This window comes from Artibeus jamaicensis, unplaced genomic scaffold, assembly GCF_021234435.1.
Source record: "Artibeus jamaicensis isolate MK-2021 breed Jamaican fruit bat unplaced genomic scaffold, CSHL_Jam_final scaffold_2172, whole genome shotgun sequence".
NCBI classification, from domain to species: domain Eukaryota; kingdom Metazoa; phylum Chordata; class Mammalia; order Chiroptera; family Phyllostomidae; genus Artibeus; species Artibeus jamaicensis.
The window spans coordinates 1,181,623-1,753,699 of record NW_026522031.1 but is presented as its reverse complement, the minus strand read 5'-3'; the positions used below and the strand labels follow the sequence as shown (position 1 = coordinate 1,753,699).

General features: G+C 49.1%; 4 protein-coding genes, 3 long non-coding RNA genes and 1 other non-coding gene across 14 annotated transcripts; 4 read left to right on the top strand and 4 right to left on the bottom strand.

The window, feature by feature from the left end:
- The first annotated feature begins 8,095 nt into the window (after positions 1-8,095).
- On the top strand, positions 8,096-39,373 carry LOC128626086 (uncharacterized). Its single transcript, XR_008389978.1, has 3 exons — positions 8,096-8,273; positions 8,898-9,386; positions 38,999-39,373. It is a non-coding gene; the product is annotated as an uncharacterized LOC128626086 (long non-coding RNA).
- Positions 39,374-106,208: 66,835 nt separating this feature from the next.
- KDM7A (lysine demethylase 7A) lies at positions 106,209-180,711 on the top strand. The gene is made up of 20 exons (XM_037138777.2): positions 106,209-106,472; positions 136,278-136,363; positions 141,323-141,440; positions 143,747-143,907; positions 147,456-147,597; positions 147,906-148,092; positions 149,276-149,438; positions 152,755-152,842; positions 154,081-154,187; positions 157,355-157,446; positions 158,514-158,603; positions 164,776-164,985; positions 166,412-166,536; positions 166,753-166,907; positions 168,050-168,147; positions 168,823-168,971; positions 169,109-169,317; positions 170,663-170,748; positions 173,199-173,472; positions 174,078-180,711. The coding sequence occupies exons 1-20, from the start codon at positions 106,279-106,281 to the stop codon at positions 174,170-174,172; spliced, it is 2,829 nt and encodes a 942-aa protein (XP_036994672.2). The 5' UTR covers positions 106,209-106,278; the 3' UTR covers positions 174,173-180,711.
- Positions 180,712-187,483: 6,772 nt separating this feature from the next.
- On the top strand, positions 187,484-225,981 carry PARP12 (poly(ADP-ribose) polymerase family member 12). The gene is made up of 12 exons (XM_037138767.2): positions 187,484-188,573; positions 193,840-193,975; positions 196,650-196,926; positions 198,889-198,990; positions 204,766-204,889; positions 205,877-206,072; positions 210,710-210,851; positions 215,497-215,593; positions 220,359-220,434; positions 222,438-222,565; positions 223,446-223,597; positions 224,900-225,981. Exons 1-12 carry the CDS (start codon positions 188,002-188,004, stop codon positions 225,265-225,267), a joined length of 2,370 nt encoding a protein of 789 aa, XP_036994662.2. The 5' UTR covers positions 187,484-188,001; the 3' UTR covers positions 225,268-225,981.
- Positions 225,982-228,457: 2,476 nt separating this feature from the next.
- Positions 228,458-368,015, bottom strand: TBXAS1 (thromboxane A synthase 1). Its single transcript, XM_053656614.1, has 13 exons — positions 367,753-368,015; positions 340,466-340,559; positions 337,806-337,858; positions 309,136-309,232; positions 298,055-298,171; positions 281,079-281,167; positions 277,460-277,608; positions 275,591-275,721; positions 271,058-271,369; positions 236,615-236,706; positions 232,384-232,521; positions 230,700-230,862; positions 228,458-228,702 (listed from the first exon to the last, which is right to left on the bottom strand). The coding sequence occupies exons 1-13, from the start codon at positions 367,839-367,841 to the stop codon at positions 228,628-228,630; spliced, it is 1,599 nt and encodes a 532-aa protein (XP_053512589.1). The 5' UTR covers positions 367,842-368,015; the 3' UTR covers positions 228,458-228,627.
- LOC119044646 (small nucleolar RNA SNORA51) lies at positions 346,564-346,694 on the bottom strand. The gene has a single exon (XR_005081654.2). It is a non-coding gene; the product is annotated as a small nucleolar RNA SNORA51 (small nucleolar RNA).
- A 39,215-nt stretch (positions 368,016-407,230) lies between the features above and the next one.
- On the bottom strand, positions 407,231-414,252 carry LOC119044400 (uncharacterized). The gene is made up of 3 exons (XR_008389975.1): positions 413,516-414,252; positions 407,591-407,672; positions 407,231-407,334 (listed from the first exon to the last, which is right to left on the bottom strand). It is a non-coding gene; the product is annotated as an uncharacterized LOC119044400 (long non-coding RNA).
- Positions 412,738-571,621, top strand: HIPK2 (homeodomain interacting protein kinase 2). Of its 7 annotated transcripts, none has more exons than XM_053656597.1 (16): positions 412,738-413,139; positions 416,092-416,163; positions 467,843-468,926; positions 530,701-530,824; positions 531,129-531,248; positions 533,227-533,313; positions 534,993-535,177; positions 541,726-541,888; positions 545,197-545,323; positions 546,237-546,358; positions 548,698-548,837; positions 551,523-551,702; positions 554,284-554,565; positions 564,939-565,183; positions 567,080-567,240; positions 568,284-571,621. In XM_053656597.1, exons 1-16 carry the CDS (start codon positions 413,121-413,123, stop codon positions 568,743-568,745), a joined length of 3,573 nt encoding a protein of 1,190 aa, XP_053512572.1. In that variant the 5' UTR covers positions 412,738-413,120; the 3' UTR covers positions 568,746-571,621. The 7 variants fall into 7 exon arrangements, with proteins under 7 accessions (XP_053512572.1, XP_053512571.1, XP_053512570.1 ...); XM_053656596.1 differs by having other exon boundaries at positions 548,695-548,837; XM_053656595.1 differs by having other exon boundaries at positions 545,116-545,323.
- LOC119044396 (uncharacterized) lies at positions 458,747-463,817 on the bottom strand. Its single transcript, XR_008389974.1, has 5 exons — positions 463,417-463,817; positions 461,112-461,753; positions 460,822-460,966; positions 459,728-459,876; positions 458,747-459,407 (listed from the first exon to the last, which is right to left on the bottom strand). It is a non-coding gene; the product is annotated as an uncharacterized LOC119044396 (long non-coding RNA).
- Positions 571,622-572,077: the final 456 nt, after the last annotated feature.

Genomic DNA, 572,077 nt, shown 5'->3' with positions numbered 1-572,077 from the left:
TTCTTATTCCTCGAATAGCTCTCTTATTAATGGACCATGAGTCCTCGACTTTGCCATAATTCTCAGTGTTCTGGTTTCTCCTGAACTGTAAGCGGTAACACCATCTAACAGTTAAAGAGAACCTGTCCCCCAGGCTCGCAGCCTTCAGGATCTTTTTTTTTTTTTTTTTAAATCTTCATCCAAAGACAATTTTTCATTGCTTTTTAGGGAGAGAGGAAGATATCAAAGCGAGAGGGAAGCAGTGATTGGTTGCCTCCTGCATTTGCCCAGACTGGGGACCAAATCTGCCTCCCAGGCTTGTGCCCTGACTGGGAATTGGACTGATGACCTTTCACTCTGCAGGATGACGCTGAACCAACTGACCACACCGGTCGGGGCTGCTGGGTTAATTCGTGAGCTCCTGCACGAGTTCTCCTCTCCTGGTAGAAAATCCGGGAGACCAGAGATGTAAGCGTAAGCAGTCGTAACAGTTCTCTTCCACTGATGTTTTGTTTGTGATAGTATCGAACACCACTCTTCTCTTGTCTTTTTCTTTAGATAGGGACCTTATTGAGATATCATTTGCACATGCTATATAAGCTGCCCAATTAAAGTATGTAAAAGTTTTAGGGCTATTCACAGAATTCTGCACCTCTTACTACTACTTGCAACATTTTTATCATCTCCAAAAGAAACCCATGCCCATCAGCTCTCAGTCCCTATTCTCTCTCCCCAACTGCAGGCAGCTGCTGGTTTATATCCTGTGTCTATGGCTTTGCCAATTCTGGACTTTTCATACAAGTGGAATTGGCTTTGTGACTGGCTCCTTTCACTTAGCATAATGTTTTCAAGGCTGTTCTAACTGGGTTTTCTTAGGTCCTGTATTTTTCTATTTGGCATTTATTCATCAGAGAGTCGTGTTAATTATATATATGTGTGTGTGTGTGTGTATTTACATTTTTATTTTTACTTATTTTTAGAGAGGATGGGAGGGAGAAAGAGAGGTAGAGAAACAGCTGTGTGAGAAACATCGACCGCCTGTATGTGGAATAAGAGAACACTCATTCTTTTCCAAGTTAAATGAGACATCAAGAGATGTATTAGTAACCTAGTGTAATGTGACAAAGTTTTATATATATGTACGCACCCCAACCGGGAACTGAACCTGCAATCCAGGTGTGTGTTCAGACTGGAAATTGAACTTGAAACCTTTTGCTTGCAGGATGCTCCAACCAGCTGGTCAAGGCTGTGCTAATTCTATTTAAAAATTTTCTCTATTCTTGGTGCTCCTGCAGTTGTGGCTTCAAAAACTGCCCTGCCAGGGCGAGCCAGTCCTTAGAGACAGGAAAGGGCTCACCCCGGAGCACTTTTCACCGGGAAACGACCTGGTTCAGAGCCCACACCCCAACTAACCATCTCCTCTATCAGATTCTCACACGCCGAGCCAGTAGCCCCCCTGCCCTGAATCAGCCCCAGGCCGGGTCCCAGACCCCTGGGGCCAGCCCCTTCCCAAAGCCGGCCAATGACTCGGACCAGCCGGTCCTGAGCTGGCTCCCACCTTGCCTTCCCTGCAGAAAACAGCACGGGCTCCTGCTGGCTTCCCGGCCAGCTTCCCTGCCTCCCGACGCAGGTGGCCCTGTGCGGTGGCGATGTGCCCTCCCCTCAGGAGCAGTAAGTGATAAAAACCTTCTTTCCATGGCAGTGACCTCTCTGCAGCACCACTCTGGCACCTCCTTAAGTTAAAATCCAACTGAGACAAAGGCTTGTTTCCGTTGTAGCAGGTATCAGGTCTTTATTCCTTGTTATGACTGGGTTGTGGGTATGCCACACCTGGTGTATTCATTTATCCGTTGGTGGGCATTTGGGTTATTCCCACTTTTTGGCTGTTAGGAAGGATGCTACTGTGAGTATTTGTGAACGGGTTTTCTTGCGGATTTGTGTTTTCAGGTCTTTGGTGTACAGCTATTCCCCGCTTCCCTTGAGTTCCCGTGAAGCTGCCTCGCTTTTCTGAAAGATAGCATGGTGATGGCTTTTTTCATACAAGCAAAAGAACATGTTTGGATTTCTGGATAGTGAAAACAGGTACTTAACGTAGGTCTTTCATAAAAGCAAAGTGGTATAACCTGAACTTTATAGGGTATCTTTGCCTAATCCAAGGCCATGGAGATTTGCTCCTACGTTTTTTTCTGAGTTTTATTGTTCAGACCTTACCTTTAGGTGTATGATTCATTTTGAGTTAATTTTTGTATCTAATATGTATGAGGCAGGAGTCCAAGTTCATCATTTTGCATATGGATATTCAGCTGTCCCAGCACCTTTTGTTGGGAAGACAGTTAGCTCCCCATTGGATTGTCTGGCATCCTTGTCAAAGGTCAGTTGGCCGTAAATGGAAGGATGTATTTCTGGGCTCTCATTTCCGTTCCGTAGATCTCTCTGACCCATGGATCTACACTATGTGTCTGTCCGTGTGCCAATGCCAATGCCAATGCCAATGCCACGCAGTCCTGATTGTTGCAGTTCTGTAGTGAGGTTTGAAATCAGGAAGTGTGAGTTCTCCAGCTCTGTCCTTCTCTTTCAATGTTGATTTGGTGATTCTAGGTCCCTCGCATTTCTGCATGAATTTTAGAATTAGTTTGTTGATTTTTGCAAAAAGGGAAAAAAAGGCTGGAATGTTGAAAGGGACCGTGTTGCTCAGTTTGGGCAGTTTTGCCATTTTAACAATATGAAATCTAGTCCATGAATATGGGACGCCTTTACACTCATTTAGGTTTCCTTTAATTTTCTTCTAATGGTGTTTCCTAGATGTCAGTGTATAAGTCTTGTACTTCTTTCATTATGTTTATTCATAGTATTTTTTCTTTTTGATACTATTGTAGATGAAATTATTTGCTTGATTTCTTTTATTTTTATCTTTTAAAGATTTTATTTATTTATTTTGAGAGAGAGGGGAAGCTACCCTCTCTCTCAAAGAGGAAGGAGAGAAACATCAGTGTGTGCTTGCTTCTTGCTTACTTCCCACTGGGAATCTGGCCCGCAGCCCAGACATTTGCCCTGACTGGGAACTGAACTGTCGACACTTTGGTTTGCAGGCCAGCGCTCTACCCACTGAGCCACACCAGCCGGGGCTGCTTCATTTCATTTCATCTTGTTCATTGTTAGTCTACAGAAATACAATTGATTCTTGCGTATTGATTTTATATCCAGCAACCTAACTGAACTTGTTTTTTGTTTTAATAACTCCTTTATGGGTTCCTAAGGATTTTTTATATGTGAGATCACATCATCTGGGACTAGAGACAGTTTAACTCCTCCTCTCCAACCTGGATGCTGTGATTTCTTCTTCCCGTCTAACTTCCCTGGTTAGAACCTCCAGGACAGTGTTGAATAGAGGTGGCGGGAGCGGCCGCTCTTGCCCTGCTCCTGCTCTGGGGAAGGAGGCACCAGCCTTCATCGCTGAGTGCGGTGTTAGCTGTGGTTTCTCATAGTCGGCCTCTCGCCTTTTCCTCATCCTACACCATCCTGCTTTGCTTTCTGCTCCCTGACTTTCGAGTGTAGTGGAAGGAATGTGAACTTAGAATCAAACTTGAATGTGAATCGTTTGTTTTATGAATTCTACCAGGAAATGTTGACACCAGTATATCAAAGAACCCCCCTCCCCCAAACTACTGATAACGCAGTGAGAGAGACTGTCACATAGATTAAATACTGCAGTACGGTAAGTGCCATGCTGGCAGGGTGGCCAGGCAGTGAGGGGCACAGGAAAAGGGCCCCGGGGAAGATCAGCGCAACTTGAGGACATGGCGCCTGAGCAACAGTAGGAGACAGTTTTGGGAGACAGGGAACACGTGCAGAGATGGGAAGGTGGCTGGATTCTGCTACCCACAGGTGTGTCTGTGGGGCAGGAGTGTGGGGCACCTGCAAGGAAGGGGCCTGAAGACACCCTAGGAAGCCAGTGGGGCATCTTACCAAGGGGCTGGCAAGCTTCTGCAGGCTTCGTGAGGACCACATTGGTGGGGACTGGGGACTGGGGAAGGACACTGAACTGGTGATGGGCAAGACCGCCAGTGGGGAGGCCTGGGGGTAGGAGGTTGTTGGCAAAGCCGGGAGGAATTGGGGGCCTACGAAAATGTTAGGAGAAGGGAACAGAGTCCAGAGATGAAGGTCGAATTTACAAGGCATGAATTGGAGAGGTGGGAGAGGTGGGTTTGGACAAAGTGGCTCTTGGGTTCTGAGTGGACATCTGTGTTGTTTGGTGGACTAACACGAGAGTCCATGCTCCCATCTGCAAAGGGGAGAGAGCACTTCACAGGTAACAGTATAGGCGCATCTCTGAGTTCAGGAATGCGGCCGGGATGCAATCAGCGCTCAGTCTTCATACTCCCCCGCATTCTGTTTGTTTCTTCTCTTCTCTCAATGTAGGTCACTGGGTTAGTTCTACCTTTGGGATGCTTTTCTTTGCTGTGTCCCCCCAGGTTGCCGTCAGCCCTGCGTGGATAACTTCCAGATCTCTCTCCACCCTGGTCTCTCTCCTAAGGATTTTCGGCTGCGTTCTGGGCATCTCCCTGGCCTGTGGGTCCTCCGCAGGGAGGTCATTCCTCCAAATGTTTCCCTCCTCATCATGTCCGTGGGCTAATTAACACTGTCGTTTTCTCAGCCAAAACAGCTTAAAATCATCTTTTCCTGTTAAAAAAAACACATCTCTCTCTGGTGGTTTCTAGTTCTCCAGATTTGTTTTTATGTCTTTGTCTCTCTCATTTGCTCATGCGCAGTGAAAAGTCAGGCCCTGTTTAACTCGGTCTGTAGTCCTGTACACACCTTTTCATCCCCATGGCGACCGCCCTCCTTCAGGCCTTCGTGACCCCCCACCTGATATAAAACGTAAGCTCCCTGCCCCTGATTTCTCTCCCCTTCGATCCATCCTGCAGGCGAGCTGCCAGGCTGAGCTCGTGGGGACTCTGATTTGATCACGACTCTCACCCAGTTGAGGGTCTTCACCAAGTTCTCTGCACTCACTGGGTTGAGCCAAAGCTTGGTTAAGGCCCCGCCTGTCTAAACCCAAGGTGCTTTTCCACATCCTTTATTTAAAAAGTTTTGTTTATTTTTATAGAGAGGGGCAGGGAGGAAGAAAGAGAGGGAGAGAAATATCAATGTGACAGAGAAACACTGATTGGCTGCCTCCCACACACGCCCCCACCCGTAACCCAGGCCCGTACCCTGACTGGGAATCAAACCGGTGCCCTTTCGGTTCACAGGCCAGCACTCAGTCCACTGAGCCACACCAGCCAGGGCACTTCCTCACATTCTTTATCTCCACACATTCCTGTAGAAATATGAGACAGCTCTCTGCTTCACCATCACCTTTGCTTGCTGCCTTCTCTCATGGGAACTGTCCCTGTTCTCCAAGGCAGAGTTCGCAAATCCTGCTTGGCTTTTTTTTTTTTTTTTATTCCCTTATACCTAATGTTCTTTTTTTTTTTTTATTGATTATACTGTTACAGTTGTTCTATTCCCCCCCTTCATTCCCCTCCACCCTACCCCCCATCCCCACCATCACCCCCTCTTTAGTTTATGACCATGTGTCTCAAGTCCTTTAGATTCTATATTTCCCATGCTATTCTTGCCCCCCCCCCATCTATTTTCTATCTACTGTCTATGCTACTTATTTTCTGTACCTTCTCCCCCCTTCTCCTCCTCCCACTCCCCTGTTGCTAACCCTCCTTGACATCTTCATTTCTATGTTTCCACTCCTGATCTAGCTGTCCTTTTAGCTTGCTTTCGTTTTAGGTGTGGTTGTTAATAACTGTGAGTTTGTTGTCCTTTCACTGTTCATGTTTCTTTAACTTCTTTTTCTTAGATAAGTCCCTTTAACATTTCATATAATAAGGGCTTGGTGATGATGAACTCCTTGAATTTGATCTTATCTGAGAAGCACCTTATCTGTCCTTCCATTCTAAATGAAAGTTTTGCTGGATAGAGCAATCTTGGTTGTAGGTCTTTAGATTTCATGACTTGGAATACCTCTTTCCAGCCCCTTCTTGCCTGTAAGGTCTCTTCTGAGAAATCTGCTGACAGTCTGATGGGGACTCCTTTGTAGGTGACTGTCCCCTTAGCTCTTGCTGCTTCTAGGATTCTCTCCTTCATTTTAATCTTGGCTAATGTAATTATGATGTGCCTTGGTGTGTTCCTTCTTGGATCCAACTTCTTTGGTACTCTCTGAGCTTCCTGGATTTCCTGGAAGTCTATTTCCTTTGCCAGATTGGGGAAATTCTCCTTTATTATTTGTGCAAATAAGTTTTCCACTGGTGGCTGTACCTTTCCCCCTTCTGGTACCCCTATAATTCGGATGTTGGAGCGTTTAAAGATGTCCTAGAGGTTCCTAAGACTCTCCTCATTTCTTTGAATTCTTGCTTCTTGACTCTTTTCTGTTTGGCCATTATTTGCTTTCTTCTGGTCCACTCCATTGATTTGAGTCCCAGTTTCCTTTTCATTGCTATTGGTGTCCTGTGCAATTCCATTCATTTCAATTAGTTTCGCCTTCATATATTTGTCTAATTTGTCCGTATAATCAACCAGTTCTGTGAGGATCCTGATCACCAATGTTTTAAACTGTGCGTCTGTGAGTTTTGCTATTTCTTCATCGCTTAGATTTATTGGCTCTGGGGCTCTGAGATCCTCCTGCGCCATTCTTGGTCTGCTCGGGCCCTTTAAGTGTGAGAAGCAGCGGCTTGGATTCCCAGGTCGCTGGGTTGTGATGTTGTATGTGGGGGCGTGGCCAGAGCAGGGAAATGGCGACCCCCTCTGCCGCTCACAGCTGGGTGCGGAGGAGCAGTGCCTTAGGTGGTTCACCTGGGCCGGGCCACTCAGAGTCGCTGGGTTATGACGCTGTATGTGGGTGGGGTCAGAGCAGGGAAATGGCGGCGCCCTCCACTGCCGCTTGCCGTGGGGACCTGCCGGCCGGTCCAACCGCCCACTCCCTCGCCTGTCCACCCTCGCACAAATGCGTGACCTCAGTCAACACGCAGCCCCGGGCCCGGCTATCTCCCCCGCGGTCGCTCGCCTGGTTGCTCTCTGGGTCGCTCACTAGGTCTGACCCTGCGCCTGGATTCCGCGGGCCTGAGTGTGTCTGGCCAAGTCCTCCTGTGCAACCCTGCTCCGCCAGCCGCTGGTTTCGCCCCTTACCGGTCAGGCTGAAGAATTTGTTGTTAATGGACTTCTGAAAAGTTCAATTTTCCATGTTCTGGCTGTGTTTTCTGTTGCTAATATTTAGTTTTCTCTAATCTTGGTTGTGTGAGAAGGCACGGCACATCCACCTATGCCTCCATCTTGGCGGAAGTCCCTGCTTGGCTTTTATTACACTGGACAATTCTCCTTCCCCGTGTCCTGTAGGATTCAGCACTCATTTAAAATGACTGTGTACATATTTTATCTCTTCTGCTAGACTTAATCTCCTTGAGGGTGCCTCCTCCATCTCTGGAGCCCCAAACGCCTTCCTCGTTTTCAGCAAATATTTGTCACTGGAATGGACCACACTACCCATCTTCCTGAAGCTTGAGTGCTGCTTTTCTCAGCGCCCGTCCCGAGGGCCTGGGAGACAGACCATGAGGGGGTGAAGGACCCCCTGACTTTCCCTCGTGCGTCCTCTGTCGTTCAACACCGAGCAGTAGGCCGCCGTTGCAAAGACGCTCTCATGGAAGTGCCCGGCTGATAGAGCCGCTACAGCCCTTAACTCTGCACACGGCTGGTGTGGCCGAGGATCACCCTGGGCTCCGTGGGAGCCGGACAGATGGAGAGATGAACCCAGGGGCCACTCTCCCGTGCAGAGCGCTGGGTACCGGTCTGATTTTGCCTTGTAGAATCTGAAACTTAAACTTACATACTTCTTGGTATGACTGTCAGTCAAAATAAAAAGTCCAGGTGATTCATTTGGGAAATTCCACAAGGCGAGACCAACCCCCCCCCCAACCCTTCCCTGGAACCGACTTTGCAGCGAAGCCACTTCAACGGGGCTCGGGAGGGGGCGCCTTTCAGTTTCAGTTTCCGGAACTCGGTTTCCATTCATTGGTTTCCAGGAACCCAGGCGGGAAGCAGCAAGGATAGAGGGAGTTACTAGGCTCTGCCTCGGGCGAAGAAAGCTCCAAGTCTCCTGACAGCCAGATGAGGAAGGAGAGAAACGGCGCAGGCTGCTGGGGCGCCAGCAAGAGCGTCCGTGTCCTTGGCAGCTCAGAATAGCATCCGCGGCTCTGGTGACTCATCGCGCGCGGGCCTGCACACCCGTGCTCCGCGGCGGAGGACTGGTGAGTCAGGCCTCCCCCGGCTTCCGCCCCTGCCTGCGAGCTGCCAGCGGAGGCGAGGCCCACTGCGGGTGCAGCGGGGGCCACGCCAGAGGGTGTCGACTCCGGTCCGTTCCTTCTGGAAGGACTTCCTGCCCATCTGCTCGAAGCCCTGGGGACATTTGGAGAGGGAGGGAATCCTGCTCTGTGGAAGGGAGCTGTACTTGTAGGGACCTATCTAAATCGGGGGCCCACTCGCCCCGCTGAGCTGGGGTGCTCCCAGGTCAGTCTCTGCAGTGTCCCTCATCGGATGATCCTGCACCTCTTTAACCTGGCCGGCCTTCTCTTCTCTTTCTTTGTTCCCCTCTAGTTGTATTTTTCTCTCTGTCCTTGCTCAGCCAGAATTTATTTATTTAAGAAATCACGTCCTGGCTGGAGTGGTTCAGTGGCTTGTGCCCTAGTTGGGGGTGCGTGAGAGAGGCAACCAGTTAATGTATCTGTCACACATGGATGTTTCTCTCTCTTCCTCCCTCCTTTCCCCTCTCTTTAAAAATAACTAAACAAAATCTTTAGAAGTAAAAAAGAAAAAAAAAAAGAAACCGCAGCTGTTGGATTTTCCTTCTCAGGATAGTTTTTTTTTTTTACCAGTTTCCCCCTCGCCTGTCGCCTACTGCAGAGTCTCACTTTTCTCAACGCGGAGTCCCCGTGTTGTCATTGTCGACCCCCTAGTGTGCGTCCCAGCCCAGAGGTCACCGCATGCTCATGCCCCAGGACCTGCAGCGGAACCACTGGTTTAAAGGTCATCCTGACGCCGTATGACGCAGAAAGATGGGTCACGCGCCACGGGCCGCCCTGAGATGCTCCCGTCGGCTCCTCCTCTCGTCCACTCACAGCCCTTGCTGCCGGGCCCACTTTACTCGGGTAACAAGGCATTTTTCGCCTCTCGCCGCTTTCCCAACACTGATTTTCTTGGATCCACTCGAGCTAAATCAGACGCGTCCCGGTTCCTCTCACCGTGGGAGCTCCTTGCTTCCAGCTCCGCGTGTGTCTGTCGACAGCGTCCCTCCAGGACACGTTACAGGATTGCAGCCACAGTCAGGTTCGGTGACTTGTCTGGAGCGACGTGGCACCGTCCAGGTGAGAGTGATAATTTACTGCTTTAGATGTTTCCTAGTTCCCCTTCCTTGTGGCCTCGCGGCACACACACGCTCTGTGGACAGCGGCTTTAGTGACAAAGCACCCGATGCATTTATTTCCAAAACCAGCTGGACAAGGCGTAGTTCTGGGGATGTGTGTGTCTCTACCCTGCATGAAAACAGGCAACAAAGGAGGCCGGTGTGCATCACGCTTCCCTTTCGTACAGGGGTCCCCACGGTGATCAATACTGCCACGTCCCTGGGTCACAGTGCATTCTGAGCCCCAGCGGATGACCCACTTATTTCCAACATGTCACACAACATTTTATAGCACAAGAGATGGTTATCCGAACTTCATTTCAGTGGGACGCCTGGGGAACTTACGTGTGAAATGTTTTGGAGTAGCTTTCATGTTTATCGTCAGAGCAAGCTCATAAAGTGGGTGGGGCAGAGATCCGAGCCCATTGCAAAGTGAGGACACTGAGGCACAGGAATGAACGAATGAATGAATGAGTGAGTGAATGAAGTCAATCAGCATTTACTCCAAAGGGCACAGACGTGGTTAGCAGAGTTGGGATTAGACCCGGACCTGTGTGTGATTTCCCTCACAAGGCTGTCTTTTCTGAAAACCTCTTTTAGATAAGGCCAGTCTCCCCCCAGAAGGACCTGAGCTCTCTGCTGTTTTATTGAAGGGGGAATGGGTTTCCCCGAGTTACCCGCACGCTGTTCCGTAGAGCGGTGCGCTTACCACCTGGACTTCACCCGAGGTCCTAGGAGCAGGCCCCCTCTGCGGTCCCTCAGCGCTCAAGGCCGCCCTCTCTGCCCCCCCTTCCCACACCTGTCCTGCCAGCATCCACCTCACTTCCTCCTGACGGTGCCACTTCCCATCAGATCGGCTGCTTTTCCCTTCAGTTCCCCCACTCGTGGGCGACAGGGGTGGGGGCGGGGAGGGAATATTTGCTCCCCAGAGGCGCTCCCCTTCGCCCCAGACCTAATTCCTGAGCCCCTGCTATGCTCTGGGCTCTGCCAGGTCTGCAGATACACAGAGGACACTGACGTCCTGCCCCCGAGGCTTAGAGTTCAGTGTTGGAAATAGACTGGCACCTGTCACCACGCTCCCACACCCTCTTCTCCTCCTGGTCCTGGATTCTGATGACACCACCTGTGGCGTCCCCTCCATCCACTGACTCCAAGGCAGCTTGCCCTCTTCCTGGAGTGACGGGGTCCCACCCTCTCCACTGCCACCACTGCCAAAGCCCTGGGTGCTCCCGTTACTGACCATCTAGACATCCCGCCCTGCTCCTTTTCCGGCCGTCCTTCACCACGGAGCCAGCGGGTATGGGACACGCCGGTCCTCTGCGAGGGCGGTCAGGCTGCCTGGACTGCACGGTGTGTGGGACCGCGGCTCCTCCAGTCTTTTCAGCCCGAAATCTCTCCGCATCTCATAGGGTTGACGGGCTGTGGCCACGGCTCTCCCCTCCTGTCCTTTGCCTGTGACAGATGTCACAGGGCACTTGGTCCAACTGAGCCTGGACACAGGCTGCAAAGTCCTTCCTGACGTGAACACTAGCGCCACCACCTCACCCCACTTGGCCTAAGGAGTTACACGTATTTTCCACACCCGCCTCCCTCCCTCCGTTCCTCCCACTCCCACTCGGAATGACCTCTCGGCCTCACGTCTCTCATCCTTCCAGTGGCTCCAAGTCTGCCTTCTCTCATTTCCCTGCAAAGCTCAGAGAGCCCCATGGTTGGCCCTTCCAAAGATGTGCCTTCTACCATCCAGGAAGGCCGCACTCCCTGGGTTTTATAACACTAACCCTAAGCACACTTAGAAACTACCGTGTCCACCAGCAGGGTTTGCACTCTCCCCGTTCCAGTGCTGGGCACCACGGCCGGGCCCCAGGCGGTGGGCGCTGTGTCTGTGCGCCAGCCTCTGCCTTTCGTTCTTGCTCTGTCGGCCCCCCCTGCGCCCTTCTGCAGCCGACGGGCCCTTGTTCAGCCAGCTGGCACTCCCGGCCCCCTCTCTTGAAGTAGTGCCCCCATTTTTTCTTTCTTTTTAAAAAATATTTATTACATTTTTTTCATTACCATTTAGTCCCCTTATACCTCCCTGCACCCCACAATCCCCGCACTGTCGTCCATGTCCATGAGTCCTTTTGCCTTTTTGCTCAGTCCCTCCACCCCCTAACATTTCTTGTCTTAAGTATGAAGCCATCTTTCTTCTGCTCCACTAACAAACTGTCTCTTGCCCCACCCTTCTTCCCTTCCCTTCTGCCCACGTCACCCCGACCCTTTGGCAGGTCTCCCCACGCTGCTCCCTCTGTGTCTTCCTCTCTCGGATTGCCAGTCTCCCCCATGCCGCTGATTCTACTCCTTCGGTTGCTCCTAACCTAAAAAAAAAACAGACAAAAACTGAAATCAAAATGATGCCAAAGAAGCCTGTCCGCTCAACATACAACCCTCTTTCTTCATCGCTAAATGAATGGAAAATCGATGTCCTCCTAAAAAACGTAGCCCCCACCTCTGCCCCACCTGACACTCCCTGTCCCCCTGCCAGCGGTCAGTGTCCAGCTGTTACTTCTCCAATGAGCCCCTTTCTGTCCCCTGCTCCCATCGTCCCCGTCCCATGGCCACTGACCAGGCCCAGGCCGTCCTCAACTCTCACCAAGCTGCGCAGGCGCCTCTGTCTCCTCTTCCCAGTCCCTCTGTACGCCGATGCTAACCGGTCTCAGGGACAGCTTGGGGGGCTTCATCCTTCTGTTCAAAGTAAGTGGGGAATTCTTGAACCGGCAACACGGCACCTGGCCCTGGCGCCCCTTCCCTTCCAGCCACCTCCCCACCTGGAGTTTTCTCCAGCCGAACCGGACTCCATACTAACATACACCCTCCACATCGTTTGTTTTTTTTTAACTCATTTTTCAAAGATTTTATTTATTTGCCCTGGCTGGTGTAGCTCAGTGGATGAGTGCGGGCCTGCGAACCAAAGGGTCGCCAGTTTGATTCCCAGTCAGGGCACATGTCTGGGGTGTGGGCCAGGTCCCCAGTGGAGGGACCAGGAAAGGCAACTACACATCAATGTCTCTCTCTCTGTCCTCTCTAAAAATGAATAAATAAAATAGTTTTTTAAAAGATTTTATTTCTCTTTAGAGGGGAAGGGAAGGAGAGAGGGAGAGAAATATCAATGGATGGTTGCCTCTCATGCATCCCCTGCTGGGAACAGGCCTGCAACCCAGGCATGTGCCCTGACTGGGAATTGAACCATGATCCTTTGGTTCGCAGGCCTGCGCTCAATCCACTGAGCTACACCAGCCAGGGCCCCATTTTAAGTGTACAATTTCAGTGGCATTGATTCTATTCACAATGTTGTACAACCGTCACCACTTTCTATTTTGGAAAACGTTTCATCACCCCAAACGGAAACTCCAGGACCAGGAAGCAGTAGCCCCCGGCCCGCGGTGGCCTCTCGTCTGCTTTCGATGAATTTGCCTCTTACGGATATTTGACACAGGTGGAATTAGATAGTACTTGTGTTTTTGTGTCTGGTTTGTTTCACTTAGCATAATGTTTCCAAGGTTCGTCCACGCCAGGACCAGTACTAATACTTCATTCCTGTGTGTGGCTCAGTAACACGCATGGCGTGGCCGGACCGCATCTCGTCTGTCCGCTCATCTGTTGGCGGACACTTGGCTTGCTCCCTGCTTTTGGCTACTGTGAGTGATGCCGCTATGAACATCGACGTACGAGTGTCTGTTGAAGTCCCTGTTTTTGGTTTTTTTGGGTCCATGCCTTGGAGTGGATTTGCTGGGTCACATGGTAACTATATGTTTAGCTTTTTGAGGAATCCACTATAGAATCTTAAAACTCAAATTACTTGACCATTTTTAAAAATGAGGGATTACACATAGAATTTAGATTTTTCCCCCCCAACTTCTCTTGAAAAAAATGAGAAGTCTCACTCCTGGGTCCACCTGTCTGTGGGGACATGATGGTCTGGGGGGCACGTGGGGACCACCTGCTGGTCTCCAGCTCGACAGCGTCCGCAGCTGGCTCGCACCAGACACTGGCCGCCCCTGCCTGGGCCCCGTTCTAAGCCATCGCTCTGGTCCCCTCCCTTCAGTCCCTCTCCCCCTCCCGTGACCGTCCTCACTCTGCTGTTACTTGTGCGCCTGCCACTCCTTCCGGTCTGACTGTAGTGGCCTGAGGGTGGCAGGTGTCTCTTCACTTCTGATCGTTCGGGACTGATGGCCACGTCGTCGCTGCCCAAAGTGTTCGTACGTTGATTTGTGAATTGAATACCTGAGGTTTTGGGCAGAACCTCATTTGCACAGTTACGACTGAGTAGTCAGCCAAGGGCTAGATTGCATGGTGGACTATTATAAGAAAAGGGAAAAAAAAGTCTAAAATTGGGGAAATGAATCACAGATTACGGGCAATGAGGGAAGAGCCGATCACTTCCTGATTTAAAATATTTCTCCCTCACGGTTTGGTTTTTTATCACTCTCGGCTGGCCGTATACAGAAAGCCATCTAAAAGGCGATTTATGGAAAACGGAGGTACAATATCACAGAACAAGTTAATAAGAAATAGAATTAAAATGTAATGTCTGCATCAACACATGAAAGAATGCTTTTGGACTCCTAGCTCATGCCACATATAAAAAAATCACTCAAAATGCATCATCACTTAATAAGAGCTAAACATAGACTCTTAGAAGAAAACAGAGGAGTAAATCTTTGTGACGCTGACTCAGGCAGTGGCTTCTTGGATGTACACCAAAGCAACAAAAGGAAAAATAAATATATTGGACTTAATACAATTGAAAACTTTTGTGTTACAAGGGACACTGTTAAGAAAGTGAAAAAGCTCACAGAATGGGAGAAAATATTTGCAAATCGTAGCTCTGATCAGGAACTTGTATTTACAACATAGAGCTCTCACAACTCAACAATAAAAAGGCAAATACCCCAATTAAAAATAGGCAAAAATTTGGAAGAAAGAGTTCTCTAAAGAAGTTATACCAACAGCCAAGAAGCACATGAAAAAGCTAAGCGTCATTAGTTACTAGGAAAATGCAAAGCAAAACCACAATGAGCCCTGGCTGGTGTGGCTCAGTGGATCAGGGGCCCCCCTGAGAGCCAAAGGGTCTCCGGTTCAATTCCCAGTCAGGGCACATGCCTGGGTTGTGGGCCAGGTCCTCTGGAGGGGGCTCTCAAGAGGCAACCACACACTGATGTTTCTCTCCCTCTCTTTCTCCCTCCCTTCCCCTGTGTCTAAAAATAAATAAATCTTTAAAAAAACCCACAATGAGATACTACTTCATACCCACTAGGACGGCTATAACATAAACGGCAACCACAAACACTAGAGAATTTATGGAGAAATTGCTGGTGGGGTTGTAAATGGTGTAGCCACTTTGGAAAACAGTTTTGCAGTTGCTCAAAATGTTGAACATACGGTCCAGCAATTTCACTCATATATATATATACATATACATATGATCCTGTATATCCATATATACACACACATTCGGAGTCCAGCATCAATAACTCCCCTCTTTTATTACAAAATCTTTCATTACCAAATCATGAACATGGAATTCTGTAACAATAACCATATCACCCTCAGGCATACCATGTGACATTTGAGGTGAAATGTTCAAATTAAAACTATAAATGATCACACCCATGTTATTGCCCTACCAACCACGCTTGGTCAGTCCTTACTTCTGCCGGACCCTGTGTGTACGTGAAATGAAAACCCACGCAAACACTCACTGATTGCAGCAATACCGTAATAGCCCCAAATTGGAAGCAATCCCAATTTCTTCAACTAGTGAATGGATAAACAAAATGTAGCCTTATCTAGGCAATAAAATATTATTCAGGCATAAAAAGGAAGGATATATTGATACATGCTCAAATATAGCTGTATTTTTTATAAACATTATGCCAAGTGAAAGAAGTCAGACACAAGGAAGGAGAGATTTGTACGCCTTCATTTAAATGAAATGTGCACAGTAGGCAAATCTCTAGAGAGAGAAAGTAGATTGGAGGCTGGGTGGGGTTGGGGAGAGGGGAGAAGGGTCGTGGGGAGTGGCTATTGGTGGTTTATTCTGGGGTGAAGGAAATACTCTAAAATTAGACTGGTAGTTTGCACAGTCCTGTGAATATATTCAAACCACTGAACTGTAAAAATGAAAAGAACAAAACAGGAGAGCCTGACATAAAATGCCGTCCATTTCTTTTATATAATGAATAAAAGACACAATTCTACAAGATGACCAAAAAAAGCCTGGTATAGTTTAGACCAAAGCACTTACGTGAACTTGAATGACGTGCCGAGTTTCTTTTAAAGTGCCCCAGGCACCCCTCCATGCAAAATACACGTGGCTAGGAGCTAGAAGAAAGAAAATCAGTTTTGATTTTCTTTCTTTGATGTCGATCAGTTTTGAAGCTGCAAGGCAGACACGGGGAGTCCCTTACATTGCTCTATTTTTGTGAATGTTAAATAATGTGCCCAGAACCTAAGTTAAGCAAAGGCAGCTACAGCACCTGCAGTTCAGTAGATGCACACGAAGTGTGTCTGTGTTTGGGGGAGCTCTGTGTGGAGGGCTGGGACCCCATGTGATTGTCACTAGACGTGGGCGGGGACCGTCGGTGTGGGTGAGGAAGAGTGAGGGTTCACCTGAAGGAGAGACCAAGGCACTTTGGGGGATGCATTCGATTGCTGGGGCTGCTGTACCAAGCACCACAAATGGGGGCTGGAAGGCCAAAGTCAAGGTGTTGGTAGGGCTGGGCTCACGGTGAAGCTCTGAGGCAGGCTCCATCCTTGCCTCTTCCTGCTTTGGTTGGTACCCACAGTCCTTGGGCTCCTGGCTTGTAGCTGCGCCCCTCCCGTCTCTGCCTCCATGGTCAGCTGGGGTCCTCAGTGCCTCTCTTCCCAGTGTCTTCCCTCTGCGTGTGTCTGTGCTAGCTCGGCTTTCTCTGCTTACAGGGACCTGACCCTGATTGAGTCTGACCTCCTGCTCACTTGGTGACACCTGCAAAGCCCCTATTTCCAGATAAGGTCACCTTCACAGGTTGCGGGGGTCAGGACTTCAACATACCTGTGTGTGTGAGTGTGTGTGTGTGTGGTGGGTTCACACAATTCTACCGGCAAAAGGGCACCAGGTGGAATAAGCAGAAAGGAAGGCCGGTTCTTAGCAGCTCACGTCTCTATCAGTGGGTCTGTTTGGTCCCCGGGCGGGCAGGTGGTGGGGGACACAGCATCTGCGGTGGCTAGACCTCACCGGAATGCGGCACTCCCCGGCCAACTTCATCTTGTCCAGGCCCACACAGGTCTCTTCTGGGACCCTTTCCCGCTCGGCAGCCTGGACCGATGCGCGACACATGCAGACACTTCCAGTCTGTCCGTCCTTCCACCAGAAGGTTCTCAGGGGCCATTCTCAGCTGTACGCACTTGACAGAGGTTCCAGCAAACGTCAGTTTCTCACTCTCTGACTCAGACACGATCGTCACTCTTAGTGGTTCTCAGCTGGTGCTGAAGTTATTTTAGACTCAACAGTTAAGTTGCCCCAGGAGCCACTCCCCCTTGGAAACGTCCTGTGAAATCATGCTCGCTCTGACTCTGTAACTCAGGACTACATTGTGCTGTTCCTTGCTCTGTAACTCTTATTCCGGCCTTTGACCAAAAGCATGAAGTCAGACCTCTGTGTTAAACGGTACCTAAAACGTATAGAACTTAATGCTAGGAAGCCACATGTCTGGTACGTTTTCAGATGGTCACTTGGAGGAGGTGTGTGCTCCTTCCCACTCCGTGGACCGGGAGAGAGCTGGTTCCCAGGAAGGTAACGGAGAGGTGACCAGAGGACAGCGGAGGGAGTGCAAGCTGCAGGACAAAGGGGCCGGGCTTTGGGCTCATTCACTTCCTCCAGTGCCATCTGTCCCCTCTGTTTCAGCTCCAGAAGATGGGGTGATTTTTAAGCCTCTGTTTTCATCTCTTTGCCCTCAGAAGAGGGGGGAAGGCTGAGCAGGAAGGAGCTGATGTTTCGTCGGGAGCAGCGGGGAGGCTGGCCGGATCCCCGGGTTGAACTTGGAGCCTCCTGGGGTGCTGGTCTGGGCAGTTTGGGTTTGAACCACTCGCGGGGTTTGGACAGAGAGTCCGGGGACTGGGGCGCCCTGGGTGAAACACTGATTCTGTGCATCCAGTGCAGGTTGAAGCAAACGGCAGAGCAGTGACATTTTAGCTGCCCTCCACATCTGGCCTGCATCCCATGGGTTAGGCACTGAGCTTGCGCTTTGCGTGCCCCGGGTACCTGCCCGCTGCCCTGCGTGTCTGAGCGCCATTCATCTTTCTACCTTGGGCGGGCTCCTCTGTCGTGCCTTTCAGAATCCAGGTTTACAAAAGATTCTCAGTTTGACAGTAAAGCTCGTTCCTCTCTCCTCCTAGAATACAACGAATATACCACATACAGTTGTAACATCTGTGTACAAAGGGCTTGGTTAGGAGACCCTTCTTCTTGAAAGCACAGAAACGTGAATGACAGAAAGGCTCAGAGTCCACTGATGATTCGCTTACCACAAGCAATAGTTAATGCCACAGGACTGATTGTCCAGGGGCCTAGGAGCCTTTGAGAACTGGATTAAAGGGACCACACACTCACCCCTAACAGTCTTGTCAGAACCACACCTGACCCACTATAGGGCCAGGGCGATTTTATATTTTTAACTATCCATTAGAAAAGATTTTCTGAGGCAGGCCCATTATTCCACTTTGTCCGCTCGGATCGGAGTCTAATAGCCCTAACCAGTCAAGGTTCTTTTGTGCCCTTGGAACCACGCAAATCTGTTCCTTTTATGTGGTCTTCTCAGTGGGGGTGGGAGAGACACTCTCCCTCCCCGAGGCCTGCGTACCTGCTCCGTTCCCTGGAGCTGCTGCGAACCGGCACAATTCATCTGTTGCTACCTTCCTCTCTAGTGGGCATCTCTGACCCTCTGGTTATTTTCTGTTTTCTATTGGAATCTTTGGTTTCTCCATGTTTCTTTTTTAAAAAGGATCCCCTTGGTGTGTTCACATTCTAATCTCTTTGGCTTGTTTCGCCTCTCCCTTTCCTCAGAAGACAGAAGAGAGCCTGTTCTATAAATTGTTGACACCTCTGTGCAGACAGACCGAAAAGGGAAGTTGCGGTGGTAACTTACGGGAGATCAGATGAGGGCTGGCTTCTCGCTGGTTTCAGGTCCACGCCCTGGGCCCCAATCCTGTGGGTTTAGCAGCCCTAATGCACCTTCAGGTGCCCGGAGCACTGAGTGAACACTTGCCCGCCAGCCTTCTGTTCTCTATCCCAGGTCCTCGCCAGTGCCCTTAAACATGCAGCCGGTTCTGGGTGAGTGGGATCTGCTGTCCACGGCGGCTTTAGCCTGCATGACAACACGCATACCCCACCCTCGGGTCCTGCAGCGCAGCTTCAAAGCCTGACAATGGAGAACCAGCCTGGTCCCTCCAGCCCCAGCTCTGAGGGGCCTTCGGCAGCCCTTGGACCATCATTTCTCTGGGTCCCAGGGGTGGCTACACCACCAGGCATCTCCAGAGTGGTCTGTACTTGCGTGTAAAAATGTAAACACACAACCCACACGAACGCACAAACAGAAACAAAACAAACTCATAGAAATAGAGACCAAAACATGGTTGCCAGAGGGGAGGGGTGCAGGGACGGGTGAAAGGGGAAGCGGCACCTGGTCAGCAATCTGGGGGTAAGGCTGCGTGGGCACAGGTGTTTGTTAGAGTTAGCGGGGCGATCACACTGTAAGGTATGAAAATGCCAAATCACTATCTCGTACACCTGAACCGCACATCACTGATAGAATGCTGTAAACCGACTACACTTAAATAAGAAGACAAGGACATAAAAATAAATTAAAACATAAAAATACACGGAAAAAATATAACGAGCATATAAAACCCCAGATGTAAACTTTCTTTTCAAAAGCGACTGAAGTTTAAAAGTGGGTCAATTTGTAAAACTATTCACTGGGAGACGGGAGGCAGCCTGGGGCCCTAGGAAGGCGGAATCCTCAGGCCTCTGGTGGGGCCCCACGCGGTGCGGACCCCCAGGGTCTCGCTCTGCCTGCCATCCCCCACCTCGCCCCTTGCCCTTTGCTTTTCCTCCGTCTCTTTCTGCACCATTCCCTCTTTGCTCCCCAAGTGTCTCCTTTTTCTGGGCTTGTTCCTCCTCCCCTCCCTTCCTCAAAGCATCTCTGGCGGTCCTCTCTGGGTTTTAGGAGGGAGAAGAAGGAAGCTCACATTTACTGATCATTAATTATGTGCTGGAAGGTCACGGACGTGATGTAAGTGAGGTGCTGGCTGCTGGTGAGATTTGGGGCCATTCCTGGGGAGGGCTTCTCACAGTTTCCTGTGCCCGTGATCAGGGGCGTGATTAGGGAATGGTCTGGAGATCTGGTTAAAATGCAGATTGTGGGTTAGTAGTTCTGGGTGGGGCTGAGGTTTTCGCATTTCTAACAAGCTCCCAGGGGATGCTGCTCTGTGGCCCACACTTGGCTCCATGAGCGTTGAAGGTGTGATCCTGCTTCTTTAGATAACTAGAAGCAGAAAAGGGTACTCCTAGGAAGCCAGGAGTTCTGAAACCACCTCTTTTCATCTGCAGCAAAGCCAGCGTAGCATTGGGAATGCTGTCTACCGGTCCAGTATGTCTCGCTCCATGTAAAGAATACAAGGTGTTCCTTTACTGACCGTGGTGGTTTGTAATGGAAGCTTCTGGCTCCAATTGTTGCTGGGCACTGCCAGGGGAACCAGCCACAGGGAGGGACTGTGTAACCCAATATTATTGTTGGGTTAAAATAACGAGCTCTGGCCTTAGACTGGTAGCAAGGGTCCGGTTTCACTCTTTGGCTCTGGTGACTGGCTGGCACCCAGGGCTGGTGGGCAAACCGGGGTGCGTTTCTCCTTGTGGGGCTGCTGCAGACCCCTTCCGCTGGGTGGAGAAAACCGGGCCACTGGACTGCTCAGGAGATATCAGCCTGTTTACGTCTATTTGGGTATGAGAACCAGACCCTCCAACAAGCTCTGAGGGTTACGTAGATGCCGTGTTCACAAAACAAGCCAACTCAATACAATGCAACCCAGATTGAGGTCACATGAACATGAAGGGACTTGATTCAGGGCCAGGGCCGAGCTATTTCCAGCGCAATGACCCTTGATGTTATCTCACCTGCAGAGATCAGAAGGAGGCTCGATTGTGTGGCGCCGTTTTACAGTCCTCTCCGTTAGGGCAGAGAGAGCGACAGGAGGAAAAAGGCAGGGTTTAACTTTTCCATTTCGGTTCAGCTGGAGAGGAGACTGAGCAAAAAACAAGCGCTCCTGTTGGAGCCATGTGATTGCAGAATATTAAGTGCTGAAAAGGTTCTTGGGGCCCCAGCTGGTGTGGCTCAGTGGATGGAGCGCCTGCCTGCGAACCAAAGGGTCACTGGTTCCATTCCCAGTCAGGGCACATGTCTGGGTTGCAAGCCAGGTCCCTGGTAGGGGGGTGTGCAAGAGGCAACCACACATTGACGTTTCTTTCTCTTTCTCCCTTCCCCTCCCTCTAAAAATAAATAAATAAGATCTTTTTAAAAAAGGTTCTTGGGGATCACCTAACGTGAATGTGTTTAATTTTGGGGGGGATATCATTGTACTCTCGGCTCCCTTCCTCCCCCCAAAACATTCATTCATAACCCTCCGTGTAATTTCTAGGTATTAACAGATTCCCTAGTGGATCCGAGGACTTCAGGTTCAAAACCTCTGAGGCAGTGTGCTTCCATGTTTTTCTGGAGGAGAACACCGAGGCCCAGAAAGATGATGCTGGGCTGCTGCTCTCATAGTGATGCTTTCGGTGAACCAGTCACACAGGAGGGTTTCGGTGCCGTGAACGTGCACAGGGAAGCCCGTGGTGTCTGCATGTCATTTATCCCGAAGGCCCCAGGAAGCCCAAGCACCAAGAGTTTTTTGAGACAGAACTTTTAGCCGGCAGAATCCCAATCTTTAACCCACTCACATTAGAAGAAACGTAGAAGTCGCTGAGCCAGAAACTTATTGGACCTGCATTTTGTCCCGTGTTCCAAAGACGGACGTGGGAAGCCCTGCCGCGACCTGGTGGCTGTGTGCCCACCTGCAGCTTGGTGTGTTCTTAGGGCAGGTGACAAATTCCTTTCCAAGTCTGAATCCACGTGCCAAGTGAATCCCCCCACCTCCCTGAGGACACTGAAGGAGAAGCCCCAGTTTGGCAACAAGCACTGGGGTTCGTCCTCTAATGCAAGGTCCTGCACCATCTAGAGGCTCCATAAATATTCACTTGAATAAATGGGGTTTATTTAACATTCTTACAGTTTTCCGGAGCCAGGAGATGCAGGAAGCTGGAGGGAGGGCAGTATGCACAGCAGACAAGACGTGTAGTGAGCGGTTTAGGCTCTCACACACGTCATGTTGAGCAAAAGAAGTCAGAGGGGGAAAGGGTACATAGAGCAGGGTTCCACTTAGATGAGGAACAAACATGGAGCAAATGAACCGAAGCCGCTAAACGCTGGCGTTTTGCTTACCTCTGGTAAGCAGAGGGTTTAGGGTTGGAGGGCCGTGGGAAAGGGCACTTGTAGGGTGTGGCAAAGATCTACTTCTTTTCTTTCCAAAAAAAGATTGTAATTATTTACTTCTTTTTAAGGAGAGGGGGAAGGAGGGAGAAAGACAAGGAGAGAAATACTGATGTGAGAGAGAAACATCAATCGGTTGCCTCTCATACTCTCCCTACTGGGGACTGAACCTGCAACCCAGGCACGTGCCTTGACCAGGAGTCACACTGGAGACCATTCCCTTGTGGGACAGGCTCCATCCACCTGAGCCACACCAGTCAGGGCCAGCGTTCTATTCCTAATTCTGGGCGTGGGTACACCTGTGGATTTACTTTGTAGTGATTCATCAAATGATACTCTTATGACATGGCACTTTTCTCTGTGTGTGTTGTACTTAAAAATATTCATCAGAACAACACACACACACAGTGAAGGATCTAAGACAGTGCTTCTCAAACCTGAATGTGCATACAAGTCCCCTGGGAATCTCATTAACATGCAAAATTCTGATTCATTTGGTCTTGGAAGGGGCGTGCGAGCCTGCATTTGTGGAGAGACCTGGAGACTGGTGTCTTTGGGATCTGCTTTTTCACAGAGGTTCCAGGAGTCTGATGACAGTGTCCCAGGCCTGTCCTTGTGTGTGCGGAGGAGACAGTGTGTGGGAATATTAACCCAGTAGGTTATAAACCAACAGATCAGCCTGGACCTCCCTGTGGGTCTATGAAACTCACCTGCTCACAGCACCCTCACAGATGGTTTTCTGATGACTGAATGGTGATTGGAGCCTGGAGTTGTGCCAGTCCAGTGACATGACCAGCCAGTGACACACCCCTGGAGCCCACACTGGAGACCCTAGCCTGTCTATCCCATAAAAGCCACCGGAGACCAAGAGGCTGTTAACCCAAAGAACATGGTGAGGGCAACACTAGCCTTGCTCCCCTCTCCATCTACATGTGTGGGCACAGCTGGATTTTCAGCAATAACTGCCACACTAATGAAGTGGACATTCTGGCTCCTCTTTGTAAAACTCCATGGGGTAGAGATCTCCAAACACCAAATCTGTATCAAGAAAAATCTTTATTATAGTAATTACTATTATTATTTTAATCCTCGCCCAAGGATATATTTATTGATTTTAGAGAGAGACAAAGGGAGAGAGAGAAAAAAAACATTGATGTGAGAGAGAAACATTGATTTCTTGCTTCCCATATGTGATCCAACTGGGATGGAACCTATGATCTAGGTATGTGCCCTCACCAGAATTGAACCTATAAGCTTTTGGTGTATGGGACACACTCCAACCAGCTGAGCAACTTGGCCAGGGTTCTCCTTCAGTTTTAAATGATAGCTTTGCTAGGTAAAGTAGTCTTTGTTGTAGGTCCTTGCTTTTCATCACTTTGTATATTTCATGCCTGAAATGTTTGTGTTAAGAAATCAGCTGACAGTCTTATGGGAGCTCCCTTGTAGGTATATAACTGCTTTTCTCTTGCTGCCTTTAAGATTCTTTTCTTTGTCTTTAACCTTTGATATTTTAATTATGATGTGTCTTGATGTGGACCTTTTTGTGTTCATCTCGTTTGGGACCCTCTGTACTTCCTGGACTTGCGTATCTTTCTCCTTCACCAGGTTAGGGAAGTTTGGGGTCATTATTTCTTCAAATAGGTTCTTGGTCCTTTGCCCTCTCTCTCCTTCTTCTGGTACCCCTATAGTGCAGATGTTGTTATGCTTTAAGTTGTCCCAAAGTTCCCTTAAACTATCCTCATTCTTTTTCAATCTTTTCTTAAAGATTTATTTATTTATTTTTAGAGAGAGGGGAGGGGAGGAAGAAAGAAGGGAGAGAACATCAATGTGTGGTTACCTCTCACATGGCCCTTACTGGGGACCTGGCCTATAACCCAGGCATGTGCCCTGACTGAGAAACGAACCGGTGACCCTTGGGTTCACAGCCCACACCCAATCTACTGAGGTATACCGGCCAGGGCTCTTTTTTTCTTTTTGCTGCTCTGATTGGGTGTTTTCTTCTACCTTGTCTTCCAAACTGGTCATTTGATCCTCTGCTTTATCTAAGTTACTTTTCATTCCTTCCAGTGTATTCTTGATATCAGATATGGTGTTCTTCATCTCTGACTGTTTCTTTTTCAAGGTTCCTAAGTCCTTTCTCATGCTGTCGTGGTTCTCACCAAGTTCCCTGAGCGTCTTTATAACCATTACTTTGAACTCTATATCCGATAAATGGCTTGCCTCCATTTCACTTAGCTCTTTTTCTGGAGATTCCTCCTGTTCTTTCACTGGGGCCTGTTTCTTTGTCTCCCCATTTTGGCTGCCCCTTTGTGTCTGTTTCTATGTGTTAGACCCGCTATGATCCCCGCACTTTGTGGTGTGGCCTTATGTGGCAGGTGTCCTGTGGCACCCAATGATGCAGTCTCCTTGACCCCCTGAGCTGGGTGCTCTAAGAGCATCTCTTGTGGGTTATGTGGGCCCCCCTGTTATAACTGAGTCCTGATTGCTGTTGGCCCATTTGTGTGTGAGGCTCAACCCCAACCATGGCGTGTGAGCTGTGGTGCAGGGGCTGGAGTTACTTTGTGCTCGTCCAGTGTCCATTTCAGAAGACAGAGCAGGGCTGCCTGGTGGTACTGGGTCTGCTGGCTGCCTTGCTGAGAGTCGGGGGGAGAGCTGAGGTCAGCTGAGGATCAGCCAGGTGGCTCTGCTGGTCTTGGCTGCGCTTGCTCATGTGCCTGGGTGTTGACTATCTGCTGGTCTGGAATGGGTTTTGCTGGGTGACCGATTCAGCTCTGCTCCAAACACCCCTCGCTCTGCAACACACTAGCCTGGGCAGGCCCTCATGGCAATGCCTGAGGCGGACAGCTTTTCTCTTGGGAGACATAGCTTTAATATACTGGTCTGAGGAGTTTGCAAAACAGTAATGACAATGACAAAGGACAGGAAGTGTGGAGGAGGAGTAATACCCAGAGAAGGTGAAAGGGATCAGCAGTATGAAGGTTTTTCAAAGGGTTTTCAGACACATGTGTGTCGGTTTGGTAATCTTCCCTGTGGTTTTAAAAGGAGGAAATGGGGTGAGGGAACCAGAAGTGCTCTGTGTCATACTTAGTAGGACAGTAGCCAGTGAAACTGTGTTGCAACTTTATTTTCCACAGAACTGAAGCTGTAAGTACACTGCCACCAAGTAACAGTGCTCACAGCAGCCGAGAGGTAGAAAAGAATTTGGAGGTAATATAACAACTATTGTAATAACCTGCCTTTATTGGCTTTTTAACTATGTGCCTTTATGTGAGTGCTTTGCAGCTATCAACTCATTTAATTTCCTCTCATCAATCTTAATGGGTAGGTATTTATCCCATTTCATTTCATTTTAGATTATGACTTGCTTCACATATATCTCTGGAGGGGAATAATGTTCAATTCACAGAAAATTTCACAAAGATAATACAGAAAGTGCCCATGTAACTGTATTTCAACCAGCTTCCCCCAGTTTGAACAGCTTACATAACCGTGGTACATTTGTCAAAACTTAGAGAGATTAACAGTGATATAATACTATGAACTCAACTACGGGCTTTATTAGGATTTTGTGAGTCTTTCCATGAATGTTCTTTTCCTGTTCGAAGACCAAAAAGGGATATAGCACATTATACATGGTCCATCTGGAAAAAGTCCAGCCACTGTTAATATAATGAGAATGGTTTGCCTAATACTGATGTAACCTGGCAGCCAAGGAGAATGGACTGGAATGTGTGTGCATGAACAATGATGACTTCACTGTACTAGTCAGTGGGGACAGTAGACATCATTGAGTGAGCATCATTGAGTGCTGTGTGGCCAACACATTCAAAATGACTGAGTAGAGCAATGAATTTGCATCAAATTTTGCATTAAGCTTGAACATTCCTCTGCGGAAACTGTTCGGATGATTCAGAAGGACACAGCTATGGGCAACTGGTGATTGGCAGCTTCATCACAACAGCACTCCCGCTCATGCATCACATCCCATGTAGAGGTTTTTGGCGGAGCATTAAATCACCCAGATGACTCAGTCCCCCCTACACCCAGATTTGGTGCCCTGAGACTTGTGGCTTTTTCCCAAAAGTAAAATTACCTTTGAAAGGGAAGAGATTTCGGACCATCAGTGACGTTCAGGAAAATATGACAGGGCAGCTGATGGAGACTTGGAGAACCGTATGAGGTCCCAAGATGCCTACTTTGAAGGGACTGAGGCATCGTTGTCCTACATACCATGTTTCTTGTATCTTGTACCTTCTTCAATAAACGCCTCTATTTTTCCGCAGTGCATGGCTAGATACTTTCTGGACAGACCTCGTATTTGGTGGGTGCGCCTCCTTAGTCTCCTTTGATCTGTGCTGTGTTGTTAGTCTTCCCTGGACATGATGTGTTCAATTATAAAAACTCCAAGCCCAAAGGAAACAAGTAACAGAATGAAAAGAAAGTCTACAAAATGGGAGAAAATATTTGCAGCCCATGTATCAGAGGTGAGGTTACCATGCAAAATCCATAAGGAACTCCTACAACTCAACACCTAAAAACCCAAGTCACCTGACAAATAAGCAAAGGCTTGAGTAAACGTTTCTCCAAAGAGGATGGCCGTCAAGCATGTAGGTGCTTGGATCAGTGGGGACACGCACGTCCAGACCTCAGGGGGACGTCACCCTGTGCCTGCCAGGATGGCCGCTGTGACAGACAAAACTACACCAAGTGTCGGCAGGGTGTGGAGAAACCCGGAACCTGGTGCACGGCTAGTGGGCACACCAACCGGCGCAGCTGCTGCGGGAGACAGCACAGAGGTGCCTCTGAAAGTCAAACACAGAACTGCCAGGTGCTCCAGACATCCTACTTTGGGGGCCCGCTTTGGGGTATGTCCCTGAGAGAACTGACAACAGGTTCTCCCACCAGGTCTGCTGTGGCACTGTTTGCAACAGCTCAAAAGTGGAGGCGGCCTGCATGGGTACTGATAGATGAATGGCTAAAGCAGATGTGCGTGTCTATATATTTATATATTCATCTTTTTATATTTTAATATATTTAATTGCATACAAACTTATACATACGAACAATGGTATGTTTCTCAGCCTTAAAAAAGAAGCGAATCTGTCATCCTGTCTGTCGTTCGCCACAACACGGATGAAACGTGGGGACGTTATGCCAAGTGCAATAAGCCGGTCACAGATACTGCAGAGTTCGAGTGTTGAGACAGTGAAATAGTCGGACTCTGAGGAAGTCTGGTGGGGGCGGCCGGGGAGGGGGAGAGGGAGCTGTTCCTCGTGCAGAGCCTCTCGGTTCTGCAGGACGGAGGCGTTTGGAGCCAGTCACACAACTGTGGGCCTGTAGTTACACGACCGCACTGCACACTTTAAAGTGGTTAAGGTGGTAAACTGTATGTGTTGTTTTTCTTTAACCACCATAAAAACAACAAACACTTCAGGCCTCATAGACAAGTACAAAGGAAAAAAAAAAAACAGCCAGCCAGGAAGAGGAGGAGCTAATCCTTGCCTAACTCCCCTTCCAAGTGGCCCCTGCCGTGGTTCCTTTCCACCCACCCGCCACCCTCCTACCCTTTTTTAAATTTTATTGATTATGCTGTTACAGTTGTTCTATTTCCCCTTTCATTCCCCTCCACCCTACCCCTCACGTCCCCACCATTATCCCCCTTTAGTTTATGACCAAGTGTCTCAAGTCCTTTAGATTCTATATTTCCCATGCTATTCTTGCCCCCCTTCTATTTTCTATCTACTGTCTATGCTACTTATTTTCTGTACCTTCTCCCCCTTTCTCCTCCTCCCACTCCCCTGTTGCTAACCCTCCTTGAGATCTTCATTTCTATGTTTCCACTCCTGATCTAGCTGTCCTTTTAGTTTGCTTTTGTTTTAGGTGTGGTTGTTAATAACTGTGAGTTTGTTGTCCTTTCACTGTTCATGTTTCTTTAACTTCTTTTTCTTAGATAAGTCCCTTTAACATTTCATATAATAAGGGCTTGGTGGTGATGAACTCCTTGAATTTGATCTTATCTGAGAAGCACCTTATCTGTCCTTCCATTCTAAATGAAAGTTTTGCTGGATAGAGCAATCTTGGTTGTAGGTCTTTAGATTTCATGACTTGGAATACCTCTTTCCAGCCCCCTCTTGCCTGTAAGGTCTCTTTTGAGAAATCCACTGACAGTCTGATGGGGACTCCTTTGTAGGTGACTGTCCCCTTAGCTCTTGCTGCCTCTAGGATTCTCTCCTTCATTTTAATCTTGGCTAATGTAATTATGATGTGCCTTGGTATGTTCCTTCTTGGGTCCAACTTCTTTGGGACTCTCTGAGCTTCCTGGATTTCCTGGAAGTCTATTTCCTTTGCCAGATTGGGGAAATTCTCCTTTATTATTGGTTCAAATAAGTTTTCCACTGGTGGCTGTGCCTTTCCCCCTTCTGGTACCCCTATAATTCGGATGTTGGAGTGTTTAAAGATGTCCTGGAGGTTCCTAAGACTCTCCTCATTTCTTTGAATTCTTGCTTCTTGACTCTTTTCTGTTTGGCCATTATTTGCTTTCTTCTGGTCCACTCCATTGATTTGAGTCCCAGTTTCCTCTTCATTGCTATTGGTGTCCTGTGCAATTCCATTCATTTCAATTAGTTTCGCCTTCATATATTTGTCTAATTTGTCGGTATAATCAACCAGTTCTGTGAGGATCCTGATGACCAGTGTTTTAAACTGTGTGTCTGAGAGGTTTGCTATTTCTTCATTGCTTAGATCTATGGGCTCTGGGGCTTTGAGATCTTCTTGCGACATTTTTGGTCTGTTCGCGCCCTTTAAGTGTGAGAAGCAGCACCTTGGACTCCCAGGTCGCTGGGTTGTGATGCTGTATGTGGGGGCGTGGTCAGAGTGGGGAAATGGCAACCCCCTCTGCTGTTTCGTACAGCTGGGTGAGGAGCAGCGCCTTAGGTGGTTTACCTGGGCCGGGCCACTCAGAGTCGCTGGGTTATGACGCTGCATGTGGAGGTGGGGTCAGAGCAGGGAAATGGTGGCGCCCTCCACTGCGTGGGCACCCGCCGGGCCCTGGTCCAACCGCCCACTTCCTTGCCTGTCCACCCGCGCACAAATGCGTGACCACGGTCAACACTGCTCCCCCGCTGTCTCCCCCGTGATCGCTTGCCTGGTCGCTCACTAGGTCCAACCCTGTGTCTGGATTCCGCGCCTGAGTCCGTCTGACCGAGTTTTCCTGTGCAACCCCGCTCCACCAGCCGCTGGTTTCGCCCCTTACCAGTCAGGCTGAAGAATTTGTTGTTAACGGACTTCCGAAAAGTTCAATTTTCCGTGTTCTGGCTGTGTTTTCTGTTGCTAATATTTAGTTGTCTCTAAACATGGTTGTGTGAGAAGGCACGGCACATCCACCTATGCCTCCATCTTGGCGGAAGTCCTCCTACCCTTTTTCTGGCAGAGCTCTGCGCAGTTTGGAATTTGCACCCCAAGTGGCATGTGCGCAGGGAAGGGGATCTGCCTTGGGAGCGTGTTATTTACTTGGACAGGGAGTTTGCAACAGTGAGCTTTCTGCCTCTGGATGTTGTTCTGGGAACAGGCCGTATTGCACAAGCCCCTGTTGGTTGGATATTTTGTTTCCAGTAGACAAAACACCCTCCCCACCTACAAGTGGGCCCCGCACCCTGCAGTCCTGCTGGGGGAAGAAGTGATGGAGGAGAATCCTCTCCCGTGGGCAGAACTTGAGCAGTTCCCCTGGTTGGTCATTTTCCCCGGGAGGAGAGGTGGCTAATGGTCCAGGATGACCTGAATTCATGAGCTCTGGCTAATGGTTGGGCTGGTGCTCAGGGACTTGGAGGAATCAGGATTGGAAAACCGATTACAAGGAGGCCTGGGGAGCAAGAATAGGGATGGATTTCTTGGAATGGGAACGAAAGAGTGATCTCAGCAGAGGAGGAGTTTAACATCGGGTGGAGAGAAGGACCCCTTTTGTGAGTGTCACTCAGGCTCCTTCCCCGGCTACTGCAGCCCTCCCAGTGTCAAGGGTGAAGGTTTTGTGTGGGCTTAGCAACACGGACTCTCACCCTGCCCAACAGTGGGGCATAGAGGCCATGGTCATGAGAACGTATCCTCAGATCACAAGACAGTGCAGGAAACCCCGTGGAATATATTGGAACTTATTACAGGGTAACTTACAGGAATGTGGGGTCGGAGCGGACAGATGGCCTGGCCGCCCTGCACAAATTATTCTCCACCACAGACCACTGTTCCTGCGCTTTATTAACAGTATGACTCAGGTGCTGGTGTTCGACCCGGCAAAGGAGCAAAGAATGCAGGAAGGCCAGGGGCCATGCTTCCTGGTGGTCTCGTGACGGGTGATTGTTTATCATCGATACTATCACCGGTTGGATATTGTATCTTGATCGTCATGCCATTCCAGCCTCACAAAAAATGTTGATGGTCACATTTCATGGAACACAGACAGATAATCATCAACCAGCAGGCTTCCGTATGCTGGTTGGCCAGAGCTCGCAGCAGGGGACGTGAAAGTGGAATGAAATCCAGGACACAGAGATGGAGTTGGTTCTGCTCATACCTACCTCTCTCCCAGTCACCGAGGCCACTGCCGAGTGTCCCGTCAGCCAGCGACCCAGACCAACAACAAGACAGCACCATTCCCCCAGGTAATCAGCCAGCTACCTGGTGACAGATTGGTTATATCGGGCCACTTCCGCCAGGGAAGGGGCCGTGTTTGGTTCTTACTAGAATAGACACTCTGGTCATCAATCTGCCTTCCCTGTCCACACCACGGCCCGTAGACTTACTGAGTGCCATCAGTGTATTCCACACAGCGTCACTTCTGACCAGAAACACGTTTCGCTGCAAATGGGCCCATGAGTATGGAATTCATCGGCCTTGGCATATCCTCCCTTATCCAAGGGGAGCTGGGTTGGTCGGGTCATGGAAAGGCCTTCCAAGACCCGGTGACGATGGCAACGCCTGTGGGCGTGGGGCTGTGGTCTCCAGGATGCCCTTTGTCAGCTCCTGACACGTTCAGTGCTGTTTCTGCAGAGCCCAGACTCCCCAGGTGGGCAGGGAGCATTCTCTCTCCGTTTCCCCAGCGGTCAGCCGGGGAGAGCTTTGCTCTCTGCGCCTGCTCGTTTGGAGGCTTTAGTTCCCACAGAAGGGACGCTTCTGCCAGGAGCACAACGGAGACTCCATCAAACCCCCAAATCTGCAGAGTCACTGGCCACTCTGAACGCCCTTATTTCAGTGAATCAACAGGCAAAGGAGGGAGTCACTGAACTGCCTGGGGAAGAAGGTTCTAGGCCACGGCTGGCAAGTTCAAAGGCCCTGGGCAGGAGCGTGCTGGGCATGGTGAGGAACAGTGGAGGCGAGGCGGGAGGGGAGCCATGGGGCCAGCGCTTACAGATCTCAAGCAGTGCCTCACCCTGAGGACCGTGTGGTTCTCAGACAGATGTGTCGTGGTTTTTCAGTGGGCTGAGGACAGTGACTCTGCCACACCTGCTCCGCGTTGCTGGCCTCTCCTTCCCCAGCATGGGCCCATGGGTGCTCTTACAGGCTGTGCCCTTGGCTCCTCGATCTCCTCCAACTCGTGAGGCCTTGTCATTGAATTGGGGTCCTTGACCCAGAAGCCTGGGGCCAACTGGCTCAGCCGTGTGGCTTTATTTGCTGTTTCCATCAGGTGCCCTGGGGGAGGCCCCGGGCCCCTGTCATAGCCTTGGTGACCCAGAACTCCCACTTCTCAGGTCAGCCCACCAGGGGCCCAGCTCCGAAACAGGGCCCAGGTGCCCTTTGCGGGCACTGCAGCCGTCCCTGTGCACTGCCCAGCTCTGGCCGGGCCCCTCTTATGAGTCTGATTTCTCAGCCCATGACCCACGGCCGTGGCTGGCTGAGCCCTGCTTCATACCATGCTTTATTTGCTGTTTATTTGTACCATCTGGAACCGTGACTGACCTCAGCCAGGCCCTGGACCCTTCTGGCTGCCCCTCTTCAGGGGCCATCTGTCTCGTGGGCTATCTGAAGACCTGCAGCTGGGAGAGGGGTTGGTGGTGGGCAAGGGTGCCAGTCTGGGAGCTCGCCTGCCCGCCCGGTTTGGGATCTTCCTGTCCCACACACTTTCAGTAGTTCAACCTCCCCGTGCTTTATTCTTTAATAAGAACTGTAATTGCATCCTTAAAATATTGAAAAGGTCCTAAGAAAGATCTTCTATCTTGTTTTTTCCATATCTAGGCTATTCTTAGGTCTCCGTCAGCCTGCTGAACTGTTGCTTTTGTAGAGACTTAGGTACCGTCCAAAAATGTTCTGGTGCCGTTTTTAACTGTCATCGCTCGTGGGATCAAAGTAGCAACCTGAATCTGATACAAGTTCAATGTCTCTTAAGAACTGACTCATTTTTCTGGGCTTGAAATATTGAACAAGCAATGCCTGGCCTCACTCAAATACTAATGGTTTATTTCTTACCCAAGAAATTTCGTGTTTCAACAAGAGACCCATTCTTCTGAATGGAGGCGGAGATGAGGAAGTGAGCCCACAGACGTCCTCTCGTAGGGGAAGCCAGGGGATCACCCTCGTCCTGTTCCTGCACAGAACAGCAGCTCGGCTCGTGCAAACCCTGGCCAGTTCCTTCCTGTTTCCCCGCCATTTGCCAGCCCAGGGCCTCTTTTCTTGCCCAGGAGGCTGAGCTCTACATGAATGGGATTGAAGTCCCTCCGAGGGGTGCCTTCGGGGCCCTCAGCAGCTCCTGCACATCCTCCTCCCTGCCGCCTGCACTTTCTGGAACGACAGCCGTCTGGTTGCTGAGAATGGTCTTCGTTCTCCCAGTAGACGAGACAGAAAGAGACTGGTGGGTGATAGTACCGACCTCGCAGGTCTGCCGTGACAATTCCTTACTGATCTCACAGGTCTGCTGTGACAATTCCTTTGGCTGGAGCGTATAAAGGGTTGAGGAGGGTCCCGACACACTGAAGGTGTTAGGTGTCGGCTGTAATCATTTTACTGTATTAGAGTCTGTGACTTCTTGCATGAAGCTGTTGACCTTTCTGTGCTGCCCCCAAGAGCCAGGCCCAGCAGCTGGACTGCACCTCGAGGCCCCATGTCCACTGGGCCCTCAGGATACTGTCCCCTCACAGTTGGTCCCACTCTCCTGCTAACCCACCAGGCATTCCACCTGGGCCACTCAGAGAGCGGAGAAGGCAGAGTATAAAGTTCATCTTGTGATAAAATGTAGCAAGAGTTCATTTGAACTTCTAGGGACTGGACCACAGGACCCCAAGTGCACGCTGGCTCCTTTGCAGACAAAGTAGAGGTCTGAGCAACTGGCAGGTTTCAGCGTGGCTGTTTAAGGGGGACTTTGGTTGGCTAGCTGGAGAGGTGGCAGAGTCTTTACATGAGGCACCTGGTGGGCAGGGGGCATTGTGGTTGGAGGAGGCTGAGAGACCAGGCTGGAGTTGTTCTCAGACTACCATCTGTCTACCAGCACGCGGTGCTTGGGCGTGCCTATGGGTAAGTGGAGGGGATGGGGAGGCAAATCTCCATGCTGCAGCGGCGATGAGCAGGCCTCGTGGCTTGGTCCTCACTTGGGGAACGCTGGTCCCCTGAGTCAGCCTGGTCGCCAAAGGGTAAAGAATCAAGGAACCTTTGAAGGTTAGAAACGGGTTCTGATTTCTGTGTTACTTTAAAAAAAATGATTCTTTATTGTGGGGAAAGAAAGCATAGCAGACTCTGCCATCCTAACCATTCCTAAGCGTTCGGTATTAAGCATGTTTACATTGCCGCGCCGCCAGTCCCGGGACCTTTTCATCTCGCAAAACTGAAACTCCGCAGTCATCAAACAACTCCTGCTTTTCCCTGGCAACCTCCATTCTACCTTCTGTTTCTAAGAATTGACCGCTCTCCAGAACTCATGTAAGTGGAATCAGACAGGGCTGGTGCCTGCGTTACTTTTGAAAGCTGAACTGTTTGAAGCCTTCCCAGTGGCTGACAGTGCATGCGCTGATCTCCGGCTCCGTGGCCACGCCCTCTGCCCCCGTGGCCACGCCCCCTGCCTCCCCTTTGGGCGCTCCTGCCGGGGCTCAGCCCACTAGTGCTGCCTTTCCCTAATCAGCCCTCAGCCAGTGAATCCCCGCAGGGGTATCCAGCCTTTTGAAGTCTCTGGGCCATACTGGTAAAAGAGTTGTCTTGGGCCACACGTTAAACAGATTGCGACATGTAATCACAAAAACATCTCATGATGTTTTAAGTGAATTTACGATTTTGTGTTGGGCCGTGTTCATAGCCATCCTGGGTTGCAGGTTGGCCCCCCTGCCTACACTGTTCCTGGGTGGGCTCCCCCAGCCACGGCCCCTACCTCCCCTCAAGGCTTTACCCTCCTTGGGCCCACTCCTGCTCCCCCTCCAGGGTTCAGCTCTCTGGACAAACATCAGGGAGAGTCTTGCACAGCCAGTCCAAGAACCAAATTTTAAGCAACGCTACTGCGTTGTGGTGACCCTGACCTGTTTCTTCCTCTGTGTCCACCACTGTGTCAACTCTGGGGAGCTGAGGGGCTCCTTCCTCCTGACAGCCCAGCCTCGAGGACTTCGGCAGCTCAGGAAGCATTTGGTGAGGGAGTGAATGAAGGAATCCTAAAACATCTCAGTGGCAAAGTAAGACCAAGGGAAAGGTTCCAGGTGAAGATGATGGGGTGAGAGCGTGTATCTTTCCCCCGAGGAAACCCCACTAAAACTATAGCAAAGGGATTTAAGAGACACAGATCCCTGAGGAGGATGAAGAGGCAAACCTGAGACACGGAGACAAAGAACCGTGGAGTACGGGGGCAGGCAGTAGGAGGGACCTCAGGAAGGGGGGCCTGGGGGCATCCTGAGGCTCTGGACCATATTGTGTGCGCTGGCCAGCACCAATGCTGCCCTTACCCAGGCAGCTTCCGGTCAGGGGCCCAGTGTCTTGTCTGCACGGGTGCCCTAACCCCAGTGAGTCCTGGATTTTCCAAGCTCTACCCGCTGTTCCTTAAAGGGGCTCTGAACACTCTCCGACCTGGAGACCCTTTTGGGATGTCTCGCCCTGGGAGCCTTCACCCAGAAGTGGCAATATCGACCTTCCCTGATTCAGCTAGATTCGAGCTTAGCACTCGGCTTTGCAAAACTCAGCGAAATTTGATTAGGTATACATATTTCCCCCGAGAAACTGATACAGAGGAACCAGCGATGGGAGGGAACAGCTTCCACCCACTCCTAGTATCGTAAGACTTCCTCCCCACAGGCCTCCTTCCAGACTGTGTTGGCTTCATGGAAATTACCTCCAGACCAGCTCCTTCTTCCCTTTTCTCAGCCAGAGGGATCAGGACCCTGTGATTTCTCAGTGATTTTTTTTTTCTGTTCAACTCCCTGCCTTGTAGTTAGAGGAGATATGTCATCCCAGGAATTATTGATAAATGTATATTATTTAAGCTGAAAAAAACTTTTTAAAGATTTTATTTATTTATTTTTAGAGAGAGGGGAAGGAAGGAGAACGAGAGGGAGAGAAACATCAATATGTGGTTTCCTCTCGTGCGGCCCCTACTGGGGACCTGGCTCGAAACCCAGGCATGTACCCTGACTGGGAATTGAACCAGCAACCCTTTGGTTCGCAGGCTGGCACTCAATCCACTGAGCCATACCGGCCAGGGCTGAAAAATTTTTTTAAAGGATGGGAAAATGAGTGTTGAACACCTTCTACAAAGATCCTAAGCAAATAGACACTGGTTCTGAAGATAGAAGTGCCCCTTGAAAAATGGGTAAAGACGGGAGAGAATTACTTAGTGCATCTCTTAGACCTGTGAAGTTCTGTGTAGTGGATATTCTGGGGAAAGGATAGAATTCCTTTAAAAGTTGGGCTGCCCTGCAGCTGAAGCCAAGTTGTAAAGCTGTTTGGGACGTAGAGGGGTTAGTAAAGAGACCAACGGTACGGTCATTTCCAACGACCTGGTGGGAGGGTATTTGGAACGGTTTAAATGCTGGCTGCCCAGGAAACTGATGATTGGAAAAATAACATCACGGGGCTTTTTATATGGCCTGCTGGTATCATGATGCAATGTGATTATTTTTCTGAGTTTCTGTTTTTGCCACAGGAAAAGGAAGAAGCGAGGGAATCAAAGGAACACTCAGATGCCTAATTACCAGTGTTTCTCTCAGATAAATTATGAACAGGCAGTTAAAGAATTCTCTTGCTACAGCAAAGAAACAAAGCAGCCTTTAAACACTTTGGATGTGAACATGCCCTAATTTCAAAAGCACTAGAGCTGTGTGTAACTCTGAAGATAATCTTTTTCTCTAAGGAATGATTAAGCTGAGTTAAAAAAAAAAAAAAGTAACCCTAACTCCCCAGCCCTGGGCCTGTGGCAGACATCATTAATCAATCAAGGCAGATTTTTCCAGGGAACCTAAATGCCACCCCAGAATTCTTCTCAACAATGTATGCCTGGCAGCTACTATAAATAGGTTTGAATCTGCACTGAGCTGGGCCAACTTTAGAGACCCCTGTCCCGTGGTTAGAACCAGAGTCTGTGGAGTCAGATCTTAGCTCAGCCACTTAAGCTTTCAGAGAAGTTTCTATACTTTCAAAATGTAGCTAATAATAGTACCTATCTCACTGAATTATTGTGAGGATTAAATAAATGACCAGTTTTAAACAGGACAAATAGTAATTACTCAATAATTTTTTTTCAGAATAAAGTGTTAAAGAGGGTTGTGTACTCTTTAACCCTAGAGGAAGAACTACATGAAGATTTAGTAGTAATCTATGAATTTGTTCAATAAAGATGTATTTGGTGCCGTGGCTGGTGTAGCTCAGTGGATTGAGCGCGGGCCTGTGAACCAGAGGATTGTGGTTCGATTCCCAGTCGGGGCAAGGGCCAGTTCCAAGCGGGGGATGCATGAAAGGCAACCACACATTGATATTTCTCTCCCTCTCTCCTTCCCTTCCCCTCTAGAGATAAATAAATAAAATGTTTTTTAAAAAAAGATGTAGTTGGCAACTATTCTATGCCAGACTGTGTGTCAAATGTGGCTAGTAAAATAAGTCACTGATTTATCTAGATGATGTATATATTAATCTTTTTTTTACTGAATTCTTTTTAAAAATTTTATTAGTTATTTTTCAAGTACAGTTTTTTGTATATTTCTCCCATCCCATTTTTTTACTGAATTCTTTTTTTAAATTTTATTTAGTTATTCTTTTATATTAATCTTGTTCAAAGTCGAAATCCTTTGAAATGTAATGATATACTGACAAGTTATTGGTTTATAGCCAGTTGTTTTACATCAAAATTCTATATAAAAGGAAAAATAATAGAGAAAACAAGCAGCCAATTAGATATGGAAAGCCACTCAACCTCACTAATAAACAGGGAACAAATTGATTACAACCGTGAGAGGGGGCGGAGCCATGGAGAGGCAAGAAACAAAGAGTTGAAGTGGCCTTGGATTTTTAACCCATAATTTTATACCCAGCCAATCTATCCATTGGGTATAAGGTTCAGAACAAAGCTATTTTCAGACTCAGTGACCTGAAAAATGGGCTTCCATAACAGAGTTATGCTTTAACGCACGTTTATGTGTTAAAAAATCATGACTCCCTCACAAATGTAAAATGAATGTGTGTTAAATATCTTTCTTAATTCATGATGAATGAGGGGACCAGTAAGATGTTACGACTAATTTAAGGAAGTCAAAGAAGCATGCTTTTTTTATGGAGTAGAGAAATTTTGAAACTAGTTAGATGCAAATAAAGTTACAGACATGAAACTACCTTTTGGTACAGGAGGAGGGGCGGGGCAGGGATTATTCATTTGCATATCTATAATAAGAATTACTTTCAAATTGCTGTCAGTTATCTACGATGCACAGAGTCGCAAAGTAGCTCCAAGGACCTGAGAGGCACGGAGCGCCCACAGAATCAAAATCAGGTACTGAAAGGATGTGCTGTAAACCGTGCATAGTTTTTCATGAAAGCATAACATTCTCCGAGTACACTCCTCAGTGACTTTTATGGGGACAGTACCAGAGGCTATGACTCCTCAAAAGGAGAGAGTAAAATTTAGAGAGAGAGAGACGGGGCGGGATGGGGAGGAGAGAAACACGGGCTGTCCCAAACGAGAGACTGGCTCCCAGCACTGGTGGCCCGAAGAGTCCAGGACTCCAGCTGAACATGAGGACCCAGCGCTGCGCAGGGCTCAGAGCGCAGGGCGGAGCGGGACTCCTGAGGGGCTCCGGGAAGAAGACACGGAACGGATGAGCTTGAGCGTATGGAAGATATCACGGAAAGGCCTCTGGCAGAGACGTCAGGGCTTTTATAGGACACTAAGGGTAAGGAACAGAAAGAAAGTGAGTGAAACACCGAGGCCATCCCGAACTGCAGGAATCCTGGAAGGCTGTGTGAGAAGGACGCTAAGCAGTGCTTACTTGGCTCAGCCATGAGAAATACTTGCATAGTCATTACAATGTAAATAAGGACTATTTATTCATCCAGAAAGTGGAATAAAGTGATGCTGGGTGATGGGTGTGCACCTGGGAGAGTAGGTACTCACCCACAGAGGTCAGCGCAGCATGTCTGTAAATGAGAAGTTAAGAAAAAACAGCAGAAGAGGCAAAGGTTTCCCAGCCACGGAGGCAGGTACCAGGGAAAATGGCTGCAGGAGCTGCCAGCCCTGCCTCTGGGAAGACCTGCCGGTGAGAAATCTTAGGGCAGGGAACAGCTGGTTTTTGTCATTAAAAACTTACGTACCTGCATTCACACCTAAATATATACATGTCACTATATGTATACATTTACTTAAATTGGAAAAAATGATTATACCTTAAAAAGGTGTACATTAGCAAGTGCTGGTAAGCGTGGGTAATCCCAAACATGACCAGGGAAGGAGAAGTCGTCGTCGCCTTTTTGAGAGAATCTGATGACATTTCACATGTACACAGCCTGCCACCCAGTGATTGTATCTCTTGCTCTTTAACTTCAGAGAAACAAACGCTCGCCCACGTGACCCAGGAAGCAGGCATCAGAGGATCCTGGAGCGCTATCTAAGAGGTAAAAGCAAGATAATCCCACAGGTGTGCAGGAAGCCAAAGGGCAGCACAAAGGACAAAGCAAGAAGCCCGGTTTTATCCGGTGCTGCTGACATGCACGCTCCCCCCCCCACGTGCTGACCAGGCTGCAGGGCCCAGAACAGCAACACTGGTGTTAACATCGCAACCACAGCCACGCCTAGTGCAACAGTGTATTTTTTGTGTGTTCACATCAGTGCCTCTATACAGAGAAGTTCTGGAAGCAATACATACAATCAGCTGATAGCAATAACCAAGAGGGGCCATTCCTATATCTGTGCTACCTTTTACGGGAGCAGGGGGGAAATGCAAATCTGTTCCTTTTACAAAAATATTTTATTTATTTACTTTTAGACAGAAGGGAAGGGGGAAGAAAGAGAGGGAGAGAAACATCAAAATGTTTGGCTGCCTCTTATGTGCTCCCTAATGGGGACCTGGCCTGCAACCCAGGCATGGGTCTGACCGGGAATCAAACCCACAACCCTTTGGTTCCCAGGCCAGCGCTCAATCCGCTGAGCCACACCAGCTAGCACATCTTTTCTTTTTTTCTTTTAATTAAGCTCACTGGGGTGGCATTGGTTAATAAAATGATGTGGGTTTCAATGGTTCGATTCTATGATATATCGTGTGTCCATTGCATTGTGTACTCACCTCCCAGAGTCACAAACCTGTTTCTTAAAATGATTTTTAAAATCAACAACATACATGTTCTATCTTAACCGCTTTGGGTATACAGTACAGTAGTGTGCATCGGAAAGTGCATTCACAGGGTTGTACAGTCAACCTGCAGAACTCTGGTTATCTCGTAAATCTGAAGCTCTAGCGCTCATTAAACAAGTCCCCATGTCTTCCTCCTCAGTTCTTGGCAATCCACCCTTCTACTTCCTGTCTCCCTGAATGGATCACACTAGGTACCTCGTGTAAGCGGAATGTACAGGATCTGTCTTTTTGTGGCTGTCTTGTTTCCCTTGGCATAATGTCCTCAAGGTTCTTCCATGTAGCCTGTGTCAGGATTTCCTTCTTTTTAGAGCAGAACTGTCCTGTCTTGTTTATGAGCATGTATACCTGTATTTTCAGTGAAATTAAAAACAAACAGAACTTTCAAAAGAAAAGGCAAATACACACTTAGAAAAATAAACTAAGGAAATACACAAAAACGTTACTTATTTCTGGGTCAGGCAGTTAGGGTCACTTAAGTTTCCTTTCATATATTCTTTTTTGTGTGGGTCCAGTGTTAACAATAAAAAATGTTAACATCAGAAAGCAAGAGAGCGTGCTATTCTGGTTTGACGCATCCCCAAGGGAAGGCCGACACTTGGAAAGAAGTTCTGTACCCGGCTGGACGGCTTGGGGTGGGGCTCAGTGGACCCTGGGGATAAAGGGATGGCCTGTGGACAGGGACCACCCCCCAGACTGGGGTTGGAGCCCCAAAATGTGTGTGAAAGAAGCTCAATCTATCCCATTACCTACAAGTGACAACTCAAAGGAAGTACTGAAGTTCTATTTCCTTCCTTCCTTCCTTCCTTCCTTCCTTCCTTCCTTCCTTCCTTCCTTCCCTCCCTCCCTCCCTCCCTCCCTCCTCTCTCTCTCTCTCTCTCTCTCTCTCTCCTAAGGCAAAGATTGGTAACACTTTGTTGGTGTGTTGGTAAAGCTGGAGCAGAACAGGTGCTCTCAAACATTGTTGGCGGGGGAGGGGGGAGCAAATTGGCTCCATCCCTGTGGAGGGCGGTATCCATGACAATCACAAATCACATGCCCATTGACTCAGAAATCCCACTTTTAGTGATTCATCCCACAGATAAATGTACGGACACAAAATTGTATAGGTTTCAATTGTACAATTGCAGCATTATTTATAACAGCAAAAGTTTGGGGACAACCCGTAGGGGACTGGTCCAAGACACTTCTGTTAAGTCACCCGTCTGTGCTGTGGCAGTGCGGGGTGGGAGAACGGAGTGGGAGGCAGATGTGCATTTATTTCACGCCACGGCATTTTCCCCTATGTCTGTTTTAGGACAAAGTGCCATCCAGTAAAATACGTGTGCCCTGCGTCTGCATTTTCCCATCTCTAAAAAGGAGATGATGATTCTAACCTCTTAAGGTGACAGGAGCGGGTTCCGTGGAATAGCCATGTAAATGCTTAGGTCGAAGCCCGGCAGAGAGTGGGTGCTGCATGAGCCTATTATTATCCAGGGTGCCACATGTAACATGACCCATCAGCCCTGAGAGATGGGTTCATCAGCCGAGGGAGGGGGCCCTCGTGGTCAAGGCTAACGCCCTCCTGAGACAGACTAAGTTTACCTCGGGGATGGATCTCCTGCCGAGCCCACGCAGGACGGTGGGCAGGGCTGGCAGCCGGTCACATCGGTGCCGCTCCAGAGAGTCACACTGCTGTCTTCACACGCTCGCGTGGACGGGCGCTGGGCCCGGGGCTTGCTTTCATCAGTAGCACGTGGCAGGGGGAACTCCTCCTAAAAATGACCGGTACTGACCACGCTGAGGCCCAAAAGCCGATGAACAGCAGATGTTCAAGGTCAGCAGAGAAGGAAACAGGAGAGGAGACAGCGTGCCTCTGCCTTTCGAGGCGCTGTCCCAGGAGCCCCTCGCACGTCTGCTCACACGTCCTGGGCTAGAGCCTCCTCAGAGAGCCACGCCTCGTCGCAGGGGGGGGGGGGTTGAGCAAGGAAGTCTCACCACGGGCAGCTCTGCGGTCCCCCATAAAATACACTGATCTCATTGAGTGATGAAAGCGTTCCGGAATCATGCCCTAGCTGGTGTGGCCTAGTTGGTTGGTGTGTCGTCCTGTAAACTGAAAAGTCATGGGTTCGATTCCCTGTCAGGGTACTTGCCTGGGTGGCGGGGGTTCGGTTCCCAGTTGGGGTGTGTCCACGAGGCAACTGATGTTTCTCTATCAAATCGAGGTTTCTCTCCCTCTCCTCCCCTCTCTCTGAAATCAATAAGCATGTCCTCCCGTGAAAAATTAAAAAAGCAGCCATGGTGATGGGTGCACAGCCTTGTCAACGAACTAAATACGCGTTAAAATGGTGAACTTTGCTATGTGAATTTCACCGCCATTTAAAAAGACTGGACTTCTGTCACTAAGGAATAAGATGGAAATGCGTATTGGGGTAGGCAATCAGCAGGCCCACGGTACCGAGTTTTCATGGCATCGGGTCTCTCTGGGCTGCAAGGCACCCGGGCAGGGGAATGGGGCGTCAGGATTGGACAGTCCGGCCACGTGCTCACCTGCAGGTGCGGGCGGGGTCTGTGCTGGGAGAAGCTGCGCTACCATGCACGGGGGTAGACGGGTTGGATCAGCAAAACCATCCTGGCGTTGGTCGTTGGTCGTTACAACTTAGCTACAAAGCTCCCTTAACTTGAGGCATACCTGTGTTGGGGACTAGAGGAACATGGGACCTGGTCACAAGGGGGCTTTGGGACCAGCACGTACCCTGAGAAGGTCAAGATACAAACCTGACTTAAGGCAGAAGGAGATGAACTCAACACCCTGGCCAGTGTTCTGTTGGCAGCCATGGATAGAGCTCCATTATTCCCCTTCACCGTTTTATGACTTTTTCTCATTGTTTTCCTCAACAGCCCAGGCCCAGCCAGGAGTTTACTTTTGAACTTGATCTGTTTACCCTTTGTAAGCCGCACTGTCTCCGAGAATACCAGGGGAAGTTTTGTCCAGTGGGGCCTGCGTTTTGTCTGCACCCCAAACATGAAGGGAGTGGTTCCCCAACTTTCATGAAATGTTACCTAGGAGAGAAATGGGTACAAACGATTCAGCGCCCAAAGCTGGGGTGACTAGAGAGTGGCTTAGCCACAACTGGGGCCTTGCGGGTCCCCAGAGACCCGAGTCCTGCCCAAGTGCCCGAAGCCCAGAGAAGCAGGGCAGGACGGGAGGGGAGGGGAGAGAGAGAGTTAAGTCCGTCCAGGTCTCTCAGTGTGATGAAACCAGGGCGGCGTGTCTGCCAAGAACAGGTCGGCCTCAAAACAGGAAACCCCGGGGTAGTGATAAATGAACACTTCTCTGTAGATTTTACATGGCTCTCTAGGGAAAGTGCTGGAACTGATCTCATTCACCTTTTTTTTTTTTTTACGAACCACATCGAGGAGGAAAAGCACAATGAGCTCTCCAGGTTTGCCAACCACGCTAATCTCTTCCAGGTGCTGAATGCTAAGGTAACTGGGAAACTGCAGGAAGGGGGCAGCCCTTACTGGGAGGGGCAGGAGCAAAGCGGGGCTGGGGGGCAGAGCCGGACTCTGCTGCTGCGGCTGTCCTGAGCTCCAGCAATGTGCTTCCCGGGATCCTGCAGGCCCAAGTGTCGGTGCAGGTGGTCGGGGACGGGTGGGACAGTCGTGCTGGGGTCCCCGCCCTGCCTGGGAGCCCGTGTAATGTTCCCCTCCTTCCTGGCCTGCAGACGGAAGCTGCGCTTTCCTGCGAACCCCACCTTCACAGAATTCCTCCGAGAAAGGCCGGCTTTTCCTCCTTAGGCAGCACTGGGCTCTATGGTCACCTCCATGGGTTCTCTCCTACCTGGCCACGAATTGTTGACCCTCCTTGGCTTCTGACCTTAACCCTCCTCTGTGATCGGTGGAGTGTGGTGTGAGTCCCACCTGTCCCACACCTGGCTACCGCACCTTCGGGCACCATTTTCCAACCCCTTCCAGTGGACCCACCCCACTGTCACCCAGCAGGCATTTGCTGGGAGAACAGAGAAGGATCTGACCTCAAAAATGGCAGATGCTCCGCATTCTGCTGGTCCTCTGAGGAGCGTCTCCCCCTCACCTTCCCTGAGTCCCTCATATCTGCTGGGATCTTCACCTCAGCCTCAAGCACCTTCTTCAGTCCATCCTGCTCTTAATTTCCCATAGGAGAGGGCACCAAAAACAGAACAAAACAAAATCCGAATTGTCTTCAGGCTTCTTGCCACTAAGGTGAGTGTTCTAGGAACCCACCTGTATCGGTGTACCAGCTGGCGTTGTTGTGAGAGGCTGTGTTTGTCTTCAGTGAATTTCTGTTTTGAAGACTCTCAGTGAGTTTGCCCATTTCGTGATGGGTGATTTATGAGCACACCTGCCCACACCACACTGAGTGTTCAGCAGTTTTTGACCAAAAATGGCATGAACCCCATGCCCCACCCTCCCTATTCATCCGATTTTGCCCCAAGTGACTTTTTATTGTTTCCTTGGATTAAAAAAAAATTCCCCAAAGGGAAACGTTTTGCCAGTGTGGAAGAGGTGAAACAAAAAAACAGCAGAAGCACTAAAAGGCATCAAAATCAATGAGTTCAAAACTTGTTCTGAGCGGTGGGAAAAACGTCTCAATACGTGTATTAGATCACATGGAGAGTACTTTGAAAGCGATTGAAGTTTAAACATGTGAGAATAAATGCACAATTTTTAATAAATAAACTCCACTTGTGGGGGGGCCCTCCTGAGTATATTTAGTTTGCTTTATTGCACACTGGCAATCCCCCTCCTACCCCCCCGCCCCAGCACCTGACCCGCCCAGGGCCCTGGTGCTTGTTTCCAGGCCCAACAACGGCATCTCCCCAGGTGTTTGTTTCAGTGCCGGTCACTGAGACCCGCCCAGCCCGGCCTGGTTTCCACAGGCTGAGGAGATAGGTTAGAGGATTCCTAGGAAAGAGAACGTGTCCTAAGGGTAAGAGATGTAGCTTCTCTCTACTGTGTGCGCTCATCGCTATTTAAGCTACTTTGGTGCCGTACGTAGCCTTATGTGGGGTCGATTTTCTTTAGTTTACATTGTTGGGATGGAAACTGATGAGATTATCAATTCAGGCAAGGATTGCCAATGGGTACCAAGGTCGTCAGGTGGAAACCGGTTGAAGAACAGGATACGCACACTGGACCAAAATGTCACCCCACAGGACTGCTCAGTAATCATAAGGGAAAAAGTGACTTGGTACATTAGAAATCTATGACCAAGTGACCAAATTTAGCATCATCAGTAGAGGTACTGTGATGTGAAGTGTTCTTGCCCCAAATGGTTAACCTTAATCTAATCACCTTACTTTCTGGGAAAGAAATAAGTCCTAATGACCCAAGCTATCAGTATTAGAATTCTCCAGAGAAACAGAATCATTGGGGAATATATCTATATTATCTACACATCTATTTAGATATAGATAAATTAATAGAAGCATATGTATTATAAACATCTCATGTGATTATGAATGGATTCTATTCATTATCAATGTTTCACATGATTACTGAGGCTGAGAAGGCCCAAGATCTGCAGCTGGCAAGCTGAACACCCAGGGGGCCAATGTCAGGTGTAAGTTCAGTCTGAACACCGGTCAGCTTGAGACCCAGAAAGAGCCTGCTTTTCATTTGAAGTCTGAAAGCGGGGGGAGAATGACGTCCCAGCTCCGAGGCAGTCAGATGGAAGGTGTTCCCTCTTACTCACTGGAAGGCCAGGCTGTTTGCTGTAATCATAGGGATTGGATGAGGCCCACCCACATTTGGGGGGCAATCTGTTCCCCTGTCTGCCCACTCACATGTCCCTCTCACCCCGGAACTCTCACAGACACACCTGGACTGTGTCCGACCGAGCGTCCGGACACCCTGTGGTTCAGTGCAGCTGACACATGAAGTTATTAACTATTACAGCATCCTCCACATGTAATGAGTTAACTCCTCTCCTATGAGCCTAGGATGGTTTTTGTATAAATAGTCATTTAATACTTCCACGTTCTGTGGTTCAGTGAGGAACCCCACTGGAAAAAGCCCAGTTTAGAAGCGATAAAGAAACAAGGGAAGTTAAATGGCAGTGCAAGGAAACAGCCAGAAAAAGCCAGCGTGCGGGTCATGCTACAAAAAATGAATCTGGTTTTTCTACACGACGTCAACAAGTACGTAGTAAAGAAGACTATCTAAATATGGACTAGATATCAGATGAAACTAAGAAATTACCGTAAATTCCCTCAGAGGTCACGAGGGCTCTGTGTTTATTTTTAGGAGGTGTGTACTGAAATATTTAGGGGTGAAATAGCATCGGTAAACATTTTAGCAAAAATACACATATATCGATAAAGCAAACTGGGAAAATGTCAACAATGATTGACATGGAGGTGGTGGGCGCGTGGGTGATCTTCGTTCTGTCTTCTCCACTTGCCCACAGGGTCCGGCAGAAGTGAGGCCTGCCCGAGTGTGGTGGGTAGGGTCATAACATGGGTGTGATAACTTATAGTTTTAATTTGAACATTTCACCTAAAATGTCATGTGCGGTGCTTGAGTGTGATCGTGTTATGTGCCAGAATTGCATGCTCGTGATTTCATAATAGAAGATTTTGTAATAAAAAGAAGGGGAATTATTTGTGCCTGACCCTCGAATCTGAACATTTTTGTAACAACAAGTGGCCAGGAGTGAGGGTGGGGGTCACCTGGGGAACCTGAGAGTCCTTGAACAGACCTCAGGCGTGGGAGAGGTTTGTAATGCTACACTGGGAAAAACCTCTACATTCTGTGAGGGGCAAAGAGGACTGTTGGGGGCTGAATTGGGTCTCCCCGCCAAATCCTTATATGTTAAAATCTTAACGCAGAGTATCTCGGAATGTGACTGTCTTTTGATGAGCAGACTTTTATAAAGGTTAAATGAGGTCATTGGGATAATGTCCTTCCGACGGGATTGGGTGCATTCAGGGTGGTATGGCCGTAGACTGTCCTTCTAAGAAGAGAAAATCTGGACGAGATGGTAGAGAGAAAAGACAATGTGCTGTGGAATGAATGTTCGTGTTCCCCCCAAATGGATACATGGAAGCCCTAACCCCCCAGTGTGATGGCATTTGGAGATGGAAGTTTTGGGAGACACATAGGGTTAGACGAGGTCACGAGGGTTGTGCCCTTTTATACACAGAATGTGTGTGTCCTACAAGTTCATATGTTGGAACCACATACCCCTCAATGGGTGGCATTAGTGGGCGGGCCTTTTGTGAGGGGACTCACACTGGTCGGGCTCCTTGAAGCGGAACCCTCAGGTGTGGGATCAGTGCCCTTATAAGAGCCACCAGAGGGTCGCCTCTTCTCCTCTGCTCTCTGCCATGTGAGGCAGAGACGTAGGCAGTCTGCCCTGGCCGGGTGGCTCAGCTGATTGGAGCGTTGCCCCACAAGGTTGCGGGTTTCATTCCCAGTCAGGCCACAGACCTAGGTTTCGAGTTCAATTCCCAGATGGGGAGAGTACGCGAGGTAACTGATTCATGTGTTTCTCTCTCACATCAGTGTTTCTCTCTGTATATCAAATCAATAAAGACATATCCTCAGGTAAAGATTTAAAAAGAGAGAGAGAGAGACTGAAGTTGGCAGTCGGCTACCTGGAAGAAAGCCCTCACCAGAGTGTGACAAATGCTGGCACCTTGAACTTGGACTTCCAGCCTCCAGGCTCCGACAAATAAACTTTTGTTGTTTCTAAGTCACCCAGCTCTTGGTATTTGGTTAGAGCAGCCTGACCTAAGACAGCTCCTCATGATGGGATTAGTGTCTTTAGAAGAAGAGAAACAGACACCAGAACTCTCTGTGCTGTGTGAGGAGACAGTGAAAAGGCAGCTGCCTCTGAGCCAGGAACAGGGCTCTCACCTGAAACCAACCAGGCTGGCACCCTGACCTTGGACTTCCGGCTTGCAGAGCTGGGAGAAAACACATTTCTGTTGGTTAAGCCGCCCAGTCTGTGGTATGTTGTTATGGTGGCCGGAGAAGACTCATACAGTGTCTTCTCCCCTTCACAGGGAGAAGGGGGCCTCGGGAGAAAGAAATCCTGCGGTCCCCTTCACCTCAAACCTCTCCTCGCCAGAGCTGTGGGGTGCTTCTGTCATTTAAGGCACTTCATTAGGGCGGCCCTAGCAAGCAAACAAGTATCGCTCACCATTGTCTACACTTCCCTTAAAGACGCACAGCTCTTAGGCAGGAAAAGAGTTCAAATGAGGCCAAGTTCAAACTCTTGTGTGTGTTTCTGTGGTTAGGGAAGAACAGGATGGCAGCTAGAGAGAGCAGGGAGTGGGGTGGGGATGAGGCCTAGGAGCCCCCCGCCACGACAGCGCCCTCTGGGATCTTGATGACGGGGGTAGAATTTGCTTTTTTTTCTCAAATATTCTCCCAAGGATATGTTTATTCATTTGAGAGAGAGCAGAAGGGGGAGAGAGAGACAGAGAGAGGAAGAAACATTGGTGTGAGAAACATCCATTGGTTGCCTGCCGTAAGTACCCCAACCAACCAAGGGACCAAACCCACAAACTTTCGGTGTATGAGATGATCCTCCATCACCTGAGCCACCCAGCCGGGGCAAAAACACAGATGCATATTTTAAAAACCAACAGCTATATAAGCCTTAAAGAAATATAAAATTTGAGCATGTGAAAATGGAAATTCTGCAGGGCAAAAATCACTGTAAAGAGTCCAAAGACAAGGGAAATTGCGAGCAATATTTTCAATTTATATCAAACAGAGCTCATTTCCTTGCTGAAGAAAGAGGGCTGTGTGTTAGGAGAGTGGCCAGCAAGAAGTCTAGAAAAGAGGGGAAGGTACAGAGAACATGAACTCTGCAGGTTTTCAGGGTCGTGGTAGGACAGGTGGGCAGGCCAGACGGTTCTTCAGCCTTCATAATGTCCTAGTGCAAATATTTCTTTACATTCTCTATGTCCCTTCCCTTTGAATTTTATGCTGAGATCTCTTTGGATGAATACCATTAAACATTTATTGAATGATTTCCTTTATTAGAGTGTATTAGTTTCCTAGAGCTCCCATAACAAAGTACCACAAGCAGAGTGGCTTAAAACAATGAAAAATTTGCAGTTCTAGACCCTACAAGTTCTAAATCAATGCATCAGAATATAATAATGAATGTCAACTGTAATTAAAAAAATTTGTAATGTATCAGATGGTTACGCTCCGTCTGAATGCTCTGGGGAAGGATTCTTTCTCGCCTCTGCTGGCTTCTGGTGGCCCCAGGCGTCCTTGACCTTTGGTGGCATTGCTCAGCCTCTCTCTTCACGTGGCTTTTTTTCCTGCATCTCTGTCTTTGTCTTCTCTGAATCTTATGAGGACATCGGTCCTTAAATTTGGAACACACCCTATATCCAGGATGATGTCATCTCAACATCCTGAACCAATTACATCTTCAAAGATTCTATTTTTCAAGGTCACGTTCTAAAGTTCTGGGTGGATGTGAATTTTGGGGGGACACTATTCAACCTACTACACGGTTGCAAATAACAGAAAATGCGACCTAACTGCCTTAAACATATAAAAAAGAATTACCGGGACAACTAGCAGAAAAACCTGGGAATATATGGAACATGAAGAACATGAGCTCAGTTTCTCTTGTTCAGAACTGTCTTTTGCTGTGTTGGCTTCATTCTTAGGCTCCACCTTGGGGCTTCTGGCCACTCCAGACTCACATCATTCTTATAGGTAGAACCCTAGAAAAAGTAGCTATTACCTCTCCTTGAACAATATCGGCAAACATCGCATGCATATCATTGGCTTTAAGTTTCATGCCCATCTGTAAACCAATCGCTGTGGCCAGGCCTGAGTCGATACCTCAGCCCTACAGCCAGGGATAGATTCAGTTCCATTGGGAACGCACAGACTAAAGACGGAGGAGGGGTTCTCCCCAGAGTAAACTTGGGGTTCCATTACCAGTAGAAGTGTGAATGGGTGCTGTGAGGTAGAAAATGTGCCTCCGTTAGAATGTTGGTCTCCGCTAGACTGAAGGCAGCAACTCTGGTTTACATGTTTATTTGTATTTGGGAGCTCTGGATAGCAGCCGGCCCTCATGTAAATATTTTCCAAGTTGCTTTGAATTTTTGACACGATTTAGTCTCTGAGGGGTTTATCCAGCATAAATGTGAGACCCAGCTCCTCAACCAGGGTGACGCCACCCCATCCCAAGACACCGCCCTTTGTAAAGCCCTATCTAGGTAGACCAGTTGGCCATTTGTTATGAAATAATTCTTAATAAAACTTCTCATGAAAGAGAACTGAGATAAAAGGTTTGTGTTTGGGTCAGTGTGGAAGGAAAGAAACACAAGGGGTGGGTAAAACTGATGGACAAAGAAATACATCTCCACCTCCTAATTTTGTCTCATTGCACATGGAAATCTCCATATCTGCAGGGTTGGAGTATTATCACTGTCACGTACCCCGGAGACCTGGCAGAGAAAATAAGATTCTGAGTGTAAGCATGTCTCATCCAGTGGTTTGGGCCTAGAGTGTTGTACCTTCAACACCCGCAGAGGGGCCTTGTATTCCAGGCACCAGAAGAGCCAGTATTCGGAGGGTATAATCAGTCCCTTAGCTAGATGGAGCTGGACGTGGTAACCACGCTGTGGAGTTCAATGTGCTGACCTAGATGCAGTCCTCAGCCCACAAAACCTCATACCATAGCGAAGCTTTTCTTGTGCTGAGACAGCTGGCTGAGCCTAATGTTGCAATGACTCGGTTCTTAGTAAAGAGGCTAAAGAAATTAGGGGCAGGGCTGTAGCCCAAAGACCGCAGCTCTGAGAGACCTTCCTGTTTATTCCAGGGTGAGAGAAGGGGAACCTTCTGTGTGTGGGCACTGGCGCTTTATCCGAAGGACCCAGGCTGTGGCTCTGGGTGTGAGCTGCGGCGATACAGGCCACTCATGATGGTCAGACAATTGTCCTTGGGCTGATCACTCAGACAACCACGCAGACCAGAAGCCTTTTTGGAGCTTTTGAAGAGCACCTAGCTCTTCAAACTTCAAGTGTCAATTCCTATATTTCTCCTTGACTTCCATTTTGAAATTGGGACTACATTTACACGAGGAAGCCTATAGTTCAGTAAAACTGGGGTTGAAAACTGTGGGTTCTGAGAACTTCCCATTAAACATAGCATAAGCCTTGGCCCCCTCCCTAAACCTCACAGAAATGTGAGTACAGACACTTTTTTCAAAAAGCATACATCCATAAGAGAAGTAAGGGTAGCGAGGGAGGGACCAAAAAATCCTGCTGATGTTCAGTAGAAAGAAATTGACATTGCATGCATTAACCTATTGTGAAATATACAGGGTCCGGCAGAAGTAATGCCTGCTTGAGTGTGGTTGGTAGGGCAATAATACGGGTATAATAATGTACAGTTTTAATTTGGACATTTCCTCTAAAACATCATATGGTACGCTTGAGTGTGATACTGTTATGTTACAGAATTATATGCTTATGATTTTATAATATAAGGGTCTGTAATGAAAAAGGAGTGTTATTTGTGCTGGGTCCTGTATATCTAATAATAAATCGTTACTGTTAGATTCCACAATTACTAGCATTTCCCTGCATTATTTCTCTCTCTCTAGCTGTATACTTTTTTTTTTTTTTTTTTTTTTGCTGAGACACCTGAAAGTAGATTTCAGACATCCTGACATGGGTCGGATTATGTTTCCCGAAAGGATAGGCTGAAGTCTAACCTCTGGTACAGTGACCGTGGCCTTACTTCTAAATAGGGCTTTTGCAGGTGTAACTGAGTTAAGATAAGAGCATGCTGGATTGTGGTGGGCCCTGAACCCAGTAACTGGTGTCGTTAAAGGAGAGAGAGAGAGATCTGAAGTCCTGGCGAGATGCACGGGGAACGACCTGTGACTCTGGATTGGAGTTAATGCTGCCAGAAGCCAAGGGACACCAAGGATTGCTGGCAACCGCCAGAGGCTAAAAGGAGGCAAGAGCAGATTTTCTTCTAGAGCCTCCAGACAGAGCATAGCCCTGCTGATACCTTGGTCTCAGGCTTTGTGCCTCCAGATGAATGCGTTGCTATAAACGACCCAGTTTGTGGAAATCTGTTAGGGTGGTTCTAGAACAGGAACACGACCTCTAAATACAGGTGTTACCCAAGTGCAGGTATTTCGTGGTAGTAACAGCATTTTTTCTCATCCCCAACACTGTTATCATACCTAAGAAAATTAACAATTCTATAACGGCCAATCAGTAATGAAAAGGATTCAATTGTCCTCAAAGTATTTTTTGTAGATGTTTTTTTCTGTTTTGGTTAGAATTCAATCAAGGTCATCTTATATTTATTTGATTGCTATGTTTGTCTAATTTCTTTTCTTCTAAAGTAATCTACCTTTTTAATGACATTAACTTTTTGAGCTGTCTAGGTATTAAAGAAAAAGTTATTCCCAAACAATAAGGACTTTAGTCAAGATTGTTGTGACTGGGGAGAAAGACTGTGCTCAACTCCAAATGCAACAAAGGCAAATGGGGGTTTACAGCCAAAGAGCAAGATGAGGGGTCACTGGAGGGAAGAGTATGAAGAGGAGACGTCAGGGGGAGGGGGTTCTTGCTAAAGACAGGTCAAGTGCAAAGACATCAGGGATAGGAGATGAGGAACTTGATTAGATATCAAGAGCCCGGGAATGCTTTGGCAGGATTCTTCATTAAGATTCAGTTGGGCAGGCCCAAGACAGGGTGGGGACCAAGGTCAAGGCCTAGTTGAAGGAGGTTGGTTCAAGGATCCTAACTAACATCTGGTCAAAGAGAGAGTCTTTGCCACAGGTCAGTTGTCTTATAGCATGTTCCACACTGTGAATTTGTCTTTTCGATTCCTCTTGGTGTAACTGAGTTTGTCCCTCTGTTTCCATACTTCCTGTGAATGAGGTGGTAGGTCATGGGGCTTGATCAGATTCACGTTCATCATTTTTGGTAGGGAGAATTCATAGGTGGTATTGTGTATTTCAGATTCCACCACATGAGAAGGCGCATAATTGTTGCACCATTAGTGACACTCAGCTTGATATCTTGTTAAGGGGGTGACCACCAGACGTCTCCATCATAAGCCTTCTGTGAGTGACTCTTTGACCTAGGTGAATGTCTTGCTCCCAATAACCTATCACCCAGTGGTTCCTTTGATAGACAATTTTGCCTAAATCACTTATTTTACTGCAAAATAGGGATTTCCAATTCTATCATTCCTTCCATTTTTATTAGCTGGCATTTCCCTCCCCCCCCCCCCCCGTTTTGAATATCACTGTGGCCGGTTGGTTTTTTTTCATTGTGTTACCCATCATAGTCATTGTTCATTCTGATGCTCGAATGGTCCCATATTTGGCCAGTGAGAATCCCCTCCGGCTAGTGCCTGTGTCTTTGAAAACTTCCTTGTCTTCTGGAACAATCTGATGCTCCTGGCTCACTTCCCCTACCCCAGACTTCAGGTTTGCCATTTCTCCAAGGGCCACAGTCATCCTGCTCAATTACCCATAAGTAAGGTGTCGCTTCCCTTGCCGATTTAAAATAAGCTTTTAAGAGTAACTAGTGTTTATCAAGTGCTGTGGGCCAGGGCCTGCGTAGGTGCTTTCCATGCCTCACCTCATTGATTTGCACGCATCCTTTCTGGGAAACACTCTAACTTATCCCCATTTTACCCACGAGGAACTGGGGCGTGGAGGAGTTAAGTCGGTTGCACGGGGCCACTCAGCTGGCAAGTGGAAGGGTGAAAATTGGAACTCACATTTTCTGAGTCCAAAATCAGGCTTGGAACCGCCATGCTGTATTGCAAAAAAAAGAAAAGAAAACAACTTAAAAAGAACTGAACTGCATAACATCTACAATTTACAAGAAACATACAAACAACCACCATGCTTTAAGGTGATAGGCATTAAGCAAAATTTAAAGAAAAAAAATCCTGAGACTTCTGGTCCCTTTCTCACGAATTCTGAATGGCCAGCAATCACAGTTTAGGGCAGCCCGGGTCAGGCCTGGATCAGAAGGCTTCGTTCTACTCCACCAGAAGCCTTACCGCAGGATAGATTGGAGCAAGGGCTTTGGACCAAGTTCATGGTAAAAGCCTTTCAAGCTTCTCACAGCTACAGAATTTTCTCTGCTTCTGGGGTGGTCTGTGCAGCATTTCTGACAGCCAGGTAAATGAAAGGGATAGCTCAGGAAGGGAGGGAGGAGGGAGGGAGAGAGAGAGATATGCAGTGATTATGTAACTGTCCCCAGGGTCCTGGGGAAGTGAAGGAGGGGGACCTGCCAAGCCCTGGGCTGTGACTGCCTGGAGAAAGGAGCCCCTTTTCCGAATCTGCACAAAGGCACCCTATCTACTCGCAGGGTAGATATCTGAGTCAAGTTCTTCTAGAACAAAACTCACTGTTCTGAGTTCAAGGGCCAATGACTTTCTATGATCTTTTTTTTAAAATTTTTATTTAGTTACTTTTCAAGTACATTTTTTGTCTATTTCTCCCATCCCACCCCCCCACCCTGTCTCCCCCCTCTCCCATCCGCCCCCCCCCAGTCCTCATCCCTGTGTCTTTCATACTTGTTCCTCAAAATCCCTCTCTATTTTTCCCCTTAAATTCCCTTCTCTCTCCCCTCTGGTTGCTTCTCCCTTGTTCTCTATTTCAGTGTCTTTGTTTTTATTCTGTTTGCTTGTTTGTTTTATTGTTTAGCTTCCTGTCAAAGGTGAGATCATATGGTATTTGTCCTTCAATGCCTGGCCTATTTCACTCAGCATAATGCTTTCCAGTTCCATCCATGTTGCTGCAAAGGGTAGTAGCTCCTTCCTTCTCTCTGCTGCATAGAATTCCATTATGTATATGTACCGCAATTTTTTGATCCATTCGTTTACTGATGGGCACCTAGGTTGCTTCCAACTCTTGGCTATTGTAAATTGTGCTGCTATGAACATTGTGGTGCATAGGTTCTTTGAAATTGATGTTTTAGGAATCTTGGGGTATAATCCTAGCAGTGGAATTGCTGGGTCAAAAGGCAGGTCGATTTTTATTTTTCTGAGAAAATTCCATACTGTTTTCCATACTGGTTGTGCCAGTCTGCAATCTCACCAACAGTGAACTAAGGTCCCCTTTTCCCCACAACCTCTCCAACATTTGTTGTTTGTTGCTTTCTTTATTATAGCCATCCTAACTGGTGTAAAGTGGTATCTCATTGTGGTTTTAATTTGCATCTCTCTGATAGCTAATGATATTGAGCATCTCTTCATGTGTCTCTGGATATTCTGTATGTCCTCTTTGGAGAAGTGTCTGTTCAAGTCCTTTTCCCATTTTTTAATTGGGTTAAATGTCTTCCTAGAGTGGAGTCGTGTAAGTTCTTTGTATATTTTGGAGATTAAACCTTTGTCTGAGGTATCATTGGCAAATATGTTTTCCCATACAGTTGGTTGTCTTTTTAATTTAATACTGCTTTCTTTAGCCATGCAGAAACTTTTTATTTTGATGAGATCCCATTTGTTTATTCTTTCCTTTATATTCCTTGCTCTAGGGGACATATCGGTAAAAATGTTGCTGCTTGGAATATCTGAGATTTTCTTGCCAATGTTCTCCTCTAGGACTTTAATGGTGTCACGGCTTATATTTAAGTCTTTTATCCACCTTGAATTTATTTTTGTGTATGGTGTAGGTTGGTGCTCAAGTTTCATTTTTTTGCACGTAGCTGTCCAGTTCTCCCAACACCATTGCTGAAGAGGCTATCTTTACTCCATTTTATGTTACTGCCCCCTTTGTCGAATATTAATGAGAGAAAATTCCTCCTCCCAACAGGAATTTCCAGTTGCAGTTATTAGCCTAGGTGTCACCGAAATTTACATGTCACTACATCTCTCCTAGAGCTAAGGTGGTCCCTCACAGCCTGCTGGCTTCCTGCTTGCCTTCTGAGAAGGAGGGTCTTTGGCCTTTTCCTCCTTTTCACTTTGACTTCAGTGTCTAGTGCTGCCTGGGCAGTGTTTAGTGACAGCCTCGCCCTGGGCCACCAAGTGTCCAGCCTGTCCTCTCCTACCCTCCTCCCTCCCTGCGTCTGTGCAGAAGGGAGAGGTACTGGAGCGGAGCCCCTGAGTACTAGAGCACTGGAGTACCAGTGCTGGAGCAGGAGTGGGGGGTACTCCAGGCAGTGAGGTGGGGGAGGGGGGACCATTAAGATAAGGAGGACGAATAAACAGAAGCAGATGTGCCCTCGGCCCAGGCCCCCAGCCCCCTGCAAAACAGGAAGCTGGGATGGCCGCTGATAAGGGCTTTCTCAGGGCGGGGCCGGCTGGCCTCCAGGAGCTCCGGGCAGGCTGCCTCCTGGATCCCCATCTCTCCACCGGGTCTCCTTTTCCACTCCTGGGGACAGGCCGGAGGGGCTTTCTCTTCACACTGAGTACAAATCAAATATATTCACATTCTATCTATTATCGATGCCAATGAGTCCTCTTCATTTAAAAGATATACATGGACAACCATTCTCACGGGAACTACGAGAGAGGAGGCTATACACGCACATGCATGCACCTCATACACACATACCACACACACACACCTCATACACACACATACTCACACACACATGCACATACATCACACTGCACATACATACCACGTACACAGCTCATACACATGCATGCTCACACACACATGCACAGGCATCACTCCTCACACACATACCACATACACATACACACACACATGCACAGACATGCACCTCATACGCACACACACCATACACACATATACACACAAGCACCCATCTTGGCCGAGATTACAAAGCCTTGAGGTGACTCTAATCCCCAGGAGTGATGGTCCCCCAAAACGCCACAGTTGTACGGCCCCTCCAGGGATAGGTTCTCCAAGCTTTGTCTGAGAGCTCTAAGGCTATTTTTGGCTCCCCGCCCCCGGACCAGAGGGATCAAGCAACAGAAGTTCTGCACCTCGCCGGTGCGGTGGACTGGGGCTGGGGCTCGTGGTGCCGGGCCCCCCACCTACCATTCTGCACTGGTGTTTCCCTTATAAAGGAACAAATTGTTACGGACCCCAACCCGACTTCAAATTTAAAAAATTTTTAATATCACCTAAATTGTGGGCATTCGAACCTAGGTATAGGTATAAACTGTATGTGCTTGTACGTAGTCTGGTCGTCATAAACTTCAAGCAGGAAGGAAGGAAGGAGCCAGGGTCTCACCCAGTCACTTCCAACTTCAGGGGCGTCACCACTGGGGCTTTTGTTTCTCCCAGACACACCCGCTGCCACTCACTGTGCTTCCAGCTGCCACTGGGCGACTCCTGGGTCAAGTGACACTGTCCCCCTACTCTGTCCACCTCTCTAGCCCAGGGTGGTGGCGGCTTCCCACTGTTGTTCATCCCTGAGTTGCCTCACCCTCCCCTATTTGGATTTGTGGGTTTTCCACCCTGGCAAGCTTGAGGTGGGGAGGCAGCATTTCATAAAGGTGGGGGACCCAGTGTCTCAGGTGGGAGGCTCCCAAAACCAGCTCTCGGAGGGAGGTTTGGGTGCACAGAGTTGATGGGGGAGTGTGCTCTGCAGCAGCAGCAGCAGCAGCTGGGAGGGATGGGGGGGCAGGGACTGGCAGGGGGAGGTGTTCAAACACAGGCAGCAGCAACGCAGGCGCCTCAAATCCCTGGGTGGCCCTTCAGAGTGGTCCCAGATGGAGGCCAGGGGCTGGCTTTCTGGGCTGCATCCTCCCCTGTGTGGCCCAGTTGGACCGGGCAGCTCCCTCCAGGCAGGGCTATTCCTAGGCTGGGGGAAGCCTGGGCAGAGGCCACAGCGTCCACCACAGGTTCAAAGCCCAGCTCTGCAACTTTCTAGTTATGTGACCTTGACCAGATTCCTTATCCTTGTTCAGCACACATTTCAGTTTCCTCGTCTGTGCAAAGGGAACCTGTGAGGATCAAGGCAGCCCGTGTTCCCTGGGCTGGCTTCCCTCCAGGAGCAGCTGCAATCTGCATGGGCAGGGTCCAGGGCGTGGGTCAGGCACGTTTATGAAGGGGTGGGGCTCCTGAAGGCTCGTGGGCCCAGGTGTGGCCTTCTCTCCCACTTCCTGCTGCAGGGCAGGGTGGACCTTGCTCTCACTGGCTTCTCCAGCTCCCGCACGCACAGAATGAGGAAGCTGAGCCAAGGTCCTCTTGCAGCCTGGCTGCCTTCCCCTCCCAGTCTTCCTCCCAGGAGCACTGGCTGGTTGGGGCTTGTGTGGGGGAGGGGAGTGAGAGCTCCGGGTCCTGGTGTCCTCTGTCCTGCCAAGGAGCCCAGACCCCTGTCCTGAGGGGGTGCCTCAGGCGCTGTGCTATGTGCCTTTACCCTCCGTGTGTGCCAACCCCCAGGAGCCCCGCAGGAAGGGAGGGGTCCCCCTAATCCCACCTGCAATCTCAACAGTAGAAAAGATGGAAAGAAAGAAATAGGATGGAGTGGGGGGTGTGGAAGGGCGCAGCAGCACCCCACACTTCTTCAGGGCCCCGCTGGTACCTATAGGGACTTGCTGTGAACTAGAAAAGGTCCCTCTGGGAAGACACAGCCCCTCACGTGCTCAGCTTAGCAAACAGTGTCTCTGTGCAGAGTAGAAAAGGCCCCGGTCCTCCCTGTGCCCTGGAGGCGCAGTGCACAGCCTGCCCAGCCCTGCGGGGTGACCTCCAACGGCACAGGCTCCTTGCCCTGCCTCTGCCCTGCCAGCTTTCTCCCCACGCACCCAGTCCAAGGTGGAACCTTGGGTTCTGCCCATTTCGTGTGGTTTATGTGCCTAGTAATGACAGGCTACATGCCACGGAGCCTGTCTGCCCACACATCAAACGCCTCTGCCTCAGAGCCTTAGTCCTTGCTTTCTGCGGTGATGTTCACAGGTTCATGGAGTCCTGGAACCCGGAGGTGTCACCACCACTGCCGAGTGGCTGGGGGACCAAGCCAGTTCCCTCGGTGGGGGGACCTCCAGACATAGAAGCACCCGGACCGGTGGCCTTTGCCCAGTAGCTTCTTCCATATGTCTGTCTCACCAGTCTCCCTTGCTTTGCTCCGAGCCCATCACAGTAACTTGTGTCCTCCAGGGACATGGACAGCAGTATCCTGTCCCTAAGATGTGTCTGTGGAGAGGCAGGGACAGAAGCACAGACGTCAGCAGCCAGAGGACTGTGAGCTGGATTCAGTGGGAGCTGTTGGACGCACTCGGTGTTGACCCTTGGGGACTTTTCTGCACAAAAACGGGTCCTGGCCCAGTGGGCCTGCGTTCCTTCACGGTAACACCGGCCTGGAGCCCCAGCAGAATGACGGGAGTGGCCCTAACCCCAGGTTCACGGGGAAGAAGAAATGATTTACTACAGAGTCAGGCAGTCTGAGCGTAAACCCTGGATCCCTGATCAGCCGTGCGGCCTTAACGAAGCTATTTCCCCGTGCCCCTCTCTTCCCATCTGTCACACGGGATGATGAAATAATAGTACCATCTCGCAGGGTTGTTAGACCGATTAAATAAGCACTTAGAGCAGCACCTGGCACGTAACACGTGTTAGCTATGGTAATGACAGCAGGTGAGTTCCCACTGGGTAGAGTTGTCGTTTATGTAGAGTTCCCACAAACATCATTTGACTGGCTCGGTGGCCCCCGGATTCCCAGCAAGAGAGAGTAGCTGGCCTCAGGGAGCCCAAGTGGGAAAAGTCACTGTTTTATCTGCAAGGCACCCCTCTCCTGCACAAGCAATCAGCTGGGCTGGGCTCTGTCTCCTGGGGGGCGGGGCATAAAGGGAGGTGCTGGGAACGACCAGCTATGCTCTCTGTCAACGGCTTCAAGAGTACAATCCCAATATCCCAAGGCAGCTCTGTCTCCCTTAATAGGTCATTATGGTCTGTCAACAGCAAAGTCTTCCACGCGTTTCTGGGCATTTTTATTTCTAGTCTGACTCCTGTCTGTGGTGATGAGTGCCATGAGCTTACCACCCACGGAGGGAAGGCAGATTCTCTTCTTCTATTGCTAAACGTAGTTCTCTCAAGCTTTAAGCCGGGCCCTGTGGTTCTAGTTCAGCCTCTGGTGAGTGAGTTCGTGGCCCCCTCACCGTAACATTCACAATCAAGCAAATGTTATCCCTTCTCAGCCTTTATCTTTCCAGATGGAGGAACCCTTGGCGTTTCACTCTGTATTTTTACAGCCGCTTCCCTGTCCCTTGACAAGACAGGCTGGGACTTTTCTAGTCCCCACAGCATAAGGCACAGTAAGCACAGAGCAGAAGCTCCTCCCCCACCACAAGCCCCGCCCCCCACCACTCTGTTATACTTGGAAGAACTTCCAAGGGCCAGGTGTGAACTGCAATTCAATATGTGCAAATCACAGCCATTGTGTTGGAAAGATTGGAAGAACAGGGGATTGGGAGTTGGTGAAAGGGGGAGAAAGCAGGAGGCAGAGAGCAAGCAAAGGATTTTGTACCAAGGTGTGGGAACAGTGAAGACGGGGGGTGGTCTTAGGGTTCAGACTCTGAACTCCATTCCTGGCTGCCCTACATAGCTGGGCAGGAGGGGTCCTACCCACGAATGCCCTCCACAGTGGCGGGTGGGGTTGGAATCCAGTCCTTGCCCACTCACCATGGCCCTGGGTGCTGGCTGTGTCAGGCAGAGGGTGCTACCTTTTCCTGATTTGCATAAAGACACCCTGTGGACGAGCTGGTCAGTATGGGGACAGCTGTGTCCCGTAGGCAGCAAAGGCAGGAAGACCCAAGTCAGGGCTGGACACCGGGTCCCGACTTGCTGCACCATAAAGTCGTCATGGTCCTTATCCAGGCACTGGTTATTGAGCACCTACTATGTGCTCACTGCCCTTTCAGGTGGAGAGGACAGTGGAAGAGAACCTAGCCACAGTTCCTGCTCTCCTGAAGCTTTCGTTCTGCAGGCAGAAACAAAACAAGGTCAATTTGGACGCCATAAGCACTGTAATGATTTGATCAGAGGGCTGGCAAACTATGGCCCTTGGGCCAAATCCAGCCCTTGGCCTATTTTTGTAGGGTCTATGAGCTAAAGAATGATTTTTACATTTTGAAAGGATTATGCAACAAAATGATGCAAGCCTAATTATGTTTTAGGAAACATAAAAACAAAACAAAACAAAATGCCATTTTTTCCCTGACTTAGTGTCTGAAATCAGGTGTGCATATTCCACCGACTGCACTCTCCGTTGGGACCAGCCACGTTTTAAGTGCTCTGGAGTCACACGTGGCTGGTGGCTCCTCCACGGACACTGCAGGCCTCGTGAGTAAGGTGTGATGGATGGAAACAGAGCGGACAGTGCCCATTGATCAGCGTGGAAGTCAGGGCAGGTGTGAATCACGGGCCTTACCTCTGTCCAGAGTCCTGCCTTCAAGATCGTATTCAACCAATTACAATATTGTTTGACTACATTTCCTACGCTGCCAGTTTGGTGCTGGAAATAGCAGGCGGAACACTTTGAAAAGTATATGATTGTCTAACCACAGTGCTGTACACCTAAAACTATTAAAAATAATGCTAAATGTAAACTGTAAGTGAAAAAATAAAAATAAAAGAATGTGAAGAAAATTATTTAGTAAAATAAGTAATTTCCCACCCAATTTCAGTTCCCTTGCTCCATATCCTCTGAGGTCCGAGATTACTCGTTGCAGAATTTTCCCACCGCGAGGGTTTTCAGCCCCTTTTGGGCGGTCATGTGAACGGATTGTCAGTCTGCACCACCTTAGGCTGCACGACAGCCTCCTCGCTTGACAAAGGCAGGCAGGCTTCTGTTTGGTTTTTTTCATCCTCACCTGAGGACATGTTTATTGATTTGAGAGAGAAACATTGATATGAGCGAGAAACATCAGTTGGTTGCCTCCTGTGCACACCCTGACCACCAGGGAGCAAACCCACAACCTAAGTATGTGCCCTGACCAGGAATCAAACCTGCAACTCTTTTGGTGCAATGCACGACACTCCAAAGAACTGAGCCACCCAGCCAGAGTCAGGCAGGCCACTTTGTATTATGCTTTGCTTTATTGCGCTCACAGATGTTGCTTTTTTTTTTTTTTTTAACAAATTGAAGGCAAGACCCTCCACCAGCAAAAAGATCACAACTCACTTTAACACTTGCTTTTTTTATGGTGGAATGGAACGAACAGTGCATCTGTGAGGTGCACCTATAATTCGCCAATTTTACCCTTCAGTTGTCTCAGACTTTCCAGATGGAAGGCTTTCTATAGCTGTGGCAGCCCAGCCTGGCCGGTGGTCATCTGAGTCACTTCAGAGTACGCAGAACAAAACAATACGCCTTCAGGACCTCCTGAATCCTCCTAGTCCAGAAGGGCACATTTTTCAAAAGCTGGACAAATGAGCGGACTTGGCTTTCAGCTTTGGGAACCACTGAGGATCATCCGCTTTGCCAAATAGGTCAGAGACTTCAGCTGGCACAGTGGCAGGGACACAGTGAGTCCCGGAGTGACAAATTCTCCAGTAGCAAAACTTTTAACAAAGTCATTGTGGCCATGGGAGGGCGGGTGGGACGTTTTGTTTCCTCGGGGCCAGGGTGAAGGCAGCGGCAGAGGTGGAAGCCTCTGAGGTCCCCTTGGGGGTGGCCTGTTTTAGGCCTGAGGGACAGAAAGCAGTATCTCTTGGGCTGGGGACCCAAATGAGACAACACAGAGAAGGCTGCCGGTCTCCAGTCGGCCTGCAGGGTGTGGGTAAGGAGGAAATCCACAGTTGGTAACCCATCCCCATTCTCCTCTCCACTCTGCTTTTTCTTCTGATACTGGCTGGCCTGGTAGTGGGTCAACTAAATCTCTTCTTCACCCATAGGTGTATAATGGCAGAGCTGACCTGTGTTTCAAGAGGACAATTAGAAAGAGTAATGACTAAGGCCAAAAAAAAAAAAAAGTCAACCCAGTCCTTCTGGATTTCACTTTAATTGCTGGGTGTGCCCTGCCTGGGCACCAGGACCATAAAGCAGGCCTGATTTCCTTCCTTTGGTGTGTTTAAAGAGACCTGGATTTGCAGTCGGGACACGTGAGTTCTGGGCCCAAAGCTATCACCAGCAGCTGTGTTGCTTGGGTATATGCGCTAACTTATCCGAGCCTTGCTTCCCCCACGTGAGTAATAATACCTGTCTTGCAGGTTATAGTGATGGCCCCGTGAGATCTCGCATGTGAAAGCAATTTGGAAACTGCAAAGCGCTACGCCAACGCAAGACGTTAACGTTTACAGTGGGGAAAAGGACGCAGGATGTAGAACAGAGGCAGAAATCCTTCCCCGGCTTCTAAGATGCTCAGGTCAGGAGGCGCCTTTCCTTCGCTCCGCCCTCCCCTCTCCCCTATCCCTTTCTTCCTTTGCGCCTCACCGGCATGTGCCTGTGACTTGGAACAGCTAGCGCTCTGATCCACATTAGCTTATATATAAACGCACTGCTGGTATTTTGGTCCTTGACACACACCTGTCTTGGCCTTGTGGGACAGTAGAGCCCTCAAGGCTCTTTCTTGGCCAGGTCTCCATAAATGTTTCCAGCGACAATGCCTCCGCAGTCCGGCAGGTTTCCATTGGTTCCGGGGCCCCTGCGTCTATATTTCATTGGCTGACTGATGAGGAGAGACGGCCCCTCTGCGGTCACAGCCGAGACTCAGCGATGGCTCCTCGAGCCGAAGCTGCCCGGTCCCCACGCAGCCAGTGGGAGCGCCCTAGCCCTGCACCGCGCGCTCAGTCTCCGCCAGTCTTCTAGTCCTGCGGAGTCCCAGGCCCAGCACCTCCAACCTGCGCTCGAATCACCTCCTATGGGAAACCCTCCCCGGCTAAGCCCAGCCATCACCAGTACGGCAATGGACATCCTTCTGGTCCCTGTACCACTTTCTCAGGGCACACCAATTGCGTTAAAATGTTTAGGTTCCTCTTTCCTGCCCCCCACCCCACCCCCAACACCCACAAACGCACAGGTCGAAGGATGCAGTGGATCTCCTGGCTCTGTCCAGAAGAATGCAGGGGTTAAGTGCACTGGACCCCAGTTAATAACCGAATAATGGAAAATGTTTCAATCAGTTACAAAAAGTATTTCACTCTTCAGGAACAGCGTCTGCAGCTCCTCTGAGCAAGCTCATTTTAGCTCCGCGGGTGCAGTTAGGTGCGCTTTCTAGCGGCTGTTCCACCTGCCACCCCTTTCCCATCAGGCTCATTGTTCCCCGGACGCTCCCACTGGCCCATCCTGCGCGCCCGGACAGCCCCCGCCTTTGGGACCAGCCGCAGCCGCGGCGGCAGCTCACGTCACTGGCCCCGGAGCTCGGAGGGGGCGCTGGGGGTTGGGGGGGGCGTTGGCTGGCTGGCGCTGCCAATCACCGCGCGGCGCACGTGCCGCACGTCTCAGCATCCGGCTCCGCGAGGGCTAGGCGGCGTCCGGGGAGAACTAACTGGGGGTACGCCAGCGGAGGTGTGATTGCGCACGGGGTCGGTGAGCGTTTGTGGGGGTGGATGGGGAGGTGGTCTGGGGAATGCAAATGGGCTGGGGCTCGGGCTGAGCAGGGTTTGGAGAGGGTGTGAACAGACCGAGATCGCAGGTGGCGCTTAAGGGCGCAGGAGGGAGCCCACCAGGTGTGCGCCAGGGCCTGCTGGAGGGTCAGCCGACTCCCAGCCACCTCCCTAACCAGTGAGGGGAGCGCGGGGAAATTCCTCGGTCTCAGCCTGTCTCTGACGCTTTCTGTCACTAAAAACTGGACCACGGATGGGTGAGGACTGGCCGTTGACCTGCCTGTCTGCCGCCAGCTTAGCCAAGGGCCGGGGCAGGAGGGCAGGCAGAGGAGACTTCAAAGGTTGAGCTCAGAGCACCTGTTTAGGAAAAAGCAGATCGTTTTCGGCACCTTCTTCCCCACCACTCCCTTCAGTTCCCTCAATCCTCCCCCCTCCGCACCCCCATCCCCCGAAAAAGTGGTGTTTTATTTCCGGTTGTGATTTTCAAACACAGAACCATCAAAGTGTAAGCCAAAGGCCGGAAACCCAGGAATCAAAGCTGTCCAGGTGGACTTGACCGTGGGCAGAAGGGAAGAGAGGACAGCACCTGCAGGGTAGACATTATTGATGGCGCTGCGATGGGGCTTCCCAGCTGCTCGTTAACAAGAAGCAGGTTGGGACGGCGCGGGGCCAGCATTCCCTGTGCGCAGCGATGTCTTCGTTCCGGGCTGCGCTGTTGGGGCCCCAGGGAAACTTGCATGTCCCCGCATGGCAGCCAGTTGGACGTGGCTGTACCTCCCTGTGAGTCCCTTGCGCTGCACTGCCGTTTACCTGCCTTGAAAGGCTGTGACAGCCTCTGGAACAGGAACTTCCTTTGAAGTGCAGGCAGCATTTAGGTTCCTCTAAATTCACACGGTCTCCTTTGATGTGTGGTGATGCCAGGCCTAGAGGGGGCCTGGCTACCAGGACCAAGAGATCAAACGCCATTCCAAGTTCACCTCCGCCAGCACAGACATATTGAAGGGCAGATTGACATATGCTAGAAAGTATCTCAAATTCTCCTGTTTTTTGTTTGTTTGTTTGTTAATACAGTACACATTTTTCAAGTGTATCATATGATCCTCTGTGCCTATGACATTACAATGGAAAACCTTGGGGTAAAGGGCTCTCCATTAGCGGTCCCCAACCTTTTTGGCACCAGGGACTGATTTCGTGGAAGACCATTTTTCCAAGCACCAGGGAGGGATGGAGGATGGTTTGGGGATGATTCAAGCTCATACCATTCGAGCTCCCCTCCCGCTGTGCGCCCAGGTTCCTAACAGGCCTTGAAGGTACCAGTCCCCAGTCTGGAAGTGGGGGGGTCCCTGCTCTACATTACTTCACTTAATCCCCTCAACTGTATGAGGTGTTTACTTCCCCCACTTTATGGATGAGAAATTGAAGGCCCGTGTGACCCAAGCGGCACAGCTGCCTGGATGAGGACCTGCGGCTGCAGCACCTCCTTCAGTAACAGTTGAGCGGGTGAATCAACCCGCGCCCAGCACAGCGGTGCCCCGCCCACAGCGGCCGCACAATGCGAGATCTGCTGTTCTTCTAACCTCTGTTCTTATTACCGAGAAGAAACATAAAGCTTCTCTGTGTTGCCATGGCAGGTCTTCCACCCACCGTAGGCAGCAGACCTTGGTGCATCCTTTCAGAAACGTGTGGGGTTTCGCTGGTCTCTGGTTCGGGCCTTCCCCCGAGGGTATTGGAAGCGGAGTTCGTGAGCAAGTCTCTCCAAGACAAACTGCAGCGGTGCCTTCCCGCACAGATTTGCTCCCAGACTTGATCTGTTCCTTCTTCCCGGCTGGAGACTGTTACGGAGACCTGCTGCTCAGCTGGGTGCTTTGGTGGCGGAGTTTAGAGGGAATGGGATGTGTGTGTGTGTGCGCGCACACGCGTGTGCTTTAAGGACGTGGCTAAGGTGACTCCACTTTGTTTTAAAAGTTCGCAGAGCACATCAGCATTATTTTCTAAATCATTTATTTTTTTAAAAAGTGTTTTAAAAGTGCTCCTTTTGGGGTAGGGAGTGTCTTCCCAAAGGTCCCACTGTGTGAAGAGAGCTACTAAGAACAGTTTGAGGCAGTGTGACAGATGGGGACTGTCCTCGAAACATGTACCCGGGGAGGCTCAGGAGGGTAGCAGGTGGGCTGAGCTGCCCTGTTGGCTGTTAGTAGGACCGGACGGGCAGGGCAGGGGCCACAGGAGCGTAGACACCTGAGGTCACAGAGAAATCCCGAAACCCCAATGAGGGTCTCTCTCTAGTCAAAGGCTGGTGGGAGGTCAAGCACAGCCAGGCTTTGCTCTTGACATGAAAATAAGGAAGAAACTATAAGGGAGTAATACATGGTGGTAATAAAGATAATAACAGACGGCATTTATTGAATACCTGCTGTGTTCTAGGCATCATGCTAGGGGCTGCATATGCTTTATGTCATTTAACCCTGCAGAGAAGGAGGTGACTATTATTACTCCCACTTTACAGGTAGGGAGGCAGCTGCAGGGAGGTGAAGTCGCCCAGCTGGGAAGTGGCCCAGGCAGAACCGCGCTCATGGCGTGTAACTCCGCCGTGTGGCGACGGGTGGGCTTTGCTTTTCTGTACCGAGGTTCAGTTGACAAGCCCTTGTCACTGGGGGAAGTTAGGGACTTCCTGGTCTGAGACCATGGATAAGACACTTTTGAAAAGGAGTTGGCTTAATCAGAGGGAGGGGACGGTAGGTAAGGGTCAGATGGCCAAGCAGGGATCTGTGAGAAGAATAGGGACAAATGACCCATTGGAGGGTTTGGAAGCAAGGGTGCCTTTTAGGGCTGTGTGTGCAGGGAGAGATAAAGAGAGAGTCTTTGCCGGGGTGGACGGGGAGCAGCGGGTGGCAAGCGGGTGAGTCACAGTACCACGGGGCAGCGTCTGGAGCAAGACATAGGACCCGCAGGGTGGCCAGTTTGTTTCAAAGTATAGCAACACCTCGCAGTTTTAACACAGTGTTCTGGGTTGACTTGGGTCCCCATTAATTCATCTGTTGAGGCCCTGAGAATGTGGCCTTACTTGGAAACGAGGTGTAATTTGCAGGTGTGATCAGCTACGTTGGAATGAGGTTGCCCTGAAGTAGGAGGCCTCAGACAAGAACACAGGAAGGACGCCACAGGAACAGGAAGGCAGAGATGGGGTGGCGTGTCCATCAACCCAGGAAAACAGCAGCACAGCCCCAGAAGCTCGGAGAGGGGCCTGGAGCAGATCCTGCCCGACAGCCTCAGATGGAACCAGCCCACTGGCACCTCGGCCTCTGACCGGCCTGCAGACCGAGAGACGTGCGTCTCTGTCGGTCCCTGTGGCGACAGCCCTGGCAGGGTGGTGCCCGGGTCCCCGTGTCTGATGGCCGCCCAGTTGCAATGCAGCTCTACGGTTATCAAAACCTGGCTTTGTAGAGGCTGAGAGGACCTGTTTTATATAACATTATCTTCTCTCTCTCTGACAGAATGATAAATGGACATAGTTTAAAAAGTAAAATGGAATAGCCCTGGCCAGGTAGCTCAGTTGGTTGGAGCGTTGTCCCGAACACCAAAAGGTTGTGGGTTTCATTCCCAGTCGGGGCACCTACAGGAGGCCAGTGACTGAGGTCTCTCACATCGATGTCTCTCTCTCTCTCTCAAATCAATAAGCACAGTCCTTGGATGAGGACTTAAAAAAGTGAAATGGAATAAATATATAAAAACCATAATGAAAAAAAAAAAAAGAATCACCCTCATCCTTTGGCCCCTGGACTCTCCCCAGAGGAAACTGCTCTCAACTCTACATCAACCTTGATTTTTCTTTCTTTTTTTTAAAATTTTTTTATTGATTATGCTGTTACAGTTGTTCTATTCCCCCCTTCATTCCCCTCCACCCTACCCCCCACCCCCACCGTTACCCCCCCTTTAGTTTATGACCATGTGTCTCAAGTCCTTTAGATTCTATATTTCCCATGCTATTCTTGCCCCCCATCTATTTTCTATCTACCATCTATGCTACTTATTTTCTGTACCTTCTCCCCCTTTCTCCTCCTCCCACTCCCCTGTTGCTAACCCTCCTTGAGATCTCCATTTCTATGTTTCCACTCCTGACCTAGCTGCCCTTTTAGTTTGCTTTCGTTTTAGGTGTGGTTGTTAATAACTGTGAGTTTGTTGTCCTGTCACTGTTCATGTTTCTTTAACTTCTTTTTCTTAGATAAGTCCCTTTAACATTTCATATAATAAGGGCTTGGTGATGATGAACCCCTTGAATTTGATCTTATCTGAGAAGCACCTTATCTGTCCTTCCATTCTAAATGAAAGTTTTGCTGGATAGAGCAATCTTGGTTGTAGGTCTTTGGATTTCATGACTTGGAATACCTCTTTCCAGCCCCTTCTTGCCTGTAAGGTCTCTTTTGAGAAATCTGCTGACAGTCTGATGGGGACTCCTTTGTAGGTGACTGTCCCCTTATCTCTTGCTGCTTCTAGGATTCTCTCCTTCATTTTAATTTTGGCTAATGTAATGATGATGTGCCTTGGTGTGTTCCTTCTTGGGTCCAACTTCTTTGGGACTGTCTGAGCCTCCTGGATTTCCTGGAAGTCTATTTCCTTTGCCAGATTGGGGAAATTCTCCTTTATTATTTGTTCAAATAAGTTTTCCACTGGTGGCTGTGCCTTTCCCCCTTCTGGTACCCCTATGATTCGGATGTTGGAGCGTTTAAAGAGGTCCTGGAGGTTCCTAAGCCTCTCCTCCTTTCTTTGAATTCTTGCTTCTTGACTCTTTTCTGTTTGGCCATTATTTGCTTCCTTCTGGTCCACTCCATTGATCTGAGTCCCAGTTTCCTTTTCATTGCTATTGGTGTCCTGTGCAATTCCATTCATTTCAATTAGTTTCGCCTTCATATATTTCTCTAATTTGTCGGTATAATCAACCAGTTCTGTGAGGATCCTGATGACCAGTGTTTTAAACTGTGCATCTGAGAGTTTTGCTATTTCTTCGTCACTTAGGTCTATGGGCTCTGGGGCTTTGAGATCTTGCGACATTTTTGGTCTGTCCTGGCCCTTTAAGTGTGAGAAGCGGCACCTTGGACTCCCAGGTCGCTGGGTTATGACGCTGTATGTGGAGGTGGGGTCAGAGCGGGGAAATGGCGGCGCCCTCCACCGCCACTTGCCACGGGGACCCTCCGGGCCCTGGTCCAACCGCTCACTCCCTCGCCTGTCCGCCCTCGCACAAATGCGCGACCACAGTCAACATCAGCACCGCTCCCCCGCTGTCTCCCCCGCGGTCGCTCGCCTGGTGGCTCGCTTGGTCGCTCACTAGGTCCAACCTTGCGCCTGGATTGCGCGCGTCTGGATTCCGCGCCTGAGTCCGGCTGACCGAGTTTTCCTGTGCAATCCTGCTTCACCAGCCGCTGGTTTCGCCCCTTACAGGTCAGGCTGAAGAATTTGTTGTTAACGGACTTCCGAAAAGTTCAATTTTCCGTGTTCTAGCTGTGTTTTCTGTTGCTAATATTTAGTTGTCTCTAAACTTGGTTGTGTGAGAAGGCACAGCACATCCACCTATGCCTCCATCTTGGCGGAAGTCCCCTTGATTTTTCTAAATGACATGCTTCTATGACTATTTCTTAATTGTTCGGTTTTGGACATGACCTCTTGAGCGCCAGCCACGGTAGCTGAGGAGTTCCTCGCCCTGCCGCTGCGTCCCTGTGTCACGGTGCTTGTTGATGGTGGGCACGTCATCAGGACTGGACAGATGACGCAGGACCCTGAGCCAGGGGGTGTCCCGGGCCACACTCTGCTCCTACAACCCTTTTGTCCCCCTGCAGGTAATAACAGCTTGTTCCCTTCCTCTGTCTGATTTCCCCTGAACCTGTGTGCTCTGCACGTGCTCTGCCACCTGTGCCGCGCCACTACTCCGCCCCGTGTCCCTCCAGTCCCTCCAGAGTGGGCCACGTAGCAGCCCGGGCCCTGGGGTGCAGGAGCAGCTGTCTTTTGCAAATGATGGATGTTCTGGTTTCCCCCTTTGCGGCAAAGTCTCTTTTTTTGTTCCACGAAGGCCACCAGGACAGGGAACAGGCAGCTGCGCTCTGGTTGCTCCAGGGGAAGCTGGCCGGCCACTGCCCATCTCTCCTGAGTGCCAAGGGTGACAGTTCTGGGGTGAGCACCTCGGTCACCCATCGGCTGAGCCAGGTCCGAGCGGAGGAATGGCATTGTCTGCGGCTTGGGAGGACTGGAGGGCCAGCGATTTCCAAACTCACTCCTGTGGAAACTGGTGTTTTTATTGGTTGAGGGGTTTGGGGGGGAAGGGTGGAGATGTGCTGGAAGTTGCTGGTAGGAAATGTGGACTGGGCGAGTGGAAGGTGCTTGTTCTCCACCCGCCCACTGAATCAGCACTGCTGGGCATGTGGGTGTAGGGGCTCAGGGCGTGGAAGTGGCCCCTGGCCTGGAGCCTGGCCTTGTCACCACAGTCAGTGTCCATCAGCAATGGTGGCCCCAAGGCTCCTACCAGGGGTCTGGGTGCTGTGGACCTCGGCCAGAGAAGCCAGGGCAGAAGGACACAGTAATGACTGGGACTAACTGGGGGACCCTTTTGAGTCTTCGCTGAGAGACCCAGGGAGACTTTGCAGGGGTGGGGCCGAGGGCCTGCCATCATCTGGGTCCCCAGGACCATTGAGACTCGGGGTAGCAGTCTGAAAGGGGTCTGATTTCTACCCCAGGCTGCTGAAAATGGGGTGTATGCATGTTTTCTTTGGACCGATTCACAGAGACAGGGAGGGTATTTTTATCTCTCTTTTGCGGATGGAGAATCAAAATCTCAAAGAAGCTGTGTCTTTAAGAGACAGAGATGGAGTTGGACCCCTGGTCTGGTGCTTTTCTACACCAGGGAATGTGAACCTCAAGAGCCAGGAGGTAACAGGGGACAGGAGAGTCCCGTTGTGCATTTCACTGGCCCTGGGCACGAAGTATGCACTTCATTCAGTGCGTACAATCTTGTTCACGTTTGAAGAGGAATAAGAATAAACTCCCAAGCACTCCCAACACTGAACTAGGCTTCATGAAGACAGATCGAGTTTGCCCTTTACGACGTTATATTCCCCTTGCCCAACAAGACCTGGTACGTGGTAGGTGTACAATAGTTACTTATTGGAGCAATGAATGAACCCTGGGGAGGAGGAAACTCTGGGAACCAAGTCATTTAGGAAGTCGTTGGCGGAACTGAAAGCCATTAGGTAGGAGAAAAGCTGGGAAGTGGTCTCACCTGAGTGGGTTCTTGCAGTTCCACCCCCGACAGCAGAGAAAACCCGGGGCAGAAAGCAGGAGCTACAGGGTGCAGCCGAGGCAAGGTGTTGTAGGTGACACCCCCGTGTGCCTCGTTGCCACAGCAACAGCTGGCGCAGAAAGAGGATGTGAGGCATGCACATATGCAACATCACCAGTGGGACCTCCCCCGTCAGCAGTAACAGCTCCAGGAAGCAGAGTTCTCGCTAGATCTTTCACGTGAGGGTCCCCAGGGTTGCCTCTGCACACCGTACACAGCTCATTGCTGTGGGCGACGGTGCCTCCCGCCAGCCCGCGGACCACCCCTTCCAAAATGGCTGGTCTCTTTCACGGTCAAGTGCCCTCTGTTGCAGCCTTCACCATTGAGGTGGTTGCACGTGTCTTGGCTAGTGGACCCTTGTCAGGAGGTAAACTTTATTCAGCCTCAGTCACATAAACGTGGGGACCCAGGCAGTTCTCCCTCGCACCCCAGGCAGCTGCCCTGGCAGCTGGGAGAGGCACTAAGAAGCCGCCAGGTGTCTTCTTGCCGACAGGCACAACCTGGCCGCACACTTCGCTCCCAGCACCGGGGCGGAGAGGCTGGAGTATCACTTATCCTGACGGGGCTGCATTCCCTAAGATGCTTCTCATTGCTGGGAAGTGGATGGAAATTTCCTGCCGTCTGGTCTCTTCGGGCAAGGCTGAATTGGTGGCTTTCATGGGAAACTCTTTCCTGAAGTCTCGAGAATCCCGTTCTTGCTATTTCTGATCGGTATTGGATTCTCATCTCTTTAGAGTTATAGGTTTTTTATCTTGCCCCACTCATGGCTACTAAGGGCATCTTTACTGAGTTTCTTTGGACAAGGATAAGTAGTCTCTTTTCCTGACTTCTTGTGATTTTCCATGACCCCTGTTTGGAGTTCATACAACCTCAGGGCGTTTCTGAGGTTAAAGGGGAAACTGTAGCACAAAGGTTCAGGAGGTGGTTGAGCCCTGGGAGTTCTGGAAATAGAGCCCAGAATGGAGACTCACAAAACCTTGACGAGACTGTATTAGGGGCTTGGATGACCCGGTCCTCCAAGGACTGAGTAGGGCTGGTCGGCTGGGCTCTGGCCTTGGGAAACACAGCGCACAGCGGCTTTGAGAATGAATGGAAAGTTGCTGGTCACACCTTCCCAGGCCCCAGATATGCATGCAGGGCCATACAGCTGGGAGTTGTCCCTAGGGCTTAGAGAAAACAGTTGAACCTGTCTCCAATTTGCATCAAGTAGTTTGGATTCAGTGTAAGCAACAGCACAGCTTCAACAAGATATATTCAGTTACCTCTCATGTACATAGCACAGTTTTATTAGGTCAGCTTTACCATCATCACCCAGCTCTTCTCAGCACTCTGTCTGCCCTGCCTAGATTGTCTGTGAGCTTCGTCCTCTTGGTCCAAATTGACTGCCGGAGCTCCAGCCATCACATCGGACTTCTAAGCAGCAGGGCAGAGGAAAGAGAGCAGGGTTATACCTTCTTTTAGAGAGACTTGGTGGAAGAACTATACTTTACTTTTGCTTACAGTTTATTGGCTAGAACTTAAACGGCCAGGCCAAGTTGAAAGGAAGCTGGGAAAATTAGTCCTTTTCCAGGCGCAGTGCTACTCTGAATAAATTTGGGGCTCTGTTACTAAGGGGGAGACACATATGGATGGACCTGGAGAACACTGTGCTGAGTGAAATAAGCCAGTCAGAGAAAGACAAATACCATATGATTTCACTCATACGTGGAATCGAATGAGCACACTGAACTCACAAGCAAAATAGAGACAGACTCCTAGATGGAAAGCAGGCTGACAGCTAAGGGGTTAGGGGAGGTTCAGGGGTAGAAGGATTGAGCAAAAAGGAAAAAGGACTCTTGGACAGGGACAGCGGTGGGGTGACTGCTAGGGGGAGTGGGTATAAGAAGACTAAATGGTAATGGGAAAAAATACAAAAAAAACAAAGTGGGGGAGACATGGTGTTGCTGTTGGGTTGGGGAGGCAGCTGGCAGTCTGTCAGAGAAAGCTGGATTTAACAGTATGAAACAATTAGGTTATGAAACTTATAATCCACATAACTCTCTGTGTGACCCTAGGCAGGTCACTTTACTGCTTTGAATGTCAGTATCTTCATTAAAAAACAAGACACAAAGACTTCACGCCCTGGAGCTGTGGCTGTCCCACTGTGTTCCCTGACATCCTTGGTGGCACCTCTGGAGTCAGCTGGACCACTCGAGCTTCGACAGGAGAGGACCTGAGCCAGATCTGATCCTCTTTTTACGTAACTCTGATTGTAGCCATTCTCATGCTCCACGGCCGGAGAGAAACATCAGGAGCACTGGTGGAAAGTGACTGTGTTTCTGAGAGAAGCGAACTGGGCAGGTTATGTAATTTCTGGGGTTCGGGAGATAGAGAGACTCATTCCTGCAATTCTGAAAATCCAGGGCGGGTGTCAGGAAAGAACCTTGGTCCTACTTTTATGATATTCTAGATAATCAGACATAATTTTCTAGACTTAACGACACTAGAATACAGTTCCTCAGGGCTGGAATGAAAAGGAAATGAACTTCAGAATAAGATCCGGGCTTGTTTCCCTGCTCTGCCACTTGCTGCTTGTTGCATGGTCTCCCTGAGCCTCAATCTGCTCATCTGTAAAATGGGGATAAGAAGGCCTATTCTGGGGGTTGCAGTGAGGACTGAATGGATCGCCTATGTGAAGCTGAGTAGGCTATGAGGAGACATTAATCTGGGTCCATGTGACCCGCTCCTCAGAGGGTCCCACAGCACCTGAGGGCGGGGCAGGGAGGGCTTCCCAAGGCTCACGATCAAAATGTTGAAGTTGGACTTCAGGGTCTTTTCCCTCAGCGGTGTCGGGCCAACCAAATCCCACGGCCGTTGTCGGCTTTCTCCCCTGTGTCTTCATTGCTTTCCCTCTTAACAGGATTTTCCCTGGCACCATCGGTCCAATATTCTGAAGTCTTCCCATCTTAGAACAAGACAAAATCCTATTTCCAGGCAGACAACTCTCGCCACCTATGTCTTCCCTCCTTCACAGCCAAGAACCTTGACCTAGCTGTCCGCGTGAGCTGCTGCTCCTCGCTCCCCACCTGCGCTCCCCTGGATCACTGAGAGTGGGTTCCTGCCAGACCTCTCCACCGAACCCGCTTTGGTCAAGGCCACAAACGACCCCAGTAAACAATTTTCATTCTTCTGGGCCCCGAACTTACCTAGTTCCTTTGGCCTCCTGAGGTCACCCTTTACTTTAACAGAGGAAAGTTCAGCGTGATAAGTAACAGGTCAAGTGCAGTGTGATCCCCAACACTTCTGAGGATTGCCCCTGCCTCAGGGGGTCACATAGGTATGTGTATGTCTTTAAACACATGCTGTTTTTTTGTTTTTGTTTTTCCAATCTGCTCCTATCCCCATGCCTTTGGCTGTTTCAGCCCCACTCCTGGGGTGGGGGCTGCCCAAGGTCTCTCTGGTTTGCGCTGTGCCCAGGTATGCACACCTCATCTTGTCTTCACAGCCGAGGACACCACTCGTGTCTGGGTGAAAGTGACTATCACTAAAGCCTACAGCGCTGGCTGGTGTGGCTCGGTCAGTTAGAGCATCGTCCTGTAAACCACAAGGTTGCAGGTTTGACCCCCAGTCAGGGCACATGCCTAGGCTGGGGTTTGATACCCAGCTGGGGCATGTGCCAGAGGCAACCAAAAGACATCTCTCTCTTTTTTTTTTATTTTAATTTTATTGATTATGCCATTATAGTTGTTCTATTCCCCCCCTTCATTCCCCTCCACCCTGCACCCCTCCCACCCCTACCATTCACCCCTTTAGTTTATGACCATGTGTCTCAGGTTCTTTGGATTCTATATTTCCCATACTATTCTTGCCCTCCCCCTATCTATTTTCTACCTACCGTCCATGCTACTATTTTCTGTACCTTCTCCCCTTTCTCCTCCTCCCACTCCCCTGTTGCTAACCCTCCATGTGATCTTCATTTCTATGGTTTTGCTCCTGATCTAGCTGTCCTTTTAGCTTGCTTTTGTTTTAGATGTGGTTGTTAATAACTGTGCATTTGCTGTCCTTTCACTGTTCATTTTTTTTACCTTCTTTTTCTTAGGTAAGTCCCTTTAACATTTCATATAATAAGGGCTTGGTGATGATGAACTCCTTGAATTTGATCTTATCTGAGAAGCACTTTATCTGTCCTCCATTCTAAATGAAAGTTTTGCTGGATAGAGCAATCTTGGTTGTAGGTCTTTGGATTTCATGACTTGGAATACCTCTTTCCAGCCCCTTCTTGCCTGGAAGGTCTCTTTTGAGAAATCAGCTGACAGTCTGATGGGGACTCCTTTGTAGGTGACTGTCCCCTTATCTCTTGCTGCTTCTAGGATTCTCTCTTTCATTTTAATCTTGGCTAATGTAATTATGATGTGCCTTGGCGTGTTTCTTCTTGAGTCCAACTTCTCTGAGCTTCCTGGATTTCCTGGAAGTCCATTTCCTTTGCCAGATTGGGGAAATTCTCCTTTATTATTTGTTCAAATAAGTTTTCCACTTGTGGCTGTTCCTTTCTCCCTTCTGGTACCCCTATAATTCGGATGTTGGAGCGTTTAAAGATGTCCTGGAGGTTCCTAAGCCTCTCTTCATTTTTGTGAATTCTTGTTTCTTCATTCTTTTCTGGTTGGTCATTTTTATCCTCCTTTTGGTCCACTCCATTGATTTGAGTCCCAGTTTCCTTTCCATTACTATTGGTTTCCTGTGCATTTCCATTCATTTCAATTAGTTTAGCCTTCATATGTTTCTCTAATTTATGACTAAAATCAACCAGTTCTGTGAGCATCCTGATCACCAGTGTTTTGAACTGTGCATCTGAAAGTTTGGCTATTTCTTCGTCACTTAGATTTATGGGCTCTGGGGCTTTGAGATCTTCTTGAGCCATTTTTGGACTGTTCGCGCCTATTAGGTATGCGGAACGGAGCCTTAGGGGTTGGGGTGGGGCCTCCAGGGCGGGGTCGCTGGGTTGTGATGCTGTATGTGGGGGTGGGGTCAGAGCTGGGAAATGGCAGCCATCTCTGCTGCCTCCCCTCGCTGGGACCCGCTCAGTTGCTTGGTCCCATCTCACTGCCCACTCCCTCGCCGGTCTATCTGCGCAGGAATGCACCAGCACATTCGACCCGTCGCCCTTCACCCTTGCCGAATCCGCCGGTGGCTCACTGGGTCACTCACTGGGTCCGCCCGTTGCAACCCCACGCCTGGGATCCGCGCACCTGAGTCCGTCTGACTGAGTTTTCCATTGCATCCCCACTCCCCTGCATCCATTGCAGCCAGCTGCTGGTTTCGCCCTTCTTACCGGTCAGGCTGAAGAATTTGTTGTTATCAGACTTCTGAAAAGTTCAATTTTCTGTGTTCTGGCTGTGTTTTCTGTTGCTCATATTCTGTTTTCTCTAAACTTGGTTGTGTGAGAAAGCACGGCATCTCCACCTATGCCTCCATCTTGGCAGAAGTCCATCTCTCTCTCTCTTAAATCAATAAACATATCCTCTGGTGAGGATTAAAATAAATAAGTAAGTAAAGCACATAGATGCTTCCAGGGAACGACAGCATAGAAGACGAAGCACAGAACACCCGGCGGCCCCCACGTTCCTGAGGACCCAGGCCAGTGGCCCTGTGGACTCTGCAGCCTCTGTCCTCGGCCCCCGTCTCCTTCTTTGCCCCTGGAGCCTCTTTGCTCTGTCCATAGAGTGTCCTCTCACACTGTTAGCTGTAGTTCCAAGGCCCACCCCGAAGTCCCATGTCTAAGGTCAGCAGGGACCCATGGAAGTAACAATTTAGATAAAGGATGCTCTTCAAAGGCCAAGTTAGATCGCAAAGGGGAGGGGAAGGGCGCAGGTGGAAGTTGAAATCCCTAGAGGAATAGCTGACAGTATTAACTCCGTTTAATACCCGCCTCAGAGTAATTTCAGACTCACAGAAAAGTCGAAAAGAATGCCAGAAGCAAGTCCAGTACGCCTGCACCCAGATTTCCTGAATATTAATATTTTATCGTGTTTGTTTTGTCATTTTCTACCTACCAAGCATCTATGTGATTGTTGTCCTGAACCAGTAAATTGTAGGCATAAATCTCCTCTGAATATTTCCTGAATTGGTAGTTACTAACTTAGCATTTTCTAAAAAGGGCGTGTTCTTACATAGTACAACAATGAAAATTAGATCACAATGGGAGGAACACTGGTACAGTATGGGAAGACCTTGTCTTATTGCACCAAGCTTTATCGCACGCACTCCACAGATGTGGAGTTGTTTGCGGACCGAAGGCAAGGCCCTCTGCCAGCAAAAAGATCATGCTTTGTTGCAATACTGGCTTTATCACAGTGGCCGGGAACCGGGCTCTCAATATCTCCTATTGTCTATTTACAAACTTTGTTTTAAGTTGTGCTCATTGTCACAAAGTATAGCAAAAGCACAAGATCCCTTTTATTTTTTTTCCTGGTCCAAGATCTAATCAAAGAGGATACATTTAATTCTTTAGTAATTATGTTTGTTCCCTAGTATCTTTTGATCCGGCACGGTTTCTTAGCCTGCCTTTGTCTTCTATAACCTTGACATTTTTGAAGAGCACGGGCCCGCTGTGCTGTAGCATGCCCTTCACTGTGGTTTGTCTGATGCTCCCTGATGATTAGACTCAGATTATGCATTTTTGGCAGGACCATTCCAGCAGTGATGTTGTGACCTTCTCAGGATCATGTCAGGAGGCACGAGATGTCTATGGGCCCCAGCACTGGCCAGCTTAATTTTGATCATTTGGTTAAGGTGGTGGCTGCCAGGACTTGCCATTGTCAGCTTACATTTTTGTCATAATAAGTATCATGTATGGGAAATACTGTGGACTATGTAACTGTTGTTCTGTCTCTAAGTGCTGATCTTTTCTCAGGCTTCATAGTCAGCTTCTCATCTGACAGTGTTGGTGGCTTCGGCTACTCTTCGCATGCTTGCATTTCTCAGACCCCTGTCTTTAGGCGAGATGACTCCCAGAGACACAGGTCCTTTGCAGGATGTCCCGTAGCCACCTTAAAGTCAGCATCACTCTTTCCGTCCAGGAGCTTGCCTCCCATGTCCCCACCCCCACGAGCCGGCCCTTCTTCCTCTGTCCCCTGATGATGCGACATTCATGGCGCCACCGTGCTCCCATCATCCATCATCCAAGCCCCCTGGGCATCACCAGACTCCTCCCTTCTCCGCACACTGCAGGCTCAGCCAACCAGGAAGTCCCACTGACCTGGCACTCCCAGGAGTTTTTACTGTTCCCTTGGTTCAGGCCATCACCATCGGGGGCTTGGAATCCTGCCATGGTTGCCTCCTCCTGTCCGGGACCCTGCCTTCCCTCCAGTTCATCCCCCATCATGAGGGCAGAGTGAGATTTCCATCGCCCTCAGGACGCCAACCACCGCAGTCACGTGGACGGTTTTTGTTTCCCATTTTGAGTTGCTCTCCCCTTGGGCTTTCCCGGGTGAGACCTGGAATGCCATCCCCTTCTCGGACCCGTTCACCAGCCCTTGCTGCCATCCAGAATTCAGCTTAGACTCCATATCCTTCCCATGGCGTGCCCTTCCTAGGTGCTCCCCAGTACCTTGAACTTGCCCCAGCCCTAGCAGCATGACACTGGTCACACTGCTGAGATGGAGTAGGTCTACGAGGACACCTTCCACTGCACCGTGAGCTCCTCTAGTCCAGGAACGGTGTCCTGCCCATTCCAGGTTGGAAAACCCGAACTAACACATCATCCGGCTCTAAACCCCACGTCCCATGAACAGTTGTGAATGCGTCGGTGGCCGAGTAAGTACAGGGGGTGAGCGGAAGCGGGGCTCTGACATAGCTGCAGGGTCTTTTTGATCTCGGGGAAGTAACCGAGGCCCAGAGATGTGGGCTGGAGGGACAGGGTGGCCGGTTCTCGCAGGCCTAGGGCACCCAGGAGGAACACTGGGAACCAGATGAAATGTTTTATGGTCCAAAGACCTAATTAAGGCAGGGCACTCATCAGATAGCCAAGGTGCCCGTGGCCCAGAAGAACTGGGTTTCCAAGTTGCAAATGACTGCAAAGGAACAGGTTTCCCAGGCCCAGGTGACTCAGACAGGGCTGGGCTGCTGAGCTCACGAAGGGGAAGTGCCAGGTAAGAAAACAATCAGCCAGGCTTCTGCCCAGGTGGCCGGCCAACCACTTGGCCGAAACCCTCCATTGACTTGGCAGCCAGCACAGCCTACAGTTTCCTAGGGAACCGGGGGCCGGTCTGTCGTGCAGCCCAGCATGGAGCCGGGGACCATTTATGAGGGCCAGATGGCCGGACGCCGGATGTTGTCAGTGTTGCGGGGTCTTAGGGAAAAGGCTCAGCACAGGACTGGGAGGGGCTGAGAAAGGCTGGAAACTCACATTGGCCATGGAGGTGAGAGGCATGGGAAATGATGAGATCGGAGAGCCGTTGGAGCCCGGGGCCCTCCGTTCTAAAGCTCATGAGGGCGCACAGAAGAGGGGAAAGGGGGATAGATGGTGGCAGAAGGAGGCTAGACTTGGGGCGATGAACCCACAGTACAATATACACATGATGTATTAGAGAATTGTGCACGTGAAACCTATGTCATTTACGAACCACTGTCAGCCCAGTACATGCAATAAAAATATTTAAACAAAATGAGTTCAACAGAGACTGGGAGTGACCACGTGGTTGGTGTCGGGGTCAAGTGTATTATTCGCCCCAGGAGAGCAGGAATCCGATCTCTCTGTGCCGTAGCCACACCGCCTGCAGCGCAGTGTGGGGCAGAGGGGCCACACGGACCCCACGGAGAGCCAGGATCAGGAGGGCGGCCGAAGGATGGGGGACCCGCAGCTGCTTCAGGCCCAGAGAGAGTTCCAGTGAGAAAACTGGCTGTACACGTTTTAGTCTATTTACTAGAACTAATAATACCCATGTGAAACATGGATAGGAACAAATAATGAAGAATAAACACGTCCGGGGGTGTCCAACCCGTGGCCCGCAGGCCACAGGCAGCCCAGCATGGCTATGAACTCGGCCCAACACAGAATCGTAAATTTACTTAAAACAGTACCAGGTTTTTTTTGTGATTACGTGTTGCAATGTATTCAATGTGTGGCCCCAGACAACTCTTCTTCTTCCAGTGTAGCCCGGAGACACCAGAAAGTTGGACACCTTGTAAACACTCACCGTACCAGGCCAAGGTACTCTGTGCTGAAGGCTGGATCCCCCGCACCTGGGACACCAAACCCAGGTGGGAAAGGTGAGGAAGCTGCTCCGGATGCCCGGCTGCTACGCAGACCTGGGAGGGGCCTTCAGTGGGAAGCCGATGGACCAGAACTGAATCTCTAGACCTGACTTGTCCTGAGAAGGCAGGAAATGACTAAAACTGAACCTAAGCAGCAGTCATTCTTGGCCTTGATCTTACTCAGTAGATATGTAGATTGAAGGACTTCAGAGCAGGTGGCTGCGGGTCTGAATTAGGCTGCGTTATGTAACAGGGCAGGAAGCTGATCGTGGTGGGTGGTTGGAGGTGGCTCTGAAATGCTCCCTCGGTTGGATTTTCTCCCCGATGGCAGCAAGAACTGGGAATAAGGCACACACGTCTGGGCAGTGATTGGAGGGGCGACAGGCAGGAAAGGCCTGGGCTGCTTCTGGTTAGGGATAGGACCACCAGCCAGAGGCACAGGCAGCGAAGCCCACCACGGGCAACCCGGGGCTTTGGACTCAGGCCCCTGGGAGCACCGAGCAGGAAGACTCTGGTACAGGGCGGATGGGCAGCTCAGTGTCTGCCGGTCAGCAGCAGGGAGACAAGTGAGAGAACCGGGCAGGCCAGCTGTAGGGGGAGGCAGGCATCAGAAGGCAGAAGAGACGGCAGGTTCTGTGAGCGCCCCAGAGCCTGCCTGCGGTTCCTTGTTTTCTGTAGTTTCGAAAATGATTCCTCTTTAGGAGACTCCAGGCTCCCACTGGTACCACCTCCACCACCGTCATCTTCGTCCAAATACCATTTTTATTGGGCACTTCCCATTTGTTCAATCTCTTCACTGAATTCTCATAAAACACTGTAAGGCAGAAACTCTTATGAGGAAACTGAGGTCCAGAGAGGTTAAATGACTCACCCAAGGTCATTGTTACTAGGCCATTACCTAGTAAGGGGCAGAGCCAGACTTTGAATCAAGGTCTGATGAACTCCAAACTTAATCAGGTAGCCTAGAGGTGAGGGGCACAGGCTACGGAAACAGACTTGCTGGTTGTGTGGCCATGGACAAGCCTGTGACTCAGTTTTCTCATCTGTAAAATGGGGATGATGCTGAGAGTAGAACTAGCTCATGAGGTAGCAAGTGAGGCATTATAACTTACAACTGCCACACGTGAGGAGTAGGTTTGCCTGACTTAGCAAATAAAAATACAAGATGCTCCGTTCAATGTGAGCTTCCGATAAATGATGGCTCATATTTTAGAATAAGAAGTCTTGTAATATTTGGGCCATACCCATACTAAAAGTGCCTCTTCATTTATCAGAAATTCAGGTGGAACTGGGTGTCCCGTCTGTTATCTGGCCCTTTGGAGGAGGCTCCCTGGCTGGCCTTGACCATGGCCAGGCTCCACCTGCAGGGCTGTCTGCTCCAGCAGGGCTTGTTTCCTCCCTGCTCTCCCTGCCTCCTCCCTGCTTCTGGTCCTGCACATGCATGCCCCCACCCTCTCCTCTCCCTCCTGGACCCCCAGGCCTGTCCTTTCTTCAAGCCTCCTCCTGGGGGTCTTCCCCTGTCTTCACGGCGTGCGCCTCCCGACAGGTTGCACTGAGCCCCTAGCACGTGACTTAGCCCCGAATTATAGCAGCCACATCCATTTGCTGCCCTTTCAGGTGAGTGAGCCTGCTCTCCCTCACTGGGCCCCTTGCACCTGTCCCACGGGGTTTTGTCTTCCGTGTCCGGAGCGTGCATGGGTTTCAGCGTAAACTGGCTGTGGGAGCAGTTGCAGAAATGGAACCAGCTTACAGACGGAGCCACTTCTATTTTCTCGCACAGTGTGCTGTCCGAGGGAACCAAAAATCGCAGGGGCTCTGGAGATCCTCAGTCAGCCACCCCCCTTCCTCCGCAGCATCAGCTCCGGTTCACTTCTCCTTCCCACGGAGGGGAGTGGTTTGCGCAGAAGTTGTTTTTTTCTCAGCCAAAGAAGTAACACCCAGTGCTCCTCCCTTTAGCTGTGAAGAGGAAATGACAACCCGCCAGGGACCCTTAGAACAGACAGAATAGGAGGCGGGACACCGACAGAGCTCTTAAACTTTGTCACACTTCATCTCAGGTGGCCTCCGGTCTGTGCTGTGGGGCGGGGTCTGCATGGCTTCTTCCTCATCCCCTGGGCCAGGGTGGACTCGCCGTGTCCTTGCATGGACACACTGACCCTCCATAGTCCGTTTTCCCTGCTGCGGTCCCTTTCTCCTTCCCTGGCCAGGTGCAGGCCTGTGCAGAGGCAGGAGTCACAGACTGTCCCCGTGTCCCCCACGTCTGCTGTGTGGCACTAAAGCCGTTCTTCTCAGAGGCGTGAGCCCACGTCCCCAGAAGGCCTGTCGGAACACACATCACACAGACTCACCCCTGCACTTTCTGATTCTGCAGCTCTGGGCTGGGGCCTGAGAATCTGCATGTCTGTCGAGTTCCCAGGCGATGCTGTGGCCGATGGCCCAGGGCTCTGCCCCGAGACGCACTGGACTAGCATTCCTCCGTCAGTGGAGTTGAGGTTCTCAGAGGCGCTGTTGACCCTCAGTGCTCTAGGGAGATCGGGATCCCAAGCTAAGATGGCAGCCCTCTGAATGCCCATTTATTGTGGCTGGTGTCCTTGTCGTAGGAAGAACTTTAGACATGGTCATGGCAGGCCCCCACAGGAGTCATGTCCGGGGAGGTCCTCAAGAGGCAGGGCATTGTGGGGACCCTCCGAGTGAGACGGACAAGCCGCTCCCACAATGTGGCTGTCATCCAGTGTGGAGACAAAATGAGAAATGCGGGTAATGACCGGTCATTTAGTGTGCAATCACACCCCACCCCTCAGCAGTGGGTTCTGCGGGCGCTGCTGGGCACCGCGGCCTGTGGCTCTAAATTAAGTCCCTTTCCAGGAATTTGCCCTTGTTGCTCAAGGTCAGCTTCTTCCCCCCAGGCTGCCCACGTCCACTGACTGGTCAGTGTTGGATGCTCTGAAGGGCAGTCCCAGCTCCTGCCCTCCCTGTGGGGTTGCTGGGCCTTTGTTGTGACCACAGCACAGCCCAGCCTCTCGCTCTGCCTGAACTTGCTCCTTCACCCCCATCGGTGGCTGAACCTGTGCGTTCCAGTGAGCTTGCTGCGTGCCAGCGTCTGCCTCAGTGTGTTTGCCCGGGAGCCCGGGACGTCTATTCGACCCCGAATCCGGGGAGGCTGGTACAGATGATACGTGCTTCTAGATGTCAGAGAAGGCTCTATGGTCAGGTACTGGTGTTCACAGGGAGGAGTGCGTGAACGGGCACCGCCGGGGTCAGACCGCCTTTCCCCGCCCCGGCTCTGCCCTGGCTCTTGGCTCTGTACGCTGGGCGGCCAGCTCACTCTCTCTTTTGACCTTGACCCAGCCTGTTTGCTCACCCCCTTCCACCTGGACTCCTGTTCCCCTCACATCCTTCCTTATACCAACTCATCTCTCCGCCCTGACCTTTTGTCACTCTCATAAAAGCCACTCGAGGAGATGCCGCCTTCAAGAAGAGACACTCAGAACAGGCTGTCTGGGGGATAACGACACTGAAATTCTGCAGTGGATCTTGGTGGGGTCCCCTCCCAGTGTGCTCTGAGAGTTTACAAAAAGCAAAGGAGCTCTTTTAAGGTCACTGTGAGGTGCCCAAAGGACACTTCCGGGTGGAAGGGTCATTGTCCTCGATAAGCATGGCTTCTGGGTTCATCTTGGGGAACGCCCTGAAGGAACTAAGGGCACATAACCACCCCGGCACCAGATAGGCATTCCACCAACACCGAGTGAGTGGGGAAGTGAGGCGCTGGGCTGAGCATCTCTGTCAGGGACTCCTGAATGAGTACACCGATGATATCAGCTGACTTGGAGACTGTGAAAGTGTTCCCACCAGGTTTCCATGAGGTCTTTGCAAGCAGTGGGCCCTGGCAACTTCAGAGATCCCCGAGTCCTGCAGAATATGAAAGAAAGAGGTCTGTCTGGGAAAGTGCATCCAAAAGGAACGGTCAGATGTGTCCCCTGAATGCTTTCCTGACCCTCTGACTAATAGGCAGATTTATCTCTCTCTCCTTTCAAGGGGGAACTGTCCCCAAGTGCCCCCTGCTCCCCCTTCACTGTCAGGCACTGCCCCTGACTCTCTAGTACTTTCATTCCTTTAGGAGTCTGTCTCCCGTCCCAGCCTGGGAGCCTCAGGTTCATAGGCCCCGTGTGATTTTATGTCCCTGAGCACAGGCCTGGCTCATTGGAAGGACCCAATTGTCACTTCCTGAGTGAGCAAACAAATTCCATATATTTGTTCCAGAAAAAAATCTAGCATGGGAAAGATAGGGCAATTCATGCCAGCTCGGACAAAACGTCATTCTTCCAAAATCCTTGACGGTGATAAAAAAGGAAACAAAACTAGAAACTTTTTTTTTTTTTGGTCAGTGAGTCCACAAAACAGGACTAATCGGAGTCTCGGAAAAAAGATGTGTTCTGTGAATCTGGGTTTGTGTTCCTCTCGGCCCCTTTTCTGGAAACCGGGGCTTTCTGTAGCTTTCTGTATCTTTTTGACACAGTGGAGCTCACGGAGCTCAGGGAATATAATGACTTTCTTTGTTTCGCTGTACGCCTCACTCTCTCCCCCGGTTCTTGAATTTAACTGGTTCTCATAAATAGGCAAAAGCTGACAACTTGGATTCCTTCAACAGCTTGTAGCTCCATAAACAACAAGAATCAAAACATACAACAGTAAAATCCACTGATAGGTTTATAGTTAATGCTTAGGTAAGCTATGTTCTTGGAGTTACTGTATAAATAAATATTCTACGAGAAAGTCACAAATTCAGGAAGAGTATGGTTTAATGTTCCCTAACATCAAAGGGACTTTAGTCTTTTAAAGAGCATTCTGTATCTTTCCCATTTAATATATTTCTCCCTCCTAAGTTCCCCCATTCTTTTTTCTCTAGAAAAGTTAACTTCACCCTGTCTTTAACCCCTTTTGTAACAATCTACAACTCGGCCCGCCTAATTTGTTTAAAAGAAAACCAAATCATTAAAGGAACATGCAAAAAGAAAGTTCTGGAACATAAAATGATAATAGCTCAGATTTAGTGAGGTTTACGGAGGACCAAGGACATTCTACACCCTTTACGCTTTCCCTCACCGAATCCTCACAACTGCTTCAGGACGCCCATGATCTTAAAATCAGCCCCGCCTTGCATGCAGGGGTCTTGCCCATTGGTGTCAGGTGCTGGGGCGAGGATTCAAACTCTGGTGTGTGCCTCTTGGAACCTGTGCTCTCAGCCACCATCACATCCGGCCTGCCTTTGGCGACCAAGATGAAGAAGAGGACAAAGGGGACTCTTGCTTGCACAGTGTCAGTGGTCTTATTTCCATGTCAGATGTTCTCCTGGTTGGCTGAGCTCACTGGATCTGAGGAAGCGCGGCTGTCTCCAGGCTCGGTGTTGCTCTATGTTTTAAGGCTTTTATCGGATTCTCATTAAAAGAGAATTTCTTCTACTTCTGCTTGGTAGACGCTTGAACTTCTCTCTACCCTTGTCTTCCCACCCCACTTCTCCCCGAGAGCTACCCCAAGCAGCTGAGAGGCCAGAGGTCAAAGGCAGGAGCCGAAGGACGCCAGCCTCGTTCCCTAAATGGTGGTCAAGGGTCAGACAATTGAAAAAATGAAAGGGCGATAAAAACGTCTGCGTTCGTGACCTGATTTCTTGGAGCCCCATCTCTGTGCAATTGAGTGCAAAACACCGCAGATCTGCTGTGGGCGGAGCCAGCAAACACGCAGCGGTGGTGAAACCAACCCTCCAAGGAGACAAAGACTCGCAGAGAAAGATCTGCTTCTCAGAGGCCCTTCTATTACCTCGTCCGTCTGTCCCATTCACTGTTCCAAGCAATATTCATAGTCTGCCACCTGTGAGCAGGGCGCCGGGAGGAGGGGGGAAGGGCACTTCATCCACGAAGTGAAAAAACTCGGGATGCCCCCTCTCCATGCAGCGTGGTGGGGTCTCGCCTCAGGGGCCTGAGCACCTGTGGCCTTTCCGACTTGCCCACCCCTCCTCCCGTCAGCACCTGCAGACTAGACTCACTTAGCATCCAACCAGACGTCTTCTCTGTCCCGCTTTCCTGGATGAGGAGCAGTAGTCGTTCCAGAAAGAGAAGCTAGGGTGCCCGCCGAATTAGGGCAACCACCCCTCGGAAGCTGCTATGTAGTTTGGAGAGACTGTGATGGTAAATTTGATGTCAGCCTGGGTAGGCCACATTACCCAGATACTTCTAGATGTTTCTGTGAAGTTATCTACTTAGGGCTGAATGTGTGTGTCCTCCCTAACTCATGGGTTGAAGCCCTAATCCCCAGTGTGAAGGTGTTTGGCGTGGGACCCTCCTAATGACATTAGTGCTGCCTAAGAACAGGCATGAGAAAGAGGGCGGCTCTTTTTCTGCCATGTGAGGACATAGCAACAAGGCATCCATCTGCAAACCAAAAAGTGGGCTGTCACCAGGAACCGCATTGGCCAGAACCTTGATCTTGGACTTCCCAGCTTCTAGAAATGTGAGAAGTTAGTATTTTTTTGTTTAAGACACGCAGTGTGTGGTGTTTCATAGAGCAGCATGAGATGACCAAGGCAGTATTTTTTGGATGGGACTAACATTCATTGAATTGGGTGCACTTTGAGAAAGCAGATTGCCCTCCATAATGGGCCAGATACCATCAGTTGAAGAGTTTAAGAAAAAGATCAACTTCTCTTGAGGAAGAGAGAATTCTCCCGGCAGACTATCTTTGGGCTTGAGCTGCAACATCCACTCTTCCCTGGGTATCCAGCTTACCCTGCAGATTTGGGGATTTGTCACAAAAAAAAACTCCATTTTTTTTTTCTTTTAGTTCCTTCGAGAACAAACTTTCCTCTTCTCCTAGTCCCCAGAGACTAGATCAGGAGGTAAGACATGCGACTGTTTCGTCACTGGGAAGAGACCCCATATTTTCGAATCCAGGGGATGATGGAGGCCCACTGCAGTTTCATGAGTGGGCAGCATGGACCAGTAAGATGCTACAGGAAGATGCTCTGAGCCAACTAGAGGAGTGAAAGGCTAATCCTTGGGAGGCACTTTGGGGGTGGGGCTGCAAGAATCCAGGCACGTGGTAGTAAGGAGGGCAGGAAGGGAGGGATGGAGTCAATGAGAAAAAGAATCCTTTGACTTTTTTTTGGCTTTCAGTATTATTTTGTATTAGTCCAGGTGTACAGCAGCAAGGTCAGACAATCACACACTGTACAAAGTGTCCCCCCTGGTATTCCCAGTACCCACCGTGCACCAAACACCGTTATTACAATATTATCCACTGTATTCCTCAGGCCGTAATTTACATCCTCATGACTATTTCGTAAGCACCAATTTGTGCTTCTTAATTCCTTCGGACTTCGGGTCCCCCAACCCTCCTCCCACCTGGCAACCTTCGGTCTGATCTCTGGATCTATGAGTCTGTGAGAGAAATGATTCTACAGAACCAATTCACAGGGCCTGGCAGAGAATAGCCCCCATTTTTTTGACTAGGGACGAGGGTGGCAAAAGGTGGGGTGGCAAGACCTCAATAGAAATCAGAGAAGGTGGAGCACTGATGCTTCCGTGACTGGAAGCTGGGTGACGACTGCCACAGGACTAAGGAAGCCGCACGGCCCTGGTCGGGGGCTCTGCAGGTGGTGGAGACGGGGCTGGGGAGCTGGGTGTCAGCAGCACCGAGTGAGGGGCTTGGAAGGGCTTGAAGGGGCTGAGGGGGGCTCCCTGAGGGGAGAGGAGGGGTCTGCAGTGTTTAGAGAGTGGACAGCATGAAGAGTCAGCAAAGAAGACCTGGCCGGGAGCAGGCCGTACATCCATTCGTTGGTAGAATACCTGGGGAAACCAGGGATGCCACAAGATGGATTCTTTTAGACGGTGGCCATCCTCCCTGTCCATCGAGCAGAATGAAGATGGGCAGAAGGTCCCTCATTTGGCATCGAGAGGCCATCGGTGCCTTTCCGGGAGCCATTTCTGTCATGTCCTAGTGGTGCCAACGAGAATAAAAGGGATCGGAGGGTGGTGGGTATTGAGGAAATGGAGGGATGGAAGTTCTTGATGGGCGAAGGGGACAGCCAGCCAGTTCCTTTAGGAGTGACAGGCTCGGAGCAGCTTGTTGAGAGTGGCGTCTGGTTTTCTCGTCCTTTTCTCCAGGTCAGACGCTTCTTGAGTGGTGAATGTCATCAGATGCTCTGCTAGACGGTGCCCAGGGAGGCCCGAGTGTGTGTGTGTGCGTGCGAGAAGAGAGCAAGGGGCGGTGGATGGGGCGAGGGGGGGTTGGGTGCACAAACCAGGGAGGGGATGAGGCACAGACAGGGCTGGGGTGATGAATTCACGGGTGGAGGGCCAGGCTGCTGCTTCTAAGTCCAGAAAAGAGAGGAAGTCTGGGAGATGAAGGGAACTCGAGGGTGCGCGAGATGTGGCCCCCTTCTGCCCTGTGAGTCACGAGGGTCTCTGGGAAGCATTTCCTGCCCTTGGTCCGAGCTGTTTGGCCTTCTCCTGGGGACCGACTCTTCACTGGGTCCTAATCACCGACCCCTGAACTGGGGGCCAGGCACCGCCTGTTTGTCCCCATGGCAGAGGGTCATTTTGGCCCTGAGGTTATTCCAGGGTGTAAGGGAAAAAAGGTAGGTTTGGAGCTGGAAAGAACTCTGCGTTGTGAAATTTCTCTGGAGACATGGAATTTCAACTTTTGTCACTGACGGGATTTTGCTCCACTTTTTCCTGAATGACTCAAATGTGAGCTTCAGACAATGGTAGAGTGTAACTTGCTTGAATCACTGAATTTCTGTTATTTTTGTCAGCCGTGGGTGGGCAATATGACTCAGTATTTTTCCGAGTGATGCGAAAATTATATTCCCTCTTTTGGATCATTTCATGCTGAGATCTGGAACATTTTTCTTGAATTTCAAATCTTGGAGCTTGGGGAATTTTTGTTTTTGTTTTGCCTCTCAACCAGTTCAGATCTTTTCCAGAAAAAATTTTAAAGGAAAATTACTCAGCAATAGCTCTAAGTTACGAAGTATATTTTGAATTGTGACTTGTTCTATACGTTTAAAATAAAAGATTGGCTAAATCGCTGTCTGTCTGGGAGGCAATTGGAGATTGTAGTGTTCATAGAGATTTGAAAATCATCTACTTCCCAACCTTACCTGGGGTGCGGCGAATACCCTCAGACTAGTTTTCCAGATTCTGATCGGGGGCCTCTCTCGGACAGCAGGGTTCTCCGGGAACGCATCCTGTGAGGGAGGCGCTCTGGGGTCCAGCCCGAGCGGCTGGTGCACGGTACTTTCACACCAAGCTGAAACCTGCCTCCCCGGAGGCATCTTTCCATCCCTACTCTCTATAAATCTCTGCTGAGTAATTCTGTAACAGAATAGTAGCTTTTAAAATACTTACTGCTACAGTCACGGGGAGGTGAAGTTCAGCAGAGGGAATATAAACAGTAACTATGTCTTGGCGCCAGGTGGGTACTAGATTCATCAGGGGGAACCCTTTGTGAGTTATATAGTTGTCTAACCACCACGCTGTGCACCTGAAACTAATATCAAATCATATTGACTGTCAACTGTAATTGAGAAATAAAATGAAAAATAATGATAGCATGCTTACTGCTCTATTTTTTTAAAGATTTTTGTTATTTATTTTTAGAGAGGGAAAAAGAGGGAGAAAGAGAAGGAGAGAAACATCAATGTGTGGTTGCCTCTCACACACCCCCTACTGGGGACCTGACCTGTAACCCAGGCATGTGCCCTGACTGGGAATGAGCCCGGGATGCTTTGGTTCACAGGCCAGCGCTCAAAATCCACTGAGCCACACCAGACAGGGAGGTATTTTCCATTTTGATGAATCGGGTCCTCTACCAGCAGTCTTTTTACTGTTAATACTGGGACAAGAGGCTTTGTGTCTTTAAGAAGAATAGTGTCCTACGTTGAAGTCCTAACACCCAGCACCTCAGAATGTGACTGTATGTGGAGATCAGGTCTTTAAAGAGATGATTAAGTGAAAACGAGGTCTTTGGAGTTAGGCCCCAATCCAATTGGTCCTCATAAGGAGAGGAAATTTGAACACTCAGATTGATCTTCAGGGTACCTGCGCACAGAGGGACAGGGAGGGGGCAGCCCTGTTCAAGCCAAGAAAAGGGGACTCAGGAGAAACCCAACCTGCCAACACCCTGGTTTGGACTTCTAGCCCCAGACGTGTGAGTAAATTTCTGTTGTCAGGGGCTCCCAGCCTATGGCTTCTTGTCGTGGCAACTGCAGCAAACTAGTACAGAGTTGGCACCTGAGAATCAGAAGGATATGTCACTCCAGCAGTTGCTGTCAGACAGAAAGGAGGGAGAGGAAAGTCCTACTTGCGAGTGTGTTTGGAGAGCCCAGCTGAGGAGTGCTGGAGCAGAGAACAGGGGGAACATGTCAGATGCGAGAGCTGTCGCTGTGCCCCACCCTGGCTTCCCCAGCCCTGGCGTCAGCTGGAGCCACTGAGGGGCAATGGAAACATCCAGAAGGTTCTTGAGCAAAGATGGCTTTACCGTGAAGCTAACAAAGCTAAGTTTTCAGGGCCTCAAACTTGCTGGGACCCTAGCAGGATGTTCAGATAATCTTTTTTTTTTTTTAAGAGAAATTACAAAAGATATTTTAATGGCAATTGGTTAAAACTGCTGTCTCTTTTCACTGTGACTTCCCCTATATCACCCTCACCCTCCCGTTGAGTGATGCAGGAATGGCCACAGGAGCCTTGGGCATCTGGCTGGTGGAAACTTAGGTTGGGGTTTCATTTTGCTGGGGCTCTGCGGCACACACTTACACAGGTTGTGGTCAGACCTGTGTGTATTTCTGCAAGGGCTAGCTGTCCTGGAGCAGGACCGACGACCTGGCGTTGGGGCACCGTAAATGTTCAGCAATGAGATTGGTAGTGTCTGCTGATTTCTATGGTGTAAATACTCCCACCTGTAGCCTATTTTGGGCTGTCAACGTGCCCTCACTTCCTGCGGACCTGGGAGGACTATGCACCATTAAAAGACTGTTTGCATCATAGAAATACAATAGGTGCCAATGACCCCAAAGGCAGAGTAATAGTAAAAAGTGGTGCAAATCATTGAGAAGTGACGAGTTTGGAGTTTTTATTATCTTTGCTTTCAGTATTACTTATTTAATTGGAAGTTTGCATTATTTTTAGTAAATGATGTCTGTGTTTTTAGCAATTGCCTCCCAAAACTCATGGAAAGCTAACAGCCAGCTCTTGGGAGCCAGAATGAGCCCGCTCCATCACGCCGCTGCCTCCCAGGAACACTGCAGCCGCCCGCGGTGTTCGCTCACCCTGTTTTATGACAGGAAGCTGCAGGGCTAGAGTTAGGAATTTGGTACGAAATATGTGAGTAGGGGAGAAGGAACTAGGTTTTTAAATGGGTGGCTTCAGAAGCTGGTGTGTGGAAGTCTTTCAGCCATCAGATGTGTGAATTTGTGCGCAATTTGCTTATCTTCTATGCCTCGTAAAAATGGAAGTGTTGCCTGGCAGAAATTTGCTTGATTATTAATGCAGTGCATACGCTTAGAAGTGCCTCATGTCTTTAAAAGGAGGTTTTGATGGTGTATCAGTTACCTATTGCTGTGTAACAAATTACTCTAAAATGTAGCCATTAGAAACACAAATGTTTATTATTTCATAATGTCGGTGGTCCAGAGTCTTCTGGCTCAGGGTCTCTCACAGGCTGCTGTCATGGTGCCCGACAGCGCTGTGCTTGGCTTGGTAAGTGGGCTTGACTCTTTTCCAAGGGGTTCTTGTCTGGATATGGTTCCTCGTCAGTCATGGGCCTGAGTGCCTTAGTGCCTCCTGGAGTACCCAACTGTAGGAGTAAGTTTCTAGCGCTCAGAGATTTTAAAGTAGCTTGTTCCCCTCTATCAAAAGTGGTCTGTGAGGCTTATTCCTGTTTGGTGAGCGGCCCTTGCTACTCACTGGGTGGTCTCAGAGCGGCGAATTATATTTCCAGGGAGCTGGTGGGAACGGGAGCATCTCAGTGCCCGCCTCAAGTCTACTGAGTCAGCAGGATCCACATTCTCTCATGATCCCCGGGGGATGCAAGCAGGAATTCGTTCCGAAAGCGCTGTGCTCTACTGCACGTCAGGGCTTTCTCTTGCCATCTTGCTCAGAAGAAAAACCAAAGTTGTTCAGAGAGCCAGTGAGGCCGGTGTGACTGCCCCCATCCCCTCAGGCCTCCCACACCATCCCCTACAACACCCCCTCTTGCTTTCAGCACTCCAGCCACTGTGGCCTCCTTGCTGTTCTAGAACTTCCTGGGTACACTCCTGCCCCAGGGCCTTTGTACTGACTGTTCGCTCCGGAGCACTTTCCGCTGGGTATCCATGTGCACACTCTTTCATCACTTTCACGCTTTTAGTCAGTTGCAAAGTGAGGCCAAACCTGGTCACCCCACTGAAGATTGCCACACCTCTTCTCCGCCTCTTGGGGCCAACCTGCCCTTGACCTTCCCTGAATTTAAGTTCCTCTAGAACTTATTGACTAGGGTTCTGGTTCTATGAGAACAATTTTTGGTTTTACTTTACTTTTTAGAGTTTACTGCCACACCCCCAATTCTTAGAAGAGAGTCTGGGACATGGTAATTACGAGTTCTCTTAATCTGCCAGTGTAGTAACAAGGAAATCAGGGAAAAAAGGGTCAAGTTCATGGAGCATACTGGCTTCTACTGATCACTGTCTCTCTCATTTCCTTTCTTGCTCAACTGATTCTTAGTTATAGACATAATTAGAATGATACCAAAAAGTATAAAATAAATATAAAATAAGTATAAGTAAAATTAACATCACACTCTCCTTCACAAATTTCTCACTTTCAGTTTGCAGAAGCCCCTAATGTTAAGATTTTCTGTTTTAAATTGTTATGGGAGCTAACACAGAACCCCAAATAATTTGCTCATACCTTTGTTTCCTGACTTATCACTGATAGGAGAATAAAGAATTTATTACATCTGTAATGCTGCCTACTTTTCCTAACCAGTTTTTATTAGCTGTATTTTTATTAGATATATTAGTTTAGATCCTGTATAGTAGAGTTTATAACTTCCAGTACAGCAGTAAAACCTTCATTTCTGGATTTATCAAATTCAGGCAGATCCTATTGACCCTCTGCTCCGATAGATAAGAAAATTGGCGTACTCTCATTTCTCATTTCTTTATTAGACTTCTTTTTTAACATTGCCATGGTTTATAATATTTACCTTCTGTTCCATAATAGCATTTCAACTACAGATTGATTCTAAGAAGAAAAAGTTCATTTGAAAATCCATTACAGTATGTTAATCATTTAAATAGTATTCACCTTTGGGCCGACAGTGATTGGCCTTATAGAGAAGGAATGTGATCTAATGTCATTAAATCTTTGAAGCTTAAAGAAAACTCACTTGGGCAGCAATAGCTAATGCATCTCGTATTTTCTTTTTAATTTTCATTTTCTTTAGGTCGGTCCCAACTAACCCTGTTCCCAGCATTTCAGTTCACTTTATTTCTTGGCATCCTTGTTTTTTTTTTTTTTTTTTTTTCATTTTATTTTGATACCTACTCCAAGCCCCAACACATCTCTATTCACCCTCCTGCTTGATTGACAGTTTGGCTGATCGAGGTTGAGTCTTGGCTTCTCAGAACTCGATGCAAGGCTCTTCCTTCACGGGCAGGGGATCTGTGCCCTCCAGGAAAGAAAGTGGCATGAGAGTGGCCGGGCAAGGAAGGACATGGCAGACAGTAGAGGCCCCTGCTTAGAAGGACCCCGTTGAAGGCTCTGCTGTCACCGTCTCGAAAGTCTTGGTAATTTTTGGTCATGAACTTCCCCATTGTCATATTCACTGAGCCCTGCAAATTAGGAAGCTGCCCTGCCTGGAGGACATTCAAGCACCTAGCAATGTTGACAAGTCCGAAGTCACACCGATTCTTGTTTCTTGGTTGGTAATGTGCTGTCCTTCTGGAAACTTTCAATATACATATACATGACATTTTTATCTGAATTGTATTCCAGATTTTCACCAAGGTGCTCCTAGCTGGGGGGTCTTATTACATTGCTCTGGTTTGACATTCGGTGGGCCCTTTCACCCTGAAATCATTCATTGCATTCTTTTTTAGAAAAAAAAATTTCTTGAGTTTTAAAGAGAGGAGGAGGGAGGGAGAGAGAGAGGGAAAGAAACATCAGTGTGTGGCTGCCTCTCATGCGCCTCCTACTGGGGGACCTGGCCCACAACCCAGGCATGTGCCCTGACTGGGAATCGAACTGGTGACCCTTTGGTTCACAGGCCAGCATTCAGTCCACTGGGCCGCACTAGCCAGAGTGGATCTTTATACTTTTTAAGAACATATTATGGGCTTCTTTTTAAAATTTTTATTGTTGACACTATTATAGACATCCTCACTCTCCCCGCTTTGCCCACCTCCACCCAGCCTCCGAGTGCCCCCAGCCCGACCCCCCAGCCGTCAACACACTGTTGTCTGTGTCTATGGGTCATGCATATACATTCTGACTATGGTTTCGGGAAAGTGGGTGAACAGTGTTTCCCAGCATTCTCCGGGTCAGGCATGTGGGCAGCAGGCAGGCCGGTTGGGAAGCTTCTCAATGATCACAGTAAGAGGGCTTTATTCTGGGAGAATAGCACCTTCGCGTGTATTTCTGTCCTTGTCCTTTACTCCTTCGTCTCTTCCTTCCTCTTCCTGGCATCTGTTGTGTAGGCCTGAGCTACCTTAAGCTCTGCTGCATTTGTTTCTCTCTCAGCCTTCAGCGCTCTCACTGGGAGCTTTCCTTACACATGCTGCTCATTTTCTTTAGAGAACAGTTCTCGCTCCGGCCAGCATCAGTGCTTCTCAGGGCGACTCAGGCCAGCAGCCTCAGCATCGCCTGGGAACATGATAGAAATGCAGATTCTCTGCCCCACCCCAGACCTACTGAAACTCCGGGGTGGGGCTCAGCAACGTGGGTTTTAACAAGCCCGAAAACAAGCCCAGTCGTCGGACAACTATTGGCCTAGGGCGAAGCCACTGCTGCCCGCAGCTCTGTTCCTGGGAGGGAGCAGGGAGGGTCCACCTGCTCCAGGGGCTTCGAAAGTTCTTTAATGGGTTGTCCTGGTGATTGTCCCAGGGCTTGCTCCTTTTCTTTAAATGAATTGATTGGAGCTTGAAGCTTTTTGGGAGGTTTCTTGGGAAGACCCACGATGACTTTTGGTGCAGTTTCCCATTCTCTTTCTTATGATATTATAATTGTTGCAGGTATCTTGAAATATGCTTAGCACTACTTGGAAATTATGGTAGTTATTAAACCTGCCATTAGATCATATCTTTTTTTTATATTTTTTTATTTACTTCTCTTTCAAGTACAGTTCTTTTTTAATTAAGCAAATCTCATCTGCTTTTTAAAAAATGAGCAATTTTGTCATCATAATACAAGGATATAAGTAATCACTCAAACAGTACGAAAATGAGTTAAAATGATAAAAAGAAGTCCTCTGTTAACCTCACGACACCTCTGCTTGCCCCTCCCCCCCAGGCCAGCAGACCCTTCTGTTCTCTGCAGGCAAGCACTTGGAACTCTTGTAGCCACTTCTCTGTTATTTAACTCCTTGTTTCCAAATCAGATGCTTCTGTGACTGCCCCTCAATGTATCAGTTTTGGACATCACTTATTGACCTCCTGTTACTGTTATTGAGGATTGAATTCTTTCTCCCTATGTGCCCTCTTCTTCCCTTTCTATCTTCTATCAGAGCTACATCACAATTTAAAAAAATAGCCTGAGTTTACATAGGGTTCACTACAGAAACCCATAGTATATACTCTGATTTTTTTCCTTTCCCTTACAACGTCACTGTCTCCTAAAGTTAAAATCAACTTATTTTAATTTGCTTATTTTTCTAAGCACTATTCATTAATTTTTCCCCCCAAAGCTCCAATATGTCTGTCACGCTTGTTACTTTTCCCCCCAAATGTTAAAAAGACCATTTCAAGCAATTTATCAGTTTCATTATTTTTGAATCCCTGGAGACCTTCTTGTTGTCCTGCTGTCCTTCTGTCCCCCTTTCCCATCCAACAGGTTGCTCTCCGGGCCTCTGCTCAGCTGTAAAGCTGAGGGTTTCCCCCTTAGATTCTACCATGTTGCCTGAATCTTGGCAGGAAGTACTTAAGCAGCTTGACATCAAGTCATGCTTCCTTGAATTGTACTTGGAATTCCTGGCCTCTGTCCTAGTCCCTGTGATTAGGTCATTCTTTTTCTAGATGCAAGACAACTTAGACCGAGTAGCTGACCTTGTTCTTGCCAGTCTTCTCACCCAGGGAAGGTCCCCCAGTCCTGGCTTCCAGTCTGTGACAGGGCCCTTGTTCGCAGACTTCCTTGATGCCAACGGGGGTCTCTCATCCTTGAGTTTACTCTCCCCTGGACCTCACCCGATTGTGCTGCTGTCAGTATCTGAAGGAAAGACGTGAACCCTGAAGCCACGTCGAGCTGGGGTCAGTTCTCACCGGTTCCTCTTGCTAGCTGCATAACCGTAGGCAAGTCTCATTTTCCGCATTGGACAAGTCCAAGGATCGTAATACCACTGTTGTGAAGATCACTGCAGGGGTTACATGAAAGAATGTATACCAAGTATCTACAATCATTCCTGCACGTAAATACTGTATTCCTCATTCTCCACCACTTTGTCCCTGGTCCCACGGCCAGCCACTTTTTTTAGCACTGTCATCTGATTTTACTGTTTCCTTCGGACAAACTGGCCCTTGGTGCGTCTGCCTTGGGTCTGTCTCGCTAGTACCAGTTGCTTCGGCCCCTCCCAAACTTGGCCCGCTCAAGAAGCTAAGTCTAGTTTCAAACAGAGAACCTTTCTAGTCTTCCCAAGCCTGCTCCAGATAAGTGGGTCAAATCAATACGTAGTCCTACAAGGCAAGTCTTTTGGCAGAGAGTATTTTCCGGCTCAAAGCCATCTTCTGATAAGAGAGATAAAAACGGGCTGTTGAGCAATTTTGCTTTATCATGTCAATATTACACCATCTGCCCCAAGCCTCGTGCCTACACCTCCCTTGTCCTTTTTCTCGCTCTAAATATAGATTAAAGAGTCCTTTTAGTTGTCCTTAACTTATTTTGGCAAGGCCCGGCTCATCTCAGACTTTCATCTTCCTCGCACCTTTTATGTGTGTCTGTGCTGCAGTTCTGTGTCTGTTCTGGATCACGAGTCCCATTCCCCAAGGCCCTCTGGGAATCTTGGCCATTGGGGCACCCTGACTCCTCATGGTTAACCCTTTGCTCCCTGTTCTTACTCCCGTAAATGACATGTTCCTGAAAAGCAGGAATCATTTGTACATTTCTTTTATTTTTCTCCATACCATTTAGTGCTCTGTCATCCATTAAATAAACCTCAGTAAAACCTTTTCTTAAAAAGATTTGCTGATTTTTTGCCCTGGCTGGTGTGGCTCAGTGGATTGAGCGCGGGCCTGCAAACCAGAGTATCGCGGTTTGATTCCCAGTCAGGGCACATGCCCGGGTTGCAGGCTGAGTCCCCACTGGGGGACACATGAGAGGCAACCACACACTGATGTTTCTCTTCCACTCTTTCTCCTTCCCTTCCCCTCTCTCTAAAAATAAATAAATAAAATATTTTAAAAAAGATTTGCTGATTTTAAATTTTTTTTAGAGAGAGAAAGAAAGGAAGGAAAGAAGAATGAGAGGCTAGGGGAGAGAGAGTGATGGGAGAGATGTGTTGTTTCACTTATTTATGTATTTGTTGGTTGATTCCTTTTTTAAAAGATTTTATTTAATTTTAGACAGAGGGGAAGGGAGGGAGAAAGATAGAGGGGAAACATCAATGTGTGGTTGCCTCTCATGCACTTCCTGCTGGGGGCCTGGCCTGCAACCCAGGCATGGTCCTGACTGGGAATCCAACCAGAGACCCTTAGGTTCTTAGGCTGGGCGGGCGCTCAGTCCACTGAGCCACACCAGCCAGGGCTGTTGGTTGGTTCTTATATGCGCCCTGGCAAGATGACGCTCTAACCAACGGAGCTACCTGGCCCGGACAGTAAAATTTTGTTAACTCAACTTATTTTTGTCACTATAGGCAAAGGCAATTTTTTTTTAGTGTGTTTGTTGAAAGCATCTGCAAAGCTGTTCTTTCTCAAACATATGGGGATACAAACTTCTTTCCCATAACTGGCCCTGAATAGTAAGGGTAACGACATTAATTCCTGTGGTTAAGTACTTAAGCAAGAGAGAGCTGGGAATTTGAAACTCTGTCTCCTATACTATGAAGGAAGGCATTTGGTGGTATTTCACAGCTTTTTTTTTTTTTTTTGTATTTATAAAACAAAATGAAAACTTCAACCCCTCTTTGGTTTTAATGTTAATTTCTTTTTAAAAAAAATATTTTCTTTCTTTCTTTTTTGAGAGAGGGGAAGGGAAGGAGAAAGAGTGGGAGAGAAACATCAACGTGTGGTTGCCTCTTATGTGTCCCCTGCCAGGAACTGGACTACAACCCAGGCATGTGCCCTGACTGGGAATCGAACCTCAATACTCTGGTTCACAGGCCCACGCTTAACCCACTGAGCTATGCCAGCCAGGGCTTAATGTTAACTTCTTAATTAGGACCTATAAAGGAATAAATCTGTGAGGCAATAGAATTAAGAGGCGGGCCTCACAATTTAATTAAATCTACAGGCTTAATGGGATCTAAATTAGCTGCCCATAGGCAAAAAAGGTTTACAGGTCAAATATCAGGAATTTAAAGACCAATATTTGAACTCCTTACAGATGTATTTAATGCTGTAATTCTCAGGTTACAAAAATCTACTTGTCATTTGGGTTCCATTTGAAAGAGATGCTTTGGGTTTTAAAAATATTTGTTTATTGATCACTAGGAGTGACTGCTGATTGCTATTAATCAGGAAGAATGATGAACCACCCCGAAATAAGAATGGAAACAAAATCTGTTTAAGAACTTCTCCATGCTATTCTATTACAGCGTTAATCAGTTATTTTCTTTATACTTGCAATATTGTTCAACACACCGAACTGAGTGATTAATAAAGGTTTGTGGTTGTTGATACACTGGGGCACAGGTGGCAAACACAAGGCCCAAGGGCCCAATCTGGCCTCCAGCTTGTTTTATCCAGCCCGGCACCTTATTTCTAAACAGCAGCAGCCCTGAGCTCTCGCTTAACTGTGAGGGAGTAGCTACATTTACACAGTCCTAAAGTTACATTTGGCCCTTTGAAGGCAACCACGAGGCTGATGTGGCCTCCGGTGAAAGTGAGTCTGACGCCCCTGGCCTAGAAATTTGGCTACTGCCTCTCACTCAGTTTCCTTTACAGACACACACACCTCAAGCTCATTGGCTAAACAACTGCTACTTTGCTAATTTTTAATTGCTTCTCATAACCTAAAAAACCAAAAACCTAATGTCTATATCTCTACATATCCCGCCTCTACTTGACGTAGGAGTGGAAGTTGCTTGAAAAGTAAAATTTTAAATATTTCATAAATAGGGAGGGTGAAAGACACAGGGTTTCTTTCAGAGTTTGTCTCTCCTTTAGGAGTGAACTGTCCGCTGTCGAGCCCAGTTGACTGGATTAGATGTCCCAGCCGTGGGTTGCCACATCTCTCTCTCTGTGTTTTTCTCCACCACCACTTAGCTTATTGTGTTACAATTTTGTTTACTTGTTTTTCTCTTTCACAGTAAGAGCCCACTGAAGAGAGGGGATATGTCTTTTATCCCTGCAGTCTTAGCAACTACCAGACGTGTATAGTAGACACTCACCAAAGATAAAAGGATGGATAGATGGATGGATATGTTACATCACTTTAAAATGAAATAATCAATGAATTCTTATTCTCATCTGAGGTTATTTTTTCATTGCTTTTAGGGAGAGAAGAAGGGGGAGAGAGAAACATCAAAGCGAGAGAGAAGCATTGACTGGTTGTCTCCTGTACATACCTGGACTGGGGATCCTATGCACCTGGGCTGGGGACTGAACCTACTGTGCCCTGACTGGGAATTGAACCCTCACCTTTTGGTTACGAGATGATGCTGCAACCAACCCAGCCATGCTGGCCAAAGCTGTTACTATACTTTTTAAAAAGGTTTTATTTATTTATTTCTAGACAGAAGGGAAGGTAGGGAGAAAGAGAGGGAGAGAAACAATAATGTGTGGTTGCCTCTTGTGCACGCCCTCCTGGGGGGCCTGGCCCGCAACCCGGGCATGCGCCCTGACTGGGAATTGAACCAGCAACCCTCTGGTTCTCAGGCCGGCACTCAGTCCACTGAGCCACACCAGCAAGGGCAGCTGTTACTATACTTTTAAATTTAGCCAATGCCTCAGGCTAATTACAAGCACGCCATGCACACATACACAGACACGCATCATTTTCTAGACTTAATCCTCATTAATAGTATGTTGCACTCCACACCATGAGTACCTTTCCCGACTGCATCTCAGTACAACAGAACTCAGACTGGGAAACCACGACCGGGGGCTTTGCATAACTATTTTCAGCAACTGAGTCTATGGTTGAAACACGGAGACTTTGTAGTTAATGCACACAACAGTGTTTTGATAGACCAAAATAATATACAAATTTAAACCATTGAGGATTATGTCCTACCTCAAGCTCTAGGTCCTTGAAATGTATTTTTTTTTTGTTTAATTTGAAATCCTTTATTTTTTAGAACAGATTAAAATTTACAGAAACATTGAGATGATAGTACAGGGTTTCCTTACGCACGTAACAAATTTCCCCTATTATTAACATCCTATATTTGTCTGGTACATTTGTTAAAATTAATGGATTGACATCGATACCTTATGATTAACCGAAGTCCATGGTTCATTCAGACTTCCTTAGTTTTAACCTAATGTCCGTTTTCTGTTTTAGGAGCTCCTCCAGGACTCCAGGTTACTTACAATTGGTCCTCAGGCCTCCTGAGGTTCCTCTTGGCTGTGGCGGTCGCTCAGGTTTTCCTTATTTGACATGACCTTGACGGTTTTGAGGAGTACTGGTCGGGCACTTTGTAGAATTCCCCTCTATTGGAATTTGTGTGCTGTGTTTCTCAGTGGCCATCAACCTTTTTTCTGCTTCCATGCTGCCCACGAGCAACACCCAAGGGGCACACGCCCATGAGCCACATTTCTCATTAGATAAGGGATGGAGGGGGTGGTGGTACGGTGCTGGGAGCCTCTAGGAGACTCTCTGTATATATCACACACACACACACACACACACACACACACACACACACACACAACAGAGCTCTGAAGAAAAAGGAAGGAGAGGAAATACTGAGGAAGAAACTAGCAGACACGGACATGGAGAGAGGTAAAGATTGGTAATAGCAGGAAACAGTTTTTCAGTTGGAGCACGTATTCTGTTTCAGAGAAATGGTGTTTAAGGACAAGTGGCACGGTAAAAGACAACCAAACAAGCAAACAGCAGCAGCTTGGATTTGAGATGAAAATCAAGGATGAGCTGCAGGTACTGGATTACCTGCGAAGAAGGAAGGCAGAGGGAGTCCCGTAATCACTCTGGCATGGAACTGGGTGTGTTTCTTTGAGGAATTTTCTCTCTGAAGTGCTCTCCCTTCCTTTTTGGGGGGGATAAGACTCTCCTAGTCTTTTCTCCTAACTCTCTGAGTGCTCTTCAGCCCTTTGTATTATCATTAAACAAATAGACAATTATTCGTGATTATAGCTAACCGCTACAGGGGCCATCGAGAATTGTGGTCAGCACTTTGCTGTCTCGTTTAATGCACCTGACTGTGTGAGTTATGCTTATTGTCCCCGGGAAGTTGGGAAAAGTAACATCCAACAGTTAGTTAGTTGTCACAGAGATAGGTTATGGAATCCAAGTGTCTGCTTTGAATTACTATGCATGAAGCTTGTCGCCAGGATTTTGGCATCATTCAGAGTCCTGTCCTTCATCCCTTTCTTCTCACGGTCAAGTCTTTGTGTTTGCAGTTTCCTTAACCTTCCCTTACAGATTTGTATTCCTTACACTGTTTTTCCTCTTGCTGATTTCTTAAAGTACCTTTAAAAATAGCTGCATTTCCAAGCTGAAGATTCAGCTGAGTAGAACAGGCAGAAACACATAGGAGTGACCCTAGTATTTTTCTTAATGGATTCAACCAGGTGGTTGAATGATTTCAATTGTCCCATTACCGATGGTACTTGACCAATTGATGAAGATGGTGTCCGCCAGACTTCACTACAGAATGACTCTAATTCTGTGAGTAGTTAATACGAATTTTGTGGGTGATACTTAGAAACTATGTCAATATTCCAGTCCTTTTCAAACTTTTAATTTTTTTTTTACTTTGTATGATTTCCTGTGCTACTCTATGAGTTACCTTATTATCACTTTTTTACTTTGAAGCTCAATATGTCCCAGATTTGGCCAGTGGGACGCAAGTTGGCCTACGTCCTTTTGACATGCTTCATTGTTCTTGGAGCCCGTCCTTATCTCCTGGTGTAACTAGAGGCTCCAGGCTTATCTCGTGCTTCCTTTTCTCCAGTCCTGGAATCAACCATTTGGCCAAGAAGAAAAACTGAAGGGGAGAATGGTATCGAGAAGCCACAATCTGGGCTAGATGTGCTTATTGTTTTCTTGGGGTCATTACTCAGACCCTCACTCAGTGAACAGAGTATGTATGTACTTATACACCTACAACTATTCGATAACTAGAAATAGTGACGCCTCCATTACTGATCCACCACCAACAGGTTCATTACAGTTACCCTTCCACACTGGTAACGCTCTTCCTCCACAGTGAGAACTCTGACTCCTGTTTTCCTTAGTACAGTAGTCCCCCCTTCTTGTCTGTGGGGGATATGTTCCAAGGCGCCCCATAGATGCCTGAAACCATGGATTGAATGCAACCCTATGTATACTGTGTTCTTCCTCCTATACACACGTATCTATGATAAAGTTTATGGCTTCTCTTTAGCATATCCAAATTTCCAGATCACTGCTCTCAAGCTTTAGGGCCATTACTTAGGCATTAAGGGTGGCTGGAAGGCAAGCACTATGATATCAGCACAGTCTATCTGAAAACCCAGATGATACCAAGTGACCACAGGTGGGTTATACACAATGTGAAGATGCTGGGCAAGGGATGCCTCGTGACCTGGGTGGGACGGGGCAAATGGGTGAGATTTCATCATACTACTCAGCAGGGTGCGCAAACTTAGGAGCTATTTATTTTTTGAATTTTAAATTTAATATGTTCGAGGTCGACCACAGGTAACGGAAACTGTGGCAAGTGAAACCACGGAATAAAGGTTGAGTGGGTGCTACTGTATATTTACTTAATAGAGTAATTTGAAGGTAACCAATCTCCTCTCTGCACTGCTGCCCCCTCCTCTGCCAGGCTGCACTCTTCCCCCTTCCCCCACCCATGCTGACATCCCAAGGCCAGGTGGCCTCTCCAGGAAGGTGAGAACACCCCACCCAGGCGGCTTCCCTATTGGATGCCTGCCTCACCAGTGTCCAACGTGGCAGCTTGGGCTGCCTTCCCTTTCCTGACACATTGCTGTACTGTCTCCTGCTAATGCTCATCTCCTACAATGTACTTTTAAAATTACATCGTGATCTCTTTTGCTTGTTATAAAACCTCTGTGAAGTGGTTATGGAAGGTATTATTATCCATATATATTTTTTCTGAACAGGTCTTCAAGGATCCAGGTTCAAGAGAAATGAGGTGACTTGCTCGAGGTCGCACTGCTTATATAATGCAAGCTCTTTCCACGCATCATTCCACCATGCCTCTGATTAGAAAATGTCAAAATTACCCTCCCTTTTCTCCAGTAGAAATATGTTTCAAACTCATTCACTTTGCAGCCAACTCTGATTTCCAGGTGGTTCCCCCCCCCCCCATAACATATGTGCCAAACAGTGGTGTGGTAGAAAAAGGATTGGATACAGAATTAAGAAAGTTAAACTTTACCTTCAGCTCAGATCTGAGGCTTTAGGCAAATTACTCACTTACTTAAACCCTAGAAAGGGTAGAATAGGCCCTAGCTGGTGTAGTTCAATGGACTGAGTGCCAGTCTGGGATCCAAAGGGTTGCTGGCTCGATTCCCAGCCAGGGCACATTCCTGGATTGTGGGCCAGGCCCCCAGCACAGGGTGCTGGAGAGGCAACCGCCCATTGATGTTGCTGTTCCTTTCTTTCTCCTTCTCCTCCCCTCTAAAAATAATTAATCAAACCCTTTAAAAAAAGTTTAGAATAGATCAGCGATACTTGGGTCTGGGCAAGATGGGAGCTATAGGGTGTTTCCCAATGATAGAAATGCTTGTGAAATTCAGGTACAAATATCTGATTCAGAAGTCCTTAACATTCTTTCCAATCTGCACACTCATGGTTTAAAAGTAACTTCTCTCAGGTCAACATTTGTTACCTGTTTATAACCTTATAAATCCCACCCTTTATTTAAAAATATTTATTAATGGTGTATTACATGCCAAGTACCATATTATTATTATTATTATTATTTTGCAGTATCCCTTTCTGAGGTGTCACCGTCATTTAGAATTTTATCCCTATCTTCTACACTTGCGAGTCAAAATCATTGGCATCTAAGTCATGTAATTTATAAACTCGCGGGGTTCCTCTCCAGTTGTTTCTCCACCAACCACATTTCAAGGCTGGTCCCTCTCCGCTCACAGACATTAAAGAACTGCTCTTGGGAACAACCTCCTTCGCCTCACAGGCTCCATCCACACTTTGATTTCTGAGCTGGTCGGTGGGAATTCGGGTGGGCCGGTTTCAAAGTTTGTATGACCCTCACTCTCCCACCCCCACCACACCCTTGCACCCCAGCGGGGCAAAACCAGCTTTGCGTGCTGTTAGCTCTCGGCTTGGTGCCACGGAGGTCGCGGGGCGGCTGCTAATTGATGTAAGACTCTTCCCCGTCCGGAGGCGGCCCTGGCCGGGGCTCTAACTTCCTCGGTTCCCCTCCTCCGAGCACAGACGCAGCGTGTGCCGCTGCGCCCTGCACAGGAACTTCCCCGGCCTCGCTTTCGTTCGGAAAGCGCCGAAGCCGGCTCTCCGCCTGCACCCACCGCCCTCCCAGGTCCCAGCGCCCCGCACCACCCTGCGTGTCCTTAGGAAGCCTCGGGCTCCCTCCGCCTCCCCCACCCGCGTGCCCTTCAGCCGGTCCCTCCGCCCGGCCGACGCGAGGGGAGCGGGGCGCGCGCGCGGGCGGCTGGACGACGTGCGCGAGACGCACGGCCCCGGCGCCGAGCGCCGGAAGGAGCCGGGCCAGGGCCTCGCGCGTCGGGCGCGCGCCGCTCACCCCCGCGGCTCCGGCCCGCGGCCGCGCGCGCGCGCGCACTTAAGCGCCGCCGCTGCCTCCTGGGCTGCTGCTCCGGCTGCTGCAGGAGGCGGCGCTGGCTGGCGGCTGCGCTCGCTCCAGTCGGCAAGCGGAGCAGCGAGCGAGCGTGTGTGTGTTTTTTAAAGATGGCCGGAGCGGTGGCGGCGGTGGCCGCGGGAGCAGCAGCGGGAGCCGCCGCGGCAGCCGTGTCGGTGGCGGCTCCGGGCCGGGCCTCGGCGCCCCCGCCGCCCCCGCCGGTGTACTGTGTGTGCCGGCAGCCGTACGACGTGAACCGCTTCATGATCGAGTGCGATATCTGCAAGGACTGGTTCCACGGCAGGTAAATAAACCCCCTCCAGCCCCGCCGCCGTCGCCGCCGGCCCCCGGCCAACCGCCGTCGCCCGGCCGGCCGCTCGCATCCTCTTCCGCCCGGCCGCCGCGCCGCGCCGAGCGCCCAGCAGCCCGGGCACCGAGCCCCTGGCCCGGGCAGCGGGACGCGCGGGGCCCCGGGCTCGCCGGGCGCCGGGCGGGCTGAGGGGGGCTGGTGGGATCGCTCGGCCGGGCGAAGAGTCGCCACAACAAACGGGAACAAAGGGGGCCGGCCGAGAAGTTGGCAGGCGGAGACCGGGGCGAGGAGACGCGGCCGGGGCAGGCGCCGGCGCAGGTGGCGGGCGGAGCGCCGGCCGGGCCCGCCGCCCCTCGCGGCGCCCGCAGCCCGGCTGCCGCCCCGCCCGCCCGGGAGTCGCTGCCCGCCCGGCCGCCTTGCCCCGCCGGCCACCGCGCCTTCCTTCCCGGCAGCGACCGGGTCGCGCAGCCCAGGGTCTTCAGAAATCACCCTTGTCCCTTCCCCCGGCAGATTCCCGTCGCGCCCCCTTCTCTGGGTCTTTATCAAACTTCCTCGGCCGGGGGCGCAGGGACGGGGGCGTCGGCAGCGCCAGCCCGGCGGGGCTCCGCGGAGTAAACAGAGCAACAGATGAGGCACAGTCGGGGACTTGGAAGATGCCAGTCGGAAGTTTGGGGCCCGGGGTCCCGGGCTGGGCGGCGGGTCGGCTCGGGGGTTGACCCCCACCCAGAGCGCCAGCACACCCTGTCCTGGCGCGGGCAGAGCGGATGGAGTGGGCAGCGGGGCCCGAAGGCACAGCCTCTGGTCCCAAACCCTCCGCGTCGCCCCCGCGCCGCAGCTCAAACTTTACAAAGAGTGAAATTTCCCGTCGCCCAAGGGGCTGGCGACACCCAGACGGCGTAGGGCTGGCGCCCGGGGCCCGGTGCGGGCGAACTTTCACCGGCCGGTGGGTACTTTGGCTCGGGTGGCGGGGGCGGAGAGCGTCGCCCTGAGCCTCAGCCGCCTCCTGCGTTTCGGGTTTGACGTTTGTGAGAGCTCGGGCCGCCTCCGCCGCCAGGCCGCCGACTCGTGTGTTTTGTAATCAAAGTGTGAGGCTAATAAAGGGCGGCGCCACAGCCTCTTGACTCCGGCGTGGGAGGGATTCGCAGGCATTTAAACAAAGAAACTAGTTGGGGTTGGGCTCCCAAAGTCCTTATTTGGGTGTTGTGGGAAAGCCTGCGGTCACCTTTAGATGAAGCAGGTTTCCCGAGCACCGTTTGGTGTTGAATCTTGGCAAGAGTACGCTCACGGCTAACAGCAGATATGGTGACTGATTGTAGGAAGTGTCCTTTGATTGACAGCAGGACATTTAAATACAGCCTCGGCTCCCCCCCTCCCCAATTTTACAGAAACACTACACGACCAGGCCAGATGTCTAGTCTCCCTCTACTGGCCCTGGGAGAGAAAACCATTTAAATTACAGCGTTCTTTCGGTGTTTAATGCTAGGTGCAGTTAGTTTTACTTAAATTCCAAGTACCGTTAGTTTTCATTGATTTTTCAGTTTGCACAGTTCTGACAGCAGCAACAGAGGAAAAATTCAACGTGTTGTGCCTGTAAAAAAAAAGCATCTTTATTTTCATATCAGATAATCTTTAACAGTCTGATCTGTGGTTGGGGAATATTGCTACAACCTTGACACATGTAATTAAAAATAAATTATCCAGCCTTGGCCCGGTTGCCCAGTTGGTTGGAGCATCGTCCCGTGCACCAAAGGGTTGAAGTTGGATTCCCTGTAGGGCACATACCGAGGATGCTGGTTCATCCTGGTTGGGATGGTACTGGAGACAACCAAGCAATGTTTCTCTCTCTCTCTCCCCCTCCCCCCTCCCCCTCTCTCCCCCTCTCCCCCCTACCTCTCAGTCCCCCTTCCTTCTCTCTCTCAAAAGAAATCAGTAAAAACATATCTTTGGATGACGAAAAAAATTATCCCAGTGTTTTTCATTGCTCCAAACTGATGTTTATCTATATTTCAATTATATGTAAAATTGAAATGTGAACATACCAGATCTTGCCAATTCTATTTCTACATCCCTCTGTTCCTGTAACATACCCTAGGCAACCAGAGTAGAGATTATCGAAAAGTGTAGATTTCATGTAAAATAAAGCCAGAATCCTTGGTGATTATGTAAATGCTTATATTTCAAAGAACTATTTTAGCTGCATAAGAAGTTAGTTCAATGGGGCAATGTGGAGATTTGATAGGTTAATAAATCTCAGGTAGAATTTTGTTTATCTTATTTGGGCTACTTAACACTGTAACCATGAAGAGCTACAGGTAGTCCACAGAGAAATTTGCAGTGCGTTTAGGTAAAAGTTTGAAAACCAGAGAATTTGAAGGGAAAATGAAGAGGGCATATGCAAAAGAGGGAGAGTGAGGCCCAAGTACACGTGCTCTGCTTTGTCACATAACTTTGTGCCACCTCATATCTGTGGAAGTGACTCTGAAATATTTTTTGAATCCAAGGTTTTTTTTTGTGTGTGTGTGTTTCTAGCAGTGCTTGAGAATTCAATGCAGTTTCAGGTGTCAGAAATTAGAAAATTTAGTGATACTGCTTTGTTATGCCGAAGCAATGTCTTAGTGGCAAGTTTAACTTTTTGTTTTATTTTTTTAAAGACTTTATTTATTATTTATAGAGAGCAGAGGGGGGTGGAGAAAGAGAGGGAAGAAACATTAGTGTATGATTGCCTCTCTGGCGCTCCCTGCTGGGGACCTGGCCTGTAATCCAGGCATCTGCCCTGACTGGGAATCCAACCCATGACTGTTCCGTTCACAGGCCAGCACTCAATCTACTGAGCCACACCAGCCAGGGCTAATTCTTAGTGAAGTATTGGTAATTCGGGGTCTGTGTGTTTTTCCTGTGATCAGTATTTAATGTTTGCTGTACCATGAAATGAGTGTGGTTTTTTTGAACACCACAAAATGTTTCTTATGTATTAGTTATTAAACAAATATCGCTTGCTTATGTGAGAATTGGCCCGTAAAGTACTAAGATGTAGCTTTCATTCCCCTGCTCAGCTTTCCCTTGGTTTCCAGGGGTGGTCCATTTGCCCAGGAGGAAGAGAGAGGAGGTGGGTGGGCACAGAGGATTGCCTTTACCTGGATAATTTCTTGATAATCTTATTTAAGTGGAATTCTTTTAACTCAAGCAATCAGTGAAGTTTGATATAAATTTGGTGTGCTCTGCCTGGGGTTCCTGACATCTGAAAACCTGAAAAGTTTTTGCCCTAATTTATTCTGACAGGGAAGGAGGTCCCTCCCTCGATGCTTTTCAGCGGGGTGGATGGAACCAGACCCCTCCAGGCTTGAGGCTGTTGGACTTTGTCTCCTTAATATTCCAGAACCCCCTCCCAATCTTTTTTTTATACGTGAGGGGGGAAAAAGAACACTTGCTGTGTACAATGTGTAATTGATACCCTAGGCCTAGGGCTGTGAGCTAAGGAATTTACAGGATTTTTCTGGGAAAGTTCCTTCCAACCTAGAGATGAAGTTCTTCCTTTCCGAGTCCTTGGAAGTAAGATAAGGGAGAGCTTTCCTGATGATGCCCCACCCCCTAATGTCAAGGTAGATGTCTTTCCATAGTACACTAACATGCAAAACTGCATCATTACGCTAGTTAAATTGTATTTTAATGCCTTTTTCTATTTTACTGCCAACACCTTTGTTTGTTAGACTTTTTAGGCATGTACTTTTCAATTGACAAAAGTCATACACTAGCCCCAGCTGTGTAGCTCAGTGGACTGGGTGCAGGCCTGTGAACCAAAGGGCTGCCTATCCAATTCTTGTTCTGGCACATGCCGGAGTTGACGGTCAGATCCCGAGTCGGGGGCGTGCAAGAGGCAACCACACAGAGGGATATTTCTCTCCCTCTCTTTCTCCTTCCCTTCCCCTCTCTCTAGAGATAAATAAAATCTTTTTAAAAAGTAATACACTATAGAGAAAATGGGAAATATAGAAAAGTATCAAACATATGAGAAAGTACCTGTATCTTCCAGAGATGAAGCACAAACTGGATTTCCTTTTATGCATTCCATTGTTACCTCACTTTTTCATTAACATACACGTATACTTTTTTCTGTACCTTTAAAGTTACTCTACAACATTTTCAGTGGCTGCGTGATGTTTAATTTCTCAGGAGTAAAAACATTTTAAAGCCATTCTCCTCTTGTTAGTTTACTACTCTTTTTTGTATTTCCTACGGATGGATGGTTGGCATTTTAAACAAACCATTGCGAGTGTCTCTAATTATTTCCTTAGAATAAATCAAATGAGTTATTATATGTAAAACACTTAGAAGAAGATCTGGCATGTGCAAGTACTCAGTATGAAGTTTCCTCGAAGTAGAATTATTAGTCACAGGGCTCAGACATTTTTAGTCTTCTTGTGCCCCTACAACCAGATTTTCCTCCAGAAAGGTTATTCCACTTTATAGTCTCACCAACAGTGCCCACCTCCAGTTCCCTGCATCCTCACCAGTTATTTATTATTAACCTTTTTTTTCCCCAAAACCCAGCCAAGCAAAAACTTTGCCAGTCTGCACATAAATATTTCCACCAGAAAGGTATACCCAAGATCATTTATGGCAGCACAGTTTATATGATCTACATATTGTAATAATGTAAATATCATTAACAGAAGATCAGATAGACTGTGGTATATTTATAAAATGGAATTCTCGTCAGTGATTTTTTAAAAAGCATGCACTATGGAGGCATCCATGCAACCCTATGGGTGGATCTCACAGATACGAAGTTGAATAAAAGCCAGACAGTGAAGCGTGTACTGTCTGATTCTCCTTCTGTGATGTTCAGGTGTATAGGCATAATTGGGTGAGAGGAGTCAGGCTAGTGCTTACCTCTGGAGAGTAATTGACTGAGAGGAGGCCCAAGGGAGTTTCTGAGGTTCAGGAAGTGTTCTGTGTCTTGATCTTGGGTGGTGGTTACATGACGATATACGGATGTAAAAATTCACTGAGCTGTGTGTGTGCACTAAAATTTTTTAAAACTTTATTTTAATGCTTGAAGTGTACTTTAATTACTTAAAAGTCAAGCAATTACAAACTTACCAATTTGGTAGCTGACATACAGTATTTTGTATTTTATTTTGTTTCTTGTTCCTGACTTTCATGGGATTGCTGGGCATTGTTTTTGGTGCTAGAAGTATAGCCATGAACAAAACAAAGTCCTTGCTGTTTTGTAACTTACTTGCTGTCTATGTAACTTACACAGTAGCCTCAGGGTGGTGGTGTGTGCTTGTGCGTGCGCGCGTTGGAGAAGGAGATAGAGCGGGCTGAGTTAGTATGAGGCTCCTTTCATATGGTGTGATTATAAAGTGCCTTGAGAAGAGGACATTAAGCACAGGAATATTTGGGATTTTATGCAAATGGTATGCTTTGAGGAGTAAATAATTTGATTTAACCTTTAAAAGGTTAAGTCTGGCCGCTGCATGAAGAATAGACTGGAAGGAGGCCAAGGTTGACAGGTAGATCAGTGAGAAAGCTATTGTACTAATCCAGGTGAGAGATGATGTTAAAAGTTTGAGTCAGCTTGGGTAATTTATAAATGTCATAGATTAATTTTATTCCTGAAGCTTGAATAAATGAAGAGCTTAGTTTAGGAGGATTCTTATCTAGAAGAATGCTCTTGGGTAGGACTTTCTCAGCTACTCTGGAGTCCCAGGAACTGAGTCAAACACTTATTAAATGCTTTCTGCCAAGTGCTAATCATTGTTCTAATTGCATTAGATGTATTAACTCATCTGACTCTTGTAGTCACCTTACTGAGTAAGTGTTGTTGTAATCCCCATTTTACATGAGGGATCTGAGGGTTAGTGAGATGGGTCACTTTTCCAGGGTCATAGCGCTAGTTTTCGAACTCAGGTGAGCTAACCTCTCAGATCTGAGGCATTCCGCCAGCAGGTGGTACTGGGTCTGTCTTCTTCTGCGCCCGTCTATGTTGAGGGGGTGGGGGTGGGGGTGGAAGGGGTGGGTGCATAGGTGGAACCGATGCAGTGGGATTCCAGAGAGATATCTGTAACATTTTTTGTTTTTGTTCTTTATTAAAATTGTCGTCTTTACCATAAATATGTTAATAATCATAATTGCCTTGGGAACAGTATTTATAAAATATGTGTTTGAAAAGTTTTAAAATTTAACTCTGTTTTCATCCTTGTTGTTAGGGATTTCTTATTGGAGTATACTTTGGTTAAAATTAGGGATGGGAATTATTTTTGAAATTCATTTTAGATACATTTCTCCTTAATGATGAAGTCTCTTAGTATTATAGCAAAACATACTAGGTGAACACACATCTCATAAGAGAACAAAAAGGCCATTTATTGAATTTTCAATATATTTTATTATATTTTTTCATCAATATCTTCTTTTGATTTGACAGTCATAGGAGAGTAGATATACTGAGTATTGGCTTCATAGATTTCACTTACCAGAGTTTTACACACGTATAACCGATTTCACTGTTTGAACAAAATGTGTTGTGATGCGGGATTCTTACCTAGTCTGCTTAGATAGACTGACAGTTCTCTCATCAGTCTTTTTTTTTTAACTCAAAGTTTGGGGCAGATTGCTGCTTGGTATGCTCTCATGGCCTGTGTTCCTAGATATGAAATTGAGTTTACTGAACATCTAAGGGGTAGAATGCCTTTATGTTTGATGGTCCTTAGTAAGGGGCTCACGAATAAGAATGGAGTAGATGTGGAGGGATTTGATTATAAAGTGAGCTTTGTTAGGTTTGAGCAATTGAAACTCCATAATAATTTGCACAGCTTTTGCATTGATTTTTAGAGAAGAAGGAGGGGGAGGGGTGTTGTGGGGGGGTGGATTGAGATTGAGAGAAACATCAGTGTGAGAGAGAAAAACATGGATCAGTTGCCTCCTTTACATGCTCTGACCTGGGATCAAACCCGCAACCCATTTGTGTACAGGACAATGCTCCAAACAACCAAGCCACCCAGCCAGGGCAGACTTTTTTATTTTTTAATTGCAGTTGACATTCAATATTAGTTCCAGGCGTACAGCGCAGTGGTTAGACATTTACATAACTTACAAAGTGATCCCCTCCAGAATTGTTGCACAGCTTACGAACAGTTGGCCCGTGCTGATCTTGTAGCTGCTGCCAAGTTTCTGATTCTCTTTTGCAAGTTACATTTTGTTACTGTAGTGATTGTTTACTTACTTTTCCACTAATATTAATATTCTTCTTCTCCCATTAATTATAGCTGAATTAATGGTGACTTGTATGATTTTTGTATGCTTGTGTGAGCCCCAGTTCCTTTGATTGGAGGATGGTTTTTTGAAACTAGGGTCTGGTGCTGGGCAGGCTCATCGCTTTTGGGCCTTCTCAGTGGATAGAGCTAGGAAAGGCACAATCGCACACGTGCACACACATCTGTGTCTGTTTCTGTTTTAATTGTCGGTATATATTAAAACCCGTAAGTTTTCGTAATGATAACTGTGATTCTCATCCGATACTTCGACGCCCGTTTTGGCCTCTTCCTTCTTCCCTTCCTTGTAACTTTTGTACTGTCGTGAGAAACCCAGCTCTCACTGTATACAATGGATTTATTTGTTCAGTCCCAGTGAGGACATAAAGTAGTTCTAAAATCGCCAACTCTTTGTAATTTAGAACAAATTTGCTAACCAGATTACAGTGTTTGTTTATAATTCTTTTTGTCTTTAGCCTTATAATATCTAGTCAGAACATCATCTTCCAAAGGTAGGTTAGTTCTTTTCTCGCCCACTGTAATGTGTTGTATCATTTATTTGTAATACAGTAGGTTGATTTGTTACTGTTCGTGTTGTCCTTTGGAGTCTTGCCACACTGTGGTTGGTTGCACTCGTTGGCTTGTATTTTGAGTGTGTGAAACATTACTGTCATTCCGAGAAGCCAGAGCTGTATGAAAGGCGCACTCAGACACGCGTGCCCTCTTCATCCCTCCTACGCCTTCGCTCCTTTCCCACCCACCTCCTGTAAGTCATCGGGCTCTTCAGTTTCTGGTTCATCCTTCCTGTGTAGTGTTTTTTGGTGCGTTTTCCCATAAATGAGCAGGTGCATGTGGTTTTTTTTTCTTTATATCTATTTTCTTTACACAAAGGGTAGCTTATGATAAATACTCTTCATTCGGCTTTTTCTCACTTACTAGTATGTACTGGAAATCACTTTATGTCAGTTCATAGAGATTTTCCTTAGTCTTTTTAACAGCTGTATAGTGCTCCTTCGTGTGGCTGTCCCCTGTTTTATTCATTTATTCTCTTGGGCACAGACATTTAGGTTGTTTGGAATACTTTGCAATTACAATCAATGTTATAATGAATCATCTTGTGCATATATACTTTCATATTGTTGGAGGCATATCTTCAGGTCAGATGACTAGAGGCGGGATGGCTTGGCCCAGAGGTGAGTGTGGGTGTCGTCTTGTTAGGACTCCCACACTCCCCTGAGGGGTTGGCCCGTCTGCACTCCACCAGAGGTGCACGTTCCGGACCTCAGGGTGCGCCGTCATGTCTTCATCACGCCCGTCTCCCAGTGAGAAGTGGCGTCCATGTTTCCACGTGCGTTTCTCTAGTTACTAACAAGTTAGAGCAACATCGTGTGTGTTTGGTGGTCATTTCCATTCTTATTTTTCTTTCTGAGAATTGCCTATTTATATCTTTTTCTGATTCTATCAGGTTTTTGGTCCTTTGTTCCTCAACTTTTAAGAGCTCTTTGTGTATTAGGGATATTAGCCATTTGTGGCATATATAAATATTATTTCCTAGTTGGTCGTCGTTTTATTTTTTGGTCCATGGTGATTTTTTTGCCATGCAAATTTGTAAAAATATATTTATGTAGTAGTCATATTTATCAATTATTTATTGGCTCTTTTATTAGTAAGCCTTACTCTCCCCCAAGTTGTTAAAGAGTATTTTACCTATGTTTTTTTTTTTTAGTACTTACTTTTATTTATTTATTTTATTAACTTATTTATTTCACTTCTAGATCTCTATTTGGAATTTATTCTTGAATATAGTATGTAATAAGAGAATGATTTTATTTTTTCCCTTAATGGCTACCCAGCTGCCCCAGCACTATTTATCGAAAAGTCCCCATTCGCCAGCTAATTTGACGTGCCCCCTTTATCATGGGCGGAGATTCTGCATGTGCCTGGGTCCGTTCCCTCACTTTCCGCTCCGTCCCAGTGATCTGTCTGTTCATGCACTGCACCCTCTGTTTTGCTTATGGAGGCTTTTATAATATGTTTTTAAGTCCAGTAAAACTAGGTCCAGTCTTGTGTTTACTTGTTTTAAGGGTTGTATTTTGGGTTATTCTTGCAGGTTTATTTTTCCATATGAACACTAGTAGCATGTTGCCTAATTTTATTAAAAAGCTGGATGCTATTTAGTTTGTATCCCATTGACTTGATAAATTAAGTTAGGGAGGACCACCTCTCCGACTGTTGTAATGCCTAGTCACTGTGTCCAGTAATGGGACGTCTCTTTTCTCTTTCTGTAATCCTCTCCTGAAGATATGTTTGTTGATTTGAGGGAGACAGACAGACAGACAGACAGACATTGGTTGCCTCCCATACGCTCCCCTACCAGGGGTTGTATCCGCGACCTGGGGTATGTGCCCTGACTGGGAATGGAACCCACAACTTTTTGGTGAATGGGACAGCGCTCCAACCAACTGAGCCACGCCTGCCAGGGGGGCCCAGAAGCATCTTTTAACATGTTCTCCTTGTTCTTGTAAATTGGTGTTTGAATGCAGAGAAGCTTGGAAAGATTCATGTTTTTTCCTCCAAGAAGATCTTAAGGGGGTGGTGTAGCCTTTCTTCGGGACGCAGACAACGTCCGGCCGTCTCTCTTTCCGTCGTGCTTGCGGCCGTGGGGCAGCGCCACAGCCATTCGGTCATTCATTCGTGGTTGAACACGGTGATAATTTAACTGTGAAATTCTTTCCTTGTTCATAGCTCTGCTGAAGAACTCCCATGGTGCCTCACCTGTCACCCACCACGCGTGGATGTGGGGCCGGTCCTTTTCACTTTATGTCATAAAGTCAAAGCAGTCACTTTATGACTGCTTTATGAGGGAATCTTGGGGTGTGTGTACACCATATGCAGAGGAGAGGATTTTCAGTCCTTGTACTTAATATAACTTGTAACGGGTCTGACTCATCTTCCTCTCTACATTCTTCTTATCCCAGTACTTTTTCTTAAGGCTAATTTTCTGTGTGCCTGGTTCTTTGAGTCACTTTTTGTTTTTTGCTAGACTGTCTGTTCCGGATGTCAGATGATCAACATTTCCTCAGATCCCATGGTGACGGGGAGAGCAGCGGCCCCTCTGTGATTCAGGGACTTCTTTCCTCAGACCAGCTTTTCCAACCATCCAAAGGCCAAGTAGTCAGCGCTGGACTCCGTCCCCTAACCTTCCTGTTCCTGCCTCTGCCTTTGTGGGCTTCCAGCCCCTGGCAGGAGAGATCAGACCCCCTGATCCGAAGGCGCTTTCTCAGTTTTCTCCTTTCTTAACCCCTCGTTGGAACTGAGCATCCTCTGGAAGCTCCAGCGCAGAGCTCTTTTCATCAGCCTCACTTTGCTGGGGCTGCCCTTCCCTTCAGGAGTGTGCCCCAGGGGGTCTCTCTGCCCGCCTCCTGCCCTCACAGGGGGCTTGTTGTCAGCCCCCCCCCCCCCCGCCTGGCCCCCACCTGCCGGCTGGTTCACTGGCCAGCTGCAGTCTCTGAGCGGTGCTTTCCTTTCTTGGACAGGACAGGGGAAGGCTGGTACAAGCTTCTTAGGACTCTGAAATTCAGTGGTGTTTGGAGATGGGTGACTCTCCTTTCCTTTCTGTCCCTGCCCCTGTGCCTTGGCACCATGTCAGTGATTTTTTATTTCACGTCCACGGTCGTGTTTCAGGCCTTCCTCGCCCACCGCCACAGCTTCTGCCGTGTCAGTGTAACACTTGTATTTTTTGAAACAACTTTAAAAGGACTTTGGTTTTCCCAAATTTAGTTTTGTCCTAAACAGAGGAGTCTGTTAGGTCATGTGTTTGTAGTGCTCACTACATGTTTTAATATTTGAGAGGAGATATACACATTGAGTTAAAGAGTTTTTTCTCATACAAATTGTGTGTGTGTAAGGTGGTCAGAGGGTGACAGTGGGCGATGAAAGGGTCATAACAGACTCGGGGAAGCACAAAGGTTTCTTTGACGGAAGAAGGTGTCAAGGACCGAAGACCTTAACCCGAGGAGGTGGATGGCTGTACAAGGCAGGAGACCCCGTGGAGTTTGTCCCATTGGCAGGATGAGCTGCCTCAGCCTTCGGTTCTTGTAAACAGGCCCTTCTTCCAGTGATAATCCATCTGGGACCTGATGCCTTGGGGTCCAGCCATTGTCATGGTGATGACGGTGCTGGGGTCCTCTGGATTCATTGCTACTTCAGTGGTGACCTTGCCTGCCCAGCAGGTGTGAGGAACGGCTCACAACCTCAGCACATCCCTTAGCACGTGGGCCGCAAGCTTGTGTGGCGGCTCCTTGCTCCAGGTGTGCACAGCTCTGCACTGCAGTCGGCCTTGAACTAGACCAGTGCAGAGTAGCTAAAAGGTTTGCACACAAGCCAGTTGTGGGTCTCCTCGTCAAGTTGGACAATTTTGTCTGTAATCTTTGTTCAGGAGTTAAGTATTAAGTATTATTAATATTGTACCCACTGGAAAGAAGGGATCTTTACATGAGTAAAGGAGCCCATCTGTTTTGTCAGAATAGCATATAGTCTTGAACTAACTGAAGTTTTTCCCTTCATAACTTTATTGTAGTCATTTTTTTAAAATTGATTTTAGAGAGGGATAAAGCGGCGGGGGAGAGAGAGATAAACATTGGTCAATTGCCTCCCATTCATACCCCAACTGGGTATTGAACCTGCAACCTAGGCATGTGCGCTGACTGGGAGTCAAACCTGCAACCTTTAGGTGTGTGGGGTGAAACTCCAACCAACTGAGCCACCCAACCAGGGTTACTTATTTGAAGTGTTAGTGCTGTGCATCTTGCATTCAGCCATTTGTATGTGAGCCACAGTTGCTAAAGTTTGCTTACTAGTATGGAGAGGTCTGTTTTCAGATTTAGAAAATTTCTGGAAAGGTAACTTCAGAAAGAAAAGGAAACAGCTAAGTCATTGGAAATTATATGTATTAGATCTCATTCCCTTTCATCTGTTCAAAGACATGCTTCTGCAGTTACTCCCCTCCCCTCCATACCATTTTTAACCCCATTAGTATGCAAGTAATATATAACCTTTATTAAAACACACACACACACACAAACTCTCTTGACCTGACAGTCCCCCTTCAGGTGCACCCCTATTTCTTTACACCCTTTATAGCAAAATTTATTTTTTAAAGTGCCCATAATTGCTATCTCCAGTTGTGTAGGGGTCTTCCTCGCCCCTTTTCCTAAGTGAGGTCCCGTTCTCTCTGAACGCACTGGGATTGGGCTTCATTTTGACTCTCCATCGTGACAGCGCTGGTCGAAGTTACCACTGAGCTTTGCCTTCTTTGGCTTCTAGGAAGTCCCCACCCTGGCTTTCCTCCCGCTTCACGACTTCTCCTTCCGAGTCCTCATTGCCAGTCCCTTCTCACCTCCCTGGTCTTTCTTACTAGTATGGAGAACCCCCCAGGGATCGGTCCTCAACAGGTCTCTTTTTCCAGCATTCATCTGAACCCCGTGACTTCAGCTTTCATCTGTGTGTGGCTGATCCCTAAATTTTTATCTCCTTGGTGGACCTGAGCTCTCGTGTTGGGTATGTAATTGTCAACCTTGTGTCTCCACCTGCTAAACTATGAACCTAGTATGGCCTGCTCCCCAGACCCGCTCCTGTTTCCCTTTCCTCCTTCCCACCGCCTTCCAGGTGTCTCTCCTAGGCTTGGTCTCTCCTCGCTGCTTCTCTTGTTCTCCTCGACCATCTCAAACACCCCCCTACTGCCTTCTCTACCCTCCCTCTACACCTTTCCGTGCCCCCCGCCCCGAGTACAGACTCGTAATTTAGTGTCACGCTTTCCTTTAAGCAAAAGTCTCTGGAAGTTCCCTGGTCATCACTGTGGCTTCTTCTGCCTTCATTTAAAAATAGTACCGGAGAGCTGCTTTCTCTGTGGGAATTCTCTTCAGGCAGCTAAAATATTTAAATTCCTGTTGTCTAAGAGACTGCCCTCTTTCCACCCGCCCCACATTTTATTCTACAGAACTGTCCAGTCTTACAGGCGGTTCCCGGTGGCCCGGCCCACCACGGTTCAGCCAAGCTGTGGCTTCCTTGGTGCTGAGACAAATTTTGTCTTGAAAGCCCATCAATCTGATGCATGTCTCTGGAACTGATACATGATACGTTGCCAGAAATTATTTTTTTCCCTGGAGAATTGATGAGGTCCAGCAATGCTTCTTCTCCTACACAGATCAGTTACAGATTTCCTCATCAAGTCGGACAATTTTGTCTTTAACCTTTGTTCAGGAGTTAAGTATTAGATATTAGTTTTTCATACTACAGAGTATTATTTACTTATACCTATTTACCTATCATAACTTCACTTACTATATAATAAATGTTTCTGCTTGTTCACTGTCCTGAGGCCATTGAGAAGTAATGGAGCGAAGGGATGAGGGACACAGTGGGCAGACAGTGAGCCCGTGTGTGCAGAGTGACCGAGTTAGGTGCATACGCATACCGGTTGTCTAGACCGGGATTTTACAGGTGCAGCAGACTGCATCCATATCCCCTGGCTCTCTGAGTTTCCATCTCTATTTCTGTGTCTGTCTTTTATCTCATGAAGACTTGCTGTTGAAAGCACTTGGCCTGAGGGCTTTCCTAGGCGACAGGAGCTCGGCAGCTTGCACTTAAGGCAGACTGGAAATTCTGGGGAGTTACTGGCTCTACCATGGTCTGTTGGGAGACAGTGGGTAAATGCCAGCTTCCTCTTCCTCGAGTGGGACCGTGCTGAAGCCCTTTGTACACAGTCTTCCTGATGTTCCCAAAGGGGTCTGTGCCCCTTCACACCCTCTCTGGCCCCTTCCCCGTCTCAGGTTTCCACTCCCTTCCCTGTCAGTGCTTCCGGGGCCACCTCCCCCACGAACACCTGCACTCAGATTTGTGTCAGGACCTGCTTCTGGGAGAACGAGGCCAGTGGAAAGTCATTAATGAGAAGAAAGGTCATAGCGAGAGATAATGGACTTGGAAGTAGAGTTTGGATCCCGTTTATTAGATAGCAGCTAGCAGATTTTTTACACAACAGTCACATTTACTACGAATCAGTGCCCGTGTCACAAGTGCGCTTCCATTTCTTCTGTGTCTGTGCGGACACGCGGGAGCGAGGCTCTCAGAGCTGCCCCCTCACCTCTTAGCGTAGTTTTCCAGTCCTGCCTCCGGAAGGTGTGTTACCTTGAAGTTTATGTGTGATTGGATTTTAATTGGAAACTGTTGCTGTTTTAATTTCTCCCCTCCTTTATTTCTTTTGAATGTTTTTTCCTCCCAGGCCACCAGAAATATTCCATGGTAAGTGACCTTTAGCATGGGAGCAATTGCAACATTTCTCAGATTAATTAGAGTGTAAAAAACTGCTAACCACTTTGCCATCTTTGGGGAAGGATATGGTCTGCTTAAATAAGATTTTCCTGTAAGTGAAGGTTCTACTTGTGAAATGTAGCTGAGTGTCCTCAGAAAAGTTACTTGGGAGATAAAATCCTTTATATGTCAACTATTTTTAGATGGCTTTTGGCAGACACATTATACTCTTCTTACTAGAATACCATACCGTTTAACTTTGATGGTGAAGTGCTACGCAGGGCAGCTTTCTGTGCAGCCTGGGCTGTTGGTGTGTGTTGGACTGTTTGTGCGTGAAGTTGCCCCAGACCAGCGGGGGTTTACTGACAGCGTCTCATCTTTGTCCTTGCTGTACTTTCTGGCTGCCTCAGATCTACTTGAGCAGCCCCCACTGCCGTTTCTAGTCTTCTGTGTTTTCTCAATTAGAGAAAAACTTAGGGTTTCAATGGGGAGTCAGACAACATGTCTTCCTGAATTGTCCACTCTGTCATCCTGATATGTTGGTGACAGTAGGGTGGGCCCAGCCAAGAAGGAAGGCAAGCTGTGCACTGGGGATTTTGCATTTACCACTCTCGTGGGTCTGGCAGGCAAGGTTAGGGTCTTTGAAGTCAGAGTGCTCCTGATGCTGGACCGCGGCTTTGAATTCTTACCCGGGGACAGAAGCTTTGCCTGGGGAGGGAGGGTAGTCCTGGCTTGTAGGGAATTTCGCCCAGAAGGCAATAACCAGGTGGTCGGCATACAGATGGGGTGTGTCTTGCTTCTTTTGGAGATTGTGTATTTTGACAAAGTGTCAGCTCTTTAATAGAACAGTACTCAGTCTTTAGATTGGAACTGAGACAGTGCCCTATAAATACTTGTTAAGTATATCGTCATAAGGGAAATTTCAGACAAACATTGTCCATAGGTTTCTCTTGAGGTTAAAAAGATAGTTTAAAAAGTTTTGGCATGTTAGTTGATTATCGGCTTTTTTTACTCCTATGCTTTTTTTGACTCCTGGCTTTTTTTTCTTGTACACATTTGTGCGAGAAATGCTTGGTAACACTGTCACTGTTGGGTGTCCTGTGTTGTTAAGGGGATGGTTTTACTATACTCGTGACATACTGGTAATTTGTATCAATTATAAAATTGTAAAACATTTTTTAATTTTGTAAATTCAAATGGTAACAATTGTAATTATAAAAACATTAAGTTTGTAATCAACTTTTCACAGCTGGTGACTTGGAAAATTAACTTCTGAAACATGTTTCCAAGGTGGACAGCTCCCCGTGGTGTTCCATGACAAGGGAAGGAGAAAGAGCAGAGGTCGGTTGTAGTGTTTATCACCTCTGCTGCACCCCCAGCTTGAATATGCAAAGTGCACGTCACCTTGTTGAGTGCTCGGGGAAGTCCAGCTGCAGAATAAAGTCATTCGATCTTCAGACCGGCACCTCCCAGTCCTACTGGACTGTGGTCTCTGGGAATAACCTTAGCTCCTGTGGGACAGTTTCAGGAACGCCCCTTCGGAGAACGGCACGTGGCACTCCTCACCGGTGCGGTTCTGATGTGCCCCCGTTTCAGTTACCCTGTTGGGAACCCTGTCTCTCTGCCTGCCACGCACACTCCTGACACCAGACGTGTGCAGGGTTGTTCGCCCCGCCCGCAATCCTGCAGTTCTCTGCAGGTGCCCACCGGGTGTCCTACCAGCTCCATTCATTTCTGGCACTTACTGCCTGGAGTGAGAGCAGACCCCATGGGCGGAGCGCTCAGTTCCACCAGATTGCCCCCTGCTTCAGACACCAGTAGCAGATAGTGGGTTTCTAGGTTACCGACACTTTTGTCTGACTTGGCTACAAATTGGGGTCCCCGTGATTGCCCCGTAGTTTGATAACTTGCTATAATGGCTCACAGAGCCCAAGGAAGCACTTTGCTTACTGTTACCAGTTTATTGTCGAGGATATTATACATGTTAGAGGGAGGTACAAAGGCGAGGTTCAGAAGGGTCCCACACGTAGGGCTTCTGTCCCTTTGGAGGTTGGGATGTGCCATCCTCTTGCCATGAGGATGCGTTACCAACAGCGAAGCACTCTGAGCCCCTTCATTTAATGTTTTTATGGAGGTTTTATTGGTAGGCATGATGGATCAAATCATAGGTTATTGATGATTAACTCAATCCCCAGCCCCGCTCCCCGCCTCAGCGGTCAGGGGGCTGGGGCTGAAAGTTCTAACCCTCTCACCTGGTGGGCTCCTCTGGCAACCAGCCCCGCCCCGAAGCCATCTAGGAGCCGCTCAGAGTCACCGTGATAGCAACACCCAGGTGTGGTCGAAGGGGGCTGCTTGTGAATAACCGAGATGTGCCTTTCACCGGCACTTAGGTAATTACGTGCGAGAGTTTCAGGCACTCTTTTGCCAGAAACTAGGGATGAAGATCAAATGTATGTTACTTATTACGTCACCACATAACAGGGGTTCATTAAATAACACTAGTCCCCCAATAACATGATTCAGATTTTAGTCCCCGTGATATTTTAACTTCAAATAGTGCAGCGTTGGCTGCTCACTCTGCGGCACGCAGACCAGCACATCCGTGTGTGAGTAACAGGTGCACGTCTGCTCTTCAGTTCACACAGAGACAGGAAGTCACGTGCTTGTGCTGCCCCCTTGCCTCCCGGGGATGAATCCACACGACAACTGAGCAAAACTGGGTCATTGAAAGAGGGAAGTGACCAATAAAAGTGAAAGTGCAGCAAAGAAACAAAAAGTAGTGATTCGGAAGGTTAAGTGGTCCATTCTTAGAATGCTGCATTCGATTCTTCACCAACAGAGTTTTCTAATGTGAACACTTTCTCCTGGCGTGGGGGGCAGTGCGGTCTCACCCCCGAGGTCCCAGCACTGAAGACTGTTCACCAGCAGAGAAAGGTTATTTGGAACTAGATCTGCTGGACTTGCCTCCTGTCCCTTGTAGCTGGCTCATCGCTCAGTGTCCTCAATATAAACATTATGATTTGCTTTTATCTTTTACCCCCCAGGATATGAATATATACTGAATATATTAAATTTTTTGTAGGTGTCTTAGACTCTAGAAAATACAGCTTTCCTTCCCATACTCATGATGGGAAGTAAAATTGTCAACTGGGTTGAAATGAGTCTGGTTCATCTTTTAAAAATGTAGTTATTTCTGTTTATAATTGATTTAATCTGTGTATTCTTTTAATAGATACCTTATTTGGAAAATCCAGTTATGATAGGGACACTCAGGAGCTACCTGGAAGGAAAATGGGACATGGGTGTGATCTGTAAATCTGCAGTGAACAGGGGGCCCTTTCTTTACTGCAGTCACACCCGTGACTGAACCCAAGTGGTCAAGAACACAGCATGGTTTGCACTGACCAATGTATGCACATTTCAGAATAATGTTTTCAAACGATTATCAGTTGTTTCCCCTTCACATGCATTTTCTGCCCCGTTTTATTTGCAAAATTCATATTTGAACAAGCTTCTGGATAGTAGCCCAAACTACTGCCTCCCTGCCCTGCTCAGAATTCCTGCTTTGTGTCAGTCAGTAGTAAGCCCTACTCTGTAATCAGCTTTGGGTAGATCTGTGGGGAATAGGAAATTCTGAATTATTAAATATCACTGTTGTCTTTAAAGAATTTGAAGTCTAATTAAAGTTTCCGTAGAAGTTACTGTGAGTGAGGTACTGTGGCAGCCTCTGTGCTAGGGCTTTAGCGTAATCGCTCTTCAGATGCCACTTCTCTGCCAAGCCGGCCGCAAAAAAAAATAAAATAAAATAAATCATCTGGGGAACTTGTTAAAAATAAAGATTATTGGGCCCTACCTATTAACTTTACCCTGTAGATCTAAGGTGGGGTTCAAAATGTGTTTTTCTTCTCTTTCTTAAAATAAGCAATGCACGGTAAAAAGCCGCACTGCAAAGGTCTGTGGGGGAAAGCAACCCTCCCTGTCCTGTATTCTGCATTCGTTCCGTTTTCTTTCCCAGGGCTACCGCTTTTTACCTTTTTTTTTTACATATCGTGCCGGGCATGTGCTGTGCGTTTACAAACGTGTGTCGGTGGTTGGTTGCGGGGGGAGGGGCATATGATAGAAACTGTTCTGCATCTGGCTTTTGTTTCTTAACAGCATATCTTGGAGATCTCTCTATATCTCTTCCTACAGAGCTGCCTCATTCCTTTGAAAGGTTGCCTCATAGCAGCTTGTAAAAGCTCTGCAGCAGATTCTGATGCTCAGCCAGGTTTGGGAGCCACAGAAAGACTGAGTTTTAAAGTTCAGAAAAAGTTTTCTTGAAATGTTAATTCCTTAAGTCCTGCATTTCACAGCAAGGAAGTGGACTCATCAAGCATTTCACATATTTCTAGACACGGGTTGCTTCAGCAAATTTTTGTGTAATGCTTCTTCTTCCTTGTTACAGTTATTAGATAGAATGTATGTCAAAAATACCCGAAGGCAGTAATGTACATACTGATACACATACTGATTACATAACTTTTTAATTCCTTTCTTTATTAATAAAGAACATTACCAGGCAAACGTCTATGAAATTGCTACTGTTTATCCTTTATCGTCATGGCACGCTTCTTCTCCTCCAACCCGACTTACAAAGTTCTTAAATTCTCACAGCACATTCACTTGGGATGGCCCTTCTTTGCTGTTTCACTGGTTATAAATAGAAGGTTAATCTATCTCCATGAAACAGCACATTCCCTGGGCACCGTGGGCATCACAGCTTCCCTTAGCTCCTGTGGGCCTACCCTGTGCATGGCTGCACAGGCAGAAGTGCATTGCAGAAGAGGAACAAGAAGAGCATCAGCTTGAGTGTTGAATGGCCAGTAGAACGACCCAGGATGGTGAAAAGCACGCATATTTAGCTTTTTGCATACTTCAGAATTTTCAAACACCTTTTCTTAGGACATTCTAATAGATATTTATACCTTCATGAGAGAATACTTCATTTGTGCTTAATCATGAAGATCCGTTTAATCTGTTTATGCTTTACATTTGCTCACTGCGTGTAATGCTTCAGTGTCAGGTGGACAGCACAAGCAGAACAAGCATGTTTTCTGCATTCAGGAAGCAAAGAATGTAATGTATCGGCATGCAAATTGTATCTGTATCTATATTTCACATATTCCTCTTGGAACAAAGTTCATTAGAAGCTTGTCAGCAGGATTTTTAGCTCTTATTTAAGGGGTGCATTTTGTACCAGTGAGCACACCTGTCGGGTCTTCCACCCCCCGTATTTTACTCCCACGTTCCTTGTTCAATTCCTTGTTGTCGCGTCTCCCTCCGTCACCATTACTGGCATCGATGTGCAGAGTCAGCTGGTTGGAATAGCTCGGGAAGCCCTGGGGCAGTCGGAAGCTTGTGAGGCAGCTGTCGGAGGCAGGAAAAGTAGCTCATTTTCTAAGATTGTTATGAATCAAAGGAATTTGGTTCAGAGTTTGTACTTTACTTAAAACCCTTGTTAAATATAGTTAAGCACATAATATGCCAATAAATTGCTTTAATGTGTCAAATATAAAATCTTCACAAATTGAACTATGCTATACTTGACTTATAAAGAAACACACTTGATTTTATGAAAACAGTTACATGTCAGCAAGAAACTAATAGGAGCTGGGTTTTTCCTGAACCATGGACTGAATCATAAATCACTAGCTTGATTTTCATTGAGAATGTTTTATGCATACAATTATAAATTTTTACGTCAGCTAATGCCTGGCAGTAAAACACTTCAGGGCCAAAGCCCTGCTCGTTCAAAGTGAAAACGCCCCCTGGTGTCCTGGGACCTTCAGGGGGATGTCGACCTCCTGAGCCGGCACTGGTAGGAAAAACAAGGCTTTCAACCAGTGAAACTGTTGTTCTGCAGTTTCATTCTAAACATTTTATGTGGACTAATTAATTTCGTTAGTAATTCTTTGAGGGAAATACTGTCATTATCTTCATCTTTGCAGTTGATGCAAAAAGCAGGCAAAAGTAAGTTACCCAGAGTAACGCAGCCGCTGAGTGAGGTGGCCAGGATTCTAACTCGGGCAGACCGACTTAATCAAAACTTAATCAAAAATCGAAAACAGATTTTCTCTTTATCCTCCTTAAAGAATGACCATTGGAATATCTAATTAAGCGTTCTCTGAAGAGACATCATTGAAGAAAAATACTGAGTTAATCATAAAGCCAAGTTTCCTGTTGAGGCTCAGATCTCTTACTTTACCCATGGTAAGCCCAGAGCTCTACGAGCTGTGACTGGTACCTAATAGAAACACAATAATATTAATGGCTGCCATTTATTGCTTCATATATTTACTGTGCCAAGCCCTGGGTTTTATATATTTACATCTACTGCCCTGGTTAATCCTAGGGGACTCCTGCGCAGAGAGATTAAGAAATTTGCTTCCCCCACCCCAGGCGCGGAGCTAGGAATCAAACCATGCCTTTCTAATGCCCCAAACTCCACACTCGTGGAAGCCAGCTGACGCCTCTTCACCTGGTCGCATGTCACTCTGCTGGGCAGGCCTTGCCTGCCTCACAGCTGTCCCAAGACCTCAGCTCACACCAGAGCCCAGCGATAGCAGAGGAGATATGACGAGCAGGTTGCCCCCTCCCTTGATAATGTTAGTGTGGGGCTTCAGGGGTCACACAAAGACTATGACTACAGTCCTCATCCTTAAAAAGGGGTGGTTACACCAAAAGAATTCAGTGATAAAGTAGTGTTAGATGTGTCCCAAAAACCTAAACCAGCATATATCATAGGCTCATCCGTGAATATCTGAGACGTGTCACTAAGGGTGAGTTATGGAAGGAAGAGAAGATACGGACATTCGAATCGACTGAAGACACTTTGGGAAAAACTTATTATTAGGAGGAAGTCTTCTCATTAGGAGGAAGTCGAGTAGCTTGGTGCTTTGGGTGAGAAGGCAAACTTTGAAAATATCTAATTCATATATTGAAAGATCTTTCCCCTCTTACCAACTGTTGCTGTTAGTTTCTACTTCCAATTCTTACATAATTCAAACTGAACGGACTTTTTAAAAAGTTGCTTGTAACTTTACCACCATGTATCTGTAGTAGACAAATGTTCAGCACAGTCAACCCACAGAAGTTCACGGGGGAGGGGGGGGCCGTCATCCTGGTGCGGGGACCCTGTGCCTGGTGCAGAGAGAAAGAGGTCTTGAGCTCTCAGTTCAGAAAACAAGTGTATATAAAATAGCTCAAGATCAGACGTCAATGAGTGGAAATGTGTGTCAATAAAATGTTGAGGGACTTCCCGTGGGGTGGTCCGCTGCAGCGCCACTGCGGAGGAGGACCCTGGGTGGGATGGGGTTGGCCGGGGAAGGATGGGGTGAGCGTTTGAAGCGAGAGGACTGACTGCCCAGGGGAGTCCGCTGGCAGTAAGGTCTTAAAGAATTCGGCCGCCCTGCTGTGCTAGCACCAAGAGTGGAGAATGCAAGTGGGAGCGTTATCTGAGGGGAAAAAGAGTGTTTGGCTGATCCTGGGGAATTCTGGTTAGTCATTAATTCAATTGTGTTCTCATCAAGTGTCAGAACATGCTGGCTAAGCATCAGTTTCAGAAGATAAAGACAATGGACAGCGCTCAAGTCGTCACTGTCCCATTTACCACATGGCATGGAGGCAGTTGATGGGAGCTATTCAGCAGAGGTCTGACTGGCACCCCCATGGGGAACACCCCCCCATACACAGTGTTCTGATAAACATTAAACATTTTGTTGTTGGGAAAAAGTGGGGCAACTTGTTTATGAAGGAGAGTTTCACAAGAGAAATAAATGGAGTGGGAGAGACTAAAGAAAGACTGAAAATGATTCTTACAAAATGTGCTTCCAGAGTTCCGCATTTTATGTGTCCCGCTGTGTTTGCTCTTCTGTTAAGGGCCTGGTGATTCTGAAATTATTTTAACGGGGTCAAAGGTGGGAGAATGTACTCCACCCTCAGAGAGAGAAATTGAAATGTATGTATTAGTTCCTTTTAGTGCTCCTCAAAGATCTGAAATAATCTTTTTGGTTTAGGAACATTTAATTTTTATGTTTAATTCGATCTTTTACAATGGTACTGGATTGGTTAATTTAAAGGATTTTTTTCAGAATTACTAATTTATCCATTTTACTGTTTTTACTAACTCACCAAATTCACTGTCAACTTCTGACATTTTTAATGAGTGTGAGCTGTACGTGTTTTGCCCATTGATTTGCGCTGGGCAAAGCCGGAAGGAGGCACAGAGCACACGGGGCGAGGGCGGGGTGAGGAGGTTAGAAGCTGGAGGCGGTATCCATAGATCTCTCCTGAGGATTCTTGGCTGAGTTTTTCCCAAAGTGTCTTCCGTCGATTCGAATGTCCGTGTCTTCTCTTCCTTCCATAACTCACCCTTAGTGGCACGTCTCAGATATTCACGGATGAGCCTATGATATATGCTGGCTTTTCGGGACACATCTAACACCACTTTATCACTGACTTCTCTCGGTGTAACCACCCCTTTTTAAGGATGAGGACCGTAGTCATAGTCGACGTAAGACAAGACAGACAATGGTGTCTAGAAGAGGTGTCACGTTGGCCTCTGTGGCCTTGAGTGTCAGTTCTGGTCCCAGTGCAGCACCTGTTGACAACAAATGAACCTCACTTTCACAACCAGGACAGTTCTGTTTAACTCCGGGTCACTGATCGTAGTCATGCCTCTCACATGTCTTCTCACTCACCTCCAGGGGGTGTTTTCTTTGCTGCATTGTAGCCATCTGCCATTACTACCCTTGTGTTCATCACGGTTCCAGACTCCACTGCCTCAGAAATGTTAAATTCTGAACATTCGGCCTTTGAGCATGATCTCCACTATTGACTGACTGCGTGCTCCAGGCTCCCACGGAGTCAGTGCCAGGGGCATGTCGAGACCCCTCAGGCCATCTAGCCATCTTCTCACTCCCTCTTTGGTCTTCATGCCCTTTTGTCCAGCTTAGATTTCACGGTTTGTCGTTATATTAACTCTCTTGTAAAATATTCTCAGCTCCCTTTCTAGTCTTTTGCCATGGATGGACCCAGTCTCCCCTGGGTCTGTGCCACATGGTTGACCATTGCTGGAAAACAAAGCAGTCACCCCGCTGTGCAGAGGTGGTTACCCTTGGATTCCATTGTCCCCGACCTCAGGGGGGCTCCCTGCACTGCCCAGTGGCTTTACTGTGTTTCTTAGTCATTCCTTTCCTCACATCAACAGTTTTGTCCATTCTTTCCTCACACCTTTCTGCCACTTCCCAAACTCAGCTGATTATCTTACACCAAACTAAGCTGTGGAAACAGAAGCCTTCAGGACTGTAGTGTGGTGCCCAGTTTATCTTTTTTTTTGGTTTGCTTTTGGTGTAGGTTCTGAGAAACCATTTTCTGATTCAGGAATATGGAAACTTACCCCTATGCTTTGAGGAGCTTTATAGTTTCAGCTCTTACATTTAGATATATGATCCATTCAAGTTAATTTTTGTATATGGTGTGTTACGAGGGTCCAAATGCATGGTGGGCATAATATTCTATAAGTGTCCATCAGGTAATTTTTTAAAAAAATTAAATGGATTGGGGCGACATTGGTTCACAAAACGATACAGGTTTCAGGTGCACAACCGGACAGCTTCACAGAACACCCTCTGCACACTGCACACTGCATCTGTTGCCCGGGGCACAGTCCCCATGTATGTTCCCTTCGCCCACCTCCACCTGCGTGACCCCCTTTCCCCTCCGGCTGCCGCCACGCTGTTGTCTGTGTTGAGCGCATGTGTGGGGTTTTTGTTGTGGGTTAATCTCTTACCTTCTTTCACCAGCCCCCCCAACTCCCCTCCCCTCTGACAGCTGTCAGTCTGTCCCATGTATTTATGCCCTTGTTTCTGTTTTGTTTGTGAGTTTATTTTGTTCATTGGATTCTATAAATAAGAGAGATCAGATGGTATTTGTCTTTCTCTGACTGGCTTATTTCACTCAGCATAATAATCTCCAGGTCCATCCATGCTGTCTCAAAGGGTAAGATTTCCTTCTTTTTACAGCCAAGTATAGTAGTCCATTGTGTAAATGTATCACAGCTTTTGTGTCCCCTCATCTATTGATGGACACTTGGGCTGCTTCCAGATCTTGGTCATTGTAGATTACGCTGCAGTTAACTTCGGGTGCTTGTGTTCTTTTGACCTAGTGTTTTGGGTTTCTTCTAATATATTCCCAGCGGCGGGATCACTGGGTCAAAAGGCAATTAAGGAAAACTCATGCTGTTTCCCACAGTGGCTGCGTGAGTCCACATTCCACCAACGGTGCACTAGAGTTCTTTTTCTCCACGTTCTCGCCAGCACTTGTTTGTTGATTTATTGATGATGGCTATTCTGACAGGTGTGAGGTGATACCTTGTTGTGGTTTTAATCTGCATCTCTCTGATGGCTACTGATGCTGAGCATCTCTTTGTCCTGTTTCGAGAAGTGTCTATTTAGGTCCTTTGCCTATGTTTTAATTGGATTGTTTGTTCTTCTGGTGTTGAGTTGTGTAAGTTCTTTCTATACTTTGGAAATTAACCCTTTATCAGATGTTTCATTGGCAAATGTGTTCTCCCATTCAGTGGGTTCCCTTTTCATTTTGTTGATTGTTTCTTTCGCTGTGCAAAAGCTTTTTACTTTGATGTAATCACATTGGTTTATTTTTCCCTTTGTTTTCTTTGCCTGAGGAAGTATATTGGCAAAAATATTGCTATGAAAAATGTCTGAAATTTTACTGCTTATGTTTTCTTCTAGGATTTTTATGGCTTCATGACTTACATTTAAGTCTTTAATCCATTTTAAGTTTATTTTTTTTAAAGATTTTATTTATTTTTAGAGAGGGGGAAAGGGAAGGAGAAAGAGAGGGAGAGAAACGTCAATGTGTGGTTGTTTCTGGAATGTCCCGTACTGGGGACCTGGCTCACAGCCCAGGCATGTGCCCTGACTGGGAATCGAACCACGACCTTTGGTTTTCAGCCCACGCTCAATCCATTGAGCTACACCAGCCAGGGCCGTTTTGAGTTTATTCTTGTGTGTGGTGGAAGTTGGTGGTCTAGTTTCACTTTTTTGCATCTGTCAGTCCAATTCTCTCAACATAAGTCATGTTTTTTAATCCCGTAGTTGAAACCTGTATATTTCATTGATTTTAGTTTTGCCTGTTTGTTCTATTGATACCAAGAAAGTTGTCAAATCTCCCAGTACAGTTGTTCCTATTACATCCTCCTGATGAACTGAAATTTGTACCATTATCAGTGAACACATTTATTTCATTATATGTTTTGCTTTGGATTCTATGTGGCTTAATATTAACATAGCTGTACTTTCTTTTGATTACAATTTTCATGGTATGTATTTGCCCGTCCTTCTGCTTTTAATCATTTTGTATCCCTGTTCTATGCATCTCTCTTAAAACTGGTAAATTATATTAAGTCAACTGGATAATGTCTTTTAACTGGAGCTTTCAGTCCATTTGCATGTCATGTAATTAAAGATATTTTAAAATTTCTACCTGCCTCGAGTAGTGTAGCTCAACGGGTTGAGTGTCACCCCACAGACCAAAAGGTCGCAGGTTCAATTCTCTGTCATAGCACACGCCTGGGTTGTGGGTCTGGTCCCCAGTTTTGGGTGTGTGAGGGGCAACTGATTGATGTTTCTCTTGCACATAGATATTTCTCTCCCTCTCTCTCTCACTCCCTTTTGTTCTCTCTAAAAATACATGAATAAAATCTTTAAAAAATTCTACCTCCATTTTGTTTTGGAGGTAGTAGTTTTTTGTCTGTTTTTTCCTCTTCCCTTTATTTTGAATTAACTTTTTTCCTTTTTTTCTGCTACTAGTTTAGTAGTTACACTCTCTGTGTCTGTTCTTTTGGTGGTCGCCCAGGAAATTGTAATGGGCATCTTCAACTTATTGTTGAAATCTGTTGTTAATCAACCTTCTCTCTCCTGCCAGTACAAGTATCTTAGGACCCTGGGACCCGGTTTCCTCTTCTGACTCAGATGTTGCTGTTGCCATGTGTTTCAGACCTTTGCATATGGTCTCACACGACATTATTTTGTTCATGTAGTTAGTGTTTATGTACATTTCCTCACTTATGTATTACTTTTCCTAGCTTTTTCTTTCCTTTTTTTCTTGCATCCCAGACCTCTTTGTGGTCATTTTCCTTCTGTAAGAAGTACATCTTTTGGTATTTCTTTTACTGTGGGTGAACTGCAGGTAAACTCTGTTTGGGGTTGTCTATAAATACTTCCTCAGTTCTGTGTTCTGCTTTGTTTCTTTTTCAAGTACAAGTTTTGGTTGAGTTTTTGTTTTATAACTTTTTGCAAGTACGGACACTTATAAAATTGTACCCCAGGAAATTCCTTGGGTTGTAGCAAAACTGCGAGGGTCTTTTTAAAATAAATTACTCCTGTTTTTAAGATGTCACTGATAGTTTTTTCAGTCCCTAGTTGGTTCACTTGAGCTTTATTATTTTTATTTAAGCGCTACTGCCATATACTCCACGGGGTGGAATATTCCAAGTACAGTACCTCAAGCTAATTGAACTGATTAATGAGGGCTCCGGGACCTAAAGCGGAACCGTTAGGATTCAGTGACGTTGCGCACATTCACCACCCACCTCTAGCTGACAACTTCACTGTACTGTAAAGTATAGTAAACACCTCCAGCCACACTTTAAAGTTGGTTTGTATCTGATTGTTTCGGGCTGCCATAACAAAATACCAGTAAGACTAGGACACCTAAACAACCGAAATTTCTTTTCTCACAGTTCCGGAGTCTGGATGTCCCAGGTCAAAGTCCATCAGCGTTGATTTCTGGGGAGGGCTCTCTTCCTGGCTTGTGGGCAGCTCCTTTCTTGCTGTGTACTCGTGTGGCCTTTCCTCTTCGTGTGCACGCAGAGAGAGAGAGAGTGTGCACCAGCTCTTTGGTGTCTGTCTTACATCTTATGAGGACACTAATCCTGTGGGATCAGGCCCCCCCTTGACCTCCTTTAACCTTAATTACTTCCTTAGAGGTCTTTTTTTTTTTTTTTTAATTTATTTTTTTAAATTGATTATGCTGTTACAGTTGTTCTATTCCCCCCTTCATTCCCCTCCACCCTGCCCCCCCATCCCCACCATTACCCCCCTTTAGTTTATGTCCATGTGTCTCAAGTCCTTTAGGTTCTATATTTCCCATGCTATTCTTGCCCCCCCCCATCTATTTTCTATCTACTGTCTATGCTACTTATTTTCTGTACCTTCTACCTCCATCTCCTCCTCCCACTCCCCTGTTGCTAACCCTCCTTGAGATCTCCATTTCTATGTTTCCACTCCTGATCTAGCTGTCCTTTTAGTTTGCTTTCGTTTTAGGTGTGGTTGTTAATAACTGTGAGCTTGTTGTTCTTTCACTGTTCATGTTTCTTTAACTTCTTTTTCTTAGATATGTCCCTTTAACATTTCATATAATAAGGGCTTGGTGATGATGAACTCCTTGAATTTGATCTTATCTGAGAAGCACCTTATCTGTCCTTCCATCTAAATGAAAATTTTGCTGGATAGAGCAATCTTGGTTGTAGGTCTTTAGATTTCATGACTTGGAATATTTCTTTCCAGCCCCTTCTTGCCTGTAAGGTCTCTTTTGAGAAATCTGCTGACAGTCTGATGGGGACTCCTTTGTAGGTGATTGTCCCCTTAGCTCTTGCTGCTTCTAGGATTCTCTCCTTCATTTTAATTTTGGCTAATGTAATTATGATATGCCTTGGTGTGTTTCTTCTTGAGTCCAACTTTTTTGGTACTCTGTGAGCTTCTTAGATTTCTTGGAAGTCTATTTCCTTTGCCAGATTGGGGAAATTTTCTTTTATTATTTGTTCAAATAAGTTTTCCACTGGTGGTTGTGTCTTTCCCCCTTCTGGTACCCCTATAATTCGGATATTGGAGCGTTTAAAGATGTCCTGGAGGTTCCTAAGACTCTCCCTCATTTCTTTGAATTCTTGCTCCTTGACTCTTTTCTGTTTGGCCATTATTTGCTTTCTTCTGGTCCACTCCATTGATTTGAGTCCCAGTTTCCTTTTCATCTCTATGGGTTTCCTGTGGAATTCCATTCATTTCCCTTAGTTTAGCCTTCATATGTTTCTCTAATTTGTGGCTATAATCAACCATATCTGTGAGGATCCTGATGACCAGTGTTTTAAACTGTGTGTCTGAGAGTTTTGCTATTTCTTCGTCGCTTAGATTTATCTCTGGGGCTCTGAGGTCTTCCTGCGACATTTTTGGTCTGTTCTGGCCCTTTAAATGTGAGAAGAGGTGCCTTGGACTCCCAGGTCGCTGGGTTGTGACGCTGTATGTGGGGGCGTGGTCAGAGCGGGGAAATGGCGGCGCCCTCTACTGCCGCACGCCGCCACGGGGACCCGCCGGCCCCGGTCCAACCGCCCACTCCCTCGCCTGTCCGCTCGCCTGCAGATAGGCAACCGCAGTCAACACGGAGCACCACCTCCCCACTGTCTCCTCAGCAGTCGCTCACCCGGTGGGTTGCTCGGTCGCTCACTAGGTCCAATCCTGCGTTTGGAACCCGTGCGTCTGGATTCGCGCGTCTGGAATCCGCGCCTGGGTCCGTCCGACCGGAGTCCTCCTGTGCAACCCCTCACGAGATGCCGGTTTCGCCCCTTACCGGTCAGGCTGAAGAATTTGTTGTTAACGGACTTCCGAAAAGTTCAATTTTCCGTGTTCTGGTTGTGTTTTCTGATGCTAATATTTAGTTGTCCCTAAACTTGGTTGTGTGAGAAGGCATGGCACATCCACCTATGCCTCCATCTTGGCGGAAGTCCCTCCTTAGAGTCTTAATCTCCAAATAAATGCAGCCACACTGGGGGTTTGCAGCTGCAGCTTGTGTATTTTGGGGAGGCACAAGCATTAACTTTATGACAGGTGGCATTTACATACTGGTTGCGGTTCTTCTGGCTTGTAGTTGCATCGCTCTTACCAGTGTGTCTCTGCTGCGTCTGACAGCGACTCACTCCTGTGTATTGGGTGTGTTCTCCCCGACAGCTGTTTCGCAGGTGTGTGGGGAAGAGAGTAAACTTTATCCTTGTGTGTGTTTCTGTGCTCTACAAAACATGGGTGAGGTTGGTGTGCATTTCTCAGGTAAATGCCAACCAATCTAACATAGTTAAGTAAAGGTTTTAAATTTGTTTTCACATTGGCTCTATTTTTCTTTTCCTTAGCTGTGTTGGAGTAGAAGAACATCACGCTGTCGACATCGACCTGTATCACTGTCCCAACTGTGCCGTTCTGCATGGCTCCTCCTTGAGTAAGTACTAGACGGTCAAAGGAAAACTGAAGTTCAGTACTTAACATGTACGTGATGATACTTTAAATGGTACTGCGGTTAGTTATATCGTACCCACCTGGGGCTGTAGGAAAGATATTTCTGAAGATACTGAGAATGTCGTTTTTGTCTGAATTATTAACATTAAATATGTCAAAATATTAAGGGAAAATGCTATTATTCTTGATTCCCAGTGCAAAGCCCCCACACTCAAGTACATATTTTCAGAGCTTTCAATTTGCGAAGTGTGGTATACCAAATTTTTCTGAATCTGGAAACTGATTTTAACAGTTTCTCTTTTTACACATTTTTTAAAAAGATCTTTCAGTAATACTTTGTGATAGTGTACCGAGGAAGACTTTATTCAAATGTGCACATGCATTGCATTTTTAGGGAGAAAATTAGGGCATTGATATACTAAAATAAAACGTGTGTTTCCCAAATCCGGTCATCATATTGAGTATGATCTGGGGTCCCGCCCCAGCCGTCCTCTCTGCCGGAAGCCAGTCCTGTCCACAGGAAGAGAGAGAAGGGGAGAAGGGCGCAGCCCGGGGCTCTCTGATCTCTTCGTCCTGAGCTGGCGGGGCCGAGATCGGGGTGGGGGGTCTCTCGTCCTCAGGAGGAAACCAGCAGCACATATGAGATGATATTTATTTTTAGATCCTGACAAATGCTTCAGAAGAATAGCTTGAACTAATCATTATTGTACAACTGTGAGAGTTGAGATTTTAAAAGCTTTGGAATATGTTACAACTACTTTTTTTCTTTAAAATTTAGACTGAAAACTAGTTTTTGTGTCTACTAAACTAAAGGGCAAAACTTGAGACTTCATCATTTTCGAAAAGAAAGGAACCCTTTCCTGAATATGCCTTAGAGACACTTGGTCAGATGTAGGTAACCCATACACACAAGCTCCTTATTTCGAACGAAGCCTTGTTTGTGGTACTTTTTTTAAAATAGAAATCTTGTTCTGAGGTCATGGGCAAGTAATTTTTTAAGAGACTTACTGGCAACTGACTGTTCATATGTTTTGTTAGAAATGCTAATTTACCAATTTTGTAAGAGATTTAGAAATTTAAACTATATGAACACATTAAAATATTTGCATGTAAAGTACAGAATATCTGTTTTGCTGCTATAAAATTTGAGGTTAGCAGATTGGTAGAATTGTTACATGCATAAGTGGCTAATTTCTTGTCATAAATATTTTTAAAGGTTTTAAAAAAAATTTTGTGTAGCACTGAAGTAGGTAGTATATCACTTGATGTAATTATTGACTGAGTATAATTCTTGAAGGAAGTAAATAATACTGGGTTGTTACCTGAAGAAGAAAAACAGAACTAAAATTAATAATAGTTTTAGTTTAGAATTTAAGTATACAATCCCCAAATGAAATAATTTAAATTTAATTTTCATGAACTATTAAGTAGGTTACTATGAGGCAGAATAAGGTATTTAAGACACCGCTACTGGTGATATACTCTATTTTTTTCTTATATGATTTAATTTTTTAAAAAGCTTGCCAATGATCACTAAATTGATTTCACAATCTGTGACGGATCATAGCCTGCACTTTGAATAACAGTGCATCGGAGAGAAGGTGGTACTACCTGGCCCTTTGTGTGCTTCTCGTCCTTGAGTGACAGAAGGTCAGGCATTGGCTGTCTTCTGGGCAGAAGTCCACGTCTGAGCACCCACAGGGAAAAGGGCCGAGCTGCAGTGATCTCTTCATCTTGATTTAAGGCCCGCCATCCCCACGCCTTCCCCTCCACCCCCAACTTGGGTAATCCCCTGGGTCCCTCTCCCTCTGCCAGGGAGCCTTTCTTGCTTGCCATACGGGGCCTTCTGTCCCTTTTGGAACTCCCCAGGAATCCTTATTGTTACAGATACCATCTCAATAGTATAATACACTCTTAGTATAGAGCACGTGCACTTGACCCTCTTACGGGAATTAAGAACTCTGTTTGAGGACAGGCATCAAAAAATAGTTTACCACCTAAGCATATATGCTCAGTGCTCTTCCTGCACATGGGATTCGGATTCAGAATTCGCCCCCTTTTCCCTATGAACATTATTGAAATGTTTCTTCATTGGCTTCCTTCCTTTAAGAAATTAAGCTAGCTCTTGTAGTGGCTGATTATTTTTGTGTCAAACACGTTGGCTCAACAGGACTGTTGTAGCCCTCTGTTTAGCATTCTGCAAGTCAGAACGCTTAAAAGGAAACCTTAGTGATTGGCAGCTTATCGAGTGCCAGGCACTGTGCTAAGTAAGTACTTGACCTGTGTTTTCTCCTTTGATATTTATAGCAGCATGATACGAGAAAAATGGTCTAAGAGCTTTTTCATGTAGCTGTTTGGCAGAGCTATGGTTCAAACCCATAGCCGTTCAATCCCACTCTGCTCTAATTCTAATCTGTTCAGCAGAAGCAAATGTGGTAGCATAATTACTTATCAAATGAGCAGCCTTTCCTTTTCTTCCCAATAATGATGCTCACTGTTGACCCAGGGCTTTGAAATAGCCTGTTTATATAAGGGAGGGAGGAACCCAAAAAGCCCTGGAATTATCTTCTGTAGGGCAGGCCCCTTGTAGTACAGGCTTCTCCTGCTAGGTGAGTGTTTTAGGAACCCATCTGTATCAGTGCACCAGCTGGTGTTGTTGTGGGAGGCTGCATTTGGCTTCTGTGAATTTTTTGTTGTTGTTTTTGAAGATTCTTGGGTTTGTCCATTTCAAGATGGGTAATTTTTGAGTGCACCTGCCCGCACTACACTGAGTGTTTGGCAGTTTTTGATCAAAGGTGGCATGACCCCCATCTCCCACCTTCCCCGTTCAGTAGATCTCGTCCCTAGCAACTTTCTTTTGTTTCCTCGGATGAAAAAAGTCCTCAAAGGGAAGCAAGCCTTTTGCCCATGTAGCAGCGGTGGTGAAAAAAAAATGGCAGAAGCACTAAAAAGCATCGAAATCAATGAGTTCAAAACCTGTTTTGAGTGGTGGAAAAAATGTCTCAGTAGCTGTATTGCATCACACGGAGAGCGCTTTGAAGGAGACTGAAGTTTAGACATGCAGGAATGAGCACATGATTTTCTTCATAAATAACTTCTGGATTTGGGGGATCCCACCTTGTACACTGGTAGGAATGGGAGTTACCTACCACTTTTCCGGGCAGTTTTGCGATGTGTTGCAAGTGTCTTTAAAATTTAGTCTTTCTTCTAGCATTTCTAGGAATTCGTCCCAAGGAGTTAATGGTGAAAACAGATTTATGTATATGAATGTTAATCTCAACTTGGATGAAAGATTAAGGATGAACTAAATGCTTAAGAATAAAAAAAAAGATAATATGATGCATCTACATGTATATCTTTAAATAATTGTAAGCTGCCTTAAGTTGCTTTTGAATATTTAATGAGAAGAAAATGCTCATAATAAGAAGGATAAGCGGAATAAATATTATGATCCCAGCTGAAAATAAAATGGGGGTAGGTATCTATATATGTATGTGTGAGGAAAAAAGGCGGGAATTAAATACTCTTTAATTTTAGTAGTGATTTTAAATCAGGGAAAACGCCCACACTCAAAGGATGCCTCAATGGGATTTTCTGCTAAGGTTGCTTTATGATTCTCGGTTTTCAAAAACGGAATTTGCTGTCGGCCACAGTGAGGGTGTGACTACTATAAACCACTTGAGAATCTTGTTTTGGACTCTTGGATGTGAATTAAGTCTGATTTCCACCTCTGTTCATTACTTAGTGTGACTTCTCCTTACCCGTATGAGGAATCAGCGTTATTACGTTGTTCCCATCTTTGTAAGGTGAAGGTTGGAAGACTCATGGGGTTGTTTCCTCCACCCAACATTTTGTTAGGAGAACCTTCAAACGTGCAGGAAGAGTTGAGGGACTCTGCTGTTGACATTTTGTGTTCCCTGCTTTACCACGTGTCTGTCCATGTAACTACCTCACTATCTGTTTGTTCATCTGACTTTTTGATGCATTCTAAGTAAGTTGCAGACATCAGGACGTTACCCAGAATTGTGGAGGTTTTAGGCCTAAGAGTGCTTTTCAGACTTTAAAAATACACATGTATTAACAAAACTGAAACCTTACATTAGTGCTCACAGAAGATACGTCGGTGGTGCCACCCTGGTGGAAAGAGGAATGTGGTCCAGAGCTCCTCCCTCTGCCTCTTCCCCATCGTCCCCTTAACTGAGGGTCCCTCAGCCCATCTGGAAAACCAGTGCTCATCCCCTTCACTTGCGCACTGAGGAAGCTGGCTCCAGGTGGGTTAAGTGACCTGCCCAAGGCGGCGGAGTGAGTAGCGGCCGAATAGGAGTCAGTCAGGTCTCCTGCTTGATTGCTGTGACTGTTCGAGATTGCAGCCTTTCGGGGCTGTGCGTTGGAAGTCACGACGAAGCTGTTTGTTCTTTGGGGCCGCTCGTCTTTCTTTAACGGTGAGGCAGTCACTGCTCTTCTTCTGTCACTGCAGCTGTGCTTATTAGGGGAATAAATCTGACATAAAGAGAAAGGAACTGTGCTGGTGAAAATGGAGTTCCAACGTGGGATCAAGGGCCCTGTTCTGAGAGAATGATTTGGACGATCCATAAGAATTATATTATGACCTAACATCCTAGTGAAAAATCATCATTTTAAATAATTGTGAGATTTTATAGTGTGTGTAAATGTGGATCTTATAAAAGGCTCCGTCTGCTAATTTGAATTCCTTGATTTAATTTTAAAATTACTCTGAAATAAAAGAGTAGATTTAAAAAAAAACCCACAGTTAATTGCCTATAGTAGTTATGTTCTATAGTTTACTTCTTCAGCCTAGAAATGCATTAAAAATGGGAGTTTTTATTGTGCTTAATAATTGTTACATCTGATTATATAACGACTAGAAAGTACGTGGCATCACAGGTACCCAAATGTTTCTTTTTTGTACCTAAAAACACAGTGAAGAAGAGGAGAAACTGGCACCGGCACGACTACACGGAAATCGATGACGGTTCCAAACCAGTGCAGGCCGGGACCAGGACCTTTGTGAAGGAGTTGCGTTCTCGAGTCTTCCCAAGGTATGCAGACCTGGTCTGGCCAAAGAAAGGTTAAGAATGTTAGCTGATAAACTGACATTACCTAAATAAAGCAGTGTTTTTAAATGTCGGCACAAGCCGTGATTATTCTCAATCAAGTTTTTACTTCTTAAAACAGAATGAAATAGAAAACGTCGGTACCTTGCAAGTCAGAGGACCGACTGAGCGTAGAATCCCGTGGAACTTTGTTACCTGTGCGTGTGCTGGGCCACTGTGCAAAATACATTCTTACCTGTGGGTCCCGGTCCACGCAAGCTTGAAATACAGAATTTCAGGCAGTTGTTCCAAGTACTTGGCCCCTTACAGTAGCAGCTACTGCTTCTCTTCCACCTCACCTCGTCCTGTTTTCAAGCTCTGTTTTTCTTTTTTTCCGCACCTGCCTCTGCTCCAGTCCTACCAGAAGTGCCCAGGCCCACTGCTCGGCCTCCCCGGGGGCAGCAGGACGGGGCTTTCTGATTCTGTAAAGATAATGGAGAGCGCGTTGGAGGCACCTTCGGCTCAAAGAGAGTCAAAAGCATTATACAGCAGGGGTGTCAAACTCATTTTCACTGGGGGCCACATCAGCCTCACGGTTGCCTTCAAAGGGCTGAATGTCATTTCACCTCCTTAACAGTTGAGGAGTAGTTACATTTATACAGTCCTAAAATTATTTCAGACTTTGAACGCAACTGCCAGGCTGATGTGGCCCCTGGTGAAAATGAGTTTGACACCTCTGTTACAGAGCATTTAATCACGCCGTAGATAATTTTCTAGTCACTGCCGGATGTCTGTTTAAAGTGATGATGCTTAATACGCTTTTACACAAAATCATATCCAGGCTTGTTAAAGAGAGGAAGTGCACTTTAAATTTAAATCACACACATGCAGCCTATTATGGAACTATTTCAGATCCTATAAATCTTTTGCTATTTCTTAACAGTCTCTAGGATTCCCCCTCCCTCCTCCATCTTTAAACAGAAACATACAGTGTAAGTAGCTGCTGTCGGCTCCCTCAGGTCTATGGAGAGAAAGAAAACATTGTGAATAGTGGTTTCCAGGTGATTTTTGCGATATTAAAGGCCCTCTTCTCCAATAGTGTCCTTTATCAGTTTCGAAGTCACTGGAGAAATGTGTGTGTTTTCCTCGCTTCGCTGGGAGCCCAGGGCCAGAGCTGGCAGCGTGGGGCTGTGTGCTTACCGGCTTCAGAGAGGCTCGTGAGCCCCTACAAAATTGTATAAACACCTCAGCGTCGATGTGGGAATGTGCTCTTTTTTTTCCCAGGGAGAGGAGCCGTAGCTTTAATATTTTTCAAATGGGTTTGTGACCTGAAGAGCAGTGTGGAAAATCCTGGCCTGGGGTTCCTGGGGCTCCTGTGCCTCAGTGGACACAAGTGAGAGCAGGTTAGAGAGGGTCACCGATGTCCAAGTGGTGATTACCCTTAGGTGACGGTCTTCGGCTTTATTTGTGTAACTCCATAAACCTTCACATCATTTATCAACTAAATTATACATACTTGATGTGATGGACGCAGAAGTGTACGAGATAAAGCGAACAGGCCATCTTCCTTCTCCTATTTTAAGACTTCCTTCTCCCCTGTTTAAAGACAGTTTGAGACCCTTTTCTACATAAATAGTAACATTTAAAACACTAATATGTAGAGATGTATGGATATACCTTTGCATATGAGTTTTAAAGGATAAAAAGGGTTATGTTATGCCTATGTCCTGTAACTTGATTTTTTAGCCCATTATACTCGCAGGTGTTCATCCATGTGTGTGCAGACATGAGTATCACTCATTAGCTGCCGTGTGGTCCGCAGCAGCGTCTGTGCACCGTAATCCACTCAGCTTTCCCTCTGTGGTGTGCATGGAGTTTGTCTCCAGTTTTGTTCCTCCTGGAAGTGTTGAGTGGCTTCTGATCTTGTTAATTTTCTTAAATCCAACTACTCATTGCACCTAATTGTAAGCATCCTATTATTCTATTATCTCTTCTAGTGTAGTTTATGTGAACATTTGCATATTGAAATATATATTTTACTATAAACTGATTTGTTTCTTTCTCTCGTTATAGGTAAGGCATTTAATACAATATATGTAATATATATCCAATGATATGTATTGGAGTACTTATGAAGTTTACATTAAAAGGGGCTTTATTAAGAAACATTTGTTCTAAAAAGGAGAATTAGTTATGACAGGTTGAGAACCACTGTTATTGGGTAATAATACAGTATAGGAATTAACCCATTACCAGAGATTCTTCGAACCGAACTGAACAGAGCTGACATCTCCCTCTTCCATTTTCCATAGTGCCGATGAAATCATTGTGAAGATGCATGGCAGCCAGCTGACACAGAGGTATCTGGAGAAGCACGGATTTGAAGTCCCCATTATGGTCCCCAAGTTAGATGACCTAGGACTCAGGCTCCCTGCACCTACTTTCTCTGTTCTCGATGTGGAACGTCATGTAGGTACGAACTTTGGAAAACACGGTAAAAGTAAAAGTGACATTGCCTTAATGATATTAAAAGTCGAGTGAAAAGCAGTTAATTTTGTTCAGTTTCCTGGGTCAGGAAAGGTGAAATTGAAAATCGCCTGTGTTGAAAACTGTTTTTTTTTTTTTCTCAGCAGACCTGCAATTGTGAGAAAAGCAGAATGAAACATTCTGCCTATTCTTATATCCTCAGACTTACCCTGCTGCCTTTTTTTTGGTTGTCCTATTTTCTGGTGCTCACTTTTAGGAAAAGCCATCACTGCAGGGTCGCTGCGGACACTGGAAAGGCAGAGGGGACCTGGGTTGGGCCCAGCCCCGTGGAGATTCAGGTGCAAGATTTCTGGACCCTGCTTTAGGGACCTGCTGCCGAGAGAATGGCCGTGCAAAAGGAGAGCTATTTTTAAACCTCTTTTTGTGTTTATGGCTTGGTGATAGTGCCATTTAGTGATGTCTGGGCCGAATTTGTTATTTTGAGGCCCAGAAAGGCATAAGAAACGAGGGGAATGTTGTTCCTCTATTGCAGTACTGTTGACATTTTTAGTTATTTTAATTATTCTCTTCATGGTATTTATAGGAAGAGCTGACTACATGGAGATGCCATTTCTTGTCAGCAGTAGCTAGAGAATATTTGAGGGTTAGATCTCAAATCTAGCTCGACTCGGAACTGTGCGTCCACTAAAGTATGTTTCCCCTGAGCGTGAACTCTGAGAGTTCGTCCTTGTATCAGGCCTTTGCTTCGACAGTTCTCACTGATGACTGTTTCATAGAGGAAATTCAGATGATTTTCAGTATTTGATAAATTAGGGGACGAGGCTGAGTTTTAACCTAAAACTGTTTGCCTAGATAGCACTGTGAAATAAATAGAATGTAATGTAAGTATAGGGAAAAAATTCTTTTTTTTTTTTATGGTTTCTATTTTTTCTTTTTTTAAAATTTATTATTTTATTTTTTAAATTGATTATGCTGTTACAGTTGTTCTATTCCCCCCTTCATTCCCCTCCACCCTACCCCCACCATTACCCCCCTTTAGTTTATGACCATGTGTCTCAAGTCCTTTAGATTCTATATTTCCCATGCTATTCTTGCCCCCCCATCTATTTTCTATCTACTGTCTATGCTACTTATTTTCTGTACCTTCTCCCCCCCTCTCCTCCTCCCACTCCCCTGTTGCTAACCCTCCTTGAGATCTTCATTTCTATGTTTCCACTCCTGATCTAGCTGTCCTTTTAGTTTGCTTTTGTTTTAGGTGTGGTTGTTAATAACTGTGAGTTTGTTGTCCTTTCACTGTTCATGTTTCTTTAACTTCTTTTTCTTAGATATGTCCCTTTAACATTTCATATAATAAGGGCTTGGTGATGATGAACTCCTTAAATTTGATCTTATCTGAGAAGCACCTTATCTGTCCTTCCATTCTAAATGAAAGTTTTGCTGGATAGAGCAATCTTGGTTGTAGGTCTTTGGATTTCATGACTTGGAATACCTCTTTCCAGCCCCTTCTTGCCTGTAAGGTCTCTTTTGAGAAATCTGCGGACAGTCTGATGGGGACTCCTTTATAGGTGACTGTCCCCTTAGCTCTTGCTGCTTCTAGGATTCTCTCCTTCATTTTAATTTTGGCTAATGTAATGATGATGTGCCTTGGTGTGTTCCTTCTTGGGTCCAACTTCTTTGGTACTCTCTGAGCTTCCTGGATTTCCTGGAAGTCTATTTCCCTTTGCCAGATTGGGGAAATTCTCCTTTATTATTTGTGCAAATAAGTTTTCCACTGGTGACTGTGCCTTTCCCCCTTCTGGTACCCCTATAATTCGGATGTTGGAGCGTTTAAAGATGTCCTGGAGGTTCCTAAGACTCTCCTCATTTCTTTGAATTCTTGCTTCCTCACTCTTTTCTGTTTGGCCATTATTTGCTTTCTTCTGGTCCACTCCATTGGTTTGAGTCCCAGTTTCCTTTTCATCGCTATTGGTTTCCTGTGCAATTCCATTAATTTCAATTAGTTTCGCCTTCATATGTTTCTCTAATTTGTGGCTATAATCAACCAGTTCTGTGAGGATCCTGATGACCAGTGTTTTAAACTGTGCGTCTGAGAGTTTTGCTATTTCTTCATCGCTTAGGTCTATGGGCTCAGGGACTGTGAGAATTTGCGACATTTTTGGTCTGTTCTGGCCCTTTAAGTGTGAGAAGCGGTGCCTTGGACTCCCAGGTCGCTGGGTTGTGACGCTGTATGTGGGGGCGTGGTCAGAGCGGGGAAATGGCGGCGCCCTCTACTGCCGCTTGCCTCGGGGACGCCGGCCCCGGTCCAACCGCCCACTCCCTCGCCTGTCCGTTCGCACGCAAATAGGCGACCACAGTCAACATGCAGCACCGCTTCCCCGCTGTCTCCTCCGCGGTCGCTCACCTGGTCACTCGCTCGGTCGCTCACTAGGTCCAACCCTGCGCCTGGATTGCGCGCGTCTGGATTCCGCTCCTGAGCCCGTCTGACTGAGTCCTCCTGTGCAACCCCGCTCCAGCAGCCACTGGTTTCGCCCCTTACCGGTCAGGCTGAAGAATTTGTTGTTAACGGACTTCCGAAAAGTTCAATTTTCCGTGTTCTGGCTGTGATTTCTGTTGCTAATATTTAGTTGTCCCTAAGCTTGGTTGTGTGAGAAGGCACGGCACATCCACCTATACCTCCATCTTGGCGGAAGTCCCTCGAAAAAATTCTTCAAACTATTTGATATTTAACTTTTTAGTACTTCAAAGCCCTTCGGTGAACAGAATTGTCTTGCCTCCTAAGTGTAAAATAAATTCTACTAGACAATATTTTTTAACTTACATAAAATTACACTAAATAAAGAAAGTCATTTATTTGTCTTCTATTTCAGATTGATGATTCCCGTATTTTGAACTCTGTCTTATCCTGCAGGACATTGTAAAACTGATCACGCTTCTTCCCAGGGTGACAGTGTAGCGTGTGTCAGCAGCACCTCATGGTTTTGCAGGACATTTGTACATTAATCCCAGTGGACACTAATGTGAACTGATTTTTGCTTCCTAACTACTACTTTTTTCTTACAGCAGAGTATTAGAGGAGAAGACACTAGCAGGCAAACAGAAATTGTTTGCCTTAGTTCCCTCGGTCCTCAGTGACTGATCGGTTTTTCAAAATGATAGATTTAGAGTCATTGTGTTACAGAAGCGAAAGGGGAGAAGTCAGCCCTTTGTTTTACGCACGAGGAAGGGGAAGCCCAGGCCGGATGGCGGCTTCCACACAGCAGCGTAATGCATTTTTGTCATTGTGAGCTGCAGACAAGACATCATTGATATGTAAAAAGCTTGTAAATGCACACGTTTTTACAGTCATTGTTAATTATGCAGCTCTATCTCAATTGCTTTCTTTCCTTCAAAAACCATCCTTCTTTTCAAAAGTTCCATTTGGTCTTAAAAATGAAAGGCACAGGAAAAACTTTGTCTAGGCTATGTATTTTTGTTTAGGGCATCTATTGATGTAACTTTTAAGCCCAATAATGAGACTGTAATTTTTCTCTGCAGGTGGTGACAAAGTGATAGATGTCATTGATGTGGCAAGGCAGGCAGACAGCAAAATGACCCTTCACAATTATGTTAAATACTTCATGAATCCCAACAGACCAAAAGTGTTGAATGTGATCAGCCTTGAATTTTCAGATACAAAGTGAGTAGTTCCGAACATTTTGGGTTAGTCTTCTGAGTGTTAGCTAAACGTACTTAAATGATAAATATTTCTTACTTCAGTAAGAAACATAATTGTGACTTTTTAAATGGCCCAGTGATAGCAACATTGTAAATTTTGTTTTGGCATGCTCAGAGAGTATTTAGAAATACAGTGAGTTTTAAAGTATTGTTGTTAACCTTGAGTTTTGTTTAATTTCTTGGTCTGGGTTGAGATGGAAGATGCCATTATGAGAATTTTTAATATGCATGACGTGGGCGTGTCTGTGTGTGTGTATTTGTTTTTTAAAGGATGTCTGAATTGGTGGAGGTCCCCGACATAGCCAGAAAACTTTCCTGGGTGGAAAACTATTGGCCAGATGACTCAGTCTTCCCCAAGCCGTTTGTTCAGAAATACTGCTTAATGGGAGTGCAAGACAGCTACACAGATTTCCACATCGACTTTGGTGGAACTTCGGTTTGGTACCATGTCCTCTGGGTAAGACGTGGGTATTTCTTTGTTCTCCTGTTGACAAAAACAGGTAGTCCTATATTTGTAGGGGTGCATTCATGCAAATGACATTTGCAAAGAGGGAAGCTTTTGTACTTTTTAAGTAGGACCTATCATGTTTCTGGTAAGCATTATGATTTTTTAATCTTAAGTAACAGAGGAGCTGAGCTGTTCTTAATTTATATTTAGATCCCTCTTTTCTTTCTTTATAAGCTGGTCTCTTGTAGCCTTTTGTCCTTCCCCCCCATTCAGTTATCACTTAATCCCTGAATCAGTACCGGAGAAAGAGTGAAATTACAGTAATAATCATTGCTTCTGACCCTAAGATTAGGCTAGGACAGCTAGTTGGATAGCTTATCAGTCAGGAAGGTCTGTAAAAATACTAATTCTTCTTGGCAGCTTATATTCACCTTGCTTTGTCTAGAACTGTGCTATTCAAGCAGTAGCCACTTAGCCACGTGTGGCTAAATTTTAAGTAATTAAAATTAAATATAATTTAAAATTCAGTTCCTCATTTGCACTAACCACATTCCAAGTGCCCAGTACCCACATGCGGCCTCTGACTGCTGTGTTGGATGGCACAGATATAAAGCATTTCCATCGTCCCAGGGCATCCCATGGGCACTGCTGATCTGGAGCCAAGTCCTCGTCTGTATTAAATGCCTGTTCGTCAGCAGTGCTCTGTACTGTCCTGTGTCCTCCAGCTCCTGTTTCTTTTCTCCACCAGAGAGCCAAGGATAAGTTCATTAAAGGAAGTTGATTTGCAGGTCTTAAAAAGTAATCATCATAGTGTAGCTCTTAGGAGAAAGGGCAACCTTTGCCGAGATGACTCTGTAACCTGGGGCCTATTAGCATGTATTTACTCTAGACCTTGAAAGTGAGATCAGTGGGGTGTTTGTGATTGTCCCCTCTTCTCTCTTGTAACTATTTCTGCAATGCTACTTGATTGACACCTCACTGTATCTGGGAAGGGGAGCCTTTGCTCCTGTGTAGAAAGATGCTTCTCCATAAGGGCACTAGCTATTGATTAGGTATGTGAAATATGCCTTTTTGAGCCTAAAAAATGTGGTAACTATCTTATTTAGGTCATTTTATTGGGAAAGTGCATCAATGTAGGCCATCCTAAGAATGGCTTTTTCTTTTCAAAAACAGTGTGATTACTTTCTTTTAGGGCGAGAAGATTTTTTATTTGATAAAGCCGACAGATGAAAACTTGGCACTCTACGAGTCTTGGAGCTCATCTGTGACCCAGAGCGAGGTGTTCTTTGGAGATAAGGTGGATAAGTGCTACAAATGCGTGGTAAAGCAGGGCCACACCTTATTCGTCCCCACAGGTAAGGCTTAGTCGAGCCCCCGCTGCCCTTGAGCCTCAGTCACACGGGGTCAGCTTTTAATCAGAAACTGAGGCTTTAATGTGTTTGGAGGGTAGCTTTGCACAGCCTGAGATCACGGGCTTTTAGCTTCTTTGTCCCTTAGAGGCTTTCCTTATAGTTAGGGTGTGTCTTCTTTCACTGTTTTATGTCATTTGCCTTCATTTTGATTTTTGTTCAGATAAAGTTTCACATACTATAATATTCACTCTTTTAAGGTGTACAGATCTACAGTTTTTAGTAGATTAGTAGGGTGGTGTAACCTTACCACCATCTAATTCCGATTTCATCGCCTTAAAAAGAAGCCCCGTGTCAGTTGGCAGTCCCGTCTCCATCCCTGCCTTTGAGCCCCTGCCAGCTGCTACTGTGCTTCCAGTCTCCGTGACTTTCCCACTCTGGACATTTCGTGTGTATGGGGGGGGCGGTGTGTGGAATATGTGGCCTTTTTAATGCAGCCTGCAGCCAAAGTCAACATTATGTTTACTAGGCTCCTCCATATCTGTACTTCTTTGCTTTTTATGGTTGATTAACATTTCATCGTACAGATACACCACGTTTCACTTATCCGTTCATTAGTTGACGGGCATTTGGGTTGCTTCCATCTTTTGATTACTCTTTGAACATGTGTGTAAAAGTTCTTGTGTGAAAGCATTTCATTTTCCTTGGTTATATACCTGGTGTGGAATTGTTGGACCGTACGGTTGAATTGACATTTCTTTTGAGGAACTTCCAAACTGTTCTCCAGACAGCCACGGCCTTTTACACTCCCGCCGGCAATGTACGGCATGTTCTGTTTCTCTGTATCCTCCCAACACTGTAATTACCTTTTTTATTTTTGCCATTTAGTGGTATCTCACTGTGGTTCTGCTTTGCACTTCCTTAGTGACTAATGATGCTAAACATTTTCCTTATGCTTATTGGCCATTTCAGTATCTCTTTGGAGAGAGGTCTGTTGAAATCCTTTGCCTATTTTTAAGTTGGGTTATGTGTCTTTTAGTTGTTGACTTGTAACCATTCTTTATATACTCTGTATAGTAGGCCCTATCAGACACATGTATTATTTGCAAATATTTTCTCACATCCTGTGGGTTGTCTTACTACTTTCTTGATAATGTCCTTTGCACAAAATCTAAAAATTTTGATGAAGTTCCCTTTTACTTTTGCTTGCCGTGAAAGGCCAAGCCAGCAGCAAGAATCTGGGCTATTGTCCTGTGCCAGAGAGGAGTATGTTTTGAGGGACCTGAGGAAGTATAGGTGTCAGGTGTGTCACTCACAGGCGTGATGGGACGCAGGGCTCTCCAGGCGGGGGGGTGTGGGGACCGTTAGTCTGGTTTGGGTGACTGGAGGCTGCAGAGTTCGCAGGGATTCATTCCCACAGGCCCTGCTTTCTTGCTGTGCCTCTGGTGCATATAATAATAAATAAGTATGTTTTAAATAAATGCCTGGAACCACCAGAATTCATTAATGTAGTTAAGTATCAGTATTTTCGTTGTGAATGGACTAAGCTCTTTCCTTAAATCTTCTTCCCAGTGTTTCCTTTTATAACAAATAATTAGTTATGCCCTCTTCAGAGTCTTAAATTCATGTTTATTGATGTTATAACTTCCAACACGAATAATTTAAAAAATGTATAATGACCTAACTAGCATATAAAGAAGAGATTAAAAAGTAATTTATAATAAGACACTATTTCAAAATGTGTCTGCTCAGGCACAGTTGCCTTAGGTGACAAAGTGAAACAGAGGGATAAGCCAGAAAACCAATACAGGTATTTGATTGGCAACTCAGATTCTGTAGCGTTGGTGTCGATTAGTAGTTCTCAAACTTCCTAGAGCATCACAGTTCCCTGGAGGGCGTATTAAAACACGGATTGCTGGTTCTCATTCCCAGCAATTACAATTCAGTGGGTCTGGGGTGAGGCCTGAGAATTTGCATTCTAACAACTTCCTGACCAATGCTGCTGCTGCCGCTGGTCTGGAGACTTGGAGGACCACCACTGTGGGCATTGCAGTTTTTCCCCAAGGTAGTTGGCCACTGATAAAGTCCCACACAATCTAAAGTACAGTTTCCTTCAGTTGACAGAGTGGTTGTATTCCTGGAAAATTATGCCAAAATCATGCAAAAATTACTCTACTTGCATATATAATGAAGTTATAGTTTCTAGGCTCATACACTTCTTGGCAGATTTTGTATTAAATGAATGCCCTGCAGAAATTTGTAAGTCCTCAGTCAGGCAGGGCAATTTCTTACTGTGTGGCACTGTTCTGCATTTTGACCTCCTGGCTCCCACTCATGAAACGGCAGTGATGCCCCCTGGTCATTGTGACAATTGAAAGAAGCCCCCTAAAGTTTCCCAGTACAGGCAGTACGGCCTCTGTGAGAACCACTGATCTATAGGGGTTGTAGCCGACAGACTTCTCGTTGGTGTTTCAGGGTCAAGCTCAAGGCTTTGTGCCTTTGGGCACACAAATGGGCACAGCTTGAAAGGCAGTCTTTTGATATTGTGTCATGGCGCAGAGAGGGATGAAATGGTCGTACAATATGAAGAAATGGGATCTTTTTTAACAGCTAATTTTTACATTCAAATGTATTTGTTTATATTTATGCGTACATGAAATCTGTGTTTAGTCTGGGGACATTTCTTTCAAAAGCTAGACATCATCTCTTAGAAATGTTTTTCACTTTGAAAATATTTTTATGGGAAAATAAGACATCATTTTGATTGCCAGCCTCTGCATATATAGAAACCAAATCCTCCATAATGAGCTTTGGGAGGTTCCCGTTCCCCTTGTTCGGGACGGGCGTGCGGTTGAGTCCCAGGGTCCTGCTCTGCTTGGTCCCATTCATTCCAGGGACCAGAAGAGCGAAGCGTTCAGCCAGTCTCAGTGTTCCATTCACCTCATGGAATGGGCGTGCCTCATTCTAACCAGATTTGACTTGATTCGCAGTGAAAACCTTTAATATAAAGTTGGATTTTTAAAAAATTAAAAAACTGAAACAGCCACACCCCAGCTTTGCAGAAACCTTCCCTATCTTGTACTGTGATTTTAGGCCAATATGTTGGTTTCCTCGGAGTCAGCATAGAACTGGTGTATGATAAGCCTTCAATAAATATTTGAATGAATGAATTCATAGATTTTATAGACATTAACTTTCCTGCCACTGAAGTGTGGAATAAACCATGTTGATATTTTTGAGTTCCTTACTTCACAGGTAGAGAAACATTTGTCTGGTTTAAATACCGAGAAGTCACTGATTTGTGTACTTTTACCCCCCTCAGGGTGGATTCATGCTGTGCTCACCTCTCAGGACTGTATGGCTTTTGGGGGGAACTTCCTGCACAACCTGAACATCGGCATGCAGCTCAGGTCAGTGTCGTCAGTGCTTAGAGCGTCTTTTGTCCTTCCTTAGTTAGGACATTGTTTCAAAGTTTCGGAAAACTAAAGTCGACAACATATTTTGATTGACATCTCATGGAGATAGGCCCTGAGAAATTATAAGAATGGGAACTTTTAACAAAAGTAGTGTTTTAAAATTTTGACAGGAAGACACCTTGACGCATTTCAAATATGAAATTAAAAAAAATAATACTGTTTGCAGTTTGAGGCTAAATGTCTCCCCAGATTTCAAAGCTTTATAAAAGTATACGGGCTCCCCTTTGGTGGTTTTTACAGTGGGGGAAGTGAGAGCAGTCCAGCCAGACTCAGTGTGACCTGCGGTGCTGGGCACAATCCAGCTGCCCTGGGTCAGGATGGCGGTCCGACCACCCTCTTTAATTTTACTGTGGAGAAAGAGTTAACAGCTGTTTCCCTTTCTGTGTGAGAATTTGACCTTCGGGTGACTCTGTGCCCCTGGTAGGCCTGCTGTGGTACAGTGACTCCTGGTGGATAAGCCATGTGGGGACGGGGAGAACCCGAAGTACTCGGTAGGGAGCCGTGCACTGTAGTAGGGCTTTCCTGAGTGTGGGGACTCTTGTAGCTTGGCTTGCCGGTGGAGAACTCTGGATGCGATGTGTCTGTAGAGTTATTACAAGAAGCTTTAAGCCAGGCGAGCTCCCACACTGCTCAGTGTGAATCTTGCTTCTTTGTACCTGAGCTGTCCCCAGAGGAAGGGTGGCCCTGGCGTGTGGGCTGCTGCGAGGACTCCCACAGGTGGCGAACACTGTGGCAGCCGCGGTTCCTGTCTCCTCCCCGTGACCAGTGCCGCGTGTGGTTTTGAGCTCGAATGCTTAGTGGAGACCAAGGAAAACCTGAGTGGGCGTTGCAGTGCTGTCCGGCACATGGAATTGACTTGTAAACATGTTGTCTTGTTTTTCATAGCAGAACCCTTGTGAGACTCCTTCCATTAAAGACTAGAACAAAAATCCCAACGTGTGATCTTTTTGAAGCCAGTGTAATTCTTCAGTATACTGTCAAATTTGTTAAGGGCAGACCTGGGTAGTCTCATCTAATGTCATAGTCTCATCTAAATGTCATAGTAAGAAATATACGGCACTTGATTGGTCTTACACGTTGCCTGCTTATTTTATTTTCCTGAAGTTGGTGGCCTTCATTTAACTTTGAAATGCTAATATTAATGTTAAATCTCTTCAAATTGTATTTTATAGGTGTTATGAGATGGAAAAAAGGCTAAAAACACCAGATCTTTTCAAATTCCCTTTCTTTGAAGCCATATGTTGGTTTGTAGCCAAAAACTTGCTGGAAACCTTGAAAGGTAATCAATAATCTGTCCATTTTATTGTGTGATGTGATGCATGGTGTTTGTAAACTCACTAAAAGCCACTGATAGAGTTGCTGTTGCCTCTGTTTTACCTGTTTATGGATTGATTTGAGGGGAGAGAAATATCGACTTGTTGTGCCATTTAGTTACGCATTCATTGGTTGCTTCTTGTGTGTGCTCTGACTGGGGATCGAACCCACAACCTTGGTGTGTCAGGATGATGCTCTAACCAGCTGAGCTACTCATCTAGGTCTATTTTGCTTTTTTAAGTGCATGATTTCCTCTGGTAAGAACCTTTTTAGCGGATTAGAGTCTCTAATCCACAAACTTAAAAAGCAGATCCACGAGGAGCTGGATCAGAACAGGTAATGTTGAAAAACGTTCGTCTCACCTGGCACTCCAGGGGCTTGCACACACTGTCAGGCACGCAAAAGTGCCTCATGTGCAGAAGGGCGGCTCAAGCCAAGAGACTGTTACGTAATGTGCGTTCCCAAATCACTCTCTTAGAATCAAGGACACAGTTTTCATGTCCTGAGAGAGCCAGGCGGTGCCTGTGCCGTTACTGCAGTGCCACTATGCCGGCCAGCAAGAGGCGCCTGTTAGCACAGACCAGCTGCATACTAGCTCCGTGTCTGTGGGTGAGGAACAGTGTTTGTCTGGGCATTTGTTACCCCTTTATTTAAACCTGAAAGCTACCTTTTCTGTGTAGAAGTTCAGGTTTCATATTGCACCTTTGGGTTAGTAACCTTTGAGCAGTTAAGTTGGAAACTGAGTATCACTTCTTTTATCCTTTTTTGTTGTTGTTTTGGCTTCTCATGCCTTCATGCCCATGAGAACACAGTTTATCTGGTTTTGTGTTGTCTGCCTTGTCCAGTCCATTTGCAAATAGTGCTGCTATTATAATTAACTCCCAGGAGAAACAGATATAAACAGGTTAAACATAAAGTCTATTCCAGACATTTATTTCTTTTTCCATGTGAAAGGTGCACAAGAAGCCCTGGCCAGTGTGGCTCAGATGGTTGGGTGTCATCCCACAAAGCTGAATGTCACTGGTTTGATACCTGGTCAGAGCACAAGCTTGGGTGGTGGGATTGGTCCACAGTGGGGGGCACTTACGACCGATGCTTCTCTTTCCCTCTTTCTCATTCCCTGCCCCTCTCTCTAAAAATAAATGAATAAAGTCTTTTTTAAAGTTATATTTTATTGATTATGCTATTACAGTTGCCCCAATTTTACCTCTTTGCCCTCTTCCACCCAGCATTCCCCACTCCCTCAATAAGTGAAGGAAATCTTTTAAAAAGTTGTACAAAGAAGAAAAGGTAAAATGAAAAGAAACAACCAATAACTACTTCCCCGAATGCTATGCACAGAATTAAATGATAAAACTTACAGTTCCTTTGCTCATAAAAGGGGGGCTTGCTCTGTTGGGGGAAAGAGTAGTAACCGCATCCCACACCTGCGCCGCAGCGCAGTGGGAGGCGCCTTGTCGGCCGTGCGGGTGTGCGCGGTGGAGATGGGAGCCGTGGAGGGGAGGAGCTGTGCTGTCCGCACGGGGCTGTGTCCGCTCCAGAAACGTGTCCTTACCCCCAGTCCCTGACTCATTCAGTGTTTTCAGGAAGGTCACGGCGGACCATAGAGTTGCCATCTGTAGTTTCCAGGAAGATTCTGGACTTTAAAATGCACAGTCTCCTGTCCGACTGGAAGCCCAGAGAAATAGGAACACTTTTAAATACTTACAAAAACACCTATAAGTGTTCTTGTTTCCTAGAAATGAAACCCCTCCAGGTTAGAGATAGGTGATTCAGTACTCTAAGTTCGGGGCACTTTTACCATCTTTTCTCAACAACACACACACACACACACACACACAGACACCCCTGGGGCGAGGCTTTCCCCTGATGTCTGAGAGGGGCTCATCAATTTAGAACAAATTAAGAATTTATCTGAAAGACAAAACCTTGCTGTTCTTCTTGCAGCCACAAGCAGCAGATTGCTTAGTCCTAGAGTGATTTAGCCTTTGTGTTAGGCCACTGAGAGTTCAGAACCATTGAGGTCTGATTGAAAACAACCTTATACATTAAAGTAAAAAAAAAAAGATTACTGTAAAGGATATTAGCAGGTTGGCTTTAAAGTGTTTTTAGTTTCCTCAGCCAGATCAGTGCAGGATACCTGGCAACACTCGTGTGTCAGTCCAGTCCCACTGAGGACAGAGCCGAAGGGCCGCCACACCAGGGCCGTCGTCCCAGGCATGCGTCCTGGAGTCAGGAGAGGTGGTCTCGTGTTCTGTTGTCCTTTCATCCCCCACCTTTCAGCTTCTCCTTGTGGCCTGTTATTTGCCATCTCTCAGGCCATTACAGGCTTACCTGATAGATTAAATGAGGGCGGCTTGCATGAAATTCTTAACCGAATGTAGTGTCAGTGATAGTAAAACAGTGAGGCAGCCTGGGCTTTGTGTAGGTCGAGTAGCCACAGGGCAAAAGTGAAATCTTTCACTTTTGCTCCAGCTGGCCTGAGTTGGAGACCACCTCTACTGTATTTTAAATGAGTGTTAATTAATTTGGAAAGAGGCATTTGTGGGGGGCGGTGTGTATTTACCTTTACGATAGTGACATCCTGTGTGCCCGCAGTCAGTTGCATAGATCACACGTGCACACGCACGCACTCCTGTTCAGTTTAAAGAATTACAAGCTGTTCACTCAGAACACTCTGCCCCAGGGGGGCAGGAGCAGCCTCGCTGGTGCCCTAGTCACGCGTCCTATTTTTCCACGGCACCTCCTCCTTCCCTTCGAGGGAGAACCCCTCTTCGGTGTCCGTGATAATCCTCCTCTTCTGGTTTGCCACCCACGTCACAAATTGAAATGGTGCAGTTTGTCCATTTGTGGACGTCGTGTGAGGGGCTTCCTGCTGCCGTCGTCTTGTGACCTCTCACTTGGCGTCACGTTTGGGGGCTCTCTTTTAACTTGAGCATTGAGTGCGATCACATATAATGTAATTTGGGGATTTTTTTTCTTTCTGGCCTTTTCAGTCATTTATTCACTTCTTTCCCTTTCTGCTGATCTGAAAGTGATGCAGTTTTGTATGTGGTGGTTCTCAAAATCTAAAGTTAACGCCTTTATCTTCGAAACACTTAACTCCTTTCCGCACCTCTTCCTTGCCCACAGAACTGAGAGAAGACGGTTTCCAGCCTCAAACTTACCTAGTACAGGGCGTGAAAGCACTGCATACTGCTTTAAAGTTATGGATGAAAAAAGAAGTAAGTAGTTTGCTTTGGTGAAATAATTGTTATTTTTTGTATGACAAGATCAGGAAAACAAATGTTCAAGCTATGCGGCATGGGGAGCTGCAGTAGAGGGAATAGAAATCATGCTTTAAATGCAACATGCAATTTATTATGCAGTATATACAAATGTACTGGTTTATGTTTCTATGATGATGAAGTGCCTCAGTATTTCTTTAAGCTGGAAAAGAAAGTAATTCAAGTGTATCCAGGATATTGACTAGGAAATGAACATGTTGCTGTAGAATAACTGAGCTCTCACAGGGGCTAACTACTGTGCTTAGTCTTTACATCCACCACTACGTTCATCCTCACAGCACCATTACGAGGTCTGGGTGCTACCGTCATCCCCACTTCACAGGTGGGAGGCCGCCGGGGTTCGAGGAGTGTGAACCCTTTCCCAGGGTACCTGGCAGAGCCAGGACTCACGTGGAGGTCTCTGCGGTTGCAGCGCCTGTGCTCTTACCCCTCTGCTAGACTTGTGTAAAGGTGAAAAAAAGGAGGTCGGGGTTCAAGCAGAAGCTTTCCGTTTTCACTGAAATGGGGTCTGTTTGCATTTGAGTCCCCCTCCTCCAGGAGGTCATCCCAGATCTCCATTCGGAAGTAGTGTGGCCTGCCTCTGTGCTTCCGCTGCACATTTCTCGGGCCAGTGGACGAGGATTATTTCAGCGCCTGTGTTGCTACTTACAAATCCTTGTGTATTATGAATGAAGTGTTAGCATTATGAATTAAATGTTAGTCCTAATTGGTTACTTTACTAACTATAGTAGCACTGCTTTGAGGTCTAGAGTACTATTCGATGTAAAGCAAAATTCACTGTGTGACAAGTTCATCTTGAACTCAATCCGAGAGGATTTTATAAGTTAATGAGGATCTCCTTAGAAGGTATCACATGAGCTATGTGTCCTCTGAGACTTGGCTTATTAGTATTTAGCTATGTCTGTAAAATCTGGAGAACCGCAAAATTGGTTTAATAAATTAGTTTTTTACATATTAAGTGTAAGTAACTTTGGTTATTTTTGTCTTTGTTAATCCACATACAGCTTGTATCCGAACATGCCTTTGAAATTCCAGACAACGTTAGACCTGGACATCTCATTAAAGAACTTTCTAAAGTAATTCGAGCAATAGAGGTAAGAGTAGAAACTATTATCTAAATTCTTGGTTACTATATGCTTTGAGAAGCAGATAGATCTACCACCACACTACAAACATCTGAAAGCTCTTATGCACTTAAAGAAAAAAAGAACAAAAACCAGAATGACCTAAGTCTTAGAAACAATCTCGGGTTCCAAGGTTCTTAAAGTCCCAGAGAGAAATTTAGAGGGTTGTATCATAATGAAGTAATAAGGAAGTGAACTTACCAGGTTACTCCAAAAATTAAAAATACAGAATAAACAAACCTTCCAGATCAAGTTTATTTCATTTATGCAGAGATGAATATGTGCTTTTTAGTAATTAGAAAAAGAGAGGAAATGCAAGGTGAGCGGAGCCAGGTGAAGCTGGGTTGGAAAGAGGGAAGATACTGGTGGAGGGCAAGGAGAACTCCTCAACTGAAAGTATTGCACCAAGTTCGTTGGGCAAATGCCCTTTGATAAAAGCCCACAGAATTTTAAATTACGTGTTTTAATTTATCAATTAGGAGCTATTTTAGGTATTAAAGAAAGCATGTTTTAATTAAAGTAATCATTCAAGAAGGTGGTTCTATTAGTGTCTAGCTTGAAATGAAAGGAAATTAAGTGGAGGGATGGAGGCTAACTGGTAATTTAACAACTCAGATTAGGTCTGTTTTGGGGACTGGCAAGTGGAATGCACCTAATAACTACTAAAGTGCTGGGTTTAACATCCTTGGATAGAATAGTATACGTTGTTCTCAGTATGTTCACATGTAGTAAAAAATTGTTTTTAATTGTAAAGAGTGATAGTAATTGCATATAGATTTTCAATCAAAAGACACATATATAATCTTACGTATCTAAATGTATAGATATATAAGTCTCATATAACAACCCAGACTAAGAAGAAACTCAGTGAGAAAGTTGTGGGTTTGTATGAAAAACTGTAAATCTTTACTATGGGAAGTAAAAATATTTGGATAAGTGGGAGGGTCATTTCTGAAATATGTCAACTTCAAATTCATATTATAAATTTTAAATGGTGAAATGTACCTGAAAGAATAAATGGACAAAAATAGTCCACACAGTATTTTGTTTTAATCAAAGGGTAGTCAGTACAGGAGGCAGCAAATGGCCAGTAGAAAAATGTGCAAAGAAAACATACAGGTATTTCACTAAAGAAAAATAAAAATTGGCTAATCCAATAAAAATAGTCTCAATATGTGAAAAAGTATTCAGCCACATTTTGTCAAATAATTTATGATTTCATATGATCATTTATCAAATTGGCAAAAATAAAATTTCCTGTTCTCTCCCTGATGGTAGGAATAGATTAGTTTATGCTTTCTAAGTGGCATATACCTCGACTTAACAGCTTCGCATTAATTAAATAAATAAAGAGTATTCCAGTTAAACTTGGTAAATTAAACATGAATGCTTACCACTGTTAACTCTTGGTACCAAAATGATGCAGTAAAAGAATTAAAAAAGACATCTTCATCCTGGCTGGTGTGGCTCAGTGGATTGAGCATGGGCCTGTGAACCAGAGAGTTCGATTCCCAGTCAGGGCACACGCCTGGGTTGCCGACCAGGTCCCCAGTAGGGGGCACTCAAGAGTTAATCATCATGTTTCTCTTCCTCTCTTTCTCCCTCCCTTCCTCTCTCTCTAAAAATAAATAAATAAAACCTTAAAAAAAAAAAAAGACATCTGCAAAGACAAAGAGTATAATAAAGATGAATATTCCAACTAGATTTTGGGAGCTGGAAAAGAAATGTACACGTGGTAACTGATTTAGCAAACCAGAGAGCTGAAACCTGTGTGGGCAGTTGGGGAAGACCAGGAATAGGTCTTAATTTGTACAGAATCTTCAAAAAAAATCTACCAGAGTTTTTTCGAAGGACCCTCTGAATATGAGAGTGGAGGTAGCACTGAGACAGGATTGATTGAAGATCTATTTAAGAAATGAATTGATTTCCCAGTTCCTGCCTTAACACATGCAGAAAACTAGGGGTTTAATTTTTTGAGAGGTCGAACTTGAGATCGTGGACATGGGAACGCTGAGCCCAGTGAGGGAGATGGGTATCATGCTGAAAAGGATTAAGTGATCGTGTACATAGCGGATGCTGCTGCTTCTGCTTGGCTTCTGAAACACCGGCGGTCTGGCCAAGGAGTAGACCCACTGATACCGACCACTGGTGAAGCCGCCGGTTAACAAAGCCCCACTCGGAGTTCCCAGTTGGCTTCTTCTCTTTTACACACAGTGAAACGTGCAGATCGTAAGGACAGTCTGAGAGTTGACCGAGGTATGCACCCGTATAACCAATATTCCAATTGGCATATAAATCAGTTCTCTTCCCCTAGAAGTCCATTCTTGCCTCCTTCTAGTTAGTCTTCCTGACCTCTGTCGTTGTCTTCAGAGATTAGTTTTGCTTGTTCTTGAATTTCGGATAAAGGTAATCATACAGTTTGTACTGTTTTGGCGTCTGGCTTCTTCCGCTCACATTAGGCTTTTGAGAACCATCCATGTTGCTGTGTGTGTCAGCTCTGTTTCAGTGCCGAGTGGTACACCGAGTGGTGCACCATTGAGTGAGCATGCCACCGTTTGCCTTCCATTCTTTTGCTGATGGCTACGTGGGTTATATGCACGAACATTCTTATATGTCTTTTGTGTTAAATGTATGTTTTCATTTTTCTTGGATAAATACTTAAGAATAGACTTGTTGAGCCATAGGGTAAGTGAATTTTGTGAAAATCTGCCAGATTTCCAAAATGGTCACACCATTTCATACTTCCATATGTAACGTGTAGGCAATTCTAGTTATTTTGTATTCTCATCAGTATCTGGTGTTTTCAGTCTTTTTGATTTTTGCTATTCTAGAGAGTATGAAATACTATTTTATTATGGTGTTAACTTGCATTTTCCTAAAGATTAATGACAGGTATATTTTCATGTCTGTGGCATTTTATATCTTCTCTTAAATATTAAGAGAAGTAAATATTATGTAGACATTATGTTGTAGCTCTTTGAAGTTTTTGTTTAAAAAAGTTTTTTGTTTAAAAAGTTCTTTGTTTAAAAGTCGTTTTATTAAGTTGTAGAGTTCATTATAGTGTATATTTTGAACACAAGCTCTTCGTCGTTTGGCATGCATTCATTCATATGTACATATAAAAGCTAATGTCTACCCACAGCCTGTGGTGTATCCTTTCATTACATTAATGGTGTCTTTTCATGAGCAGAAACCTTTAATTTTAAAGAAATTTAGTTTATCAATTATTTTTCTTTTGTAGTTAGTGTTAGTTTGTGTACTCTCTAAGAAATCTTTGTCTACCCCTAGGTCATGAAAAGTACTTTCTATTTTTTTTCCTAAAAAGCTTCCTACATCTAGGTAGATGGCCACTCTTGAATTTTAGTGTATAGCATAAAATAAGTCAAGACATTTCCCTGCATATGTTTACTTAGCTTTATTAGCACCACTGGTTGAAACCATTAGCTCTTTAATAATACTTCCTTTTTTAAATGCATAGAGAGCTAAGAAGAGTTTTGAAGACAAAGACAAACATACAGCAGAAAAGATATATTCAGAGGAAACAATCAATAAATAAGTCTTTAGCCCAAAACTCAAATATAATTGCTAGTCTCAGGAGAAAAATGAGCCCGTACTGCTTCTGTGAGAAAGGGACAGGAGGCTGTCACCAGGGAACATTCAGAGAGGAAGGAAAAGAGGTTCTTGAGTAAATTAATAGAAAAAATTTAGTAGAATGGTTGGAAGATAAAGTTGGGAAAATCTCCTATAAAATTTTCTTTAAAAGACCCAAATAGGACAGAAAAATTAGAAGGTCGTTGTATAAAGTCATCACCAAAATAATAGGCGCTCCAGAGAGACAGATCAGAGAAATGAGAAGATGACCAAAGGAACCATCAAAGTTGTAGAATTCAAGGGCACAGCTTCCCAGAATGATAGCCCTGCAAAGTGCCCCATGCAGTGGGTTGAAAAGACCTAAGCCAAGGCACATCACGGTCAGATTTCAGAATACATATAACAAAAAGCACACCCGAAAAAGTATTAGGGAAAGTAGTATGGGTCATATAGAAAGAATTAGGAATGAGAATGGTATTAAATTTCTCAACAATAACATGGCAAACCAGAAGACAATGGAGCAAAGCCCTTAACGTTCTGGGGCTTGGGGGTGCCAACATACACATCTGTATTCAGCTGAGCTATAAATCAAATATGGTAAAATAAAGATGTCAGAGAGGTAAGATCTCAAAAAATGTACCTCCCATGTTGCCCTTTATCAGGAAGCTAAGAGTGTGTGCTGTTCCCCCCGCCCAAAAAGGGAGTAAACAAAAAAAAAGAAGGATCTCTGGAATTCATTCTTCCCACAAGTGCCAAGTACCTGCTGTGTGCTTTGTGCCATCAGGGTGGGCACAGAGCCATGAGCAAAGCAAAGCCCTGCCCATGGAGGTTACTAGTGGGAGGCTGGCCATAAACGGCCATAAATACTTTAGTATAGTAGGAATTGACAAGTGCTATGAAAAAAAATAGAGGGGAGAAAGGATAGGAAGTGCCGGCCAGGGCTGGTGGTAGGGGTGCAGTGTGACGTGGTGGAAGGGGAGCAGGTGACGTGTGCAGGCCCAGAGAGCTGCTAAGTCCGCGACAGATCAGGAAGTTGAAAGGCCTGTATTTGTTGTTTACCTGAAATCCAGACAGAACGGCATGTCTTATACTTTATCTGGCTGTCCTATCCATGAGAGATGTCTCCAAAGAAAAAGAGAAACTTGGGTTTGAGTGTCTGCATTTTTCTAGTGGAGAATTTGGGGATTAATTAGTGATAAGTAGATAGAAAGCAGGCTGATAGAAAGTGGGGCAGTTGTAAATTAAAAAAAAAAAAACCCAAACAGTGTAAAGGAAAGGAAATGTAACAATAACATGTTACACGGCACCGGGTTGCAGATAATGTTTATTTACTGAGTTCAAAGGAAGGGGAAGTGTGCGTACACTGGGGAGAGGTTTGCCAGAACTGAGGCCTTGCTTTGTGTAGTAGGGATGCAGTAGTCTAGCCAGAGGTAAAAAAGCAAGAAATGCCAGTATATCCATGTTATTTAGAAATTTGGAGGCAAATGACTGAAAGAAAAAACCTAACAAGAGCAGCTACAGGAGTTGCAAGTGCTGGGCATAAACCCAAAAGAATTGAAAGCAGGGACTCAAATGGATGTTGCATATGCATGTTCGGAACAGCATCAGTCACAGCAGCCAAATGGTAGGAGTAGCCGGGTATCTGTTACGGCAGCAAAACGTGGCATATCCATGGGACGGAATATTATTGAGCCTCATAAAATAAGAAGTTCTGACGCATGCTACAACATGGATGTACCTTGAAGACAGTATGTTCAATGCAATAAGATAGTCCCAAAGGGACAAGCATTGTACAGTTCCACTTACGTGAGGTTCCAAAGGTAGTTAAATTCACAGAAGCAGAAAATAGAATGGTGGTTGCCAGGGCCTGGGGGTAAGGTGGAATGGGGCATTACTGTCCAGTGGGTACAGAGCATAAGTTTGGGAAAATGTTCAAGTTCTGGAGATGGATGGCGGTGGTTGGACAACCATGTGAAATGTACTTAATGCCACTGAATTCTATGCATAAAAATGGCTCAAATGGTGAATTATGTATCTTATCAGATATGTGGAACAAAATAATGTATATGTTATTACAGCTTGGAAGTGGTTGCTGCCAGAGAATGGGACCTGGGATGGGGAGAGTAGGTTGCTACTTTTCATGATGTGTTTACAAAAATTTAACTTTTCACAACTACATAGGTGTGTGTTTTGCTTTAAAAAGCAGTCATTGATTTCTGCAGCTTTGCATGAGACAGAGTATACATCACAGGGAAGAGCTGGAAGCAGCCTAACTAACTACCAGTCACTCCTAGGCCAACAAATCGTGCTATTGGTGTGCGCTGGAGCACTGCACAGCCTTTGAATGATCAAGGCAGCATCTTCACAGTGTGTTAGTACGTGGGCGGGGTGCTGGAAAGGAAGTAAAGGTGTCAGTAAAGCCGTCAATTTATGATGTCTTTTTTTATGTAATTGAACATTTTTTGTTTTCTGAAGTATTTTTATGGCTGATTACCTAGTCAGGCATGTGTGTAGCCCTGTTATAAAAATACTCTGAATTTAATTTTTAAAGGAGGAAAATGGCAAACCAGTTAAATCTCAGGGAATTCCTACTGTGTGTCCAGTTTCACGATCCTCAAATGAAGCAACTTCCCCATACCATTCCCGACGGAAGATGAGGAAGCTTCGAGATCATGCTGTCCGAACCCCTTCTAACTTAGACATCCTGGAGCTCCACACCAGGGAGGTCCTCAGGAGACTGGAGATGTGTCCGTGGGAAGAGGCAAGTACTGTGTCTCGTGATTACAGAGAGACGTGGTGGTTCCTTCATGTACTTTAAAAAGAGAACAGCCTGTCCATTCCTGTTATCGAACCTTCCCTTCGCATTGTAGGGTCAGCAGAGCTCGTGCCAGTGTCAGGGACAGTGCTGCAGCTTCCTGGGCGTCAAAGCGGGAGTAGGGTGACCAGGTCTCCCTCGTTTGCCGACATGTTGATCGAGCATTCCCCAAGGCCGTGTGCTCGCACAGGCTCTAGAGAAGATCCCGGAGTGAGCGGCGCTTAAGTCCCTGCCCTCCTGCAGCTTCCATCCTGGTGCAGGTTGGAGGGATGAGAGACGGGGACATATGTTAAAATAATACAGTTTCTGGTAATAGGTGTAATGAAGCCAAAACAATAGAGCAAGAGAATACAGGGGCGGCTGGCTGCTTTAACTCAGGTGGTCCGAGAGCCTCTCAGGCGGTGGCGTCTGAACTGACACTCACTGAATGGGAAGAAGTTGGATGGATACACAGATTTGGGGAACAGTATTGCCAGCAGAGGGAAGAACAGGTGCCAAAAGCCTGTCCCTGACCCAACAGCACCAACATAGATGACTGTTAGAATAAACCCATTAAAGTTTAAGAAATGCTGGCCTGATAGACAAGGGGAGGGTGGGGGGACGGTCATCTAACCAATACACGGCCTTGTGAAACATGGTAATGAGTTCGCAGTGAGATCTGTATCATCCATAATGTTACATCTTAAGTAGAGGATAAGCAATCGTTTAAAATGAACAAAACAGCGGTATCTCCAAACTACAGTTTTTTAAAAGCTGTATAGAAAAATTGAACTTTCTTGAGTATTTTAAATGATATATAACTTCATTTATACTGTTTTAAGATTTTATTGTTGTTCTAAACCCCCTTAACCTGTAGCCATCTGAGAGAAGAGTTAGCATGTTATGAAAGGTTCTATTTATTATTAAAGAAAAAAAAATCACCACAAAAGGAAGCATTCTTTATGTATTAAAAACCAGCTACCGTGTGCCTTTCTGTCACCTGGTGGCCTTTGTTCCTAGTGAGAGCAGTGTGGTGACCTGTAAGTTGCTGCCAGTGCCTGGTGGGAAGAGCAGGGATGAGGTCAGAGACAGGGTAACTGGGAAGGACACAGCTGCCCCTTTCTGCAGCAGTGGAGTGTCTTTGAATTCACTTTATGCAAGTTTTATATCCCGCTTTCAGAATACGGTTACTGTTAATGGCTCTAAGCGAGATAAGCCACTTTGCTACTTTGGTTTTAGAAACGGTTTGGTTTTAGCAGCACATCGCTGCCCCGGGGGCTGTCTGGCCCAGTTTGGGGTTCAGGGCCAAGGGTGGGGCCATGGCACACTGTGGGCCTTTAGTCAAGCAGGTGTGCCTGAGGGCGGAGATTAAGTTCTGTTTTTACATCTTAAGGACATCTTGAGCTCTAAACTGAATGGGAAATTCAACAAACATCTCCAGCCATCTTCTACGGTGCCAGAGTGGAGAGCAAAAGACAACGACCTACGGCTGCTGCTTACAAATGGAAGGATAATTAAGTATGTGAACCAGATCAAAGTATCCAGCCTATCAGCTTTTGGGGGGTGTGGGGCTCCCCCTGTTTACTGAATGTCCAGTCCGGGTGGTTTCGCAGCGCACTGAAGTGTGGGGAAGGTGACTCAGCCCTCCACGCTCTCGTAAATGAAGCGGGTGAAGGGTGCTGTTTGGCCACCCGGTCACACTGTTTTCTGACTGTATTTTCTCTATATATACAGAGATGAAAGACAACTCTTCGCAGATCAGAGTCTCTATACAGTAGATAGTGAAAACGAAGAGGATAAGAGAAGGACAAAAAAGGCAAAAATGAAGATAGAAGAGAGTTCAGGAACAGAGGCCGTGGAGAATGAAGACTCTCAGAAACCACTTAACAGTACGTTTGTTTTGGTGGTCACTGTAAAGATGTGTTGATTGCTGATGTGCTGCTATGTGAAGTAACTTGCTGATTTTAAAGTTCTTACATTTGTACTAGGATTGAAGGTTTTGTTTCTGATACTCTCTTGAGGAATCTGCCATATTTCTGAGTAGTTTCTCCTTTGGGGAATACTGACCGTGAGTGCCCAGGGAGCTGTACAGCCCAGGGACGGCTTTCTTAATGATGAGGGCGTGTGCGAGTGAGTGAGTGACACCTCGTCTGGTGACCGTGTTTACAAGAGTCACGTGAAAGCTCTTGCATGTTGTGGGCCTCTGCTCCAAATAATAAAGCAGTTGCAAGTTGAATGGGATTCCACTAATAATTTCAGCTAATATTTACATGGTTTTCCGTGTATAGGAGACCTGTATAATTAATTGGCGGACCTGAAGCTATTAGTAATCCACGTGCCGTTTTCCTTCGTTACCTGTTCACAAGAGGACCTCCACTTGGTTATTCATTGGTTATCAAACAGTAATACCCCCTCCTCCGGGGGAGCTGCAGTTTTAGGAAGTAGTTAAATATTGTGGTATTCAACAGGTGAATGTTCCAGATAATTGGCATTATTTCATCTGTGTTGAATACCTTAATTCCTGCAAATTTCAGATGAGTGTGCTATTGCTGTAGTTGGTAACTCTGCCTTTGCCCATGTGCTGGGGCAGGGTGGCCAGTCGGTGGCTGCTGTGTGGTATGGTCCCTGCAAGAAAGAGGCGGCGGTAAGGCCCGGCGTGAAAGCTTGTTGAATTCACTGTCTACGTGAATGCTTTGTAGGTTTAGGACGGTTGTCTTTTGTTATCTGTTGGAAGCAAAAGGGAAGTCGAAAAGCTTTTTATGGCTTATTTTAGTGTTGAAGGCTTTATTTTCTGGAAAGAAGTATTTTTAAAATTTCCAAATGAGAAATTTATAATCATGTTCAATAAATTCCAGAAATGTTTTTAGAATACACTTTGATCTGTATCTTGGTCAACCGAGGAGGAAGTCCTCGAGAAGAAAGAATGAGGAAGATGAGAGAGAAAGGCAGACAGAGCAGGAGAGATGAAGACGTCAGGGAGCCGGACGGACTTTACACAGCACCCTGCTCACGGCCTTCTCTTCCTCCTCAGGGTTTTATACAAGCGTGAAGTCAGAACTCAGGAACCGATCATCGGAGTATTCTGACATTTCTGATTCAGAAGACTCTGGACCTGACTGCACTGCACTGGTATGCCCGCAGGCCCGGCACCTGGGTGTCATTTCACGTAAAAGGGAGCACCCGCGTCCCTTCACCTGTCTCTCTGACCTTTGCAGCACAGGGTCTCTCCTTGTAGTGCTAGTCACACACGCACGCACACACACGCACACACACATACACCTTGTGACTGTTGACATTTGGTAAATGTAGCTTTGTCTGATCTGTTTCTCATAGGCTATATTTCATTTTCCCTTAAAGGAAACCTGTACTATGTGTTTTTTTATTGGGAATTACGTTATTGTAGTTACTAGAGATTTTCACTTTTTCGTAAGAAATACAGAAATAATTCCTTGATAGTTAAGATTCCAGCTTTCCTGTCCTGGCTGGTAGCTCAGTTGGCTGCAGCAATTGTTCTGTACAACAGAAGGCTGTGCACTCGATTGCCGGTCGGGGCACATGCCTAGGATGCGGGTTCGGTCCCCAGTCGAGGCAGGTGTATGTGGGAGGCACCCGATGGGTGTTTCTCTCTCACGTCAGTATTTCTCTCGCTCTCTCATCCTCTCTGTAGAATCAGTAAAACATGTCCTTGGGTGAAGATTTAAAAAAAAAAATCGTAACTTTCCTTGGAGAACGTATTTTTTTGTTACTTTGTACAGACTTGGTTAGATTTCTTATATAACTCTGCTTTCATTGAATTTACCTCAGAAAAGCAATTTCACCACTGAAGAGTCTGAAAGTTCAGGTGATGAAAAGAAACAGAAACCATCATCCGACTTTAAGGAGGAGTCTAATGTGATGAGGAGCTTCCTTCGAAAGAGCCAGAAGCCATCAAGAAGTGAAACTCCGGTTAAAAGGTGGGTCCGCTCACGGTGGTGTCCTCATGGCGTCGTGATCTAAAGGAGACGAACACGTGTTTTCTTTCGGTTTGACGTTCTGCCAGCGAGTCATCAGACTGAACGGGCTCTTGTGTTTTCGGTTTCCTGCTGTGTAGGGAATGCGCCACCTCGACGAGCGCGGAGGAGGAGGCTGTTCAGGGCACGCTGTCCGCGGCAGGGCTGCACTACTCCGCGTGTTTACAAGGGCGGGTGCAAAGCGCAGGCTGGGACCGAGAAAGGAGCTCTGCCCAGGATCCCGGCAGCTGCCACCGCGGTCACCACGAGGTTAGGCAGCTGTACCGCTGCGATAAACCATCGGGAAGTGGTAAGGAGCAAACTCAGTCTCTTAACAGAGTGACCCTTGACCCCCAGTTGAATGGCTCTGTAATGCCAGTTGAGGTTTGAGATTATAAGGAGGAACTGTTTATTGCACGTTTTTAGTTGGAAATGGTGCTAAACATGTTGGCCCCAAAATATATAACATTGACAAAGTATATAAGATGCAACTATAAGAACTCAAAATGTAAATGAACTGGAATTGAGATTCAAGTTCACCAGCACGATTTTATCATTGCTGTTGATGACAGCGGTCTCCCCTTTCACCCCTTTCATTGGGTGGTCTGAGTGCAAGGACTGCTTGGTGCTTTAAGCCGTCTGCTAGGCCTGAAGTCACCCTTTGTTTCCTTTGTGGGAGGAGAAGCACTTTCAAGCTTCCTGATGGAGGATACTGTCTTTCCTGCTTGAAGAGGACTGTTAGGGAAGAGCGAAGGCTCAGTGGCAAGCAACATCAGTGATGCCACAGCGAGTTTTCCTCTCTGGCCCTGGGGGGAAATTTTGTGTCCCCGAACGGCTGAGGGGGATTGTGAGAAGCTGGTGTTAGGTTCAGACCAAATACCAGAATGAACAGCGGTTGTGTTCGTTGTCACGCAGTGAAGTGTCCCCTGTGTACCAGGGGTTTGACATCCGTCTCACTGAATTCTTGAAATGTATTTTGCTGTAGGTAATATAATTTTACAGGTAAAGGAAGTAAGGCTTAGTAAAGTGAATTTAATTTCCCCATACTTACATGATTAGTATTCACTGGTGTTGGAATTTGACCCCAGGACTCTGCTTATTATGTAAGAGAAAACTGAGGTTTGGAGAGATTAAATAACTCGCCTGAAGGTGCATTGGTAAGGGAAGAACTCAGATGCAAATTTGGGCTTACATGTCTTTCCACTCTACCATTCAGTCTCCCTATAATCTGTCTGGTCCCTTGAAAAGAGGCCTTCTGTGAAAATACTGCAAAATTCAGACAAACATATGCCTTTATTCTCTATGGGAAAATATATCATTTTTACAGAGTGTGTATTGCATTTGGTTTTACATCTACAACAGATGGCTGTAGAATTTTGTTCTAGATTTTCAAACATCAGGCATAAAACCTGTCATGTAAAGACAGCCTTTGAGAGAATGGAAAGAATTAATGTGTAAGATAGTGGGCTGGTGACTATTTTGTTTTCGAGAGGGAAAGAAATGTGGTGAACATATATGAATAAATATTTAAAGAATTAACATATTCCATTTGTAGTAAAATGCCAACAGTTAGCTTTCAGTTTTAAACATTTGGCTAACTTTGTTTTGTAAGATCAAGTTTGTGTGAAGATAATTTAATGCAAACTTCTCCTTAGGATACCATGTCAAGACCGAAGAGCAGGACCTGAGTGCTTCTTCCTGGGTTAAACAATTTGGTACATCTTCCAGATTTAATCTTCAGGTATATGCAGGTTTGAAACATTAAAAGGAGATTTAGAATTGTCATTAACGTCATTAACTCTGGGTTTTTTTTGTTCGTTTGTTTTTTTAAACTGCAGCTAGTGACCAACTACTAGGTCTGGGAGGATAAAAAGCTACACTTAAATGCACATTTGAACAACTGTTCGTTTCCAGAGATTCTGATATAATGACTAATACAAAGAGCATGGATAGACCGTGATCTGGAAAAGAATAGTTTATTCAGGGAAGTAGTTAGACAGTACTGACTGCTGCACCTTTAGGTTATGTCCAGTTAGAATAAAGGGAAAGAAAAGTACCAGAGCCTCTCTTTGTAATCTCTGACATTGTTGCTTGAACACTTTTAGATGCTCCATTTCTTTGGGAATTTCAGGAAAGGGATAGATTCTCTTCCTGGAAAAATGGTCCTTATGAATGAATACTGACTTTTGCTGACATTTTCTCCTGATTTGTACCCCCCCCCCCCAGACCACTCACTGACTCCAAATGGGAACCCGGCTCTGAGAGAAGACACTTTGTGTCTTAGGGGCCCAGCAAACGGATGCTCATACCAAACAAAGTGAACCCAAACTAGCTTTTTAAAAAAGCAAAACTGGTACCAAGAGCACCAAGCAAGGAAAGCAAGGGGACCTTTTGCTGCAAACCTTGGAAAATGACAGCTAAAGAAAGAATCAAAATTTTCATGTGGCAGAGTGGGGTCCCCAAACCTCCTAGAACCCAAGCATACTCGGAGTAGTAGCATTACGGGTGTTTTTTTTTTTATTTTCTTCACTTGGCTTATCTATATTTTCTAAATACCACTTGCTTTTACAGTAAGAAAAAGAGCCAAGTTATTAAGACAAAGTTTTGTCAGTATAAGTTCTTTTCATAGAAAAACACGCTCCAGAGTCAAGTACGAAATCCCTTAACTGTTACAATTCAGTTACTCACTGTATGATTTTATAGTGCCTCATGGTAGCTGTGTGCAGTTCATAACTTCACTGTAGGGGTCAGTGTTAAAAGTAAGCTGGTACTTAACTCTAACTGTTGGTTTTATAGTTGTCTTTGGAAATAAACAGGTAGAAGATACACATAGGTAGGTTGTCGGTTCGATCCGCGTACTGGAGGCAAGCAGCTGGATCGCTGTTTCATGTACACGTGCTCTCTCTCTCTCTCTCTCTCATCAATAAACATATCTTTGGGTGAGGATTTAAAGAAAAAATAGGATAAATGACTGGCATGGTCACCTTAGAGACAAATATCTTTTGCTTTTAATGGAGAGAGATTTTAGAGGCATGTCGAGTCTTAACAGTTTCTTGACATGGGAGCATATTTGCAAGACTCATTTAGAGCAAGTCTGTGTTTAATGCTGTTTTTAAAGCTTTTTTGACCACCACAGAATTAGATACAGAAAATAAGGTTAAAAAAAGAATCAGAGTTATATTTTATATCACACACATAGTTAAAACTAGTTTTGTGAAACTTCACACCTGCAGTATGCTCTTTCTTTTCAAGTTTGCCTTTTCCTTTCTCTGCTTAATTATGGTCATGACCCTCTGTGTTGATTTCAAGACCCACCAATCAGTAGCATTGTTCGTTTGTTTCCTGACCATTCACTTAATAATCTGAAGAGACTGAAGGAAAAATTGTTATAGAAAAACAAGATTTAGGGCTCAGGATCTAGGGAATTTGTTTGTTTTTTTAGCAAACAATTTAAATACAGTAGAGAGAAACCTTGCAGAAGTAACCTCTGAAAAAGATAGTGCATGCCCTGGCTGGTTCAGTTGGAGCATCATCCCGTACACCACAAGGTGTGGTTTCCATCCCCAGTCAGGGCACATGCCTAGGTTTTGGGTTTGAGTCCGGGGCAGGGCGTATACGGGAGGCAGCCAATCAATGTTTCTCTCTCACATCGATGTGTGTGTGTGTGTGTGTGTGTGTGTGTGTGTGTGTGTGTCCCTTCCTCTCCAGTCAATGAAATCATGTCCTTGGGTGAGGATTAAAAAAAAAAAGATCGTGCGTTACATCATGAGAGATGTACGGGAGCTGTGACATGCTGAGGAAGCAGTAGGTCTGCACCTCCTGCCTGGGCTTCCCTCCACAGCGCAGGCTCCCTGAGATCAGGATGGCTTGTTGAAATGTTCATGTTCTCTCCCCACTCCTTTCTCCTCTCTTTCTTTTCTCTGCTCCCCCCCCCACTTCCGTTCATATATAAGTCTTGCTTCTTGACTTACGTTATGATGCAACTTCAAGACTTGAGTCTTTCAGAGCTGTTAGGTTTTGGAATGAGATGGCCATCATGAAGGGTAGTCTTTTGTGCTACTACATATTTAAAAAAAAACAAAGTTCAGTAGTCTGTTTTTTTTCTTTTTGGCGTGGTCATGCATAGAGAGGTTAAATACTTCACTGGTCTTAAAGGAACCCTAATAATTCAGCCTTGTTTCAATTCTTTAGGATCTAAATAGAGGCCAGAAATGCATCAAAAAGGAAGGTTCATCAGAAGTCAGCCAGAAGGTACAAAGTAGGAATTCTGTGGACAGCAGTGGCTCAGGCCCTCAGAATGGGAAGTATACGCAGAATTCCAGCTTGGTGTCGGGGGCATGCCAGATAAGTGATGGCAGCAGAAGCCCGGAAAGGCCAGCTGGTGAAACTTCCTTTTCAGTGCCCCTTCACCCCACCAAGAGACCTGCATCAAACCCACCGCCTATCAGCAACCAGGCAACAAAAGGTAACTTTTACACATTTGTAGGTTAAGTTTAATTCTGACCGTGTGTGATGGTGATTGTGGCAGTTCAGACCGAGGTAGCATCTGCACTCAGGTTGCTCACAGCCTGACGCACTGTGGACACCGCAGTGACGACGGGGTATACAGGTGTCTGCGAGGACGGCAGACTACTGAGTCACCCAAGGATCGCGAATGGCTTTCGGGAGGAGGAGGTGGATCCTGAGAAAGATAGTAAAGGGTTAGCCATGCAGAGCTGGGGGAGGCGACATGATAGTGTCGGAGGAAAGGAAATAGTAAGACCCACGGCAGGAAGGGGAGAAACAGCACTTCAGTCTGGTTCACACTGCCGAGGCCCAGAGTGCTACGGGTGCTGCAGAGATGGGTGGGGGTCAGACTGAGAGGACCGTGGACGTCCTGTAAGGGAGGTGGACCTTATCCCTCCCGTGAAGAGACCGCGGGGTTTAAGCAGTGGAGTTCCAGGAGTGTGGCGTGGCCCATCCAGAACACGTGAGAGACTTGCTTACCACACAGCCCCCCTTTGAGTCTTCCGGGTCTTGGGGGTCCAGTATAACTTTATCATTATTTAGACGATTGTTGGTGTTTTGTAGGTAAACGTCCAAAAAAAGGAATGGCGACAGCCAAACAACGGCTTGGGAAGATCCTTAAGTTGAACAGAAATGGCCATGCACGTTTTTTTGTGTGACGGAGCTGCTGTGGGGGCCACTCCTCCGTTTGGAGACCAGTCTCGGGGGTGCGGGGGCCTGGAGCTTCCGCCGCGCATGCCCGGTAGAGAACACTGCCCGAAGAACAAGACGAATCTGATGCTGCGTTTTCACTGTGCCACACCCGCTCAGCAATAACCGTTTCGGACCTGGGGGGGGGAGAGGAAGAAGGAGGGTAGAACCTTCAAAGGAGACCTTGAACTGAAAAGGGTCTCTCGTCAGGGCTTGAATTTCATTTCGTTGTTGGTAGTATCTTGATTTATTTTCAGTGGTAGGGTAAAGAACTGTCAATAATTTATTTAACAGATTTTTTTTAAAGTTAACAGCTTTTAAATTCTTTCTTTTTTAAAGCTATTTATTTGGAAGATTTCTGGAGAAATATCTCACTAATTTAGATTTAAGAATGTGAAGGTTTTTAAATTATTTTTGATAGTATGGATGTTACATGTGGGGAAGAGCCACAGTAACAGTAACTAGTCTAGACTCTTAAATTTGATATTCAGGTTAAAGTCTTAAACAGGGATTTGATGCATTAATTATTTTAAATTAAGATGTATATGAAAATCATTTTATTTTATATATTTCATGTTTTTTATAAGCTATTAGCTTCGCTTTTGCTAACATCCAAGGTGCATACTGTTATCCAGGTCGATATGGTCCCGCCTCCCCCTCTGCACTCCGGACGCTTGTGACGACACAAGACTCTTCTCTTCGCAGGGAAACACTTTCACAGCCAGCGTGTAAGAGCTGTGTAAAAAAAACCCCACATTTCTCATCTCGTCGGACGTTGCAGTTTTTTTCTAAATATCAAAAAGGCTTCTTGCATTTCCATTTTTGCTGATGATCTGGGTCCCAAAGAGAACAGCTTTAATATCTTTCTCCCGTTTGTGGGGAAAGTATTCTAAGTTTGGTTAAACTGTCATATTTATAGTTTTTCAAATGCATTTGTAACTACAGAGGGCCTTCTTCATACCGCTGGTGTTGGGGGGCAGGACCAACACTTGCCACAAAGGTTATATTTTATGACACGTTTATCCTGTGTACCTAATTTGTTGGAAGATAAGATTTGACTTAGTCTATTCAACTCTGCATAATAGGCCCTAATATAATAGGCCTATATTATATGAATTGTGTAGAAGCAAGCAGTTGGAGTAGATCTTTTGGGGTGTATGTGTGTGTGTTTGTGTGTTCGTTTAGTTTATTTCTTAACCTTCTAAAGAATTATTTAAGACATGGATTTGGAGTAACATGGGTGCTTCTTGCAGTTCCTTCTTTCTGTCCTAACTCAGCTCGTGCATATTGAGTTCAGTGGGTGACCTTGGAAGTTTCCACGGATCTCCTTTGTGCACAATTTTTACTAAATGTCAGTTGGTGATGATGGCGAATATTTTTCTTTTCCCCTCACATGGCTTAAAAATAAGTGATTTCAGGGGATGGGGCAGAAGGTGGAGATATTGCCGATTCTGACAATAGAGCATTATACAAGTTCCTACAAAGAAAATATAGGCAAGTAAGATCAAATTTATTTTTATGGAGAATAAATATGGCCATATTATGGATATTTTTTTTTAGTCAGCAAGTAGCAGGACTTTCTCTTCTATATTAAATATCATTTGTAGTGTTAAGGGGAAAAAACTATAGCATCATTTTTCACAATTGCATTCAAACGTGTACTTTCAAAGAGATATTTCTTCTTCCGTCTTCATTCCAATATTTCATGGAATAAATATGAAATAGCCTTTTTGGTCCAAGCGACTGGATCCAAGTCTGGGTCCTGTCTGGGCATCAGGAATAATTTTTACAGAAATCCTAGCTGTCTGAGCGCGGCCCACCTAAACTCTCCGCACTGTGCAGAAACTGGTCAGAGGTGGGCGCAGTCTGCTGTTTTGGTGACTGGGTCTCACAATGGCAGAATTTGGGTTTGACTGATTCTCCCACCTCCCCCCACACAGTCTGTTACTGTGACGTTTTGGTTTTCTGTAGACACCATTTGTGTGTTTATAGAATATGTTTTTGTTTTGGTTTAGGAAATAAGAGCTATAATTTATTTTTCAGTCAGATGGTGATCTGGGTTCATTTTTTGTGTTCTTTACATTTTTTCACAGGTATCAGTGTTTTTAACTACCTGATTTTTTCTCCATCCATAAAAATGAAAAGAAACCCATTTATTTTTATGAGTTAAAATTGTGGCCAGTGTTCACCTGCTGTACTCAGGCCAGTAAATACTAATTTTAAGTAGACAGTCTGCGGAACCTCTAAGTAAGGGTGCTGTGGATTCATTTTTGGAAATTTTAGCCCATTAACTAAGTTTTTTAAAAAAGCTTTCAGTAAGGTAATAAAAATAACCACTAAAACAAAAGAATACATGTATCCTTTTCTGAATTGGGAAAAACTCAGTCCCCACTGTCAGCCCTTGACACTGTCTCACCCAGCATTAACTCAGACCTGCTCCCTGCTGTGTCACTGGTTTCCGCAGCAGTTGGGGGCCGAGGCGGCCTTAACCGAGGTCCAGTGACTTCCCTGGTCTCCTAAAGTTACCAGCTCTGGTGCATCCCTTTATCTCGTGGGAATGACTGACCCTTGAGGTTCGTGCCGCCAGTACCTGGACTGGACAGCTTCTGTCTTTCCCTCGGTCTCATTTCCGAACAATACTACTGCACAGATACGGTACTGCCGCTTAGCAAGGCAGCAGTGGCGGCATTTAGCTAGTTATAAGCAAATACAAATATGTCAAACAATTATGATTTAATGTATGCCATTTGAATTGTAATAGAACATAATCATTTTCCTGTATTGATTCCAATAAGCAACTTTTGTTAACCTACTTACTATCCACTGTACTGTAATTTACAATGTCACATAAGATAATGCTCCAGTATTGATTAATGATGTAAACAGTACAAAGCTATTAATGAATTGTAATAGTTTAGTATCCTAGAAATGCAGTGAACTTCATAAGCATCAGTTACTTTTTAAAGCGTACAAAACTGAAAATTCTGACTGAAATCATCTTATAAACTTAGAAAACAAGCCCACCTTTATTACTATTTAAATACTTACCTTGAATACTGTTCTGTTTTATAATAATTCCGATTATTGCCTTTTTAATGAACTCTACTGTATTTATTCTTATGAGATGCGCAGGTATTTATCAAACACCTACTTTGTGCCCAGCACTACTTAGTACTGTAGGGAAATGTCAAGTTGAAGTGTGGTCTCTGCCCTTGCAGGTGTCTTCTCCAGGAAATAGGCAGTATTATTTTAACTTCTAAGTGAACTTAAGCAAAAAGAGGGCCCATTCATTTTTAGAAAGCATAACTTTATTAGTTTCAACTGAGATATACTGTGCTATATAGAAGTGGAAGTAAAATTTTTTTAATTTTTAAAATTTAAAGAACAACTTAAAGGTTAATAATTTAATGTTGGCAATAGAGAGTCATGGCTGAGCCTGGAAGGGAACAGAAGACCTGGATTTTAGTCTAAGTTCTGCCATTTTTATATCAGCTGTGTGACCTTGAATAAGTCACTTACTCTTTCTGAGTCTTAGTTTTCTCATTTGTTATTTTGGATAAAAGTGCAGTTAAGAAAAACATAGAAAAGCATTCCTTAATCTATTAACACTTCATACCTGCAGTTAATGTATCATTATTTAAATTACAACTGATAAAATTAACAAATGCACGTTTATATGCATTTTTAATTAAAACTGTTACTTCTCATAAAATTTGTTTTATATCAAATATATGCCCAGAGCATGCTACCTAAAAAAATCTGAAGAATCTCTAACAAGGTGCTGAACTATTATCAAAATTAGTGCTTGAAGTGAAAGAAAAGTGAAATAGTTTATAGATAAGAGTGATAATGTTTGTCCTCAATTAAGTAATCTTTATCCTCAAGTGATCATTAAGATGACTTAAGATAATTAAAAGACAGTTTTAGGTTTTTCTCAAAGAGGAATTAGGATGGTTCTGCTCCACAGAGTCTGCTTAGTCTTCAGGCACTAGATAAAGGTAGAATGAGCTGGGGAATTAAAATGATTTAGCAACAACCCATGGACAAGGTGGGGGTAAAACAAGGTGGATGCAGAGATGGGAATGGACAAAGACAGTTCAGTTTGGCCAACCAGCGTGGCTTGCTGGGCGGAGAGAGAAACCGCTGCGGTAGCGCAGGAAAGGAGACAGGAACGGGACATCCTCCAAGGGATGGTTCTTTTCACTTTTCTTAAGAGATGCTTTCTGTAGTGACAGGACGTTCCCCAAAGAGTGCGTGAAAAACTGCACGGCCAGTGTACCACTGCCAGGAGTAACCATTGCAGTGGATCAGCATTTTATGATTGCACATTGAGGTAAAAGCTTAATAATATCAGTCTGAAAAATCTTCCAAAATTCACTTTTCTCATGAAGTTTTAAGCTAATTGCTCCCTCCAAAAAGAGAAGCTAAAGATCACTAGTCGTTTGCAGATGCTCTAATAGGAACCTTCATCTAAAGTAACCTTGAGAAGGCTGAGCATCAGATCATTAGGGAAAAGTGTGTTGCTGGTAAATAAGAGATGAAACCCGGATGGGGCGGTGATTTGCCTGGGGTCACAGTGGATCCTAGACCTCTGGTTCCTCGCTTCCTGCCACAGCCCCTGGTCTGTGGCGCGGTGATGCTCTTCTCTCCTGCGGTGCATGATGTTGCTGTGCTTACTAGAAGCCAGGTGGAAAGAAAGGAAAGGAAATATACTCACTACATTGCTGTTGGACTAAAGTAATTTTCCTACTGTAGCCTTACTAAAAACCCTGCTCTTATTTTATTTTATTCCTCAGTCAGTGAGCACCATGCCATAAAAGTCAAATATTTTATATCCCTGACATAAGCAGAATTTTAAAAATGAAAGTCACAAAGAAGCAAATGCCTATTTCCAAAGCAGTTAGCTTGTCGTGTTTGACTGTGGTTTTCTTGTTTAATACTGTGTTTCCTCTCTGATGGACAGAGGGAAATAGTACTCCTTTGCCTGTGCAGAGTCTTCTTACTCACCCTCGGTGCCCTGTCTAGTGTCCTGAAGCTTTGTCTTAACAAGTGCAACATCCAAGTTTTTGTTAAATCCCTTTTGAAACTATATTCAGTGATTCTTCCAACAAGCCGATCTGTTCTGCACTATTTCACTACTAAACCCTGGCTACCACGTAGCCCTTGACCTCCAAGTAGCTTACCTATGCAAGACCAGTGACATTCTGAACTCACCTTCCCTTATTTCAGAAAGCAGTCCTCAGTGGAACTTAACCATACAGATAAATCTTTCCTCCACTCAGTTTTAGTTTGGCCATTTCCTTTTCAAAATGTCAGCTATTTTCCCCTAATATTTTTCACCAAAACAATGATCATAAGTGCTGGAATATATAATACTTTGCAGGAATAAAATAACCTGGACATACTCATATTTCTGTGGTTGATTTTGGTTGGTAACAGTTATCAGCATTAAGTGGAATATGTAATGAGGAATTCATTCTTTGCCTAGAGTCATTTCTTCCCCCCGGAAGATTCTTAAGTAGCCTCTTATTTTCACAAAGCACGCCTATAACTTCCACATTATAGTCAGGGACCTGAGGGGCCACTTGCTACGTGAACCCCGAGGTTATTTTATCTTGCAAAAGAAACCTAAACCAAACTAAGGGCCTTACATTTATGGTTAGACTGAATCAAAATCTATAACCTCAGTTTTTCCAAAACAGCTCCTGACTGCACACGCAGGTCATGCGGTCGTCAGGTAAGAAATAGCACTGATCAGGAAATGCACGCGCAGCTTCGCAGACTGTATTTCCTTCCCAAAAGACTTTTCTACTTTTACTATAAATTAAGCCATAACAGTTTCATGCTGTGGAAAGAGGGTGAAAGGTTCATTTGAAGAGATTATATAATAGCGATTTTCACATTTACTGTGAAATGTCTAACTTTGCCAGTGCTTCAGCAGGTTTTTTTTGGGGGGGGATGGGGGTAGAGGGAGGTGATATGGTGGGGTAGTACTGATTTTAGGGGTTCCCAATCTGTGACATTTGAAAAGGGGACAGTTGTCAGCTATGGTATTTATTAGTTTTGTAGTGATGTTGCTAGCCTGACCGACTTTCCTTAACTGATTTTCGATGCCCATGGTCCATGGTGACTGTTACCCTCTCTTATTTGGGGTATCTGCAGAGTCGTGTCTTGTCTGTTTGTGTAGGCAGTCCGTGTGTGTGCACACGCGTGTCCTTTGAATACAGAAGCACACCGTGTGACTACAGAGTGGGGTGTGGCTGGGATGCTGAAGCTTTAAGGGCATTTTTTTCAATTCGTAACAGTATTTCCCATCTTTTGCCTGCAGGCAGGGAAAGTGTACAGTATTTATTTTGCTTCTGTTTTAAATTTGTAAGTCTTTAAATAGCTTACATTGGTTATTAGAGGGGAGGACAAGTGACCTGTTTAAAGTTGTATTTGGTATTCTTACTTTCCAATTTCTGTATTTTAAAATATTGAAATTAAAATTGTATTACTTCTGTTTTGATTTTTTTAGCGCTTGGTGTATTTTTGGCTCATTTTGTTTGAAAATATAAATGTTGAAAATTGTATAAAATGTGTCTTTGAAAGAAAAAAAATTGAATTCTATATCCAATCCTGACTTTCTGTTCCCTTTTTCTATTTATTGAACACGGGAGGATTATTGGAGTGTGTAAAAAGCTGTATCAAACTTAGGCTCCTTATTATTTCTGAAGATTTAAATGTGAAAAGTAATGTGTCATTTTGTTAGATGTATTGCTGGAGAAGCCATTGGTGAAGGAGAAGGAAGACAAAGGGGTCATTAGCAGGATGAGGCTATGTTGTGGCCGGCAGGTGCCACTGGAGGACGTGTAAGAGCTTTTGTTGTCCCCAGCCTGGGCACCCCACAAATATTTGCTCAGCACCTACCTGCAATGCACCAGGCATTCTAGCACTGGGGCTGCAGGAGTAAGCAAGACAAAGCCCCAGTCCGCAGGAGTGTGGGCTATCGGTGAAACGCCCGGGAGAACGAGGCATGCCGTGACCTGGCTGCCCAGGGCAAGTGGGAGTGGAAGTGCAAGTTCAGTAAGATGAGTTCATTGTGGACATAGTGCTTTCTCGGGGTCTAGAGTTAGGTCTGGGACACGCTGAGGGGGGTGAGGCCTTGCCTTGGGCCCATGAGTGATAGAGGAGGGAGGAGCACTGGAGCCAGCATTCAGGGCGGAAGAGGAGCTTGGGAGCGGGCAGGGAATGGGTGCAGGGTCTGCTCTGGACAAGAAGCCCGAATGCAGATGGATGGAAACCAAGGCAACTGAAGGACCAACGCCTCTGTTCTTCCTGTATACTAATACCTGCAGAAGAGTAGGTGGTCCAGAGTGCACCCACTGAACTGCACCTCAGCAGCTGCTCACACCTCTTTCTTCCTGGCCTGCTTTATTCCAGCCGATTGAACACTAAACCCAAACAAATCTGTTCTTTTGTAAAAATCCACATGCCACCTGTGGCCCTTTTGGGATGTTAGCCCTTCATCATCAGGCTCATCTGTAAGGAATTGATTTGCAGGACCTACACTCCTTAGACCTGAGCCTGACCTTTGTGTTTTTGCCAGGCAGTGAGACTGTGGAACATGGGGTGCCAGACACCCCTCGTTGTAGAGTTGGAAGAATTGGGTGCTTTACTGCAGGCAGGCTTTTGAATAGGAACCCTCATTATCTTTATTTTCCATTTGAGTACTTACTGTTGACATGGTATATTTTCATTTCTTCCTCACAACCTGACAAGGTAGGTAACTACCCATCCTGCAGGTGGAACTGAGGCCAGAGACAATAAATAAAGTATCCAGCTTCACACTAATTAGCAAATAAGTAGAACTAAGATTTCAATAAAAAGTCTAAAGGCCATGTTATTTGAGTTGTTTTTCTCTCATTTTTAATTGTGTTATATCTTCAGTTATGAAAAAGGAATAGATGGGCCCTGGCTGGTGTAGCTCAGTGGACTGAGCGTGGGCTGTGAACCAAAGGGTCGCCAGTTTGATTCCCAGTCAGGGCACACGCCTGGGTTGCAGGCCAGGTTCCCGGTGGGGGCCACGTGAGAGGCAACCACACATTGATGTTTCTCTGACTCTCTTTCTCCTTCCCTTCCCCTCTCTCTAAAAATAAATAAATAAAATATTTAAAAAAATTTTTTAAAGGAATACATGGTCCTTAGGAATGGTTTATAGTCTAAAAATTTACTTGCAGGCATTCATTTTGGATTGAAATTCTGTCAACAACCAAAGTTTGAATGTGTCCTTTTTCCAGGGGCTGGGCACATAATGAAAAATGCCGTTTATCTTCTAGGATCCCACCGTCTAATGAAGAACTAGCTATAAACGAGAGACACGGGATACTGTTAGAATACGTGAACCTATCGTGAATTCCTGAAGTCGCGGAGCTAGGCCATGGCTCGAGCACCCCTTCCACTGGCCTTGGCCCTGGCCCTGGCCCTGTGGGACAATGTAGCTACTCTACCACTGCCCTTCCCACACTGCAGCCTCTCATGCCATCACTTTCTGCCCCATGGCTCTTGTAAATGAAGCAACCTAGATAAGGAAGGAGAAAATCCTCACCCCCAAGCTCATTTTCTCTCTCCCCCTCTCCCTTCCTCTCTGACAATGGGATGGGATGGGGAGGGGTTGGAAGGGACGGGGTAAAAGATAAAAGCAGAACAATGAGCAAAGAAGCCTGTACAATTTTAGAATTCCATTTTATGTCAACTATTAAGATCTGTAGAAACTCATCAACATAGAGTTTTGAAATTTCTTTACAATAAGAAATGCTAGATAGGTTTTTGTTTAATGACCTAAATTATGTGATTTATATAGCTCCCTTAGAAGGTAAAACCTAAACCGTTACTGTAATTGCTTTGTAAACTTTATATAGGTGTGCTTGCTTTAATACAGAATATAGCAATGGTTAATCTATAAAACTACAAAACAGATTAATTAGGTGGCACCTAATTATGAAAGGATATTTATACCTAAAGTAAAGAAAAAGGTGCTTCCTAAGTCGCTTGATTCCACCGAGCTGTATTTTCAGAGCTATAAAGCAGGACCCTTCATGGGTGTTCTTGGCCTGTTGCAATTCCTGGGCTATGGGATGTGCAGGGAAGGACTTGCTCAGGGGTTCGCCCAGGATGCAGCCTTTAATAGTCTGCAATAACTACCAGCAGCGATTCTCCCAAAGTCTGAGTCACTACCAGTCAAGAATAAGAGTGCCAGTCAATTACCATATTGGAGGTGGGGGAGGAAGGCCCTCCAGGCCCCAATGGAGTTGTGCCTCCCACTGTCAACTACTATGTGACCCCGGTGCATATTGGGGGTGGGGGATGACTGGCGCCCTCCAGGCCCCAATGGAGTTGTGCCTCCCAACCCTGCAGCAGTGCTGGGCCACCTGGCATAGGCTGCCTGTCTCTGGTCGTGCCCTCCACACACTTCTGGAGGCCCCACCCCATCTGGGGAGGCCCAGTCACTTCTGGCCAGGGTCTGAGTCAGTTACAAGGCAGCCAGGTGGGGTAGCAGGAGTGGGCCCGGGCCAGCAGAGGCTGCACCGGGGTTACTTGAGCCAGTCTGTGGGGCTGGGAAGGACTTTGATGACACTCCAAAGACTGACCCTTTCTGAGGTTTTGCCAACAACGGGAGGTAAGGGTGTGCCTGTTCTCTTCGGTTTGGGGGTAACTGCTGGTATTCATTTGCTAGGGCTGCTCTGACAAAGTACCACCAGCTAAGTGGCTTAAACAACAGATTTTTTTTTAATTGGGCTGACATTGGTTTGCAAAACCATACAGGTTTCAAGTGTACACAACTCAGCGGAATATCTGCAGACTGCATCGTGCACCAATTGCCTCCAGCAAAGTCTCTAAGAGATTTGTATTTTCATCACTCTCCAGGCTACAGGTTGCAGACTGAGGTGTCAGCAGGGTTGATTCTGTCTGAGGGCTGAAAAGGAAGGGTCAGCCCCAGGCCTCTCTCCTTGACTTGTAGGTGGCCATCTTCTCTTGTGTCTCATGCTGTCTTCCCTCAGTGTGTGTCCAAATTTACTCTTTTTTTTTAAAGATTTTATTTATTTATTTAGAGAGAGTGGAAGGGAGAGAAAGAGAGGGCAAAAATATCAATGTGTGGTTGCCTCTTACATGGCCCCCCACTGGGGATCTGGCTTGCTACCCAGGCATGTGCCCTGACTGGGAATCAAACTGACGACCCTTCGGTTTGCAACCCGAGCTCAATCCACTGAGCTACACCAGCCAGGGCCAAATTTACTCTTTTTATAAGGACACCAGTCATACTGTATTCAGGCCCACCCTAGTGACCTCATTTTAATTTAATTCTCTCTTAAAAGATCCTGTACCTAAATATGGTTATATTCTGAGTACTCAGGGTTAGGACTTCAACATCTGAACTTTGAGGGGGACACAATTCAACCCATAACACAACTGGGTCAAGTCACACATACACACATACACACACAATAATTCTCAGTCAAGTTTGTAAATCCATGTTTCAAAAAAAATTTTTTTTCTCACTACCCTATTATCTGCTGAGATTCCCCGGACTGGATCAGTTGTGCCCAGTCCATAAGAAATGTGCTCCTTTACAATCACTGGTCCACTTACAATCCTTGAAATGATCCTTCTACCTCAGACCGAATGAAGTTGGGGGGCGGGGCAAGGCTTCTAGCCCTACCGTGTCCAGAGCAAATCCCCAGGGATGAATACAGTTCCAACGGAGTGTGGGTAACATTTGCTGACTTAACTTTCTCAAACGTTTACTGATGTCAGGTACTGGCTAGGCTCTGGGGAGGTCAGTGGAAATAAGGCAGGTCCCCTTCCGTCAGAGCAGGGGGTGAGAAAGCACTGTGACAGCATTGCAGCCTGGTGTGGGCTCACGGGGCTGTCCCTTGCCCTGTCTCTAGCCTCATCAGCAGTGCAGACTTCCTCTTCCCTCTGTGGGGATTACGTCTGCCCATCAGTGATGTTTCTGTTACCCCAGCCACAGGGTGTGCTGTGGACACTGCTCGGCCCAGGTGCCTTTGGGTCCCTTTACCCTGTCTGTGCGCCCATCTGCAAGCTTTGCTATGGAGCCACTTTGCCCAGGTGCAGCAGGTTCAGAGAGCCAGGAGGGCTTGGGCCTTTCCTTCTGCCCCTGAACCTGCTCCCTGGAAGGACTTCACTAATGTCTGGTGGATGGTGGTACAGGGATCTGATAGCTCAGAGGAGGGACGCACTTCTGAGCAGTATTTATGGTCTGCCCTCCTTATTCACAGATTCTGTATTTGCAAATGTGTGGATGCACTAAAATTTACTTGTAACCCAAATCACTGTGTGTGTACTTTCATGATCATTCAAGGACATACGCACAGTGAGGCGACACTCTACCTCTTGTTTCACCTCCCATCAGGTAAACAAGTGTTCTTTTTGTGGTTATTTCAGTGCATGTTTTTCACATTTTTGTGCCCTTTTTTTTTTTTTTTGGTAATTTCACTGTTTAAAATGACCCCCAGGCACTGTGGTGAAGGGCTGTCTGGTGTTCTGAAGAGCAAGCAGGCTGCGATATGTGCTATGGAGAAAATCGTATGTTAGGTGAGCTTTGTTCAGGCATGAGCTATAGTGATGGGAGTTCCATGCTAATGAATCAGCAAAATACATTGGTGTCTTTAAACAGAAACACACATATAACGAGGTTGTGCGTTAATCCATATTGTCAAAAAATGTGACCAGATGCTCACAGGAGCTTAACCCTGTACCTCATGGGGAGCAATGATTTAACATTATCTAATTCAGTGTTCATGATGATTTTATAGAATGTAACTATCACTACCTGGAGTAATGAGAATCCACTGTGAGGCATGCATCTGGCCTTCTTATAGATTCCCAGAGAGAAGCTGGGAGCTTTGCAAAGCTCCAACAAGCATCTTGTTCTTCAGCTTTTACTTTTAAGCTTTTTGGTTTGCCCCAACTGTTATCCACGGCCCAAATCAGTCATGATATTAAAACATTTAAATGGTTCGCCACGGATGGGGAGAAGCCATTAGGTTTGGACTAGCTCCAGGGAGGTGGAATAAATGCAGCCTTTTTAGGACGTCTTCCAGGGGAGACAACTAGACAGGTCAAATAATGACTGATTTGGGACAGAGACTTTGCAGAGGCTCCAGCTCTGTTCTGCTGTGTCTGGAACAGGTACCAGGAAATGTGGGCTGTTAATTTTCAAGGCCTGGAGAGGAGGTAGAACTAGAATACAGTGGGATGCTACAAAGCTTGAAGTTCTTACTTAGATTCAGTGGTTTTTCTTATTCTCTGTTCTTTTCTTAATCCTCTTCCAACTGGGGACAGAACCCACAACCTGATGGGGAATCAAACTGGTGACCTTTCATTTTAGGTGGATGCTTCAACCCATGGGGCCACGCCCGTCAGAGCTCAGCTATTTCTCTTGACTAAATGCTAAGTGAGTTCCTGCAGGACGGACTACTTTACAGAGATCCGAAAACATTAATTCTGACCATTTTCGCCAGTTTTTCATTGCTTGTATGGAAGGGCAAACTTTCTGAAGTCCTTACTCCCAGCATTTTCACTGACATCTTTCTTTTTTAAAAAATATTTTATTGAACAATATTAAAACCACAATTAAAATTAAAAATTAAAATTAAAAAAAAATTAAACTTTCCACACAAGTTGGAAAAAAAATCAAATCAAAGAGAAACACTGCCTCTCATCCCATCCCCTCATTTATTTCTATTTGTTCATGTTACTATTTCGCTTCATCTGCACGTTAATAGATTTTTTACATTTCGGTAGTAATACAAAATTTTATGTTCAAGTTACTATTCTACTGTGTTTTCACCACAATCTTTCCACCCTTCATCTTCTTTTTTCCACTTTCCCTTTCATTAACCAACGTTAATGCAAAGAGCACAGCGTTTGTCTTCCTCAATCTTCTCTAGCCTCATTCAAAAATACGCCGCCACACTCACGCACAAATGGGATTCTCTTTTCGCTCTCGATTTCGCCACTTCTACACAGCTTTTTCTCACTTAACACGTCGTCGATGTCCTTCTCGGTCAACAAACGGAGATTTAATACATGGTTGTTCAAACTGGGTAATCTCGTGGATGATGACCAAGCTTTGTACCCAGTACCCAACCTCCCCCACATAAACATTTGGGCACATAACTTTGGTACTGTTCCTTTTAGTTCTAGATGATTCTCTGCGGAAGGAGCTGGGTCAAAGATCACACACGCGGGAAAATGTGAACAGCCATTCTCCGGCTCCAAAAATTCAGTTCCATCCGCACCGTTTCCCTGTCCTCGGAATGGCTTATCACTATACTCGCTTTACTCAGCAAGACTGTGGGGACGCGGACTGATCTTTTGCGTTTAAAACCAGGGCTTCGCCGCCGACACCGAGGCGAAGGTCGCGCTTCGGCCCCCCGGGCGTTTCGGAGTGATACCTGTCGGCTGCGCCGCGGCCAGGGGTTGTGGTCCGGTCGACGCACGACGTCGGCGGCGCGGGTGGACGTCGGAGCCGGTTTCGGCCGGCTTCCCAGGGGGGCGTCACCGCCTATTCGACCACCGCGCGGGACGCGGAAGCTGCGGAGCCGGCGGAAGCGCCATTCCCGCACGCGCCGGCCTCTGGAGAGGTGGCCACGCGAGCTCCCGGGCGTCGCCCCCGCGGCTTCGACGTGAAGGGCTTCGTGAGGCGCGTTTCCTCTCGGCGTTCCGACAGCCGCTCCGAGCGACCCGCGAACCGGCGCGCCGTCACGTCGCCTGCGACTTTCCGACCGAGAGGATGATTTCTTGGTCCAGCTGGGCTGCCGCCTCAGCCGGGGGCGCGGAGGCCGGAAGGCGCCGAGCCCCGCTCAGCTGCGGGCCCGTGGGCGTGGCGAGCCAGCACGGGTTCTCTTTTCCTCCGGGCCCCGGCGGCTTTCGGTTTCATTTCCCGCTGGCGCCTCCACCACTCGCTATCCGCCCGGCCAGCGGCCGGTCCGACGGGCAGTGCGACCCCATCGCGGCCGCCGCGGCCTCGGCCATGGCCCTGACCGCCGCCATCGCCGAGGTGACCCAGGTGCTGTGCGCGGCCGGGGGCGCCTTGGAGGCGGAGGAGCTGCGGCGCCGCCTGCGAGACGGCTTCGGCGCCGACAAGCTGGAGCGGCTGCTGCGGGAGGGCCGGCGCTTCGCGGTGGCGACGCGGGCGAGGGGCGCGGCCGCGGCCTCGGGCTCCGAGCGGGTGGTGCTGGCCGTTTCGGCGCTGCGCCTGTGTCGCGGCCACCAGGGCCTCAAGCCCACCTGCCTGGGGCTCTGCGGGGAGCTGCACTTCTGCAAGTTCATGGTCCTGGGGGCCTGCAAGTTCCTCAAGACCGGGTAAGGCGCCGCACGGCCCGACGGCGGGTCCGGGTGTCGGGCGGGACGGGGCCCCGGGCTCCTCGCCTCCCCGCCCGCTTTGCGCCCTTAAAGTTTGGAGAGGCGGTTTGGTGACCCTTCCCCCTTACTCCTCCTCAGCGAACATTTATTGAGCACCCACTGAATACCTGGCGGTGTGTGAGGGAGGGACTCGGTGGAGCCGAGCCTTCCGGGCTCCTGCCTTCTGAGCGACTGGGAGGCGGGGACGAGCGCGCGGGGAGCGGGGCTGGGGGCGCTGCGGCGGGATGGGGGAGGGTCGAGTGGACGCCGAGGGAGCGGGGTTGGGAGGGAGGACCCTTCTGAAGAAAAGAGGCCGCCTTTGGCCTCCGGGTTCCCCAACTGTTGACGGGAGAAACCAGCTGACGCCTGTAAAGACTTGCACATCGGCAAATCTGTTAGCGTGTGACCAGTTACTAGCGATCCATCCCCCTGGAAGGGAACGGAACCAGGTGGAGTAGGGGGGTGAAAGTCAGAGTTTCAGGGCAAAGCAGGGCGCAAAAGTAAGAGCGGCTGAAAACCAGGGTGACCAGCCCCCGGGTGGCCCGAGGCCCGGTGGCCAGAGCGCCACGAGAGCCCCAAGCCCCGGGGGGAGAGAGCGCGAGAGCGAGCTTGCAAGTCCTTTGTTCTGAGGCCTTACGTAGTTGGTGGGATAGGAGGAAAAAAAGTTACTTAATTTATTAAGGAGTCAAGGTGGTGCCAGCTTTCCTAGGAGACGTGACTGCCCAAACTTAGGTGTGTGGGAGGGTCTGATAACCAGAATCCTTATCTTGCTCCAGACTCCATTTCTTCATCTTGTTGAGAAACAAATAGGTGACAGGAGGCAGTTAATTAAAATTGGGCCTCTTTCCAAAGTTTTTTATGGCCTCTTTCTGTAAGCATCAGGGAGTCCCTCGTGAAACGGATAGTGACCAGAGGTAGACAATTAACCAGTGTTGTTTTTATGGGCTTCTTTGGGCACCGCGGACCCTCTCCCGCATTCAGGCCCTGGGGTGAAAACAGTTTCAAGGCCTTATTTCCAGATAATGGAAACACTCCGTAGAAGTTCAAGGACTTCCCTCCTTTCTTGCTAACATAGTGTTTCTTGTGATGTTGGACACTTGGCAGTATTATCAATCCAGGCTCAGAGCCGTTGAGTTAGCATGTGAGACCAGTCTCCCTCCTTCTCCCTGCCGAGGTTTACTATTCATTCTATCTAAGTGGTGAAAGGTGCTTCCTGGCAACCAGGATGCTCTGCTGGCCAGAAACAGCAATGCAGTCTCGGAGTTCTCCCTGGGCTGTCTCCTGCCTCACAATGATGGCAGTTTCTAGAGCTTTGAGGGCCACACCACCGCCACTGGCTGCTCCCTCAGCCCCACAGCTGATAAGGCTTCGGTGGCATTTGTAGTAAAATGCAAGCTCCACACAGTTGTCCCTGCCGTCCCGGCTGTGGCCAATGTCCAGCCCTGTCCTTCCAGGGCACCCTTTGGTTTTTGGAATACTCCTAGCCTTTGCACACCTGGTGGCCTTTGCTCTGCCTGGAATGCCGTTCCTGGTTTGCCCTGTGAACCCTTCTGGCCTCAGCTGCAATATCACTTTACTTTTTGAGCCCTTTTCTTTGTCTCCACCACACTGTCCTGGTTACTTTTCTCATAGCACCTATCCAGCACACCCCTCACCCCATCCCCGCAGCAGAACGGAAACCGAAGGCGGAGGTTCCCCTTCTTGGCCCTGGTGGGTGGTCTACCACTCTGTATACAGCAGGTGCTCAGTAAGATGGATGGATTAGTTTTGGGTTAAAGAGTTTGGACCTCCCCCTGAGGGCGAGAGGAACCTGTGAAATGGCAGGAGAGAGGAGCCATCAGGTCTGCATCTTGACGTGGATGTTCATTTATAAGAGGATGTGACAGAGACCTGTTAGGAATTAGCCCAGTCATCTAAAAGAATTCTTCTTTTCTCTCTTTCCTTTTTTTTTTTTTTAATTTAAAGCTTACCACAGTAGACATTTCTTGCTCATGTCAGGCCCAATAGTGTGAGATAGGGTTCTTGATCCAAACAGTCAGTTGGGAACACAGGCTGGCTGACCTTAGATTCTGCCCTCCTCAATCTATGGCTCTTAAGGCTGTTCTGGGTATCCAGTTCCAGGAAGCAGGTGGAGAAGATGAACAGTAGAGGGTTGGAGAGAGGTTTTCATGGGCCAGATCTAGAAGTGATAGATATTCTCCCACCTACATCCTCTGGACCACCTAGATGGGGAGGTGGGGCTGGGAAATGTAGTCCGCCTTGAAGCAGCTGCCCAGAAATATCTAGATTAGAATATTCCAAGGCCCAAGTAAGGCTCTAAGAAGACGGGATGAATGTGTGAAAAATTTGGAGAGCTGGGAAGTTGGTGAGAGTATAGTGACAATATGAGAAAGGTGCTGACTTAGTTTTCTAGTTGCTGACTGGGAGAGGACTCTTTCCTTTCTTACTGTAAGCTGAGCCAGCAGGAGAGTTTTACTTCCTCTTTGTTTTGGAGTGTGCCCACAGGTCTGACTCTTGGAACAGCCAGGGAGGGCCCTGACTGCCTGGTTTGGGAGTTGTTGGGTGGTATAGGCTGTGGCTCCAGAAGTGGGTCAGATCTGAGGTGGGGTCTGAGGGTAGAACCCCGAGGAAATTGGGCCTTCAGAGACTGGTGGAGAAGAGGCTGTCCAGGTTAGAATGAGGAGCCGCAGCTGAAGAGGAAGGCAGACACAATAAATGGTGGGTGGATGGATCGAATTATGGGGATAATTGGTGGATCTTACTAATGCTAATGTCTGTATTTGGTAAGATAAAGGGGGCAGCCCTCTTTTTAGGCTACTTCCCAAAATTTGGGGTTCAATTTTACTTGTCTGGAAATCCGGACACCTGGTATTTACTGGCCTGGATGATTCTAAGTTTTCTTTTTCTTTTTTTACTGAATTTATTGGGGTGAGAATGGGTTAATAAAACCATGCAGGTTTCAAGTGTGCAACTCAATAACACATCACCTGCATACTGCAGAGTCCACTCACTGCCCAAAGTAAAGTTTCTTTCCGCCCCCATTTATCTCCCCTTTGCCCTGTTCTACCTCCCCCACCCCAACCCCATTTCTTCTGATAATCACCATACTGTTGTAATCCCTTCACCTTTTTTACCCAGCCCCCAATACCCGCCCCTCCTCTCTGAGAGCTGTCAGTCTGTTCTGTGTATCTGTGCTTCTGTTTCTATTTTGTTAGATTATTTTGTTCATTAGACTCCACTTCTTTATTCTTCACCTTTCTCTCTTCTCACAAGAGTTTCTTGCGTGCACCTTCTCAGACTGTTTGAGTTATGTAGGGAGAGTGTATGTGATTGGTTTTATTTTCTATGCTCTTCCTGTAACTCTAATGGTCTTCTGAACTACAGGTCAGCTTTTTCAGAAATAGATCCTCACTGCTGCTTTTGCTCATTGGTAACATCTGGGAAGGGTCCCCGACTTCCATCTTGAGTTTAGGGGCAGTGAGCATTGTGATTAAGCCCACAAATAAGGCTACCTTTTCCAACCCTGCCTTTACTCCTTGCTAGCTGGGTGATCTCGGGCAAGTACTTTATACCTGAGCCTCAATTTCATCACCTGCAAAATGGGGATAATAATACCACCTACCTCATAGAGTTTTCGAGGACTAAATTAATTCATAGAATATTTGGACAATATCTGGCTCATTGTAAATGCTCAAGAAGTTTTAGTAGCTATCATTATAATGACTAGATAGATTTGGCTCTGGCAGTATTGGTTATTAGCTCCTCTGCCTAGAATGTTCTTCCCTTCTCTCCTTGCCTGGATCCTCCTCAATGCTAATAATTTGGCTCAGGCCCTCTCTTATTTGCTTCCCCACTTTTGTCAGGCTCAGGTGACCCTCCTATTTACACTGATGTATTCTGAACACAGCTGACCTTGCACTTTCTACTCCATTTTAGAGTCATCTTTATGTTATTAACCTCCACTAGATGAGAGAAGGTGAGAAATCAGGATGACTCCAAAGTTTTTGACGTATACCATAGAAGAGGGAAGTTGCCTTTTACTGAGATGGTGGAGGTTTCGGGGAGTTAATCAGGGGTTCAGTTTTCTTTTGAGATGCTTATGATAAGCATAATGTATGAGTTACGGCAGTGCTTGAGTCAGGCATTTGCCTGACTCTTCTAGACTATGTTGCCCTGGGCAGTCAGTTCAAGTCTGAATCATTGGGGCATGATGCCAGTGCCTGGCTCACAATGAGTGTTTAATAAGGGCTTGTTGATCAAAAACATGGAGGAGGGAGGAGAAGGGCCTGGGCCTCAGGTGTGTGTGTGTGTGTGTGTGTGTGTAAGTATATATAAACACAAGGCAGTGGTCCCCAACCTTTTTGGCACTAGGGACCCGTTTCATGGAAGACAGTTTTTCTACGGTCCTGGGGGTGGGGGATGGCCTCGGAATCATTCAAATGCATTGTGTTCAAGCTCGCCTCCTGCTGTGTAGCTGGCTTCCTAGGTTCCTAACAGGCCCAATAGGTACTGGTCCACTACCCAGAGGTTGGGGACCCCTGCCATAAGGCATCCACACTCATTTATTTATCTAGCCACTGTTTTAAGTGTCCGGTGACTGGTATGCTATGACTCTTCTTCAGGAAATGGCCTTGTATTATCAAATTCTTGCCGAGAAGTGCTGTTCTGGGTTTTAGAATTCATACATTACTATCTCTTTCTTTGTAAATAAGCTTTATGTTTAATTGTTGCATAGACATGCTGGTTTTTTTTTCCAGTGCTTTAAACAATGGAAGCACTGGAGAAAAATGTTCTTGTAAAATTATCTTAAAGACTGATTTTTACCAGCTGTATTAGTTTGATTATGCTGCCATAACAAGTGACCACAGATTGAGGGGTTTAAATGACTAGAAGCTTATTTTCTTGCAGTTCTGGAGACTAGAAGTTAGACATCAAGGGTTGCTTTCTTCTGAGGCCTCTCTTCTTGGCTTATACATGACCACCTTCTCCCTATATCCTCACACTGTCTTCCCTTTGTGGGAGTCTGTGTCTTAATCCCTTCTTATAAGGATACCAGTCAGATTGGATTGGTCCCCCTCCCAGAACTCCTCTTTTTAACTTTATAATCACTCTAAGAACTTTGTCTCCAAATATGATTACTTCTAAGGTGTTGGGGGTTAGGACTTCAGCATAAGAATTTTGTGGAGAGAGAGTTCATCTGTGACACCAGCTGTGTGCTCCTCCATAGGAAGAACTGTAAGAACAGTCACAGCTTGACAACGGACCACAACATGAGTGTGCTGAAAACTCACGGTGTTGACCACCTCAGCTACAGTGAGCTCTGCCAGCTTTTGTTTCAGAATGATCCCTGGCTTTTGCCGGAGGTAAGTGCCAGGACTGGGTGGGTGTGTGAGCAAGGAACTGACAGGCCAGAAAGTTGGAAGATAGGAAATATTATGGTAGAAGAGAAGCCAAGGCCTTCATCATGACTAATGGGATCTTCCTGGAGAGGAATTCCTGGCTCTATGACCTTGGGCTAACCTTGCCCTTGAAGGCTTCTTCCCTTCTGTATCAGTTGGGTTTTTGTTTCCTTTCTGAGGCTTTTATGAGGTTGGGGGAGTCTGTTTGGCCAGTGGCTGCAGCAAGATGTTATTTACAGAGCTGAGATGAGAGACTCCAGCCAGCCCCTGCCTGTCTAGCAGGACTTAGAACCATGCAGTCATTGGACCCAGTTGGGTCTGTGGAGAGGCTTTCTAGGGGTGCTGACCTGCAGGTGATGTGCAACTTACTAATTCAGTTGCATGCAGGATTTTGAACTTTAGTTGATATGAATTCTTATGTCGCCTTCAGGGTAACCACATGTTTCAAAGCTCACTGCAGTGGTTATGTAAGACTTTGGGTCCTCCTAGAAGCAGACACCAAGATGGGATTAGAGGGTGAGCAGAAGTAGTTGGGGTGAGCCTTAAGGCAGTGATGTAGGTCACACATCTGTGGCAGGAGAGGGGGAAGGAAGGGAACTGGTCAGAGAGATATCCTGATTATAACTCATTTCCAATAAAGCTTCTGCTTTGGTCAACAGGCAGTTTTAAGCTAAAGACTTTGCTGTTGGTGGTGGTCTTTGCCTCCCCAGAATGGCATGCTCTGTTGTTGGCTGAGAGCATCTCGCAGGAGTGTGGCCTTTGTGAACAGGTAGTGGCTTCAGAGGGTAGTAGCTGGGCTCTGAGTTAGTTATGCTTTGCAGCACATCTGAGCAGTGCCTTCCTGTGGCCAGCCAGATTATCTGGGATGCTCTGACTCTTCCTGCAATGAGCCAACAGAAATTAGATTGGCATATTTTAACAAAAATGCTTCCATATTGTTCAGCTAAAATCATCCATTTGAAAAAGGTGCTACATAGTGATTGGCATTTAATAGGCATTATTTTCTTTTGCCTTTTGAAAATTAGTGTTTATTTAATTCAGCTGATGTTTATTAACTATCCTCTGGGTCAGGCACTGGTGACAGGAGATAGAAGACTCCCTTCTGCCCTTCCAGGAGGTGTGTTTCCTGGGTCAGACAGACAAGTTAGCAGATAATTATAAATGCTGTTTTAGATGCTCTAATAGAAGTCAATGCCCAGGTCTTTAGGGGCACAGTTTGGGTGCTGGGGAAAGTGTCCTGGAGTAGATAGTGCCTGTACTGGGTGCTGAAGGATGATTGAAGGATGAAAGTCTGGAAAGAGGGAGACAGAGGAGGAAACTTGGCATGGTCAGGAGACAGCATGTAGATCAGCACAACCTGGATTTAGGGTTGGAGAGGGGAGAAAAAGAAATGCGTGGGCAGAGGCTCATTCATGCAGCCTTCTGTGTCACAGGGAAGGAGTGGGCAGGGGTTGGGGGAGCTTTGTGCTTGCAGAGTGAGCATTCATGTTTTGAAGACACCCTCTTGTCAGTGATGTGAAAAATGAATCAGAAGGTGACCAGTCTCGAGTGTGTAGACTCTGTGTGCTTGGGTGTACAGGTTGGTTCAGAACACAGTGCCAGCAAATGGGAGCTGAGACCATAAATTTGGACCCAGTGTGGCATTTGTGCCAGGACTTCTATCATGCCAGTCCCCTTATCAGATGACCAGTTGGGGGCCACCACCATGAATTGAGTACCCACTGTGTTCCAGGCATTGTATCAGCCACTTCATGTATTTACCGTTTAATCCTCACAGTATCCCATCAGTGTAGGTAGGATTATTCCCATTTTGTGGATTGAAAAACCGAATCTCAGAGCTGGTGAGTGGCTTGCCCAGAGAAGCTTGTAAGTGGCAGAATCAAGGTTAGGGTACAGCCTTCTCTGCCCTTTCCCTTTGGTACTTCCCTCCATAGGTTAGGGTTCCTGCTGAATCTTGTTCAGTGTAATAGCTGTGAATTATGCGGGTAGGCCCTTAGTGGTCTCTGGCCCAGTTTGCATCTCCAGGAATTCAGAAGGAAGCAGCTGATTCAAGTTCAAGTCCGAGTTGCCAGCAACACAATTCAGTAGCCATTGTGTGTGCCAGATGTGGTAGATTGCTCTGCGACCTAGGATAAGCTAGTTAATGTTGCTGAGTCTGTTTGCTTCCTTGAGAAATGAAGGGCTCTGTGTGGCCTTCTCTAGGATACTTTAAACCTTCAGAGCCTCTTTAACCCTGAATTGTAGAACAGAGAGTTGGGAGAAACTGGGGCCTGAGTAGGGGAGAGCTGGTGGATCTGGGGGAAAGGGTGTAGGTAGAGTGTAAAGGTTGTTAGGAGTTGTTATGCGATTTATATTAAAATGTCTCCTGTGAAGGAGCAGCTCTGATCAGCTTCAAGTTCTTTGGATTTTCCCAGTGGTGGGGCTTGTTCTCAGCAGTTTGCTGTCCACTCAGTTTCCATTTTAGTCAAGTGCATATGTTAACAGTCATCCCTCTAGAGTGAGGGATATTCAGCTGTGAGGCTTATGTGGGTGACAGAATCATGGCAGTGGCTAGGTCTTCCAACCAGTAGACTGGTCAGTAGGGAGATGGTGTCATGTGAAGTCTTCCTAAACTGCTGTCTTTTTCCTATGTCAACAGATCTGCCTTCACTACAACAAAGGAGATGGACTCCACGGCTCTTGTGCCTTTCAGAAGAAATGTAGCAAACTCCATGTCTGCCAGTATTTTTTACAGAGTGAATGCAAATTTGGCACAGGCTGTAAGAGATCTCATAATCTCTCTGATTCTGAGAATCTGGAAAAACTGCAGAAGTTAGGCATGAGCTCAGAGCTGGTGCACAGGCTGCCTTCCATTTATAGAAATGCTCATGACATCAAGAATAGAAGCTCTGCCCCCGGCCCACAGAGAACTTCTGGTAAGGGCCTGGGCTGGGGCTCCTGGATTCCAGCTGGCTATTAAATGGAATGTGTGACTTTGGATAAGTCTGTGCTTTGTTTAGTAAAATGCTGTTAGTATCCCTTTCTAGCTAGTGGGGGTTGTGAAGATGAGTTGAAATGGCCGTAAACAAGCAAGACAATCTAGAAAAATGCCAGTTGGTATCGACAGGGAATAGTTCCCATTGGGTCTGATCTGCACTGAGACAGGAGACTGCAACTCTGTGTAGTCATCTCTCTGCCCCCGGAGAGCTTGCCTTTCAACGTAGGACCCCAAAGTTAAGAATGTCCTGCTTCACAACTCTAGGGGTGTCCTTTGCATTACATTCTATTTTGATTTTAAATGAGTGAACAAAGCATAGTTTAATGTTGGCCCTCTTCTTGATATAAATAAATGGAATTTTTTTTTTAGTTATTGTAAAATTGCCTTGTTCACTGCTCATCTCTGGCACCTGGGCAGTGCCCAGTTCACAGTAGACACTTAGGCATTTGTTGAAAGAGTGAGCATGTTGAAAAAAATTATTATATATTTTTAAATAATGTCAGGCTTAGTGACAGGCACATGAGGGAAATCTGAGCAGAGATGGCTTCTGTAAGTATTTCTTGAGTCCCTGTTGTGTGGGAAATGACATAACAGAGGCTATGATACATTGGTGCCCCTCGCATTTCACATCATTGGCTGTTGGGTGGTCATTCTGGTTCCTCATTGTTTCATTCAACAAATTTCAGTGCATGCTGTGCGCTAGTCACCGTCCTGGGCCCTGGTTAGGTCTTGGTGACTATGAGACATACTCCTCTGAGGGATGCATGGTCAGACCCACTTATTAGCTGTAGTGATGTTCAATTTTTAATAGACTCCTATTGTAAAATATTGGGTGTCGGCACTTCCTGCAGAGAAACTAATCACACTAATCTAACTTGATTTTTATATTTAACAATTATTCTTGATACATGTTTTTTTATTTTACATTTTCTTTGATTAATTTTGGCTCGTTTCTTTGAATACTAGGAAGCCTAGAAGTGGTTAGGTTTTGCTTTAAGTAGATCTCAAAGAGTTCAGTTGGATTATGGCCTTGTTAGCAAGGGTTGGGGACAGAGGAAGGTGACTTCCAGGACCCCACAGGTATAAGATTTGAGGCCCAACCTGTCGATTTCTGACAGGCCCATGAAAAGAAAAGGGAAGACAAATAACAAAATGACAGGTGATGCTAAGCAGAGAGGGTTTGCTATATGCTTGCTTAAATTGTGGTAACTGGGGAGTATTAAGTGTAACTATTAGGTAAAGGTTCATTGTAGTGGTACTAGTAAGCTTTGAAATCACATGCCCTTCTTATATTAAGATTATTATAATTAACCTAAAATGAATTGGCATTTTATTTTAAGAAGTGAGCTTTTTATTTATTGCTTTTTCCTTGGTATTTGTACCTGATTCTGATAGTTCATTAAGAAGTATTTGCTATTAGAATTAAATGCAGTTTATAAAATACAGCCTTCCACTTGCTGTCTGATGTCATCACTGCCTTAGATGCAGGTGAACTCTTAAGCTTATTTCAATGTTTGTGATAGTAGTTTTCCCCAGGTTCTACCTCTGGAGGTTTTGATTGAGTCAATCTGGGGCAGAGCTGGGCATGTCTGTTTTTAAACAGGTCTCCTAGTGAATTGAGTGCACAGCCAGAGCTGAGAAAAGAGCTCCCATGGCATCTTACATTTGGCCTTGGGCTTCCTGGCTCCTAAAAAAACAGAGGGCCTGCCTATATGTGTGAGTCTTTCATCCCAAGCATTAAAGGATTTTGTGGGTTGCTTGCCTACTTTTCTTGTGTAAAGAGATGAGTGAATCCTCTTTACAGGAGGAGGAATTTCTCTTCTTTGTGCCTTGAACTACTCCAACCCCATAAATGAAGCTTCCATGGAAGCTGATACATGTTTGTGGTGTTTCTTTATAGAGAGAAGAGACAGTTCAGGTTCTGTGTCCTCAGCCATTACTAACCAAGAAGAGAATGATCAGATCTGCTTGTTTCATATCTGGAAAAGTTGCGGCTTTCAAGGTAAGTCACAGGAAACTCCTTGATCCACGTGTAGGTGGAATAACTGCTTCTCACTCCTGGAGCTCTGCCCTGAGGCCACCCATAAAGTTCTCTTCTCATCCAGAGAAGGTAGGCCTTCTTAATCATGAGCTGGTATGGCATTTGGCCAAACCAGTTCTGAAGCAGTTTTGGGGAGTTGGGGATGGAAGGAATTATTTGAGTTTCTAAAAATCAAACTGTAGATGAATTTTAGGGGCTTTAACTGTTTGGTTTATATAGCGAGTGAATCCTTAGCTTAGCATGAGGTTACAGGTATTCATGAGACACAGATTCCCAGTTTAGTGGGAACAAAGATAAGTGTCCTTTAAAAGGGGTGGTGGTATACTTAGAGATGCCTTAGAAACTGGGAGGGCCCTTCCTGAGCAGGAGATACCATATTCACACTTAGGGGACAAGTAATTGTTTAAGTTGAGGTTTGCTCTTTACAGTCCCTGTTTTATCAGAAGTAGCAATTCTTGTCTCTGTGTGTGTGTTTATATTTTTACTAAACCTTTGTTTTATTTTTACTTCTGTCCTTGGCTTTGACTGAAGAATGATTCCTTCTCAAAATCTGTGACTTCTCTTAAAAAACAGCTACCACAACTTCCTGTTTCATTTTTGGTCTTTATAAACTACCCAAGCAGTTCATGAATACTTTGACTTTGTAAAAGAGTCTAATAAAACAGAGTAAAGTCTGAAGTCCTCCTTCAGCCTTCCCCAAAGGTAAACACATGCTGTGTGGTCATGATACTTATTTGCATATTTTTCAACAGAAGGGAACATGTGACACGTGTTATTTAATGGGCTTCCTTCATTTAACATTGTGTCTTGAAGGTTTTTTCCATGTTAATTAGTATGTGTAATTTCACCTTGTTTTTAAAAACAATTGTGTGGTATTCGATTAGACTGATGTTCCATTGAACGTCTGAGTACACGTGTGCATTACCACAGATAGATTCCTGGAACTAGAATGCCAAGTCAAGGAGTATGTGCCATATATACATATATATGTATGTTTAAAAGTCAACACTGAGGTCTAATTTGCACACACAATAAAATATATCCATTTTATGTGTACACTCTTGAGTTTGGGTAGATAAGTACACCTATGTAGCCATCACTGTAGTCTAGGTATGGAACCATTCCTTTATGCCCCTTTACAGTTAATTCTAGCCCCCGAGTTTACTGACCCCAGGAAATTCCTGATCTACTTTTTGTTGTGGTAGGTTAGATTTGCCTTTTCTAGAATTTCATATAATTCTACATATAGCATGTATTCTCCTATACTATCTTCTGTCACTTAGCATTTTTTTTTGAGGTTTGGTCATGCTGGAATATTCATAGTTCATTTCTTTTATTGTTGAGTGGTATTTCATTGCATGGATTGACTGCAATTTGTTTATCCTTTCAGATATTGATGAACATTTGGGTTGTTTTCAGTTTTTGGCTTTTGACAAGTAAAGTTTTTATATATTTTCATATACAAGTTTTTGTGTGGATATATGTTTCTGCTTTCTTTGGTAAAGACCTGGAAGTGGAATTACTGGATCATGTGAGAAATGTGTGTTTAACTTAATAAAACACTGCCAAACTGTCTTGCAAAGTAGATATATTATTTGATCTCCCCACCAGCAATGTATGAGCATTCTAGTTGTTCTGCATCCTTGTCAACACTTGGTATTGTCAGCCATTTAAATTTTAGCCATTTTAATAAATGAGTAGTAATAGCTCAGTGTAGTTTTAATTTTCATTTCCCTGATGATTATGATATTTAACATTTATTTTCATGTGCTTATTGGCTATTTATGTGTCTTCTGTTAAGAATCTCTAAATCTTGTTTTTATATAATAGTTTTATTGAAATATTGAGTATAATTCACATACCAATACAATTCACCTATTTAATAGTTTTTAGTATAGTCAAAAGTTGTACAACCATTATCACAGTCAATATTAAAATGTCTCATTACCTCTGAAGAAACCCTGTAACCGTTAGCAGTCACTCCCTTTCTTCCCTCCCTTCCAGCTCCTGGCAACTATAGATTTACATTATATTTGTATGAATTTGCCTGGATGTTTTATATAAATGAAATCATACAGTATGTGGTGTTTTGTAACTTTTGTGGTTTATATGATTTTCTCCATTTTGGAGGGTTTAATCTCATTATTGACTTGTAAGAGTTGAGTATTTATATGGTTATTGTCAGATAAAGGTATTGAGAATGTATCCCTTCAGTCTGTCCTTCATGTTCATTTTCTTTATTGTGTTTTTTGAAAAATATAAACTTTAGTATTTTTAACCATTTTAATATTTTTTAATGGTTTGTGTTTTTTGTACCTTAAGATTTTTGCCTATTTCAAGCCCACAGAAAGTGTTTCTCCTATTTTTTAAAAAATATTTTATTTATTTATTTTTTAGAGAGAGGGGAAGGGAGGGAGAAAGAGAGGGAAAGAAACATTAGTGTGCGGTTGCCTCTTGAGCGCCCCTCACTGAGGAGCTGGCCTGCAACCCAGGCATGTGCCCTGATTGGGAATTGAACCAGCAACCTTTTGGTTCTCAGGCTGGCACTCAATCCACTGAGCCACACCAGCCAGGGCCTTTTTTGTTTTTAAGAAGTTACATAGGTTCAGCTTTTATATTTAGGTCTGTTATTCTTGATCAGTTTTCTCTAATAATTATTACTAGATGTTTTATTAGATATTTATTAGATATTTTTTGTTAGCTGCCCGTATGTAATTTTTCCTTCTATCATGGGTGACCTTTTTTTTTTTTTTAATTCTCACCTGAAGATATATTTATTGATTTTGGAGAGAGGAAGGGGAGGGGCGAGAATCATCAGTGTGAGAGAGAAACATAGATTGCTTGACTCTCCCTCATGCCTTGACCAGGTATCAAACCTGTGACCTAGCTACGTTCCCTGACCAGAGATCAGACCCCCGACCTTTTGGTGTATGGGAAGACACTCCAACCTACAGAGCCACCTGGTTAGGGTGATGGGTGACTCAGTTTTCTGCTCATGTTGGTACTTAGAATCTCTGTGCCTGTACTGGGTGCTGCTTCTGATGCCAGGCTTAATGGGGAGGAGGCAGCGCATCTTGCTTGGTGAGTGGGCTGCTAGGGTGTACCGTAGGACTGGGGACTTGGATGGCTCTCTCTGCAGCCCTTGTATCTATACTCACGTGTTCCATGGGACAAATAGCAAGGTTGCTGAGCACAAGCAAGGCGCTGAGGGAGTGCCTGCTCTAGTGGGTCCCAGTTAATCCCACGGCGATGGCCTGGATGTCTTCCGTGCTTCTTGTTACATTGAACTTTGAGTTTGGAAACCCCTAAGCCCTTTCCACTTCTGCAGTAGCTCTCTTCCTCATACTTTGCATGTGCTTTTCTCTCTCCTTTTCCTCTATCAGTTTGATTCTTTGAAATCCAGTCTTTTTATGGGACAGTTTCTTGTTTTCTAGTGCTTTTGGATTTATTTTCTTTGTGGCCTGTCATTTCAAGGGCCGTAGGGAGAAAGGGAATGTAGATATGGTTACTTGGCTGAATTGATTTCATTTCCGTGGCTCACCTTCTAGAAAGCCTAGACTCTGGAATGCCACAGTGAGGTGGGGAATATTTGCAGAAGGGAGGGAAACTGAGAAAGGGGACAGGAGGACCAGGGCAGGTGTGGCAGAGAAGGGGCTTCATGCCTCCATCATTGAGCAGGGACTCAGCTCTTGCCAGCCACTGTGGTTGTGGTGCCCTGCGCGCAGCCTCCTTTCCTGGTGCCTTGTGGCTTGTGAGCAGCCATGGCTCCACACTCAGCTCAGATTAAGAACCGAAAGGCTTGAACTTGCTGTTGGACCACAATGCCTTCCCTTGGTCCCCATGTCCTCCTCAGTGAAGCATCATCTTGGGAGGCAGTGGGTGGTGTGCTTTCCCTGAAGGTTCCTTCGTAAGGGAAGAGCCTTTCTTCAGGACATCTAGGATTCACCTGTGCTGGGGTGTGTAGAGGTGGTGACTGAGCAAGGATCATTATCGAGGATCATTTCCTTTACTGCCCCTGAGAAGAAAACAGGAAATTTTATTTGATTGTAACCTCTGGACAACAGTTATGACCTCATCTATACAGGCTGAGCCCTTCCTTGTCACTCTTACACACACCCTTAGGAGTTCAAGAGGCTCTAACTCTGAACAAGGCAGGATGTCCTGAGTCCCCAGTGTGGCTATATTCAGCCTTGCTGAACTCGGAGGAGAGTCTTTTGGTTGGGGTCTCTTTTCTTGGTCTCTGTCCTCTCAGCTAGGTGCTCTCTCCCGCCTGGTTGGCCTGGCCCCAGGCTTGGCCTTTCTCACCTTCCTCCATGGTCCTTCTACCACCACCACAGAATCTCTGGGAAAGAGTAGTATTGAGACTTGAAAGAGTGCTTAAAATTTTAGAGAATTTAAATTATTTCCAACTGATTTAAATTCAAGTGTCAAATTAGCCAAGCTTCATTGTTATTTTGAGAAATGAATTAAAAATGTTCGAAGGACAGTCATTAAGAAATGTCTCCCTCACATCTCTTTCCCCCAGTACCTAGATCTTCTCTGTAAAGTCGTTATTACCACTTCTTTTAACAATACTTTCATAAAGATTTTAAATATGACGCACATGTGTATATACATAGCTTGTTTTCTTCATCCACAGGTGCACTACACACACTGTTAGGTCTTTTTTATCACTTAACTAGAAGTTTAATTTCCTGGAGTACATAATACATGCTTTGGTTCAAAATTCAGAAGATGCAAAAAACAGCAGAAATCTTTCCTTATAACTCTGTTCTGGCCACCCAGTTATCCCCTGCAAGGACTAATATGTGCATAGATTTGTATTTACTCAAAATATTGTCCTTTTTTCACTGCAAAAGCGACATTCTGTATCTTGTTAGGTGTCTTGCTACCTAATAGCGTATAACTTGGAGGCAGGTCCATAGCAGAGTGCACAGGGCTTCCATTGCTTTTCTTTCCTTTCTCTCTTTACTCTTAACATTCTTCTGTATGGATGTACCACAACATCCTAGAGCATATAGAAAGGTAGAGAGAGGGTGTGGGTGGCATTCTTGTTGAGGTTTCTGTATGAACCATGAAGTGGTAGGAGCAAGCAGGGCCCTGGAGAACACAGGGAAGGTGTAGGGGGAGCAGTCGGCGAAACCCATAGACCTGGGCCATTCAGTATGTGTACACCTGCAGGGAAAGAGCAGTGTCGTGTATAAAGATTTTCAGGGGTGGGAGGGCATGTTGACGAGAGGTTGAGTTACGTTAGCAGCCAGAGAGATCAATGTGTGCTGGAACCATGCTGCTGACTCACTTGCTGTCAAATATATCCAGGGTTGGGATGAAAGAGAGAAAGCTGGCTCTGTTTCTGGTGTGATCGCTACCTGTCCACCTGCCAGATGAGTAGCAGTGATGCATAGTCATACTGCCACCTGCAGGGATGGAGCCTTTAACCTTTTCACGATCAGCTTCTTTACTCTCATGAGATGAATACATGGATAATGGAACCTGCTAACATACATCATTTGAAAAATCAGTGTAATGTCCTACTGAAAAGGGAGACATAGAAGTGAAATGTATACAATAAAATACATATTTTAATTTCTAAATGCTTAGATATGATTGTACTAAAAGACTCCTTCACAAATTTTCACAACATTCCCAGGTCAGCATGCAGCACCACACTCATTGAGACCCATGGGACTAGGTCATGCTATTGCCAAAAATGTCTTCTTTGTATTTTTATTTCAGATAAGTGCTGTAAAGTTCATTTCCATTTGCCGTATCGATGGCAATTCTTGGATGGAGGCAGGTGGAAGGATTTGGACAAAATGGAGCTTATTGAAGAGGCATATAGCAATCCCAATAAAGAGAGGTAGGAAATATATCATTTGTGTCTGCTTTGTGCCTGGGCTTTTGTGTGTAGTGTGGGAAGTTTAGACAGCACAGTTTAGTGTTGGTGGCTTTCACACACTTGCACACTTAGTAAGTAAGCAGCCTGGTGGGGGTGTGGAAAGCTCTAGGCTAGGAATTGGAAGTTGGTCTTCATACTGGAGATTTGGTGCCTCTGTTCCCCCACTTTCTTTTCCTTTCAGGGAGAAGTTGTGAGGGAAAGATGTGATGGTAAGAAGTGAGTTCTGAATTATTTGCTGTTGGGACTGATCATGTATATGTATCTTCACTGATTAGTTCAGAAAAGTGAGAGGTAATCATTTGCCTGTGGAGTTGCCTTACTATGAATTTAGTGACAAATGTGTTTGTCTGAAAGTATCTTTATTCTCGTTCTTGAAAGATAGTTTTATTGGGTTTTCTTTCAGCTCTTTAAAGATTATTCCATTGTTTTCTATCTTTTATTGCTTCAATTTAGAAGTTAGCTATAGGTCTAAATGCAGGTATAATAGTTTTCTTGGACTGCCATAACAGTTTACCACCAACTTGGTGAGCAACAGGAATTTATTCTGTCATGGTTCTGGAGACTAGAAGTTAAAATCCCAGTGTCAGCAGGGCTGCACTTACGCAGTAAACTCTCAGCATACATCAGGTATTACTATTCTGGTGCATGGATTTCTCTTTTTTTGCCAACCCAGCAGTATATTAAATTTTTTTAATCAGCATTTTCTATGTAGTGAAAGGAATGTCATGATAATGATTTTTCCGTATTACTTTGATTTTATTATTTTTGCATAGCAAAATGGATTTTAAAAAGCAGTCCTCTCTCCCTCCTTGGAAACATTTTTTTAATGTACATGTCATGTTATTCACATCTACCAGCCGTGCATCTGGAAGAGATGGGTGGAAGGTAAGAGGCCTATGTTCATTTGGCTGGTGGAATTTTAAGTGTATTTCTCATGCTTTTTTGCAGGGTCCTGTGTACTGATTTGGGCAGTAACTTTCCCACTGAGTATCTGAATTTTAAGTTGATGAAGTTCGGCATTACTCGGGCCCGCCGCCTCTCCACGGCCTCCTCAGTCACCAAACCTCCACACTTCATCCTCACCACTGAGTGGATTTGGTACTGGATTGATGACTTTGGGTTTTGGCAGCAGTATGGAAAACAAGTAAGTGTGATGGAAAGAGAGCAAGTGTTTCCTCCTCAGGATCCATATGGAGGAGCCCTTCCAAACATGGGCACCAGGATTGTTCTGGGGGATCTGTGAAAGAGCCAAAGATCTCCAGAGACCCTCAGTCACCTGCTTTGGAGAGAATTGTGGCAAAACTAGCTAATTTGGAGTTTATTTTTCTGAGGTTTCATCTTTGAACAATTCAATGTCTGTTGGCTCATGAGATCAGAATGACTAAAAGTTGTAGTGAAATCTCAGGTTTCTTCATTGGTTTTGTTAAATGGGGGTAGGAAGGTACTTCTCTTACTGTGGAGCAGGTTACTCTGGAGCAGGTGCCTGTGTGTGCAGGAGTGCTTGTTTTAAGATTGCAGATGAAGTTTAAGGCTTTTCAAAACTGGCTTTCCACCTTATCTGTAGCAGCAGCTTTATTTTTTATTTAAAAATTTTTTTATTTATTTTTAGAGAGAAGGGAAGGGAAGGAAAAAGAGAGGGATAGAAACATCAATGTGTGGTTGCCTCTCACATGCCCCACACTAAGGACCTGTCCTGCAATCTAGGCATGTGCCCTAGACTGGGAATCGAACCAGTGACCCTCTGATTTGCAGGCTCAATCCACTGAGCTATGCCAGCCAGGGCTGTAGCAGCAACTTTATAGAAGGTGGGCAAGAATAAGAAAACGGGTTTATTTGAGGTATTGATTTGGAATCTGGATCAAATAACTGCTTCTGTCACTTATTTGAAGATGTTCATGAATGGATCAGATTAACGGGAGTCCCCTGGTCACCTGTAGAGGTACACAGTATAGGGAGGTCACCATTTTTAAAGGAACAGTTTCTGCAAAATGGAAATTGGAGTGTGTGGTCCAGTGGACATTTGTACTTTTGGGGGGTTGTGGGGGGCTATGTTCAAGCTTTAGTTTCTTATTCTCAGATTCACTTAGATGATCTGAAACATTGTAATGTGAGCTCATGAGTTCAGGGAGCTTTGTCTCTCTTTTGTCACTGATGTGCCCCCATGTCAAGCATGATGCCTGCACCTTGCAGGTTCTTGGGAATAGGTGTTGGCTGGTTGAAGGACAGAGATATCGTTGCCTTAGGCCTGTTGGTCAGTTGGAGGTGGTCATTCTCAGTGGTGGCCTTACGACTTGAGCCTCATTCTTTGCCTCCGTTTCTTCAAGCACTGGTCTGTTCTCATTGGCTGTTACATCCGCCCTCGTCCCCACTTGTCTCCCTCTTTCAAGCGTCCTAGGATTTCACTCACCTCTTCTCCAGGTGGATTTGGTCAGGTAGTCTCTCTAGCATTACTCTTGGTTTGGCCAGTAGCGGGAGGAGAGAGGCTGTGTCTGGCATTGAGGAGGGGAAATGGGTGTTGGGTAGGACACTATCTAGAAATTGAGTTTATCTGGTGACAGGATGGAAAGACATGTTGTGGGTGAGAAACACTTAGCAAATGTGATCATCTTTCTTGTTTCATTTGGAGATTTGTCTTCCTCTGAGGGAGACAAGCTCTAAACCTGCTGTCTCTTGGGGAATAGGGGCCTTCCTCCTCCAGACAGCCCACACTGAGGATATTCTCCTTTTCTGTGCCACTAGTCCTTAATGCAGTATAGTCAGAGTGTATAACCTTGTTAGAACAGTGAGACTCTCTGGGAACAACTACATGGGTAAGATTGAGCACCACATGCTGGTGGGGACAGATGCACACATGAAGACTCGGTGATGTTCAGCCACATGGTCTGTTTGTACTGTGAGTGGGACCACCTCATAAGATGACCTGTCCATTCAAGCTCTTCCTTTCCCATGCACTTCCTTTGTCATCCCGTGTTTATATTTCTTTCTTAGTTTTCTGTTAATTGCCAGTTCAAGATAGTTTTCTCTTGATTTTCCGAAAAGCTAGGTTCTTTCTGCCTGAGCTCAGGATGTAACCCAAATTTCAGGTCTAAGTTGCTTCCACCGTATTAATTTCCTGTACCTGCCATGACAAAGTGCCACAAACTGGGTGGCTTAGAACAGCAGTGATTTATTGTCTTACATTTCTGGAGGCTGGAAATTGAAATTAATGTGTCTGTAAGGCCATGTTCCCCCAGTAACCTGTAGGGAATCCTTTCTTGCCTCTTCCTAGCTTCTGGTGGTCTGCCGGCAAACTTGGGTGTTCCCTAGCTTGTAGATGCTTCACTCTAGTCTGCCTTTGTCATCTTACAGTGTTCTCCCTGTGGATCTTCATACAGCCTTCCTCTTACAAGAACATCAGTCATGCTGGATTAGGGGCACATCTTAACTAATTATTGGGTTGGCCAAAAAGTCCATATGGTTTTTTTCCCATAAAATAAAAGACACATTTTTCATTTTTACCAGTTAGTTACTTTATTGATTTGGATATTTTGAGTAGATTGGCTATCTCCCACATGATGTAACATTGACCGTTCTCAATTAATGTCTTGATTTGATCACTGTCAACTTTAACTGGTCTGCCTTACTGTGGAGCATCATCCATTAAGAAGTCTCCAATACGAACCTTCACAAACCACTTTTGACATGTTTGATCCATCATAGCACCTTCTCCATATACTACACAAATCTTCATTTTTGCTTTTCAGTTATGTTTTTATCTTTCTTGAAATAATGAAGCATAATATATTGAAAATGTTGCATTTTTTTGTCTTCAGTATTAAAATGGCTATACAAAAAGTCACCAATTCTGATACTTTTAAAAAATGCACACTGATAATGACAGCTGTCACAATGCAATCTAGCAAAATTGTTTCAAATGAAGTTAAAGACAACTAAGCACTACTAGAGCCATCTTACAGCAAAAAAAAAAACAAAACAAAACTTTTTGGCCAACCCAATACATCTGCAATGACCCTGTTTCCAAATAAGATAATGTTTTTGAGGTCCTAGGGATTAGGGGACACGATTAAACCCATAGCCTAATCTTGTGTATGAAAGAAATACTGTTGTTGGACCACTGAAGTTTCCTGCGTTAAACTTGATGTTCCTGAGGTGTTTGGCTCCAGGGTGCATCACCCCGACCTAAATCCTCTTTGGGTTATTCTCAACAAGTTTCTCATGTCAGTCTGCCTTTTCCATGTTCCCTTTTCCTATGATCTCTGCTTTGATCCAGGAGCTTCACAGTTACTCTGACCCTTTTGTACCTGAGTAACACATCCACCTGCTTGGAAGGAAAGACCCCCATTTATTCTTCCACTTGCCAGAATCTGACTTCTATTCCCATTACTGTTCATCTGGTCGCTATTCAGGCGGTGGGACCCAACCAGGCACAGCCCTCACTGAACCATAGACACTGACTGACAAGGGGCGGAGGGCTTAGTCTGCCAAATCCCATGGCACTTTGCCCAGAGTGCTGCCCACTTCTTCCTCATTCTCCTGGTGTTCTTGCTTCTCCTGTGTGTCCTTGGGCTTCTTTTCTACTCCCCTTGGTGAATGTTGGGATTTCCAGGGTCCAGCCCACACCCCCATTGCGTGTTTGCACTGGTGATTACATCGACTCTTCCGACAGTACTGCCCATTTGAGTGAGCTCTATATTTCTGTCTTCAGACCAGATCCCTCTTCAGAGATCAGATTTGTGTATCCAGACACCCACCTGACACTTAAAATGTTTTTTTTTCTAATTTTATTTATTTATTTTTTAGATTTTATTTATCTTTAGAAGGGAAGGGAAAGAGAGAGGGAGAGGGAGAGAAATATCAGTGTATGGTTGCTTCTCATGTGTCCCCTGCTGGGAACTAGCCTGCAACCCAGGCATGTGCCCTGACTGGGAATCGAATTGCAATCCTTTGGTTTGCAGGCTCATGCTCAATCCACTGAGCTACACCAGCCAGGGCCCACCTGACACTTTGGCAGTACCTTTGCTTTTTGTTCTGGGTGCTGTGCTGTGTGCCCTGCATGCCTTATTTTAATTATTTTCCATCCTTTTGCTGATGATGTGATACTATTATGTAATGATGTATGATTTCAGTACTGTTATCACTCTTATTGTAGAGTTGAGATTATTGAGGTTTAGAGAGGTTAAAATAATTTGCTAAGGTTATAGAGAAAACAGGTTTAGGGCCAGAATTCAAACTCCATCCATTTCAAAATCTTAGATGTCTTGTAGGTAATTAGAATGAGGATGAGAGATGAAAATGGTTAACTGAAAAAAATAGAAGAGCTCTCCAAGGGATCAGAAAAAGAAAACGAGGAGGACTGTCCTCTGATTAAAGGATGGTGGGAACAAGACTAGATGGAGAAGAGGCAGCATTGCTTAGGCTGTCCAGTGTAGCAGCATCTGAGAATTCATCGTTAATGTTTGCCTTCATTTGAATACTGTATATTATCCATTATGAGTAACCAAATGCCCTCTCCTCCACTGCTCCCATGGTGGTTATCTTGGTTAGCAGTACCCATATTTACAATCTTCTATTTTCCCAGGCAGCTTTTAGGAAGTAGTTGTCTTGGCTTCTATTCTGTGCCTCCCTTTCCTGCCATATCCCTGCTCTTTTCATGCCTCCCCCGTGTTGCCAATACCACCATGGGCATGTCTGCTTCAGTATATGGGCAAGGACAGCATCAGTATATGTCTTCCTCATTGTAGGTTCTTGTCTTCATGAAGTATCCGGTTTTTCACCTTGCAGGGCACGGAGCACCCCACGACTACTGTTAGCAGCAGCGATGTGGAGAAGGCCTACCTGGCATACTGTGCATCAGGGTCTGACACCCAGGCAGCCATTCTCAAGTTCGAGGCTGGAAAACACAAATACGAGTTAGACTTCAGAGGTATTTACTGACACTCTGCCCTCACCCAGCAGGGCCTGGCCATCTGTTGGCTGTTCCTTTCCCCCTTTAACTGTGGAGGAACTTTTTATGCCCAAGGGCCTGAAAAGAAAAGGAAGGGTGGTCTCTGCTGCTGAAATGCTTCCTGTCTGGAAGAGGAGCCAGACCTATAAACAGATAATGCCCGTCCAGCAGAATCGAAGAGAAGTTGCCTGAGGGGGTGTGTGGAGGGGTCGGGGTAGGAGAAGAGGACCCCAAGGAAGGGACAGGAGCCCAAATAGTAGAGGTACAAGCAGGGTCTGCCTTTGCACACTGAAGGTTGTCCTGTTGGCCAGGGCCAAGCCCCTCTGAGGATTAACCTGAATCCCCGACAGGTGTCAAAGTGATTCTGTTGTGCAGTTTTGCTTTATACCTCCCGGTGTGGCAATGTTAGTATCTTTTCAAAAGGTGCCTTTGACATAGATGGGCTGTCAGGTTAAATGCTTGGTAGACTCTCACCTTAATAAAAAGTTGCCGGGAAGCATGGTTTTGTGTGCTCACAGTGACCTGAATCTGGGCCTTAAATGACTTGTCCCTTTTGTCTTTACAGAAGCAGGCTAGACACTTTTTGGCCAGGTCTTCTAGTGGCTGGTTTTGTGAGGACTTTTTTTTTAAAGTTTTATTTTTTTTGGTAATTTCTCTTAGATGTTTTTAGGTGTATTTATCAGTCTAGCCTTGTTTGATTCATTTTTGCCTTTAAATTCACATTTAAATCTGAATCCTCTGAAGGATCAGCATTTTTAAAGGGAGTTAAAGTGGGTTTTCTTCTAAACACAGTTGACTGTTTTCTCTATTTTTGTAGACCTTTATTCTATGTGGAGGGCAGTAAAGTGTCTTTAGTGAATTACCCTAAAGCCGCTTTAACTACTTGCTTTTAGCTAGTTGTTTTTGCTTGTGGTTTGTAGCACTGGTAGTTTTGCTTAAGGTAGAGTGGCTGCTGCCTCTATGGGCCCTTACAGGGATCTGAAAATGTCTGTTCTTCAGTGGGAACTGTTTACCAGCCTTGAGCATCTGTGGGCAAATATCAACCAATCCAGTCTGATAAACACAAGGTCCCCAAAAGGGACAGTGAGAGAGATGCAGCATAATAAAAGTGGGGACGGCCCTGAATATCAGGTCTATATAATGATCACCCATCTGATAGCTAGTTTGAAATAATTTGTTGAAATACCTGGGGAATATCAAAACAAATCCACATTGTCAGATGGAACTTTGATTTCACTCAACCCAGCACCTCCAGGGCACAGAACAGAAAGTCAGATGGAGGGTGGAGCACAGGCATGCAGTTGACTATAGACTGCAGGAAAGGCATGTTCACCACCGACTGCCTCAGGCTCACCTGGATGGACAGTGTGGTGGTGGTGGTGGTTGTCGTTGTCATTGTTGTTGGACAACAGTAGCCACAGAAGAAGCTTGGAATTATTTAACTTTTACCCTCACAACCTCACTTACAAGGTATAATGAAAGCAAGTTTTGGACCCAAATCTGCCACTTGTTGTAAACAACCGGCGGGTGTATACACACTCTCGGAGCCAAAAATTAGTTTAAAAGAATTTAATTTTTGCCAAGGGATCAAATAAAAAAATCTTTGGCCAAGCTTTACCTGCGCAGGGGCAAACTTCCCAGATGTGACCGGAGCCACGTAGCTACCCAGAGCTACCAGATGGAAGTCGCTCCTGGCTTACAGACTACGGGGCTTTTATAGAGCGGAGCAAGCAAGCTCGGGCTTACAGAAGCAGATGTGGCAGTTAGCTATTGGCTAAGTTGAAAACGGCGAAGGTCCCTGATTGGTGGGTGCTGCTGCTGGCGGGCATTTTCTGGCGGGCCCTGGTTAGTTTCCTTATTTGGCTAGAATTTTGTTTGAACCTGAACGTTCCTGGATGTTTGTTCATTACCCAGTTCCAGGAACTGCAGATGCCTAACGGCCGTCTGTATGTTTCCGCTAGTGATGGCTATTACACCACTCACATTTATTAACTAAATATTTATTAGGAAACAAATACATTTAAGAAACACACGATAGGCCAAGTTGTTACCGAACAAGAGGTCCGAGGTCCGAATATTCGGCCCACCTAGGGATGCCGAAAACTGCTATGCAACAGGGGCCCCTCCAAAAACAAAATACTAAAATGTACTGGGCTCTTCTGTCCGCCGCCAATTGGAAAGACATTTCTCAATGCCAGAGATTTGTGAAAAGGAAACAAACTGTTTATTTAATGCTATTTAGGCCTAATGCCTCTATTAAAATATCAAAGTCCTTTAGGTTGTACACCTACACCCACACAGCGCTCCCTTCTCCCACTGTCCCAATTCTGGGTACCGTAAGTCAGGAAAAGAGCACACGTCTGTGTTGCAGGCCACTGGTACCGTCAGCTGTGTCACTGTGCAGGCAGGATCTCCAGTTAATCCAAAGTACTGTGGTACCCTCTTATGGTCTACTGGCAAGAGTTCTTTGTACACAGTTCTAGTCAAAGTCTCTCCTGCTTTCCAGGCCACGCGGCCAAAGGGGGCATCCCAAAGCCGCGTGGGCCTCTTCTACCAAAGCTGCAGGGGTTTGCACTCCACCAAAAGCATGTGGCTTTCTTCTTCACCTGGCTGCAGGGATCTCCATTCTGGCAAGCTGCGAGGTTTTTCCCTTTCACCTGGGAAAGAGGGGGTCTGCACCCATCCAAAACCACATGGCTCCCTCTTTACCTGGCCAACAGGGGATTCTTACTCTGCTGAAATCATGTAGCTCTCCTTGTCATCTGGCTGCAGGGGTCTGCACTCTGGCCAAAACTGCATGGTTCTCTCTCCTCTTCACCTCGGCCAGAGGGGATCTTAACAGCTGAGACCATGTGGCTCACTCCCTTCACCTCAGCAAGAGGGGATCGTAACAGCTGAGACCATGTGGCTCGCTCCCTTCAATGGCTGCCGCATCTTGGTTTAAATCTCTGCACCCATCCTCCTTTGCAGCCCCATTTCCGACTCCTCCTACAATCAGTTACACCTGCCAGGACTCTCATACCCTCTCAGCTTTACTGGGCTGCCATCATTAGTCTGGGCAGGTATCACCCCATATCTTGGAGCCTATCAATTCCAAGCTCTCACACAGGCGCTGTAACTGGGGGATCTGCCCCTAGTTACATCTTGGGTAGAAGCCACTCCCTTCTTCCTGGCTCAGAGCATGGCCACAGCTATTTAACATATCTATGAAACCAGTTAAAGGTTATAGATATGTTAAATGGCCATTCTAGAGGTTAGCTGCAAAACTGTTGCTATGCAAAACAGTTCTCAATGGCCCTGCTCCATAGTCCCTTCCCCCTGTGTGTGTGGGGGGGTGGTGAGGACATCTTATATATCTCTCCAATATTCCTATACCCTTTGAATTCTGGACACCATTCCAAATCTTTTTTGGAGGCCCCCTCTGGCTGCACCCTGTATCAAAGTGACTTGTTTTGTAGGATCAGGGAAGATTCAGCTGTTTTTAGGGACTCCTGTTACAGAAGAGTGACTCAAGACAAATAGCAAGATTCTAGAGGCTGAATTCTAACATTTGTTAGCTGGCTCCAGTCAGACAGAGTCTGCATAGGCAGGGCTTGCTTAGGGACTTAACCTCATGTGTCCTCTTTAAGGGCATATTAGGGAAAAGGCCTCACTTCATTCTGTCCATGGGAGGATAGGGGACGGGTCCCACATATTTAGCCAGTCCGCATGTTGAGTAACTTTTAATTTCATTAGTAAAAATCCCACTTAAGATTCAACACAATGTTAGTCAACAGTTAATAAAATGTGCAGAGTATATTGATGAGAGGTTGAGCAGTGGGTAACAGGAGGGGTTGTAGTAGCAGGGTCCGAAGGCTGGGCTCTCACTAGAACATGGAGTGACCCCCAGGAGTGCCTGATCTTGACGACCACCTGGGCAGTAGCATAGGGGACACATGCCTCAAATGCAGTGAGGTAAGTTATAAGTAGAGACAAATTAGTATTAAAATGCTTTTTAAATAAAAAATAGTGTACTGTAGGTTTATAAAGTCGGACTTGACAGGGTTTTCTTGGTAGGTGGGGACATGTAATCTGACTGTAGGAGGTACCTGTAGTTTTTCAACTCAAGGGTTGGTGTCCCTTTAACCCTCAGGATGAATGTGAGGATCTTAGGGATGGATATGAGTCAAGAAATTTGTTTATTAAAGATGGAACAGGTTTTACAAGGTTGAGAAATACTACTACAGAGTCAGTTTATTCTAAGAAAGAAAAGTCGTAAGAGTAAAATTATTATATTAATTCTAAATCCCACTGGCTCAAGATGTGATAATTCAGTCTCAGGCTGGGCTGAAGCTTTTTTATATCCAAACTGGGAAAATTTGCTAAGCAAAATAATAGTTTAAACAGGATTGGAAGGAACAATTTAAAAGCACTCATGTATAATTGATATGTCAATTACTAATCATTCATGTATTCATTAAACTCAGTCTCCTAAGGATTCCTATTTTCTTATGAATATTTGAAATGGGTAAAACTGCCTTATTTTTAACAGTCTGATTCTGGCTTTGTACATTTGCAATACCTTTTCAACCCATTTAATTTGTTTATAAAACACTGCCATCCTCTTTGTGTGTATTTTTTTCAGATTTTAGTCAGAAAAACCTGGCCTTTGGCACATCAAGGAAGGTTTGTCGAAGACCCAAATACATATCTCCTCAGGACGTGAAGGTGAAGCAAACCAGGTAATTGGCGTTTGGAGAACTAGTCACTTACTGTGTGTATCGGTTGGGGTGTGCTCTGCTGCGTACAGAAAACCTCAGCTGCCTAAAGCATTAAAGAGATTTGCGGCTGTGAACCGAGTGCCCCAGCACCCTCCGTGTCTGAGGTTTCTCAGCCTGGCCCTTGATCTTCCTCGGTTACAAGTGTAGTGCCACAAAAAGTGATCTGGTGTATATGCTGTTTCATGCTGTGGAGGTGGGCCATCAGGTTGGAGTCCTACAGGGTCAGTGCAAGTGCCTCTTTATGGGGGTTGAGCCATTATGCTAGTCCCAGAATGTAAGAGGTGTCAGTTTTTCTTGACTTTGCCAACAGAACGGTTAAACTCTTAAATTTTTGCCATTCTCATAGGTGGGGAAAGGTGTATCAGTGCATTTTAATTTGCTCTTTGTTGTATGTAAGGCTTACTGTTTTTCTTAATGCATAAGGGGCATTTGCCTTTCTCTTTCTGTGGACTCTGTCTTTTTGTCTATTTTTCTATCAACCTTTTGGTATTTTTCTTAAATAGAAGAGCCTTTTTATCTACCAGGAATATTAACCCTTTTATATAAATTGAAAATATTTTCCCTTGGTTTATTTGTCTTTTGGCTTTGTGTATGAACTATTTTATCACACAAATACTTATTTTATTTTTTTAGTTAAATGTATCAGTGTCCTCTGTGTATTGCTTCTGGATTTAGAATTTTGGTGAGCTGTGACGACTCCTACTTCTGGAAGTCATTTCTGACTCTTCCGTCTCCAGAGCGTACCCTAGGCACAGTTTGGAACAGTGTCTGACTTTGTTTCTGAGACTGGATCTCTTGTAATCACCAGCTTAGTCTGCAAGGGACCCTAAGCAGATGCCACACCATCAGAACTAAAAGTGGTGTTTTATTTTTTGTGTTTTTGAAATCAAATTCAGACTAAGATATGAGTGATTCAAAATCTGCTTGTGCTGTAACCTGAGACTCATACAGGTTGATGCAGTGAAGTGTGTGCTTCTTCCTTCTAACCTGTGTGATAGGAGCTAGTTGTCATAACTCCAGCAGGCCCTTCTGCTTGGGTGCCTGTGGCCATCTGGGACTCTTAGGCTTGGTCATTTTCAGAAACAAGTTCTCTATTCATTGTATAACAGTTAACAGGGTCAGAGTTGTTTAAGGGAAAGTTCAAAATGGCATTTACACATCATGTATTGGGTTAGTTCCTTACTGTCCTTCCATCTTCCATAGAATGCTTTATTCATGTGACTGGGTCTTATTATTTCCTTATGTTCTTTTGGATATTTTTTGTTATTTTTTTACCTTCCACTAGTTTGGAAGTTACACAATTGTTACTTTTTTTTGCCTTATTTTTAAATTAAATTAAATTTAATTTTTTTATTGATTATGCCATTAGAGGTGTTCTATTCCTCCCCTTTATTCCCCTCCACCCTACCCCCCATCCCCACCATTACCCCCCCTTTAGTTAATGACCATGTGTCACAAGTTCTTTAAATTCTATATTTCCCATACTATTTTTGCCCCCCCATCTATTTTCTATCTACCATCTATGCTACTTATTTTCTGTGCCTTCTCCCCCCTTCTCCTCCTCCCACTCCCCTGTTGCTAACCCTCCTTGAGATCTTCATTTCTATGTTTCCACTCCTGATCTAGCTGTCCTTTTAGTTTGCTTTGGTTTTACGTGTGGTTGTTAATAACTGGAGTTTGCTGTCCTTTTAAAAACTGTTCATGTTTTTTTCACTTCTTTTTCTTAGATAAGTGCCTTTAACATTTCATATAATAAGGGCTTGGTGATGATGAACTCCTTGAATTTGATCTTATCTGAGAAGCACCTTATCTGTCCTTCCATTCTAAATGAAAGTTTTGCTGGATAGAACAATCTTGGTTGTAGGTCTTTGGATTTCATGACTTGGAATACTCTCTTTCCAGCCCCTTCTTGCCTGTAAGGTCTCTTTTGAGAAATCTGCTGACAGTCTGATGGGAACTCCTTTGTAGGTGACTGTCCCCTTATCTCTTGCTGCTTCTAGGATTCTCTCCTTCATTTTAATTTTGGCTAATGTAATGATGATGTGCCTTGGTGTGTTCCTTCTTGGGTCCAACTTCTTTGGGACTGTCTGAGCTTCCTGGATTTCCTGAAAGTCTATTTCCTTTGTCAGATTGGGGAAGTTCTCCTTTATTATTTGTTCAAGTAAGTTTTCCACTTGTGGCTTCCTCTTCCCCTTCTGGTACCCCTATAATTCATTTGTTGGAACGTTTAAAGATGTCCTGGAGCCTCTCCTAAGCCTCTCCTCATATTTTTGAATTCTTGTTTCTTCATCCTTTTCTGTTTGGTCATTTTTTTCTTCTGGTCCACTCTCTTGATTTGAGCCCCAGTTTCTTTTCCATCACTATTGGTTTCCTGTGCATTTAGCCTTCATATGTTCCTCTAATTTGTGACTAAAATCAACCAGTTCTGTGAGGATCCTGATCACCAGTGTTTTGAACTGTGCATCTGATAGGTTGGCTATCTCTTGGTTGCTTAGAAGTATTGACTCTGGGGCTTTGAGCTGTTCTTCTTGAGCCATAATGTTTTGGTCTGTTCACATCTGGTATGTATGAGGAGTGGAGCCTTGGGTGTTCACCAGGGCAGGGTGACCTAGTCACTGGGTTGTGACGCTTTATGTGGGGGTGGGGTCAGAGAGGGGCAGTGGCGTTTGTTCTGCTCTCTCTCAGGTTTTGGTCCCCTCTGCTGCTTCCCGCAAGCAAACTGGGCCCCTCTGGTGCTATTTCCCGGATGTGTGGGCTCGTGCATCCTCCAGGACCCTGTGCATCTCTCCAAGAAACTCTTTGAGGATGAGAGCTTCTCCTGGCACCTCAGCCCCGAAAGTTTTTGCAGTCGGGGCTTTTAGGCTTTAATTCCTGTCACTGGGGCCCTGGCCTGCGTAGTCTGTCTCACTGCTTACTCTTTCGCCTGGTTTATCTGCGCATGGCTGTGTGACCGTGGTCAGCCAGCCACCTTGCATCCTCACTGGGTCCACCCATTGCCACCCCACACCTGGGATCTGCCAACCGCCGCCTGCGTGCATGGATCAGTCTGGCCGCTTTTTCCTGTGTGACCCTGCTCTGCCAGCCGCTGACTCTGCCCTTCTTACTGGTCTGGCTGAATGGTTCGTTGTTGTCAGACTTCCATACATTTCAATTTTCTGTGTTTTGGTTGCATTTTTGTTACTAAAACTTTGTTGTCTTTAAACTTGGTTGTGCGAGGAGGCACAGTGTTTCCACCTACACCTCCATCTTGGCCGGAAGCCCTCTCTTAGAACATTAACAGTGCCACTCTACTGTCTTCTGGCTTTCATTGATGCTTTGGAGAAATCAGCTGTGTAACTGGACTTCTTTGCCTGAATTACTCTTTTTTCCCTTTGGTTACTTTTAAGATTTTCTGTTTGTCTTGGTGTTATGGATTCCCACTACTGCATGTCTGGGTATGTGTTTTTATTTATCCTGTTGCCGATTCTTTGGGTTTCTTGAAGATGTGAGTTGGCCCATCTCATTAGTTCTCTATGGATATTGCCTCCACACTCTTCTCTGTCCTCTCTTTGGATTTTAGTTAGGTCCCAGCCAGATTCAGTCATTCTCACTCTGTTCTCCACATCTTAGCTTCTTCCTTGTATTTTGTCTCCTCGCCGTGGGCCATATTCTGCAGAATTTCATTTCCCATATCATTCAGCCCACTCATTCTCAGGTGATCTGATCTGCTAGTGAGCATGTCCATTAAACTCTTACTATCAAAGATTGTATTTTTTATTTTTAGAAGTTCTCTTTGGTTCTTTTTCACATCCTCCATGTTTTTTTATAGTTTCCTTTTCCTTTCATAATTTTAGTTTTTCTTTTATTTCTTTAAACATAGAATAGTTGTTTTATACTGTACCTGATAATTTCAGCAACTTAATTCTTTGTGAGTCTGTTTCTGGATGGTTATTGCTCATGGGGCTCTGCTTAGTTATTTTAAATTGTGCTGCTTTCCTGGGAATGTTATCTGTGGGAGTTCACTGAGGCTGAGGATGAAGGTCTCATGCCAGCAGAAACAGAAGGTAGATCTAGTGTAGGAAGAACAGAGCATTCTGAAACTGATTAGCAGTGATTTGGAATTAGTGTTTTGGTCCTTATTCCTAAACCCGTCGGGCCACATGTCTTTTAGAACTCAGTTTTTACTTATTTTTGGTTTTAGAAACATCATGTGCTGCTTGTATGGCATGACACACTGCAATTAATATTTCTGCAGTAAAAATATGCATAGCCACTTTAGGAAAGATCTATAGAGACCACAAGTAGCCTCTCATCAGTTCAAGTTAAAGTTCTGCCAAATGAATTTTCACATGTTTTGATTTTATATGTCAGTTACACTTCATTGAGGCTATTTGTAATAATAATTTAGAGCTCTTTAATACAAGTTTCAGAGTTTTTTGAATTTCAAAATAATGGACAAGGGTCTGTGTGTGTTGCTTTAATCATATTCTCTCTCCGTTTTGGCAGGAGTTGGGATACAGGTGAGAAATGGATCTCTCAAGCCTCACTGTTTCAGTTTGGGCCACTTAGGCAAAGATAAAGTGCTCTCATAAGGTGGATAGTATGCTCATGTGCTCCCTCTCTTTGTCCCTGCTTTTACAAACGAGGCTCTGAGACTCAAGACTGGTGGTATTAGTGGAGGCCACCTGTGGTAGTCTGCTTATGTCTGAGAACTAAATGTCTTAGTGTTTTTGTTTACATTTTATAGCAATGTCAAGTTTCAAGGCCCAAAGAACATCCCAGACCATTGGGACCCCTCAGCCCTGCCAGACTCTGGCTTTAAGGTATGGGACTCGCGTTTCCTTGGGCTGGGAGGAGAGTGTTCTTGGAGATAGGTGAGTATGAGCAACTCTGTTGTTTTCTCCACCACCAGAAGCTGTGAGGCCAGGGCTCGTGAGGGAGGGGGAAGAGGTATATGTGGGGTTTTTGTTTTTCAGGCCTTAAGATTTTAAGGCTGGAGCCCACCTAGCTCCCACCCGGGAGATGACTGTGGTCCTGAGAGGAGAGGATGTGTTATGGATAGAGGACGATAAGCTGGGAATTTTCTTTTCTTTTTTTTTTTTTAATTTTATTTAGTTATTTTTCAAGTACAGTTTTTTGTCTATTTTTCCCATCCCAGCCTCCCCCGCCCCTTGCTCCCCACCTCCCTCCCATTTCCACCCCCCTTAGTTCTCATCCTGGGAATTTTCTAGAGAGGAAAATTTTGTAGAAAGCTCAACAGCTGGGCTCAGCCAATAAGTATTAGTTCTAAACAAGAAAGGAAAAGAAACAATGGGCTAGTTTGGGCATGATGAGGGACACCTAGAATGAAAACTTCTGTCAGAAGGTGCTAGATAATACAAGATAAGAAAAGGAAGATTCAGTTCAGCAGCTCGTTTAGGAGCTGTCAAAATTTGGAGCCGCGTAGAACTCAGTAGACTACCCAGGCCACAGCCCAGCACCGCCCCACCCATGTGGGGCTCACACTCGCCCCTGACAGCTGGCTTCTTGCCAAGCATGTTGCAGACCAGCTTTTACAGCATGACTGTGTCACTGCCCTGGGAGGACTTGTCAGGCTCAGCCAAACTTTCAGACATCAGCAGCACAGGCAAGATGTGTGAAAGGCTGGGTGAGTTGACAGTAGCACTCAAATGTCAGGACAAGGCGACTGTATTGAGGGGATCAGGGAAGGTGTCACTGGGTCCAAATCTAAAGGATGGCTGGTGCTTTGTCAGGCAAAGGTGGGAGAACATACAGGTTGACGGGTACTACGTGCAAAGTAGCCCAGGTCAGGACATGGGGTGTCAGGCATGTCTTGCATGTAGGGTGTGCAGAGAAATGGGGAACGGGAGAGAGGTGAGGGCTATGATGCGGAGTGCCTTGGTCATTGGACCAAGCAACAGCTGTGACAGGTAAGGGAGACCATGAGGATCTCTGGTTTGGAAGGATCAGGCTGGCTTCCATACTTGAGGGAGAGGAGCTTGGCAGCTTCCATGAGATAGATGGGAGCAGAGAAACCAGAGTCAAGATTTGAGTGCGGGAGACCCATGGACATGCCAAAGCCTAATCATAGCATCTTTGGGGTGGGGGTGTTGAGGTGATTACTGTAAGGCTGCACTTGGGGTGGGGGAAGGGGATGGTGTAGAGGGGCTCCCCAGAGATCCTGAAATGGTCTGTCACTGGCTAAAGCCTCAAGGCGCTGGGAATAAGGAGGCTGATTATATGGTCCAGGCTGCAAATGCAGGAATTTGTACATTGTCACTCTGTGTGACAGTTGGCTGCCCTTGGTCAGCGGCCCCTCCGGGCCCATCAGAAGTGCTCTTTCCCAGAGCAAGAGGCTAAGGGAGAAGTGGGCTCTGGGAGAAGGTCTTATTGGCCATGCTCCTGAGTTGCCATGTGCTCATCTGCCAGCCTGGCCTTTCCATCAGCACATGCGATGTGGGGCATTCACACAGCACCACTGCTCATGGCAGCATTTGCCCTCTGTCTGCCAAAACTATGTCTTCCACCTTTATTGCCACCAGCTCGGTCTTGTAGACTATGTGTGGGGTCAGAAGAACAGGGTCCTGGGGACACGTACAATGGTGCTGATGCAAGCATCGCATTCCTGGCCTTCAGGCAGGTTTCATAGTGAACACAAATTGTGCTCCTCCTGCATCTGGAGAGACTGCTTCTTGGGCCAGAGGGGAGAGTGGTAACCACCATCTGGGCTCACTTTAGCAATTCTGACATTTTAGGAGTGACCTTGGGAAGAGATTGATCTATATTCCAACTTTGATTGTAATGTTAAAATCTTTGCCCTTTGCAGCTGATCACCCTCAGTTCTTCCTCAGAAGAGTATCAGAAGGTCTACAGTCTCTTTAACCGTACACTGCCCTACTATGTTCAGAAGATTGAGCGCATCCAGAACCTGGCTCTCTGGGAAGTCTACCAGTGGTACGTCAGAGGCTTGCTCTTGACATGCTGGTGACTCTGTTCCCTCACACCTATATGTAGTAGGCTAGCAACTTAGTAAACATGCTCTGGGCTTCAGGGACAATCCCAGATAGTAGCCACTGCTTACCCAGTGCTGCCAGAATCAGGAACCATGTCCCTACTTTCTTGCCCAAGTCATCATCTTGGTAACTTAGCACTGCATGTTCCATCGGAGAGATGAGGGGAATCAGGCTCCCATAGTGATAAAGTCAGTACTCGTACTTGTGTTCTCCCTAAAGATTGATGAGATTGTCCAGTATAAGCCACCCACACCCCAGGCAACTTAAAGCTGCTGTCCTGACAGCCAGAGAGCAGGGGCCTCATTTTTGTGCCTGAGAGCCAGCATGTTCTTGAGCACTTGTCCATGTGAAGGAGATGTGCAGCAGGTCACCATGGCAGGCCTGGGGTTCTGCTGGCCTTTCCCCACAAAAGGTTGGAGCAGTCTCCTGGTACTCTGGGTCCAGTGAGGATAACTTACAGAGGAGGGGAGATGGATAGACCTCCACTGAACGGCATCCTCAAGCTCCCCTGGCTAAGCTTCCTGGGGAAACAGTGGTGGGGACAAAGCATGCCCGTCTTCCCAAGGCTAGTCTGCTTTGGGAGTGCAGGTCGCTGCTGGAGGCATGCGGTTATCGAAGGAAAGGCTTCCCTTCGCTTTGCATCTGGTTCCTGTGCTCCACCTTTTCCCTTCCTGGCCCATGGCTCGAATTTCATAGATCTGGATCCGTATGTCCTGGTCTCAGAACACTTCTAATAAAATGTGTGTTCTTGGGTCAGGTAGCCTGTATTTGGTGCAAAGTATCCTTTGCCTCCAGCACATATTTTTCTCCTGTGATTTTAGGCAGAAAGGGCAGATGCAGAAGAAAAATGGAGGGAAGCTGGTGGATGAGAGACAGCTGTTCCATGGCACTGATGACGATTTCGTCGACGCCATCTGCCAGCAGAACTTTGACTGGAGGATCTGCGGTCTTCATGGCACTAACTATGGCAAAGGTAAGGGTGAGGGCAGCCACCAGCTGAACCTGGCCTCACTGTGCTGTCCAGGGCTTAGGAAACTGTTTTAAAGCCAAGTCATGGTTGGGGGTGGGGAGACAGTGTAAGCTGATGTGCTGGTTGATACTTAGTGAGGAATGGTCCTGGCCCTCTATGGGGATGCCCAGCTGTCGGCATCCTTCCTCTCACTCTGTGTGCAACTGGAGCCTGACCCAGGGTCTGAGCACGGGTGGCCCTGCTTTAGGCTGCGGTTTTGCTTCCCCAAGTGATGGCCCTGCACCCCTGTGGAGTGGAGGCCTTGGGAGATGGTAAGCATGAGTTGGGAGAGGGAAGAGGGCGCCTGCCCAGCCCTGTGCTCCTTTGTTAGAATGGAAATCTGAATGCCTCAGATACACTCATGTAAACATGCCATTGTAGCCATATGGTGAATTTTCTGAGTGTTTCTCTGTCTCTTGCTTATTTTTAAACTGTATTTGGAAATAATTTCAAATTTACAGGAAAGTTGCACAAACAATTTTTAAAAACTCCTGCATAAATTCCTGTGCAAGTTTATCTAAATTCACCTGTTTTAATGTTTTGCCATGTTGGCTTTATTCTCCCCCATTTTTTTCTGAACCATTTGTAATTAGGTGGCATATATCATGGCCCTTCACCCTGTAACACTTCCTTGAAAAAGGACAGTATCTCTGTCATCACAACATGATTATCACTAAATACAGAAAGTTTCATACCGTGTGATACTATGATCAACAGTCCCCCATTCCAGTGCATCAGTCGTCCACAGGTGGCCTTAGTCTGATGTAATGGCATCTGGGGTCAGGATGGGCGAGAGCCAGTGAACAGCTGTAAATCCAGATGTGTAACTGGCAGCTTCCAACTCAGGTTCCCGTTAGACAAGGTTCATAATTCTATACATTGAGCTGCTGGTGTCTCCAGAGTGGTTCCACGCAGGGCATCTTGGTCACTTTCCACACCAGCCCTATGAGGTTAGGCGTGACAGCTCCATTTTATAGCTGAGGGAACAGATTTGAGGAGTTAAGTATTCTTATGCCTAGAGAACCTTATGATTTGAGTGACAGGTTCAGAATGTGAAAGGAGTTTTCTTTCATGGTTTGGTGTCCCCTCTGATGTCCTTCACAAGGGAAGGCTGAAGAAGGAGGGAGGGAGAGCAGGAGGGAGATGCAATGACAGAGGAGCAGAGGCCATTGGCATCGCCTGGTTGACAAGACACTGGAGCCTCTTCTCCCTGGCTGCAGCTGTCCTCTCGGTATCCAGCTAATAAGCCTGTGCATGTCCTTGCAGGGAGCTACTTCGCCCGAGATGCTGCATATTCCCACCACTACAGCAAATCCAACACGAAGTTCTCCATGATGTTCCTGGCTCGGGTGCTGGTGGGCGAGTTCACCCGAGGCAACGCCTCCTTTCTCCGCCCCCCAGCCAAGGAGGGCCAGGGCAACGTCTTTTACGACAGCTGTGTGAACAGCATGTCCGACCCTTCTATCTTTGTGATCTTTGAGAAGCACCAGATTTACCCAGAGTACATCATCCAGTACACTTCCAAGCCTGCAGCCAGGGCCACTCCCCTGCCTGCAGCCGGGGCCACTCCCCTGCCTGCAGCCGGGGCCTCCAGCCTTTTTTCCTTGGCATCTCTCTTTGGTATCCGGCAGTGAGCACAAGGATTTCCAGCTTCTCGTCCTTGAAATTATTATTTTTTCTTAACAAAACACTTTTAATGAACTGTTTAATGTTGACTTCTTGATGAAGTTATAGTCTTAATCTCTTGCTGACAGTAGTTTTCGGTTTTAAGATCCTTTAGAGCTCAGTAGTGGGCTGACCAGTAGTGCCTGTAGGTGAGCCCGTTACTGCTTTTTACTAGGGTGTTGTTTTATTTTTTTTTACTCTTTGTTGACTTTGCTGCTGATTGGCACCAGGTACAGAGTTTCCAGATACTATTTTATGGATTGGTTTTAATTTTTAATTTCTGTCTCCAGTGATCTGTTTTTGCAGCGTCTTAGTGGCATCTTGTTCTATTTTTTTGGTCAGAAAGCCCAGGGTTCAGGAAAACCTGTCTTGTGGGCTAAGGAGGTACAGTCATTGTGTCTGTTGCTCTGTCTCTAATCTCAGCAGCTCTCATGCTGCTTCTCCTGGGCGTCTGGCCTTGAAATTGCTCCACATATTACATTATCAGACAAGTGGCTACAGTGGGGTGTCATTGAGCCCCTGACGGTTACCCTTGGTCATGGGATCAGCCCATGAATGTTCCTCTCAGCATCTCCTAAGTGTACGGGACACCCTCCGCTTATGGGTTTTATGTCTCCTGGGATTTTAATGACCGTGCTGCAATTGTCACAGTAGAGTATGGAAATAAAATAATGTTTATCTCACATGGGTGGTGACTGAAGCCTGTTCTTCAACATCTGTGTATTGAGTTCTTGCTGGATACAGGTGTTGGAATATAACAGAGACCCTGTTACTGGCACTGGAGGTGCTGCAGTAGATTTTTTTATTTTTGTTTTTTTAGAGAGGGGAAGGGAAGGAGAAAGGGAGAGAAACATCAATGTGTGGTTTTCTCTTGTGTGCCCCTTACTGGGGATCTGGCCCGCAACCCAGACATGTTCCCTGACTGCGAATTGAACTGGCGATCCTTTGGTTTGCAGCTCGAGCTCAATCCAGAGCCACACCAGCCAGAGCTGCATTAGATTTTTGATGACGCTGGAAGTTTAGGGCCCTCACTTGTTGGGGCCCCTTCCACAGCCTTAGGAGGGGCTCCAACAATATGGTCACATGGTCATACATTTCAGTTAAATTTGCAGGAGTTACATCTTGGTACTTTTTCTTTCCCCCACTCATTAGTTCCAAGCCCCACAAAGCTCAGAATCACTGTGGAGCAGACTGTGTTGTGGACATGGAGGAGGGGGGTGTGTCCTGTGCGTGTCTTCCACACACAGCAGGTTATGGAATCTCTGCTGGGCGCTGGTTGGCTCTGGGCCAGGAGCAGAGGGGCTGGCAGGGTGTCCCCACATTATGAGGCCATCTGCCCCCTCCTGGGTATTATACCCATTGTTCTCTGGGTTCAGTCCTCTGCAACAGGCTTCTGTCCTCACCTGTACCCTTCTTAATACAGTGTGTTCACTCTCCACAGGATGCCTCCAGTTGCATTGGTTTGTCCTATAGTTCTCAGATCCAAGCTCTTTTTCCATCTTTGAAATGAGGAAAGAGTGATTGGGAACTTGATACAAGTCAGCCAGTCAAGCCAGAAGAGAACTGAGTTAAATAACCAGAAAAAAGCTATGACATTACTGCCTTATCTAGTTGTATATGATACGATTTTCAGAGCCCCCTTAAATATTTCCCCACATTCTGATACATCCTGAAAGTTCATGCATTGCTTTCTGGTTAGGTTGCTCGTTCTTACCATGTAGGTCAGAGGCCCAAGGGGTGTCGGAGAACCATTCAACCGGTGCTTGCCTGCCAAGTCTTAAGTGTAGATATACTGATCCTGTGCTTTTAACCATCTGGCTGCTGCGAGCTGAGGAGTGGGAAGCAGGAATGGCCCATTTGGAAGTGTAGGTGGGAAGGATGGCAAGAGGAACCTGGGGTGGGAGATGATCAAATGCTCAAGCCAAGTAAACTATGAGGACTGCAGACGCAATGGATTTGCTGACCTTTGAGAAAGCAAGTCAGGAAGAGCCACAACTTGGACTGGAAATTTGAGAGAGAAATAGAGTCCACGTGGCCAGGCAGTAGGGTGGGTATGGGGGTGAGGGGGGCTGTTCCTGTGGGCACAGGTCGGGGTGGGCATTGTGAGGGGAAGAAGTCAAAATGACCTTGACTTAATGCAAAGATGTAGAGTGGGCTCCAGGGTGGGTACATGTGTGTGTGTGTGAGAGAGAGAGCCAAGAAGTTGCCATGAGGCCCAGCTAGGATACAGCTTCGTGAAGGGTTTTGTGGAGGACCCAGTCGTTACCATTTCCTGCCGCTTCCTGCTTCATGTTTGTTGGTGTTGTGTGTGAACAGTGAGATTTAAACAGCATGAGGATGTGGATTGAAAAAGTGTGAAGGGGAGTCCAGCGATTCTAGCTTGTTTAGGAAGCCTCACTGCTGTGTCTGACAGTGGTGACCACCTGGATGGAGAAGGTGAGAGGAGACAATGGAGCGGATGGGCTGGGGGTGCCAGGTGCTCGGTTGGGCCCTTCTGCAGGATGAGGTTCTGTGCTGGCCATGGGGAGGCAGGATTGGGAATGGAGGACTTTTTCCAGTGAGTCTGAGCCCTGGCCTGGGCACGTCAAAGGGGCACAGGTGAGCAGGTGGCAGCAGCAAGCCTGTGAGAGGGCCATGTGATGGGTTGGCGGGGATTCCTCGTGGGTGTGCAGCAGCCAGGGCTGGGCCGTGCTGGGAATGAACTTCTCAGCCATATAATCACCTTCACCAGAATTCACGGTGTTTGTGGTTCTTTGATCAAAATCAAGAAATGATGCTATTAAAAAGAAAAAGTACACTTCACCCTCTGTCACTTTTCTGGGCATTGAAACAAAGTTGGTATTACCCTACCTAGAAGTATTAAAGCATAGTAAAACTTCAAACCACTTTTGAAGTTGAGTTTCTGATGGATGTCACTAAGTCAAACACCACAAAGCACCAGAAGCTGAAAAGGCCGCCCGTGAGTTGGTACCATCAGGACAGCTCACCAGACTGTCCCTGTGTCCCCTGTGCTGTAGATTTCTTCCTCCCTGAGGCTGACACTACTTTCAAAACCCCAGGTTCTGTCGTTTTGTCAAAACTACGGTTTTGCTTATTTATCACCAATTCCTTATTGAGAAAGGTGGGTCAGTCTCTCCAACACCATTGCAAAGTCAAAACTCAGTGTAACAAACATTTATTAAGCATTTGGAAATGTTATGTAAATGACCTTTTTTTATACTTGTATGCCCAGGCACTAATATCAATTAGGTAATGTTCCCCCCGCCTCCCAATCTGAATTTCCACCAGGTTTTTCCTTGAATTAGAAGATATCCTTGTAATGGATTGTGTCAGCGGGGGATAATCTTGATGTAGACGCCGTTTTTTGGACTTAGGGCAGATTTGGATTCTAGTTGCAGTGGAACCTAAAACGGGATTAAAATACCACAGTTAACCACATCTACAGGAAAACTTCCTCGGAACTGGGCCTGACTCGGGCTTGTGGAATATTGGCTGAGGACTGAGGGGTAGCTGGGCCAGGACTGAGCGCAACAACCTCCGCAGCAGGACCTGTGGAGCCCACGTTATTCTCCCAAGAACCCTGAGTAAGAGGTGGTAGTGGCTCACTTTGCAAGTTGAGAACTGGAGGTTTAGAGAGAACAAGTGACTTGTTCAAGGTCACGTGACTAGAAAGTGGCAAGCAAAGCCTCAAACTCTGCATCTCTCCATCCCCCTCCTGCTACCCAGCCAGAAACTGCACAGCCCCTGGGGGCTGTGGGGAGTGGCCTCATGCTGCTACCTGCTCCCCCATGCTGTGGTCCGGCCTCACTGCTACTCCGAGGGCTTTCCTTATGTTTAACTTACAAGGCGAATCAGTGGTGGACCTAGGGTCTTGGAAGAAAAGCCAGAGAAGTACTCAAGGAACAGGGTATCCCCTTGAGCTGTGTGTAAAATGATGGCTTATGTGAACCCTTTCGAGGAAAAGAGTCAATAACAAGGCCTTCGAGGATTATAGCTCAGTTGGGAGGCCAGTTGTACCAGACGGTCTAGACCTGCTATTGCATACGGTAGCCTCTAACATTACATGGCACTGAGTGCTTGAGACGTAACTAGTGCAGAAGAGGGGCTGAAGTCTTTATTTGATTTTATCATTAAAAATAAAATAGTCATGTGTGGCTAGCAGCTTCTGTCTTAGTGCAGGTCCAGACAAACTTGAAATACCATTGGACTTCAAAAAAACAGATGTCAGTTGGGGCTAGCAAACAGGGAGGGCTTCCTGGAGGAAGTGACACCTGAGGTGGGGCTAGGAATGGGAGAAACCATGTGAGCAGAACTTCTCAGGGGCTACTTGGGGATTTGAGGCAATGCCAAGGGATGTGGAGGATGGGGTTAGACTGGGGGTGGGAAGTAGAAGAGATGACATTTCAGGGCAGGGCAGCAGCCCGAGCAGGTGAAACCCTCTCAGGGTGGAAAGTTGGGCTGGGGGGTGTATTATAAAATGGGCTCAGGTGAGTTCTCCCTGGTCCCAGCAGGCTCTGGACTCTTGGCTGGTTCTTGAGCTGGGGAGTGCCAGGCATAAGCAGCGGTTTGGGACATTGGTCTGCTTGCTGTACTGTATGTCAAGATCAAGGGTGATAGAGACGCATATGGGCAGTCAGGGCCTGCTTTCTTTCTCCGCTCTCTCACCCCAGTTTGGCTCTGTGCTCCCAATTTGTCCCTCCTCTCTCCAGTCTTGACTCTCAGAAGAAATTGGTAGACATTTTCACATCTGGTACCTCAGGTTTTTGTACTCAACTGAATGCATTATTCCACCTGGACCAATAGCTTGCCCCAGTCTCCCTGTTTATTTGGGGTGTGGAGCCGTACCACCCTCTGGAGGAGCTCCAGGCACAGAGGAGAGCGATGCTCCGGTTGTGCAGGGAACAGCTAACCCTGCGCAGACAGGCTGCTGCGTGTGGAGGAGGGGAGAGCTTGGCAGTGAGCAAGATCTGGTTTGAACTCCAGTTGCTTCTCTATGGCTACTCATTCACTTGCTCATTAACGTTTGTGGAATGAATGAATGAGCGCTTGCCACGTGCCTGGCATGAAGCCGGGTGCTGAGGCATCCAACAATGAATATGATGGATTCTGCTCCCCATCCTCACGAAGACTGCAGTCCAACTGTGTGACCTCAGGACGTTACTTCTCTCTCTGAACCTTATTTTAGCTTCTCATCTGAAAAATGGGACTAATAAAACTACTTTGCAGGATTACTGGAGGTTTTTTGCCAAAAAGGGAAGAGCTAGAGCATCATGAATCCCGACCCTGCTGTACAGATGATGATAACAATAACAGTAATAATAGTAATAAGTCAACTTCAGTGCAGAGAACCGAGTGAGCAGCCCTGAGCCCAGAGCAGCCAGCTCACCTGCAGGGGGCTCACCTGAGTCTCAGGGCAAGTTTCAAACCGGAACTTGCGCAGGAGGTGGAGCAGTGTTAGCTTGATCTGCAGCAGCCCCAGCCGCACCCCGAGGCAGCTCCGGGGACCGGCTCCAAATGGCAGGTAGGTGAAGGGCTGCCGGCACCTCCAGGCCTCGGCCGTGAACCTGTGGGACAGCACAGTCAGGGGTGGCTCAGGACGCCCAACTCTGTTCCAGGGCCTCTTCAGCCACTGGGTCTGGCTCAGGGTCCCCTAGATCAGAGGTGACACTCCTCCCAAGCGGTCTAACCTTCGCTGAAGTCAACGGAGTCCCGTTTTCTCTTGGACCTGTCGCTAAACTCTGGAGCTGGTAGCTGCTAATCCTTCCTCCCTTCCTGCAAAGGCACCGCTGAATTAAAAGCACCTGGAAAGTAGGGGTTGCCCTCCTGCCTTCCTACAATTCCCTGTGCTGTGAATAGGCCTGTGGGCTCACTGTGACCCAGAAAGGTAACAGTCTGAAAGAAACCACAGCCCTTACCTGGACCCTTGGCTCCAACTCCTCCATCAGCCAGAGGGTGATGTCAGCCATCACTCATGTCCTAAGAAGAGTCCCAGGCACTAGTCTTCCTCAGCAGCCGGGAAGCCAGGCCTGCCAACTGCCTCGCTTGCCCACACCTGCCTTTCTGGTTCAAGCAGTGAAACCAAACCATTGGGGGCTGTGGTATTCGAACCACGGGAAGTCCTTCCTTGGAGAAACTGCCACCAAATGGCACCATGTGCCACATATGCTCTGTGACAGTAAAGCTAGCTGACAGCCACTATTTTGCAAGAGCCAGCTCACTTCTTACTACCTCTGTACTTTTTTTGGACCCAAAGAGCCCTGGATTTACCTTTTTTCAACCTAATATTAATGCAGTCTTGGTTTTCAAAGGTGAAGCTGTAAGGAAGCCCTGCAGCCCCTGTTTGTAATGCTCTATCTTTACCGTATTTCCAGGAGCTGCTGTGCAGCAGCCTGTGGTGTTTATCTAGGCCCCACTGTGCACAGTTGCCCTGTGCCTGTGTGGTAGAGTTGCAGAGCTGGGGTGCATCTCCAGGAAGGTGGAAGCACTAAAGGTGGAAACTCCCCTGCTGCCCGGCCAGCCCTCCCCTTGCCAGATTGCACAGGAAGGGATATAAGTGCATCCTTTTGAGGAAGGGTGTTGACGCCTGTGCAGACATTTTAAATCCGGGAGCCTCGAATTCGGGTCTAGGTGATGGACCAAACCCATGCAGGGGACAGGAGGGGGATCCAGATCCACCACGTTGGCACAGCTGCTCTCAGGAATTCCGGAGAAATCTGGTTGATGCCGTTGTTTTGGAGCAAGCTCCAATTTTTAAAAAGGAAGTGATGCTTTGTGACTTTCCCGGGCACGCCTGAAATACGACCCTAGGTGCTGTTACTCGGTTCGGTCAGGCAGAGGACACCCGTTTGAAATGGCCTTGCTCCTTGCGTGCAGTGCCGTTGGAACGCTGCCTCTGGATTCCACAGGGGGAAATGGTGTAATTATTTCCTTTGAACAACTCTGCCTCGCAAACATGAATGCTTTGGCTTTTGGCTGTTTGGGCAGAACCGGGCTACATCTCAACCAAATCTCTGTCTTCCTGCAGCCACCTCTAATCTGCTGACACTCCTGTCCCCCGGGGGCCCATTTGAAGGGGTGGAGCTCACCTCTCAGGGTCAAAGACCTCAGGGCTCGGCCAGTGCTCCGGGTCACGGTGCAGGGCACCCACGGCCATCTCCACCACGGCGCCCGCAGGGATGCGCTGCCCTAGCACCTCGCAGTCCTGCGCCGCCTCGCGTGTGAACCTGTGGGGACACACGGGTCACTCCCCCTTGATGTGAAGTAAAGATGAGGAAAGAGCCGGGGTGGGGGGTGCTGGGGCAAAGGGGGTCTGAGTCTGATGTGTGGGAGATCGGGGGACAGGTGAAGAGGGGGCCCTCTCCTCTTCTGGGGGTGACCGAGCCACACCCCATCTCCACTCCATTGACCCTCTGCTGCCCGGGACCGAAGTCTCCAGGCTCTTGAGACTCGCCCGGCCCTTGGGGAAAATGCATTTGACGGGTCCCTTCCCCCAGCCTGAGGAGCCTGTTTTATGCCTGGTGTTGGGGCACACAGATGCCTTTGAAGGGCTCACGTCTGGTGGGGGCTCGCATGGCCAGGGGCCACCCTCTCCCCTCCTCCCTCCCCTCTCCCCCCCCCCCGCCCCCGCCACAGTCAAGCCTTTTAATTACCCTCACCTGCCCCCTTGCTTTACCTGAAGGAAATTAGTTCCCCATTCATTGAAAATTGAAAATCTGTTCCCCATTCATTGTCTATGTCACTCTGAATAACTTCTACTAGAGAGGAAAACTTCTGGTCAGATCGTTTATTTTATCAAATGGCCATGGCATAATCCCATTTATGTTTTTTTAAAGGGCCAGACTATCTGTTTGTATATGAACATATAATTTCTGGAAGAATACCTGAACTACTACCACTGTCTCCCCTAGGGGATGGGACTGGGATGGAGGATGACAGGGGACCAGGGGTAGCAACATTTTCTTTTTTCAAATTTGTTGATTTTTAGAGAGACAGGCAGACAGACAGAGAGAAACATCAATTTGTTGTTCCACTTATGCATCCACTGCTTACTGCTTGTATGTGCCCTGACTGATGATCGAACCTGCAACCTTGGCATATCAGAATGGTGCTCTAACCAACTGGGCTACCCAGCCAGGGCAGGACGCCAACATTTTATCTGACTCCTTCTGCATTGGTTAGGGTTTTGTTTTCTGTTTTGCATAAGTATATTATTTTGGTAATATAAATAATTATTTTTAAAATTAAAAATGACCTACACTGGCTTTTACTTCAAGTGGTAGGACTGTGCTTCCTTAACTATCTCTGAGGAGGTAAAATTATTCTACTAATTATAGTTATAAAAGAAATGAAGAGCAACCTGCAGCTCCTTGCAGCATTCATCAGTCTGTTATGAGCATTTAATGTAAGAGGCAGGAGCGTGACAGGCCAGGGCTGGGGGCCCGCTCAGATCCTTAGTCACTAACACGATTAATATGCGCCCGCAGTTGGAGCGAGCGCCGGTGCCCCAGCCGGAGTCGGAGGGCGGGCAGCTCTGACGTGTGCAACCTCGGTTCCAACAGGACCAAACAGGCTACTCCTGACACCCCTTCTTTTTCATCAGTACCGGAGGTAGCCTGGACCAGGATGCAAGACTGGCTAAAAACCAGAAAGCAGGGCCTTCCCTCTGCACGCGGTTGGCCCTCTGTCTGGTTAGGTTAGGCTGCATTCAAGGCTAGAAAATTCTCCGAATTATACCGCATAGATCTGGGACTCACATTCATAACCTTTCTGTAAGAATGATGTTTTTCATAACGGCCATTCCGAGGTTTTAGGGTTTGGTTTTTTTTAATAGATGAGGGTGTCAGTGAAGTCCGGTTGATGCTTGGGAAAAGCTGACAGGCTTTTTTTGAGGTTAAAGGGATAATAAAGAATTGAATACAACAAACTAAAAGAATAGAATAGAAGAATAAAATCATCAGTCTCCTTATATTCACCCCAAATCACTTGCCTCAGCTGAAGCAAACTGGCCTCTTGTCTGGCAAGAATGAAGATGGGTTGCTGGTCTCGTTTCTCTTGTTGGATAACAGAAATCAGCAGAGCTGACATGGTTAAAATTGCCCATGGAGAAGCTGTAGAGGAAGGCGAGGCCCAGGAGACCCTGCTTGGGCAAGGGGCAGGGCTGGAAGCTGGCCCCTTGACTCGAAGCTCAGTGCTTTGCTGCTCTTGGACTCCTACCCAACCTGGCAGGCTGCTCAGAGGGGCGGGATGAGCCCACTGATTCTTACCTCCGTGGAGCAGGCACGCCTGCCCACTGAACACTCCGAAAACAGCAGCACAGAGCAGTGCAGAACTTACCTAAGGTCACACAGCAAACTTAGGGCCAGGCCACGATGGTCTTACCCTCTGTCTAGGCCAGAATTTTCAACTGATGTGCCACAAGAATGTTTAAAACATGCAATCCCTGGCTGTTTAGTCAGGGGCACTGACCTCTTTTCCCTTAGATTGTCAAATGGAGTAAAAAATGACGACGGCCAACACAACAATAGCCATCTGGTGTGAATGAATCAAAATTATACCTATTTTGGGGGGTCATATCAGCAAAGACTATATTTTTTTGGTGTGCCACAGAATTTCCGTAATTAGTTTGTGTGTGCCCCGAGGGGAAGAAGGTTGAACATCGCTGGCCTACGGCCATTGCATCGTTATAGAGCGCCGGCACCATATTCGACTGCAGGAGGGAATTTTAACCTACTAGTCCAGAGACACTGGCTTCTGCGGGGGGGGGGGGGGCCCTGCCATGCTTTCCCAGCACCATGTCCCCCCCGCCCCCACTTCCTCTCACACAGCGCTGCTTACGAAGCATCGGCGGGAGAATTGGAAAATTGGCCCCGGCCTTTTGTGTTCAAGAGCCTGTTCCCTTTGTCAGTCAACACGTCATCTCTTCAAGGTCTCACGGGATGAATCCGTGATTGAGTTGAGATCCAGGAAATGATGTGTGTCTTTGATGAGTTTATGCACTTTCCTCCCACTGGGGGATTTGACCGTTCAGCTCCCCCAGATTCCGTCTGGGCCAGGAGCTCCCCCCCACCACCTCACTCAGCCGCCCGACCCGGGTTACCTACCAGCTGTTTCCGGGACCCCGTTGGGGCTCCTTTCCTTCTGATAGTCTTTAGTCTGCTGTGTCCCTGAACAACTTATTTTGAATTTTCTTTTAACGTGGGCAGCAGCTGCCCACAATACCCTTGGAAGGATGTTGGGTATAAATCATTTAAAAACCAGGTACTGGGTATGGTTTGCTCTGCAGCACCCTCCAAATCAAGGAAGGTCCATAAAGTTCCCCTTAACCCTGGTGGCAGAAACCTGTGTGTGTGCTTGGGGACTGCGTGATTTTACCCACATGCCTGGAATTCTCTCTGTTTGCTCTGGGTCTGAACATATTGGACAGTATCTGTAATCACAGTCTGTAGTGATGTTTTTGGAATATAATTTTAAGGTACCTTCAAATCATCCTCGTTTTCTCTTTTAAAATGGCACAAGGTTTGTGCGGTGTGTGAATTCACAGACACGTGGATGGGATGTTTGACAGAGAGTTCAACGCTTTGTGCTGCTTCTGTTTCTGGGCCTGAAGTCTGGCCACTGTTTCATTCTCTGAGTCTGGGGACCTGAGGTAAGACCCCGGGCTCTATGACAAGCCTTGTTTAGGGGACTCTGAAAGAAGCAGGTGGCTTCATTTCTGCTCTCAAGGCTCCTACAAGTCAGCGTGTCTGTTAACACTGGAGGCATTTTGCAGAGTGGTTGCAACGTGTCCAAGAATGTAACATGAAGTATAGTCGGAGGCGAAAGTGCTGGGGAGGGGAGGCAGTGGGGAACAGTGCGGTGTGACCAAGTCAGACCTGCCCGGAGCAGCAAGTCTCAGTTTGGGAGCTCCAAGGACGGGGCAGGTGTGGGTTTTGGGGGGAGCAGGGGGGTATATCCCAGGCCTTGGACAGCCCTCCTGGAATGTCAACTCCAAGGGCACGGGTTTTATCTGTTTTGGAGCTGGCTGATTTCCCAGTGCTTGGCACAGAGCGGATGCTCAACAGAGTTGCTGAGTGAAGGAACAAATGAATGGGCTGGAGGAATAGCTGAAGTCATCGGAACTGGGCGGTCCGAGAGACCGGTGTGGGTTGGGGAGGAAGGTCGCCTTAAGACGTTTGTTGCTATGGTTGTTGTGTGGAAGGCATTACTCCTGGTGCCCCGGGGGTGGGGGGGGGAGACTCAGGCTTGAGTCCAGCGTTGGTGATAATGCAGGTGGTGACAGACTGAGGTGCAGGGCTGGGAGGGGCGGGGCTCGCCTACCTGAAAGCCGGTGGGTACATCCTCAGGGTCTCTGAGATCACCATGTCCAGGTAGGGCAGGCCTTCCTGGAGGCTGCAGAACTCAGGGGCCACCTGACAGATCGTGACAAAGGAAGAGCATCAAGTTCGACCAAGCCACACAGCCTTCTGTCTTTTCCATGAACTTTTGAGTTGTGACCGACATTAGCAAACACTTAAGGAGAAACCCACAAAATCAGAACTTGATACCACCCAAAATGCATCTGGTGAGCACTGCACGTATTCTGTGGAGCAGAACACTCTCGTGTTGGTCTCGTGGTGCTGTGTGTTGCCAGGACAAGCAGGCCCGGCAGGGAGCTGCGGGTCTTTGAGTGTCGCAGGGAGAAGTTTGGGTACAGAACACCAGTGGCGTTCATTTAAGGAGAGCTGACGCGGCAGGCCACCCACTGTACAGATGCTGCCTTGTTCGATCCTCCCAGCACGCTGACTGGACTGCTGTCAGATGAGGAAACCGGAGTCTTGTAGGTACTAACTGGTCCCTTGTAAAGTTAAAAGATAAATAGTGAAATAGCAATACAAAAAGAAGAGAACAGAAAAGAAAGAAAAGTTTGCAACATCTATAAAGAAAGGATCAATAGTAGCAAACCCCAAAGAGCTAAGAAGAGACTCATTTAGGAAAACAGGCAAAGGATATGAAGAGGCAAAACCCAGAACAAGAAATATGAGTTGTAACGATGACTACAAATGAAAACAGTGAGGGTCCCTTTGTCACCCATCAGATTAGGGAAAGTTGGGGAATACTGGTGAGATGCTGGGGGTGAAGGTGACAGATAACAGTGCCCCGCGTCAGGGTGCCTGGACATCCCCTGGGTGACTTCCGCTGGAGCGGCACTGTCCCTCTCTGGCCCTCACCCTGTGAAGTGACATTGAACGAGGCGTCACTTTTTGGGGACCTGCTGCATTGAGTGTGTTCTGGCACAGAGGTCTAAAGGTTTTGAGGGGCCGCAGTGCACTGTGGGTTTGCGGGGGTGGGGCGCGTTTGAAAGGAGATGTGTTCAGATAGGTGAAGGGAAATTTGCACTATGAAATCAAAGTCTTCGTTTCTTCTTTCCCTCAGTGGGCTTTGTACTGTGCTCCTGAGCGTTCAGCTCAGTTCATACAGGTAGACAGACAGACATCCGCTTGGCCCAGGAGTTCTGCAGTGGCTGAACCTTAGGCTCAGCAGACAGCTTTTAATACAAATGGATGCTTGGGCCCGGCCCCCTGGGGATGTTGGTCTGTGGTGGGGCCTGGCCCCATCTCTGTTTTTGAAGACCTTCCGCTCCCAGGCTCTAATGCGCAGCCGGCGGGGTGAGACCGCAGGGTTAGTCTCTCCGCCTGTCTGCGATGTACCCCAGTGGTCCTCTCTGCAGGGTGGGGTGGACGTAGGCTCAGGCCGCCGTGTTTCAGTGGGACCCAGGCAGGGCACCCACATGTGTGTCCCTGTCCTATTTGCAGGCCAATCCACCCACAGGGTCCTTGTTCTTCCTGCCTGTGTAGTTCTTTCAGGAAAATTGGGAACCAAGGGGTTCTGAGCCAATCCTGCCAGCAGAGGGCAGCAAATGTATGGCAAATGGGGACTCCCCACAAGGCTGGGCCCCTACTCAGCATCGCAACTTGGACCCAAAAGGACCTTAGGAACCGTGAATCCAGATTCCTCATGAAAGACGCAAGAAATATGAGACCCAGGGAGGAAAGGTCGTGAACCCCAAGTCACACAGATTTTGGAGTAGAAACCCAAAGTGTTACTCATTCAGTTGCCCTTCAGTGAACACCTAATGCGTGGCAGGTGCTGGGCTAGGCGCTGGGAATCCAAAAAAATTAGGTCTCTGCTTCACAGGGAAACAGACTAATAAGTAAATTGTTATACTGAATGTGGGCTTAGGAACGGGAGCTATAGCTTCATCTGGGGGCTCATTTATTTACTTACTCATTCAACGCCTACAGGGCTCGTGCCTACCATTGGCCAGGCACCGTGCTGGGCATGGAGGCGTCTCTTTGAGACCCACTGACCTGCCCAGGGGACCTCACAGTCTATCTCGGGATGCAAACCAGTGGCGAGGGTTACAGAACAGACATCCTGGGAGCTGCGGAAGAACAGACAAGGGACGCACATCCCGGCACTTGGGTATCACAAGGAAGTGATGTGTGGACAGAGGTCTTTTCTGTGAACACGGATAAGCCAGTGAAAAGCAGGTGGGCTGGTTTGGATGCTGGTTCAAACAAGCCAGTCTAAAGAGAATGAGTCAATTGCAGGACCTTGAACCCTGAGCGGATAATCAATGTGCTTAGGGAATTACGGCTTTAGTGTGATGGTGGTATGGAGGTCATGTTTCGGAGAAGAGCCCTTTTGTTTTAGAGGTATATACGGACACATTTCCAGATGACCAATGGAAGTGGGCAGGGTGGGGACTCCCATGACACCAAAGTGGCCATGAGTTGACACTGGATGAGGCCGGGGGATGGGTATGCCCCAGGGGTTCGTGCAATTATTCTTCTAGTTCATGTGGGTGAAAGTCTTCCTTCCTAACAAGCGAAAATACTAAATAGAAACGCCGGTAACAACACAGGTGGAACAGCCTATCCCGAGACTGTGAGACGTGTTCAAGAATGAAAAAGGACTGTGAGGGTCTGGCCGAGTGGGAGAGGGGCCAGATCGTAGACCGCAGACAGCAGCTCTCCAGGCACAGAAGGCGGGGAGGCGTCCCATGTGGGGGCAGCCATCTGGGCCATGTCCAGGGCAGCCAACGCCGTGCGGAGGGGGTTGCCTAGAAAGGCGGTGGAAGAGGTAGCTATGCTATACGGGTGCTGCATGTTTCTTTGCCTTGGAGAAAAAAAATTAGAGTTAAAAAACTGGTGTGGAGGAGAATTCATTTGAAGTGAAGAGAAGGAAGAGAGGCTTAGTCTAGAAAGTGCTTTCCCTTGGAGGGGCGGGCTGACCTGGGCAGCCCAAATGTTTAACATAGAAGCAGCTTCCTGGCAGGCGGGAGGCTGGGCCCCGGGCTGCGTGGTCCTGTCCCATTGCCCTGGGCGTGCTCCGGCCCTCTGTCCGTGCTGGTGAGTGCCCCGGAGGGTCTGCTTCTCCTGGGGTGTCAGGAGAAGATGCGGGGGCGGGTCTGAGCGGAATATTCTCATGTTGGACCAGGTAGCACTTTCAGTGTCTTCTTGAAGATAATGTTCAAAAGTGATTCCCCCAGGTACTCCCTGATGCCTGTTGCTCAGGCCAAATAACTCTGAGTTAGAATTGGCAGGACTCTTCCCATCAGCCTGCCCTGCCCCACGTGCACAGAGGAAGCCTCTGCAGCCTCCCTCTCCCTGACCTTGGCCAGGCCTCCGAACAGTCACCAGGTTCAGCCAGAGGTTCTATCCCGGATCCATCAGCCATCAGCCACGGCCTTGGGCCAGTCGCCAAGGCAACGTCAACAGGCCACCTGGTGTGTAAGTTGGGGTCACGACAGTTCCCCACCTGCCCCTCAGGGCTGGTGAAGGTGAAAGGTCTCTGGAAACTGTATGTACTGAGCAAGCCGATGATACCTGTGTTTGAGCATATTCAGTAGAAGGGGGCGTGTTTTATCCCAAGGTCCTCTGCTGTGTATTAACCTGCTGTGAGGATGTGTCGGAGGAAGGCAATTATAAAGTCCAGCCAAATTTGCTCCAGCTTATGTCATAAAATAAGTAATGGTGCCCTTAGGAGGTTGAAAATAAATATTGAATGTTAAATATTTACTAATATTTAACATTGGAAAATATTGATTAAATACTTAATTAGTATTGGGAAAAATTAAAATGCACAAAATAAATGGGATCTTTTCCTTGTGGTTTATATTCTCAATCCAGAGTTCCTTCATCGTCAAGGGGACTTTTTCATCTATTTTTGATTTTCAATGGGCAGAAGCTTCTAATTTTATTTCTAAGCTTCTTTGACTCTCTGTCTTTCAATCATATAGTTTAGGATCTGCAAACCAACATTGAAATGCAATAAATAAACCTGTGAAGGGAACTTCATGGAAAATCTATGGATAAAGCCTTTAAGAAAGAATATTGCCCTCTCCTAGTAATATTGCTTCATTGCATTTAGAGTTTTGTATACCATTTTCTCTGCAAGCTAGACACGCGTGCACGTGCACACACATACACACACACACACACACACCCTGAGTCACTGACACCTACACTCCCCACCCCAGATAGGATGTGGAGTTTACACGAGAGAAGGAAAATAAAAATGTCATTGCTTTCAAAGAGACTTTTCCTGGAAATTCAGGAACCTAATAGAAAAATTAACGTTTTTCTCTTTTGCTAAAGGCAATAAAAGTGGGGGCGGCTTCAGTTTTGTTCCCCTCAAAGAGTAGCAACAGCGGTACACACAGTATTGAGAAGCGCTCGCCCACATGTCACTGGACGCGGCGGTGCATGAAGGGGCTGAATCGCAGCCCCCCGCCCTCCAAAAGGCAGGGGACCTGAAGAGACAGTGTTCTATCACAGAGACCGCCAGGGTAACGCAGCCAGATGAAGAATCGAGACTTCCATTCCCTTTGATTCTCCAGGGGACATAAGACCATAAGAACGGAACCAATCTGTGGAAAGTGTGGTGACTTTGGCTTTGCCCTTTTACCCGCTGACCCAGAAGAAAGGTCCCTCCCCTCGTGCCCTGTCTCCAAGGTGAGCCCTGAGTCCTCAGGGTGAGGCCTGGGCTTCTCACGAACTGATTCTCTAAAGTGGGGCGCTGAGGTCCTCCCAGCTCTGACTTTTCGGCTTTGAGATTCCACAGATGTGTCTGAGGAGCTGTTTTGGGCCCAGAGGGTTGGGGGGAGGTGGTCTTTCTCTCAACATCTCTGGCTTGCCTAACCCATGTCCCCAAAGTTCTACATGCCAATTTAAAGACCATGGCAGATTTAGATGCAGACACGCACCCGTACCTAAGAAAAGGCAATGAGGAAAGTGTATGTGGCATCTATTTGTATCCACTTTGAAAGGGAAGAGACAGGACCCACATCCCAGAAACACGTGGCTCATTCCAAGTGCTCTGGGGTGCAGGCCACTGGGGGATTAGGTGAGGGGATGGAGTGAAAGAACGGAGACCAGCCCGGGTCGGCCCTCACCGCCCACGGCCCTGGGCTGAGCTCCATCGGTAGCGCGGACCCCGCAGAGAACTCCTGTCTTCAGAGATCTGACGATAACAACCCTTTGCCTCCTGCTGTTCTCCGCTGCCCGCGGAAGGACTCCCACGCCCTTTCTATCCCTCGGTCCTCGCAACTGCACTGTGAGGTAGGGAGGGCAGTGTTTCTGCCTATTTTATTGATGGAGAACACAGCCATTCAGAGAGGTGCGTGGCTTGTCCAAGGTCACACAGCTAGTCTACGGCAGAGTCAGAACTAAATCGAGATCATCAGATTCCGAGGATTTCCCACCACGCCCTGCTGCCTAGGCCTCCCTCCCTTCCTTTCCTTCCTTTTGTACATTTTATGGGAGAACAACATACAGCAAAATACAACACAAACAAAGGTGCAGCGCGGTGACTGTTCCCAGAGCAAGCGCTCCTGTGTCACCAGAGTCCCGGCAAAGACACGGGACTGTCCAGCCTCTGAAGCGCCCCCGCCAGAGCGACCGTTCTCCCGACTTCCCACCTGGAAGGGAACTTTGGCCTTTTAAACGACGTTGCACGAATGGAGTGTCCAGCGCGTAGGCATTTGCACCTGCCTTCCTGTGCTCAGTCTTGTGTCTCTGAGATTCACACGGTGCGGAGGGGCACCCTGTGCGTTCTCACCATTGTGTCGTAGCTCACAGTCCAGCCCTTTGGACTGTGGTGGGCATTTGAGTTGTGCCCAGTGTGGGGGTCATTCTGAGGTAGCCGAACATTCTCGTGTGTGGCTTTGGAGCACCTGTGTGCACATCTGTGCTGGGTACCCACAGCCCCAGGGCTGGCATTGCTGGGCGCCGAGGATGTGAGTGTTCAGCTTTAGGAGACATTTTGGATGTTTTTGCCAGTTGGTTGTACACACTGCCTAACATTTTAAGGTCAAGTCAGTTGAACAGCAGCTTGTTAAACGCCCCAGTCCCCTCTATTTCCTGTCACTGCGGCTTCTGCCCTTCCTCCCTGTGCCCACCCCTGCCAGTGTGCTGAAACCTAACCACTATCTCCATCCCAGGGAAGGGGTGAGAGAAAAACAGCGCATTCCTTTGAGAACTGAGTTATTTATTCCTACAGTGTGTACGGTTGTGTGTGTGTGTGTGTGGGGGAGCAGCAAATAAGGCCCATCTAATTACCCAATTTTAAAGGATCGTCCCAATTATGGGACACACACATTCCTCAGCCTAAAACACATTCAAAAAGCAACTATATTAGAGTCCTTGAATTATTTGCTGTTTTTAAAAAAATATTTAGGATTCTGTTCTCTCCATTGCCCTCCATCATTCACAGTTGATTATAGATGATGTTTAAAGAAATAAGCCCTTCAGTAAATGTTAGTGACATCACCCAGCCTGCTCTCTCAGCATCTGATCTGCAGAGAGGTTCTCTCTGTCCACTCTCTCTCGGGCAGTCACGGAGCCCCTGACATGCCCTTAGCATAGCTTTGGGGTTGGGAGTGGGAAGAAGAGGGAAGATGGGGCCCCTCACCATGCAGCCTCTTATGTATTTGGGACACTGTCCATGTACCCACTCATTCAAAGATTTGTTATCATGGTAGGTAATAGGGAGCCGTGGAAGGTTTTGATGAGCGCAAGTGACACCGAACATGGTATTTTGTGACCCAACAATGAGGTGGCTGGAAGAACAGGGAGGTGAGACGGGACAGACCACGGCAACAGTCCACGCCGGGGCGCCCCGACTACCGTGTCTGCCGTCAGAGCGAAAGGGGTCGAAGGACAGAAGCGAGGTGAGCAGTGACTCCGTCTTGCCTGTTCCCGGCTGATGCCAGGGCCTCCCCCGCGGGGTCCTCGACATCTTTGGTCTGGATTGGGGTGCGGGAGTCTAGGAGGTGGACTCATTGTAATACGGGAAGGCTTGCCAGGGGAGGGGGTCTTGGGGGGTTAGGGGAGGTAAAAGTGGTCCCGGGTTTCACTTCTGGGTGGACGACAAAAGGACCAAAATGGCGTGGGCCGGGTGGGGCCGACCCCTCCAGACGGAGCCAGCTCCGGCAGGGCTGTGTCGAGGGCCCCGGGGGCCGCAGGGTCATGGATGGGTGCTCTCGGGTGGGGGTGGGAGAGAAAGGCGTGGTGCTGAGGACTGACCCATATGAGGACAGTCCAGGGAAAGGGGACAGAGGGACTGGAAAGGAAGGGACCCTGGACAGTGTCACTGATCTCCTGGACATGTCCAAGGAGATTAAAGACTAGGCAAGGTGAGCTGGAGGACAGAGGTGAGGCCAATGCCAGCGTCAGTGGGGTCGAAGGAGGGGCAGGGAGAGAGGGGATGGGGCAGGGGGTGCCGAGACTCCCCTCCCAGGGGGCAGGCCGAACAAAGTCTGGGGAACAGAGCAACCCGAGGGGAGGGCAGCGTCACATGTCTGAGCAGCAGGCGGTGACCAAGGGAAAGGACATCGTCTCCCCTGTAGTCACTCTGGGCAGAATCAGGCCCGATGGAAAGTCCCAGAGAGAAAGATTCTGACTCAATGTAGGGAACGGTTTTCAAATGACTAGAACTTTGCAAGGAACCAGGCAAGCCCCACGCCCACTGGAGAGTTCCAGGAGCTGTTGTGGGGCGTGTGACGAGGGCTCTGTAGGATGTTTACGGATCCCTCACCAATAGGAGGTGGCCGAGGGCAACTCCATGGTGCCTTCCACATCTGGGACTGACGGCCGCATGACAACTCCCCCCCCCCAGGACAGCCTGCAACATTAGCAGATCTCGGATCTCTCTGCCAGGCTGAACAAATGTCACAAGTGTCACAGGCACTTGGAGAGGGATCAGCTTGCTGTTTATCCCCCCCTTCCCCAGCATTCCCGACCTCGTCCTCCGGCCTGTGTGCACGGGGATGATAACTCCATCTTCGCAGGCGCCCGCGTCACGTACCACTTGGCAAATGCTGCACAAAGATAAGAGCTTTAAGCACCGGAATGTACTGTGTATCCACTTGGCCTAAAAGCCACTGCACGTTAAATTTAGAAGGCCCGGGCCAGAGCCCACCCCGCCCTCCGTTTTCTTGCCTCCTCCTCAGCCCCCGTGCCCGGTCTCGCTGACCGGGAATCTGAAACATGTCTGCAAAGCCCAGGAGCTGTTAGCGGCTGCCTGCCTGGATGTTTATAAAAATGTATCATCTGAGGGCCTGGGAGGAAGGGAGCATTTCCTCGGAGAGCCGGCTCTGCTAACCATTCATTGCAACAGCAGCCACTGCAGCAGCCAGTGCTCCCCAAATATTTACCCGAATGCCCCCAGGGGGCAGGGAGGTGCCTCCCTCTCACACTGTGAGGAGCTGGGGTGCCCCCCGGGGAGGCGGCCGCATTTCAGCAGACCACCTTACAATTTATTTACAAAGGTCTCCCTCATGCCTGGGAATCTATAATTGAACAGCTCTCTCTTCTATGTGGGTTAAATCCCTTTGCAGCCAACTCCGAGAACCTGTAGAAATCCTTTTGTTGGCCAGGAATGCTGTTGTAGTGAATATTGTCGGAAATAAATGAGCCATTGTCTGGGCAGAGCATTTTCTGGTTAGATAGAGATCTCCACTGTGATACGATTTATTGTGCAGGGTTTAGGGTTTGGTTTAGTTTTTTTTGTTTGTTTTTTCCCCCCAAGCTCATTTTAAATTCCCTATTGCCTGGTCAGTCCATTTTTATATCTCAGGGCATAAGTGGGGAGGGCAAGCTAAAAAAAAAAAAGAAAGAAAAGAAAAGAAAAACACTCTTTTGCTTGAAAGGCTGTCTAATGGCCTGAAATGGTGTCTGGTACCAGGTTTCAGCGAATGGCCAGAAGTGAGGTGTGTCTGTCTGTCTGCCAGTGTAGGGGAGAGTCAGCCAACGCTCTCGGCAGGCAGGTGGCTGGCAGGACGGCGGGAAGGGAAGGAGGGAGACTCAGAAATTCCGTGAGGTCGAAGCTCCCATGTCCAGACCAGGAACCACAGCCCAGAGAGGTCGGGGGACTTGCCCTCACTTTGCCGCACAGAAATTCTCACCTGTTACTCTTTTTAAGAAAATAATTCCACAAACCAGCTAAGTTTTAAAATATACCCAACCCTATCCGTTGCCTCCCCTTTGTGCCCCAACCCGGGACGGAACCCCGAGTCCAGTTATGCGCTCTGACTGGGGATTGAACCCGCAGACTTTTGGGATGCTACAACCAGCTAGGCCATCTGGCCAGCGTCCATTTTTCTTCTTTTATAATTAACTCCTAAGATTTGAATTTCACTATCAAAACACAAGAGCGGGGATGTGGCATTCGTCAGATCTAGACAGAAGACCGGGTGAGCCAGTAAACCTTGCCCAGGCTGTTACCGCACCTGTGAAATGCGGAGCAACCCCGGCTCACAGGGATGCGGTGAGGACTCCCCGTCAAGCGCCATGTATGTAGGGGTTTCTTAAGGAGCTCGGTTTGCACTTCTGCTCTGAGACAGGAGCTGGGAGGCCAAGCATCAGATTTGTCTCTGACAGCGCTGGTCAGAGACCCTGTGAGCCCCCCAACACGGGCTCACCCCAGGAGGGAGAAACACTTGTTCTGATGAGAATTTAGAACCCCACGCCTGTCATCAGAGGACGGTGGAAGATTCTAGGACATAAAACCTGTAGTTGAGCTTTGGGTGGGCCTTGGAGACGGCCTTGACTCTGGCCCCCTCCTGGGGCAAGAATTAGGTCACAGCCATGTGGCTAAAGGCAGACCCAGCCTGGCACTCGGGAGCCCGACAGCAGGCAGATGTGTGGGGGCTGAGAGCCTGCCTGAGGCCAGACTCCGAGCTGGCGGACTGGATGCCAAGTCTCTCAAATCCTGTGTCCCCAGGACAGGCTCGTCCTGACTCACTTGCCTATTGACCTTAAGCCCTCAAGAGGGAGTGACGAACCCCCTCCTGGGTAGCCTGTGGGGGGATCTGGCCCCCAGACGCTTCCCAGCAAGTACCCTTCAAAGCCTATCAGTCTATTTCCTTTGGACCCTCCGCCAGAGGTGTCTCTGGGTGGCTTGTCTGCCTTCGAGTGCCTCTCTGTGGAAACTGCTGCGTTCGCACAGAACTGATAATGTCCCTTTGCCAAGAACTGAACATTATGCTTCCCTGTCGTCTCGTCTGATCCTTACAAGAGCCTGCTTTGCACAGGAGGAGCTGAAGGTGTCTGGAGCCCAGGCAGGCCACCCACGGCCACACAGCCAGGCAGCGGGGGGCTGGGCCTCACACGGGCCTGTCTCCAGGGCCACTGCTCACCTTCTCCCACCTGACACAGTGTCAACCCTGTTCCTTTTCCTGTAGCTGGTGGCTCTTGGTGAAAGTGATCCCTGGGCAAGAACGGCCTCTACAAGGACAAGCTCGGGATAAGCAGACCCAGAGCGGTGGCCAGCGGGAGCTTCCCCGCTGACATGGGCCTGTGTGCACACAGAGCGTCTCTCTTCCCCATGGAGCTGGCGGGCTGTGTTTGGATAAATAGGAATGAGGCTTATGGGGAGAAAAGTTTCTGTTTTTTGTTTTTTAATGAAATTCAGGGGCGGGAGGGGACTTACTAAATCTCAGACAGCATGTGTCTCAGAGCCTTGACCCCCGATTTCTGCTCAAAGCAGCTGGGCCTTGGTGGCCCAGCCTCTGCCTGCCTGGCGCAGGCTGGGCTGCAGGTGCCGGGGGTGAGGGGCTGCCCAGACAGCAGGGTGGCTGCCAGCGGGCTCGCAGGGGGTCCCCCTCTGGAGGCCTGGCAGACCCTCCCCCTCATACCCCATGTGGAGGACTGTGCTCCCTGAGGTGGGTGTGGAGGGGAGATAAAGGCTGCCCTTTCTGTCCTCCTTCCCACATGTGCCCCCAAAGCCTGAAGGCAGGGGACAGAGGGTAACAGGGAGGCTTCCCTGAAGTGAGGCCCAAATGCTCATCTCTAGTGGAATGGGGGTGCCAATGGCTCCCAGCCAAAGCCTCCCTCCTCCTGTGCCCTATCCAATGGGCAAGCTGAGCCCTCGGACCCCCAAGATGAGAGGCTTCAGTTAGGGGCGACCCCTTCAATGGCAGCAGCCTCTCATTTGGGCAGAGCTGCCTGTGCCCCAGGGGGGCTTCACCCCAGTCCTCACCCCAGGCCCCACTCTTGTTAACTTTTTAAAATTAAACCTCTGCTATTGGGCTGCTCTTTAACGTGGGAAAAACCCAGGTGGGCGGCTGCAGCCACAGGAGGGCAAGCCACCACTCCCCACCCCACGAGGAAGGACCCTCAGTTTATGCCCTTATTAGATTTGTGTGTTTGACGGCTCTCGCTAAAAGATCCTATCGAACAAGACTCTCCCCTGCCCTGCTGGTGCGCTAAGCAACCTCGGGCTTCCCTGATGTTTGCAAACCGCCTCTTTTGTACCCTGACGGTCATACTGTTGGGCTGCAAGGCCACCCTGTGCCCGACGGAACTGGCATCGCCCTACAGGTAGGGGGTCGCGGGCAGTGCTCGGCTCTGCGGGTGGACGAGCCCGGCGGACCACCGCCCCCGCAACCCGCGCAGTGGAGAAACTGCGCTCCCTGGGGGCCGGAGGCAGCATCGTGGGGGCCACAGACCCTGCCCGGGGCGGGGGTTGCAGGGATCAGAAAGGCGTCTTCCCAGAGAAGGGGAGGCTTATGCCGCAGCAATGTTCAGAAGGCATTTGTGTTCTTTCACACAGAAACCATAAAAACACTTACACAAGGTATTGGAACAGAACTGAAACGAGTCCCGTCGCAGCCGCACCCTTATCGCTGCATTATTGGCGCGCGTGCGCTCTGCGGTCCACGCCTCTCTGCCTCACACCGACCACGTCGCAGCCCGAACAGCGTGGCAGTGGCACGTGTTAATTACGGCAGTTTGTTTTGGCCGCGGATCTTACGGAATCGTTTGTTTCTTTTGTCTCCCGTGTCTCCTGTTGCCTGTAACGGGCCACGTGCAAATGACCTCGTTTGGTTTCTCCTGCCCTGTTGTGAGGCTTCTCACTGGGACCCAACCTTAAGGTGGGGGCAGACGGGTTCCCTCCTCCAGGTGCCAGAGCGACAGGGTCACCCAAGGGCGCCCCGAGGGGTGGGACCAGCCGGCTGGAGGTATTTTTGCAGGATCGTAGGTCCGGATAGCCAGGGGTCAAGTTCACATCCATGGGCGGTAGTGGTGGCAGGGAGGGAAGCTAGGGCACCTGGGGACAGAGAGCAGCCCTGAGCGGGGTGAGGAACCCTGTTTCCTGTCCATCACAGGGTGGCAGCAGATGGGCCCCCACCAGCTCCTGGGGTGACAGCCTCCCAGCCTTGCAGGGTCCAGAATAAGAGGCCGTGGGGGTCAAGCTCAGAAGTGGGGGGGGGGGGGGGTGACCTCCCAGCAGACCTAGGGAGGTCGGGCGCCCCTGGAGGACAGGAGGGTCATGTGGTGCCGCGGAGGAAACAGATCAGAGCCCAGCTGCCCCTCTAGCTCCGAGCCCTCCCACCAGCAGGCACCGGCTGTCAGGCTGGATGGAGCCGGTGTGTCCTGCCCCTTGAGGCGGCACCGTGTACGCGTGCAGGAAAGAGGAGTGTCCTGCTGGGGCAAGGCGCCCTCTCCGTGCCCCGCACGCCGGCTGCTGCCCTTGCAGAGGTCCAGAGGGCCTCTGCGTGCCCCTGAGTCAAGACCCCTGGTGAAGGGCGAGGAAGCGGGGGACAGGAGATGTGGGTATGCGGTGGGGACCAGGGAGAGGAAGCCTGGACTGTGGGGGGGGGTGGGCAGAGAGCAGAACCAATGACATCTTTGGAAGAAGGGAAAGTTCTGCAGCCCCATGAACATTTGTTGACCCAGTTTTGTGGGGCAGGCACAGGATGAGTTTCACTTTATCACTTCGTTGAATGTTTATTTTATAGATGAGAAAGCGGAGGCTCAGAGGGGTTTTTTTGGCAGCTCCCTGGGCGGAGGGAAGGTGGAGACTGCCAGAAATACGCAGTGTGGACAGCGGGAGTGAAAGCCTGTGGCCACGACCACGCCGGGCAGAGAGGAACAGGAAAGGAAGCTGCCTCGCCCCAGTCCGAGCGGGGGCTCTGACGGCTGAGGGACACTCAGAGGCAGATGCTTCCTATGGGACAAAAACCCGGTTGGGCGCACGGAGATGGGTCCTACCCTGGGGTCAACCAGCAACCTCTAAGTCCTCAGCTCTGGTTATTGGATCATTTTGTTGGCCCTTAAGCAGAAAATAGCATCCCGGGCAAACGGGATGGCAAAAGAGCGCTTTGTTGGAAGGGAAGGAAGGTTAGAGAAAGTTCTAAACTGAAAGGGACAGAGACCTGGAGGAGTCATGCGGGGCGGCGTCTGGGGAGTGGCGGGGAAGGAACCCTGTCTGCGAGGGGAGCAGAATGCACGGGCTGAGACGCTCGGTGGCGCTGAGGCTCGATGGCAGGGCGAGGCGAGACACATGGAAGTGACGTGCATCTACCTAAGGTTTCTGAGATGATCTGTTGAATGGGAATAACAGGAAGATTTGCAACAGCCACAGCAAAATAAGAACGAGTGTCTGGGGCGCTGCTCGCTGCCGGGCCCTGGGCTTCCACGTGGTATTCCAGTTCACCAGCCCTGGTCTCTCGTAGCAGGTGCAATTATTATCCCTTCTAGCAGATTAGGAGCCTGAGGCTCAGGGCCACGTGGGTGGTAGAGGGGTTCAGGCTGGCTTTGAGGCGGGGAGACTGACCCGCAGCCTGTGCTCTCAGCCGGCAGCCTGGCTCCATCTAGGGTGGGCAAAGGCAAAATCGGCAAAGAGCTGTGGGACCTGCAAATGCCATGGGCGAGTCCTGCTAAGAGCATCCGTGCTTCACACCGCCCTGAAGTGGTGGGCTGTGGCTCCTCTCTGCGGACCCCTGGGGGGTTGGCAGAGAACAACTTCCAATGCCGGGGGCTCAGGCAGGAACCCCCTGGCCAGTTTGTTCCACAGGGTGCAAGGAGGGAGGGAGCCCAGTGCCTCTCTCTTTGTAAATTGGGTAACCACTGAGCTGATGGAAATATTAGAAGGAGCCCCTGCATTTGCAAGAGAGAGCAAGGGAGGAAGCCTGGCATTCTGGGAAATTGCTCTAGAAGCCATGCATTTCTTTGGAAATTGGCTCTCACGACCAGAAAAGAAACGACCTGTGGAGTGGCTGCTGTGGGGAGGATCTAGAGGGTGGTAAACTGAATCCCTGTGAGGTGCCCGGAAGTCTTACAGGGGGTCCGAGCTTTTGGCGTCTCTGGGCCACACTGGAAGGAGGAGAGTTGTTTTGGGCCACACAGTAAATACATGAACACTAACAAAAACCAATGAGCAAAAAAAAGGTTTTAAGTAAATTTACGATTTTGTGTTGGGCCTCATTCATAGTCATCCTGGGCTGCATGTTTCCCACGGGGCATAGCTAGGACAGCCCTTTGCTTTGAAAGCATTTTACAAGTGCACGTGAGAGAAATCTACAAAACAGGAAGCCGGCTCTTGGATTTATGTCTTTTTTTTTTTGCCAGTGTACTTGTTTGCAAGTGTCTCAGCTCAGTAGCCCCCTGTCCTGATGCCAGAATATAAGAGTTAGAGCAGGAACACTTGAGTTCTGTATTTGCTGTGTGACCCTGAGAAAGACACCTAACCTCTCTGGGCCTGTCTTTTCCCTGTACAAGGGAATATTTGTAATAGGTACTCTGCCAACTTGATAGATTAGGGAGAATAAATGGTAGTGGATACTAGTTTCTGTTATTATGTTTTCCTTATGTCCCTGACAGTGCCCACCCAGGAGAGAGAATGGGGAAGGGTCCCCGGTCCGGACTTACTGAGGTGCCGGTATACTGAGACAAGGCTCTGGGCTGGAGGGTGGTAAGATGCTAAAGATCAGAGGGTACTTACAAAGATGGCTTAACTTACAAGCGGCCATAAGTCCTGTGGATGCCATAAGCAATGATATACTCAGTTTAGATCAGAAATGATGTAAATCTTGGAAATTTTAGAAAAATGTAAACCGGTAAAATGGTATAGAAGGAATACAATTATGTAGAATAAAATAAAAAACGGATCCCAGAATGCGTACTGTGACTCGGAGAACAGGAGAGTGAATGGTGGGAATTGTGTGTGAGCAAAGCCAAAAGTCCAGGCTGGGGAGTTGGGGGACTGAAGTTTCATTCCCAGTTTGGCCCCAAATTAGTGACATGGGTTTGGAAAGTCTCCTAACTGATCTGACATGCTTCCTTATTTGCAAAGTGGATTTAAAAAAATCCCCTCCTTCACTTTCCTGTGCTGTAATGATGGACTGTGTCCAAAAGGTTTGAAAAACAAGGCTTCATCATCCCTGGTGCTGCCTGCCTCAGTTTCCCCCTTTCTGCTGGCACCTCCGCAGTCTGACTCCTTTGACTCCACCTGGAGGTACCAAGGCCCCAGCAGCTGGTGCCCTCCCCTGAACAACAGCCCCCTCCCTGCCAGCAAAGAGTCAGCAGGGCTTACAGTGTTTATTACATAAAAATAGAATTGCCAGATTTATCAAATAATAGTGCCATCATTCAGCCAAATGTGAACTTCAGATATGCAATGAATCATTTTTTAGTATAAGTATGCCCCAAATATTGCATGAGACATACTTACGCTAAAAAAATAATTCACTGTTTCTCAGAAATTCAAATTTACCCAGACAACTGTATTTTACGTGGCAGCCCTAGGTAAGCAATAAATAAACAGCAGCCTGGAGGGAAAGTTTCCAAAACTTAAGATTTTTAAGTGCCCCAAACTACAAAACTTTGTGCTTTAATATGATCATAAATTAACAGCTGGATTATAGTATGCAAATTTATGTTAAGTTATTCACTATCTGTCATCACGCTCCAATAAAAATTGTATATATGACATTTAGAAAAAAAATGACATGTTCTGATAAGAGTTTTGCTCTGCTTTTCGGTGGTGCTGATTACCCCTGGCTCCCCCGCATGTCGCAGCCAGGATGTACAGAGCTAGGGTCTCTGGGAGTGACCTACTGAATTACTTATGGTCTGTCTAGAATTCTCGAGAACAATCCCAGTGAGCGGCCTGGGTTGCTTTCCTCCATTTTAATGCCTTTCAGGGGAAACACAGCTTGGCAGTGAAATAACAGGAGAAAACACCCCTGCCTTTCATTCAGAAGTTGGTAGTTTCCCACCGACAAAAACTGTGTTGCGAGGGTCAGTCAGCTTGACGGGATAAGCAAGAGGGAGATCATTTGATTTTTAATCTCTGGGCCTTTCCGTTTCTTGGTGATTATACACAAAGGGGGGAAAAACCCACTTTCTACTGTCTCTTTGCTATAGCATAGCTGTAGAAATGTCCACCAGTTGGCTAATTTAATATTCAGAGCGTAATAGAGATAGATGGCTTATCTTCAGGCTGTTGTGCTTAATTTTTTTAACTGATGATTGTCATTCTCTTAGCGGCTCCTGGTACAACACCAGTTTTTGCGTTTGTTTTTAGTGTTTATGATTTTTTTTTTTTAATTGCGGAATCCTGTTTGTGGCAGAAATGCCAGTGTCTGCTCAGGGAGGGAGGGAGGGGTAAAATCTTGCTAAGGGCATGTTACATCCCCAAAGTGGTCCTGAGAGCAGAGGCGTTGGGGAGGACGGGGGGCCAGATGGCCGTGAGGAATCTTTGAAGAACGCCAGGCCAGGGGCAGACAGGCTGTTTGCAGCAGAAACTGCAGGGAGGAAGGCAGGTGAGGCCAGTGCAATGACAAAAGGACTCTTTGTTCATCCAGAAGAGAAAGCACAGACGTGGAGGGAGGAGCCAAAGTGGTAGTGCGCTGGGGTGCACTGCGCGTGCGCTGGGGCGCACTGCGCCTGCGCCCCCACTACAGACACAGGGCCGGCGCCGGGGCCAAACTGTCCATGCTCCGTCTTCCAGGAGCAGGGGACAGGCTATTAGAGCACACAGTGCAATGAGCTCGGGCCTGGGGGTCAAGTAACCACTGCTGGCCTCGGAATGTCCTTTGCCTCAGATTCCCCATCTGTAAAATAAAGGCATCAGATGGCACGATTTCTAACTTTCTTTCAACTTTAGCTTGTATGCATTCGTTCATTCAGCTGACATGGAGCATCTACTATGTGCCCGGATGTGATGACCAAGAGAACCCTACGCTCATGGTGTTGATAGCGGAGCATGTCTAGGGGTCCCCGGGCAGAAGTGTGTCACCCCGCCTAAGGGAAGGGGAAGGAAGAGAAGGGAGGTGGAGGGGATAGAATAGGAAACTCCTTCTAAGGTTGCTGACTCTGACTTTCTCAAAATGACTAAGGAAGGCAAAGTCCGAGGGGAAAAACCTGTTGCGTTCTTGGTCACTGGTTGTCCCAACGGAGGACGGAGAGGCCTCTGTTTACGTAGACAACTAGGAGGATCTGATTTCTGGAAGTTTCTGTCCAAGGTGGAGCTCCCGCTGGGATGACTTAAACATGCAGCTTATTTCTCATTCCACTCTCAGGTCCACGTGGGAAGGAATGAACCAATCAGAAAAAGCCTGCCTTGCATCTCCACAGGCTTTGACGTTTGGGATGGGAAATGAGATCGGGAGGCATGGGGGATGTTTCCACCCCTTATTTCAGCGGTGCAGAAGAAAGGTGGCGTGTGGACATTCCCCAGGACACTGTTTAGATGCCAGCCACGGACAGGGTGTATTCCGCTAAATCAAGGCCTGTGTCACCAGAGACCTCGTGGAGCCTGAGAAGGTGTCCGGGACACCCACAGACCTTGTTAAGTGAGCAGATTTTCAAGGGACAGGGAGAACAGTGCTACTAGACACAGCAGTAGATGACAGGTTTAATATACAAATTATTCCCCGGGGCAGAAACTGTCTGCCTGAAACCCAAGAGACAGATGAATAGAGAAATTCCTGATATGTTGCACTTTATGTAGAAACATTTTTTTTTACATGGAAATAGTGATAGAATTTTATTTTAAGACACCCAAGGGCAGACAAGGGAATGTAAATTTGTCAAATGTGAAGGAAAAAGAAACAGTGTATTTTTGGCTTCAGTTCCTTCCTTCTTTCCTTTCCTTTCCTTTCCTTTCCTTTCTTTCTTCTTTTTTTTTTTTTTTTTTTTTTTTCTTTCTTTTTTTCCTTTCTTCCTTTCCTTTCCTTTCCTTTCCTTTCCTTTCCTTTCCTTTCCTTTCCTTTCCTTTCCTTTCCTTTCCTTTCCTTTCCTTTCCTTTCCTTTCCTTTCCTTTGGACTTTCATGTTGTTCAATCTGTTTGTTGGCCTTTGAAGTAAATTAATTTAGTTTTTTATGGTAAAGACACATCTTGATTTACTCAGATTTCTTAGTTTCTCATAGCTGATGATAGAAGTAAAAATGCCATTTATCCCGACAATGTCCTCAGGTACCTACTGGCATAGGACAGGGAGAGGACGCTCGACACTGGAGGGAAAAATGACTGTGGGAACTTCCCGAAGTTCCCGAAGGAAACAGGACCTTGACAGAGCCCTGGCACTCACGGTGCTAACACGTGGTCATGGGTGTGTCTAAACGTGTGCTAAACCACTCTGGACACTGGCCGCACTCACGGACCTAGGACCACAGACCTCAAGGTGGTTCCCAAGGTAGCGCAGAGGAGCGTCGGGGCTTGTGGGCCTGCATCCTAACATAGATTCTGCTTCCGCCTGAGCCAGTGGTTTAATCACTGAGTTTCAATTGCCCGACCTTTCCAATGGGGGAAAATGTCCAACTGCTTGTTAGAATTCACTCAGCACTAGACACAGAGCACGTGTTCGACAAATAGCAATTCTTCTTCGTAGTGTTTCCATCATAATTGTTATCAATATTCATTGATATTGAATACTTGATTACAAAGAATCACCCCTGGATAAAAATGAGTAGGAAACAGGTGTTTTTGTCCCAGAACTTAATGTAGCCAACACAGGCAGCAGAGAGTTAAAACTGGCCCCTGCCCACAGGCCGAGGGCCAGGAAGGTGGGCAACACCCCTTGAGATTGTATAAGGGACCGAATGTGTGTGTGTGTGTGTTTTGGAAGTTGAGACTTTTCCACTAGATGCTTTAGGAGATTTCTAATCTGCATAATATTCTCAGTTAGTAGGACCTGTTTCTTTATAGAGTTAGGTCCTATTTATTTAACACATAAAAATTATGATGACTAATTACGGTGCCCCATAAATGTTTACGGTTACGATGATGGTGGTGGTGACCGCTATCATTAGCATCTTTCAGGTCCATAAATCACTAATTTGCAGCCAAGCTGGGGAACCATTAAATGAGCTTTTCAGAGAAAGGAGAGAGGATGAGGGAGGGAGGGAAGGAAAGCAGAGAGACAGAGAGACCGAGGCTCCGGGCAGCGAGAAACACCCCCTGGAATTCTGAGATAACATGTGGCCTGGGAGGGGACCTGGTGCAGCGTCTGTTGTCTTGTCTGTGAGATGGAGAAATAGCCCCTCCGGCTGCTGGACATGGGGCGCAGAGCAGATGACCTCTCGGCTTCCACATTGTCCGTCATGTCTAAGGACCGTAATTCCAGGAGCAGTGCCCTGGAGGGCCTGGCGGGGCCTTTGGTTCCTGGCTCTGTGGATGGGCTGGATCTGAACGGCCGCACCATCTCAGAAAACCCACATCTTCCTGGTGACTCAGGGAGTGACTTCTCTACAAGGCAAAAAGCAGCTCCAGCGATCATGCAGAGTATTTACAGAGTTTGCCACGTCGCTCAGTGCGATCAGCATATATGCCTCCTGGGAGTGTGGTGTGGTTCTTCCCCTACCGGCACCTTACAATCGCCTGGGGCTTTTAAAGGAATGTGATGACGGGCGGTCGGCTAGATCCGAATCTCCGGCGGCAGGTCCTGAGCACCTGCCGTTTGTCGATGTTCAGTGTGAGACTGCTCTTGGGCCTTGATCTGCATGCGGGTCCCTGGAATGGGTGGCCACGTGGATAGGAGAAGGCTGAGCAGAGGCAGGGCCAGGCTGGCCATTAGGCTGCAAGACACATGACTCAGAGGCCCATTTCCTGTTCTCCACCACGGAACAGGATGCAAGTGAACCACAAGGAAACGCAACGTGTGAAGAATTCCCGGGGCGTGGCGCCCAAAGAGAAAGCCTGGGCTGGCTGGAGAACTTTCTCTGATGAATGAGACAAGATCAACTTCAGATAAAAAGTGAGAAAGGAAACCAGATGCGTGTCTGTGGAGGTAGAGAGCAGCCCTGGGGCAAGACGTCTCTGTCTCGGGAAAGTTCCAGGGACAGACGGGCAGCAGGCCTGAAGCTGCCCGTGAGCTCTTGATCTTGCACTGTGTGGGCTATGAAGAAAGAAGGTCCATGAACTTGGAGAATGGACCAAGTTCACCTTAGGCACGTGATCTTCTCGAAGGCTCTGTGGGACTTGGTCTTTCGTGTCGACTTGGTTAGGCCATTGTACCCCGTTGTTAATCAACATGAACCTCAGCGCTGTGGTGAAGGTGCTCTGTGGTCACAGCCAACACCCACGACCAGCTGACTTGCAGTGACAGAGAATGCCCTTGGTGATATGGATGAACCTCATCCAGTCAGTGGAAGGCTTCAGGAGCAAAGTCTAAGATTTCCTGAAGAAGAGGACAGCCTTCCTCAAGGCTGCGGCGTTGAACCCTGCCTGAGCCTCCGGCCCACTGGCCTGCCCTGCACACTCTGCCAGCCCCCACCATCAAACGAGTCGGTTCCTGAAAACCTCTCTCCTGTGGGGGCTGCTTGCCTTGCAGCTCCCTGACTGCGCAGCCTCTCTGCCCTCACTGGTTCCCTGGGGACGGTGACAGCTCCTGCTTCGGAAAGTTCTAGTGAGGATCCAGCAAACACTTACGTGGAAAGCACTTAGCTTAGGGCCTAGCACGCAGACACCTGGGGGTCATTATCACTGCTGGCGGAGAAGTCCAGCAGAAGGAAACTGAGGCACAGAGAGGAGGTGACTGTAGCACATGTACGTACACCTGCCACTGTGCCCAGAATCATACGTGGATTCACTTACCTAATCCTCATGACGATCTTTTTAAAAAATATATTTTATTGATTATGCCATTACAATTGTTCTATTCTCCCCTTCATTCCCCTCTACCCTGCACACCCCTCCCCCACCATTCCCCCCTTTAGTTTATGACCACGTGTCTCAAGTTCTTTAGATTCTATATTTCCCATACTATTCTTGCCCCCCCCATCTATTTTCTATCTACTGTCTATGTTACTTATTTTCTGTGCCTTCTCCCCTCTTCTCCTCCTCCTCCCACTCCCCTGTTGCTAACCCTCCTTGATATCTTCATTTCTATGTTTCCACTCCTGATCTAGCTGTCCTTTTAGTTTGCTTTTGTTTTAGGTGTGGTTGTTAATAACTGTGAGTTTGCTGTCCTTTCACTGTTCATGTTTTTTTCACTTCTTTTTCTTAGATAAGTGCCTTTAACATTTCATATAATAAGGGCTTGGTGATAATGAACTCCTTGAATTTGATCTTATCTGAGAAGCACTTTATCTGCCCTTCCATTCTAAATGAAAGTTTTGCTGGATAGAGCAATCTTGGTTGTAGGTCTTTGGATTTCATGACTTGGAATACTTCTTTCCAGCCCCTTCTTGCCTGTAAGGTCTCTTTTGAGAAATCCGCTGACAGTCTGATGGGAAATCCTTTGTAGCTGACTGTCCCCTTATCTCTTGCTACTTCTAGAATTCTCTCTTTCATTTTCATCTTGGCTAATGTAATGATGATGTACCTTGGTGTGTTCCTTCTTGGGTCCAACTTCTTTGGGACTCTGAGCTTCCTGGATTTCCTGGAAGTCTGTTTCCTTCGCCAGATTGGGGAAATTCTCCTTTATTATTTGTTCAAATAAGTGTTCCACTCATGGCTGTTCCTCTTCCCCTTCTGGTACCCCTATAATTCGGATGTTGGAGCGTTTAAAGATGTCCTGGAGGTTCCTAAGCCTCTCCTCTTTTTTTTGAATTCTTGTTTCTTCATCCTTTTCTGTTTGGTCATTTTTTTCCTCTTTCTGGTCCACTCCTTTGATTTGAGTCCCAGTTTCCTTTCCATTACTATTGGTTTCCTATTCATTTCCCTTCATTTCAATTAGTTTAGCCTTCATATGTTCCTCTAATTTGTGACTCAAATCAACCAGTTCTGTGAGCATCCTGATCACCAGTGTTTTGAACTGTGCATCTGAAAGTTTGGCTATTTCTTCATCACTTAGATTTATCGGCTCTGGGGCTCTGAGATGTTCTTGAACCATGTTTTTATCTGTTTGTGCCTGCTGTGTGGGGGAGGGTCAGAGAGAGGCCACTCAGGTCGCTGGTTTGTGACACTGTATGTGGGGGCGGGTCAGAGAGGGACAATGGCGGTCCCCTCTGCCACTTTCCACCACTGGGGCCTGCACGGTCTGTCTCATCACTTCACTCCTTCACTGGTTTATCTGCGCTTGACTGTGTGATTTTGGTCAGCCCTCAGTGAGTCCACTGCCTTGCGCCCTCAGTGGGTCCGCCTGCTACTCCACACCCGGGATCCGCCCACGGCTGCCGGTGCGCCTGGGTTGTGTCCCCGGTCGGTCTGGTGGATCTGTCCTGCCCAACCCCGCTCTGCTGCTGGCTCTGCCCCTCTTACCGGTTGGGCCGAAGCGTTCATTGTTGTCAGACTTCCGTGTAGTTCAATTTTCTGTGGTTTGGCTGTGTTTTTGTTGCTAAAACTTTGTTGTTTTTCAACTTGGTTGTGTGAGAAGGCGCAGTGCTTCCACCTACGCCTCCATCTTGGCGGAAGTCCCCTCATGACGATCTTATGAGCTATGCGTTCATATCCCCATTTTACAGACAGGAAAACTGAGGAGCAAAGACGATGCCAGTCATCCTGGTCACATTGCCAGTGAGTGGCAGCTCAGTGCCTCCATGTCGCGATTGGAAGCGCTGGGACCAGCACGCAGGTTTCAACCCCCCTCTATTTGGGCGCGGTGCTCCTTGGTCAGAGAGGTCAAGGTTTCATCTGAGTCTGATCAGGAGCCGCTCCCTCGGCGACAGCTTTATGACTCTGCTACGGGCGGGGCAGTGAGCCCCTGGCCCCAAGGAAGGATGAGAACCTCTTGCCAGAGAGGAGGACCCCAAACATACTGGGCGACAAGGCCAGTGTACCTTACTGTGCCATTCCATGAGAAAGTTTCTTCTTGTTCCAGAGTCACCCCTTGACCCTGGACCTCCCTTTTTCTTATCCACTTGCACTAGTTCCTCTCACAGTTGAATTTCTCACATATAGCTGAGGAGGTAAGGAGTTTATCCTCTTCCTTCTAGCCTTAAATTGCTAATTAAAATGTCTTTGAGAATAAGCCCATTGCCAAAGAGCCTGGGTGGCTTTCTAAAGGTTCTTGTTCCTAACCAGAGGGAAGTTGATCCTCTTCTTATCTTTTAATAAGGGTTTCTTTTTGCAGGGTATCTGTTTTATGCATCCTGCTGCTCTGGCCCCAGCCTGGTCCCAGCAGGGGGAGGCCAGTGGAGTTTAATTACATTCCTTCTATAGGGAACATTCAAGGAATGAGGCTTTGAAAAACAACTTATGCTACCAAAAAGCAGGGGGGGGGGGGAATCAAATTAAGCTATTGAGAAACAGGATTTGCCTCTTGTTTCCTAGAGACCAAATCTCAATATTTAAAATTTTAAAGACAGAATTCTAAGTGCTTAGTTTTATAAACCTCACACACTGCAATTCACAGGGGAGTCCACTCTCCTTTCTGATCTGGAATATTCATATGCCTGGCCACACAGGCTCACACGGTTGAGATTTTCACACCGTATTCAGCTATGGCGTACAAGGCTCAGCACACACACACACCCAACACAAAATGTAACTTTGCCCCACAGTCCTGGGGCAAAACGGATTTACCAGAAAACTCAAGAGTAAATGAAGTGTCTGGACCACAAGCAAACATTTTAGAAAGGTCCCTTATTCTTTACTGATTTTTCCAATTTCTCTCCTCCATCTGTCTCTGAGATGCCCGGTGACGGGCTGTTCATGAAGGTAGAAGTAGCTGCTCTGCTCCCCTGCTCCCTGCCCCAGGCAGAAGCGATTAGTTTGCTGACTGCTGGTGGATAAATATGGCAGAGAGCAGTAGACAAGGCTGAGTTGGTGGGCAATGAGCAAGGACAGACTTCAACCAACGTAGGAAGACCTTTATCAAGGATAATGGCAGGACCATAGGTAGTGAGTTCCCTGTTCCTGGGGGCATTCAAGTAGAGTGGCATGACCTTACAGATACCTGTCCTAGATGGGAGACTGTCCTAGATGGTCTCCAAGGTCCCTTCGGAGCCCAAGGGCCCTGGTTCCTCTCCTTCCTTGGTGTGATGGGTCTGGGCGTGAGCTGGTGTGTGCGTGACGTGGCCCACGGGAGCCCTGTGGGAACCTGACCGTAGGACTGTAGGGACTGCTGAGTGCTGCCTTCACTTGCCTTCTCCACCCTGGCAGTGGCCTCCTCTGACGCCCGTCTGCCAGGACGCGGTAACCACGTGCCTTCTCCCGGGCAGCTCCCCACGCCTCCCCACCTCCGGCAGACTTTCGGGTAGTCCCTTCACTCACTCGGCACCTGTTCTTTACGAGCTCCCAGGCTGGGCCCTGTGGAGTTCCTGTGATACACCGTGTGCCGAGCAGACGAGAGGCCCTGCGGGGACTCAAGTGTAGCACCCCTCCCGAGAATCGTGGCCTTTTTTTTTGAATCCTCACTTGAGAATATGTTTACTGATTTTAGAGAGGGAGTGGTGGGGGAGAGAGAGAGAAACACTGATTGGCTGCCTCTAATACGCACCCCAACTAGGGATTGAACCCACAGCCTAGGTATGTGACCTGACCAGGGATCGAACCGGCAGCCTCTTGGCACATGGGACAATGCTCCAAGCCACCGCACCACCCGGCCAGGGCAGGAGTAGTAGTGACATTTTTGATGATGGGTAATGGGTTAAAACAAACAAAAAAACCAACCCTACTGGTGAAATTTAAAGCCCAGGGATGGGTTGATAGCAAAAGTTCTGAGGGAGTAGGAATCTTTATTTATTTATTTATTGGGGCGGAGGCGGGGTAGGCGTCTTTAAATTGGCTGCAGCCGATACCATTCTCCTCCACTGGTGGAAAAGTCGTTTTGATGAACAGAGTTCAATGACATTTTTTTGTTCAGTGTATGTGTTTATTCTTCATTCTAAAAGCTAATTGTTGGGAATAAGACCCATACTTTTGATGTTTTAAGAGCCTATCCTGTGAGCAGTAGTTAAATAAACGGGCCATTCAGTTGAGACTCCAGCTCCCTGCCAAGTGGACCCGCAGAACGCCAGCTTCACCTGCAGTGCTCACTTGCCCAAGTTTATTTTTAATTCTTGCTTTTCTGGATTGATGTGAACTGACCCCACCAGCTTATTTGCTTAGCAAAGCTTGGCCTCTCTAGAGGCCTGGATATTGAGTATAAAATACTCCGAGTTGCCACATGAAGGGCGCCAGATATATGGTCGTTGGTGTGGCCCGTTCCCGGGGGGCTCATCTCTTTGCAGGTCACCTCTCCCTCTGCCGTGACAGAACTGCTCTGCGGGGACTCAAGACGGAGGGGGACTCGGAGCATTAATTGCTAAAAATTGCAAGTGCTGAAGTGCTACACTTGATTAAGCCTGGTGGCCCAGAAAAACACCTGCAAGTTCTTCCTGCTCTTCAACCCGCCTCCCGCCTGACCGACCGCCCCACTGCAAGCACCAAGGGCATTTCTGTGCGAATCCACAGGCTCTGGGGTAGCCAGGGGCCCCACGGGGAAGCCTCTGTGTCTCTCTGGACCTTGGGGACAGAGCCCAAGAATCAAGAAGAGTAAGTAGTGCTGCAAATCTTGAAGAGAGGCAAGATGAGAGAAATCCAAGAAATGGGGTTGGAGGAGAAGGGAAAATCAAGAGAAGGAGAGGCTGTGGATCTCTGAGCTCCTGGTTAGTACCAGGCCTGCGGGTTTGGCTGCCATGGCCCAAGGCCTTGGGGAGCAGTTCAAAGTCAAGGTGGGTCAGTTTCCCCAGAGCTCACATGGGCAGGGGCTTTGTGTGTCCACTGGCAGCGTGGAAGAGTGGACCCCTGAGTGGTGGCGGAGGAAGCTCTTGGCACTGAGCAGCACACATTCACTGCACAGGTGGCCCCAGAGAGGCCAGTTGTCCCCAGAAAGGCAGTTGTCCCCACGGAGAGAATGGACAGGTGACCTGGATCACAAAGACTATTGTGTGTGTGTAATAATCATACAGGCAGTCAAAAACTGGGGCTCTGCCACCTAATCCAGGTTGACTGGTTACCCTGCTTCGGGGACTCTTGAGTTGTCTGCTGATGGGGCCAGAAGCACCTCGTACTCTGTCTTCCTTCTTCCTTCCCGGGATGGTGCTTTGGGAGCAGGTCTGCCCATTGTCACACCCAAGGTAGAGTTCCTGGGACACACACACAGAGGTCCCTTGTGTAGGGTCAGGTCTTCTCTGCTCTGCTACTAGATGTGGGGACGCCAGGGGAGGGTGAGGGAGTCTGTTTGCTGGGGGCAGGCACCCCGGAATGAAGGACAGGAAGTGCGTAAGTTGGACCGGTTCCGAGGTCCCGCACCGCAGCTCCTGCTCACGCAGTGAGAACAGTGCAGACTTCTCGCCCAGGCAAACAGCACCCGGGGAGTTGTCTCTGACCACGGGACTTTGGCATGGCCTCTCATTGGCACCCGGAGCTTCCGTCTACACTAAGGGCTCATCAGGGGAGCTTCTGGTCCGGATGGGGCTTCTGCCTGAAAGACCCGGTCTGACGGGGGCCCGGGGGCCGTGATGCGGCCCCTGCGCACAGGTGTGCGCTGGGCGAAGGCTCTGGTTGCCACCTTCCTCTGCCTTGAAAATGACCTTCAATCACCTCAAAAGCTTTCCCTAGCTTCTTACCCTGGAGAAAATTGTTTAAGGAAGCCAGATAATTTTAGGGTTATGGCCATACACTTCTACAGATGCCCGGGATTGCCCTTCCCTGGTGGAGCCGTTGGTTGCAGTGTTGTCCCAATACGCCATGGGTTCAAAAGTCTGTGAGTTCAGTTCCCGGTCAGGATACACACCTAGGTTGCGGGTTTGATTCCCTGGTTGGGACATGTGTGTGAGGCAACAGACTGATGTTTCTCTCTCACAACGATGTCTCTCTCTGCCCCTTCCCCCTTTGCCTCCTTTCCTCTCTAAAATCTGTGGACATATCCTCAAGTGAGGATTAAAAAATAAAATTAAGACCCCCAGGACTGGGCCATTCCCTCTTCACTTTCTCTCTCAATAACATGATCGTGGCATCAATATTTTTGGAATAATTTTGAAACTGAATTTATACACAAAAGGCAAATCATTGTGGAACATCAGTACTGTAACTATCATGAGAAATAAATACTTGCACCCTGGCTGGTGTAGCTCAGTGGATTGAGTGCAGGCCGTGAACCAAAGAGTTGCTGGTTCGACTCCCAGTCAGGGCACAGGCCTGGGTTGCAGGCCAGGTCCCCAGCAGGGTCCACGTGAGAGGCAACCACACATTGATGTTTCTCTCCCTTTCTCTCTCCCTTCCCCTCTCTAAATAAATGCATAAAATCTTTGAAGTAAATAAGTAAATACTTGCTACATTCGTCACGACTGAGAGAGGCGGAGTCGGTTTAGAACCTGGCTGACCGCAGCACGCACATTGCCCGGGAACTTGCTGGAAATCTCAGCCCCCACCCCCAGGCCCCCTGAGTCGGCACCTGCGTTTTCACAGGCTCCCCAGGCTCCCCAGGCCAAATGCTGAGATGCTCCGCCTGCTGCTGGTACTGCCGTCCATGGCCGCACATCCCACCCTGCTGTTGTCCCAGTTCTTGGCTTCGTGTTTTACTTAGACTTTAGGGCTGTGAGTTGTTCTTTGCTCCTACCTCTTCCCTTGGGCCCCACTAACTTGCTCTCCACCGTGCTGTCACGATCTGTGGGAAAGGGACGCGTCTTTTGAACCCCTGCCGCCCTGTGTGGCTGGGGGACCCCTGGACTTACTCCTCCTGAAACGTGGGACAGCAAGACCCGAGCAGACCTAGCCAGGAACCCCTCCCAGTGGGGGAAAACCCACTTCCGGTTCTTTACTTGAGTCCTGAAGCCCACTGTGCTCTGCTTCCTGCATGAACATGACCCTGAAACTCCGCCCTGCGTGGGATCCAAACCGGGAGGCATGTTTCCCCCACAGTGAGGATAAATTTGTTAAGCTATCACATTATTTTTTCAATGCATTCTCCCCCTGTGACAAAGAATGTGTATTTATGAAACAGCGAGTTGGAGGCAAATGCAGGCAAGTTTTTTTTAAATGTAGCCAAAGAATATGTTTTTTTCCTTTGAGATCCTCTGGCTGCTTCAAAGAACAAATCCTCAACCTTGCTCACATCAGCAGCATGAGCTAATCAGCCGAAATACTCAGCGTGGAATGTTCTTTTTATCCTTAAGAGAAAAAGAATCCGTTGTGTTTTAACTAGATATTTATAATGGTTACAAAGCACCTCTTCAAGAGAAGTTTTAAGAACCTGGCCTTTCTTCTAAGGCGTAGCTATGTTCAAATTATCCTAAGAAGAGGCTATCTATCAATCCAGTCCAATTTGTGATAAATTTACAACTGGGTTCTGCACAGATTTATAACAACAATTAAGCAGCAGGAAAATGGGTCATAAATTTTGGCTAGCGCAGTCCAGCACCAAGGAGAAAAAAAGAGAATGGTTTAGCCAGATCAGAAGTCGATAATTTCAACATAAAGTGCGAAAGCTATAGCAAAAACAATTTATATGGAAAGAGGTTGTTTTTTTTTTCTCTCATCCTTCTCAAAATTGGATATCAGGGAACACAATGAAGTGTCTACATTACAAACATCCTATTAAATCATTGGTGCACTTCCTTAATTTTACGAGTGGTGCAAGGGTCACAGATCTTTCCATTCTCAACTCTTGAATTTAATGAACACACCTCCCCTTCAATATGATTGAGAAAACACGGGCAAAGGAGAGAGCTCTCCAAGAGACTGGGCGACTCAAGAAAGAAGGTGTTAAGCTGCATTTTGAGGTGGAACAAGAGAGGGGGGAAAGCCGGACAAAAGTCCAAAATCAGATGACTTGAAAGAAAACACGTGTCTCTCAATGAAGCACCTTGGAGAGTCATGAATTATAAAGTAGATTATAACTGTGTTATAAACTGAAACAGAAATCTATACCCTGAATGGAGAAAGGCAATCAAGGCCCCTTGGGTCAAAACAGGTGGTGAGAGATGAGGTAGCGCTGGACAGAATGTGTCTGTTGTGAAACGTGTAGGAGGTAATCCTCCGTGGTGAGGGAGGCCTTTGAGTATCGTTGTACGTTCTAGAAGTTCAGTTCTGATCAAAGCAGACCTCCTGAAATATTGACTTGCACCGCTGACTGGTTCCCGTCTTGACTGGGAAGGGACGCAATGAAGGCTGTCAGCCCGGGCTTCATTCTAACCAATAGGGAAGGCGTGACTGATTCTGTGGACATTGCAGGACACTTGGTATGAAGCGGCAGCATCCTTTACAGGAAGTACCTAAGTTCAGGGGAGGGTTTGTGCAATTGCATAACAAGAAATTCGAAAGTGGGAGGTTCTCATCCGGGAACCACGGAGTCTATGTAGATGGGTGGACACATGGCTTTCTGGCCACTAAGCAGCCATTCACCCCACTTCAGTAACAGAGGTTTGGGGATGCTCTGGAAACCCAGTGGGTTCGAGTGAGGCCCTCAGTTCACTGAGGTTTCCAGGAAAGAGACTCTTGCTGTTTCAGGCTGGACCTAAACTGCTCTCCCTACCCCTTACTCTCAGCCAATGAAGAGATTCGAGGGATGTATAGAAAATTCATCAGAGCTGGGAGTTGTTAGCCCAAGAGAGGATTCTTCCCCCGTCCTGAGTCAAGGAGGGGGTCTCAGGTAGAACCACTCACAGAGCTTGAGGGCAGCTGCCTGAACCTGGCCGTCTGTTTTCCATGTGGTCACGGACTGATGGAACAAAATTGCTCATCTGCCCATCTGAGCACAGGAAAAGTAACCGGAGCAAGATGTCAGGGCAGAGAGAGGGGACGGCAGAGGGAGCAGCCACTGCTGATGTAGCCAAGATGTGTGTTGCCTGTGGCCCAGGTGGACACTGTGCAAGCCATCACTGCTGCTCAAGAGGACTGACTGCCACCAGGAGACCCCATTGCTTAGAAGCCATGGGGCAGGAGCTGGCGGTGGGCACTGGAGCCCCTCCCCCATTAGGGCGTGGTAGCGTGGGGAGGTCCAGGGGTCCCGTGAGTAACTCTGGTGTCCTGTGCATGCCACAGGACACCACAGGGAAGGCATCGGGAGAAGCCCGGTGAAGCAGGATTTGGGGATCTGTTTGAGGGCCACAGCCTGGGAGGTGAAGGGGGCTCAGAAGGGGCAAGGGGGGAGAGAAGGGAGGGTGGGCACACAGGCAACATTCCCTCCCTAGAGCAGCTTCCTCAGGCCATGGGTCAGCCTGAGAGAAGGGGATGGGAGGGCACTTGCTGGGAGACTGAAGTTTTAAACAGGACCAGAGTGGTCTGGACCTTTTCATGCCCAAAAGTGACCAGAAACTTTTGAGATCTGTCTCAGGTATCATCAAGGAAAGAGAGAGGAGATTCATCAAAGCACATGGAAGAGAAATAATAGGAAAAAATGCAAAGTGGTTCCATGGTTGTACTTCTCCTGGTTCAGGCTGTTCTGCATACTGAGATCTTAGGGAGATCCTGTTTGAGGATGGAGTGTGAGGGGAGCTGAGAGCCAGGGAGAGAGAGCAACCTGGGTCCCGGTGACGAGCACGGACCCCAGGACCAAGCCATACCTGAAGGCAGCCCTACTCTAGAGTTTTTGACTTGGAGGCCAATAAACTGCCTGAGCCAATGTGGATTGAGTTTTCAACACTGTCAACAGAAAAAATCCCAATGGATACCGGGCACATATATACTATTATTTCTTTGAAAGTGAGACATAGATTTCATAAGATTCTCATGGGGTGTGGCGGTAAAAGAATGTGACTTGGGGACAAGAAATTGTGGAGCTCAAATCCGGAGATGTCACTGGCAAGTACAAGGGCAGGCCACCTAACGGGGAGTGGGGCTGGACGGGGACGGCATGGAAGAGCTGGGTGGGGACATTGTGGTGGGGGGGGGGCGTAGCGTCTGGAGCCCGAGTCTGGCGTGAACTGGCACTCGAGAAATATTTGTTGAATGAAAACCAGCAGGAAGTTACAACACGCCACTCCTGACATGCACATTTTCAGGAAAATATCTAATGTGTGAACATATCATCTGCACTTGCGTGTCTTGACAGATGGTCCATATTAACAAAATTCTGACTATAGGATGAAGGAGGGGGAGAAGAAGAGGAGGAGGAAGGAGGAGGAAGGAGAAAAAGGATCATAAAAAAGAGAACCTACAGATATTTATCGAGTGTGCACCATGTGCAAGGCCATGCTCCTGTTATACTGTTGTGACTACCAGACTAATGTTTTTAAAAAGACACGCCGTATCGCTGTTTCTCAGAGACAGCCTCAACTGTTACCTAGAGAAAGACAATGGCCTGGGGGGGCCTGCGTGGCTGGGGCGGGGCCCTGGGCTCTGTTTCATCTTAGAATTGGGATCTGGACCCTGAGAGCGTAAGGCTGTCTACTCAGGCTGAAAGCAGGAACCACCTACAGCAAAATCACCTGGGACATTAATGCTAAAACGCAGAGTCCTGGGCCCTGGCCTAGACGAATGGAATCAGAATCTCTGAGGGTGGAGGCCCTGAGACCAGCCTTGTAAATAATCTTCCCAAATGGCTTTATGTTTGTTGAAGTTTGAAAACTTTGCCCACCAGAATGTTTCTTGGGCTCTCGGTACCCAGAAGTGGTCCTGTGGGGAAACAGGCCCCCCGTCCTAGGCCGAGGGCTTTGAAGGAGGCCGGGGCTTAATATGACAGTGTCCATCCTCCTTAGGTCATGGCCAGTTAAGGCCACATCAGAGGTGGGGGTCTTTGACTGGAAGCCTGTGGGACACTCCTGTGTCCTCCCGGGAGAGGACCAACCGGACAGATATGACGCTGCCAGGGGGACACACTTTCTACGTGACACCACACCTTCTAGACGTCATCATTGCTGCGGTCTAGTGCCTGGAGAGTTTTCTTTGAAAGGGAGGTATTGCTTTAACAGACGTAATGTCTCATTGGTCTTTGTTCTTTTCTATTGTTTGCCTTTCTGATTTTTGTTTTTATTTTTCAACTGGTGAGTGAGTTCCCTGGAGGTGGGTGGTGTACCCGGGATGGCCATGGCTTGCACTTGTGACCCACTGTCCCATCTGCCGACTGCTGGGCACCAATCAGAGGCTTAAAAGGCTTTAGTCTGACCTACCTTTGGTTTATTTAGGCCAATATTTTTTGATTTTTTAAATTTGATTTCAGAGAGAGAGGAGGAAGAGGAGAGAGAGAGAGACATTGATTTGCTGTTCCACTTATTTATGCCCTCATTGGTTGATTCTTGCAGCTGCCCTAACTGGGGATTGAACCAGCAACCTTGGTGTATCAGAGCAATGCTCCAACCAACTGAGTTACCTGGCCAGGGCTATGAGACTAGTCTTTGTTTCCTTCTTGGGATAGCAGCCAGAACCTCTTCTGGGAGGTGCTCCCCCAAGTTCTCAGTCATATAACGAGTGTGATAGACTCTGGGCATCTGATTGATTAGGTTAAGCCCATTCATGCCCCCATTCCCCGTGTTACAATAGTTGCTTCAATAATGCCCAGTGACCTACGCATCCCCATCACAGTGAACCTCACATTTCTTGCTGAGAACTTGGGGCTACATGCACTCTTTCCTCCATTGATTATGAGCAAGGAAGCCTGTAGTCCAGACGTTCTTGGCAGGCTGCCTGGGGCACAGCTGAGGATGGGGCTCATACTAAGGAAGCACAACCAAGAACTGGAGACCTGGAATCTCAGCACCTCATGGGCCTGGAAAAAAGACTTGCCTGAGCCCGCGTCTATTCCTGAGCCGCTCAATTATCTGCCCTAGTAAGACCTGCCTCCTTAAATTCATTTTATTTGGGGTTTTGTTACCTGCCCGCTGATACATCCTGATAGGTGTGCCCTTCAGCTGCTGTTATTTCTCTTGAAGTATGTTCCCCAGTCATCTCTGGCCCCTCCTCCTCCCCCTCAATTAAAAATCCCCACACAACTATCAGTGAAGCAGGTGGTGGGAGTGGGTAGTCGGGCGATTTGGATTCATGGCTTGTTGAGACTCCATGCCCAAAGAATATCGATGGATGGATCAATGTCAACCTGGAGGGAAGCCCTGTCCTGTTCAACATTTTAATCAATGACTTGGATGAAATAGGAGACATGCTTAGCGAGTCTCGGATGACACAAAGCTGGAGCAAGTGCTCATGTGACAGATGGCAGAATCGAGATTCAAAATTATTTTGACTGACTCGAGCAGTAATAAGGATAAATACAAACGCTTGCATCTAGGCTCAAAGGAAACCCAAGCAGTGGACTGGGGAGGCCGCCTTGGCAGTTGTCATAACATTGTAGGAGTTTAGCTTGACCGTAAATTCATGGTGAGCCAGAAGCTGAGGCAATTAGTAACACAGTTAATGCACTTGGGAAAGAAAAGGCTACCCTTGCATCTACTTCCCCAGTGGGATAAAGGAGTGGGATTTTCTGGGAAGCGGTTTTCAGCTCAATATATGAGAAGAATTCTAATAGTTCCGGTAAGAGAATGGGCCACCCCTCCAAAATTGTGACTGCAGTGATTATATCAGAATGTCACGCGAAGGATTCTAGTATAGTGTTCTTCCTTTTAAAGCACAGACTTTAAAAAATGATTTGCTCTAACAGCTCATAAGTCAAAGCAATACACACAGAAGCATCCAGGCAAAAATGACGAGACAAAGCAGCTTTACTTGGCACCAGCGGTTCTGTTTCCCCGACTCCACTCGGAGCCCTCCTCCTCCGTGTTCCCAGTCCTCCTCATGCCCACTCCTGCTTCCCCACTCATCTCCAGTTTCCGACTCACGCCTGCCCTCCGAGCACAGCCACCCCAAAGCCGGAGCACTGGGGAACCATACCTTCTGCCCCGCCTTGAACCTTTGACCCTGACCCACCAGGACTTGCCCGGCCTGGTTTCCTGGACTGCCCGGTCAGTGAGGGCATGTATAGAATGTTCCCTTTTCTTTCTTTCTCTGTTGTTCTGGACGCTCCACCTTACTTGCTAACCCAGAGAGATGGAGAAGGTGGCCACTGGCCCTATTGTATCTGCAAACTTAGAATGTGGTTTCAGCAAGGCAGTTACAAAAATAAGTACTTCCACAAACACAAAATCAATTGTCACATGGATTTCACATGGGCCCCTGGCCCCAACTTGTACTCACATATTTCTCATTGAAACGGTCCACCTCTCTCAGAAGCTTCTCTTGGCAGTCGGGGTGAGTGGCCAGCAGGTAGGTGGCGAAGGAGAGGGTGTTGGTGACGATCTCGTAGCCAGCGATGAGAAAGAGGGAAGCCTGGCCCACAACCTCATCCACAGTCAGGGGCTTGGACGGGAGCCTGGGCCGGGGTTTCTGGGAAGGGCTCACTGAGCATTTGTTGGAGAAGACTTCTCTGACGATGTCAAAGCTCTCTACACCCAGGGAGGTGGCAGAATGCCGGGCATCCAGGACCAGTTGCAAGAAGTCTCTCCGCCTCTAAGGGACAAAAGAAGAAAATGCACATTTTGGCCCAGGGTCACATAAGCGGGGTCTCTTGGAGCACAGAAGAAGAGGTGCCCCTGCAGCCTTTAAAGGCTAGAAGAAGGATTCTCCTTGCGGGGTTATCTGAAGTGGAGAGAACCTGGGACCCCCCTGCACTGGTTCACAGGCTGGTGCAGCTAAGAGCAGACTGTGATGCCATCAGAAAGGATGAGGCTGGTGTGGCTCAGTAAGTTGGAGCATTGTTCCATGAGCAGGAAGGTCAAGGGTTCGGTTCTCAGTCAGGGCACATGCCCAGGTTGTGGGTTTGGTCCCTGGACAGGGTACATATGAGAGACAACACATCCATGTTTCTCTCTCACATCGATATTTCTCTTCCTCTCTCTCCCTCCCTCCCCCTTCTCTCTAAAACCCATGGGCATGTCCTCGGGTGAGGATGGGCTAATCAGAAAGATGTTAAGCTACTCTGGTGAGTACAAAAGCAAGTTGCAGAACAGTCCGCACAGTGGAATCTCATTTCTGTAAAAACAGAGAATGTACAGGGCACATAATTACATAAATTTGTCCATGCAGAGAAAATCTTTAGCAACACTCACACCCAACAGCTCACAGTGAGCCAGAAGAGATGGGAAAACCAGGGGGCTTTTGTTTTCCTTTATCCGTGTTGGTACTGTTGGTTGGTTGGCTTGGTTGGTTGGCTTTCCAACAATAAAACAATTAAAACATCGTAGAGATTTAAGTCGAAGCATGTGCTCTGATGCTCACTAATGCACAGTTCAGGGCCTCTGTGGGCGGCCATGTTTTTCTCGGGCAGCAGGAAGTGAACAGACCCTTGACTGGGGAAAGGGGAGGGGGAACTTGCTCTGGTGAAGTTTCTCTTCAAAGTCTCCTGTCTGCATTTTGCATCCCTTAGCCTCGCCTCCCCATATTGGGTCCCTTCTTTTTCTCAGTAATCCCCTACCCCATTTAAGTGGATAGACCTGCCTTACCATTTTTCCTCCTCTCCCTTATCAGCAATTTGCATACTCTTTATATTTTCACTATCACTAATTGTAACCATAGAAGCGTTTACACATTGCGTTGGTCTTGAATGAGCGTATCCCTGGCAGGTCCTTTCTTTGAAAAGCTCTTTAATGTGACGGGTGACAAACAGTATGTTACTCTTTTCTGAAGTTTATAGATTAAACAGCAAAAGGAGAGTATCAGAGGCACCAACACAATATTATAATTTCAAAGCGTGTTACACGTGGTAGCATTTTCTCAGTTTATTGGCTTCTGGATTTTTATTGCATGAATGGTCTCTGCCACACACATCAGCACTTGATTCTATTGTTTCAGACTGTTGTTATTGCACATGTGGCTGTGTTTTCCTTCTGTAAGAATAGAAGTGTCTGCAGGGCCAGACCCTGCGCCCCAGCCCCACCGCAGGCCTGGTATTTTGCTGAGCACATGTTAGGGATGCAGCGAATAATTCCACAGATAAAAGTGCAGCCCAGTAAATGCGTCCTGAGGAAGGCTGAGTTGGGCGTGCTTCCAGCTACGTGCCATTTGGGGCAGGAGGCTTGGATCATGAGCAGGAATGTTCGTAGCACCTCCCCTTCCCAGGCTGGTGACCTTGGCAGGTGACCTTAGAGACAGCAGCAGGACTCACAGCTAAGTCTGGGCATCTAGAACCTTGAGACTAAGCAGGCGGGGCCTCAGCATCCTGCCAGCCTGCTCGGGTTGGAATAGCCATGAGCATGGCCACCACTGGGCTGCCTCTTTCTATTCTGCCCCTGCTAATTCTGTTTTCCAAACGGCTTCCTCAAGGCATGGCTAACCCCACCTTCCTTCCTGCTGCTAGGTCACCATGTGGGAGGCTGTGGTGGTCCCACTGCTAGCTCTGGTCCTGTGGGGCAAAGGCAGGGCATAGCGGCTCGCATGGCAGGTGATACCCCCCTGTTACTCCATTTCCTGGATGCCAACCTGGGACCCCAGAAAAACCACAGGCCTCTCGGCTGGTGTGTCTGAAACTCCTCAGTGTGGGGTACAGTTGTGACCCCCGAGGCTGGCTCACGGCTTTGCTGGAGTGGGGTGAGGGCTATGAGAGCAGGGAGGCACAAGCACACCCACACCGTTGGATTTTTCCCAGGGGCAGAGCGCAGCCGGCATCTTTTCCTTTCCTCCCGGCCACGGCAGGCTGCTACAGGGCCATCGAGCCTTATACAAATCTGTCTGAACCTCCAGCTACGGAGGCCAGAAAGGGCTGCTCTCTAGAGAGGCGCATTAGCACAGATGGCTTTCTTTTATTTGCACTGCATCACGGAGGCTGTTTGAACACTGCCCATTTAGGACCGAAACACTGCTGGTTTATGGTTATATCCAAGAAAAATACGCAGCCTGATAGATGTAGGTGTCTAATCCACCCATCGGGTAGAGCTTAGAAAAATATTTACCTTTTAACATCTGTGCCGCATTTTCCACTGCGCAAACACACATCTGCTTGATGGAATGTCTACAGAGTTAGATGGGTTTAAAGCAAGTTTTCTTAGTAACCGTATAGCTCTGTCTTGACACAGGCAGTCCTGGATTTGTGGTCGGGAGGTTTTTTTCTCAGATCAGTTCATTGTTTGAAACACAGAGCTCTGGAGTTTATAAAAGGAAAAGCTCGAGGCAATCGCGGTAATTGGATCTTTAATAACCCCTCACCTCTTAGTAAGCCATTCGGGGCAACGGTCTTAGAATTTCAGGCTGACTCCACAGCTAGTGGGTTTCAGGCAGAGGTGGAGTTGCGGGGTGTGCGCGTGTGAGTGACCGCACGCTCGCCGGGAAGCCCTTTATAAATAAGCAGCAGTGAGGTTGGAACACCAGCTTCCCTCGCTCTCCTTCCCCAGGCTGCAGCCTCCTCTGGGGAACCTGAACCCAGATGAGTGCTGTCTTTCTGGGCTGCAGAGTCTGGCCAGGGGTGCCAGTTCGCTCCTTCTCCCCACCCCTCAGGGGCATCGAGTTGAGTTGATGGTGGTGTGGGCCCAGGGGCTGTGAGCTTGTGTATGCCTTCCCCACCCCTCCTGGCCCTGGACACATTTGCTGCCCAGGCCCCTTGGGGGACAGACCTGGGCTGGGCAAGATGCTGCTGCCGGAGCCTGCTTTGTGCAGCCAGCCACTGCTCGACCCCTGATTCATTCTCGGCCAAGGCTGCCACAGTCGGGCCCCACATCTGTTCCTGGTCAGTCCCTCTGAGCCACCAGCCTTTGAGGAAACCCTTTCAAAGCTACCCTGTGTCCAAGTCAATTCTGGATAAGGCATTTCGGCCCTGTTCTTTCTTTTAAGCAACTTTCTCGAATGCGGCAGGACCCTCCAAGCACAGCATTGCGTATGCACCAGCACATCCAATATTGAAATTAGTTTCCTTAACGCTAAACATTCCCACTGCCCTCCTCAGCCAGGTTCCATCAATGAATTCCTATTGTGTGCCAGGAACAGAAGTGTCTTCAGAGCAGGACCCTGCGCCCCAGCCCAGCCCAGCCTGGTAGTGTGCTGAGCACACGTTAGGTACACAATGAATAATTCCACGGATAAAAATGCAGTGCAGTACATGCATCCCAAGGAAGGCCCTGTCGGATGTGCTTCCAACTCCCTGCCGTCTGGAGCAGGGACCTTGGATCACAGCGCAAGTCCGTAAGGAGGAAAGAAACTCCTAGGTCTCAGATGAGCAGGAAGGGGCCTCCAGCTTCAGATTTCGTGGGGACCTGCTCCAAGCTGAAAGGGAGTGTGAGGTGGGTGACGGCTGCCTAAACTCTGACGTGGATGCTGCTCACGTGGCGAAGCTCCATCCTCGCCGTGTTTCAGTGTAAGGATTACGCCCAGTGAAAAGCACACGTGGGCACAGTGATCTAGAGAATTCTTTCCAGTGTGGGTACCACCTGTGAGGGGGGCGATGCCTGAAGTGGGCCGTGGCCGTGGCTCTGCAGGGCAGCTTGAATCCTGCTGACCTCAGAGTGTGGGCAGACTGCTCTGGGCTGCTCCACACCCGGCTTCCCACCTGCCCTCGCTCTCTCTTTCTTGTTTGCCCCTCGTCAACCTCTCTCCTTTCCTTCTCCTGCCCCTGGAAAGCTCTAGACCAAGACAGGACAGCGTGGTGTGGTGGGCGGAACTGGGAGGGAAGAGAGAGGAAAGAGACAGTCATGCCAGATTAGGTTCCGTTCCATTTTGAAGCTGCGTTCCATTAAAACACGTTACCTCTTCTGCCGCTTGCCGGTCCCGCAAGGCAATCGCGTTCCTAATGAGTTTGTTAAAAAAGCCGTTCAGCTCATCTCGGTTCTTATTGGGCAAAATCCGGGCCAGTGGGACCATTATAGATGGAAATGATACTTGAAAGAGAAAAACAGAAATGGCATTGAAAAGGGGGCTGAAATAAACCAAGGCTATTAGACGCCCGTTGCCAGGAAGCAAACCCTGGCCTTGACTCAGAGTCACGTGAAGGCCTGTCTTCCCCTCCCTGCTGCCACTCCTTGGAGCAGGGGTTGTATCTCATCCCACCTCTGCACCCCTCACCGATCCTCGCACATTGTAAGCCCTCCAAACACATTCATACAGCCGAATCCTCCTTCCATCGGGCCCTTGAGAAGCCAATCTCATGCTTATGAATTAATTTCCGAGGTCCAAGATAGGAGGACCTGAGCTTTTTTTATTTACCATTTCTCTGGGAGAGAAAGAATAGATTGCAGGCCTTGTTTCGAGTCTTAGCGAGTGGTGGAAGCTGATCTGCTTTCTTAACTTTCTGGTCATTTGCATTTCTTTGCCCCCACAGGGTGATTGTCCCCAGAGCTACTACCTGATCGTCCCTAAGAGCAGCTGCTGCAGCTGCTGACAAGGATGCTGGCCCCATCCCCTGTGGTGGCCTCCTTGCTAGGCTTCGTGAAGCCTGGGCCACTGCTGCCACGCACTCGGGACAGGGCTACCCGAGTCAGGGACACTTGTCGTCTCCTGGGGGACCACCACCCTGGGGTGGATGGCAAGAGGAGCCAACTCAGCCAGAGCAGCTCCTTGGGCCACAGGGGTCAGGGGTAAAGGAGGGGCTGCTTGACTCACTTTGCGACTCCTGCTACTGTTTCAGTGCTGAACGGATGGACGGGACAGGGGCTTCGACAGACATTGACTCAGAAATGGAAATGAAACTGACCAAGGAATGAATAAAATGTGCTGGCCCAGCAAAAGGTTAGAAATTATGGCAATAATTAATAACAGTAAAAACGACACTTCAGCCCTGGCTGGTGAGGCTCAGTGGATTGAGCATGGGTTTGGGAACCAAATCATCGCTTGTTTGATCCCCAGTCAGGACACATGCTGCGTTGCGGGCCAGGTCCCCACTAGGGGGCGTGTGAGAGGCAACCGCACATTGATGTTTCTCTTTCTCCTTCCCTTCCCCCCTGTCTAAAAATAAATAAATAAAATCCTTAAAAAAATAAAACAAACAAACAAACCCTGATGCTTCAATGCTTCCATAGAAGCAAGAAGATACTGGAATGGGCCAGAGGATAAACACTCACTATTAAAATTAAAGTGAATTAACCGGTCTCCATAGCATGAGGAAGCCTGCTAGTCGCCCGTCACATATGCCATCTGGTTTACTGTGCACTGGGCCTCAGGCAGAGAAGTCTTCTGCAGAGCACTTTGCTGGTGGGGAGACATATGGCCCGGAGAGGCCTTGGGATCCAGCCTGGGCTGTGCCTTCCTAAGCCTCGGTTTTCCCATCTGTGTAATGGGGATAAGAAAACCTTCCTCACAGGGGGCATATAAGTAGTAACTGAAGCAATGAAGGCCAGACTCTCAGCAGCGGGCTTGGCTGCTGTTCTCCCTGCAGCCAGGGGAGAGAGAGGCCAGGGCTGCCCGTGTTGGTGAGGAGTGGCCCAGGCTGGTCAGAGGAAGAGGCTGGGCGGCTCTGGGAAGGCAAGGCCTCTGCAGGGCAGACTTCTAGGGATGCCCTCCTCGCCCCGAGTGCCCTTCCCTAGTGGCAGAGGCTGGGTCCGGAGAGCCACCCGCGTGTCCCAGGGCCTGCCCACCTGGGAGTAGCCCAGGGCCACCGCCCTCGGCAGGTGCTGTACGTACCGATTAAAGCCAGGAGAGGTCTGGGGAGGGAGAAGGCAAAGAAACGCCTGCAGTGCTTCACAAAGGGGTCCTCGGGGGACTTTTGCGAGTCCACCTGGGTGCCGAAGGCGACGCTGGCCACCACGTCTGTGCTGTAGCAGCTGTAACACCTGCGGGGGGGAAGAAGTCATTTGAATTTCAAAAGGATGCTGCCATCGGCCCACCAACCACATCCATGAACAGGCACGACCCCTCCTCCCTGCCCACCTGCTCAGAGTGCGGGGCTGGGGAAAGGGGCCGGGATTTGCCCCTCTGAGCAGTGGCAGCGGGACATCATAGGGGACATAGAACATCACTGGGGGCTGATCCGAACAGAGAAATTGGGGCGGGGGGCAGCTGTAACCAACCGGACACAGTCCAACACCAAAATCAATTTTCCTCCCTGCGGCAGAGGGAAGACAGTGGGCCCAAAGCCTAGGCATGTTGCCCCAAAGCTATTCAGAGCCAGAAGCGAATTGTGATGGATGGATTAACAATCTGGTCGTCTAGGTGTGTTAGCTCTGTCCCCCGCTCTCTCCTCAGGGGTTCACCGTTTCCGGAAGAGCAGCAAGCAACACACCAGGGCCCTTCTCCCTCAAATAAACACAGGGAATGTCAGGGCCAGCTTCACCACTGTATCACAGGGTCACCGAAACCCACGCTGCATTCAGAAACACCCCGGCGGGGACGTGTGTGCCAGGAGTGTGAGAAAAGCGAACCCCGTGGTCCTGGGAAACCTGCCCTGCAAATGGCCATTTTAAACTAGAATGAAGTCTTTCTTTTTAATTCCTAGGGAGTAGTCAGGTTATTTTTAGAAGGGCTAACAACTGGGTATTCGTGTCCTTTTATAATTAAAAGGACTATTTTTTTGTGATTTGACGTAGGCACACACGTCGTTCTTCTTCCTCATACTAGAACCAACAGCTTCTTGAGGTGAATAAACGACATTTCCAGACGACTTGTTTTATTTCAGCCGCTTTTATTGAAAACATTCTTACCATTGATTACACACCTCCCTGCTATTGCAAAAACAATTTGACAACAGAATATGATTGCATCTGATCCCAATGGTGGGAGATTGAAGGGTTTTAAATCTGCTTTAATCACTGCTGCGCCCATCTATTTTACCTTTGGCCAATGCATGAACCTCATGACTGGAGAGAAGGTGTACAAGAGAGAATTTTCTAAACAATATGGTACAATTTAAATGCTGGCGATGATCATGTTATTATTATTATTTTTAATAGACATTTTAATTTAATTTAATTTTATTTTTATTGATTATGCTGTTACAGTTGTTCTATTCCCCCCTTCATTCCCCTCCACCCTACCCCCATCCCCACCATTACCCCCCCTTTAGTTTATGACTATGTGTCTCAAGTCCTTTAGATTCTATATTTCCCATGCTATTCTTGCCCCCCCCCTTCTATTTTCTATCTACTGTCTATGCTACTTATTTTCTGTACCTTCTCCCCTCTTCTCCTCCTCCCACTCCCCTGTTGCTAACCCTCCTTGAGATCTTCATTTCTATGGTTCCACTCCTGATCTAGCTGTCCTTTTAGTTTGCTTTCGTTTTAGGTGTGGTTGTTAATAACTGTGAGTTTGTTGTCCTTTCACTGTTCATGTTTCTTTAACTTCTTTTTCTTAGGTAAGTCCCTTTAACATTTCATATAATAAGGGCTTGGTGATGATGAACTCCTTGAATTTGATCTTATCTGAGAAGCACCTTATCTGTCCTTCCATTCTAAATGAAAGTTTTGCTGGATAGAGCAATCTTGGTTGTAGGTCTTTGGATTTCATGACTTGGAATACCTCTTTCCAGCCCCTTCTTACCTGTAAGGTCTCTTTTGAGAAATCCGCTGACAGTCTGATGGGGACTCCTTTGTAGGTGACTGTCCCCTTAGCTCTTGCTGCTTCTAGGATTCTCTCCTTCATTTTAATTTTGGCTAATGTAATGATGATGTGCCTTGGTGTGTTTCTTCTTGGGTCCAACTTCTTTGGGACTCTCTGAGCTTCCTGGATTTCCTGGAAGTCTATTTCCTTTGCCAGATTGGGGAAATTCTCCTTTATTATTTGTTCAAATAAGTTTTCCACTGGTGGCTGTGCCTTTCCCCCTTCTGGTACCCCTATAATTCGGATGTTGCAGCGTTTAAAGATGTCCTGGAGTTTCCTAAGACTCTCCTCATTTCTTTGAATTCTTGCTTCTTGACTCTTTTCTGTTTGGCCATTATTTGCTTTCTTCTGGTCCACTCCATTGATTTGAGTCCCAGTTTCCTTTTCATTGCTATTGGTGTCCTGTGCAATTCTATTCATTTCCATTAGTTTCGCCTTCATATATTTGTCTAATTTGTGGCTATAATCAACCAGTTCTGTGAGGATCTTGATGACCAGTGTTTTAAACTGTGCGTCTGAGAGTTTTGCTATTTCTTCATCGCTTAGATCTATGGGCTCTGGGGCTTTGAGATCTTGCGACATTTTTGGTCTGTTCTGGCCCTTTAAGTGTGAGAAGCGGTGCCTTGGACTCCCAGGTTGCTGGGTTGTGACGCTGTATGTGGGGGCGTGGTCAGAGCGGGGAAATGGCGACCCCCTCTGCTGTTTCTCACAGCTGGGTGAGGATTAGCATCTTAGGTGGTTCACCTGGGCCGGGCCACTCAGAGTCGCTGGGTTATGACGCTGTACGTGGAGGTGTGGTCAGCCAGACCCGGTCCGAGCGCCCACTCCCTCGCCTGTCCGCCCGCGCACAAATGCGCGACCACAGTCAACATGCAGCACCGCTCCCCCGCTGTCTCCCCGGGGGTCGCTCGCCTGGTGGCTCGCTCGGTCGCTCACTGGGTCCAACCCTGCGCCTAGATTCCACGCGTCTGGATTCCGCGCCTGAGTTCGTCTGACCGAGTTTTCCTGTGCAACCCCGCTCCACCAGCCGCTGGTTTCACCCCTTACAGGTCAGGCTGAAGAATTTATTGTTAACGGACTTCCGAAAAGTCCAATTTTCTGTGTTCTGGCTGTGTTTTCTGTTGCTAATATTTAGTTGTCTCTAAACTTGGTTGTGTGAGAAGGCACGGCACATCCACCTATGCCTCCATCTTGGCGGAAGTCCTCCAAGTTATTATTTTATTAGCAATGGTCATAAGAACAAGTCAGCTGCTGGCTGATCCCCCACCCTCACCTCACCCCGTAATCAGCCATAACTGAGCCCAGCACACCTGGAAGAAAAGCCAGATCATCTGTCATTCACGTTTGGTGTCCACCTCTAAGTCATGGCTTCTAGGTAGCGCAGCACCCCAGTTTTTCTGGAGGTAGAACTGCACAAACTTTTCTCAGAACCCTGTCCTTTCTGCCCACTCCTGGGTCAGCGGAGGTCAGGGAGTGAGCCCACCCGAGGCTTCCCTCCGCCCACTGCGTCTCCCCGGGCTGTGTTCACCTTCGCTTCCCACTCCACCTGGGTTTCATTTCTACTTATTAGTCAGTCCACCTGTGCTTTCACAGGCCTCTAGCATTTCCATAGTTTGCTGGTCCCGAGGTAATGGGCCAGCAATTATGCGCAGTTATAAGAAGCAGCAATTCAAAAACACGATTTCTCATCTGTAAACGTAGTTCTTACCTCTGGATGTCGAAAGCATCCCCAGATTCTGCATAGCGTTTTAAATGGGCCACGAGAAGGTCGCAGGCTTGGCTGATGAGGGGCGTCACCTGATGGCAGACAACAAAGGTGTCATTAGGGCACCGTGCAGGGGTCTTACCTAAATTAGCTGCAGATCAAGAAGTTACGTGTGGCGCTTCCTGCAACATGGGTGCTGTTTTGAAGGTAACTTCCCTGCAGTGAAGCTTTCAGAGGAAAGGCTAAAATTCACAAATATGAAATACAATAGCTATAAACGTCTATTTTAGCTTAAGCGATCTGTTTTTTTGTGGGGCTTTTTTTTTTAAGCAAAAAGAAGAAAGGAGTTCGAGTAAATACTGTGAAATAATTATGAAAATGATCATGAAGTGCTTAGAGAGAAATGACAATCTGTACTTGGTTTCATGACATTTGCTTAGCATCAGAGAGTAAATAGACCGCAATCCATATGTACCGTCTCTGGAATTAGCCCAAATCTGTGTTTACTTGGTTTCAATTATACCTGAGATCTTCCACTAAAGTATAGAATCTTAGTAGCCAAAGGAGCCACAAGTCTCCCCTTTCGATTTTTCTTATTCAATACAAAAGCCGTTCCTAGAGCATTTATGGTGGACCGTCCTTCATTTCTGCTTAAACCCTCAAATACAGCGGAAGCCTTGACTTCAAGAGGCCTTCTGTGCCTGCACAGGACAGTTGCTGAATTTCTTTGTTTAATTCAGCACACAGAGAGAGAGAGAGAATGGAAAACTTCTAAGAGAGAGAGAGAGAGAATGGTGACATAAACATTCATGTAACTAATAATCCAGTTCCAATAGCTTTGGATCTCACTTTTGGCTGCTCGCCACTCTGACCCCAACAGGCCGGCTTCAGTGGGTGGAGTTCCTTGCAGAGCCTGATGGGCACCCAAGTGACCTTTCATTCTCTCCTGTTTGAAAAGCCAAGGTGGAAACGCTGAAAGGAATCATTGTATCCAGCACGCGTTCTAGAATACCATCATAGGGAAGGCAATGGGCTGTGATACATTGTTCTGAGCATTTCTTTTGGAAAACATATTTTGAAATGTTGTTTATGTTTAGATTTTACCTTCTTGACACAAAAATATAAGTTCCTCCAGGTATGGGAGATTGTTCTGCCCATTTTTGTGTATTCAGCACCTAGAGCAGTGCCTGGCACATAGTAAATGTTTGTTGAATGAATGAATGAATGAATGAATGAATGAATTTTAATGATAACATAAGACCCATTCTTTGCTGATAAATTTGAGGCATTGGGGAAAGTTCTAAGAATGTTATCTGTTTATTAGAAGGTATGTTATTATATTTGAGGCAAAATCTGACTTTCTTCCTCTCTCTTCCCCTCCCTCCATCTCTCTCAACATCGCTGTTGAGAGGCAGCTCCATAAATGGGACACAGCAACCCCATAGATCGTAAATAGACCATTTCCTTGCACGTCAATCACAAAGTCACATTATGTTGACTTTTCTAGAAGATACATAACACAGGTAAATATTGAGGTTCAGGTCAATGAAAACCGCAGGGTCTTTTTCTGTGAGTCAGCACCATGCCCAATTGATTCTTTTGACCCTTTAGGGTCCATTCATTTGAAAGGCTTTATTTTTACTTTACGTACATTGTTATAAAAAGTGGTCCTACCGTGTGTTCTGACTGGAACAATCTCTTTTCAATTGATTCCAGAGAGAAGGAAAGGGAGGGAGAAAGACAGGGAAAGAAACATTGGCGTGAGAGAGAAACATCAACTGGCTGCCTCCTGCATGCACCCCGGACGGAACCCACAACCGGGCATGTGCCCGACCAGGAATCAAACCCTCAACTTTTGGTCTGTAGGACAAAGCCCAACCAGGTGAGCCACACCGGCCGGGGCACTGATTGGAAGGATCTCTTAACTTCCCTAAAATATTGAGGTGATTGGAGAAGTCTGGCAGAGCGGGACAGACTAGGGCCTTGCCGGCCAAAGTTCAAGGAACATGTGGCTCTGTTGAACCCCTCCCTCCCGCAGCTCTCTCCAAGCCAGCCCCATGTGCTCTGGGGAGCCAGGAAAGAACAGAGTCACCAGGGACCCAGCTGTGTGCTGTGAGAGCCTTCCCTGAAGGAGCTGGTCCTGAGAAGCCAGAGGGCTTCCCTGCTGCGTGGGAGTGAGCAAGCTGGGGTCTGGGCTCGGGGCTGCGTGGGCGCCCAGGGCAGAGACAGCGGCTGGGCAGCACCTGTGGGCAGCTGAGCAGAACATACCTGCACACCCAGCGGAGAGGTAGCGGAGCCTCTGAAGCCCTCCCCTTTTGCTGAGACTTGGAGGGAGTATCTGGAGAAGGAAATCCTGGGAAAAAGGGTTTTCTGCTCAGGAAGCCATCGGGGCTTAGAGCACTGGGTTGCTTGTGCTAGGGGTGGGCAGGCTGAGGGGTGAACTCACCCATTCCAACCTTATCTCCTGCAACACTGCTACTTGAACTTCGGTAAGTGTGCCTTCTAAGCCTTCATTGGGATCAGCCATGGAGCCCGAGGCGGCCCATGAGCCGGCTGCTTCCGGTGGCCGCAGAATTGGTGATCACCACAGTCTCTTGCTCTTTGGCCAGCTGGGCATGGACCTAAGTACATTTTCAGCCAGGCAGCATCTTATCGCTACATGAGCTGGGGGAAGACTGTCAAGTGATTTGCTGAAACAGAAATGCACTTTCTCTTGTCTGCCTGTCCTGCAGTCCACTCAAAAAAATAATAATAATAAGGATGACTGTTCTGATTTATGCTCAGTAATTCTGACAGACTCTTCATGACTACTGAATTCTTTTCCAAATTCTCACAACCCATCGATTTAACATTCCAGCAGCACAGCAGTGTGTGTGGAGGGTCACCAACTCTCCAGGAGCCCCAGACCACCTCAACGTCCGGAGGCCTCCGTGCCAGGTAAGCTGCGTTTCCATGACTGGCCTTCCTGGCTACGGTCCTTCCATTATTTTAATAAACCTAGGCGTCCAAGGGAACTCTGCTCCAGTAAAATCCCAGACTCACAAATACCGTTCGGATTTAGTTTAGAGGAAGAGTAACATGGTAAAAAGAAAACTACCGTTTAAAAGAAGTCTTTTTAGCTAGTCAAGCTTGAAGCTTTCTTAATGTACCAAAGCGGGATGCAACATAAAATCTGATTTAAGTACATCTCTCCAGGAGCATGCTCTGTGCGGAAAGAGGGGTTCACCCAAACTGCATCTAACTGTGTGCCTGGTTGGTGCAAAGGGGGGCGCGGACCAGCTGCCCAACAGTGGTTTCTCCACGCGCTTGCAACTAGGATTCTTTGTTGCCGGCTGGCGTGATTGTCATTTTCTTCCACACTCCGCCTGCTGTCTGTTGAGCTGAATGGGTAACGCCATTTTCAGTTGGGTTCATGTGATGTAAGATGGGGCTTGTAATAGAGAAAATGCTTTGAAAAGCAATGCAGGGGAAATGTATAAGACAGGAGAGGGCTGGCCAATAGCTCTCACCTCAGGTGTTCTTCCATGCATCATTCACAAGCAGTTGCGGAGTAGTTACCCTTCCACGAGTTGCATGCAAACTTGGGCTTGCAATTATCACCATTGTACCTCCCACGAGCCCACGGTTTCCCCCTTCTCTGCAGACCAGCAGGTATAGGCGGCTGGTGCAAACACACGCACAGAGGAACACAATGCTATTACCATCACACACATCTCAACAACAGACTCTCATTTGGTGGTTGACGGTTCATCTTTAGAGCATAAAGAGTGATTTCTATTTTTGGTTGTTTTTTTTTTCAGATTTTTTGCAATGCACCTATGTTGCACATACATTCAGCTCAAATATGAATGTGATCAGGCTTATAAAGAATGACGTCTTCTTGGGGGGGGGGCAGTCCAGCAGCCAGACCTGCAGAGAAAGCTGCTTGCTTTGCTTCTGTTACCTCTCACACTGGTGATCTTCATTACAGATGATGCCAAGTGTTCAACTGGCCGGCTATTTGGTAAAATAAGGGGAAAGTACCCTCCCCGGCCTGCGAAAAAAATTCCCCAAGTCCTTGCTCACCTGGAGTTTATATCATCTAATTAAAATTACCCTGGTAAAACCGAAATAGGCAGAATCTTTCCTGACCGTGTCTGAGGAATTCTGAGTCCAGGTGAAGACGGAGGGCGACAGGTAATTCAAGAAGCCTTTCTCGACTTTTGTCATTGAGGTTTCTTCCTTGAGGGTAAGGCTTGACCTTGTTAAATACACTTGGCCGGGGGAGAGCAAACACTGAAAGCCGCTGCCGAGTCTCGGGTTTCCTGTCCTTGGCACTTCTTAGCTGTGTTTGACCTAACTTCACCCGATCTATTTCTTCATCTGCAAAATGGGAATAATAATGGCTCCCTTGAGGAATTGTGACAAACTTTAGAAACAAACTATGGAAAAGGCTTATTTAGCACTAGAAGGCGGTGAGCGTTCCAAGCTCGGTGGCTGTCCCCTGGGGGACACCTGTGCTTGCAGACTGCTTTGGTGGCTGGGTGTCATTCTCTCTTCCTTTATTCCTGACTGACGACACCTGCTGGGGACGGCACCCAGTGGGTTCTTGCCTTGCCATGTTATCATTACTCCTTTCCTGCATCTGTCTCTTCGTCTTTATTTCCCCAGGGACCACTGCACTTCAGGCTTTGTCACCTATCACCTGGAATATGGTTGCCATCCTGCTTCTTTAGAACAGTGACAATTATCTTGAGCACATTTGTAGTCTTTGTACCTTGTACAGTGCCTGGCACGTAGATGTATGAAAAATTTCTTTCAAAAGGGCCTCTTGGACTCCTTGCTGCCTGACTTTTCACGTTCTAGTCCATCCTGTGTGTAGTCACCGGACTGGCCGTCTAAAAATGCTTGTTGTCTGAGCAATGCTCTTCTGAGACCCTCTGGAGATTCCCCGTTGACCAAAGGACATAGAAAGCCCATCAAGAACTGAATCCCTTGAGCACGGGCCTGCGAACCAGACAATTGCGGTTCGATTCCCAGTCAGGGCACATACCCGGGTTGCAGGCCGGTTCCCTGCAGGCCAGTTCCCAGCAGGGGACGCATGAAAGGCAACCATACATTGATGTTTCTCTCCCTCTCTCCTTCCCTTCCCCTCTAAAGATAAATAAATAAAATCTTAAAAAAAAAAAAAAGAACTGAATCCCGCCAATAGCCATGTGAGTAAACTCACAGGCCCTTCTTCCAACAGGCGAGCCTTCCCGTGAGACCACAGCTGGTGGCCTGGCTGTGCAGACAGACCCTGAGACGGGCAGCCAGCTCGGCCACGCCCACATTCCTGACCCACGGAGACCAGCTAGTAAAGGTTTGTTGCTTTAAGCTGCTAAGTTTGGGGGTAATTTGTTACACAGCAGTAGAGAACTAATTCTCTCCCACTGTCGCTACCTTGTGGCAACTCTTAATAGATTGTCACATACTGTTGACGTTCTTGGTATTTGTGAATATTCACAATGCCACACTTTCGGTTGATTCTCTAGAAATACCTATGCAATGACTGATTGCCTGAATGTCCCCCGAGGGCCTTGACAGAGAAAGTATCCAAGAAACGTGAGCACACAGAGGTGCCTTTCGCATGAATGCAGAGCAGGTTCCCGGGAATGAGCCCTGAGTTAAGACCGAGACCCTCGGGGGTTCCACCTCTTCCTCTGAGCATGTCACGTGACTCTTTGAACTTGAACTTGGGTCCACAGCCCCCAAATGTGGGGCTATTTGCAATGAGCTATAAAGTCCTTTTCCGTGGACATTCTGGGATTCCAAGGAGGTCACTAAACACCAGGCAGAGACAGTGGCTTGGGAACCAGGGACAGGACAGGTGGCTTCCTAGTTCAGGTCAGTCACAGTTGGGTCGCTGGGCCCATCTTCCTGCTCTGGCACGTGACATCCCCCGAAAAAGCCTTTCGGTGTCTGTTTGATTTCAGAATGACAGAAAGGCCTAAAAGGCAGACTCTGGTTATTTTTATTCTCAAATAATTGAGCAAAAGGGAAGAGAACAGTGGACCCTCTGGCTCCTGGCTTATTGCCCTTGTCTCCAACGCCAGGATGCACACCCCTTTGCTCCTTAGTTAATACATGTCTGGGTCGTAATTTCACTCAATCCAATTCTGATGCCATGAACTTGAAAGACAAACACCATCAAGCCTTTGGAGCCCCGGGAAGGTGGGAGAATGGACACGGGGTGGCTGCCGGGGGAGAAACACTTCCTGAGTGCGAAGGAAAGGGGAGGGTCTCCTGCGTCACTTTATCATTCTAAGATGAAATAATCCCACACATTAATGGTGTGGGGGCTGGGTGGCTCCTTTGTCACACATAAAAAAAGACTCAGAAAAGATCCGGAGTGGAGGCCACCACCCTGAGATCAAAGCTTGGCTTCCCGGAGCCACACCCTCGGGGTCACGGAAAAGTGGAAACATCAGAGATGTGACACGGGTCTCTCCTCATCTGCTCAAGTGTTCGCCCCACAGGTTGTGGGGACGTCTGGCATCTTGGAGGCTAAATGGCTGAATTGGAACCCTTTCTCCTCAGACCCCCACTTTCAAGAATGTAATAGCTCCTCACCCTCCAATGAGGTTGTCCCCATACCCTCCCCTACCACCGGCAAAGAATGACGAGTTCAACCTACTTTTCCTGTTTGTTCTCACTAAGTCCTTCCATGCACTCTGTGTTCCAGTCAATCTATACTCCCTATTGCCCGAACACACCCTGTACTTTTTTGTCCAGCTGCCTTTGTTCCTGCAGCTCACTCCATCTGCCACACACCTTCGCCCTCTGTCAAAACTCAGCAAACTCTCCAGGGCTCAGGTATAGTGCTTTCCACCCTCACCCCCTGAAGTGGCTTCTGAGGCTGGAAGGAGGGTGTGAGTCGTGGCCGTCTTCCACTACTTGGACATAATGTGGGAGTGTACGCACCTTGCTGTCCTTCTAGATTATAAACCCCTTCAAGACAAGAACAAATAAATGTTGGCTGAATTTTATGAACTGATTGTTTCATTCCATTTGGCACTTTTAGACCTGCGGGCAACGCTGTTTTGGAAGTCATATCAGAGGGTGATTTTCTAAATAAATAAAGGTCAGCTCATAGGGATAGGATATGCTATGGAACCATATTGCTGATTTAAAAAAAAAAATAGAGAGCCCCCCCCCCAAATAGAAAAGTTAATACCCTAAAGTGCTCTAAACTGGTGACTAGTGAATGTAAAATTAATACCAGTTAACAAAATTCACCACCTCCCTCTGCCACCCAGGTATTAAAAACATCCGTGACTTACTTTTATGCAAAATTTCCTGCTGATATATATCAGTTCCTAGCCATCTAGGTGAGTAATCAAGTGTCATTTCTAATAAGTCAGTGGCTCCTGTCAAGAGTTTGACCAATTGGAACTCACCCCATGAGGAGGTGGCTGCTGGCGTTGCCAGGCAACAGCCAAGCTGAGAGGCACATTGAGATGCTCTTAGATTTAACCAGCGGCAAGTCAGAGTGGCATTATAATTCTGGCAAAGGAGAGTCAAATTATAACCCAGGATGGGGTACCCGTGATGAGGAGTGTGTTTTCTTTTAAATGCAAATGGGAAAGGAACATTTTAACCAGACTTTAAACAGTCCATCATGATACCGATTTTAATTAGGAGATTAGGTGTCAGTGGAATATAAGCGTGTCTCAGGATGATGGTCTCTGGCTGCTAGATAAATACCCGGACATTCTGGAAAATGGGCAACTGGTCAGGCAGGGACAATGCTATTTTTGGATTCCGAAGTATTTATCGCCATGGCCGCAGTTGGTTATAATGATGTTCATTTTTATTGCTTGGAAGGACGAAGAGATAGAAGCAAATATTACAAGCAGACTGCTGGAGACTGATACAGCCAGGAGAAAGCGTCTTGTTCTAACATAATTGGAAGACTGGGCTCTGTTTAGAAGCCCTTGTGCATGATTGTCTGGAAGTTTACAGTGAAAATGTAAAGGCCAAATGAAACTATGATGATGACTGTAATTCTGTAAAGAGTTTTGCACTGAAATGGCTGTAGCTGTGCATTGACTCATAAGCTGGCCATATCAACTTTATTTTTTAAAGGTTGCAGGCATACTGGGGGTAATATGTCTTCCCCAATGCAAGAGAGACTCAGAGGGAATAATAACCACATCTGCCTCTGCCTTTAAGGCTCATACATTATTGGCTGTGCCTTCCTGACAGGAAACATCTGGATGGAAGTGAAAGATTAGGCATCGAGTTGGATTTGCAGTGACAGTGAGAGATACCAGCCTCCCCTCTTGGTCTGACTTTTCTTTAACTGAGTCCCCAAGCACAGAGGTAGGGTTGGCTCATTCCCTCTTGAGTAACACAGACACAAACATAGCGTCAGGCTCTCGTGTATGAAGTTGCCAGTTCTCATATATGTCTTCTTGGTGGGTCACCACCAGCCTAGTTATGTGGGTGAATGAGAAAATGTCCATCACTTCTGTGGGGCTTTGAGGACTTGAGAATATGCCAGCAGCTATATGGGGTTGGGTCCATGGTCCATTCAGTTTGGCACTTGGTGGTGTCTGCTCATGAAGCACTTGGAGAGGCTTCGGGCCAATATGGAGGCGTAGGTAGACACACTGTGCCTCCTCACACAACCAAAATTAAGGACAACAAAAATTTAGAAACAAAAAAAATACAAACAGACCTGACAGAAAATTGAACAGTAAGGAAGTTCCACAACCATTCATCCAGACTGGTAAGAGGGGTGGAGTCTGCAGCTGGCAGAGAGGGGTTGCAGCAGGAAAAGGCGGTGGTTAGCCCACCCGGGCATGCAGGTGGTGCTGGGCAGACCCCAGTTGTGGGGAGGCAACAAGCAGACCCAGTAAGGCATGCAAGGTGGCCAGCAGACCAGGGTCACACATTCGCATGCAGATAAACCAGGCAAAAAAGGGCAACGAGACAGACTGAGTAACCCAGGGCCACAGCAATGGGAAATAAAGCCTAAAAGCACTGATTAAAAACACTCGTGGGGATTGAGGTGCTGGGAGAGGCTCCCAGACTCACGGGAGAGTTCATTGAAGAGACCTGCAGGGGCCTGGAATGTACACAAGCCCACCCACCCCAGGGAACCAGCACCAGAAGAGACCAATTTGCTTGTGGAAAGTGGCAGAGGGGACAGAAATCTGAGAGAGAGTGGAGCAAGCACCATTGTTCCCTCTCTGACCCCACCCCCACATACAATGTCACAACCCAGCAACTGGGTTGCCCTGCAGTGGTGAACACCTAAGACTCCACCCCTGATACGTAACAGGTGCCACAGACCACATACACACAAAAAAGGCTCAAATGGAAGAACAGATCAAAGCCCCAGAGCCAATACAGCTAAGCGACCAAGAGATAGTCAACCTATCAGATGCAGAGTTCAAAGTACTGGTGATCAGGATGCTCACAGAATTGGTTGGCTTTGGTGGCAAATTAGATGAAAAAAATGAAGGCTACGATAAGTGAAATGAAGGAAAATGAAGGAAATTGGTTCCCAGGATGCACAGGGAACCAACAGCAATGAGAAGAAAACTGGGACTCAAATCAATGGAGAAACAACCAAACAGAAAAGAATAAAGAAACAAGAATTCAAAAAAATGAGGAGAGGTTTAAACATTCCAACATCTGAATTATAGGGGTACCAAAAGGAGAAGAGAAAGAGCAACAAGTGGAAAACTTATTTGAACAAATAATAAAGGAGAACTTCCCCAATCTGACAAAGAAACCAGGCTTCCAGGAAGTCCAGAAAGCTCAGAGAGTCCCAAAGAAGTTGGACCCAAGGAGGAACACACCAAGGCACATCATCATTACATTAGCCAAGATTAAAATGAAGGAGAGAATCCTAGAAGCAGAAAGAGATAGGGGGACAGTCACCTACAAAGGAGTTCTCATCAGACTGTCAGCTGATTTCTCAAGAGAGACCTTACAGGCAAGAATGGTTTGGAAAGAAGTATTCCAAGTCATGAAAGGCAAGGACCTACATCCAAGATTGCTCTATCCAACAAAGCTCTCATTTAGAATGGAAGGGCAGATAAAGCGCTTCTCAGATAAGGTCAAGTTAAAGGAGTTCATCATCACCAAGCCCTTATTATATGAAATGTTAAAGGGACTTATCTAAGAAAAAGAAGATAAAAATATGAACAATAAAAAGACAGCAAACTCACAGTTATTAACAACCACACCTAAAACAAAAGCAAACTAAGGAAATAACTAGAACAGGAACAGAACCACAGAAATAGAGATCACATGAAGGGTTAGCAACAGGGAAGTGGGAGGAGGAGAAGGGGGAAAAGGTACAGAGAATAAGTAGCATAGACGGTAGGTAGAAAAAAAACAGGGGAGGGCAAGAATAGTGTAGGAAATGTAGAAGCTAAAGAACTTATGACACATGGACATGAACCAAAGGGGAGGAAAGGTGGGGGAAGGAGTGTGCAGGGTGGAGGGGAATGAATGGGGGAAATGGGACAACTGTAGTGGCATAATCAATAAAATATATTTTTAAAAAAGAAGCACTTTTTTAAAGTGCCCAATTGCCTCATTTCTCCCAACAGCCCCCTGTGAGGCTGACTACCCATGTTTTCACTTCTCGCAAACTTACCTGAGCCCAGAATAAACAAAGGTACACAGACATCCCTACTGCAGGTCCCTTCAAGCCCTGAATATGTTAAGGTACTTGGTGAATCTCTAAAAAGAAGGTTTGCAATATTTTACTAAATTGTATGACCTGGAGCCTCTCTAGTCCTCAGTGATGTCCAATCCTTTCCCTTGGTAATAATCTCTAGCTTGGAGCTCACTGTCATGTAAGTCTAGTCTAAATGCCTTTCTCCGTGATGCACTGTTTTATTCTTGCTTACACTGAAGGGTTAGCTGCCACTAACCCTTTTTTGTGCTGACGTGTGTGACCTTAGAACACACTCTTAGCAAGTTATTTCAATTGATTTCATATTTTCAGCACAGAAGAACTTAGAGGAACAGACAAATGTATAGATTTCGTGGTGTTCTCCCTCTTTCAGATGAGTTATAAAATTTAAAAATATTAGTGTGAACTTGGGTCCCCAGGGAATCCTGTGACTTACATATTTCCCTCAGAGAAGAATGAAATTAGCCCCAGTGTTTTCCCCCCTGAAGTTAAATCTATTTACTTCCTGTGCCATAAGAAATTTTACACAATCCCAGGGTTACTCATGAATAGTCTTTGGTAAAGAATCTAGGAAAAGACTCTAAAAATCTAAGTAAATCTACCAGTTGCCCCTTTAAAAACTATTAATCCTTTAGGGAACAGGGTGAAAACTCCGGCAGGTTAATCTGGCAAAGTTTTTGCTGATAAAACAGTCAGTCTTCCCCTCCAGCCCAGCACCACTTAGCCATCCTTCTACTTGTTTGCCAGTAACTCGTCTGTCACCGGACTAGGACTTCAGTGTGTTCCTCCAGAATTACACACACATCAGTTAAATGTCCACTGGCTCTCTCTCTCCATAAATATTATCTCTGCTACAGCTTAAGCCAAACACCAATGTTGTTTGAAATAAAATATGGATTCATGATATAGTGCTGACTCTCAGATAACTTTTGAGCGTTGTCCATCGAGGCAGCCTAATACCACACAAGTAAAGCCGGTGCCTTTGGAATATTAGTGACTATTACTGACTCGGGCACAGGGAAGGGCCTAGCCTGCCGCGGCCCTGCAGGACAAAAGCCTCCAACATCCAAGGGAAGACAAGCCTTGATTTCAAGAAGAAGCTCTGAAGTTTGATAACAAGAGTCCGACAGCTAGTCACGAATTCAGAAGGGCCTGGAGATAGTGATAATTCAGTTATTTCTGGGAAAACTGACTCAGGAACCAGCAACCAAGCGAAGTGCAGGCTCCTGTCATTTCCCTGAGCTTCCCTCGTCACCTGTCCTCCTCCACCCCTCACCCCCCCCAGCCTCTTTCTCCTCTTTCTGTCTTTGTGACCTGCTTTACCTATTTTCATATGTATACCAGTGACTCGCTGAAGAGAAAGCCAACAATTGGTTGTATCTTGTATTTAGTTTTTCCTTAATAAAATCATTTCCTTTTTATCTTAGTCTTACTTAACACATAGCCCTCTATAGAAAGCTTCCTTGTTCTTTGATTTTTAAAAAATCCTCACCCAAGGATATGTTTACTGATTTTAGAGAGAAAGGAAGGGTTTGGGAGAGGAAAGGGAGAGAAAGAGGTATCTATGTGAGAGAGAAACATCAATTAGTGGCCTCCCATTCGTGGCCAACTGGGGATTGAACCTGCAACCTAGGTGTGTGCCCTGACCCGGATCAAACTGTGACTTTTTGATAGATAGGGATGATGCACCAACCAACTGAGCCACCTGACCGGGGTGGTTCTGTGATTCTTCATCCATCCATTCATTCATTCACTCAGCAAATCAGTACTGAGCGCCCCTATGTGCCTCGTGCTGTGCAGTTAACAATAAAGAAAAAAGAATGTTAGGTGGTGATACGCTACAGAGGAAAATAAAGCAGGGAAGGGGTTCGGGGTTCTGCAGCCCAGACCCCAAGGGCCTGGAGAAGCCACGGGTCTGAGGTGGTCAGACAAGAGGAAGGAAGACAGAGCACCAGTGCTTTCCACCGTGGCTCTTACACGAACCTTCCCTTAGAGATCTCATTCTGCAGGTCCTCGGGCGGCTAGGATTACATAGTTCTTGTTAAAGATTTTATTTATTTAATTTTAGACAGAGGAGAAGGGAAAGAGGGAGAGAAGCATCAATGGGTGGTTGCCTCTCAGGTGCCCCTTACTGGGGACCTGGCCCACAACCCAGGCATGTGCCCTGGGACTTGTGCCCAGTCACATGTGCCTGTGACTGGGACTTGATCCAGTGACCCTTTGGTTCACAGGCCAGTGCTCAATCCACTAAGCCACACCAGCTGGGGCTAGAATTACATATTTTTAACAAGGGTCCTATGTGATTCTGGTGGTGCTGTTGGTCACAAGCCCTTGGTTTGAGAACCTGTGGTCTAAGGTCAGAGGCCAACAGGAGGTCTAAGTCCAAGGAAGCATCCAGACACTGGGGTGAGGGTCACCTATGCTGGGGAAGCAGACAGTCAGAGACTGTAATGTCTGGTAGCCTGCTCTTCCCTCTTCCTTCCCTCCGCCCATCTTCCATGGGATAGAAACCAGCCCCCTCTCTCATAGCCTCCACCCTGTCTGCATCCTGGAATAGAGTCCTTGCTCAAAGCCCCAAACCTCACACTTCATATGTGAAGGGAAGTTGCTTTTGAATTAAGAGAGCTCTCTACTGGGCTAACGAAGCTGGGCTTCCGAGACTGTTGTCTCGGTATGGATCAAGAAAGCCGGATGTCAGGGAAGGGGGCCGTCATGGGTAAAGGGAGCCAACCGTATGATGACAGAAGATGACTTGACATTGGGTGGTGGGCACACAGCGCAACATAGAGATCATGTCTCAGAAATCTACACTTGACCCTATATGACCTTATTACCCGATGCCACCCCAATAAATCTAAAGAAAAAATTAAAAGAAAGCCTAATGTACAGTCCTCAGTAGAGCAGTGACACCCTCGTTCTGCACGGTGCCCACCGCCTCCTTCTGAAGCAATGAGCACCACTGACCGGTTTGATGGGGGAGAGAAAGTCACAGGGGAGACGAATTATGGAGCATGAAACGCTTGCAGGGTTTAACGCTGGAAAAATATTATTCTCGTCACGTACTTTTTAGTCCTCATGCTTCCTTTATTTAAGCAGCATTTAACACCCTTTTCTTCCTTGAAATACTTCCCCATTCCCCATTCTCCCGGAATCCTATTTCAGGCTGTTCTTCCCGAGTCTGCTTTGCAGGTTTTTCCTCTGCCCCTCACTTCAGTGTGGTTCTCCTCAGAAAAGGGTTCTCCACCCTTTTCTCTTCTTAGGCTCCAGGGGACCTCGCCTGCCTCTGCATTTTTGACGACTGCTGCTCCTTCTCTTATCATCTGAGCCCCAGATCTGCAGACAACTTTTCCTCGTGCATCCACGTAGATGGTCCCCAGCAACCCTACACTCAGCGGGTCTGAGTTCCCCAGGGGTGGGGAGGGGGGTGAATCCCCCTGCCCCTGGCATGGCATCCTTTCCAACGGAAACTCAGGAAACTAAATCAAACTATATTTGGTAGAAAGACAACTTTCAATGGAGTTTCAAGGTTGCTGGTCGTCTACATTAAACAACGGTCTAGAACTGAAGCAACACCCAGGGAATCGATGAGATTTCTTCCCCTTCTATTCTTGGATGCCCTTTCCCCTAGTGCTGTGAACCACTTCGAGGAATTCTATTTTCTGCAACGAATTCAGACACGAAGAATTCAGTTTCTGAACCAAAGGGCATGCTTCGGAACCCCAAAGCAAGCACTAGGTTTCTTTGGGAAACAGCATCATATCAGTTTCTGGAATATACCCTGTAAGGTGCTAAAGAAATCTAGACTGCGATAAGCTTCATTTTTTTCCCCCCGGAAACATAGCTCAAGGCTGTCAAGAAAACTTTTTTCCTTTCTTACATTTTTTCATCAGTTTTTAAAAAACAAGTGAGGTTCTTTCTGTATCTGAAGTGCGGGCATACCAGTGCTTACCCTGGGGGGTAAAGAAATAGGATGGACCATGTGTGGGCTACTGAAGCCGCCCCCCTTCTTTTGGTTAACTCAACATTTTAGGGCCTAGTTGTAGGGAAGGTGTCCTCCCTTCAACTTGTCCACTTGTCCAGACAGTGCTCTACAGCGTGTTAAAGAAGCAAGCCCTTCCTTCCAACGAATTCTCCCAGGAAACCTCAGTGGATGAGGTGGCCGCCAGTGGGGCCGCGCTCCTTGCCGCCACTGAATGAAGCAGGATGCTCCGCTTCTGTGCTTCCCTGCGGGGAACTTCCAGTGATGGTGGTCCCCAGCCCAGGGTTTACACAGAATCACCTGGGAAGCAGTCAAAAGCCTCCACCCCAGGCTGCACTTCAAACCAAACCAATTCCATCAGAACCTATAGCTGTGGGGCGCAGGGAGCAATGGTTTGCCAAGCTTCCCAGGTGACTCCACTGTGTACGCGCGGCCCAGAAGGACTGCCTCCGAGCTACACTTCCCACCTGTCTGAGGCTCTCCACGCCCTTCCTAATTAGACCAGAGCCTGGGACTGGGCTGGGGGGGGGGGGGTGTTGGGGGCTCGGAGCATGCGCAGACAAGCCCTTCTGCGGCCGGGGGAGGCTGCAATCTCCCCGCTCTGGGTGAAGTGTTGGCAAGCTCACGGGACCTGATGGCGGAGCTACGTTTCTCAAACAGCTGTAGTGGTAAGAGAGGAGAACTTTGTATTCCCTACGTCTGAAACCTGTTTCCTTGGGTTCCACACTTGGCCAGAAAATATAGGAGTGTTGCTTCCCACCGTCCCCCACCCTCAGGTTTCCGCAGAGGCCCCATTTGCTTCACTTCCCTTCCCCCACCAGCCAGGCTGCCCCGGGGGCAGTCGGGGAGCTTCAGAACCACTGCAGGTGAGAGAAGCAGCCAGACAGAGGGGTTTAGAGTAATCTGGAGCTGGATTCTAATCTTAGCGTTGCCATTTACTAGCTGTGTGACCTGGGGCTGTTATTAATCTCTGTGCCTCAGTGTCCTCATCTGTAAAGTGGGCGGTAAAAGTGTCTTTACCTCACAGGGATGTGTGTGGATGCAGGTGGAGGCCCTTTGAGCGATTCCTGGTGCACTAAGAGCTGAGAGCCTTGGGCAGCGCTGTGAGCTGAGCTGGCCCTCGGCCCGCCCTCCAATACCAAGGGGTACGGCGGAAACACAAACTAAAGCTCACTGAAGATGGGCAGGACCACTGTTTCTGAGTGAGTTTAACCGTTAGATGGGGTTGATTATGATGTAGGGGACCCTCTCCTCTTCTGGCAGACATCAGAAGGTTTGTAGGAATTAAACTGAACCCCGAGGGTGAGCGTCTTGAGTTTAAGATAAGAGTAGCTTCGTTTTGTTGAGCGGGACACAGGCCACTGCAAGCCCAGGCATTTTGGAGCCACTAGATGTGGTGGATGCCTCTGGAAGGTCACCTGCCCTGGAGTTGCCCATGAACCTGGGACTCACACTGAGGCAGTCCCTTTGCCACTTCACATCAGAAGGGCTTCAGGGCTCACTCCCAAGTTGATGAAGAAGCCAAAACCAGATCAGCAGTGGAGGGGACATCAGTAAGAATCAGGTGTGACAGATGTTGGCCAAGAGAAAGGACAAACAGGTGGGAAGGGCGGGTCACTGGCTGGGGGGAGGAGGGAACCCAGGGCCTTAAAGAGCTGGCAGTATGTTGGGGGTGCCACTCCCCCCTCTGACTTGGCCAGGAAGGATAATCAGGGCATGCCCGCAGCCCTAGAGTTCTTCCCGGAGCACCCCTTTACTCCTCCCCAATGATGCGTGGCCATCTCTTTCCGGCTTCAGGTTTGACTCAGAGCTCACCTGTGTTTCAGGCTGCTCTCTGATTCCTGGCTATGTAAAGAATGCTTTGCTGTTTGGAAGCATCCGTACCCGCTGCAAGGCTGTTAGAAATGCAGCGTCTTGGGCCCCACCCCAGACCTTCTGAATCAGAATCTACACTTTACCAAAGACCATCGGGTGATGGATTGTATACAAAATTGGGAGGAGCCCTGCTCCAGTTTTCTCCCGGGTCCCCCAAAGTGCTTGGGACAGTCTCAGGACAAACAGTGGCGGGGGGGGGGGTGGCTATAAATGCCTATTGAGTGCATCTATTCATGGCAGCTGGGAATGTGGGAAGCTGGAGAGACAGGAGACACTTTGCTATCCTGTGCGTTTGGCAGAAGGGGTGGTCCGAAGGTCCCAGGCGTGGGGCGTTTGATGGTGCCGTGTGGGCGACCGATGCCGTGTGAACCAGCTCTGTCTCCATCACACTGTGGAGAGAAGAAACCTTTTCCCTGAGGAAAGGAGTCTGCATTTCCTGTGTCTTACCTCATTCAGCTTTTCAGGACTGAAAGCAGAAGTTAGGACACTTCTGACCTCTTCCCATCTTTTGTCACGTAAGAACAGGATGCTGTCAGAGACTGGTTTGGACTCCAACCCCGATGCCTGGCGAAAAGCAACAAGCAGAGGGTTAAGACACAAGGGAGCCCAAGCCACCTCAGTGGCAATACAGGTCCACCCTACACACTGTAGTTAAAGGTCTGGTGACCAACAAACGAGGAGGTTTTTTTTTTTGCAAAGATGCAGAAGAAGAATATAGAGACTCAGGGTTAATGATCGAAAGACTCATGGCCAAAGGCCTGGGCAGCAGATGGATTCGCTCTGATGGCCCAGCTCTGCCCTGTGACAGTGTTGTCATCCCTGTATAAGTCATTCAGCGGTTCTGTGGGCTCTGCATTCTCCCCACAGAGTGCGTGTTCCCCAAAGGACCAAACAGCAGGCTTCTTAGGATGCTCCAGTCTCTCCTGGGATGGAGTTTCATGTCTGAGTTTGGTGGCAAGGGGTTTTGTGTGGCTGGATTGGTCCGGTTGGGCGGGAGTTGGCTGACTCATGTGTCTGGATCCTTGGTGTGTGTGTTGGGTTGGGTAGAGGCAGGGTGGTATGAGCTGGGGAGTGTGGAGAGGGGGGAAGGAGAGTCCTTCAGAGGTATCTCTCAACAGAGCTGCTTCCGAAAGAACTGCCGTGACATGTCTGTGTTTTCTTTCGTTCATTCATTTTTCTCATTCAGCAAACATGTGTCAACTATCTGATAGAAGCAAGGAGTTGGCTCTCCCAAGTTGAATAACGAAGACATTGCTTTGGTCCTCAGGAAGTTGATGGTCTAGTGGGGAAGCAGATAGTAAGCCCATAAACTAACCAGCAGATATGACTACTGTCCACGGGAAAGGGTGTGTCACAAAGGGAGAAGATAGGGCAAAGCCAGAGAATGATAGGGGACCGAATGGGCAGGGCGGCTTCTCGGAGGAAGAGATAGTCAGGCCGAGTCTGCAAGCATGCAGACAATGAGGCCCCCTCACCCCCTCTTTCCAGGCTATTCTGTGTCTTTGTACAACCAGCTACTCCCATCCAGGGGTCAAGACTGGGGGCCCCACAGCTGACCACAGTGCCCCCAGCCCCGAGGCTGCAGGGTGTGTGTGTGGCGGGGGAGGGTGATTGAGGGCCAAGCACTCTGCAGGACGGCATGTGATGTATGGTTTCACTATTTCTTTTCACTGTTTTAATTATAGTTGAAACATGAAGCCAGCCATCATAATTCAAAAGCCTTGTAAAAACTCCTATTTAGAGGAAAATTATAATTTTCTGATAAAATATGAGCTCTCAGAATAAGCTATAAAACATAACTGCGAAGTATCGAGGGGGGTTTAATTATATATTGGAACCAAGTGGCTGGGCTGTTTTTCTGCCGAGGAATAATACCTCTCCACACTGAGAATGAAACTCTTTCAAGTGCCTTGGCCACCGCACAGAATTGTGCATTTGTGGACTTTGGGAGCATCACCCACTGGTTTAGGTTCCAGAGTCAAAGGAGAAAAGCGCACATTACGTGTGTTCACTGGCAAACACCTGGTGCCGGGCGGCAGTACATGTAGTAAAGCACCACACTGCAGGGAGAGCTGGGGGGGCGGCTGGTGGGGGGCGGGGCGCTCTGACGAAACAGGATGAATTAGAGATAAGAGTCAAGATCGATCGGATTTTGTATCCATCCTTCATCCAAGACATTTTTTCGTCTTGTACCCGGAGGAGAGACCCGGCCCCCGTCCTCTCCCTCACCACCCTGCCGTGATAGCGCTCTGTCCCTGGCCCAACAGCTGCTGTTGGAATTCTCCACTTTTTAGTGGAAACTTTTGGGGGCACTGGTGAGAGAAATGTCTTCATTTCTAGATGTCATGCTGCCGGAGGGAGAGCGGCAAATCGGTCATTTCGGAAGAGCGGACATGAATTGATGTCACATAAAATAGTTGGCAGGTTTCTGAACGTTTGGCTGGAAAGAGGAGACTGGGGTGATGACTTGGGTAATCAGTACTTAGTGTGCGCTCGGAAAATATGTATTGAAAGCATGTGAGACGGGAGGGGGATTTAGGTTGTTTTTGTGGCGTGAGGGGTAGAATTGAGCTCCGTAGGGGAAGCTAGGGGGAAGGTTCCACAGATCTAAAAAACGTCTCAATAGTCGAAAGGCAGAATTGTTTAAAGATAAAGTAACCTGCTCTGAGCGGTGAGCCCCGCATTGCTGGGGACCGTACCCCCTTCTTGGAAGTTCCACCCAGGAGGCTTGAGTGTCCCAGGGGTTGATCTGCATGACCTTTAAAACCTCTTCCAACCCCGACACTTCCTCTCCAGAATATCCCTCCTGGTATTTTTAAAATTAGTTTGCCTGCACCCATACACATATTAATTGTGGCAAAATGCACGTAATGTAAAATGTACTATCGGCACCATTTTTAAGGGTGCAGTTCAGTAGCGTGAGGTTCACTCGCATTGCTGGGCATCCGCCACCACGGGTCCACTCTTGCAGACCCAGGATGTTCTGTGCCTACAGAACAGTGACTCCCTGTTCACCTCACTCAGCCCGTCTTTGCACAGAGGCGATGCCTTGAAAGATGCAGAGGGCTCCCCTCCAAAGAAATGAGCAACAGGCCTGGGGACTTCGCAGGGGTAGGATGGTGCGTGTTGGGGCAGGAAGGGACCTAGGGCTTTCTAGCCCCAAGTCTGTCTCCCTGGCCCTGCATCCCGAGTCTCAGCAAAGCTGTCGCCGGTCGCTTTCTGGCCAGGGGTGTCTAGCCAGCAGGCCCTGGCCGGTGTAACAGTGAAAAATCAGGGTAGCAGATGGCAGGCAGCATTTTTAAAAAGAAAGGGAAACAAGAAATAGAACTAGGCAGAGATATAAAGGAATGTTTTATAAAACAAGAGTATTTTGTTGCTGTAAAACTTTTATTTGAGATGTGTGTGTGTGTTCGTGTGTGTGTGCGTGTGAGAGAAAGAGATAGATTCTGTGTCATGATGTGAAATGTTTCTTACTGTAGGCCCCAGTAAAGAAAAATTTGAAAAACCTGTTCTAACCCAAAAGCCAAACCCTGGGAGTCGGCCTCTCCCTCCACTATAATCCTGTCTGCCACAGCGTTAGCAAGTTGAGAGTATTTATTGAGCACCTACTACGTGCCAGGTGCAGTGTTAGTAAAGAATGGGATTCTTGCCCTCATGGGGCTCCTGGGCTGGCTCCTTACCAACATCCATTGACCTTACAGCTAAGAACATCCTGTTTGCCTCATTTCATTAATTTTGGGGTGATTCTCCAGCAATTAGGATGCCCTGTCCTGGTAAACAGTGATGGTTCAGTAGCAGCCTCCCTGCCTCCCTGCTGAGCTTCCCTTGGACAGCTGTTTGTCCCTTCAGTTAAGATCTCTTAAAGTAGCATCTAACTTATTAGACCAGCTAAGCATAAACTTTAAACTTTGAAAAACTTTGCTTCTGAGGAGCAAGTTATTAAAGAAAACCAACGTGTTGGCCTTCTGTGGCCCCATGAAGAGAGTGACCACTGATCAGGTGCTTGTGAGGGGCCAGGCCAGTGGTCCTCACCTGACCTGGAGGCTGTGCAGGACGTGCTGAGCCTTCCCGGAGGGGCTGCCGGGCGCATGTGGCGCAGTTCTGCCGCACCTGAGTGCGCGTGCTGTTATGAAAAGGCATTGAGAGGCACGACAGAGCAGGAAGTCATGACCCGGAAGCGTTTTCTTGTGTCCTGGAACCTGCAAGAAAGTCGACTCTAGGCCTGTGGGATGTCTGTGGCTCCTCGGCATGGAAGTCAGCCTTTCCCGGATGGCCACTCGGGCTGCAGGTGACAGGTAAGCACAGTGAGCTGCCTGTAGAGATTCCAGAACTTCGGCGGCCTTGCTGCGACTATCGCCATCTTGTATAATGTTACGAATGTCAACTAGGCTGTAAAAATATTAACAGCAGAAGGTCTGTTGTGACCTCACGAAGGCCAGGTCCACCTCCACACATACAAGCTTGCAGATATGAGGACGCTCCCCGGCACCGCCTGGCTCTGTCCTCACCTGGGCATGAAGCACCTTGCACTGCCCACCCCCCATTAGAGTCGAACCAACGAGAGCTCTAGAACCCTGTCACGTGGAGACCCTAAATTCTATACCTGAGAACACAGGCCGTTTTCAACATGTGGCTGTAGCTGTACACACGTCCCCACGAGGGCTTGTATTTGGTGCTTTGAAAGAGAGTTCTGAAGCCACTGGAGAGGCTTCACCCGTTCGCTCTTTGCCAGTAGGACATGGTCATAAAGGTCTTGTGGTCTTTGCTGCCCCTGCTTCTGACTGTGACTGGCTTTGAGCGCGACCTCCGAGTGAGTTTGTGTGACGTGTCCACGACCGAGGGGGGCTGGCTCAGAGGACACCCGGGGGTTAAATTCAGCGTGGGCTCCGTCTGCAACTCCTCAGCTGGTGGGAGGAAGGCCCTTCTCATTTGAACAGGCATGTAATGGAGCCTTGTCTGATAGCGTTGCCAGCATTTCCTCCGAGGAGGGGGAGCCCCAGGCTTGGATCTGCGTCTCCATTAGCCCAGTGCCAGATGGCGAGGGCCTTCCTGACCAGGGAGGAGGGTGAGACGGTTCGCTGAGTCTTATCTTCTGAGGAGAATCTTCCACAGCTCTCAGCAGAGTTTTTCACAGAAGGGCGAGGTGTCTCTGATGCAGCACCTGTTGCACTTGGCTGGGAGAAGAAATTCTCCCAATGGGTCCTAAGAGGGATGCTTTGCCTCCAAAACTCAGAAGGGCTCTCTGGGATGCAGGTGGGCTTCCATGGTCACCTGTCGGTGCTGACTGCCACCTGAACTGGGACCCCCGTGGACCTTGTACTTAGCTAGTCTGACACTCATGTCTCACACAAGAGGAAACCGTGGCTCAGAGGAGTTCAAGGACCGGCTCAAGTTGCAGAGCTAATAAAAGGCAGCAAAGGTGGACTCTAATTTCATTTCTGCAAATCTGAGCCAAGTGCCTTTCCCTGTACTGCGGGCTGTGGCTCACGAGGGGTGGAAATGGAAGAGAAGGAGGTGTTACAACAAGGAGGTTGGGGCCTGAAGAAGAGGGGGTGTCAGGACTTCTGTGGAATGTTCAGGAATACGGTCAGTGAGAGAGCAGAACCAGCTTCTTTACTGTTCTCTCCCCGCAATTCCAGATATTAATCTCCTGGTTTATACATTTATTTCTGCTTCTGCCACCACAGAAGTTTGGGAAAGAAAGCCACGAGTAAGATTTTCCTTATTTCTTGTTTCATAAAGATAAAGATGGCTTCCTGCTGAACCAAGGGTCTCGTCAGACCGAAAAATAGGAGCTCATCTTCAGCAAGATTTGAAATTTAAAAACGTTCCGCAAGGCATTGACAGAACATCTGAGCATTCAAATCAGTACCACTTAGCACGGTTCCTACATTCCTCAGGCTTCACGAGGCACTCAGCACCTTTAAAAAGATGTTAGCGTTCACACTTACCCACCATGCTGAAAATGCAAGGCTAAGTGTTTTATAGAGGAACCTGACTCCCCAAATCTGGAGGCTTTTCAGGACCAGCCATGACCAGATAGGGCATAAGCCGGTGAAAGGGGAGGCCTGTGGGGGACAGGTACCTCATCCTGGTCATCACGTGGGACTTCCAGGGGCGGCCCCTCCAGGAGGAAGGGTTTCCCGTGCAGAGAGAGCAAGGACAGGAGGAGACCCGCCTCCCAGTAGCAGGGGGTCAGGCAGGCGAGGTCCCACACCCGCGTTTCCGGTCCCGGCCCGTCTGTTTGGGTTTTAAGTGAGCAGGTCTGGACTCGCTCACAGCTGTGGGCCTACCACGCGCGTTGACCCTCCTCCAGTTGGCAATGGAAAAAAACATACAATAAAAACGAAGCTGTTTTTAAAAAAATAACTAAAGTAAAAGATACGCAGAGTGAAAAAACAGTGTTCAAGCTTTGACCCAGGTGACGAGAGCCTTCCTAAGGCACGCAGGAAAAACCATTCCCACCACATAAATCTCACTGCTCAGGCTTGAAAACCTGAATGGTTTAATTGACTCAGTGTTTCCTTTAAGGGAAAGGAGATCAGAAACTCTAGACCCGCAAGTTTTCAGAGCTGTCTGTGTGTGCCAGTTGCAGGTGTCGGGGGAGGGGCGGTTCTGTGGCAAGCCTGCTGGTCCCTCTGCTCCGTGGTGGATGCCCGCAGGCAGGTCCCTGCAGCTCCAGCCCAGGTGGCCCGATCTGCCCGGGGCGCCGCTCGGTTTTCCTGGCCGGTGAGCTGTAATGAGCCTACCGCCTCTGCTATGATGAGGTGCTACCGCAGATGCAGTAAGGTTTCCGGTGACCAATTTGCCTCTGAACTTGGGTAATCCTTGCTTGTGCCAAGGGCTTTGTGGTTTCACGGGGGCTCGGCCTGTCATTCTGATGTCCATGCGGTGAGAGGACAAGAGCGACCTTGGGAGAGGCTGCCCGGGGGTGGCCGAGCCCCTGGATTCCTGTGGTTCTGGGTAAAACCACTCACAATGTCAGTGCGTGCTGCAGGTGTGTCTCTTGTGAGCTGAGAGTGTGAGCAGGCCTGGGCCTGAAGCAGTGACCCTGGGTTACCCATGGGGACCTCGGGCCTGGCACCCACACCCGCACATGGAGCTCCCGGCACCTGTTGCCTCCTCTCCACACACAGGCAGCAGAACCTGGGAATGGGTATGTCTGCAGCCCGGCCCACACTCTGGGTTGTCGTTTTGGACCAGAACTCAGAGTCCCCTCCCTGTCCCCTTCCAACCAGACCGCCCTAACACGGGCCGCTGACCACCTTACCTCAGTCACCCTTCCCACAGCACCCACCCCCCACCGAGCGTAGGACCTTAAGGAGAGGCCGGGAATGGCAAGCTCTCCACCACGCCCCTGCGGACTGTGACCATGTCTGCTGAGTCACGTCCCCCCACCCCCATTCAGTTTCTGCAGATACTAAAGAAAGAGTCTTCTCTGTGGCTTCGTTGAATCCCCGATAGTGAAGAGAAGCTAATTTTAAAAAGATATCCAAATAAAAATAACCAAGTCTTGAGGCACTGGGACAACAGGTTCTATAATGCTAGAAGATAGACTTGGGTTTAATGGTCCCAGGCCACCAGACAAGGTTGGGAAGTGCTGAGGGCGTGGACAGAGGCCCTCGGAGTCCATCTGGAAACTGGGCAAAGCCATTGTTCTGTGGAACAGGGGGCTTCCAAACCCATGAGTGGGGAAGCGTCGTGAGAACTGCCATTCTCGGTCCGACCTGCAGCCTGTCCAGCCTAAGTGTTCTGGAGTTCGAAAAAAAAAAAAAACAATTTCATTCAACAACTTCTAAATTCAGTATATATTTGCTCCATAGCCACACCCATCAAGGGTTCCCCATGGGGTCACACGCTCGGCAGCCAGGCTGGCGGGGGCTCATGCACGGCAAGGCTGGATTGTTGAGCAGACATGGGCTCCCACAGGCGGAAAATGAAACCGTGTGTTATTTAAGTTCCTTTTCACTTAATGTATCAAACTAATATGCTGAGGTATTTTCTGTATCGCGGGGGACCATTTGGTAGACACTTGCATGGAGGAAGCCTTTAATGTGTGCTGAACGGGTGTATAATAAAGCTGAATCGCGGAACACTTCAGTAAACATGGTTTACTAGGGGGAAGGCAGCGTGGTGTCGAGAGGAGAAACCACGCCTCACTGGTCTCCTTGAGTTCTTTGAGCAGCTAAATGAGCATATGGAGAAGAGGGAACCACAGACCCCAATTTAATTTGACTTTCAAAAATCTGCAAGAAAATCTCACTCTAAAGATGGTTATAAAAGAAATCGAGTCACTGAGGGTTGTTTTATCCTCAAGATGAGATTGGATTCAAGAGCGTAAACAAAGCTAAAGATAAGTGGATACGTTCCCAGATGGAACAGTGTGTAAACACTGGGGGTTCCTAGGCATCTGATCTTTGATGGCTCTGTCTATGTGTTTCTGAGTGATCTGGACGAGAAAGTGTGTATCGACTCTCCAGGATCAGCAGTGTCTGGTTCTTCCAGGGACACTGTCAGGTTGACGAAGATTCAGTTCAGCTTGAACAAGAAAATACTGGATGCTGAGTAGTCATTAGATGTTTGGGACACAGGGGTACAAAAATGTGGGACAAGCCTTAAAGAGCTAACGATCGAGTTCAGGTGGAAGCCGTACCTTCATTTACTGTAAGTGGTACATAGAATCAGTGGTGGACATGTGCGATGCTGATGATAACCGGTATAGGAGTTCAGAGAAGGGGAAAAATAAGTGTAGACTGAAGTAGGGAAGGCTTCGTGGAGGAGGCAGAATTGGCAGAGAGCCGGGAAGGACAGCTAGGGTTTGGCTGGGTGCCGAGGACGTGGCAGTCTCCTCTGAATAGCAGCAAGTGCACGTCCAGTGCGGGGAAGGCAGGACTTGTATGTGTGACCTTGTATGTGTGAGGTAGATCACTTCCTCATCTTCCCAAGGAAGAAGGGGAGGCTTACAGGAGTTAAGTAATTTGCTCAAGCTCGCCTTGCTAGCGAGTGCAAGCCCCACTGTTGTGCTGCTTCCAGTTCTAGAGGGAGTGTCAGCATGAGTAAAGGCACTGGGGCAGGGATTTCCGGGGGGAGGTTAATGGAGAGAATCAATGGAGAATGGGCTGGTCCAGCAGGAGTGAGAGCTTGTGGTGGGGAGCAGGGAGAGGTGAGATGGGAGGATATGAAAAGCCTCTACAGTACAGAGGCCCTTAAATCTTGTCAGGGAAGCCTGAACTTTCTCCTGAGGGCACTGTGTTGAGTGGAAGAAGGAAATTGGAGCCATATTCTGAGTTTGGGGCTCAGAGACCTTAGAACGGGGATGGGAAAAGTTAGGGAGGACGGACAAAGTGTTTAGCGGAGAAGTGGGCTGAAGCTAGAGCCAGTTTATCGGTGCTCTCTGCTTACACGTGTGTGCTGAGTGAATGTCTGTCCGTAATTTATCAGTTAGACGGCAGCCCTCTTGCTAGTCAGCTCTCAGGGTCTTGTGCCCTGGTGACATCTGGGTGTCACGTGAAACAGTAGGAAGGCATGGGGTGGCCACATCCCATCAAGAACCGTGGCAGGCTCTCGGCGCACCTTCCCTGCCTGCTGGGACACCGGGCTCTTTGACGCACCGGCTTCCCCCACTTCTTTAATCAATGCTCTGAGCAACAATGTGCAACTGCATTTAACCATCAGACTCCATCTCTAAGAGCCCGGCGCCACAGAAGACCTTTAGGGGACTTGGAACAAGGGAATAACAACGTAGCGATTGGGGAACTCTCTTGAGGCAGCAGAGTAAACGCCTGCGGTCCTTCCACCATCCCTCCTGGTCACCTTCTTCCAGGAACCGTGCGGTGTCTGGACCAGGCATGGTGCTCATGGGCTGGGAGGGTGAGCAGACAACTGCTCCGTGAAACCTTGACCGACCAGAACTATCACCCATGGCAGCTGCTGTGGTAGTGGCGGTAAATCAAGCCCTGGGTGTGAGCCGGGAGGTGGCATGTGAGTCCCTGCTCTTCCTCCTCCTAGTGATGTGACCCAGTTGTCACTTCATCAGGCCTTAGTTTGCTTGTCTGTACGATAGAGACGGTAACTGGACCAATCTCATATGTTCTCGTGAGGTTTAGAAAACGCTCCGAGTGTCTCCATTAGCATAGAACACGGCGGGTGGGGGAGCCTATGCAAATTTCTTTAAGACTCAACCCCCTCGGTGGCCAGGGCTCGGGGACTGAGGATATATTTCTCTCCTTCTCTCTTTCCCTTCCCCTCTAAAGATAAATAATAAAGATTAAAAAAAAAAGACTCAACCCCTGAGATCTCCTGGCCTGTCCCCTTCCTGGATGGCTCAGTGGTTTCCACAGCAGAAGTGGTCCCCCTACAACATTGTCTGCCTCTGTCACTGGTGAGCTCCTTGAGGACAAAGTCAAGTTCTTTATCTCATTTATAACCATCACCTATCCAGTGCTGGCCACATGGCCAATGTGCAAGTTTGCTAAATAACCAAGGAAAGAGCGACTACCTTACCTACTACCCCCATAAGAATGGAAGATGAGTTTAATTTGACATACACAAAAAATAGGTTGGCACAGAGTGATTCTCTGAATTCTTACAAGCAAGTGTTTATTAATTCATTTTAGAATCTTTTTAAAATTGACATAAGCACGCCCTGGCTGGTGTGGCTCAGTGGACTGAGTGCCAGGCCTGTGAACCAAAGGGTTGCCGGTTCAATTCCCAGTCAAGGCGCATGCCTGGGTTGTGGAGCCTGGCCCCACAACCAGTAGGGGGTAAACAAGAGGTAACCACACACTGATGTTTCTCTCCCTCTCTCCCTTCCTTCCCTTCTCTCTAAAAATAAATAAATAATTAAAAAAAAAAAGAATCGATATAAATGCTATTGGTTCTCTGCTAGAATTCCTGTCTTCCCACTTTTGGAAAATACAGGCAACACTGACCTCTGCCACTTTCTGTCACTTTGTCTATTCTCTGAGATTTCTCAGCAAAGAGATAAAAAGTAGAAAATATATTTTCTAAGAAGATGGAGTGTGTGCATCCTTTAGTGGGTCAGAGACTTGAACTGGCATAAAGGGGCCCCCCCGACAGGCTCCCCCTGAACAAATTTCCCTCGGAATGTGGCTCGTCCTTCCCTTCCAGCCTTAGGATTTTTATACTCTCTGGGAGAAATGTCAGCACAAGAGGCTCGACATTCTGCCTTTTCTCTGATATTTATTAATGTTGCTGGGTCTTCTGCAGTTCACTTGACCTGTGCCCTGTGGATTCCTCTGGTTTTGAACGCAGCTTTAAACCCCCCTCCTGGTTTTAGGAGTTTTATGAACCGCGACCTCTCCTTGAACGTTAGCTGCCCTGCAGCATTTCTGAAATGTAAATGCCATTCCCTTGCCCTGGTGTCTCCCTTGAAAACCTGAGTTCCCCGGGCAGTGCAGTTTTGAGTCGGTGAGAGGCCCAGCCATGTCCCCGTGTGCTGGGACGCGCCGTCCCCGCGTCTCAGAGTCACTCCCCATCCACCCACTGGCAGAAAGGAAACCACATACCATTCTGTTGGTGAAGTTGCTGAAGTTCTCAACCAACACCTGCTTGATCATGTCCGGCTCCGAGATAACGATGAACATCCGACGGCCGAGATAGTACCTGGGAGGAATGAAAGAATTACTTTTGGATGTGTTGTGTGCGCCTGCCCGTTTATCCTCGCCACAAAGGGTCGACGGGAGCGTAGAGTGAAGGGTGAAAGATAAATAGGAAGCAGAGATGCAGAGAAGATGAGGAAATGAACGTGCTGATCACGCAGAATAGTGTCGCCGAGGTGATCTAACGTTAAGTTTCATTCCACAGACACTGATGGGCTCCCGCCTCGAACCAGTCCCTGCAGGGTCCGGGATGGGTCAGGCAGACTCCCCGCCCCCAGCGACAGAAAATGTGAACGCCGTAATAAGGAATTCGTCAGATCCAGCAGCGAGGCCAAGAAGGAAACTAGCAGAGGTCAGTGATGTCCACAGTGCCCCCAAATGGGAAGACGGTTATCCTGGGCGGGCGGGGGAGAATGATGAATGACTTGTACATATTGATTCTTGGAAAAAGTCTGAAGTGAATTAATGAATATTTGTGAGAATTCGGGAAAGAGGAAACTGCTGGTGAAGGGCTGCACATCTGGTTGCCACACCTGTAATGTGGAAAAACTCCTCAGATGCTTGGGTATGAATGAAGACATGGGGGGAAGGACCAGCCCGGTCAGCCATGGCTGGTGAACTCTGGAGGCGGTTGGTGCCTTGGTTAGATCCAACAAGTCCATGCCTTGTTGTATTTGTTTACTAAAGTTCGGGGGCGGGCGGGGGGGGAGGAAAGCAACAGCCTTCAAGGATCTCGTTGTCTGGTGGGAGTGACAATTAGTCGCCACACAGTGGGATGTCTGGCGCACTTAGGTAACCTTAAAGGCACGCCCAGCTCCATGCTGGGAGAAGAGATGAAAGGCTTCCCAGAGGGGGTGATCCTCACACTGAGTTCTGAACGAGGAGCAGGAGTTAGTCCAGGAAGGTGGGTGGCAGAGGCAGGTGAGGGGTCCTCCGCAGAGAAGACAGCGGGGCACCTGTCCAGGGACGAGCCCGAGGGCTCCGCTGAGAGCTGTGCGGAGCTGACTGGAGCCATGACACGTGGGCTCCCTGCATGAGGCCCCATTTGCCGTCTATGAAATTACGCTTTCGGGGTATAATTTGATTGCTGGCATATGCAGCTCAGAACGGTAGGAGCAGAGGTTAAAGGATAAAAAAGTTGTAAGATGTGAAAGCGGCAAAATCTAGTCTGGATTCTTAGTTACTCTGAACTTTGCATGAGCCAAACAAGGTTTTAATTTTGTAACTCTCCTCTTTCTCACTGACCCGGGGGAAAATGAAAATGAGATTTGCCTGACAGGTATTGGGCACTCAAAATATTCACCTGAGTGATCCTGTTTCCCCAAATGGCTGGGGAAATCTTGGGACACAGGAGTTCAGCAGATGTGGAGGAAGAAAGCAATACTGACCAGTTTTTATTGGTTTTTAACCAAGGAGACGAAAAATAATAGGATAAGGCCGCAAGCTAGTTCTTTCATAAAATCGATGAGGAGTGCTCTGGAATCGTTTGAAAATCTAGTGGAAGCTGTGGACAGTCTCCTGAGAAAAATGGACATTAATGGCATTTTATGTAGTCTGAGGGGTTCTTGGACCTCCGGAGCCCACTCGAGAGCAGAGCTTCTTAAATGTAAAATATGCTAAAAAATCACCTATCTGGGTTTGAAGAGATAATGGCTTAGAAATCCTCCAGCCTGACAGAAGTCACAGACTTGCAGATTCAAGAAGCTGTGTGAACGCCCCCCGCCCAGGAGGGACCCAAAGAAATCCATGCAGACATATGCCATCATTAAACTTTTGAAAACCCAAAACAGAAAACATCTTGAAAGCAGCCAGCGAGAAATGACGTGGTCTGTAGGGAACACCAGTTCAAAGCACAGCAAAACGCCAGAAACCATGGCGACCGAAAGGAAGTGAGAAGGAAACCTGAAAGATGAGAGCTGTCAATCACAAGTCCTCTGTCTGGTGAAAATATACTTCAGGAAAGAAAAAAAAAAAAAACATTGTCAGATGAAGGGAAACTAAGAGAATTTGTCACTACCAGGCCTGCCCTTAAAGAATGCCAACAAATTACATACTACAAGGTAAAAAAGAATTATATGCCATAACCAAGTGGTATTTGTTCTAGGTATACCTGGCTGGCTCAATATATATATATATATATATTTAAAAAGTCAATATACTCTCTATATAAACTGAATAAAAAAGAAGGTTTATGTGATCATTCAATTGATGTAAAAAAAGCATTTGGCAAAATCCAACACTCATTCATGAATTGAAAATTCTCAGGGAACAGAAGGAAACTTCCTCAACTATATAAAAAGTATCTACAAAAACTACAGAAACCAGCTAAGGTCTCATTTAATGGGGAAAGACAGTGCTTTCTCCCGAGACTAGGAAGAAGGCAAGGATATTCAACATAGTACTGGCAATTCTAGCAAGTGCAGTAAGGCAAGAAAAAGGGATAAAAAGCATAGAGATTGGAAAGAAATTCATGAAATTGCCCCTATTCTCAGATGACATGATTGTCCACATAAAGAATTGTAAGAAATAAAAAAAAAAATCCTGAACTAGTAAGTGAGTTCAGCAAGGTTGCAGGATTCAGGATCAGCACACACACAAACACAGAATCAACACGGCATCTCTGTGTGCTAACAATGAACGTGTGGAGACCAAACTTAAAACACAATGCCATTGGCCATGCTTGTTAGAAAATCAAAGAAGACCTCAATAGATGGAGAGATACATTATGTTCATGGATCAGCACACTCCACACTGATCACAGTAAGAATTTTTGTAGGCATAGACAAGCTTATTTTAAAATTCATATGGAAAGGCAAAGGAGTTAAAATAACTGAATCAGTTTTGAAAAAGAATGAAGTGGGGGGAATCAGTCTACCAGATTTTAAGACTTGGCTACACTAGTCAAGACTGAGTAGCACTGGCAGAGACATAGACCTCTAGATGATTGGAACAGAGCAGAGAACCCAGAAATAGACCCACACAAATATCCTTGGTTGGGTTTTGACAGAGATACAAAAGCAAAGCAATGGAGGAAGAAAAGCCTTTTCCACAAGCAATTGGACATGCATTGGCAAAAAAAATGACCTCATGCCTTACACAAAAATCACCTCAAAATGGACCACAGACTTACATGTAAAATGTAAAACTTTCAGGAAAAAAATAGGAGAAAATCTTTGGGATCTAGCACTAGGCAAATAGTTCTGAGAGTTGACACCAAAAGTACTACTTGTTACGGACAAAGATGAATAAAGTGGTCTTTGTCCAATTTTTTTTCTCCCTGAAAGACCCTGGTAAGAGGTGAAGGCAGTCCACACACTCAGAGAAATATCTGCAAACCATGCATCTGACAAAGAACTTGTATCTAGATTACGCAGTCTATAAAACATGGGCAAAAGACGTGAACAGATACTTTGCCAAAGAGGGGACACAGATGGCAAGTAAGCCTGTGAAAAGATGTTCAATATTGTTTGCCGTTTGGAAAATGCAAATTAAAACCACAATGAGCTGTTACTACACATCAGAATGGCTAGAATAAAATAATAATATCAAATGCTGGTGAGCATGTGGAGAAACTATCACTCAGGTGTTGGCGGTGTGAATGTAAAGTGGTACAGCCTGTTTGGAAAATAGTTTGGCAGTTTCTTGTAAAACTAAACAGGCACTTACTATATATGACCCAGCAATAGCACTCCGGGGCATTTATTCCAGAGAAATGAAAACTCATGTTCGCATGAAAACATGAATGTGAATGTCCATAGCAGCTTTATTTGTCACATACAAAAACCAAAAACATCTCAAATGTTCTTCAGTGGGCAGATGGTTAAACAAACAGCGGTACATCCATGCAATGGAATACTATGCTGCACTAAAAAGACCCCAGACAATTGCTACTGCAGGGATTTGGATGGATATCAAGGGAGTTATGTGAATAAAAAAAGCCAATCGAGAAAGATTTCATGTTCTTTTATTGTGAAAGTTTATTGTTCAATCTTCTATAATCTTTGTCCCTCCTTTTGAGCAAAAGGTTTCATATTACACGATCCCATTTGCATAACAATTTTGAAATAACAAAATGATAGAGATAGAGAAGATATTATTAGTGGCTGGAGGTTAGGAAGGGGTGGTGACAGATTGATGTGGCTCTGAAGGGTGGCCCGAGAGAGCCTTGTGGTGAGGGGACACTTCCGTATCTTGGCTGTGGTGGCAGTTCCACAAACCTACACATGTGATATAATTGCTTAAATGCTACACTCAGAAATGCACACACAGATACGAGTGCACGTAAACCCAATAAAATCTGAGTAAGTGTTGTGGATTGGACCCGTGTAGCTTTCCTCATGTCCTCTAGTTATGCGAGAGGTGACCCTTCGGGGACACTGGGTGACGGGTACCTAGGACCTCTCTGTACCTTTTGCTTTGCAACTTTCTGTGAATCTATAATTGTCTCAAAAACAAGTGTTCTTAGAAAAGTCACTTGGGAGCTTAATAAATATAGTCATATCTCCAGTCTTCTCCAAGTCAGGCCTAGTAGGCCTGGGTGGGGCCCAGGAATCTGCATTTAATAGGGTCTCTGGATTCTGAGGCAGGAAGACTGTTCCTGCGCTGAGAACACTGCGCGAGGGTGGTGCTGTGTCCAACCATCCAGAAAATAAGGATGCCCGGCCCCACCTGGACCCACCTGACCAGAGCCTTTGGGGAGGGACCCAGTCTCTTCTCATTATAACAGGCTCCCCAGGAGATCCCGATCTGATAACAACAACCTGGTCGGGGACCCCAAATCCCAAATTAAAAACCCCCGCTCTATACCCTACCACCTTAGAGTTTACGCCATTCCTATTACCTTAAATTCTTAGTTCAATATACAAGGAAAACATTCGCACTGGGGTGCAACCATATTTTGGTAATATATTTGTATTGATTTAGTTATTGCCAAAATAATTTTACACACATCATCTGGATTTAAAAAAAAAACAACAAAACAAAATAATACTCCTACACGCGAATGAACGTCGTCCTCCCCAGCGGGCACCTTGGGAGTCTTCGTGTGTTTTTCTAGTAGTAATATTGCTAATGCTAAAAACCATTCTGTCCCAATTCCTTTAGAATTGCTTCAGAGCTGGTTTATGCACCTCGTGAGAAAACTGGCCCCGTTTTACATGTAAATTGTGTACTCCACTGAATTTATGTTTACACAAACGCTCATCAGTCGTTTGAGGAGCTCCTGGAAAGATCTTGGAAAGAAAAACATGTAAATGAAGCTCGGTTTTCAGGCCTTTCTTTGCAGGTCTAAGCTGGCTCCACAGGCTTTGTCTGCCCAGCCCTCCTCCTCCACGAGGTAGCCTGCCCTGCTCCCCCGCCGTGCAGTTTCGGGAGCTCTCTCAGTGATAGCACTCTGTCCCGCTGGCCTGGGGGATGGCCTCCCAGCCAGGTGTGGTCAATCGTAGTATCGCATCTCCTTGGCAACAGTGACTGGTCCATGGGCGGACATGTGACCCAGTCAGACTCCTTTCTGGGGATGTATGCATGGAGGCTGGAGCAAGGCTCTGTCTTCCTGGGAAGAAGAGTCTAGGGCTGTTGGTGGCCGTCTTGTTCACCTGTGGCAAGAACTCTCTGCAGAAGCTGCTGACAGGGACCAGCAGGGAATTAAGAGACGCAGAGAGTGTTGAGGAAGTACATAGGAAGGTCACCTCCTGCCGTCTTCCTTGGATCCTCCAAGCTTAAGTGAGTTTGTGCTTAAGTCCATTTGAGTTGGGTTTCCATCATGGTGATCCTGAAGGCCTAATACAGTGCCCCCTTTCTTTTTGGGATGTTGCTGTGCCTCTCCAGACGGACTTCCCCAAGGGGGTTCTGGCCTCGGTGTGCACACGGGTACGACTGTATGGCGGTATTTCCTCCTCAGGTGGGGGGTGGGAGGGTGTTGCAAAACCACATGCAATGGAGCCCAGGAGGCTGGGTCCGGGGTCACTCAGCTCTGCCACGTGCTCAGGAAATTGTCATACACAAACTCCATAAACACCCTTCACTTCAGCCTCCTTGTCCCTGCAATATGGGAGTGAAACTGGGAACCTCTGCAGCTTGCTGCTGTGGCTTTAAATCCTTTAATTCCTAGGAATTGGAAATTAAGTCATTGTCTTTGGATATTAAGTCTACCGTCTGTGGGGTGTGAAGGAACTTCTGTCTCCATAAAACCAGTCCGTGGGGAAGGGTGGAGGATGCTTCTTGCAGTGGTGCCTGCTGTTTTGAGCCTGTGCTGAGTGCTCACTACCTGCCAGACCTCATTCTGAGTGCGGTGCTTATATCGCCTCCTTTAATCCTCTTTAAAAAAGAAAAATGCATGGGGTCATTATACCCACTTTTCAGAACAGAACACTGAGACTTTGAGAGTTTAAGTAAGTTCCCCCAGATGGGGATGATCCCAGTCTGGCAGCTGCCAAAGCCTGGGCCCCTGCCATTGACCGCACTGTCCTCTCGCCTGCAGGTCCCTCCTCCCAGACCGGCCTCCACGGGACAGCCCTAGGGCTGCATCCATGTGCAGGAGGGAAGAGCCAGGCTCCAGCTCTGTATGCGGCCTTTTAAAGGCGGGCATTCAAAGCAGCCTCCTGCCCGAGGGACCAGAACCACCCCACGAGTGCACTGAGCAAGGTAAGTTCTTCCTTTCTCTAATTCGAATGTGTCTACAGTCACCTTTCAGGGTAAAACATTCTCAGCCAGTTGTTCATTTATATTTATATATGCACATAAGAATTTGCTTATACAACCCCAAAGCACCCGGTTGAAGAGAAAACAGAGACAAATCGGTGAAATATATTATGCAGACAAAAATAACACTTGTTTGACTTGTTTAATGAGAGGTTTTTTTTAAAAAGAAATGACCAGTCAGTTCAAGGAAAATAGTTCACAATTGCTTTCTGGGAACTGAGGCAGGGCGGCCAGCTGGTGTGAGCTGGGGGGGCTGTCTGGCTCCGTTCCATAAGGCCCACCCCCATCTGAGATGGCTGAGTTCTAGAAGCTGTTCAGGGAGGCACCTGCACACCCACACACAAGGGGGTCCGGGATGCACAGCTGAGTGGAAAAGCACCTTGTGAAATGGTCCATGCAGTTCTGCAAATGAATGCTAGTGTCTCTGACCGTTAGTTCATTCAACAACCATTTACTGAGCACATTCTCTGTGTCGGGGGCTGTGCTGGGGCCTGGACAAAGCTTGGAGGGAGGTGTGTTAGCTCCCAGGGCCGGTGTCTGGAGCCGGAAGTTACGGGGACCAGTGCTGTTCGCCTTGTGTATCCCCTTCATGTTCTAGCAGTTCACAATGAGCGCACGTGGCATTTGCCATAAGAAAAAGAAAAAAGGGATAAAAAGTATTTGTCACTGGACTGTCCCCACTGCGTCTGTCAGACATCAGGGTGGAGGTTGGCAGTGATGCGGCTCTGGACACTTGGGTTCAAGGCCCTGTCACCTCGAGCAAAGCACAGCCATCCTAAGCCAGTGTCATTGGTAAAAGAGGCCGTTATGTGGGTCAGATGAGAAACATGAGACTGTTTGATGCATGGTCAAGCTCTAGGTGCAATAACTTCCCCATCGTAGTGAAGGGCTGTGTACCCTCTGGTAGGTGGGTCTCACCTGCTGGGGCCACTTTCCAGGGGATGGAGAAGCTGGGTGAGGAGCACCCCCAGGAGACCAGGAGACAAGCCAGCACCTGCCCTGTGTCGGCAGGACTCTGAGCCTGTGTCTGGAGACCCCTTTCCAAGTACAGACTGAGGGGTTGACAAGGGCCTCCAGCAACTGGGACAAGTGGGAGCAAGACACCAGGCATCTGATAAATCCTCGTTGGGGGGACAGTTTTCTCTCCCAGTAGGTGGAAGATGCTGAAAGGGTAACTTTTGTCCTGGCCTTAAGTCTCATCTCCGGCCTAGACTCTAAATGTGCAAGCGTCAGAAAGCTCAGTGGGGAAAGGTGGCCATTGCCTCCTAGAGAGCGCAATTGTGTGTCCGAGTCCCTCAGCTTCTCCAACGTTTAGTGAAGAGTCCAGTGCTGGGAGCACGTGGGCCCTTGACTTTCATAGGCGCTGCCCCTGGGCTGGGCGGCCCGCATCCTCCTGTGGACAGATCATGGCCCAGGAGTCCTGGGGATCTGGTCCTGCTTGGCTCCTTGGGGCTCCATGCCATCCAATCTGTCATTGGAGTGGGGGTGGCTTGAGAGAGCTGTGTGGCAGAGCAGACTTGAGCTGCTAGGGACACTTCTCGAGCTAGTGACAGAGTCAGAGGCCCTTGGAGCCTGGGAGCTGCCTTCTCCCGACTCCCAGCTGTCACGCCCGCAGGGTGTGGATTACCTGCACAGGGCAGCGTCCGGTGGTCACGCTTGGGGGCTGCCCCTGAACTCACAGCCCCTCCAGAGGCTGATGGACCAAATCAGCCCTCTCTCAGCCCTTTTCCTCTCTGGGGTGCCTGGGGTCTGATTAGCATCGTTCTCCTGCTGTCATCATACTGGTGGATCTTTTGTCCCTCACTTCTTGGCTGGATTTCAGACCTCCCGCTCAGGGTTGTAAGTCCCCATCATTCTGGCTTAAGTTCCCTATCTGCTGCCAGTCTGCATATGGGGCCCAGCTCAGTGCGCCCACCTGGGACTTTGTAAAATGCAAATCCCATTGTACTGCTCATTTATTTGAAACCCTTCAGTGGTTTGTCACCATCGAGCCCCTTGGGAGTTTCAGCACCGCAGGCAACTCCCTTCACAACCTGGCCCCTGCCTTGCTTTGCAGCCTCTTCCCTCCCAAATTCCCCTTCGCCGATCACCCTGACTTACTGAAACCCTCCACCACCGCGTGCCTCCGTGCCTTTGCACATGCTGTTCCCTTGGCATCCTGGAACAGCGCTCTCTTTTCTTCTCTTGCCTCCTTAACTCCTGGAGGTTCTGTGCTCCTTGTGCTGGCTTCTTTTCGTGCCTGCTTTTCCACTTGATTGTGAGTGTTTTCACCACAGGGCATTTATGCCTCGTGTATTCTTGATGTCTGGCATTTACGACCGTGTTGGGCATGCAACAGGAGCTCCCCGATGTTCAGGGAGTGTGCTGTGGTGCGGTTCCAGTCCCGAGGCTGCTGGGTGGAGGCCTGTCTCTCTCTCAGGGACCGCTGCAGTGCCTCCCAGCGGGGCTCTCAGGCAAAGCCAACGACGTGGTAACACGGGAGCTGACCAGGTCGTCCCGCTCCAGGGAAACTTCTCCCCTGAAGCCACATGGCCTGTAGCTCTCGGCCTGTAGCAAGGGGCTCCACCGGAGCTCACGGCCTCGGTCCCTGCCTCACCTCCCTCCACCAAGGTTCCCAAACTTTCTCAATTCACCACACGCTTCATGACTCAGGAATTTGTCATAGCCTCCTGAGGCCAAAAGAAGTCCCTAAAACTCTTATTTTTTTTTTAAGCAGTTAAGTCCAAACAACTTAGTAAGTATTCATGTTCTAACAACTTAGCAGACGTTTGAAAAAAGAATACACATAAATTGAAAGTAATTCCCATGGTCACCAACAGATGTCGCTGTGTCCCCCCCACGAATATGTAAAACATCCCAGGAAGCCCTGCGAATTCACTGTGGCCCCCTGGGGTGCCTTGGCACGTAGTTTGGGAACCACAGACATCCATTGCTCTAAAAAGTTATTTGTGGCTCCCCAATTGGCAGTCGTTTTCCAGCTTTGCACGCCGTTTTCTCTCCAGTCTTCAACTCGTTCGTTTCAAAAAGGCCTTCTGACAGGTCGCATGCCCCCTCCCCTGTGGAGGGTTCTTAGACCCCTTCCTCCTCCTCCTCGCTTCCACGGCACTTTTCCATTCCCCTGTCGATCTGCCATCCCTCTTCTCTTTATTGACCGGCTCCTTACTGCCCTGTGAATTACTTGAGGACAGGGCCTGTCTTATGTTTGCATGTCTCTTCTACATTAGATGCCAGTTTTCTTCAGGAAAAGAGACATGAGCGATACCTTTCTCGGAAGGGAGGGGTGGCTTCTCCCGCTGCCGTCCACTCAACGCTGTACCCAGAGCAAAGCTGAGACACCTGTTGGGTGGGGCCAGCGGTGGGCTCTTCTGGACTTGGCGGAAATTGTCATCTCTGCCTTTGTGCCGTTGGAAGACATGGACACAGGCCCAGCGTGAGAAAAGTCCTACAGGGGGCGGGAGGGCACGCCCCTCCCAGAATGACCCGAGAACAGATGGCAGATAGAGCACTGCGTTTGGAGGTGGACCTCCGGGACGCTGCGCCAGTCCCGTGGTGAGTCTCAGGGTCACAGTCAGGCCTCCGGTAGATTTCCCAGGTATCGGGAGGAAAAGCAGGTCTCTCCACCCTTCTTCAGGGACTTTCTCAGCTGCAGCTGGGAATATGCTTGGTCGTGAGTTTCTAAGTGGTGAGAGTAGGGGGTTATTGAGGATTCAGGTCTGATTTCACATAAACCAGCCTGGTGGGGCATCTTCATCTGTGAAACACAGTGGCCCTCCTCGTCCTGGGTGAGTTATGACTATGTCAAGCTAAGTAAAGCTTTTTCTAGAACAGAGCTTGGGCAAAAGGAGGGAATTGGACGGCCAGGGGGAAAATGATCTGAAACAAACCCATAACGAAAAACCTCTCTACTCTATTGGATATACGTGCCCATTTAATTTATTCAGTTAATAAAATGTATTCCCCAGAGGGGGAAAGGCAGAGAGGCAAGCTACAAACCTATCTGCCCGTGTGAATGCGGGTATATACCTATCTCTCATAACAGTAAAAAGAGAGTAATTAAGAGATGTATTGAAGTGTACAGAAATCCTAAAGGACACTGAAGATTCCAATTCCGGTGACTGTCCTTGGCGCAAATTTAATTCAATCGGGAATAGATAAATAGAATATAAAGAAAAAATGAATTCAGAACAGATGTTAGGCAAGCCATTTTTTTTCACAGTAAGAAGCATAAACATGAAGAACAGCCTATAAGGCAAAGTTGTTGATGCAAACAGCATCAGGCCACTAAATAAACAGTGAGATGGCACCACAGGGGCAACCCGAGCACTGGTGCCCACACAGTTATGCCCAGGCCTGTAGATTCTCAGGCCCTGGAGGGAACTGTGGGCAGGGGAGGGGGGTGGAGGGGGGAGCGGGGTCCTAATCCATAGAACACATGTAAGACATACGTTTCTGTGATAGTACATGGCGAAATCTCTCCTCCCCAAATGATATGTGGACTCAGGGTATGAATTGACAGGCTCAACAAAAGCTAGAACGTGTTCTGGAAAGACAGAACAGCCAGGGAGGAGCTCCCAGCCTCGGGGAAAAAGGCGCCGTCCTGGGCCAGGTGTTCGCAAGCCCCGATGGGCAACTCTAAAGAAAGGAGAATTGAACGGCAAAAGAATGTGGGCCCACTTGGGGCAACACAGGAGGCAGAGGACAAAGCATGAAACCACAAATGCTAGTAATTGAGACAGAAGGAAGCTTCAAGAGGATGATTCCAGCCTGAGCCCCTCATTTCACAGGTCGGAAAGCAGGTCCGAAGAGGGGAGGTGATGGTGCGGGTGCCCCCAGGACACGTGACATCACCTTAGAACTGCCCCTTTGCCAGAAGGAGGCGGGAAAGGCCAGGGACACTCCTCCCCAGATTTCCTGAGGACCCACCTGCAGGATTGGTGAAAGTCACCCCGCAGGTTCTGGAAATGGTCACTGCCCCAGGGTGCCGTCTGGGAGTGGCGGAGCCAGGATTAGAACTGCTGCTCCTTGGGCAGACTGGGCCGACAGAGAGTACAGAGAGCTCCTTTCTCACATCAGACCGGTGAGGTAGGCAGGAGTGCAAGTGTTTTTTTTTTTTTTAATTTATTTTCAGAGAGAGGGGAAGGAAAGGAGAAAGAGAGAGAGAGAAACATCAGTGTGTGGTTGCCTCTCATGTGTCCCCCACTGGGAACTGGCCTGCAACCCAGGCATGTGCCCTGACTGGGAATCGAACCGCGATCGCATGGTTCGCAGGCCCGCGCTCAATCCGCTGAGCTACACCAGCCAGGGCGCAAGTGTTTTTTTAAAGGCAAGGATGATGGTTCTAGTCTCTTGGCTGGGAAAGCTGAGCTGAGACAGAACCCAGGTCTGGCTCCTAATCCCATGCTCCTTCTGGCACCCTAGGGCAACCCCCAAAAGTAAGGCTAGGGGAGAGGGCAGCCCCTAGGGAAAGAGGGATGGGATAGGATTCGCTCCCTAAAAGTCAGATGTGTGACCCAAGTGGGTGGAGCCCGGCAGGCAGGTCACTGGAGCAGACCCTCCCTTCTCCTGTGGGTCCCAGGATGGCCTGATGTGGTAGCAAATCCACCGTGTTTTTATGGGCTGACTGCTGAACTGACCGGGCCACTGATGGGGAAAGAGGACAGACCCCTCATCCAAAGCTGACCCCCAATTCCTTTCCTTATGTCCCAGGGAAATAATACTAATGACCAAGATCAGCAAAAACAAGACCTTCCTTTTGGAGGTTTTCTTGGGGATGCAGCTGTCCTGCATGATTCTGCTCAACATTCAACAACTATTTCTCAAGCGGGTTCATATGTCAGGCCCTGGGAAAATCAGAGCAAAGAAGAGAAAGAGGTCCTGTCCTCCCCGAGTTTGCTTTCCAGCAGGAGGGTGGGACAATCAACAACTAATGATGTGACCTATTGTCAGGGCCCATGTCCTGAGGAGTGTTAGGAGTGTCCAGGGAGCAATAAGGGACAGTGGAACAGAAAGGCTTTGGATAAGTAAGGAGAACCCACCTCTTACTAAACTGTCGTTCTCCGATTGACATCACTGATGTCTGTGTATAAATTGAGGATCATGGATCAGCCTGGCCAAACTCACAGGGTTGTTGGATTAGTCCCATTACGTATTAAAGGGACAAGACCACATAGAGGACTGGAAAACTCTTACAGATTAATAACATTGACTATGTAAGTGGCCCCAGGGAACAAAGACAGATGTCTCTTACAGTCATAAAAGCAAGATACGTAGACCAATGAATTTGTGCACAGGTCCAGAAAGGACCTTGAAAAAGATGTCCCCTGCAGCAGTGTTTGCTGGAAGCCACTGGGTGTCACCTGCTGGGAGAGTGGGTGAGGGTGCACCGCTCAGGGACAGGCAGTGATAGACTCAATGGGGACAGAGACATGGTGGGTCTTCATGGCGCTCAATGAGCACCCCAAGGGATAAAGTGAGATACGGCACTACTGTGGGCATGCGCCAAAGATAATGTGACAAAACGAGAATAGACAGTATGCAAGAACATGTACCAAGAAATGCTCATTGAGTGCAATGAGGCGGTTGTTAGTTGGGGCTAGGAAGCAGGATGCGAGAAAGTTGGGGTGAAAGGAATAAAGAGACAAGCGAGACCTGGCCTTGAGTCCCCAGTGCTCCCTGGTGCCACAGATGCACACGCACACATGTGCACACATACACACACACACCTGGAAATGGAGGAAATTAGTAATTGTTGCTTGCAACACTGGTCATTCACAATGGTGAAGTAAACTACTATTGTCAATGGTTTTCTTTTAAATGTGGAATTCTCTAAGGATCAAATGTTGCTATGTATGGGATCAGTGTTTTCTCGCAAAGCCCCAAGAGACATTCTGGAAAACAAACAAACAAAAAAGTTCTGCAGTCAAACACTAAACTTCTCACCAGGCGGTCTCCCAAGCTCATTATTACATGAAAGGTTTCGGGTTATTATGTGAAGAGGCCTGTGTTCCTTTGATCAGCGCAGTGTTTCCAGCCTTTGACCAGGGGGACATCCCCCTTTTATTTTCCACGTAATGATGATTGTTGCTGGAAATGGCCCAAAGGACGCACTGTGGGAAATGCCACATTAGGTGGCTGAAGGCCGGGAGGCTGGAGGTTCCAGGGTCCAAGCCCAGCCTGGGCCTCATATCCTCTCCTCTCCTCCTGATGCACGGGTCACCTTAGAGTGCCTGGTTCCTAAGCCACCTTGGACCCGCTGTGTCATCCATTTGACTGTGGCAAAGATGGGACTGTCTTTCACCCTGTCATGTTCAACTCTTCATTGTGGCGGAACGACCATGAGTCTCCAGAATTCAGAGCCAGAGTCAGTGACTAATGGCGACCCACTCTTGTCCCTCATAATTGATGAGTTGTCCAATTCCGCTGTCACAGGACATTTCCTATATAAAATGTGCTTTTTCTTTCCCTTATATATTTTTTATTTTTAAAAATCTCTATTGAATTTATTGGGGTGATGTTAATGAAATTGCATAGGTTTCAGGGGTACAATTTTATAATATATCATCTGTATGTTGTATTGTGTGCTCGTCACCCAAAGTCTAGTCTCCTTCCGTCACCAGCTGTCCCACCTCTACCCTTTCCCACCTCCCCCACCCCACTTTCCCTCCGTTCATCACCGCACTTTTGTCTGTGCCTATGAATTTGTTTAATCCCTTCACCTTCTTCACCCAGCACCTCCACCCCCTCCCCTCTAATGCCCTCAGTCTGTTTTCTGTATCTATGAGTCTGTTTCCTTATGTTTCTGATGATTCAAATCGCCATGATCACTCCCCTGGGCTATTAGAATGGTTGCTTGTTTGCTTATACATTTCCGCCCCCTCCCCCCTCCTCGTTACTCCGCAAGTCTGCACAACTAACCGCCTTCAAGTACCTGACTTCCTTGCCACCATTCCTTAAATCTGTCTCCTCTCCTGCCACTGCCAAGGTTGTCCTCCCTATCGGTGTCCCAGAATTCAGACCTCCCTGGTGCACCCTTAGCCTCTACTCTCCCCTTTTCTGTTTCAACCAAAATCTTTAAGCTTTCTCCCCCCGCAGGCCACCTGCCATCTCCCTTTTGTTTGGGCGGCGGTGGAGCTAGTTAGCCTTTCTCAATGAGCGCACGCTCGGTGCAGAGACCGTGGGGACAGGAGGGAATTTAATAGGTCTCCTCCAGCAAATAAGCACAAAGCTGGGACACAGGCCCGCGATCCGGCTGAAAGCCTGTGCTACAGAAACACAGAGGAAGAAAACTAATAAGTCGCAAATGGCAAGGACATGATCTTGACAAATCACTTGAGGTAGGACACCCAGTGATGAAAAAGCTGGGGCCAAGGAGAAGTGCAGGCCCAGAGAAAGTCAATGTCGACGAGTCCCAGACAGAGAAGACTAAATGTGTATGAGACAGAAAGGCCACAGTGACCCAGTGGGGGAAAGGAGCTCGGAGAGGGCTGAAAGCAGAATAGAAAAGCAAACAACATAAATTGTAGAAGCTTGGCAGAGGGCGAGATAAGGGAAGAAGGTGCCCTGGGGCGGGGGTGCTATTGGGAATTATTAAAACAAGCTGAATTCATGGCGCCGTGCAAGCATTTGTTGATAACGGGGTTCATGTAAACCAGTTGGGTTCCAGAGCACAAGAGGTTTAAACTTCTCCTGGAGTTCACTATCAAGTCAGGAGGCAGTGGCCACTCAGCCATGGTCAAAGGGAACTGCAAAGCAGGGCTATAAAATGTTCTCCAAATGTACAATCGTATAGTCTCTACAGAAAAGTAGTATGTCAGGTCTTCAAAAATGAAAATATAACTGCTATATGATTCAGCAATTCCACTTCCGGATAATTTACTTCTTGTAGACCCAGGAGACCCGTGGGTGCTGGAAGAGATTGGTACGCCCATGTTCGCAGCTGTACTGTTTGCAATAGCTGGAAGGTGAGAGGCGTGGATGAACAAAAGGTGGCATACATGGACAATCAAATATTATTCATCCTTGAAAAAGAAGGAAATGCCAACACAGGCTACCACGTGGAGGAATCCTGAGGACACTATGCCAAGTGAAATGAGCCAGTCACAAAAGGGCACGTGCTGTCAGATGCAGTCAGACTCACAGAGACGGAAAGGAGGTTGCCAGGGGCTGGGGAAAGGAGGAATGGAGAGTGAGTGTTGAGTGGCTACTGCGTTTCAGGTTTTCCAGATGAGGAGTTCTGGAGATGGTTGGGGGTGGCAGTTGCACAAAATGTGACTGTACTTAATGCCACTGAACCATGTACTTGAACAAGTGCTGGTGAGGATGTGGAGGAAAGGGGACCCTTGTGCACTGTTGGTGGGAGTGCAGACTGGTGCAGCCACTGTGGAAAGCAGGATGGAGACACCTCAAAAAATTAAACATGGAACTGCCTTATGACCTAGTGATTCCACTCCTAGGACTATATTTGAAGAAACCCAAAACACTAATTTGAAAGAATATATGTTCCTCTATGTTTGGTACAATGGCCAGGATTTGGAAGCAGTCCAAGTGCCCATTAGTAGACAAGTAGATAAAAGAAGCTGTGATACATTTATATAGTGGAATACTACTCAGCAGTAAAAAGAAGAAGAAGGAGAAGGAGAAGGAGAAGAAGGAGAAGAAGAAGAAGAAGAAAATCTTGCCCTTTGTGACAGTGTGAATGGACCTGGAGAGCATTAAGCCGAGTGAAATAAGCCAGTCAGAGAAAGACAAATACCATATGATTTCACTCATATGTGGAATCTAATGAACAAAATGAACTATCCAGCAAAATAGAGACAGACTCGTAGACAGAGGGCAGACTGACCACTGTTGGTGAGGGGGTGTGGGGTCTGGGTGGGGGATTGAGTAAAAGAGAAAAAAAGAGAGAAAAAACTCATGAATACAGACAAGAGTGTGGGATGGCTTGGGGGGGGCGTGGTGGGTGGCGGAGGGTTTAGGGGAAAAAATGGTGGTGGACGGAGACTTGACTCGGGTGGTGAGCACACAATACAGTGTACAGATGATGTGTTGTAGAACCGTGCACCTGAAACCTGTATAATTTTGTTAACCAGCATCACCCCAATCAATTCAATTCAACGAAAAAATGGTAGGATGGTAAATTTGTTGTGTGTGTTTTGTATTTGTTGTATGTGTATGTTGTATATATTTTATCATAATTTTAAAAAGTGTCCTCCAATCAAATGTCCCTCATGCCATCCTGAAAACCTGGATCTGATGGAGGGGTGGGGGGAGAGGGTACTCGCCAGTTCCACAGCCATGGTCTGCAGAGTCCCTCTTGCCAGCCATGCTATAGAAGCATGAAGACCCATTCTACCTACCCAGATAAAATCTTCGTAGGTGTCCATTTGAGTTCTCATTAAGTGGTGCTCATTAACAAGGATGGATGAAGGTGGGAGGGACTTGGAATGCTAGGTGTCCAATCAGGGCATCATAGTGGGCTCCCATACAAGGACAGAGATCTGAGGCTTCTTGCCCTTGGGATGTTCCGGGGGGCCAAACTCTGGCAGAGAAGTCTAGGACTTTGGGGAAGCAGTTAAAAATCTTTAGGCTGGAGTCTTTGGAAAGATCCCGGGGCAATGTCAATTATAAGGCACATCCTGTGTTCTGGCAGTGAACCACAAAATGAACTTGAAGACTGGCAGACAACCTTCAAAGGAAAGTGGAAGGTCCATTCAAAAGTTGCCTCTCTGGTGGTTGATAGTCCCCAGGCACAGCATTAGCAATGGAGAGGCTGGCGCAGGGGGGTCTCCTGGGGAGGACCTGGATTTCCTTCCCCGGGGGGTCCCAATATAGAAGGCAGTGATCTCAATCAATACACCTGATGCCCACCTTCCCTGTAGCCTGGGTAGTATCAGGAAGTGCTGGTGGGACTTCCTGATGTCCCACCAGCCACAGGCTCAGGGCAAAGGCCAGGAAGTTCCTCTTTCAGCAGAGGCCGAACTAGCATCGTGCGCTAACAACAGTGTCTCCGTAGTGGCTAATGTGGAGGGGCTTGGAGAACACGTCAGAGAGTAAACAGGCCAGTCAACTAAGAGCCTTACCCAGAGTGGAAAACTTCGTACGGTAGCTTGTAAATTCTTGCAGTTTGGGGGCAACAAGGGGGAGAAGTTGTTAGGAGCATGGTCTTGAGATGTGTAGAAAACCAAGGAACTTAATTCAGTAGTTAAGTTTGTAACTACTGAAGCATGTGTTTCATGCCCAGATGTGTTGGCATCAGAAACTTAGTGGTACCTGACTGGGAATTACTTGGTATACACAGCCATAGAAATGTTGCACGTAAGACCAGGAGTCGTTGGAATGTGTAGGAAACAACCCAAACTCTAAAAGACATGAGTCCTGAGGAAGAAAGGAGAGTATGGTCATTTATAGATAAACTTGGGTTATTCCACACTGGGAAGAATTTCAAACGGCTGTGTGATGCTCTGACTTTTGTTTTTGGAAAATGTGCACTATGTATCTAGAGTTAATCTGGTTTGGACATGTAGACACTTTTGCCTTTTGCCTAATGTGAGCAACAAGATTTAAAACTGTTTTTTTCATCATTCAAGAGTTCCAAGAACTTGTTCAGAATAAGTTTCTCTGCTCACAAAGTAGTCATCGAAGAAGAACCTATGCTCCATGTGAATTGGGAGTTAGTTGCTTCTCTGGATTTGGTAATGATACTTTTTTTAAGAACTGTGAAATGAAAGATGGGTTGTCATTCTGCTTTTTGGAGAAAATAGGAATGTTATTTGCCTTCTCAATGAATTAGGCTTAGGAGCCCTAGAATGGGCCACATATGTTCAGTGCTTGAGATGGTCCGTGCAGAGAGTTCTTGGCCGGAGAGAGACACTCGGTGCCCCCACACGTTGCCTGGACCCGCTTGCAGATGGGAGAACGCCTTGGCCATTGCCATGGTGATTCAGGACTGTTACGTAACTCTATTTTGCATTTGGGTTGAACCACTCGAGTTTGTCGCAGGTGTAATGCAATTAAATATGGAATTTATTATTAGACGTAGAGCTCTTATGCAATTGTAATTTGAGACGTTCTGTTGTTTGGGAACACATCTGTGCTGGGCTGTCATTCGAGGGCAAAGAAGTCATTGCTGCCATATTTGAGCCACACCAATGGGAATGAGCCCTCTGCCACCTCAAGCTTCATGTACTGGTGGGTTTTGGAAACACACACCAAGGCATGCAGAACTGGAAGTCTGGGGCTGACTTCCCAGCCTCCACGGTGGCGCACTCTTTCCCGCCAGGTGCTCGCCCCGCAACTGTAGCCCCAGCCTATTCCCAGAAGTAGAACATTCCACAGTATCCTCGGCTGCTATCCATTCGGGCCCCGGTGGACCTTTTGTCCCCAGCTGAGAACAGGGACTAGGCCTGGTTTCTTGGCTTCACATCAAGCTCTCAAGCTTAGGAGTGAGTGTCTGCAGGTGAATTGTCCCCTGGGCCCATGGCCCTGAGGCCCTGCTGATGCTCCTGCCAGACTTGCTTCTCAGGACCCAGAACACCTTGCCACTGGGCACTAATGTCCACAGGCAGGCCTTTTTGATTCCTGCTTTACCGAACATTTGACTGATGCCCAGAGGGCACTTCTGTGGGCAGCTTTCTCCTGGACTGTCCACAATGGGCAGTGTTTACTGGAATGGGGAGTGTCAGTGTCTTCCCCTTTAAATGCTGTGCTTTGCTCATCAGCTGGATCCAGCTCTGTCAGCACCCACAGCCTGGTCAGTGTTGCTTGCTCCGCCCACCCCAGTGACCGGGGCTACTTCTAGTTTCCAGGTCTCGTCCTCCTACTGCCCCACCCCCGGCCACCTAGCTGAGGGAGGATATCCATGCGAATTACTTAGATGTTTATACTCCGGGCAGAAATCACGGAGAGCTGTTTCAAATGGTCAACTAATCAATTTTGCTGAGCTTTTTAGCTTGAAAGTCTGGGATAAGGCTGGGAAAGGATTTTAATAACGCTTCAACGCGTGATTTGGAACAAGGAGGCGGGAGGTGCTCTGGGGCAGCCGGCGCAGGCCTGGGTCCGCAGTCAGGCAGGTGCGGGAGGCCGCCCCCGGAGGAGCGGTGTTGCGCTTAGGTCTGACTCCAGCTGCCGGCGGTGGGCTTTTTTTCCTGATTATGTCAGAGGTTTATCAGAATCTTCAACCACAATGGGGCTCATAAAAATGTTCCAGTGTAGGCTGTTGGGGGTGAGTCATCAGTCTGGGTCCTCCTATGTCAAACTGGAAGGGACTTCGAATGGCATCTGGCCTCTCGCTTTTCCAATTGCTCATTTTGACTCCCGAGTGGTTATGAAACCGATTTAATGGGGCGTGACCGGCTTGCCTTTGTTTTGTTTTGTTTTTCATGAAAGAATGGGATAGACTAGATCAGAGCAGATCTTATGTAATATATAAGGTATTATTTTGTAAAACTTGTGTTTCAGGTCTGTATGTGCGTGTACTGGATCACGAGGCAAAAATCTATGATTTACTGAGGCTCATAAATAAACAAAGTGTCAAAGTCCCTGATCTGGTCCAAATGCCCTCATTTGACATCTGAGAAAACAGAAGCTCTGAGGGGAGCCGCGATTGGCCTAAATCCATTAAGCTGAGTGGCAGAGAGAGAATTGGAGCTGCAACTTGAACCCCAGGCTTTTATTGTGAGTTGGCGTGCTCTGTTTGGTGTTTTTCTACCCAAACAAGAGAAATTAATACAGGCTCTTGATTTTGGCCATTAGTAGTCATTAAACTGTATAGCAGCCATCACTGACAGTTGTCATAAAGTGAGGGTGGGGGAAAGGAAGTGGCGTGAAATGAAGAAAAAGGAAGAGGTCAGAAATTCAGAAAAACATGGATGAACTTCAGAAAGGTCTGGGAAGAAAGGTTGCCCTAAACTCTAAGTACAAATGGAAGCTTTGCAGTGATCTCGCATTTGGTGTAAGAGGTTGTGACAGGGACAGGCCAGGTGATGAGGGCACGAAAGGTTCATTCAGGGAAAGTGGAACTCTAATTGAGTCCCACTGTCCCTTTTTGGTCTAAGTTGCCTGTTCATCTGGGGACCATTTTTCCTTTGACAATTCTACCTGTTGGGCTATGCGTTTGGATTGGTGGTAATTGTCATCATGTGTGTTCTGGCAGATAACTTTCTTCCTATTCTTATTTTTTTTTCTTCTTATTCTTAAAGGCCTAAAAAAAGAAATCAGCCCATTATGTCAGGGTATTGTCTTTTGTAAAATAATGTGCCCCCCCCAAAAGGCAGTAAGAGTTTAATAAACGTTCATTTTAAAATGTGCCCTTACAGGCCAACAGTGAGAATATCAATATTCAATCATTGCTTCTCGGTAATTATAACGTGTAACGGTAGGTCTCATATTGTTGCGGTCCCAGAGCCACATTACTTGAATTGGTGCTTCTAAGCTTTGTTTTCAACAGTTTCATGACAGATTCAACTTTTGTGAGGTGCAGGGACCCAGATATTACCCCCAGTCAGGCCTCATGGAAATGTTAAGATAATTTAGGATTTCTGTGCAGAACTCCATAGTTTCAAGAATACTGTGTTCTCTCAATGATCACAGTGTGTTTTAATTTTCATCAGTTCTGCTTGAGACTGAGTTGCAACTTTTTAGGTCAGATACCTAGTAAATGAGCCTCTTTCTGAGGCACACACTCCACATCCGCAACAGGAACTTCAAGTTCAAGTCCTGGGCATCAGTGTCTGGGAGGCTCTTCTGCCACTGTGGCTTTGCTCCAGCCTGAGAGTTCTGCTGTTCTTCAACACCTGTGAGTCTATTGAACTAGGTCCAGCTTAAAAATGAGAACTGTCTCCCCACATCCACTGCCCAGCGAGAGCCTGAACGCTTGTAGTTTCTCACACCAATCAGCAGTAGTCCACACCAGTCCGTCCTCAGCTACATTTCCAAGTCCAGTGTGTTCAGCTGTCCTGTGTCTTCTAAGTCAAAGAGCGGTCATGTGACATTGGGACGCAACAGGCTGAGTCCTTCAGAGCCCTTTAATTCCCAGAGTTCTTGATCTGTGGCAAACCTCCCACACGCTGATGACGTAGCCATCCGACGACACTGAGGTAGACCGTCCCTACACAGCTCTTTAACCTCATCTAAATAATACATAAGGATGATGGTGAAGGGCACTTCCATGAGAACTTTTTACACCCTAGTCTCTTTCAGAGCACTCACTTTCCCAAGGAGTCGCACGGTAGAGTCTGAGCTTTAAAAAACACTGAAACAAAACAACTTTATCGTTTTCATTGCTGATGCCACGTGCTTTTCCATGTGTGTCCCAAAGTTCTCAGTTTCCTCACCGCCTGCAGACAAGGTGCTTATTTGTTCATGCTGCTAGCTCATTAAATAGAAAACGGTGCCATAAACCTCTAGGTGGGGGGCATATGGGACACCTCTACCTCCTGCGGGCATGAACTTTGCATCTAAGCACCAGGTCCTTTATACTGAAGGCTGATTTGTTTGCTAAGTTGATTTCTTCAGTTCAGGGACCCTCAGTTCCCTGGGAGATAGATTGCTGCAGATTCGGATACTTGTGAAGATGTTCTCAGAACACTCTACTGCTGTTGGGTATGAGAAGGGGCTACGTGTGTGGTACCCTGAGAAGGGTATTTGGTGAGGCACTGGCATGGGAATATAGACAGGGGAATGGAGAAGTCGGAAGTACATATAGGAACTAATAAATGATAAAAGTGTTACTTCAAGTCAGTTGGAAAAGGGTGCATTTCCAGATGGAGCATTACCATCTGGAAAAAATAAGGGTGGATCCCTATTCCCACCCTTGCTGTCAAATAAATTCCTGATGTATCAAATATCTAAGTTTTTTTAAAGAAATAAAAGCCAGAAAAATGGAAGTTCAAAAAAAAAAAATCCTTGGTGGAGATAGCCTTTCTGAGTAAGATACACAATGAAATGGAGTCAATTCAACAAGGCAAAAACAAATGTTTTCTGATTGGAAAAAATACTAAATAAAAATAAAAGAAATGATAAAAATGAGAAAATATTTGCAATATATATTAAATATAAAGGGTGATTTTCTTTAATATATAAAGAGCTTCTACAGATAAATTAGGAAAAAGTCAATAACCCAATGGAAAAGTAGCAAAGGACTCTTCAGAAAACAAAATACAGTGGATTTTTAAACAAATGAAAATATGCTCAAACTGCTTCATAGGTAGAGAAATGCAGATTAAACTACCATCAAGATTAAAGACTTAAGTGTAAGACTCAAAACCATTAAAAATCCTAGAAGGAAAGTAGGCAGTAAACATCTCAGACATTTTCATAATAATGTTGTTTTCTGATTTATCTCCTGGGGCACAGGAAACAAAAGACAATAAGCAAATGGGATTACATCAGACTAAAAGTTTTTTTCACAGCAAAGGAAACCATCAACAAAATGAAAAGCCAGCCCACTGAATGGGAGAAGTACTTGCCAATGATACTTGTGATAAGGGGTTAATATCAAAAACTTACAAAGAACTTATATAACTCAACACCAAATAAATCCAATCGATAAAATGGGCAAAGGACCTGAATAGACACTTCTCCTGAAAGGACTTACTGATGATGGCCGGTGGACCTATTAAAAAGATGTTCAATGTCATTAATCATCAGAGAAATGCAAATTAAAACCACAATAAGATACCACCTCACACGCGTCAGAATGGCCATCATCCGTAAGTCAACAAACAAGTGTTGGTGAGGATGTGGAGCAAAGGGAACCCTCATGCACTGTTGGTGGGAATGCAGACTGGAGAAGCCGCTCTGGAAAATCGTATGGCATTACCTCAAAAAATTAAATCTGGAACTGCCTTATGACCCAGGGATCCCACTTCTGAGAATATGTCTGAAGAGACTCCAAAGACTGTATGCACCCCTGTGTTCAATGCAGTGATTTTTTTTTTTTTTAACAATCATCAAGATTTGGAAGCAGCCCAACTGCCCATCAGTAGAAGAATGGATAAAAAAGCCATAGTACATTTACACAAGGGAATATTACTTGGCCATAAAAAAGAAAGAAATTGTACCCTCTGTGACAGCGTGGATGAACCTGGAGAACATTACTCTAAGTGAAATCAGCCAGTCAGAGAAAGACATGTGTCGTGTGGTTTCACCCATATGTGGAATCTAATGAACAAAATAAACTAACAAACAAAATGGAAACAGATCATAGATACAGAGAACAGACCGACAGCTGTCGGAGGGGTGTTGGGCTGCTGGGTGAAAATGGTGAAGGGATTAAACAAACAAATAAACCTCACAGACACAGACAACAGGAAGGTGATGACCAGAGGGAAAGGGGGGTGGGGGGAAGTAGCAGAGAATAAAGGGGGGATAAAGGTGGTGGAAGGAGGCTTGGCTTGGGGTGCTGAACACACAGTGCAGCATACAGATGATGTGTTATAGAATTGCACACCTGAACCTATATAATTTATTAATCAACATCACCCCAATAAATTCAATAAAAAAATAAGTAAAAATAAAAAATTATATTTTTTGTTAATAAAACAAATAAAACTACCATCAAAAGGTAAAGATTTATCATTGTGACCAGAGAGAACCAAGTGCTCTCATACACTTACTTATGGGCATGTAAATTAACATAACCCACAAAGAGAGCAGTTTAGCAACTTATCAAAATAAAAGTGTAGATAATGTTTGACCTAATAATTTTATTTCTAGGAATTTATCCTACAGACAGACTGGTTCGTGTTTATGGTTTCTGTGTCCTTATCATGCTGTTGAACTTCTCACTAAGTTCCTCAAAGTTCTCACTAAGTTCCTTGAATATTCTTATAACCATTGCTTTAAACTCTATCTCTGGTAGTTTTCTTGCCTTCATTTCCTTTAGTTCTTTTTCTGGAGATTTTTCCTGCTTTTTTCTTTGGAAGCCTGTTTCTTTGTCTCCACATTTTGGCTGCTTCCCCACGTTTGTTTCTACATGTTAGGTAGAGCTGCTACCCTCCTGGACTTGGTAGAGTGGCCTAATGTAGTAGGTGTCCTGTAGGTTCCAGTGGTGCCACCTCTCCAGTCACCCAAGCAGGGCACTCCAGGTGCACCTCTGTGTGAGCTGTGTGCACTGTCCTGTTGTAGTCAAGCCTTGATTGTCATTAGTTTCACTGGGAGGGACTGACCCCCAGGCTGATGGGCTTTGGGGACCGACTCGACTACAGTGGAGGAGCTGCTGTACATGAGTTGACTCTACAGAGCAGAACTTGCTTCATACTTGCTCACCAAATCTGCCCCTTGAGTGTGTTGCTCATGGAGGTGGTAGGGTTGTAATCCGGTGTGGTCTGACGCTGTCCACTGGGCACACTGGTTCTGGGACCTCCTTGGAGGTGCAAAGTCAGCTACTGGCTGTGTCCTGCCTGGGGCCACTGGCATGAGCTACAGAGAGATCTCCAGATGGCTGCTACTTATGCTGGGCTTGGAGGTGCCCAGGTGAGAACAAGCTGTGAACTGAGGCCAGCTGCCGTTAGCACTGGACCTAGGGCCACTTAGCAAGAGGTACAGGGTGTGCAGAGGTCAGATGCTGTTTGTTTGAGAGATTCTTAAGAAAGTCCAAAGCATGAGGCAAGAGAGGCCATTTGTATGTAAAAGCCACTGGAGGGAGCTTGAGTGGGCCTGCAAATCGGGTGGAGTGGGGTCTCAGGGAGTCACCAGGGGCGGGGTGAACAGTGTGAGCCAGGTTGATGGTAACTCAGATATGGTACCCACCGGCCAGCCCTGTGAGGATGGGGGTCTCTGGAAAGGAATAAAGGTCTCAGCCAGCACTTTCATCTGGCAGAAAGGTGCGCCGCCCCCACCCCCTCGCTTTTGCCCTGATTCCAGACAACGCAATTCCTCTCTGTGTGCCTCTGGTGCCTTGCTACCTGCAGCCCCAGAATTGGAGCTCAGACAGACTGAGTCTGAGTAAGTCCATGGGCAGGGCCTTCAAGAGGAACTGCCTGGGACTCCAGAAGCCCTCTGTCTCGCTCAGCCTCAATTCCTGTGGGTTTTCACAGCCAGAAGTTATGGGGACTTCTTTTCTTGGTTCTAGAACCCTGGGCTGGGAGGTCTGATGTGGGGTCGGGACCCCTCACTCCTCAGGGGGGACCTCTGAAGCCAAGATCTTCCTCCCATTTTTTTATCCACCGCACGTGGGTGTGGGACCAGCCAGGTCCATGTGTCCACCCCTCCTGCCAGTCTCTATGTGGTTGTTCTTTAAATCCCTAGTTGGAGGATTTCTATTCAGCTAGATGTGAGGTAGTTCTGAATGATGGTTGTTTTGTAGTTTAGCTGCAGTTTTAGGTGTAGTTGTGGGAAGATTCAAGTACCGCATTTTCCTATGCCACCATCTTGACCGGAAGTAGTCAGCCCTTCTGTTTTAAGAGGTGAGCGTACTGAGCGTCATCTAGATTACAGAGCCCAAACAGGGCTCTACCCCTCCACCTGGCTGCTGCCAAGTCCAGGAGTGGACACATTTCAGAGGAAGTCAGCATTTTATGGCTTATCTTTTTTTTTCTAAAGCGGAAAAAGGTCATAGCTTTGTATGAAGACATTATGCTATCACCTTTCTTCTGTCCTTTTCACCAAAGCTGGGAACAAAGAGTGGAGATAATACTGCAATTTCTATTTCTACAACCTCATTTGAAACCATTCTCTTTGATTTAAATTTTCTTGAAAAGGATAAATTGTGTTAACTTAGTTCAAGTTGGGGAAAAGTTGATTGGACATTCTGTTGTCAAGGAAACCGATCGTCTTTCTCTCTCTCTCTCTCATATGCTCACACACACACCACACACCACCCACTAGTTATTACAGTGCCCTTTTAACTCCTCATCTGAGATTTTAAAATTACTTTAAAATACCCAAGAACTCTACTCTGAAACTCTGTACAAGAAGTCCTCCAGGAAGTGGTTCGTAGAATTCAAACTCAAGGAGGCCTTTTTCTAATTCCGGGGAAGCTACTGTCATTCTGAGTCAGTGCTATCTCTCAGAAATGTATGAGACAGTCTGCAAGGTCAGTGTCAAGTCAGCTGCAGAATGAGACTATTGGGAAGGGAAGGATGGAACAAGAATTTTTACAGAGCCATAGAACAGCACAAGAGAAAGAGAATGGTAAACAGTTCAATCCCTTGAGCCTTTATTGAATATCTATCATGCTGAAAGTAAGAAGCTATACATACCAAAAAAGGAGAGAAAAGGAAAAAGAATAGGAAAAAAAAGGAAAAGAAAGAAAAGACAAGACCAACCTGAAAGCAATCTTAGAGCATGAGGTAGAGTTGCCTCTTATTGAAAGGTATGCACCACCTCCCATTCTTTCAGCTGAGAAGTACACCTCTCTGTTCCATCAATGTCATTCTTGGCCACGTGACCTCCTTCCCTGACTTTGGGTGTGGCCATATAACTTGGTTTGGCCAATACAATGTTAACAGACATGATACAGCAGACACTTCAAATGTTCTTGTGCTGTCAAGCTTTGTTCTCTTGGACCTTGGCTTTCTGCACAAGAAGAGCCTGCCCTGGCCTGCCAGCTGTTCCCAGGAGATTGAGAGACATGTGGGGCAGAGCTGGCCTAGCGGGGCCTCCTGCCCAGCTGCCCTGCAGACACACCGGGAAGCTCAGCTCAGCCTCCCAGCCAAGGCTGGCTCCAATCAGTCAATTTTAGCCAACCCTTAGACATATGATAAAAATAATAATTTGTTGTTTAAGTCACTTCGTGTTAGAGTAGTTTGTTATACAGCAATAACAATCTTAAATGGAGAGCATCTATTCAGTAGTCTAACATCTTAATTTATTACCTTCATGGGGTCATGTAGCAAACCAAAGAGTGGTTAAGGAGACAGTGGCCAAACTGTGGGTCTTCTGGGGAGGGCTGTTTTCACACAGGGTGCGAGTCAATCCCTTTCGAAAATCATCGCTGGGAGAACAAGATTATATATCCTAGGACTGAGGGGCTCACAAGCCCCTGGACTCCATGAGAACATACACTGGAAACACGAGAGAACTTCACTGCACTGGAAAAGTTATAACCGACCCAAAGGTCTGGGAAAGAGCTGCTAACATCAGCCAGCGGCTGAGGATAAGCTGAGTAAGGACAGACTGAACTGCTGAGCGCTCCAGTGGAAAAGGACACGTGCCGAGAATAAATTGACTCAAGTCTGTGAAATCTTGAACAGGGCAAATGCTCTGAATGTGAGTTTGTTCGCCAGATTCTGGAATTTCACTAAAAAAAAATGGGTGGTGAGCATACTCTGAAGCATAAAAGGGAAAATTCAGGGAAAATCAAGGAAAGCGATATTATTTTACCTGGCTGAGAACTAGGGTGGCCCTGTTCCTAGTGTATCCCGGACAGCCTTAGTTTCCACTGTCCTGGGGTGATAGTTAACAGCACCCCCCTTTCACTTTCAAAAGTGTACTGGATTGGACGGTAGGTGCGATGGTCACCAGGCTGACAGTAGTTTTTACCCATAGAGTTGAACAAAACAGGTGCGGGTAGGGTTCAGATAAGCTCATGGGGAAAGACCTGTGATGGGTTATCAGGGCAAATTAGGCCCAGGCATAAAGGGCCGCTGGGCCCCACTGCAGCTCACCCCCATGCACCCTTCGTTGTGGAGATGGTGTGAGCACCCAGGGCCTGACCCTGCTGGTCAGGGTCTGAAAGGCTGGGAAGTGTTGTTTCAAGGCTCTCCGATGCCCCCTTGTCCCACTCTGGGGTCTTCTCTAGGGGCCTCATCTGCTGGGCACCCCCTTGTGGATCCGCAAAAGACGGGAACACAGGTATCTTCCCATCTTGTCATTACTTCCACGCCCTGTGACACACAAGCATCAAAACACACGGCAGAAGAATGGAGTTCCCCTCTTACCCGCACAGACGTCCGTACAGCCTTCTGAGCTCCATCTGGCTTTCCCAGAAACCCTGCAGAAAGCCCAGCACGTGAGTGAGAATACGATTCAACCAAATGTCCAGTGTTCAGACTTATTCGGAGAAAAAGTCTGGAATGGCGAGAGCGCAATTACATCAACAATGAAGAACGGATTGAAGTGATATTGCTTTCAAGTACTTTGGAGTATTAGAATAAACTGATACCTTTAAAATATATCTATGTAGAGCCAAGGAAAAGTCTCCATCGGCTCTGCTTTAATGGGCAAAAAAGATCATTTATACTTAAACTATTTGTGTGTAATTGCCGCTAAAATATTTGAAAACTGTTGGCTTTCTCAACTATGTTAACACTCACCTCTGCAGTTGGGTTTATATTATTATTATTTTTGGCAAAGCCTCTTTTCCCTGCCACTCTATGTGTAACCGTCTGCTGGGTCTGTCCAAGTGATCACAAATTCTGAATTATCGCGATCCAAGTTAAATTTCAAATAAATCAACATCTCCGTAACTTAAGAACCTTAGAGCAACTTTACAGAGGAAAAAATACTAGGCACGTTTTGGAGTGAGAAAGGCGTGTACCTGCAGATATGCACGGGGTGGGGGGATGGGGGTGGAGGCCCCGAAAATGCTAGACTCATTGTGTTGTAGGGGTGGAGTTGTGTGTAAGCAGGGAGTTGTGCAGATACACACAGAGGGATTGTGGGGGGAAGGGGTTAGAAGTGGCTTGGCCCATTGCATTGTGGGAATGCAGTGAGCATGAAAATGCGCCCGGGTCGGGAGGGAGGTGGGGGAGCGGAAAATGCCAGGGGCGTGTTGTGGGAATGAGAATGCAGGCAGATATATGGGGCCGGGGTGAGAGTTGAGAGTTGGGGAGGTTGAAGAGGGGGGTGCCCTTGACGGAAATACATTCCATTCTCACTAAATCAACTTTCATGGCCTACGCTTGCGTAGATCAAGGGAAGGACATATGAACACAAAAATAGTCATTGAAATTACTGTGTTCTAGAAGGAACTTGGCAGGGGGAGTACATACAAGGATGACCAGCTAAAAACGAGCGAACGTGGACCTTTTCCAGAGGCAGGAGTGCTGTGTTCTCCTCACATCGACAGTCAGCTTGTTTCCCTCCCACTGCTACTACCAAAGTGATTCCTCCACTCAGTGCAGCTGATCATCCCCCACCCCGGAAATACGTGAAATGTATGTATTCCTATCTGACCTGTTGTTCTATTTTGACACCTAGAGATTTCTTCCCACTCACGTCAGGAACCTCACAGGAAGCCTGGATGAGATAGCTGGAGGCCTAAAGTTGTGAACTGGCCATCCCTGAGTTAGAGATGAGGACGAGAGAAATGATGAAGAGCGGAAGAGGCTGTTGGACAGAGAAAGGGGCAGAAGGGGACAGAGAAAACACTGAGATGGAGGAAGGACAGAGGCAGCCAGTGTGATTTTTCCAGCTGCCTCTGCGGGGCGAGGGATCCTAAAGAGACCTGAAAGGCACAGTAGCGGGGCTGGCCCAAATCCTAGCCTTCCTGCCTTTGTGTGGCTTTGTGGCTGCCCCATGCTGGGTCTGGTGGCTCCTGATGTCGGGTCTGATGGCAGCACCCCATGAGTTAGCAGAATAAACCACGTGGCTTCTGAGAAAACCCAATGTGAGGGGAAAAATAACCTCCAAAGATAGAGCCCTGCGCCTCTATCTACAAACGTGGACATTTGCACTTGCTAGTCACTGGGGTGCATCTGGCTGAACCAGCTTCCCTTCCAGCCTTTTGTTTCCCACAACTCAAGGCCTTGCCCCTGTTACCCTGGCTCCAGAGTTAACGGCAGGTTTGACTCATCTTGCCTCGAATACTCTACACCTCCTTAGTCCCATGAGGTGCTAATTTTGTCCCCAACATCCCCCTCTTTTTACCATCATTATCACCCTGGGCCAAGTCTTCTCTTCACGCTTAGGCTTCTACAGACATGACCCAAGTCCTCTCCCTTACAGGGTAGTCATCCACTCTGCTGTCCCTCTCCTACTCACGATTTGATGACACATGAGTGTTCCTGCACTTGCCTGTCTAGACAGTCAGAATCTAGCCCACCCCCGTCCCCCGCCTCCTCTCTCACAGCTGCGTTCCTCAGGGCGCCCCAGTCTTTGGCTTCCAGGCAGTTCACCAAGCTGTGTGTGCCCTTGTTCTCAGTAGGTGCATCACACACATTGTCCCCCCCCCCCAATCTGGCTTGCGTGGCCTTCTCTTTGTATCTATTGCTCCTCTTCCTCCAGGAAGTCCTCCAGTCCTGATGGCTCCCCCTTCTCCTCTAAAGGACAACCCCCCAAATCTAGCACTAGGCTAGATCTGATCTGGTATTGTCCACGAGTATTTGGTGTGCGCCCTTGCGGCCAGAAGTAACTTCTACTTTTACCCCATTTCGGGGCCTGGCAACCTTTAGACACTCATGAAATGGATTTGGGGGTGAATGAATGGACTCCATACATATTAATGAGTGATAAGCGATGAATCGTTGCCATCGCTGTAGTGCCTTCATTGTACAGGCCACTCCAAGTGTGGGCGGCCTGGAGAGCAGCAGGGCTTCCCAGGGAAAGCTGCCCTGGGCTCAGCACGTCTTGGGCTAGAGACAAGGAAGACAGCCCTTACCTGGCGAAAAAATGTCAGGTTTCCAATAAAAGGGGAAGGCTTAGGGTGTCTGATGCCCAACTTCTCTAGTCTTGAAAATGCGGAGGTGGAGTACCTGCGGGGAAAAACAGAGAAACTGCCGTTTATGTTCATGCTTTTGGCCGCGTGTGGTGTCAGGATTATTGAGTCCTCTGGAAGTGTGGGGAGAAAAAAGTTTCCAGTCGACAACATCTAAGGACCGAAGTGGTAGGTGGCTTGTGGGTAAGTGAGTAGTGTTGGACTCAGTGAATGCCTCCTGGCTGAGCGACAGCTAGAGATCAAGGAATCCTCAAATCTTACGGTTGGAAGACCCCTGAGAGATGATGTAGTCCAAGCGCCCCTTCCCCCCTAAAATGCCCGTCAATAAATTGCTTCTTAAAACACGTCCCGCCTGGCTGGCGTGCGTGGGAGCACAGGCCTGAACGGTCCATAGCATGCCTGGGTGCAGGCCAGTTCCCAGAAGGGGACATACATTAATATCTCTTCCAGTCTTTCTCCTCCTTCCCCTCTCTCAGCTCCCCTGCCCTGGCCTGTGTGGCTCAGTTGGTTTGGGTGTCATCCCGCAAAGCGAAAGGTTACCAGTTCGATTCCCAGTCAGGGCACATGGCTGGGTTGCAGGTTCAGTCCCCAGGCAGGGCCCATGCAAGAAGCAGCTGATCAATGTTTCTCTCTCACAGAGGGATCTGTTTCTCTCCCTCTCTTTGTCCCTCCCTTCCCCCCTCTCTGGAGTCAATAAAAGAAAATAAAAACAATAACAACAAAAAACAAACGAAAGCAAAACACAACAAAAACACGCCACTCCCTAGTTCAGCCCCTTTGCCTCTAAATCTACCATGAAGAATTGCCCCTGGAGGCAAGGGGTAAAGAAAGCTAAGCCGGGTCGGGCCTGGTGAGTACTTGGATGGGAGAAGGCAAGGGGTAAAAAGTAACAATTGCAAAAATAAGTTCCCCGTGTAAATTTGTCTTTTTCTTGGTCAGAATGGACTCCTGCACATAATTTGTCCCTCGGCACATTCCTTGGCCTAATAGAAATAAAAACAGGGACGGAGAGGACACATTGTGGGGACAAGACCTCCTCACCCGCCACTAACAACCTCTTTATGTCTTTGTTTTCATGGCCTGAAACCATATGGGAAGCATATTTTCTTAACCAAATATCAGGAAATGTGGCCCGACAGATTTCTGTGCCACTTTCCAGGAGGAAGCGGCAGTCTGAGCAGTGCAGGGTGGCTGTCAAAACATTGGAATTACTGGGGTATTTCAACAGTTTATGGGAACGGAGGGGTAGCACAGTGAGAGGCAGAACTGGCTTAGAGAACCCCGGACATATGGCTGGAGTCCCTGATCAGCCAGCTAATTAGGTCAGAAGTTCAGTTAGTTCAGAAAAATTAATGAGTCAAACTGGGTGTTTAGCATCATGCCGAGATCAGCCAGATCTTACCGGTAATTTAGGGACAAGGGAAAATATAGAGAGGGTCGCTACAGCTGGACTTCATAGCAGTACTGGAATGTAAAAAAAATTTTTTAAAAACATTGCTGTAAGAATCACTCTGTTGCTGGAGCCTCTGACCTTCCCACCTGCGATCCCATCAAGAGCACTTAAAATACAAACTTTTCACTGAATGCTTGCATATTCAGAGAAGGGCCAACCCAGGGGACGTGTGGGTTTGCGTTGTTCTGAGCGATGGGTCTGTTTCTAGAGTGGCCACAAGGGAGAACCGCGCCTGCGCAAAGAAGGAAGGAGAATTGTGCTCCCGGCTCCCCCACCAAAGTCTCCACTGGGTGGCTGCGATACTGGGTTTGAAGGAATCCCCAAGACATTTACGTCCATGTTCAAGTGTAATTACAGGCCACACTCAGAGCCATGTGCGAATCACCTGGGTGAGTCTCGGCCGTATCCCTCCTTGTTAGGGTGTGTACACAGGGTGTCACAGTTTTTCTTTCAAGTCAGCGATGGTATTTCCAATTTCGCCCCTCACACCTAAGAAGAAAGACCAAAGGAGACATACCAGTCCGTTCAGTACTTCCCTCAGCATCCCTGACCTGGCTTCTAGTTTCATTTTTCGTCAGTTTTTGTGAATTATTTTCTAAATGTAATCTCTCAGGGGTAGAAAGAAATATGTCATCTTGGGCCACGTAATTACATCTTAATTTTGTAATTAGATGTCTTGATTGTCTAATTAAAGGACAAGAAGTCTGTGCCTAATTACACATGCTAATTATTATGCAAGTCCATGCCCTAATTATGTAACTCCACTTAGGAAAATATTGCTTGCGTGTCCCTGCACAAAATTCAGACATTTTCAGACAAATGGCATCAGCAGAGAATGTTCTAGACGTAGCCATCAACTTCGCGTTGCAGCCTGGACTCAAGTGCAGACCCTGAGTGTCTGGGGGTAGGAGTTGCCCAATGTTGCATCCTTAACGAGAGTCCGTGCACCCAGGTCACCAGGGAGGGGTCACTGCCACCGGACTTCTGAGCAGAATCGCCAGGCGGGTTCGTTTGTCTCCCTCTAACTCCCTTCTCTGCACCCTTGTTTCACATTTCCTGGTCCCAGGGTCTTCTCTGTCTCTCTCAACAGGGTCCCAACCCAGAACCTATGGACCCCTAGTTAAAAGTTGAACTGTGTCACTCCAAAGAAGTCCAAGTCCTCACTCCCCGTCCCTCAGCACGAGACCTGATTTGGAGATGGGGTGTTTGCAAACGTGATCAGTTCAAATGAGGTCATACTAAAGTGGAGTGGACCCCTAGTGCATTTGGACTGGTGTCCTTGTAAGAGGGCAGCCATGTGAATGGGGACACAGGGACAATGCCGTGTGTCCAGAGGCAGAGGCAGAGGCTGGAACTCGGCCGCTGCAAGCCAGGCAATACTAAAGATCAGCAGCAAACCACGAGAGGCTTGGAGGAGGTGGGCAAGGAGTCTCCCCTGCGGGTTTCAGAGGGAGCATGGCCCGTGCCCGCCTGGATTTCTAGAACTTCTCAAACTCTCAGAACGGAGAGATCACAAAGTCTGGCGCTGTAAGCTCAGTTCGTGGTGTGGTGTTACGGAAGCCCTAGAAAACAGATAGACCAGGAATATCCACAAATGAGTTTCAGAGAGCCAATGAAAGAGAATTAAAAAAAAAAGTCCTCCTGGTACTTTCAAAATTATCGTTGTGAGAGAAATTTGCCCTTGTACAGCAAAATGTGCCATTAATTCCTGTGCCCTGGAAGAAGTGCAGGTGGCCGAGGATGCTGCTGTGGAAAGCAGGTAATGCACAGCCACACTGGGATCTCTGGGACAGCTTCCCCTGGATGTGGTGAATGCAAACACACCCCACCCAGTCACGCAGGTGGGCTTGTACCACTGCTCACAGGACGGACACTTAAGCTGGAAAATGACGAGGGAAAGTGTGCATTGTAGCTTCAGGAATAGCACCCGCCGCCTTTGGTCTCTGACAACTAACACGGTCAGTCACCCACTGCTGCCAGACACAAGTCCTGTAATGCCAGCGTGCACTTGCGCTGTCCGTTCTCAAAATACAGTGCGCATCATGGGTCGTTGTCAAAACAAGATTCAATTTTCAAAGCCCAGAAGTTTCCCGATATGTTATTTTCCCCAAGGCAAAGCCGCTTTTTAAAAAAATCCTAACCCGAAGATTTATTTATTCGAGAGAGGAAGGGAGGGAGGGAGAGAAGAGAGGAGGGGAGAGAAAAGGAGAGAGGAAAGCAAAACATTGATTTGTTGCCTTCCACACACATCATGACCAGTAATGGAACCTGCAACCGTTTGGTGTGCAGGATGGTGCTTCAACCAACTGAACCGCCCGGCTAGGGCCAGACAAAGCCCTTTCTCGGCACATTCAACAAGAGTGGCCAGCCCAGCCCTAGACGGTGTAGCTCAATGGATTGAGTGCAGGTCTATAAACCAAAGGGTTGCCAGTTCAATTCCTAGTCAGGGCGCATGTCTGAGTTGAGGGCCAGGTCCCCAGTAGATGGTGCACGAGATCAGCCAGATTTGCACGTGGCTTTTTTTTTTTTTTTTTAAAAAGAGAGAGTGGTCAGCCCACTGTTGAGCCAAAGAAGCCCCTTGTAATAAATTGGGGGATGTTTTCATGAATCATGTATTAAAGAGATGGTCAAACTGATTGAGGTTTGGAGCAAACGAAGAACATAATCAAATGAGAACCTGCCCTCCAAGACTTTCCAGCAGTCAGAGAGGAATTGGATTTTCTCTTCTGCGCATCTGGAAACAGCCAGCTCCTTGATTCATTCATCATCCTCCCCACCCCTATCAGAGAATTCAGAGGTGGTGCGCTGCTTCTGGAAAGCTCAGAGGCTACTGATGTTTTTGAAATGGTGAGAGATTTCTTGGGCAAATAATACTTCTCCAGGGATGAAAAACCACGATGCTCCAGGAACAGGCGAAGCCCCAGAATGCTGTGTAACCTAGTTGCCCTGCTCCTTGGGGAAGAAATTTGTTTTCACGTGGTTCCCCTAGACTCACAACACGCACAACCATCAGAGGCTTTGCCAGTGACTTCGTAAAACACTGGGGCCACGTCGGGCAGTTTTTATGGCAGTATGACGCTCCTCTTGTGGACATATAATTTACTAACTATTTTTTTTTCTTGTGTTTGCCGCTGGGCCTAATACTTCTTGTTTAATGTGCAGGGTGTCCTCAGTGTTCTCACTCACTGGTTATGCTACTACAATAAACTTGCCACAAGTCACTGGTTTTACAGACTGACACTCATGCCAAAGTGCTTTCCAGGACGTTTGTCCCAGCCAGTGTCACTGTCAGCGCACCCATCACACCAAACATCCTCCTAAAATTTCTCCCTAATTTCAGAGACACACCATGCACCTGCATGTCTGCATTTCTTTCATTACTAGAGAGAGAACTTTTTTGTCATCCCTCTTTCTCCAATTTCAAACATATTTCCCAACTTTGAAATGATTCCTTTTTCCCCCTGCTCATTTCCACTACGGTGCATGTAGGTGGCAGGCAGAGTTATGCCACGCCCATCGATTAATGAACTAGTTGGAATATAGGCAGTCATTGGTAGGTGACTGCAAGCTGACCCCAAACACCTGGCTGGGCAGGGAGAGGAGTTAAGCAGATGGAGTCTGAACAGTTTGCATTTCGAAAATACCTAACTACAGCCTTACTAGCTGACTTCAAAGCCTATTTCCTTCTTCCTTGCCCCCTTTTGTCTTCACAACTACAGCTAGAGAAACTGTCAGTACAGAAATTGCTTCAACTGCGCATCAAGGCAAGGGGTTCCTCGGATACAGAGTTCTTATGTGACGCATGCGCAGTTGCCGTTTTAGCGCTGCCATCTCCCCGTCTTAGCGTCCTCACGCTGGTTGCGTGCGCTCTCCTGTGGCCCACCCCCTCAAGCCCTTGCTCTCACTTGCCATCTGGCTGGACGTCATCTGGCGTACATCTGGTGGATTGGTACTGCGCATGTCTGGGAACGCTAATTGTTTTTTTATGCCAGTCTTGTAATGGGTGACCCTTGTAAACTTTCTTGCTGGTTTACACAAGGAATCTCTTTGATTTCTTATGCTGTCAATGATATGTTGTGCAAGTATTATTTGTTCTCTTTCTAATCCTTTGTCTCATTTCTTCTTTTCTTTTTCCATTGGCTTGGACCTCTAGTACAATATTTTAAAGAAGCAGTAAAAGAAAGCATCCTTTTTGTATTCTTGACTCTATAGGAATGTGTCGAATGTGTCAACTTATGTGTGAGATCTTGCTATAGATTTTTAAAAGATATTCTTGGTTGGGTTGAGGACATTTCCTTTTATTTCTAGGTTTGCTTAGAGAAGTTTGTCTTGATTAGGCTTGCCGTAATTTTGTCTATGTCATTAGTCTTTTCAAAGCATCAGCTTTTGCTTTTGTCAATCACGCCTATTTTTTTGCTATTCCTGTAATTTATTATTATATTTCTATTTTAATTTTCCTCCTATTTTCTTTGGATTTACTCTTTGCTTGCTGTTTCTTTTTATCTTTCTAACAATTTAGCTCACATCTTTTCAATATAATTTTTTTTTTACTTTTTAAAACTTTTTTTAAACTTTTTTTTTTATTACTCCATGTCCCCCATTCACAATACAGACCAGGCAAAGGGCCTGAGCTGAGGTGTATATGGGGTGGGTTTACTCTGACTCCTCCTTCTGTACAGGCGGTGTAAGAACACAGCCTGTGGTAAGCACCGGGAGGCCTATAATTTTATTTTTTGATAAATGCGTTTAAAGCTAAAATCTTCCTCCTTTAGCTGCATCGCATGTATTTTGAAATGTAATACTTTCAGTGTCTGTTGTATTCTAATAGAAAACTTCTGAATATGTGTTAAACTAAAGAATGGATCCTGTAACATCTTAAAATGGTAACACATTTTTGTATCATGATGAATTCATGGATTTAAGTATAATGTTTTGCTCTAGTGCAGTGATCATTTTATTTGTCAGATTATCCCACCTTTGGGTGATTGAGTGCATATAACTTTGTTCCTGAGAACTTTGGACAGAACAGCTTCCTTACTTTCTTAAATGACAAGATGTTCTAGGTTTGTCTTGCTCATTTCCTGCCCCAAACCTGGACCAGCAATTTTCCCGGGGAGTCCTGGTTCCTTTCAGTGGAAAATGGCATCTGGGGTCCACAAAAGGAGGAAGACGTTTCTCTGTATTTCTTGGGGCTACTTCATGATACCACATTTTGTTCTTCGACCACATGAATGGCTATTCAGAAACTTAAATAGATTTTGAAATTTGTTCATCGACTCCTTTGTAGGTACTTTACATAAAAGATCAATATGGTGAATCCTACCCAAAAGTGGAGGAATTCTTTTAAGTAAATGAATCTTTCCCAACTGTATTTAGTTTCCTGTGGCTGTTGTAATAAATAAACACAAACTTAATGGCTTAAAGTGACACAGTTTATTATCTTCTGGTTCTGGAAGCCAGAAGTTCAAAATCAGACTCACTAGCCCTTAGTTGAGGTATCAGGTAGGGATGCTCCTTCTGGAGCATCCAGGGAATTATTGATTTTTTATTCCCATGGCTTCTGTCCACATCACTCCAATCTCTGTCCTGGTCAGCACATCATCTTCTTGACCATTTCCTCCCAAGTCCCTCTCCTAAGGACCTTTGTGAGGACATGTAGGTCCCACCCAGGTAACCCAGGGCACTTTCCCCTGCTCAAGATCCTCAATCCCCTCCTCACAGTCCCTTTCGCCATAGGAAGTGGCATTCTACAGGTTCCAGGGATTGGGACCTGGACATCTTTGGGGGCCACGATCTAGCCACCATACCAGCTGATACTGTGTGTGGATCCTGGTTTTATTTGGAGTTCTGGTGTATGTGTCAGTAAAGGTGAAGTGTCTGGGATGGACACTGTCGGAGCTTCTGGTTTAGGGAGAACTGGGCGGCACAGCCGCTGGAGGGTGGGAAGGAGACAGGCCCAGAGCTTGAATGACTTGTCACCCGCCATGGGCACCACCGAACTGGGCTCTGGTGGCCCCACCATCTAAATGGCCAACAGATAACTATTCTAAAGAGAATTCTACAATGAAAAAATAAGGATGTCACCCAGCTGATGGCCATTACAGTGCAGAGAGTGAAAACGCATCTCCGTTTTTACCCCAGCTTTTCAGGGCAGCAGAGATCTGGTTGAGTCAATAAATCTCGATCGATTTCAAGATATTACTCTTCTCGATTCAGTCATTCATATAGCATCTCTACAGCCTTTGCTGTTATCTGCAAATCGCTTGTGCTATTTTACTTCCAATTTCCATTGAATAAACATAGATGCATTTATTTTAAAAGCAAACGTTATATCTTGACCACAAATGAAAACCATTACCATTTCCATCAATAAAAACTCAGGGTAAAAATAAATACTTGACAATGGAAAATTTTAAAAGGCCATGAACCCTCTAAAATTGATAACACCTGCTACAGATGGTCCCTAGGCCAAGGATGATCCGAATGGCCATATTTTAGCATGCACTCTGACCAGGTCTCCGACTCGGCTGATAGCTTAACACCATGGTCAGAGAAGGAGGAAACCGCGTTCCTTTTCAACATACATGTGGAGAAGCAGATCAGATGAATCTATTGTCTTGTGCTTCCTCTCTCAGAACTAAGAGAGCTGGTCTGTAGCTGACATTGGATTTTTTCCAAACCACGACAGCACTTCACCCACACGAGAGGGAGATATCCTAATACCGAACTCCTTTATTACTCTTCGGGTTCAAGTTCATGGACATGCAACAGATGAAGAGACTCACTGGGACAGCACATATTCACTGTCCATCTCCCAGATGCCAGGCACGGTGCTGGGCACCAGGGATGCTGCAGGGACGTGGCGCAAGCCTAGTGGGCCAGACAGACATTCAACAGCTAATGACAAGCAATCAATTCAGCATTTACTTTACGGTCCTTGCAGCCAAGAAGCATCACGTGTCAGAGGACGTGCCCGTTGAAATACACACTTTGCATTTTGATCACTTAAGAGCACTTCTGTTTAACTATTGGACGGTATTTGTAGAGCCTGGAAAGAATGGCAAGTGGTCCTCATGCTAATTATTTCCTCCCAAAGCCAGCTTTCAAAAAACAGGGCCCTCCGAAGGGGGATCAGTCTCCAGAAAACCATTAAAGTGAGGACAGAGATGTTGAAGTTGGCATGATACACAAGGTGCTGGTGGTCCAGGAGGCACTGGGGTGGGGGTGGGGTATTCATGTGGGAGGAAGCACTGTGTCTGCCTTAAGCCGAGTGTGCTTTTCAATGCCGTCCCACCCCGGGAAAACCAAATGATACCTTCTAGGATGAAGGGCAGCAGAAGGCGTGGTGTTGGCGTGCATGGTTAAGAAGTCCGGGCACTTGGAATGAGACCAGGAGCCAGGCTCCACCTCGGCCCTCGGCCCTCAGTTCTGTGCCACGCAGTCACACGGCTGCTCACGGAAGAATGCTGGGAGCGGGCTGGCCCTTGTGTGCCAGTGAGAATTAGTGGAGAAGAGGGAGGAGGGTAGAGCAGAGTAGTTTCTCAGTGTGAACGCACAGGCCACTCCTCTTCCTATTTTAAACCTAAAAGTTGAATTATGTCACAAACCCAGTTAAGTGACTGAGATTCATGAAACACTCCTGGATTCTTTTTAAGTATTTGACTGAATTTAACTAGGCTAAGCTTCCCTACCCACCACTTGAAAAACCAGTGACATATATAAATACAGCCTGAAATCTCCCCAAAACCTCTTTACTAGGACAAGGTGGGGTGGAGGGGAAGATGGGTACACAGTGCCGGCTTAGTGCACTTAAAAATATATACATAATAAACGTTTTTAAATAAAATATATTCAAATGTGAATATATTATAATATATTTTAATTTGTAAATTTAAATGTGAATATATTTAAATGTACTTTCATATGTTTATTGATTTAAAAGCGAAAGTGGCCTCTTGGATCTGGACCTCGAATTCCTTCTGCATCAGGGGGTTTAAGTCCAGACGCGGTGTGACATCCCCCAGTGTCCCAGTCTCGGACTGTTTGTCCGGGAGTTGGGGAATTTGGAGAGGGGAAAACAGCCAGCCAAAGAATTTCTTTTTTTTTTTTTAATTTAATTATTTTTCAAGTACAGTTTTCTGTCTTTTACTCCCATCCCAGCCCACCCCCCCATACTCCCCACCTCCCTCCCATTTCCGCCCCCCTTAGCTGTTGTCCATGTGTCCTTTATCCAAAGAATTTCTTGCTAATGCCTCTCAAGTAAGGATTTTGCTTCTGTGGGCTCACCTCTTCCTCTTCCCCATGACGCTGAGCTCTGTGGCTCTGCCCACCAGAGTGATGCTGTCTTCGGAGAGCCATGGACAGCTTCTGGGTTCTAGATACAAGTCACCCAAGATGCATTTCTGCAGAGGCAGGGAAATAACTAGGCGGCCCCACAGCAGCAGAAGCATTGCCAGGAGACAATGGAAGGGCTCAAGCTCCCGGAGATAGGCAAGGTCCGGGCCAGAGCCAGAGTTCATCTCTGTCTCTCCGCCTGCCAATTAGTAGACCCGGCCTCCCTGATAATTGTGCTCTCAAGATAATGGCTTGTTTAAGTAATTGATGGTGTTTGTCCTCACTGGGGAATCTTAGCACATCAAAAAGATGTTGAGAAAGCCAAAATTCACCTAGGGTCTGAATTAATCACTTTGTCAAGCACAACAAAGGCCGGCTTGCTTTGCTAATAATCCCAAATGAGGTAGCAACCCTCAGTTAAATAAGAAAACTGTGGTGCCTTTAATTAACGTTTCAAAGAGCTCAGGCTTGCTTTTTCATCTGCTTTATCTTTACGAGAAGGTGGGGGAATGCGTGCTGAGCAGGTATGTTCCAAACTTCTCAAGTGCAGGGAGGAGAGACCCTGCTTCACCGAAGCTCATAGAAAAGGACCTGGGGACTTCAGCCGACTACAAGGTTGATTGGTGTGCATGGCTGTGCCTGGGTCAGAGGAAGTTAGGCCCAGAGTATGTCCCCAAAGGCCACCCTGCAGCCTCAGCACTCCCCCTGTTCCAGGCGAGGCCACTGGGGAGCCACTGGCCACCTCCCTCTGCCCCCAGTATAACCTCTTTAGTATTTCTGGGCTGCACCCCAGAGCCCTGGCCACCCTCCCGCTCGCTCTCTGGCTGACTCCGATCTCTAATCATGTCTCACAAGGCTCTGCCCCAGGCTGCTCCAGCGTTCAGTTTCCCAGCAGGCCCTCATTCCCCTTCCCTCTCCTTCACCCCCGCCCCCCCTTCCCAGAGCCCCAGGCCAGCCTGCACCCGCCTTCCAATCCCTCTGCAGACCCCCACCAAGGTCATGGGGGCCAAGTCAGAGCTGTGGGACCTTCTGAGTCCAGATGGGAGGTTTGTCTGATTCCAGCTGCACAGCCACCTTCAAAAGGACTTTGACAACTGTAGGGCTACATGGAAGCCAGTGAGTGGGACGAGGGGATGGGGTCTGGGAGCCACTCAGGTCAGCTTGGTGACAGACCATAGGTACCCTCCAAAGGGTGAGTGAGACGCATGCCGGCCCCCAGAGGGTGTATCCCATGGAAAACAAACAGGGAAATGGGGGGTTCCCTTGGGCTCAGGGAGGCCCTGACAACAGGCTTTCACATACCAATTTTACCCCGTGATTCCCATGGCTTCTAAACTGGTCACCAATTAGAAACCTCAGCGCTACGTTTTCCACCAATCCTTGTCCGCAGTCAACCCCCGAGGACTGTCAGTTCTGCTTTCAGAACATCTCAAGTGGGTTCTTTCCTTCCTTCGGACTGGCGCCACCCCATGTCAGGCCACCATTGTCTCACCCTTGGGTGCGGCTCTACAGCAGCACCCTGAATGGGCCTCCAGCCTCCAGGTCTCCCCCCATCCATCCGCCATCTACTAATGTGCACATCTGTCCACGCTGTGGCCACTTCAGTATTCTTCATCGGCTCCCTGTCACTTTATCAGACCAAACAGGAAACTCCTTGATTTGGGCCACAGGGCCTTTGGTGATCTGGCCCCGGCCTGACTGCGAGTGGTCTCTGTACTCTGCCTTTAGACTCCAGCAATCTGGCAGGCCTTGGACATTCCGGGTATGCCAGCTCATTTCCCCCTTCCAGGCTTTTTAAACTGTTCTGTTCTCCAGACCAGCACTAAGGTGAGGCAAGTGAAGCATTGAGGGTACAAGATTTAAGGAAGCACTCTCTCTCAGGGATGTGCAGGTGTAGACCCTGCTCTTGTTTGACCCTGAGTGGAAGTGCCCCCTTAAATCTCACACCTCAGTTGCCTGTTCACTTCATCCCTGGTCCCAGAGCACGCTTTTCCCTGCTGGTGTGTCCGCCCTCTTTCTCCACCTGGCAAGTCCTCATTCTGATTTCTCCAGGGGCCCACCCAGACTGTCCTAGGCCTATGGAGACGTTTCCTTGGCCACCAGTTCCCTAATGCAGAGGGACTGCGGACAAAGAACAGGAGAACTTGGCAACTTGTTCCTACAAATATAATCCTGCCTAAGTTCATTATGTACTGGACCCGGGTCTGTTTCCATTATGTGGGCTTAGTCATCAGTAGTTAATCCTTTTGTTTTTATGAAGTCCTTAAAGAACCCTTAAGATGTTGTTGTGAAGGCGACATCTGCCTTGGGTGAACCCCAATGACAATTTGAGCCCCGAGAGGGCGCAGTGCCTGGCACCAAGTAGGGACTGAATGATCTGCCATTATCATGCCTCTGTGTCCTTCATAATAATATCAAACAGTTACTGAATGTTTTCCGGGGGCCAGGAGCTGCTGTAGGTGCTTTATGCTTGTTAACTCATTTACTCCTCCCCACACTCCACATCATGATCACCTTCGTTTTGCAGGTGGGGAACCAGAGGCTCAGAGAGATGAAGTAAGTCACCCAAGGTCACACAGCAAATAAGTAGCAGAGCTGACATGGGAGCCTAGGCTGTCTGGTTCTGGAGTCTGTGCTGTTCGTTAGCGCCTGTCCTGTGTCTCATTTGACTTTTGCAGAGCAGCAAATGGCCTGGAACCAAAGCTTCCCGCAAGGCAGGCAGTGCAGAAAGCCCTGCTCCACTCACTTCTGTGGGCTGAAAAGGCAGATGCCCTTCAGAGGACTCCATTATCCCCTGGGATCCAATCAATTGGTCAGATTAGCCAATGAGTCCATTTGAAACAAGGACAGGCAAATTTAAAGTGAAGACCTGACCCATGTTGAGGGGCTGTTTCTTTGAGTTGATGTATCTCTTAGTGTCCAGGGTGGGTGTGCAGGGGCCTGGGGTACTTGTAATGGATGTACAGAATGATTCTGAGTTCCTCTGTATCTAACCTACTAGGTATTCAAAAAATATTTGCCAGTTGGATTTGATTATGTCTCCATAAACCCAGCCGATATCTCCATCTTTGTATTGCATGGTGACCTGCCCAATAGCCTGGAACAGGCCTGGGAAACCCAATTCTGTCTCCCAGCCTGGCAGATGACTTAAAGAACTTAGGCAGCCAAAACAACAAAAGATGATTGTGAGTAATTCAAAAATATTTGTCATACCATTGCATCTTTTTGGTTGCTGTAATCCTCAGATCTCTGTGTGGACCTGATTCTTGCCAAGTTCACTCATCGGCCTTTGATCATCTCTTAGCTACAGCAGTCAACTGTAGGTCCAACTGGATGTGTAGGTCCAACTGGTTTTGACCCAAAACAAGGTCAAAAGGCAATAGCTCCAGTCTCAGATCACTAGGAGTCTTAGGGCTCTTTGCTCATCGGTGCAGTTGGTTCTGGCTGTCACCACCCTGGGCTCCGGACTGGATGTGCAAGGACACGGAACCTGCCTGGCCTTCCCCATAGTTGACCCATTGGGTGTTGGCTTCTCGCCTGCCTCCTGAACCATATAAACCATCATATGATCGTAATTCCTTGTCCTAGTCCTGGCTTGTCCTGGACGCTCCTCTCTTGTCACCTGTGTTATTTATTGTTACATTACAAATTACTCTAAAACCAAGTGGCTTAGAACAACAAGCATTTATTATATGATCGTGCACAGTTTCCAAGGGTCAAGAATCTGGGGACAGACTAGCTGGGTTGTTTGAGCTCAGGGTCTCCCATGAGGTTGCAGTCAACGATCTAAGACTTGCCAGAGCCTGAAGATCCGCTTCCGTGCCCACTTATGTAAGAGTTGGCAGACCTCACTATGCGCACCTCTCTGTAGGGCTACTCAGCAAGCCAGGTGGCTTCCTCTCTAAGCAAGCAATCCAAGGGAGAGAGCCCAAGATTAGGTTATAAAAGTCTCAGCCATTTATAGCCTAACCTTGGAAGTGATATACTGTCACCTCTGCTGTATTCTACTGGTCACCTGACTGACCCTGGTCCAGTGGGGGAGGGGACTATGCAAGGATGTGAATACCAGGGCACAGGGGTCATTTAGGGGACATCTTGGAGGCCGGCTACCACAAGGCCTATGCCCCAGTGTGAACCAATCTAATTAAAGTACGTCGCTCCTGTGGAGTTTCACCTTGGGTTTTTCGAGCTGGTTTCTAAGCCTTGCAAAGTCTCTGTGCTGCTTCCTCCTAAAATGAGGTATTGAAACAAGATGTAGCTGTGCCATTTTTCATTCCATAAAGACGTACTCAGTTCCTGCTTGGTGCCAGGCACCGTGCCAGATGCCGCCATCCATCACTGGGAGAACAGATAGGATCTACTCGGCTTTACCGGAAAAGTAAAATCTGGGAAACTTCAAACTTGGGTGAAAAGTGAATGTACAGCCTTCGGGAAACCATGTGGCTAATACTAACTAACATCTACTACGCACTTGCTTCGGGTCAGGCATCATACCAACACATTAAGGATATTGTGGCTTCTAATCTCCGTTGACCGCTTCGGCATGTCTGTTATCTAGATGAGAAAACTGAGACTCGGGGACCTGCCTGATCCAAGGAGCTGAGCCTCTAGTCAGGCCTCTGATGGGTCTGTCCTGGCTCAGCAAGGCCCAGGAAGGGAAGGAGACTGTGGTTGTGTCCTGGGGCTGCTGGAGCAGACTGGGGGCTTACAGGAGCAGAAATTGATCCTCATAGTTGTGGAGGCCAGAAGTCTAAAATCAGGGTGTGGACAGGGCCCTGCTCTCTCTCTCTCTCTCTCTTTCTCTGTCTGTCTGAGGCTCTGAGAAGATCCTTCCTCACTCTCCCTGGCTTCCAATGGTTGCTGGCCGGCCTTGGTGTTCCTGGCTTGCAGCCGCATCCCCCATCTCCATCTCCACGTGGCGTTCTCCCCGAATCCCCGTCTTCAAAGCATCTTCACTCAGTGTATCTCTGCGTCCAGCCTTCCCTCTTCTTAGAAGGACATCAGTCATGGATTGCAGACCACTCTCATCCAGTACGAACTCATCTTAACTTGGTTGTATCCACGAAGACCCTATTCCCAAAGAAGGCACATTCTGAGGTGCTGAGTGGACCTGAATCTTGGTGGGCGCAGGTAGGGAACGCTACCCAACCCGGTAAACATGCCATCAGAGCTGTCAGCAGCCCTGAAGAGAGTCATCTGGGTGGGAGTGTTGGTAGGGACGGGTCTCCCCCACTGCCTAAGAGGAGGTGAGATGAAAAGAAAATAACCCTAGGGAAAGGAGACGCAATTTCAAAAACGATTTCTTTTCTGGCTCGCTCTGACTGTTGTGCTTTGTTTTTGCCTTTTGTCTGTTGGGTTTTGGGCGGGATTTTTCTTGGCTAGCTATTATTATTAGGCTAACTAAGCTGTATTCTAGTTGCTTTAGTCAGCACACAGTTTATGTAGGGAAAGGGGAAATGAAATTTTGTGGCTGATTTCACATTACGAGAGCACCTTCCTGTTCATGTCCACCGATAAGGAGAGGGTGCAAATTCATGTGCTGGGGAACATGGAAGGGAGAGAAAAGTCACCCTTTATATTTGAAAGCCCAAGTTAAATTCACTCTGTGTGGCAGGCCTTGTGATACCGGGTTTCACCCTTTCTTCTTCCAGCCAGCCCCAAGGGGCAGTTTCTGCAAGGGCAAGACATAATCCTAAAACAGATTTTCTCTTTAATAACCCAGTAGGGCTTTAGCCCCCATGGGAATATTTAAAAGAATTCTGGGGCTATTTATCTTTTCATCCACAGCTATTTCTTGGCACAGCAGCATCCATAAATTTACTGTGGAGTATAGAACAATTCGTCTTAAACAATATAGCTCACAATCTGTGAGGGAGCCCCCTGGTTGTTGCATTTCAGGAGAGGGTGAACACACCACACTTTCTGCATTCAGGCTATTTCCAGAATTCCAAAGGCTCCTCTGGTCTCCTGGGCCTCAGAAATTCTTCCCCTCAATCCTGCTTTTCCAGATGGGAGCTGGGGCCCTTCCTGTGGAGGCTTCTTCTCCCTCCCCCATCCCAGCCCCTGATTCAGTATTAGCACTTCTCAGAGACTGTGGTAGCCTCATCACAAGTCAGCCCCCCTGACCTCCATTGCCAATGCTTCCTTAGCTAGAAATTTTGGGGACATCCCCAGGCTCTGCCCAGGTCTGAGCTAAGCCACTACACTGAGCTCGTACCCTTGCATTTAGCATTATAAGTGCTGGTTCCTAAGACCCAACAAGAACCACCACAGCAGCATCTCAGCTGGTGATTTCTCCAGCAATGTCTGTACTTTATTCAGAGATCATTGATTTTTTTTTCATTTACAACAAAAATCCAAATGTCCACTGGCTTCAAGTTTTGTTTGTGGTTCGTTTTTATTGTGTTTTTGTTTCATCTTCTCTTTTCACTCATGGCCTCCTTCTGCTTTGCCCGAGATCCGAATCCAGATGTGTGATCTTGGGGTATATGGCGAATTGAATCATCACCCCCCAACTCTTCATGTCTTCCTTGTATTTACATCCAACATCACCACCCTCTGTTCTCTAGGTTTGAAGTACCTCCCACTACAGTGGGTGGAGTCTCCTTCCCCACTATACCCCCATTAATGTTAGGCTTGAGCCTGAGACCTGCCTTAATCAAAGGAAGAAGGACAGAAGTGGCATCAAGCCACTTTCAGGCTGAGACTTTAAGAGACATTGCTCATTTCTCTTGTGTTTCTTGCATTCCTGTGATTGATCTAAAGTAAAGCTTTCCAGAAGTATCCTCTTTAGCCTGGACTCCTTACAAATAACCTGTGGAATGGATCAGAACCCCACTCACAGCCTGAAGCAGAGCTACTCACAGACTGTGAGAAAAATGGATGTTGTTGTTTACCAGTGAGTTTGGGATGGTTTGTTACACAGCGTTATGACACCAATAGCTGACTAATACAGGTCAACTCACTTTGCTTCTCTGGACCTTCATTTCTTATTTTTAATATGAGACCATTGGATAAGAATCAAGGTGCTGAACAATTTTTCCTACCTTTACACACCTGAGGACTCTGGAATATACCCAACAGTAACACTAGAGTCAAATATGGCAAAGCACTGCCCTGGTAGGGTGGTTCAGTTGGTTGGAAAGTCCTTCCATACAGGTTTGATCCAGAGTCAGAGCACATACCTAGGTAGTGAGTTCAGTCCCCTGACAGGGTGTGTGTGGCGGGCAACTGATCAATGTTTCTCTTACATCAATGTTTCTCTCTCTCTCCCTTCCTCTCTCTCTAAAATCAATGAGCAAATCTTTGGGTGAGGATTTTAAAAATATATCACAAAGCACTAAAATGAATTCCATTTAGGAACTAGGGACTGATTGGTGACCCTGGAAAGAGTCTTCATGGAGAATGGAGGAAAACCCCCACCACATAGCTGAAGGGCAAATGGGAGGTGAGACCTGAGACCTTCCTCGTTACCTCCCACAGTAATCCCTTTTGTCACAAGACGATGTGGCCAGCTTTGGTCACTCACTCTCTTCATACAGGTAGAGTTCAAACCCATCAGTGTGTAACCGGTGGCTTTAGGATGCTCACAGCTCGAGGTTCCCAGGTGCCTATTGATCTATGTAGGTAGGAGGAGGGCACCTGAGATATTTTCAACATTTCAAAGAGCCTACTGTAAATTGTGCATTTATTGACACTAAGATTGTGCAGGTTAACTAAAATGTCAAGCTTCTTTGCTTTGGAGTGGAATTATAACTTGGTACACTAATGCTGGCTATGGCATTGATCAGCTGTTCTCACTGGCAGAGCTTCTATCGTCTCGTCTTTGAATAATTACAATGGGAAAAATAAGTTAGTCATTGCTTAATGATACCGTTGTTGTTTGGACAACAGAACTTGGGGCCTGTGGGGAAATGGTAAGAACAGTGGACAGTGGTGAAGAGCCAGATAGCATCGCTTTAAACTGTGGGGACCGGTGTTCAACAGAACAGTGGAGGAGGAAGTGCTTGCCCTTTGCAACCTCTCTGAGGGTTGGCTGCATCCCATCCCCCCACACTGTGGTCAGGACACTCTCCTCAGACCCCGAGTACTCTGCATTTTCCCATACAGCACATCTTCCACATGGCTGTGTGCTGCGTTCTGCCCCATCCCCTCCTTGGGCATCGGAGTGACAATCCCTTTATCCAAATTCATGGGAACAGTACCCACTGCACCTGAAGGAGGTGTTACCAGCACACAGCCTAGAAAACCTTCAGCATTCAGTGAGTGTGTGAAGGAAGAAGTAACTTGTTTACTCTTTCAATGAGCCACATGCAAGGGATCCTGCTGGGTGCCCAGAACACGGCGCCACCAGGGTACAAGTCAGAGGGAAACCGACTCCACCCTTTCCCGTGTGTGTGCATATGTGCGTGCACACATAACAGTGATCATTGGAAGCAGGGCCGCTGTCTCAGTTTCCTGAGGCATAATTATGATCATTAACATTTATTGAGCAGCTACTATGCACAGGCATTCATTGGCTTAAGATCCAGCCTCTGGCCTCAGGGGCTTAGAGTCAGGCTAGGAAGAGAGAACATATGCAGACCCCATAAAATAATATAGTAAGTGCCAAGATAAGCCATAGAAACCGAAAGAGCTACTGGAGTTCAAAGGGGGCAGGGTCACTGAGGGCTGGTGGGGTTAAGAAGACCACCCAGAAGAGCAACACTGGACAAGGATTGGAAGGATGGGTAGCACTGAGTTCAGTAGAGGGGATGGGCGTTCAGGCAGCAGGGACTGTGGTGTGCAGAGTGTGCTGGGAAGCAGGAGCGTGCTGTGCGCAGGTGGGAGGGAGGATTTGAGGCACCTTTCAGCTCCCAGTGGGGAGGCAGCAGCTGGTTTGGGTGCGGAGCTCTGGCCCTTCCCGGGTATCTGGGTGTAGTGCTTGGAAAACAGGAATTTGGTGAAGCCACTACTTATAGAGGTTGGCCTTGCTTCCCAACCATTTTCTGACACCATTTTTCCATATACCTTTGAGAGTTAAAAAAAAAAAGGTGCCCTCTTTCTGGGACTATGTTCGTGAATGGCTTTGTGCCCATGGGAAACCTAACAAGCACACCTTTGCAGGGACACATGCTGGTTTAGGACGGCCCTGCAGTGTGTGGCTCAGGGCCAGCCTCTGTGAGGAAGCCAGGGACAACCGAGTCCCTGGCTCTGGAGATCCCCTCACCCACTTGACACCCTCTCCTGCCCCGCCCCCCAGGAAGTTGTGCAACATCAATATTTCTGGCAAACCAGGTCTGAGTCGGCTCTTAAAAATTGAAGTTCCCATTTTTTTAATTGGATTATTTGACTTCCTGTAGTGGAGTTGTGTGAGTTCTTTATATATTTTGGAGAGCAAACCCTTGTCTGAGGAATCATTGGCAAATGTATTTTTCAAAAAACTATGGTACACTTACACAATGGAATACCATGCAGCAGAAAGAAAGAAGGAGCTCGTACCTTTCGTGACAGCATGGATGGAACTGGAAAGCATTATGCTAAGTGAAATAAGCCAGGCGGTGAAAGACAGATACCCTATGATCTCACCTATAAGTGGAACCTAATCAACACAACAAACAAGCAAGCAAAATAAAACCAGAGACGTTGAAACTAAGAACCAACTGACAGTAACTAGAGGGGAGGGAGGAGGAGATAAAAAGGGAAGAAGGAGAAGAAGGGGTCATCAAGAAACATATATAAAGGACTCATGGACAAAGCCAAAGGGGGGTAGGACTGGGGGTAGGAGGTAGGAGGTGGGGGTCGTGGAGGGAAGTGGTGGTGGGGGGAAATGGAGACAACTGTACTTGAACAATAAAAAAAAAAGTTGAAGTTCCAATCCCTGGCAGTGTGAACCCTGTCCCCTGTCCCTTCTCTCCCCAAAGCCTCATCTCCATGTTCAGATGCACTTGACTGTTGTAGTCAGATCAGAGACCAGTTTCTGCAACGCTGCCGGAGTTCCCAAAGATCAGACACTTACCCTCCGTGGCACATGGTTGTTACGGAATTCAGGGGTGGAGGGAAGGTCTCATCCAACAGCTCTGTTTCCGGAAGAGCCATTGCCTGCCTGGGAGAATGCTGTACCAAACACTTACTCAAGCAGCTCAGTGAGGCACCAGCATAAATCTGATGATTTGCTATGTTTATAGGATAAACGAAATTCTTCTTTCATCTCTGCCCAATGAGTAAATCTACCAGAAGCTTCAGTTCCTTACCAAATCAGAAAAAGTATGACCGTAAGTAGTAAGTCTATGGCTATTGTTTTCTTTCAAACAAATGAACAACCCTGGCCTGGTGGCCCAGTTGAATGGAGCATCGGCCCACGTACCAAAATAGCTGTGGGTTGGATCCCAGGTCAAGGTGCATACGGGAGGCAACCAATCGATGTTTCTCACATCAGTGTTTCTCTCTCTCTCTGTCCTTTCCTCTCTCTCTAAAAATCAATAAACATATCCTCAGGTGAGGATTAAAACATATATTTAAACAAACAAATGAAAACAAAATGAGAATGACCATCTGCCTAATAAGTGTGGCCCTTCAACAAAATTCCCAGGCTTCCAGAATCTCTGAGTAAATAACAACGTCTTATTGTTTGATAACACCATTTTGTTCTGGACTGATAATAGCACCCTATCCTAATCGCCTCTTTGCGCAATGGGGGCTGTTTTTAAAAATGACTCCATTCACCACAAAGATGGTGATTTGCTGCCCAGAGGGCTGTCGGGAGGCTACATCTAGACACTGAGGACCATTCCCAAAGAAAAGGGCTAAGGGCATGTTTCTTGAGAGTGGTGCCCCTGCATTGTGGGTTCAGCCAATCAGGGACATGCCTCTGCAGGTCATAGAATGCATTTAGCCGTGTAAGTTCTGGTGCTTATCCTAGAATAATCAGTCACGTTACTTTATAGTCACACCTCGTACTCTTGTTCTGGAAAATCAATAAAGTGAGGGGAAGGCTAGGGATATTGTGTATGACGATTTAAAAGGGAGGAAACAAAAAAATAATATTCTGTGGAAATGGTCCTCGAGGAAGCACAGACCTAGTTTTCATAAGCAGGCTCAATTTTATCTCCAAGCTCATCACCGAGTTATTAAACCAAAGTGCCCATCACAGCCGAGACAAACGTACAAAAAAATAAAAAAGGGAGGCAGCCTGCCTCCTTCGCCGGAGATCCTGAGACACTGGGAATTATCTGTGGTCTTTAACATGTATTTCTAAAATGTGCTCATTAATCACAGTCTTAATGTTGTGTTCCACCAAATGTTACAAACCCCGATGTTGCCTTCGCCCTGTGGTGCTTCTCCACCTGAGACCATCTCCCTCCGCTCTCTTCTAAGTCAGTTCTTCCCTGAGTTTCAAGCCCCAGCCCAAGGCCCTCCTGCTTTCCAAAGTCACCTCTGACTGGTGCACAAGGGACTGGGACAGAGAGAAGAGAAGCAAGGATCGTGCACAAAACTACAGTGAGGCCCCTAAAAGCTGCTTTGTGGGTGTATTTCCAGGCTCCTGGGACGCTCTCGGTGCCAAAGGAAGTGCCACTGAGGAGATGTAGGGGGTCAGGCAGAGGGGGGACAGTTGCTAGGGGATCATGTGTATTTTGTCTGACTTGCTTTCAGCAGCAGCGCCTAGGTTCAGCACAATCCACCCGCGTGGGAGCATCAACAGATGAAATAGTCTGCAGCCTAGGTCACAAAGGTCCTTGGTGGGCATCCGTGTCGGCTGCCCACACAACCTGGGAAGCGCTTCGGCAGCATTCCTGATGGACACAGAGGGGCACTCACACCTCCCAAGGCCACAGCTGGACAGCTGTGGCTATTCATTCACCTTGATGTTGAATTGAAGCCAGCCCCCCACATGGGCCCTGCTTTGTCTTCTAGACTCTGTACCCTGTGCATTCTGAACCGCATCATCGACATCATCAACCTGGAGCCTGCGAGCTTGCAAAGGGATAATTTTCCTGGTTGGTTCCTCTGTCCAGCAGCCCCTCCAGTTCCACCAGCTATGCAGCTGCCTGGCTGCTGACACGTCTGACCAAGGGACTGTCCCAGATGGTCTTGATTGTCCCTCTCACAGTGGCCCTGTGTGGCATTCCTTAGTTAAATAAGCTTAGGAAGCACCCAAGGTGAGTGAAGTGAAACAGATTTCTTTACTAGAGAACATTTCAGGGCCAAGGCCACGGTCAAGGGGCTTTTCCCCTATGTTTTCTTTTAGGAGTCTTACAGTTTCAGGCCTTACATTGAAGTCTTTAATCCATTTCAAGTTCATTTGTGTGGATGGCAAAAGATAAGGATTCGATTTCATTCTTCCGCTTGTGTGTACTCACTTTTCTCGGCATTATTTATTGAAGAGAGTTCCCTTCCCCTTTGTGTATTCTTGGCTTTCTTTGGTCAAAAATGAATTGACTATATATCCATGGGTTTACTTCTAAGTGCTTTATTCTGTTCCATGGATCTATATGATTTCGATGTCAGACTCTCAACCACTATAGCTTTGCACCGGAATTTGAAATCAGGATGTGCTTTCGGTTGTGTTCTTCTGAGGGTCGCTTCAGCTATTCAGGGTCTCTTCTGATTCCATGCAACTTTTAGGATGTTTTTTTTAATTTCTGTGGAAATAACATTGGCATTTTGATGGGAATTGCATTGAATCTGTAAATGCTTTTGGGTAGTATGGGCATTTTAACAATGTCAGTTCTGACTCATGAACACAGGATCTCTTTCTGTTTGTGTCTTCTTCATCAAAGGCATCATTTGTAGCATACAGATCTTTTACCTCTATTTTATGCTTTTTGATGCAACTGTGAACGTGATTGTTTTCTTTATTTCTTTTCCAGAGAGTCTGGTGTATGTATGTAGAAATGCAACTGACTTTTACACGTTGATTCTGTAGCCCGCCATTGTACTGAATTTGTTAATTGGCTCTAACCGTTTTTCTGTGGAGTCTTTAGGATCACAGAGGCTTACACATGGCCATGTGACCTGCAAACAGAGACAGTTTTACTTCTGCCTTTCCAATTTGAAGCCCTGTTATTTCCTTTTCTTGCTCAATTGCTCTGACTAGGACTTCCAGCATTATGTTAAACACAGGTGGTGAGAGTGGGCATCCTTGTCTTGTTCCTGATCTTTGCAGAGAAGCTTTCAGCTTTTCACTGTTTAGTGTGACGTGAGCCATGGGCTGGTCATGTAGGGCCTTTAATTATGTCGAGATACACTCATTTCTTCTATGCCTAATTGGTGGAGGGTTTTTAACCATGAAAGGAAGTTAAAGTTTTGTCAGATGCTTTGCCTGCACCTATTGAGGTAATCATGTGATGTTTATACTTTAGTGTGTTAATGTGGTGAGTCACATTTACTGATTTGTGTCTGGTGCTTCCCACGTGTGATGCAAGCTCTCTGAGAAAGAAACTTTCAGGTACGGTGATAGATAGACTTCTCCATTATAGTCTGAAGTCTTAATAACTCCCAATCACGTTTTACTTCAACCTGGTCTCAGAACAAGACTCAGTCAGAATCCTGTGTCAGCCTGATTCCTGCTTTAATGCCTATTTGGTTGGCCCCTCTGAGTCTCAGGATCCTGAAGCTTAAATGCTGCTAGAAGCCCTTCCACTTCCCCAGCCTCTACCACGAGCTCATATACACTTGTTTTAACTGTTCGGCTACTTAATGGAATAGCTTCCGTTTACCTTTCCCACTGTCTCATCAACCAAGATACTCCCCCACTACTACAAACTCCCCTGTGCATTTGACCCTCCTGGTAGAAATAGTGAGAATACAGTCCCCAAACCTCTGTGCCCAAAGCTGTTCTCTGCACTACTAGAGAGAAGCAATTTCCTACTCTTTTTGCTCAAGTTTCTTTCACTTTTTTGATCAGCATCTCATATCCATTAAAGGCATATGGAAGATGCCAAAAGACTAAGAGAAGAAATAAAAATTACTTATAATCCCACCCCTAAAAAAGGAACATTATTAATATTTGGGTTATTTCCTTATGCTCTTTCTTAGAGGATAAAGAAATCTTTCTGCTAGGAATCCACCTGCCAGTTCTTGGGTATGCTCAAAGGTTTAAGTGCATGAGAAGTTAACGATGCCTCTAGCAATATTCAATTTGTACAACTTATTTCTTATAGGACAAATCTCTTCCAGGAGTGAGAATTTCAGGCAATTTTATACAGAAACTTTAAATGGTTTCCTCACACGCGTTAATCACATTTGCTGCGCTTCTTGTACTTCTAGCTAATATATTCTGCACCCCAGCTCCGACCTCCTCATACCCCAACTCACACTGGCTCTGTCTCTTAACTGCCAACTTGGATAATCGTCAGGGAAAAAAGTCGCATCAGGTGCCATTTTGGGAAAACCATCAAAGTGTACTTAGCAGTTAAGACGTGTTTATTGGTTAAGTACATGCCCAGACTGTGGCTGTACAGGGTGAGCAGGGACGGTCCACCCGCAGCAATTAGAGAAGTGGTCACCAAGCGGGTCCAAAATGAGAATACAGTAGGCTTTCCAGAAAGGGGTTGGTTAGCGTGGTCCAAAGATTTGTGCTTTAGTCTTCTCTTAGTAAAGACTAAGAGAAGAACCAGCAAGACAAACACCAGCAGAGATTAGAGGCTGGAATGAGCCATCAGCCAAAGTTTATTAGGTGCCAAGCATGTGCCAGGCACTGTGGGAGAAAGAGAGGGGGCGAGGGACATGAGAACTGCCTCACTGACTGGGGGCTTGTACGTGCCTTTGCGTACAACCGCAGGAAACGCTTCCCTGAGGCGGTGCCCTGAGCTTAGCCTTGGAGAGCAGAGCGGAGGGCGGCCCTCCAAGCATGGGCCCTGCCGGGGCAAAGGCACCTGCAGCGATGTGACCCTGCAGAGAACTGTGAACAGCACAGGATGCTGGGGAGTCCGGTGGGGGGGGGGGCGGCGCAGGGAGATATGGCCACTGCAGAATGCAGGAGCCAAACTCTACATTTTGGATGCCGGCTGATCAAATGCGCATCCCTCTCCAACTTAACTGATCCTCATGAAACCAAATGCTAGAAGAACATTGGGCCACAGATGTTTCCAGAATTGTAATGCCATAGACCTCACCCCTAGCCTGAAGGAGCTCACCGGCTGGTCGAAGAGGCAGGAAACCACCCTGGTGTCCCTCCCAATTTTATCTCCTCAGAGTTGAGGTGTTCCATTGCGATCTTACCTGGCCCAATGGCGGCTCTTACTCTTAAAGGAGAGACGAAGGAGTTTAAATGTGTTCGGGACCTGCCACCCTCCACAGTTTCTCCTCACGGCTTTCACGGAGCATGTCTCTCTCACATGTCCCCTCTTGAGAAAAAGAGCAGGAAGGCCCCACTTCGGTGAAGCCGGTGTCTGACGCTCAGTGGCTACTTAGTCCTGCCTGGAGGAGGAGGGTCCACAGCCCAGAGGCCGTTCCTTGAGCTGAATCAAGGGACAAGACCCAAGGGCACCAGAGCCACGGCCACGGCCACTCCCTCCCGTTGCTCTTCTCCTTCTGGAATATTCTCTCGAAACCTTGAGCTTACCCTTGAACCCTCATGTTTCCCCCGCCACGGGCATCTGATCCAGACTTCCTGTTTCCTGACCTTGTCCCAGGGCCGCGCTCCATGCCTGGCACCGTGAACAGATCAATAAATATTTTCGTGATAACAGGTGGAAGTCAACTGTCACTTCCTATTTACCACCTCGGCTTCATGCTTTTATCTAATCTCTGTGTCTTTGACCTGGGTTATTAATGTGGCCCCAGGAACACATTACAAATTCACAGCTGCCTGGCCGAGAGGGGGGGTGTTATTGTTCGTGACTCTCTGATCTGCACTGATTATAAACACCCAGTAACAGCAGCTTATCGGCCAGGACACATGGCCCTGTCCATGACCAGAGCCACATCAATGGATGCGATTGGCTCATTGGTTGACCGAACATTTATCAGGGCCAGACTCTCTGCCAGGCACTGAGCTGGGAGTAAGAACACAGAAACGAAAAAGACACTAGAAAGACAGAAGCAAACATGTAGAGAAGTGTGTGATAGAAACGTGGATGCTGCCAGACCACCTGGGGGACGCAGGTGGGACAGGCTTTGAGAACCCAGAGTCTCGGCATAGCTACGGAGGAGAAATGAATATTGATAAGAAATTTAAAATATACCTAAAGCACCAGAGGCTTATTTTCCTCTGCATTTAGGTGACATGGGTGATAGTTCCTTAGAGTGGCTGCTGTGTACTAAGTAAGCACCTTCCCACCTGTCAGGCCCTGTGTGGTGTGTGGTGCTGAGCAGGGAAAGCTGGTGGGAAGGGCTACCATTTGCGTGTGGCCCTTCTCAAAGATCAGCTACATTGTGCGATAGGGAAGTTCAAAAGATAATTACACCAGTTAAAAAAGCCACACAGCCCTGGGACAGCCGCTGCCTTTCAGAGCCAGGTTCAGAGCCAGGTTTGACAATTCCATCATCACAGAATGTCAGACGCAAATTTCATTTTCAGCTATGCAAATTCCGAAAGAATAATATCTCACATTTGCATAATGCTTGATGCTTTTCAAAGTGGCTTTCCCAGTTATTAATCCGGAGGAGGCTTTTCCTACTACCGGAAACATAGATTGAAATTCTGTTCAAACTTGAGTTCCTTATTATTTTTCCCACCTTCCCCTCGAACACCAGAGCCACCTAAATCCAGGCACTTATGGTTGCGGAGCTCTAATAAGTTTAATCAACAAGGTGAATATGCATGGAAGTTGCCTATGGTGGGGCCTTCGATGGAGCCAGACCTCGGAAAACCTGCTGACTTAACAGTATCACAGGGAGCCACTCCCAGTTCAGATCTGAGATCCTTTCAGGGTCTGAGACTGTGAGTCCTGCATGCTCTCACAAGGTGTGTTGGTAGGAGTCCATTCCCTTTTATCAGATAGTGTTAGAAAACAAAGAAATCAATTCCACCACTTTGTCGTTCAACCTGCAGAAATCCCTCTCAGTGACTTCCTGCAAAGTAGCTCCCCATGCTACGGAGCCGTGCTGTCCTTTGTATTTTTAATGTAATGTGAACCAGAAGGCTGATTCTGCCGTAAATCCCACATTCGGACAGGATCTGAGACACACGAGGTGAGAAGACAGGGCAGCGTGCAAGGACATACTTCTCCCCGAACCTTTCCAGTTCAGTTCTTTTTCCATCCCTCTCCAACTTAATTACACGTAACGCTCTCAGTCACTGAATCCCCAGCCCTTCCCGACACCTCAATCTCATGCATTTTAGCAAAAGATTAACCTGACTGTTTGCTTTTCATTCTGAAGCTGTGTTAATACTCAACTCCCTCTAGATTAGAAAAAAGGAAAAACACACTCCCACGTCCCCCACCTGGCTCCAGCAAGGCTCCGGGGCTGCCACTTCTGACAACATCACAGTCTCTGGGACGTGCCATCTGCAACTTACCATTTCAGGAGGGCCACGAAGACCACAGACAGGGCCACCGTCAGCATGGGGCCGCTGACTTCCACTTTGAGAAACCCCAAGGCTTCCATTGTCCCTCAGGGACCCTCCTGGGGTGTCCTTCAGAGGAGAGAGGACTCTCAGTCACAGACACCAGGTGCTGCAGGTGGCGGAAGGAAGAGGCAACCAAGAGAACATCACACCAAGTGGGTCCCCAAAGTGTGCTCTTTCTCAGAGTGTCTGCTTGTAAAGAGGAAGGAAGAGGAGGGAAAACAAAGGGTTTCTGTGTGAGGCAGTGAATCAGCAACTTTATTTTCTTGATGACTGCACTAGCAGTAAACATTTACGTTAACTTCCCTGGGAAGCCCGGCGGGCCCCTTGTTGGCTGAGAAACAAAATGGTTCAACCATGGATTTCGATTCTGACAAGTGATCATTACAGAAATATATGAATTTATAATGAAATGAAGATGTGAGGGAAGAGATTCTGTACATCCCAGAAAAACCGGAGGTGGACCTCAGCCTGAAGAAAAATGCTGGCTGCCCGCCCTGAGGGCATCTCCCAAAGCTCACTGGTTCCCGGGGCCTCGTGACCTCTCTGGGGTCAGAGGTGACTGGTAGCTGGCTGTTGGTGGCTGGCTGTTGGATCAGACCCAGAATCTTGCCTTAGATTAGCGCTCTCATCCTGAGTTGAAGGATTTCTTAAGGGTCTAAGAGCAAGTCCACGGACTCCTGTATGGATCCTCTGTTCTAGCTCTGAGCTTCTCTGGCTACAGGAGACAGGATCCTTTTCTGCTTGTTAGTCATTGTGTGACAGACGCCTGTAGCAGTGGGATGGGTGTGGTGGTACAGGTGGGGGAAGCAGCCGGGAAGAGGTGGGGTTGTCGACAGACCAGGCAGCACAGGGCCACGGTGAGAAGCTGGGCTTCATTTCATGGGCTGCTTAGGGTTTTAACAGGGTCGTCTTCATGCGTGTTAGAGTCCTTCTGGCTACCTGTAAAGAATCCCCTGGGATGGAGCAAGAGGGAAAGCAGGGAGCCATTGAGAAGACTGCTGAGTCCATCCTGAGATGCTGCCTCTCGGAGTGAGGCAGGGGTGGAGGTGGGCAGGCGGTGACTTTGAACTATACTTGGGCGCAGACTCTGTAGCATTGCCTGGTGGATGGAACAGGAAGGGGCAGGTGGGAACATGTCCAACTCCCAGGTTCCCGACTCGATCTGTGGGTGTCTAGGGTGCCATCGACTGAGATGGGGAAGATGCCGTCTTGTTAGAAAAATCGAGAAGTTCAGGTTGGGTTTTGGTAACTTTGAGACACTGGGGAGACACCTGAGTGGAGCTGTCCAGTCACAGAGTAATCTCGGCTGACACTGTAAGTGACAACGTGAGGAATGACAATGGCGTTTATGAAGTACTCACTGTGCGTTGGTTACTATTCTAACAGCATTTCATTCGGGTTGACCCACTCAGTCCTCATTAACCACCCACTGAGGAAAAGTTGAATCCCATTTTATAGATGAGACATGGTAGGTAGGACTCCAAAGCCCATTCTCCTAACAAAAGTTCATGGTCAAACACGGACGCCATCCATATACAAATGATATTTAAATCCAGAGCAATAGATGAGCTACAAACCCAAATAAGAGCGTGACCCACCCCAGTACCAGGCACTTCCCTTTTCCCTGACCGTTGTCCTGCCTCCCTGGTTTGCATCCCTACTTGGGTGTCCCCCAGCAGCTGCACCCCATCTGGACCCCAGTGCCCTACGCGCCAGCCCAGCCCTTTCAGACGTCCCCTCCTCTCTCCCTGTGCTAGGTCTCGTTTGCTCCATCCAATCCGCGTGTACTGAGCTGTTATCAGGTCCGTGCGTTCCCCCCTCGATAAACAGAGCAGCACTTCTACAAGGAGCATGTGGAACGTGATGCTGTGGGACGTGGAGGAAGCAAGTTCACGGCCGTGGGCTTCAGCATTGGAAAGACTTTTGATATTGGGAGCAGTGCACGCGTCAGAAAAAACAATTTCTTCTAAGATTCAAAGGTGAAATAAAAATGAGAAGGGCTGGTTAAGCACCCAGAAGCACCTCTCTCTTTAGAGAGAGAGGAAGGGGGAGAGAGAGACGATCATTGATGTGAGATAGAAATATCATTTGGTTGCTTTCTGCATGCACCCAACTGGGGATGGAACCTGCAACCTAGGTATGTGCCCTGACCAGGGATCAAAACAGCAACCTTTTAGTGTACTGGGTGGCACTCCAACCAACGGAGCCACTCAGTCAGGGGGGCCGTGGAGTCCCTCTGAAGGGATATGTACCAACACATCCCAGATGCAGTGTTCTTAGGAACGCGCTTTGACAAATGCTGACCAAGCCCATGCCTTATTTAGAGAGGAGGAAAGGGAAACCCAGAAAGGAAGTGACTGGTGCAAAGTCCCTTAGCTGCCTAGCAAAGAATCCAGTATCCTCCCTCTTTCTAGTCTCCGCATCTAGAATATGCTCCTCACATCACCCCGTGGACACATCACCCGTACGTACCCCTGGCACAGCTGCCGCCTCCTTCACGGAGACGCTTGGAACGCGGGCAGCCGGCTCAGAGGGGTTGCTAGTTCCCCTGCAGACGCCTTGCTCCCCAACTCATTCCACCGACTGGTAGTTTGGGAGCCCTTCCTGTGTGATTTGTGGCAAGATGGTCGCACCCTTTCTACGCCCGCCTCAGAGCATCGGTAATACTCAGAGAATGGCGGGCTGCAAATTAACTGAGATGGAGTGGAAGGATCAGGTATGAGAGATATCAAGGGCTTTCATCAGGAAAGTAACATGATTAAGGATGTATTACGATTTTTCCCTGACTGGTGTGGCTCAGTGAATTGAGTCTGGCCTGCGAACCAAAGGGTTGCTGGTTCAATTCCCAGTCAGGGCACATGCCCCGGTTGCGGGCCAGGTTCCCACTAGGGGGTGTGTGCCACACATTGATGTTTCTCTCCCTTTCTGTCTCCCTCCCTCCCCCTCTCTCTAAAAATAAATAAAATTTTCATAACATTTCTAAAGGTTCTATTATCATTTTGATATCAATGATGCAAGGCAGGGACACTCTGGCCAGGATATTTTCAGGATGAAGGGTAGACTGTTGCAGTGATATTTTCCATAATTAAGCATTAGACCTTTATTCTCCAAAATATTTTCTTTTAAATAATATGTCTATTAGAAACAATCAGCCTGGCTGGTGTGGCTCAGTGGATTGAGCACTGGCCTGTGAACCGATAGGTCGCCTGTTCGATTCCCAGTCACAGCACATGCCTGGGTTGCAGGCCAGGTCCCTGGTTGGGGGCATGCAAGAGGCAACTGATCCATGTATCTCTTACACATTGCTGTTTCTCTCCTTCTCTTTCTTCCCCTCTCTCTGAAAATAAATAAATAAAATTAAAAAAATAAAAACAAGAAAGAAAGAAGGAGCTCCTACCCTTTGCAACAGCATGGATGGAACTGGAAAGCATTATGCTGAGTGGAATAAGCCAGGTGGTGAAAGACAAATAACATATGATCTCACCTTTAACTGGAACCTAAACAACAAAACAAACAAGCAAGCAAAATATATAACCAAAGACACTGAAATAGAGAACAGGCTGACAGTGACCAGAGGGGAGAGGGGAGGGAATTTCAGGGGAAAAGGAGAAGGATTCACAGGAACTAGTATAAAGGACACATGGACAAAAACTAAGGGGGGGTGGAAATGGGAGGGAGGTGGGGAGCACTGGGGGGGGTAGGCTGGGATGGGAGTAAAAGACACAAAACTGTACTTGAACAATAATTTAAAAAATAAATTTTAAAAAAAGACAGAGAAAAAATATATAAACAACTCCATAGAGTTGTATAAAACATACCTTTTTCTATGCATATGTAAACATGGGTATATTTTTGTTTTTATGGAAACAAAATCATATCCATGCCGTTCTGCAAATGGTCTTTTCCACTGTGACATGCCTGTCTTTCTGCACTTGTACCAGAGGTATAACCACATCCTTCACTACTTGGCATTCCACCATATGGGAGTGTTGTAATTAGCCTGCCCTTTGTTGAATGGCATTCGAGTTGCTTCTAAGTTTTCCCAACTACAAAGGAGGCTGCCGTGAACATCCTTGTACATATATCCCCATGGCCTTGTGTGAGGGCATCCCAAGTGACGATCGTAGAAGTGGCATTGCCGGGTCCAAAGACGTGCATCTCACAGGTGCTGGGAGGGGCGGCCCCCCCCCACAGGCAGCCTGGCCACTCCCTGCTCCTGCTGGGTGCCGCTCCCCCACTTGGTAGGACACCCCCTGCCCCGCTCCTCCCCTCTGCCACGACCTGCTCCGAGTCTGTCTTCTCTTCCTGCCACCTCCAGGCAAACACCTCCCCGAGAGTTGGGTCAATTGTTTTGACCCAAGTCTTGTGTTTCTCTCCAAAGCTCTCGCTCCATAAATTCTGTGGTATTTCCTCCACGTTCCCTGTTTCAGACCTGCCTGTGCAGCTGTCGCAGCCGTGCTTCCCTCCCCTTCTGAAGGTTCCCAGCCGACCCCGCCAAGCCTGGTGTCTCCCATGAGGTGGAGGTGCCGGCAGGACCTCGAATAGAAGGACAGCGGGCGCCGTGCCAATCCAGAGAACGTGTACATAGAGCATCATCACAGCCTCCACGCCACCTGGGAGCAGGTGAACGGGACTTATGCTCCTCGGTTCCCAGGGCAAGAAGCTGCAGCTCAGTGGTGTTACAAGATGGACTGAAACCGTACAGTTAATACACTCCAGAGGCCAGGCTCAGGCCCCCGTTTTCTGGCTTTCAACCCTGTGTTTCTCTGTGTATAAAATCACTTCTTGGCCCTGGCTGGTATGGCTCAGTGGATTGAGTCCTGGCCTGCAAACCAAAGGGTTGCTGGTCCGAATCCCCATCAGGGCACTTATCTGGGTTTTGGGCCAGGTCCCCAGTAGGAGGCGTGTGAGAGGCAACCACGCATCGATGTTTCTCTCCCTCTCTTTCTCCCTCCCTTCCTGTCTGTCTAAAAATAAGTAAATATTTTTTTAATGTACTAGTAAAAAAAATAAAACCACTTCTTGGTTTAAATATCCATAGTTCACGAAGCCAGCCCACAGCTGAGATGTGATATGTTCCTATGTTTACCCTAGGTACAGGGTTGCCGAGGGTTGATAAAGCGGAGGGAGGGGTGGCGTGCGTCTGTGGGTGGCTTTATCTCCTTGCAGACGATACTGGGGCCCTTTTGGGAAAGCAGAAACCTCAGCTGGCCCCAGTCCCCTCCACGCCACCCAGTGTCTTAGCGACTCTGGGTCCCATTTCCGAGAACACGGGGTCAGCTGAGGGGGCCTCATCCGTTCCTTCATCCCTTCAGTCAGCAGACCTTTGTGGGCCAGTCACTGGGCAGCAGGCACAGAATCCCGACGTGTAAGGTCTGGACCTCGCCACCGAGGGGCTCGGCTTCCAGGAGAGGGAAGCAGATGGGTGCACATCTAAGTGCCATCAGTGTTGGAGGGCCCGTGACAGAAGTACCTACAGGCAGGACACAGAGGGGGCAAAAATAGGAGGAAGGGGCCTGGTGAAAGATTTCAGCCAGTGATACGGGGCCCAGACCCGACAGGCGACCCCACCCAGCGGGTGAGGGTGGACAGATTGTACCAGGCAGAGGGGCGCGTCTAGCATTGGCTCAAAGGCACTGGAAGCTTGGGGAGAACGGGGAGGGCAGGGAGATGCCCAGGCACCAGGTCACATAAGACACTGCGGGCCACGCCAAGGAGCTTACACTGTATTCTAGGGCCATGGAAACCAGAGTGGGACGTACCTAAACCTGAGCAGCAGCGTGACCCAGTTTGCTTTCAGAAGTGCCCCTCAGGGGGCAGACTGGACGGGGGACACCAGCGAAGAGGCCACTGGTCCGCTAGGTAAGAGAGGGAGGTCCGAATACAGCGGTAGACCTAGACGTTGGGGAAGGAGGACCGGGGTCGGAGGTTACTGGGAAGGCGGAATCAGCAGTATTTGGTCACTGGTTGGGTGCGGCAGCGGAGGAGAGGCCGTCGTTGAGGGTAACGCCTCGATTGCGGGCTCCACTGGCTGGGCCCTCGTGGTGCCAACCGCAACAGTGAGACCCGGGAGAAGGAAGCAGGAGGGGAAATTCCTGTGGTTTCGGCAGTGAGGCCCGCTGGGCGTGAGGCCCCTGGTGGCCACTGGGGTGAAGGTCCTCAGGAGGCAGCCAGGTCTGGAGGGGACAGGAGAGACATCCAAGCAGAAAAGGAGTTTCGAGAGCCCTCTGCCTGTGGGTATGGGGAAGCCGTGGGGACACAGCTGGGCACAGAGAACAGGTGGAGGCTGAGGCGTGGGCCCCAGGACAACATCAGCAAGAGCAGGCTTGTGGGGATAAAAAAAGAAGACTCTGGAGAGATGGAGGAGGGGCTGTCAGGGAGAGAGCAGGGGCACCCTATTTCAGTGCTTAAATGGGGTGGTTTTTTATTTCCAAAGAGCTGGGTTTGAATCCAGCCACTTCAGCTCTCAAGCACAGAGGGTCTTGAGGGGCTATTTAACTTCCCCAAGCCTCAGTTTCTCATCTGTAAAGTGGGGCTAAGTGTACCTCCTTCACAGGCCTGTTGGGGGGGGCATGAGGTGTCTGTGTGGCACACTCGGCAGAGCCCTGACCCGTAGTGAACACTAGTGCGTGTGATTCTTGTCACCAACACCACGGGAGGACAGTTGTAAGAAGCAAGAAATGTCCAAGGGCGGTGGATGTTACAGAAAGGCCAAATGAGGTGGTCACCAAAGCCTCTTAGGGTTTGACAGGTAGGTCATTCCTGCCACCCCCAGAATGACTTTAGGGAAGTGGGGGGTGTGGAGAGACAGAACGAGAGGAAAGGAGGTTTGGGGAGGACTGATTCCCTTCTCCGGCCATCTCCTCGGCCCCGTGGTGGAGACACGGGGAGGACGCAGCCTGGACCAGGCAGGGTAGCACCTGTAGGTGCCACTGTCTGCGGGATCCACGTGAATCAAGAACGTCTCCTTGTTAGGAGACCTGTGGGAGACAGCAGCCATCTGTGTGCCCCCCCCACCCCGGTGATAATGCAGAATTGTCTCTTCAAGGTTGCTATGGAGACGTGGATGGGTTTGTAAACAGTTTGCAGGTCTGTGTCAGCTCTTGGTTTTGTATTGGTTGTAAGGGCAGGGACCGTATTTCATATGTCACTGAGCAACTGCACCACCCGTCACACTGCAGTGGTAGACACTCGTTGGGCTTCAGTTAACACCCGCAGGCTGATCACTCCCAAATCTCTCCTCCGCAGCCCAGTTCTCCGTCCTGGGTTTCAGACCAGTACGTCCAGCTGCCCACTGTAACTCTTCTCGCAGTTTTCCCACAGACGCCGCAGACTTGAAATGTCTAAAACCAGACCCATGGCTGCAGCCTCCTTTCTCCAGCAACCTCCTGCCCCACCCCATGTTCCCCATCTCCGTCAAGGGTACCTCCTTCCCACTCAGCGTCCAAGTCAGAAACTTGGGCTCATCCTTGACTCCTCCCCCTTCTCTCCCAGCCCTCGGTCTCCGCATCCAGTTACTCACCCAGCCCTGTAGGCTCTGCCTACTGAGCCCTCTCATCCCGGCCACTTCCCCCTTCAGCCATTCATTCATTCTCTCATCTACTCCACTTCATTTCCCTGACTCCATAAATGTATTGGCATCTAGTCAGGATGAGATACTGTTCTAGGTGACGGGAGTACAATGGGCCAGGGCGGCAGAGAAGACAGACTTCTCACCTCCTGGAACCTGATTGCATCCAGAGCTCTGTCTCCTAGCAGCCTCCCTGCCTCTCGTTCCTGCATCGACACTGATGTGTTGAGTTTGTGCTCGGCGCCTGGCATCGTGCTGCTTGTGCCTGAAGACCATAGAGCAGGCCAGCGTGGCTGGGAGGCATTGAGCGAGGGGAAAGTACAGCTGGACAGCGTAGGAGGGTAGGTGGGGGTCAGAACACTGAAGACCAGGTGGGTCACGTGGAAAATGCACTGTTTCCTCCCAGAATGAAAGGGAAGCCACTGGAGGGAGGGCTTTCAGCAGAGGAGTGACATGATGTATCCGGCCAACTCTTTCCCACCTGGTTTCATTATTAAAATGAGCGTGGAGCTTATCAGACAACAGTCTGACACCTGTACGTGGCAGCGTCCAGGTGCCCCGGTCACACAGCGGGGACTCTGGGGCAGTGCTACGGTGCAGTGCTGCGTGGTTCACCGGAGGGTGAGGACGGCTTGCTGAGCACGGCTGCTCCTGATGTTGCGATCGGACAACGGCCTGTCCCATTTCCTTCACATTTCAGCCCCTCGATCCGTTCACGTCACCCGGGATCTCAGCTTGTCGGATGTTAGCACTTCCTGGCGCGCCTCGCGGCTGAGTGTGGCTGCACCTGACCAGGAGGCGCAGTTCTGCTGGGAACGTGGAGACCCAGCAGATGGCTGGACCGCCTCGAGGCAAGTCTCGGAGCTTCCCGGCAAGCTAGTGCCTGGAACAGCATTTCTCACCTCCTGGTCCCCGGGGCGGGGCGCGGGGGAAGAGATGGTGGAGACCGACAGCCTGCCCAGAAAGCAGAATCCAGAGCCACAGAGCTGGGCGGCAGCCCGCAGGGGTATTCCAGGCAAGTCAGTACCCCACAGTCCCAACACAGTGTGGGGGGTGCTGTGACAAATGCATGGAGCCCCATGTAGGGGATCCCCAAAGCAGAAGCTGGGCAGAAGTTTTGGGCAGCAGGTGCCTTCAAGGAGCAGGTGGGAGGGTCTCAGTCCCCAGCTCGGCAACATAGAAATAAGAATTGAGTCCTGGGGATGGGGGCAAGAGCAGATAGAATAACGGTTGTAACAAGGAGCCTCCAATCTCAAGGGCTGGATGCTATAGAAGTCTATTTCCCACTCATCTAGCAGTCCAAATGCGGGTGTTCTGCCAGCAGCTTATCCGACAGTGATTTGGGGACACAGGTTCCTTCAGTCTTATGACCACCCCCGCCCTCCACCATCTACCACCCCTCAGATGCCTCTGCTGGGTCATCGGCAAGTAGCTGGCCAATGGGGGGGCGGAGTGAATATATATACATATTCAGTCGGTAAAGAGTCCAGCCATTGTCAATGTAATGAGAATGGTTTACACAACATCCATGTACCTTGGCAGCCAAGGAGCGTGGACTGGAATGCACATGCATGAACAATGACGACTTCACTGTACTAGTCAGTGGGGGCGGTAGACACCACTGAGTGAGCATGGGTGCCGTGTGGCCATCGCATTCAAAGTGACTGAGTGAGTTGAACAACGAATCTGTATCAACTTTTGTGTTACGCTTGAATGTTCCTCCACGGAAACTGTCTGGATAATTCGGAAGGCTTTCCGGGGTGATGCAGTGAGTGCGGGGCAAATGAAAGTGCGGCACAAATGCTTCAAAGGTGGTTGAGCACCTGTGGAAAGTGAGCCAGGTTCTGGAAGGCCTTCGACAAGCAGAGCACCTGGGAATGTTGAACGTGCATGGGCTGCAATCAGCAAAGATCAGTGACTGGCAGTGTGAGGACTAGAAGCCGATCTGGGGATTCCAAAAACTACTGTGTCTGAGATTCTGACGCAGGATCTTGGCAGGAAACACGTTGTGACAAAACTCGTCCCATGGCTTCTGTCACCAGAGCAGAAGTTGTGCTGCAGTTGAGAGAACTGTGCAAGGTCCCAAGGTGCCCATTTTGAAGGGCACTGAGGCGTCACTATCCTAGGTACCATGTGTTTTGTATCTTCTTCAATAACGTCTCTACTTTCCGTAGTGCATGGCTGGATACTTCCTGGACAGACCTCATCATGTAGCGTGTGTGCGTGTGTGTGTGTAAGATTTTTACAGGTCAGACCTGGAAGTGGTGCTAAACACCCCCAACCTCGGCCACACCTGCCTGGAAGGTCCTAGCTGGCTCCCCATCTGTGCTGGTCTATGTGCCGAGGCCCCAGACCGCCTACACCTGGGCCCATCTGAGTTAGGTCAGGCCGTGTGCCAACCTTCTCCTAACAGGCCAGACTCCTGCTTGTGCATTCTCAGCACTCAGACTGGATGTCCCCTCCAAGGAAGGGTCCTAGGCCACCTATGGTGATGAATTATACCTCTGTGTCCTGTCCGTAGAGCCCAGGCTTTCTCTGTTGAACTTGCCTGATCCATTGTATTGTTCACACTCTAGATGTAAACTTCTTGAGAACAGAAACTGTATATGATTCGACAGTGTATCCCCAGTGACTAGGAGAAAGCCTACCTGTTACTTAGTAGGTGTTCAGGAAGTGTTTGTTGAATGAATAAATGCAGTTCTGCCTGTGTTTCAGGTAGCAGCCACCAGGTGGCAATAGTGCTCTTTGGGTTACGAAGGTAGGTGTTACTGCTCTTTCTGGGAGAACACCTGAAATAAACTGAGGTTTGTTTCCATAGTCCAAGCACTTGGTTAATCTTCTATGAAATCCGTCGGTTGGTTAAAGGAATCACAGAATCATTTCTCGAGTTAGACTAAGAAAAATATACAAGTACAATACCATAAAGAAAGGAAGAGGTAGAGAGAAAGCACACCTGAGCTCTGGAGGAGTCCCTAGTACCACTCCCCATGGGACCTCAGCACGGTGCTCTTTATCTCAAAGACCCTCGAGTGTCCTCTCAGATGCCTGAGCAGTCTCCGTTTCTGAGGCTGTCCCAGCCTGACACCCCTGCGGTGGCCTGCACCTGTTCCGGGTTCACTGGCACTAATTTTACGTGCTTATCTTATCAGGGTTCTGCCAGCAGACCAGTTCGGCTGCAGCAGAGGGTTCATAAATAAGGCTGGTGAGAGATAAGGTTGGAGCGGCCGGGAGGGGCCAGCAGGAGGAGGCCTGGACACCGGGCGGAAAAGTGTGGACTTTACCCCCCAGGCAGCAGAGCGGCGGGGATAGAGGCTCATGGCAGGAGCACGTGTCTGCATGTTCGGGCAGGCAGCTGGGCCTGCACGAGTGTGCATGAGTAAAAGGCCGTGGGATGGGGAGGGAGGGACATGTGCTAAATGGTGCCCAGACCGACATGTGATAGGGACTGAGGCCGGTACTGAGGCAACTGAGGCAAGGGAGACCCACCCAGGGACCTCTGCAGTAATCCAGGAAGCAGAGCCGAGGCCTGAGACCAGTGGAGGGCAGGGATGGTGGACATCTGGTGGCTTCAGCAGATGTTCTGCAGGGGAATCAACTGAGTGGAAGGGGAGGAACAGGAGAGAGCCCAGAAAGCAGGCCCGCTGGTGGGCTAAGTCCTGACTCTGTGCCAAGTAGAGAAAGACATGGCTTTCCCAGGGGCTTGGCTTCTAGAAAGCTCACAGTGGAGAGTGCCCCGAGAGTTATTCTGCGCCCACCACCTGCTCCACAGCAGCCCTGAGAGGAAGCCTCCAGGTTCCAGCCTGGATGAGGGAGACAGGGGTACTGTGGGGGGAATCCCTGAGAGGAGTGGGGGAAGAGGCCCTGGCAGCTGGTTTTAGGAGAAGCAGCGCCCTGAGTTTCATGTGTCTCTGATGCTGTGGTTCTCAGACTGCCTCGGGCTTCAGACACACACGGGAAGTTGGTATTAAAACACAAGTTGCCAGGCCCCACCGTCAGAGTTTCTGGTCTGGGAGCTCTAAGCTGGGGCTGAAGACTTTGCATTTCTACCAAACGCCCCGGCGCGGTGCCGGTGAGGCTGCTGGTTTGGGATTGTGCTGGGAGAATGGGGCTCTGCACCCCGGGTTGTACATTCCAAGCACAGTGGGAGGTTTTTTGTTTGTTTGTTTGTTTGTTTGTTTGTTTGTTTTTCATATGCTGAAGTTTGAGCCTTTTGCAGGCCATCCGGATCAGAATCCAGGGAAAAGAGCTTAGAACACCTCCTGCGGGGCTTCCCTCTACCCGTCAGGGTCAGAGCCAGCTCAGGTCACCTCAGGGCTGAGGTCGCTGCTGTGGGTGAGCAGCAGAGCATTAGCACATCCTCCGGCTTCCGTTTACGGCTTCCCACCATTCTGCCTCCGACACCTTCCCTTCCCCCACAAACAGGCCTCCGCTTCCCCTTTTCCCCTGAGAGGTGAACCACTCGGTCCAGAATCGTCGAGTCTTCTCTCAGGATCATTGTGAACTATGTCCCACCGGGTTTCTTCACCATAAGCGCTTGACACTTTTCTCTTTCTAGCTTATTCCAGAAATTTCTATTTCACATTTCCTGTGGGCAGGTCATGCTGCTTACCACGGACCTGCTCACCTGCAGAAGAGGGGCTACCCCGCCCCGGCCCCCTTCTCCGAGGGGACCTCCTCTGACCCCAGCCCCATTCTCACCCCTGCACTTCACCCCCAACCAACCGTTGGGAGCCGACGTGTCTTGTCTCCCGTTAGGGTTATTTGAGCTTCTGCGAGAAAACTGGAAGTGAGTCCTTTCTCACAATCTGGTAGTGAAAACATGAGGTAACAGAAGGTGTGTGTGGGATACAAGTAAATATGGCTCTGAAATTCTCCGTAATTACATAATGGAGAGGTGTTGCCAAGGTAAATTAATAGGAAAACAGTTGGGTGATGTTTACCAACAAAATCAGCTCGGGGTGTGTTATTCCCCGCTTTTTCTTTCTCAGATGAGCCTTGAATTGGAAGACAGTTGTCCCCACCGCCTTAGCTGCGGCTTTGCTTTCTACATTTTCAGCGAGCTGTGGTCAAGCACGGTCCAAAAATAATACGTGGAAAATCCCAGAAGTAAACAGTTCGTGAGTTTTAAACTGCATGCCGTTCTGAGCAAAGTGATGGAATCTTGTGTGGCTCCGTCCCACTTGGCATGCAGACCACCCCTTTGTCCGGCGTCACCAAGCTTTACACACTCTCTGCCCGTCCGTCACTTCGTAGTCGCCGCCGTTATCAGATCAGCTGTCGAAGTATTGCAGTGCTTTTGTACAAGGCACCCCGAGTTTGCTTAATAATGGCCCCAAAGTTCAAGAGTTGGGGGGCTGGCACCTTGGACATGCCCGAGAGGAGCGCCACGTGCTTCCTGTAAGTGAACAGGTGGGAGCGGATCGGGAAAAGGCACAGCGTATACGGGGCTCAGCACTGTCCGCAGTTTCGAGCAGCCACTGGGGGTCTTGAAACGTACCCCCCACGAACCGAGTGGGACTACTGTCAGACATCTCAAAAGCAGCAGCCTCTTTGTGGAAGTGAGCACGTCATTCTGTTCGGTCAGGCTACCTAGAAAATGGGAAAATTGCCCAGTAAGGCGTGGGAGCTACACGGGGGCTCCTCCTCTGCCCACTGGCTGCTTTGCTAAACGCCTCCCTGTCTGTCTGTCTGTCTCTCTCTCTCTCTTCCACATGTGTCTTTTCTTTCCATCTGTTCCGCTCCCTGTGCGACTCTCACAGCATCGGAACGAGAAGGCCAGGGCACTCGTCTCCAGCTCACGGTCTCAGAGCCCGCCTGGTGGTTGCCTTCTCTGACACCAAAACCCCTGGGAGGCATGGCTGAGATCCAGATCACATTCAGTGTCCGCACCACGCAGGCCCCTCTTCTTCTCCCAGTGAGTTTTGTGCATTGTCCACGCCCGTTTGGGGTTCCGACGGGATGTAGGCTCTCAGCTGGGTGAGAATGGATACGAGAGGAGCCTCAGCCCAGGGAGATCGCCTTTCAGTGACACCAGGCTCCAGTCAAGAGGACAGAATGCAGGGTCTGGTGAGGACTCCAGGTCAGTGCCAAGAGTCACTGTCTTTGGAAAAGTCTGAAAAATCATCGTCTTTGGAAAACCAAGCAGAGATGCCAAACACCTAGTCTAACCATCTACTTTCCTAGTATCCCTGGCATCTCATCCAGTGGTCTCTGCTTGAATTCCTCCAGGCCTGGGGAGCTCACTTCCTCGTGAAATAGCCCTTCTCCTGTTGCCCAGGCCAGAGCTTGCATCAGATTTTCCCAAGGCCATACTTTCCCACTGGTACTGGGATTCCCACATCTGTCCTTTCATCTTATAGTGACGATCACCCTGTGATATAGGCAGGGTCACAGAGTGCCCACTTGACCAAGCAGTTCCACGCAGGCTGGGCCAGGCTCAGCGAACCTTGGCAAAGACAAGACTAGAATTCCAGCCGCTCAAGTCCTGGCCCGATGGCGTTTCCATCCCACAGCTTTGCTGTCGTGTTGAGAGCAGCCCAGCGTCCAGCTTTCTGAATCCGAAATGCACCAACCAGCTAACCTTCCCAACAAACCTGAATGAGAAGGTGAGGTTGGAACTGTGTGCTCCAGACTTAAAGAACAAAGCAATCGCCCAGCTCATGGGCTGAATCCATGGGGAAGTAAGCTGAGGGTCAAAGGGAAACCTGCCCTTCACAATGCTAGGTGGAGATGTGGGGTCAGAGACTACTTCTTTCTACTTAGAGGGTTCTTCTGTTGTGAAGAGATGATGCATCCCCACATTGTGGTGCTTCATCCAAATAGCCAGGAAGCCAAGGGGGTGCTAGTGGAGAACAGAGTCAAAGCCACATGAACCGTCCGAAGGAAACGCCCATCCAAAGGGGATGAGATAGAGGCATGGAAACCAGATTCAACCAACAGATGGGCATCCAAGCGTCGCTCGTGTAGAGTAGAAAAGACGCAGGACCCGGGAGCTCCCCACTTTGCTTCCTGTTGTTCATCCTGGCTGGGAGACTAGGCCCCAAGTGTCTTAAGTCTGATTTATACCTGCTTTTGGTAGAAAAAGGTCAACATTCTATGTCACTGAACTTAGTATTGGTTAGCATTGAACACAGTTATAAAGAACATCCAGGAAATCCATAGTCGTAAGTTTTAGGTAAGGTGACTTCAATTACATAATTAGGAAAAGAACAGGTATGTGGGACTCAGGAAACGAATCCGGGGTCTGAGGATCATCCATACATCTTTGATGGGTGTTACTACTCAAAAGAAGCAGGATTATGAAGTTACTAAACATTCAGACAAACCTAAGGAGCAATGGACTTATTCTTTCATCTCAAAGACTTTCCACAAAGCCATAAGCAGTCCAGTGGGCGATAAAATTTCCTCAGCCCCCTCACCAGAAGCATGTCTCCGTGGCCCGTGGGCAGCCAGTCCTTGTGGGGTGGTAAGGAATGACTTACACATGAAGGAAATGAGACTTAACTTCCAGGTAGGGAGTTGAACATTTCCCAAAGGCCATCATTGGACCAACACCGGAAGGTCTCTGGACACAGCGTATTGGTGGACTGGGTACGAAAGGCCTTGCCCAGGGTGGTGTTCTTCATTCATTGTCTTTGGACAAAACGGCCCCTCCTCGGAAGATTAACTGAGTGGCCTGTCGGATTCCTTGCGGACGTTCTAAACACTGTGGATGAGACAGAGAGACTGCCCACGTTCCGTGGGAAGCTGACCTGGTGGCACCGTCCATCAGGCAGGAACTCCGGAGGTCTCCATCCTTTCCCTGCTAGGTGGGGACGGTGTGTGGGCACAGGGTACATTCTACCTCTGCTCCTTCTCTTTTTCGTGTCCCTCCTACTCATTTGAAACCAGTCTCTAAAAAGAGTACCGTCCACAAAATGAAATAGGAGGCAAGCGATGTGGTTTTGCACATACACATGGAGAAGGCAAACGTTTACTTTTGTTTGCCTGAATGTCCTATGATCTAGAGTGAACATGTATTATTACTTTTTAATCCTCTGCTGAGGAAATGTTTATTGATTTTAGAGATCGTGGAAGGGGAGAGAAAGAGAGAAATATCAGTGTGAGAGAGAAACAATAATCAGTTGCTGTCTGTACACACCCCAGCTGGGGATCGAACCTGAGAACTTTTGGTGTACGAGACAGCGCTCCAACCAACAGAGCCACGCGGCCAGGGCTATATTACTTTCGTAAGAGGGGAAAAAAGTTCTGGAAAAACTTTAGATTTGGGCAGCACTCATCTGATATGACAATGAATGTGCATGATGTTCATTCCCTCCCGAGTCTCAGTCTCTCTGAGGAGCTCACCTCAAGGATGGGGGGGTCCATTTCACCTCCCCCCACTCGTGCACATTTACTCAGCAGGAATTCATCCTTGGCCACAAAGTGTAGAACATGTCAATGTAATTATCTTTGCTCTGGAAAGAGCTTCCTTCTAGCCTCTTATGGCCAGCTGGGAAAAGAAAGCTCTTTTCACATTCCTAGACACTGCTGCTTTCAAGGATGGCGATAAGAAATAAACATGAGATATTGGATTTCCACCTGTGGAAGACTATGCTATGCAGGAATTCCAGTTGCGCCAAGGCCAGCACTTGAGAGCCTTGACTTTGGGCCATTGAGCCCCAGATTTATGGTCGTTCCCATGTCTCCACCACCTGCACCAGGCACGTCCCTGAAATTTATGAAATGCAATTGCTCTAAAGGGGACAGGCTGGGAAGAGCGGGGCTGAAATATTCCACCTGGCCAGAGACGCTGTCGTGTGTAGATTAATTTAAGGCTCTGCTGATGTTAATCAGGGTATTTCTCATCCACGACAGAGTACTTCCCATGCCATCTGAAGTATTATAAAGCAGTCATATCCTGTTTGAAATGCTCAGAAAGTAGCCCTCACCAAAGGTCATTTGCTATTTCCATCTTTAGGGTTAATTACTCCTGTGACTCTTGTTTGAGTGAAAAGTTCTCCTTTTTATCACTTTCCTTTTTTTCCCTTTCCCAATTAATTATCAAGTCTGTGGAGCATGTTTAGATTTCTCCTCCAGAAGTGAGTTCTGCGGGGTCCCACTCCGAGAGCCACAGTCATGCCACCGAGTCAGTTCCAGTCCAGAATCATCCAGAACAGACAGAGCCAATCTTCCTAAGACGGCGATCTTTTCAAAGATGGGCAAAGAGAGCACGCTTCCTCCAGGCTGTCCTTTCCCAGCAGGGTAATTTGGCTTTCAGACTAAGGATGAGGCTCTCTTTTGAAACATCAACTGGGACCAGGTCACCACTCACGCAAAGCACAACTTTGCTCATGAATCTTAGACTCGTGGGAAACATCAGTCCACCACGGCTAGGACCTACCATCCCATGTGACGAAGAGTCACTGTATGTGCAGCATATGTATACATGTGTCCCCAACGTAGGCAAGAAATAATGTTTTCCTGCAAGAGGAGATTTTAAGAATCTCCAATATTTTTCTGGCTAAATCTAGTCAAAAAGTAAATTCTTTCAAATTCTACTTACCTCAGTCTTTTCATTTTGCTTTTCAGACTGGTATGAGTGTGTAGATAAAACCTTAAAGACACCAAACTTTTCTTTAGGGAGAGAGTAAAATCGCAGAGTTTTCAGAATCACGTAATTCCCGTGAGCAATGGACCCAGGCTAATGGGCATAGTTTGGGTATGTGCGATCAACTTGGTTCTCCGTCTGTTATGATCTGCTTTTAAATATTTATTTGTGAAATATACATCTTGCTAAGATTGAAATCTGTTCTGGAGAGGCGACTACTGATTTTGCTGTTGCTCAATGGAATTGTTGAATCTTCTTGGAAAACACAAAGACTCCGTGATATAAATATGTTATCCCAGTGAAGATAAGCAGATCACCCTAGCGATGTAAAGAATAACAATTCTAGAGAATTCACTGCTGCCCCTCCTCGGTGAGGGTAAAGCGTGGTGACTGAAGATGGCAGCCTTCGAGGGTAAGCAGCCTCCACACCACAAGTGACTCTAAAACCCTGAGAAACTGGAGTCTAGGTTATTAAGATGACAAACATTCAGTGGAAAAGCTGAAAAAAATTATCCCTACCATCAGCATACGTACAGATTCTTTTGCCTTTGATCTATTCCATGGCTAATACAACACCATCTGCAGAAGAGACGCTCAGTCGCCGTTTCATTCAGTTCAGGTAGCACTTCCTGGGGGGTCGTTCTGGTTTCTCTGTCTGTCAAAGTGATGATTGAGAATGTTGTTTTTCACTCACTTCAGAAAGACTAGGTCTGAGCACAGAGGGCTGAAGGATGTCAGAGGTACAGCTGCTTTAAATGATCGCGTTCCCACAAGTGGTGAATTTGCATCCTCTAAACTGTTACCGTGAGATGTGACGGTCATGGGCATGGGGACCCCAGGTCTGGGGACTCATTCGGAGAGCACACCCCCTCCTTCCTCCAATATATGTGAGTGAACTACACATACCTGCAAATGCTCTCGTCTGCTTGGTCAGTCACTCCAGCCAACAAGCACCGTTTTCATTGAGACCTGGCCCTTCCCAGACTGAATGGGAAGGGAGATGGAGGAGGAAAGGCTGAGGCCAACAGAACCGGCATCCTTGATTCTTTACAGAGTAATTCCCTGAGTGTCAACTAGGTGCTGGGCACTGTGCTGGGATTGCAAAGAGGAATAAGACACAGCCTCTGCCCTCAAGAAGCTCCTGGAATAGGAGAGAGACCGGAGCGTAAATAGATCGTTGCAATGTCGGGAGTGCAACAATAGAGACAGAGAGAAGCACGTTGCCCACGTGAGCAGCTCTGGCTCTTAAAGGAAGAACAAGCATTGACCAGATGCTGGTGGAGAGGGGAGACCTTTGGGAGAGAGATCGGTGGTGCCCTGGAGCTGGCAGTTCAGTTTGGTCATTCTTAAAAAATAAATTATTTAAATGTACTAGTAAATAAATTATATTAAAAGATATGACAAATACCAAAAATGTATTGCTCCCTAATTATTTCATTATTATCTATATCCTGGAGGGTTTTCTTAGGTCTAAAGTATTTGTGTGAGGGAAACACTGTCTTAACAGTGGATACCGCCCATCTCCTCCCAAATCCACGTTCAATGATATCACGTTAGTTCAAAATCGGCTGTGGTGGGAGTATATACACCGGGAAGGTCACAAATGCTACAGCTCAGGGATTGCTTGCTCCCCAGAAGGCCATTTACCAGCAGGCAGGGACAAGACCACGCAAGGTGAAGGCAGAGAACTCCATGCTGTGCAGAAAGGTGGGGACAGTGTGGCAGGGAGCGAGGATAGATGACCCACCTCACTTGACCTTTCAGACCATATTGGGGAGCTGGACCTAGAGGCTTTGAAAGACTGGGGGTGTTATTCTTGTGGAACTGGGGAGCATCCTTTAGCTGAAGGGGAGCTGAACTCGAGAGGAGTCAAGGATGACTGGCAGGTTAGAGACACTCACCACCATGCAGGAGGCATATTCCATGAGCGGTGTCGGCTGGGCCACATTCGATGTGCTGAGTTTGTGGTGTCTGGTCCACGGGGTCCAGCTCGGAGGCACCTGAGCTGGGACCCCAGACCGGACGCAATCGGCAGTGTGGGTGCAGCTGGAAAAGGAGCCCAGGGAACCTCTGATGAGAATGAAGCATAAAGCAAGACAAAGGAGAAGAGGCAGGAGTGAGAGGGAAGAGAGAAGAGAGATCTAGAAAGAGGAGCCGTGCACAGGGGTTCAGCCCCCACTCCCTAGAAACCACTGAACAGACCAAACATTTTTTTAAATAAAAATAAGCAGAAACCCTGCTTCATGGCAGAGAAGGACGAAAATCTGCCACATAAGTGTCGGACAACTCTAGGGGTGTGTTCTAGACATTGAGGTAAGAGGGAACCAAAACGAGCAGGAAGGCTGCAGTGAGACTCAGCAGCAAATGTGTATCACAGGATGGAAGCAGCCAGACAGACCCCTGGGTTCTACAGCTGGTGCCAGTGGCAAGAGGCCCCCAGAGAAGCAAGAACCCCCCCAGCCCCATGCTCAGTAATGTGTGCGTCTCAGACCCAGGGAGGAGGCATGGCCGCCCCAAAAGTGGAGCCCTCAGGCAACTGGGCCCCTCCCAGATGTGGCAGGGATACTCCCTAAACTCGGCTGAAATAGCTGAGTTGGCAGTTTCAGTTTCAACGGACACTGTTGGAGGAGGTCGTCAGGAGGATATGACCCACCCTGGCCCAGTAGCTCAGTTGGTTTAGAGCATCGTACGGATACACCATGGCTGTGGATTCAATCCCCGGTCAGGGAACATATAAACATCAATCAATGAATGCATAAATAGGTAGAACAACAAATTAATGCCCCCCAAATCAATATTTTTTATAAAAAGGATGTGACCACTGATGGACGCAAGAGCAGAATCAAAGCAGCTGGGGGCTCCCTTCATCCCTGTCCTTAGAATATTCATTCTGCCCACCGTTCACACAGTAGGGATGTTTTCAAGGACACAGCCTTGAGATAGTAGGGTGCTGTTGAGACCATTAGAACTGACTACATGGCTGAACCCCATTAAGGCCTCTATATAACCTGAAGTTCCGGGGAGGAGAGCGGGATCGACTTGTCTTGCGAAGCCCAAGACAAGCTTCGTGTGTCACATTCCTGGCCTCTGTCTCTCCCCGCCCCTCGGTGTCTGGGAGCAGGCTGTGAATCCACAGGCACGGGGAAGAGACAGACAGAAGTGCAGAAAGTCTGCAGAAGTGAGGCAACCTAAAGTAGACCTTAGTAATGCGGCTTCCTGAGCTGACCGTTGGGGTTTGAACCCTGGTTCCACTAATTATTTGCTTGGATAATTGGATAATTTACTTAATTGAGCCTCAGTTTCTTCATCTATAAAATGGGGATAATGCTAAACTATACCTCATGGAGTTATTGTGAGGACTAAGTAAAGAAATACATGTAAAATGTTTAGAACAGGCCTGGTATCTCGTTGGCCCGAGTATGATTCTGAGTCTCTGGTGGGACATCCGACAGCCCTGGCCTCCTTCCCACACCAGTCAGTCAGGCTGTTGGGTCATTGGTCTGGTCTTAGTCGATGTACCAGTTTAAGATTTTAAAAGATGATGCTAACAGATTTTAGGTAAGCCATGAAAAATCTATTCATATTAGTTTTTAGTGACTGTATAGTCAAAGTAGATCTTTCTGCCTTCCAAAGTAAAGTAAGAGGAAATAAAAAATAAATGTGACCTATGCAATAATTTTATAACACGAATGAGGATCAACACAGCACTCAAGAAATGTTAAAACTGCATACTTTAAAAAAATTACTGTAGGAAACAGAAGTGAATTTTAAACCACACTTAAACTCCCTTTGATGGAGGGAAAAATAAAAATCAGTCTGCATGAAATAAAAGGGAAACGTGACATGAGAGAACATCATGAGATGGGAGTTGTCAGAGTCGAGAATATAGTAAAAGAAAACATCTAATAACGTAGCAGAATTTTAAATTAATTTAGCATAATCAATGGTTAGATATGCTACAGAAGGCAATTCAGTCAGTGAAAAGAAAGGCAAGCTTGTGGGTTTTATTCCGTAATACAAAAGAAAAGGACCAACAGATCAAAATGACCAAGGTCTACAGATGGGGATAACAGACAGGGGAAATCCAGTTTTGAATGAGAAGTGGGAGAAAAGGACCAGAAGAAATATTCTTCTGCTAATAATAATATACTAATATAAAGAGATTAGAAAAGAAAACCTTAAGTGGAAGCAAGACCCGCATTCATAAATCAAAGCTCATTACATGCCAAGCAAAATTAATAAAAAGAGAACAAAATCTAGACATACTCCATTGATACTGTTGACGCTTTTTTGAAATCCTCCCCTGAGGACATTTTTCTTTGTTGCTTTTCAGAAAGAGAGGAAAGAAGAGAGAGAAAGAACACTTCAAGGGAGAAACATCGATTGGTTGCCTCCCTTACCTGCCTGAACCGGGGATCAAACCCACAACCCAGGTATGTGCCCTGACCAGGAATTGAACCTGCAGCCTTTGGTTACAGGAAGATGCTCCACCCGGCTGAGCCACAGGGGCCAGGGCAATACCATTGACCCTTCAGGGAAAATTCAACAATAATGTAAAAGGACCACTACAAAGAAAACACCATTTTATTTAAACGTATGGGAAATGTACGGTGGCCTTGTTTAGGAGGAATTCCATTGCAGAGATAACGGCTTCCCTCAAACTAACTAAAGTTAATGTAATCCCAAGTAAAATCCCAGTGGGATTATTTTGGAAACTTCCTAAAAACCTTTTCTGAAGTTAATTTGGAATGATAGAAACATCTGCCGGGACGGAGTTGAACACAGGGAAAGAATAAGTTGGGAGCGAGGAAACACAGGTAGCGGACGAACTCTCCCTATGGCAGATTGGTACAGGAAGGAGCAGCCAGGCGGGATTCAGCCCTATGAGAGCTTCTGTAAGTAAAAGAAAAGGTTAAACAGTCAAGGAAAGACTGAAGGTTCGGGGCAGTCAGGGTGCTTTTTAGAAGGCAATAGATGGAAGGGTGAGTATTCCATCGGCAAAGTCTGGGATCATCAAGAAACACAATAATAATTAATAATAAAATAGAATCATGAATAATAACATAAGTAGGAAAATAGTCATTATACTGGCTTTCATATAGTGAGCATTTATGCGGAAGCCGGGGAAGTGATGGTCAGTAAGTGCGACCAGGCCCTCTCGGAACTTAGAGCCCAGTGGGCGGGCAGACGAAACACAAGTGAACAGAGTGACTGCAAAGGGTGATTGACAGGCTGGGAGGAACTGACCACGGGAGTGAGAATAACGGCGGGAAGTTGGAATGCCAGTCCTTAAGGAGGTCCAGAAGGTCTTCTCTGAAGACGTGCTATTGGAGCCAAGACCCCCCGAGGTGAGAAGGAGGCTGTTCAAGAGCTGGCAAGGAGGGGGCCCGGCCACGTGCTGGGGAGAGGGCCTGGGGGGAGCAGGGAGGAAGTCAGAGCCTCGGAGGAGACAGCAGGGCCTTTGGATATTTGTCCTATGGGCAATGAGAAGCCACTGGAGAGAAGGCGTAACCTGATGCGCATTGTTAAAGATGATGTCTCAGGCCACCGAGTAGAGAACGGCCGGGGAGTCATAGGGGACCACAGCGAAGAGTGAGGAGGTTGTTGCAGGGGTCCCGACAAGAGGTGGCATTGACCTGAACGTGGGTAGAGCCCATGGAGTTAAGAAGATGGAGCTGGGCACGGGCTCTGAGTGGGCCCCACAGGACTTGCTGATGGATAATTGAGGGGAGAGGGAGGCGGGCACACAATCCACAAGTTTCTGGCTTGGAACCTAGTTGCGGGGGCTCCCCACTGCAGAAGGGGGTGCACTTAAAGGGTCACAGGAAGTCCGCAGATGACTAGTCAAGCAGGACAGGTGTGGCTGGCTGCCAGGGAAACCCTCCTGGGCTCTGGGACTCCTCCAAATGAAAGCCGTGGTAAGGAAGTTGTTCTAGAAGGTGATAGAAGGAATGGAGGCGGAGGCCAGTGAATGAGGACCTGGGCTTCATTCAGGGCTGGGAGAATGGCGAGGAGACCGAGAGATTTTGCAGAAAAACTGGGCAGCCCGTGGAGATAAAGAAGAGAGAATCAAAGTTGAGATGGGGCTGTTTCTGAAAATGTTTTCAAAGGATGGCAGGGCTCCCAGACAATAACCATAGTCACAAAGTTGGAACCAGACGGGATGCTGGACGGGTCCTGTCCTGGGTAACTGAGAGTGATTCCTTCTTTCACACTCGGAGTCACAGTCTTCCAAAACTTAGAATACAGCAACGCGCGCTTCACATTCAAACTGCATTCACTAGTCAAACCGCACGCGCTCTAACTAATCTTCCTTTGGAAATTCAGAAGTTTCCTCGGGCTCCCAGTCACCAGTAGAAACAGAAATGGTCACTGCTGCAAAACCAACTCACCTGAATCAGAACCACCATGGTGGGGAGCTTTGATATAAGAAGTGTGCAAAGGCCCCAGATCTTTTGGCTACAAAGGTTTCTATTCTCACACTTTTGGAAATTTCCACAGATTTTTTTTTCAGTGTTAGTACAACTGACTAACATTTCCTTCTCTGCCTTTGCGTTCCCCACAGAACTCAGAAGCCATATGGCAGGCAGCTAATAATGTGGTTTGCAGAACAACATACCTGGCTTCCCCCGGAGCACAGTGAACACTTGGCCCCGCCCACTGGGCCTCCCTGTTCTCTCCCTCCTCCGCCTCCCCCAGCCGTTGGCTTCCATTTCTGCTCCTCCTCCCCTTCGACGCCTTCTCTCCCTGCCTCACCCAATCCTTTCTTTCCCTCCTGGCTGTCTCAGTGTGCCTGCTTCATCCCTCTTCTCCCCCATGGAGCTCACAGATTCAAAACAGCGCCTGCTTGAATCCCACTGTCTCTGCGAGGACTGCCCTCCCTGACTTCTGTCTGTTTAAGAAAAAAAATTCTTGTCCTCTAAGCTTCGTGACTGACTGCCCGGATTCCAGATAAACTGAGATTTATCGTGTGCGCGCAATGGCGACCCTCAGGCTCTGCACTTGGAATGCATATCATGAGTACTCCAAGGAGAAGGGTGGAAGTGTGCCGTCTCTTTGTCTTAGCTGGAAAGCATTAGTTTTATGATGATTGGAGAAGAAAATAAATGGAATCCAATGAATGCTTCCCATGCCCAGATCTGTGGTTGAGGTCTAAGGACTCGCCGGACCCCGGGGGGCGAGGCTCGGGCGCTGGAGGAGCACAGGGGAACTCAGAGCAGCCCATGTGCTGTCTGGGGGCCTGGGCTTGCTGAGCCTTTTCTTAACTCTTCTCTGTGCCCTCCTGCCCTCCCGTCCTCAAAGCCAACGAGGAAGGTGAAGAGTTGGGGAGCGTCGGGAGAACTGTGTGAGGCAGGGAAGGTTATCAAAATGGGGTGGGGGGGGGCCTTCCTTTTTCTCTTCTCATCATGAAGCACTTTCTACCCAACCAGCTGCACTGCTACATGCTGAATGGATTTGTTAAAATGGACAAAATACTAGGACTTTGGAATGGCTGCCTCCATCAGTTCAGCCTTTCTAATAACCAACCAAGCAAGATGATTCTATGTGAGGGTCAGCATAGGGCAAAGGGGCAATACTATGACTCAAACCCTGGCCTGACCTCGGAACGATCGACTCAGGCATAACCTCTGGGAGAAGCCACCTGGGTCAGTCACCCCTAACTATGTTCTTTCCGTGTTGAGAACTGGACACTGAATTGGGGGCCCACTGCAGAAAGGCGGAGGGGCACAAGTAAGCATCAGTTGTTATTTATAGCTGGGAAAGAGGTGATGAAGGCTGTGGGGCTTGACCTGAAGACTGAGGGGGGCTCGTAGGACTTGGTCGGGTGCGGCAGGGGGCATACGGCCGAGTAGAGGTATGAGATCTGGGGGCTGGCGGTGGGGAGTTCTGTGCAGTCGGGAGGAAGAACAGGTTTTCTTTGAGTTAGGAAAGGGGTGAGAAATGAGGTTGGCCAAGAAAGTGAAGTCCTTCCAAGTCAAGCAGCTCTTTCGTTTGGGATTACAACCTACAAGGGAAAGTCTTGTTTCCCTCAAAGAGAAAGCGTCTCTCGCCAACTGTTAGTTGGCATGTGCACACATGTACACACACACAGAGAAGATAGGCAGAAATCATACTGTTTCTTGCTTTAAATAAAGACAGCCTCCTGGTTCTCTTTGCCACTTCTGTGCGGAGAAATCCCCCCACGAAGGGGCTTCCGATTAGCCAGTCAAAATGAAATGGTGAACCGGATCAGGGGAGAAGAAAGGCCAGTTGGGAAGGAAGGAGGGATGAGCGCCTTCCACTGAGTCAGGCTGGGCTCAGCACTTGGCCTTGGCGAGTGTTGCCCATTCCCCTCTGCAGCCGAGGTGAGCACACGCTCCGCCAACTGCAAAGCCATTGGTGAATGTCCCGGTTGTCACGCTGCCCCGTCCCAGGTGAAATGTGTTGCCTTTTTTCTCTGCTTCTCTAAATCAAATCTCTTCCTAAATGGCTGGCTCAACATTAAGCTTTCCTTGACTATTTCTGCACACTATGATCTTTCCATTCCCTAAAAGTCAATAGAATTTATAATAAGAATCTGTCATTTGGCCAGTATCCCATACTGCCCTGGTACTCTCGGCTTGTTCTTTTTTTTCCCCCCGGATCTCTGTTTTGTCTTTTATTACAAGATCGTGAGACAAAGGTGTTCACTGAGGTATGCCACGCACTAAAGCCATGTCTGGCACATAGTAGGTATTCAATAAATACTTGAAAAATGTACTCATGACTCATTGGATTCCTGCAAGGACGTTTTATGCTATTTTCTTCTTCAAAACATTTCAGAGTATGTCACTCACATAACAGATAAGCCATTCAATTACGCATCTAGCAACTGGCGATCTGATCTGAACATCTTGCCTATTTAAACACGCGTTAGGCAGGCTGCAGACGAACAATCCGACGACCCTTCTTTGTGTCGGTCAGATAATGTTGCGCCAAGTTGTTCTATCGCTCTCCTTTTCACTGATTATTTTGCCTGTTTCCTATACACATTCTCTTATCTGGGCCTCAAACAATACAAATGATGCTTACGGCTCAGAAAGCTCATCCTCCAAGCTATCTGTCTTGGAGGACAGGAGCGAAAGCCATCCTTCTCTCCTCCCCCATTGTTCCCTTGCAGCAGAGTTAACTTAGAAACTAAGGCCCTTGTCAACAGCAAACTTGGGCTCCTATGTCTGTCTGGGTAGACAAGGCATCTGATTCCTTTCTCTGCCCTGCACCTCCGGTGCCTGAGGGGGCCTGGCTGGCCACTCCCCCAGTGCTGCTTCATGGAATTCCTGAAGAATCCCTCTATGTCTGTCTCTGTTTTGCTTGTTCGTTTGTTCCTTTGTATTGCCAGTAAGCTATACACAGATGCTGGGCCAAGTTTTAGGGTAAATTTGACCTAAAGGTCAGGGTCTTCCACCTCTGGGTCCTGCAGAGAGGATGCATGCAGGAGAGTGGCTAATGGATGACACAGGCCTAGGACAAGCCATCAAGCAGATTGCGGGACAGGACGGTTGACTTTCAGCCTCATACAGATTATGTCTCTGAAGAATCTTGTGGAGTCGGGGGCAGGGATCCCAGTCTCAGCCTTGTGATTGGGGTAAGTCTTTTTTTCCAGTTTACCCAAGAGCTGTTGGGATCTGGCGGGTTGATCTATCCTAACCAAACCACAGACTGGCTTTGTCTCCCCCACCAAATCAGAATACCGATGGGTTCATCTAGAGTGAGAGATGTCCGTTCTTCTAAGACCCAAATATTTACACTTAGGGCACTTGCCTTCTGATATATGTGAAACTGATAAATTACATTTCCGATAAAGGGACAGCTTGCTAAACACGAAGTCAGAGTCTTGGCGTGCACTCTGTAGGGAACAGCAGAGTCTGGAACACGCACAAGCCCGGTTCTGCTTTGGGGAAAAGAATGTTACGTTGGGGACACACGGACACATTCTTCCCCTCCGCTTCTTCTTTTCTAAATTTCATGCGGCTCAACACCCATTGACATGCATCCTTATAAGTGCTTCTCTGCCTCAATATTTGAAAATCACACTTAAAATTCTTTTAATTCCAAAATATGCAATCATTGCAAGAAATAAAAAAACACCCTAAATGTGTGTAAAAATTTAAAAAGTGACTTATCTCACGTTTCTGCCATGGTCTCCACTCCCAGCCCTTGTAGTAATAGACTGAGAGAGATAGGGCGCGAAGCCTTCTGCACCATGGCCTAGATAGCAGTTTTCGAGTTTCTTTTATAAATACTGGATTACACAATGCACCTTACTCTGAAACTTACTCTTCTTGCTTAATGCATCAAGGTCACTCCCCTCAGGTCAGTGGATAGAATTCAAATTCATTATTGTTGACAGCTGCCTCATATTCTGTGCCGGGATGCATGTACCCGACATCCTACTTGGATCCACTCCAGTCTTTGGCCGCTAATGACGATAACGAAGTGAGCAGTCCTGTGCCGACTTGTTAGATATTGCCATTTCCCCAAAGTGGGTCAATTCCTTTTTAACAGAAATGGTAGTTCCAGTTCTATAAGCTGCATTTCATGAATTACAGTCAATTTTGTTGACTGTTTCTTAATGACGCAAAGATAACAACCTCATTTTTATCGGAAAACATGCACTTAATAAATATTCATAGAGGGTTCCATACAGGAAGGTCCTCTGGTTCAAGTTGCTCATTTCACAGATGGGGAAATTGATGCTCAGAGGGTTAAACAGGCACAGTCAGAGCGAAAGAAAGGGGAGATGCCTGGGTGGTCTGCTTTGCAAAGAGGTTCAGGACTTGGGGAGGGAGGTAGCTACCAGGTGTGGAGGCTGCCCATGCAGAACAGGGAGGTTCGAGAAGACCCCGAAGTTTGCATGTGCGTTAAGATGAAAATTCTTCTTTAAAGCTTTCTTGAATGGCTACAGCCGGGTTTCCACTTAAGTTTATTTTAACTCTTGAGGCTGAACCTACGTGTCTTTGAATGTGACCCAGCGCTGGAACAGGACCATTGGCGGTCCTGCTTTCCACAGCAGTGGCAGGGATGGTGTGGCACCTGCTGACACTTGTCCGCTTCCTCTTGGGTGGGCAGAGACCCATTTCTCAGCTGCCCTCGGGTTCAGCTGGAGCCACGCGACCGAGTCGTTGCTGTTGGAATGTGGATGAGAGACGGGGACAGCGATCCTAGGCCGGGCCCATAAAACCCTCCCGGGGGTCCTCTGTTCTCTCCTCCTGTGTGACAGCTGGAAGCAAAAGGCTCCGAGGTCCCCCACACAGGTTGGGGGAGCTCGGGTCCCTGACTCACTGCGTGGAAGGCCGCCTGCTGAACAACCCCTCTGGCTGTTGCAGGAGTGAGAAATCAGCGTCCGCTGTGTTAGGACACTGGGAGATTTTACCCGTCACAGCAGCCGAGCTACTCCACACAGGCAATGGCGTCCGCCGTATTAGTGCTTTTGGCTTTTTCTAATGACTATTCAGATATAAAATCCAGAACCTGTATCAGTGAGTAATATAGTCATTGTTACACCTTCTCTTAATATCCACTAATGGATACAAATTTATTACGAAATCCTGAACCACCAACCTTACCCATGAGAATGAGCACATCGGAGCAAGGAAAAAAAACAGGCCTGACATTAAGTCCCTTCCTTAGTACTGTGTGATTTCACTCAGTTTGCTCCCAGTGCCAACCTGCCTTTCCTCCATGAGTTTAAGAAATCCTTTTTCTTTTTTTGAGCGCTCTCTTTTTCTCCATTGTTCTTGCCAAAGCACTTACAGGACTTAACTTTTGTCATCTTGACAGGACTGGAAACTTTCTAAATAATTATTTCCGTTTTTCTTGCTTTCAAGTTAGGATGAAGAATGACTAGAGAACAGTTGGGGAAAAGAATGGAGGATTAAAGGAAATTAGCAGGATTTGGACTGTTCTCGTTTTCAGAGTTCATCCCAATGCTGTTCCTAGTAGCAGTGATAGTGGAGGAGTTTGAACATTTCATCCAAACACGGACGCCGGAGGGTCCTCAGAGTCCACACTTGCGTTTAAAACTGAAGCTACATTGACTTTATAGCTAAGGCAAATTATTTTGAAAGCCTAGGATCCTGGGATAGAATGACTGCCACCTGGTCCCAGGTACGTGAGATAAAAGGAAATTATTGTTGAGCGATGTGTATTCTCCATGGTGAGGAGCAAGTGATAGAACATATCAGCCCATAACTACCATTTCATCCACAGGCCTAGCTAACTGTGTTCCTCAGATGCAAAGCAGCAGTGAGGGCTCAGCGTGGGCTGTCCTTGACCTAGAAGGACATGTATGTACAGGCCTACGAATACTCTAGAAAAAAAATACACTTCCCAATACAGTGAGCCGAAACTATAGTGAGAACATCATCGACTCCTAGGCACTGGCTCAGACATTTCACTGATAAAGAGATGAAACATACCAAAAGTGTAGATGTTTCTACAATGCCTCAAATTGTTATGCACAGACAAAAAGGCTACTAGTTGTACTCACAGTTTCGAGTACCCGGAACGGGATTTATTCTTGCGTTATGACGTATTTCTCGTCGCACTATGTCCCGCAGAGCAGCTCTACACCTCCTTTTGCCCCGCCTTCCGTGCATGTCTGGTTGCAGGCTAACCCAGGTTGAAACGACAGACCAACATATCTGGGCCACGCATGCAGTGAACGGGCGGGTGTCACACATACCCAGCTGGAGAAAGGAGTGATATCTTTTCTTCTCCTTCTTTTGACAGGGATTATGTCTTGCTTTTGAGAACCATTTATAAGGTGTGCACGCACTCAAAACCTTATACTTCTGTTTGCCCCTCCTTCCTTCCACTCTCTACCAACTTGAGCTCCTGCTCAAAAACATTCAGGGCTCCTCCATCACCTGCAGAAATAGTCCAATACCTCTACTTGGCCCCAAAGGCCCTCCCCCACCCACGCCCATCTAACTGCCTGAATGTATTTTGCATTCCCTATGATCAATACCTAACACCCGTCCCCTCCTGGGGCAGGGAAACTCCATTCAGAACACCGTGACCATTCCTTCATTCTCAGCCCTCAGCCCTTCCCCCCCCTCCCCTCTTCCCTCCACATGTCCACCCCCGTGCTACTCTGGGGGCTACTCTGGGGGCTACTCTGGATTCGAAGACCTACACGTAGGTCTGGCTGCTGGCACCCAAAGGCAGGATGGCCCCGTGGATGCAGGTCACAGGGCCCTGTGCTCGGCCTGATGCTCTGTGGTCCCTCACTTGAAACTCTTAATAATTTCTGAGCAAGAGGCCCCACAGTTTCCTTTTGCACTAAGCTCTGCACATATGTTACCGGGCCTGTGGGTGGGAACCATTTGTGTGGGCAACTCTAACATATGGCCTTAAGGTTTTTGTTTGATTAAAACGGAGACATAACTGGAGCACTTTATGTGTACAAAGCAATTCTGTACACATCACCTTCTCTAAGCCACGCAGCAAACCTGTGGAGTTTGCGTGCTGAATTGGGTTTTTGTAGGTCTTGAGGCATTTCTGAATCCCTTTAAAGCTTTTTTCTGGTTTTCCTTCTAAATTTTGTCCGTGTTTCCCAGAGCCTCTTGCTCTGTGATGTTCATAATAAAAGTTCAGAGTGGCCTAAATATTCGCCGCAATGACGTGGCTAAACTCTCCCCGCATCAGTTTCCCTGAGTCGCTGCAGCTAAGCACCACCGGCTGAGCTGCGGCAACACCAGAAACGTCCGACCCAGAGGCTGGAAGTCGGAAGGCAAGTTGTCTGCAGGGCCACGCTCCCTCTGTAACTCGTAGGGGAGTCCTTTCTGGCTGATTTCTGGCTTCTGTGGTTGGCTGGCGACTTCTGGCCTTCCTTGGCTTGTAGGTGCACCACTCCAATTCTGTCTCCGTGCGGCGTTCTCTGGGGCTCTGTCTTCCCACAACCATCTTCTCATAAGAATCCCAGTCGCATTGAATCAGCCCTGCCTCCACTCCATAGACTTTATCTCGAGTTAACTAGTTACATCTGCAATGGCCCAATTCCCAAACAAGGTCACATGCTGAGTACTGGGGGTTAGGACTTCAACGTGTTTGGGGGAGGTCGTGGAGGAGGATACAATAGTACTTCCCCCGCTCTCCACACTCTTTGTCGTGAAGTCCTCCAGACTCCAGCTCCAGAATGTCTCTGGAAACCAGTCATTTCTCCTGTGGCCGTCACCAGGGCCCGGGTCTCCCTCATCCTTTGCCTCCTAATCTTGTACTGCCCCCCCCATCCAGTCCCACTCTACAGCCAATAACGGCTCTCAAAACCTCCATCTAATCTTGTCACTCCCTAACTCCCCATTATCTCTGAACAATTCTAACTCTCTTTTTTTAAAAAAAGGTTTTATTTATTTTTACACAGAGGGGAAGGGAGGGAGAAAGAGAGGGGGAGACATCAATGCAAGAGAGAGAGACATCAGTTGGTTGCCTTCTGTGTGCACCCCAACTGGGAACCGAACCCACAACCCAGGCATGCGCCCTGACTGGGAGTCGAACCAGTGACTCTGCACTTCGTGGGACGATGCCCAGCCGACTGAGCCACACCAGTCAGGGCCAGACATCTTCGATGCGGTGTCTGAGGCCTTGCGTCACCTGGCCCCCTTAACCCTCTGGCCTGTCTCCACCCCACCCCTCCTCATCACTTTCTCTTGCTCACCTCCTACCCACCCCTCGTGCTCCAGGGACCCTGGACCCCCAAGCCCACCCTGCTCAGGGCCCTGGTCTCCTGTTCTCCACGCTGCCTTTCTCCCCGATGTGGTCTGGCTTGCACAGCACTTCCTTCAGGATGCCCCACCCCACCCCACGTGCTCCTGAGTCTGAGTTCAATTAGCCCCAAAAGGGCACCCACAGCGCCTTCCTCTCCACTGTCTCCCCAAGAGAACTCTGAAGTCACGAGTCCTGAAATTCACGCCCTGCCCCTTCCTTTAGCCCCGAGAGATTTAATGGTTCCTGCCATGCACATAAACTCCAATTCCCCTCCCTGTTGTTGCAGAAATGCAAAAAACTCACTGGAAGTTACTTGAAATCACTCTGAGCTAATGGGCTGCTCTTGACTATGGCAGTCGAACTTCCTGGGGCTCGGGATTTCGGGTCCCCTTCCTAGGGCACTTGCCCTCGGTCCCTCAGAATCTCTGTCCCAGCACATTCCTGTGTATTTGCTCGTGTCCCTCCCCAGGGGAGGGCAAGTGACAGCGCAGCACCAGACACAGTGCCTCTGACCAGTGCCTGAATGATGTGAAGGACACTGAGTCACAGAGGTAAGAGATCTGCTCATAGGCAGAGGGCAGCGATGATGAACAGGCAGACCTTGAACCTGGGTCAACGACCTAAAGGCCATGTGCTTAGCCACTGCCCCGTGGTGATGAGCTCCAGGGGCCCCAAGTCTGGGTCTGTCTTGTCCCAAGTGTATTGTCTGAACACACTTGTTGAATGAGAGAGAAATGAAAAAGAGGTGATTTTTTTTTAAGGGAGAGAGGAATTATACAGGTAAGAGACAGAGAAGAGAAAACAGGGGAAATGGAAATAAGAGAAGTGAAGAAGACTCATCGCCCCTCCCTTCCCACTCTGCCAAGACTCGGACGCTGGCGGCTTTTGTTCTCATTCGAGTGGCCAGTGTTTATGGAGCCTCCCCTTCGCAACTCCGGGGACACGGCAGTGAACAGAAAAGGCACAGACGCCTGACTTTGCAGAGCTTCCATTTTAATACGGAGAATCAGGCAGTAAAAAACCTACTTAAAAGATAAGTGAAAAGATATGAAGATGTTCGAAGGCAATAACTGCTACACGAAAATAGCAGAATAGGAGAAAAGAAGAGATTCTTGTGCTGGAGTCCCATCCCCACAAGGGATTCCTGGATAGAGTCTGGGAGGGGTCTGCGAACAGGAATGGGGAAAAAATAAGTTCATTATTTTCACTAACCTGAAATCTTCAAATTTGACTGGAGGCAACCAACCACAGGAATAATTGCAGTGCCTGTGATCTTGTTACCAATAGAAGTCACAGATTTTTTTAATATCATCTTGGTAGTTGTTACAGGTATGCTGGACTATCATTTATATACATTGCTACTTTGTAACTATTATATTCATCGCTACTTTGTAACTGATTAGATCTTGTTATTTAATGTATCCATGAAGAAATACATGGTTTCTTTTGTAAAACTATACATTTTTCAATGCATTTAGAAATATTATTCTCAGAAGGGCTCCCCAGGTCCCACAAGACTACCAAAGGAGTTCACGGAACAAAAAAGGTTAGGAACACCAGCTAAGGGAAAATGGGGTGCAGTGGGGGACAGTGGGGGTGGGGACACAAGGTGCAGTGCAGTCACGTGCTGCATGATAACGTTTCAGTCCAGGACCGTGGGCCCATAAGAGTATAATGGAACTGAAAAATTCTTGTCACTCAGAGTGGTGTCCTGGCTGTCATAACACTGTAGTGCGAGCCTTACTCACGGTGCGTGGTGACGCTGGTGTAAACAAACCCCTGTACTACCAACCGTACAAAAGTGCAGCACCTCCAGTGATGCCCAATACATAGTACCTGGCGGTAATGCACGCCTGTGCTCCTGGTGTGTGTGTCTACTATACTGCAGTTTTTATCGTTATTCCGGAGTGCACTCTTTCTACGCAGAACGCAAACGGCAGCTGTATAACAACAGTGCGCTGTGTTCCCCCAGCAGCAGCCTCGTGCACCTCCTGTTTACCGAATCTCATGATTGCAACACTTTCTCTTGTGCTGGATTTGATCTCCTGTGGACTCGTATACTAATAGGCGGTATAGACTGGTAGCCAAGGAGCGATCGGCCGCCCGGTACGCAGGGGCGTCCAGCCTGCAGCCCAGGATGGCCTTGAATGCGGCCCAACACAAAATCGAAAATTTACTTAAAACATGATGAGGTTTTTTTGTGACTATATGTTGCAATGTATTTAAGGTGTGGCCCAAGACAACTAACTCTTCTTCTTTTTCCAGTGGGGCGCAGAGACAGGTTGGACACCCCTCCATATGGCTTAGGTGTGTAGTAGAGTGGAACCTATACCGCCTAGGTTGGTGCAGGTGCACTTTTCGATGTTTGCACAACGATGAAATTGCCTAACGATGCATTATGTAAACAGAGTGGGCGGTGCTGGTCTGTGTCAAATGCCCTGCTGAACCCATTTCTTTCTGGCACATGCCCCCCTCAGCTATCCCCTGCTGTGGCCCTAGCTCTGCCCAAAGCTCGGGTGCCCGGTAAGACCACCCTGTATCTACTGGCCTACTTCACTGATGAAAGACCCCTCCCTGCCACTTACCACCTCTGGCCTCAGTGGCTATTTGATGGAGGAGTTAACATTCAGAAGTTCAGGGTCAACTGCATCATGTCAAAGAACACAAGGAAATTCAAGACTATTTTTAAGATCTTACTTTCTGTTGTTGCTCTGTCTTCTCTTTAAATATCTAACTCAACCAGCCAGACTAGCTCAAATCAGCCAGGCAGTGTGTGTCTCCAAGGGAAAGGATAAGCGAAGCAGCGGCTTCTGACTGTTGATGAAGCGTACCACCTACAGCAAGTGGGAGGTGGCTGAGGACACCGCCACGTTTCAAAAGAAGTTCTTCAAAAATTCAAATTCACCTCTCTCGTTCAGTGAAAATCCTCAGGATGCTATGACAAAAAAGCCTTTGTTGTTGGGGGTTTTTTTTAATTACGCTTTGAGGCTGCTGAAATATTTTTAAATATTATTTTGTGTTGCTTTCAGGTGTACAGCAGATGCTGTTGAAGTATTTGTAAGAGATCTCCATGTGGATTATGATAAAACACTGTCTGGAAATGAGAAGATTCCTTATACTAATTAAGACGTGGTGAGCTGTAAGTGATGAGATGCCCAGCTAAACCTGGCTTCGTGGAGACCCCGCTCCGCTCAGTTACTCAGGAGCCTGCAAGTCAGTGGCTGAAGGGCCAGCTCGCCTCCAAGACATCTGGACTCTGGGTTGGCCCCTCTCACTCCACAGCATCTCGCACAACCTCTCAGGTGACCGGGTCGCCCCCCTTCCCAGGTCCCTCCTGTAGCCTCTTAGCTTCTCACACCAGGAGCTGTTTCTGCACCACTGCCTATCAAAATCCTCCACGGTGCCCATCCCCTAGAGAGTAGATTTAAAATGCACGTTCCCAGGCACTGCCCCCCAGAGATCCCTGAGTCAGTGGTAGGCTTGGGGTTCTGCCTGAGCAGTCTGCAGCCCCTGTCGGGGTTCGATGCAGGTGACCCGAGCACCGCACTTGAAGAAACCCCGCCATGGAACCTCTCCCCGTGTGATCTCCTAGCCCCTGTGGATTAACAGCCCCTTATGTACTGATGACTCAGAAAGTAAAACGCTCTGTCCCGTGAAAGACTCCGGGCTGAGCTCCAGCCCCTTACACCCATCCCTATCTGACTCTCTCGTAGGAACCTTAAACCTAACAGGTTCAAAGTCACACTCATTTCCCCCACACCTGTGAATACAGAATAAAGTACAAATCCTTTGGCTTGACATACAAGACTCCACCTCTGTCCCAGCCTCATCCCTGACAGATGCCTGGGCTGGTTCTTGGTGTGTAGCAATCCTGTGACTTCTTACAGCTCTGGGACACCCATGCCTTTGTCCTTGTGCACCCCCCCCCCCCGTCAGCACTCACGCTTCTGGGCGCAGCCGTGCCGAGCTCCTCCATCCCATAAAACACGCTCCTTGTCATTTGCCCCTCTGTGCTGGCTCCTGACCATGTGAATTCTTCGACCGCTGCACTCATCATGTATTGCACTCTTCACCTGGTGGTTTTGAACTTGGGCTCCTTGAAAACAGGGGCTGTGGCTTACTCCCTTCTATCCTCCTAGCTCCTACTGTAGAATTTAACACACAGTAAGCAGTCACTGAACATTTGATGAATCGAATTTCTGGGTGCAAAAAAGGGAGAGAGAAGGAATGACCAGGAACATGGAAGGGAAATGTTAGCAGTGCATCATTATGAAAAGTCAAGGGAGGCCATTGATTCGAGAAGAATTGAAGGGATTAACAGTGTCTAATGTCTGTTTAGAGATCAAGTAGGGGAGGGACTGAGAAAGGGCCCTGGATTTGGCCTCAGAGAGGTCGCTGGCAACATCAGAGAGAAGAGTCAGTCCTGACAGCCCTCTGCCATTCGGTCATCGGCCATCGTCCCTAGGGGTTGCTGCTTAGGGACAAGCGTTTTCATGTGAGTGGAAGGAAGTTATGTGATACAAACTTCATACAGCACAGAAACGCACAGTCCCACTGATTCATCACTGAGGTGGGCTTAACCTGCCTTAGAAGGTCTCTCAGGCTTGGCAAAGAGCTCTCCTGTGTCTACTCTCCCTTCTGCACCCACCCCCAAGCTAACGGCTTCCCTCTGGGCCTTTTCCTGACTCATCTGTCCCAGTTCAGCCTGGAGTGCGTGTCAGGCGAACCAGCCGACCACCCGACTGCCCCCACCACAGAAATTTCTCTGCGGGGCTGGACGGCTTCTCCAAACTGCTCCCCGTGGGCAAATCCGCCCTACTCTGCCGTCCCGAAACCTCCGACAGAACTGCTCTATCTTCTGAGCAACTGTGTCCCAGCTTCTTCCACATTCAGAGGCCGGTTGCCTTTCTTTTAGCCGTGACCCCTTTCTGCCGAATACCATTCTGGCCATTTTTCTTCTAGGAGTAGAAGCAGGAAGTGAATGATGGTTCCCATCCCCCCGATTGGGCCACTTCCACATCGGATTCCCTTCCCCTGGCCAAGTTCGTGCTACCCCCGCCCTCGAAGCCAGAGCTCCAATGGTCCCCTCATTTGTTTTGATCCTCACCTGAGGACATGCTTATTGATTTTAGAGTGAGGAAGGGAGAGAGGGAGGGAGGGAGGGAGGGAAGGAGGGAGGGAGAGAGAAAGAGAGAAAGAGAAACATTGATTGGTTGCCTCCCAAATACGCCCACAACCCAGGCATGTGCCCTGACCGGGAACTGAACCTGCGACATTTTGGTGCGAAGGATGAGGCTCCAACCAGCTGAGCCACACTGTCCAGGGCCAATTGTCACCTCATTTGAATGTGATGTTTTTTCATCCACATACCCATCAGTGTGATACCCTATCCCTCGAGCTTTCATTTAAGGGTTCCTGCAGTTACTGAACAGCAGTCTATTCAGAAAATGTATCATTTAAGCTGATCAAAGGTATAATGCAGAAATATGAAGTAATTTCTTAGGAATAACTAAAACAAAAACGTCTGTGTTACGGCTTGTTAAGAGACAGAATCATAAAAGATAAAAAGAGGAAAGGAGAGAGAGAGAGAGGAGAAATAACGTGTGGAAGAGATAGGAAGGTGATACAGAGAAAAAGAAAATGAGACAGGTACGTTATGGAAAAGAGAGACATAAACAGACAGGTACCAGGAGAGACCAAAAGACGGGTGTGAGCCCCTAAAGACAGATCCTGCAAAGGGAGCAGCCTCCCCCCAGACATGACCTTCAAAGACAAAACCACAGGGTTGGCCAGCACAGGAACAGGGACCAGGCAGGGAACCGGCAACACATGCCGAGTCCAGATAAGGTACGAGCACCGATATCATCCTGTGGACACCCTGAGAGTGACAATGACCGGCTCACCTGAACAGATGGACCCCCCCCAAAGAGAAATCTCTCTCTCTCTACCCTGTGGCCTGGAAAATTCTGTGGTGGTGTGCATTTTCACAACTCTAGCCATCCATGAGGAAAAGACGCCCTGTCACTGGTCCTGCAAACAAAACGAACTGCCCACGAGGTCAAAACTCCCCCATGTTGACTCTGCTAACACCCGAGCAGGTTGCCACTTGCACCGTTTTGCAGGGAGGTGTGTGAAGAACAGGTGACCGGCAGGGGTGGTTGCTGAGTCCTTTCCTGTGCTGTTCCCCACAGCGCGCTGCAGTCACCCAGTTTTTGGCAACCTCGAGTCCCGTGTCGCACAAAAACATCAAAGTTACTCGATGAGTTCATGTTTGCAAACTCCTCAGAACACTCAGCGCTAACGCGTTTATTCAATAGGTGAAATGCAGTGCTTGCCGTCTCCAGCCAAACGTGACAGCTCCTGGACCCTTGTCAGTGTCTCGCCCTGGTGACCCTGGTCCTGCCCTGCCTGCAGTACTCTCTAGGGCCCCCTTCTGGCTCCTCCTTCACACACATCCCCCACCCCAGCAACCGCCTCCCCCTGTCAAACACTATGCAACCTTCTCAACTGACCTTGGCAACCTTACCCTGTCCTCCAAATGGGTCTCACCAAAGTCACTCACGTAACTCCTGTTGCTTAGTCCAGGGGAGGCCCCCCCACCTGAAGGATCTGACATCACCTCCCAGGAGTACCCAGCACTGCTGACCACGCCTCCCTTCACGATGGTCTCTGCCCTGCTACGTCCAGGTACCGCTCTGTCCAGGTTGTCCTCCTCCTTCCTGCCCTGTTCTCCGCAGAAACGCCTTGAATCCGTTAGACACTGGGGCCCCCGGGCTCTGTCTCAGACCCCCTTTGCTCCCTGCTGTTGTGCTCTCCTGCCGTGGGGTTCCCTGTGCGCCTCTCCGCCTGCAGCCACGCGGCCACCGTCACTGCGGGGAGGACGGGAGAACTGAGTCTGCTCGTTCGTGACACACGCAAATCTAAACTCATGTAAGTACCATTTTCCGTCTACAGGATGCCTCGTACGCTAACACGACTGAATGTCTTTCCTGGAGCAGTGCAGGCCACAGGTATGGCCTCGGTCGCTGTGGTCTGAGGAGGAGGTGGGAGCTTCTCTGGCCCCATCTTCTTCTGCTTCCACGCACCTGGGAAGGAGGCCACCCTCAAGGTGTTTTCGGTTGACACGAGCAATCTTTCTTCATTTTAACTCACCCTCTGCGGGGTGTACGAGTTTGCCTGGGCTGCCAGAAGTTGCACCCCAGACGTGCGGCTTGAACCACCGAAATGTATGTTCTCACGGTTCTGGGAGCTAGAAGTCTGAGGTCAAAGTGTCGGCGGGTTGGCTCCTACAGAGGCGGCTCTCCTTGGCTTGCAGACGGCGGCCGCCTTCTGCCTGCATCTTTCCATGGTGTCTCTTCTCTGTGTCTCTGCATGCTGGTTCTCTCCCTGTAAGGACACCGGGTGTATTACTGGTCAGCACTACCTCCCCATGCCTCATTCTAACTTAACTACCGCTTTAAAGATCCTACCTCCAGCCCTGGCCGGGTGTCGAAGTGGTTCCCGTACACCAAAGGTTACAGGTTTGGCACATACCTGGGTTGTGCGTGTGATCCCCAGTCAAGGAGCATAGAAAAGGTAACTGATCGATGTTTCTCTCTCTCTCTCTTCCTCCCTCATTTCCTCTCTCTCTCAAATCAAACGTATCCTTAGATGAAGATTAAAGGGACAAAAAAAACCACTTTCTGAGGTCCTGGGGGTTGGGATTTTAACACACAAACTTTGGGAGAACAGAGGGGGTATCCCAGGGGAGGAGACTCAGGGCGGACAGCACAGGACAGAGTTGGAGGCAGCTACTTAACACCAACGAGTGTGGGCCCTGAGCCAAGGGACATCAACAAGGATGCCATGGGCCTTGTCCCCAGATGCCGCCGCCAACCCAGTTGTGGGGACGGGGCACCTACACAGAAGAAAGTCAGCCGTCTAGGGTGAGGCGGGCCACGGGACAACAGCGTGTGGGTGGCAGGCAAGAACCACTCTGTAAGCCTAGAGAAGAAGAGAGAAAAATGAGTTGGATGGTCACATTCACGGGGAGGTCTTAAAAATGCTTATAACAACCCTTTATTGAACCTCTACTCTCTGCCAACACTCCATGCAAACTCTGTCTCTATCTCATCCCACCTCGGGGGATATGGGGAGGACCACACCAAATCACCTCGGTCAAGTTCTTAGTGTTGCACCTGGCACAAGTGAGCGCGCCATAAATGGCCGCTAGCATTCATTCAGTAAATGTTTGTGCAGTACCTGCTGTGTGCCAGGCAGGGTGCTGGTTGCTGGGGATATGATGTCAAACAGCGTCAGCTCGGTTTCTGCTCTGGTTGAGCTTGTAGTTTACAGATGCACCGTCTGGTTACGGGAGCCGCTGGCCACACCTGGCTATTAAAATTCAGCTCCTCACTCGCACTGGCCACATTTCGTGTGCTCAACAGCCACACATGGATACATTTCCAGCACTGTGGAAAGTTCTATTACGCAGCACGGGAAAGGGGAAGAGAGATAATAACTTTATGGTAAAGGCTGTGGACAAAAAGGGGGTTCTATGGAAAGTAACCTCACAGGGTGCTCTGATCATAGATTCCTAACTGGGCAGGTCATGGTGGGTAGTCATACCCCAGGCCTGTAACTTCTTTAGTGAATGTTTTATTTTATTTTTTTAAAAATACATTTTATTGATTACGCTATTACAGTTGTCCCGTTTTGCTCCCTTCACTCCCCTCAACCCTGCACACCCCCTCCCACCCACATTTCCTGCCTTTAGTCCATGTCCATGGGTCACACATATAAGTTCTTTGGTTTCTACATTTCTTATACTATTTTTAACCTCCCCCTGTCTATTTTCTACCTACCGTTTATGCTACTTATTCTCTGTACCTTTTCCCCCTTCTCCCCCTCCCACTCCCCTATTGATAATCCTCCATGTGATCTCTGTTTCTATGATTCTGTTCCTGTTCTAGCTGTTTGCTTAGTTTGTCTTTGTTTTAGGTTCAGTTGTTAATAACTATGTTTGTTGTCGTTTTACTGTTCATATTCTTTATCTTTTTCTTACATAAGTCTTTTTAACATTTCATATAATAAGGGCTTGGTGATGATGAACTGCTTTAACTTGACCTTATCTGGGGAGCACTTTATCTGCCCTTTCATTCTAAATGAAAGCTTTGCTGGATAGAGCAATCTTAGTTGTAGGTCTTTGGATTTCATGACTTGGAATACTTCTTTCCAGCCCCTTCTTGCCTGCAAGGTCTCTTTTGAGAAATCAGCTGACAGTGGGATGGGAACTCCTGTGTAGATAACTGTCTCCTCATCTCTTGCTGCTATTAAGATTCTCTCCTTATCTTTAATCTTGGCTAATATAATGATGATGTGCCTTGGTGTGTTCCTCCTTGGTTCCAACTTCTTTGGTACTCTCTGAGCTTCCTGGATTTCCTGGAAGTCTATTTCCTTTGCCAGATTGGGGAAGTTCTCCTTCATTATTTGTTCAAATAAGTTTTCCACTTGTGGCTGTTCCTCTTCCCCTTCTGGTACCCCTATAATTCGAATGTTGGAATGTTTAAAGATGTCCTGAAGCCTCTCCTCATTTTTTTGAATTCTTGTTTCTTCATTCTGTTCTGGATGAATGTTTCTTTCTTCCTTCTGGTCCACACTGTTGATTTGAGCCCCAGTTTCCTTCTCCTCACTGTTGCTTCCCTATACATTTTCCTTTATTTCACTTAGTGTAGTCTTCATTTTTTTTCCTCTAACTTGCAACCATATTCAACCAATTCTGTGAGCATCCTGATGACCAGTGTTTTGAACTGTGCATCTGATAGGTTGGCTATCTCATCATTGTTTAGCGATATTTTTTTCTGGAGCTTTGATCTGTTCTTTCGTTTGGGCCATTTTTTTTGTCTTGACACACCTATTATGTAGTGAGGAGCCTTAGGTGATCACCCAGGTGGGGTAACCCACGTCGCTGGGTAGTGACGCTGTATGTGGGGGAGGGGTATGATTGGAAACAATGGTGCTTGCTCTGCTCTCTGATGGTTTTCAATCACTTCCTCTGCTTCCCACAAGCAAAGTGGGCCCTTCTGGTGCTGATTCCTGGGTGGGTGGGTTTGTGTACATTCTAGGACCCTGTGGGTCTCTCCAAAGAACTCTCCTGTGAGGCTGGGAGTTTCTCCTGGCACCTCTACCCCAACAAGTATTTTCAATCAATGGCTTGAGGCTTTATTTCCCTGCACTGGGACCCTGGGTTGCGCCATCTGTCTCGCTCCCCAGTCGTTCCTCCGAGTTTATCCGCAGTCAAATGTGGGGCTGCCTGGTCCACCGGCCACCACTTCACTGGGTCCGCCAGCCACTGCCTTGTCGAGAGTCCTCTCTGCCTGGCTGCCCATCTCTGCCCCTCCCACCAGTCTGGATGAATGCTTCTTCTTTAACTCCTTGGTTGTTGGACTTCCATACAGTTTGATTTTCTGTCAGTTCTGGTTGTTTTTGTTTTTAAATTTGTTGTCGTCCTTCTTTTGATTGTGCAAGGAGGCACAGTGTACCTACCTACGCCTCCATCTTGGCTGGAAGTCCAGACTCTAGTGAATGGTTTGGAAGCCAGCTCTGTTCATTGTTCTTGTGTATCTAGGTCAACACACCTTTGAGAAGCCAGAAGTAATACCCCTGGAAGGGGGTATTAACCCTCAGGAGAGCACACAGTCTTGTTCAGTGTTAACTCTCCCACCTTGCGGTCTCTCGCCTTCATGTAATCTTCCTTATGTTCCCTCCTTAATTTCAAATGTGTAAAAGAAACTACAAAGATGTTGTTCTCCAGAGAATTTGAGATCTTGCTCCCAGCACATATTGTCAGTTTGGCTCAAATAAATTCTCATAAAAGATCTGGACATGTCTTATATTGACAAGGCCATGATATAGACTTACAGGTACAAGAAAAGAATTTATTATTATTATTGTTACTATTATTATTCTCCTAATTGAGACACAGGAACTGAAGGTCTGAGAGATTAAGCAATTTGACCAAATTTACACAGCTACTAAGTGGGAGAGCTGGGATCTGAACCCAAGTCTGTCTTTATCTCGTGCTACCTCCGGCTATTCTGTGGAAGGAATGAGTCAGGTACCGGTAGAATCTGGTTAAAGAGAGAAGGCAGAGAAGGCACTGTTGGTGGGAAAGTAGCAGCCTGGGCAAAGACACAGAGGCACAGATGGGCAAAGCTGGCAGAGGACCACGAGTAAACCAGTCTGGCTGGAGAGGCAGAGACTTGTTGAACTCATGCGCTTGGAAAGGTAAGTCAGGGCCTGCCTGCCTTGATTACAAGCCAAGGAGCAAGGAGCAAGGAACCTGAGACCTGAGTCCTGAGTGCAGAGGTTGTGTCCTTGTCAGAACTGAGCAGGAGCCTGGCATGGCAAAACTGTGTGTTAGGAAGGGGGCGGTGCTTAGGTGAACTGGGCTGAGACCAGCGAAGGGTGGCAGGGGGTTGAGAAGAAAGAGATGAAGGAATGGTGTGACGGGCAGAACACCAGACTGGGAGCCAAGAGACATGGCCCGAAGATTTAATACGGGGTAACATTGGGCAATACACTTCTTTTCTCTGGGCCTCATCTCTGTCATTTGAAAAGGGTAGGGCTGGCCCAGATGACCTGTGAGTCCTGTCTCAGCAGTGGTGTCTGGGAATCTGCAAAGGTGAGTGACATTAGGCTAAGAAACACACACAGCAGGGAGTGCAGCCTTGAACATATGGACAAGGGAGACGGCAGGGTCAAAGGTCATCCTGATATGAAGGGAGAATAATATGCCACTAGCAAAACTAGAAAAATGTACAAAGGGGCTTCTCTTTTTGTTGTTGTTGCTGTTTGAGAGACTAGATGGGAGGACCACGGGCTACGGAGGCTGGGAATGAAAAGTGGTGGTGAGAATATAATGAATGGGTCTGTTCCTAGGGAAGTGGTACAGCGTTAGAGGTCATTATTTTACATCCCCAAACATAGATTTTAAACTTTTTTTTTAGTATCAGGAAATACGGTTTATACCACAGTACAGTACAGTTGTCCAATATATCACTGAAACAAAAGGTTTATGAAGCCACAGTTACCCTTGCTAGGGGCAATGGATCCTAATATTTTCTATTCCGTTACGTTTCATTTTTTTAAAGCCATCCATTGAATTTATTTCATGATTGATTATTGTGTCGCATCTCAAGGTTTTCAAATTGCCTAAGAGGAGAGTCCAGTCTTGCTCATTTGTAGGCCATGGCCGGGCGGCCTGTCAAAGAATCCAGGAGCGGGCTGCAGAAGTGAACCTGGAGAGGCTCCCGGCTGGAGAAGGTTTAGTGGAAGCCTTGATCGGAGAGAGTTCGAAGAGCAGAGGCCTGGGAATGAGTCGGCGGGAACCACCTGTCCAGGTGATGGAAGAGCCCCTAAGGACACTGTGGACGTGAGGACGGCGGGGAAACCAGGTTCCTGCAGGAGTTCAGCAACCACCGGGTGCTGCTTTTCTTAAGCGTGCACGGAATGCACGCCTTCTGCATCTCTGACCTCATATGGATTTCAGGCTCCTCCGCTCGCTCATCCTCCCTCCCAGACCCGCTCGCGCCGACTCCTCCGCTCATTCCTTTCACACCTCCGTCAGGGAGCGCCAAGCAGGTGTGCCAGAGGGAGACGCTCTGCCGACCGGCGCCCCCTTTCTAGTTTGCTCCCCCTCCCGCCCCAGCACTCGCGCCCACGGGCGCAAAGTTCTGGTCGCTCCCTCTGCCAATCAAAACCCAACTGCGTGCACACCTTGCCCTCCCCAGCCGCCCGCTCTCCCTTTAACCGCCCCGCCCGCGGCCCCGCCCACCCGGCCCGCCCCGCCCACCGGCCCCGCCCCCGCCGGCCGGGCCGCCGCGGTGCCCTCGGCTCGGCCTTCCCCGCCTCGCATCCGTGCCATCGGCGCTCGATTGCGCGCGGACTCCGCTCTCCGCGGCTCGCTCGCTCGCTCGCTCGCGCCCGGCCCGCCGCTCCCCGCCCCCCGGCCCCCGCCCCCCGCCCCTCCTCCCGGCTCCTCCCGCCCCTCCTCCGCCGCCCGTGCAACTTTTGCCGAAGCCCCCGCGCACAGCCATGCTGCGCTGAGCTCCGGCCGGGCACTGGCCGCGCGCTGCCCGCCCCGGCTCCCGCCCCACCGCGGACCCGCTCGGGGGCCGCGGCCGCTCGGCCCCTCGGCCTCCGCCGCTGCGCCCGCCCGGCCGCCCCGGAGCCCCCCGCGCAGGGCCCGGGCCGCGGCGGCGGCGGCGGCGCCCGGCCCCCTCCCCCCGGCGCCGGCCAAGTGAGGCGGTGATGCGGGCGCCGGCGGCCCCGGCTGCGCCGAGAGCGGAGACACAGGCTCAAGATGGCAGATTCCGACTGAGGCTGGGGGGGCCGAGCTCGCGCGCCGCGATCCCTTCTCCGTTGCCATGAATCGCGGACACCCCGGCCCCGATGGCCCCCGTGTACGAAGGTAAGGGGCGCCCGGCCCGCCGACCCCGCGCGCCCGGCGCCGCCGCGGCCCCCGCAGCTTTGTTCTGCCCGCGGCCCTTGGCCGGGCAGCCCCCCGGTGCGCGGCCCCCGCGCCCGGCCCCCGGCGCTCCGCGGCTCCCCACCCCGCCCCGCGACGCCCTCCCCGGCCCGGAAAACGGCCAGGACCCGGGATTTAACGGGGTCTCCTTTCCAGGGGTGGGGGGCTGGGGTGCGAGGGTGGGCTGCCGCCCGAAGAAAAGAAATTGGGAGGGGGCGCCCGGGAGAGGACCGACCCGTGACTGTGCCTTTTATTTATGGGGAATAAATAAAGGTGATGCGGCGCAGCTTGCGTCCTCCCCCCGCACCTCGGAGATTACCTTCCAGCCGGTCTCCGTTGCACTCTGCCCGCACAGCTCCCGCGGCGTCCCTCTCCGCTCCCACCCCGCGCTCCTTTATTCTTCGCGGGTCTCCGATTCCGGGGGGCTGTGCAGTCGGAACGTGCGGGGCCAGGTGACGAGAGGGGGGTCCAGAGGCAAAGTCCGTGTCACACCGGGCAGAACAATGAACTAGACGGAAATCTCCCCGCATGAGCGTGTGTGAGGGAAAATGTAGTTCAGGTTTTCGCGTCGGGGAGGCGGCCGAGACGTGTTTCTCCGTCGGTCTGGGCAAAGCAGTGTGGCGCACCTTCACCTGGCGTTGGGTCATTTATTTTATTTTATTTTTTCCCCCTTTCCCTGATTTGACTGCCTTCAGGAAGAAAGAAAACGCAGGGCAAAAGCGCTTCATTCCCCGCTGCACGCCCTGCCTCTCCTTTCCCTTCAGTCAGTTCTGTCAGCCTCCAGCCAGAAATCAACCCAGAATCAACTAAGTTTTTTACACTTCGGTGTGTTTCTGTGTGCTTGTAGCAGGAGGAATCTTAAACCCAAGTGGGCCTGGTTTTTCAGTCTCTTCATCGTGAAAATGTTTTTCTCCTGAAATCATCGGAATAGCAGCCTTTACATACTTTTAGCGTCAGTCCATCTGGCTTTCTTTCGGTTTTGTTCAGATATTCTGTGGATGAAATAGCAAATGGGAGGGGAACGGGTTTGTGTGGAGCAGAGAGGAGGGGGGAGGAGAGATGTTAATCCTTCTATAAATCCGGGGAACAGTGGAGGCGAGTGAAACAGGGAACGCATTAATAGTTTTATCTCTGTTGTAAGAGGCAGATTTAAAAAAAGAAAGACTTATCTGAAAAGAAAATCTGTTATTAGTTTCAGGGCTCCAAATGAATTAGGTTTCTGGGTGGAATAAAGTTACCAGTCAGGCCCTGGCTAACGAGGCTGTAAATAACCTATGGACTGTAAATATTTTTTTTCAGACTCTCTTGGAAACAAAGGGGCTGTTTAGAAGGCAACAGAGAGATGTTATTCCAGGGGCTTTCCCCTTTGATTCTGAAGAACACAAGGTCCATTTAACCATTGCACAAAACAAAACGAAATTTCTGATCACCCCACCACACAGAGCAGAGCGAGCCGGTGGCTCTGTGAACACGCCAGGGGAACCCATGTTGGGCATTCATTGTTCCTCAGTGTCTCTGGGAGGGGGCGACCGTCAATGCTCCCACTGTCTGTGGAGTGTTAAAATGAAACAATTTTCTCTTTATTAAGTACCTCCTTGAGACTCCCTCTGCTGGACACTCTGGGTGAGCATTAGAGAAGGAACTTGGCATTGAATTCAGAACTGTAGTAACCGGCTGCTTTCCCTTTTCACAGGGGCTGGGGTGTATTTTGTCAACTTTGTAGAAAACCATCTTGGGAATGGCTTGTTCTGCTCCTTTTCTTTTCGTTCTGAATCCTGAACGGAAAGAATCAAGGAATATACACCTGACCCCCGAAGCTACGACTGGTCACTCCTGTTCTTAAGGCAGTGTTCCTTCAGTGCTTTATGCCCGATAAAAGGCTGTGGGTGTGCAAGGTGTCATGGTTTAAGAAGAATCGGGGATCTCAAAGGTCTCAGGAGCACACGGGTTCTATTTATTTGCAAGCCTTCCCTCCCTGTCCCTGGCGATCTCCCTGGTCACCGCGTTCAGCCCTCCCTCCGTCTTGTTTGTGTGCTCTTAATTACTGCTCTGCTCATGTGCTTTGATTCTGCAGAGTTTCTGTGCATCCCTGTAATTCTTTTCCTCATCTTCCTCCTCCCCTCTCCTCAGCCAGTTTCGGCATCACTCAGCGCAAGTCCAGGCCTGGGTCTTAGTGCAAGAGACTGTTTGGTCATGCCCTAAACAGACAGGTGACCTCTGTAATCAAGGACTGTCTTGCTGGAACCTCCATTCACTTACAGTGATGAGTGCTTCCGAGACTCCAGCGACCTCCTTTTTTCCCCTCCTTGGCGACACCCGCTGGGTTTGGTGAACCTGATTTTTGCTGCATTCCCAATCAGAGCACCTGGACTCCCTGTGTGGGTCCCGAAGGAGCAGGGCCTTTCCTGGGGAATTCTCCCAGAAGAGTGCTTTCTAATAGTTTTTGAGCTACTAGAAAATTGAACCGGGGGTGGGGGAGTTCTTCTCAGCAGACATATGACAGGCGAGGCATTTCAGCTATACCGCCAGAATGCACTCATTTGTTTAGTTGGGGTGCAGCTGCCCCAGCTTGTTGGCCTGTGAGGTGCAGCCCTGAATTCGGGAGTGGAGCCCTCTGAACTGCCCGGTATGCGGAGAGACATGCTGTCTTCCAGACGGGGGCGGGGGGTGGAGGGGGGGATGTGAGATAGTGCGGGTCACTGGGTGGCAGAGTGTAATCAGTCTTCCACGATTTGCTTCTAAAGATAGGTTTCTAAACAGCACATTCATTTTCAGTGGCTTGGTACTGATTCAGTTGAACTTCTCTAAAAAGGTTTATTTTCTTTAGAAGGTTAAACATTTGCCTCGCAATTGTGGGTTACTCCATCAGCTTGCTTAGCAAGGCTTTTTTTTCAATATGCAGTGCAAAGGCCAACCACAAAGTTGGTGTCGCCACAGGCTCCGAAGTAGAGGATCCTACACTCCAAGGTAATCATGGTCCACCGGGCCTAAGGTGAGCTGTGTTGACTGGCACTGGCTTACGCAGCCAGCCTTCCCCAAGATGCCCGAATCTGTCATCAGGTGGGCCTACCAAGAAATGGCTTCTGAATCATCTTCCGCGGAAATAATTGGATGATACATGTTCTAAAATATCTCTTCCTGTGTTTGTGTTTTATATTTGTAAAATGAGCAAGTATAAATATTGTTTTCATTCTCGTCACATTGGAGGAATGAGTCAAGGCTTGTTAATTTTACCCTCCGTTCCGGGGCCTGTGGTACAACCCTTGAATCGGACTGTGGGCACGTTAGGGGGCGTCTCAGTTAGGAAGCAGCCCAGGTAAAGTGCCGGCTGCCGGCAGCCGTGAGCATCTTCCCAGCACAGGTTAAATCCCTCTGTCTTTTGAGCTGCTACAGGCACAAAGCCTCTGGGGAAAGAATACCCCACAAATAGTTTAGAAAACCAATGATAGCAACATTTCAATTATTAATCTCCTGCCATTCCTTTTCCAGTTTGGGTGCCAGCGACAATAAACACACACACCCCCACTCTGCCCACAGAAGAAAGAGCCCTTTTTGACACCCTGAGCGACTGCTGGTTTCAGGTAGAGAATGTCTCTCTGTCGTGGTGCATTCTGTGCCACTTTAAAAATGAGGAAACAAGCGGTCAGAACAGTTTCACAGGCTGCAGCTGCGCCTCTGGGAAAGTATCCCAAAGTCTGAAAGATGTAGCCTTTGCCCTTAATCAGGATCCATTCCTAACCCAGGCAGCAGGCAGGGAAGGGGGGGGCACGCTCCGCATGGAGGGGAGGCCCCACCCACCCACCAGCCAGCAGTGGGCTCACCATGCATGGCCCATCATTTTCCTGTAAGAGAAATGGGGCGCTTCATGCAAGTTACAGCTGCTCGTAGGGTCTTCCTATTTTATTTCGTGGGTTTGGTTTTTTTTTATACTTTTTTTCTTCCTTCCTCTCATAGCCACCAATCTTGGGAAACCACCTTTGAGGTTTAGGTGGAACAAAGCAGGGATGATCAAGAGGGTGTGATGTGTGAACACTTTTTATTGTCCTCTGAACACATAATTTGCCAGCGTTTTCTGGTCGTCTTATGACAATTCCAGCACTTCAGGTTGCTGTCAAAGACAGGATTCAGAATAATGCCAGCAGACTTTGTGTAACTGCCACGGAGTGTGAGCTTGAAAGGCCCAAGCTCGTAATAGTCTATTTCCTATGTCAATACCCTATTGGGGAAAAAAGAAAGAAAAAGGAAATTGAAAACCTGCAGTATAGGAAGGTCTTTATTATTCCTCTAAAAGAAACTGACGTGCCTGAAGTTCAGAGTGATAATTATGACTCAGACCCCACTTAGTTTGTGAGATGCTCTGTGCCCACATTACCTCGTCCTCCTGACAGACCCACGAGCCAGGCACTACCATCCTGCTTTACAGATAGGGCGCTGCTCCATGCCTTCGTTTAACACACATTTACACAGGGCCCCTGGCCTCGAGGAGTTCGGGGGGTATGGGAAGTGAAAGTCAAGACTAAATGTGGAGCCCTGGCCAGCATGGCTCAGTGGGCTGGGCATTGGCCTGCAAAGCAAAACGTCATTAGTTCGATTCCCTGTCCAGGGCACTTGCCTGGGCTGCAGGTTTGGTCCCTGGTCCAGGCACGTAGGAGAGGCAACCGATTGATGTTTCTCTCTCACATCGATGTTTCTCTCCCTCTCTTTCTCCCTCCCCTTCTCCCTCCCTTCCCTGCTCTCTTAAAAAACGAAAACAACAACAATAAAAACACTAGACAGGGGCTCAGCAGCCCACGGTCTAACTCAGATCGGAGCGCCGTTTCTCCTGCACTGTGTGTGGGCCAGTTCCTCATTCTCACCTGCTGATGTTTCCTGAGGTGTAAAGGGAAGACCCTATTTCCCTGTTTTCTCTTGAAATATTTTCTCTCTTTGAAATAATAATAAAAAAGTATCTCTGAATGTAGAAAATACCTCCTACAAATTTCCTTAGAAATTACCACCTCTAATTTGCAGAGGAATTTGTCTACGTTTTTCATTACCTACATTTTACCTCCCTATAAATGCAAATCTATTTCTAATGTGCACAGGTGGCTTGGAGACTCTTTATTTTTGGCACCTAGCCCCGCAGGTTCGTGCGAATGGGCCCTCGCGTCACCTGCGGCTGTTGGAAGGTTCACTTCCGGCTGTGCTGTCTGGCGGGGATACGTGCCGGGTGCCCTGGGCAGTTTCGCGGTACTTGTTGGTGGGGATGTTGTGGGCAGTCAGACAGCCCAGGTCTGCCTCTCAGGAGCAGGGGAGGCCAGTGGGAGAGAGAGAGATCCTCCCCCCAGCCTTCAGGAAGGTGAATGTTTGTGACTTGAAATTATCAGTTCATCAGGAAAAAAAAATGTTTTCCAGGAAAAGGCCACACTAGGAACTCCCTCAATGACCAATTCCAGTATTCTGTTAACTTGATTGTCCAGAAATTCCCGGGCTGAAATCTCGCCTGCTGTCATTCAAACCTGTTTTCCTCATTTCCTTTCTCTCAAACCTTTCATATACTTGAAAAAAGAAAATGACTGGGTCTCTATAGATTTTTTTGTATCCCCTCCCTCCTCTGCACTCTCGCTGGTTTGTCCCCATTAAACACCAATGGTGGCGATCGACACCGAATTCAGTTCTTTAATGATGCTCTCATTAATCCAAGTGTACACAAGGAAAACGACTTCAGGGTTCTTGCATCGTGGGGAACCCCTGTAGGGCAAGAAGAACCACATCCAGTTCATCTCCATGTCTCCCGAAGCCGCTATGCAGTTCCTTAAACCTACTAGGCGCTTCGTAAATAGTTGTGCAATTGACTCTCCCTTTAATATGGTATCTAACCAATAAGCAGCGTTCCAGCAGCCTGGGCTGGTGACTCGTGGTTACCTTGCTTTCACCTCCATCCTTCCTGTTTTTCTCATGCCCAGGTCTAAGCATCCCTCCCCCCAACAACGCCATCTTCTGCTTGCTCCTGGGATCTAGGTGTCCTCCCTTTGAATTTCGTGCCCATCTACTTGTGGCTCTTTTAGAACCTGCATTTCCCCCTGCAGATCTGACAGACAGAATGCAGAGGATGTGAGTCTGAGGAAGTTGAACTACTCTTGAAAGAAGAGGCGTGAGTACACAGAAGAATCTTGATGATTCAGTATAATATCGGCTCATCCGGACTTAGGACGGTGTCTGAATCAGCCGGAGCCGTACCTGTTTTACCAGGTTCTCTGCGGCGAGTAAGCCAGGTGTCACGAGAGTGGCTACATGTCCGACTTGGAGTGGGGGTTCCTCCTCCCTCTGGGCTCTGGCCAACGGAAAAGGCGAGGGACATGAGGACAAGCCACTGAACCCGTGAGCCTCTGGTGAGCGACTTGGCTGTTAGAAAGTCAGCTAGCATAAAGTATTGGCCAATTAGAAAAGGGACAAGGCTTTAAAACTTCAAGATCCAATTAAAAAAAAAAGGTGCAAGCCTTTAAAACTGCAAAATAATTTTGTGGTTTTACAGCCACTTATTTCTAAACCTGGCATTGAACAGATTTGTAGTGTTTTGGAAGAGAGTGGTCTGTTTTAGCAATGCTTGCCTGCCTAACTTCTTTTGCTCCAGTCAGTTCTGATGAATTTAATGGCACCATGATTGATTCACTCTTGCGAATGCTGTGGACTTTGTGAAGATAACAATGCAGTCGAAGGTAGGAGTGGCCAAGGGCCTCTCCCTCCAGGGCAGTGTCCGTCCTCAGGGAAGACTGGCTGTGGAACCTGCCGTTGCCTGGGGTGGAAAAAGCACCTTGGGGCCCTGCAGTCACAGATCACATCCCGATGAAACAGGGCTTGTTCCTGTACTTTTACCATTTTCCTCCGTATCAATCAGTATCACCTCAGTGAGTTGCGCCATGGAATGGTTATTCACAATGCAAAATGATTTTTCCCAAGGGCGTCTCGTAAGAAGAGGGACCCCCCCGTGCTGGCTCTGCACGCTGTGACATCTCATTCAGCGGCATCGGAGAAGCGCGTTTCCGTGGGGTGCGTCCCCAGATGCCTTGAAGGTCCCGTGGTCAGGAAGTTTGGAAAGCTCTGGCTCATTGCTGGTTGTGGAAGTGTGTTCTTTTTTTTTTTTTCCCTCTGTCTCTCTAAGGAAGAATTTATAGACTGACAAAAGCCAGCATGCCAGTTCTTGAAATTGTGCAGAAAAGCAGTAGGTTAACATCCTCCCGAGCTCTGTGTAACTGCACCTGCTAACGAGAATCTAGACAGATAGCAGGTGCTCCCGTAGGAAAGCCCGTTTCAGGGGAACAGTAACAGGTGAGGAGAGACAGAGAGTGCGCATGCGCACATGTGCGCCGCCGCCCCCCCCCCCCCGCCTCGCCCCGCCCCACCAACCCCTGGCCTGTCCAGCCCCAGCCGCACGTGATCACCGTCACTCATTAAGCGTGCCCTGCACCATCAGGAAGAGATGAATCAATACTCATTAGGTTCTGTTAACTGAGACTGGGAGGTTCTCTAATGTATTACAGAAATGTGTCCATTAGAAAATGGCTAAAATAAAGAAACTTTCATTTGATTATACCCTGACTTACTCCAGAAAGGGTTTAAGGCTGCTTAAAGGGTTACATTTCTGAAAGAATGGGCATTAACTTATACGGATCAATTTTGTGGGGCAGCTGCTTTCCAGGGAGGTCGGACAAATGAGGTGTTCCCGCACAAAGAGGCAACGGAAGCAGTCAAAGGTCTCGTTCTGGCTTAACAAGGTGAATACGCAGAGTGCGTAATGGAATTTATTTGCAAAGTAATTTTTGCTTGGCCAGCTTGGCAAGCACAAAAAGCACCAGTGGAGGAGAACAGGGAGAGTTTGGGGTCAGTTGTTGAAAGGTTTGGAGGGGTTCTAATTCGAGGGACATTGTATGGTGCAGAAGGGAAGGGCGACCAGTGTGACCCACGGTACTCGCACGAGGTAGCTCTTTCCTGGCGCAGAGAGAGCGGAAGGAACCAGGAGGCCAGAGGGCGAGCTGTGCTCGGAGGCCGTTGCTGGGTCACACGGGAGAATATGTGTGGAGCGTTTATCAGCATGCCTGCCCCCGGGGTTCAGTGAATATTCATTCCTTCTCCCTCTCCTCCCCCCCCCCCCTCACTGCGCTGATCTGGGATCAGAAGGCTCGCTGGTGTGAGCGGTGCGTGATGTTTACTCTGCAGAGCCAGCGGGCTGCTCCCCCAGACCTGTAGGGAGGCGGCTGGGGTCGCTTGCCGCCCACAGTGCCTCACCGAGCCCATCCAGGAGGGAGAATGTCCCCCTTGCCCGTGGAAAGCGAGGCCCCACACTCTCCGCCCCAGTGTTTACAGTCTTCTGTTAGGAAGTTGTTCTTCGTGTCTCCCCGGAGAAGTTCCAGTTCATCACCACGGACGACTTACTAACAAAAACAAACCAAGAAAAGCACAACCCAGTCCACTCGTGATGGAATGAGAATGAGTGTCTCAGAGCCCTTTCAGTCAGTCACTGGCTGCCCAAGGTACATTTCAGGGTCATTTTTTCCCATTGGCGTGACCCAGACTTGAGACCCGCCCGCTTTTCAGGCACGACGTTCTGACGCCATGTTAGGACCTGCTGGTGTGCTGTGCCCGGAATAGTAACCCACACAAGTGACGATCACCTCGGTGCTTGTACCAAGTACTCACCTTGGTGCTCACTGTTAGTTTGTCCCAAGTGCCGGAACCACAAGCACTGAACGAGCAAAGGGCAACGAAGCTTTTCCTCTGGCAAGGGGGTGGGGCGGTGGCCGCGTGGCGCGTACAAGTTCTAGCACGTGCAGCGAGTCCCGAGCAGGTGCCCAGTGCTGAAACTTTGTCTTCTCGTTTAAAAAACAATGTGATGAGCCCAGGGTCTGAGGAGTTCTGAAGCCGACGAGGACTGAGGCGTGACTGTGATCGAACACAGACTGACACGCTAAGGGATGGGCTGGCCTTGACTTTGGGGAGTCCTGGGACAACAGCGCAAAACGAAGCCCACAGCCTGCGACACATCAGTTCCCTGTGCCCCGGTGTGTGTGTCCAGACTCCGACTCCCTCCACCCCCCTTGGACTCGGGGGTGCTCAGGCCCACGTGCACCCCCAGGCCCTGGGGAAGGCCTGGGTGTCGGCCTGAGGCCCCTTGGACAGGGATTCCCGGGGACATAGGGCACGGTCTGTGAGTGGGCATGCCTGCTGGCTCTGGGGACTCCTCTCCCCTCGGGAGGGCTGTGGCTGGCCCCTGGCACCTGCGGGGCCCATGGTGGGGACCCTGTTGCTCTATTCTAAGGGCGGTGCCGACAAGGGGACTTGTGGCTCTGAAAACTGGGCAGCAAAGGCAACTCGAAACTTAGTTTCCTGTTTATTATACAAGTCAGGCGGTGACTGCTCCACGGGACACTCTGCTGTCCTCTCGCTTCGCCCCCCCCAACCTTGATCTTACACTTGGGGTTGCTCCATAAAGCATGGTTGGTGAAACAGACCTGTTTCCTGTTGTCTGCTCAGCAAAGCCAGGTTTGCGCTGCTCTCACAATGAGACTGAACTCGAGGCGTGGTCCTGCAGCGGCGCCGTCCTCAGTCACCTGGAGGGCTTGTTCAAACAGATGCCGGCCCGCCCTCACGGTTTCTGTTTCAGAGCTCTGGGGTGGGGCTCGAGAGTTTGCATTCGCAGCTGAGAACCCCTGTTTTAGAGGCATGCACTCAGAATGAGAAACCAGTCAGTGTTTACAGTCCGATGGCAGTTGTTTGGAGGACAACCTCCCCTGTCTGCATGAGTCAGAGAGACCCGGCGTCCACATTAGTTGCAGCTCGAGTGCCTCGCGTGGCCTTGACTCCTTGAAGCCATAGGACGTTGTGCAGACCCAGCCTCCAGCCCTCCCACCCCCGGCTCCAGCAGAGACGAGGCCCCCTCTTCTCCAGGGCCTGCCCGGAGATGCGGGAGCTACTTCCTTTTCCTCTTCCAGAGCCAGTCCATCTGTAGTCCATCCAGCTCGGCCCTGGGGTCCTCGAATAGAATGGGCAGGTATCATGCTCACAGTAATCATATGTTATTAACTAACACAAAGAGCTCTGTGATTTTCTTCCTTTACAGAAGAGGAAATTGAGGCTTAGAGACATTAAATTACACGTGTCCAAGGTCTCAGAAGCGATAACGAGTAGAGCCAGGGCTTGAGCTCCACCTGACAGCCGAGCAGGCTCCTGTCCCGACTGGCAGGCTGTCCCGCTCGCCCCAGGTCCGTCAGAGTGGCCCATGTGGCCTGCAGGCAGGAGCCGCACCATTGGGATCCTTCTTGGCAAGGGGACGACCACGGCGGGGAGTGATGGGGCGAGAGAGAGCCTTCTTCACGTGACACACAGTCCCCCAAGGCTCTTCTGTCCCACTGCCGCCTCGTCATCAAACAGGATCACAGGAGAGCGAGAGCAGTAGTGGACATGGACAGCAGTGTGGTGATTGCTGGGGGCACGGGGGTGTGAGGGGCCTAAACGGTAATGGGAAAAACATAACAAAGGTCAGATAAAAGAGTGCAAAGCACACAGCCCAGTGGCCGGCACGTAGGCGGGCTACGGTCAAGGGCAGCCAGAACATGAGCTATCTGAGAGCGATCATGCTGAGACCTCTGAGGGAAGACGTGTCCTGAAAAGATGGTGACAGCAAGTACCGAGCCCTGGCTGTTGCCAGTTCTGTTCCAGAGCTTCGCACGCGTTGCTGCATCGAGTCCGGGAGGTGCACTGTGAGGCAGGCTCCGCGGCAGGTGCGTTTTGCAGAGACACGGGCAGGTTCTGCAGCTCGAAATTAGCAGAGCTGAGCTTGACCGCAGGCGGCCTGGAGCCAAAGCTCGGACCCCTGGCCACCGGGCTGTCCCTAGGAGGTGGGAAGTCTTCCCAGTCCCTTCCTGGAGAAGGGAGTGAAACTCGTAAACGTGCTCTTCTTCAGTTCTTCTCCAAATGTAGGTGTTCTTTGCTTCCATCAAAATCTGAGTAAATGTTTCAAAATTTGAGAAACTCATTTCTGTTGGTCTTGAAAGGTGAGGAGGTGGGTGTAGAACAGGCGGGTCTGAAAGACAGAGCAGTGAAGGGCCAGCACTCGGCCATATGTCAGAGCAAACCACAGAGCTCCCGGGCTGGCCCCCATGGGACGGACCCGTCAGGGGGGCAGGCAGGGGAGCCAGGCGGAGGGGCCGCGGGGCCGTGGGGAGAAGAGCCCTGACAGGCCCGTGGGAAGGGGGCCGTGTGATAGCAGTTTGGAAAATCTCACCAGGTACTGTCACCTCACGTCATCATAGCAACGTAATAAATTCTACATGGTTAAAATGTCGCCTTTAACAAAAGTCTGTCGAGCACGTTCCGTGTGCCAGAGTCTGGTCTTGGTGCCGGGTGCACGGCAGTGAGCACAAGAGATGCACACCCCGGCCCTAAAGCATTGTGCGTGTCAGTAGATGAAAGTAAGTAACATGTTTTTTCTTTTTTATCGTTTTTCAAGTACGGTTTTCTGCCCTTCCCCCCCCATTCCTCCCACATTTTAAAAAAGATTTTATTTATTTGTTTTTAGAGAGGGAAGGGAGCGAGAAAGAGAGGGAGAGAAACGTTAATTGGTTGCCTCTCGCACACCTGTAACTGGGAACCTGGCCCGCAACCCAGGCATGTGCCCTGACTGGGAATCAAACCGGCCACCTTTCCGTTCACAAGCTGGCACTCAATCCACTGAGCCACACACCAGCCAGGGCTGACGCATTTAAAAAAAAAGCTTGAAATAGGTCCACTCACTCTCCCAGGAGCACGCCCACACCCTCCCCTGCCCGCTCTTCCCCTGCAGGCGTGCATCTCCTCAACCCTACGGGTCCCGAGACACTCGCCACCAGGAGCAGTGGGCAGCGGCAGCTTGGCCTGAGCCAACCCCCCTGCCCCTGTCCCCAAGCCCCCTTTTCTCTGACTGCCCAGTGAGCTAAAGTAGCCCTGCCTCTGGCCGTTTCTTCCCAGTAACATTTCCAGAGGCTGCAGCAGCCCCTCCTGGGCTCCCCACTGCTGCTTCTACCCGAAGCGCTTCCTTGTTTCACTGTCCCCAGCTTTAATAAATGTGCTTTCAAAATAAAAATAAATAAATAAAAGCTTGAAATAAATAGAGGTGGATCTTTACGGAACATCTAGAGGGGTTGAAATTTCTAAGCTTAGAATTGGTAGAAGTCAGAGAGGGGGAAAAAGAAGAGTTTTCAGGGCAGCATCTCCCAAATGTTAAGGCTGTTTCTAGTTTCACTCTCGTGAATTATTTGTCGTTGTTATCCCGCGTGGCACTGAGGGTGTCTGAATTTTAGGGTAGGTTCTCCAAAGTATAATTACCGGGTCAAGAGGTGTGAACATTTATTGGGTTTTCTATATATATAACCAGATTGCATTCCTCCCCAAAGTATTTTTATACTAAACACATCAAACCATCTAGAAAGACTTACATCCACGTAGCCGCTCATTCAGGAAGGAGCGCATTCCTCGCCGGTCTCAGGCCGGGGCTCTCTTCCGGGGGGACAGGCGATTCCCACGGGCTTTGAGCGCTGCCTCTCTAAGCCCGTGACTCCCAAAGTTGTGTGTTTCCCCAGACTTCTTTTTGAGCTCCATTCCTACAGTCTGCCTGACATCTGTATATGCATAGTTCACAGGTATCTTAAACTTAAAACAGAGGAGAAAAATCTTGGTCCACCCTCTGAAATATGTGCCTCTTCCGTAATCCTTTGTTCCCGTAAACGGCATCAGCTAAGTTCACGTCAGATACCCGAGAGTTGTTCTTGAATCATTTCCGTTCACACTGACGCCATCCCCAAATTAATTGACTTGGCCTTTGACATGGAGCGGTTCTTGTGCTCCGCTGCGGTTAATGCTCTGTGAAGTCACCACGACACCGGAGGAGCGAATGCCAAACCGTTTGCCACCCCTCCAGCTTAGCTTCCTGCCAGCCGATCGGTTCGTAACCTTGCATTACGTGTATTTCTGTTTAAAGACACCTTATTCAATATATAGTTGATTCATTAACATTGAGCTTGCTTGCAGCCTGTACCACGGTAGCTCATGCCTGAGTGAGTTTACTAGGACACATTTTTCCACAAGGCACATCACAGCTTTTTTTGTGCTTAGAAACACTGGCTGGCCCTTTAGCACCGTACTCGGGGGCCATTTTTCAATCCTCGACAAAAACCACAAAAATGTGAAAAACAGGGTACTAACTAGACTGTGGGAAGTGTACTTCACCCAGGGTATGAAAGCTACGAGAAGGCAGGGCGTAACCTTGCGTGACCTCAGCCGGGAGCACATGCACCAGGCAGCCCAGATTTTTCATCGCAGTTTGCACGTGCCCGGGAATGGCTGTGAAAGCCCCTCTTTAGTATTGATTTCGAGGTTACAAGTAAGTTTCAGCAAATCTGTGCATTCACAGATACAGAATCCATGACTAAGGAAGATCAGTGTAGGGCGAGCCTATCCATTCCTCCACTGCCGCCTCCTGATCCAGTGGTCAGCAAACTTGTTATATAAAGGGGCAGATACTAGTTATTTAAGGCTTTGTGGGCCTGGCCAGGTGGCTCAGTTGGTGGGAGTATCGTTCCACACACCGAAATGTTGTGGGTTTGATTCCCAGTCAGGGCACACACCCAGGTTGCAGGTTCGATCCCTGGTTGGGGAGTGTAGGAGAAGCAGCTGATGGATGTTTCTCTCTCTCTCCTTCTCCCTCTCCCACTTCCTTTCGCTCTAACAGCAATGAAAAAATGTCCTCAGGTAAGGGTGAAATCTTTTTTATTTTTAATTAAGACTTTTGGGGCCAAATGGACTCGATCACAATCTCTCAGCACCGCAGTTGTGAAAGTACTGCCGATAATCCAGAATCGAGTAGGCGGGCTGTGTAGTAAAACCTGACTGGCAGAAACAGGCTTTGGCTGGGTTGTCCCTCAGCCTGGAGTTGGGACCCTCAGAGCCCAGCCTCACCCCCCATGAGGTTTCACCTGACCCCCCTGCTCCTGTCACCCCCATTCATTCTGGGGCCTTTAGCCTATTCCCACGGTAACATTAAGCCTAGGTGAGCTCCGATCACTTCTACTTTAGATGTTCAACTGTTTCCCAGCATACTTTGAATAAAATCCACAATCCTGAGTGTCATGGCCACAACCCTGCCTCTGCCTGCTTCCCTCACATCACTGTGGGCCAGCCTTGCCCCCCGATGCCTGTCCTGGCATCTTCCAGGTCTGCGGCCATTTCCAACGGTCTTCCTGCCGGGTGAGCTGCTGCTCCTCACTTGGCTGTCAAAACCGAACGTCACTTCCTGCCGCGTAAATCAGGCAGCCCTCTTCTGGCCCAGTACTCAGAGATGGCACCTGTGGGGGTGGGGGTGCTTCCCCACGAGAGGACAGGAACGAGGCAGTGTGCCCGTGTCGACCTCACGCACACTGGGTGAGCAAATGTTTAGACAAGGCAGTTTGTTTATACAGATTTTCATAGGAAGCGACAATGGAGAAACCTGAGAAAGCCACCCCCTTTCGTGCTTGTAGTGTCTTCGGAAGTTGAGAGCAATGACTAGAGAGAAAAGAGCCATTCTGGGGAGTTTGTGAGCGGGTGAGGGTACGTGTCTCCGGCCACAGGGCAACTCTGCCAACAGCTCCATCTAGTTCAGTGTTTTCTCCCCAGGACTCGAATGTTGCGGTAAAGCCTGTTAGTCTCCCTTTGCTCCTGCAGAGGTTTTGAACTTGAACTTCACTGGCAGGGCTTTCACACAGGGACTCGGGCTCTCGTGTGCTGGAGGAGGCATTTGGGCACCACCGCTTTTAAAAACTGACTGTAATTCCGTCTCTCAAACTGCTCCCTGCCCCCGGCCCCCTGAGACCTTAGCTCGTACCGTGGTAGTTTTTTTTTTCCTACAGCATTGCCATAGCCCAGGGAGAAATCTTTGATTGTCAGAATTATTTTAGCAATTAAGTTCCAAATTATAGATCGTTCCCAAGTTGAAGAATCCTGCAGTGCTCTGGACGGGCCACGTAGCACAGTTTAGATCAGCGGTCCCCCAGTCCCCAACCTTTCTGGCACCAGGAACCGGGGACCTCTTTCCTGGTAGATAATATTTCCATGGATAGGGGGGTGCCCCCCAACCCCAGCTTCGCTGCCTCTGTCAACCCACTGCTCATCTCCTGCCGGCCAAGGGGGGTGGGCCGGTGGAGACAGGAGGTGGTGCTCAGGCAGCTTCCTTAGGGGTCTGGTTGCTATCAGGTTAGGGACCCCTGATTTAGGTAACATCGATGCTGAGGTGGCATTTTATAGATTAGCAGTGGTGACATTGAAAGCCTTGCTTGACTTCTTTTTCAATAATGTACTGTTACAAAGACGCCACTTGTGCATTGTAAGAAGTTAGAAAATAAAGGCGAGCAAAACACACGCGTTCTCCTTTCCTCCCTCCGGAAATTACCACTGTTACATCCCACGGGTCTTTTTTTTTTTTTTTGGATATATATGTACAAGTACTTTGGGTTTCTTACCCAAATGATGTGCTACTGCTCTGCTGTGCTTTCTTCAGTGAACGATGTGCAGCCCTGTGCGTCAGCAAAGTGCATCTCGTTCCTCGTCCGTATTTGTATTTCTGGGATTGGCCCCCGCACGTCCTCTAAAGGCAGTTTGTTGAAGTCAGCGTGTAACCGAGGGCCCTGCGGCGCATCTGGCCGTGGCTCCCTTCGAGTCCGCAGGCCGGCACAGCCTCTCACTGAGGGAGCGGGCCGGGAGCCGGGAGAAGCGCCCACCTTCCACCGCGCGGGGCCCCTTTCCTGGGGCCCTGCTGAGCTTCCTGCTGCAGCCCCTGGGTTCCCTGCGTGTAAAGGCTCCATGGCTCAAGTTCATCGTTTTGGCTGCAGCACCCCAGAGGTGATTCTGTGAGCTTCACTCCTCTCCCAGGGACTCGCCCTTAGTGGAGTTACAGCAGAGCCCCAGCAGCCGGAACCCCCGCTGACCGGTCAGGTGTGACTCTGGTGTGCAGGCCACCGACCCAAGGCCGTCAGCACCGCGTGTGGGCTCCCGCCTGGGCGCGGATGTTCATCGGGCTTCGTGAAATGGTGTTTTCCCAATTCTTTCATTTCTTGTCTGAAGCAGACTCTCCCTCGTCCCTGGGGGCTGTCTGGTTACCCTGAAATAATAGTTCTAACTGGAAAGGCAGGATCTTTGCTACTATTCTCCCTTTAATCATTAATTTTCAATCTAACGCATTGTGTAATAGCCATTTTAAATGTTGAGAAATGAGTTTTTTCTTTGTTTCTCATTATACAGTCATGGATTTTTTTTTTTTTGATGTGGTATGTTTTAATCATTAATCTTTTTGTTGCAAGTTCAGGCAGTGAGACCCCTTCGGCTGGCTCCCGTCACCGCCCTACCCTCAGGGCTCCCTCACCGAATGGCACAGGTTCCGCGTGGCTGACCCGCGCCTCCCGATGGTGTGGGACGCGGGTGTCAGAGACCACAGTGTCTCAGTGCGGGTGGTCTTCTCAACAGAGGCGACCCGTTTGGAGGGAACTTCAGTGGACACAGTGAGAAAGTGCGTATTGTTGCAGATTGGGAGTTCACACGGACATGTTCAACTTAGTTTCAGTTTCCCTTATGTCTTTACTTTGCTTCCTCGTTTTTATCATGGTAACTCCATTCTCTACTACAGAAAATCCTTATTTCTTCTTCAACCTAAAAATGCAAGACTAAAGCCTCAACATACTGATATTTACATTATTATAAATATCAAAACTCCAGAGAAAGCTGGACAGACCGCGGCTGTTTTTGTCTTGTCCTCAGAACGCACCCAGCTAAGGCTGTGCAGTTAGAGACCTTGTTCCAAAGTCCCTAAAAATAAATGATTCCCCAGAGTGACTGTGTCACCAGTTTGACATACAGTTAGGTTCATCTATTTCCATTTCTTTTCAGTTTAGGAAAAATTTTAATTGAATTTTTTGGAGACAGGGAATGCATTTACGTGGCGGAGAGGTCAAACCTGTGTGGATGTTAAATCCGGAGGAGAGGTATGTAGGGATTTGTTAAGTTACACTCTCTACATTTCTTTGTGTTCGAAAGTTAAAGTAATTGAATTTAGACTGTGTCGAAAGATATCAGCAATGAAGTGTTGCCCTTTCTACTTTGTTCCTTCCTAGACCATTATTTTTATTAATGTCTTGCTTACCCCTTTGTGTCTTTCACTTTGCAGATTCAAAGTGTGTGTGAGTGTGTGTGCATGTGTGTGTGTGTTTTCGTAGTCTTATTCTCCTTTAATTGTACAAATGGTAGCACACCATAAGTGTTGTTGTACATCTTAACTTTTTTCTTCTTGCAATACGTTCTGGAGCTCTCTCACTGTTGGTTCATAGAGATGATCTTCAGTCTTTTTTATGGCCACGGAGGACTCCACTTTGTTGACAGGCCACGCTTATAAAACATTAACATATTTTTGGGTTGTATCCAGTTCTCTGCTGTTTTCCAACCCTCTGTGATAGATAACCTTATGTTGATGCATCTCTGTGATAGAGCCCTGTAAGTTGGGCTGTACGGGCAAAGGGTAAGCGCATCTGTGCTTTTGAAAAGATACTGACAGATTCTTCGTGCTGGGATTCGTGGATGTTCTCTCCCACGAGCAGGGCGTGGACGTGCTGTTGCCCACGGGCGTCGCCCGCAGAGCCTCGGGTCGGACTAGTGCATTTTTTGTTGATAGGGGAGAAGTGCTCTTTTGATGTCGTTTTAATCTCTATTGCTTTTATTCGAAGTGAGGCTGGACATCTTTTCATTTGTTGAAATGTCATTTTTATTTTTACGCGTGCTGTGTTTTGAGCTTTATACTCTTTTCTACTATGTTGTTGGTTCTTTGTTTTCCTTTCTTGTTTTGTTTTCCATGTTGAATGTACGTTTATTAAAGCTGGAGATGGTGAAACAAGGAAGGGCCTGGGGTGGGAGAAGCACCCAGACAGAGGCCGGGCGGGGGCTGCTTCGGCTCCCCAGGAAGTCAGAGAAAAGGGGGCCTTGAAGACAGGTTCGGGGGGTGAGCCTGGACGAGATGCTGCTGCCCTCTGCTCCCCTCGTTGCAAGTGTGACGGGGACCCTTAGAACGTAGGGAGAAGAAGCTTCTCCTGAGAAAGAAAGCGGGGGGGAGAGGCGGCAGCCTACGCCCTGGAGCGAGAGTGCCTTTTTCTTCATTTCTCAGAGCTCTTTACATATTGTCTGTGCCAGGCGTGGCAGATACTTCTTTCCTGCACATGTTTTGATTGCCCGATGGTGGTATCCTTTGCCCTTCGAAAGTTTGCTTAAATTGAGGTAATCCACTTTATGTTTCTGTTTATGACTTCCTTTTGTTGAGTAAGAGTTAGAAAGACATTTCCTGTTTCAAGGTTTTAAAGTTCCTTCTGGAACTTTTGTAAATTTTATGTTTTCCATTTATGTGTTGAGTCATGCGGTGTTTATACTAGGGTATGTTCTGAGATCTGCAGCCAAGTTTATATAATTCCAGTACTCAATTGTTCCAGCACTGTTTATGAAAAAAGTTTGTATTTTCCCCCAGGAATTTATATTAAATTCCTATAACTCTGGGGGTTCTTTTTCTGGGCTCTGTATATTTTTCCATTGGTTGCTATGTTGTTAACTATTGGGGTTCGAATCTGAAAGGACTGGTTCTCCCTTTTTGCTCTTCCTTTTCAGAGCTTCCCTGGAACTCTGTTATACTCTCTTTGTTTGTTTTCCACACGAACTTTAGAATCAACATGTAATTTCAGAGAAAAACCTGTCGGTGTTTCCATTGGGATCACATTAAGTTTATACATGGCTTAGGGGGAGGTAAAACCTTTACAAGGTTGACTCTTCTTGTCTGAGATCATGTTTTTCCATGTGTTCTTCTTTGGCGTGCTTTAGTGTTTAAAGGTTTCTGTATGTAGTTTATGTAACTCGTAAGTGTATGGCTACCAATGTAGTCTTCCATTGTCTTCTGTTGACTGTTGTTTGCATATATATAAAGACTTGATTTCCGTATGTATAACAGCTTTATTGAGATACAGTTCACATAACTCACCCATTTAAAGTCTACAGTCCAGTGGTTTCTAGGATATTCATAGAATTATGCAGGCATCACCACCATCTAATTTCATAACATTTCATCACCCCCAAAGAAACCTTATTCATTAGTAGTCACTACCCAGTCCAACCCTCCCCCTCTATCCCTAGAAACTACTAATTTATTTCTATTCTGGAATTTCATGTAAATGGAGTCATGTGAAGCGTGACCTTGCCCCTTGGCTTCTTTCACTTAACGTGGTGTTTTCAGAGTTTGTCCATGAGCGTCTCTTGTATCCCGGCCATCCCAGTGGGTGTGAAGCGGCATCTCACTGTGGCTTCAGTCGGCTGATTTCTATGTTTATCTAATTTCCTTGTGCGACCCACTCTAGTAAGATTTCATGAGGGCAGGAATGGGCTTTTGATTCTAAATCCCCAGTGCCTCCCACTGTGTCTGGCAAATGTTTGGTATTAGATAATGCTTAGTGAATGAATGATTGGATCTCTTATAGTTCCAGGTCACCTCTACTTTTTAAAGTTAAAATGTGCTTTAGCACATAAAAATTAATTTTTATTTTACCCTAGGTAAAACATAATTAGAGGGTGGCTCTCCCTCCCCTGCCCCCCCCCCCAGGAAAGTTCTTTAATGTTAATAGACGATTTCATATCATGCGCAGTTTTGTGGTGATCAGCATTGCTTTTTCTTACATTAGAATGAATGACCGAGAGTCGCTGGTACCTATATCTTTGGAGGATGATTTTTAAACCCTAGATTTTATTGTTATTAAGACTACTGGTAATACATATAAGAGAAATTAGGTACAGGCGTTCTGGGCCTGGGAATAGGGGGTTTTGAGTGACATCGATAGCTTGTACGTACATGTAAGAAGTTTCTAAGTGTACCAAGTGCTGTGTTCCAAAATGTCTTCTGCAAGGTGTTGTGTGAACTCAGATCACGTTGAACAGTGGAAACGAGTGACATCGGTTAAGACTAGGGTCTGCAGCCAGCCCCAGGGAATATCTGAGAGCATGGCGGGTGCGCGTTGAAGGCAAGGGGTGGGTGGGAGAGCTCCGCGCTCCCACCCAGTTCCGCCGTGGACCTGAAGGGAGAGAAGCGTGGCTCAGAGAGGAGTAGGGCTTGCTTTACAGAAGACGGCTTTGGGGAATCGTGGACTCAGAAGCTAAGGAACCCTTAAAAAAGGTCTAATAAAAATTTTTTAAAGAGAGAGCATATCTGAAATACATGTTTTATAGTAAGAGGGAAATAATTACATCAGAAAAATCATATTGTGTAGGAAATGACTATGCCTCTTTAAAGTCAGTATGTGAAGAAAGATATTTTAGCTGTAGAAACAGGTGAGATGGTGGGTGTGCGTGTGTGCGCACGCGTGCGTGTGTGTGTGTGTGTGCGCGCGCATGAGCGCTCAAGGGCGCTATCCGAGGATTTAGAGGCTGACGATCCTGGATTTTCACATTGCCACAATTTTGTTCAAAGTATGTGACTTTGAACATGATCGCCACCCTTGTGAGGCCTGGCGGGGCTCAGGGGAGGAGGAACAGTGAGAGAGGCTGATTCCTTCCTTCCCTGGCGGTGGAGGTGGACGGATTTCCCCAAAGCGTCAGACGGGCCTGAGAGGTGGGAAGGGGAGAGCACGTTTCAGAGAATATGCATTTGCTGTGAGGAACCATGTGTCGGGAAGGAATTAATTAAGAACTGAACTGTATAAAATAGAAGCAATATCTGAAGGGCAGATGGATTTTTTTTTTTTAAAAGGTAGCTGTGGATTCAACTTGAACCAATGATTTGAAAGCCACTGGGAGCAGATTTAATCAAACTGCAAGGAAGAATGTGATGCTGCTGAGATCTCCCCAGAAATGGGCCGTCCTGGGGAACCGGGTTCCTCTGGTACCGGAGCCGTTCCACATGAGCACCTTTTGTTGGGGCTGCCCGAGAGCGGGGTCCAGCACAAATGGACGGTGGGACGGGGTGACCTTAACGATTTCTTCCGAGAGGGAATGGAGCACCTGGTTCCAGCCCTGTCCCTCATCACCTCCACTAAAAGGTCCTAGTGCCCCCAGTTCAATTCTCCTTGGATGCAAAATGAAGCTTCAGCTGGGGGTTTCCGCGACCTAAAGCCAGATGACACCATTCATTGACCATCTACCCTTTGGTTTCAATTATGGGAGACTCTGAAATCACCACTGTTCCTGAAGTGGTCGGAGGCTAAAGGGCAAGGACCTGGTGTGGCACATCCCCTCTTTCCAGCCCTGCAGCTCAGGCCTGTGCTGGCAGCTCCCTGCGCTCACCCCCTCCCCCAGCCCCACTGTGTGTGGGTCTGTCTCAGGGAGCGGTAAACGCAGGCAGCCAGGACTCGGCCCTAAGCCGGAGCAGACAGCAGCCTGGGGCCTCGAGCGTCCATCCCCCCCCCCCCAGCAGCCCCCACCCTCTGTATTTCCATGGCGGCCCCAGTGTGGTACCTGCCCTTGAAGTCAGGTTGAAGCCCAGCAGGCAGGGCCGCTGCCCTCCTGTCCCTCAGCTATTCCGAGCAACCTTTAGTCTCAGAACAGCGCCGGTCTTCGTTTACAAGAATCGTATCTCCCTAAATGGGGCAATCTGCTTTACGGGCCTTCTCAGCTGGCACCTTCCCCACCGCACGATGGGCATCATTAAAGGAGCAGGTTCACCTTCCTAACTGCTTGTGCTGTGCTAGGTCCTCACGGGTGGCTGGGGGCCGTGTTGGGGGGCGTGTCAGTGCATGCGTGAGCGTGTGCCCATATGCACAAATATCCCACCCTCCAGCCCCCAAAGTGGTGATTTTCAGAAGTGCTGAGAGTCATGTGTGTGCATAAGCTTTGCTTTTGCGTTTTCCCTATTGTGCTCGACCTAAAAAGAATTTCTTAAAAAGTAGTCTGGTTACTCTGATGTACGGGGCTTTTTGGATCTTGCTGCAGAAAACTGCATGCTGAGCTGAGAGACCCTCCTCTCTGCACGGCCCCCAGGCGGGATCGACTCTGTCACGCACGATACTGGGTTTCTCTCCCCACTACGATAAGATTTCCCCCTTCTCCTCTGGCTCTGTCCCCTCTCCGGTGTGGGCCGTGGTATTCACTCCGGAGTCAGGGCCGGTCAGCACACCGCGGGTCGTGTAGGCAGTCTCCCGCGGTGGTCGGTCCTCTCTGATTTCTAGGTCAGCCGACAAGCCAGCTGCTTCCGTGGAGCTGAGGTGGAACCTGGGTTTTAATTCCTACCTGCCCCTTGGCCTAGAGGCCGCTGCTGCAGCCACCCTCCGTTCCCACACGGCAGCCACGGTTTCTGAGCTCCTCCCTCGCAGAAGTCAGCCTTTCGGCAACATTCGAGGCCACTGGGTGTACACCCTGGGCTAGGTGGTTGAGCTGAGAACAGAGCAGACCACCCACTCATGCCTCCTCAGGCACTTTAAAGGGATGGGCGGGGGGAGAAGAGCCTTGGACAGATGCCCACCCGTGCCCTCCCCAAGCACAGACAGGATGTGAACTTGGTGTTGATTTCCTGGTGGTACGGTCAGACTTGTGTTCACATCTGCCTAGTTTGCCATCCAGGTCCCCTTCGGGACTCATATCTGACCTGCAGAAGTTCAGCCCACAGCCTAGGCATTGGACTGATATTGGAAGTCCAGGCGTTTTCAGCCTGGAAAGTCTCGGGAAAGCCCCTCCTCACATTGCAGCCCAGCAGGTGCAGCCAGTTCTCCACGTGCTTGGCAGAGTTTATTGTTTGTTTTTTCCTGCCGAGAGGCAATATGACTCAGTGAGAAATCGGATTTGCTTTGCAGAAGATGACTTCGGAGAATCTGTCCTCAAAAGCAAAAGGAACCTAAAGAAAGATATGAGTATTGAGGAAATACTAGGTGCAGCAGTCCTACCCCCAGTAAGTTAGCTTTGAGTGCTTTCGAGAAGCTTCTAAGTTTTTTAGCCATGCAGAAGCAAGGGGGACACGATTTGGAACAGAAGGGAGAGAGGTGAAGTGGAAGGGAAACAATGACATGCCGATACCTCGAGGAATGAGGAGGCTCGAGAGGGACATCCCGTGCCAGGAGGGGTCATGCAGAATCTGGCCATTGGGGGTTATTAGAATATAAAAGAACATACTTTTATTTTGTCACATGCAAGATCGATTGGAGAGTAAAGAGCTCTCTGATGCATTACATTCCAGGTGTCTCCCAGACACGTAGACATGTGTCTTCCAGAGACAAGAGGAGCAGGCTTTGAGCGGGAAATGCCTGACATCGGGCGCAGTGCAAGCAGGGAGACGGGGAGGAGGGGGATGTGCCCGGGCCGGAGGGGCGGGCAGGCAGTGGGTTGGAGAAGGCCTACGAGTTTCTGAGTGCTTGCCTGGGTGCCCCAGGGCATCTGGGGTCTCTAAGAAAAAAGGCAATGTTGTTGGCCCCTGAGAATAGTTGCACTTGCAGGTGGAAACAGTTTTAGTGATCCTGAGAGTACACAAAGTATACTTTTGAGATAGAGTGATAAACATTCCCTCTCTCCCTTTTTTCTGTGTTCTTTTGTGGAAGAGCAAGAGCTATACAGATAATAGGGGTGGAAAATTCAGTACTTATACAGAGTTTCTAATTGCGTTTATCAGAAATTAGCCTTTTGGCCCTCCCGTTGTTCAAGGCAGAATCTGCACAGCCGTGGTTTTGAGGAGCGGTTGAGTTCTTAGGGCATCTGTCTCCACCAGCCCTTTGTCATTCCTCATTAATCCTGATACCTCTCAAAGTGTGTGGTTCACTGCCTGTCACTTGGTAGTGGTAAAAATTAGTATGTGTGGTTGGCCTAGCAGAAATCTGTGTCTGTCCATCCATCCATCCATCCAGATAATCCATTCATTAAACAAGGAAACCTTCATGGAAGACCCCCCAGCTGCAATCCCCCCTTTTACAGGTGGAACCGGCAAACTGCCCACTGCGGATCAATTATTCCCAGGCCCCGGAAGTGATTAGCTTAGATTGATCGGGACTCAGGAGGTGCACAAGGGGGAAGGTGGGGAGTGGTTGGAGGTGGTGTTAGGCTGACGTCGGAACCAAATCAGGCTTCTGCCGGGGGAGGCCAGAAAGGCTGTTATAAAGGCAGCTTACCCTGCCTGCTTCTACAGGTTCATTTTTTTACATTTTACTCTGTGTCGTTTTAAAAAATTTTGACATAGTGACTGTATTGACAATGGTAATTATTTTAATTGAGGCCTATTCAATTAATTATATATATATATATCTCACCTTGCTCTAGAAATTATGATTGGGTTTACAGTATAAACACATATACTATAATAACCAATACAGTACAAAAGGATTTAAGGATGAGACCAGGAAAATACAAATAAATATACAAGTTCAAAGCCAGGAGGGGAAGAATCACAAATATGCAGACGGCGAGGCTTCCACATTACTGTAGCTGAGCCTCACATGGTCTCTGGAGCTTCACAGGATCAAAGAGAAGACGGGAATGTGGTCGCCTCAGTAACTCGTGCTCCAGAGAAGCAGGCTGTGTTAGTTCTTTCAGACTGCATTTTGCACGGGGACTTTCATCTGGGGAGGACTGAGTGGCGTTGCAAACAGGGCGCTCCCCACCCCCAGGGCGAGGGAAACCGGGCTCTCACAGCCCTTTTACCCGGCAGCCCTCACTGGAACCTGACGGCGCAACGTCCGAACGCAGGTCTCAGAGGCCGAAGCAGCCGGTCTCGGTACTTACTTAGCTTTCTCCCCGTGTGGTTTGCTGAAGTGCTAGAACGACGATGCCGCACCTGCTGACCTATATGTGCATCGGTGTTCACAGCCATCATGTCTTGTAACGGTGCACATGTGTTCAAGTGTGTGTGCACACACCCTCCTGTGCTCACGTGCTACCGTAGGTCTAGGAAGACACAGTGGCAGGTTCCGCCCCGTTGCCCACCGTGATGTGATTTTGTACAGAGTCACCGACGGGGGCGTCAGGAGCTGGCCTGGTAAGGCTGACATCGTCTGTAGAAATTCAGGGCTCCATTTGAGACGCTCACTGAGGAGACTTCTATTTTTATAAGTAGGATAATTGGGCGGAAAACTGTGCTAATATCTGTCTTTATTTAACCACTCTCAGGGACGAAGCCTCTGTTAAAACCAAAGGCCGTAACCAGGATACCACCGTTGCCCCACGTGGACGGTGCCACCTCCATGCGAGCTAAGCAGTTAGAAAGGGCAGGGAGTCAGAGCCAGGCCGCTCAGTCCCTGCTGCTGTCCCCAGTGTGGGGGCGCAGGTGGCAGTGAGCAGCTGGGCAGAGGCAGGGCCGTGTGGCGAGGGGCGAGCGGCAGTGCACGGTGAGTGTTCTGCGGGAGGAGGTCCTCGGGAGGATTTGGGGGCGTGTCCGATGAGAGCCTTGTGTCCTGACGGAAGTGATCTTCATTCTGAATGACTTGCATGGCCCTCCATCCTCGCGCCGATTGGAGGCACTGCCGGCGGCAGCACGGCATGGGTTGTTGCATGGTGCCTACAACACCAGAGGCGGGGGTGGGGGTGGGAAGCAGAGGGAACAAGCATTTATAGAGCGCCTACTGTCTACCGGACACACCATGAAGTGGTTGGGAGTGTGCCTTTGCAGTCAGGGCCCTGGCCCTGGGGTCTCTGCCACGCACGCTGGGAGGTGTTAGTTATTACAGTGATGGCCATCCGTGGGCCTGTCCTAACGTGGGGTGGCTCTCACGGTCCCCATTTTACAGAGAGGTGAACTGAGGCTCAAGGAGGTTAGCTCCCTCGTCCAAGACCTATCATCTGGTCAGTGTCAATGCTGGGTGCCCACCAGGTAGTCTGGCGCAGGAGCCTGTTGGTCTTTCCCTGTCTGGGCCGCCTGGACGAGTGGATAACTCTAGCAGCTCGTAACTCATCTGTGTGTGCTGGGGCCCCTTTCCCCGCTTCAAGCTCAGGCAGTGGTTTGTGTGACAACCGTGGGGCCCAGCCGCTACGTTAGGGAGTCTGGGTCGGGGAGGCCACGCTGCCTGGGGGTGCTGCCTGCGGGGGAGGCGGTCCGACGCGGCAGACAGGGGGGCCTGGCCAGCCCTGTGTTGTGTGACCATGTCTGTTGTGACGGTTTTCCTGTTGCACCTCCGTCACAGCCCATGTGTGTGTCTGGGGTGGTGGACCTTGTTAAGCCTGGTAGAGGGGCTTGAAATGGCCGGTGCATCAAGGAGGTGGCCTCGTGTGGTGTGAGCTCCTGCCTGGGGCCGCCACCTGCTCCCACAAAGCCCAGTGGCCCGTGGCCCCTCACAGACCTTTTCGCGTTACCGGAATGACGGGACGCAGACGGTGGACAGGGGGGCTCTTCCTCGGGGAGGTTGTGAGATTTCTCGGGGAAGCGCCGAGTTGTGTGCCCCCCACTAAAGTTCTCGCTGATGTCCTAGCCCCCAGGACCTGAGTGTGATCTAATCTAGATAAAGGGTCATTGCAGCTATAATTACATAGTTAAAAAGAGCTCATCCTGGCGTGGGGAACCCTGGTCCTTTGTGCCTTGTGTCCCTATAGAAGGGGGAGGTTTGGACGGAGAGAGAATTTCATGTGAACATGAAGGCGGAGACTGGGGTCATGCACCTGCAGTCCAAGAAACACCAAAGAAACCTCCAGAAGCCAGGAAGGAGGCCTGGGACAGGTGCTCCCTCACAGCCCCAGGAGGAACCGGCCCCGAAGACACACGCCTTGGTCTTGAACTTGTAGCCTGCAGCCCTGTGAGATGGTACATTTCTGTCACTGAAGCCACCCAGTCTCTGGCACTGTCTCTCAGCAGCCCTAGCGAACTAAGACAGGGCTCGAGGAGAAATAGGGGCTTACACACGCTCCAGAAGAGAAGTAAGAGCCACCCGTAAGCCCTGGTTCAGGTTCCCGTTGGACCGTGGGACTGGGATGTGAGGCCCAGAGGTCAGGCCCACGGCTGAAGACGGTGGGGGTGTGGGGGCGTTGCTCCGAGGTGACCTTCAGGACGGCAGTTAGCCCACGAGGGTTGGAAGCCTGTTTTCTGCAAGACCACAAGGTGCCTTTTTAAGAAATCTTAGCCGCCTCCAAGTTTGAATTCCACTCTCCAGAGCAGCTTTGCCCAAGAGAGCTTTCTGTGCTGATTATAATGTCCCAGAGCCACACCCCTCAAACGGTGGCCACCTGCTGCGTGGGGTGACTGGGCCCTGAAATATGGCTGGTGTGGCTTGTCATACGGCCGAGGAACTCAGGTTCCAGTCTTTACATTTTAATCTCAGTTGCCCCCCGCGACTCATGGCCGCCTTGTCGGGCACTATGTGTCCAGAACATGAGGACGGCAGTGGGTCAGGCCCGAAGAGCAAACCGGGCCCGGGTCTCTCTCTGGTGAGTGCAGGAGGGCCAGGCGGACCGGCCGCCCTGGCTCGGCTGGTGCTTGTCTGCGTGGCCTTGTCCTCAGCGAAAGGGGCTGCAGCCGCAGACACAGTGAGGGGGCTTTTCTAAAACGTGCCTCATCCAGGGCCTGTCTGCTGCTGCTCTCAGAGTCCAGGTCAGCTTAGAGTTTCGTAGCCGTGGAGAGATGGGGCAGACGGACACACGTGACGTGGAGGGGGGAGCTGTGCCTGCGGGTCCACGTGGACGAGAAGGTGATACTAAGACGTGTGTGTGTGTGTGTGTGTGTGTGTGTGTGTGTGCGCGCGCGCAGACCGATGCCGGGAGGGTGGGACGCGCAGGCTACACCGCCTCCTCCAAAGGCTGGAGGTCATCCGGGGAGTGTTTTGGGCCAGGTTTTGTCGTGCGCAGAAGCCTGGCAAATGCTGCTGGAGCCCAGCGCCCCCACCCCAGCCCCCTGCGTCAGCAGAGTGGCCAAAGGATGCCGTTTGGAGCGAGGGCATGTGGAATGTGTTATCATCTGAAACAGAGCCCCGTGCAGGCGTGAGAGCTGCAGTTTCACATTGGAGAGAAGCGAGTCCCCCGACTGTCTTGGCCAGCCTGGGGCAAATGGCCCTTGTCACTGCATCCCCACTGGCTTTGGCTCAGTGCCCAGGAAAATTTAGAATTTGTTTTCTTTTTTGCAGCTCTGCTTAGTGATCATTCTGATTTCACAGGGAAGTAAATGGTTCATGAAGTCTGAGGACTTTTCTAAACCCTGAGGCGAGCGAGGGGTGTGGCGCAGGGAGGCTTTATGCCAGAGCGCTGCCCGCCTCTCCCCTGTCCCCGCCCCTGTCCCCTGCCCCCGCCCGTCCCCTGCCCCCTCTGCTCTGGCAGACGGGGCTCTCCCAGTGGGGGGGGTCGTGGCAGGAAGGGGCGGATTTGCGGAACTGAGCCGTGAGCAGGTGGGTGTTCAGCCGGGATTTCTGGGTGAGAAGAGAGGTGGAGGGAAACCAGCCTGTCAGCCTTCAGCACATTTGGGAGCTTGTCCCATGTGCCCACCTCCTGCTCAGGGACTTGGGGACATGGATAAGTGGCCATAGCCGAGAGCACCTAATGCCCGTGTAGGTCGTAGTGCAGTGTATTAGCCCGCTGAAGCATAAGCTTGCTCTCTTCCCCAAGAACTTAGAGACCCGTTGCAGACAAGACTGAACAAAGCGCAGAAGTGACAAGTGATGCCCGTGAACGGGTGACGACCACCATCCGAGAGGCGCAGAGAGAAAACCTGAGGTCCCAAAGGACCAGGGCTGCTCTGCTGGACCTGGTCCTGGAAGGACGGCCTGGGTTGGGGTGGGCAGCCAGGGAGCCTGAGGTTGCGGCAGGCGGTGGTGGGAGACCCTTGGCCCCGGGGGCGGGGGGGTGCAGGGCGGGGTGTCTAACTTGGAATGAGTGGAGCAAGTTCCAGGTCACAGGTTTTTGCACTGGACTGCGACTGTGACTGCAGCAGCCGTCGGCAGATGGAGAGTTCAGGGGAACGACGCTGAAATGATGAGTAATCCGCAGAGGCCGCCAGGGGCCCGTGGCAGCGGGCCTTTTCGTTCCAGCAGGATGCACGCCCAGAGCAGCTCGCAGGCCTGGCCCTCTGCTCTTCCCGGCTCCGTCCTTTATCTGATAACCTCTCCGTGACCTGTTCCTGTGCCTCTCTCATCCCTCTCCCCTCCCCCCTTTTCCACGTGTGACTGGTCTCGGCCACTGCTTGCTGTGAAGGACTTAACTAGTGGTGGGTGGGACCGAACTCTCGGTTGAGCACACACGTTGGGGCCAGGGCAGTGCTCACCATGAGCACGCGCAGGAGAGGTGGGCACCAGCCCTCGCGTGGACAAGGAGGTGGACAGGCAGGCCCAGCCACGGCCCGGCTGGGAGGAGGGGCCAGGGTGAGCCAGGAATTTCGCTCGGACCACCAGGAGAATGAAGATAGGAAAATCCTGGGGGAAGGGCTAAGCAGAAGAAGTAGGTTTGTAACATGAAGACCAGGGTAGTGACTTCAACTGGGGACTTTTTAAAGCAACTTTATTTATCTTTAGAGAGAAGGGAAGGGAGGGAGAAAGGGAGAGACACATCAATGTGTGGCTGCCTCTCGTGCACCTCATACTAGAGACCTGGCCAGCAACCCAGGCCTGTCCTCTGACGGGGAATAGAACTTGTGACCCTTTGGTTCGCTGGCCTGTGCTCAATCCACTGAGCTACACCAGCCAGGGTCAACTGGGGACATTTTAGGTTGGAGACAGGACATCCCTGTGGGGACAGTAAGCAGGCGTCAAAAAGACCCCCCACTTAACACTACTCAGGACCCCCCAGTTACAGTGGGGGGTCATCCAGCGTCAGCTTTCCTTCCTTCCTTTCCCTGCTCCAGTGGTTCCCCACAGAGTCACTTCCCAGGGAGGGGGGGGAGTCCCTTCAGTCTCCCGAGGCTCGACCCTTGCACGGGGATGCTAAGTCCAGGACTCCGCGTCTCCCTGCCAAGCTCTTCAAAAGCTCCGAGGGGTCCTTGGAACAGGCGCACCCTGGTGGGACTTTTCAGAGCCTTCCTGGGGTCAGGAGAGAACCGTCAGGGTCACCGCGGAACAATGGGAGCCGTAACCAGCGTGAGTGATCTTCCGGCGGCTCTGGGCGGGAGGCTGGCCCGTTTGAAGGGTGCGAATACCTGCCGACCTGAAGCCCCAGCCGGGTGAACCGTACCTACCTTTCGATTCACTACTAATTGGGGTGAACAGTATGGCAGCTCGTCTTCTGTGAAGTGGGAGGGGTGGCCGTTCCCATCAGCCCAGCCGCCTTGGTTGGACGGGTCAGTGGACCGCCTTGAAGCGGGGCTTATTCATCTGTAAGTTGAAGGGACTTGTGAGATGCCCTTTAACACGACTTCTAACACTGGTGTTAGTGATTCTTTGTCCAGGGAGCGCTGTTTTCTCCATAGAAACCGTTCTTCCGTTGCTAGTCAGCGGACCACCTTGGTAAGAAGAGGGTGGTGAGGGGGGCACCGTGCGGCCTTTGGAGGCAGTGACCCGACTGTGAGCCCTCTCTCCGGGGCAGGGCGAGCTGTGTGACCGCTGGCGGCCAGCTGCTGCTTGCAGTCCTCGAGTTTTCTCACCTGTGAACGGGGATGTCAGTGCGCATTTCACAGGTTCACTGGGTGAGACTCTGCAGGAACCATCTGCCATTGTGCCTTCTTTTTACTTTTAATCTTTATTGTATTTTTTTACATCACCCTTTAGTGCCCTTATAGCCCCCTCCCCCCAGCAGCCGCCACACCGGAGTCCGTGTCCACGAGTCCTTTTTCCTTTTTGCCTGATCCCTCCACCTCCTAACCTTACCCTCCCCACCAGCTGATACCCTGCTCTCCATCTATGGGTCTGTCCCCGTGTGCCTTTTTTAGACAACTTTACTGAGCTACAATTCATGTGCCATAAGGTTCACCCTTTTGAAGTGCATAACTCGTTGAGTTTCTATATGTTTGCCAAGTTGTACATTGATCACTAATTCCAGAACCTTCTCCTCACCTCCCCAATCCCATCCCCATCAGCAGTCACCCCCATCCCCCTCCCCCCAGTTACTCTCCAGTGACAAGTGACGGTGCAGTAGCTGTTCAGATATTTTGCTCATTTGAAAAATTGGGTTGTCTTTTCATTGTTGAGTTGTAAGAATTCTTAATGCACTCTGGAAACTGTGCCTGGCTTTTTACACAGGCACGTGACCTGTGTAATGTTAGTTTCTGTCCTCGGTTTCTCAGAACTAATTGCCCGGACACTGAGTCCCCAGGAGCCTGAGTTGTAGACCCTTACGTCTTGTCCGGAGCTCTTCTCGGCACAGAGCCCTGAGCCATTCTGATCTCGGAGCCCAAATCCGGGGCGGACAACAGCGGGGGCAGCTGGGGTCTGGAAGTGAGCTGTGGCAGAATCCACGGGGGGCAGGAGTCCTGCCTGAGTCTCGGTTTCTCTAGATGGTGGACTTGGGTGGGGCGGGGGTCATTGTGCAGCTTGCCTCATTCGTTCGTTCATTCATTCATTTCTGGCTGCTGCAGCCCCAGGACATCTTCCCTCCTGTTCTGTGGGCACCTGGGAGCAGGAGCTGAGGACACTGGCTTCTCCCCACAGTGCCACTGCCAAGATGAGTGACACATTTTCCCAGAGTGATCAGGCAATTTTAAGTCATATACAGAAATGTCCAAGGAAAACCATGGGTCTGTTTCAAAGAGAAGGAAACCCTCAGAGCTGCTTGGAAGACCTGGACATTATTGTCCTCTGCTCTCTGCGCTGCGCTCAGTGCTCCCGAGCCTTGGTCTCGACTCCGCTGCCCCTTCGCCCTTACAGCCCTCTCTGTCCCTCCCACCCGGGGTGCGTGGCCTCCCTCGGGCCTTAGCAGGGTCTCTGCAGTTCGGGCCTCTTCCTCCCGCACCGGGACTGGGGAGGCGCCCGCAGAGAAGCGAGGCCTGGGCGGTGCAGCCCAAGCCCCCCACCGGAGAGCCGCCTCCACGCATCTGTGAAGCGGTGGAGTCTCAGGTCTGCCCTAGAGGCCTGGCCTTTCCCTCGACGTGGACCTGAGGGATAGTGGGCGCAGTATTGATTCCTCCTCTTAAATCAGTCGAGACAGTTTCACATCTCTCTGCCGTCCAGGGAAGTTGGCTTTGGAGGACAGCGCTCGCCCACCTGCGTCTGGGCCGCGCTTCCTCGTTTCTAAAGCACAGGAGGCGCCTGCACAAGGTGTTTGTACGAACCACTGCCCACGGGGAACTCTCTCTGCCTCCTTTGGCTCCTCCAAACCTTCGGACCTGCCCCGACCTGGCCGTAGTGATCTCATGGAAAAGCCAGGGAGGGGCTCCTGGGCTCTGGGGTGGGGCAGAGCTGCCCTGTGCTTTGAAGGGTGCTGAACGCAAGGCCGGTCATTACAGGTTCCCGGCCCCTCTCCAGGAGGCCCTCTCACCTCACGGCCCGTCACCCATCCTCAGAACATCCGTGCGGCCTTGGGACTTGCACGCCGGCCTGGGAGTTTAGTCCGGCGCCCTAGCAGGAGCCACAGACATTTGTTCCCCACCCTGCTGGGGGGCCACCTGCCTGACACGGAGTCCCCAGTTGCCTTGGCAGTGGGCCTGGCGGCTGGCCTGGGCCGCGGTCACTCTGGACTGAGTCAGGGCTCACAGGCGACGGGCCCCACGGGACCAGCCTCTTCGGCACCTTCCTCCTGTGACTGCCTCCCAGCTGCTGGCGGCCCTGCCTCTCCCAGGCCCTCTCTCTGCCAGTTCCTCGGCAGGCAGGTGTGTTTGGGAGCGCAGCCTGTGGGCGGCCCTCAATGACTCCACCCGGGCTTTGACCGGCAGCGAAGGCAGCCTTGCTGTGGCGAGGGGACGGGGTGGGGTGCCAGCCTGCACCGGGCCGCAGCTGCGCCGAGCACAGAGAGCCTCTTCATCAGGCCTGGTGCTCGCGGCCAGGCCTCGCCTGCCGTGCCCGGTGCCAGCTCGTGCTCCAGGACGGTGTACGGCTGAGCACGCGGCTGGCACCAGGCGGGTCACAGTTTCTCTCATTTATTCACCTCGAGTCAAACAAGCCCCGGCTCCGCTTTGGGTGTAGACTGTGGTGTTTCATAGAACAACAGAAGGGCAGCTGCTTCTGTGGAATCGCCTCCTGTGGGCTGTCACCGGGACCACGGTGTGGTGCGACTCTCGGGGGCTTCAGGAGGCCATGTCAGACAGCCACGTGACTCGGCAGTTCCACCCTCAGGTCTTCACCCAGCAGGAGCGCAGACAGTTGTCCCCACAGGCTCCGACACACTAGTTCACAGCAGCAGTGTCCGTGATGGCCACACAGGAGCCCAGTGTGCACCGCTGACGAGAGGGCAGACCGATGGCCGCAGCCGTTCCGTGGGTTGTCTGGCTGTAAAAAGGGATCGAGTGCCGACAGGTGCACCATCGTGGACGAACTTGGGAATCGTGATGCCACGGGAAAGCAGCCCCGCACAGAGGCCTCGTAGTATGTGGCCCCGTTTATGTGAGATGTCCAGAACGGCCAGTCCACAGACGCAGAGCCGATGAGTGGGTGCAGGGCGAGGGGCGGGGGGGCGGACGGGGGGTGCTGCCGACGGGTGCATGGTTTCTGCGTGGGGTGACAAAAGCGTTCTGGAATTCGGCAGTGATGACGGCCGCACAGCTGTGAGTGTGCTCAGAACCTCTGACCCTTTCCTGTGTAACGGGTGGCTTTCATGGTGTGTGGACTATGTCAATAGGGCTGTTATAAAAAACCTGCCCTGGACTGGCTGTTGTAGTCAAGTTGGTCGTGGGCTTGTGTCAGCTCCCAGGGTCAAGTGCAAGGAGAGGAGAGGCCCGTGGAGGGGAGCAGAGGCCAAGGCCCTGCCACGGGGAAGAAGCACCACTTTGGGGACACACCGGGTGTTGTGTGGGCCCGTGGTGTTGGTTCCGATCTTTGGAATACCTTGAACTTCCTAGTTCCAACCCCCTATTTACGAGAAAGGTCCAGGAGGACCCTGTTAGAGTGCATTGATTAGCAAATAAATGTTCACCCACACATGCTAAAAAAAGACTTCATTTGGAAATAGTTTTAAAGTTACCAGTAATTTACAAAAATAAAAATAAGACGAAGAGTAGCCCCGTGTCTTTTACCCAGACTTGCTGTGAGCTTGCTCTCTCGTGTGCCCGCACTAGCACGCACGTTCTTGCACCTTCACCCTCTTCGTTGGTGTGGGAGTGTGCACACACACGCATGAAGGCCACTTTTTCCGAATGACTTAAAGCTAAGTTATCAGTGTCATGGCCCTTTCTTCTGCACCCTCCTGTGCAGCAGCCCCTAGCCACGAGTGGCTATTTAAATTGAAAGGACAGAAAATGCCACAGTCAGTCCCTCAGTCACACTAGCTCCCTTTTCAGGTGCTCAGTGGCCCACCTGGGTGGCTAGTGGCTGCTCCCTTGGACAGGAGGTTCCAGAGCATCTACAGCAGCTGGTGTTCGGGGGGACAGCCCTGCCTGACCCCGAAGTACGTCACTGTGTGTTTCCTACAGACAGGGCGCTCTCCTCTGTAGCAGCACAGTCCCCAGCGTTGGAGAATTTCCACACCAATTCGGCACGTTCATCTCACCCGCAGTCCACAGCGCGGTGCTGTCAGCGAGTCCACTGGTGTCCTCATTTCTTCCGGAATGTGGTCTTCAGCGCATTTGTGGCCCAGTCTGGCTTGTGCTTGGGGGAAGCGTGTGGGCTAAAGACAGCTCAGCCTGGACGGTGCTCCTCGAGTGTGGCCTTCCTTTCCACAGACCCGAACCCTCTCCCCAGCTCGTCTGCGGGAGCCGGCTTGCACGTGTCCACTCAGAAGTGCCTTCCGGTCTCTGTTGCTGGTCGAATGACTCAAGGTCTGGCTGCCCCCCTTCTGCGCTGCCGTTTACTTGGTGGTGTTGGGGCAGGTGCGGCTCTGCTCTGAGGTCAGCGGGAGAGAGTTGCTGTGAGACGCAGGAAACTGACCTCCCGGCATCCGCCCTGTTTTCCCCTGGTGGTGGTAACTCTTCCCAAGTTTTAGCCCACAACTGAAAAAAAGGCTTATCTTGTTCTTTGTGGGTTTCTGTTTGTGGTCCCGAAGCTGGGAACCACTCCACGTGGCCCCGGACCGAGGGGCACGGAGGAGCTTCCCGCCCTGAGCACCTTGCATGTGTGGGGCCTGGTCCACGGGCCCCAGGCCGCCCGCCCCACATTCCCAAGCGCCAGGGCCCTGGCCGAGCCAGCTCACTGTCCTCCGGTCTGGACATGTGGTGGTTTCCAGCCACACTTGCTTTGAATGCACAGCGTGGAGAAATGAGGAAGTGATGGTGGTTTCTACTCGTGAACTTGCTGGTGTCAGAACTTACCCTCCTGCTGCTCCTGGTGACTTCATGGGGTGTTACGGGCATAAGTGTGAAAACAGGCTCCGGCTGCTGGCTTCCCTTCCATTACTCCCCTCCCCAAATGTCTTAGCATCTGATGGAATAAAAGCTGGGAAACAAGAAACAGACAGGCGTACGCTCGTACCTCCCTTATATTGCCATGTGCCCCTTCGGATGTATTCAATGTCTGCTGTCTGTCACCTTTTGTTTTGATTCACCATTTCTTGGAGGAGGAAGACATTTAGCGAGGTCAGAGTCACTGAGGATCTCAGTGGGAGCCACGGAGTTGGAGCTGAGAAAGAAGGGGAAATGGATCTGCGCGGAGGGGAAAGGGAGCTGAGAGCTTCAGTTTCAGCTTCATTAAAAAGGAAAGGCAGGGGCATGGCTTTCAGGGTCAAGGCCACCAGGCAAGTGGCCCAAGAGCCGGGTGTGCAGGGCAGGGCGGGCAGTGGCATTCTGCTCTTCACCACCTTTCTGTCAAGATTTTATTTATTTATTTCTAGAAAGAGGAGAAGGGTGGGAGGGAAACCTCAGTGTGAGAGGGAGCATCAACCACTTGCCTCTCTTACACGCCCTGTCTTGGCCGAGCCTACCACCCGGTGTGCGCCCTGACCGGGAGTTGAGCCGGCGGCCCGCTCAGCCCAGCTGAGGGAGCTGAGTGTTGACGCTGCAGGAGGACCAGAGAGCATTGGCTGCACCCAGACATCAGCTGGACACTGTGCGTTTGGATGTTCCCTGCGAACATCTTGACCTGTCACAACCGGCCCCTCACTGGCTGAATTGTTTTGCTTGACCCTGTGGCTCTGTAAGGGTCCCTGTCCCTCCTGGGCCCCTCAAGGATAAAGGTTTTTATGTCCCAGCTTTGGCGGGAGGGCACCGTCACAAATCAGTGACTCCTAGGACCAGTCCAAGAGCTGCTTGTGTTTCAGACCAACCTTGACCTGTTGGAGACAGACTCGCCGAGAATCAGGCAGTTCGAAGGGGGCTTTGCCAACTCGTGTCCTCGGCAACCGGGCATCTCAGCCCCCTTGGGAAAGCGCTGTGTCCACCTGGTCACCTGCGTGGCCGAGCTCTTTCTGGTGGTGGTAGAGTTGCCCGCCCCCATCAACCCCCTTGTTCAGAGGGCGCACAGCCCAGCTGGCCTGGCCGCGAACACCAGGGTGCACCTTCCTCTGCCACTCCAAGTCAGCGAGGCCACCAGAAAGGACCAGTTTTCTCGCCTGTCCTCTGTGACCGTGATGTCCACATTATCGCAGGATCGTGTCCCGCCCTCTCCCTTCCCCCATCAGTTGCCCAGGCCTTCAGGTTGCTCCTTCAGACTCTTGTCTGTGGCCCGGCTTTCCGTCCCCACTGTTCACGCAGGGCCTTGTTATCTCCTGGGTGTTCCCCCGGGGGGAGCTGGCGGCCACCTCGGAAGCCTGACTGAGCCTCTGCTCCCCTCCCGAACACTTCCTGTGATACCTGGCTGCCCACCCGAGAATCGATAGAATCGATAAAACAGACACCAGGCACTCAAGGCCCTTCCTTCACTTTCCACTCCAGTCTGTCTTTCCAAATCCCCTATGAGGGTGCTCGGCTGTTCTCAGGGGTCTTTATTCTCCTTGCGTTCCAACCCCCTTCAGACGGGTTCAGTCCAGTTTCATCTCCAGCTGTTGCATTTCATATTGTGTCTGCAGGCTACTTCAGGTCCTGTGAAAAATAGACGTCTCGTAGATTTCCAGGCACGTGGACCTGCCCCCTAACCCTGATGTGTGTCCGCCAGCCTCTGTGCCCCAGTGCACCCCTCCTTCCTCTCGGGGTGCTCTCTCCCGTGCTCACTTCCAGATCCCCACTGTGGCCTCTGGAATCCTCAGCTTGGCAGATCTGGAAGCTTGGCTCCATAAATTCCTCAAGGATTGTGAGGCCCCAAAGGGCGGAGTCCTGGTAACGCACAGAAGATGGGTTGTCAGTCTGAGTCATGTAAAGCGAGACCATACCTACGAGGGCGCTACCTCCTTAACTCGGAGGGAGGTCCTTTCTGGAGTCCCAGCAAGAGGTCCGAGCTTGCTTACTGAGCGCAGAATTTGAATAACAGGCATTCTGTGCTTTTAAGGATGCCGATGAAACGTTCTCTGCCCTGGGGGCGTTCTCTCTAGAGGACCCGATCAGGCATCTGGAGGGAAGTGCCCTGTCAACAACGGAAACTCGCAGGCTGTCCTTCAGAGACTTCACTGAGACAGCCGTCACTTCTCGCAACATCCTCCCCCTCCGTTTTGGCACATTCGGCAGCTGATCGCGCCCACGTGTGTGTACACGCTCGCAATCACATTTCAGACTGATCACTTTTGAGTCAGGAGTGAGACGGCATCTAAAGCCCTGGCTGTGGAGTGTCTGAGGATTCCCTCTTAGGATCCGCAGGTCTCTGTTTAGAGGTCAGCACGACTTTACCTCCTAGGCAGGGAGTGACAGATGCCCTGCCTCGGTTCCAGGAACCTCTGTCTCCAGCCCTCTGTAAGTAAGGAGTCCAGAAGGGTGTTTGCTGGGCAGTTAGTATCAGTGGTACCCTAGCCGTGTGAGCCAGGCTTTATTTTTAAACCCACTGCTGACTTCAGTGATAAAGAGGGTACAGAATGTGCCTCACCAGGCTTGGGAGCTCAGGATGAGTAATGCCACGGTTAAGGTGACGTCAGAACTCGGGTATCCTGTACCACGCACGCCGCCATTGCGTCACGCCCCGGGGCAGGGTGCAGACGCTGCGTCCCCCCCACCACCACCACCCCGAGAAAACAGTGACGTAGGGCAGGCGCCGGTTCTCCCAGCCCGAGGTCAGCAGTCACTCGATCAGTTTGCAGAGCAGCTTCCCATTTTAGTCAGCAGAAGGCCACTGTCTCCAAGTTCCCAAACCAAACGGGCGGCCTTTGTGGTGGAGGAGCCGATACTTTGCACCAGTTCAGGAACGTTCTCGGGGGCGACTGGTGTGGGCACCCCTGGAATCACTAACAGGCGTGGGCTCAGAGCTGCGCCGTCACTTGACACCCTGCTGGGAGGAAGCGTTTTTCACAGGGCACAGGGGTGATGCCTGAGGGCGGGAGCCGGGGATTGGGCTGTTCAGAATTTTTAAAGTTGTCTGCAAAAACGTGTGCTCCAGTTTTGAAGGGAGAGCATGCCTGCCGAGCGCTGAGATATAATTATATTCGGCCTCACTAATTCAGGCTCGTTAAGGGACAGCGACACCAAGGAGCGTGGCCGTGCTAGTCAGGATGGGCTGCGTTGCAGCGCGGCAACAAACAGCCCCCCCCCCCGCCCGACTGGACTGCGCCTCCCGTCGCAGGGGCTTGGAACAACCAACGTTTGCTTTATGTTCATGCTCCCTGAGCACCCGGGGCTGCTGGGGCCCCTGCCCCTTCTCCCCTCATTCAGTTCCCAGGCTCAGGAGCCCCCACCCCCCGGGGCCGGCACCGGTCACCGCGGCAAAGGGGGAGAGCCCAGCGGGCCGCTGTGGTCGCACTGGTAGAGAGAGAGGAAGGGAGGGAGCAAGAGAGGGAGAGAACCATTGATAGGTTGCCTTTCACATGCCCCCAGGTGGGGACCTGGCCTGCAGTCCAGGCATGGGCCCTGACCGGGAATTGGACCTGCGACCTTTCTGTTGGCAGGACGATGCCCAGCCCACCGAGCCCCACCAGCCAGGGCAGCACTCGCTGTTTATCAGATGGCCAAGACTAACCCTCCCTTCCTCAGCTTGCTTTACTTGCGTCATAGAAGGATTTTCAAAGTGAAGGGCTCAGGACAACTGATTGGGCTTCAGAAGAAAATAGTAGACTATATATATTTTATCTCATCTACTTGTGTATTTGTAGCAAATGTACTACAGTAGTAAACTAGTACCTATGTAATTTATTAAAAATAAACATCACATGTATCAGGACCATTCTGTTTTTTTTAACTGATGTCATGTGCAACCCAAAAAGCTGAGGTCCTGGTTCGTACAGTAGCTACAACCCTCAGTGGGCACACTGTGCATAGAAGCGGGGTCCCGATCGCAACCAGGGCTAGTGGAGGCGCAGGGCATGTGTTTTTGTGGCGAAGCAGGGAAAATGCAGAGTCTGCGAGAGCCCTGCCGCCCCTGTGGGTTCTGGGCGTCCCCTTCGGAGTCACTGGGAGGCTACTTCCTGAGCAAACGGGCCTTTCTTGGAAGGGATGGCACTGAGATAAGTAATGACTGATCATGTCCCATTTCATTGTTTTCCTGTCTCCTTTGTCCAATTGTTCAGGAAGTGCAGGTCGCGTCCTTGCAAGAGCCAGCCATACGTAGCGTTGTGCTGCAGTTCCGTGATCACAGGGTCCCACCTCCAAGAGCCAGACCACCGGCCACGGTCCACGGTTCATGGTCGCCGGCCCTTGCCAGGCTGGCCAGCCTCCCTCACCGCCTCTTTCAGGGAACACTTATTTTGGGCTAACTCCAGGCCAGACTCAGCTTTCAGAGCTTTGTGGGCACTGACTCACGTCGTCCTCACCAGGACCCTATGAGTTAGTGTCTCCACTTTATCGATGAGGAAACTGAGGCACAAAGGGGCCGACACCATGCAGCCAGCTGGGGACGGAGCCCACACCTGTGACGCAGTCTGAGGTGACAGCTCCCAGAGCGGGGGCCACTGCTAAGCTGGAGACCGTCTGGGTCCCCAGACGCCTCCCTGCAGGTTAGGCAGCAGGCATCTCGGCCGTCTGCACCCCCTAGGAGGGCGCTCCCCTGTGAGAGCCGGTACCCGCAGCGGTGTGACAGCCCGGCACCGGTGTTGCTGGGAAGCGACACCAGTACTGGTTGGGTGACGGTGACTCGCAGCACAAAAGTGCCCCTGCAACAACCGAAGAACCCGCCTCAGTACGCACAGCAGAGAACGGGCCGCCGGCCGCGCTGCCGGGGGTCCGCAGGCCGCTGCACACCAGCCAGCTTTCCCATCCTCAGCGTCCACGCACGGGCGGCGTCCACGCACGGGCACCCGCCCAGGTGTCGGCGGTGAGACCGCCGTTGCGTGTCTGCCGCGCTTCGCAGTTCACAAAGCACTTCGCAACGTTCCTGGGTGGTTCCGAGTGTGCCCCCAGTACAGTTTCACTTGCTTCTGCTTTCTCACTTGTTTCCCATCTTTCTTCTTTTCTTTGCCCCTCCCCTCCTCCCTGCCAGCACCCCCGTCCGTCTTTCCTCCTTCCCTTCACCCTGGAGGAGGTGGGGCCCTCCTGTCTTCTCCCACGGTCACCTCTAATCGAGTGTCATCAGATGTCAGTCAACGGCCGCTGAGAGCAATGAAAAAATTCTCCAGGGAACAAGGAGCGATAATGTACCGCTACTGTGGTAAACAGCAGGTGCCATTTAAATCCACGAAAGGCTCTGTGACTGCTTTCAGAGGAGGGTGGAAGGCCTTGGGGACTTGAAGAGGGCCCAGGGGACAGGCGTCACAGGCATCACTGGGTGTGCGTGACACCTTTTGCAAAGTTTCCTTTGCAGATAGAAGAGAGAAATGTTCAAGAAATACATAAAGACGAGAGCAAGGGGCGGCCCGTAGGCACTGGCCGGAGAGCCGCGCACAGGCAGGCGGGCCTCGGCCCGAGACACACTTTCTTTGTGCGGCACGGAGAGTGGCCTCGGTCTAGACACAGGGGGTCCGGGGAAGTGCCCTCCGGACTCCTTCACTGTCGCTCGTGAGGACAGACTAAACTCTCATATGCTTTCCTGAGAAATTTTGAAGTTACACATCGGTCACGATGAACAAATCAATTTACAGAAAGACAGGAGGCATTGCCCTGGGTGCGGCTCAGTTAATCGGAGTGTTGTCCCGTAACTGAAAGGTTGCGGATTCAGTTTCCAGTCAGGGCGCGTCCCTAGATTGCAGGTTCAATCCCCGGTCCAGGCATGTATGGGAGACATTCAGTCGATGCTTCTCTCTCTCCCTTCCTCTCTCTCTAAAGGCAATGAAAAAAAAATGTCCTTGGGTAAGAATTTTAAAAAGGAAAGAGAGAGGAGATCTTTAGCACCCTGGCAGGAATTGGAACTAAGCTGTGGGAGTCAGACCGGGAACACGTCTATGGCTTTGCAACCTAGAGGCGGCAGAGACTGGCCGTAAAGGCAGCCTGCCACTTAGCGGGCGTGACTCTGCAATGGTTACAAATACTGCCTCCCAGCTTGAGTGCAAACATGTCTTTTCAATGAACTACATCCTGAGTTATGTTATAAAGTATCTCACCTTCAGAGAGCTACTGCAACAAAGTGCCACAAACTGGGTGGCTTAAAACAACAGGTGGTACCCTCTCACCGTTCTGGAGGCTAGAAGTTCAAAGTCAAAGTGGCCATGATCCCACCCATACTCTGGGTGGAGTCCTTTCTGGATTCTTAGCTTCTGGTGGTGTCGGGCACTCCTTGGCTTACAGCCTCGCCCCCCAGTCTCTGCCTCCATCGTTACACCGAGTTCCCTCTGTGTAAGTCTGCATCTTTCCTCCTATAAGGACACCAGTCATGTTGGGTTAAGACTCCCTTGACGCCCTCACCTTAATTTACATACTTCTGCAAAGACCCTATTTCCAAATAAAGTCACATTCACAGGAGGCGGGGGGAGGGGGGGTAGAACTCCAACCTATCTCGAGGGGTCTCTTACTTAGAGTTTACACAGAGTGATAGAATAATTCAGAGGAACAGAATTTACATTTTATTTTTTGTATAAAGGAGAGTTGCCAGTGGCATGGTAATAAGAACACCAAAATGGGACAGAGTGGAAGATTTCCAGCTCTGATTCTGAGCATGCAAACGTCGCTGAAGGAAAACCTTGAGGAGGCTGCAGAGGCCAGTCCGTTGTGGGTGGGGCATGGGGTGGGGAAGGGTTGTGTAAACTACATCATTTCCCTTTACCGGGATAAGAATAGCTCATTCTTTTCTGCATAAAATAGAAAAAGAGCCTACCAGATTCTCTGCCTTGATTTGGACTCTGTCAACAGATAGGAAATTTCAACCCGAGGCTCACCTGGCATTGCCGATGCATCCCTCCCCAGTCCCAGCTCCAGATTGCTCCTTCCTGAGGTTGTCAGTCGTGATTTTGAAACAGTAGTGAGTGGAGGGGTGTGGGATGCCAGAGGCAGGGAGTGGCCAGCAGGTTTGGGGCCAGTGCTTTTTAAAGGATCTGTGACTCGAGCCCTCGCTGGTGTGGCTCAATGGATTGAGCGTGGGCCTGCGAACCAAAAGGTTTCTGGCTTGATTCCCAGTCAGGGCACATGCCTGGGTTGCAGGCCAGGTTCCCAGTAGGGGGCGCATGAGAGGCAACCACCCATTGATGTTTCTCTCCCTCTCTTCCTCCCTTCCTGTCTAAAAATAAATAAATATTTTAAAACAATTATTTAAAGTTTTGTGACTCGAACACCTGAAAGGTAATACTGATGAAACTTAAACCACCTCCTTTAGAACATTTCGGGGACAGAGTGAGCGACCTTTTAGATCTTTGAAAAACCTGGATTCCATCAAATCCCTCTGGGCCGAAACCAGAAGCAAAGCTGGTTTTCTCTTTGTAGTGTGTGGGTGTTCACCTTTTTCATCCCTCCTACTTTGTTTATAAGGTTATCTTCTCGAGATCCTCATTTAGAAGGACAATGCCAGGTCGCAAAATGTAATCCCCTCTCCAGACTTTGGACTAACAGATGAAAAAGAATTAGGGGGCACATGAGAAAGGGGGGGCCTGAGCCTCTTTAGTTAACACCAAGGTGGGCCCCCGGAAGGAAACCGCCCGACCCCGCCCCATCCCGTACCGGCCCACGACATCTCTGTCGTTCCAGTCACTCGAGTCCTACCTGAGCAGGGTTCGACACCCTCAGAATCAGAGCTAGAAACTTGGTTTGCTCCCTCCTATCCCGGTGGTATTAACATGTCACCGCTTACTCCCTTTTATGCCAATGTGACTACAATTCTTCCTTGATATGTATTAGATTCAAGCCTGCCTGGCCTCTTGCAGAAGTGCTGTCAAGTAAACTTCGGCAGAATTTAATTCAGACTCGTCGTTGGCTTTCGCCGGTTTCCATATCTGACTAATTGAAATGCCCTCCTAGGCCCTTGAGGCGAGATAAAGGGAAATCACAAAATGAGACGTCTCATCTCTGGGGAGCGAAAAAGGAAGACTGTTCTCTTGGAACATCACGAACTGTACATCCTGAGAAAACTATGCAGTCGTCAAATGCTTTTAGCTTCCTTAAACCTGTTCTGATGGGTTGGATTGTGTTCCCCACCAAAACTCCTCTGTTGCGTCACTAACCCCGTGCCCCAGAGTGTGACCTTATTTGGAGATAGGGTCAAGCCACGGAGCTGGTCAAGCCACAGCGCGGTCCTCAGGGTGGGCCCTGATTCGCTAAGACAGGGAGGGGCACAGACCCCCACACGGGGGCAGACGATGTAAGAGCCACCAGGAGAGAAGAGCCACCTGCACACCTGGGACGCGGCCTTGTCACCGCCCTGCCTGCACCTGCGTTTTGCAATTCCGGCCTCTCCAACTTCAGGACAGCAAATTTCTGTCACTGAAGCCACCCAGTCTGTGGTACTTCCTGAGCCTGCTTAGCAAACGAATACACCTAAGTGTAGAAGGGTGGGGCCTGTTTGCTTGTTTGTTTTAATAATTAAGGTCCTCAGTTAATGCAGCTATTGTTTTCCAAAGGAGTCTTTGAGTGGTTTCGTTTTCATTGGTTCCACCCATTGCCTAGAGAAAAAAAAAACACCTGAAAATCTTGTGTGTGTCATGTGGGCATCGCTCTCTGCTTCACCAGAGTCGACAGTGAGTTGGTCGTTTTCACAGGCCGGTCCACACGTGGAAATGTGGCCGCTAGATACGCACTTTACGGCCTGCGTGTATTTACCTGCTACGGTGAAAGGCTGGCCCACCCACGGAGATTCTGGCCCAGTCTGGGGCAGCGGGCAGAGTCACGGAGCCGTGAACCCGGCAGAGGGCTGACAGTGTTGGGGGTGAGGTTAGCAACCTTCAGAGAGAGCAGTGATTCTGAACGTGGAGGGGGCTGCTTTCAACTAGTGACGAACGAGTGGGGAATCTGCAAATGGGAGGGCATGGATTGTGTTCTCAATTGAAAAAAAAAATACAGCTTATGATAGCATTTGCAGATTCCGGAAAGATACTAGAAAGGATTTTGAAAGTCCTTAAGAGAACCACATTTCTTGGAAGAGCAGAGGGCATGAGGTGATTCATTCGTTTCTCTTCCCTTCTTTCCCTCCCTCCTCCGGACCCTGTGGGGGGAGGGGCCAGCGGCTCCGGCTCCTTCTCATCCTCCTGAATCAATTCCTTAATTGTGGTTGCCATCATTTTATCCTTGACCTTTCCCTGTGGCTTCTACCGTCCTCCCCATGCTATTCGACAATGTCTGTGTCCCCAAGGATTCACTGCAGTTGGCCATCTGCTCTACTTTGGACACCATTCTCCCGGGAAACGGCTCGCCCACGTGGATTCAGTTTTCAGCTAGGTGGCGACCCCCCCCCCCCCGCGCCCCCACCAGGCCAGCATGTCCAGCTCGACCTCTCACCTGTTCTCCTGTGCTGGTTTTTGCCCCGGTACCTACAGAACGCTTCCTCTGTCTGTTACTGAGGCCTAAAATGAAGTCTGTCCAAAATAGAGCCCTTCCAGCTGGACTCTGCTCTCAGATTGGCAACATTTCCTCTCCCTGTCTCTTTGGGGCATAAACCTTTGATTTGAGGGCTTTTTTGGTCTGTTCGTGTTTTTGCCTGTCTGCCCTGCTCATCTTGGTTTAGCAGTAATTGTGGCTTCATCCTTTATCCTTGGCCTCATGCGTGAACTGGCCCAGGGTCACCGCGCCCTCCTCCCCTCTGGTTAATCCTGTGCGAGCTTAGCCCATCCTATTGATTTTCATTCTCTCTTCCAAATGGTTTGTCTGCCTTCGAGACGCAACGCAGCAGGTGGGGACTAGATGCTGATGGTCAATAACCAGCAGCTCCTGGCGCTTTAACTTTGGTAAAGGAAGCAATCCCTCGCCTCGGTTTCAGTGTAAATGACTGAGCACTGAATATTTCCACCTAAACATCCTGCCAGTGCTTGTAATTCACTTGTTCAAAGCTATTCCATGACCCCTTCCCCAAGCCCCCCCAAGATAAACAGCATTTTAACCCCACTCCCCATTGGCCCTGTCGCCAGCGAGGAAGCCCCGCCCCCCCAGGCCTCCAGACGCACGGTGTTTTGCCGTGTACACTGCGCTTCTGTGTATAACGCGCACCCATGTTTTTAGCCCAAACTTTCAGGGGGGAAAAAAAAAACCCTTTCATTTTAATTCAATTTTTATTTAGTTATATTTAGAAACAAAACCAATTATCACATTCCAGGGTATTATTTTGCATATGGATATCGTTATTGCTTTCTAGAGTTAGTTTTAACACATAAGCATACATAAAACAATTAAAAACATTTATATAGATACAGAATTAGTACTACCCATGTAGAATGTGCGTCCTTATTTCCACTCCAATATTCAGGCAAGAAAGTGTGCACTACACACGGCAAAAAGTACGGTGCCTGATTCCTCTCCCCGTGGCCCTTGCGCCCCATCCGACGGCGTGTCTTGCCTTTCCTCCCCTGCAGAGTCTTGTTTCTTTCTGCTCCTTCCTTCCTGTGTCCTCCGCGGATCCCTAGTCCAGACCCTCCTCGCCTCGCCCCCCGCCTCTGTGCCTGTGCAGCAGCTGAGTGGCGAGTGCCTCTCTCAGGGGTGCGTTCATCTCACTGGACAGCTTGGAACGGTTCTGTGTCTCATGTTATCGCAGCAGAGGACACAGAAATGGTCAGCGACTCAGGGTCCTTGCTGCAGGTGCCTGTTGCTTTACCAGGTGGCAGGCAGTGGCGGGTGCCCCACCCTTTAGCCCTGCCTCTTTCGTTCTTCTGTGGCCGTCACTGTGCCTGTCTCCCCGCTTGGTGCTTCTGGTCTGAGAACCACAAGAGTGAAGAAGAAGAATGGTGAACAGCATAGATCTGGGAGTCACTCGGTTCAAATCCCAGCCCTGCTAGGAATAGCAAAGTGACCTTGGCCAAGCCGAGCCTCTCCCCAAGCCCCGCTTCCTTGCCTGTGAAATGGGACATGCACTGCAGCCCCAGTGTGGGGTGTAAGCCCCACAGTCTCGGCCGTCGGTGAGACCATGTGAAGGCCGGAGGAGTGAAAGTGGGTGTGCCGGTGGTAAGGCTTCACAGCAGCCCTTTGTCTGCGGGGCAGGGGGCCGAGGGCCAAGGGGAGGTGTTTAATAGTTACCTCCAGGAGTTTCAGGTCACCAGTCACCAGTAGGCAGTAACTCCGGACCAGCAGGCTGTGGTGCGCAGCGCAGGTGGGTGGCTGCTCACCACCCCAGCACTGTGATTGCGTTTCTGCTCTGTCCCTGCCCCGAGCAGAGCCTCAGCTTCCTGTGGACCAGGTCAAGGTCATCGGTGGCTGTCCCCCACCCTCACCCACTCACAGCCACTCAGCAGGATCTGGAATAGTCTCCTGCCTTTCAAAAGATGCCCCTTCTTCCCCCTCGTGGCTCCGCCCCCAGTCCCTCTGTAAACCCCGGCCTGCCCGCAGCCCAGAGTGACTGCTGCCCCGAACTTCTGTGTTTGCTCTGGCAACACGAGCGCTTCTGTTGCCTCGAATTACGGGCTGTCCCTTTTAACTTGCAGCGAATTTGGCCACCCCACGAGATTATAAGCTCTTTAGAGCGGTGCCGAAGTCTGGGATGTCCTCCTGTTTCCTTTTCTGCCCGAGCCCGGTCTCTGCTGTGCAGAAACCCCTGGATGCCGTCAGCGGCGTCGTCACTGTCGTCACTGTCATCCTTGGCCAAAGCGTTGCGTGCAGCTTGCGGCTGACCCTGCACCGTGCTCTGGTGGGACACGCCACACGCGTGACACAGACAGTTGGTGGGTAAACAGGCTGTGACTGAGAAGGATGTAAAGCCCCTTGGACAGTCACCCTACGGTAGTTTGGAAATGTATCATTTAGAAATGGACTAACCTGAAATTATTTTGTACTCCTTATGAAATATAAACTCGACGAGTAGGGTGATTATCATTAAATTTTGTGGATATTTTGTATGTGAATGAAAAAATTTTTTGATGTCTCTTAGCTCCCAGGGGCATCAAATTATCATGTTGTACGTGTTAATCAAGGGTTATACAGACAAACCCTTTTCTAGGTGTTTAAAAATACCCATCCGGGTGCATATTTATATATTTTTTACACTTCTTTTGGCACATTCTATAATTGTATTATGTCTTATGTACATCATGTGATATATAAAATGACAGCATTCCGTTAGGTATGGGAATTAATTCTTCCTTCTGAGTTCCTGATTACAAGAAAAAAATCCGTACCTTCTATTGGATACTCATTATTCAGCGGAAGCGTGTGTCCAAAGGGTTGTAGGCAATAGGAAAGTTGGTGCCTCTTAAATAAGGTGTTCTTGGTTGTGTGCCCTTTAATAACACAGCCGGACTCGGAGTGATGATCCGTTTCACCCTGCCAAACCAAAATGAAACCCTCTATACTGGTAAAACTGGTGCTACTATTTTACTTATAATTCCTTCTCTCGAGCTTCGACAGAATTCAGTGAAATTGAATTCTATTTCATTTTTTTTTCCATCGTGGCTGAACCCTCACTCACCGCCAGAGTTTCACCTGAGTCTGATCTTCCAGGAGATAGCTGCGGGGTTCGTGGAATGCAAAGGGAGTGCACTCGGCTGTGAAGCAACTTCTCGTTTCGTTCCGTTGTCAAATATAAAATTATGAAGAAACAAAGCAAGGAAGGGGGCACGGAAAGAACTGAATGAGCCGATCCTTTAATAGATGACATTTTTTAAAATGGGAGTTATGACTTCAGCAAAAATATGAAGATTTTTTAAGCTATTTTTTAAGGGGGAGAAATTATTCTCAACCCTAAAAAAGAATTTCTCATTAAACCATTAAGACAGAGAGGCACACAGAATGACCCAGGTTTGAACTTCTGGCTCAGGAACTGTTTTGTTTTATTTTTTTTTTTGTTTTTTTGTTTTTCACTTAATGCAGGAGCCTAAGCCCAGCACTTGACTTCCTAGGACCCCTTTGAGAAGGACCATGGACAGGGTGCCCCTACTAACTGAGCTGGCAGAACGCCGGTGATTCCAGACCGTCTCAGACCAAGTCAGATGTGTGCTCACCCATCCACAATACATCTGGGCCCAGAGCCTGGGACATAGTACATGCTCACGATTTTAAAATCCAGGGAATCCAATCCTGGCTGGTGTGGCTCAGTGGATTTAGCACCAACCTGCAAACAACAGGGTTGCTGGTTCAATTCCCAGTCAGAGCACAAGAGTCCAGGCCAGGTCCCCAGCTGGGGGCATGGGAGAGGCAACCACACATTGATGTTTCTCTCCCTCCCTTCCCCTTTCTCTAAAGTAAATAAATAAAATCTTTATAATAAAATGAAATCCAGGGAATCAAGAATCCTGAGGAATCAGGCTTGAACTCAAGTGCAATAGCACTTTATGGGCATAATTGGCATCTTTGATAAAGTCTAGAAGGCAAATGTTTTAAAAATAGTGCTTTGAAATGCAGACTTACATGCATTTAAAAAAAATAATGTAAAATGAGTGTTTGAATAAAACAGCCAAAAGAAGGTCAACCACCTTCATTGCCAGTTAGCATACAGGCCATTGAAATGCACCCTAAGTAGCTGGGGAACCTGGATTTGTTTGGGGCACAAAAGTGACAGTCTGTCGTCTTTGTGGTAACAAGAAAGAAATGACTTCTTTTAAATAATGGGCTTTAGTTCTGCTACCTAAAGCGTATACTTTAATGTCAGTTTAATAGGAGCTGTTTTTCATTTGCCAAATGCAAGGAGGAATTATTACATACAGTTGTATAAGTTGTCTTCAATTTTCATAAATTTCTTTTTAAATGCTTTTTGCTGATCATTTTTACAACATCCACATAAACTTGCATCGGTCACAATAAAAAGCATGCAAGGCCCCCCTGATATTCAAGGTTGTGATTCTGACCCAATTCAAACAGAGTGGCAAGGTGACACGCAGACTTTTAGAAGCTTTAGTTCCAGGTTGTGGTGACTTGCTGAGTGAGAATAGGGACACCTTGTCAGGCATTACCTTGGGAGGTTATATAGACTTCTGTGGACCCGTCTGGGTCTGGTGACCCCTGAGAGGAGCAGGTGTGATAGCCACAGGTAATCCTGCAGTGATTCCCTGGGTCCCTCCCACCCTCACTCCCTACGGGCTCAACATCCACCGTCTTCCAAGGAGCCCAACAGGAAGGGCAGAGATGAGCTAAGAAACAACAGAGATTTTGCCATAGGACCAAGCTGAAAATGTGCGTTAAGCCCCTGCCTCTTAAGAGAAAAGGGGTAGATCAGGAGGGGAGCAGGCCTTGACGAATACAAAGGTCACTCTGCGGACAGAAACGCGAGTGGGAGCCGTAAAGGTGCTCCCCTTCCTTGTCCCCAGGCCCCGGCTGCAGGGATGGGAATGTTGGCATGCAAAAGGCGAGGGTTTGACTCACCGAGAGCTAGACTGATGCGGGGCTGGATCGTTCCAGAAAAATACTCCCAAGGAGAAACATTTGCACATAAGTTTGGTTGTTGCCAAACAACCAGATTATTTTAAGAATGAGCTACGCAACCACCTGCAGTGTTTTATTCCTTAGGAGGTATTTTAGAGATTTTTTAAGTAGTAATAATAATAATTTGCTTCCCAGACCAAAATGACCTCTGCTACAGAATCATGATAATAAGGCCGTGTTACCGAACTTCCAGTTATTAGATACGTAAGTTCTGGGATTTAATATACAGCATGGGGACTGTAAGTTAACAATATTGTATTAACGCTTGAAAGTTGCTAAGAGTGTGGTTCTTAAATGTTCTCACCACCAGAAAAAAAAAAAGGGAATTACGTGAGCTAGCGGATGTGTGAACTCACCTTACTGTGGCATCATTTCACAATCCATGTTTATAGATGGATCTGCTGGGAAACAGAAAGGCGCTCCCCTTCCTCGTCACACGGTGGACCTTAACCTTTCACGGCGTCACACGGAGACCTTAACCTTTCACGGCGTCACACGCCCGTGGTATCTCAGCGAAGCTGGAAAAGAAAGGAGGCCCTATCGGAATTGCGTCTGGTCCTTGGGATGGGCGCTGTTGGCCTCAGAGAGGAGCCGCGGTGACCGGTGACCACGCCGGCCACGCCCGAGGCTGAGACAGCGGTGTGGTGAAGGGCATTGGTAGTCCTGCAACCTCTGCTCCGATCCCGGGCATCTGTCACCAGAGGTAGCCGGTGACGATTTCCACAGTTTTATGACCCTTGGCGGCCATCCCAGGAAGTCATAATGCCCTCTGTAAAATTCCACTTCCACACCCTGGCCTTTCCGCCCAAATCCTTCAGAAGCAGTGAAAATGGGACCACACCTCCTTTATGTAACATCAGTGTGTTTCTTCTGCTGCCTGCTCTGACCGATGCCCCCCCCCCAAAAAGTACTCAAGGATTGGGGACCTAGGGGCAATCGAGATACCAAGGATAAAGAAGAGGCTTGTTTGCTTTGCCTCTGCAGTGATAAGTTACTAAAAGCCAAAGGATGGGTCATTTCTGTATCACATGCAATGTCTCGAGCCATATGGATGTTGAATTAGATAATGAGGGAAGAACCATTCTCCGTGTTGTTGTAGGATTAGGGGGAGGTTGGCTTGAATAAAAGAGCTGTGGGAAGAAGCAGGTCAAGTGCGGGTTCTGGCTGAGCAAACCGACACAGTCTTGTCAGCAGAGGGATGTGCAGAGAGTGCAGTCCCGTCACCCGTATTGGAGTCCAGGGTCCGCACAGAAAAGGAAGGCTCCGTCAGAGCCAGGGGGTCAGGCTCGAGGTGGGGTTCAGAGCAGGTGCTGGGAAGTCAGAGCGTGTCCAGGCTGCAGTGCAGATGGACCTGAATGCCGACCGACTCCAGGACAGGAGCCATCTGGCCTCTGCCTTGGGCTTTTATTTTTTTACTTTCAGAGAGAAGTGAAGGGACAGAGAAAGAGAAGGAGAGAAACACTGATGTACAAAAGATGCATCGATCAGTTGCCTCTCACATGCCCTCTACTGGGGACCCAGCCTGCAACCCCAGCATGTGCCCTGACTGGGGATCAAACCAGCGACCTTTCAGTTCACAGGCTGGCCCTCAGTCCACTGAGCCACACCATTCAGGGCTCTCACTTTTTTTTTTTTTTTTTAAGTGTTGTTTAGCATGAAAAGTATTGGCAGGTTTTTCTTGACTTTCCAGCATGAGTCCAGGTTGCTAAGTGCCTGTGACTATCGCCTTGGAGGCCAGGCCAGTTAGTACTTTATTCCATCAACTGAGTGCCTACCATGTAAAACAAATAAACTCAGTTTAATACTGGGGGAAGCACAAGGACAAGGAAGGTGTAAACCACAGTTGGACCCCAGAATATGGCCTGGTTATGAAATCATGACCTCAATGTGGAAAAAGTTAAACAGCACAGAAGAGAAGGGATTCAATTAAACGAGACGAGATTTTGCAAGGCAGAAAGGCATTGCATGACTGAATGGGTGGTACCTATGGTGAGCGCCGTAGGAACCGAGAGTTGGGGGTGATCTCTGTGGGTTGGAGAGGTCTGGGAAGGGGGGCAATGTAAACTGTCTCGTCTCTGGACAAGTCGAGAGAAGCGGTGACGGCATGCCAGATGGAGGAGGGGCGTGAGAGCGTGGAGGTAGGAAGTTTAAGAGACAGTCTAGCAACAGTAAAACAGCTCAATTAGAGTTGGGGGTTGGTTGGGAAAGGTGAATAGTCGGAGATGAAGCCAACAAGGTCGTTGAAATGAAAACGTGATGATGTTGAATTAAAGAGTCCTCCAGTGTACTTTCTAGACACTGAGAAGTCACCAAAATTTTTTTGGCAGAGGAGTGACATGCTTAGGAATATTCTAGGAAAGTTAATCTGGTGGCTGAATATGGGCAAATTAGGAAGAAAGAGTGCTTGGGTAGACCAGATGTCTGCGCTTGCTTTGGTCTAACTAATAACACAATAAATGTTCTAACTATGGAAGCAGGGGCAAGAACAGAAATAAAGAGATGGATACCAGAGAGATTTTGAAGGAGAGGGTAATAAGACTTCGCCCCTTCTTCATCAAAGGTCTATGCATTGTTTTGTAAAAGGTGAAAAACTTATACGATCTGAAGAGAAAGCAGAGTATGAAATGCACTGTCTTGGAACCAAGTGACTAGGAGACTATTTTATGGACAGAAATGGGGATGTTAGGTTAGGGGATGAGAGGGGCTGAATTCTTAGGTAAAAGTAATGAGTCGAGCTCTGGATGATAGTGTTTGCTGGCGCAGGAGGCAGAGATGTGTTACTAGAAGGCAGGAGGGAGAGCCCGGCCAGTGGTGAACACGGGGGAGTCGCCTGCACAGGGCTGACAGTTTAACCTGTTTGAATGGCTGGTATCTTCCCGTGAGAGACGAGTCAGAATGCTGGAGGGGCCACCCTTTTAAAGGAGGAGGAGGAAAAGGAAGCAGGCACAGTGTGCAGTCAGACACTGGGGAGGAGGTGACAGACTCACAGGGACACAGGCAAGAGCACCCAGAAGGAAGCTGTCGTCGGCAGGGTCAGGTGTTGCAGAGGTCAGGGAGGAGAGAGACCCAGGAGGAGGACCGGGGGCTGAACAAAGGCCACTGGACCCCGCAATTAGGAAGTCGTTCTGCCTTAAGAATAAGAATGGTGTCACCGTGCGTGTGTAGGAGTGGGAGGAGGTGGATGAAGGAGTGAACCTGGAAGGACAGGGGGCACAGACCATTGATTTCAGGCGAGAAGAAGTAAAAGGGGAGACGATGGCCTTCCGAGTTGGGCACTGGTGTGGATGCACCGTGCACATGGAAGACAAAGGTGGAGGCTCCGTGCATTTGGCCAGACTTAATCAAATAACTACTAAGGGCTGGACCCAGTTACCAGGGAGAGATTGACGGCTGTAAGAGAAAGAGAGGACAGTGAGGGGAACAGGGTTCGGGAGAAAATGGAAAGGAGGAATCACGAGAACTGGGGAACTTGTCGTGCTGGGAAGAAGAGACGCTGCTTCCTCTGAGACTGGGGAGGGGATAGTGGCCGGTGTAGATTCAGGAATGTTTTGAAACGAAGAGAATAAAGGTGGAAAGCGGGGCTGCTGGCCTTAGGCTTCCGAACAAAGCGGAGGGTGGGTGGCCTCTGAGAGAGAGGGCGGACTAGGGTGATGGGTGATGGGGTGAAAGGGAAAATGTCAAAAATACCGCCCTGGGTCATGTGCGGGGGGTGGGGGTGGTCAGAGAGACACGGACATTGGGTTGGTGCTGCACAGAAACCTTGAACTTCCCTTGTGCCCTCGTAAGAGTTGGTTATGAAGTGCAGCTTAGCAGATGCGCAGTGTTTGTTTCCACTTTCACTTCTAAGAACTTCCTCTCCCTCGTTGTCTTATTTTTCCTAGTACATTTTCTGTGATTTCTTTAATTTCTAATATTACCACAGTTATAAATTGCACAACCGTTAGAGAGACAAGCTCTTACAGATTTCTTGAGGTTATCTCAATTGTGGGGGAGACGTTGGTATGAAATAATACCTTCTAGATGAATTAAATTACTGATACATACACTTACCAGGAAAAGTTAGTGAAGACAACCCAAGAATTGTACTACCCGCTTCCCTCTAAAAGGCTGATGTAAAGTTTTAGACGATCTAATTGAAAACATCAGCATGACTGCCTATGTCCTCAAACCTACAGAATTCATTTAAGAGCAATTTAAGAATAAGATCCAAGGGGTGATTGTGGGTCACCCAGAAGCTGGCAGATCACAAGTGGCTCCATGGTGGGACCTGTGTGGCCAGGTGTGTCTTCACACCACTGCACCAGACGGTCAGGGTCTGTGACGAGGAGGAGCCGGCCATGCAGGACAGCACACATGACAATCACATAACAGTTCCCCAGGCCACCTGGGGAGTCCTCGGTTTCAGCAGGAGTGCAGCCCAGCGAGAACTGAGGAAGAATATGTTTCCATCGCAAATAATATTCATAACAAAAGTAAATAATGCAGAAAGCCCCCGCGTTCCAATTCTGTATGTCAGCCTTCAGTATATTCCTGACTCTATTCTACAAGTCTCCCACCCCCTACCCTGCCCGACCGTGGCAGGTGGAACACCAAGCAACGGCCCACAAACTGAGTGACCAGAGTGTGCTTCTGGGGGGAATAGATTCACTTTCCAACCTTGGTGCTGTGGGAGGGAAACGTTCTGTGGGCCCCCAGCCACTGGCCCCAATGGAGGTGAGCCTGCCGAGCTTATTCCTGCCGTGGCGACTGAACCACTTCTTCTTCCCTTTCTTCTCCTTGTAGGTATGGCCTCACATGTGCAAGTTTTCTCCCCTCACACCCTCCAATCAAGTGCCTTCTGTAGTGTGAAGAAACTGAAAGTAGAGCCGAGCTCCACCTGGGACATGACCGGGTACGGCCCCCACAGCAAGGTGTACAGCCAGAGCAAGAACGTGCCGCCCCCTCAGCCAGCCACCACAGCCGTGAGCACCTCCTTGCCCATCCCGAACCCGAGCCTACCTTACGAGCAGACCATCATCTTCCCAGGAAGCACCGGGCACATAGTGGTCACATCAGCAAGCAGCACCTCCGTCACTGGGCAAGTCCTCGGCGGACCGCATAACCTAATGCGTCGAAGCACTGTGAGCCTTCTTGATACCTACCAAAAATGCGGACTCAAGCGTAAGAGCGAGGAGATCGAGAACACAAGCAGCGTGCAGATCATCGAAGAGCACCCACCCATGATTCAGAATAATGCAAGCGGGGCCACGGTCGCCACTGCCGCCACGTCGACTGCCACGTCCAAGAACAGTGGCTCCAACAGCGAAGGCGACTACCAGCTGGTCCAGCATGAGGTGCTGTGCTCCATGACCAACACCTACGAAGTGCTGGAGTTCCTGGGCCGAGGGACGTTCGGGCAAGTGGTCAAGTGCTGGAAAAGGGGCACCAACGAAATAGTGGCCATCAAGATCCTGAAGAACCACCCGTCGTACGCCCGGCAAGGCCAGATCGAGGTCAGCATCCTGGCCCGCCTCAGCACCGAGAGCGCAGACGACTACAACTTCGTCCGGGCCTACGAGTGCTTCCAGCATAAGAACCACACGTGCTTGGTCTTCGAGATGCTGGAGCAGAACCTCTATGACTTCCTGAAGCAGAACAAGTTTAGCCCCTTGCCCCTCAAGTACATTCGGCCAGTGCTGCAGCAGGTGGCCACGGCCCTGATGAAACTGAAGAGCCTGGGCCTCATCCACGCGGACCTCAAACCGGAAAACATCATGCTGGTGGATCCGTCCAGACAGCCCTACAGAGTCAAGGTCATCGACTTTGGCTCAGCCAGTCATGTGTCCAAGGCTGTGTGTTCCACCTACTTGCAATCCAGATATTACAGGTAAGGCTGTTGGCACCGCGGCAGGAGACGCTGACCGCCCAGTGGCACACGTGGGGAATGTGCAGTGGTCGGTCAGTGTGGGAGAAATAAAGTTCTGTGCCTGCTGTGTCCTTCAAGTGATCGGGATTTACTCGGGAAGTTAGGGCGTGAGCACATGGAAATGGCAATTAGAAGCCAGAGGGGAGCCAGGGGAGGCCTTTGGCACACGTGTTCAGAGTTGGAAGGGATTCCTGGGGCTGCGGTGCCAAGCGGAAGCAGAGCAGGGAGTTTGGTCCTCACGGATGGTCGGATCCAGACATGGGTGGAGGAGAGAGGGGGGCATGTGTTATTGAAGTCACTGTGGTGAGAATGCACAAGGCGGGTGGGAGACAAGGACCCCTGCCTGGTCAGAACAGAGGACCTGTGGATGGGGGAAGCTGTGACCAAAAGGACAAGTTGGGACAGGGCCGTTGGGGTCTTAAATACCTGACTAGGAGGCTACAACCGCATCTCCAAACATGGAGTGTGCACTGAGGCATTAGAACAGCAGCGGGTAACAGGACCAACCTGATGCTCCCAGACAGCGTTTACATATCTGTGGAGGCGGGATCTGAGAAGGGACGGACTAGCTTAGAGCCCATAGGCTTGCTGCTGGCGAGAGAAGGTCAAGTTTGGGGTCAGGGTGAAAAGCAGATGATGGGAGGATTCTAGGAAAGTGCACGGCTTTCATTCCTTCACTCACTCCTCAAGGGTTTACTTCACTTACCGCCCGAGCCGGGCACGGTGCCAGGAATGCAGCAGGTGCCGGTTTGCACTGCTGCTCCACGTTAAAAATCACCGGGGCTTTTACTAGCAACTTGACTTGGGTCCTGATCCCCACAAACTGAATCAGCATCGCTTGAGGGCGGTGCGTTTTTAACAGCATTTCTGGGGGGTTCATTGAGGGGCGAAGGTTGAGAACCGATGCTCTAGGCAGGGTGAGGAGGATGAGAGCCCTGGCTCTGGGGTAAGAAGCCTGGACTTGACCCTGATCCCCGCACTCGCAAGCTGTACCACCCAGCTTGCTGCCTCCTTTCTCCGTGCCTCAGTTCCTCACCCATAAACTGGGGGGGGGGGGTCGGTCACCGCCTCGTGGGGGTTGTCGGGGTGGTGGCAGGCTGTGACGTGGTGAGTGAAGCACTTCACACCGGCACGTGGTGGGCGCGTGGGAAGAAGTAGGTGCAGTGGGAAGCGGGAAGGTCTTTGGAGACGGGTCGGGCTGTGTTGAGAGTGATGCAGAACAGTCCGGCGACGGTGGAAGGTGGCGAGAAACCAAACCAAACTCCCAGAGAAGGGACACGTCAGAGGCTGACGCGCAGCAGGAGCACCAGCATCCCGGCTCATCTGTGTCTGCACTCTAGCCAAGGACGTGCTTTCGCCACGCCTCCCTCCAGACCACGCCTCCCTCCAGGCCACGCCTCCCTCCAGGCCACGCCTCCCTCCAGGCCAAGGAGGCGAGCTGGAGCCAGGTGGGTGGACACAGCTGGTCCATCACCCGGCCCTGCCCCACTCGGCTCCCCTTGTCTAGTGATGCACCAACCTCTGGGCCAGTCCCTCCACCCCATCCCTCAGCCTGCAGCCTCGGTGGGTAACCTTCAAGACAGAGTCCCCCGAGCGCCCCTCTCCCCTTCTTCCCTTCTCCCTACTCACGGGTTTCTAGGCCCCTCCCCATGCTCCTTCTCTCCCTGCCCTGGCCCACCCTCCCTTTAGGAGGCATTTCCTGGGCTGCAGCGGCTCCTTTCTAGGTTCCTGCATCCTTCCTTCCCCAGCAGGTTCCTTCCTGCTCGGTTCAGGTGCGCGTGCATCCTCCCGTCTGGGGAGGCGCTTGCCGCTGCCTCCTGCTCACCCACTTCCTCTCCCCTCGCTGGCTTCTTAAGCCTTCGGGGCTGGCTCGCTGCCCTCTGCACGGGAGCCAGGTGTTCCTCATCACCCCTCCGTGGAGAGGCGAGACCTGAGCTGGGGCCCCGGGCCTGGGGACAGAGGGGGAGGTCCGGGGAGGAGGGGTGGGTGAAGGAAGATGGGCGGGGGCTGAGGCAGCTCGGGGTTCTCCGAAAACCAGCCCTGGGCGGTGTCAGCGCCGCTCACCGTTGCTCCCTGCTGCTGCCGTCACTTCACGTTCGGCGCGCCCACGCAGCACGCAGCACGCCGCACGCCATAGGCCGCTCCTTCCCAGGCCTCCGCCTGAGCGGAGGGTGAGCTGCAGGGCTGCTGGGGCCTTGACGATTTCATCGGCCGGAGTTGTCTTTTGGTGGACAAATACTTGCGCTATTCAAATTGCTAAAAAGTGAGCATGGCCACCTATAAAAAGACTTTTAAAAACTCCATTTAAAAAGCAGTGCACGCTTAGAGCAAAACCTGGTGGGCACTAAGTTTCCTCGGAGATAATCAAGCACTCTCGTCTTCTCACCTGGTGCCCCCGTGACTCTTCCCGCCCCTGCCCCAAAAGGTAGGTGCTCCGTTTTCCTTTGCTTCTGTGTTTGTCCCTGGTACTGAGTACCTGCGATCTCCACGCAGGAGATCTGGCTGTGCAGGAGGACCATCTCTGGTGGGCGGTGAAGGCAGCTTGTTTGCTGCGGCTGCCAGGGCTCTCATTAGCTCTCCTCCTTTGCACTCCACCCCGCTCCCTCCCAAGGCCCGAGCTCTGGGTGCCGTCTTCCCGCTGCCTGTAAGCCTTCAGTAGTTGTTGTCTAACATTCTCAGGACGAGATCTCTTCCTCTTCATGGTGGTTTTGGCAAAAAAATGCAAGTGTCCGTCCTTCCAGTCCTCAGGCCCTGCCCCTCCATGTCCAGCTCTGGCTTCAAGGGCACGGTCAACCTGCACGCCAGCCTGGCCTTTCTGCCTCAAATGGTGTTTCGTCCTGCTCCTCCCCACCACCGGGCCTCATTGGAGCCCCGGAGTAGCTCGCCGCCATCACGAGCCGTCTGACTGTTGAAGAACAGTCCCCAGCTGTGTCCTGCCTGTCCTAGCCGTGTGGGACAGCCCGCCCTAGGCTGCATTTATCAAGCTGGTTCTCTCTCAAACGGGGGAGAGGGGTTGGGGTGGGTGGAGTTCTGCAGTCCTCCATTGTTGCCCTGAGAAGGAAGGTGTTTCCAGCTACATCTTCAGAGAATGTGCCTGTGTTTGAGCTGCCTGGTGCAAAGAGGCCCTTAGGCTGTGGGCCCAAGTGGACCCAGGGCCCCCCAGTATCCGAGCTGGGTGCATTTCCCCCGGGACCTCTCATTTTCAAAGGGGAAAACACTTACACATCCCTCCTTGTTTTAAGTGGGGCAGTTTTAAGAGTCTCATCCCCGCCTAGTGACGTGGGAACAGTTTCTGTCCAAAGCCTGGGTTACCAGGACAGGTAGGTGGTGGCTGCGGGGGGGTGGGGGGACAGGAGCAGGTGCAAACTATTACCCTGCTGGTTTGGCACCTGCTTGGCCAAGGGCGGGGCCTCTTGGTACAGGTGTTCTGTGAGGCTAGCCTGAGCATGTGTGTTTCAGGAAACCAGCGCTGCTCGAGTTTCGTTTTCTCAGCCTGAGGCATGGCTGTGCCCTTCCAACTCCAAGGTCAGTTGCTCAGTTTAGTGTCAGACCGCCCTGGTCCTCGAGCTTTGTTGCGCGTGAGAGTCGCCTGGAGAGCTCACTCAAAGTAGATTTCTGCCAAGGTCCTGCCCCAGCCAGACCCACAGGGCCCAGAGTCTGCAGGGGAGTGCCCCCTGGGAAAGTCTCCCCCCGCAACACCACACAGACAGGCACACGTGCACGGAATCAGGGGTGAGGTGGTCCTACTCAAGCCCACTCACTGAGAAACATTGCTCAGGGGAGAAAGGGGTTGACTGCCACAATGGTGTCACCTTCCAGGTGCTGCGTCCTCCCCTAGGAGCAGAGTGACAGGTAGTCCTGTCGACTGTCCCCTCCCCTTGGAAGTCCTGTCGCTTCCCTACTCGGTCCTGCACGGATGCCAGACGCTGCTTCAGAACAGGTGGTGCGTCAACTCAGGGCACGTCTGCTCTCCGTGTGCCCAGCAAACTAAAAACAACACCAAGTGTTCAGTCCCCCTCTCAAGAAAAACAAACAAAATGACATACCGTGCGAGCAAGAGATAGTCAGCAATTAACATGTACAGATTTTTTGTTTCTGCTCTGAGCTATTCAGAGTAGTACCCTTATCTGTTAGACTTAACTTGAAATACTCAAGATTATTACTAGGACCCCCCCAAAAAATAGGCATCCAAACTTAAGGTTTAAAATATGGCCAGTAGCCTACTTGTTCATCATAATCCCACCTTTTTGTCTGATTCTTTGAGTTGCAAAGCCCATTTTCAAGTTGATCCCATGGTGGTTTTAGGTGGGAGTGGAGATGTGTTTGAATTCCGTTCAGGTCAGCAGATGGCCGTTGGGAGGCGTCCATCGGGCACCTACTCAGTGTCCAGCAGCAGATGTAATGAAGAGTGCGGCACCAGGCACAAACTCTCACCTTGAGGTGTGTCCAGTCTCTCCAAGAAAGTTCAAAGACACAGACAGACAGCCTAGAGAGCAATTCACGTGCTTTGGTCCTGCAAATGTTTGACCGCTCAGCAGGTACTCATCAGCGCTCTAGGAAACCAATGATGAGAAAACCCAGTTAAAGAAATTCCAGTTAAGGAATGATTTTGCGAGGTGGGTCAGTAGGGAAGGTTATAGGTGCACTGTGGTAGGTCCGAAAGGAAATGAGAGATGGGCTGGGGGGACCCAGAGGTGCAGAAGTTGGGGTGAATAAGGGAAGATGGGGAAACAGCGACACCTGGGAGGAGTTGAAGGCCTGGGTTGGAAAACGGTGTGGGTGAGTGACATCTCACAACGGCAGCCTTGATGTCGGCTTTGACAAGGCACGTGGATTTAACAAGGAGTAATTGGGTAGAGTTAAGGATATTAATGAGGTTAATCAATTGGAATGAAAAATAAAACAGTCGGGGAGAATCCAAAGGCTAAGAGAATAAATACTGGTTATTCAGGAATAAAGAGAAGAGACCCTAGATTATAATGGGGGGTCCCCCCATCCCGAGTACAAATGTGAACACTCAGTGCTTTTAACCTTTCTGGTACTGTGATTACAGAGTCGGCTTAGAGGGAATGGCAGTGCGTTTGGTTTGCTGTCTTTGTTTATTGACAAAAGTTCTGAAGCCCAGGTCTCTTCAGGACCTGCTTTCTAATCCCATCACAGCTACTGGGTAACAGGCTCTGGAAGGAGAGTCGAGAGCCTTGCATTGCAGGGCTGGCCCTTCTGTCCCCACCGAACTGTGTTCCACCAAAAGTCATTAACAGTAGAATGTCAACTCCTCCCAGGTGTCAGTACATGCAGGAGTGAGAACAGCAGTATGAGCCGTCTCCTCACTCCTGCATCTGGATCCCACTGTGACGGGCCTGTGTGTACGAGACAGGGTTCAGGCAGTGGCCAGAGGACAGTTTTCTCTCCTGCAGGCTGACCTTGGCCTCGTCAGTCCAGACTGGGAACCCTCCGTGAGCTCTCCCCTGTCATATTCGGGAACGCCTTGCAGGCAGACCTCATTTTATTGCACGTCGCTGTGTCGTACTGCGCAGATGTGGCAGTCTTTACAGGGTAAAGAGCCGCCCCCAGCAAAGGTTACAACCCTCACTGTTGCCGCACTCGCCCTGTTGCAGGGGTGCCTGCATTCTCAGCCACTTCAAAAGAGGGGCATAGCCTTCTAAAGCTATAAACATGAGCAGTGTCAAAAATTGCAGAGCTTCTGCAGATTATAACATACAAAAGGTAACTGCCTGGAAGTTCGATTTGACCGAAAAGGGCTGAAAGTGAGATAATGCGTTGCAGGTGTGAACTTTTTAAAGTTAATTTGTCTTTTATTACTCATACAAGCAATAGAAATCATTACTGGTTTACACCCGAGGAAATTAAGCGAAATATTCGACCCGTCTGCACTCTCCGTTGCCGGGGAGGTGACCGTGAATGCGTGAGAGCCTTCAGGACTGTGGCGCCCCCGAGGACGCATAATCAGTAGGTTTTCTTGGCTGTCGGGGTGTCCCCAATTCTCCCCTACTTGTCTCTTCACTCATGAGCTGTATGGTGAAATCATTTAAAATTGAAGTTTTCTTTATTGTGAAATCATTGAAGTCGGAAGCTGTATACGTATTTGAGAGCATCTCTGCTCAGGTGCTCAGGTCCCTCCACACACACACTCTCACTCATGCACACGCTTGCTTGCAGGTAACACGGTATAAACCCACATATGACACACACAGGCACAGGTGTGCTTTTGAGCACCTTGGTGACAGAAGCGAGCACGCAGCTCTGATGGAGGTGCTGACGGGCATGGACGCCCAGCACCCGGAGCGAGGCACACAGACACACACGACACACGTGCACAGACGTGGAAGGACGCACACCTTCAAAGGCACCGAAACACCTTTTACCTTCACAGGTCACACGGGCCAACCTGAGGTCCCCAGAGACCAAGGGCCCAGGGACGGAAGTGTGTTGATGCCCCAGAAACTTGGCCCAGTTCTCTCCTGAGCTGCCAACTACATGTCCCAAACCTGAGGATGGCAGGGCTGGGACCCCTCTTGGGCTCGAGGTATAAACCAGCTGCTTTCAAAGTGTGACCCAAGGGTCCTCCTGTCCCAGGGTCACCCGGGTTCTTGTTAAAAGTGGAGGTTCCTGGGGCGCCAAGGAACAGGCCTTCTGAGGCTCAGGCCAGGCGACATACGTGGACACAAGCTTCGCAGCTAATTCTTTCTTCTTTTCACCCTGTTGAGGTGTGATTGGCAAACAGAAAGCCGTCCGTGCTTAATCCAAACAACGGGATGAGTCTGCACACTCTGTGTCTTCGGCAGCCCCGTCACCTCCAGAAGTTTGCTTCTGCCCCATTGATTGTCATCCTCTTCATTATCGTCACCATTATTTTATCCTGTGACAACTGCTGCTCCTAAAGACTTGAGTCCAGGATCCATTGCCCCTGGGGGGTGAACTAAATGCCCTGTCGGGTGGGTGAGGTGGGGCCACTGGTGACAGCCCTCTGTGGGGTCAGTGGTCAGACCCCTTATGTCCCACTTGCTGGTGGTGACAGTGAAGATCCAAAAGTAGTTGGTGAGCATCACAGGGTCAGTGGGCTGGCGAGTGGGTGGCCCGAGGAGGATTAGGATTGGGGGGCGCAGAGGAGATGTCAGCATCCCCCCCTTTCTGCATAATTCACAGCCAATGTGGCACCGCCTCAAAGTAGCTGCTGAACCCCCCCTGCAGCCCTGCTGGGCTGGGCGCTGTCACCCTCATTGATGCAGCGGGCGGGTCATTTCTTTGAATTCCGAAGATAAGCCAGACCCTGCGCTTTGTGCTGAGGTTTTAAGGAGCCAGCAGGAGTGCCCCCCGCCCTGCAGCCCCGCCCCCAGGGCTGTGGTGGACCAGCAGGGGCAGTCCCTGGGGAGGCAGCGCTGTCCTTGTCCGTCCGGGCCTAGACATCTCCGGTTAAACTTCGAGGGCAGAGCGTGTCACCCTCGAATCGCGTTCCCCGCTCTCCCTGGCCCTTTGAGCCACTCGTACATTCTGAGCCCTGAGGGTTCTCCCTCCTGCCCTCGGCGTCCCCTGACAGTGGGGACGCTCTGCATCCCAGCTGGCGCTTCTCAGCTGTGTGGCCGGAGGGAACGTCCCAAACCTCCACGAGGCCCTTTGTTCTCTTCTGAGAGAGAACGGCAGTCCCTGGGGTTGTTGGAAGGGCCGAATGAGCTAGCCACGTGTCACGTGAGCGACGCACCTGTGTGCACCTTGCCTGGCACGCAGCCCGTGTCCTGTCAGCAGCCCTCACGCTGGCCTGGGCTCCTCCCACAGTGCACATGCCTCTGGGTTAGCACCGCTCTTAGCTGTCGACACCCCCGTGTCCCCAGGCTTCTTGGGGTCATCTTCATTTCTTTGGCCCAGCACTATACTTCACATTCAGTAGGTGCATACTTAATGAGGGCCTGTGTGTTTGGAGTGTGTTTAGTGGGTTCCCTCCAGCGTCAGGAAGGGACAGTGTCCAGCCCAACAGTGAGGGGTTAACATTTGAGGAGAAGAGTGGCATCTCCTCCCCGGGCTGGGAGGGAGAGGTGGGGAGGAGGGCCGGTGCCCTGTCCTGCTGTGCTGGACACTGTGATGTCTGGGCTGGGCACGGACGGCTCAGAAGGGGTGGGACTGTGCCCCGGTGGGTCTGTATTGCATTTGACACCTGTCCTGACCTCCGGCATCCGCTCCCTACCTCCTCGGCATCAGAAAGGCCAAGCAGAAAGACTGGAGCAACGCCAAAGGCTCTCTGCAGACTCCCCTGAAGGCAGCGTGTGGGGGTGTTGTGGATGTGTGTTGTCTGCACGATGTTTGTGTCAGTATAGGTGTGTGTGGGATGTGTGTGTTGGTGTGTGCGCGTCAGGTGTGTATGTGTTAGGTGTGTATGTGGTGTGGGTGTGTGTTGGATGTGTTGTATATGTGATAAGTGGGTGTGTTTTGTATGTGATGTGTGTTTGTGTTGGTGTGGGTATATGTTAGGTGTGTTGATGTGGGTGTAGGTTGGATGTGTTGTGTGTGTGATCGGTGGGTGTGTCGGGTGTGCGTGCTCAGTGGCGGCAGGCAGACCGGTCCACAGGTCCCCGTGCACGGAGCCCCTTCTGGTCCCAGTCCTGGGGATCAGGGTCACAACCTTAGTTATGTAAACGTTAACCATAAAAAAAAAAGCGTTTTGGCCAGAACGTGAGGCACAAACTGTTGGCACCACTTCTTTGTCATCCAGTGACGGTTCCTCTTCCCTGCATAAATTAGGGCTTACACTGGTGAATAAACACTCACAGAGCGTGAAGCCCCAGAACACAAACAGATGCGGCGCCGAGAGTCAGGTGTTCTTGCTTCTGAAAGGCCAATGTTCTCCCTGAGCGGCAGCCCGGTGACCTGGGGGCGAGGGGACGGCGCCGTGTCCTGCTTGTGGCCGGGGCACCACAAAATCTGTACATCGCCTGAGACTCATAAAACTTACATAAAAAAAAATAAAGTAAGACGTGTTTTTAATTTAAAGTCTGTTTACCCCTAAAGACCTCTGAGGAAACTGTTGACAATGTCAAAGACTGAAACCTTATCTTGCCTAGTTTTTCTTCCTGTTTTTGTTTTGTTGTGTTGCATTCGGACTGAGAGCTGTGCCTGTCTATCCCGTAACAGGATGGCGACGGTCATTTCTGGAAACAGCCGGACGGGCACCCATGCAAACAAGTCGGCGGCTAAACAGCTGCTGGGGACCGGGGCAGTTTCTTTTTGTGCGTGCTGTTTCCTCGTGCAGGGGACAGGCTTGTCCGCCAACTCACAGTGACAGAGGCCATTAGAAACAGAGTTGTGACAAACCGGTAACGCTCTGATACGCCGAGGCTCTGGAAGTCTGGAATGGAAATGAAGCCTTAGTGGAATTTGGTCATCCAGCCTTCCGGTGCCGACGGGACCCTGCACCCAGCTCTTCCATTACTCTGGCCACGGCCGGCACGATTGAGTGTGAGACCAGATAGTTTTCCCTAAAATGCTTTTCCAAAACTAGCTTTTCCCTACGGCAAGCCTCCCGTCTGAGGGGTTCTCGTGGTCTGTATGCAGAAGCAGCTGGTTTTGCAGGAATGGGTTGTTTGGGATGCAGTGGGTTACCCTGTCTGTGTTCTACATGATTGGCCTCGGAGGGGGGGTACCCGTCCTCAGCGGCTGTCCCAGGCTTGCCCAGGCCGGTTCCCAGCAGAACAACCTGGACTGTGCACCCCAATAACTGGGCCAAGGACCAAGGCCGCATGCTGGGCACAGAGCCAGCTCCCTCCCTTCCCCTCCCCTCTGACAGGAGCTTTTCACTCGTTTCCTTGGAAGGAGCAGGAGCGGCAGCGGCACGTGAATGTCATTTCACGGTGTCCTCTGTGGCTCCGAGCAGCCAGCTCAGGACACGGGTGCTCCGTGCCTCTCCCATCAGTGAGACGGCTGTCTGCAGACCCGAGCTCCCGACCACACCACTCCGATTGCCTTGCCAGCGACCCCGCCCATCGTGCCACTCAGCAGCACCCTCCGCACTCGTTCCACAGAGCTGTGCGAGGGCCCTTCCTTGTCCTCACATGTTCCTCTTGTCCCTCAGGAGGCACTCCCCAAAGCCTCCCCCCTCGGTCCTGAGCTCCTGCCTGTGGCCCTGCGCTGGCTCCCGCATCTGCTTCCTGACCCCGAGTTCCGAGTTCCGAGTCCCAGTCCGAGGGGCCCAGCCTTCGCCTCGCCTCACGGGGCTCGGCACCCACGTGCTGTGAGCGCACTGTGCTCCACGACTTAGGATGCCCCACGTCGGCCCCTCGGTCCAGCCCTGCCCCACTCAGGTGCCAGATTTGTCACAACCAGAGGGGATTCCTTTTTCTTCAGAGTATTTGGACTTGGTGTGATCCATCTAGTTAGTCCATCATTCACCCATTTGATCTCCATGGAAATTCTACACTCCCGGGGCCAGGGTCTGGCTTGTAGACCCTATAACATCCAGGGCTAATGTCATCAGCCAGCTGTACAGTGAGTGAAAGGACTAGCCGCCACCAGCTTAGTCTAAGGAAGGGACATGGAGGCAGGCCTGGGTCTCGGCGTCCCACCAGCTGGGTGACTTGGGACGAGTCTCTCGACGTCCCAGCAGTGCCTGCTATTTCCTCAGCCGGGTCAGGTGACCTTCCACACCAGGACCTGGGGAACCGAGAAGGTCTGTAAGTCTGAAGCACGTGTTCGGCTTCACACAGCCCCTGGGTGTCTTGCACGTAGTGGAGACTGTCAGTGTGGTCATTTCTCACCAGGACCTGCCGGCCACCCCTGTCCTACACCTGGCTTTCCCTTTTCCTTCTCTTCCCTGCCCCTGTTGGTGCTCCCAGGGTTCCCCCAGGCTAATCCAGGTGGGCACACCAGCAGTTGATGAGATGTCTCCACAGGTCACTTCACTTAGACACTGGGGGACACAGTTAAGCGAAATCTCGGCTTTCAGAATGTTGCCGGTGAATTGCTTTACTGTCACATGTCAAGGCTGCCCCTGCAAGACATGTGTTCACGTGTGACTGTCAGTTTGGGCCCGCGCAGTTCCAAATGAGGTTCTGCTGGCACTGGCAGAACCAGTAACGGGGAAGAGAGATCTTCCTCCGAGAAACGTGCCACTAAAATCCTGTCCAGCGTTTCGTGTCTATATTCTGTGTCATGGCTTGTGTAGGAACCTACATCTTCATCTCATGGCTTTCGCACACCTACCACGTGTGGGTGATGCTACAGACGCCCCGGGGGCAGCGCCCCTGGTTGGGGGAAGTGCACGGCAGCTTCTTCGGGAAGAACAGTTCACGGGGCACACCGGTTTGGGAGAGAGCCCCCGGAACAGGAGGGCTCCAAAGCAGTTAGAAGTGCCAAGTGGGCCACCCCCTCCCGGGAGGGGAAACTGTGGAGAGAGTCTCACATGAGGTAAGAGCCTTTGTGGGAGATGTGGGTGGGAAGTTTGACTTCAGAAATGCAGATTTCAGAGGATAAAGCGCATACCAACCCACAGGAAATAGCCATGTAGAAAGCTGGGCGCGTAGCTCTGTGTGTGAACTAAACTTGCCTGCGTCACCAGGGCCTTTGGTTACTATGGTGACACCTGTTGAGTGTCCCTTTGCTGCGTGTGACTCTCATCCTGCAGCGTCTCACTGTGCGGTCAGGGCCTTGTCTGGGGTCACCCACATGCTGGTGAGAGACCATGAGTGCAGCCTGGGTGTCCCGCTCTGTCCAGCCGACTTCTGCCCCACTGCAGACAGCTGGGGACATCAAGGACCCTGGGCTGAGGGGAAATCCCAAGGACGCAGAGGGACAGCCCCTAGCTTGTCTGGACAGGCCCAGGGATGTGCTTGAGCTAAGCAGCCAGCCACCTGCCTGCCCTCCTGCCCTCCCACCCTCATAGGGAGGGTCCCCTAAAGAGTGCAGGGAGTCTGGTTCCTTTTCCCCTCACACTGGGAGTCCCGTGCTCTGTTCTGCGGGGACGCTGGATTTGCATATTGCTCTGCTCAGTTTTGCATGTCGCGCCCTCCCTGTCCCAGTGGAAGTGAAACACGATGTGCTTGACATCTGGGCAGCACTGTGCCTGCACCACCTGTGACGTGAATGGGGCGGCGGGGGTGCGTAGCTTCAGTGCGCATGCGTGCCGGCAGGGCCGGGCCGGCAGCACCTCCCGGCAGGGCCCCCTGACCGGGGTGGTGGTGGATTCAGGCACCGGTTAGCCTCTGCCCCGAAGAGGCTCCCAAAAACGTAAACAGGTTGGCTGTGGGTAACTGAGATGCCAGGTGGAGAGCAGTTGGCTCATAAGCTCACTGAAGTTCAAGTGCTGCGGGTGCTCGTGCTGGGAAGGACCACCCGGTGCGTCGCTCAGAGGGACCGTGCTGGGCACATCGTCCCCCCCGCCCTGCCCTCTGACGGCAGGGTGCGCACCCAGCCGACCCGCTGCTCCGCGAAGCCTCCTCTGCACACAGTCTGACTTCTTGCTGAGGAAGGGATGCACGCTCAGCCTGAGTGTGGTCGCGGTCGCATGCCCCAGGGGCTACAGAGGAAGCGGGGAGGGACCCGTGCATCTTCATGGGGACCCTCTTTTCCAAGAGCAAGACTCACCGCACTTAAATACTTTCCATTTTGCCTGCACGGCGTGAGAATCGCTGGCTGTGTTTTGCCACAGAAGTGGAACTCTTCTAAGGAGACAGGCCAGCATTGCCTTTCTCAGCGGGAAGCGGTGGAGCTCTTCTGCAGGAAGTCGGCCCCTGCCGCCCTCCGGGGAATGAGACGGGCCCTGGACTGGCGCTGGCGCGAGGGGCGGTCGAGTCCAGCTCTTCACGTCTCGCTGTCAGGCTGCCAGCGGCCCAAGCTGCGCCTGCGCAAACGGAGCTGGGCGGCAGCGTCCAAAGGCCGGACAGGGACCTGATGGAGGCGGGCGGTGGGCCCAGTGGGCTGCGCCGCTGCTTGTTTGTCTTATCACACGCGTCCTTCAGGGTCTCACTCGGGATTCACTTCTCTGGCCGTCCATGTTCGGCCACTCTGCCCTCCGCATCTCTCCCTCGTCTGCTATAAATCCTGCTGCAATTAAAATCTGTCTTCCAGGCTTCCTTGCGTTGGACGGACTTTGAGACATGCATTTGTTTTTGTAATCGTGTCCGTGTCCTGGGTTTGAGTGCTGGGCCACCAGCTAGGTGGCGAGCGCCCTCCCTGTGCCCTGGTGATTAACATACCGTCCACGCTGGATGGCGAGAGATCGCTCCAGGCCCAGCTTCCTAGCGGGAGGAAAGCTAGTCGGTAAATCCCGAAGGAAGCTTTTTATGAGCCACAAAGATCAGCAGTGATGAAAATCACTTCAGGAATTTTTTCCCATAAATTAGCTATGTTTAAAAGAACTGTTTCGGGGACTTTCATACCCCGCTGGTGGGATGTGAGGCCGCACGACCACCTGCGGAAACAGCGAGGTGGCCTCTCTGAGAGTCCAGCGTCAAACTGCTGCGCGGTCCCTGCAGTTTCACCCCCGGGTGTTTACCCAAAAGAACTGAGAACTGAAAACAAACACGTGTGCATTTATAGCAGCCGCGTGCCCAATAGTCCGAAGGTGGAAGCAGCCCAAATGCTCAGCAGCGGGAGAGTGTTTGACAAGTCACGGTGCGTCCTTGCAACGGAATGTCGGTCAGCCGTGAAGAGGAAGGCCCGGCACGCGCAATGGGCTGGCCGGGGTGGCTGCAGGTCCAGAACTTCGTGCCGAGTGGAAGCAGCCAGACACAGAAGGTCACATATCACAGGATTCCCTTTCTACGGAACATCCAGAACCTGAGACTCCATAAAGACAAAACACAGATTGGTGGTCAAGAGGCAGAGGAGCGGGGAGGAACTGGCGAAACTGCCCAGTGGGGCGCTGGTGTCACTCTGAGTGAGGGGAACAATGTGAAACCAGGCAGAGGTGGTGGCTGTGTGACAACGTGAATGTGTGAAATGCCACAGACTAGTTCACTTCAAGATGGTTAACTCTGCGTTGTGCGACTCCCACCTGATACATTAACTATCAAGGAGGGACAGAAAAACCTTTTCCAGGCTGAGAGGCTGTTATGGGATGAGATGTTACCAGGCGCTGAGACCGGCCCTTTCTGCTTTATTTGTAAAGGGGCCTGGAATGGTCTAACATGCCGGCTAGAATATGAGCCGCTTCGAGAGCTGTGCGTGTGCAGTGCCTATGGGAGCCGATTTTTAGGATTCCCACAAAAGCAAAATTCGCAGGATGGCTTACACTGCTCTGGTACTAGGCTAAAACACTCAATTGTTTTCCCTGGGTTTGGCAAGAAAAGGAACAGCTTAATCCTCAAATTCTTTGAGGCCCCAGCGTGTAAAAGTGAAGGTTGGCATTGCTCTGATAGACGTGGTAACACCTGAAGAACAGGTGTGACATGTGCAATGAGCCAGGGGTTCCCGGAGCCCAGCCACGGGCCTCTGCGGCAGAAGGTGCTCCCCACTCCCCGGCCGCCCCACCCCTCACTCTGCGTCTTATAAGGGAGGCTAATCTTTGGGGTGAAAGAAAAGACCTCTGTTTATAGTATTTTAGTATTGCTGATATGTATGGTATGGTTGATGTTAGAGTTGGCAAAGCTGAAATCAAATTCAGCGACTTCCTGTGTGCCGTTGGGCAAGGTGCTTAACCTTTCTGATCCCTGCAGCAGGGAGGCTCACACAGTCGTATAAAAAGGTGAGGAGTGAAGGAAATTCACCCTGCAGTTCCCAGCCCGTGGAAGTGCACAGAGACGTTAACTCCTCTGGAGAGGAAACTGCTGTGAAGGTGTGTCCCCTGCAGACTGTCACCTCCAGGGAGGCGCCAGGTGTGCCCCTCAGTCCGGTGTTCCATGCCCCCCTCCCCCACTTCACCCCTCTGTACCTCCGCCCCTCTGTGCCACACTTTCATTACACCGTTTAGCGGAAGTGCGGAATACCTGAGTTTTGTCCCATTTCTCACCGACCATCTTCTCAGATCGATGAAGACTCCGTGTGTCCCCTCCCTCGCCTCTGGACGGCCATGTACATAATCACACTTTATTCTCGCAGACCTTCCAATGAGGAAAATTTGCATGTTCCCACATGCGTATTTACATACTGGCTTTTCCCCCTCCCATCAGCAAAACCAGCCAAAGTTCCACTAACAGTCCGAGATCCCTGGCTTCCCACGTGCCCTCTCCTTGCCGGGTGTCTGTTAGTCTGCAAGTCACCCCCTTCCCCGACCCCCCGCTTCTGCCTGTCCTCCCCAGTCTCAAACACAGTGTGCCTGCTCTTCTCCAGGTCCCCATCCTGGAAGTTGTGACAAACTGTCCTCTGTGTCATTCAGTAGAGCAGCCCTGTGGTTCTTCGCTTTCTTCTGGCCTCTGGGAGAACTTTTTAATGTCCCCGAGCTCAACTAGATCCCTTTCTTTATCACGCACACAGAAGTTTTTCTCCCCACCTGACCGCCATCCGGTCACTGGTGTTACCAGCCAAGTTTCTGGTAGGGGTGGCCCAGAGGGGATGGCGCGGTAAATCCCCAAGGCCACCCAGCTAGTGGGAGGAAAGGTGGCTCAGAATCTGCTACGGGCCGCAGGGGTTTCTAGGGCCTCATCCAGTGCTCAGGAGCTGCCACTGTGACAGTCACTTTAATGACGAAGACCACTGTTCCTGGGGATCAGGTGGCAGAACACAGATGGCTGCTGCCTGTGGGAGACAGTACAAATGGTGACTCACTGCACGTCACTCTCACTGCTCTTTTGCTGGGTTTTCACGGAGCTGGTGCCTGTGAGTGAAGCCCACACACGAGCTGTCAACAGGCATTTTGTTTTCTTGACAAAATGGGGAACCTCACAGCCAGAGACAGAGGTGTGCCTAGGAGCAGTGAGCTCAGGGACCTGCTGGCGGGCGTGGCAGGCTGTAGCAAATGGGGTGACCTGCGGATGGTTAGGTTGTGACTGTCACCGAGGGCAGGGAAATGCCATCCTTGTGCAGTTTCACAGGGAGTTTCCCCAGTGGTGCAGGGACCCGGCCCTCCGCCTTCTCCGTTCATCCGGCATCTTCCCAGCACGCCACGGCGGGCCCTGCCTGCCCTTCTCGCTTTTCACCATCTGTCCCCGATCTTGTGTGTCCATGGACGGCACTGGAACGTGCAGGAATGAGGGGCCAGCAGGTAGCAGTGGGCCTGTCCAGACCACCGACCCCTGGCACGTGGCCGCTTAGACCCAGGCCACCCAGAATGGAGTTCCCACATGGCGCCACAGACGGGGCGACCCTACTCCAGGGGGGATGCCGTATGGAGCTCTGAGGCGTGTGGTGGCGTGCGTCACGGTCAGTCACGTTATCTCTGTGGTGGAGATGGGGGTGTTTCTCACTGGGCGAGGTGACAGAACCGCCTCTCGTCACATAGCTGGCGTCTTGTGGAGCGTGAATGCACCTGTGTCCAGGAGCGAGGAGCGTGGTGTGGGAGAGTGGCCCGGGCTGGACTGGACGGGACGTGTGAGCCAGGAAGATCAAAGGCAGTTCTGCTAACTCGGTAGAATAGTCTGTTTCAGCCAGGTCAGAAGAGAAAGCTGAGGCACCCGAAGTACTGCATGATGCAGAATACTTAGACTCCACCGTCCTTGATCATTACTGACTAGGGAGAAAAAGTGCATTCCTGCTTTCTCAGTTCCAGGTTTCTTTTCTCAGTTCGGATGTAATTGCTTCAAGGAGAGACCACACTCTTTATCCACATAGAAGTTGCCCATTTTTAGAGCTGGATTATCACTGTCATGTGTCCAGTTGCACTAAGCATTCATGAAGTGCCTACTGTGTGCTGGATACTGCACCTCTGTGCTCTGATGAACACAGGTGTTGTCATTAATGTTTGTATGTGTCACACAGTACTGGAGAGTAAAGAATATTTTATTTGTGTAAGTTTTCCCCACTTAGTAGAGGAGAAAATCGAGCCTCAGAAAACCAACTGCCAAGCAACGCAAGGCGAGCAGGTGGTGCGGCTGGGATTTGAACCACACGGGTGTGACTCCCAAGCACACGCGCCTTCCACCAGTGGGTGCTCTCTCTGCAGCTGAGTCTCTTCTACGTCCTCAGGGTTATCATTGTGAGTGGGACGAAATGTGCCCAATTACAGAAACGCACTTCTGTGTTCTATTCAGATGTTTAATTCTCTTTTCTCCAAAGTTAAAAGGCTCCTGTTATCGCTGTTCACTGAGTTCTTAAAATAATAACTAGAGCTGCCATTTATTAAGTGCCTGTTATGTGCCAGGAACTTTACACACATCGTCTCTATTCTGCAGAACTTGCTACACGTCCTCCTGACGTTGTAGCCGAGGAAATGGGCTCAGAGAGGCAAACTGCCCGCCCCCTTGCACCGCAGTGTTCTAATCTGCTCAGGGCTGCAGAGTCAGGTAACCAGACTTGTCAGAGGCAATGAAAAAATACCTGGATTCTAGCCTCGGGCTGGGCGTGTGACCTTGAGCAAGTCATTAACTTTGGGAGTTTAGAACCGAGCCCCCAGTCCCACTGCCCTGCCTGGGCTGGGCATTCACCACAGATGCAGGAGAACCTGTGTGCTCCATCCGAGTCGTGTGTGCAGACCAAGCCATGTTTAGTACATACGGACACGACTTGTGTTTTTTCTGATGTTTAGAGATGTTCCTGTAACTAATTCAATGAAAAACATTCCTTGGCTGCTATAGCTTATTGGCGTTTTGTATTCTCTCAGTCGAAGGTAATTATAAAAGGACAATTACTCTGACCACCCCCACCCCACCCCCAATTTTACAGAGAGGACAGGCTTCCGCTCAATGTCCCGGCCACGGTCCCCACCCCGGGGGACAGTACCTGCCCCGCACACCTTAGCAGGATTGTTGTGTGTGCCCAGGGTGTGGAAACACACGAGGCAGGGGACACAGAGCCAGCTCGACGCCGGCGTTGGTGTGAGTCAGGCTCTCGGAGAGGGCCCGGAGCGCTGTCCGTGGCCAGTGTTCATGAACTTGGCGCCTGGATTCCGGGACATCTATTTGTGGTGCACAAAGGATTTGGGAGTTTATTTCCAGGTTCTAAATTACGTTCTAGGTAGTTGTTGATGCCAAAGAAATGAGTTCCAAGCGTTATTAAATTTACGTGTCTCTTCCGAAAAGGAAACTGTTCCAAATAGTCGGTAATACTGTAAATCACATCAGGTCAGTCCTTCCACTGAGTGCTGCTGGCTTATTTTAAATTTTGAAAAAATTGTCTTTGTAGCTATGTGTGTTGGTGCTTTAAAAACTTCCCACCTTTAAAAAAAAGATTTTATTTATTTATTTTTAGACAGAGGGAAAGGGAAGGAGAAAGAGAGAGAGAGAAACATCAATGTGTGGTTGCCTCTCCATGTCCGCAACCCAGGCATGTGCCCTGACTGGGAATCGAACTGGTGACCCTTTGGTTCTCAAGCCTGCGTTCAATCCACTGAGCCACACCAGCCAGGGCTCACTTTTTTTTTATTTGATTTTTTTTTTTAATGTGAGAACTTTCTTAAACTTCTTTTTTTATACAAACTGGTTATGGTAGATTCAGTACCTTCCCTGAAAGAAGAAAAAAGTGTACCGCGTAGTGTATTTCTCTTTCTAAGACCATCTGGATTTCTTTGATGTAACACAGTTCTTAATTCATTACTTGTTTTTAATGTGTAAATGTAATTTTATCTTTGCGGAGCCTGGTCATGTGTACCGTTTCATTTAATCGCCGGAGCAGCTCCGTGTCAGCCTCACTTACACACGCGGAAACCGGGACCTGCCTTGCCCTGGACGCAGAGCCGGGAAGGCGTCCAGTCGGCCGGTCCCCAGGCCCGGCCAGCCCTCCTGCCCCCCGGGCTTTCATTCAAGCCCTGTTTCTCACACCTAAATCGTGCTCCATGCGGTAGTGCTGGGTCAGAGTTTAAACAAAACCTCGAAAACCAGAGCAAGCCCCGATTCCATTGGCTCCGTGTCGCATTGTTGTCTGACCGTATTTGAAGAGAACGTCGGACTGTTGGCCCTCCCTCCACAGACACGGACGCTGAACTTCATTCACTGTGACCCCGAAGGGCTCCTCTCAGGCTCCATTGCCAGCGGCTGCCGTGCCGTCAGGTGCTCCGCTTTATCAGCGGCAGAGCCAGGCGTCTGCCCTGCAGAAGCTGTAGAACCGTAGGGCCATGGAAAGCGGGCCGTAGAGCCAGCCACGTGTATCGCCAGGTCCTTTGCTATCATCAAGGAGGGCGGTGTTCCCTTGGGCTAACGGGACCCTTTCCCACAGAACCCCAGCACTGCGGTGCCCAGAGCGGTCTTGGTCGCGGTCTAATCCCACCTCCTTCGGTGCAGAGCCCGCTCAGTGCATTTGTGTCCGGAGCTCATTAGGTTCAGGCCTCGGCCAGTGCTGGGAGGAGCTGTTTGAAGGCCCGTGTGGGTTCAGCTGGTTCAGACACCTGGTTGGGCGGGGCCGGCACCACCAGAGGGCCTGCTATGGGTCCCTGTGGTTGCCCTTGCCCCCCGGAGTGGGACCGGCTCCCTGACCTGCGTCCAGTGCTCCTGATGCCAACCACAGGCAGACACCTTCCAACAAGTGGGCCTTGGGGTGATGTGGTCTCTGCTTCAAACAGGCCAGACCGGCGGGCATTCCCCAGTCTCTGCGGGTCCCCGGGCACAGCTCCTTCCCAAGCACTCACTCTGCCCTTTAAATCGGTGGTTTCCGCTGCTTCCTGTTCTGCTCCTCGGGTGCCAGGCACTGGGCCCTGTGCCCCCTCGGTCCCTGCTCCTGTCAGGGACACCCTGTGTCTCTCAGGGACACACATACTCACCTCTCCCAGCTCTTTCCTTCTCCTCTTTTTCTAATTTCAGATTTAGAAATCTCTAGATCCCAATTAGTCCCGGCTCTTCTGTGGCAACCTTCAAGCCATAACTTTGGAGTCCTGAGCCCCGTGATGCAAGCCAGGCCAGACGTTACCCTCAGAGCCGGTGGGAGCTGGTGGCAGGCAGGGACAGGCGGTTTTTACCAGGCTCATTAGGCGAGAAACGTCTCAGGACGGCTCCCTGTCACAGCGTAGGCAGGCACCTTCATCACTGTCACCCGTGGGTATAAATGGTGTCATGTGGGAATAATTCTGGGCTATTTCACAGGAAATATTTATTTTCATTCCAAACTGGAGAGTGAGCCATTCTTTCCACAAGAGAATGGGTAACGAAAATAACGTTAAGACCATGTGCTTGTGCTGGCTCCGCCTGAGTCCTAAGATCCTGAAGGTTCTGTTTGGTGTGTGAGCTGTGCTGTGGAGGTGGGGCCCCCGGACTTCGGGAGCCCCATCAACACCCACAAATGGGGCCACTCTTCTCCAAACGCACGTGCCCGACTGGGTAAGTTTTCCCCAGTACCAGTGCAGGCCTCCCCAGCCCTTGGGGAGGAAGTCCCGGGGTCCCAGGGTCCCAGGCCGATGCGGCACTCCACGGGCATCTCCCGGCTGCAGCAAGATTCGTCCTTCGCCATCAGCTTGGTCACCAGCTGGCAATTAGGAGTGTTTCCATTTTGAGAGTTTCTCTTCCTTGGCCTTGTGAATGTGGGGGTTTGATTTGCAATGGTGCCATAAGGCGTGAACTCATGATAAAACTGAAAGTAAAATTGCGGTATATTTTAATATACAAAGCTCCTGAAGTGCCCCCAGAGTCTCATGAGTTCCTGGTCCTTTCACTGACTTTTTTCGTTCCAGGTCTGTGCTGGTAACGTTAAATATACACATAGGCAGAATGCTCCTAGTAATGAACATTAGTGTTTTTAAGTTTGCTATCTGGATGTTGGTCAGGTGGGAGGAGGGAAAGTGATTTTGCATGAGAATTCGTCTCTGATGTTCAGAATAGCAGTTGATGGATACATGTGATTGATATACATACTGTCCCGTACCACGTTATTCGGGGAAGCACTTGATGTTAAAATTGTGGGCGGTGGTGAAAATGGCCAGCCCTCTGAGATACTGTATTTGCCTCTAGCTGGGTCAGACACAACCCCCAACATAGCCCTTGGAAGAGAACCTGGCAGCAGCCATTAGCTTCCATCTTCTTGCCCTTGACCTCTGACCCAGACTCTGCAGGTGAGAGAGTAAGAAGCCAGTTCTGCCAGACCTTGCAGTGTCTTCCAGTCTGTGGCTGCCCTCAACTGCTTCTGGCCTTCTGAAGTTAAGTTATCCTCTACTTAGCAACCACCACCAGGTAGCAGAGCCATAGAGGAACCCCCCCCCCCAGACTTGTCCTCCAGGCCCAGTAGACCTGCTGACCTTGGCAGCCCCTCACAGTGGGCCGGGGTGACAAGAGCCCCTGTTGCTCTGGAACAAGGGCAGACTGAGGGCGGGATGTGCTTTGACTCTCTGTCAGAGCTTGTCTCGAAAGGAGCCTGCTTCTGGACTCTTCCCAGAGAGCCCCCTCTGGGGAAATTTTGTTACAGCTCAGAGCTAGATTTTTCTCCCATTCACCCACCAGCCCCCAAACGGCTTCAGAACATTGTTGAGCACAAAGCTGAGCTGTTTGAGCCAGAAACGTGTTTAATTTCGGGGCAGGAGGAGCTAATCATTAGACCCGCCCTGCCCTGAGGTTTGCGAGTGCAGGACTCTAAGGGGACTAGCGTCTCCTCCCGGGTGCTGGCTTCAGGTCCTGACGACGGGGCGTGTGGGGGCTGGTGGCATGACACCTGGAGGGGATGGACTGGGACAAAGATGGGGGTGACTTACCACCCACCCCTTTGTTCAAATTCAAACCGAAATTCTTAAGTATCATTGTATGTTCTGTGTTCGGCCCATTTGTCCTTTTTCCCTACCAACGTGTCCCGTGTCCCAGGCACCTGACAATGCCTGGCGTATCATAAATAACAAGCGTGTTGTTGAATGTGGTGCATTAATTGTAAAAAGTGGTGGGCGTTCAGAGTTTTGAAAAATATATTAAAAATTTCACCACTGGTCATTTACCTTTAATCATTGGCAGCCTGGCTAAACCAGGATGAGCAGAATGCTTTTTCTTTACACACTTCCTCCGTGGTGCGCGGAGCAGCTCCGGGGCTCCGGGCGGTTTGGCTTCAGAAGCTCTTGCAGGCAGCGGGGGCTCCACCTCTCATTTGCAAGTCCCCTGGCTCAGCTCCCTGGTGGCGACTGTTTCACCGGGCAGCGGTCCTACGGTGCCCTCCTGCTGGAGAGAGAAGAACTTTTATCTTTACATACTTCCTGGGGGTTTTGTTTTTACTTTACACCTCCTGCCCCCAGCTGTTTAGAATTATTACCGAGTTTCAATAAGAGCCAGTGCTGGCTAGGGCCCTCCTTTTGCAGCAGCTATAACTCCGGATCTGTTGTACACCTGTCTCTCAACAGAGCTGTTGGTTTGGATGTTGAAAGCGTGTGCAGGTTGTACTGTAGCATGTCATTTTTAAAAGAATTAACCAAAATGTAACGGTTCTGAGCAGAGTTAAACCTGAGTTTCTTGACCGGCGTTCTTGACATTCGCCAAGTTGCCACACCCCGACGGAACCACAAGGGTCTGGGGAAGATTTGCCCTCATTTCTTCAGCCTTCCCAACCCTGGCGTGAATTCAGAAGCAAACCATGGCCTGCTAAGGTCTTGAAATGCTGCTGTATCAGTGATATGCATTGTTGAAGTGTTTAAAATATTCACATACTTAGCATGTTTTAAAATTATATTTGCATATTCATGTCCTTAGCAGTATTATTCATGATAGCCAAAAGGCGGAAGCCACCCGAGTATCCATGGACAGCTGAGTGGATAAACAAAATGTGCATATAGATGGTGGAATATTACTCAGCCCTAAAAAGGAAAGAAATTCTGACTCATGCTACAACATGGACAGGTGAACCTTCTGTCCATTATACTAAGTGTCATAAGCCAGTCAAAAAGGACAAATGTTGTGTGATCCCTCTTATCCGAGGTATTTAGAGTAGTCAGATTCATTAAGACAGGAAAAGAATGGTGGTTGGCAAGGGCCTGGGCGGGGGAGAATGAGGAGTTGTTATTTAATGGACACCTCATGATGACCTGCCGACCAAAGGACCCACAGCTGATGAGGGGAAGCTTCCCGTGGGAGGTGGCATCTAAACTGGGCCCTGAGGGAAGCAGAATTCGCATCTCCCTTCTTGGTGCCCCAGTTGACCCTTCATCCTGACACTTTACTGTCCACGTGTGTTTATAGGTCCGCTTACCCCTGGCTGAGTAGGCGTTTCTTCAGGACATTCATCTACAGATGGGTGTTACTCGGTGTCTCTGGTGCCGAGCACAGTGCTTGACTCACTGTAGGTCCTCGGGACACTGAATGAATGAATGAATGAATGAATGAATGAGGAGATACTTTATGAATGATGAATGAACAAATAAACGTACATAGTGATTCATGAGAATGGAGAGGTGACCTGGACAGGTAACGAAGGCCCGGAGTACCGTGAGCACTGAGCTAACTGGCAGTACAGGGTGATTTCCTTCCAGGGTGGAAGCCTGTCTGCACCAAGCAGAGAGTGGATGCTGGGGCAGCTGTCGCTGCCTTATCGTGAGCCTCAGCATTTCGGGGATCGGCATCCAACTCGGCACACGCTGTGTGCCATCCCAGAGGTGGCAAATTAAAGGAAGGAACCAGACCTGAAGGATCTGTTGTGATTCTTGGGCTTGAAAGAGCAGGACCGACTTGAGCCAAACCACTGTGGTCTGGGGAACCTCCAGGTCCAGAGACAGACTGTGCTGGAAGCGGGGCCCTGGGTCACTGGCCGAAAAATGCCCAGAGGTTCTGCTCACCGGGCCTTTCGCTCCGAGCAGCAGCGGTTGCTGTTCTCCAAGTCGAGCGGCATCTTCCCAGCCAGTGGCAGTGCCAGCTGCTTGCTGAGACTTTCCTTAAAGACCACCTTCTCTCCTGGAGGACCAGGACTTGCCATGTGAGGGTCTTTGAACGTGCTCCCTGCTGGTAGCCTCAGCATCGTTCATTGTCATGTAAAACAAGCTTAATTTGGAATCACAGAAAATGAGACTCTTTTCTTACGTGGTGTCTAGCAACCCCTGGAGGTCATTTCTCATAGTCACCTCCTGAGTGTCCACGTGAATGGGGAGGTGGGGGAGGGCGGACGGAGCTCAGTGTGTCAACGGCAAGGAATCCAGAAATCTTTTGGCTGTGGAAGTGGATTTGTGCTTCTGTTTATAGGAAGAGGTGCTTGGTGTTCTGAAAATTAACTGCAAAATTTCGAAATCAGCTTTCAATAATGACAGATCAGAAGGATCTGAAAGGCAGGGTTGCTCGCTCCCCTCCCCTCCCCCACTCACCTCTGTCCTGTGGTCCAGTCCCAGCGCTGACCAGTACAGCCGCACCCTCAGAACAAGCCAGGGAGGAGAGGGGTCAGAGCCACGCCAGGGCAGACTTCGCCAGTTCAGTGTTCCGGTCAGTTACATGATGTGGCTGTTAAGACACTGGCCCACCCGAAACTTCTAGACCCCACCAGAGAGCTGCGTTTACTGGCCTCTCCTGCACGTTTATATTAGGAAAGGTGTGTTACCAGCTCCCCAAAGTGCAAAGTCTGCCCAAAATAGAGAATGAGGACAGGCTTTAGCATATAGTGACTCAGTGCAGCTTTTCACATGGTGAGTCAGCCGCAGCCCAGAGGAAGGCCGAGTGCGGCATTGTGGTCCCTAGGGGAAAGGCGCCCAGGTGAGGGCCTGGGCCCCGGCACAGACCAGAGACACAGTGAGGACACAGGCTTGAAAGGCCACGTAGAGCCACCGCGGGCTGCCTGCCTGCCAGCTTCATTGGGTGGCCCGGTTCCAAAACAGGGGGCTGAGCCCTTCCCGTCCTGGTGGGGAAGTTTGAGAAGCTCATTTAAACACACACGTGCCCACGAGCGTGAAGACGACTCCGCCGTCTGGGGACTCTCGGTCGATCTGACACGAAGTTAAAAACAAGTTGCCACGTCGGAGGCGTTTCTCCCAGCGGCTCTGGGCCTGTTCTGCGATCGTCCTGCTCCCGGGGACGCTTGGCGCCCATGTCTGAAACAGTCTGTACCTTTCGAAACATCCCTAGCCCCTGTGAGCCCCCCTCAAACAGCATCCCCTCAAAGCCCAAGGTGCCAGTGAGGCAGGACTTTTTGGTCCCATCCTCAGTGTGATGCTAGGTTCCTAAGCCCAGTTGCCGAGATCTCTTCAGAGTGGCCCTGCCCAGGGGAGGCCCCCGTCCTCCAGGGGCCCGACTCGCTGAGCTGTTTGGGCACCAGCTAAACTGTTCTGTCAATCAGGACTGCCCCTGGGGTGGAGGGGTGGAGCCTGTGGTTTGAAAATGCTAAATGTATGCTAAATTCTGCTTAGAAACCAGGGCATTCTTCAGAGCTCCCTTCGCCCTGAGGAAGGTCTGTGATCCCTCTCTGCTCCCCTGCCTGCTCCCACACCCCCCACACACACATACTCTGCCTCACCATCATCGGCAGAAAGCTCAGCTCCCCAGGAATCTGGCTTTGGAGATGCAGAAAGACTAATGCCCGAGTCAAAATGATTCTTGATGAAGGCATCCTAGGTGTTAAATATTTATTTTAAGCTGAATGTTCTACTTCTGAGAGGTTAAAAAAACCAATGGATTTGCATGCCCAGCCTTTTCCTTGCCCGAGTGGGGGGGGGTGAGGAGGGGGGCGTTGGGGGCGTTTTGATTTGGCTCTGCAGCAGCCAACTAACCACACGCGTCCCTGAGATGAGCTGACAGGGTGCAGAAATGAGGAAATAAACAAAAAGCCATGTTAATTTCAAGCTTCAGTAGGAAAACAAAAAGAAATATTAACATGCGCAGAAGGACAAATAATGAAATGGCTAGGAATTTAAGTGCTTCTAACGGGGTTTTGTGAGCTCGCGTGGAATTCTCACCCAGCAGCTGCAGCACCTCTGACGAGCTGGGCTCATGAAGGTGGTTGGATAGACGGTTTAATTTAAAGATCGGTACCTCCGAGCATGGTACCATGGTGTTCCAAGCTGATTTCATAGCCTCGTTTACATTCCTCTGATCTACTCGGAGTAGCCCGGTCTCTGCAGTGTGATCTTTGCACTTGCCTGTGCACTACCTCTAAAAGTCACTTCACCTGGCCAGAGGATGGTCAGAGTTGTTGAGTTGTTGTTTAATTTATGTGGGAACCCTGGACAGGTGGCCCCGCTGGTTGGAGCGTTGTTCTGTACACCAGAAAGGTTTCGGGCTTGATTCCCCGTCAGGACACATACCTAGGTTGTGTGTGGGTTTGCTCCCCAGTCAGGGCGTGTGCTGATGGCAAGCAATTGATGTTTCTATCTTTCTCAAAAAAATTATATACATGTGAAAAATATACCTGCAGGCCAGTCTCTGGCTCATTTATTTCCTGTTTCCTTTGCCATCGCGTTCTTTAGAGATCCCTCCCCTCACCTTAACGTACCCGGTGTTTTACACATCGAGACATTTGAGGGCTGTAAAGTCTGCATTCATGTGGCAGGCAGACACAAGGCACTGTTCATTTAAACTTACTTAAATTCAGTCTGGTGGCTGTCCTGCAGTACCCGCTGTGCTCCAGGAGCGGCGTGAGTGAGGGATGGAGTGAACGCAGAAGCACGTGAGTTTCCCTGCTGAGAAAGGGGCTGCCCAAGTCAGAGGAAGGGGGCTGTCCTCCGGGCCCTCCGTTCTCGAAGTTCTCCTCCGCCTGCCTGTCGCCCCTGCTGCCATGCTCACACTCGGGAGCCCCCCGTCCACTTTCTGTGCCCAGCGCCTGGCAGGGGCAGGGCTCCAGCACAGGCCGGGGACAGAGGTCTGCAGCAGGGGCTGGTTGGGAGACCAGGACAGGTGTGGTGGCAGAGGGGCCTGCGAGGTGGGCAGAAGAAAGGGTGGGCCTTTGGCTGTCAACAGTGAGAGTGAGGACACTGGTCTCCGGCTGGAAGGCCTGGCAGGGGGCAGCCGAGGGGGCCTCTCGGGATTCCCGGGACGGGGTCAGCTCCGTCCTCTCATTCACCAGGTGTCAGTGGCCGCTTTTGTCATATGTCCACAGGGGTGAGTAGTTGCAACATATAGCCAGCTCAGCCAGGAATATTAATTATCTGTTTCTTTATAATAATAAAAAAAGAGCTTGCTGACCTCTGCTTTAGAGGAATAAAGGACGGTGAGTGCTGTCACCTCAGGACTGTCATAGCAGGTGGAGGTGCACCCGTGGGTTTCCGCGCAGGAGGCTGGCCTGGGTGGAGGTGTGGTGGGGGAGGGGCTTGGGACTGTCACTCCTCGGGGGAGGGGCTGGGTGTAGGAAAACCAGTCAGGAGCTCACTACAGCCCCGGGCCAGGCGTCCCTGAGGACAGTGCGTCACGTTGGGTCTCACCCGAGGGTCGCCTTGGCGCACTCTGTCCCCTGGACCAGACACCCTCGCCCTCTCTTGGCTCATATCGCCAGCTGGGGTGTCCACCTCAAAGTCCCTTCCAGAAAACTCAAGTCAGCCCCGCCCCCTGGTCACAGCCTTGCTCCTGGAGTTGTTTGTGTGTAGATGAGAGTCCCGTGGTGCAGCCGCAACCGGCCAGAACCCCGAGGCCAGCGACGTCAGCCACACCTCTGTCGGTGGTTAGAGGAATGTTGCAAACAGAACTAGCCTTTTCTAAATGTTCGGTGAGGAAACCATCTTGTTCCACAATTAGTCAGACTACAGCAGGCTACTAACCGTAAGAGCAGCATCTATCTGATGCACAACATCCCTCAGACAAAGCAGTTAATAACCCGCATCAGTCATTTCAGTACAACGAAAATAAAATCAGACACAGCACGCACACAGTCAAGGCGAAAGCATTCATCCTGGGGTTAGTTTTAAGACTGACAGAGGCAGATGCTGACGCATCTGGACTCGAAGGACAGTTCACTTGGACGTCTCTTCCTGCAGAGAGACTGGGTACGGGGGCCAGGGTGCGGGGAGGCAGGTCACGGCTGGGGCTGGAGCTTCAAGTTCATGGCTAGCACCTCGTTCTCATCTTGGAAACAGAGATCTGGTTTTACTTAGTAATACACCATTAATGACCTAAATCAAGAGAGAATCTCCTACTTAATGAAGTAATTAATTTGCTCTGGGAATTGACATTGAAAACAGAAGACTAATTGATTAATATGATTACTGTGTTCATTTGTCTTCTTTGAAAGGAGCCACAGTTGGGTCTATAGCAGGTGTGGTGCTTGGGGCTGGTCTAGACCGTTCTGCTTGGGGTCCACCTTGACTCTTCTGCACACAGCTCGTCCGACTCCCGTCCCTGTGCTTTTCCTCCCCGCTCCGTCCACAGACAGAGCCCCTGTCGTTGGCACTTTCTCTTTAGAACCTTGCTTGTTCAGGGTCAGCTCACACCTCACCCTCTACCAGGGGTGTCCCACCTTTTGTTGTCTCCGAGCCTCACTGGAAGAAGAGTTGTCTTGGGCCACATGGTAAATATACATTTTGACACAATCACAAAAAAATCTCGTAATGTTTCCAGTAAATTTATGATTTTGCATTGGGCCGAGTTCACAGCCATCCTGGGCCGAGTGTGGCCGAGGGTTGGACGCCCCGCATGGATTGGGGCTGTCTGCCCTCACGGATGTCTGTTTTCTTTAAGTCGTCACTTGGCCTAATCAATACCATGTCGTTTACCCTTTAATTTTTCATATTGCTCTGTGTGTGGGGGGGAGGGTAACAGAGAAGGATTAAAAGATCAAAAATGAAAATTGCCCCTCATTTTGCAAAGTGAAATCTGACCTCAGTGAGCTGGTTGATAGGCAGGCCTCCAGCACAGCCCTGAGGGCCAGACGAGACTTTGCACGGAAGACGTCGAACCGTGATGTGCCACACGGAGTTCCGTTATTGACATCACTATCACTGTCGGCTCTCTGAGCTTGGTTTCTCTGTGACATTTATAGTTAATATCTCCAAACCAAAAGTCAACAGATGTTTGAACATCCTATGCTAATGGGCTTCACCCTGTGCCAGACAGTTTGCTGGAAATAAAAGATTTTGAAACAAACTACTTCAGCCCTGGCCAGGCGACTCGGTCAGTTGGAGCATCGGCCCATACTCCAGAGAGCTGTGGGTTCAGTTCCTGGTGAGAGCGCATAGTAAGGCTGCAGGTTCAATCCCAGTGGGGTGCATACTGGAGAAAACCCATTGATGTTCCTCTCTGTGTCCCTCTCTCCCTCCCTCTCTCTCTCCTTTCCTCTCTCTCTGAAATCAATAAACATATCCTCAGGTGAAGATTTTAAAACATAAAATAAAACAGACTCCACCCTGGCTGTGTATGGCTCAGTGGATCAAGCGCCGGCCTGTGAACCAAAAGGTTGCTTGCTGGTTGGATTCCCAGTCAGAGCACATGCCTGGGTTGCGGGCCAGGTCCCCAGTAGGGGGCGTGAGAGAGACAACCGACACTGATGTTTCTCTCCCTCTCTTTCTCTCCCCTCTCTCCAAATGTAAATAAATAAATAAAATCTTTAAAAAACCATGAAACTCCTCAGGTTACCTGTTTCCATTGGAGCTGAAAGGATATAGAAAAGACCCACTCGAAACAGTGAGAATTCAGGGCCCGACTCACCCTGTATCTCTCCATCCCTGGGAGGCCGAGAGGGGCCTCCCTGGCCCCAGAGACTCCCCTCCCCCCCACCTTCCAACATCCCTTCTTACAAAAAGCAGCAGCAGGTGTCAGGGCCACTGCTCAGAGGGGGGCGACTCAGCAGCTCAGCGTTCACAAGCACTTTTCCTCCACGTGGGGGAGAGAGAACTGACAGAACATGACAGAGAACGAGGCCACGCCACTGTCTTCGTTCGTCGACAGCCAGTGCTTTTCCCGATTGTCTCCACCTCACGGTCTCTGGCGTCCCCAGAGCCAGTGGGATGGCTGCAGGCAGGCCTTTAGTGTAATTTAGTCGCCATCCTCATCCCCAGTCCCCGCTTCTTTATGTCATTAAAGAAAAAAGTTCTAACCACTGCTTTCCTCATCACCACTGTGCTAACCACTGGGACTTTCCGTTGTAGGCAGATTGATTGCTATTAAACTGTTTGTCTTTATTGTTGCAGGTGATAAATTTTGCCTAATGGGCTTTGTTCCAAATAGCATTATTTTTTGCAAGTATACCAAGGTATAAAATATTAAATCATACCACGACCGAGAATAGTAAAAGTGTAAATTCTTTATAAATATAATAGGAGTTAATATAATGAAATAGGGGTGTAAAAGACAGCCCACGGTGATGAAATAGATTGCGATTCTGACTTAATGAGCTTAATTAGTCCCCAGGATTAATAAAAACGTTACTTTTAGTTATTGTTTTGAAGTCCTCGTGTTCTGAAGTCAGGACTTGAATGGATCTTTTTACAGCAAGTTAATGGTTCGTTGATATGACATATTTAGACATTTCCCGGTTCTTATAAACTTGATTGGTCTTCCCTATTAAAGATAGTTTATCATTTCATGCCAGCTGAAATAATTGCAACATGTCAGGCCTTCTGAGATAGAATATAAATTTCATGAGGGCAGGAATAGTTGCAGAGGATCACTTTGTAAATTACGTAATTGTCTAACCACCCTGCTGTCTACCTGAAACTGATATAAAAATAATACTGAATGTCAACCGTAATCGGAAAAAAACGACACCAATCCCCGAGGCATCTGAAATGCATTAGCTTCTTATTGCTGCTGTAACAAATCACCACAAACTCAGTGGCTTAAACAAAAAAGAAAATAAAAAATAAAACAATGCCCAGCATATGTCATGGTCACTGGATAAATATTCAATGAATGAGGGAATGAACTATAGACAAACTATAAGAAATCAATAAAAAACCTTCCTATAAAAATCCAGAACAAGATATTGGAATGTTAAAATCCAAATGCATCACTGTGAACTAGTGTTATAAATAGTGAACAAATGGGAGTAATTAAAAATTTTTCAGTGCCTTGGAGTTTGGTCATGCCCATTTCTGATAAATGCATTGAAGTCGGGTGGCCTCATTAAAACTTAATCCTCAGCTAGAAGAACTATAGGAGAGTAAGCTGTGTTGGCACGCAGATCATGTAAAGAGTCCTGAATTGGCTTTCGTTTCTGATCTGCACTCGGCGGCACTTATACGGAGACGGCACACACATAGGAACCAAGCAATCACAATATTAGAGAAAAACGTCACGTTAGCAGCTCTTTTCAAGTACGGCTATAAATACAAAGTTCGCCATTGTTGTTTTCTGTAAACCTGTCTTTGGTATAATTACTATTTCTTTTAATTATTCTACCTTTTACTTTTATAATCCGCTATTATTGTTTGACGGGCCAATTTTCACTTCACTGAATTCCAGTCGTAATACTTTGCTTTCAAGCATTATAAAACCACCTTACTGTTCCGTTGCAAATCACTCTTTTGGTTCCCCGTTTCAAATAGTGGGTTTTAGGAGTGTTATTTTTCAAGTTGGAGTCAAAACTAGAAGATACTTCAACTTGGCTGGGAGGAAAAATCCATTTGAACACGAGGTCGCAGAGGCACAGCCAGACCCTCCCTTTCTCTGTTGCGGTCAGCAGGAGTGACCGACAGTTACATGGCGTGGCTCTGGCCCCAGGAAGAGCCAGGCAGAGGGCACCCTGAACCTTAATTGAGGGCACAGACCCAGGGCGGGGGCCGCCCCGCACGATGGGAGCTCCCACTTGTGGAAGCACAGGCTTCTTGTCTGCCTTCTGACCGTCCCCGACCAGCCTCTCAGCCCAGCCAGGAGAACTGAGAAAGTGTAGCTCCCATCATGTCACTTCTCACTTGCCAAATGTCTGAAAGCAATTTGAGAGTAATTTAAACCAAACTCTTTAGTAGATCTAGTGAAAAAGAAATTTAACCTGTTAATTGCACCATGCTCCGCTCTGTCTCGGCCTCTCCCTACACAAAAGGTAAAAATGACGGTGCCACCGAAGGAAATAAAGCTTAATTATTGAATATCCCAGTTTAAATTTCAGCCCCTGGGCCTGGGCCTGGGCCTGGCTGCGGGGCTGACCTCACTGCCATGTGACCGACCTCAGTTGCTCTTTATATCTAATCCGTGGCCTCTAAAAGCCATGCTGACTGACATACATGTTTATGTTTGTGGTCTCCTTTTTTCGCATCGTAATTAATGTAGCTTAGCCATGATTGAAGTTTTTTTGTGTGAGATATATTATCTGTTTTCATTATTCTCGGTTTCACCTCTTAATTTTTTGTTGTTTGTTTTGTCGCTCCTGAAACAATTCAGTGAGACCCAGGAATGTCCCACTGTGCTTACTCGGTCTCGTGATTGTCCTTCCAGTTGCCAAATGTCTCCCGTGTTATGAACCATCCTCAACAGATAACTTTTGGAGATCCTGTTAGTCATGTTTTTTTTCTTTTTTTTTGGCCACAAATGAATCTCAAAAGGCTGGATTTAAGAAGACAGTGTTTAAGATCTTTCTCTGTGTGTATAAAAGAAAAACTGGCTTATTGATGTCACCTCTGTCTTTGATTATGTGGAATCACAGCACAGCCATCTATCTCCCTTCTTGGGTTTAATCTTCCCTGCCAGATCCCCAACTTCTCAAAGTGAGAGATCACGGCTTCTGTTTATGCTTCATCCTTTTAAATGTCTTAAAAGCAGGCTGAGCACACTCTGGCCCACTGGTCTAGAGAATGGCCCGTGCCCCCCTGGGTGGGAGAAGGGCTCTGGGATTCTTCTAGAAAGGTCACCCCCTACCCCCAACGATAAGCTCTCCATTTTTGAGTGTCGTTGTTTGCTAAAGGGATTAACTCAAAGGAACGGATTTTAAGGCCAGTCCTTGGGTTTGTTGCTTTTGACAAGAAAATTGAATTGGCCCTTCTGTGAATTCACTACCTTACAGAGGAAGGAACAGGGTAAAGGGATCCTGCTACTTGAATCCTTCAGGGTTATTTGATTATTTTTTAAATATCCTGACATTTGAAAGGCATATAGACAGAACCGATCACTGTAAACAATTACATTTAGAGGAAGGAAAGACAGTTATCAGCCCTTTTTACTTTGCTGTGTTTAACCACGTGAATTCAAAGCTGGATTTTGCCTCTGCTCAATAGAACAGCTGATACCCAATCTAATGTGCGATTTTAACGATGAACTGGCTGTCCCAGAAAATCTGAGTAACACTGGTAACTTTTAATCATCAAATGACCGGCATTAAGCTCTAATTTGTTAGTTTCCTCTAGTCACTCGAGAAGAAATAAAAGTGATAAAACACATTTATCAGTGCTTCCAGTGAGAGATGTCTCACCAGACACCTAGGTACATAAAAAGTAAATCCCATCTGTCTTCCGTGACATTGAACATTAGCCAGACTCAGCTGGTTCATACTGAGGTTACCTGGCTATTGTTACATAAGATACTATTGATTTTTATTAATGTGTATTACATGCAAATAAATGCTCTCTCTTCCTTCTTACCTAAAAGGCACCCCAAAGTAAGATAGAATGTTTTTACTTGCAGGGAGAAATTATTACACGTGAAACCAGATCACTTTATCATGTAAAGGAAATTAACCATCTTGTATATATTTTTCCCTGAGACTGGCAGTTTTTTTAAAGAACTCATTCTTTGTTGGCATTATTATTATTAAAGCCAATAAAGGCAATGCCATTTCTGAAATTGTAGTCACTAATTCACTAATTCAGGATCCTGCAGCGGGGACTGAGCACAAAGATAATAGATCAAAAATGATCAAATTAAATTTAAAACTATGTATTTGTGCAGTCCTTCTAAAGCTCAGTTTAGGAGGACTGCACAGATCTCACCAGTAGCCGTAAATATTCTTACATCCTTTTCTTACTTGACAATCTCATTGCTTAAAATTGCAAGCAATTAGTTTTTTAAAAGCTGTCTGTATGTCTATGGTTATCCAGCTATTGCCTTCTAAATATTGACTATTAGGCACAACGAAAATCAGCAAATAAGCAATGAAGAATAAAAGTTTGAAAAAGAATTTTATTGGTTGGTAGACTCTGGATTATAACTATAGAAATAAGGTTTTTTAAAAAAGATTTTACTTATTTATTTTTAGAATGAGGGGAAGGGAGAGAGAAAGGAAGAGAAAGAGCAGTGTGTGGTTGCCTCTCGTGCGCCCCCTACTGGTTGTGGGGCCAGGTTCCCCAACCCAGGCATGTGCCCTGACCAGGAATCAAACAGGTAACCCTTGGGTTCGCAGACCGACACTCAGTCCTCTGAGCCATACCACCCAGGACAGGGGTATGGATTATTTCATTTGGGTCTTTTTTATATTGTTGCAAAGCAGTCTAATATATTTCTGTTTTTGTGACACAGCACTGTCAAGAGGAATAGAAGGGATCAGTCAATAATCGCATGTCCTATCACCAAAAATAAGGTGTCTCGTGGTATTTAGTGCTGTATAACAAAGAACAGCATTCATCTGTGGTGTCCTGAAAGAATGACTGCATTTTCAAAAGTCCCTTACCAACCCTGAGCAAGTCACTTACACAGTGGGACAATTCATTCTGTAGTGTCTTATCTGTCTAGTTAAAACCTCAAGGAAGAAGATGACATTTGCCAGGACATAAACTGACATTTGGCCACCTGACCTTTGACTTTTCAGAAGTGCCAGGGGGCCTTTCTGGTTCCAGGGAGTCCTGGGTTTCTGCATTATCTCAGGGACGGCCCCTCCTGCGAGAGCCAGCCCCCCTTCTCCTGGACTCGGGGGCCTGAACCCACGGTCACGGGGGGGGGGTGGTGCAGGTGAAACAATAGCTTGGCCTCCCCACCCCACTTAAAACTCGGATTTAACTGATACTCTTCCTGACTCTTTTATTAGAGGAGGGAGGGCCCAAACAGGTAAAATATTCACGCTTCATGTCCTCTCTCTCCTTTTCTTGATATAGTTTGGACCAGGCATCACTGCGAGCCCTTGTAGAAATTGCCGTCTGCCTCCTAACAGTGCTCATCAGCACAGCCTATTGAGGGATTGCAATATCGAAAGAACCATCTGGGCATCTCCGTGTTTTTAAAAAAAAAAAAACCCTGCTTACTGATTTTAAAGAGCTTACAGTCTGGTTGGAAGCAACCATTGAGGAATGGTCTCAGAGCTAAGGAAGAACAGGCTGCGTCCTGAGCACTTGTGTGGAACCCAGCACAGGGCGCTGTTGAACCAGTGAGTGGCAGGGTCAGGTTAACAAAGCAGGTGGCAGGTGGAGTGACTGTGCCCGTAGGAGGAAGGGAAGTAAGTGCCAGGTGCTGATTTAAAGGGGATGAGCTTGGTAACGTGAGGGGAATAAAGAGCAGTTGTGGATTTGGGTAAGTGGGTGATAGAATAAAAACTGTGACTAAATGGAGGGTTGATTGATTCACGTGGCCGGGAGGCTAAAGAGGCGAGAACTGGGTCAGTGCCCAGAGCCAGGATGTCTGCTGAGAAAATGGGGAAGGCACCGCGAAGGCGGAGCTGCCGAAAAGGAATCTGCTGGGCTTTACAGAGTCCTGGATGTGCGATAAGGAGGAAAGGGCAACTAAGGGAAGGAGCGGAGAGGAATGTTAAGCCTTTGGGAACCGTTGTTACAGCCGCGTCGGTGATAAGCTGGGGACAGGGTACCTATAATAAGATCGGAGACGGGATTCTCATCCGCCTGGGTTGTCAATATCCCATATCAGTAGGATGCTCCTGCGGACAATTAAAGGCTAGAATTTGGGAGCAGTTAGGACCAGAGATTAGATTTGTCAGGGTTTCGTGTTTCTGTTGAGCTAACTGCATAAGGAAGGGAATTAAAAGCCCGGGGGGGGATAAGTCAGTGGTGGAGAGGGGAAGGGGGCCCGCAGAGAAGTCTAGGGTGGCCCCGAGGTCGCAGACCCCCTTCCCGACCAGCAGAGGTGACCCTCAGCGTCCTCCAAAAGGGACGTTCTAACACGGCAGTGAGGACAGAGGCCACTTATAAGAACAAAGGGGAGTTTGCAGGAAGAGAGCTTATGGGAGCAGTTGGGAAAGGAGGACAGAAGAAAGCAGATGACAAGGGGAAATAGCAAGGAAACGGGGGGGGGGGGGGGGGGGGGTTCAGTTCAGGCGAGGCCTGGGTGGTTAGGGGTGAGGAGAGAGGGCGCCCGTGGGGGCAAGGCCTCTTGGAGTCCCCCGCATCTCCGCAGCCTGCCTGTGGCAAATGCGTGACAGAGGAGCGTGAAAAGCAGAAGTTCTGAGCACTCCCGAAATGAAGGTCAAGCTGCGGCTCCTGTGGGCTAGAGAGGAACCAGGAGGCAGAATTTAGGTTTCTAGGCGTGTGGCTTCTGATCAGTTACATTGTCCCTAGGCTTCCTCGCGTGCCAATGTGGGAAGTGCTAACGACCTCTTACATTCTACCCCCAGTCTAATTAAATTGCACTTTAACAGGTCGTTCATTTGTACCAATGTCTCAGGATCTCGGTTTTACCTGAGGCCATTATTTAAAGTGTGTGGGGTCCCTAATACATATAAATAGCACTGAGATCTGCCCTGCTGGGAGCCCCTTTTCACCCACCAGGTAGTTTGTGAGGTACCTTTCAGTGTATACTAGTAATAAGGCCAGCAGACTGACTACAGCTGTGGAGATCTCTTCAGCGTCCAAGAACTTTCAATCTAGTCTCCTGTCTGCACCTCAGGAGGCTGAGGGGCCCATGAAGTCCTCCAGCTCCTAAGTGGCAGAAAAGACCCAGGTCCCGTGGCCCTGCAGCAATGCCGTTGCTAAGGGCTGAGTGGAAACTCCCTTCAGAGCTTTAAAAAAAAAAAAAAGCTCAGCTTGGTGATCTCCAGTTCAGTCTCCCAGGTCATAACGACCATTAGTCCTGAATCCACAGCTAGGGAACATCTTAGTGAATTCTCTCTAAAGGAGGCAAAGGTCAGCGGGGACCGGAATTGAGGGGAAATGCTTCCTGCTTGCTCTGCACCCGGAAGATCAGGTAGGAATTAGCAAGAAACCAGGGAGAGAGTTTATGGGCCGATGGAGGTGTTAGCAGGAATTAGCGAAACTGGTGCGGAGGGTGGAGGCTTCCGGAAACAGCAGCAGGGGCGAGGTGGCCAGATGCCAGATGGCCCTGGAGATCAGGGGAGACTCAGGGCATTTCGTATAATTTCGTATATCGGGGAAGGCTAGGGAGAGACTTGCCAGGAACCCTGGTGGGAACCGGAGTGGGAAACTTGTCCTCGTTTCCAGGAAGGTTCTCATCAGGGGTATTTGTCAAGCGGTTTATAAGAAACTCCAGAACAGTCACGAGGTGGCCATGGGACCCAACTGAGGAGAAAGAACGTGCCAACTGAACCCGTGTATCTTCTTCGTAACATTCTTGGAAGGGATAGATCTGCAGGGGGAGATGATAGGCACGTCCTTGGCCTTGCATAGTGTTTTCCTGCTGAAAGCATGTTCTCAGTTTCAGACTTTGACACATGTTTGACATTCTAGGAGCAAGCTAGAGAAATACAGACCAGACAGTGATAGGGCTGAGTCTCGGTTTGCTGGTGGGAGACCGCACCCAGGGAACATGGGGTTAGAGACTTGTCCTACCTGCAAGGACGCCTCCTCCAGCCATCGATGGGAGTGGATTCAGTGGAGACATAAAAGGCTTGTTTCCCACGCTTGTGGGTGACGCGAACTTTGGGAGCTAAGTTCTCCAAATGATAGAACCCGCGTTGAAGAAGATCACAAGAAGGCGAAGCATGAGCCAAGCTAACCACATAACAGTTGGTGAGAATAATAGGGTCTCAGCATGGATTTCCTTTTTTAAATCAGTTCGTGGGAGAAACATGAATTAATCGTAGAGCCTATTAAGAGACCATGGCGTGGGTGCAAAGGTTTGGGGGGGGAGATAATTATGGAACAATGAGTGGTCAGACATCAGTGCCATCTAGGAACGAGGGAGGTGATAGTCTCGTTTTATAATATTCTGGTCATGTTACTCATGGAACATGTTATGTTCACTTTACTGGGGAGAGCAGTTTTACTTTCGATGTGAATGTCAGTGGTCGAAGAACCCGGGAATGTTCGTTTAGCACCTCTAAACGGAGAAGAAGCGCCTCGAGGTTCAGGCTAACTGTCTTCAAATGTGTCGAGGGTTGCCAGGTTGAAGACGCCACAGACAGCGAGATTTGTCGTGCATCCTCCCAGTGAACACGCAGGGGGACTTCCAGGGTGAGCAGGTTTGGGTGAGGAACTCATCATCGGCGGAGGGTTAAGCAGAGGTTCGGTGCACAGCCGTCAGGGATTCTGAAGAAGAGCCTCTTACGCTGGGTCTAGGCTTGTACTTCATGGTCTCTAAGTGTGTATCATCCAGCTTTCAGGGGCCGCAGGTTAAATGATCAGAAATTTTGAGAGCTAGTCATTCAACTGTGGGCGGCTTGAAATTGGCCACAGGGCAGGATTTACACCACAAAAGTCCCCAAAAGTTCTGGCAGAAGCCGTGGTCCTCTGGAATGCGAAAGAACAGATCCAGGAAGGACACAGCCGTGTTTGTGTCCCTGCCTGTGCACAGCTCCCCTTGGTACGCAAACCGCTTTCTGTCGCCTGCCAAGATCTGGGGCCTGTCACTGGATCCGCCAGGGAAACGGCTATCTTCTGTTCCCGGGAATAATTCTTCCCTTGTTATGTGTCTGGGCTGGCCAGCCCTATGCCAGAGGTGGCTCCCAGTCCATTCTCCCCGCTCGCTGAGAGAACTGTGAATCACAAATGAAGTCAACCACTGAAATAGGATTTGGAAGCACCTGTGCTGTTGAGCACACGTGAGCACAGGTGCCAGGCCACACCTCTGCGTCAGCAAAGCCCTGCAGGCCAACGGCCATAACAGCCCAAACTAGGGGGCTGTGTCCCCTGACCTCAGATGGGCCTCTGGCCCAGTGCCCAGTGGGCGTGGAGCAAACAGTGATTTTAATTCTACTGTTTATCTCTCGTTTCTTTCCAAAGAGAGGATTTGACCAAAGTCTGAATCAGGATGTGTGAGGGAAAAGCCAGCCCATGTCCTGGGGTAGACATGGTAGGAAGTTCCGCTGGGTCCCGCAAACCCTGTTTGAGTTTGTTCTGAGGCTCTAAGTGCGAACATTCATTCTGTGCCTGCTCTGTCTGCTGTGTCCCCCTTGAAGCCCCAAAGGCTTTTCGATTTTCCCCAGTGCCACCGTGTCCCCACTCCCTCCCCTCACTGGTTTCTCAGGAGTCAGACGTAGCACCCACGCATGGCGAGGCTGCTCCCAGATAGGAGCCTCCAGGAAAGTGTGCGTTGCCAGCCAGGGCACCCTTCGTATTTGATGAAAAGTTTGCGTGTCAAAATAACCCATCCAAAGGCGATTTTTCAACTCTGAATCTCAGTCTTGAAATTCCAAACGGGGGGGTTGAAGCCTTAGGTGTTAGTTTTTAACATCCAGTAACATGTCTTGCAAAGCTGTAAGCAGGTCTGTTTTAGGGGCAACTAAACTAAGTAAAGATGAGGGAGCCCTATGCCCGTGGGATGATGGAGTATGAAGAGAGGTCAGAAAGAACTGAATGAAGGGCTACAGGCAATGCAGGAAAGGAGGGCAGAGAAGAGACAGAATTCATCTCTAGCCAACCCGAAGTTCACAGGCCGGGACACGCCCTTTGAATGCAGGCCCTTGGTATAGGCCAAGGACAGGGAATAAGAAGAGAATGGGATTCCTCCCGCAAAAAGCTGTAAGATGACATGAGGTGACACGCTCGCCGTTTTAACCAGAGGCCTGACTTGGGACACTAAGAGCCCAGGAAAGAGTTTCACTGTAGACCTACAAAAGCTACAGCTGCAGCCTGGGCAGGCTGAGCTGGGTTTAGGGACCAGAGCTTTGACCCTCGGGCTCAGGGCCTGGAGAAATTCGGCAAAGGGAAGGACTTGAAGAAGACCAGTTACGACTTGAACGAGTACAGAAAGAACTGACTGCTGTCCCCTCGTGCCCGTTAAGTCCTCAGTTGCGCGAAGTGCGTTCCTGAGCATATGCTTATTGAGCGGAGTTTGGACAGCCTGACTGGTGCACATGAGGGAAGGTGTTTAGGGAAAGGGCCCTTCCCCGGAAAGAAGTAGGGCAGCGAGGGGAATGTGGGCTCCAGGGACACAGAAAAGCGACCGAGCTTATTCAAGTCGTGCTCTTCGATAAAGGCAGCCCCTCCCAGCCCCCTTGCCTGGGTGGCAGCAAAGAATCGGTCCCCATTGTTTTGGTCAGCTGCATGCTCTTGACCTTAGTGAGAAATATGTCCATTGGTCAACACACCCAGCCCAGGTTCCTGGGGAGAATTAGCCCCCCTACCCTCGGACATCCCTTGAGTGCACCGAATCAGCTTCCCTCCGGGCCGCCTGGGGTGCCGCCGTCTAGTGAGATCATTTGCTGTGTCCTGTGGTTCAGCGGGACAGCCCTCCTTGGGAAAGACTGGCCATCCTGTGACTGAGACCAGCTTTCTAATGTAACGTCAGCGAGCATTTTAGCAACATGCGGGGGTTCTGTAGAAAGGAGCGGGGATCGTGGACAATCAGAACTAGGAGAGGACAAAGCAAGATCTTCCGCCATCTTTGCTCTACGCGTCAAAACTCTGGTTTCCTCCTTTGTTAATAAGCCTCATTTGTGCTTCCGAAGCCCCTCCCCTGTCGAATCTCCCAGTTCCAGTTTTATAAAATAGGTATGTTCCAGAAGTGTTGGCATGAAATTAGTTTCTATGAGGGAAAGTTTGTTTCTGCTTTTCCCATTTCTTGTGGAAGTCAATCCATGAAAATAATTCAGTGGGATTGAAAACTCTTGGTCCATCATCACTTAATCGCCTGGTTGTTTGTAGAGCATACATTGGATGGCTAAGTGAGTGAATGAAATGAACAGTCTTTCACGTAGACGGACACTCGGCTGATCTTCTCCCCCAGTGCACAAGGTGACCAGGTGGGAACTGTCCTTACCAGTTTTACGGTGGAGTAGACCTGTGCATATAACGCTGAAGTGCCTCAGCCAGCACGTGGGTGGGTGAGTGGCCGTGTCAGGTGTGGAACCCGAGCCTCTCGGGTCACTGGCCCAGAACTCGTAAAGAGCATCTGGAGGAAGAGTGGCCATTTGCACGGCTCAAGACAGAATAAGTCAGCCAGCTGTGTTTGGGCCAGCATCTATTATTATTATACAGTGACACCGTGTTCAGTGACGTGGGTGTCCTCGAAGAGAAGATGCCCTAGTTTTTCATCAAGGAGCTTGCAGCTTAATTGGAGAGATCAAACTGCTACAGGTTTAATGGAAAGTGAGTGAAGGAGAAGAAGACAGTTCTGGAATGCACCAAAGAAGTTTCTGGGGTGGGAGGGGGATTGAAACGGAATCTTGGGCAGAGACAGGACTGGGTAACCGGAGGCCAACAAGGGCGAGGGGCTAGCAAGCAGGAGATCGTGTCCAGGGATCATTCGGTTAGAGGCAGGATGCCCAGGTCCTGGCTCCATCTAGAGAGGAGGAAGTTGATGGTGAGGTCTGCACACTCAGCATTGCCAAGGCCTGGGAATTTGGACCAGGAAAGTGGGAAATCAAACAGACAAGGTCTGAGGGACATGAACCCGAGCGTGATCACGGCCTGCGATGCTGAGGCAAACTTGTCTAACGGAAGACCCTCTCCGTGGAGTGTCAGCAGGCGAGGCAGGCAGAGCGCAGCAGGGGGGGCTCGGGACTGAGCAGGAGCCTGGGGGAGCCGTGGAGGCACTGCTGCCAGAGCGGAGAGTAGAAGTGAACTTGGAGGACGATGGGGATTTGAACAGAAGAGATGGAGAAGGCGTTTCAGATGGAGGAGGTGACACACACAAAAGTATGGAGTAGGAAGCGAAGATTCCGGCCCAAAAGAAGAGGGAGTGATGAATCGCACCGAGGGAAACACAGTGGGGCACAGAGACAGGGATGGCTGCCCAGGGGCCAGGGACACAGTTAGAACTTGGATTTCGTGTGATGAGCAAATTGCTTCTGAAGAAAGGAAGTGGTGCATTGAGAGCCGTTTTAGAAGCCAAGTCTGGCAGCAGCGTGTGGATGGGAAAAGGGCAAAGAGTAGAGGCAGAGAACCCAGCCCCGAGACTGTGTTGGTAAATCCGGGCGAGGCCACGGGAGGAGTGGCCTTGAGACTGAGGAGAACGAGGGAAGGGAAGACGAGGTGGGCATAGGGCCCTCACTGTGGGGCTGCAGAAATAAATGGCTGTACTCGGGTAACTGGGGTGGTTTGGGAGGGAGCCCCGTTTTGGAGGGGGAGGGCTCGTTGTCATTCTGAGGCATCTAGGTAGAGATAGGGTGGTACCTGTCATTAATTCGTTCTGGAACTCGAGACAAGTTCTGAATCCAACAAGTACCGAACAGTGAAGGACTTCCTCTCACAAGGCGGCGTCATGACTCATACGAGTTCTAGCGAGCGCCGTGTGTGAGTGCCGAGTGAGCACCCAGTGCTCAAACGCTTTTTTCTCATCAAAATGCAATTGGTACAGGGTTTGACGAGTTCCGAAGCCGATGAGTACCGAGGTACGACTGCGCTTCATCGGCCTTGAGAATGTGGACCTGGAACCCAAGGGAGGCAGGGGCAGGAGGCGCAGCTGGCTCACTGTTGGTACCTGACGGTGAAGGAGTCCCCAGGACGGTGGCAGGGGACCAGGGGGGAACTCCTTGTGCAGAGTGAGGAAGTGAGAGAAGACAGAAGAGTGAAGGAAAGAGAGCGGTGGGGGAGATCAGTAGAAGGCCAGCAAAACACATAATAGACCCAAGGGGATTTTCGAAGTGAGTCAGACATCAGCTGAGGGTTTGCTGTCAAAGGCAGAGGGAGCTCAGCATGGAAATGGAGGAGCAGGCCAGCGATCCCCAGAGAAGGAAGCCCATCCTTGGTGGTGTGTAAGAGTAGTGTCTCCAGTCTCTCTGGGGGGGGGGGGGGTGCTCGTCCAGCACTAAATCAGCGTGCAGCCCTGGTGCCTGTCTCCCCACCCCCAGCCTTCACAGTGCCTCTCGGTTCTCCAGGGCCCCGTCTGGAGAGCGCACTCGCTTCAAAATTATAATCCATGGGTAGTTACGTTTCTAAAGTACAACTGTAATCATACGTTTTAAATTGGATCTGTGAATTACTTGGGAAATGAAGGAAGGCTGTGTAGACTCTACGTGAGAGCAGTCTGTCAGTGGGGAGGAGAGAGCGCATCAGTGGAGGGAGGGCTAGGACCAGTGGTGGGGGAAGCAAAAGCAAAGACCTTGCCGTGTGGGGTAAGGCCAAGCCACTGCCGAGGAGGGTGGGCCTCTGGGCAGGCGCCTCCTTCCCCAGCAGAAAGCACCCCGCCCCCCCCCATGAACTCTCCACTAACCATCTTTGCACTGAAACTTGCAGCTTAATTTATGATAAACCTTTCCTTTGTTCCAAAGGGGAGATTAATATTTGCTTATTTATCATAAGTTGCTTCATTTGCTCTTGATTTGTTTGCCTTCTCCAGCACTTCCTTCCACTCTTCCCCTGCTTTGCATTTATTGCAGACTGTGTGTGGCTGTTGCCATGAACTCTTTACCTCCTGGGCACCTCGGGTTCAGCAGCTTGCTCATGTCAGCCCCCGGCTTGGGACTGAGTTCCTCCACCGGGGCAACCGCCCTCGTGCAGGCGAGCTCCCTCCCATGCTCCCCGCCCGTACAGCTGCCCATGCATGTGATCAGGAGGGAAGCATTAATAGAATCCCAGAATCACGGCATTGGCAAGAACTCTAGAAATCACCCTACTCAGCCTCCCACTCATAGGGAATCCCTTCAGCAGCTTTTGTTTAACTCATTTTGATAGCTTTTCTCTTGACTTTAACTGCTCCCAAAATAAATATTGGGTGGGTGATGCAGAGAGTGGTTTGAGAGTTGCTATCAGCAGGAATACCAAGATGTGCAAGCTTTTAAAAATATCGGAATTTTGTTGGGCTTACAAGAAGCCACAACTCCCTCGTCCTCCCTGTTGAATTTTCCACCTCTCACTAATCACTGCGCCCACTCCATGGGGACCTCACGGGTGCCTTTAAAGGGGAGGTCCTGGGGACCACATGGCAGGCTCTGTAAAGCCTTGGCCTTGACTAAGCCCACTGCAGGGGGTCCACTCCTTTCTAAATGCATTCAGCAGTTCCAGAGATGCATTTTTAATGATTTTGTTTTTGAGAGAGAGCGAAGCACGGATTTGTTGTTCCACTTATTTATGCTTTCAATAATTGCTTCTTGTAGGTGCCCTGACCGGGGGTCAAACCCACAACCTTGGCATATCGGGGTGGTGCTCTTGCCAACTGAGCTACCCAGCCAGGCTAACAGAATTTAACTTATAGAGTCTCATTCGTGAAGCAGCAACTTGGATGTGGATCCCGAGCCATTAAACCTACGAACCTATGAACCCACATGGGCCCATCAGGTCCCTCTCCGTTTTGCTTCTTTATCACTTATGCACATGCCTGAAACTGTCGCTGCGTCATTACAGACGCCGTCTTGAGGGCCAAGGGAGCACGGTTTGCTTTCCGCCGACCTTTCAGAAGCAACAGGCATCGTCCAGGTGGAAACACTCTGCCGCTGCCACACAGAACTTGGAGACGTCCGTCACTCCGGGTTGGGTCGTCCCAGGCTGCGCTTCTCCAAGCGGTGGTAGCTCATTTCCTCCGCTCGCTTCTCACCTGTCTGTGGCCATCTCTCACAGGTCCGCGTGTCGTGCTCTTACGGTATGTGGTGGCGGCGTGAGAGGCGTGACTTGTCCCATAAAATCTCCAAACCCTCTGTCCACTTCACAACGTTTAACGATCCCTGGTACCATCTTTTCCAGTTACTCATGTTTAGAGACAGACGCCCTTGGTTTCTGATGAAGGAGTCAAAGAAGAGCTTGTTGTCTCCCCCCCGGGGCTGGGGCACAGGAAGTGCAGACCCCGCGTTGGCTACGCTGGTCTCCCTGCCCCTCGCTCAGACCACCCCAGCCCCTGATACCCCTCCCTGTTCCCCCGCTCATTCCTGCATGGGCTGCTGCGCCTTGGCTTGTTCCTCCTCCAGACTCTCCGACGGGTCCCATCCCTAATGGCTGTGTTAAATCCCACCTTTGTGAATCCTCCCCCTTTCTTCCCAGCCTGGAGTGAGTCTACTGAAGTCCGCTAGAGTTTAATCTCCATGAGGGTAGGGACTATCTTTCCTGTTCATTGCCAAGTGCTCAGTGCCCAGCACATAGTTGATGCTCAATAAGCATTGCCTGACTGGAAGACGGTGATTGTTCTCTGTAAACTTAGCTGGCTTCTGACACACATGACCTCTGTCTGTGCTCACCTTTCTGTACACATACACCACATGCTGAGTTTCTTTTTTTAATTGATTTTCTTTTAGAGAGAGGGAGATTGATTTGTTGTTTCACTTATTGTTGCATTCATTGGTTGATTCTTATATGTGCCCTGACTGAGGATTGAACCCACAGAAACCAGGACCTTGTAACTCGGTCTAGCTGAGTCTTGAACGCACAATGAGCTCAGTAAATGCTGGTGATGGAGTTTACCACATAATCACTCAGTAATGTTCCCTGAGTGTGGGGTGGGGTGAGGAGGGGTGGGGTGAGGAGGCAGGAGAGTGTCTTTCTCCTGCTCTCTTAACATAAAACCACCTCAGGCAGCATTTTAAGCATACCAGACCCCCCCTCCTCCCACCCAGCCCTTGACTGTTTAGAAAGAATATTTTTAAGAGCACAATGCCTGTTAACATTACATTTCTCTCCTAAAAATTTGCAAAGACTGCATAGAACTGCCCCAGCATCAGTTACCCCGTGGTTGGCTAGTTAATTCCTGAGTAAGCCACTCTGAAAACTGATTATAATCCTGTTTCAAACGGAGAGTTGGGAGAAGGCCAAAAAAGGGCATATTATTGTATCTCGTAGGAGGGAAGGATCCAGCAGATACTCCCTGAGTTATGGCGCCAGAGCCTTCCTCTCCTCTGTTATTGTGAATTATTGTTCTGGGAAAAGGCCAGATCAGCAGAGCGGGCCCCCGGCACCGCGCTTCTCCCGGCCGAGGCCTTGTCTAATGAAGACCTTCATGCACAGACGTGGTGTGAACCCAGCGCGGCAGCTCTCCAGTGGAAGTTCGTGCTGTTTAATGTAAAGTGGAATTATTGTTTTATCTTCCTCATTAGTTCTAAGGTGTCCCTTGCTTCTGGGGCAGCTGTTAACAAAATCTTTCTTATTTAATAGAAGGAAGCTAGTTTTGCACCCCTCAGAAGTCCCCCCACACACAGCTGAGAACAGTGATCACGCTTAGCTGCTCCACTTGTCTTCCTGCCTCTGGCCCCTCCCCCGGGGGTCACGGGCCCCAGCTCGGGAGGGCCAGGCAGGTAAGGTCGGTGAGCAGGGAAGGATGGAGCAGGTGGCGCACGGGTGTGGCGCTGAAGGGGGCAGGGACTCAGCCCAGCTGTTGCCAAGAACAAATGCGTAGTTGCCAGAGTTTTAGAGTTTCCGGAGAAGCTGGAAATCCAAACTTTGAGGAAAGAGTGCCTAATTTTTTGATGTCAATAAATAGTTTTTTTAAATGTTACATCCTCTGTAGGCCACTTTGTGTCTCTGCATTGGATGCTTCCTGAGAGATGCAGCTGAGGCCCCTGTTCCATCCCTTCAGCCCCTCCTGTCCTCGGAGGCTTGAAAGGCCCCCTCAGGCACCATTGTCCTCGAGACACCGGCCCTTTCAAGGGGGAGTTTAACTGATTCCCATCTGCCCTGCAGGGACGGGACCCAGTGGAGGGTCTGGCACAGTGCAGGGCCCCAGGCAGAGGCTGGACTAAGGTGTGTCAAAAGAACCAGCTGCTTTTGTGTGACCCCTTCTCTATTTAGGGGTATGGCCACACGTGAGCATTAGTTCTCTGTCGCTGTGTGACCAGTGGCCTCAAAACCCAGTGGCTTCACACACGACAGGTGTGTATTAGCTCACAGTTGTGCAGATTAGGAGCTTGGGGGCAGCGTGGCTGCACAGTTCTGCTCACGGTCTCTCCTGAGGCTGTTGGGCCATCTCTCAGCGGGGCTGCAGACGTGTGAGTGCGGGTGGTGGCTCTCTCTCTCTAGTGGCTGGCAAGCCAGCGGTGCCTCGCAGGGGTCCTCACTCCTTGTCGTGTGGACCCCTCCCCCGGGCCGCCCGAGCGCCCTCACAACGTGGCTGCTGGCCTCCCCCGAGCGAGGGATCCGAGAAAGGGACAGACACAGCCGCCGTGTCTTTTACGACCAAGTCCAGGCGTCCTGTGGCGTCATTTCTACGGTGTCCTCCTGGTGACACAGGTTTGCCCCACTCGTTGGGGGCGAGGACCACGTGCAGGCCACCGTCACGGCTGTGCTCCCCACACACCCTCAGTGAGTCCCGTTTAAAAAACCACCTGACACCGAGACTGTTTTCCAGAAAACCCAAGGGAATACCGTTTGGGTCACAGCAGTTCAGCCCTAATACTGACGCTGTTTGCTGTTGTGTTCTCGAACTCAGCTTCAGAAATAAAATATTCTGGGTTCTTTTTTTAAGATTTTATTTATTTATCTTTAGAGAAGAAGGGAAGGAGAGAGGGAGAGAATATCAATGTATGGTTGCATCTCGTGGGTCCCCTGCTGGGAACTGGCCTGCAACCCAGGCATGTGCCCTGACTGGGGATTGAACCACCATCCTCTGGTTCACAGGCCCACGCTCAATCCACTGAGCTACACCAGCCAGGGCGAAATATTCTGGTTTTCATGGCCCATCCCAGAGCTGTCTTCCCTAAATGAGTCTCGGTCCTATTTTTTTTTTAATGAACTTAAAAATTTTGCCTGTATCACCTCTTAGAGTGTTCCATCTGGTCTTCCAGGAGCCTCCCTGTCATGACCTGCCTCTGCCCGCTCCGTGGCGTTCCTTGCTCTCATGTTCTCTTGGTTGCCTGGCGTGACACCCCTCCACGGAACCTGATGCCTTTTACAGATTTGAAAGGAAAATCCCCAAGCAGCAGCGTCCTGGACAGACAGGAGTGTCCCCTTCCATATATTAATAGCACTCGTGCACACACTGCCCACCCCCGCCCCAGCGGTTCCCTGGGGCTCTCTGGCCCAGGGGAGGGGGGCCTCCCCAGTTCCCGCCATGGCAGCCATTTCTGGTACCCCCTTTCCCGCCTGCCACCCCAGCTCAGACAGGAGGACGGAGTGGGCACTATTGGTGCTTCTGCTTCTAAACACACACACACACACCACCACCCCCCCCCCCGCATGTTGCCATTGCCTCCTCCGAGACCACTCTGAATACTCATTTCAGCCAGATCTCGCCTGAATAAAAATGTTAAGGGGAAGGAGAGGTGCCCCATTGTGGTTTCCCTTAGGGAAATTTCCACTGGTCGCTAGTTCTTATTTGTTCAATAAACAAAACCTTCGACTGGGAATTGAAGGTCAGACAAGCAGAACCCACGTGGAACATTTGCCTGTGCACCTGGGGGAGGGGCCAGCTCAGCCTGCTGCCCCCACCCAGCCCACCGGGGCGGTGGCCACCACGTCCTGGTGTCGGCAAATGGAAATGAAATGTATAATTCATAAGGCTGCGGTGGCGTGCGGACTGTGTATGTGGGGGTGGGGGGGTGGGGGGGTGATTACAGAATTGAGAAGGTGCGGCCGCAGTGCGTAAGTGACCTTTCTAGGTTAGAGGCCGCTGTGACAGACGGCCGGCATTGTTCTCTTCCTGACCTTTTTCTGAACTTCCCCTTAGAAGAGCAGAGGAAATACAGTTCTGCCTTTTTCCATATTGTTTTTGACTAATACCTTTAGATGCCAGCGTTTAGCATCTCTGCTCTTCCGTTGGGGGGTTTGCTTCTCCCCTGCCCCACCCCCCAACTCCCCTGAGCTTTGCTGCTTCCCCTAGAAAAATCTCATTGCTGATTACCTTATCCTGGTATTAATGGGAAATACAGAGGCTTCACAAATATTTGTCCACATTGAGCACAGGATGTGCAGGGAGAGAAAATGCCCCGAAGCAGCCTTCCCCGCCCCCGGCCCAGCTAGACAGTCCTGAGAATGGTCCTCGACACGGAGGCAGGCGGGGATGAGAAGCACATGGGCCTCGGCTGCCCAGTGGGCAGGAGGAGGGAACCAGCGGCCGGCCCTGAGCTCCGGCCTGCAGATCAGTCATTTAACCAGGTGTTGAGGTGCGTGCGGGGTGATGCTCACTCCCATTTAAGCTGTGGATGCAAATCTAAGGGGGAAGACAAGGTTGGGGGCTGGGGTGACAGCTCTCTCATCAGCCTTTTCCTCTCTGCAGCCCAGAGCGCCCAGCCCTGTGCCCTCCACCCCTCCCTCCACCACGGTTTCCTGGTCTGAGCTTGAGTCCCTGGTGCAGGCCCGCAGCCTTGGGCCCTGTGAGGTACAGGTCGGCCCCTGGCAAGTCAGGGAACCCGAGAAGAGGGAAGGCTTCTCGTTCCCACACAAGTAAGCATCGCTACAGCGTCAGGCAGAGCTGTTTGAGCGAGCCTCAAAACTGGATCTGGAGTTGGACCTCCGGGGTTATTTAGGGTCGTTTTGTTTCTTGAAAAACAACCTCGTTTTGAGGCCGAATGAAAAGGAAACTCGGCAGCTGAGTGTCAGAGCCTCCCAGGCCCGGAGGGTGTGGGTTGGCTCCATTTAGTTGGCAGGTGCTGGCAGAGGCCCCGCAGGACCGAGCCCCCTGCAGGACGTAGCCCCCGCAGGGCGACCCCATGGGCTGCACGCAGGCAGCTGAGCGCTTCCTTAGGAAGTGAACGTAGGTGCTGTGTCCTGGAGGACCTTCCGATCCCCAGGGAGGCCAGGGCAGGCCAGGGCAGGCCCAGGGACGTTCGTGCAGAGACCGAGTGGCCGAATGACGCGGCCGGCTCTCTGCAGAGGCAAGCCCAAGGGGCAGCCACGCTGCTCCATTAAATGATATTTCAAAACTTTTATTCTTTGGCAGAAAAGAGACTGAGCTCTTCACACCAGTCATCACCGCCATTCTTCCAAACATCCATTTAATTGCTAAGTAGGGTTTTTGTTGTTGATTTTTTAAAAATCTCCCTGGCTGCCTCCTCCTCGCTTCCCCACTCCACTCGTTTCTTCTTTCTTCATCTCCAGTCTCTTCTCTTCCCCACCACTCCCCGCTGAAATATTTTTTAAAGAGACAAATCCTATGTCAGGCTTGTCCCATTAAAAATAAATAGAGCTTTAACAGTTTGTAGTCAGACGTCTCCATGGAAATCCTCCTTATCAGAGAAGAACTAGAGAGAGCTTGTGTGCCCCTACCCTTTCTCTTTCCTCAAAAATAACTATATACATACGTAAATAAGCAAGTGGTAAGGATTCCGTTTTCACTTCTTCCTCAGATGATGGCATAAGTTCAGCGAATGTCTGGGTGTTGAGTGTTTACTGGTGTTGCCGGTGCTTGGTGGTGGGAAAAAGATAATGAACCTGTAGCCCCTTCCACCCCAAGCGTGACGACCAGGGTCTGTGGAGGACGCCCCCCCGGCCCCCACACACACGGTGCCGGTGCCACGGGGTGTGCAGAGAAGTAACACGCAGTCCGCTGCCTCAAGATGCTTCCAGTCTCCGTGAGAAGCAGATTGTAGGTTATTCTCATTTTTAAAAAATAGTAACTATCAGTGCCAGGATGAGTGCAAGGGATGAATCGGCCAAAGATAAATTTCAGGGAGGTAGGAAAACGGAGAGTCGGGAGAGTTTTAGAAAAGACGGGATTAGAGGTGAGACCCTGGAAGGCCCGGGAAGGAAGCCAGAGAGGCCAGGAAAGGGCGGGGTGGCAGAGGGGATGCCTGGGGTGTCCCGGGGCCCATCCTGGCCACACACTCCCTCACTCTGTTCCTTTCTTGCTCCCACCAAGTAAGTCCCTCCGCCCGCCTCCCTCCCTCCCTCTCTCCCTTCCTCTTCTGCCGTTCTTTCTACTTTATCTCCTAAACACCAGCTGACATGTGGCAGCTCCCCGCTTCCACACACTGGTGAGCTCCCTTGGCTAGTGTCGTATTCAGCGCACCAGAGAACAAAATGGGCTTTCAACCTCTTTTGCTGAAGCCAGCTCTGTTCCGAAGGCCTGTGCAAGCGTCCCGGCCCCTGGATTATAAAGAGGCCCCATTGTCAGGGTGAGAAAAGCAGATTATGGGGAGAAGGGGCAGAGGGATCCTCGCCTAGCGACAGCTGGCTCCCCTGCCACGGACAAAAACACCCCCGGCTCTGCTCCATCGCTGGTGTGGATTTCCCACTGTGAGGTTCACTGTCCCCAGTGGGGGCCACCCTCTGTCCCCAGGAGTGCGGGTTCGGCCGCCTCAGTGTGTCTGCTGCCCTTCAGCACCCCCTAGTGGGAGCTGTGAAGAGCCAGCTGAACTTTTCCTCCATGACCCAAACACAAGACGGCCAACTTGGGTTTCATTGTTATTTTCCAGCTCCTTTAGGAAAAGTTGAACAGTGGAAGGTTTTCCCCAAATAAGCCGCCCTCAGCAGCAGAGCTGGAAGGTTTGCCTGCTTTGTTTGGCCAAACTCCCGTTCCTAGCTCCTGCTGGAACACACAGCCGCCGTGGGAGCTCCCTCCCTATGCGCATGCCCGGTCCCCACGGGCTGTGGTCAAGTCCACTCTGCAATGCTTCCTGCTGTAGGATTGGGTGAAGCGCGTGTGCTTGGGCCCCTCCAGCAGGCGTGGTCTCTGGGGAGAAGCACTCCCCCTTCAGAGAGCAAGGCCAGCCTCGCCCGCCTGGCTGCCCGACCCCCTCACACCTGCCCTCTGGGAGATAGGGTACTTCCTGCCCTCCAAGGTCAAAGCTAGCTGAGTCGCCCAGACGGGCTCTGGGCTTTATCTGAAAACTGGCTGGGGCAGAATATTAGTGGGCTTCAGACCTTCTTTCTCGGTAATTCTCCATCAGCAGCACGACCCCTGAGGATCTGGGGGCATCCCGGTGGCTGCAGCGGAAATGCACCCTCCAGTGCGTGTTTGGCATCTTCACTCACGGGGTTCTCTTTCATAGCTCAGGTCTCTGGCTTCTGTCGTCTCAATTGTGTATCTCCAGTGGGTGACACCGAATGCAGTCTCCCTCTCGAAGGAGGAGCAGGGTCCCATCTGCAGCCCCGGGCCGTCAGCTGTGCAGACCGCCCCAGGTGTCCACCCCACAGCCACACGATGAGGCGGGGCTGTCGGGACTGGAAGTTCCGCAAGGATGAGGCTGGTGTCTGTTACGGTGCACTTGCTGGGAGCTGGGGACTCCTCGAGCCCCTCCCCCAGTTCAGGCATGAGACCCTGTCAGGAAGACTCAAGGTACTTCAGCCTTGGGTTGGTTCATTCACTCATCCCACAAACACTGTTCAGTACTCGCTGCAAGCCAGTCAAAGCTAAATGTTCACTAATGAGAAGTTTTGCATTTGCATCGATGAAGTTGCATATAAGTGATGTCACCTTCTTAGTATGCTTTTCTCTGGGGCGGAGGGTGAGCCTTGAATTGATTGATTGGCGTGAAAGAGGCCAGCCTCCCGCCGCCTGCGTTCTGTGTGTGGGTAACACATCACCACTGCCAATAAAGTGAAGGGGCTGCATTTCCACGTGACCCACGGGAACTGAAATGCCAAACTCCCTCCCGGGGCAGAGGAAAGAGGAGTGGGCTCGGGAAGCTGAGCGGTGACAGCAGGGGACAGGGCGACGCGGGCCAGGCCTCCGTGGCATCGGCAGGCTTCCCGGGGAAGCTCTCAAAGCACAGTTTCAACCCTCGGTTGCAGTCAACAGACTAACAACAAAGCAGAAGGGAAACAATCGACCAGAGGAACTGAAAAGAATGTCTGAGGTTTGTCCTCTGTCTTGCTCAGCCAGCTGGGTCACTCTCCCAGCCCCAGGCCTTGGTCCTGAGCCCCTCGGCATCCGGTGGGGGGCCCATCCGGCCCAAGTGTCCAGGCACCCGCATCCCGGAGTGGCGGGGCCTGCTGGGGCGCAGGCTGCATGTCGCCACCGTGTGCTGCTGGGAGGGGGCACCGCGCAGGGCAGGAACATGGGAGCAGTGTGTGTGTGAGAGGAGTCACTGTGCGTAGACACACGCAGACACCTGTGATTTCGGTTCCCGGGGTGACAGGTGCTCTTGCAGTCATCGACTGAGCTCGTGCTTTGGTGAAAAGTGTGAGCCCAACACCCAGTGATGCTGTGGGGTGGCGGCGGGCAGGACCAGGCTTTTCTCAGCAGCGCTGGGCTGCATGGTAAAGGCACCAGAGACCAGACCGGGAGGTACCGTGCTGGGCGCGGGCACAGGGGCACAGCACGCCTCCTGAGGGTGAGGAGTCGCAGGACAGTGTGAGCGTCTTCGAAATGACCCCTCATGGTGTCCAAGGCGGCTCTTCCTAGGACATTGCTTATTAAGATTTCCTAGCAGTTCACTGGCTGACATCAGGACATGCTCTGGACATCCCAGACTGGCTTCCAGTTTACCAGTATCCTCAGAAGCCTCTGGAGATTATAGGCAGGTACATTCGAGACCCAGCCTTTTCTTCTGGCGTGTAAATAAGAAAAGCTAGATTTTGACACTGCTCTGTGCAGAGTCGAAGCAGCGCTGGAAACCAAGGATCAGCATGGGGTGGCCAAATAAAGCTGCATTTATGTATATTCACAAGTAGATGTATGTGCGTACCAGGACGGTCCGTTCAGAGCCAGGATACTCACTGGCGATACAGGTCACGAAGAACACGGTTCTCAGCGTTACCATGACTCTGCAGCCGGCTTCCTACGGGGGGGGGGGGCGTCCAAGTGCGGCTTGGGAGTGATGCCAGCGTCCAGGCCACACTGTGATTCTCTGTGACCCACGTGGGTGCGAGGACTCGCCTGACGTTCCGAGCGTTTCTCTGGGTGACGTCTGGAGGTACTCGGTCATGACAGAAGGACCCTCAGCACAGTTTGATGACGGTCAGCAGTGGCCCTGACTCAGAACCTCCAGAACGTCCCCGCAGCGGCTCGCTGCGTGGGTAACACCGCGCCCGGACCACCCACAGGCCCAGGTGGGGTGTCTCTCCTCGCTCCCCTTGGACTTCAGAGCCTTGCTCCTTGGCCCTAGCTCTCTCTCCACCTCGAGGCCGTCCTCCGCTCACGACCAGGCGAGAATACTCTCTGGGAGAGCGTCTAGAGGCCGTGGGGTCCGCGGTGCTCAGGCCACTACGAGGACGGTCTCCTCACCTCAGCCCCGTACAGGCTGACAGTGCGTGGGCTCCCGGTCGGCCTCACCCTGCGGTCACTCCAGGAGCTCCAGCCCTGGGTCCCTTTGTCCTTCTCATCTACCTGGCACCCCAGTCAGAGTCAAAGCCATTTCTCTTCTATCTCCGGTTCAGTGAGGAAATCGTGACTTTCGCAATCAAATCTCAGGCTGGCCTCGGATCTCCCAGCCTCCACTGACGTTAGAGCCCCACTTGGACCTTCCTGGGTCCCCAGATGTGGGATGACTCCTCTTTCTAGGGGTGTCACCCCCCATTTTCCCCGCAGCCTGCCAGTGGGGGCACAGGGCACATTCCCTGTCCCAGTGGCTGCCTGAGGTGTTCTCCAGCGCTCCCCCTGGAGGTGGCCTCTGTCCAGGTCCTCCAGGCATGGGGGCCAGTTTCTCTGAAGTCGCCTCCTCCCTGTCCTCTGGCCTCAGATCCCCGCCGTTCCTCGGGTTCTGTGTTGCTTTGATGTAATCCCTCGCCCATTCTGGGTCACCAGCTCCAACAGCTGCAGCAGTGGCTCAGAGTTCGTGTCAGCATTTCCAAATCTGCTGTTTTTGCAGTGGAACCAAGCATAAGATTTTACAGCCCATCTGAAATACAATTTACATTCCGATTGCTTCTGCCCCAGCCATACTGAGGTTACCTTCAATCTACATATATTTGTGGGAACGGGCTTTCCCACTGCAGTTCAATTCGAGTACACCTTCTAACATCAGTGATTATAAAATACCGTGGGCTAATAGAGTGTCTTGCTTCCGAGGAGTTCAAACTGCTTTATAATTCCGCCGACCATAATTTATCTTCATAAGCTGCTCTAGAGACAAGGGAAAAAGCAAGATTAATAATCACATTTCATAGATGGCGAAATAAAAACTCGGAGAAATTGAGTAACATTTCTCCAGAAATGCACAATCCTTCCTGGGCTCTCTGATTAGTATTGCAGATTTATTGCCCGAGTTGGGAGTGGCCGTGAACCTTGCGCTTGTTTTATTAGCGTGCTGTGCAGATGGTCGAGGCAGTGACTCTGGCCTTGTGCTTGGCCGGGGAGCTTGGGGGAGCAAGGGGAGGTGCCATGAAAAGGCTGCAGAGTGAGGGTTGCACTCCCCCCACCCCGTGCAAGGAGAGCATGGGGGGCCATGGGCAGGCAGCTTTCTCTCTAAAGCTGGGTGGTAGGCACTTGGTGCTTGGTTATTAACCTTTGTACTTTTTTAGATACATAAATGAGAACAAAAAGTGTTTCATTTGTGTGCTTTAACATATTTAGACAGCGATGCCCTAATGTTTCACGTGTACAGGAGAAAGTGGGCTTTTAAAATGGTGCTCTTCATGCTGTGTGGTGACAGGGCCTTGGACACAGCAGTGAGTGGCGTGATGGCTGGCGGTCGCCCGCTGCGTGCCGGCCCCGCGCTGGGCGCTCCCTGCAGCGCTCTGTTCAATGCCATCTGCACCAGCCTCGGGGGGCAGGCGTGCAGCCGGACCTGACAGCGCTGGTGTCCCCCCCGGGACCCCTGGACCCCTGAGTGTGCGTGTCCCTGCTCAACCTGTATGGTCTCCCGCCTCTGTCGGGTCACTCTCCCACGGGGTCCCGTGACCTGGGCGAGCTCCCGGAATGCCCTGCTGGTTCTGCACACCCTCAGGAGAGCTGGTGGGGCGGAATATCAAAGCTGCAATAATTGATGTGTCAGAAATGGCCATTGTTTATTCTCTTTCCCTAAAAAAACAAGAATTTTCAGTGTGTTGCCATGGGAAGGTTAGAAAGGAACAGTTCCTCTCTCCCTCAGGTGCAAATTTTGTCTGACACCTTATGTACGTCTAAAGCATTTTTCATGTCCCAAAATAGCGATGAGGAGACTGTAAGACGGTTCCGTGGGTGGCGCACGAAGGGTGGTGAGTCATTACCCGGACAGTGGTTCCCAGCCCAGTGGGAAAGGTGGTTCTCAAGCCAGCAGTCCTACCTGCTGCGGAGCCAGACCGAGAACAGAAACGGCCTCCACGGAAGAAACCAGAATGTGATTTTTTTAAAAAAAGCAGACAAACTTTGAAACAGAGAGGCCAAGTCGTCTGCCTCCGGTCATCAGAAGTGTTGCCAGGGAGATGGTGCCCGCTTCGGGGCGGAGACAGAAAGGTGCGTTCCTTGCACAAATGTGTGGAGAGCGCCCGCCATGCCCCAGGTGCGCTGGAGACACAGCGGTGACGTGGGGTCAGGGGGGTGCGCTCACCCTGCCCTGTGCCGGGGGCCACCCCTTCCTGTCCACTCACTCAGACTCAGAACTGCTCCCGGGAAGCGCTCCCTGCTCTGTCTCACTGCCCCCCGTGGTCCCTCCTTCTCGTCCTGGGCACACGCTCGGCACGTTGTGCGTGGGCTGCTGCCACGCTGCTGCCTCTGACTAGACAGTGGACTCCTGGAGGTGCCGTAGTGCCTGGTTTAGTTGTGCCCCTTCAGCACCCAGCAGAGTGCATGGCACGTAGTAGGTGCTTAGGGAATGGAGGTTGAGCATTCGAGCACATGAGTAAACCAATGGAGCTTGACCGAAGTCTGGCTTAAGAATAACCATTGGTAAGACTGGTGTCTTTGTCACTCAGCGTAAGTAGCCTTGGCCACCGTACACAGCATGTGCTTCAGGTGTGCCAAGCAAAAGGAAGCGGATTCTAGACTTCACTTTGAACTTCCAGGAGCCCAGAGCCTTCTGGACTAGCAGAGGAGGGGACCCGGCATCTCCCAGATCACAGCAGAACGGCCTCCAGTCCCCTGAGGATTTCTGGGGGCCAGACAGAGAAGTGCCTGCCTCACCCGAGGGCCCGGGCCTGGGAGCTGAGCCGACACTTGTACGGCATCGCTGGGTGCGCTTGGAAGGGTCAGCTCGGGCAGATGTGCGGACACGTGCTCAGAACAGCGGTGGGCGCTCGATTCTCCTCTGTCGGACCAGTCCAGGGGTTCATGTTCCTGTCTTCTCCACCAGTTGCACCAGCGCGGAGAAGGTGGGCAGTGCAGGTCTGAGTCAGGAAGGGGGCGGGGGGACGAGCTGTATTATAGCTTGTATCGATTTCTCCGTATTGTGGACACGGAGGAAAGGATACATCCTTGTGGGTGAGGAGGAGTCTCGGGGTAGATCGGAAAAGGTTGAAACCAAAGACAAGGGACCAGCAGGGGTTACGAGGGGGCCTGGACTGACCAGGGCTCGGCCGCACCCGTGGCAGTGGCAGCTGAGCATCGAACTGGACACGTGAGAGGGTGAAACAGAGAGAGGCTGTAGGGGCCTGACTCTCAGAGACCTTCCCTGCCCCTCTCTTTGGCTTTGCTGCTGTAATTCTGGGGGAGCCGCCTGCAGGTGGCGTGCTGGCCCTGCTCAGGGGAGCCCGGGATGCGGGCCCACGCCCCCGTCTCTGGGCCCAGGCCCCTGGGGGGGGCCGCTGCCCACACGGAGGCCCACCCCTCCTCGGGCTGAACCCTGCCCTTGAGGGCCCAAGTGTCTGTTCCTTCATGAAGACCGAGCCCCTCTGCTCTCCTTTATTTGTGCTCCCTTAGAACTTTCCGTCTGAATCACGTATTTTGGCACGTCCTTGTATTTCTTAGAGGTTTATTCCACCAGCAAAGCCTCACTGCTTGAGTGGCTACCAAACGCCAGGCGCTGTGCCGCCTTGGGGACTGGGCAGCGGGGAGAGGCAGTCGGCAGGTTGTTGGCCAGGTGCTGTCCAGTGATGTGTGTGGCACTGCAGGTGGAAACTGACTGGTGTCGAGGGCCTGTGGCCGCGACAATGACGCTGAGCCTGGAGGTTGACAAGGGGGCAGCCATCTGAGAGCCAGCGGAGAGAGCGGGTGAGGCAGAAACAGCAATGTCGCGTGGAGGCTCTGGGCCCAGAAGCGGCTTCGGTGTTTGAGAAATTGAAAGGACGCCAGTCGGACTGGAGCTTCGTGAACTAGGAGAGGGGACTGATCCCGGAGGGCCCTGTGGGCCGTGGGAGGGACCAGGCTTCGTTCTGAGTGGGGAGCCTTTGGAGGGCTTGGAGCCAAGGCGGGCGTGATGCGATCACTGGGCTTCTGCAGACCACGGCTTGGAGGAGGGAAGCGCCAGGCCGGGAGCTCCGGGGGAGACAGGGCGGCCAGCGCCAGCGTGGTGGCGGCCGAGGTGGAGAACCGGGGCCCAGTGTGAGACAGGCTTCAGAGCTGGCCTTGCTGGTGGTTGGGCGGTGAGGACGACGTGGGAGGGGGAGCAATCAGAGGTCAATCCCACCAGCAGCGGGGTGGTGACGGCAGGGACGAGTTGGGCGGAGGGACAGTTCCCTCTTAAACATACATTTGTGGGGACTGTGAAGCGTTCCGGTGGAGATGTCAGGCCAACAGAACGTAAAGCTGGAGCTGAGAAAGGTTCCAGGTGGAGACAGACATTTGGAAATAGGAACAGAATTTAAACCTGTGGGTGTGGATATGACGGTGGGTGACTCAGAACAACAGACACTTATTTTCTGGAGGCGGGAGCCCAAAATCAAGGTGTCGGCTGGAACACGCGCCCTCTGGGGCCTCGAGGGGCAGCCCCTTCCCTGCCTGTGACAGCGTCAGTCCGGTCTCTGTGTCCACCTTCACACGGCCATCTTCCCTCCGCGCCTGTGTCCAGACTGCAGACTCTTCCTGTAAGGACACCAGTGACGTTGGACTGAGGGCCCACCCGACTCCTGTGTGCCCTCATCTTGACTCATCACACCCTCAGTGACCTGTTCCTGAACAAGATCACAGTCCGAGGTACCGGGGATTTGGACTTCACTGTGTCTTTTGCAGGGGACACAGTTTAACCCAGGACAGTGACCTGGAGCAAGGCCGAAAAGAGAGAAGAAGGGGTCCCTCGGCTTTGCCATCGTTTAGCTTTTGGGTAGCGGGTGGGCCAGCAGGGAAGGTGGACGAGCCCCGTGCAGAGAGGCGGGATGCCTGGGGTGTGAGTGTGTCGGGACAGCAGGGACGGTCATGCCGACAGGGAGAGACGCTCTCGGGTCACGGGGCTGAGAGGTGGATCAGCGGCTGTGACGGCGCGGTCACTGTCAATCTGGGGTGGGATCAGGAGTGGAAGGCAGGTGGGGGAGGTGCGCAGGCGGTGGGAACAGAATGCTGGGAGCCGCAGGAACTGCTCCTGGGGGGAGGAAGAGGCAGGGCATCGGCTGCAGGACCAGACGGGGTTAAAGAAGGCTTGGCTTTGTTCAGTGAGCTTTGTCTCACGTTTGGCTACACATTTCCGTCAACGGCTGTGTTAGAGCACATTTATGAGCTTGAATCGGCTCTGCCTTCCTGTCTGCGTGTCTTTAGAGTGTGTTTTGTGTTCAGCGTTAGTTGTCACGTGTGTTTCCAAGTGGCCTTCCCAGCACTGGGGCCCCTGGGGACAGGGCTGCACCTCTCATCTCTTCCATCTCCCCGCCATCTAGCCTGACATTTGCTCATTACCGTCACGGCAAGAAACATACGCTGCCGCACCTACCGCAGCAGCACGAACGGCTGCCATCTCGTTTGCCAGTGGAGAAAGGACGCTCGGTGATTTTCGCAGGCCCTGGTCCGGAGCGTCGACCGACAAAAATCTCTGTGTGGTATGCTCACCAGAGAACATTGCCGAGGTGCCCTGCCTGTGACAGGCTCATTTGTCAGATTCTGCGCGGCACAGCGTCAGGGAGCAGGAGCTGGGATGTGGGTTTCCAGAAGTTCTGAACGGCCCCCTTTGGGGCATGAGAACCCCGAGAACAGCGGATTAACCTGGTAGGAAGGGCAGCCCCGTGGCCACATCCAGAGATGCCCCCATGGAACCAGACAAGCCTGTTCCTAAGACCCGTCTGGAGACTGAAGTCTCCAGGCTGCCCAGGGAGCAAAGGTGCAGGTGACAGGAACAGGGGGCAGAGGTGGGGATGCGTGACCTGGAGCCAGCAGCCTGCAAAGGAGGCGCTGGCTCCCTGAGCCAAGGCCGCAGCCCTTCCCCCAGGAAGAGGCCCACGTCTGTGCCGGAGGGGTCGCAGGCAGGCACGCCTGACCCTGGAACAGCAAAGGCAGGGAGAAAAGCAGCGTCTGACACCTGTCGAAGAACGCGTTGTCTCCTCCAGAATGTTCTGTTCAGATATTGCTTCTTCCCTACGGGATGTGGTCTGTTTGACGGGGTTTTTAGTACGTGAACCAATGCCGTCTCTGAAGAGATCGCACTGCTAGAGGCAGCCTGCGGTGACCTCGCCAGTCACGCACAATGGTCGGCTGAGTCCGGAAACCCTGGTGTGTGTGGGCGAGCTGGGCACAGTGACCCCGTGAGGCAGGGCGGTCCAGCAGGGGACTGGGGTGGACATAAAACCACCCAGGGCACCAGGGCTGGAGAGCGGGCCACGCACGGGCAGGGCACTGGCAGCTGCAGACGCCGGGCGGGAAGGGGACAGGGACAGGACGGGCCGTTAAGGAGCCCAGAGGCGCTTGCCCCGCACCCTCCTGGGAGGACACAGGCGTGGCCCGGAGGAGAATCGCGTCCAGCTGCCTGGGCTTCAGGCCTCTACAGGCACCCGCATGGCGCTGATCTCCAGCTCGAAGGACGCGCAGAAACTCCTTTTCACATACGAAAACTCAAGACTTTGTAACAAGACCTGTTGGGTTTGTTTTGTGTGTTCAATACTGTTAGGGAGAGGAAGAAAAAAATATTAGCAATGAGAGCAAATTTATAGGAGGAAGGTGGGGAGTAATCCAGCTCAAAGCCCAAGGCAGGTGCAAGTGTTTCCGGTCCCACCCTTCCTCCCCGCCCCAGAAGGTGGGCTAACGCACTTCGTACCTGGCAGAGCGCCTGGAGTCCCGTCTCTAAAAACACAAGCTGTGTTCATCTCTTACTCGGGCTTGGTTTTCTCCAAAACGCACCCCCACCTAACGATGACAGATTCTTAGACAACAAGACGCACCCCGGTCTCTCTGGGTTTGATGACTGGCTACAGGAGAAAGGTCCGGAGTTTGGGCGAGTCCTTTCAGCAGCTCCGCAGGGAACCTTGCCTGTCTGGCGAAGGGCCCCCGCTCCTGCCGTGGGGACGGGTTTAGGGTGGAGTTCTCTGCCTGATAGCCAGGCTGTGTGTTCGTGAACACAGTTCTGTAGTTGCAACATGAGAGAAGTTTTTAGAAGCCAGTGAATAAAAAAAGTATTTCCGAGGGAAAGTGGGATGCAAACCCCTAAGAAAGGGATTGGTGGCGCGGACGGATACTGGGTTTCATCCCATTATTCTGGGTGGAGGCAACTTGTTTTGTGTAGTGTGTTGTGAAAACAGGATACCTGTCCTTGAGAACTAACTCCTTTGTAAAACCCGGGCATGCTCTAAACTCTGGTTTCCCGAGTTCTCAGCTACAGAACAGAGCTCCCGACGCCTCCGCAGCGGCTCTCCGCTCATCTGGTTGGGGTGTAACAGTAACGGAGTCAGCGGGTGGGGCCCTCTAGGTCTGCTCCAGAGCCACAGACCAGCCCTCTGGCTGGGCCCCCTGCTGGTGGGGAGGACCAAGCCCAAGGCGGGAGGAGTCACTGCCACACAGTGAGAGAACCACAGGCCCTGTGGTGGGGGCGGTGCGTCCACGGCAGCCCCCCACCGGGTGTGGAAGACAGGCTTTAATGTTGAATTCATAGCGCAATGGCTGCCCACATTTCTCAGCTGCTAATACTTCCATCCATTCTTTTTTAGGGCCCCCGAGATCATCCTCGGTTTACCGTTTTGTGAGGCCATTGACATGTGGTCCCTGGGCTGCGTCATCGCGGAGCTGTTCCTGGGCTGGCCGCTATATCCAGGCGCTTCAGAGTACGACCAGGTGGGTCCAGGCGGCACAGGTGTGCAGGACAGTCACTCGTGCCTCTCATCTGGATCAGCAGTTCGCTTATAACACGGCACGGGGGTGAGGTCACGGGGGTGAGGTCAGGGGGCGTCGAGTCGCCTCTTAAACCTCGTGTCCCTTCGGCTTGCTTCCTCTATTCCCCTTTCTTTTCCCTTTTCCTGTTTTTTGCTTCTTCCTTTCCCTATAACATTGTATTTCTCTCAAAGGCACTAGAGCCGTTAATATGCCACACGTTCGGTGACAGGAGACACCCTGACCTCCTTCTCATCTTCTCCTGCAGATCCGGTATATCTCACAAACCCAGGGTTTGCCGGCTGAATATTTATTGAGCGCAGGGACGAAGACAACTAGGTTTTTCAACCGAGACACGGACTCGCCGTATCCTTTATGGAGGTTGAAGGTAAGAAGAGCGCCCTCCCTCTGTCCTCACCAACACCCTGCACTCAGGAAACAAGGGCAAGGCCGCCGCCGGGCGGGGAGCTGTGCACAGGTGGCCCGCGTCATGGGGGAGGGGTGCTGTTGGGGTATGTGGATGAATTTGAATGTTCAAAAGCACCACCTCTGATTGCTAAACTCCCAGAACTTAACCGGGGAAACCATAACGGCCTGTCTGGTTTGCACAAGGAGAGGAATCAACCAGCCCCTGTCCTCAAGGGGCTCCCAGTCCCGAGGGGGACTGAACACGGGGCCCCATGACGAGGACCCCATTCCTGGAGGGAGCGGAGTGCGGGAGCCTGCGACGCCGCCTGCGGCAGTGGGGGATCACTGGAGGCAGGCCCTAGAGGATGAAGAGGGTCTTCCAGGCAAAGGAACCACCCAGACACCCGCGGCATCCGGGGCCCCTGGGGCAGGCGGTCGGCCCGCTGGTGCAGCCGGCAGGTGGTGTGGCGCACGGTTGCACACCATGAACTCCGGTGGTTTTACTTCAACGGAAACGTGTTCTACTTTCACTTTTATCTACACGTAGTCATTAAAATTAATGTATTTTCCTGGAAAATAATGCTACTCTTCTGCATGTCTTATGTTCCTTTTAGGTGCTGCTTTTTTTGCAAGAGACTGTGGGTAGTTGTTGTTGGTGCTGTTGTTTGTTTTTGTTTTTTTTGACAGAAACTACGGCCAAATTCTAATACAATTTAAAGATAATGTGTGGAATCTAATGAACAAAATGAATAAACAAGATAGAAACAGACTCACAGACTGACAGCTGTCAGAGGGGGCAGGGCTTAGGGGCTGGGTGAGCAAAGTGAAGGCATTAAGCCAAAAAAGCACAGTGTGGTAATGACCAGAGGGAAAGTGGGGTGGGGGGAGGTGGCAGAGGGGGACGGCAGGATACATGGTGACGGGAGGAGAATTGACTTTGGATGGTGAACACACAATACAACATACAGGTGACATATTATAGAATTGTATGTGTGAAACCTATATAGTTTTACTAACCAATGTCACCCAATAGAGTCACTAAAAATTTCTTGAAAAACAAAAGAAAGATAATGGGAGACCAGGAGTCACAAAAGAATTGGAAGCTAGCTAAGTGAGCACCCTCGGGCTGTTGGTGGGAAGCTCCAGGTCAGGCCCAGGGAAGAAGCGGAGGAGGAGGGCGAGGCCGGGCGGGGTCCGCTTCCGAGTCTCAGCTGAGCGCCCAGTCCTACGTGTCCAGCTGTTGGTGGGATCGAAGCCCAGATCTTAGCTCCACGTGTGCTGTTCTTGAGGGAGATTTTGAGGACTGATTACCTGTGTTCTATGGGTGCCTCCCGAAACCATAGTCATCGCAGACAGCAGCTTCCCAGACCAAGGCCAATGGGGGAAGGGCCACGTGTCCCCAGTCCCAGGCGGAAGGGCGGAGCAGAACACAGACTCCGGAGCCGTTGAACCTTGGCGAGCTCCTAAGCTTTCCCTTCCTGTTTGTCCCTCTGGACATGGGCTGGTAATCATCCTACCTGGGAGGGCTACACAGAGTCATAAGTGAGTTCATGTGCTTTAAAACAGTGTCTGGCACATAGTGAGAGCTATGTGTATAAGCGTTTGATAAAAAAATTAAAATTTTAAGTCACATGAAGGAGGGCTTCTGCTTTTCCACGTGTGGAATCTTACCCCTTAACTTAGGGAAGAGTGCGGGGTTATCACAGGTACCTGGTCCACCTCGAATCCTCCAGACCTGATGCAGAGCAGGTGTCTGGGAAGGAAGGGAGAGGACTGAGGTGGTGTGAGGACAGAGGGAGAAAGTAACCAGTGCGCAGGCCACTTTAAGAGGAGTCAAAGTCTCCTTCCCTGAAAGGTGGGAAAAAGAACCTCCGTGGGACACAGAAGCTCTAGGCTTTAAGTTACAGCGACCAGGAAATAATTCCGATTACCAATCGGCTTTCGCCTCTCTTGACCAGACGCCAGATGACCATGAAGCAGAGACGGGGATTAAGTCGAAAGAAGCAAGGAAGTACATCTTCAACTGTCTAGATGACATGGCCCAGGTAAGCTCTGTGGGTGAGTGCACAGTGTCAGCCCTTTGAAAGCCAAGCACAGCAAGGCTTCTGCCAGACCATTATAGGGTCGACTCAGCTGCCGTGGTTGTCCTTGACCCTGAACAATGACATGCCAGCCTGAATAAGAATACCACTGGGTTTGAGGAACATGTTTTTAAAGCTAGCGCCAGCTCTTTAGAAATAGCATCGGCTTATCGGTCCCCATTTGTGGAACAGTGCTGGCCAGTCTTACTGACATTTTCATGAGGAGAATGTAAGCCCATTGGCACGTTTGAGTTTAATGCCCTTGGTTCAATGTAGTTCCCAGGGCCACCCTAACAAGGCACCTCACACTGGGTGGCTTGAGATGACAGGCATTCCTTGTCTCACAGTTCTGGAGGCTCAAAGTTCAAAGTCAGAGCACCAGCAGGGCATGGTCCCCAGAAGACTCTCTCGAGAAAGCGCCCCTTACCTCCCTGCTAGCTTCTGGTGGCCCCCGGGTACCCTCAGTGTCCCTAAATCCCCCCAGTCTCTGCCTCCTGCTTCATGTGGCTTCATCCAGGGTCTCCTCTGGTCTCTGTGTCTGAATCTCCCCCTTCATCTTATAAAGACGCTAGTCGTTGGATGTAACCCCCCCCCGATTCCAGTGTGACCTCATTTTAACTGGGCACATCTGCAGAGACCCCGTCTGCAAGTAAGGGCGCGTTCACAAGTGCCGGAGGTTGGGGCTCACGCTCATCTACTGCAGAGACACAGTTCCGTGGTCACACTCTGTCTCTCTTGGCTCACTGCAGGGACCACAGGCCCCCACCTTTGCGCCCAGAGAAGCTGCTAGAGCTGCAGCTCTTTGTAGTGTGAGGACAAGTCTGAAATAAGCCTGGAGACCACTAAGCACTCAGCATGCCTCTTACCAAAGGTGCATGCAACCAAATATCATGGCGCTGAGCGAAGTGCACTTGTCAGCTGACCAGAAGCTTCCATTGTCCTAGAAAACTGATGTCGCTTTCCAGGGCGTGTCATGGAAAACACAGAAAGCACCACAAAACAAGTCTCTTAAAGGCTGGCCTAGAATGTAGACTTGATCTGGGAAGAAGAATCCGTGTTCAGATGCCCTGCCCGTCCCGGCCAGAGGTGCCCCCAGTGAGCACAGGGACTAAAACGTGCTGGCCGCCACTCCGGGCGCCGCCAGAGGCCCGACACCTGCCAGTGTCAGGCAGGGCACTGAGCGCCCGACGTTCCCTCGCAGGTCAGATAAGTCAGCCTTTCGCATCTTACTGTGTACTGCTCGGCTGCGGTTACTGTTTTAATTGTGGTAAAATACACGTAGCCTACAAGTTACCATTTCACCGTCTTTAACTGTACCTTCAGGAGTTTTAAGTACATTCACATTGTTCTGCAGCCAGGCCATAGAACCCTATTCGTCTGGGCTCCTGTCCATGCGGCGTGGTGTGGGTGCATTGCGATCTGACTGACTAAGGCAGGGGGGTGCATCCTGCCACTCCACAGACCGGCCGAGACCCCTGCCTTCCCCTCACGGGGCTCCCTCTGCCTCGCCTGTGAGCAGTAGTGACCGGTGACGGAGCCCGTGGCGATCAGGAAGGGGTGGCTGAGAGATTGGGGTGGAGTGGCAGAGAGGGGCAGTCGGGTGACCAGCAGAGTCCGGGTGACCTGCGCCTGCTTGCTCCCAGGTGAACATGGCCACGGACCTGGAGGGGAGCGACATGCTGGTGGAGAAGGCCGACCGGCGGGAGTTCATCGACCTGCTGAAGAAGATGCTGACCATCGACGCTGACAAGAGGGTCACTCCCATCGAAACCCTGAACCACCCCTTCGTCACCATGACTCACCTCCTCGACTTCCCCCACAGCACACAGTAGGTTCCTGCGCGCTGCTTCTCCTTTAAACCCCGGAGAGTAAATATTTCAGGTTTTGCGGCCACGTGGCCTCTGTTGCAGTCACTCAGCTCTGCCACTGTAGCTGAAAGCAACTGCAGACAAGACATGACAAATGAGCGAGGCTGTGTCCCAGTAAAGCATTATTTATAAACACAGTGGCGGCCAGATGGGGACCCGGAGCCGCAGGTTGCCTCACACCAAAAGGGAGGAAATGGTGGAGCGTGGGAAAGTTCAAGGCCGGGTGGCCCAGACTCTGGGTGTCTGCGTGAAGGGGGTGCTCAGAACGGCAGGGTCCATGAAGCAGAGCCACTCTCGGTGCCAAAGGTCCCTCCCAGAGCCCTTCCAGAGGGGGTGCCGCCTGATTGGGGTTGGGTTCGCTCATTCATCGGGCTGGGTGCTGGGGGGCCGTGGGGGACAGAGCAGACGGGGCCTCTGCCCACAGCAGCTTACAGTCCAGAGGCAAGAAAGGTCCAGACACCGAGGCTGTTCCCAGGGCAGGTGCAGGGTGTGATGGGAGCAGGTAACGAGGGAGCCGCACTTGGGACAGGGGAGCACTGACAGCCGGCGGGGAGGCCAGCGGGAGGGGCCAGGCACTGCCCGAGCTGAGAGCCGGGGGACAGAGAGGCAGTGGGGCCCTGGGCTGAGCCGGCGGGCCTCCCATGTACCGGGTTTGGGTCTAGATCCTAAGACCAGAGGGGACTCACCGAAGGACTTGTGAGCAGGGAACGCGCTGGTTGGAGCATGTTTAACAAAGGTCTGTCTGCCGCTCCCCGGTCAAGTGCATGAGCCAAGAAGAAATGGCCGTCACATTTGACAGCTTGGAAGCTGCTGGTAACTTAGAGCTGTCCAGTGGGCAATAGAGGTGGGAGCCAGCTTAGCAGGTTAAGAGTCCCCCTAGAGCCCTTTCAAGAAGGGACGCCCTGAAAGGGTGGGAAGAAATGGAAGGGTGACTGGGGAGGGCCCCAGGGGGGCTTGCTTTAAGGTGGAAGAGACTTGAGCAATTTGAAATGCTGATGGACATGTGTGGTAGCAAGTGAGAAATTAAAGGATGCCCAAAGAGAGGTTCCGTGAGACAGTGGGAGGGGCTGGGGTCCCGAGCGGGTCACGGTGGAGGAAGGAGGGCGTGGAGGTCGGCCAGGGCGCTGGTTTAGCAGGAGCAAGTTGAGGGAGCCCTTCCGACAGTTCTGTCTTCCCTTGTGGAGAGCAAGTGTCTCGGAGAGCAGTTTAGGTGGGTGGAGTGGAAGGGGGTGGGAACTGACAGAGATGCAGTAGAACTGTTGAGTGTGGAGGTTGGACAGGAATAGTGGGGTGTAACTGACCTCCCCCCACCCGTGGAGGCTGGAGAAAACAGTGGGGTTCCTCCAGGCTGCAGTTTCACCGGACTGCTGAGGGGAGGGAGAGACTGACAGACTTGTGGTGTTGGCAGTAGGGCGCTGCAGTCCAAACTGATGACTGTCGGGGGCTTCGCTGAAAAGGAAGGAAAGATAGGAGGGGTCTGGAGATACTGATGGTCTCATCAACTCAGAGATTGTTACTTTAGTCGTTGTCCAACGAGCCCGATGGGTGACACGTGGCTCATTTGGGACGAGATGTGCGAATCTGTGGTCTGTGGAAGTGGGGCCATTTCAGGTTCGACGGTCCAGAGAATCCGTAGCTGGTACTGACCACAGGCCCCTGGAGGTGAGAAGTGACAGAGAAGCCGGGGTTCTGGCAGCTGATCGGCATGACCTCTGGCGTCTCCCACGGTGGGCAGGTCATGTGGTAAAGTGCAAGGCCGTGCCTTTGGCCCAGGCCCAGGGAGTGAGGGGCAGAGAAGAGGCCGTGGGGGCCAGAGAGTTTGGGGGAGCACTAGTGTGCAGAAACTGCAGTGACAAAGTGCCACTGCAGGGCTTACACAGCAGAAAATGTTTCCTCCCAGTTCTGAAGTCCAAGATCGAGCAGTTGGGCAGAGCTGGTCTCTCTCCTTGGCGTGTCGACAGCCATCTCCTCCCTGAGCCCTTGCACGGTCTTCCTTCGGCACAAGTCTGTGTCGCGACTTCCTCCTCCCACTGAAGTGGAGTGGGGCCCACACTAGTGACCCCACTTTACCTCTGTAGAGATCCCATCTCCAAATTCAGTCACATTGTGACGTATGGGGGGTTGGTACTTGAACACATGAATTTCAGGGTGGGATGCAAATATCAACCCGTAACAGAGAATGGTGAGGGGTATTACTTCAGCCGGGAGGCCCTCGGGGTGAAAGTCACACCCTCTGGGTGTCTGCAGGGAGGAGCAGGGTGCTCAGGAGCACCAGGCGTTAGTTGGGGTCAGGAGGAAAAGGGGACGACGAGAGAAGAGGCTGGACAAGAGAACCTTTGCAGATCGAGGCTGGCCCTGCCCTGACCAGACTCAGATGGGGCTGAGTCTCAAGGCTAGGCCTGACCTTAACCAGCCTGCAATAAATGAGTGGGTGGCACCCGCCACAGCTGGCGTTTCCTCTGATTTCACTTCTGTTTTTTGTGAGTTGGTGTTAAGCAAGTCAGATTGCATTGCAGCAAACAGAGAGTCTTTAATTTACAACCGTGTTTGAGACAAGCAACTCGAGTACAGAGAAGGGACTTGGACCCTTGCAAACTTCCATTATGGGATTTGTCCCGTTTCTGAGTGTGGTTGGGGCACTTCAGGTGGGCATGAGTCTGTACCACAGAAGGAAGGCGGGCTTGGCGATTACTGGATAGGCCCCCAAAAGATCGGTCTTCTCATATTCAGGGGTGCAGTGGGACAACTGAGAAGCAGCTATGGATGGGAGATGGAGGGGGTGCCCCATTAGCCACCTGCACTGAGAGAGAGCCACCCACGGAAAGTGGGCACCATGGCTGGCTGCCCCCATTTCTGGGGCTCTGAGGAAGCAGCAGTAGGTGCTTCACTGGACGGGTGAGCGCCAAGCACAGACACCGTGAGCATTAGCTTTGAGTTCAGAACGTGGTTGAGGTCCCAGGAGGACCACCAACAACTCAGAACTCAGGAAAAGGGCCTCAGAAGGCGAGGTGGGTCTCTGCGCACACCTAGGCTCGCCTGAGAGCAGCCCCGTCCCTAAGGGTCCCTAGAACTTACTGGAAGACCAGGAGAAACTGCAGGGCCACCTGCTGCAGACCTCTGCCTTGGAAAGGAGCTCACCGTGTCGCTGGACCAGGACTCCAGTGCACGTGTGCCTTAAAAACCATCCTCACAGGAGTAACCCGAAGTGTAGGTGCCAGTCCACCCCAGGTAGAAAATTCTGAGTCTGAAAGCTTTTGGTTGAATTGTCACAAAACCACCGTACACTTTCAATACATTTCCCAGAGGAATTATTGCTGTATTCCTTTAGCCGCCATGGGAACGCACTTACCGGTACGCCTAGTACGTAGTGATGCTCAGGGCACACTGGCCTGACCAGCCAGGAGGTTTTTCAGCCTGTGGTTACAGTGGGGCACGTTCTCCTCTCTCCCCAGGGTCCACAGTCGCAAATGCTGACTTGGAATGGGTCGTGCGGAAAGTGTGGGCAGTCATGACCTCGGGGGTCAGGGGAGTCTCTGAGCTCGTCCAGGGCTCATTTTAATTTCTTTTAATTCTTTTTTAAAATATATTTTATTGATTATGCCATTACAGTTGTCCTATTCCCCCCTTCATTCCCCTCCACCCTGCACACCCCTCCCCCACCATTCCCCCCTTTAGTTTATGTACACGTGTCTCATGTTCTTTAGATTCTGTATTTCCCACACTATTCTTGCCCTCCCCCCTATTTTCTACCTACCGTCTATGCTACTTAATTTCTGTACCTTCTCCCCCCTTCTCCTTCTCCCACTCCCCTGTTGCTAATCCTCCACCTGATCTTCATTTCTATGGTTCACTCCTGATCTAGCTGTCCTCTTAGTTTGCTTTTGTTTTAGGTGTGGTTCTTAATAACTGTGAGTTTGCTGTCCTTTCACTGTTCATCTGTTTTATCTTCTTAGATAAGTCCCTTTAACATTTCATGTAATAAGGGCTTGGTGATGATGAACTCCTTGAATTTGACCTTATCTGAGAAGCACTTTATCTGCCCTTCCATTCTAAATGAAAGCTTTGCTGGATAGATCAATCTTGGATGTAGGTGTTTGGATTTCATGACTTGGAATACTTCTTTCCAGCCCCTTCTTGCCTGTAAGGTCTCTTTTGAGAAATCCGCTGACAGTCTGATGGGAACTCCTTTGTAGGTGACTGTCCCTTTATCTCTTGCTGCTTCTAGGATTCTCTCCTTCATTTTAATCTTGAGTAATGTAATTATGATGTGCCTTGGTGTGTTCCTCTTTGGGTCCAACTTCTTTGGGACTCTCTGAGCTTCCTGGATTTCCTGGAAGTCTATTTCCTTTGCCAGATTGGGGAAGTTCTCCTTTATTATTTGTTCAAATAAGTGTTCCACTTGTTGCTCTTCCTCTTCTCCTTCTGGCACCCCTATGATTCGGATGTTGGAGCGTTTAAAGATGTCCTGGAGGTTCCTAAGCCTCTCCATATTTTTTTGAATTCTTGTTTCTTCATTCTTTTCTGTTTGATCATTTTTTTCTTCCTTCTGGTCCATTCCCTTGATTTGAGTCCCAGTTTCCTTTCCATCACTATTGGTTTCCTGTGCATTTCCCTTCATTTCAATTAGTTTAGCCTTCATTTGTTCTTCTAATTTGTGACTAAAATCAACCAGTTCTGTGAGCATCCTGATCACCAGTGTTTTGAACTGTACATGTGATAGATTGGCTATCTCTTGGTTGCTTAGAATTATTGGCTCTGGGTCTTTGACCTGTTCTTGAGCCATAATGTTTTGGTCTGGTTGCACCTGTTATGTATGAGGGGCAGAGCCTTAGGTGTTCACCAGGCGGGGCAACTCAGTCACTGGGTTGTGACACTGTATGTGGGGGCGGGGTCAGAGAGGGACAATGGCGGTCCCCTCTGCTGCTTCCCGCAAGCCACTGGGGCCTGCACATTCTGTCTCACTGCTCACTCCTTCGCCTGGTTTATCTGTGGGTGAATGTGTGACCTCGGTCAGCCAGCCGCCTGCGTGCACCCGTTGCCACTGCGTCTACCCACTGCCACCCCACGCCTGGGATCTGCCAACCGCCGCCTGCATGCGTGGGTCAGTCTGGTAGATTTTTCCTGCATGACCTGGCTCCTCCAGCCGCTGGCTCCACCCCTCTTACCGGTCTGGCTGAAAGGTTTGTTGTTGTCCAACTTGTGTACAGTTCAATTTTCTGTGTTTTGGCTGCATTTTTGTTACTAAAACCTTGTGGTCTTTAAACTTGGTTGTGTGAGGAGGCACAATGTTTCCACCTACGCCTCCATCTTGGACGAAAACCTTCTTTTAATTCTTTAAAAGAAAATTATTTATATTTATATTTAGTCATTATGTTATAGTTAAACTAAGTCTTTGAAGTTCAACTTTATATACTGTTTTATTATCTTGAATATTAGCATTTAAGGAGAAGTAAGTTTACTTACAAGACACAGAAGTGAGTGAGAAACAACACATAAATTCTGAACACTTTATGGCAGATTTTCCAGAACTTGGGTGAGGCCCCTTGTGGTTTTCCTTTGCCTCAAGCTGGTGCCAGCAACACTTTTACATTTCCTTTCATAATTAGGGTTTTGTTTTGAAGCACAAATGCAATGAAGAAAGAAAAAGGGAGAGAATTTTTTTATTTTAGTAATTGGGCAAGAATTAGAAAACAAAAAGAAAGGACAGAAGGAGTTAAAGAGGGTGTGTGTGTGTGTGTGTGGGTGTGAAGTTTGCCTGTAATTAGCTCTTGACCTTGGCAGACTTCCTGCCTTCTCTAAACTTCATCCTTGCTCCTAAAATAGGGGCATCAGTCAACCCTCCCTCTCATGGTTGTCGTAGGACAGAATGCAAGAGTCTTTCTTGTACACAACTATCATGGCTCTCAATCACTGTTGGCCACTATATTAATTATTAATATTATCACCGTTCTCATTACATGTACAGTTCTGGTGGGGAGAAAGTGGGCAGTGGGGTCATGATACTGGGCTGGCTAGTTCCGCAGCTGGCCCCTAGATGGCGCCAGTGCCCCAGAGTAGCTGGGAAGGATTAGCGCTGGGAGTTGTCTAGAGGTGAAGGCAGGTCCCGAGCTGCCTGCCGTTCACTGTTCCCAACCAGAGAATTTACACGTTCATTTATGGGCCAGAAGCCATACTGAAAGCTGAGAATGAGCAGTGACGCTGGAGACAGATGGGCAATAGGCGGAAAAGTCAGTGAGAGCCACCGGGTGGGTCTGTGGGGCTGTGGAGAAACCCATCTGTCCAGGGTGAGGCAAGACTTACCTAAAAAACACTGGCTGTTGCAAACTCGGACTCCTGCGAGAAACTCAGGAGACTCAGACCTGAAGTCGCCCTAACCGGACCTGAATGAGACCCCTGAAGCTGTCTCATTCGCTGCACTAACCGTTCTGTCCTTTCTCTCGGCTTCTTCTCCCCTTTGTTCCTCTTCTCCCTCCCTTATGCCTCTGCCTCTGCGTTTTTGCATGAACAGCGTCAAATCATGTTTCCAGAACATGGAGATTTGCAAGCGTCGGGTGAACATGTATGATACCGTGAACCAGAGCAAAACCCCTTTCATCACGCACGTGGCCCCCAGCACATCCACCAACCTGACCATGACCTTCAACAACCAGCTGAACACTGTCCACAACCAGGTAAGCTGGGGGCAGAGAAGGCGGCGGGGCTGACGGTGGCCGTCGGGAGCTGTACGTCCCCAGCAAAGCCAGTCAGCAGACAGAACTGCTCTACTGTGCATGCAACTCTGTGAGAAGGGGTTTGCTTCAAGGTTGTTTCCTGTGACAGCCGCAGGGACTCAGTGTGACTGGTGGCCCTCTGAGCAAGCTGTGTGCGCTCTTGCTCCACAGGGGTTGTTTCTGAGAGGGCTCCTCTTACCGCTTCTCTCTACCCGATGTACAAATAAGATACAGGAGATGCTGTGATCCTTGTAGTTTGGCACTTGCCTGCTAAAGAATTCCAGAACTGGGACACTAGTGATTGTCTAGCGTGGGCCCCTCTCCCTTATCCCCAGACTGCGGGGTCCGTGCAGCCTCCTTTCAAGACAGAAAAACCTGTCCTTCCTCCAGGTCATCGGTCACCAGAATTCCAGCCCCTGTAACTGAGAGGAACCAGGAAACTGAGGTTTTCTTTCCACAGATTAGCCTCTTGCAGAAAATTAGCAGGATCTAGCAGTTAACATGCAGGAAATAGTTACCGACTGACTAATCTCCAGGCCCTGGCTCGGGCGAGCTCTGCAGTCCAAGAGCCTTTTCTTTCCATCTTCCAGTCTTCCCTGTTCCCCCAAAGGTGTCCCCACAAACTCTTTCAGTCTTAATATCGGTGTGCATTGAGAACACGCCTGTGTACATACACACGCATGCGCACACACACGCCTTCAGAAGAGAGGAGTGCATGCGTTCTGATCCTGAAGGGTGAATGAACACCTCCGCCTGGCCATGCCCTGCCTTTTGACAAGCCCCTCCCATCACCAGGAGCAGGGACCCTGCCTTCCTCGGCCGCTCCTAGAGCAAACAGGGTCGCTCAGGCCTGGCTGTACTTCCCAGCCTACTCTCGCCCTCTGCCTCAACTCCAGGGGAGGCCCCCGGCATCTGCTGCCCCCTGGGGGCCACCAGCCTTCTGAAAGTTCTCCTGAGGGGGGAGAGCCAGTGCCCTCTGAGGCCTCGCCTGCAGAGACGGCATCCCTCCCAGCACCTAGCCCAGCCCTCAGGCCAAAGTGTCCACAGCCAGACCACCTCGCACCACAGTTCTGTTCCTTGTCACCAGAACCCGCACCCCAGTGAGCGGGCTGATCTGCTGCTGCCAAGGGCACGGAGGGAAGGGGGGAGCTGTTAGAAGGGAAAGTTGGCCAAACCGTGGGAAACGCGGAGCGCCAGGCCCAAATGCGTAGACAGTGTCCATCAGACAGTCTTGTGAGCAGGGGCAGTGACGTGCACCGAGTCGTCTTTCAGAGATAACGTTCTGGCCTCCTTGCCCGAGAAGAACTAGAAGAGAAAAGTGGAGGCCAGACCATCTCTGGTCAGGGCCTCCACTGGGGAAGGGCGACTGACATGAGCCCATGGGCTTCAGGGCCGCTTCGAAGGAAGAAGCAGCAGGCCCAGTGACTGACCAGAGGTCACAGCGGAGGGACAGTGGAGGGCACTGGTGCCCCAAAGAGGGAAGCCCAAGGCTCCAGGCCCGCACAGAGTCTGGACTTCGGCCTGTGGGGCGGAGCCGACAGTGGGGATGTGTGCGTGGGGAAGCCCCAGGGCCACGGAGACGCAGAGGGAACTGGGAGGAGGTAGACGCATGGCGTCGGGCAGACGCCGGCCCACACGTGCGTGCCGCACACGCTCCCCTCACACTCATGCCCAGAGGCCAGCCACATGGCACTGCACAGACATGCTCAGCATCACAGCACAGATCTGAAATTGCAGACACGCACACGGTGCCATGCAGCACTCACCCTCAAACAAATTAACTTGCTTTGCACTGAAATGCAGCATAAATCTAGGTGTAAAAACACATGTAAAAGGAGCCTATCCCTTTTTGTGTGTCAAATTTACACAAATACATACCCTTCTCCTAGTTCTGCTTTTGTATGTGTCCAAAACGTTCTATGGTTCTTCCCTCCTCATTCTTTAGTCCTTGTAACCCCGAGCGGCCAGCCCTCTTGTAAACCACGGTGACTTTGAAGCCGCTGGCACCCCGCACCCACCGTGCCGATGGATCAGTGTGGAAAAGCTAAGATGGGCAATTCCCAATCTAGAAGTTACTTTCCCTCCGCCGCCTGGCTTCACGCGGAGGAAGTCCAGTCTCCAGTGGCGCTGCTCTCTGAGAAAGGAGGGAGGGCGTAACTTCTCTGTTTGTCTAACCCGTCTCCATTTCAAGACTCCTGACCCGCCAGGATCTTTTCTGTCTGCCTTCCAGGCTTGGTAGCTGGACACCAGTGCACGAATCCACACACTCACAGAGGAAACCCCAGGCTTGTGTGTCCCCCTCCCCCTCCCCGATTCTGCAGCACAGTCCCTCTGCGGTGACTGCTGTGCGCCCAGCCAAGGGCGTCTATAAACACTGCTGCCCTCAGACCCGAACGGGAGGGCCCCTGCGAGCTCCCCCCGGGATGCGTGCTTCCGCGCCACGCGCTGGGTACCTGGGACCCTGGCCCTGCAGGGGCCTCTTCCTGGGTTCATCCTCTCAAGTGTGGACTGCGCCCTCGGGTCCACGTTTGGGCGCCCACAGCCCCTCGGGTTGTGGGGACAGAGCTGGGACAGGAAGAGAAGGAAGACGGGTTCAGCTTGCCCGTCACCACGTTCCAGGGCAGAACCCAGGAGTCCAGGAGTCCCAGACTCAGACCTGGCTTTCCCTATTGCGATGAAGGTGTATTTGTCAGATTTGAAGGGCACAACCTAGATCATTTTAGCCTAATTTTTAATTTGTACTTATTGACTTTAGAGAGGAAGGGAGAGAGAGAGAGAAACATCGAGTTGTTACTCCACCCACTCATACACTCATTGGTTGATTCTTGTATGTGCCCGGACCCGCGATCGAACCCACAGCCTTGGCGCATTGGGACGATGCTCTCACCACCTGAGCTGCCTGGCCAGGGAGCACCGACCGGCGCTCTGGTCCGGGCCCCTCCCCCGATGGCAGGGACAGGCCTGCGCATCAGCACCAGGGTGACCGTCCCAGGTGGCTGCAGGCCCCGGCTTCTCCTTGAGACTTTCCAACTGCACGTCCCTTCTGTTTCTGCCCCTTTGCCCTTGGATTTTGTTTGCTCGTTCTTCTTTGAGTTCATTTATTTGATTTAGGTTCGTGTCTCCCAACATGCCTCTGCCCTCATCTTTTATTTTTGTTTATTTTTGTTCAATCCCCATCATTCCTTTAGGCTCCCACCTCCACCAGTGCCACTATTTCCTTAGCCAATCCCGAAGTCTCCATACTAAACTACCAATCTGCACTCTACCAGCCCTCAGCGGCCTCCATGGCTGCGGTGGCCCAGCGGAGCCTGCCCCTGCAGACGGGAACAGCCCAGATTTGCGCCCGGCCCGACCCCTTCCAGCAAGCCCTCATCGTGTGTCCGCCCGGCTTCCAAGGTAAGGAGGAGCAGGCCCGGCTTCCCACCTGCTGCTGGCCAGGCACACCCCACACCGCGCTGTCAGGCGGGCTTCCCTGGGGGAGAGCCCTCGGCATCACTGGACGTGAGGCCCCATCCCACCGTGGCCAGCCCAGAAACAGCGGGACTTGGTTGTTCTCACCACCTGCCAGTGGCCCTGGCCCTGGCCCTGGCCCTGGCCCGCCGGCTGTGACTGAGCACTTCGTCTGGGGTCCCATTGTTAGGCTGTATCAGTTCTTGGGCTTCTGGCAGGAAATGCCCTCTGTGCGGCTCATCTGTAGAAAAGTGCCCTTCACCACGCCCCACCCCCACCCCCATTGCCAGCATAGCCCCAGGTCTAATGAAGAATATAAATCGGTGGGAAAAGTACCTCCCAGGCCACCGCCCAGTGATTCCTCAGCCGTGCACCCGCACACTCTCCCCAGAACAGCTAAGAAGCTGGAGTTGACCGTGTACTTGGTTACAGTTTACACAGAAAGCTCGAGAACTTGATTCTGTGAACCCCATGGGGAAGCCTGTGCGGCCTCCCAGTTTCAGAGGCAGAGCCACTGCAGACAGACCCCTGTGTCCTCTCCCCACACCCGGCTGTGACGCGGTGACGTATGCGGTGCGTCTTCCTGTCACAGCCCTGCTGCTCCCGTCATGATGTGTCGGTCTCCCTGTTCCCCTTGGGCTTCACGAACTCCTTAACTTCACCTTCTAGCGTTTGAACACGTTCATGGTTGTTTGGTGGGGTTGCCTTTTTTAAAACTGAAGTTAAAAACCGAAGCGGAAACTACCAAAGGAGCAGGCACTACCCAGAGGGGCGGGCGTGGAAGGGGGGGGAGCCCTCTCTCCGTCCGGCTGGCTCCCAGCACTCAACCTTCTCCCCCTCCGCCCACCGTCTGGGGCAGGGCTGCAGGCCTCTCCCTCCAAGCATGCTGGCTACTCCGTGCGAATGGAAAATGCTGTGCCCATCGTCACTCAAGCCCCAGGAGCTCAGCCTCTCCAGATCCAACCAGGTCTGCTCGCACAGGTAATTCTTTATGATCCCTCGCATTGCCGTTATCCACCTAATGCGGCCACAGAGACGTTTCTCCACCGAGTCCCTCCCTGGCAGTGAGTGAGGCACTTGGAGTCGTTAGAACCTCTCTCTAATATTCTGGATGACCCTCGAGGGAATTACCCTTCCAAGTGCCTAGCTTACATTTCCAGGAAGAAATTCAGACACTGGGAGAGTCTGAGGGGGAGATGACGATGATGATGATGATGGCATCTCTGTAATGCAAGTTAATATAGGAGGCCTGGGTTTTAATCCCAACTCTACTAATAACTCTCTGTGACCTAAGGCATGTCAGTTAACATTCCTTTGCCACCAAAAAGAAACATCTTTTTCTTGCAAAATAGAAATTACTTTTTAGAGCCAAAAAAAGCCTTGGGGATGATTTCTTCACTTTATACTCGAAAAGGCGGGGCCACAGAAGCTGTGAGCTGGCACCTTCTGTATCTGTTCACATGGGTACCGATGGCAGCCCAGGTCATGCAGGTGAAAGTGATGAAAAATTCAGTGTCGTGGGAGTTTAAGGTAACTCGCGATACAAAGCTGATAGCAAGGACACGAACTTTAATAACAGATACATCGTCACTGTGCCAGGCACCTTCCAGTTCTGTTTGATTTAATCTCCACAACACCGTCAGGTATTTGTCGCCTTTTGACAAAAAGGGACAGTGAGGCACAACCACGGGCTGCGCTGTCACAATCACACTGCATTCGGAGGCCGGAGGCGACAGCAGCCTTTGGGCCGCATCAAACCGCATCAAACCGCGTTGCTAGGGCACCCGGAGGGCTCACTCCCACGGCACTGAAATGGGGTGGGCTTCCCAGCGCACCTCCCCGGCGCCCCAGAGACACGCCCCCTTTTGAAGGGCCTGTGAGGCCACTGCGGAGGTGGGAGGAGAGGGGGCAGCAGACACAGCTAATGCGGAATGGGTTCGAAAGACTCTGCCTTTAACCGTCCACACAAAATCCTTGAAAGGGTTTAAATATTTAGATGAAAAGAATGATGCCCACTTTCTGTATATATTCAAAGTAACTAATAGTATTTGGAGTGCTTCTGCCTGAAACCTAAAGATTTACCCAGAGAAAAATGAGGGCATCCGTTGAAATGTCTAATTATTGCTTTTCTGTACAATTACCCTACTCATTTTTATAAGTTAGCTTATTTTGTCCTTTGTAGGGACCATTGGAAAATACCTAGGGGACCGCTCCCTTGTCACAGGCTGACACTGGCATAGGTTAAGCGACGAGTAGAAGGCCCAGTGTGACAGTGGGCAGGGCAGGGGTCTGTCACTCAGTGGGTCCTAGAAACGCATGCCTGTGAGGACACACTGGCCTACCACGTCCTTGTAAACGGCTGTATGGAGTTTAACTTCAGCACACATCAGTTTATCTAACAAATCCCCCACTCGTGAACATTCAACTCGCTTCCAGCAGTTCTCTTATAAACACTGTAGCGATTAAAATCCTGTTCACAGATTTTTTTGGCTCCACTTTCCCAATTACAGCTTCAGGTTAAAGCCCCCTGGAGGTTTACGGTACCCTAGGCACACTTTTCCAAGAGAGCAGAAGGCAAAGCTCTTCTCTGCTGTGAATAAAGGACTGACACAAAGTCGGAAATGCCGGGCCCGTTGGTTTCCACCCAACCAAACAATGAAGAATGTCTGTTTTAGCCAGGAAGAGGCCAATCATGGCTTGTTTCAGAGCTGGGTCTGGGCTTACTCGGGTTGCACGTACAAACAGGACGAAGGAGTTAAAAGCACCCTTCACAGTGCACGTGACTCTGCAGATCTGGGCTCCCATGACAGGGAGACTGGCCTGGGTCCCTGCTGCTCAGATGAAGGATGAACCAGTGGCCATGCCCTGGAACCAGCCGCAGCTCCTTCTCTCGATCTGGTCCGGTGGTTTCTAAACAACGCAGTACCAAACTGTGCCAGTGACAGGAAGCCGTGAGGACTAGTGCGAGAGGCAGGAGTAGAAAGAAAGCCTGCTTTGAGTGCAGGAGGCTCTCCGTTCACAAAACCGGGTACTGAATTGCTCTCACTATGCAAACGGCAGGCTTCAAACCCCGCTTTCGCTAGCCAGAATGGCACAGAAACGCAGGGCCCCCAAGATGTGGAGGTGACTGCTTGCCCAATCCTTGTAAACTCTGCCCTTCCATGAAGAGATTTCCTGCCTTCTCCCAGCCAATCAAAAACCAGGTCTCCACTCCCCCCGCACCCCCATCACAGGGTCTAGCGTAGATAAGTGCATGACTCAGGCACGTCGGCCATGTGACTAACACACGGTGACTGCAGACACATTCTGCTCCACAGCAGGCCTGGCCCGGCGGGACCCAGCAGATCCTGCTCCCCCCCGCGTGGCAGCAGCTGACCGGAGTGGCCACCCACACGTCGGTGCAGCACGCGACCGTGATCCCCGAGACCATGGCAGGCACCCAGCAGCTGGCTGACTGGAGGTAAGTGGCAGAGCTGGCGTGTGCTGGAGCGGGGGGCAGGCCCAGCACGGACCCAGGAGAGCTGCTGGCCGGGCCTTGAAGTCCTGCTGAGCAGAAAACCTTCCAAATTCAAAAGGTTATGTGGACTATGACTACGGTGTAAGGAGATGTAACTTTTAAATAAGTGTTCTAGGAAACAAGAAAACCAGCTTCACTACTTTATGGTCAGTTGTCACTTTTGAAAAATTCAGCTACACCATTTACAGTGTAATTCACAGGACTCAGCTCTGGGTGATTTCTAACTGTTTCTCAGATTAAATTCTATTCCCCCAAAACAAAGATTTGTCACCAGTGAAAGAATGCAGGAGAGAGTCCCCGAGGTTCCGCAGCAATTCTACAAAGGTGTTTGTGAGACATGGACACATTGGAGTCACCCCAACTCTCCCGGGGCAAGGCCTGACAGAACAGGCTTTATTTCCATGGTGCCGTCTGCCGCCTGCGGCGGCTCTTCAGTCCGCGGTTACATCTCTCAGCTCCAAGTCCGCTCCCCACGTGCCCCAGAGGCCTCCGCTGACCCCCGCCAGCACGCCATACCCCTGCTGCTGCTTCCTGGCCCCACCCCTCCCACTCGCTGACCTCCTCTCCCAAGTGCTCCGCTCCTTTTTCTCTGGCCACTTCCCACTCTTCCTTGTACCTCACCCCCACTCTGTCCCCACGCCACCACGGTGCCCCCTTCACCAGTGCAGAGTCACATGGCACCTCAGTTGTCTCCAGCTCCCCATGCCCCATGAGAGAGAGTTTGAGCAACTGTCTGTCATTCAGCCCACACCTCGGGGCAGGTCATACCCCCCCACCCTTTGACAGACTCCATACCAGCCAGCGGCCGCCCCCACGGGTCCTTTTCTGACCTAAAAGACTGTTGTGAATAAAGAGCTCTCAGTAAAATATAGAGAGGCAGAGATGTAAGCCCCTAGTCAAGCCTCAACTGCAGCTTCCTCTGTTCTGCAGCTTAATTTTCTGACTAGTGAGAGGGGTAGACGGGCTCTTTCCCGCAGCCCCACTCACTGCTCACTGATCACAGCCTCCCCTGAGCACCCCCATCCCTGGAAGTACTTTCAGACCAGGTAAAACTGGGTTCAGTTCTGGTTCTCCGTGACCTGGCCAAGTAACTTAACCTCTATGAGCCTCAGTTTCTCCTTCAGTAGAGTGGGGGTAACAATCCTCGGAGGACTGTTGGGAGGCTAAATTGATAAAATACAAAGCGCTCGGCGTATAGTTAACACGGACCATACCGGCACCTGATACACGACAAGCAATAAATAAACCTATCTTCCCCCACTGGCTTCGGTTCCTGTCAGCAAGACCACCTGCCCTCTCCAGCTCATGAGGAACAGCAGCCACATGGAAACCTGTTCAACCAACTGTCTTTTCTCCTCACCCCTCTTTCTCCTAAAAGGACCACACATATGTTCTACTCTTTTTTTCCCCTGTGTCTATCAGCATTCACAGCTCATGAGGCTTCAGCAGTACTTACCGGTTCATGCGTGTTTTCTCATTCCTCATCCCTCCTCTCACCTGGTTACAGTGGAACACACTAAAAGTCTGCACACTTCCTTTTCTGCAGCTCCTGCGTGGACCGCAAAACATCCAGAATCACAGCTAAAAAACCATAGACACACGCCAGTGCTAGACCTGTGTCAAAGGGAAAAAGAGAGCCATGTCTATAGAAATAGCAACAACAAAATAAAGAAGCTATAACATCAGTTTCTAAAATCCAAATAAATGTCCAAAAGACTCTACAAAATTGTCACAATCTCTCCAAAAGTGTCCCCTCCTTTTTTCCCCACTCATTTCCCCCAAGTTGCAAGGATAAGTTTTATAATATTTTAAAAATTCAAATGAACTCTATAGCTTTTTTTTAATGTATTAAGTGAGCTTTTATGGGCAAGTTTCTGCATTAATCACCACTTTTAATACCGCTGTGGGAAAACATGTCCATGCGCTCCATACAACCAGGATCGTGGAGCTTTTCAAACAGAACCCCTTTTCTGGATGATGCTGTCCGTATTTTTATCAACGTGTCTGCCTGTTATTAATTTTAATACTGAACTCTAACCATGTCTAGGCAACCTTCAGTTGATTTAATTATTCATTCAGCAAGCGTGTAATGAATTGATCAGTGGCTACGTGCCTGAGCACTGAGCTAGCCACCGAAGGAATTCAAAAGAATGTTAACACTCCTAACACTGAAAACGAACAGCTCCCAGTCTTCAGCGTTTGTTTTTTCACATGAACGGCAATCCCCTCGTTTGTAAAATGGTGTTACTAATATATATTCTGCCTATCTTACAGAGTGGGGTAACCCATCCAAGGCAATCTGTAAATGCTCTTAAAGCTGGAGAGAGTATTTATCTGCTCTCCCCAGAACTCTAGTGGAGCCTGCGTTCTTGGCCTTCCTCCCACTGGAAATACCCTCTGTCTTACCAACTATGTTCCTGCCACTCCTTCAGAGCAGTGCTTAAACACCACTGCGCCTGGGATGTGCTCGCCTGGCTAGGCTCATCCCTTCACTAATCCCACAAGCTAGCAGCATAACCAATTTGGGGGTTTAATTTGGCATTTAACTGGGGAGGAACTTTTAGCTTAGAAAAGAGCTCTGTCTTTATAAACCCAATAAACAGCCTTGTTTTCCCACCGCCCTTGCAGGAACACGCACGCTCATGGCAGCCATTACAATCCCATCATGCAGCAGCCTGCGCTCTTGACTGGTCATGTGACCCTTCCAGCCGCCCAGCCTTTAAATGTGGGCGTGGCCCACGTGATGCGACAGCAGCCAACCAGCACCACCTCGTCTCGGAAGACCAAGCAGCACCAGTCCTCTGCAAGGTAAGTGGTGTCTGTCACCTAGAGGTGAGAGACCTCTGGAGATCAGAAGTTAGAGACGCCTCTTAGCGGTGTCGGGTAGCGGCCTATGCTCTGGATCCTGGACCTGGCTCGCGGAGTGGCCCGCAGAGCACGGTGTGCCACACCGATAGCACTAGGGTTTAAAGGAGGGGCTCGCTCTTGAGCGAGCAACGTTGGCCCTGCCTCGGGGTCTGTGTTCAGTGCCAGGGTAGTGAGCGGTTCTGTCCCCGTTCGCTTCTCTAGAAAACACTCAGACTCACCTCTGAAGGTGCATTTGGAAACCATAACTTTTCTTAAAAATGTGGTTTTGGGTTTTTTAAATCTAAGGTCAGAAGTTTAACCTCTTTAACTGCTTGTTTAAGTATAAGCCATAACTTGGTTAATCTTAGCAGAACAATCGCAACCTTGCCTGTTCCCTTTAAATCCAGTCTCAGTGAACTCTTTGAAGTCGGGATGAACAAAAGGTCCATGCCCTGGGGATGCACGGATGTGGCATTTGGAAAAGGCCAAGCTGTGGGAACAGAGGGCCGCTGAGGGGGTGCCAGGGACTAAAGAGAGGAGGGGGTTGACAGATGGGTGTGGAAAGTTCTGTGTTTGAATTGTGGGGTGGGCTGACCTGGCTGTGCATTTGTTAAAACTCATCGAGTATTTCAAAAGGGAGACTTTTACTGGACATGTACCTCAATAAACCTGACTTTAAAAAAATAGATTTTCAAACAAAAAAAAATTGAAATCAAGATTGTGCAGCTGCAGAACTACCTTACATTTCTCTCCAGTGGCAGTAATGTGGAGGTACCCAACTGCTTATCTGAGATAGAATAATTAAGAGAAGTCCAGGGTATAAAATGTCCAGCAGTTCAGTTTTCTACCTCCTCACATAGTCAGGCTTCAGAAATTAGGCCTGGCTTTTTACACTCTCATTCAGAAATTAATCCAAGAACTGACTTGCTCAAGTCAGCATCCTTCCAGGTTCCTTCGTTGGGTGTTGCTGACAACTCGGAAACTCACCTCAGCTCAGTGGCAGCCATCCAAAATGCTTATGTCTGGCAGCCTTGTGACAACACCCCCATGTCACTGTTAGATCAGGCAGCAGTAACCGCCGCCACCTCAGTCCTCATGTGCCATCAGGCACGTCCAGCGGGCCGTCACAGAATTCTGATCTGACGCAGAGCCGACCGTGGCATCATTGGCTAAGCACCCTTTGCCTCCCAGATTTGACAAGTCCCTCCCAGTTTCCTGCTCATGACCCAGTTCGTGTTATGGGACTCCTTGCTAGTACATTTCAAGATCGATGTTGCTATAGTGGACATATTGACCTTTTTTAAGGCCAGTATTGTGGCAAAACAGCCTGAAAGAGCAGTATGCAGCCAGGCATACTTTTCTTTAACATTGCCAAGTGGAGGTATTTTAACTACTGAAATAGTGAAAACATAATCTCAAAATTGTAACATATTACCACTAACAAATACTATGGTAAGGACAAACAATGAGACAATCTTATTGGTAAAACATATGATTACCAGCCTGGAAAAAGGAACAAGCATCATATCTGATAGCAACTAAATAGAAAATTAAATAGATATACCCTTACAGAATTTTCATCTTTCTGCCTTCCCTTTAGCCAGAGGACACTAGACTCTCTAGGACATGTCAGAGTCTTCAGTTCCATCACAGGCTGGCTTTGGTATCAAGGGTTGATGGGGAAAAGTGAGGTATTTTTTCCTTAAAGTTGCCAGAAATTACATTGGCTAATTTGCTAAGGAATTTCAAGTAAATCAAAATTAAGGCTAAAAGATCCTTTTTTAAACACACCTTTTCCTCTTGCATTTTTCTCAATTTTTCATTACAATTGAAACAGGCTGTTAAGCTTCCTATGGGGCTCAGGTGTCCACATCCAGAAGAATTTTTTTTTTAATGAAAACTACATACACAGATATTTGCATGGTCATGTCCCTTTCCCAGAGGATGGAGGAAAGAAAGCTAACCACCCATTTTAGTTCCTTTAGAATCAGAAACTACCAAAAATTGAGTGCTTTCATTTATTAAATGGTAAACCAGCCTTTAGCAAAGAAACCACAGCTTTATGTGTCAAATATCATTTCCTCCACCTCTCTCCCAGACGAGACCTGTGTATGCTTGGGAGGTTGACAAGACAGAGCTCAGGAAGTCAGGCCTTGACCCTGAAGACTGGGCTGTGTTGGGGCAGACACTCCTTAAATCCTGGGCATTACATGTGACTCCACCATTGCCAGCACAGTCCCCGGGCACAGTCCCTCCCATCCTTACAGCCCAGGCTGTCCCCTTTGTCCATCTGGGAGCAGGCACGTAGAGTCAGACCAGAGCCCTGCGAAGGCCAGGCTGCTGTTGCGTCTGTGCAGTGACGACCTGAAAGGAAGCGCTCCAGGGCGGCCGCTTCTGCGGCTGGTCACAGACTGAGTCTGAGCACCCCAGCCTCTGACTGTCCCGTGAAGGTTTGCAAAGCTGGGATTTCTAGGCACTTTACTCCTTGGAAGATGCTGCTGGGCTGACCTTCCTTCGTGAGTATGTGGCTTTCTCATTGCAGAAATGTCTCCACCTGTGAGGTGTCCTCCTCTCAGGCCACCAGCTCCCCTCAGCGGTCCAAGCGCGTCAAGGAAAACACACCGCCCCGCTGCGCCCTGGTGCACAGCAGTCCGGCCTGCAGCTCCGCCGTCACCTGCGGCTGGGGCGACGGGGCCTCCAGCACGACCAGGGAGAGGCAGCGGCAGACCATCGTCATTCCCGACACCCCCAGCCCCACGGTCAGCGTCATCACCATCAGCAGCGACACGGATGAGGAGGAGGAACAGAAGCACGCTCCCACCAGGTGAGACCTTGTCACCTGCAGACTCCCAGAAGGGACCGGGACAGAGGTGCGCTGTGTGCTGCCTGCTCACACAGGGAGGCAGCGGCCCGTGGCCCTGGGCCACTTTCCGTCGTCAAACACAGTGGCGCCACTCTCCTGGTCCCCAGCCGTGGTTTCGCTCTGTCCTAGAGAGTCCTGAAGTGATTTCAAGGGACTGGCAGACAGATTTTCCAAAATTGTTTAACACCAAAGTAATTTTGCATAATATGGGTCTTAAAAAATAGTTAGAGGCCCTGCACGTTTGGGAGATAAAAAAATCAGACGTGCGATGCCAATGTATTCCAACCCCCGTCAGCTTAAAAAGCTCTGCCGCAGGCTATTGAACTTATTCCCAGTTGGTCAGAATATTTCTCTGATATCGCCTTGGCTCTCTCAGAATTTGAAATAATTGTCCAATTAATCAGAAATTTCCCTGTGTCTGATTAACCCAATCTTTCAAGCTGCCAGTGGGCTTCTCGCCCAGAGAGCCCTACTGTGTATTCCAAAGCAGCTCGAACTCATTTTACTGTCTGCGTGCTTCCCGGGAAGAGGGAAGAAACATGTAATAGTGTTTGCAAGATCATGGACCCTGGCGCCAGAGCCTCTTTCCTGCCCTTCCCAGCCAGGCCTGGGCAGAGAGTGATCTACACTTGGGCAGCTGGATGGGCCCCTCAACCTGGCCCTCCGGAACAGTCGGTCCCCTGGCCTTCTGCACCCCCAGTGGCCTCAGGACCTTGTAGATCCAAAGCCCCTTGACCCCACCCTGCTGGCCCCTCCCGTTAGGACTGAGGGCCAAGGAGGAAGGCTGACCACCCAACTTCTCACCGCCAGTCAGCACGTGTCCCACGACTGGCTGCGAAGCTTCACGGCTGTTAGGCCTGAATTATTAATTCCTGGTTGGATACAATGCCAATGATTAGTCCTCACAAATCCTTTTGATTAGATAATAGATTTCCACCCTTGACATCACTGTGAAACATGAGTGATTAAAACATTCTCGCTACAGCTCCTCCTACCTGGCATCCCCTCCCCATCTTTGTAATGACCTCAGTGCTGTGTTTTCCGTGGTGGGCTAGTGCATGTCTCGTTCGAGGGTCCTCTTTTCCCATTTAATGGCTCAGCCTCACCTTGGGCATCTCGGGGAAGCAGTGGAGCCCTCCAAGGAGCACCCTGGTCCTAGCACCGTGCCAGTGGCCAGGGGGCCCGTGGGGCTGGGGACACCGGTACAGCGCTTCACTCCCCACCTGCGTCTGCCAGGACTGGCCTGTGTCCTTTGTGGTAAGAGCCCTGAGTTGAGTCAGTGCTCTGTGTGTGTGTGTCCCGGCCCCTGCCCCCCAGTGTCTTGTGGCCTGCAGCCCAGGAGCACCACGGGCCCAGACAGTCCCTTCACAAAGAGAAAGGCTCTTCCCAGCCCGAGACTGGCCCCGACCTGCAGCAGCCTGTCCACACGCTCGTAGCACTGGACATAATACAGGCCCACCGCCTTGCACGGCCCTTTGCCACAACTGGAAATGAAGCAGAAGCAATTTCGAAATCTGACAGTTGGCGAGATAGGAAGGTCATATTTGAAGTAGGAGATTCGAGTTGACACAGACTTGGGACACGTGGTCGGGAGAGAACTGAAGAGCGTGTCTGAGGAAAGGAGGGTGAGGGCACGGCTTCCTCAACCAGAGCTGCAGGGCCGAGAGCGCCACGCAAAGCCGATGCGCAGCCTGTGGGGCCCGTGATGGAAATGACTGAGGATGTGGGGGGCGGGGAGGGAAGCGGCTGATGGGCAGGTGCCCGTGTGAGGAACAGCCACCAGCAGTGAGAAAGGGCCAGACAGTGAGTCCCAGAGCGTCATTTTTAAAATGCAGGGGACCGCGTGCCCGCCCGCCTGCCCAGGACAATGAAATGCGCCAGAGACGTAGCCGAATGCAGGGAGCCACAGGGTGAGACCGGGGAGTGACCGGGAAGGGCTCAGCTGCCCACGGTGTGACAGGATGCTCACAGAATGACGTGCTCCCGGTGTCTGGAAAGATCGAAAGACTGTTCCCTCTAAAAAGCGTTACGGGAAACAGGAAGACAGAAAAGTGTATTTGCGTCCGAAGAGAATGAAACAGGAACCGGTAGCTGTATTATTTATAGAGACATGACTGTGTAATGTGAGCACATTATTATAACTACACCTTGGAATAAGAGAAGAATGGGGGTGGGGAATATGATTATCCTCTCTTAAAAGTCAGAATATCATAAAATTGAATGCGGTGTGTATAGTCATCAGCCCCACCAGTGTTAGGCAGTAAGCGAGGAACTGCGGGTGTCCGTAAATAACGCAGGCAGCCTCTGTCCTCCAGAGGTTCACAGGGTGATAGACACGTACTAATCATCGTAACACGAAACAGAGTATCAGTCCCGTAAAAATTAGCGGAGCACTGTGGGGACGCAAAGGGAAAATAGCTCGAGGCAATGGCAGGGAAGAGGGGTAGGAACAAAGAGGAAGTGAGACTGCCCACTGCAGGGTGGTGTGTTTAGGGGGAGGGCCGGTAGAGACTCCCCAGTGAGATAGGAGCAAGGGCACTGTGGGGCAGCTGATCACAGAGACAACGGTGGGCCAAGAAGGAAGGGACTTCAGAACAGAAAGGTGGCTTTGGGGGTGTCCCCTTGGACAGGTGGTCACGAGATTCTCGGGAGCACCCAGCAGAACATCAGTCCCGTCCCTTGAAGTGCAGCCCAATGGGGAGTGGCTCGGCCACTCTGGAAACTTCTCTAGCCCCTCAGTGTTCTGTTTGAACAGGGGGGACTTGCGTCTGGTCACCCTTGATCCCAAACTTGGCTCTTCCTGGGCCCTGAGCCCCTGGATTCTGATCTGCTGAGTCCCTGACCTCAGTTCCTCTTTGCTACTTACCCAAGTCCAGCCCTTGACCTCCACCCAGAATGCTGATTACTACTCCCCCGTGTCTCAGCCTCAGCTCAGCTGGACGGTCAGGGCCGTGATGCCCATGGGGATGGTGAGCTCCACATGGATGGCAGTGCCTCCGCCAACTAAGTGTCTTTTAGAGCCAAAATGAGACAAATAGTGGTCGGTGCACATTTTTATCCATTGGTTGCCTCTCGCATGCCCCGAACCAGGGATCTGGCCTACAGCCCAGGCATGTGCCCTGACCTGGATCAAACTGGGGACCATTCTGTTCACAGGACAGCGCCCAACCCACTGAGCCACACCAGTCAGGGCTGGTCAGTGCACCTTTTTAGACCTAATTACCGGTGTCACTGAATCTCCAGTACCACGTTGCCCAGAATTTTGAGAGGAATGCCAGGTCACGGTGGTCATTCCTGACCCCTGGTATATGGCACTGTCGGTGGTCCGTACAGATGACGGTCAGCAGCTCCCACGTGGAAGGACCCCAGAGCACAGGCAGGCTGGGAGCGAGTGAGGTCTGGTCCCTCGGTCGTCACACGCCTTCACTGGGGTTTCCACCTGCGTCACTGGATGGGGTACACAGACCCTGTCGTTCTAATCTCATCTCGTAGATGAAGACACCGAGGCCCAGGAGAGGTACACGGCTCACCCAAATCGATAAAAATTCTAAGTCGCAGAATTGGCGGCAGTCCTAATTACTGGCAGAAATAACTGATTTCAGTCGTCGGTTCAGCAGATACAAGGTCTGTTCTGCCCCCGCTCTGACCACCACCACACCCACGCACCTCCACACCGCAGTGCAGGGCCCCCCGCCCACCGCCTGGCCGGGGCTGCGTGGCATCGGGCTGTCTGTCCCTGAGCCCCAGCAGGTGCAAAACAAACTAAACTAACAGATGGAAAGCAAACTGCACGTGTTTGGGTCCCCCCGGGACTGAGTAGTAGAAGCAGTCAAGTTTTCAGTACTAATAACTGGTTTGGACTAGAGGAGCATTTCACTGTGCTAAACAAGCCATCTCTTCCCCCTTGAAATCCCTTCAAAGTTTATAGGTGGCATCTTATTATTCAGAACCTTCTGGTAACCTTGCCTTGTGCCGAAACTGCCCTTTGAGGCCAGGAGTCCACATTGTAGGACTTTTGGTCACGAGGGTAATTTTTAAAGCCTGTGACCAAAAGGGCTCATTGCCACTGACTCAGCTAGGGACGGCCTTGTCCCATCATTCACGTGTTCGCGCCTCCGGTTCCCTGGTGTTTCTGGTGGGCGGGGTTTGCTTTGCTGTGGCCACCGCTGCCTGCGGGCACTGCTGCGTTCCGCATTACGTTGCATGTGTCACGGATAACGCTCCCAAAATGTAAACCTCGAGAAAATTGGTTCGTGAACATCACTCACTGTTTTAGACTAGAAAACAGCTACTTGGATCACTCTGAAAAATGTTTGACCCAACATGTTTGTTCTTTATGCTAAATTGCAAAGCCAGAGAAATTATTATGGAAAAGACACGGGAACCTGATGAGCTGCTGCTCAAAAGACTTGGGCCTAAAAAAAGTTAGCATCCAATTCGCAGCAGGGAATAAACACACACACTCAGTTATTATTGCACAGGCAGAATGAACCCAAAGGGGACTTCTTCCCACTGCCACCTGCCACCGTCTCACTCACCTCCTTCCTGCTGTCGGTCGACAGGCCAGGGACAGCCGAGGGGGTGCGTGCCGTGGAGGCGGCTGATTCGAGCCCGAGTGAAGGACAGAGAGTCCAGACACACGGTGCACTTGGAAGGGGCTTCACTGTTCGGTACTATTGCCGTTTGAACACAGCCCACAGCTGAACGAGGTGTCGGTCGTAGGCCTGGTGTTAGGAGCTAGAAGGATGTGCTGTCCGGCCAGCCTCACTCACTGCGCCCTTCGTTCGGAACACCCCGGTGGGTGGAGGGGGCGTGTTTCACGAAAGGCCTGCGTCTGGAAGAAGAGACGCTGCACCCGACCATCCCCACAGCGCGTCCTAACACTGCCGCTCGTCGCGAAGCCGGCAGTGACCCGCTCTGGGTTTCTCAGTGCTGCCCACAGGGCCGGGGCAGGAGGCAGCGGGAGCGGGGTGGGGGGGCCCCTGCAGAAGGTGGGAGAAAGAGCTTCCGCTGTGTGTGATGTGGGGGACTCGCATTTGCTTCGAGGCCTGGTTTCTGATTTCTTAGAAGGAAGTTGTGTAGAGAAAATGACGTCAGTGGTGATATGGGTGAGTGTGCACTCACACACATATGTAAGTGTGTGACTCACAGCATCTGAGTGGAACGTGTATCCAATTGAAAATGAATGCTCTTTGGAGCTCACTAATGACAGTGGGAGCTGCATGCCACACCCGAAGGAGCGCGTTGGCCCAGCGGCATCGGCTCCCGGCCCCTCTCCTCTGGTGAAGGGCTAGTTAAAAGCAATCGGGGTGCATTTCTAGTTGGAGGGAGGGGGGCCTGCAGCTCTCATCTCCGTGGGCTGGGACAGCGGTCAGCGTGAGCAACCCCGTGCTGGGGAAGGCCCCTGTCACTGAATCTGCTGGAGGAACCGGAGGAGGAGGAGCTTCCCTTGGTTTACGTCCTCAGTGCTTGCTGGTAGGAGGGCGGGTGGAAGAGATAGTGGAGGGCAGTCTTTAAGAGTGAGGGCAGACTCCAGATGACTCGGTCGCGAAAAAAATCTAATGACCTGATTTAAAAAAAGGCTAATGACTTGAGTAGACATTTCTTTCTTTCTTCCTTCCTTCCTTCCTTTTCTTTTCTTTTTTTTTTTTTTGAATAGACATTTCTTAAAAGAAGATCTTTAAGTGGCTAACAGCTACATGAAAAATGTTCAGTGTCACTAATGACCAGGAAAGTGCGAATCAGAACCCCAGTGAGCCAGCCTGTCACACCCGTCAGGGGGGTGATTGTCAGGGAAAGAAATGGTAGGCGTCATGAGGATGTGCAGACAGTGGAGCACTTGTACACGGCTGGCGGGAGTGCCGACGGGTGCAGCCACTGTGGGAAATAAGACGGAAGTTCCTCAGAAAATTACAGACAGAACTGTCCTAGCTCCAGCAACCCCACTCCCAAGTATCTGTCCCAAAGATTAAAATCGGGGCCTCAAGGGGGTGCCTGCGCTCACACGCATGCTGCAGCATTTTGCACTACAGCTGAGAGTGGAGACACGCGGAGCATCTGTCGGATGAACTGGCACAGAAAATGTGGCGCTTGTGTGCAGTAGAACACTGTTCGGCCAGAAAAGAGGGCGTGTGCTAGCTCTTGGTTCATCCTCCTCTGCCCCTAACTAGCTGTGGAACCTTGGACAAGCAAGTGGCCTGAGCTCTCCACATCCGAAGTTCATTATTCTTAGGAGAGTCTGAAAGTCAGAGTTGTAACGCTCTTCCACACAGTCTGGCTGTGAGCGTTGGAGGAGGTGAGACAGGCAGAGAAAGTGCTTGGAACGGTCGTCGTGCATCCAGCAGACGTGGCCTAGATTTTGGAATCGGTGTCATGGTCACAGAACAATGGTGCTCTTCACAGAGAGCACGCACCAAGGAAGCAAAGGAGTGAAGTAAGTCATGGAAAGTTGATGGGTGGAGGAGAGTCGTGATCCTGGCCTGGAAGGATGGAATGGACTGAGAGTAGCCAATAGAAAGCAAAACCACGTCCCAGACAGAGCTCCGGTGGTGGCAGGCGGTGGGGGGATGTCACAGGTTTGTGACATCTTATCCCGAGGTGGTGTTTTTTCCACTGGGGCCGATGTCTTGTCTTCTTATCTCCTTATTTCTTTCCACCATGTTAAAATGATGAAAATCATCTATTGCCATGACAACACAATGCAATTGTGAACTCTGGCGGCTTTGTTCTTTACTCAGAAATGATGTTCTGTCAAGGCCATTAAGCAAATATTTCTCATTCTACTCCCCTCTCTCTCTCTCTCTCTTCCATTAACCAATTCATAATGGGATTGATTAGCACTCAGTAATAATTAGACACTGTAGTGGAATGAATCCCAGCAGAATCGATACACATGAGCCTAAAGAATCCATAGTAATAATGTCAAACGTGTGCTCGTTTTTAAAGTGCCTCATTTAGCAACTTCCCATTTGTTTGCTAATCTGCATAGTATATTCAGGTGGAGCAAAGAGATTCCTGACAATAGAAGGGATCGAAACCAGAGCTATCGAATCAATTCACCCCAATTCACCCGTTCCAGAGCTGGGGGCTGCAAGGCCACTGCCTGCTGCCATCTCCCCTGGTCCTGGGGGCCCTGTGTGGCAGGGTGGGGGAAGGGCGGGGGTTCCCTTCATTAGCATCTTCCTACCCCAGAGGTTACGCACAGACTGGCGGTGGGCGTCCCTTTTCCTGGTGCCCCACTTACTAGTCTCCTGCCAGAGCTCAGGCTACGCCCACCCCTGCCAGCCCTGTGTGCTATTCTGTTTCCAAATAAGCACACGGGCCTTCTCAAAATCGAGATGTAATTCACATGCCCTACCCTACAAATCACTCCCTGAAAGTGTGTAATTCATATAATTCAATGGTTTTGGTATTTTACATTAAATTTTACAGTTGTGGTAAAAAACACAACACGAATGTGCCACTTAACTATTCTTAAGCATATACTTCAATGACATTAAGCACGTTCCTTATTTCCAGAACTCTCCTGTCACCCCAAGCAGGCTCTGTACCCACTGAGCCATAATAACTCCACATTCCTCCCTCCCCCCGTCCCCAGCCACCTCTGACCTACTCTCTGTCTGTGGCTTTGCTTATTCCAGGTACCTCATGCAACTGGAATAATGTGCTCTCTGACCCTTTATGCCTGGCTTATTTCACTTAGCACAGTATTTCAAGGTCAGTCCACACTGTAGGGTGTATCCACACTTCCTTCACTTTTATGGCTAAATAAGTGCCCCATGTACCGCATTTTGTGTATTCACCTGTTGATGAGCTCTTTGGTTATTTCACCTATAGCTTAGTTTTCACGTCTTGGCCGTTGGGAATAATGCTGCCGGGACGGTGGCGCATGGGTATCTGTCTGAGCCCTGCTTTTGGTTCCTTTGGGCACGTGCCTAAGAGTGAGGCTGCCAGGTCATGTGGTAACTCTCTAGCTTTTTGAGGAACAAGTATATGGATTTTTTTTTTTTTTGCATTTGAACTGTTATAAATGGCCTGGCTGGTGTAGCTCAGTGGATTGAGCACTAGCCTGCAAACCAAACAGTAGCCTTTTCGATTCCCAGGCAGGGCACATGCCTGGGTTGCAGGCCAGGTCCCCAGTAGGGGGCGCATGAGAGGCAACCACACATTGATGTTGGTTGATGCTACCCCCTCTTCCTCCCTCCCTTCCCTTCTGTCTAAAAATAAATAAATAAAATTAAAAATAAGTAAATAAACATAAATAGGAGGGGTAGGTTTATATTAACTAAAATTGGTCCATTTATCAGAGTTAATGTGAAGAGCTATGAAATACATGCTGATTTCTCACCTTTTTTTGCATTCTGGGCATTGTCGTCTGTACGGCCCGTTTGGCAGTCTGCCCCGGAAGGCTCTGTGACGTCCCTTGTGCCCTGACTGGCCATTTTAAGGCTCTTACTGTCAACGTGCCCCGTTTTCGCGCAGCCCTCCGCCGAGACCCCAGTCTCCACCTGGCACAGAGGTGCACTGTAGCCCTTTGTACGGGAATTCCCTGCGGCAGCTAGCAGAAGCCTTCGGGAGACTTAACTGATGGGTTTTCATTTTTTTCATATCAATGCTCTGACTATTTCTATCCTGGAAACTTTCCCAGCAAGTCTGCACCTCGATGGGCTTTACTTTGCCTAGAGACGCTTTTTGCAAACCTGTTTTCATGTGTTCGACATGGTAACGCGACTCGTACTGATAACGGCAGCTGACTTTGAAGGCGCCGACGTTGCGTCGTGCAGTATTTGAAGCGCGTTTCCTGTACTTGCCCTCTGAACTCTCCGAGAAGCCTGTGATGTGCAGCTGCTGTTATTAGCCATGTTTCACTGATAAGGAGACAGCCAGCCACTCAGAGGTTGAAGAGCAAGCTGCCCAAGGCCACACCACCCGCAAGTACTGCTGGGAGACGGTTAGGCAGGGACCCACCCCCTCGCACCCTGAACCCGGGAGGGTGGGATGTGTGGCCACTGGAGGAATTACTGGCCCAGGTGTCAGAAGTTAGGGCCACACAGGGCCCCAAGGCCAGTCACCACCAAGCCCCCGCCCCCCCAGCCTTTTGTAGGTGAACAGCCTTTCACGCACCTTCTGCCCAGCTGCCTGGGGTCCTGAGTTTGCCCACATCTCTGCTGCCTGGAGGAGGCAGAGGTTGACCTTAGAAAGGGGCTGGCTTGTGACTGGCCTCGTGACCTTGGACAAGACACCTCGGTGATTGCTGTGTCCCCATTAGGTGTCTATAAATACCAGCTTCTTCTCTTAGCAAATTAGGTGGAAACTGACCATCTTACTTAGGCAACCAGAATGTCTTAAAATTAGATGATCGATACACAAAAATAGATGAAAATCCATTATTTTCTAAACCTTCACAGTAAACAACAGATTTTATTTCCATCATCCCACTGGCCTCTGTCTGAGCTTGGAGGCAGACAGGATTGGCTCCCAAAGTAACCTCAGCAACATAAACACCTGGGAAAAAAGGCGCTGGCCCGGAGCCTCCAAAGCCAGTGCCCGCTGTCGGCACTTAGATTTCAGGGTGAAGAGCAGGGGTCCAGAGTGACTCCCGAATGGGCCTCCCCCCCCAGCGGGAGCCCCTCCAACCTCATGTAGACCCAGTGCTGTGCCCTCCCTGCTCCGAGGGCTGGACCCCCGCCCTCACCCTGTGCGGCACCCTCTTGGCACAGAGACTGCGGCTGGTGCCCAGTCTGGCTCTGAGCTCGCTCGCTCAGCACTTGGGGGGTGGGGGGCTGTGTTGTGGGGCCGCCTCCCCAGGACCTCACTGTTTGTGTCTGTCTGTCTGTCTGTCTGTCTCTCTCTCTGCATCCGGGTTCCTCCTGGGTATCCCAATCCCCCCTGCCCAAGTTTGCTGCAGCTTCAGGCCCTGAGTCTAAGCTATGCTCCCCCCTCTTCCCGAGTGTCCTCCTGTAACAGGGCCTCTGGTGGCCCGGGTGTTTCTGGACTCCCTCTTTGCCGAGAGGTCCCCCTCCAGGGGCTCAGGGTGCACTGCCACCCAGGGAGAGCCCAGCCCCACGCAAAGCTTCTCCCCAGTTTCCAGAAGCACCTGTGGGCCCGCCTGCAGCCCTTTCTCAAGTTCATATGCCCCCTCTGCCAGTTAGGCGGGTGACCCTCGGGCACCCTGCCTGCCCACGAGGGTTCCAGAAAGTAGAATTCGCTTCTCCTGCTCCACTCTCATCGGCTCCCCCTGGGGCACAGAGAGGGGCTTTGCCCACAGCCCGTTCCGAGCGGCCGGTTCGACGTGTCACTGCTCACACTCCTGACGTGTCCCTGCTCCTCTCCAGCACTGTCTCCAAGCAGAGGAAGAACGTCATCAGCTGCGTCACGGTGCACGACTCCCCCTACTCCGACTCCTCCAGCAACACCAGCCCCTACGCCGTGCAGCACCGCACCGGGCACAACGCCAACGCCTTCGACACCAAGGGGAGTCTGGAGACCCACTGCACGGGGAACCCCCGGACCATCATCGTGCCACCCCTGAAAACCCAGGCCAGCGAAGTGTTGGTGGAATGTGACAGTCTGGTGCCAGGTAAGGTGGGGACGCAGCAGGCCAGGATCTCTCTAGAGAGTCGTCCTTGTTTTGGGCTCTAGCGGTTTGGTTGCGTGAGTGGACAAGTGCCAGGTTATTGCGGATTCTGTCCCAGTAGCGAAGAGAGGAATTTGCTAAACGTCGCTCTGTAGAAGCAGCATTTTCATTATTAAAATCTGTAGCTAACACCTCGCTGCCTTTATAGTGGCTCTGCCTCTGATGTGGTTGGTAAATAAAACTAAGAGCCACCCAGTTCCTTGTCCGCCAGTCTGATTGACACATGGTGTGGGGACCCCCCCCTCCCCGAGTGCTGGCATCGGTCCCTCCGGGGGACGGGGCTGCCTGAGCGGACAGAACCTTCTCTGAGTCTCCTCGGAAGTCACCACTGGGAGGAGAGGGCGTGGCCAGTGTGTTTGTCCCTCACACGTTGCTTGATTAGAAGGATTCCTTCCATCCCGTGAAGGCTCGTCCTGAAAACAGGGCCCCAAAGGAAGGCTGAGAACTTAGCCTTCTAGGCACACGTAGCACCTCACCCCAGATCTGGTAGCATCTGTTCAGAGTCTTCCTGGCTCAGGCTTGCCAGTGGGAGAATTTGGGGAATAAAGCAGCAGAAACATGCGTGTTCGCTTTTCTGCCACAAACCACCACCACCCTACATCTCGTCCAACCCATTTAGAAGGAAAGGGATGTGAAGTGCTAGAAAGATTTTGTTTGGACATCAGCAGCTATCATTCATCAGCTGTTACTCATTCGTCCACTGTCACCTGAGGCTGTCCCAGGAGACCTGGGAACCTTCTTGGGGTGGTTGCCACCTGTAGGGCTCACTGGGCATGAGCGGTTCAGGTACTGCCCCCAGGGCGGCCTCAGGGCCGAGAGTGGCATTCAGGACGGGTGTTCGGGAGCTTGTCCAGCCCAGTGCCCCGGGTCATTCTGCACCGTGTGGGACAGAGGACTTCTGTCTCCCCAAACCCGCTTGCTCTGTGTTGGCAAGTGTTTCTGTGGAGACCTGGGCAGGAGGCAACACTGGACAGCGGCTTCCCCAGGAGACACCTCCCGGAGCAGTGGTGCTCCTACTTCTGTGCCCCCATATTTATCAAGCGATGGTTCGTGACTCTACCCACCGTGCATTTCCCAGTTTAAGTGTCTGCAAAGGGTGTCATTTCTGTCACGTTGCGTGTTGCATCGTTATTTAAATGCGTTAAATACCTTTGTCAAAACCCAAGGCTGCAGATTTGTCTCATCTGACACGTGGAAAGCAACCAGGGCCACTGTCTCTGGGAAACCCAGTGGCTTCTTCATTTTCTCTGTAGAGACCCATTTTTCCCGTGAGGACAGCCTTTCTAGCAACAGGAGGGGCGAGAAGGGCTTCGTTCTGCTGCCCACCTGCCCGTCCACAGCCCGAGGCCTTTCTCAATGCTAATAAGTGCGTGCCCTTGGCCGCAAAGTCCCCCTAGGCTCAGAAGACTCGGAGTCTGGAAAGCCTCCTTCCTTCGCCCCTGGTGCCAGCTCAGCCTGTAGGAGCCTCGGGGCTGGAGCTGCCAACACGTGCCCCCAGCAGGACTGACACTGCGCAGGTGGCCGTCCACTTCCCACGGGGCGTCCCCCCCTTCCGTGGTGTGCAGCCCAGGAAGGATTCTGGAGGATTTCTCATGTAGTGAAATCTCAAGTCTCTGGGGTTAGTGAAGGTTCTTTCGGAAAACGACAGAATGGGCTCTGCAAGGCTTTAGTGGGGCTGAGGGAGAATTCTGCAGTTGGGCGCAAGGTGGGGCCGGAGCCGGAACTACCGGGACCCGGGCCCAGCCCTGCTGGGGTCTGGGGTACGGAGGTGGCTTGTGATCAGCTGGCCCCGGAGAGGTGGCAGTGTCTGACCTGTGCCCTGCTTCCCTCCCGGCACAGTCAGCGCCAGCCACCACTCGTCCTCCTACAAGTCCAAGTCCTCCAGCAACGTGACCTCCACCAGCGGTCATTCTTCAGGGAGCTCCTCCGGAGCTGTCGCCTACCGGCAGCACCGGCCGGCACCACACTTCCAGCAGCAGCAGCCTCTCAACCTCAGCCAGGTAAGCCCCCCGGGCCCTCTCACCCGCTCCCCCCACCCTTGCTCTGCCGAGAGGGTGGGCCTCGGCCCGCGTCACAGAGCTGCAGCCCCTCTGGCGGTGGCAGGAAGTGCCCTGCGTAACCTCTGGGGTTTTCTTTCCTCCACGGTCACCCTTGGGGAAGTCCGTGTCCTTGCTCCACAGAGAGCCGGCCCAACATGAAGGGACTTGTCTGAAGTTTCGGGGCACTGAGTGGCCTGTGCCGGAGCTTAGATCAGCATGGCCTATAGCTTGCCAGTTCAGCCCAGTGCTGCGTGAAACACTGCGTCCTGGCCCAGTGAGCCAGGACACCAGGGACAGACCTGCGGCTGGACAGAGTCAGCTTCAGTGATGCCTTACTGTGCAGAAACCCACCCCCCAAAGCCCCAGACCAAGGGGAGGAGCAGAGGTGCAGGGGAAGGGCATGTAGGTACAGCAGGGTCTCTGAGGGCAGGGGCCGGCCTGTGTCAGCTCAGGTCTACAGTTTCCTTGGAAGCCACAGAGGTGGGGTAAGTGGGCGGGTTGTGCTCAGAAGCCCCTTGTGTGAAGGACTGCCCCCTGGGTTGTAAACCGCGGCTGTGCCTCCGTCCCGGGACTCGGGTTGTCCTGGAGAAAAAAGAGGCCTGGTCTGCGTGTACCTACGCAGAGTTTCCAAGGGCCTTGGTTTTGGAGACATGGTTTCACAGTGAGGGAGAAGCCAGGGGCTCTCCAACAGGGGCTCCTCTGCCGCTTCCCAGCTGCAGCGCGGCGTTGGGAAGAGGCACTGTCTCCTGCCCACTGTGGCGGCTTTGTCAGTGTGTCATCCACTGGGGGCCACCGGAGACAACTTCCGTCAGTCCCCCAGCTTCGGGCCTCCTCCTGCTTCCCTCCCTCCACCCCGTTCTCCTTTCCTCTCTCTCCCCATCTTCCCTTCTCCTCCCTGTCCTCCCCAGACTCACTTCCCCCTCTTCCCGCCCCTCCCCCTGAGGCCCTCCCCCCCTGAGGCCCCGCCCCCAGTGCGGCCCTCTCCTGGTGCTTCTCTTGTCCAGGCTCAACAGCACATCAGCACAGACCGCGCGGGGAGCCACCGACGGCAGCAGGCCTACATCACTCCCACGATGGCCCAGGCCCCGTACTCCTTCCCGCACAACAGCCCCAGCCACGGCACTGTGCACCCCCACCTGGCCGCCGCGGCCCACCTTCCCACCCAGCCCCACCTCTATACCTACACGGCGCCCGCGGCCCTGGGCTCCACCGGCACCGTGGCCCACCTGGTGGCCTCCCAAGGCTCAGCGCGTCACACGGTGCAGCACACTGCCTACCCGGCCAGCATCGTCCACCAGGTGCCCGTGAGCATGGGCCCCCGGGTCCTGCCCTCACCCACCATCCACCCGAGTCAGTACCCGGCCCAGTTCGCCCATCAGACCTACATCAGCGCCTCTCCGGCCTCCACCGTCTACACTGGATACCCACTGAGCCCCGCCAAGGTCAACCAGTACCCTTACATATAAACACTGGAAGGGGAGGGGAGGGGGGCATGGCCGAGGGGAGGAGGGAGAGGAGGCAGGACCTGGGGGAGCTGGGGTTTTTATACTGAAGATGCCGCACAGAAACAATGCAAATGGAGCAGGGGAGGGGGCCGGGGGGGCAGGGGCCGGACACCGGTGAAACTTGAACTAGGAAGTGGGAGGACTCAGAGCAGAGAAGAGAACATTTTAAAAAATGAAGGGATTCAGGATGGGGGGGGTGGGATTTATGCTTTTTATTTTAAAAAAAGAAAAAGGAAAAAAATGCCAGTAACGGAAATACAGCTCACAAACCCGTTCTGCACCAAACTGGAAAGGAGGAAGAGGAGAGAGCGATGGAAGATTCCGGAAGTCGAGGGGCCCCAGTTTCTGAAGAACTTCCTCTACGAACTTTTCAAAGATTATTTTCATATGGCAGCAAGTGACATTTGAGAGTTTGCTGTCGGGGGACGCCTGATACGGAAATCCAATAGATTTTTAATTATTGAACATAAGAATTAGGGATTTTTCCAGAACTCTAAAGGGTCAACAGCCCTCGAAGTTCAGGCCACGGCCTGCGGAAGCTGATGTCTGGGGTCGGCAGAGCCTGGTTCTGGCTCGTGCGTCAGGACTGATGGGGGCGTTGGGGGCCAGGCGGAAGTGAGTCGCCTCCCGGAGGGGCATATTTTCTCTTTCTGAGCACTCTGGATAAATCCCTAAGCAATGTTACTCCTCAGCTGTCGTTAATGATGTGTATTGCGAACTTTAGTTCTTTTTCTTTTGTGAAGATTTGTTTTCTCTTTGAATCCGTCCCTAGTCACGTAGCCTAGGGCTGGGGGCCGTCGCCGACCCCCTAGAGGAATGTAGCGCTCCGCCCCCCCAGTTTTCCGCTTTGTGTTCAGCTCCAGTGATACCAATAGACTATTCCTCAGTGTGATTGCACAAAAAGAAATAATGATATGACACAGGCATGCGAGCAACGTGGTGGTCCAGGCGTGTGAGCGTGCGCGAGTGTGCAGGTGCGCATGCGCGAGCGTGTGCGTGCGGGTGCACGTGCGGCCGCGCCCTGCCCGCGTGCCCGGGCTCGCTGCCCGCACAGCTCCCGCTGCCTCGACTTGACATCATTCCCTCCTAGTGCCTTACCGACGACAGACGCGTGCGAGGGTCGCTTCCACGGAATTCCGAGAAGCTGGCGGAGGCGAGTCAGCGTCTCAGCTCTTCTTTCGTGCTGCTGAGACGTTTTACTCTGGTCTTTCCTTTTAAAAAAAAAATTTTGTTTTAATTTAATATCATTTTTATACTTGCTGTCTTTCTAGGCTGTTTGCTGGCAGAGGGGTGTCGGGGAGCCGGCACAGGTGTTGAGAGAAGCGTGGGATGGATGGCGGGGGTGAACCCGGTGGTGGGGGTGGGTTTAGTTGACTTTCATTTGGAGATAGAGCAAGAGAGACTCCCCACCCTGCACCCTGTGCTGAGCCCCATGCTGCCCCCAGTTCTACCTGTGTGGCCGGCTGCCACAGCCGGCCGGGTCTGCTGGACCCGATGTCCCCTCTATGTTTCAGGAACGCTGGCCTCGCCAGGCGCCTGCCTCCTTCCTTGCGGAAGGGCCGGCAGAGACCGGGCCGGGTCCCAGCCGGACACCCTGCGCGCTCTCAGCACTGTCCCCCTCCTTGGTTCCCTGTCTGCGCGCGTTCTCGCGTCCTGCCGTCTGCAGACAACCGTCCACCTGTGTCCGCCAAAGCCTTTTCTTCATGTTACCCGGGCCTCCCCATGACACACTTCGTTTTGAGTTTTGAGGGTCCGATGGGCAGAAGGCGAGAAGGACGTTCACGAGGGTGACCGAGGGTCCTCACACTGCCCCTTGGAAAACACTCCCACCACCAGTTAGGTTTCCAAAGAAATGTGCCCTTCGCCCTCTTTGCACCTGTGAAATGTTCTGGAGGTTTTCTCAGGCTTTGAACCTGCTGCTCGTGGGGTGGGGGTGGGGGTCTCTCCATTCACAGCAGCACACACACATGAAGGCTGGGAGATGTGGCTTTAAAGGGGGTCCCCCTTGCTTGGTTCTCTGTGCTGAGTCCTTAGGTAACCCCAAAGCCAAATTTCCAAGGTGCAAGTCGGCAGTGCGTCCTAGTCTTCCCCTCCCCCTTCCCCACCCTACAGCCCCCCCCCCCCTTAACGATCTACTGTGAAAGGTGAGGAAGCCAAACCGTTACCTTAGCTCTTAGCTGTGAATTGTGAAATAACTCTGGACATCTCCCCTCCCCGACCATACATGCTACTTACCTTACAAAGGACTAGGTCCCCGAACTGGAACCAGTTTAGCCCAGGCCTTCGGCTGGAAGGAAGGACGCCACAACCCTTTTGAGCCAGGACAGCCCCCCAGGCAGCCAGCGGGACGGTGCTGTCATTCTGAGAGGAGAGGAGAGGAAGTCAGCCAGTCCAGAGAGGGTTGGCAGGGGCAGAGTCTGGAGGCCGTGGCAGCCAGTGCCCTCCCAGGGGTGCGCCAGCCTGGAAGACCAGACCTCTGCAGCCAGGGGGCAGCAGTATCCGCACCAGGTCCCGAGCCCAGTGACACAAGCCTCCCATTGCCTTACTGGTGGCATCCTGGGGCCCCACACACAGTTGACTCCCAGCCCTTTCTCCATCCGAACTTGAACAGCCTTCCAAGTTCAAGCGAATGATTTTGTCTACTAAGTCGGAGTCTCTGACTGCTTCAACCTATTTCCTTTCCTTTTCTTCCAGACCAGGAATGAAAGTTCCATGCTGCTCATAAAGATAATGTTATTGTACTAATTATTTTTTATTATTAGCATTGTAATTGTTATCATGATTATCGTCGTGTTGATATTTTAGTTGGGGTTTGAAATGCACATTTATTCCACGTATCTTTGTGTTTTCTCTTTAATATTTAAACTTATCTTATTGTATCTGTGAGTGTGTGAGTAGACAGGAGGGACACGCAGATGTCCGGTTTTGCCAGACAAAAAGGATGAGAAAGAACCGGGAAACCCATTTCCGTCGTCTCCATCCCACAGCGAGCTGTCGGGAAAGGTCGCCCATGGAATTCGAGTTGGAAGAATCAGGTTCCTTTGCTCCGCACAGGCCAGAGGGGGCCCTTGGCAGCAGGTCACCGCTGTGCTGTGTCTGCCCGGGTTTCCAGTGGCCTGGGAGAGGCGTAAGCAGGCGTCTCCCGGGCTGCAGCCAGAGCCAGGGCCCTCCGCCCCATTCCCTGTCCTTCTGAAATCTCACTAGATCTATGGGCCTGCCTCACGCCTGCTCCTTACCTGCCCAGCTGCTGACCCAGCCCCTCTCCCAAATGTTCTATGGTTTCCCATCTGAGC

Bases quoted from the DNA above. Each gene is read 5' to 3' on its own strand.
- TBXAS1 (XM_053656614.1), bottom strand. From the start codon at position 367,841: ATGGAAGCCTTGGGGTTTCTCAAAGTGGAAGTCAGCGGCCCCATGCTG. The intron at 337,859-340,465 runs GTAAGGGCTGTC...GGCTTTCTGCAG, and splicing joins ACCTGACATTTTTTCGCCAG to GGTTTCTGGGAAAGCCAGAT. The intron at 230,863-232,383 runs GTGAGCTCCACC...GCTGTCCCACAG, and splicing joins GAGGTCTTTGACCCTGAGAG to GTTCACGGCCGAGGCCTGGA.
- HIPK2 (XM_037138672.2), top strand. The intron at 548,838-551,522 runs GTAAGTGGCAGA...CCGCCCTTGCAG, and splicing joins CAGCAGCTGGCTGACTGGAG to GAACACGCACGCTCATGGCA. The intron at 565,184-567,079 runs GTAAGGTGGGGA...CTCCCGGCACAG, and splicing joins ATGTGACAGTCTGGTGCCAG to TCAGCGCCAGCCACCACTCG.
- PARP12 (XM_037138767.2), top strand. From the start codon at position 188,002: ATGATTTCTTGGTCCAGCTGGGCTGCCGCCTCAGCCGGGGGCGCGGAG. The intron at 193,976-196,649 runs GTAAGTGCCAGG...CTATGTCAACAG, and splicing joins ATCCCTGGCTTTTGCCGGAG to ATCTGCCTTCACTACAACAA. The intron at 223,598-224,899 runs GTAAGGGTGAGG...ATGTCCTTGCAG, and splicing joins TGGCACTAACTATGGCAAAG to GGAGCTACTTCGCCCGAGAT.
- KDM7A (XM_037138777.2), top strand. From the start codon at position 106,279: ATGGCCGGAGCGGTGGCGGCGGTGGCCGCGGGAGCAGCAGCGGGAGCC. The intron at 148,093-149,275 runs GTAAGACGTGGG...ACTTTCTTTTAG, and splicing joins TTTGGTACCATGTCCTCTGG to GGCGAGAAGATTTTTTATTT. The intron at 170,749-173,198 runs GTATATGCAGGT...TCAATTCTTTAG, and splicing joins CTTCCAGATTTAATCTTCAG to GATCTAAATAGAGGCCAGAA.